General features: G+C 49.4%; 203 protein-coding genes across 203 annotated transcripts; 105 read left to right on the top strand and 98 right to left on the bottom strand.

Moving 5' to 3' along the window:
- Positions 1–851: 851 nt before the first annotated feature.
- M438DRAFT_382350 (uncharacterized protein) lies at positions 852–1802 on the top strand. The gene has a single exon (XM_029908919.1). It carries the CDS (start codon positions 923–925, stop codon positions 1583–1585), a length of 663 nt encoding a protein of 220 aa, XP_029758754.1. The 5' UTR covers positions 852–922; the 3' UTR covers positions 1586–1802.
- A 1700-nt stretch (positions 1803–3502) lies between these two features.
- Positions 3503–5118, bottom strand: M438DRAFT_376092 (IF-2B-domain-containing protein; the record flags this gene model as incomplete). The annotated part of the gene is made up of 2 exons (XM_029908636.1): positions 3503–4432; positions 4483–5118. 2 exons carry the CDS (start codon positions 5116–5118, stop codon positions 3503–3505), a joined length of 1566 nt encoding a protein of 521 aa, XP_029758753.1.
- A 438-nt stretch (positions 5119–5556) lies between these two features.
- On the bottom strand, positions 5557–6471 carry M438DRAFT_347315 (uncharacterized protein). Its single transcript, XM_029905872.1, has one exon. It carries the CDS (start codon positions 6451–6453, stop codon positions 5707–5709), a length of 747 nt encoding a protein of 248 aa, XP_029758752.1. The 5' UTR covers positions 6454–6471; the 3' UTR covers positions 5557–5706.
- A 1110-nt stretch (positions 6472–7581) lies between these two features.
- On the top strand, positions 7582–9366 carry M438DRAFT_322654 (peptidyl-prolyl cis-trans isomeras-like protein-like 2; the record flags this gene model as incomplete). Its single annotated transcript, XM_029902973.1, has 3 exons — positions 7582–7606; positions 7659–7675; positions 7738–9366. Exons 1-3 carry the CDS (start codon positions 7597–7599, stop codon positions 9364–9366), a joined length of 1656 nt encoding a protein of 551 aa, XP_029758751.1. The 5' UTR covers positions 7582–7596.
- A 219-nt stretch (positions 9367–9585) lies between these two features.
- On the bottom strand, positions 9586–9898 carry M438DRAFT_337081 (uncharacterized protein; the record flags this gene model as incomplete). The annotated part of the gene is made up of 2 exons (XM_029903953.1): positions 9586–9685; positions 9750–9898. 2 exons carry the CDS (start codon positions 9896–9898, stop codon positions 9586–9588), a joined length of 249 nt encoding a protein of 82 aa, XP_029758750.1.
- Positions 9899–11299: 1401 nt separating this feature from the next.
- M438DRAFT_337080 (uncharacterized protein) lies at positions 11300–11571 on the bottom strand (the record flags this gene model as incomplete). Its single annotated transcript, XM_029903952.1, has 2 exons — positions 11300–11393; positions 11447–11571. The coding sequence occupies 2 exons, from the start codon at positions 11569–11571 to the stop codon at positions 11300–11302; spliced, it is 219 nt and encodes a 72-aa protein (XP_029758749.1).
- A 1748-nt stretch (positions 11572–13319) lies between these two features.
- Positions 13320–14949, bottom strand: M438DRAFT_407246 (general substrate transporter; the record flags this gene model as incomplete). The annotated part of the gene is made up of 2 exons (XM_029909890.1): positions 13647–14949; positions 13320–13594 (listed from the first exon to the last, which is right to left on the bottom strand). The coding sequence occupies exons 1-2, from the start codon at positions 14935–14937 to the stop codon at positions 13320–13322; spliced, it is 1566 nt and encodes a 521-aa protein (XP_029758748.1). The 5' UTR covers positions 14938–14949.
- A 38-nt stretch (positions 14950–14987) lies between these two features.
- On the top strand, positions 14988–15500 carry M438DRAFT_53686 (uncharacterized protein; the record flags this gene model as incomplete). Its single annotated transcript, XM_029910169.1, has 1 exon — positions 14988–15500. A coding segment is annotated over exon 1 (257 nt), but the record flags the coding sequence as incomplete, so codon positions are not given.
- Positions 15501–17528: 2028 nt separating this feature from the next.
- M438DRAFT_367051 (Thioesterase/thiol ester dehydrase-isomerase) lies at positions 17529–18804 on the top strand. Its single transcript, XM_029907930.1, has 3 exons — positions 17529–17778; positions 17843–18123; positions 18174–18804. The coding sequence occupies exons 1-3, from the start codon at positions 17581–17583 to the stop codon at positions 18685–18687; spliced, it is 993 nt and encodes a 330-aa protein (XP_029758746.1). The 5' UTR covers positions 17529–17580; the 3' UTR covers positions 18688–18804.
- A 1045-nt stretch (positions 18805–19849) lies between these two features.
- Positions 19850–21946, bottom strand: M438DRAFT_322646 (Arabinanase/levansucrase/invertase). Its single transcript, XM_029902972.1, has 2 exons — positions 20366–21946; positions 19850–20312 (listed from the first exon to the last, which is right to left on the bottom strand). Exons 1-2 carry the CDS (start codon positions 21792–21794, stop codon positions 19918–19920), a joined length of 1824 nt encoding a protein of 607 aa, XP_029758745.1. The 5' UTR covers positions 21795–21946; the 3' UTR covers positions 19850–19917.
- A 1016-nt stretch (positions 21947–22962) lies between these two features.
- On the top strand, positions 22963–24048 carry M438DRAFT_347309 (uncharacterized protein). Its single transcript, XM_029905871.1, has 4 exons — positions 22963–23261; positions 23321–23449; positions 23502–23777; positions 23838–24048. The coding sequence occupies exons 1-4, from the start codon at positions 23026–23028 to the stop codon at positions 23854–23856; spliced, it is 660 nt and encodes a 219-aa protein (XP_029758744.1). The 5' UTR covers positions 22963–23025; the 3' UTR covers positions 23857–24048.
- A 203-nt stretch (positions 24049–24251) lies between these two features.
- On the top strand, positions 24252–25223 carry M438DRAFT_357100 (uncharacterized protein; the record flags this gene model as incomplete). The annotated part of the gene is made up of 2 exons (XM_029907148.1): positions 24252–24272; positions 24333–25223. 2 exons carry the CDS (start codon positions 24252–24254, stop codon positions 25221–25223), a joined length of 912 nt encoding a protein of 303 aa, XP_029758743.1.
- A 691-nt stretch (positions 25224–25914) lies between these two features.
- M438DRAFT_357099 (uncharacterized protein) lies at positions 25915–26709 on the top strand (the record flags this gene model as incomplete). The annotated part of the gene is made up of 1 exon (XM_029907147.1): positions 25915–26709. The coding sequence occupies one exon, from the start codon at positions 25915–25917 to the stop codon at positions 26707–26709; it is 795 nt and encodes a 264-aa protein (XP_029758742.1).
- Positions 26710–27454: 745 nt separating this feature from the next.
- On the top strand, positions 27455–31221 carry M438DRAFT_53566 (AAA-domain-containing protein). Its single transcript, XM_029910168.1, has 2 exons — positions 27455–27474; positions 27528–31221. Exon 2 carries the CDS (start codon positions 27632–27634, stop codon positions 31067–31069), a length of 3438 nt encoding a protein of 1145 aa, XP_029758741.1. The 5' UTR covers positions 27455–27474; positions 27528–27631; the 3' UTR covers positions 31070–31221.
- A 533-nt stretch (positions 31222–31754) lies between these two features.
- Positions 31755–35791, bottom strand: M438DRAFT_300667 (STAG-domain-containing protein). The gene is made up of 3 exons (XM_029902077.1): positions 35167–35791; positions 34903–35111; positions 31755–34853 (listed from the first exon to the last, which is right to left on the bottom strand). The coding sequence occupies exons 1-3, from the start codon at positions 35573–35575 to the stop codon at positions 31926–31928; spliced, it is 3546 nt and encodes a 1181-aa protein (XP_029758740.1). The 5' UTR covers positions 35576–35791; the 3' UTR covers positions 31755–31925.
- Positions 35792–36125: 334 nt separating this feature from the next.
- On the bottom strand, positions 36126–38124 carry M438DRAFT_300664 (uncharacterized protein). The gene is made up of 2 exons (XM_029902076.1): positions 37485–38124; positions 36126–37433 (listed from the first exon to the last, which is right to left on the bottom strand). Exons 1-2 carry the CDS (start codon positions 37936–37938, stop codon positions 36316–36318), a joined length of 1572 nt encoding a protein of 523 aa, XP_029758739.1. The 5' UTR covers positions 37939–38124; the 3' UTR covers positions 36126–36315.
- A 213-nt stretch (positions 38125–38337) lies between these two features.
- M438DRAFT_337070 (uncharacterized protein) lies at positions 38338–39021 on the top strand (the record flags this gene model as incomplete). The annotated part of the gene is made up of 1 exon (XM_029903951.1): positions 38338–39021. One exon carries the CDS (start codon positions 38338–38340, stop codon positions 39019–39021), a length of 684 nt encoding a protein of 227 aa, XP_029758738.1.
- Positions 39022–39665: 644 nt separating this feature from the next.
- On the bottom strand, positions 39666–40541 carry M438DRAFT_407236 (concanavalin A-like lectin/glucanase; the record flags this gene model as incomplete). Its single annotated transcript, XM_029909889.1, has 1 exon — positions 39666–40541. Exon 1 carries the CDS (start codon positions 40494–40496, stop codon positions 39666–39668), a length of 831 nt encoding a protein of 276 aa, XP_029758737.1. The 5' UTR covers positions 40497–40541.
- Positions 40542–41274: 733 nt separating this feature from the next.
- M438DRAFT_322624 (putative 1,3-beta-transglucosylase, GH72 family) lies at positions 41275–43283 on the top strand. The gene is made up of 3 exons (XM_029902971.1): positions 41275–41434; positions 41507–41643; positions 41700–43283. The coding sequence occupies exons 1-3, from the start codon at positions 41426–41428 to the stop codon at positions 43066–43068; spliced, it is 1515 nt and encodes a 504-aa protein (XP_029758736.1). The 5' UTR covers positions 41275–41425; the 3' UTR covers positions 43069–43283.
- M438DRAFT_53528 (uncharacterized protein) lies at positions 43131–43516 on the bottom strand. The gene has a single exon (XM_029910167.1). It carries the CDS (start codon positions 43384–43386, stop codon positions 43192–43194), a length of 195 nt encoding a protein of 64 aa, XP_029758735.1. The 5' UTR covers positions 43387–43516; the 3' UTR covers positions 43131–43191.
- Positions 43517–43805: 289 nt separating this feature from the next.
- Positions 43806–45007, top strand: M438DRAFT_407234 (uncharacterized protein; the record flags this gene model as incomplete). Its single annotated transcript, XM_029909888.1, has 1 exon — positions 43806–45007. The coding sequence occupies one exon, from the start codon at positions 43806–43808 to the stop codon at positions 44844–44846; it is 1041 nt and encodes a 346-aa protein (XP_029758816.1). The 3' UTR covers positions 44847–45007.
- A 324-nt stretch (positions 45008–45331) lies between these two features.
- M438DRAFT_367039 (uncharacterized protein) lies at positions 45332–46772 on the top strand (the record flags this gene model as incomplete). The annotated part of the gene is made up of 2 exons (XM_029907929.1): positions 45332–46329; positions 46392–46772. The coding sequence occupies 2 exons, from the start codon at positions 45332–45334 to the stop codon at positions 46693–46695; spliced, it is 1302 nt and encodes a 433-aa protein (XP_029758734.1). The 3' UTR covers positions 46696–46772.
- A 501-nt stretch (positions 46773–47273) lies between these two features.
- On the bottom strand, positions 47274–49021 carry M438DRAFT_347300 (uncharacterized protein). Its single transcript, XM_029905870.1, has one exon. The coding sequence runs from the start codon at positions 48844–48846 to the stop codon at positions 47767–47769; it is 1080 nt and encodes a 359-aa protein (XP_029758733.1). The 5' UTR covers positions 48847–49021; the 3' UTR covers positions 47274–47766.
- A 199-nt stretch (positions 49022–49220) lies between these two features.
- M438DRAFT_367037 (uncharacterized protein) lies at positions 49221–50208 on the top strand (the record flags this gene model as incomplete). The annotated part of the gene is made up of 2 exons (XM_029907928.1): positions 49221–49436; positions 49542–50208. Exons 1-2 carry the CDS (start codon positions 49342–49344, stop codon positions 50206–50208), a joined length of 762 nt encoding a protein of 253 aa, XP_029758732.1. The 5' UTR covers positions 49221–49341.
- A 757-nt stretch (positions 50209–50965) lies between these two features.
- Positions 50966–52228, top strand: M438DRAFT_347299 (uncharacterized protein). The gene has a single exon (XM_029905869.1). The coding sequence runs from the start codon at positions 50998–51000 to the stop codon at positions 51985–51987; it is 990 nt and encodes a 329-aa protein (XP_029758731.1). The 5' UTR covers positions 50966–50997; the 3' UTR covers positions 51988–52228.
- Positions 52229–53453: 1225 nt separating this feature from the next.
- M438DRAFT_53488 (uncharacterized protein) lies at positions 53454–54062 on the bottom strand. The gene has a single exon (XM_029910166.1). The coding sequence runs from the start codon at positions 54000–54002 to the stop codon at positions 53571–53573; it is 432 nt and encodes a 143-aa protein (XP_029758730.1). The 5' UTR covers positions 54003–54062; the 3' UTR covers positions 53454–53570.
- Position 54063: 1 nt separating this feature from the next.
- Positions 54064–54760, top strand: M438DRAFT_53487 (uncharacterized protein). Its single transcript, XM_029910165.1, has one exon. The coding sequence runs from the start codon at positions 54298–54300 to the stop codon at positions 54676–54678; it is 381 nt and encodes a 126-aa protein (XP_029758729.1). The 5' UTR covers positions 54064–54297; the 3' UTR covers positions 54679–54760.
- A 2099-nt stretch (positions 54761–56859) lies between these two features.
- M438DRAFT_300653 (uncharacterized protein) lies at positions 56860–58144 on the top strand (the record flags this gene model as incomplete). The annotated part of the gene is made up of 2 exons (XM_029902075.1): positions 56860–57364; positions 57423–58144. The coding sequence occupies 2 exons, from the start codon at positions 56860–56862 to the stop codon at positions 58001–58003; spliced, it is 1086 nt and encodes a 361-aa protein (XP_029758728.1). The 3' UTR covers positions 58004–58144.
- A 356-nt stretch (positions 58145–58500) lies between these two features.
- M438DRAFT_347297 (uncharacterized protein) lies at positions 58501–60494 on the bottom strand. The gene is made up of 3 exons (XM_029905868.1): positions 59843–60494; positions 59692–59789; positions 58501–59064 (listed from the first exon to the last, which is right to left on the bottom strand). The coding sequence occupies exons 1-3, from the start codon at positions 60455–60457 to the stop codon at positions 58659–58661; spliced, it is 1119 nt and encodes a 372-aa protein (XP_029758727.1). The 5' UTR covers positions 60458–60494; the 3' UTR covers positions 58501–58658.
- Positions 60495–61816: 1322 nt separating this feature from the next.
- Positions 61817–63300, bottom strand: M438DRAFT_277638 (uncharacterized protein; the record flags this gene model as incomplete). Its single annotated transcript, XM_029900941.1, has 6 exons — positions 61817–61864; positions 61916–62039; positions 62088–62161; positions 62214–62253; positions 62309–62807; positions 62871–63300. The coding sequence occupies 6 exons, from the start codon at positions 63298–63300 to the stop codon at positions 61817–61819; spliced, it is 1215 nt and encodes a 404-aa protein (XP_029758726.1).
- A 4055-nt stretch (positions 63301–67355) lies between these two features.
- On the bottom strand, positions 67356–71927 carry M438DRAFT_357083 (uncharacterized protein; the record flags this gene model as incomplete). Its single annotated transcript, XM_029907146.1, has 4 exons — positions 67356–69617; positions 69671–70541; positions 70835–71417; positions 71849–71927. 4 exons carry the CDS (start codon positions 71925–71927, stop codon positions 67356–67358), a joined length of 3795 nt encoding a protein of 1264 aa, XP_029758725.1.
- Positions 71928–73618: 1691 nt separating this feature from the next.
- On the bottom strand, positions 73619–74503 carry M438DRAFT_376073 (uncharacterized protein; the record flags this gene model as incomplete). The annotated part of the gene is made up of 1 exon (XM_029908635.1): positions 73619–74503. The coding sequence occupies one exon, from the start codon at positions 74501–74503 to the stop codon at positions 73619–73621; it is 885 nt and encodes a 294-aa protein (XP_029758724.1).
- Positions 74504–74783: 280 nt separating this feature from the next.
- On the bottom strand, positions 74784–75971 carry M438DRAFT_53426 (uncharacterized protein). Its single transcript, XM_029910164.1, has 2 exons — positions 74866–75971; positions 74784–74812 (listed from the first exon to the last, which is right to left on the bottom strand). The coding sequence occupies exon 1, from the start codon at positions 75598–75600 to the stop codon at positions 74950–74952; it is 651 nt and encodes a 216-aa protein (XP_029758723.1). The 5' UTR covers positions 75601–75971; the 3' UTR covers positions 74784–74812; positions 74866–74949.
- Positions 75972–76189: 218 nt separating this feature from the next.
- Positions 76190–76507, bottom strand: M438DRAFT_367030 (uncharacterized protein; the record flags this gene model as incomplete). The annotated part of the gene is made up of 1 exon (XM_029907927.1): positions 76190–76507. The coding sequence occupies one exon, from the start codon at positions 76505–76507 to the stop codon at positions 76190–76192; it is 318 nt and encodes a 105-aa protein (XP_029758722.1).
- Positions 76508–77468: 961 nt separating this feature from the next.
- On the bottom strand, positions 77469–79431 carry M438DRAFT_347292 (Pre-rRNA-processing protein PNO1). Its single transcript, XM_029905867.1, has 7 exons — positions 79018–79431; positions 78409–78475; positions 78177–78248; positions 78082–78119; positions 78013–78025; positions 77791–77910; positions 77469–77735 (listed from the first exon to the last, which is right to left on the bottom strand). Exons 1-7 carry the CDS (start codon positions 79351–79353, stop codon positions 77617–77619), a joined length of 765 nt encoding a protein of 254 aa, XP_029758721.1. The 5' UTR covers positions 79354–79431; the 3' UTR covers positions 77469–77616.
- Positions 79432–79758: 327 nt separating this feature from the next.
- On the bottom strand, positions 79759–80349 carry M438DRAFT_347291 (transcription initiation factor IIA, gamma subunit). The gene is made up of 3 exons (XM_029905866.1): positions 80329–80349; positions 80119–80266; positions 79759–80069 (listed from the first exon to the last, which is right to left on the bottom strand). Exons 1-3 carry the CDS (start codon positions 80343–80345, stop codon positions 79911–79913), a joined length of 324 nt encoding a protein of 107 aa, XP_029758720.1. The 5' UTR covers positions 80346–80349; the 3' UTR covers positions 79759–79910.
- A 531-nt stretch (positions 80350–80880) lies between these two features.
- Positions 80881–82545, top strand: M438DRAFT_357077 (L-galactose dehydrogenase (L-GalDH); the record flags this gene model as incomplete). The annotated part of the gene is made up of 2 exons (XM_029907145.1): positions 80881–80974; positions 81071–82545. 2 exons carry the CDS (start codon positions 80881–80883, stop codon positions 82543–82545), a joined length of 1569 nt encoding a protein of 522 aa, XP_029758719.1.
- Positions 82546–82950: 405 nt separating this feature from the next.
- Positions 82951–83515, top strand: M438DRAFT_337052 (NTF2-like protein; the record flags this gene model as incomplete). Its single annotated transcript, XM_029903950.1, has 2 exons — positions 82951–83420; positions 83479–83515. The coding sequence occupies 2 exons, from the start codon at positions 82951–82953 to the stop codon at positions 83513–83515; spliced, it is 507 nt and encodes a 168-aa protein (XP_029758718.1).
- Positions 83516–105222: 21707 nt separating this feature from the next.
- M438DRAFT_357075 (uncharacterized protein) lies at positions 105223–105663 on the top strand (the record flags this gene model as incomplete). Its single annotated transcript, XM_029907144.1, has 2 exons — positions 105223–105386; positions 105447–105663. The coding sequence occupies 2 exons, from the start codon at positions 105223–105225 to the stop codon at positions 105661–105663; spliced, it is 381 nt and encodes a 126-aa protein (XP_029758717.1).
- Positions 105664–123631: 17968 nt separating this feature from the next.
- On the top strand, positions 123632–126194 carry M438DRAFT_357074 (uncharacterized protein; the record flags this gene model as incomplete). The annotated part of the gene is made up of 2 exons (XM_029907143.1): positions 123632–124015; positions 124065–126194. The coding sequence occupies 2 exons, from the start codon at positions 123632–123634 to the stop codon at positions 126192–126194; spliced, it is 2514 nt and encodes an 837-aa protein (XP_029758716.1).
- A 798-nt stretch (positions 126195–126992) lies between these two features.
- On the top strand, positions 126993–128246 carry M438DRAFT_277839 (uncharacterized protein; the record flags this gene model as incomplete). The annotated part of the gene is made up of 1 exon (XM_029900954.1): positions 126993–128246. One exon carries the CDS (start codon positions 126993–126995, stop codon positions 128244–128246), a length of 1254 nt encoding a protein of 417 aa, XP_029758715.1.
- Positions 128247–129179: 933 nt separating this feature from the next.
- M438DRAFT_382320 (uncharacterized protein) lies at positions 129180–130900 on the top strand (the record flags this gene model as incomplete). Its single annotated transcript, XM_029908918.1, has 3 exons — positions 129180–129198; positions 129257–129341; positions 129558–130900. 3 exons carry the CDS (start codon positions 129180–129182, stop codon positions 130687–130689), a joined length of 1236 nt encoding a protein of 411 aa, XP_029758714.1. The 3' UTR covers positions 130690–130900.
- Positions 130901–131083: 183 nt separating this feature from the next.
- M438DRAFT_322597 (MFS general substrate transporter) lies at positions 131084–133267 on the bottom strand. Its single transcript, XM_029902970.1, has 3 exons — positions 132434–133267; positions 132038–132381; positions 131084–131981 (listed from the first exon to the last, which is right to left on the bottom strand). Exons 1-3 carry the CDS (start codon positions 133117–133119, stop codon positions 131113–131115), a joined length of 1899 nt encoding a protein of 632 aa, XP_029758713.1. The 5' UTR covers positions 133120–133267; the 3' UTR covers positions 131084–131112.
- A 451-nt stretch (positions 133268–133718) lies between these two features.
- Positions 133719–134963, bottom strand: M438DRAFT_407214 (uncharacterized protein). The gene is made up of 2 exons (XM_029909887.1): positions 134444–134963; positions 133719–134386 (listed from the first exon to the last, which is right to left on the bottom strand). The coding sequence occupies exons 1-2, from the start codon at positions 134628–134630 to the stop codon at positions 133812–133814; spliced, it is 762 nt and encodes a 253-aa protein (XP_029758712.1). The 5' UTR covers positions 134631–134963; the 3' UTR covers positions 133719–133811.
- Positions 134964–137558: 2595 nt separating this feature from the next.
- On the top strand, positions 137559–139067 carry M438DRAFT_277415 (serine/threonine protein kinase-like protein; the record flags this gene model as incomplete). The annotated part of the gene is made up of 1 exon (XM_029900928.1): positions 137559–139067. One exon carries the CDS (start codon positions 137559–137561, stop codon positions 139065–139067), a length of 1509 nt encoding a protein of 502 aa, XP_029758711.1.
- Positions 139068–140143: 1076 nt separating this feature from the next.
- M438DRAFT_337041 (glycoside hydrolase family 47 protein) lies at positions 140144–141709 on the top strand (the record flags this gene model as incomplete). The annotated part of the gene is made up of 1 exon (XM_029903949.1): positions 140144–141709. The coding sequence occupies one exon, from the start codon at positions 140144–140146 to the stop codon at positions 141707–141709; it is 1566 nt and encodes a 521-aa protein (XP_029758710.1).
- A 587-nt stretch (positions 141710–142296) lies between these two features.
- On the bottom strand, positions 142297–143052 carry M438DRAFT_53168 (uncharacterized protein). Its single transcript, XM_029910163.1, has one exon. The coding sequence runs from the start codon at positions 142794–142796 to the stop codon at positions 142413–142415; it is 384 nt and encodes a 127-aa protein (XP_029758709.1). The 5' UTR covers positions 142797–143052; the 3' UTR covers positions 142297–142412.
- Positions 143053–144681: 1629 nt separating this feature from the next.
- On the bottom strand, positions 144682–146496 carry M438DRAFT_337040 (uncharacterized protein; the record flags this gene model as incomplete). The annotated part of the gene is made up of 3 exons (XM_029903948.1): positions 144682–145945; positions 145999–146291; positions 146356–146496. The coding sequence occupies 3 exons, from the start codon at positions 146494–146496 to the stop codon at positions 144682–144684; spliced, it is 1698 nt and encodes a 565-aa protein (XP_029758708.1).
- A 1437-nt stretch (positions 146497–147933) lies between these two features.
- On the top strand, positions 147934–148779 carry M438DRAFT_248979 (DNA glycosylase; the record flags this gene model as incomplete). Its single annotated transcript, XM_029899627.1, has 1 exon — positions 147934–148779. A coding segment is annotated over one exon (846 nt), but the record flags the coding sequence as incomplete, so codon positions are not given.
- Positions 148780–150098: 1319 nt separating this feature from the next.
- On the bottom strand, positions 150099–150927 carry M438DRAFT_53153 (uncharacterized protein). The gene has a single exon (XM_029910162.1). It carries the CDS (start codon positions 150797–150799, stop codon positions 150329–150331), a length of 471 nt encoding a protein of 156 aa, XP_029758706.1. The 5' UTR covers positions 150800–150927; the 3' UTR covers positions 150099–150328.
- M438DRAFT_382312 (uncharacterized protein) lies at positions 150817–152980 on the bottom strand. Its single transcript, XM_029908917.1, has 5 exons — positions 152388–152980; positions 152083–152337; positions 151836–152030; positions 151610–151783; positions 150817–151553 (listed from the first exon to the last, which is right to left on the bottom strand). Exons 1-5 carry the CDS (start codon positions 152552–152554, stop codon positions 151157–151159), a joined length of 1188 nt encoding a protein of 395 aa, XP_029758705.1. The 5' UTR covers positions 152555–152980; the 3' UTR covers positions 150817–151156.
- A 649-nt stretch (positions 152981–153629) lies between these two features.
- On the top strand, positions 153630–154850 carry M438DRAFT_347285 (uncharacterized protein). The gene has a single exon (XM_029905865.1). The coding sequence runs from the start codon at positions 153671–153673 to the stop codon at positions 154412–154414; it is 744 nt and encodes a 247-aa protein (XP_029758704.1). The 5' UTR covers positions 153630–153670; the 3' UTR covers positions 154415–154850.
- Positions 154851–155398: 548 nt separating this feature from the next.
- M438DRAFT_407208 (uncharacterized protein) lies at positions 155399–156603 on the top strand. Its single transcript, XM_029909886.1, has 2 exons — positions 155399–155925; positions 155991–156603. Exons 1-2 carry the CDS (start codon positions 155766–155768, stop codon positions 156497–156499), a joined length of 669 nt encoding a protein of 222 aa, XP_029758703.1. The 5' UTR covers positions 155399–155765; the 3' UTR covers positions 156500–156603.
- A 241-nt stretch (positions 156604–156844) lies between these two features.
- On the bottom strand, positions 156845–159052 carry M438DRAFT_337035 (uncharacterized protein; the record flags this gene model as incomplete). The annotated part of the gene is made up of 2 exons (XM_029903947.1): positions 156845–157603; positions 157724–159052. 2 exons carry the CDS (start codon positions 159050–159052, stop codon positions 156845–156847), a joined length of 2088 nt encoding a protein of 695 aa, XP_029758702.1.
- A 1807-nt stretch (positions 159053–160859) lies between these two features.
- Positions 160860–161962, top strand: M438DRAFT_300615 (uncharacterized protein; the record flags this gene model as incomplete). Its single annotated transcript, XM_029902074.1, has 3 exons — positions 160860–161186; positions 161240–161368; positions 161420–161962. Coding segments are annotated over exons 1-3 (861 nt in total), but the record flags the coding sequence as incomplete, so codon positions are not given.
- A 2134-nt stretch (positions 161963–164096) lies between these two features.
- Positions 164097–165882, top strand: M438DRAFT_277802 (uncharacterized protein; the record flags this gene model as incomplete). Its single annotated transcript, XM_029900951.1, has 2 exons — positions 164097–164549; positions 164602–165882. 2 exons carry the CDS (start codon positions 164097–164099, stop codon positions 165880–165882), a joined length of 1734 nt encoding a protein of 577 aa, XP_029758700.1.
- Positions 165883–166572: 690 nt separating this feature from the next.
- Positions 166573–168072, top strand: M438DRAFT_367011 (uncharacterized protein; the record flags this gene model as incomplete). Its single annotated transcript, XM_029907926.1, has 3 exons — positions 166573–166953; positions 167549–167778; positions 167834–168072. The coding sequence occupies 3 exons, from the start codon at positions 166573–166575 to the stop codon at positions 168048–168050; spliced, it is 828 nt and encodes a 275-aa protein (XP_029758699.1). The 3' UTR covers positions 168051–168072.
- A 1275-nt stretch (positions 168073–169347) lies between these two features.
- On the bottom strand, positions 169348–169602 carry M438DRAFT_260216 (ankyrin; the record flags this gene model as incomplete). The annotated part of the gene is made up of 1 exon (XM_029899763.1): positions 169348–169602. A coding segment is annotated over one exon (255 nt), but the record flags the coding sequence as incomplete, so codon positions are not given.
- An 828-nt stretch (positions 169603–170430) lies between these two features.
- M438DRAFT_277787 (purine and uridine phosphorylase) lies at positions 170431–173184 on the bottom strand (the record flags this gene model as incomplete). Its single annotated transcript, XM_029900948.1, has 3 exons — positions 170431–172019; positions 172164–172512; positions 172717–173184. Coding segments are annotated over 3 exons (2406 nt in total), but the record flags the coding sequence as incomplete, so codon positions are not given.
- Positions 173185–173650: 466 nt separating this feature from the next.
- On the top strand, positions 173651–175313 carry M438DRAFT_347279 (alpha/beta-hydrolase). The gene has a single exon (XM_029905864.1). It carries the CDS (start codon positions 174073–174075, stop codon positions 175180–175182), a length of 1110 nt encoding a protein of 369 aa, XP_029758696.1. The 5' UTR covers positions 173651–174072; the 3' UTR covers positions 175183–175313.
- Positions 175314–177369: 2056 nt separating this feature from the next.
- Positions 177370–178643, top strand: M438DRAFT_367008 (heme-dependent catalase). Its single transcript, XM_029907925.1, has 2 exons — positions 177370–177556; positions 177612–178643. The coding sequence occupies exons 1-2, from the start codon at positions 177460–177462 to the stop codon at positions 178487–178489; spliced, it is 975 nt and encodes a 324-aa protein (XP_029758695.1). The 5' UTR covers positions 177370–177459; the 3' UTR covers positions 178490–178643.
- Positions 178644–180738: 2095 nt separating this feature from the next.
- M438DRAFT_53054 (uncharacterized protein) lies at positions 180739–181139 on the bottom strand. Its single transcript, XM_029910161.1, has one exon. The coding sequence runs from the start codon at positions 181010–181012 to the stop codon at positions 180782–180784; it is 231 nt and encodes a 76-aa protein (XP_029758694.1). The 5' UTR covers positions 181013–181139; the 3' UTR covers positions 180739–180781.
- Positions 181140–181266: 127 nt separating this feature from the next.
- On the top strand, positions 181267–182568 carry M438DRAFT_277475 (uncharacterized protein; the record flags this gene model as incomplete). The annotated part of the gene is made up of 4 exons (XM_029900934.1): positions 181267–181325; positions 181375–181533; positions 181585–181756; positions 181813–182568. 4 exons carry the CDS (start codon positions 181267–181269, stop codon positions 182566–182568), a joined length of 1146 nt encoding a protein of 381 aa, XP_029758693.1.
- Positions 182569–183128: 560 nt separating this feature from the next.
- M438DRAFT_322564 (DUF336-domain-containing protein) lies at positions 183129–184193 on the top strand. Its single transcript, XM_029902969.1, has 3 exons — positions 183129–183447; positions 183512–183761; positions 183814–184193. Exons 1-3 carry the CDS (start codon positions 183388–183390, stop codon positions 183975–183977), a joined length of 474 nt encoding a protein of 157 aa, XP_029758692.1. The 5' UTR covers positions 183129–183387; the 3' UTR covers positions 183978–184193.
- Positions 184173–184991, bottom strand: M438DRAFT_337025 (arad-like aldolase/epimerase; the record flags this gene model as incomplete). The annotated part of the gene is made up of 1 exon (XM_029903946.1): positions 184173–184991. One exon carries the CDS (start codon positions 184989–184991, stop codon positions 184173–184175), a length of 819 nt encoding a protein of 272 aa, XP_029758691.1.
- Positions 184992–185507: 516 nt separating this feature from the next.
- Positions 185508–187284, top strand: M438DRAFT_53024 (uncharacterized protein). The gene is made up of 2 exons (XM_029910159.1): positions 185508–186762; positions 186827–187284. The coding sequence occupies exons 1-2, from the start codon at positions 185569–185571 to the stop codon at positions 187223–187225; spliced, it is 1593 nt and encodes a 530-aa protein (XP_029758690.1). The 5' UTR covers positions 185508–185568; the 3' UTR covers positions 187226–187284.
- On the top strand, positions 187174–188997 carry M438DRAFT_53039 (uncharacterized protein). The gene has a single exon (XM_029910160.1). The coding sequence runs from the start codon at positions 187384–187386 to the stop codon at positions 188701–188703; it is 1320 nt and encodes a 439-aa protein (XP_029758689.1). The 5' UTR covers positions 187174–187383; the 3' UTR covers positions 188704–188997.
- A 322-nt stretch (positions 188998–189319) lies between these two features.
- Positions 189320–190100, top strand: M438DRAFT_357050 (barwin-like endoglucanase; the record flags this gene model as incomplete). The annotated part of the gene is made up of 2 exons (XM_029907142.1): positions 189320–189631; positions 189687–190100. The coding sequence occupies 2 exons, from the start codon at positions 189320–189322 to the stop codon at positions 190098–190100; spliced, it is 726 nt and encodes a 241-aa protein (XP_029758688.1).
- A 600-nt stretch (positions 190101–190700) lies between these two features.
- M438DRAFT_322554 (alpha/beta-hydrolase) lies at positions 190701–192171 on the top strand (the record flags this gene model as incomplete). Its single annotated transcript, XM_029902968.1, has 4 exons — positions 190701–191245; positions 191427–191588; positions 191643–192082; positions 192141–192171. The coding sequence occupies exons 1-4, from the start codon at positions 190958–190960 to the stop codon at positions 192169–192171; spliced, it is 921 nt and encodes a 306-aa protein (XP_029758687.1). The 5' UTR covers positions 190701–190957.
- A 391-nt stretch (positions 192172–192562) lies between these two features.
- M438DRAFT_300588 (sphingomyelin phosphodiesterase) lies at positions 192563–194925 on the bottom strand. Its single transcript, XM_029902073.1, has 2 exons — positions 194398–194925; positions 192563–194342 (listed from the first exon to the last, which is right to left on the bottom strand). The coding sequence occupies exons 1-2, from the start codon at positions 194617–194619 to the stop codon at positions 192672–192674; spliced, it is 1893 nt and encodes a 630-aa protein (XP_029758686.1). The 5' UTR covers positions 194620–194925; the 3' UTR covers positions 192563–192671.
- Positions 194926–195112: 187 nt separating this feature from the next.
- M438DRAFT_367000 (putative histidine acid phosphatase) lies at positions 195113–197258 on the top strand. Its single transcript, XM_029907924.1, has 6 exons — positions 195113–195684; positions 195734–195969; positions 196024–196394; positions 196447–196679; positions 196741–196849; positions 196902–197258. The coding sequence occupies exons 1-6, from the start codon at positions 195433–195435 to the stop codon at positions 197099–197101; spliced, it is 1401 nt and encodes a 466-aa protein (XP_029758685.1). The 5' UTR covers positions 195113–195432; the 3' UTR covers positions 197102–197258.
- A 547-nt stretch (positions 197259–197805) lies between these two features.
- M438DRAFT_277456 (NAD(P)-binding protein) lies at positions 197806–198989 on the top strand (the record flags this gene model as incomplete). Its single annotated transcript, XM_029900933.1, has 6 exons — positions 197806–197896; positions 197947–197995; positions 198050–198115; positions 198169–198320; positions 198376–198661; positions 198716–198989. The coding sequence occupies 6 exons, from the start codon at positions 197806–197808 to the stop codon at positions 198987–198989; spliced, it is 918 nt and encodes a 305-aa protein (XP_029758684.1).
- Positions 198990–199079: 90 nt separating this feature from the next.
- On the bottom strand, positions 199080–199655 carry M438DRAFT_376044 (uncharacterized protein; the record flags this gene model as incomplete). Its single annotated transcript, XM_029908634.1, has 1 exon — positions 199080–199655. The coding sequence occupies one exon, from the start codon at positions 199653–199655 to the stop codon at positions 199080–199082; it is 576 nt and encodes a 191-aa protein (XP_029758683.1).
- Positions 199656–200618: 963 nt separating this feature from the next.
- Positions 200619–202492, top strand: M438DRAFT_347270 (uncharacterized protein). The gene is made up of 2 exons (XM_029905863.1): positions 200619–200649; positions 200757–202492. The coding sequence occupies exon 2, from the start codon at positions 200884–200886 to the stop codon at positions 202405–202407; it is 1524 nt and encodes a 507-aa protein (XP_029758682.1). The 5' UTR covers positions 200619–200649; positions 200757–200883; the 3' UTR covers positions 202408–202492.
- Positions 202493–203152: 660 nt separating this feature from the next.
- M438DRAFT_357044 (uncharacterized protein) lies at positions 203153–204790 on the top strand (the record flags this gene model as incomplete). The annotated part of the gene is made up of 2 exons (XM_029907141.1): positions 203153–203299; positions 203351–204790. 2 exons carry the CDS (start codon positions 203153–203155, stop codon positions 204788–204790), a joined length of 1587 nt encoding a protein of 528 aa, XP_029758681.1.
- Positions 204791–205800: 1010 nt separating this feature from the next.
- M438DRAFT_277455 (MFS transporter) lies at positions 205801–207487 on the top strand (the record flags this gene model as incomplete). Its single annotated transcript, XM_029900932.1, has 5 exons — positions 205801–206092; positions 206143–206306; positions 206362–206533; positions 206584–206862; positions 206913–207487. 5 exons carry the CDS (start codon positions 205801–205803, stop codon positions 207485–207487), a joined length of 1482 nt encoding a protein of 493 aa, XP_029758680.1.
- Positions 207488–208208: 721 nt separating this feature from the next.
- Positions 208209–208934, top strand: M438DRAFT_277398 (uncharacterized protein; the record flags this gene model as incomplete). The annotated part of the gene is made up of 1 exon (XM_029900925.1): positions 208209–208934. One exon carries the CDS (start codon positions 208209–208211, stop codon positions 208932–208934), a length of 726 nt encoding a protein of 241 aa, XP_029758679.1.
- Positions 208935–209300: 366 nt separating this feature from the next.
- On the top strand, positions 209301–211238 carry M438DRAFT_322537 (nucleotide-diphospho-sugar transferase). Its single transcript, XM_029902967.1, has 2 exons — positions 209301–209712; positions 209771–211238. The coding sequence occupies exons 1-2, from the start codon at positions 209621–209623 to the stop codon at positions 211077–211079; spliced, it is 1401 nt and encodes a 466-aa protein (XP_029758678.1). The 5' UTR covers positions 209301–209620; the 3' UTR covers positions 211080–211238.
- Positions 211239–211289: 51 nt separating this feature from the next.
- M438DRAFT_407188 (uncharacterized protein) lies at positions 211290–212686 on the bottom strand (the record flags this gene model as incomplete). Its single annotated transcript, XM_029909885.1, has 4 exons — positions 212450–212686; positions 211535–212095; positions 211384–211449; positions 211290–211331 (listed from the first exon to the last, which is right to left on the bottom strand). The coding sequence occupies exons 1-4, from the start codon at positions 212483–212485 to the stop codon at positions 211290–211292; spliced, it is 705 nt and encodes a 234-aa protein (XP_029758677.1). The 5' UTR covers positions 212486–212686.
- A 482-nt stretch (positions 212687–213168) lies between these two features.
- Positions 213169–214906, bottom strand: M438DRAFT_347267 (uncharacterized protein). Its single transcript, XM_029905862.1, has one exon. It carries the CDS (start codon positions 214878–214880, stop codon positions 213339–213341), a length of 1542 nt encoding a protein of 513 aa, XP_029758676.1. The 5' UTR covers positions 214881–214906; the 3' UTR covers positions 213169–213338.
- A 402-nt stretch (positions 214907–215308) lies between these two features.
- M438DRAFT_337009 (large subunit of L-aminoadipate-semialdehyde dehydrogenase) lies at positions 215309–218930 on the top strand (the record flags this gene model as incomplete). Its single annotated transcript, XM_029903945.1, has 3 exons — positions 215309–215455; positions 215506–218272; positions 218323–218930. The coding sequence occupies 3 exons, from the start codon at positions 215309–215311 to the stop codon at positions 218928–218930; spliced, it is 3522 nt and encodes a 1173-aa protein (XP_029758675.1).
- A 425-nt stretch (positions 218931–219355) lies between these two features.
- On the bottom strand, positions 219356–220022 carry M438DRAFT_347265 (uncharacterized protein). Its single transcript, XM_029905861.1, has 2 exons — positions 219704–220022; positions 219356–219619 (listed from the first exon to the last, which is right to left on the bottom strand). Exons 1-2 carry the CDS (start codon positions 219963–219965, stop codon positions 219537–219539), a joined length of 345 nt encoding a protein of 114 aa, XP_029758674.1. The 5' UTR covers positions 219966–220022; the 3' UTR covers positions 219356–219536.
- Positions 220023–221087: 1065 nt separating this feature from the next.
- Positions 221088–222070, top strand: M438DRAFT_347264 (rRNA-processing protein FCF2). The gene is made up of 2 exons (XM_029905860.1): positions 221088–221439; positions 221664–222070. Exons 1-2 carry the CDS (start codon positions 221113–221115, stop codon positions 222045–222047), a joined length of 711 nt encoding a protein of 236 aa, XP_029758673.1. The 5' UTR covers positions 221088–221112; the 3' UTR covers positions 222048–222070.
- M438DRAFT_347261 (purine nucleoside phosphorylase-like protein) lies at positions 221964–223310 on the bottom strand. The gene is made up of 4 exons (XM_029905859.1): positions 223031–223310; positions 222900–222981; positions 222755–222834; positions 221964–222704 (listed from the first exon to the last, which is right to left on the bottom strand). The coding sequence occupies exons 1-4, from the start codon at positions 223257–223259 to the stop codon at positions 222118–222120; spliced, it is 978 nt and encodes a 325-aa protein (XP_029758672.1). The 5' UTR covers positions 223260–223310; the 3' UTR covers positions 221964–222117.
- Positions 223311–223395: 85 nt separating this feature from the next.
- On the top strand, positions 223396–224631 carry M438DRAFT_52726 (ribosomal protein S10). The gene is made up of 4 exons (XM_029910157.1): positions 223396–223509; positions 223569–223708; positions 223776–224538; positions 224625–224631. The coding sequence occupies exons 1-3, from the start codon at positions 223462–223464 to the stop codon at positions 224413–224415; spliced, it is 828 nt and encodes a 275-aa protein (XP_029758671.1). The 5' UTR covers positions 223396–223461; the 3' UTR covers positions 224416–224538; positions 224625–224631.
- Positions 224632–225274: 643 nt separating this feature from the next.
- M438DRAFT_52842 (histone-fold-containing protein) lies at positions 225275–227136 on the top strand. The gene is made up of 5 exons (XM_029910158.1): positions 225275–225657; positions 225712–225725; positions 225780–225836; positions 225894–226544; positions 226606–227136. Exons 1-5 carry the CDS (start codon positions 225540–225542, stop codon positions 226726–226728), a joined length of 963 nt encoding a protein of 320 aa, XP_029758670.1. The 5' UTR covers positions 225275–225539; the 3' UTR covers positions 226729–227136.
- A 318-nt stretch (positions 227137–227454) lies between these two features.
- On the top strand, positions 227455–228912 carry M438DRAFT_347257 (malate dehydrogenase). The gene is made up of 5 exons (XM_029905858.1): positions 227455–227556; positions 227631–227861; positions 227921–228298; positions 228354–228720; positions 228784–228912. The coding sequence occupies exons 1-5, from the start codon at positions 227544–227546 to the stop codon at positions 228785–228787; spliced, it is 993 nt and encodes a 330-aa protein (XP_029758669.1). The 5' UTR covers positions 227455–227543; the 3' UTR covers positions 228788–228912.
- Positions 228913–229196: 284 nt separating this feature from the next.
- M438DRAFT_347256 (transport protein particle component) lies at positions 229197–230876 on the bottom strand. The gene is made up of 3 exons (XM_029905857.1): positions 230216–230876; positions 229880–230105; positions 229197–229730 (listed from the first exon to the last, which is right to left on the bottom strand). The coding sequence occupies exons 1-3, from the start codon at positions 230620–230622 to the stop codon at positions 229599–229601; spliced, it is 765 nt and encodes a 254-aa protein (XP_029758668.1). The 5' UTR covers positions 230623–230876; the 3' UTR covers positions 229197–229598.
- Positions 230877–231365: 489 nt separating this feature from the next.
- M438DRAFT_376031 (uncharacterized protein) lies at positions 231366–234071 on the bottom strand (the record flags this gene model as incomplete). Its single annotated transcript, XM_029908633.1, has 2 exons — positions 231366–232250; positions 232302–234071. The coding sequence occupies 2 exons, from the start codon at positions 234069–234071 to the stop codon at positions 231366–231368; spliced, it is 2655 nt and encodes an 884-aa protein (XP_029758667.1).
- A 1351-nt stretch (positions 234072–235422) lies between these two features.
- Positions 235423–236916, bottom strand: M438DRAFT_322505 (proteasome regulatory particle subunit RPT6). The gene is made up of 2 exons (XM_029902966.1): positions 236579–236916; positions 235423–236522 (listed from the first exon to the last, which is right to left on the bottom strand). The coding sequence occupies exons 1-2, from the start codon at positions 236811–236813 to the stop codon at positions 235588–235590; spliced, it is 1170 nt and encodes a 389-aa protein (XP_029758666.1). The 5' UTR covers positions 236814–236916; the 3' UTR covers positions 235423–235587.
- Positions 236917–237236: 320 nt separating this feature from the next.
- Positions 237237–239073, bottom strand: M438DRAFT_322501 (cytosine-purine permease). The gene is made up of 3 exons (XM_029902965.1): positions 238667–239073; positions 238442–238609; positions 237237–238388 (listed from the first exon to the last, which is right to left on the bottom strand). The coding sequence occupies exons 1-3, from the start codon at positions 238900–238902 to the stop codon at positions 237293–237295; spliced, it is 1500 nt and encodes a 499-aa protein (XP_029758665.1). The 5' UTR covers positions 238903–239073; the 3' UTR covers positions 237237–237292.
- A 265-nt stretch (positions 239074–239338) lies between these two features.
- M438DRAFT_322498 (uncharacterized protein) lies at positions 239339–240597 on the bottom strand. The gene is made up of 3 exons (XM_029902964.1): positions 240470–240597; positions 239781–240415; positions 239339–239729 (listed from the first exon to the last, which is right to left on the bottom strand). The coding sequence occupies exons 1-3, from the start codon at positions 240541–240543 to the stop codon at positions 239500–239502; spliced, it is 939 nt and encodes a 312-aa protein (XP_029758664.1). The 5' UTR covers positions 240544–240597; the 3' UTR covers positions 239339–239499.
- Positions 240598–242167: 1570 nt separating this feature from the next.
- On the top strand, positions 242168–244172 carry M438DRAFT_322495 (MFS general substrate transporter; the record flags this gene model as incomplete). The annotated part of the gene is made up of 5 exons (XM_029902963.1): positions 242168–242395; positions 242448–242604; positions 242655–242823; positions 242919–243282; positions 243322–244172. The coding sequence occupies exons 1-5, from the start codon at positions 242329–242331 to the stop codon at positions 244170–244172; spliced, it is 1608 nt and encodes a 535-aa protein (XP_029758663.1). The 5' UTR covers positions 242168–242328.
- An 806-nt stretch (positions 244173–244978) lies between these two features.
- M438DRAFT_376026 (uncharacterized protein) lies at positions 244979–246762 on the bottom strand (the record flags this gene model as incomplete). The annotated part of the gene is made up of 2 exons (XM_029908632.1): positions 244979–246668; positions 246731–246762. 2 exons carry the CDS (start codon positions 246760–246762, stop codon positions 244979–244981), a joined length of 1722 nt encoding a protein of 573 aa, XP_029758662.1.
- Positions 246763–250466: 3704 nt separating this feature from the next.
- Positions 250467–251459, bottom strand: M438DRAFT_376025 (uncharacterized protein; the record flags this gene model as incomplete). Its single annotated transcript, XM_029908631.1, has 3 exons — positions 250467–250638; positions 250705–251287; positions 251345–251459. The coding sequence occupies 3 exons, from the start codon at positions 251457–251459 to the stop codon at positions 250467–250469; spliced, it is 870 nt and encodes a 289-aa protein (XP_029758661.1).
- Positions 251460–251866: 407 nt separating this feature from the next.
- Positions 251867–256055, bottom strand: M438DRAFT_347244 (uncharacterized protein). The gene has a single exon (XM_029905856.1). The coding sequence runs from the start codon at positions 255806–255808 to the stop codon at positions 252251–252253; it is 3558 nt and encodes a 1185-aa protein (XP_029758660.1). The 5' UTR covers positions 255809–256055; the 3' UTR covers positions 251867–252250.
- Positions 256056–256340: 285 nt separating this feature from the next.
- M438DRAFT_322487 (putative endo-1,3(4)-beta-glucanase) lies at positions 256341–258184 on the bottom strand. Its single transcript, XM_029902962.1, has 3 exons — positions 257438–258184; positions 256931–257384; positions 256341–256875 (listed from the first exon to the last, which is right to left on the bottom strand). Exons 1-3 carry the CDS (start codon positions 257773–257775, stop codon positions 256531–256533), a joined length of 1137 nt encoding a protein of 378 aa, XP_029758659.1. The 5' UTR covers positions 257776–258184; the 3' UTR covers positions 256341–256530.
- A 177-nt stretch (positions 258185–258361) lies between these two features.
- Positions 258362–259481, bottom strand: M438DRAFT_366975 (uncharacterized protein). The gene is made up of 4 exons (XM_029907923.1): positions 259434–259481; positions 259340–259375; positions 259165–259280; positions 258362–258844 (listed from the first exon to the last, which is right to left on the bottom strand). The coding sequence occupies exons 1-4, from the start codon at positions 259453–259455 to the stop codon at positions 258791–258793; spliced, it is 228 nt and encodes a 75-aa protein (XP_029758658.1). The 5' UTR covers positions 259456–259481; the 3' UTR covers positions 258362–258790.
- Positions 259482–259650: 169 nt separating this feature from the next.
- Positions 259651–261014, top strand: M438DRAFT_300520 (uncharacterized protein). Its single transcript, XM_029902072.1, has 4 exons — positions 259651–259781; positions 259838–260064; positions 260120–260493; positions 260552–261014. Exons 2-4 carry the CDS (start codon positions 260030–260032, stop codon positions 260914–260916), a joined length of 774 nt encoding a protein of 257 aa, XP_029758657.1. The 5' UTR covers positions 259651–259781; positions 259838–260029; the 3' UTR covers positions 260917–261014.
- Positions 261015–261627: 613 nt separating this feature from the next.
- M438DRAFT_366973 (uncharacterized protein) lies at positions 261628–262483 on the bottom strand. Its single transcript, XM_029907922.1, has 2 exons — positions 262168–262483; positions 261628–262110 (listed from the first exon to the last, which is right to left on the bottom strand). Exons 1-2 carry the CDS (start codon positions 262344–262346, stop codon positions 261780–261782), a joined length of 510 nt encoding a protein of 169 aa, XP_029758656.1. The 5' UTR covers positions 262347–262483; the 3' UTR covers positions 261628–261779.
- A 1643-nt stretch (positions 262484–264126) lies between these two features.
- M438DRAFT_277632 (uncharacterized protein) lies at positions 264127–264837 on the top strand (the record flags this gene model as incomplete). Its single annotated transcript, XM_029900940.1, has 1 exon — positions 264127–264837. A coding segment is annotated over one exon (711 nt), but the record flags the coding sequence as incomplete, so codon positions are not given.
- Positions 264838–265090: 253 nt separating this feature from the next.
- On the top strand, positions 265091–265636 carry M438DRAFT_52518 (uncharacterized protein). Its single transcript, XM_029910156.1, has 2 exons — positions 265091–265335; positions 265392–265636. The coding sequence occupies exons 1-2, from the start codon at positions 265148–265150 to the stop codon at positions 265519–265521; spliced, it is 318 nt and encodes a 105-aa protein (XP_029758654.1). The 5' UTR covers positions 265091–265147; the 3' UTR covers positions 265522–265636.
- On the bottom strand, positions 265607–267025 carry M438DRAFT_300514 (uncharacterized protein; the record flags this gene model as incomplete). The annotated part of the gene is made up of 1 exon (XM_029902071.1): positions 265607–267025. One exon carries the CDS (start codon positions 267023–267025, stop codon positions 265751–265753), a length of 1275 nt encoding a protein of 424 aa, XP_029758653.1. The 3' UTR covers positions 265607–265750.
- A 1396-nt stretch (positions 267026–268421) lies between these two features.
- Positions 268422–270112, bottom strand: M438DRAFT_52504 (DUF1479-domain-containing protein). The gene is made up of 3 exons (XM_029910155.1): positions 269564–270112; positions 269304–269506; positions 268422–269248 (listed from the first exon to the last, which is right to left on the bottom strand). Exons 1-3 carry the CDS (start codon positions 270012–270014, stop codon positions 268565–268567), a joined length of 1338 nt encoding a protein of 445 aa, XP_029758652.1. The 5' UTR covers positions 270015–270112; the 3' UTR covers positions 268422–268564.
- Positions 270113–271308: 1196 nt separating this feature from the next.
- Positions 271309–273566, top strand: M438DRAFT_322472 (extracelular serine carboxypeptidase). The gene is made up of 2 exons (XM_029902961.1): positions 271309–271601; positions 271678–273566. The coding sequence occupies exons 1-2, from the start codon at positions 271506–271508 to the stop codon at positions 273226–273228; spliced, it is 1647 nt and encodes a 548-aa protein (XP_029758651.1). The 5' UTR covers positions 271309–271505; the 3' UTR covers positions 273229–273566.
- Positions 273567–274375: 809 nt separating this feature from the next.
- Positions 274376–277743, top strand: M438DRAFT_347235 (aspartyl-tRNA synthetase-like protein). The gene has a single exon (XM_029905855.1). It carries the CDS (start codon positions 274434–274436, stop codon positions 277515–277517), a length of 3084 nt encoding a protein of 1027 aa, XP_029758650.1. The 5' UTR covers positions 274376–274433; the 3' UTR covers positions 277518–277743.
- A 620-nt stretch (positions 277744–278363) lies between these two features.
- Positions 278364–278846, top strand: M438DRAFT_336984 (uncharacterized protein; the record flags this gene model as incomplete). Its single annotated transcript, XM_029903944.1, has 1 exon — positions 278364–278846. The coding sequence occupies one exon, from the start codon at positions 278364–278366 to the stop codon at positions 278844–278846; it is 483 nt and encodes a 160-aa protein (XP_029758649.1).
- A 103-nt stretch (positions 278847–278949) lies between these two features.
- M438DRAFT_366966 (uncharacterized protein) lies at positions 278950–280355 on the top strand (the record flags this gene model as incomplete). Its single annotated transcript, XM_029907921.1, has 2 exons — positions 278950–279143; positions 279197–280355. The coding sequence occupies 2 exons, from the start codon at positions 278950–278952 to the stop codon at positions 280353–280355; spliced, it is 1353 nt and encodes a 450-aa protein (XP_029758648.1).
- A 1630-nt stretch (positions 280356–281985) lies between these two features.
- M438DRAFT_277386 (uncharacterized protein) lies at positions 281986–282930 on the bottom strand (the record flags this gene model as incomplete). The annotated part of the gene is made up of 1 exon (XM_029900924.1): positions 281986–282930. The coding sequence occupies one exon, from the start codon at positions 282928–282930 to the stop codon at positions 281986–281988; it is 945 nt and encodes a 314-aa protein (XP_029758647.1).
- Positions 282931–284672: 1742 nt separating this feature from the next.
- On the bottom strand, positions 284673–284939 carry M438DRAFT_347233 (uncharacterized protein). Its single transcript, XM_029905854.1, has one exon. It carries the CDS (start codon positions 284921–284923, stop codon positions 284768–284770), a length of 156 nt encoding a protein of 51 aa, XP_029758646.1. The 5' UTR covers positions 284924–284939; the 3' UTR covers positions 284673–284767.
- A 424-nt stretch (positions 284940–285363) lies between these two features.
- On the top strand, positions 285364–285778 carry M438DRAFT_347232 (uncharacterized protein). Its single transcript, XM_029905853.1, has one exon. It carries the CDS (start codon positions 285510–285512, stop codon positions 285732–285734), a length of 225 nt encoding a protein of 74 aa, XP_029758645.1. The 5' UTR covers positions 285364–285509; the 3' UTR covers positions 285735–285778.
- On the top strand, positions 285518–286947 carry M438DRAFT_52439 (uncharacterized protein). The gene is made up of 3 exons (XM_029910154.1): positions 285518–286030; positions 286081–286405; positions 286467–286947. Exons 1-3 carry the CDS (start codon positions 285774–285776, stop codon positions 286863–286865), a joined length of 981 nt encoding a protein of 326 aa, XP_029758644.1. The 5' UTR covers positions 285518–285773; the 3' UTR covers positions 286866–286947.
- A 1972-nt stretch (positions 286948–288919) lies between these two features.
- Positions 288920–289690, bottom strand: M438DRAFT_277406 (concanavalin A-like lectin/glucanase; the record flags this gene model as incomplete). Its single annotated transcript, XM_029900927.1, has 2 exons — positions 288920–289442; positions 289503–289690. 2 exons carry the CDS (start codon positions 289688–289690, stop codon positions 288920–288922), a joined length of 711 nt encoding a protein of 236 aa, XP_029758643.1.
- A 2629-nt stretch (positions 289691–292319) lies between these two features.
- On the bottom strand, positions 292320–293117 carry M438DRAFT_357011 (uncharacterized protein; the record flags this gene model as incomplete). Its single annotated transcript, XM_029907140.1, has 3 exons — positions 292320–292471; positions 292531–292691; positions 292978–293117. The coding sequence occupies 3 exons, from the start codon at positions 293115–293117 to the stop codon at positions 292320–292322; spliced, it is 453 nt and encodes a 150-aa protein (XP_029758642.1).
- Positions 293118–293396: 279 nt separating this feature from the next.
- Positions 293397–295811, top strand: M438DRAFT_347229 (Prephenate dehydrogenase). Its single transcript, XM_029905852.1, has 6 exons — positions 293397–293536; positions 293901–293961; positions 294036–294147; positions 294221–294984; positions 295053–295184; positions 295260–295811. Exons 1-6 carry the CDS (start codon positions 293454–293456, stop codon positions 295428–295430), a joined length of 1323 nt encoding a protein of 440 aa, XP_029758641.1. The 5' UTR covers positions 293397–293453; the 3' UTR covers positions 295431–295811.
- A 386-nt stretch (positions 295812–296197) lies between these two features.
- M438DRAFT_398500 (NAD(P)-binding protein) lies at positions 296198–297637 on the bottom strand. The gene is made up of 3 exons (XM_029909367.1): positions 297524–297637; positions 297059–297472; positions 296198–297009 (listed from the first exon to the last, which is right to left on the bottom strand). The coding sequence occupies exons 1-3, from the start codon at positions 297575–297577 to the stop codon at positions 296284–296286; spliced, it is 1194 nt and encodes a 397-aa protein (XP_029758640.1). The 5' UTR covers positions 297578–297637; the 3' UTR covers positions 296198–296283.
- A 1336-nt stretch (positions 297638–298973) lies between these two features.
- M438DRAFT_407156 (uncharacterized protein) lies at positions 298974–300978 on the top strand. Its single transcript, XM_029909884.1, has 2 exons — positions 298974–299301; positions 299360–300978. The coding sequence occupies exons 1-2, from the start codon at positions 299122–299124 to the stop codon at positions 300749–300751; spliced, it is 1572 nt and encodes a 523-aa protein (XP_029758639.1). The 5' UTR covers positions 298974–299121; the 3' UTR covers positions 300752–300978.
- Positions 300979–301188: 210 nt separating this feature from the next.
- Positions 301189–301500, top strand: M438DRAFT_336975 (uncharacterized protein; the record flags this gene model as incomplete). Its single annotated transcript, XM_029903943.1, has 2 exons — positions 301189–301293; positions 301447–301500. 2 exons carry the CDS (start codon positions 301189–301191, stop codon positions 301498–301500), a joined length of 159 nt encoding a protein of 52 aa, XP_029758638.1.
- Positions 301501–302446: 946 nt separating this feature from the next.
- M438DRAFT_407155 (uncharacterized protein) lies at positions 302447–303259 on the bottom strand (the record flags this gene model as incomplete). Its single annotated transcript, XM_029909883.1, has 1 exon — positions 302447–303259. One exon carries the CDS (start codon positions 303257–303259, stop codon positions 302447–302449), a length of 813 nt encoding a protein of 270 aa, XP_029758637.1.
- Positions 303260–303575: 316 nt separating this feature from the next.
- M438DRAFT_336973 (uncharacterized protein) lies at positions 303576–304283 on the top strand (the record flags this gene model as incomplete). Its single annotated transcript, XM_029903942.1, has 2 exons — positions 303576–304123; positions 304175–304283. 2 exons carry the CDS (start codon positions 303576–303578, stop codon positions 304281–304283), a joined length of 657 nt encoding a protein of 218 aa, XP_029758636.1.
- A 2674-nt stretch (positions 304284–306957) lies between these two features.
- Positions 306958–308156, bottom strand: M438DRAFT_52266 (uncharacterized protein). The gene has a single exon (XM_029910153.1). The coding sequence runs from the start codon at positions 307983–307985 to the stop codon at positions 307203–307205; it is 783 nt and encodes a 260-aa protein (XP_029758635.1). The 5' UTR covers positions 307986–308156; the 3' UTR covers positions 306958–307202.
- Positions 308157–309989, bottom strand: M438DRAFT_52265 (Low affinity iron permease). Its single transcript, XM_029910152.1, has 2 exons — positions 309857–309989; positions 308157–309803 (listed from the first exon to the last, which is right to left on the bottom strand). Exon 2 carries the CDS (start codon positions 309754–309756, stop codon positions 308329–308331), a length of 1428 nt encoding a protein of 475 aa, XP_029758634.1. The 5' UTR covers positions 309757–309803; positions 309857–309989; the 3' UTR covers positions 308157–308328.
- A 1028-nt stretch (positions 309990–311017) lies between these two features.
- On the top strand, positions 311018–311908 carry M438DRAFT_277572 (uncharacterized protein; the record flags this gene model as incomplete). Its single annotated transcript, XM_029900936.1, has 1 exon — positions 311018–311908. The coding sequence occupies one exon, from the start codon at positions 311018–311020 to the stop codon at positions 311906–311908; it is 891 nt and encodes a 296-aa protein (XP_029758633.1).
- Positions 311909–311935: 27 nt separating this feature from the next.
- M438DRAFT_357002 (cathecol 1,2-dioxygenase) lies at positions 311936–312976 on the bottom strand (the record flags this gene model as incomplete). The annotated part of the gene is made up of 2 exons (XM_029907139.1): positions 311936–312206; positions 312258–312976. The coding sequence occupies 2 exons, from the start codon at positions 312974–312976 to the stop codon at positions 311936–311938; spliced, it is 990 nt and encodes a 329-aa protein (XP_029758632.1).
- A 606-nt stretch (positions 312977–313582) lies between these two features.
- Positions 313583–315934, top strand: M438DRAFT_376007 (uncharacterized protein; the record flags this gene model as incomplete). Its single annotated transcript, XM_029908630.1, has 2 exons — positions 313583–314401; positions 314453–315934. 2 exons carry the CDS (start codon positions 313583–313585, stop codon positions 315932–315934), a joined length of 2301 nt encoding a protein of 766 aa, XP_029758631.1.
- Positions 315935–317495: 1561 nt separating this feature from the next.
- On the bottom strand, positions 317496–318924 carry M438DRAFT_300478 (glycoside hydrolase). Its single transcript, XM_029902070.1, has 2 exons — positions 318617–318924; positions 317496–318508 (listed from the first exon to the last, which is right to left on the bottom strand). Exons 1-2 carry the CDS (start codon positions 318763–318765, stop codon positions 317572–317574), a joined length of 1086 nt encoding a protein of 361 aa, XP_029758630.1. The 5' UTR covers positions 318766–318924; the 3' UTR covers positions 317496–317571.
- An 875-nt stretch (positions 318925–319799) lies between these two features.
- Positions 319800–321204, top strand: M438DRAFT_347220 (formyltetrahydrofolate deformylase-like protein). The gene has a single exon (XM_029905851.1). It carries the CDS (start codon positions 319888–319890, stop codon positions 320740–320742), a length of 855 nt encoding a protein of 284 aa, XP_029758629.1. The 5' UTR covers positions 319800–319887; the 3' UTR covers positions 320743–321204.
- On the top strand, positions 321104–321919 carry M438DRAFT_347219 (Bet v1-like protein). Its single transcript, XM_029905850.1, has 3 exons — positions 321104–321238; positions 321302–321631; positions 321685–321919. Exons 1-3 carry the CDS (start codon positions 321184–321186, stop codon positions 321756–321758), a joined length of 459 nt encoding a protein of 152 aa, XP_029758628.1. The 5' UTR covers positions 321104–321183; the 3' UTR covers positions 321759–321919.
- Positions 321920–322281: 362 nt separating this feature from the next.
- Positions 322282–323572, top strand: M438DRAFT_300470 (hydrolase; the record flags this gene model as incomplete). The annotated part of the gene is made up of 2 exons (XM_029902069.1): positions 322282–323052; positions 323188–323572. 2 exons carry the CDS (start codon positions 322282–322284, stop codon positions 323446–323448), a joined length of 1032 nt encoding a protein of 343 aa, XP_029758627.1. The 3' UTR covers positions 323449–323572.
- Positions 323573–324252: 680 nt separating this feature from the next.
- M438DRAFT_347218 (uncharacterized protein) lies at positions 324253–327704 on the bottom strand. The gene has a single exon (XM_029905849.1). It carries the CDS (start codon positions 327447–327449, stop codon positions 324567–324569), a length of 2883 nt encoding a protein of 960 aa, XP_029758626.1. The 5' UTR covers positions 327450–327704; the 3' UTR covers positions 324253–324566.
- Positions 327705–328068: 364 nt separating this feature from the next.
- M438DRAFT_356995 (S-adenosyl-L-methionine-dependent methyltransferase) lies at positions 328069–329843 on the top strand (the record flags this gene model as incomplete). Its single annotated transcript, XM_029907138.1, has 2 exons — positions 328069–328269; positions 328398–329843. 2 exons carry the CDS (start codon positions 328069–328071, stop codon positions 329841–329843), a joined length of 1647 nt encoding a protein of 548 aa, XP_029758625.1.
- Positions 329844–330677: 834 nt separating this feature from the next.
- On the bottom strand, positions 330678–331998 carry M438DRAFT_336962 (Zn-dependent hydrolase/oxidoreductase; the record flags this gene model as incomplete). Its single annotated transcript, XM_029903941.1, has 3 exons — positions 330678–330808; positions 330860–331752; positions 331814–331998. 3 exons carry the CDS (start codon positions 331996–331998, stop codon positions 330678–330680), a joined length of 1209 nt encoding a protein of 402 aa, XP_029758624.1.
- A 601-nt stretch (positions 331999–332599) lies between these two features.
- M438DRAFT_382251 (uncharacterized protein) lies at positions 332600–337269 on the top strand (the record flags this gene model as incomplete). The annotated part of the gene is made up of 4 exons (XM_029908916.1): positions 332600–332708; positions 332761–334290; positions 334346–335035; positions 335086–337269. 4 exons carry the CDS (start codon positions 332600–332602, stop codon positions 337044–337046), a joined length of 4290 nt encoding a protein of 1429 aa, XP_029758623.1. The 3' UTR covers positions 337047–337269.
- Positions 337270–337373: 104 nt separating this feature from the next.
- On the bottom strand, positions 337374–339695 carry M438DRAFT_356992 (DUF590-domain-containing protein; the record flags this gene model as incomplete). The annotated part of the gene is made up of 3 exons (XM_029907137.1): positions 337374–338594; positions 338642–339531; positions 339584–339695. 3 exons carry the CDS (start codon positions 339693–339695, stop codon positions 337374–337376), a joined length of 2223 nt encoding a protein of 740 aa, XP_029758622.1.
- A 275-nt stretch (positions 339696–339970) lies between these two features.
- Positions 339971–341338, top strand: M438DRAFT_347214 (Metallo-dependent phosphatase). The gene has a single exon (XM_029905848.1). It carries the CDS (start codon positions 340223–340225, stop codon positions 341189–341191), a length of 969 nt encoding a protein of 322 aa, XP_029758621.1. The 5' UTR covers positions 339971–340222; the 3' UTR covers positions 341192–341338.
- A 60-nt stretch (positions 341339–341398) lies between these two features.
- Positions 341399–343214, bottom strand: M438DRAFT_398487 (uncharacterized protein; the record flags this gene model as incomplete). The annotated part of the gene is made up of 3 exons (XM_029909366.1): positions 343047–343214; positions 341899–342993; positions 341399–341845 (listed from the first exon to the last, which is right to left on the bottom strand). The coding sequence occupies exons 1-3, from the start codon at positions 343173–343175 to the stop codon at positions 341399–341401; spliced, it is 1671 nt and encodes a 556-aa protein (XP_029758620.1). The 5' UTR covers positions 343176–343214.
- Positions 343215–343348: 134 nt separating this feature from the next.
- Positions 343349–346119, top strand: M438DRAFT_347213 (uncharacterized protein). The gene is made up of 3 exons (XM_029905847.1): positions 343349–344019; positions 344071–344464; positions 344514–346119. The coding sequence occupies exons 1-3, from the start codon at positions 343611–343613 to the stop codon at positions 345793–345795; spliced, it is 2085 nt and encodes a 694-aa protein (XP_029758619.1). The 5' UTR covers positions 343349–343610; the 3' UTR covers positions 345796–346119.
- A 441-nt stretch (positions 346120–346560) lies between these two features.
- M438DRAFT_407140 (DUF1793-domain-containing protein) lies at positions 346561–349813 on the top strand. The gene is made up of 5 exons (XM_029909882.1): positions 346561–346994; positions 347058–347654; positions 347704–347733; positions 347789–349208; positions 349260–349813. The coding sequence occupies exons 1-5, from the start codon at positions 346891–346893 to the stop codon at positions 349728–349730; spliced, it is 2622 nt and encodes an 873-aa protein (XP_029758618.1). The 5' UTR covers positions 346561–346890; the 3' UTR covers positions 349731–349813.
- A 341-nt stretch (positions 349814–350154) lies between these two features.
- M438DRAFT_375994 (DUF89-domain-containing protein) lies at positions 350155–352110 on the top strand (the record flags this gene model as incomplete). The annotated part of the gene is made up of 6 exons (XM_029908629.1): positions 350155–350176; positions 350230–350300; positions 350599–350729; positions 350789–350905; positions 350959–351820; positions 351877–352110. The coding sequence occupies 6 exons, from the start codon at positions 350155–350157 to the stop codon at positions 352108–352110; spliced, it is 1437 nt and encodes a 478-aa protein (XP_029758617.1).
- A 1180-nt stretch (positions 352111–353290) lies between these two features.
- Positions 353291–354049, top strand: M438DRAFT_336955 (uncharacterized protein; the record flags this gene model as incomplete). The annotated part of the gene is made up of 3 exons (XM_029903940.1): positions 353291–353308; positions 353366–353797; positions 353849–354049. The coding sequence occupies 3 exons, from the start codon at positions 353291–353293 to the stop codon at positions 354047–354049; spliced, it is 651 nt and encodes a 216-aa protein (XP_029758616.1).
- A 365-nt stretch (positions 354050–354414) lies between these two features.
- On the bottom strand, positions 354415–355218 carry M438DRAFT_375993 (uncharacterized protein; the record flags this gene model as incomplete). The annotated part of the gene is made up of 2 exons (XM_029908628.1): positions 354415–355086; positions 355147–355218. 2 exons carry the CDS (start codon positions 355216–355218, stop codon positions 354415–354417), a joined length of 744 nt encoding a protein of 247 aa, XP_029758615.1.
- Positions 355219–355529: 311 nt separating this feature from the next.
- Positions 355530–356744, top strand: M438DRAFT_322407 (3-deoxy-7-phosphoheptulonate synthase; the record flags this gene model as incomplete). The annotated part of the gene is made up of 2 exons (XM_029902960.1): positions 355530–356408; positions 356464–356744. The coding sequence occupies exons 1-2, from the start codon at positions 355568–355570 to the stop codon at positions 356742–356744; spliced, it is 1122 nt and encodes a 373-aa protein (XP_029758614.1). The 5' UTR covers positions 355530–355567.
- Positions 356745–357020: 276 nt separating this feature from the next.
- M438DRAFT_375991 (Got1-domain-containing protein) lies at positions 357021–357679 on the bottom strand (the record flags this gene model as incomplete). The annotated part of the gene is made up of 5 exons (XM_029908627.1): positions 357021–357329; positions 357391–357406; positions 357459–357507; positions 357569–357595; positions 357649–357679. 5 exons carry the CDS (start codon positions 357677–357679, stop codon positions 357021–357023), a joined length of 432 nt encoding a protein of 143 aa, XP_029758613.1.
- Positions 357680–357933: 254 nt separating this feature from the next.
- M438DRAFT_336951 (uncharacterized protein) lies at positions 357934–359792 on the top strand (the record flags this gene model as incomplete). The annotated part of the gene is made up of 2 exons (XM_029903939.1): positions 357934–358178; positions 358238–359792. 2 exons carry the CDS (start codon positions 357934–357936, stop codon positions 359790–359792), a joined length of 1800 nt encoding a protein of 599 aa, XP_029758612.1.
- Positions 359793–361598: 1806 nt separating this feature from the next.
- M438DRAFT_51957 (uncharacterized protein) lies at positions 361599–365611 on the top strand. The gene has a single exon (XM_029910151.1). The coding sequence runs from the start codon at positions 361815–361817 to the stop codon at positions 365481–365483; it is 3669 nt and encodes a 1222-aa protein (XP_029758611.1). The 5' UTR covers positions 361599–361814; the 3' UTR covers positions 365484–365611.
- Positions 365612–366095: 484 nt separating this feature from the next.
- M438DRAFT_375988 (uncharacterized protein) lies at positions 366096–367670 on the top strand (the record flags this gene model as incomplete). Its single annotated transcript, XM_029908626.1, has 3 exons — positions 366096–366204; positions 366277–367331; positions 367383–367670. 3 exons carry the CDS (start codon positions 366096–366098, stop codon positions 367668–367670), a joined length of 1452 nt encoding a protein of 483 aa, XP_029758610.1.
- A 163-nt stretch (positions 367671–367833) lies between these two features.
- M438DRAFT_51873 (uncharacterized protein) lies at positions 367834–368523 on the bottom strand. Its single transcript, XM_029910150.1, has one exon. It carries the CDS (start codon positions 368390–368392, stop codon positions 367997–367999), a length of 396 nt encoding a protein of 131 aa, XP_029758609.1. The 5' UTR covers positions 368393–368523; the 3' UTR covers positions 367834–367996.
- A 2425-nt stretch (positions 368524–370948) lies between these two features.
- On the top strand, positions 370949–372479 carry M438DRAFT_398478 (galactose oxidase). The gene is made up of 3 exons (XM_029909365.1): positions 370949–371188; positions 371239–371675; positions 371757–372479. The coding sequence occupies exons 1-3, from the start codon at positions 370982–370984 to the stop codon at positions 372400–372402; spliced, it is 1290 nt and encodes a 429-aa protein (XP_029758608.1). The 5' UTR covers positions 370949–370981; the 3' UTR covers positions 372403–372479.
- A 70-nt stretch (positions 372480–372549) lies between these two features.
- M438DRAFT_366935 (pantothenate kinase pank) lies at positions 372550–374541 on the bottom strand. The gene is made up of 2 exons (XM_029907920.1): positions 373257–374541; positions 372550–373195 (listed from the first exon to the last, which is right to left on the bottom strand). The coding sequence occupies exons 1-2, from the start codon at positions 374357–374359 to the stop codon at positions 372931–372933; spliced, it is 1368 nt and encodes a 455-aa protein (XP_029758607.1). The 5' UTR covers positions 374360–374541; the 3' UTR covers positions 372550–372930.
- Positions 374542–374832: 291 nt separating this feature from the next.
- On the bottom strand, positions 374833–377047 carry M438DRAFT_300429 (UPF0016-domain-containing protein). The gene is made up of 3 exons (XM_029902068.1): positions 376116–377047; positions 375069–376062; positions 374833–375013 (listed from the first exon to the last, which is right to left on the bottom strand). Exons 1-3 carry the CDS (start codon positions 376752–376754, stop codon positions 374943–374945), a joined length of 1704 nt encoding a protein of 567 aa, XP_029758606.1. The 5' UTR covers positions 376755–377047; the 3' UTR covers positions 374833–374942.
- Positions 377048–377584: 537 nt separating this feature from the next.
- Positions 377585–380411, top strand: M438DRAFT_322391 (uncharacterized protein). The gene is made up of 4 exons (XM_029902959.1): positions 377585–377845; positions 377945–379187; positions 379237–380091; positions 380153–380411. Exons 1-4 carry the CDS (start codon positions 377764–377766, stop codon positions 380286–380288), a joined length of 2316 nt encoding a protein of 771 aa, XP_029758605.1. The 5' UTR covers positions 377585–377763; the 3' UTR covers positions 380289–380411.
- Positions 380412–380604: 193 nt separating this feature from the next.
- Positions 380605–382678, bottom strand: M438DRAFT_347201 (alcohol oxidase). Its single transcript, XM_029905846.1, has 2 exons — positions 381318–382678; positions 380605–381268 (listed from the first exon to the last, which is right to left on the bottom strand). The coding sequence occupies exons 1-2, from the start codon at positions 382400–382402 to the stop codon at positions 380731–380733; spliced, it is 1623 nt and encodes a 540-aa protein (XP_029758604.1). The 5' UTR covers positions 382403–382678; the 3' UTR covers positions 380605–380730.
- Positions 382679–382879: 201 nt separating this feature from the next.
- M438DRAFT_347200 (betaine aldehyde dehydrogenase) lies at positions 382880–384847 on the top strand. Its single transcript, XM_029905845.1, has one exon. It carries the CDS (start codon positions 383314–383316, stop codon positions 384808–384810), a length of 1497 nt encoding a protein of 498 aa, XP_029758603.1. The 5' UTR covers positions 382880–383313; the 3' UTR covers positions 384811–384847.
- Positions 384848–385361: 514 nt separating this feature from the next.
- M438DRAFT_277732 (DUF602-domain-containing protein) lies at positions 385362–386234 on the bottom strand (the record flags this gene model as incomplete). Its single annotated transcript, XM_029900946.1, has 1 exon — positions 385362–386234. One exon carries the CDS (start codon positions 386232–386234, stop codon positions 385362–385364), a length of 873 nt encoding a protein of 290 aa, XP_029758602.1.
- A 65-nt stretch (positions 386235–386299) lies between these two features.
- Positions 386300–388874, top strand: M438DRAFT_347197 (ABC1-domain-containing protein). The gene is made up of 3 exons (XM_029905844.1): positions 386300–387080; positions 387145–388478; positions 388549–388874. The coding sequence occupies exons 1-3, from the start codon at positions 386505–386507 to the stop codon at positions 388724–388726; spliced, it is 2088 nt and encodes a 695-aa protein (XP_029758601.1). The 5' UTR covers positions 386300–386504; the 3' UTR covers positions 388727–388874.
- Positions 388875–389705: 831 nt separating this feature from the next.
- On the top strand, positions 389706–391083 carry M438DRAFT_322378 (phosphatidylinositol transfer protein SFH5; the record flags this gene model as incomplete). The annotated part of the gene is made up of 5 exons (XM_029902958.1): positions 389706–389820; positions 389883–390063; positions 390143–390433; positions 390523–390637; positions 390703–391083. The coding sequence occupies exons 1-5, from the start codon at positions 389787–389789 to the stop codon at positions 391081–391083; spliced, it is 1002 nt and encodes a 333-aa protein (XP_029758600.1). The 5' UTR covers positions 389706–389786.
- A 547-nt stretch (positions 391084–391630) lies between these two features.
- On the bottom strand, positions 391631–392107 carry M438DRAFT_336939 (uncharacterized protein; the record flags this gene model as incomplete). The annotated part of the gene is made up of 1 exon (XM_029903938.1): positions 391631–392107. One exon carries the CDS (start codon positions 392105–392107, stop codon positions 391631–391633), a length of 477 nt encoding a protein of 158 aa, XP_029758599.1.
- A 156-nt stretch (positions 392108–392263) lies between these two features.
- Positions 392264–393205, bottom strand: M438DRAFT_336938 (uncharacterized protein; the record flags this gene model as incomplete). The annotated part of the gene is made up of 2 exons (XM_029903937.1): positions 392264–392982; positions 393199–393205. The coding sequence occupies 2 exons, from the start codon at positions 393203–393205 to the stop codon at positions 392264–392266; spliced, it is 726 nt and encodes a 241-aa protein (XP_029758598.1).
- Positions 393206–394154: 949 nt separating this feature from the next.
- M438DRAFT_322375 (uncharacterized protein) lies at positions 394155–397706 on the top strand. The gene is made up of 3 exons (XM_029902957.1): positions 394155–394924; positions 394977–395152; positions 395207–397706. Exons 1-3 carry the CDS (start codon positions 394465–394467, stop codon positions 397370–397372), a joined length of 2802 nt encoding a protein of 933 aa, XP_029758597.1. The 5' UTR covers positions 394155–394464; the 3' UTR covers positions 397373–397706.
- Positions 397707–397820: 114 nt separating this feature from the next.
- M438DRAFT_277622 (uncharacterized protein) lies at positions 397821–399705 on the bottom strand (the record flags this gene model as incomplete). Its single annotated transcript, XM_029900939.1, has 2 exons — positions 397821–398500; positions 398556–399705. 2 exons carry the CDS (start codon positions 399703–399705, stop codon positions 397821–397823), a joined length of 1830 nt encoding a protein of 609 aa, XP_029758596.1.
- A 1303-nt stretch (positions 399706–401008) lies between these two features.
- On the top strand, positions 401009–401557 carry M438DRAFT_382227 (uncharacterized protein; the record flags this gene model as incomplete). Its single annotated transcript, XM_029908915.1, has 1 exon — positions 401009–401557. One exon carries the CDS (start codon positions 401009–401011, stop codon positions 401504–401506), a length of 498 nt encoding a protein of 165 aa, XP_029758595.1. The 3' UTR covers positions 401507–401557.
- A 384-nt stretch (positions 401558–401941) lies between these two features.
- On the bottom strand, positions 401942–404659 carry M438DRAFT_336934 (uncharacterized protein; the record flags this gene model as incomplete). The annotated part of the gene is made up of 1 exon (XM_029903936.1): positions 401942–404659. The coding sequence occupies one exon, from the start codon at positions 404657–404659 to the stop codon at positions 401942–401944; it is 2718 nt and encodes a 905-aa protein (XP_029758594.1).
- A 1017-nt stretch (positions 404660–405676) lies between these two features.
- M438DRAFT_249755 (uncharacterized protein) lies at positions 405677–407284 on the bottom strand (the record flags this gene model as incomplete). The annotated part of the gene is made up of 2 exons (XM_029899631.1): positions 405677–406396; positions 406625–407284. Coding segments are annotated over 2 exons (1380 nt in total), but the record flags the coding sequence as incomplete, so codon positions are not given.
- Positions 407285–409353: 2069 nt separating this feature from the next.
- Positions 409354–409999, bottom strand: M438DRAFT_356964 (uncharacterized protein; the record flags this gene model as incomplete). The annotated part of the gene is made up of 2 exons (XM_029907136.1): positions 409354–409712; positions 409771–409999. The coding sequence occupies 2 exons, from the start codon at positions 409997–409999 to the stop codon at positions 409354–409356; spliced, it is 588 nt and encodes a 195-aa protein (XP_029758592.1).
- Positions 410000–410715: 716 nt separating this feature from the next.
- Positions 410716–411297, top strand: M438DRAFT_356963 (uncharacterized protein; the record flags this gene model as incomplete). The annotated part of the gene is made up of 1 exon (XM_029907135.1): positions 410716–411297. The coding sequence occupies one exon, from the start codon at positions 410716–410718 to the stop codon at positions 411295–411297; it is 582 nt and encodes a 193-aa protein (XP_029758591.1).
- A 357-nt stretch (positions 411298–411654) lies between these two features.
- M438DRAFT_356962 (RCC1/BLIP-II protein) lies at positions 411655–413708 on the bottom strand (the record flags this gene model as incomplete). Its single annotated transcript, XM_029907134.1, has 2 exons — positions 411655–413366; positions 413702–413708. The coding sequence occupies 2 exons, from the start codon at positions 413706–413708 to the stop codon at positions 411655–411657; spliced, it is 1719 nt and encodes a 572-aa protein (XP_029758590.1).
- Positions 413709–414183: 475 nt separating this feature from the next.
- Positions 414184–415520, top strand: M438DRAFT_322364 (uncharacterized protein). The gene is made up of 6 exons (XM_029902956.1): positions 414184–414343; positions 414393–414482; positions 414550–414692; positions 414740–415195; positions 415246–415391; positions 415442–415520. The coding sequence occupies exons 1-6, from the start codon at positions 414267–414269 to the stop codon at positions 415487–415489; spliced, it is 960 nt and encodes a 319-aa protein (XP_029758589.1). The 5' UTR covers positions 414184–414266; the 3' UTR covers positions 415490–415520.
- An 876-nt stretch (positions 415521–416396) lies between these two features.
- On the top strand, positions 416397–416906 carry M438DRAFT_259913 (uncharacterized protein; the record flags this gene model as incomplete). The annotated part of the gene is made up of 1 exon (XM_029899760.1): positions 416397–416906. A coding segment is annotated over one exon (510 nt), but the record flags the coding sequence as incomplete, so codon positions are not given.
- A 410-nt stretch (positions 416907–417316) lies between these two features.
- Positions 417317–418637, top strand: M438DRAFT_51597 (uncharacterized protein). Its single transcript, XM_029910149.1, has one exon. It carries the CDS (start codon positions 417695–417697, stop codon positions 418493–418495), a length of 801 nt encoding a protein of 266 aa, XP_029758587.1. The 5' UTR covers positions 417317–417694; the 3' UTR covers positions 418496–418637.
- A 1835-nt stretch (positions 418638–420472) lies between these two features.
- On the top strand, positions 420473–423800 carry M438DRAFT_277444 (uncharacterized protein; the record flags this gene model as incomplete). The annotated part of the gene is made up of 2 exons (XM_029900931.1): positions 420473–423646; positions 423699–423800. 2 exons carry the CDS (start codon positions 420473–420475, stop codon positions 423798–423800), a joined length of 3276 nt encoding a protein of 1091 aa, XP_029758586.1.
- An 839-nt stretch (positions 423801–424639) lies between these two features.
- M438DRAFT_356957 (uncharacterized protein) lies at positions 424640–426728 on the bottom strand (the record flags this gene model as incomplete). The annotated part of the gene is made up of 4 exons (XM_029907133.1): positions 424640–425775; positions 425953–426439; positions 426473–426658; positions 426696–426728. The coding sequence occupies 4 exons, from the start codon at positions 426726–426728 to the stop codon at positions 424640–424642; spliced, it is 1842 nt and encodes a 613-aa protein (XP_029758585.1).
- A 3416-nt stretch (positions 426729–430144) lies between these two features.
- M438DRAFT_51526 (uncharacterized protein) lies at positions 430145–431495 on the bottom strand. The gene is made up of 2 exons (XM_029910148.1): positions 431399–431495; positions 430145–431346 (listed from the first exon to the last, which is right to left on the bottom strand). The coding sequence occupies exon 2, from the start codon at positions 431324–431326 to the stop codon at positions 430613–430615; it is 714 nt and encodes a 237-aa protein (XP_029758584.1). The 5' UTR covers positions 431327–431346; positions 431399–431495; the 3' UTR covers positions 430145–430612.
- A 4694-nt stretch (positions 431496–436189) lies between these two features.
- On the bottom strand, positions 436190–437008 carry M438DRAFT_347182 (uncharacterized protein). The gene has a single exon (XM_029905843.1). The coding sequence runs from the start codon at positions 436748–436750 to the stop codon at positions 436397–436399; it is 354 nt and encodes a 117-aa protein (XP_029758583.1). The 5' UTR covers positions 436751–437008; the 3' UTR covers positions 436190–436396.
- M438DRAFT_51516 (uncharacterized protein) lies at positions 436949–437682 on the bottom strand. The gene has a single exon (XM_029910147.1). It carries the CDS (start codon positions 437480–437482, stop codon positions 437147–437149), a length of 336 nt encoding a protein of 111 aa, XP_029758582.1. The 5' UTR covers positions 437483–437682; the 3' UTR covers positions 436949–437146.
- Positions 437683–437882: 200 nt separating this feature from the next.
- On the bottom strand, positions 437883–438812 carry M438DRAFT_277795 (uncharacterized protein; the record flags this gene model as incomplete). The annotated part of the gene is made up of 1 exon (XM_029900950.1): positions 437883–438812. The coding sequence occupies one exon, from the start codon at positions 438810–438812 to the stop codon at positions 437883–437885; it is 930 nt and encodes a 309-aa protein (XP_029758581.1).
- A 601-nt stretch (positions 438813–439413) lies between these two features.
- Positions 439414–441401, bottom strand: M438DRAFT_300391 (putative amino acid permease). Its single transcript, XM_029902067.1, has 3 exons — positions 440937–441401; positions 440790–440883; positions 439414–440733 (listed from the first exon to the last, which is right to left on the bottom strand). Exons 1-3 carry the CDS (start codon positions 441127–441129, stop codon positions 439455–439457), a joined length of 1566 nt encoding a protein of 521 aa, XP_029758580.1. The 5' UTR covers positions 441130–441401; the 3' UTR covers positions 439414–439454.
- Positions 441402–442197: 796 nt separating this feature from the next.
- Positions 442198–444797, bottom strand: M438DRAFT_398459 (kinase-like protein). The gene is made up of 2 exons (XM_029909364.1): positions 443015–444797; positions 442198–442962 (listed from the first exon to the last, which is right to left on the bottom strand). Exons 1-2 carry the CDS (start codon positions 444527–444529, stop codon positions 442519–442521), a joined length of 1959 nt encoding a protein of 652 aa, XP_029758579.1. The 5' UTR covers positions 444530–444797; the 3' UTR covers positions 442198–442518.
- A 3779-nt stretch (positions 444798–448576) lies between these two features.
- Positions 448577–448970, top strand: M438DRAFT_347173 (uncharacterized protein). Its single transcript, XM_029905842.1, has 2 exons — positions 448577–448866; positions 448929–448970. The coding sequence occupies exons 1-2, from the start codon at positions 448724–448726 to the stop codon at positions 448945–448947; spliced, it is 162 nt and encodes a 53-aa protein (XP_029758578.1). The 5' UTR covers positions 448577–448723; the 3' UTR covers positions 448948–448970.
- Positions 448971–449945: 975 nt separating this feature from the next.
- On the bottom strand, positions 449946–451311 carry M438DRAFT_382206 (uncharacterized protein). Its single transcript, XM_029908914.1, has 4 exons — positions 450704–451311; positions 450587–450646; positions 450430–450532; positions 449946–450370 (listed from the first exon to the last, which is right to left on the bottom strand). Exons 1-4 carry the CDS (start codon positions 451096–451098, stop codon positions 450020–450022), a joined length of 909 nt encoding a protein of 302 aa, XP_029758577.1. The 5' UTR covers positions 451099–451311; the 3' UTR covers positions 449946–450019.
- An 857-nt stretch (positions 451312–452168) lies between these two features.
- On the bottom strand, positions 452169–454497 carry M438DRAFT_322349 (acid protease). The gene is made up of 3 exons (XM_029902955.1): positions 454059–454497; positions 453509–454008; positions 452169–453461 (listed from the first exon to the last, which is right to left on the bottom strand). Exons 1-3 carry the CDS (start codon positions 454148–454150, stop codon positions 452266–452268), a joined length of 1788 nt encoding a protein of 595 aa, XP_029758576.1. The 5' UTR covers positions 454151–454497; the 3' UTR covers positions 452169–452265.
- A 421-nt stretch (positions 454498–454918) lies between these two features.
- M438DRAFT_277374 (uncharacterized protein) lies at positions 454919–455812 on the top strand (the record flags this gene model as incomplete). The annotated part of the gene is made up of 1 exon (XM_029900923.1): positions 454919–455812. The coding sequence occupies one exon, from the start codon at positions 454919–454921 to the stop codon at positions 455810–455812; it is 894 nt and encodes a 297-aa protein (XP_029758575.1).
- A 268-nt stretch (positions 455813–456080) lies between these two features.
- On the bottom strand, positions 456081–457687 carry M438DRAFT_51318 (Fibrillarin). The gene is made up of 4 exons (XM_029910145.1): positions 457590–457687; positions 457355–457536; positions 457186–457295; positions 456081–457129 (listed from the first exon to the last, which is right to left on the bottom strand). The coding sequence occupies exons 3-4, from the start codon at positions 457216–457218 to the stop codon at positions 456407–456409; spliced, it is 756 nt and encodes a 251-aa protein (XP_029758574.1). The 5' UTR covers positions 457219–457295; positions 457355–457536; positions 457590–457687; the 3' UTR covers positions 456081–456406.
- A 219-nt stretch (positions 457688–457906) lies between these two features.
- M438DRAFT_382202 (ribosomal protein L22) lies at positions 457907–459013 on the top strand (the record flags this gene model as incomplete). The annotated part of the gene is made up of 4 exons (XM_029908913.1): positions 457907–457909; positions 458246–458459; positions 458544–458731; positions 458788–459013. 4 exons carry the CDS (start codon positions 457907–457909, stop codon positions 458944–458946), a joined length of 564 nt encoding a protein of 187 aa, XP_029758573.1. The 3' UTR covers positions 458947–459013.
- A 2043-nt stretch (positions 459014–461056) lies between these two features.
- M438DRAFT_277582 (uncharacterized protein) lies at positions 461057–463088 on the bottom strand (the record flags this gene model as incomplete). The annotated part of the gene is made up of 2 exons (XM_029900938.1): positions 461057–462060; positions 462110–463088. 2 exons carry the CDS (start codon positions 463086–463088, stop codon positions 461057–461059), a joined length of 1983 nt encoding a protein of 660 aa, XP_029758572.1.
- Positions 463089–465562: 2474 nt separating this feature from the next.
- Positions 465563–467368, top strand: M438DRAFT_356942 (Polyadenylate-binding protein/Hyperplastic disc protein; the record flags this gene model as incomplete). Its single annotated transcript, XM_029907132.1, has 1 exon — positions 465563–467368. One exon carries the CDS (start codon positions 465563–465565, stop codon positions 467366–467368), a length of 1806 nt encoding a protein of 601 aa, XP_029758571.1.
- A 778-nt stretch (positions 467369–468146) lies between these two features.
- M438DRAFT_51019 (uncharacterized protein) lies at positions 468147–469893 on the top strand. The gene has a single exon (XM_029910144.1). It carries the CDS (start codon positions 468645–468647, stop codon positions 469659–469661), a length of 1017 nt encoding a protein of 338 aa, XP_029758570.1. The 5' UTR covers positions 468147–468644; the 3' UTR covers positions 469662–469893.
- A 2679-nt stretch (positions 469894–472572) lies between these two features.
- Positions 472573–474936, bottom strand: M438DRAFT_277576 (long-chain fatty alcohol dehydrogenase; the record flags this gene model as incomplete). Its single annotated transcript, XM_029900937.1, has 2 exons — positions 472573–474535; positions 474584–474936. The coding sequence occupies 2 exons, from the start codon at positions 474934–474936 to the stop codon at positions 472573–472575; spliced, it is 2316 nt and encodes a 771-aa protein (XP_029758569.1).
- Positions 474937–477602: 2666 nt separating this feature from the next.
- On the top strand, positions 477603–479174 carry M438DRAFT_347167 (uncharacterized protein). The gene has a single exon (XM_029905841.1). The coding sequence runs from the start codon at positions 477944–477946 to the stop codon at positions 478772–478774; it is 831 nt and encodes a 276-aa protein (XP_029758568.1). The 5' UTR covers positions 477603–477943; the 3' UTR covers positions 478775–479174.
- On the top strand, positions 478889–479304 carry M438DRAFT_50963 (uncharacterized protein). The gene has a single exon (XM_029910142.1). The coding sequence runs from the start codon at positions 479002–479004 to the stop codon at positions 479215–479217; it is 216 nt and encodes a 71-aa protein (XP_029758567.1). The 5' UTR covers positions 478889–479001; the 3' UTR covers positions 479218–479304.
- Positions 479305–479593: 289 nt separating this feature from the next.
- Positions 479594–480299, bottom strand: M438DRAFT_50976 (uncharacterized protein). Its single transcript, XM_029910143.1, has one exon. The coding sequence runs from the start codon at positions 480074–480076 to the stop codon at positions 479633–479635; it is 444 nt and encodes a 147-aa protein (XP_029758566.1). The 5' UTR covers positions 480077–480299; the 3' UTR covers positions 479594–479632.
- A 1057-nt stretch (positions 480300–481356) lies between these two features.
- Positions 481357–482742, top strand: M438DRAFT_347166 (uncharacterized protein). The gene has a single exon (XM_029905840.1). The coding sequence runs from the start codon at positions 481491–481493 to the stop codon at positions 482655–482657; it is 1167 nt and encodes a 388-aa protein (XP_029758565.1). The 5' UTR covers positions 481357–481490; the 3' UTR covers positions 482658–482742.
- A 42-nt stretch (positions 482743–482784) lies between these two features.
- On the bottom strand, positions 482785–483376 carry M438DRAFT_347165 (uncharacterized protein). Its single transcript, XM_029905839.1, has one exon. It carries the CDS (start codon positions 483250–483252, stop codon positions 483052–483054), a length of 201 nt encoding a protein of 66 aa, XP_029758564.1. The 5' UTR covers positions 483253–483376; the 3' UTR covers positions 482785–483051.
- A 597-nt stretch (positions 483377–483973) lies between these two features.
- Positions 483974–485223, top strand: M438DRAFT_347164 (uncharacterized protein). Its single transcript, XM_029905838.1, has one exon. The coding sequence runs from the start codon at positions 484030–484032 to the stop codon at positions 484819–484821; it is 792 nt and encodes a 263-aa protein (XP_029758563.1). The 5' UTR covers positions 483974–484029; the 3' UTR covers positions 484822–485223.
- Positions 485204–487253, bottom strand: M438DRAFT_347162 (auxin efflux carrier). Its single transcript, XM_029905837.1, has one exon. It carries the CDS (start codon positions 487081–487083, stop codon positions 485353–485355), a length of 1731 nt encoding a protein of 576 aa, XP_029758562.1. The 5' UTR covers positions 487084–487253; the 3' UTR covers positions 485204–485352.
- A 1243-nt stretch (positions 487254–488496) lies between these two features.
- On the top strand, positions 488497–490161 carry M438DRAFT_398449 (putative cytochrome P450 monooxygenase; the record flags this gene model as incomplete). The annotated part of the gene is made up of 4 exons (XM_029909363.1): positions 488497–489029; positions 489088–489583; positions 489638–489763; positions 489811–490161. 4 exons carry the CDS (start codon positions 488497–488499, stop codon positions 490159–490161), a joined length of 1506 nt encoding a protein of 501 aa, XP_029758561.1.
- Positions 490162–490180: 19 nt separating this feature from the next.
- M438DRAFT_322324 (uncharacterized protein) lies at positions 490181–492615 on the bottom strand. Its single transcript, XM_029902954.1, has 3 exons — positions 492549–492615; positions 491764–492216; positions 490181–491705 (listed from the first exon to the last, which is right to left on the bottom strand). Exons 1-3 carry the CDS (start codon positions 492571–492573, stop codon positions 490462–490464), a joined length of 1722 nt encoding a protein of 573 aa, XP_029758560.1. The 5' UTR covers positions 492574–492615; the 3' UTR covers positions 490181–490461.
- A 201-nt stretch (positions 492616–492816) lies between these two features.
- Positions 492817–494752, bottom strand: M438DRAFT_322323 (uncharacterized protein). Its single transcript, XM_029902953.1, has 2 exons — positions 494075–494752; positions 492817–494023 (listed from the first exon to the last, which is right to left on the bottom strand). Exons 1-2 carry the CDS (start codon positions 494590–494592, stop codon positions 492934–492936), a joined length of 1608 nt encoding a protein of 535 aa, XP_029758559.1. The 5' UTR covers positions 494593–494752; the 3' UTR covers positions 492817–492933.
- A 648-nt stretch (positions 494753–495400) lies between these two features.
- Positions 495401–496723, top strand: M438DRAFT_347158 (40S ribosomal protein S5). Its single transcript, XM_029905836.1, has 3 exons — positions 495401–495613; positions 495850–496033; positions 496111–496723. Exons 1-3 carry the CDS (start codon positions 495471–495473, stop codon positions 496426–496428), a joined length of 645 nt encoding a protein of 214 aa, XP_029758558.1. The 5' UTR covers positions 495401–495470; the 3' UTR covers positions 496429–496723.
- A 648-nt stretch (positions 496724–497371) lies between these two features.
- On the bottom strand, positions 497372–499255 carry M438DRAFT_366898 (uncharacterized protein). Its single transcript, XM_029907919.1, has 2 exons — positions 498824–499255; positions 497372–498769 (listed from the first exon to the last, which is right to left on the bottom strand). Exons 1-2 carry the CDS (start codon positions 499154–499156, stop codon positions 497843–497845), a joined length of 1260 nt encoding a protein of 419 aa, XP_029758557.1. The 5' UTR covers positions 499157–499255; the 3' UTR covers positions 497372–497842.
- Positions 499256–499258: 3 nt separating this feature from the next.
- Positions 499259–500839, bottom strand: M438DRAFT_300354 (S-adenosyl-L-methionine-dependent methyltransferase). The gene is made up of 4 exons (XM_029902066.1): positions 500499–500839; positions 499677–500442; positions 499490–499628; positions 499259–499441 (listed from the first exon to the last, which is right to left on the bottom strand). Exons 1-4 carry the CDS (start codon positions 500628–500630, stop codon positions 499399–499401), a joined length of 1080 nt encoding a protein of 359 aa, XP_029758556.1. The 5' UTR covers positions 500631–500839; the 3' UTR covers positions 499259–499398.
- A 764-nt stretch (positions 500840–501603) lies between these two features.
- Positions 501604–503204, top strand: M438DRAFT_356930 (FAD/NAD(P)-binding domain-containing protein; the record flags this gene model as incomplete). The annotated part of the gene is made up of 6 exons (XM_029907131.1): positions 501604–501651; positions 501797–502102; positions 502166–502412; positions 502463–502507; positions 502561–502839; positions 502888–503204. The coding sequence occupies 6 exons, from the start codon at positions 501604–501606 to the stop codon at positions 503202–503204; spliced, it is 1242 nt and encodes a 413-aa protein (XP_029758555.1).
- Positions 503205–503229: 25 nt separating this feature from the next.
- M438DRAFT_277835 (MFS general substrate transporter) lies at positions 503230–504474 on the bottom strand (the record flags this gene model as incomplete). The annotated part of the gene is made up of 3 exons (XM_029900953.1): positions 503230–503756; positions 503895–504078; positions 504169–504474. Coding segments are annotated over 3 exons (1017 nt in total), but the record flags the coding sequence as incomplete, so codon positions are not given.
- Positions 504444–506468, top strand: M438DRAFT_277816 (uncharacterized protein; the record flags this gene model as incomplete). Its single annotated transcript, XM_029900952.1, has 1 exon — positions 504444–506468. One exon carries the CDS (start codon positions 504444–504446, stop codon positions 506466–506468), a length of 2025 nt encoding a protein of 674 aa, XP_029758553.1.
- Between the last annotated feature and the right edge of the window lie 729 nt (positions 506469–507197).

Raw genomic sequence — 507197 nt, 5'->3', positions numbered from 1 at the left:
ATTTCTGCCTTGGCTCTGGGGGCAAGAACGACCAGTCCGGAACCACACTTCACTACGGGCGGGGAAACACACATTGGCGACACTGCGTTGGTTGGACAGGAGAGTCCTGGGAAAGCCGGATGCTCAACTGCATTCACAATGGCCATTCGACGCCGGCCACGGATGCTATGACGAAAAGAGAGCACGGATCCACCGATACTTGTGGTCATACAAGCTGTAAGAGACTGAGACGGCTGACCCCGTGTCTATGGTTGGTGGTCCACAACAAACATGCACTATCCGTGCGACCATGAAAACGTCAACAATCCAGTCCAACTTCTCCAACATCGTGCGAACTCGAAGATTCCGATGAAACACGCGGCTTCTATGAGGAGCACCCTCGGCGGAGACACAGTCCGTCTCTATTCTTGACTGTCACCGAAGATATTGTCAGACTCTCCACACTGTACAGGTACGTACAGAGGAGTAGAGTCGTACATTGAGCTTATTACTTGTTGGCATCCTTCCAGAAAGCTTGAATGACAGCCATCGCAAATAGAGTCCACAAGTTCAGCTAGCGACGGAATCATCTCGCAAGTCGAGAGAGCGCACGGAAACCACTCGGAAAGGCCGCGACTACCTTCTATTACTGGACCCAGTTACGAATGGTCAGCCTCGTACTTGCCGAGCTGGCGATTACCAACAACAACAGAGCAGAGTCGTATGCGATATACGCAATGCAGATCCGGCGACTTGGACGACTCTGCTTACAGTTCACCACGAATACAACTCTCGTATGCCATGGTATATAGCCTCTCTAACTGCAGCATCATTTGTCACAGCATCAACTCATCACAATACTGCAAAGCATCAGCCTGACTCCCAAATACCTTGCTACTCTATCTTCCATCCAAAGCCAAAAGAACACTTTTCAATCACCAACATGCATTTCTCCACCACCACCGCGATCCTGACATTTGCTGCCTCGATCACCTCTGTCTCAGCAGGATCCAATGCCAAATACCGTCGTCAAGCCGCCGACCCCTGCATGCTCGACTCCGTCACCAGCAACCCCTCCTCAGCCGATGCCAAAGCCGCCATCGATCAATGGAACACCGACGTCAACACCGTCAACGCCTTCCTAAACCAAGCCAGCGGTCTCGCCCTCGGCATGGAGATCCAAAACGCCACCATGCAAACCCTCCTATTCGCCCAAGACGAACCTTGCCAGCTCAAAACCCTCATCAGCAACAGCGATTTCGTCGGCGGCGGCACCGATGCCTTCAACTGTGCCGCCATGGATTTGATGATGGTGTTTGACACCCATGTTCTCGATAACCTTAGGAGCATCATCATGATGCCTATGGATAGCGATGTGATCGATCACGCCATCAACGATATCAACAACTTCAGATGCTGCAATGTTTTGCCCGATGCCAATATCCTTTGGTTGGATTCTGCTACTGATAATGGTATTTCCGATCAAGTCAACTTTACACCTGGGTTGGAAGATGCGTGTGCGCATATCGATTGTTCTACTTTGTCTACTGCTGCTAACTGCACTTCGCTGAACAATGGCAACAACCCCCTGAAGTTGCGTGTCTAGATGGAGTTTCTAGAGGTTTGGCTTTGATGAAATAGGATGTTGGTATCGCATCACATGACATCTTGGCTATCTCTTCGTGGATGAATGTGTTGGCAGTCGATGGGCCTTTTGCTCAGTCTTTGTCATTCTTGGTCTGGTTTTCATGAACGAAGTCGGTCGTTTTCTTTTTTAGCTGAGTGGCAGTAGTAGTCCCACATAGTCATTCGTTTACCTCGAGAGAATCGTAGTCGTTGTTTACTACATCTTTTATATCGCAAGAACTTTGGTCTGATCCTGTGGTGATCGCTTGGTATGCATAGCAATAGCCATGTGGATATCTATAGAGAAAGAAAGAGAACTCCGAAGAGAGAAGTTGCATCGAGCAGTGAACAACAGAGACATCACAGAAGAACACAAAGTATGAAAGACCGTCACAGAAAGCATGAGAGAGAGAGAAAAGTGATTTGCAACAAAACGAGCAAAGTAATATTTGATAGAAAGAAAACCCAAGATGGACTTTTTTTTCTCGAATAAACGAAGCCGTCGCCAACAAGCAATGATCAAATCAGCCGCGGCAATCAACATTTCCCACCCGAGAAAAAAAAAAGCCCATCAAGTTGATGGATTCGCATATTGTTAAAAACGAAGAAGAAGAAATATACAGAATGAATTTTGACCCTAGATAGGGTCAAAAACGCCTCAAAGGTACGCAAAAAGGCCCCTGTCAGCTAATCCATGCCTTCGCCCATTGCATCAAAACCAAAAATCTACTACTACTACTCATGCTTCAAAAAAAGAAGTGGAAGAGTAGCAGAAGTGATTTAGTTGTATTGAAGAGAGCATGATGACATGAAGGGACGTCCACCCTGCAGAGTGCATGAAGACATGAAGGGGCGTCCACCCTGGAGGATACAGCCAGCTTGCTTGTACGAAATTCTGCTGGTGCTGAAGGTGAGGACGGGAGCGTCGGTAGCGGTGAAAGTGACGTTGGCCATTGTTGATAGAGTTTTTGGAAAGGTTTGGTTACTTGAAAAGCTGGGAGAAGAAAGCTGTGTAAGTAAATTGGGTTGTAAAAAGTTTTGTGGGTGTGTGAGGGTGGTGGGGGGAGGCTCACTAATGAGTGTATAAGTTTGTTATGTACTTGGAAAAGTGGAAGATCTGAGGTTTGGTGGTTGCGAGGAGGGTGATTTATATCGAGTGGTAAGACAATGGGGATGGATGTCTTTGATGTGTTGGGCTTGTTGGAGTCGGTTCGTGTTGGCTGGGTTGGAGCGTGTTGACTTGGTCTGAAGTGTTCTGGTCCGTGTGATTTGTTCTTGGAGATAAAGAAGAGGAGCAGGAGATCAAAGAAGAGATGGACTGAAATAGTAGACGGAGATTGCTTTCTATCAATCTTTACCGAGTGGGCATTGTGTTGGTGGTCTTGATATTGTTGTGCATACACAAAGGCATGGCAGGCCAGAGCGGCGACAGGCAGCGTATGGTCATCGTGTTTGTGGGAGATCAATATGATTCAAGTAGACAGAACGCAGTAGGAACCATGAGGTTCTGGCTGCTGATTTTGTCAGCGAGTTGAGTGAGCGAAGTCAAGCGCGAAATCTGATATTGGCAGACCAGGTGATCAGAATGCACCGACACTAATAACACAAACGCAGCAAATGTCCTAATTGAGTTCAAATCTCGAACTTGAACTGAAAGCGGCGATTCGAGGAAGCCCAAATGGCGGTCGGTGGAGGCAGATTTGGAAGGGGCGAAGCTTAGTATTGTTCTCCTGGAGTCCCACTTTCCCACTTCCGCAAGGGTTAAACCAGAACAATGCCAGAATTCATAGGAACACAGGTTCGCCGCGATACAGCTGGTCGACCGTAACAGATGTTGGGAGTATTAATGCTTTTTCATTCATCTCGTATTGCTATCTCTTTTTGCACATGGTCGTTATTACAGCCTCACGTCTCTCTCTGTACTGATGCGATGCACGACAGGCACTGAACTAGGCGGCAATGATCCGTACTCGGTAATGACCATGTTGACGTACTCGGCAGGTGTGACGTCGTACAGGATATTCAGCAGCTGCAAATTCGGCATGTCGCGCCAATTCTCCAGCTTAGCTTCCTCATCTTTGTCATCCTTCTTCGCATCGGTGGCTGCGGGCGGAGTAGGAAGAGACTTCGAGGCAGGAATCAGTTGTTCGGCAGGTGCGACTTCGTTGAGCACAATACTGTCCAGGGCAACACGGTCGGTGAACTTGATGCTCTCACATAGCACAATGACAGGGATATCGCGGAAGTGGGCCAACATAGCTACAGAAGCTGTGCCGATACGCGAGTACAGACGTCCGTTTGCCATCATGGCGTGAGCGCCCAGCAAGACTAGGTCAGCATCCTTGAGGGCATGGGCAGCGGCGGCGGCCATGAGGTAGGTCACAGGAATGCCAGCATTTGCGAGTCTTCGAACCAGGTTTCTGCCCTCAAACAGAGGACGCGAGTCGACAACAATGACCTTGAAGCGAGTGCCAGATTCCCAGGCGCGAAGCAACGTCTTTTCGACGATTGATGACTTTGCATATGTGACGATGGTTGTGTTGTTACGAATCTTTGCACAGGCGGTTGCGGCAATGGCAGTGTCGGCAACTGTGATGCGTTCGCGGATGAAGGTGTCGATGGCAGTGCAGATGTCTTCTTTGGCGGCAGCTTCTGGTGTGTCCGGGTCGATCTTAATGATGAGGTCTTTCAGCCAACGAATGGCATTGCCCATGGAAACAGAGATGGGACGGTGTGATTTGAGGTAGTCGATTTGGGGAGAGAGGTAATGCGAGGTGAGATGGCGTGCAAGAGAGGTGTTGTGTGGTGTTTGGTAATCTTCGATGGCCTGTAACTCGAGTTAGACAACGAACAGAAACAGGACTTGACTTAGCGTACCTTTTTGAATGCAAGCAGCATAGCGACACATCGTGCATTGCTGCCACAGACGGTGAAAGAGCTCATCTGCAGACCCAATGCCAGCACGGCAGGGTGTACTTCCTTGCTCACACCCTCCATGGTGTTTCGCTTGGGAGCCGAAGTGTAGAGATGGCCGAACAGACCAACCTCTTTTGTCTTTCTCTGTGGTTGCTGCTGTTGAGTCATGGGGATGACTCCTCCCGGACCAGGTTTACCGCGCAGAGGCAGGTTTCCACCCTGAGATTGACCCTTCTTGTGCTGTGCCTGACCCTGAGCAGGGCCACCCTTCTGTGCAGCCTCAGCGCCCTTCTTTGCATCTCCACCTTTTGCTCCCTTTGCTGGCGTTTGTGGTGTAGCTGCTGATTGCCCGAGCTGAGCCATACGATCGGCCTTTTCCTTTTCACGTCGCGCCGCCTTCTCTGCCTGCTTCTGTTTCTTCAGCTCTGCGCCAGATATTTTCTTATTGTCTCCATCTGCTGTAGCTTCGTCCTTCTTGCCGGCCTCTGGCTTTTGTGTCTTGTCCTTCTTGGGTGCGGCTGCTGCCTTGTCTGCAGAACCGTTTTGTGCGGGTGTTGTGTTGACGGCCTTCTCAGCCTCTCCTGCTGTCGATGACATGGCGACTGTGTATTTCCGGCCTTCGTTCACTTTATCGCGCGCAGATGACTTTGTTTGCTTTCGTCCTGGAGACGTGGGATATTGTGTCGCGTCGAGTACAGATTGGTATTGATCTCGGCTTGAGGTATTCGACGTCTGTCTGCGGTGCTGTATAACCTGATCTGGAAACGCGACGGTGACTTTGTGATGGATTATCAAATTCGTAAAATTCCCATGAGTCAACCGCTCTCATGACGATCCGGCTTGCCAAGACCCCACCTCCACTGCGGTATTTTTTATCCTTTTTTCTTCCATTTGTTTGCGCCGTCTCCTACTTGAGGTACTGCGTACATGGTTCGCAACTCACCACTTGTCGGAGAGAGCTTCACAAGAGATGAGACTTGTGACTAACCCAAGACGATTGAGAAAGATGGTTGTCTTAGCAAGACATTTTCTTACTCTCCAGCTATGTCAATAAACTAACAACATATCCGTCTTCAACATCTCGTTGAAGACTTGAAGTAATCGCTCCCAAGAACGCCATGTGCCCCTGTCATAACACATTGCATCCCATTACACTGTTTCAGAACTATCCTCAACCCCTGACACTCAATCCAATCTCGCAATTCTCAATGGACCCCTCTCCCTCTCAGTTGCCTCATCCCTGATCAACCTGATCTTGGCCCATTCGCAACGCTCCACGCCGCTTTCCCAAGCAATTCTGTCTCCCTTGCGTTGCAACATGTCAATCAGTTCAGGGGTATCAGGTGCGAAGAACTCTGTCTCCGAGATCTCGTGCCAGCCGAGGAACTTGAAACCATGAACTCTGTCAAGTGGAAGGACTTGAGAGAACAGAGCGATGGGAGGAAAGACTTCTGGGTGGGATGAAGGTAGCCTGTATGTTCCTTCTTTGTCTGCATGTTCAGAAGTGGATGGTGTCGAGGGATTTGAGGAGTTTGATGACAGTTCCACTCTCAGCGAAGCTGCTGAGACTGCTCGACTGCGAAGATCGATTAGGTCGGAGACCGAATACATGTCGCTGTCGCTGCCATCATCTCCACAGTCTTCCATCAACTCATCATTGCCCTCAAGCGGATAGGGGAGCTCGTAACCTGGTAATAGATGGAGATCTGTCTTGGCGTAGACGATACCATGACGGTACCAGTTCTTGTAGGCACTCTTGAAGAGTACGACGAACATGAGGTTATCTGGCTGATCCGCTGAGGCGTTGAGAGTATGGTTGATCTGGTCATGAGCAAGTCCAAAGTGTGCGGCAATTTCCTCAAGCGACACGAGATTTGAGTCGGGTCCGATCAATGTGCGAGCGTCAGTCGGGGTACGTGGTGGTGTTGGCATCGCGGGAGCTCTATAAGAGACACCAGTACGTCTCGAGGCGGAGGGCAAAGACGTGAAGGAGTGGCGGGGGTGAGGAGCGTAGCAAGCCCTAGGTGCCGCTGGAGGCACACGACTTACAGGCAACATAGGTCCCATGTGCCCAAGGGAGAGCATGTCCTGGAGAGGAAGCATCGGGCCCATGATAGGCAACTGTGTTTGGCGGACGGAGGGCGAGATGGTCCTGATAGGCCTTTTGCCTCTGGTATGGCCATGACCTGCCTCGCGAGGCCGTCCTCTGGAAGAATTCAGGGGTCTGATAGGGATGTTCGACATGGCCCTAGGTGCTGTAGGGGTTGCTCTACTAGGCGTGGCTTCCATCTGGGCAAAACGACTCCTAGCTAGACCTCGAGGTGTTTGATTGTGGCCGATGTAGGTACGAGGCTCCTCGTTACTGTTCACCGAGACTATGGTGCTAAAGCTCAAAGGCATCTCGATTGTCGTCATGATAGAGCTCGTGTAATCTGAGCTGCGTCTGTTGCGGATATGGGGCGGGACGTATCTTACTGACATAGTTGACAGGATTGCTCGACTTGGATGTAGTCAGAGAGAAATGAAACCTACCTCGAAGGTCTGGCACGGTTTATGAAGGCGTAGTCATTCAAGGTCGAGGTGGTACCAAGCAGCAGCAGCAAGAATTAGTCTCGGACAGCGCAAAGAGAACATAGGCTACTAGGCGACAGCGTAGACATAGTCGCTGGGTCGTATCAGCTATAGCCGCTCCGACCTCGTGATCTATTCACATGCTGAAGATGGCCGTTAAGTCGTCCACCGGTGTAGAGCTCTTATACCACTGATTGATTAGTGGTAGCATAGGAGGTTGAAGACGGGGTGGCAGAGCACAAGCAGGTCAAAACCTGCTTCGACCTCATTGCTTGAGACTCGATGCTAACGTTGGATACGTTGAGGAGGTGACACGAGTTATGGCAGGATTTACAGCAGCTTAAGAGGTACGAGTGTGAGATAAATCAGGAAGGAAGCAATCGGGGCCGACGTGTAAAGCGCAAACATCCTAATCGGGTTAGCGTCAAATCAAGTTCCACCGTCATGGTCGGTCGCAACTTTTGGTTGGACTTGACTTTCTAGAGAAACGAGACGCAATTCATCATGGGAAAAAGTGAGTGCTCAATCAATACCAGAGACGATCCAATCACTGACTTGTGTTACAGATACCGATAAGCTGTACGTATGTCGCTTCCCACGTCAACTCAAGTCCATCGAGGCGCGAGCTAATCAGTCGCGACACAGATCACCCACAGCGAGTGGGCATCCGATACTGCCTTCTCAGCCAGTGCTGGCTCCGGCGTGACCAAGGGCAGTGTACCCGGCGCGTTCAAGCGCCTTCCATACAACTTTTGCGCTCTATCACTTCAGCCATTCGAGCACCCAGTCTGCACCAATGAAGGAACCATCTTCGACCTCACAAACATCCTCCCATGGCTCAAGAAGCACGGAACCAATCCCGTCGATGGCGCTCCTTTGAAGTCGGCCGACCTGATCAAGCTCAACTTTGCGAAGAATGATGACGGGGAATACGTTGATCCTGTCACCTACAAGGTCTTTACCGACAACACTCACATCGTCGCTCTGAAAGTGTCAGGAAACGTCTTTGCATGGGATACCGTCGAACGTCTGAACATCAAGGCCAAGAACTGGAAGGATCTGGTCAGCGATCAAGACTTCAGCCGAAAGGATATCATCACACTCCAGGACCCTCAGAACATCGAGTCGAGAGATCTGAGCTCGTTCAAATATATCCAAGAAGGTGCCAGCACTTTAACTCCGGAGCAAGAGGCTGAGAGGAGTGCTGGTGTCAACTCAAGCGCCCTCGGAAATGCAGCAAAGATTCTCAAAGCCAAGGAGGCTGTCGCAAAAGCAAGAGCGGACAGACAAAATGCTGCACAAGGAAACTCGTTACAACGAGCCATGGCTGAGGCAAAGAAGTCCAACACAGCTTCAGGATCTTCCAAGCCTGTACCATACAACGCCGCTCAGTACACGACTGGAAAAGCTGCTGCCTCATTCACCAGTACCGGCATCTCTGTTCATACTGGCAACGAGCGCGCCCTGTTATCAGATGAGGACTATATGCTGAAGCCAAAGCGTATCAAGCACAAGGGTTACGCTCGGCTACAGACCAACCATGGCGAGATCAACGTCGAACTACACACCGACCTCGCTCCCAAAGCCGTATGGAACTTTGTCCGCCTAGCACAAAAAGGCTACTACAAGAATATTCCCTTCCATCGCAACATCCGCAACTTCATGATTCAGGGCGGTGATCCGACAGGCACAGGCCGAGGTGGTCAGTCTATCTGGGGCAAGAACTTCGCAGACGAGACTGAGAACTCACTTGTGCACGACTCGCGCGGTATCCTGTCCATGGCCAACAAGGGTAAAGACACAAACTCATCACAGTTCTTCATCACATATCGCGCTGTGCCACATCTGAACAAAAAGCACACCATCTTCGGCAGAGTTGTGGGCGGCACGGATACATTATCACGTCTGGAAGCTGTCAAGACAGACGAAGGCAACCGTCCGATTGACGACTGCACTCTGGAAGACGTGGTAGTCTTCGTCGATCCTTTCGAGGAGTTCCAGAAGGAGCGCATGCAAAACGAGGATGCACAAAAGGCGAAAGAAGAAATCCAACGCCAAGGTGGCACAGAAGACGATAAGACTACATGGACTGGAAAGCGTATCAGAGGTAACGGCACGGTCGAAGATGCTGCACCAGCAGGTGTGGGCAAGTACTTGAAGACGGCCTCTGCACCACCAGCCGAAGATGACGAAATTGTGGGAGAATGGGAGGAGCCCGAACCACCAAAGAAGAAGGCAAAGTCAGGCGGCTTTGGCAATTTCGATAACTGGTAAATAGATTATCGCTATCTAAGCATATCCAAACGACCACAGTTATCTTCCCTTTTGGCCCTGCCGCAAAAGAAACATCAACGTCAAACGAAAACTGCATACAAATTGCATACCTGGTTCGTAGAGGATATAGCTCGGTCGCCTGTGTTGTGACTGCCTGCAGCCTCATCGCCGGTATTCGAGTTCACGATCATCAATTTTGCAAGTCGATTAGTTGAAGCGTTACTGGTAGACATGATAACGCACCATCCCACCGTCCCGAAGGTAGTAGTCGGCAGTGGCATGATTGATGAAGTCCGAACGACTATCATGCCAACCGTTACTATATCGAAAGTCAGCCATCATGCTTGCTGCCGTAAAATCACTTAAACGACTGAGTCACTTACTAGATCACGATCTTGACTGTGCCATGGGGAGCTTTCCATCGGACGAGCGTCTCGATCTGCTGGCGCTGGGCGCGTTTTCCGGATGTGCTGGTATAGGCATCTTCCTGGTTCCAAGTGACTGGGATCGGGTTAGTCTTTCTTCTCGTCATTGTTGCAAGGGAGAGTGTGCTGCTGGTTGCGTTTGACCAGAGCTTACATGCAGGCTTCGATGGCCTTTTTGTCAACTTCTGAAGGTGTGTCTACGTGGTTGGTCGTCGAGCTGGTGACTACTTTTCGAGAAGTTCATTGTTCGCTAGAAGTATCTGAACTGTTTGACGTTTCAGAAGGCCACAGTTCATGGTTAGGAGAAACAAAGAAATTCAACAATGCGATTGTGTCGGGTTTTGTCGAATCGAGACAAAGGAAGATCTGGACAAAGAGACTCGAAGCTTTCCCAGCATCGTCTACTGTCTCGAGGTCTTTGCGTGATACAAACCCGAGAAGACCTCTAGTTCAACACGTGTCATGCCGGTTGTCAACGGTAAGTGGAACAGTGTAGTATGGCAGCAGAAATAGGAGATTGTAATTTGTCGTCCTGGACGCATGTTGCTGTGCTAACTCTATCATGACAGAATGTCAGAAGATTTGACAGCGTCTCGACTAACATATCAGGTTTGGCTACTTCGATTTGAATGTGATTTTCTATTGCTCTGAAAATGTTAAAGTCAAGAGGCATATCACGTCAGAAACAATCGTCGCAGAATATCATTCTAACTCCAGCTGCAAACTGGTTATGTAGTCTATAAGAATGCAGTCACGTTCTCGCGAAACACGATCGTACTTTCCTACTCCAGTTCCGCCAATCTGGGACGTGAACTAATGTTCAGCCCTCGAATAAAGTCCATCGATTTCAATGTTCTCACATCCTTTCCAAGATCAACAGAGCTCACAAAGAAAGAATCAGAGAAACCTAAACATCCATACCGACCACTGTCAAGCTCGAACACCATCATCAATTAGCTACACACTCATCAACGATGAACGAGGGGGTGAGTTGGATTTGGTTTGATCTGGACCTGATGCCGTTCTCGACTGCTGTCATATCATCTCTTGCAGCATACCGAGATATCCGTTCGAAGGTCTGTATGCTCTTGACTCGATCATTTTCCAGGAATAGCAAGATGTTGTAACCGAAATCTCTTGGGCTTCTAGAACCTGTTGTGGCATACTGAACTCGAGCATGAACAATGGCATTGTGTTGAAGTTTGTTGACCAAAGACAAAGAGATTTCTGTTGGCCAAGTACTTCTTTGTTATCGTCCTCTTTATTCTAGAAATGTTGCATGTTTCAGGCACGGATAGAATACAACACGTGCTCGTTCTAACTAAGTTCTCCTAATAAACCCGCCAGCACAAAACACTTCCGCGGAACGGAGGAACGTTTTCGAGATGGAGAAGGAGATGGTACCTAACTCGAAGATCATTCACTGGTTTCCTCGAGGTCACACCTCCATGGAGATTAGGAGAAGGATATGAGACTTCGTCCATTAAGATATCCTACTCACCAACATCTCAGTAGTATATATGAACAGTTTCCTTCCAGCCTGCAGCGATGTAATCAACTGTCACATGCCTTATATGGTCACTACTTTGATGCCATCCAGCACTTAAAAGAGTCAGCACTCGACGACCTTATCCACCAAGACGATCTCAACTTACCGAACCTCGGCCTTGGATGCCCAGTAGGGAGCGTGATTGTGAATGAGTTGCTCGATCGGTGGCTTTTGCCAAATTTGACTAGAATAGAGGTTGCGGAGCCAGATGATTTTGAGGTTGCGAGGCATTGTTGATTCTGGTTATGGAAAGTTGAACTGATTTGAGCTTTGATAGAGATATGAATGTCTGTTATATCTAATCTCGGAGCACCTTTGCATGGTTGTTTGGCTATTGGTCTCACTGTCTCGCGGAATAGCTTATAGCTGAGATGTCTCGTTAGATGGGATGTCTCATACTCGGCGCAGAGGTAGAGTGAGACCCATACAGTCTCATAGACACTGCAATTGTACCTATAATATCGTGAGGAGGGTATAGGAGATCCGATTAGCAAGAGAATCAAAACTTCCGTCTCTCTTATCTCACCTTCACTTTCCAACCCCCATAACTCCACAAACTCACCTCACCATCATCCAAATCACAGATGGTCTAATGGCTTAACCACCATCACCGTCGCCTCCGCTCAAGCTAACCTAATTCGGCAGTCACTACCTCCAACAACAAACACCAATGTGCTCGAGTTCGAGCCTCTGCATCAGCTAATTCATTTCATCCAACACTTCCAGCAACAACTTGGTCTCTTGGTACAGCACCCCTGTGGAAAGGGGTCGGGTCACTATCGGGAGGCTGGAGGAAGAGGAAGGGGGTGAAGGAGGAAGGAAACGAGGGAGTGAGAAAGTAAGTGAAAATCCCCAAGCCATTGGACCTGTGATTTCTTTTTTTTTTTTGGCTTTATTGTGTGAACGTGGCCGTAGTCGAGACTTACGGCGTCAGTCCGACAGACAGATAACACTTCCCAGATGAAGCATTAATGCAAAGGCAGAGTTTTAATTCGGGATCCATTTTCACCACCGAAATTCCGTCAACAACTACCTCTGTAGAAAGCCACCCTCTCATCATCGAAACGCACTCGTAGAATGAGACTTTACAACATTCCCAGAGCATTCCGAACGAGCTTTACACGACACTCATGCTCAGCCTGTCCCTCTCACTCCTTGACACAAGTGTAAGATGAAGCCAACGAATTGTTACCCCCAGCATACTCTGAATGCTTTGCTAGAAGAAGTCAATCACTTGAGAAGTTTTGAGGGAAGTCGAGATTGCGGACCATGGAGTTTTTGAACCAGTCTGTGGAGAGGGAGATGGGTGTACCTGGGCAGTTCATGTGTCCGCAGGTGCGTTCGCGTAGTAGCCAAATTTCGAGTGCAAGACGTAAAGCCCTTGGGATCTCAAGTCAATTATTTTTCGGCGAGCTCAATGAAAAGGCTGACAGGCGAAAATTTTTTCTCATGTGTAAAACACTCAGCTTGCTGAGTGTTTCATACTCTGAGGACCGGCAAGTCCGAAATCTTCAACTGTTCAACAAGTTAGCAAGTGTTCTGGTAAAGAGGAGTAGTCAATATTTACTGATGCAGTTGCAGAACCAGTTAGAGGCAGTTAGCATTTACATTAAGATCAAGATCATGTGTACGATTTGATATGGTCAAGGTGTTGCAGAAAGAGAGCCTTAGGCTACAGAGATCTTGAATTGGGCTGTGTCGGAATGCCTAGTTGCGCATGCCATGCATGCCATCGATTGACTGGACGGGGACTGGGACTGGGAATGGTGTGGCTGAACTATAAGGAGTAAAGAACACAATATTTGATTGTGTTCAAGACTCTAATGAGCTTGCAAAATCATGTTCAGGCAACACTTGGAATGAAAGCATGAAGAGGAGTGATACTTCGATTAAAAGACACTTCGTGCGGAATGCTTAGAAAGCTTATAAGACAATATAGGAACAAGAAACACAAAAGCCAACCCGATCACTAGGGAGGCTTAAACCTTGGACTCGTGGACGATCTCCTCGATGGCGGAAGAGTCCTTGCCCATCTCCTGGGCGAAGGTGTCATGGGGAACCCAGCCAGCAGACTTGCGAGCAGAGACCTCCTCCATCATCTTGTCGACCTGCTCGAGAGACAGACCCTTGGTCTCGGGGACGAAGAAGTAGGCGAAAACGATGCAAACGGCGCAGGTGGAACCCCAGAGGAAGAAGACCTTAGGTCCGAGGTTGGCCTCCTCTTCACCAACAAGGTAAGGAGTGATAACGGCAACTGTTCAACAAGTTAGCAAGTGTTCTGGTAAAGAGGAGTAGTCAATATTTACTGATGCAGTTCCAGAACCAGTTAGAGGCAGTAGACATGGCGACACCCTTGGAACGGATGGGCAGAGGGAAGATCTCTCCGATCGAAACCCAAGCTGTAGGACCCCAGGTAGAAGCGAAGAAGAAGATGTAGATACAGGTGAAGAGAATCAGGACAATCTGGGATGCACGGGAACCGGCATCAGCGGTACCAGTGATACCGACGATCCACTCGCAGATGCACATGCCGATGGCACCGTAGATCAGGAGGGGGCGACGACCGAAGCGCTCAATGGTCCAGAAGGACAGGGGAGTTGAGCAGACGTTGACGATGGTGGTGATCATGGAGATCAGGAAGGCGTTCTGGATACCGATGGAGGTGAAGAAAGAGGTCGAGAAGTAGAAGATGAAGTTGACACCGGTCCACTGCTGCATCATCTGGAGAAGGACACCGATGAAGACCTTGCGGATGTTGGAGTTGCGGTTGGTGATGCCACCAGAGAACATACCGAGCCAGCTGACAGTACCAACAGACATTTCGTACTCGAAGTTGGCCTGGATCTCGGCGAGCTCATCAACAATGTAGGCGCTGTCGGAAGGCTGGCCACGAACACGGCCGAGAGCCTTGGCGGCTCTGTCGAGCTGCTGCTTCTTGACGTAGTAACGAGGAGACTCGGGGAGCAAGAAGAGACCGACGGAGAGGATGATGGCCCAGGCGAACTGAATGGCGATAGGAATGCGGTAGGCACCGGTGTTGGAGTAGTTGCGGCAAGCGTAGGTGACGATCGAGGCAAGCATGAGACCGATGGTGATGGCGAACTGGTAGCATGAGACGATGGCACCGCGGACCTTGCGGGGAGCGACCTCGGACATGTACAGAATGTTGATGGCAGAGACGAAACCGACACCAACACCAGCGATCAGACGACCGACGACGATGAGAGGGACTGAGGTAGAAGCGACCTGGAGGATGACACCGACGGAGAAGACACCGCATCCGAGGATGATGGTGGTTCTGCGACCAATCCAGTCGGCAAGGGCACCAGAGAAGAGGGCACCGAAGAAGGTACCGGCAGAGAGAATGGAGATGATGAGTGATTGAGTGCCGGGGGCGATGCTGTAGCCACGGGTGTTGGCATCAGTGACACCAGTGTACTTTCCAAACTCCTGCTTGAAGACCTCAGTGCCCATGACACCGTTGATGTAACCAGAATCGTAACCGAAGAGGATACCGGCAAAGGCAGCGAATGCACACATCAGGTAGGCCCTGACGGTGACAGGCGACTCAACGCGCTCCACCGTAGTAGGAGCCATTGTGATGGAGTGAGAGTGTTTCTTTGTAATGAAAGTGGAAGGGAGATGCAATGGAGGTCAAAGAAAGACAGAGGCTTGATGCTGATGGAGAAGTGAAAGTGAGCACTAGGTGAGGAAACAACGATCCTATATACAACAAACCCCGGGGCAGGAGCTTCACTGGGCAGTTGTCCGGAGAACTATTCATTCCAGCTCCCCACAGGATCGCATGCACTAGTGCGCCCTCCATTGTTTGCTGCTGGGCAAATCAGTAGTCACGCGGGCACGGTCTTTGACCCAAATCGGTTCTAGGTTGACCTTGCTTTGATGCCATCTGTCTCGTGCGTGTCGCTAACCCGCGCGTTGTGCCCAGAGGCCCCAGATGTCGCCAAACGCTCCTTGGTATTTCTTGGAACACTATTGTGGCATTTTTGGGTTGGAGACGAACAGTCTTGGGAGCGCGAATACTTGCACACTCATAGACTCACGGTCCGGGAAGAGCCAATCGCTGTATCCCATGCGCCGCATCCTCAAGGCTTTGCACATCATGCGCGACAGCCATTTGGTGACTTCTTCAACAGCAGCGACTGTCGTTGGAAGGAGAAGAAAAGTCTCAGCCAGGGCCACCGCCCACCTCGAGACCTCTCGGCCGCTGCCGACAAACCTGGAGTTCGCACGACCCCAGAGCTAATTTTACGCTTCCCCGTGCCTCCCTTGCACGTTGCAAAGTTACACTCGCTAAACATGTCTCAACAAAGTTACATAGCCGCCAACAACGACTTCAAGGATTCTGGAATTTCTCTGTAGGCGCGGTCAGGTCCTGCGGCTCGATCATGACCGAATTCTTCGGCCGACGCCCACACAGCACATCCGCTGGGCGTGACATGCTTTGCAACACTTGTTACTCTTCGCCGGCTTGGTTCAGCATGCAAGATCCACTCCAGATTGGCCGCAGCATGGATTTTTCTCCTTGGCTGCTGCCGCCATGGCGTTATTCTAAACGGCAAAGCAGTGTGGCAATTATCATCACACCTTTGCTACCGGCTGACACGACCGGCCACGACCTGAACCATACACTTACAAGACCTAGGTAGGCGATACGGGCCGTGCTCCTCCCTCTCCCCATCTCTCCAGATTGGAGGAATCGATACAAACTGGACTGGTCGATCATTTCTCCGGCGAGTACCCTTATATTGGTGGATTCAAGAACGACTTGAACGCTTCTCCAGGAACGGCTTGAAGATCTTCAAGTTCTCACGATCATCCCCGCACGCCCGTCAGCATCGCGGATGCAGTCTGATTCACAATCACTTTTTTTGCCGCCGCTTCACAATTATTGATATTTTGAATCGACTCTTCGGCCGACGGTTGCCCTAAATGACTTGCGGATTGGGTGACACCCTGCAGGTAGCGCAGCTCCGCCTACAATATGATTAGCCGGGCCAAGAAGTCGAAACAAGTCAGACCACGCGAGAAATTTGCAACACCAAGACGCTTGCAGCTTCCATCATGAGCAAAGATCCATGGTGGAGAGCTTGAGTGGGGATATTGGGGCCCCGGGTCTCCCACAACCGTTTGGTCGTTGGATATGTGGATGTTAGTGGCGGTGGCATGTCGGCCATACTGATGACAGAGCCGTGAAATCGAAACCGTGTCCGAGTCCGGGAGGCCATTCGGCATGCCGAGTCGGTAGGTATGTTACGGGAAGTCCATGCTCAAGGTCTCGAGCTCTTGGACAGTCGTTGACCGCCATGGCACGATTGTATCGAGATTCGCAGCTCCACCAATTTACTGTTCAAAAATCGATTCTGGAGACGAGATACAGTCCCGACACCCGTCAGAGTGCGTTCAGGGATGATCAACTACATCACTTGCTGGTATTATATGGTTTTTCTAACATCTATTGCAATAGAATATACAGACGTTGTCAGAAGGTCCTTAACGAAGCAATGTAAGTGGCAACGTCGTTCCTCATTCGTTCGCCGATACCCTTCCGATAACGTTCAGAATACGAAATCACTATTCATATCATCACCAATACCTCAAAGAGATTTCACCTCGTACAGCCTCGTGACTAACCAAGCTAGAAATCTTACGAGGAACTTCTTTGTTTAACCCAAAAATTCTTGACAGATCTGACCTGCCCCTTTGTCCAACGGTGTACCTTCTTTCAGAGCATCGCACGTGGCATGGCTGGCTCTGACGAAACCCAAATGCCACGAACCAGCGAAACGACGTTTTGGACTCACATTCATCTTCCGCTTCGGTCTTTATTCCAGCTCACAAGATCTGCTTCGACTTGCAAACTCGCAATCTTGTTCTGCTCCCGAAGTTTCATCGCTTCTTCTTACTGACATCAAAGTCCATAACATGTCTCCGTCTAACACCGGCGCCTTTTTCGGTAAGCCTCTTTTCCAGCCTCAGTGGGGTTCCAGATCCAGCTTCTGGGGAATCGACCGAGATGCCACCGAGACGGTGAACTTCCTCTCCACATGGTGATCCCCCACTTTCCACTCCACCTCGGCTCTGCCGCTTCACCTCCAGAATTTCTTCATCATCACATGCTTTCTCTCGCTTCTCCAAAATGCCAATTCCTCCGCCAAGCGAGTAATCTCTGATCTTGTGCCTTAGTCCTCCGGTCTGTCAATTGTACGATCATTACTGATGGGGCCCCCTCGCCATGGCAATGGATATCTCCCCTTCGTTGACTTGATTGCGCTCGAGAAAGTGGATGAGACCACCTACCGCAGCACCGCTTTACCCTTCTCACCCAATGGCTCTGGCAGAGCGTACGGTGGACATGTCTACGCCCAAGCCGTCTGGGCAGCGGCGAAGACCGTCGAGGCCGGCCTTGTAATTCACGTCAGTTGCCAAACACCAAGCATCGAGGCGCAGTGATCCGAACCCATCCTGACTTCATGCCCAGAATGTCACCGGGTTCTTCGTCCTGGCTGGTGATTCTTCGATTCCATTCATCTACCGAGTTCAAACCATCCGAAACGGCCGGTCGTATTGTACTCGCTTGGTCAACGTCACCCAGGCCGAAGGCAAAGGAATATGCTTTACTTGCACTTGCTCATTCAAACTGCCCGAGGAAGGCAACCTAGATGTTCAGGAGAAGATCGATCTAGACAAACAATATGAGGTTGTTCTGAGTGGTAAGAAGCCTGAAGATTGGCAAGAGGTTTCCGGGATGGACGTGCCGTGGTAGGACCTTGTGCGCTCGATTGATACTTCTTCTAGCTCATCTTGCCCAGGTACAACGCTCGTCGCAAATCAACAGGCCGTAATGACGCGTTTCCTGGTCTCGAATGTCGCAAAGTGGATATGACACAGTACAATGCTTCACTGACAGCATTCGATCGCCGCCAGCTCTTTCTCTACCGCTCACTTGGCGATTTGCCTCCTGACCCGAACATACACGCATGCGCCCATCTGTACGCGTCCGATCGAAACTCGCTCTTCATCGTGGCGAATCATCTCGAGATAAGCGACAAGTTCACGCACATGGCAAGTTTGAGCCATACCGTGGTTTTCCATTGTCCTGTCTCGCAACTCATGTTGCAAAATCAGGGAAGTGGTGAGAGGACATGGTTCTGTCAAGAAGTATGGACAACTCGTGCAGCTGAAGGACGAGCGACACACCACAGTCGGATCATTGGCCCTGATGGAGCACATGTGGCTAGTACCTTCCAGGAGGGTATGATCCGAGTCGGAGTTGGTGAGAACCAATACGAGAGGGCATACAAGAAATCTCTGGAACGCCTTTAGCAAGGCTGTCACGCTCTCAGTGGATGCTACCAACATGGTAAAAATTGTGCAAATCTGCAGTTACACGCATGACAGAGCTCAGTACACAGGGATGAGATCAAGCGGAGCTGACATCGGACTCGATCTGCAGAATTTCTGGATTGAACAAACATATCTATGCGCGGTGGCCTAGACAACAGTCGCAAGACGTAAACCATAGATTTAATGAGCTAGAATCTATATCAACGCAATCTGTAGTTATGTCCTAGATCAAGCTTGCTGTCCTGGAGACGCTCACATTCCAGGGGTTTCCTATATGGTCATTTCGTCCAGAATTCACCGTCAAAATAGAGTATTTGTTATGCTGCCACTCATTGTTAAATTAGTGATGGTTTTGCAAAATTAGATTTGTGAGCTGGTATTCACATAGGTGCTAACCATGTTTGCTAATGACAGCAAGAATTCAGCATTTTTGACAATTACCAATTGACCATTGAACCTATGACTTCAAGCTCGATAGGTTACCATGATATATTTGATGCAATCTGTTTGGACCGGGGACATACGGCTATTCGGTTGTTGTAGTGGCACAACATGCTGTCGACTCTCGAAAATGCTGGTCAAATGTGCCACCCTGGCTCCGGTGATCGGCGCGGAAGACGTCGTCCGGAACGCGTAAGTTCATGGTCCAACGCGACATCGTGTTTTCCAGTCCTTTTGTCCTTTAACATGACCTCGATGTGATGGATATGAGGTAGACATTGAGATGTCTCCTCTTCACGACTCTGCGGTGAAACTAAGAATGCTTTCCAGGACCCAGATCATAAGATGTTCAACCACGGCCACACAAAACCCACTTAGGACCTTGTACATTTCAGCATTGTTAGGGGTAGCTTCTACTAAGAACGTGATAGTTAGCACCTCTCTGCGGACGACTATACCGATCTAAAAGACATTATGCATTTTTACAGGCTAGACGACTCCAGGCGTGGCAGTGGGAGATTGCCGGAAGTGACAGATTTTAGCACAGGGGGAGGTCGAAGGGCGACCAGGCCCACAAACTCATTGTGTCGGTTTGACTGGTTGTTTTCCTATAGATGCTCAACGAATACTTCACGGAATGGAAGATGGCACTTAGATGCCATGGTTCTGACTGATCGCTGGAACACCAAGGCAGGCTGACCGACTGTCTGCTAAACGAAATTCATTCTACAAGGCTGGTGTATACATCTATGGATTCTATCCTGATAATTACTGCTTCTCCACTCTTTGACCTGAAGTGGTGGCATTAAGCTCCCAGACCTTGAATCTATCCATACATGCACAACTCTCAACATCCTTCTCATTAATCACAAAAGGTGATATTCCATAGCATTTTCCTGACTCGGGATATATTCTCGTCGTTATGACAGTGCGACTGTTGACAAAGACCTCCAGAACACTGACATCGAAGAAGATCTTGATATCCAGATTTTCAGGTCTGATGTTATTTGTGTCTTTGTCGCGAATGGACAAGAAAGCATGGTGGGCGACCTCAGGATGAATCCTTATCGATTTTGTTGAATCTGGGTCGCGTGATAGTGAGCGATCGATGGTGATGAGGGATTTTGCTGGTTCGAAGAGGATGCGTGTGAGTGACTTGTGATCTGTGGCATGTGTTAGCAATTGAGATCAAGACAGCTTAATCCAGAAAACTGACCTGGAGAGTGGAAAATGTCTATGCCAAAGGTTTGGACATCGACGTCGGATGACAGGGACATGTCGAGCTCCCAACTAGGCAGTCCAGGTATCTGGAGGTCTGCACGGGGGGCATCCATAGCGTCAAGACTGTGCAGGGCAACCATGGAATTGAGTGATAATGGCTCCCCGCGCCGCAAGGTCTGCAGTTGCGAGTGTGGTTGACAGCATATCGTCGAAACCTCAAAGATACCATTTTCATCGCTAGAGTATGTGAATCCAGGTACCTTCTCTAGAACATCCGTACAAGTGGCATCAACATGCTTGATCGTCTGCATACTCAGCGAGCGCGGCAACGAGATGAAGCCGCTCCATCCCTGCGCTTCGCGAAGCTCGTCGCCCAAGTCTTCTTCCAGTATCCATCCGTGCACGACGCGTTGGTTTGATACCGGGTCATAGAAGGAATTTGCGGCATAAAACACGCCCCAGTCCAAGATACCAGAGAAATTGTGTTCCATTCTGGCTGTCTTGTTTCCATATGATTCTTGCAGAACTCCACAAAGCCATCTTTGACTGCGACCTGAGCGTGCGGCTCGTGGTACTGGCGCTGGACCAGCCAGAGCAGTTTCGTCCTCGACCTTGCAGCCTTCGACACCAACGACGAGGATATCAAACTCTCTGCGATCTTGGTCTTCGAGTGTGATGATGTTCGCGACTTCCCAGTTGACACCGAAATCGCCGCCAAGTATGGTGGGAGAGAAGTTCAGGCCAGGCTCCAGAAGGGTGGACAGAAATGTCCATTTGGTGGGATCCGCTTCATTGATGGTGTACAAGAAGATAGTAGGAGAGGTGTTACGAATACCACCAGAAATGATGCCATACAAGTTAGATCCAGGTGCAGATCCCCTTGTACGATCGAGTCGAGGCCAGCGAAATATGTACGGGTCTCTCCAGCCTGTGACCGAAAGGTGAGACGGTGGGCCTGAAAGAATAGGATTGTGCAGGTAGCGCTGCCATGAGATCCCACCATCAACAGATGTTGCGACATGTAGTCGTTCAGAGCCTCTCTCGTAAGGTCGGCTATAGTGAATATTGAATCCTTGTGCCGATGTATAAAAACACGTTAGATGATCCCGAGAGCCTTTCCTTGGTAAATTGATTGGTGATACCGCACCCGTGAAGACACCAGCTTTATCCTCTGTCGCAGAAGGAGCGATGGATGGAGTTTCCGATACTTCCCAGTTGATCAAATCAGCTGATATCGCTGCACCCCATGCGATGTTTCCCCAATCCCATCCGTCAGGATTCCATTGGAAGCCGAGATGGTACTTTCCAGTCGACGCATTATACACGGGGGCACAAGGATCATTCAGCCATCCTCGTGGCGCAATCAAGTGCATTCGTGGACGCCATCTGCCGAAAGTTCCGTTGTGCGAGTCCGTCGAAGCCATGTATGTGAATTATTATAGGTGAGTGTAGTCAAACATCAACCAGAAGCTCCTGGATGATGTCGAGGAAAGAATTGTCAGGGCATTCCGCTGTATCGTAGAAACAATTCCCTTTCGTCCCTCCCGAATATCTCAATGCTAATCGGATCGGTTTGATGGCCCTTAGTGCCGGGGGAGGTTGAAAATCGAAGTTCATGCCACAGTAGACCCGAGCCTTCCCGGACCGAGATGCCTCATCGACATGATCTGCCTAAAATGGTGGGCTCCGCGTCTATACTCGAGTACATCCGTCAAAACGCACGATGATCATGAGCACGTCACTTTAAACGAGCATCCTCTTGACAATCTATCCTCCGACTCGGCTCTACTTTCGAAGATTGTTGTGCATCCTCCATCCTCGTAGCTACAAAAACGACCTAGCTCTAGCACACGGGAAGGCACCTTTCATCCATTCGCGATCGTCAGCTGTAACACGAAAACGATGGGTTTCACATCGTATCGCGGTCAAAGTCATATCTGCAAGTGCTAAGGAGCTACTGAATAGAGCTCTTTTAAGTACGGAGGTCCGATGCAAACGAAAGGCTTTGAGCATTCTAAACCTGATGCCATATCAAGGAACGCACGTCTACTGATTGTGTTCAGGTAACAACTAGGCAAACGAGTCCAATGGTCTAGAAGTATCTGCCTATTACTCGAGTAGGGATCGATCTTCCAAACAACCATAGAGAACTATACTCGTGAGCAATGATGACTAGGGCTGTGCTTTGAGAGGCCGGATGGAAGAGGTTTATCCTTTTTCTCATCGATACAGATGGACGAAAGATGGCCTGCGGATTGGCTCAAACTTGTAATAAGTGAAAGGAAAGTTGCCCCAGGTCGAGGCGTGCAACTCACAGTGTCCATGCCCCTTTGTTCGATTGAAATTCCAAAGTGGCTGGATTATAAATCCTCACTCCATGAAAGTGATCGATGTGTTGACGGCTCTCTGAGAGTTCATGCTCGAGAAATGAGCTTGTCGCATTGCGCGGTGTCAGCTCTGACGGCCAACGCTGAGTGGGATGACGCATCACGCCTTGCGCATTGTTGACCGGAAGTTTGGGGGAAGCCCCTCGATTTTATTGTCGCAACGGCATTTTATTCTCCCCCTTTGACATACGGATACTCTACTATACTCCTCCACCTACATGATGCTACAATAGAAACCAACCTAATATCCAACAGAAGTACCATCAACATGCCCGTCGCTCCAGGACCTAGCCGGAGATTTGTGGCCATCCTCATCACCGTCTCGGCCTTTCTCGCTTTCACATTCGTCTTTTCCTTTCGGTCTCAAGAAGTCGGAGTCAGGCATCCATTAGCAGGAGGATCGGGCGCGGTGCCAGCGGGAGTCGCTCCAGCAAGAATCGATCTACAAGACTCGACTCTCAAAGGACATGTGATTGCCCCCAAGCTCGGCAACGAGACAGCAAAGTAGGCCGTGATTGTCGCATGACAATGAAAACAACAGCTCGCTAACACGCATCTTGCAGAGCAGAACTCGGGCGCGCAGCATGGAAGCTCTTTCACACGACATTCGCCCGCTTCCCTGACAAACCTACCGCCGAAGAGAGCTCCGCTTTGAACGCATACATCCACTTGTTCCAGCGATTATACCCTTGGTATGAATACTCGAACCAGAGTCTACAGCTCTAGCTAACATATAGCTTTCAGCGGCGAATGTGCAGGTCACTTCCGAACAATCCTCGATAAATTCCCGCCACAAGTATCATCACGATCAACAGCCGCAGCCTGGGGGTGCCATGTCCACAACGAGGTCAACAAGTCGTTGAAGAAAGAGATATTTGATTGTTCCAACATCGGCGACTTTTACGACTGTGGATGTGCAGATGGAGAAGCACCGGAAGGAGGTGAAAAGAAAGAGACGACTCAGGCAAGGAAGAAGTTCGACCCACCGGAAGACGTTCCATTAAAGCTGGAACAAGAAGGGTGAGTCGTTCCAATTCTTTGACGGTATACAACCAAAGAAAGCTGACTGAAGCCTTGTAGATGGGGCCGGGGGGGATAAGCCAGAGTGGTATAATTCCCTATATTCAGCTAGACATTTACGAATAATCTTCAATCCAAAGCCATTGAGTAACTGATCGAACCCATTTCTTCTCCTTCCAGAGCAGATTGACCGGGTACCCCACACGTTACAAAACGCAAGGGCAAGCCGATCGGCGAAGAGCCGCGCTAGCTCCGCATACCAAAATACACTCAACTTTTTAATCGGAAATTTCCTGAATCATCAAATTCGTCTCGCAACCGCCAGGAACTTTTTGCCTGTCGCCTGCGCCGCTTATAGACGTTTCGATACTCTCGTCGCTCAAATCTGGAATTCTGCGCATCCCTGTAACGAACCTAGCAGCCGCCGTCTCTTTGCGATACAGCATAACTTTACCAACCGCGCGTTAGCCAAACATGGTCTCATTTTCATGCGAGGTATGCGCTTCGAGATTCGAAACATATGCACATTGGTTCTCATACTAATGTTCATCTCAGGGATGTGGTGACATCCTCACCAAGAAGAAGCTCGATCCTCACGCCAATCAGTGCTGGGGCGCATCTTTCACCTGCATCGACTGCATGGTACACTTCCAGGGCACCGAATATCGTGCGCATACCAGCTGTATGTCTGAGGCTCAGAAGTATCAAGGCCATCTCTACAGAGGCGAGAAGAAGGGCAAGGGTCAAAATCAGAACCAGAAGAAACAGGACCAAGCACTCGTCCCTCATAAAGCACCCGAAGCCCCCTCGACCGACGTCGCCAAAACCAATGCTCCGCCGAAAGCACCCTCTCCTCCTCCTTCCGGTGCTGAATTGCCGCCTGGTGTTAATGTTTTCGACTACATGGACACACCAGCGAAGATCGAGTCTGCGCCCTTCGTCACCCCGGCCTCGAAGCGTGAACGCGATGAAAAGAACAAGAGCGACAAGAAGCGCAAGAGAGATGATCAAGACATGTCAGAACCTACTCCTGCTCTGCACACTGGTCTCACAGGCGGCCTGAACAGAATGCTGTCAGGTCCCGATTTCGGCCAGGATGGTGCTGCAGCCAGCCCTCTTAGTCCCCAGAAGCGTAGCAAGAAGGACAAGTCAGAAAAAGAGGATTCCAAGAAAGCTTCATCCGTCAAAAGCTCGTCCAAGAAGTCCACATCCTCAGACGCGCGCGAAGACAAGCAGCTCGTCACTTACCGCTCTCCAGCAGAGCTGTTCTTGAGTTTTGTCAACAAGGGTCCCGAAAGCGACAGCGGCTTGAGCATTAACAAAGCTCTTAAGCGCTACCATCGTGAGCGTCAAGCTCGGGGAGAGAAGGACGACGGCGACAAAGACCTCTGGAAGGACCTTCGCATCAGAAAGAACGAGAGAGGAGAGTATGTCCTCTTCATTTGATTGGTTATGGGTTTCAAGCGATATGTATTATACCATTATTTGTTGTCATGGGTTAGAGGTTCGTGGCCAGCGACAAAAGTCAAAGCCAGCAAGCGGGGTGACTGCCCAATCTTCTTCACAATCAAGAATCCAGCACATTCACCATCTTCCACATTCACAAATCAGGGCGAGCGCCATTCACAAGTACCTGAAATACCATGGGCTGCTCCTGGCTGCGAGTGCAAGCTTCTCCCGGGCCACCATGCAATCTGAGACGGCTGTCACAGCGTCTGACTGAACAGGGCGCTTAGCTACTCCCTGACCCAATGAGCGCCCGCAGCGCATAACGATTCCCGAGCCCGCGCGTTACTGGAGCTTCCAATTGGCAACCTTGATCGCTACCTTAACTTGACCGGGACTAGACAAGGCGGTAGCATCCATGCCAGAAATAACCCTTCTCCAGGCGATTCGTGCGGTGACCCTTGCGGCTTACGCGCCGACTTTGTTCTTCGTGTTGAGTAGAGCACTCGTTTCGTCCAGTCTTCTTACTTTCCAGGTAAGCATACAAAGTCGGCTTATATACTCTCTTTCTTTCAACTCTCTTGTGCTTTCATAATCACATTCACCCGTCCGGTCGGAACTCAGGTCCGCACTGCCCCTCTCATCTACTCAAGTCACTCGCTTTGTCCATTTCTTTCCTCAACGTTTGAACATGGCGGCACGGAGTATCTCTGCTCCCTCGGTCGTTGAGACCAAGACCAATGATGGCAAACGGCCCAAGAGACCGACCCTACAGACCCCTCTCTCGGCCTCATATCCATCGGAAGTCAAAAGCCCTTTCCCTGGAACACCGAGCTTCATAAAGAGGGAAGAGAACATCAAGACTCCCGTTACACCTCCAGTGGCTTATTTGGACTTCCTCAAATCTATGTCGACTGGTCTTGCAAGTCCACTTACCACCGGAACAAGCTCGAAGTTCCACTTCAGCGACAAGGTTCCAAGCGAAGTCATTGAAGAGACGGACGAGACTTCACCAGATGTCACACCAGAGATAGTACAGCCGCCGCTTTCTCGCACAAACTCCACCTGCTCCGAGTCTTCTACCACATCTGCGATCTCGAGCTCTACCGAATCAGTACATTCAGTCTCTAGCACGATCTCGGAGAGCAAACGCAAGATCAGACCACAATCACCTCGTGTCATCATTCCTCCTTCTCCTTTTGCAAAGCCTCGGTCTGCCAAGCTTCCAAGAGGCATTCAGGTTCCCCTTTCTCCCATGTCACCCGCCAACCTCCGATCACCCATGAGTGCCCGCCCTCACCATGAGCCTCACAGCGCATCTGCATTGAGCGGTACCCCTTGGAGCGCTACGTATTCACCAACGGAGGCTGAGAGCAGTACCACCAGCAAGATGAGCGTCCGACAAGTGGTTACAAGGACAGTAACATACTCACGTACGCCCCTCGATCCTGCACCCAAGGGCAAAAGGAGAAAGATCGAAGAATGAGAATGAACCATTGACCTGCTAAAATGCAACATTGCCAATAGTTGGTGCCGGACACGACTTAGTTCCATGCCAGACATGGACCCAAAATTCCAATCACATGCACGTCGTCTCTTGAGATGGAAGTGATGCCGATAACGAACGCTGGATCGTTTTCTTTGACGAATGATGGTCGGATGAGGATACGAGCACAACATGAGGCTGCATCGGACTCCTGGAGAGCTTCGATCCAAATATAATGACGGCGCTTGGGTGTCTGTCGGAGTCAAGGGTGCGGAAAAGACAAGAGGGTTGATTCGGGAGGTATATTGAAGTTACAAGCACTATTCTTCTTCTTTTCAAGTACAGTTGCAAAATAATATTTTACTCAAGTCCAAGGTCATGGCCAAGAGAGTGTCTGCCTCAGGCATCAACCAGGTGTCACAAGATTCAAAGGCCGACACTGGACGCATGTGAAGGTCGGGGAGTGCGGGGTGTTGTCGACCAATCACGGAAGTGGGATGGAGCCTCGGCTGTCTGACAGGTTGGCCGCAAGCCGAACCCTTGATCAGCAACATTGGACGTCCTGACTTGCGAAGCTGTTGTCCAGGCCTTCAATTCTCTTTTATTCGGCGTAGCCTCTGAACGATCGCATATGTCATGTCACAGCTCTCGGCCAAAGGAAGCAAAGGCGCGACGCCTGCCGAAGTTGTACTACAGCCACAACTCAAGAGCTGTCTAGTCAATCTACCATCCTCTCTGGTTTCGGTACTGGTCAATGCTAACACAGTGAGTACACTCTGGCCTGCAAGAAAGAATCCGGGGCTAACGCGTGCAGGTAGCTCAAAATGTAGTCGTCGAGCTTAGCTTTCGCCAACCAGCACCGCCAGCCGACAAGACCAATGGAACCTCACAGATCCGCTCGATATACTTAGGATGGACAGGCATGCAGAGTCAGACCAGACTGGCTCCAATCGTCTCGAGGAATGGCATACAAGGCACAAGAGGGAATGCTGCTAGACAAGATCAGGATATCGCTACTGTCGAGGTCGACTCAACACTAGCAAGAGTCTTGGGCATAAGCGATGGCATGAAAGTTGGTGTGAATCTGCATATTGATCCTCCACAGGCGCATACCGTCAACATCGAGCCCCTGACGCCGACCGACTGGGATATCATCGAGCTGCACGCCCGCTTCCTAGAGACGAACTTCTTGTCGCAAGTTCGCGCCCTACCCAACCCTGCCTTCTCGGCTTCTCAGTCGCAACGACACCCTTTGACGCTACATCTTACCCCCACCTCTTCAGCGAACATTCTAGTCACAACGTTGAGTCCCGCTCCGCCATCGACCCAACCGTTCGTCAAAATCTCGCCTGACGCCGAAGTCATCGTTGCGCCCAAGACTCGCCAACCCCGAAGCTCAGACCGCTCCACTCGGAGTGTCGCTAGCACAAGCAGAAAGAGCGTCGGAGGAAGAAGTACTGCCAGTACTGTGAGACACCCTGCTACACGAGACGAAGCTCCTGCACGTCCTCCTCTCTTCCTCAGAGGCGTCGATCGTGCCATAGCTGCCGAGTACTTCGATGAGGAGGACGCGAATGACAATGATAAGGGTCTGCGGATATGGATAGACAGCGACCATCTACTTTCCAAGAGCTTAAAAGGTGTCACCTGGGTCGCGGTCTCGATCGTTAGGCCAGCAAGCTTGGAGGAGCCCATCGATCCTCAGAAGCAGGCTATGGACGCCGAGAAGCCCGCTTCTAAGATCGTTGCTAGACTATGCGCCTGGAATGATGCTCCCGACAGTCAACACGCCGCTTTGTCTTCTTTGCTACGTGTAGCGATGGCTTCTTCCGGACTAGTAGGCGGTATAGTCAGAATTGAGGCTGCTCCTACACAGCTACCAAGAACAACTTCAGCCCTAAAGAAAGAGTCTAAGGAGAAAGAGGTCATCGTTAAGAACCTGCGGGTCTTTCCTTTTGGCACCGCGCTTTCAAACGGTCTGAAATTTGGTGGTGAATCGGCTGCCGAGAAAGAGGCCGCTTCACGTAAGCTAAAATCTATCTTCGGCGATAGTCAAGATGGCTCTGGCCTTCTTGAAGGCCCTCTGACAGATGGTATGATTCTGCCAGCAGAAGCCGGTAAGGGTAAAGATCATGCTTGGCCAGGCGGTATTCTACGATTTGACCCTTCACCTAGTAGCACAGAGGAACATCCTTTGAAAAAGCCTGCAGATTGGCTGATGGGTTCTGAGCGAAAGTTGACAATCGAAGTGCAGCCAGAAATTGCAAAGCCTTCAGATCTAACGCGAGGAACTCCTGGTCATGAGATACCAAGGTCACCAACAGAAATGGTCGGGATTGAAACCTTGACAGCCGAGCTGCAGAGCCACCTTCTACATTCGTCGTCGATTTTGCTCACCGGTGGGCTGGGGTCTGGAAAAACGTCTCTCACACATCTCCTTGCCAACAGGCTTCGGAAAGAGCATCTGTTCAACGTCACATATTTCTCCTGCCGGACTCTCGTTACCGATGAGACACGCGTGTCTACTATTAAAGAAAAGCTACAGAAGATCTTTGGCGCTGGAGCATGGGGCGCTAGACTTGGCGGTCGCTCTTTAGTCGTGCTTGACGACATTGACAAGCTATGCCCTGTGGAGACGGAGCTTCAGGTCGGAAACGATAATGGTCGTAGCAGACAAGTCAGTGAGCTCCTTTGCTCTATCGCAAGGCAGTACTGTTCTAGAGATACTGGGGTGGTGTTATTGGCCACCGCACAAGCAAAGGAGTCCGTCAACAACGTCGTTATCGGAGGTCATGTTGTACGCGACATTCTGACGCTAAAAGCGCCTAACAAAGATGGCAGACGCAAAGTTCTCGAGCTTCTGGTAGGCCAGCGAGACGTCCAACAACAACCGAAGCACTCTAGGTCCCAAAGTGATGGTGCAGCTTGGATGGGCGGTTCGGAGTCAGGAGACCAGACGAATGGTGCACAAGGATTCGAGGTAGATCCTTCAATAGACTTTCTGGATGTCGCTGGACAGACAGATGGATACATGCCTGGAGATCTCACATCACTTGTCTCGAGGGCACAAAACGAAGCTCTTATCCGAAGTGTATCGGAAGATGCTGAAGATCCACGAGTCTCATTAACGAGAGAAGACTTTACAGCTGCACTGAAAGGCTTTACTCCGGCTTCTTTGCGTGGCGTCACCTTGCAAACATCCACAACAACGTGGTCGTCGATTGGTGGTTTGCAAGAAACCAGGCAAATTTTGCTGGAGACGCTGCAGTACCCAACAACATATGCTCCAATCTTCGCACAATGCCCTCTACGCCTACGATCTGGTCTGCTACTATATGGCTATCCCGGATGCGGTAAGACGTTACTCGCATCCGCGGTAGCAGGCGAGTGCGGTCTCAACTTCATCTCAGTCAAGGGACCGGAGATTCTGAACAAGTACATCGGTGCTTCTGAAAAGAGTGTCCGTGATTTGTTCGACAGAGCAGAAGCCGCACGTCCTTGTGTCCTCTTTTTCGACGAGTTCGACAGTATTGCGCCTAAAAGAGGTCACGATAGCACAGGTGTTACTGATCGTGTTGTCAACCAGCTGCTTACTCAGATGGATGGTGCAGAGGGTCTTTCAGGTGTGTATGTCCTCGCTGCCACCAGTCGACCTGATCTCATCGATCCTGCTCTTCTTCGTCCCGGTCGCCTGGATAAAAGTCTCCTGTGCGACATGCCCAATACAGAAGACCGCCTCGACATCCTTCGTGCCGTAACCGGCCAACTCAAGATCGAGTCAAGCATCCTCGACTCCTCAAACGAATCCCAAAGTCTACACGAAATAGCACGACAGACACAAGGCTACTCAGGCGCAGATCTACAAGCAGTAATGTACAACGCCCATCTCGAAGCCATCCACGACGTCCTCGGACCCACAGAAGACCTCGGCAACTCCAACGACAAATCCTCCTCGTCCTCACGATCGAAATCCAAATACCGTGATTTCACCTACTTCCGCTACGGCGACGAAACTTTGGGAAAATCTACCTCTTCAAAACCCACACCGGCTTCCCTCGCCGAACGCGCCTCTATATCTGCAAAACTCGCGTCTATGGAACAAGCACGTAAACGCTCAAAAGCCGGATCCTCTGCTACTGCTACAAATGGAGTGTCAGAGAAAGAAGAGGCAGGATCGCAAGAACCGGTCATCTCTTGGAGACATATTGTCAAGAGTCTGGAGCAGACCAGACCCAGTATTTCCAAAGCCGATCAGAGGAGATTGAGTGGCATCTACAGAGAGTTTGTCGTAGGAAGGAACGGCGAGATGGCTGATGGGGAGGCCGGCACCGAGATCGGGGGAAGATCGACATTGATGTAAAATGTGTAAAGTAGCATGGAAACACCGAGACCAATACGTATTCATTGACCATGAAGAGCCATGACTCGATCTTGTCTTCCCTCTATGCTGGGCTATCCGGGGCTGAAATTCGCATCGTCGTCTTGTCTATCTCATCTCTTCAAATAAGAAAAAGCCCTGATCAAGAAAAAAGACAGAAGCGACCAATATGCCTAAATGGCTTTTACTTTACTCACTTACTTCCTTTCGTCCTTTTAGTACACCGTGGAACATTGCGTGTCAAGTTAAACTCGTTTGTTTGGCAGATTGAATATATATATTTACATTACCTATTATACCATTTACCAACCCAACAAGGTGGGAACAACGAGCTCAGAAGAAGAAAGCAGGAGCGAAACAACAAAACAAAGTGAGGAAGGAACGACCAAGGATCGAAAAGAGGAAGGGACGACCAAGTCACCTTAGAAGGGGAAGGAACGACCCAGGACTCGAAAAGAGGAAGGGACGACCATGACTCGAAAAGAGGAAGGAGCATTCGAGAGAATAAGGGAGGAGCGGACCGGACAGACAAAAGGGAAAGGAAACACAGTATGGCATGAGAGGCGAGAAACTGGAGGCACTGCCAAAGTATGAGGAGTAGCGAACAGGAGAGGAAGGGGTCTACAATATTGCTATCGATGGGAAGGAGCGACCACGCTCGGGAAATCAGGGAAAACGGCACGTTGAAGGATATGGCGCATATGTAATGATTGATAAGAACAAGCTTCGAGTAATAGCTAAAGGGGTCAGGTGGGGGGTATGTACAGAAAAGAAAACCAAAAAACGAACACAACTAGAGAAAGTTCCATCATACCAGAGTACAGCCAGTGGTGGTCTTCTAGTCACCCGCCACACTCTCGGCATCAGCAGCGACTTCATCTTGCTCTTTCTCTTCTTCATTACCGCCCTCGTCGTTGGCATCTGGCATCTCGTCATCTTCGATAATTTCCTTTTCACATACAGCTTCTTCGTCCTCTTCTTCTGAATCGTCCTCGACGACGACTTCCTTGCTCTTTTGTTGTTGTGGTGCAGGCTTGGCTTTTGTCTGTTGTGCCCCAGTCTTCACAGCGGTGATTTTGCCCTTGCCCTTCTTGTTCTTCGTTTGGGTATCCAGGTGCTCGAGTACACCCTTGAAATTGGGACCAAGGCGTGTCTTGTTGCGTTCGAGTCTCTGCTTGATGGCTGTCGCATTGACCATGCGGCCCAGGATAGCCAAAACCAGTTTTCCAGACAACTCGCAAAGTCGTTGTTCTGCTAGAAGACTGTTCTGCAGTTTCTGAACGCGTTTGACTTGCGAGGCTTGAGTCTGTTGTTCGTCATCAACGTCGGCTTCGTCATCTGATGGGTCGGACTCGGGATCTTCGTCGATGGGGTCGGCAGGTTCCTCATCCTCGTCTTCTGACTCCTGAGCTTGCGAGTTCTCAGCTTCGACTTCCACGTGCTTTCCACTGGCCTTGGCGAATGTAGATTCGACGGCACCAAAGACACGGAGAATGCGTTTTTGCAAGACAGCGTCCATCTCCAGCGCGAGAACAAGGTACTCATCCCCATTCTTGTCTGTGTTCACGTGGCGCAGACGAGCCATCAAGGTGTGGATGTCCAACAACATGCCGGCAACCATAGGGCTCAGCTCGTCTGCCACAGGGCGTGACTTCAGCACTGCTCCAAGAGCATTGATATATGCGTCGCGTCTTGTGGCAAGATTTTCGAGTTCAATATCTGGGAGAGCCGTGGTCTGAAGTGCCTGAATGAATGCGGGTATACGCCACATGAAGTAGAAACAGACTGTTCGTGATGCGTGCATAGCAACTGCGTCATCGAGGGCTGCGGTCTCTGGGTCCGAGCCTTTGGGCGACGCTGCTCTGTTGATGAGGGCAATGAGAAAATCAATAGGCGGGGAAGGCTCCGAAGTTTCGGGACGTGCAGTGGACGATACAGTAGGTTCGGTCTCAAAGTACTCGACGGGATTAGAAATACTGGACAGTTTCTCAAGACGTAGCACCGTCCTAGAAATACCATCGAGAATTGTTGTGGACATGCCGCCTCGGGTTTCGAGATCTTTGTCTTGTGTGATGGTGGAGAACGTGGTAATGGTGTCTTCCCAGAGAGTGTCAATTCTTTCATCCGGAACATCACCGAGCTCATGATAGCTCTTTGCACGTAACAGAGCTCGACTGGCCTCCGCCAACACTTCCTCGTTACTATGAGATAGGAATTGCTTGTTGAAGTCATTGAGCAATGTTGCGTATGTGGAGGAGTCCTGTCTGAACTCTTGGAAGGCTTCCAGACTAAGGACCCTTCCGAGACGAAGGGTACTTGCAGCCGTCTGTGGTGATTCTCCGAACTTCTTAAGCAATCGGGGGATCAAGTTTGCGAGATGACGTGCTGCCTGTTCCTGCATTCCTTCGACGTCTTCCTTTTGTTTCTTGGTCTTTTTCGTCTTCTTGTCTGACAGCACCTCCACCAGGGAGGCGACGGCTTGTTTGACAGATGAGTTCAGGACTTCCAGAAGGATGACCTCCTCACTTTCGGTGAGCTTCAATTCTTGCTTCAATTGTGACTCTCCACTTGCAGCATCGCCATTCTGATCTTCCACTGAAGTGTCGTAAAGGAGATACCCGGCCAACTTCTCCCATTCGCGAACCTCTTCGATCTGTTCATTGAGTGTGTCTGCAGCAACCAAAAAGCGAGATTCAGCTGAGCCAGTGTGCAGCAGGTATCCACCTTGACCAGGGCCCTTTTCGACATTCTGCGGCAAGGGACCGTCGGCCGAATCGTATGAATCGAGTCCTTCGGCAAGACATTTGAACTTGATCCATTCCTGGGATGGGCTGTCGTAAGAGTCGTTATCTTCCCCAAGAATCTCTTCCAGGGCCTCTTGTCCACCAAGAGCGTCAACTTTTGCTTCATAAGCGTCGTTGATGCTCTCGGCGAAGAACCCAACCACGGACTTCCTCACTCGTGGCTCGGCGTCAAAAATCAGTCTTCCAATAGCATCAATGTCGTCGGGCTCGAGCAGACCACCTTCCCTCAAGTCGTCGAGCAACTCAACAGTCGCGGCTCGCACACTCGATTCGGCGTCTCTTGTGGCCATCTCAACCATGCGGCCCCTGAAGCGCTCTGTAAAAGTCTTGAGACCACCAAGCTTGTCCTTGTCGGCATACAGTCTGTGAAGCTGTTTGATGACTTCCAGACGGGTCGAGTGGTTAGTATCAGAGAGTACCCAGCCAAGGTATCTCAGATGCTGGCCGTCGAAGAACTGGTCTGGGTAGGCTACGATCCAGTCTCCGAGAGCTTTTGCGCAATCGACACGGATATGAGGATCTACATCTCTGTAGCGATGGATATAGATGGTGTCAAACCAGTCCTTGACGGTGTTGTCGAGTATTTCCTGGTTGGCCTTGGCTTGCTTGGAGAAGGTCTGCAGTTCACTGACTCGTGTCTTGTTTGCGTTCTTGCTCTTCTTCTGCGTCTCGGCATGGCGCAAAGCTTTGGAGGCCTCGTCGGCGAGCTCGCTGCCAATTTCGCAAAGGGCGGTGATAACGGCCAGGGAGACGACGGTGGCAGTGTGTCTGAAGGGTCTGTTCTGGGCTGCTGACATGGTGCTGAGCCATACTTGGATGTTTTCGATAAGTTCGATGTTGCTGAAAAGGACTTGGTTCGTGTGAATGGCTTTGATCAGGGTGTAGAAGAAGCCGGTCAACGAGTCTTTGAATGCGGCGGTACCTTTGCCCTTTGCAATGATGGGATACTCGGACAGATTTTGCTATAGAATAGTCAGCAAGAAGTCGCGTGGTCCGAGGAGGGCAACATACTGCCTGGAACTCTTCTTGCAAGTCGCCGAGCTTGCCGGCACAATTGTCGGGATCTTCAATGTCCTCGTGCGTAACTTCCAAGTCGCAGCCGGCAGATCTGAGAACGAAGTTGACCAGGTCGGCCACAGCGCGTGATTCGTGTTCCTCGAAAGATTTCAGCCAGTCTTCTGCCGCTTCGTCCAGTGTTTTGCCTCGGGCAAAGACCTCAGCTGCAAGGTAGTGTCAGGTTGTGTGCGCGTAACATGTACAGGTATTTGGACGAACCGTAGAGACCTCCAGCTTCCTCGGCAGCCGCCTCGTCCACACCCTTCGCCTTCTTCGAGCGACCCTTCTTTGCTACCGCTCTGACAGGCAATGCGACCGACGTGCCGTTAGTTTTTGGGCGCTTCGCAGCAGGTTTCTTGGGTGCAGCAGCCTTTGTCTTGCGTGCTTTGGCTTTCTGTTCGCGGAGCTCTTCCTCACCAGGTTCGCTCTCGTCTTCCTCGGACTCCTCCTCGTCGTCATTCTGGTCTTCCTGGTCTTCGTCTCCTGCGTCACGCTTGCGCTTCGAGGCTGCGGGTGTTTCTTCAATGTAGAGTTCGGGCTTGCGTAAGACGCGTCCGGAGCGGCGTGAGCGAGGTTCGTTGGCGGCAGGCGCAGCCTCTTCAGGAGCTTCTGACAGTGGCGATGACATGGCGCAATGGTCGCTAGGCGCTGAGATATCAAGTTTGCGACAAGTCTATGCTATGGCGAAAGTGCGCGTCGCTGAGATAGAAATGCGGAATTGGGACGCTGAGCGCGGATTAGATCATCAGACTCGTTCGACACTGTTGCCCTAAGCAATAAAAACACGCGCAAAACGGTCAACCAACGTATTGCGATTATTTGGCGTGGTTATAAGAAAGATGTCGATGATCAGCTCGCTCCGGCTTGTCCACGCGTGTCGCGTCTGGAAGGCAGCTAACTATGACCGAGGCAACGTCGAACCGGATCCATCATTCTTATGCAGAACATATTGTACAAAAGTTTTGCTCGACTATATCAAGTCGCAGTGGTTTAGTGGTAAAATTCGTGCTTGCCATGCACGAGCCCCGTGTTCGATTCACGGCTGCGACATCCTTTTGCTCCTGATAGTGTAATCCATACCTATCTTATGTTTTGCTCCCCTCGTGGTAAACCTATGATGAGATTGACCCTTCGATCGTACTCAACTAACGCGCGACTCGGGCACATTCACGATTAAGCAGTACTCAATGGTAGGTATATACGTTTTGTCATGATTATACGTTATGCATTAGCTAGAGTACCCTCAATGCCGTCTATGTATGCAGCTTGCGTGAGAAATATCCCCTTCCTCCAGCGTATTACGTTAGGATCCATCATCTCTCTCGCAGGTGCGTTCGACAAGGATCTCCAGACTATCTCGAGACCATCTCATTCCAGGAACTCGATCATCACGGAGCCGTTCTTGAGGCCAGCCTCCTCAATGGTCTGATCCAGAGCCTCGATCAGATTGCGGCCCATGAAGACAAGCTCGAAATCGAAGTCTTGCTTGCCTTCGATGGGTGATGCCTTGAGCCACTCGTACATGCGGCGCACCTCCTCGTGTAGCCCGAAACGTCTGACCTGTCTTCCACCAGAATATCTGAACTGGATGCGAGTTGTCGCTGCCAAATCCGTTGTGGGTTCGGTGTGAGGTCTGTCGGAAGCAATCTGGGCGAAAGGACCTGCCTGTGATGACGAGGGTTCTGTCTCTGCGTTCTGGATTGGTACGCCAGTGTCGGCGATGTCCATGGCGTCTGGATCGACGGCTGCGCTCTTTCCCTTGTTCGAGTCATCCTTGGTAAGAGCATCAGGATCGTCGTCCTTGAGTGCTGCGCCGCCTTGTTGCAGGCTGTTTTGCATGGCCATCTCCAACATCTCCTCCTCGCTCATTCTGTCAACGTCCTTGGACTTCTTCTCGGGCTTACGAGTAGCCACCGGATTCTTTGCGAAAGCACTCAGGCTGTAACGGTCCAGAAACTCGTGCAGATCCATGAGGAAGTCGGCGGCTTTTGGGACGGGGGCGCCTGACCAGACCTTCACTTGCTCACCAGTTCGGGGATCGACGATGGCGATGTGAGGGTATGCGTCATCGCTGTCTCTGTTTTGGAAGTAGTACTGAACGTATTGTGTACCGCGCTGGTCGTCCTTGGAGTATTGCAAGAAGATGAAGTTCTCTTGGACAGTCTCCTTGATTTGAGCATTCTTCCAGATGTCGCGATTCAAGACCTGGCAGTCGAAGATGGAGGGGTCTTGAACGTTGACGATGATCCATTTTTCTTCTTCCTTTCCTTCGTCGCGAGCGTCCTGGAACGACAGTGGCGAGATGAGATCGGTGGGAGGTCTGAAGAGTTCGGCGAGCAGAGTTGATTTGGAAGATTGTTCGGAGGCGCCTCCAGTAGCACGAGCAAGGTTGCGGCGGTGGGCTTCTGGGTCGGACGGAGTGGCGAAGCCGGGGTTCGCATCGTCCCAGACAGAGACTTGGTTGAAGATACCGGGTCGTGTGTTAGCTGTTGCAAGATTAGCAGGCTATCGAGGCCGTCGCAAGCATAATGACCAACCTCTTCTCTGACGTGCCAGCATCTGCTCGGCGACGGCAGCGTTGATGTCATCCTCATCATCGCCAGCAGGACCCCATCTAGAGCCAGGGCCGACGAGAGTCTCAGTAGTTCTTGCCATGGGTGCTCTGACATCGTCTTCACCGCCGGCGGATCCGTAAGCCTCCTGCTGCAAGCGTCTTGCCATTGCCTCATCGTCCTCGTAGGCGGCGTCATCGTCGTCTGAGTCTATCGTAACAACACCGTTGTCGTCCTCGTTGTATCGGCGTGATGCTGGTTGGGCAGCGGGCTGGGTGGATTGCTGTGGCATGGCGGCGCCCATGTCGGCACCATCGCTGTCGAAGAAGAGTTGGATGGCCTGTTCAAGGTTGCTATCGGTCAAGGTGAGGTACTGGCGGGCGCGTTCAGGAGTTGCTGAGGTGATGGCGGTAAAGTTGGCAATCAGTTCGTCGTCCATGGTTGCTGGTGTTGATGGCTGAAAGTTGCCACTGATTGTTGAGTTGTGGTTGTTGCGAAGACTCGAGTTGTGGAGTTGAGACTGTTGTGGAAGGGACGGAGTTGGAGCCTTGATCTAGTGAAAGGCGACGTCTGATCGAGGGCGTAGAAGTGATTCGAAGGACGGCAATATTCACTTGGTCGAGCTCGGAAAGTCGGACTTTGTAGCAATCATCGTCATATCATGCACTTTTGCACAACAATCCACTGATGACATAATTTGTGAAAGTCGGGTCCGAGCTTCCATTCTCAAACGCGGTGCAGGTGCATCCAAGACGCGAGATCGACTCCTTCGCATCCGACAGTGAAGGCTTCTTGATGCTAACCTCGTCTACTCTACATCAACACTTCACATCCAATCATGCCTCCGCAACAAGGTTACATCTCTCGTCAATTCGAAGCCCTCGAAGATGGCGCCAAAACCCCAATGGCCATCTGCAGACACTGTAATGATAAGAAAGTGGCAAGAAACATAGTCGCCCGCAAAGTTGCTCACCTCGCTGCTTGTGAGCCCTATTCGACCTATCTGCAGACTCTACTCGATGATGAGTCCTCTAATGCTGGGGACAAAGAGTTGAAACAACTCCCTGATGAGCTCAAGACGAAGATTGAGCAGCGCATCGAGCAGCCCTTGCTGTCAAAAACAAGCCATGCTGCTGCCGAGGTTGCCAACCAGGAGTCTCTCAAATCCGATCTGGACGATACTGTCATGCAAGCTATCTTCCACGGCAGCTTGCCTTTCGATGCTTTCGAGCCCAACAAGCACCCTCACATCCTTCGTCTGTGTCGTATGATCACGCCAGATTTTGTTCCTCCTTCGCGTTCTCGCGTTGCCCAGGCTATGGTCAAGCTGTCCACTCAGCCAGTCCAGTCTGTTGAGCCTATTGAACCGCTTCAGACACCTCAGCCTAGCGCCATCGAGATAGACTATGCTCAAGAGGAGTCTGCTCGCGCTGCACTCTCATCTCGCATCGTGAATGACTTGCTCTCCCGCGCAACTCCACAATCTACTCCCGGCTCCAAACGTCCTTTCGACCTTGTCTGAGCATTGCTCTCCGTTCGAACGTTCTGCAAGAGCTGTCCTTCGCCACAGTGTTCAAAACCCATTGATCTGGACCATGAGCAATGGAGAACTGTAAAGACCGTGACCTTATGGGGCCAAAAAAAAGCTCGACTGGTGACCTCTGAGGGGAGAGTTTCCAAAGCGCTTCAAGAGAGTCATTATCGAAGCAATTCACTTTTCGAAGCACTCAATCGTTACCTGGAGGAAGATACTCACATTGTTGTGGCGATAGAAGTGGGTCATTGTTCACTATTCATTGTCGGTTCAACCTCAGGTCAAAGAGCTCCGGAGTGTGCTACGGTACCCACTAGCTAAGATTATGGTTGAGAAGAGCCTGGCGGCTATTGTATACTCCTCCCCGTGTTGTGCTGAACTTTGTTACGCGTGTAGCTGTTAAACCAATCTTAGCATCATCACGGGTAGCCTCCAGATTCGGTAGTACGTTGTCGTATGCACCATTGCAAAAAGAGACAAACAAGCATCAAGTTTAAACTGATGAGAATTGCAAAATCTGACCGTATTATCATCTAGGTAGGGACACAGCATCCATCACAGCCCCTCCTTTTCTTTCTAGTGCACGCATCGCTTCCATCGCCGAGTTCCTAATCCCTTTCCCAGACTCTTGACTATATCTTTCCATTTCCCACATAAGTAACGACAATAGAGGAAGCATCCATGGTGGCATTAGTAAGACGAAGATCGCCTCCAGAGATATCCATGTCCATAAGCTGAAGTCTGGCATCTGAAGCATCGATTTGACGTCCATCAGTAGTGGTAGCTGAAGCACCTGTAAACGTAATAGTCCCGAAATCGACAAGCGGTGTTAGGTGAAAGTTGTCAAAACCTGGAAAATGAGCCCTTGGTCTCTCCACGATCCAATCAGCGGTATAGGGCTGGCATAGCTTTGTCTGATTGGCATATGGGAGAAAGAAAGCGGTGCCTTTGCTGTTGTTTTCGATCAGGGCGGAACCGCTGGTATCAGACGTGGCGGTCACTGTAACGGTCACACTGTCGCCGCCCGAGAGGTTGAGTTGGGCATGTTCATGGATCGGAAGATCCGAAATCCATTCGTAGAAGGGTTTGTAAGTGGCTAGGCCAGCGAAGGTGTCGAGGAAGACACCTGCTTGAAGGAGACCTCCACAGCCCTCCCCGGCACTTCCATCGATGCCTACCCAAATGCCAAACGTCTGGTTCCCGTTGAGGTCGAAATGTGTGGTGTCGGTAATTGTTGGGAGTATGAATGTTCCAGTCACAGTCTTCAGGTCAAGACCTTCGATCACACCGCCAGACCAGGCTGAGGAGGTTCTCTTTGACCCAAGAGCAGTGCCATTTGGATCTCTTGCAGTAAGAATGGAGGCGTCAGAGATCAAAGCTCGATCGTACGGAGCAGCAATGGGAGCACTGAAGGCGGTGCTGGCAAAAGACAAGCCAACAAGGCAGGCGGCAAGGATATTCATGATGACTTGATAGATTTGCTTTGTTAGAAGATAAATCAGAAATCTTTGTAAGGTCGACAGAGAAGAAAGCTTTTCCGTATCATGTCACTTATATATGTATGTGTTGACTCTGCAGACTCATCTGTATAGTACTCAAATTTGCTCTGTCGAGTCATCGATGAGAGTTATTCACGCTTTGCCATTTGACGGAACAGGACATCAACAAGAAAACAGGTACGCAAGTGATAAGTGTTTTGTAAAGTCTTTCCATTGTTACTAAATCAATACCTTCTGATCACCCTCCTGTTGTTGTAGTCCTTAAGCCAATTGCTTTTTTCCTTCCTACTTCACATTCCTTCTGGATACTGAGGATCTGACCGCTTGCTCCCTTTTGCTGCTCATGTCCGCCCCTTCCCGACATAGGAGACGCTGATAAAAGAGTCCTCAATGGTACTGGCGAGAAGTTTATGGCCATCCTGTACGAGATCGATGACATTGTTTCTCGCATTCCAGGCATCAACAAGCTTGCCGTCAACCGTGGTAGCCGAAGCATTGGTGAAGGTTACAGTGCCCATGTTGACGATAGGGATTTTCTGGAAGTAGATGTGACCAGCAATACGAGTATCTGCATATGCCTGCGAATATTCTTCGACGATCCGGTCGGCATTGGCTCGGCAGAGGTCCGTGCAATCTGTCTCAGAGTGAAATGTAATCTCCCGTCCAATCAGAGGAAGCCGCTTGGTTTCGATTGCTCCAAGAGGCGCCGCGGCCCGGATACTTCTTTAGCCTCGTACTCCCACTTTTTCAAGAATAGCAAGGTTTTGGATTCACGTTTGCTGTGTTGACTTGGTGAGAAGGCTGGGACTTTCCTCTTTAATAGTCGCTCTTTCCTCCGGTGTTTACCTCACGTTCGCTTTCGAAAAATCATCCCAAATTTCTCCAACATCATCATGAAGACGGTAATTTCATCAAGGCGCAATACAAGCGCAATGCCACTATCTCAAAGACGCGTATGCTGACTCTAAACGTAGACATCTGTTTCGGGCGCCACTCTGGCAGCGGCCTCGCTATTCTCATCCTTTGCCGCAGCAGTTCAGCCTCTTACTGTCCAGGGCTCCAACTTTATCACCGGGTCGAGCAAGAACCGCTTCTCCATTGTTGGTGTTGAGTGAGTATTGATCATGACGCCATATCTGTCAAGGCGCATATCTAACGGTCATGTAGCTACCAACCCGGCGGTTCATCTGGAGTCAGCGACACTAGCGATCCTCTGAGTGATGGTGATGCTTGCTTGAGAGATGCGATTCTTATGCAACGCCTTGGTGTCAACACTATCAGAGTTTACAACCTGATCGCCGATCTCAACCACGACGAGTGCGCTTCCGTCTTCAACGCTGCCGGTATCTACATGCTTCTCGACGTGAACAACGGAAACTACGGTTCATACATTGATCGCACTGCCCCTTGGACAACCTACACTAGCGATTATCTTACCCACGTCTTCAGCATCATTGAGGCCTTTGCACCTTACCCCAACCTTCTTGGATTCTTCTCTGGAAATGAAATCATCAACGAGGAGAGCGCCCGCATGGCTCCTGCCTACATCCGCGCTGTCACCCGCGACATGAAGGACTACATCGCAAAGAACGTCGACAGAGAGATTGGCGTTGGTTACTCGGCTGCCGATGTTGCTTCATCGCTCAGCGACACTTGGGAGTACCTTGGTTGTGAGCTGTCTAACTCGACATCTTCAAAGATTGACTTTTTCGGCCTGAATGATTATGAATGGTGTGGAGATTCGACATTCGAGCAGTCCGGTTACAACAAGCTTGTCGACCAGTTCGGTAACACCAGCATCCCCGTCTTCTTCTCCGAGTACGGCTGCAACCTCGTCAAGCCCCGCACTTTCACCAACGTGCCTGTTCTGTACGGCGAGGAGATGAGCGTCATGTCTGGTGGTCTGGTCTACGAGTACACCCAGGGTGAGAACGACTACGGCCTTGTCAACATCACCAGCGCCGACGAGGTCCACCTGCGTGAGGACTACAACTACCTGGCCACTCAGTACGCCAAGCTCGATGAGAACCTCCTCACTTCCGCAAACAGCACTGCTACTGGCCGTAAGGCTCCCGCTTGCGACCCTTCGCTCATCACCGAGAGCACCTTCTACAACAGCTGGAACCTTCCCGCTCGTCCCGATGGTGTTGATGACATGATCAACAACGGTCTGTCCAAGCCCAACCAGGGAAAGACTGTGTCCGTCACCAACACTGCCATGCCCGCCACTGTCTACGACTACAACGGCCAACAGATCAACGACCTCGAGCTCACTGTTCTTGATGAGCAGGACAGCAACCGCCCTGGTCTTGCTGGAAACTACACTCCTTCTACCCCCACTGGAACCGCCTCAGCTACTGGTAGCCAGAGCAGCAGCACTGGTGGTAGCTCCAGTGCCAGCCGTACCAGCTCTGGCTCCGCTACTGCCACTGGCTCTCAGGCCGCTGCCACCAGCTCTGGTGCTGCATCGTCCATGGTCGTCTCCTCGGGTGCCGCAACTTTTGGTGCTTTCCTTGCTTCGCTCCTCTTCCTGTAAGCCGAGATCATTAATGTATTTCTTCGCAACGGACGAGGGGTGACGCTGGATCTTCACCCTTTTTCCTTTTACCCCATTTCCTCATGTGTATCATAACATTCTCATGCCTTGTTTCATTCCCAACTAGAATAAAGAGGCTTGGACGGTGACCGGTCTTGAGCTACGGCAGTTTTGTTTTTCAACGTACAATACCACTTTTGTTTTGTTTCTTGCACAACACCTTCTCCCTGATTCGTGCGTAGCGTGATGGATGTTCTTGCGACTGGTACCCTTGTTTCTTGAAACACGAATGGTTTTTTCTTTCAGCTGATGTTGCATTAAAACGTAGACGTGGTTGCAGAGATGGCCCTGGAACCGGAATCATTTGTTCTTATCTACACGCAGGATCGAGAAGAAAGCTCTGGCGATGACAGGAGGAACTAGCCTTTCCTCTATAAGCAAACGAATCCGTCCTATTCTGACCTTTTCCGCGTTCCCTTTGTAGCACTCCACTCCTCGGCCTATTTCTTGGACACACTCAGTCAACAGTCGGACCACGCATTCAGCAACACCGCATTATCATGATGGAACCACACGATAGGCACCAATGCGTCATCTGCCCTCCTCATCCCGGCAAAGCATGTTCTGTCTGCAATTGTTCCCATTACTGTAGCAGGGAATGTCAGACAGTGGATTATCCTGTCCACCGCACCCTTTGCAAGACTTACCAGCACTTTCAACGCCGTCCCAACTCGAACATGCGCCGTGCCATCTTCTTTCCCGTCAAAAGCGAGGCACGCTTCGTATGGATAGAGACGGATCGGCTTTCCAACCAACCTGATTTTGAGCGAATCAAGAAGAAGTGTTTCAAAAACTCGAACTGCAGCATAGAAAGAATCACAATCGATGAGGACTTGGTCTACATGAAGAAGCTCAACCCACAGATTGTGCTGGTCTACCGCGCAAATTCCGCTTCTGATGGCTCTGCGGTCAATCAGAGTCTCTCCAGACTAAACGACGAAACTTGCACATCTTGGAAAGGCCCTGTCCTTGCTTATGGATCAGAAATGAAGATGAATGCAGCTGGTCAAGAGACAATTGTGTGCACAGACCTCGACACTACAGATCTCGGATCCATCAACAACTGGATCATGGGACCGCTCGAGCCTGGCAAACCGTTTCACGGCAGCGTCATCTTCAGCCATGGAGAGTCGAGCAAACGTGGCCGTCGCTTCGATTCAGCCACTTTGCAAAGTCTTCCTGGTGTAACCAAAGTGCCTCTTAGCCTTGAGTCTCAGATCGCCTATGTCTTCGGTATGCCTCTTATGATCATGTTCAAAATCCCTGCAGATGCGACCGCGTCGAAGGAATATGAAGAGATTATCAAAGCAGCTCGTTCAGATATGCCCTCCGACTCTTACAACTCGACTGCAGGCCTTCTACTGATGGACCTGGAGAACAAGAATTCAGATGCCTCCCACTTCGCTGAGATCCCTGAACGTTACATCAAGAAGAGTCTAGGTGACGCCATAGTGGTTCGCAAGGATGGTAGACCGCTGGAGACTGCTCAGTTGGAGGCATTTTGCAATTGGGTGGAGCATGATCTACTACCACTGTTCACCGATGCTCGCCTGTCAATTGCTGAAGAATTGAATGTTGACCCTGCCGCCGATAGTGAGGGATGGAAGAAGCGGGCAGACTTCTGCCTTGACTTGCGCCAGAAGATGCTGGCTCGCATCACGAGAAAGAGGTTCTATGGCTGGTGTGAGAAGGAGGGATTGAATTTGGAGCACTTCTAAATGATGGCAGGGGATACTCGAAGATGACACGCTCGCGTGTGGTGTCGCCGTTTCGGATGGGTGGCTCATGATGCAGATGGAGGTAACGGCATGATCAAGGGAGGAACAGATAAGTGAAGTGAAAGCGAGTGATTGAAACTTCGGTCAGTAAGCAATGCATGCATCAATAGTTCCATAGTGCCTTGTCGCTCTCAGTGATCATTGGTGCTATTTCCCTCTCGTTTGTCATAACTCGCGCGTTTGCTGCTGTGCGTTTGCTTCGATCTCACGTTGAGTTTCACTCTTTGAGAGGAACTTGGGTGCCTTCTTCGCCGCACTGCTAGATGGTCTTTTTCTGCTTCTCAACTTTCTTACTACATCCTCGCTCAACGACAGCCAATCGCCTCTTATCCCCATCACAACACAGCTAGGCACGCCTTCTCTTTTCTTCCAGATATTCCATCACCAGATCTCCTTCGTTACCGAACAACACCATCTCACAAACCATGCAACCACATGACAAAAAGCGGTGTGCAGTCTGCCCTCGTCCTGGCAAGGCCTGTTCTCGTTGTGGCCGTTCTTACTACTGCAGCAAAGAATGCCAGAAGTTCGACTGGCCCCTTCACCGCACTCTCTGCGCATCTTTCGAAAACTTCCAGCAGCGTCCCGACAGCCAAAAACGCCGCGCTATCTACTTTCCTGTCGACTCCGACAAGCCTAAATTTGTCTGGCTACCTATGTCTGGCCACCACCCCAGCCTTGGTGCTATCAGAGAGACATTCTTCTCCGGCGAGCAGTTCTGGCCAGTCAGCATTGATGAGAACCCGCTTCAACGAACAGAGTTGCGCCACGACATATTGCTTCAATGTCACATGCACTTCCGTGAGAGCCTCGGCATGAACCAATCCATCTATTCTCTGAGCGGCAAGACTTGTTCGTACTTCAAGGGACCCGCCATTGCTTACTGCTCAAGTAGTGGAATAAGGTCCAAGTCTACCGGACGTGTCGTCAGGGATTATGGTGACAGCGAGGCCGACCCCAGCGAGTTCGATGACAGCGATTCTGAGGAAGACAAAGCCGAAGGCAGTGATGAGGAAGACATTGAGTACGGCGACGACAGCGATACAGAAGAGTTCCTCGAATGGAATGATGCCGACCCGACCGACCTCCGAGCCATCATGGACTACATCTTGGTCATCCATGGAAATGAGCGCCTTCTGGGTGCGCTCATCCAAGGAGATGCCATCATCGACAACAGTACATCCACAAAGCGCTTCTCGGGTCTCGAAATTCCTCCTACCAACCATGGTGCCCTCTGCACTCTCGGACCCGATTCTACCGTAGCACGGTTGTTCGGCATGCCTCTCACCCTTATGCTGCGCTCTGAGAAAGACAAGCCACACGAATCTGCAGCATCAGCAGAAGGTGCGAATTCCATCATCGGTCTCCTTATGCTGAACCTCGAGACCAAGCACTCTGAATCTTTCGGCGAGATCCCCGAAAGGTAAGCACACCCTACTCGTCTATATCAACACTTTGTCCGAACACATACTGATTCCATTACAGATTCAGGGCCAAGACGATTGGAACCGTAGCTGTGATCCGTCAAGATGGACTTCCGATCTTCTCAAGCTACCTCGAAGCATTCTGCGCCTGGATCAAAGACGACCTGCGCCCCTCGTTCGCTGATACTCATCAACAGTGTCTCGCTGAACTTGAACTCAAGAAAGCCTGTACCAAAGACGACAAGAAGGTCATAGAGCACAAGGAAAACATCAAGGAGCTGCAAGGAAAGATGCTGGACACGATCACCAGAGCTAGATTCTACGCCTGGTGCAAAGACAAGGGCTTTGAGTTGAAGCATCTCTAGATGAAGGGGTAGAACAGGCTAAAAGCCAAAAGCAGTGCTTGAAAAAAGAAGGAAAGGGAAGCTTGGCTAGGTCAGAGAAATGAGGGGACAAAAGAACATACACAGGAAGAGCAAATAAGAAGCAGGATGCGATTCATACCAGGTAGTCAGGCCCAGGAAAGATAGAATAAGCGATTGAAACACATTCTATCCTCCTTTTTCTTCACTTGGAATCTCCCATCTCATGCTCTATGCCGCGTACAAGCACACTTGTGTTTCAGAGAATAGTTTCGGTACACAGTGGATATTTGCTCACTGGCTCCTTCTCGTTATCAACTCGATATCTGGAACAAAGACAAGACAGAGATAAGAAGCAGCTTCGACGATAGTGTCAGGAATGTGCCACTAGGAGAGGACAAGGTAGAATACAACACGCACACCTGAGAACAACATGTACCCATGATCACAAGAAGATCAAGAGTGACAAACGACCAAAGCCCCTGAGTTTTCTCGACCGCATGATTGCAGCCCTTACATGCCATAATCACTTTGGAGTTGATTGAACGTTTGACAGCTTTCTAGGAATAGGATTGGCTGTTTGGTATGATTTCAACAGAAATGTGTTTCACTTGTGAGTCTCTCTTGAAATCCAACATTACACACGACTTGACTCTCTCTCTCTCTCACTGTAAGGATTTGGTTCACTCACTTACCTCCCAAGTAACCATGCCTTCACTTTCAACCACAACCTACATATTAGCCCAAAACCAACTCAATCTCTGTAGCGGTCCAATGGTGTGGTGGCTTGTTCATCACTCCAGCGCAATGGTTCGAGCCCAGGCTGGGCCGTCTACGACTGAGCAATTTGGCTCTCATCAATTGATCCGTGCCCGCTCGGAGCGAAATAAAGACGGTTGGTGGGAGTTGGGTTGGGAGGTCCTTTTTTTTGCTTCTTGTAATACAGAAGTCCATAGTAGCAGAGGTTTGAAGCGCTATGGGGGCTTTATTTTGTGATTAATCGTTGTGAAAATCGAGAATGGCATGTTTGTATTCGTTAATCGTCAGATCTAGCTTTGTGGGTATCAATCGCAATCAAGCATGCTCAGCGCCGCACACGATGTCAAGGACATGTGCGTCTTCCTTGGTGACTTCGACCCAGCCACCCTTCTCGACTCGGATGATCTTGCCATCAACACAAATTCTTCTCCAGCGGCCGTCTTCTTCGGAGTCGTCGAAGGATATTCTCAAGCCATCAATTTCTTCATAGCGCACTCTTTCGTCCTCAACGTGTTTGCCTTGATCGTATGCCTTTGTCATAACTTTCATCACTTCATCGCCGGACATGGGACCAAAGTGAATGAGCCTCAGTTTGCCATCAAGAGGTTTCGAGGCGGGTGAAATGGTGAAGCCCTCTTCGAGGTTGGAGACGAAGGTTGCAAGGACATAGGCATGTTCTTTCTCATCGAGCTCGTGCCACTCTGATCGGCGTAGAACTGAGACACGACCGCGATACTTGTGAGGTGATGAGCCATCCTCTGGGTAGAGCGCGGCTTTCGCTGCCATTTGGAAGCGTTCGACGCCATGTTTGCGGTACTCGGTCGTATCACTATCTGCAACGAGAGAAGCATGCATACCCCAACTACACACCACAGCTCCCCAAATGGTCGGCTTGCCGTTGTAGCTGTGGAGTTCGGCTTCTTCGCTGCCCTCGTGGACGAGTAGTCTTGAGCCTGGAGAGAAAGTGGTTCGAAGGATTGGTAGTGGTCGCGATTTTCCTTGCATCAATGTCGTCAACCCCATGCTATCGTCTGCTGTGACACCCAGCGAGTTCGCGAGTGCGTTTCCAGTGCCTAGTGGTAGCAGTGTGATTTCCGGGCAAGCAAAGTCCGGGCCTCGGGAGGAAGTCAAGATGGCATTGATAATATCCACGACACCGCCATCTCCACTAAGCAAGATGATGGAAAGAACAGCTCCCTTATTTGCAGCGGGAAGAAAGACATCTCTCGTAAGTTCCGTGATGGTATCCTCAGACTTAGTGAGATGGACAAAGAAGTGTTCATCTTCCTTGAAACCAAGAGATTTGAAAGTGTCCGTCAACTGTGTTTCATAGAACTTTTGTGCCTGGCCGGTTCCTGAGGCCGTCGAGACGACGACATGGCGAGCAGATGCCATGATTTTGGTGATCAGATGCTGCGACCTGGAACGTTTCGCGCCAGTATTTTGTGACCTGAGCAGAGGGGACGTCGAAGGGAATTGTTGGGAAAGAGGATATAGGATAGTGGAGAGAGTTTGTGGGCTGTCTTGTCTGAATCTCGGTGAGATGTGAAGCTCGTCAGCAAAGGCTCAGGATCAAGACCAAGACCAAGACCAAGATTAGGCAGGCGCTTAGGTGAATGGTGTCAGATTGGGAGATTGATACTAATGCCGTTATCGCCGTGCACAAGAATGCACATGTCTGCACAAATGCGGCTAACGGAAGCTCGGCCCTCGTCGTCCGTCATAGCGTTCAATACAGCTGCGGGCTGCCTTGAGCCCTTCCAGAGAGCGGCCTCACCAAGTAAGCAGCCATTGACTTGCCAGTTTCATGCCTTCCACCACAAGTACAAGCTAGACGACAGCAGTCCTTTCAATCATCTCCCATCGCATGACATACGAAATCAAGAAAGTATGGCAAGCGATCCCGACCGCGGCCTATCCGGCTGGGGCATCTTCTTCCTCGTCGCTTTTGTCTTCATCGTCATAGGCGGTTGCGCATGGATAATGTAAGTCTCGTATTCCACCCTCATCCGACCATGGATACGGGTACAAGAGCTCGAGAGATGGACGTCCTTGCGAAGAAGATATCCTTACATGTGAAACGCGCATAGTTTCACACAATACCGTGCCCGACGATTGGGCCTTCCCGCTCCCTCTCTCAACCCCTTCACGCGCGGCCGACGACAACAAAACTCCTATGTCGCACCCTCAGCAGCAGCCGGAGGCATCGGTGGATGGATCAAGGATAAGGTTGGCGCATTGAAGAGCAGTGTCGGTGGTGGAAGATCGTCAGGAGGAGCATACGAGCCCAGCGGTGGTTATGGAAGAGGTGGACACCGTGGGTTTGGCCCTCTGGATCCTGACGAGGCTTGGGACTCGCGCGTCGGCAATGAGGCAGACTACGGCGTCAACCGCGATGGCTACTACGAAGAGCATGACTTGGGCTCACCAGACATGAACTCGGGACCCTACGGAGGACATGGATACGGCGGAGGTAGCGTTGGTGTCGGGGGCATCGAAGAGACAAGAGGGCGTGCTGCCAGTCGTCAACGCGAACTCGACTCCAGATACGATGAGGAGATGCACGGAACCAACCCATTCGGCGACAATACCGCTGAGCGCAGCAGCCTCAAGAACAACGGCTCACGCCCGACTGTCGACACCACTGTTGGAGCTTCTGTCCAGAAGCAGCCGCATCACAAGAACCAACAAAGTCTTGGTGCTCAATCTGCCGACTCACCCAGCGAGCGCCGCAGCATCTTCCGCGAGGACATGTAACTGTTTGTACCTGTCACGACTACCCATCATTGGGAACACGATAATCACGGCGTTACTTTGCTTTCTGTTATTCCCCCATTTCCACAGGATCTTGAAGTACTCAAAGAATTGGCCCTGCATCAAATTTACTTGTTCTATATGTGCCCCTTCATGAACTCCCGCTTGCTGTATCTGCTAATCATCTTATGATTGTCGAGATTTGGCTTGATTGTAAGCAACAGCAGTCAAAGCGAACCCTTCGAGAGTATAGTTGCGTCAATACATCGGTCTTTTTTGTTTGTCTTACAAACGGATTGGATTGGTTTGCCACCAACACAGACTAAAGGAAAGTTACAAACTCCTGGTGTCTGACAGGCGGGTGGTCTTTACATGGTTGACAGTGTCCCTTTCGAGCATTCCCTTCTGCTACCTGCACTGGGTTACATCAAGGCTGGGATTCCGGTAGTGTATGTGTTGGTCACAATAAGTGAGGTTAGTGGATTTTGAAGAAGATTCCATACGAATGCACACACGCCAACACGCACATAACCACATTCACTTCGAGTTGACCACATCCAACTCTACTCTTCGTCACTCTCCTTCTTCCACCTTCAAACTCGACTTCACCCCGACATTCCTCCCCTTCCATCGCAGACTATCGGTTTTGCTTTCAACTTAAAACCCAGTAAGTTCTTCCTTCTGTACTTCATCCCCATAGACAAGATCTGAACGTTATACTTTCTCCCAGTTCACCAACATCAAACCATCTTAGCAACTACAACACACCATTGTCATCACAATCACATCACAATGACTCACGCCACCATGGCGCCTATCAACAACCACTGCGCTGTCTGCTCTGAGCCTGGCAAACTCTGTGGCAGTTGCGAGAACATCTATTACTGCGGTCCCGTCTGTCAGAAGGACGATTGGAAAGTTCACAAGCTTTTGTGCCGCTCCTTCAAGGCCGCTCGCGAACCTCCTGGTCCGAACATGATGCGCGTTATTACTTTCCCCTTCGAAGCCTCCAAGCCTGAATTTCGCTGGATGCCCATCAGACCCGGAAAAGTACAGTGCCCAGTCGTCGGCAATTACTTCGACCCTAGCTTCGGCTCCACGAAGCACGCCCAGACTAACGCCATGGGCTTTCCTCAAGACCCAAAGACTGGCAAGAAGCTTGCTCTCAGAATCACCGTTCGAGTTCGCGACACTTCCATGTTCGACGGCGCATCGCTGAACAGAGCTGTTAACCATCTGTGTGATGGTACCACTCATCAGCTGTTCAAGGGACCAGCTCTCGCCTATGGTACTGGAGTCGGAAGCGAGGACGGTAAGCATGTCAACCTTGACACTACACACCTAAACGTCCTCAAGGACTGGCTCGTCATTGGTTTCTGCGTCAACAAGAACCAAGAGGCCTATCTGGCAAGATACAACGAGGAGAACACGATGTTCGGCTCCGGTATCCCTAAAGACTGCGCCAACGAGATGAGCACCGAATTGCGCAAGAAAGGCGAGAATCCCCCAACCTTCCATCCTCAAGACTTTGACACACCTGAGTTCCTCCAGTGGTACGAGGATCTGGAGCAATTCAAGCAGAAGTGGGTTGCGAAGAAGCAAGCCGAACAGGTTGCCAACGGCATTCGCGTGCCTGTCAAGTTTCCTCATCCCATTGGTGAGGAGGAGTTAGCTTGGAGAACTGAGATGAGGATGAGCGGACGCGTGTTGAACCATGATATCATGATGCACATTATGAAAGATTCGGCAGCCAGGATCTGTGGTGCTGTACGTGATCGTTAATCAATGGACCAACAAACGATGTCAGCCGGCAAACCCCAACTTCATCACGTCAATGTCGACATGGAAATTCGAATGGCTTCAGAATTGGGGGAACCTTGACAGGGAAAACGAGGTCCAGGCATCTCTAATCACAAGACAAGATCAAATTGACAAGCCGTTACAACAGGCTAGGGAGGCTCATATGGAAGACTCTCAAGCAGTACTTTGATTTTGAGCTTGACATACATAAACAGAAAGGACAAACAGTCTCTCCTTCCATTAGGAACGAATATTAAATGCTCTTTCATCTAAATTTCTGCTGCATAAATCTTAACTACCTGTTCGGAATTAAGATTAAAGTTAGCCGTCGTTTCCACTTTCGAGACAGCTTACCTTCTTAGTAGAAGCTAGCTTTAATCTAGAGGCCTTTAGCAAAAGAAATTTATAGAGTTTTTCACGTATCGAGAGTCAAATCTACCTAGGAGACCCTATCTTCCTTACTTAGATTAAGACTAAACTATAACCCTAGGACTTTATCCTAGATACTACTAATGAGGCTATTACTACTTTTAGGGGGTACTAGGGTAACTCCTTAAGGTCTTTACTAAATATTGCTAATAGCTAGATAAGTAGATAAGGTTACCCTACTAAATCTAGCTATACTAAGTAGGAATAGGTTAATAGCGCTATCTTATTATATAGTAGCAATGTCCTAGTTTATATGATTTAAAGCTCTATAGAAGCTAAGAGACTTACTATTAATTATGCTAACTAGGAATAGTGCCTTAGTAATAAAGCTAGGGTTATTGCCCCTAAGTATAGTATATTAGTAAACAATATCCTTACTAAGTTAAAATAATTTGTATAAATCTACATAAACTACTCTTCCCTAGTAATAGAAAATGCATAAGACCTAGAAGATATACTATAGAAATTAAATAGCTTATAGTAGAACCCCTAAACAAATAAGTAACTTATTATAGCTTAAATTAACTTAATCACTGTTACCGGAGAGGCCAGGGTGGCCTCTACGACGAAGCCCAAGCCTCTAAGCGAGGCTTGGCACACACAAGTATATCTTTACTTTCGAAGACACCGATACTCGGGGCATCGATTAGTCTTCACCATTAGTGACCATATCACTAGCGGGACTTCATACGTTGCTACATACCTTTATACTCTTACAATCACCTAGGGGTTAAGTATAGATTGTAAGGTTAAGCTTTTCCTTATACTAAGGGACATATAGACTATCTTAGCTATCCTTAATAAGAGTAAAGATAGCCGATAGCTTATCTACTATAACTACACTAATTTTACTAACTTACTAAATCTTTTAATAGGGACAATTAGGAACTAGCTATAAGAGAGCTTATTATAGTTAATTGTAAGCTGCTTACTAATCTAGGCTACCGTATAGTTATTGCCTTAATGTACTAGATTAGTAGACTAGATAAGTCCTAGCCTATTACCTAAATAGTAGTTTGCTTCTCTTCTAGATACCTCGCATAAGGCTCTCGCATACACACGACGGCCCCGCGGACGAGAGCTACTTAATTAACGAGCTAGACTGTAATACTCGCAACATCGCCAATGTTGTAAGACTACACTAGCAAGGTGTTCCGGGTATTACGGTGCATCACACTTGGCACCATGACGGCATTCTCATCCTGGCCCTTGAGGCCGACAACAAGATCAGGCCTGGCTCGTCCAACAAAAAGATCACAGAGAACCACTGCATCTTTCCTGGTGATTGGCCACACCAGAGGCGACATCGGCAAGGTCTTTATGCTCAGACTGTCTGACTTGATGAAGCCCATGGCCAGTGTTGGCCTAGACATCTTCACGACCGAAGGACTATGGGAAGCAGCAGATTTCGAGTGGTGCTCGGGCCTGCAAATCAAGTGGCAACCGCACACGGCCAAGAGTGGCCGTATCAGTGCCCGCTGGGGCAGAAACAAAGTGATCGAAGGACGAAAGACACTCAGCAAGAACATCTTGACGGAGATTGTAAAGGCTGGGCCCCAAAACCACATGATTTGGGCTGACAAAATCAAGGTAAAATAGGTTGCGGTCGTGTTTTTGGTTCGAGGCTAACTCTGATTGCAGCGACTCCTGGCTGACCGTTCCGTCTGGAATGTCGAGGCTGGCAGAGTCCTCAAAGAGCCTCCAAGTCGCGAAAACTGTGTCACAAAGACAACCAAGACCACAAGCAAGGTTTCGAAGAGAAAACACACTTCGACCAGCACGTTCACAAGTGCCCCCCGCACCAAATTCGCGCTCAAGGCAGACGTTGACCACCCTTGGTTAAAGACCAAGCATAACTTCTTCATGGTTGACAAGTATAGCAACCTCAACTCGACTCAGAGCCAGGAGGCGAACAACATGCTTGCCGCCTTGCGCTACACTCCCGCAAAGGTGACCTCCACCCAGATGGAAACTTTTGCTGCCACAATGGCTGTTGCGTATCCCCAGAACCCCCTGGACGTCAACATCCTCGCATCTTACCAGAGGGCAAAATCAGCCGGAGATCTCGTGCTGCTCGCATCCTTCCTGCCTTTTCAACAACGGTGGGAACAGGTGAGCAACGACCAGCCGGCCAAAGTTCAACACGATGGCCTGGGTCCCGTCAGGAGCAACGTCCCTACACTCTCGTTGATTAGTCTGCCGCCAACACAGACCAAAGGAAAATTGCAAACACCGGGTGTCTGACAGGCGGATGGTCTATACATGGTTGACAGTATACGTAATATAAACATGCTGCTAGTTAGCTTACCAGAACCAGACTTCTTACTCCCTGTCACGGTGCTTCAAGGCCTGTCCAAAGGCACAATGTTTAGCAATATTGAATCACGTCCAGTGAAATAAGAAGTATACTGCCCTCTGAACGGACAGATCAAGCAAACGCAAAAGTATTGTGCCTTGCAGTAGTGGGTTCTGCAAGATCTGCCACCGTAGAGATACCGTAGATTGCGCAATAGTCTAACAGATAGTCGCAATATCAAATGGACTCTCCGCAAGCACTGCTTAGTATCGTAAAAGAGCTTTCAGCGACGTCGTGTGTAGTTCAAACGTCTCTAAAGAGAGCCTTTCATCTTGGACTTCAGACAAAAAAAATCCCCGATCTTAGGAAAATTGCAAAAAGAAATCATTAGCTAAGCTTGGTTTCGATCCAAGGTCCTCCGGGTTATGAGCCCGGCGCGCTTCCGCTGCGCCACTCAGCTTATTGATGTGTTTACAAACGGCTGATAACTAAGTTCTCTAGATTCGAAATTGGTATAGAGAACTTTTCGGAAAGTTTGGGATGTTGGCGTTGGTCCCTCCCCGTGTGCTAAATTCAGTCACTTCTACTAGCCATCTCCCACGGTCATGCCTGGGGTTATTCGGTCTGTAGAAATGCACAATGTTTCAAGATCTCTCTAGTCGTCCGCAGAGAGGCGCTGAGTATCACACTCTCAGCGGAGGGCTGCACTGATCTTAAAAACATTGTGCATTTCTACAGGGTGCGCGTGACAAAGTTTAGCACACGGGGAGGTCATGTTCTGAGGCTTCAGAGTTGCTGGCTCCAGACACGCCAGGGTTCCTCTACGCTCCCGTACATATGACTAGCATCTGCAAGTCTGGAAAAAAGTCGGTGTACTGTCATGACTAGAAGGACTTGCAGGTGAAACAGCCCTCTTCGTCCAGTTCTGAAGATAAGGTCAAAGTTCAAGGCCAGACTAGACATCTGTCTCTCATGATTGGAACAGAACAAGGAAAGCCATTCTCGACTTTCATCCGCGTGCAGATCCACAAACAACGGTGTTCACTCGAAAATCGTCGCCTCAGACGGGCGTGAATGTTTGTCCAAGCACAGTGCGGGGTGGCTGGCTTTGCAGCCTCATCAAAGGACCTCCGGCTGTTTGGGCTGCCTTGTCTACCTCCAAGTTTGATTCCTGAACCGATCCCTCATCGGCATCTCATCGCAGCATATTCAAGATGGTGATTACCACGATTGGTGCACAAAGCCGAGCATCTACAGATCTTGATGACCTCCCGCTCTTTCGTCATGCGAACCGGCTTATAGGTAATATGGCTCGGTAAAGGGAGATTTGTTGACAAGCTGAACAGCAGCAAAGCAGCTGGTCTGTCCACATTTCTGAAACGCGCAACACACGTCGTCAATTTTCGCGAAGCCATCCGCCTTTCCTCTCTAGTGACTCTCCATGTCTTGTCTATCGCGATCAAGTCCTCCAAGTGGACAAACATGGCCAGTGGCTGTCGTGCCTGCAAGCCAGTTCTTACACCGGATCATCCTGCCCCGACACAGCAAGCCCCAGACACCTCATGGTGGTCAAAATATAGCTTCCATGCACACCATCACTAGCCCTAGAAGCCATGGTACGGGCCGTACGGTAAAGCCAGGCTCACATTGCGTCTTCGAGCAGTCTTCATCGTCTCGGGAACCAGGGCCTTGATGGTTGCACGTACCTCCAGCAATTAATTCGGAAAGTCTCAGGCATTTGGTTTTGCGCGTACTGGTGGGCGGCCGTAAAGTATATAGGTAGGTCGCAGTACGTCAATGCCTTCTGCACTTCTTCCTTTTCCAGTCACTCTTTTCGGAACCCATCTTACACCATTTCAATGGCGCTGATCTATGATCGCGATCTTTGGCCGCGCCAATCATTCGACCCTTCTTGTCCCAGTGGTGGATCCTGGTACGCTTGCACGACTGGCTCCAGGTTCGTTGGATGCTGTACTGGCAGCATCGATCCTTGCGACGAGACCACAAGCTGTCCAACCAAAAACCTCAGACCGGCGAGTTTCGACACTGCCGAATACGGCACATTTCCGGACCAAACATGCGATGCCGATAGTAATTGGTACACATGTGCTGGAACCGATCCAGCTTTCATGGGTTGCTGCAAGAGCAACCCTTGCTCGAGCGGATGTCCGACGCAAGACTTGACTGCTGCAAGTCTAAGCACCGATGAAGCCGTGGCTTCAGCTTTCATAACGACTTCTGCTACCGCCGCTGCTACCTCTACGGCAGCGGCGACAACTACGCCCTCAGCTGCTTCCTCATCTTCTGGAGACAATATTGGTGCGATAGCTGGTGGAGTAGTCGGAGGTATAGCTGGTATCGCTCTTGTCTTAATCGGCATTCTGTGGTGTTTGAAGCGCAAACGGCGGGCGCGTAAGATCGAACAACCACCCAAGGAGGGACCTTACATCAACGAAGATGGATATTTCTATTCGGATCCCAATGTATGGCGGGGAGTAGGGTCTCCGTCTATGCCCTCCCCGGTTGAAGAAGAAGACACTCAACAAAGGACCATCTACTCCCCAGAACATGCAGAAGGGATTGAGGTCGATGATCGCCCCCAACAGCCCGCTCCTGAGAGACCAGACACGGCCGGTACGCTCAGATACCAGTTCAAACATGGCATTTCAAACATACTGACAGACATCACCAGAACAACACCTGACATCTACCACTCAGGCATTCAACGTTAGCCCGAGCGGCAGTCGACCAGCCAGCGTCAGCAATCCACCAAGCGTAGGCAATGCGCCTAGCATCAACAATCCCCCCAGCATCGGTCACTCATGGTTCACCCGCGACTCCATTTTCGCAAACGGCTCTCCTCAGCTCGCAAGCATTCCATCACCAGACGAACAACGTCGCGTCTCTTGGTTCGAGCAGTCACGCCCATACAACAATAACAGCCCCATCGTCACACCCGTCCACTCACCCATCCACAATCAACCCGACTACTTCGGCCACTACGAGAACCACCAACGTCCTATCTCGCACATACCGCAAGATCCCATATCGCCGCAGAATCAGTATTTCGAGCTCGACGATACGCAATTGAGTCCGCCTGTTGAGCTTGAAGCTATCGAGGCGGCTCCGAAAAAGCAAGGGATTGAGGATACAATGCAAGCACCGGCTGAACAGCTGGGGCAGAGAAGAGGAAGACATGATATCGAGGAGGGCAAGACTGAGTCTGCGTACTTCTCACCTGACGATGTTGGAAAGCCCCAGAGCAGAGGCTGAGCCATCGGCTCAACTTGGCATTGTCCACAAGAGCTACTAGTCGAGACGGCTGGGTCGTTCTTACCAATCGCACAAAAACGATTGGAACGCAGGTTCGACCGACGTACCTGCTGCATGCTCTCTACCTTCTCTCGATCGCTCCTTCCCACGGCCACAACAATGGTCTTTTTTCTCTTCTGTTGCGCTCTGAGAGTGCACAACGAACTTTATGATTCTCCATGACGGCCTTTTATATCTACTTCTTATTCTCATGAAATCTTTTACTCATTACCATGTCGTTCGTGCTTCGTATCTCGTGTATGGTGCTTGTGGGAATGATGAGATGATGACTGTGATGCAAGCTAAGAGAATGAAGCCATGACTTGACAGATCACCCAGAAGAGAAGATGGCCGATATCTCGAAAGGAAGGAGGGTGTGTGTGCCTCACAAAATTTGACAAAAGGAGAGATGGCACGACAAGAAGTGGATCCTATAACGTACAAAAAAAGTAAACAAATAGTATCAAAATTAACACACAATGATATATATCTATCTTATCTCTCAACCTCAACACATCTTTACAAATTAACAGTCTCCAATTCAGAAAAAATCAAATGAGAACAAAACCCACAAAGCATTTTCGATCAACGAAAAGCCTTTTTCTTGGCTTAGCACTTAGTTCATCATGTCCATCATTTGCACAGCACCGGCCGGCAAATCTTCAATCTTCATCAGAGGAGCTGAGGGGGTTTCGACGGCGGCGGCGGCGTTTCTTCTGATCTTTCTTCTTCTGCGCTTGCATGCTGCTGCTGAGGAAGTTGCTGCGGCGGAAGAGGTGGAAGAAGAAGAGGAAGAAGTCTTGCTGCTGGTTGTTGCGGCGGCGGAGGAGGTGGAAGATGAGGATGAAGAGGATGAAGCGGTGGTGGGGGTGGAGGATGTGGAGCTGGTGGTGGGCTTGACACTGCTGCTTGTGGAGCTAGTGGTGGGCTTTACACTGCTACTGGTGGAAGAGGTTGTGGGCTTGACACTGCTGGAAGAGCTAGTGGTTGGCTTGATCGAGGTGGTAGAGGCGATTTTGCTGCTGGAGGAAGATGTGAGTGTGCTGGTTGAGGAAGGTTGGGTGGATGATGAAGATGATGTGATAGAAGCAGAGGAAGATGTCGAGGAAGACGGAAGAGCAGAGCTGCTCGATGATGAGGCAGCAGTGGCAGCTGCGTCAGCGACAGAGCTGCTCGAAGAAAAGGCGACGGAACTGCTCGAGGTAGAGACTGCCGAGCTGCTGCTAATCAACGAGGACGAGCTGACAGCTGCCGAAGAGCTAGTGCTGATCAATGAAGAAGAGCTGCTGCTGATCGACGAGCTGCTGACCACTGAGCTGCTACTGAGAGAAGCTGAGCTGGTTGCTGCTGCCGAGCTACTGTTCGACGAAAACGAAGAGCTGCTAGCTACTGACGAGCTGCTGCTAATCAGAGACGACGAGCTGCTGCTGCTGATCAACGAGGATGAGCTACTGCTAATCGACGAAGATGAGTCACTGCTCGATGAAGCAGCAGCGGCGGCAGCAATGGTAGAAGATGCTGCAGCGGAGCTAACCAGGGAGCTCGACGAAGACAGCTGAATAGACAAGGGAAGTGCAAGCTGGGTAGAGGTTGATACCGCAGCAGTGATGGATGTGCTAAGAGGGCTAGAAGACGAGATGGTTACTGACGAGGTCGTTGATGAGGGCTTGACTGATGTCGAAGTTGCCTTTGAAGAAGTGCTGCTGGTGCTGCTAGTCTTGATGACTGAAGAAGAGGAAGTAGGCTTCTGCATATCATGTTAGTATACTGCTGAAATCAGAATCTGCCGATGCATCTTACCAAGGAGCTGGAGCTCGAAGTAATCTTCTTGCTACTGCTGCTGCTTGTCGAGGATATCTTCTTCGAGCTCGAGCTGCTAGAGGTGGTCTTGATGCTGACAACTGCGGCCTTGGTCGTAGAGACAGGCTTGGCAACAGTGGTCGGCTTGATTGATGAGGAAGAGACCTTGGAGCTTGACTTCGAGCTCGAAGAAACAGGTTTGCTTGAGCTTGAGGTCTTTGCGGTGGTCTTTACAGTCGATGATGTTGTAGGCTTCTTCGAAGAGGAAGTGACTGTAGAAGACTTGGTCGTTACAATCTTGACTTGAGTCTTGAGGGTAGTCTTTGCAGTGGTCTTGGCCGTCGATGAAGACTTCTTGGTCGAGCTTGACTTCTTGGTAGAGCTGGACTTCTTGGTGGAGGATGATTTCTTGGTCGAAGTTGTCTTGTGTGTAGAACTTGATGATTTTGAGCTGGTTACAGCTCTGTCCACGAGCTCAACATTGCAAGATCCAGATCCAGGTTGGCACTCCACAGCGCGCTCAACTTCAGTGCTGTCGACAGAAGGTGATACACTACCAGCCACTGCCGAAACCAGCAGCAGGGCCAAGGTAGAAATGCTAGAGATGTTGCGCATCTTGGACGAAAGGTATGAACGAACGTATGAAAGATTGATGAAACACACGCAGAACAGAACGAAATGGCGAGGAAGTAGATTTTCTACTTAAGCATCCCTGTACGCCTCCATACATACCTCCATAATCTCGACGTTGATAAAACGTTGTGAATCGATAGACCGCCCCGACAACGAGCTGTTCTGGCCGGGTGTCACTCTAAGACCTATGATTTATCTGCATACTGAAGCAAGCATCTGCCGAGTGGACTAGAATTCTTGACTATGGAGTCGCAACATGCTCGACACACTTCCATACAACTTTATATCATGGAAGAAGTATCGCAAGGCTTTGGGGCGCAAAAAGGTGTTGCATGGCGTCGACGGGAAGCGAAAGCCGTTGAGCTGGGAGTTAGGGGTGATGCAGAAGGCGTCGCGGTACATATTGATCAAGCCTCATACACGTGGCCCGAAGTTTCCCCATCGCGTGGAATGTGTGAGGCAACCAAACGGCTTTGTAGTGGTCTCTTGAGATCTAGCGAATATTGACGACGAAGTGTCTCTCATCGTTGGAGAATTTGAATAGACATATCTAGATTACGACGACCGCTCTGTTTGCTCATTCTGGCCCTCTCGCCTGCGAAGGTGACACGGCAGCGCATGATCGATAACACGAACTCTATAGATCTTGCCGTCGCAATCAGCACGTAAATATATGGTCGAGATTGGAAAAGTCGTGACAGGCCTGCCCTGTTGCAAGGTTGAACAGCCGCTGAAGGTCAACGAAAAGTTCCGCCACGTCGTTGGTTGCGACGCTTCGAAGCTGAACTTGCAGTTCAGCCAGAGGCTTCGGGCTCAATTGACCGAACGAACTCAAATCAATATAGGTAACATATGAAAACTTGCACCAAATTCTCTCCGCACATGTCTTGTCGTGCTGTGTTCGTTGGAAAACTCGTATCGTGAAAGGTTTTTTCCGATAGTCAATCAAGAACCTTGTTCTCGATAAATGCAGTCCGTTGAAATCCGCAAGTCCTCGAGTCATAAGGATTGCAACCAGAAGTCGACCATCAGAGGTCAGAGATCAGATGAGGGTGTGGGTGTGGGTGTGGACCGAGTCTCCGGAATGATATTGTGCGTTCAAGCAAAAGAGATTGTCGGTATATAGGGAAATGTCTGGTCTTGAGCGAGGACTTCGTTCCTGTGAGGTAGTCCTGTCTTACTTCGTTTTCCACAGCGCCTGCTTTACAAGCTGCGGATCATTAGGGCTAAGCACACGTGCTAAGGAACGAAGGCTCGAGGCCTTCAGTACCAGAGAGACCGACGCTGGATTCGAGCTGATGACTACGCCGAGCCCACAAAGTCAACGAAGTATTTTATGCATCATTCAGTGGTGCCAGATTGCCAGCCCCAAACTTCTTTGAGATGCTCCTGTCTGTTACTTGTCAGCGAACCACATGCGAGCAAAGATACAATTGTCACATACACAGATTGATTTGGCCAAGCGTACTCTTTTTGTGCTTTAATCAAGATCTCGTAGAGACCTTCCTGCTCTCGACGTTCTGTAAAGCGGTCGCCGCCCATTGCAATCATCATAGATGCGTGCCTGCATAAGTCAGCTCCGTTCTTTGTAACATTTGACGTCTTCACTTACACATAGCTCGCCGAGATGGAGTGGTTTGATAGTGCTATACCGCAGATGATCTTGATTTGGTCTTTCAACACTTCCTGTACATCGATCAGCTCCAGTTTGATAGTTATGTGATCACAATCGACCTACTCCAACCTCCTTCAAGGCGTTTCTATGTGCAACACCGAGTCTGTTGAGTAGCAATCAGTACACAAACGACATGATCAATAGATGGATTCGATCACCTTGGTATCCTCGGGTTGTATACAGCGAGTAGTGCTCGACCCAGATGGTAGTGTTGCAATCCTGTAATAACCGCATCGTTCAGATACCAGAGTTCGGGAAATACTTTGGACGGATTGGCTTCCACCGCATAGATGGGCATATACGAATCTGGCTTCTGGATGAACCAGGCATCAAAGTGTTGGACGATGTGATCGTAGTTCGTGGTAGAATGTTCCCTTTCGTCAAAACAGAATTGTATGACCTCACCAGTTCGCGCGATAATGCTGTTGGCCCAGTCAAAATCGTCGATAGGGTTGAGCGGGACATCCATGGTGCATCTCTTGAAGGAGTCATGAATTGGTCGTTGTTTGACGAAGGAGACGTAGATTTCCTGCCTGAGGCCGAACCAGTATACGGCTTTTCGGAGTCCACCAGCGAGGGCACGATGATGTTCTTGCGCACTCATCAAAAGGTGTGTTCCTAGTAGATGATTCTCAACGTCGGAGCCTGACATAGATACTGCACGTGCTCGTTAGTAGGCCGTCTACTTTTGGGTCGTGTCTGCTAGGATAGTTCACCTACTTTCGAGCTCTTCGAGGTGGCGCAATATCACTGTCGCTGCAAGAAGGTTCTCATCTGTGATAGCTTCGGCATCGCTGAGTTTGGGGATCAAATGTTTGAGACATTCTTGGTTGTATTTGTTGGAGACGATAGGATCAAAGTCGGATATGGTGGACAGATGTCTTGCAGAAGCTGCAAATACCGCATTGAGCAGAATTGGGCATTGCGATGCGCGTTGCGGTACAACAAGAGCGAAATGCCGATCCCTGTCACATAGATCTATAGCAGGCGCGATCCTGTCGACGAAGAAGCGCATGAGGTGTGCTTCTTGAGAACTTTTCAGAGGCCAGATTGGTCTCTCTGTATATAGCACTCCTGGGCTTGCATATGCGATGGGTATACCGGAAGGGGTGAACGGAGTCGACTCGTCATAGAAGACACTTGGGGTCATGTCGGTCTTGTCCGGTGATGCGTATGATTGCCTCGTCTGGGTGGGCGAAAGGACCGCGAAGTCATGGAATAATCCAGGCGAGAGATTTTCTACGGCTTGCATGATTTCGTCTTCAGTGGCTTGCATGACACCGGCGATAGAAGGCGAAGTGTGGGTCTCGGCGTTGATATGGTGGTGTTGAAGGTGATGGTGCAGCTCTGGAAAGCTCTCATCATGCATCTCGACATCTTGTACTGGTGGAGATTGGAAGGTTGCTGGTGGCTGCAGTGTCTGAGGCGATGGCACGACGACTTGACTGGGAGCAGGGGAATTGTTCGTAGCAGGATTGGTACCTGAAGCGGAGGCGGTGCCAACAGTAGAACCATGATGCTGAGATGTATTTTCATCTGGCGTATCATCTTCGAGAACTTCTTCGTTCAGTTGATGTCCTTCGTGTTCTGTTCCCTGACCGTATGTTGCCATGACTTCACGTGTTTGGTTGATAAAGCTGAGCTTTCGCGGTACACGGACCCAGTTGTGTTCTCCATCGTCGCGATTTGGTTTGGTAGTGCCTCCAGGTGACGGGGCAGAGGAGAATTTCCTGAGAGAGGGTCAATTTTTCTCAGATGATGTGAAAGCGGGACGGGTCAAGAAGATTTTGGCAGAGCAAGAGCTATCAGAGTCGGCCATCGAAGTTGATTCAGAAAGAGCAGATTGCCGTTCGTGAAACATGATACAAGCAGAAAACAGAATTCAGGATGCAGCAACAGCGCATGCATACCGACAATGATGCAGGGCAAAGGCCTTGACAAGCCATTGGGAAAGCGCGTCTTACCTTGAAAGACCATCGTGTTTGAATCGGAGATTAACACTACGAATGCATTCAATCCCAGCTTGAGCACACCTCGAACATGTGGGCTCTGCTTTGTCGCTAACCAGAGGAAAGCAATTAATCAGCGAAGAAGGATTGTAGGAGATATCAGGTCATGTCTGTACCACTTGAGATGTTTATCTCGACAAGTCTTGCTCCAGCCTCCAGTCAGTGACGGCTCCGATGCATTTGTTGATTCAGCAAGGCCTCACCTGGCATCCCAGCTTCCTGCCTACCGACATTGCGTGACAACACCCCGATTTGGGGATTCACACCAAGAATGAGGGAAGAGCATGGCATGGTTCGGGGATTATACTACTAATATGGTCAATATGGCCATGGCCGACGAAGCCCCTCTTACCGAACTCTATCGGGATAGGGCACTAAACAGGGCAGAACGGGAAGGTCAGCTGCGGGGCTAATGGTGCGAATACTCCCACGTACGGAGCAGCATTGAGTCTACGAGGTTAACGTCATGGTTCGAGACTTCCTCATATTACCTGAAGGAAGCCATGCGAAGCGTGTTCCTAGTCAAGTCGTCCTGACCGTGACTGGGGGTTTGCTGACCGAGGTCACTTCGTGCGGGGCACCAAGAATGGCCCATGCTCCACTTCCACCCTGGATCTCAGCACCGCGTCTCGAGTCACAAGGACGATCCGTAGCAGCGAAGAGGTTGGAAAAAAAAAAACCTGTGGGAGTCCAGCTGATATATGTACGCAATGCTCGATGAGCTTTCGAATCAGATATCCCAGGTCTGGACTCGATCAAGTCAGCTGTTCGGATCAAGCGAAATTCTTGGCGTGAGTTTCGTCGCCTGTATCACCCTGCTCGCTTGGCTATTATCAATGCTATACTTGAATACAATCATCTGGCAGCGCAGCAACGTCTTAATGGACATCGGAAGACATAACAGCTATTGTTATGGTAGTTGTCGAGTCTCTATCTGTATCTCCGCGCTCGTGGAGTACAGTAACCCCAATGAGAATCATTTCGACAATATTTTCCACTTCTCGGTGTTTGATCGCAAGGAAGTTTCGGGAACAAGAACCGAACTTGACAGATCTCTTCAGCAACGTCCTGCGTGTTCTTGGATTGATCAATTATCTCGTACGCCATCAGATCTGGACATTGACCTCTTTTACTGAACACTGCACTTGGGGCACATTGTACCAGGGCAAAAGTCGATCCGAGAATTACCCTAATTGAAGGTGCTAAGAAACTGTCTCTTACTGCGAATTATTGTTTTTGCAAGATGCAAGATTGAAAACAGCTGCTAGATCTTCATGCCAATCAACAACACCCAGCATCATTGTGGTTGTGGTCAGGCAGCTCAGAAAGAGGTGGAGTTGAGTTGGTGGCAGGCGCCCGGGCGGGCTGCGGGAAAGCCTGACACTCTCGACGTCCAGCCCTGTTTGGTATAATCCTTTCCACCATGAGATTTTTGATGCCTACTCAACATTGTGCTCACAGTTCACGGCTCTAGTGTTTATTGACAAGCAACTCAGTAAGTCTTCGTACAAGTAGCGTTATCATGTCTTAGTACAAGAACCTCAAGAAGCCAATGCATTTCCAACTCCAACATCAATTCAGTTAAGTTTGTTCTCATGTCTTATTGCAGACAGCAATGCATTTTGGAAAAGAACGTCTTTTGATGTTTTTTGTGCTTGTGAACTCTCAAGATTCGAGACTGTTTTTTCAGACTTGGCCCAAAAATTTCATTCAGAACATTGTTCTCTATTTTCTTGATTATATCACTTATTAACTATCCTTTATTATACTTCAACCACTCCCTATGCTCCCCGAGCTCGAGGGAAGACTCCCTGTACTCGATATGCACGGCCAATCCTCGGGGTTCACTTGTTGAGGCATTTTTCAACGGATTTTCGCCCCCACGTCTCGACCTTTTATGCTACCTAATCCTGCTCAACAAGCCAACTTGCTCGACTTGAATGACTCTTGAATGATTGCGAGTAGAGGCTCTGGGATCATGATTAAAGTCAAACGCTCTTGTGTGAAGTATTATCTAATAGTAAAATTGCCAATTTCTTCAAGATCCGGTTGGCTGGCGTAGTGGTTGTGAGTAAATTATCAACATACATCAAACCTAACCAAAACTAACTAAAACTTTAGATCGCGTCTCCTTTACATTACATGCTCTTGCATAGTCGTAACACGGAGAAGGTCATGGGTTCGACCCCCATGCCGATCAGACTCACTTTTTGCCCACTACACAGCGGCCCATTGTCGAGAACGGCGAGCTTGTTATTGCCAGGAGACGCGATCTAAATTTTTAGTTAGTTTTGGTTAGGTTTGATGTATGCCGACCGACCAGCAAGCTGGTCGGCGCGTGGCCCTTTTGTTTCTTAAAGCTGTTGAAGTTTTCATACTATCAGTCACCTCAGAAATTGATCACTGCCATCTCTCTCTCGCCGCAACAAGATGCCCATTTACATAAATTGCAGAACTGCATGAGGCGATAAAAAAGCAGCACAGCTTCCACAGAGATGAGTCGTTTCTAGACACAACTCTGATTTAGCGCAGACTGTGCAATGTCGTGTTAGGCGCAACTCCATGTAGCTCCGCAAGAGAAGAACAAAAGTGACAAACTTACAGATACAAAGAACAGAAATCACTGTTTCGTGATGGACGACAGAATTTATGGCGCTCTGAGAAATCCTGCGATCATTGACTACGAATACATCTCCAAGAACTTGATCTCACCTTTAGAGCGTATATTCAACTTGGTCGGCGCCAACGTCCGCGNACCTGCGTAGTCTGCCGCGTCAAGCTCGCCCCCGTAGCTCCCATACCCGGTCAAATCATCCTACCTCTTTGCGCCAAGTGTGCGAAGACACCGGCATTAACGCTTTCCATCCTAAGAGCGAAATTGCAAGCGGCGCATCAGAAGAAAATGGATATGGACAGGGTGTGTAGGAGTTGTGCTGATTTACCGATGGGGGATGAAGTCAAGTGCGATAGTAGAGATTGTCCACTGGTCCAGTTTTCTATTCTAGAGTTGAACCACATGTGAATGGACCGGAAACACGCAAAAAAGGAGAGCAATCTGATTTAATTCAAGTTGTATCTAGTACTCCATTGTGAATCCATGGGGGCGGTTGATAGAGTCAAGTGTACCAAGGAAAAAGAGAAGGAAAAAGGTCAAACGACGAGGCGCTGCCACGCTGGTGGAGAAGACTGCAGCAGCTCAGTGGCGAGGTCGCTGAGACTGTGGCTCGTCATCCAAATCCTGTTCATCTCGTCCTCTCTTGCTGCCTCTAGCCTCAGCGGCAGAGCTGGATTCAGCAAAATTGCCATCTTCCGCGTCATCTTCATCAACATCCTCCGTTTCATCAGCCTCGTTGATGATCCCGAGATCGTCAGGCACAAGTTTAGGAGGCGGAAAGGCGACAATCACGTTATCAGGAGCGGTCGCATTGATAAAGAATCTGGTCACTCCAATGACCATTGACCCTTGACCGCTAGTAGCCGGGACACGCATGGTGCTGTTTGTAGCAGCCTTACTCAGGCCACGCAAAACGTCAGCTGCACTCTTCAAAGTCGTAGTAGCCTTCTTCTTATCATCTCCGCCGTTGTGTGAGAGGCTGACCATGGCACGCAAGTCTCTGGCGAACGGATGTTGGCGGTAGAGAGGTCTTTGGAGGAAGGCGATGAGCTTACTGTGTGCTGACTCTCCACTGGTGTCTTCGGAGGGGTTGGTCAACTTGACCTCACCGCCCTCAGGGTAGCACTCTGTCCAGAATTCGTGAAGAAGCCAGAGTGCATCGCCTGGGTAAACCGGAAGGATATCACGGATAGCCTTCTTGGCATTCGCATTGTACATGAGACAGACTGGCAGAGGACGAGAGAGTCCGCCTGTGAAGTAGCTGGCCGGAATAATGCTTCCACCATCGCCAACACTGGATTGTCCAACAAATGAGGAGTCCAAAGCATCGTCAACCGTAGTTCCGGTCTGAGACTCCCATAACTCCAGGAAGTACTTGCCGTTGGGATGATTGCCGAGGGAGGCGACAATAGTGGCGATGGGCACAGTGGGATAGACTGACATCTTTTGCTTTCCAACTTGCTTACCCGCCTGCTTCTGACCCTTCAGTTCGTAGGCATCGATAGAGTTACCATGCTGGTCTTTGATATCAACGCCTTCAGGGACGAAGAAGATGAAGCGCTTGTCGCTGTCAGTCTGTGGCATGACTGTACGTGGCATGGGAATGTTGTCCATGCTCACTGTTGTGCCGTCCGAAGTCATCCAAGAAAAGCTGTGCTTGACGACAGTGGCGTCAAAATTGGCCCAGTGAGCCTTGATGGTGATCTCGGCGCCATTGAGATCATCAGTCGTAGTGAAGATATTGCTTGAAGGTGCACTGCCTGAAGAAGCGGGTTTTCCGAGTAGAGCAAACACAGCGGGATCCTTCTGCATGTGACTGAACCACTTGGCGGCCACAGAAACTGCCGCCTGCTGGTCATTGGTGGCACCAGAGATGGCTTCCGTGACCCACTTTCTCAGGGCGGCGATCGCAAGAGTTTGCATGTTCAGATTGAATACACGAGACCACTTGGCGTCGTATGGGTCAGAGACATGGTCGGGCAAGAAGCAACGAATCAAGTTAGGCAGATCCTTTACAGTGTCCTCAACACTGGCGGCAGAGAGATAGAAACTACCGCCCTGAGGGACCTTGTATGACTTAGCGAAGTTGATGAACTTGCTCTTATCTCCACTGGCCGCGGCGGAGACTTGAAGACTGGCGACATGCTTGTTGAAAACTCTCTCAACTTCCTGTGTACGCTCATGTGACTGGGGTAGACTGAAGGAGAAACCAGATTGTAGAACAACATCCAATTCTTTTCTTGCCTGAGCCCAGATGGTAGTCGGGGTAGCCATGATGACGCCCTTTCTGCCGGAGTAGAGAACATACTTGACTGTAAGTGCAGTAGAATCCAGTCCAGATGCTCGAGGTGCTTGAGTACGCCTCTCAAGTGTCAGCAACTTGGCCGCAGTCTTGATCTCGGCCGTTCTGGCTGCCTTGGTGGCGGCGTCCACGTAGTTGCGACGCCTTATGACAAGCTCCTTGGCTAGCTCTGCCTTCAGGGCTGTAAGACGCTTTTCGAAGGGAGTGTCGGCACCAGTCTTTGCATTGACGGCAGAGATGATCTCCTCACAAATGACCTTCTTGGTATCGGTAGAATTGGAACGAATGAGAGCCTCGTGGTATGCGAGCCAGCCAACCATCGAGGCCATCAAGAAGATGGATTTGGTGACCCCAACAGAAGTTCCACGGTACCCAATTGATCCAGGATGGAGGGACGGAACGGCGACATAGAAGCCTGAGTCACGATCTTGCTTGGAGAGCGACATATGGTTGCGAAGATAGACTTGGCCTATCGCGCCAGTGAGGTCATCATGCTGTAGACCTTTGGAATGTCGTAGATTGCCAAGTGCAACATTGGAGACCTAGGATGTGGTCAGAAAGACAAGAGCACAATAGCGAGCCAGGATGTACTTACAAGTTCGCCGTGACAAAGGACCACGAGAGGGTTGGCGATACCGAAGTAACGACGGACATATTCCATGGCAGAAGTTGTGGTTGCGGGGTCTCGCTTTGGCCAAGGGTACAGGTCAATGAAGGGAACATGATGGCCTTTGACCAAACGCGAAATGTAGCTACCATCGAAGCGATCGAGGCCCTCCTCCCAAGCACCAAAATAGTTCCAGGTAGTGGCTGAGAGGTGTGCTGAACAGCTCGCCTCGAGGAAATACGTCTTGGGTTTCTTGAAGGTGGTCAAAGGAACATCGGAACCCATTGTCAAGAAAGGTGTCATGCCCCTATGAGTCAATGATGGGGTCATGCCATCGATAATAGCATCGCGATGGACATTAGCAAATGTGAAGACATGCGTGCCCGTCGACACTGGGTCATCGTTCGCATACTGCTGGATGTCACCGGCAAGATCCTGAACTTGCTGGAGTATGGCCGGAGTGCAAGCCTTTGTGGAGGATGTGATTTGGGCAGTGACACGAGTTCTCAATGTAGCGAACATGATCTCGTCTTCAGTAGACGGATCATGATTGAAGGCCCCTCCAGCTTCAGTATTTAAAGCGCCGGAATCGAGGAGACTGATGAGAGCTTGCTCTCTGACGTTGAGCAGGGTCTGGTCAACAGCAAAGTCGACTCGCGCATCATGAACTTCCTGGACGATAGTACCTTGAATCACGGCCGGAAAAGACAAAAGTGTCTTTTGAATGAATGCAATAGCGAAAGATCCAGCCTCGCTGGTAATGTCGTCCAGATGACGCATCCAGGGTACGTATGTGGTCATTCCAGCGTATCTGACGTAGATGAGAGTAAATGGGTCGACTCCCTTCAGCCGAGCGGTCCTGCCATTCGCAAGCAATTAGCACGTCACTTGGTTGCGAAGTTGATTGAGATACCTCCCCATGTGCTAAAATCTGTCACGTCTAGCCATCTCACGGCCACGCCTAGGGCCGCTTGGACTGTAGAAATGCACAATGTTTTCAACATCGGTCCGGCCGTCCGTAGAGAGTTCTCAACTGTCGCACTCTCAGTGGACGGCTGCACTGATCTTAAAAACATTGTGCATTTCTGCAGCATGCGCGTGACAAAGTTCTGCACACGGGGAGGTAGCACACAAGGAATGGAAGCCACCTACCAAAGAAACAGCTTGCGGTTGTAATCGTAGCCCTCTGCAGACAGCTCCTGTAGAACCTGGAGTAGCTCATGAACCTTGAAGGTAAACGTGCGCAGGTAAAAGCTCGTCGCACCAGTAGGCTGCGCTAGGTAAACCTGCTCAACGTCACGTAAGTCCAATACCTGCTCCAGTTCAGCTGGAGTGATGAAGAGACAATCCTCCATGATTCCTTCCCAGATTTGGCGGTCGAGGATCCTAGGCAAGCACCAGTTCAGATAACGTTGTTCCATACCGTGAGTGCCGATATTGCGGAGCTTCAACTGAGATTTGATGAAAGCGAACACGTCAGATTTGAGCGCGTCAAGAGCTTGTCTGACCGGCTGCGATGTTTGCTGCTTGTCTGATCGGACGCGTGTAAGGCGTTTGACGAAACGTTCATCAAGAGGTGAGCTGATGGTACGAGGTGGGAGCTCGAAGCTCAGGGTTGTCAGCTTGGATGCCGCCTGAGGTTGGTCGGTCGCGCCTCGAACTATGGGGACCGAAGGTTGCTGGAAAGCTGTAGCATCGAGTATGACAACAATGTCCTCGGCAAGTGTTGCAGTATCTGTACCCAAGGATCAGTCTTACTATTACGTACCCCAGCACGGTAAAAGGTATAGAAAAGAGAAAGACAACTTTAGGTGAAAAGACTAGGACCGGAATCAAGCAGTGTACTCTGCCGTAAAGCAAGACATGTATCAAAAGTGCTTGAAATGACCTCCCCGAGTGCTAAACTTTGTCACGCGTGGAGCTGTAGAAATGCACAACGATTTTTGAAACCAGAGCGAGGTCCAGAGAGAGACTTCTGGGGCACCGCTCTCTGTGGACGAAGCAGTCCTGCTCAAAAACATCGTGCATTCAGACAGGTGTTTCAACGTACATCGCCGCGGCAAGAGAGTTGATGTGACACAATTCAGCACACGGGGAGGGAGTAGGGGATGAGTTGCAAGCACGAAAAGCAGGAGTTAGGGCAGTATACAGGGATGATGGACGTACCCAACTGAGTTTGCAGAGACTGGCTGCCGTACGGGTCTGCTACTGAAGCGTCGCCTGTGCCAGAAACGCTCAGGTCCATGGTGAAAGCTTGGGAGCGTAGGAAAATTGTGACAATCCAAGATGGAGGAGGAGTAGATGGAAGGGAAAAAGACGGCAGGACACGCTTATATAGCCGCCGCTCACTCACCCACTCACTCCGGATTTTATGCTAGTTGCCGCCGGAGGCTTCTATCTGTCTCTATGCATGCCGAAAGAGCTTTGACTTGTCGTAGAGCTAGTTCTCCAGCAAAGGGAAAAGATTGAGCGTGAACCAACGAGTCGGCACCGGTGAGACGAGCAAACAGTCTCTGCCGTTGGGCCAGAATTAGGAGAAACGCAAAGGAGCCACACACAAAGACAACGAGTCAAACATGACTATGTATGCTTTCCATGTCTTGTTTAGGTTCCGGAAGTTGCAGTCTGGGATGTCTTTGTTTTGAACTTGCTTGTGCCAGTGGTCCACCCGAAGCATTGAAGAGATTACGAATTGTCATTTTGAGGTTTGGCCAGCGACAATAGATTCCCAGGTGTTTGATCTGCAGATCTAATGCATGAAAGAAAATCCAGAGTTGTCTGGTAAGACAGGAACCAAATCGAAACCTGTACCGGCTGACGGCTGATGAGGTGAGTTCCCGTGGTGAGCTTGTCTAGCAGAGCATTTGCGGCATGCTCGCTCGTTTGCATCAAATTTCCTTGTCGTGAAAGGAACCAGTGTTGATGGTTTCGCAGCTTGGAAGACGGAAAGTGGCGAGACCAGACTAGGCAAACTCATGGGATCATGCCTTCGGGAAGTATTCTGGCTGTGAGTCGGGACGGATTTGTTGAGGACGCAGTAAATGCAAGACAGAAGAGTGAGCAGTTACGTATTGGGAGAAATGTGCGCAGTAGCAGAGGCGGACCCGCATGCTCGCGTTAGAGATCATCCCCTACTTTTCTGCTAGCAAAGTAGCAAGTAGCCGTCAGAGGCACTGTTCTGTAGAGACCTACATGTCAATCACAGCAGAGTTGGCATCTTGCTGTGACGTCAGCGTTTCCCGATGCCATCACCAAGTCTGACGCATATGGCTTGGCACTCTTCCGAAAGGTCGTGGGTTCGACCCCCACAATGGTCAAATTCCTTTTTTTTTGTTCTTGTACAGCTTAATCACAGCTCTGACTCTCCACTCCTTTGGACAGACCTTTTTGTACGTTCTGGACAAACGAATCTACACCGGTGGCAGCTGAGTGCAACTGATGATGATGATATAAGCCTTTGGACCTCCCCCCCTTTTAGATCACCTCAACAAAGCAGAACTTACAGGGAACGTCATAACCACTAGACTAAACGGCCATGATGTTTGGGGCTCTTCATGGCATCGTGGCGGCGCGGCTACGCCACGCGGCCCACGCCCTGCCACCTCGTATAATTCTCTAGTCATATTTGCGACTAAGGGGCTTCATCGACCCCCGTGTGCTCCGAATGTTTCACCTACAGTCAACTTGCTACCTCTGCACCTGAGCTTACTGTATAACTTCGGTTCGAAAAGCATGCTGCTATAGCAAAAATAGTGTTTCTGAAAAATGACCTTTCACCAAGATTTTGGTGGTGGGGGCTCTTGCCACAAAAGGGGCTGTTATAAACGAAATTCTACGGTACATGACATGCATCCTTATCGAAACTAAACATGGATATCGAGATTCATACCAAGACCAAGTTGGAGGAACAGCTACAAGTACGCAAACTTTCAAGCTTCACCAAACTCCAAGTCTCGACCCGGGATCAGGATCATACTCTTCCACCTCCATACTCTCCTTCAACCACTCCATCATGGGCGCCATAAGCTGATCATACGCCTCGACATCCAACTCTGCATCTTTCGCCCTCGCCTTAATCAACGTAGCCGTCTGCTTACTCCCATCAAACTCCCAATTCCACCACGTCTTCTCAACCCTACACTCCCTCTTCGCAAACCTCTCATTCCTATCCAATCTCATCATCGCCCCCACAAACCTATTAAACCAAGTATGGAAATGCGGCTTCACTCTAGCATAATTGCGTATAAAGCAGATTTTCTTAACACCGTTGAAATCTCGCAGCATTTGTGTCATCATGACATTGAAATCGAAGAGGTAATGCCAGTATGAAGAGCGATGTAGGATAATAGTCATATCCTCGAGGTTCAGCGCGGGAATACCAAAAGCGTGAGTTCTCCAGTGATGCATTTGGCGGAAATGGCGGGCTTCGGATATGATGGCTATACTGCGAAGAGAAGAGATTTGAGTAGGGCGGAGGGTGGAATTTATACGGCCTGCAATGTCGAGAACGGTATATGGGTTTCGAATCACAAAAGTCGTTCTCGAGAAGGCAAGGAGATGTGCGTCTTGGTAAAATTGACGGCAGGTTAGAAGGGGTTGGAGGTAGGAGGAGGCCCAATAGTGTTCTTGAAGTGCTTGGGGCGCGTCGGTGCATCTTGGACATGAAAATGCATCTTGATAGCTTTGTTCAGGGTTGAAGACCAGCTTCCAGATTTGGGTACGTATCTCAGCTGGGAGGGTAAGGAAGGAGGTCTTCTCGAAACGGTCATCCAACTCAATGGCCGAGTCTTTGCGCTCGAACGATAGCGCTGGTTTTGTCATTGTTGTCACGGTCACAGATGATGAGGATGGAGGTAAGAACTTGAGTTGAGATGAGATGAGTTGGACTGAGTTGTAAGAGGAAGATGTGACCGAGGTGTGTCTGAGTACTGGGCGATCGAAGGTAGTCACCCTCCTGTACATCAATCTACCCCTCCTTCCCCGATCCATAGTTTGTCACATTGAGCCATCTGCCTCTTCTTCATGTCCTTCTTTCGCATAATGCCCGCCTGTAGCGACGCAGATGTCTGTCTTCTTCCTTGAGTCAACCACTGAGAGCTCTTGTTCACTGCAAGTCGCATGTCTGGTAACCTGCTTCTTAATTAGCTTTGTAGGAGAGTATCGATGACGGGGAAGTGACAAACTTCCAGATCCAGCGGAGTAGCTGTCCGATGTCGGCTGTATCGGAGATTGAGTAATCTGATAAAATATGCCGCTTTCGGAACAGCTCAAGCTTGCTCCTTCCCTCCGACACCTTCAGCCTGTGCCTGAAGGTATGCCTGCATCATCTTTGATACCGGCTTCCACTTGTAGTCTGCAGCCAGACCTTCTCTGTCGAACTTTTCTCTGTAAGTCTCGAAGTTCTCCTTGGTGATCAGGGCGAGGACCTTCTTTCTGTTGTCGACCGGCACGGTGTAACGCTCTTCCATGGCTTCCTCGAATTCGTTGTACAGCTCGTGGAAAATCCAAACGCAGAGCGCCTCAAGGTATCTGGGACATAGTGGTTGGCCGTCTTCTCTTATGACGTATGCATCGCTGATAGTGTTGAGCTTCCAGCAGTCTGGAGCCCATCCCCAGATGTCAGAGTCCTCCTCTGTGTCGAGTTCGCAGCACAGATGGAGATAGACAGCGTATGTCCAATCCATATGGACATCTGCATCCCTGGCATGCTGATGTTCGACGTACGCGCGAAGAGGTGTTCCGATGCGACGTGCAATCGGAGAGGACTGGCCGTTGAGCATCCAAGCAGACATCATCGTCTCAACCACTCTGTCCGTGACAGTGACGCTCTCAAAGATAGGTCTACCGTGTATCTTCTGACTTATACTACAGTTGATGCGCACGGCGTTGGTGAGACCGGTGTCGTTTGTGGAAGCCATGATGAGACTGGATCAAACGTTAGAGTGGAACGAGGATGTAGATTGAAGAACAACCCAGTGATGTGCGGACGAAGTGGAGTGCCGTGATTGGGATGAGGAAGGAATGGTAGGAGTGTAAGAGTGTTTAAGTTGCACAGCCTTGTGTTGGAGTTGATGGTGCGGAGCGAAGCGAAACAGAGAGATGGGCTGCGAGTGAGGACGGCTGAGTGAAAGCCGGAAACCTTTCTGTGTTCACTTGGTCCGGAATTGCAGATGCGCGCAAATAGGCTGCGAGCTTGTGAAAGAGAAAGCGATGCTTGCAAGGTACTTGAGTGAGTCAGGCTATCTCTCACCGAAAGCTGCGTGTCACTGTGAAAGGTACGATACTGTGAAGTATTTCCATTGAGTACGACTAACCCACACGCTCTTCTTGGATGCAGGCTTGATTTTGGAAGGAAGCTTCCAAAATAACGCTGCACTGGCGAGACTCAAGCTCGAGAGAACCCCTTTCCCCGACTTCATGCCAGAATCAGACTGTCATTCTCCCATTACCCATCACCCGTCAGATAGCTCATGATTCACCCCTCCTCGCTCCTCTTTTTGGATGCCTTCAATACTTTGCGATTCTGCCCTCCTTCTCGTACTTGTCCTTGAAAGCCTCAAATTTTTCCTGAGTGATCTGAGCGACGACCTCCTTCTTCAAACTGTCTGAGCCACCAAACTCCTTGACCTTCAGCATCAAAGGCTGGACGTCATCGCGACACCAAGCGCATAATGCTTCGACGTACTTTGGACACAATGGCTTTTGGTCAAATCTAAGCACAATGGTGTCTTTGCATGCGTCCCAACCTTGAGCCGACTGTCCCCAGATATCGTAGTCAGCCTTGTCGTCGAGCTCACAGCTTAAGTGAAGGGAGGCGGCAAACATGGTGTTTATGGCGACTCCTGGATCTATAGGCTTCCTGTCGAGCGCTCTCTCTGCTGACCAGGTTTGCAGTCCTTGCGATGCGCAACTGGAGATGGATGACCGTGGACCATGTGCTTGTTGAAATCCCTGTCATGCAGGAAGAAAGTCTCGAAGACAGGTCTCCCGAAGGTAATCAACGTGTTGACCCCTGGCATGCGTTACTTCTTTTCGTTATTCAGGAACTCCGTCCAGTGCTTTATGTTCTTGCAAATTTTCTTCCTGTTGAAAGGAGTAGCATGGTTGAGATAGCTAGGGATGACTACTCCATACCAGCTATCAGGTCCACCGAGTTCTCTATCTTGCATCTGAGCACAGAGTTTCATCCCAGGTAATGCCGCCGAGATCACTGTTTCCGAACTTGGCGTGATACTCGAAGTAAAGGGCAGATAGCATTGTTAAGATTCCTGCCACCGTACCACATATTCAAGTCCGAGTTCCTGGCATCGTCGAGAATGAACTGATAGATGATGCGGCGGATCTCTGGTGGAACATATGTGAAACGGAAGCTTAGATGGTGTGGTCATCTTCAAAGTGGCGTACGTGCTTTCAAGAGACGCATCAAGGTGAAGAGTAAAACTTCATAGTCCTGGGGCATCGCTATGTGGTCAACTGGTAACAATTGACCTAGAACGAGTCATGTTGGAAAGATCAGAACGAGACACCGAGACAAATGATACTGCCGCAAGATGCACAAAACAGAAGTGTGTGGCATCTGTAAACATCGAGGCTTCACACAAGGGGACGCTACAGAAGTCCGTGGTTACTTCATGGAGGATTTCAAGTGTATCGAAGAAAGTCGTAATCCAGAGTTTTCAAAAAGCGGTCGTGATTTGAGATGTTTCCGATTCTTCGCATGCGTATGATTAGCAAGCTCTTGATATAAAATTGAAACGCCATGCCCATATGCCTTTTTACCCATTTTTTGTCGAAAAAAGGTACACCCCCTATCCACCAACGCCGTTGCTCGTCTTGCGGAGTGGGAAACAATCATCATTCCCAAAAGCACCCACGTTTTCTCCTGACTGCATGCTTGTCGTCCTCGATCTTACTTGTGAAGATTGTTGCTGCGATTAGAAGCGCTCCTTCATTCTCGAGGCGACAGTTCTGAGGTTGCCGTAGACCTTGGCAGGCGGGCTACCCAGAATGAGGGAAACAATGGCGGTACGTGCCATGTGGATGTTCTTGAATCCTGTAGAGATAGTCAGCGTGATGCTGCGAGATACATTGTCTCGATATCAACATACCACCCAAGATGTGAATCTTCGAATCTGCGAGTACCACGCGGGTCTTGCTTGCGTTCTCGATAGCGTGCTTGGTCTTGCCGTCTTTTCCTGCAATGCGACCGATTGCACGTCCCAAATGTTCTAGGTATAGGTGTCAGTACGTTGTCAAAAAGACGAAGAAGAAAGAAGAAGAAGAAAGTAAAAACAGAAAAAGAAGAAGAAGAATCGGGGGCTTTGACTAACCTCCTTGCAGAGTCTGCGAGTCGATGTTAGCATGGTCTCAGGGTGGTTGCATTTCTTGACTTGACTGACCTTAACATCTTTGATTTCGAATGTCTCAATGTAGAGATCTGTGGTAGCGTGTCAGGAACTCATTCATGATCTGAGGGTATGGAGTGGCAGCTTACCATCCAGTCTCAGCAGAGCAATGGCATCATCAAGATCGAAACCAAGACAGAAAGCATGGATGAAATCTTGGCCTATGATAATTCTACAGTTAGCACAGTTCTTGTGTTGCAAAGCGGAGACCGTCTAGGATGAGAATCCAGTCGAAAGCTCGTTGTGTTTGACGAACTCTCAACGAAACATCCATCCCTCTTTGGTACCGATGACTCGTGGGACGTGGGATTATGAGCTTACCTTTCTGGATTGCGCCGGTGTCTGTGGTGATGCGGGATGTACGAAGCTCTACAGCCTTTGACTTCATCTATACATGAGGTATGGTCAGTGCAATTCATTGAAAACATGATGTGGCACGGTCTCTCGAGGACGTGACTAGCACATCGTTCTCAAGTCGACCTTCGGTATGCCACACTGTTGGACTTCGAATCTCCAGGTCCAATCAATCGTTGACTGTACCCGCTCTGAATCAGCGCAGCCGTCCCAAAGAAGGCATTCTGGCATCTAAGCCTTCTGTGACAAGCTGGTACGTAGAGCCGAGGTTGCCGGAGAAGAGATGCAAGTCTAAAAGCCCTCGACCGACGCTGGATTTTGAAAGAATTGCAATCACAATCCTTGACAGAATCTCATCTCAATCCGGTCTAGGTCTCGGGGACAGTCTGCTGATCTCCGGAAGCCTTCAGCTTCACGAATCATCTGCCTCAAAAGGTTTGTATGCCATAGACTCTTTCCATGAACAGGGTGTGCTGATGCAGAGTAGTGTCTGCTTCGATTTGAACAGACTCGAGACGGTCCTCTTGGATGTTTCATGGTGTTGGTATGGTGTTTGTTCCTCCAGATGTGACTTACGTTTACTCTGACTTGTAGCTTAAGGTGTTCGACCAGAGGAGGGTAAATCTTAGGCCAACTGCTCTTGAGAGGAGTCCAGCGGTGAGGAGGGACTGGGACCTTGCGGCTCTCGCTGCGGTGTTGCTGGTTGGTGGTCTTCTCAGCGGCGAAGAGGGGTTGCGAGTCGACGGTCATGGCTGTGTCTTGCTCGGTCTGGTCGGCGGCCTGGACGGCAGGTGCGTCGGTGGTGCTGATGAGCATCTCATCGTCCTCGTTGTTGGCGACGACGGGTGTATCGTGCAAGTTCTGAGCGATCTCCTCAGGGTCGGCTCTCTGCAGAGCGGTAGGGGCAGGCATATTTGTGGTGGTTGCGGTGATGGGTGGGTTTCAGTGGTGGTGATTGCGGATGGCGAATGGGTGTTGAGTCGGCGGGGGAGGATTCGCTCGGCAAATGGGTATTCGATTGGTAGAAGTTTCGCTTGGTGAGAGACGACTGCTTAGGCGGCAGTAGGGTTGAGGTGTTGTGAAGTGGACGGTCGAGAGGGACTCGGGCGCAAAAAGATGGTATGGCCGGCGAGTAACTTTTTCGGGTCGCTGCTAAAACTCTCCGCACTGCCAGAACCGGCCTGGTCCAAGCGTCCAAGGCGGTGAGCGAACCCTCGGCCGACCCTCTCTTACCGCATTATTAACACAGTATAAGACATGCTATTTGGAAAAGCGAGTTTGTTCAAGAGTTGATTCGCGTGTGCATTGGCATAGAACTGGTGAGTGATAATGTCTGTCTTCAATTTGATCGTCTCTGTCTGAAATTGGGTATGAATTATGATTCCTCAGCATCCCTCTGATGCGCCTTGTACGCCGTGATCCCAAATATCAAATGTCATCATGCCGGTTGGCAGCCTGCTTCCAGAGTGCTACTTCTTTCCAGTGTTGTGAGGAGAGTTGGCGTTCAGCAAGCTGACGATTCTGACCTTCTCAACCTCGATCGTCGAAGAGTTGTCGAGCTTGAACTTGACATCCTTGAGAATGAAGGTCCAAACGTCGTCACAGAAACGGTAGGTATCAAGATGACCCTTCGGCTTGAGTTAGTATTGCGCAGAAGCAGATGAAGAAATCCCTTACCTTGAAGCTCATTCTTGCCTTGACCTTCTCACCGAGCACTTGGGCGATGACCTGATCAAAGTTGGTCATAATCTTGATGGCAAGCTGAGGCTCGATACGACGACTGCTGATAAGATCGTCGAGCGTATCTGCGAGCGTTCCGCCGATGCTATGCGCATCATTCTCTCAGCACGGGTTTGTAATCATCACACGAATGTTGACTGCGCATACCTCGCATTGCGATACATCTCGTAGTACTTGCCCTGTTCAGCCATCTTGAAGAGTCGGCTACTGTGTTGCAAGGTGTATGTGGTGATACGCAAATGATGTTGCGCACGAAGGAGGAGGTGTGAATAGAGGTTGTTGTCGCCTCTGATATGGGTAGAATCGTCTCGCGGCTTCTTCCGCTCGGACGACTCAGGCACCAGCGAGCGCTTCTTCACAATGAATTCACCAACTCATGTCTAAACACTTCACTTTCATCATCAACATCATATCCGCTGATTATATAAACCTCGTCGAGCGACCACATCGGTCGACTGTCGAGGTTTCTCCTTCACTGCATCCTTCCTCGAACGTCATCCGTGTCAATTCACAATCCTCAACATTGACGGCCGAGAGAGGGTGGGTCTCTTTATCTTATCTGATGGATCAAGCCCTGAGAAGTCCCTGATCAACCGATCGCTTACGGATGGTTCGCGCTGCCGTTTCCGGTTTCGAGTGGCTGCCTTGCAAAATTCCAGATCTGACGTGATTCGAGCCTAGAACGAATCGAGCACCAACATGGCGGAGAAGACTACGATGATTGGGCCAAGCACACTCAAGGTTATCTGTCGCGATCGCGCTGTCGTGTCTTGTGCACGCGCCTTGGAAGATCGTAAGTTGCGCCGGCTCCGAGAGCCCAAAAATTGTAGTGTAGATATCATGGACCTGGAGCTAGGACGCTTTCTCTCCCTCAACTGTTTTCTCTTAGTGCCGTTGCTGTCCCTCTTCCCCTTCAGCTTTCTACTCACAGTCCTCTCTTTGTTCTCTAACTCACTCCCACTCCCTGCTTTGCAAAGAATTCATCGACGAAACATTACGGACCACAACTCCGAAGCTACACAGATTCAACTCCTCGCCCTCTCGCACACACGCTCGACATCTCGATCGCCGATGGCCTCAATCGTGACCAAGGGCAAGCCTGCCCAGCAACTCTCCTCACTTCTGCCACCGCTCGTCTTCGGTTGTGCTGTTTTCAACTCCCAATACAACGATGTGAACAAGCTGGATACCGTCGGATTGGTGCAGGAAGCACTCGAGTTCGGTATCAGAGCATTCGACACTAGTCCTTACTATGGACCCAGTGAGGAGCTACTCGGTGCAGCCCTCGACACAGAATTTGTCCGCTCCCACGTTCCCCGATCCGATCTCTTCTACATTACCAAGTGCGGTCGCATTGCTGGAGACGAGTTCGATTACTCACCTGAGTGGGTCCGCCAAAGCGTTGCCCGCAGTCTGCAAAGACTCCGCACCGACTACCTGGACATTGTTTACTGCCACGATGTCGAATTCGTAAGCGAAGACGAGGTCATCGGAGCCATTAAAGAGTTGCGTCGCATTCGCGATGAGGAGGGCACACTTCGCTACATCGGTATCTCTGGATACCCTGTTCCTCTGCTCTGTTCGCTCGCCGAGCGTGTTCTTCGCGAGACTGGCGAGCCTCTCGACGCTGTCATGTCATACGCAAACTTTACATTGCAAAACACTACACTTGCAACAAACGGTATTGCACGTCTGCGTGCTGCTGGTGTTGACGTCGTTCCCAACGCTTCACCCCTTGGCATGGGTCTCCTGCGTCGCGCAGGACCTCCTGTAGCCGGCCAAGGAGACTGGCACCCTGCTGGTCCTGGTGTCAGAGCAGCGGTCCGTCGTGCGAGCGACTTTTGCGACCGCCATGGAGAACGACTCGAAGTTATTGCCATCCGCTACGCGCTGGAATCTTGGTTGACGCAAGGTGCGAGTGTCGGCTCAAGAGGTGACCCAGCATCTGGCGTCCCATGGACTCGCGAGTCAAACCAGCAGGTCGGCGGCCAGAAACTCGGTGTGAGTGTCATGGGTGTCAGTAATGCTGGCGAACTGGAAAAGACAATGTCAGTCTGGCGCAGTATCCTTGACGGTCTCGAGGGTGGTGAGGAGACTGTCAAGCTCGCCGGTCGCTGGAAGAGAGACCATGAGTGGAGTCAGAACCGCAAGCACGGTGTTCAGATCATGGCCGATGGTATCCAAGAGCATTTGGCCGAATACCTTGATTTCGCGTGGGACAGTCCTGGCAAAGACTATGTCAACAAGAGAGCCGCCAAGAACCTGACGGCACCCGAGGCCGAAGACGCACCCTGGTTGACACCTGCTCAGAGTCCTCAAGCCGATCAAGACCTCCCCGAGGAGATCAGCATTGCTTTCCGATAATCTGTAGCCACACAAGCGTTCGTTAATGGTATGGCGTTTCACGAATGGGTCGGTTAATGGATTTTGTTTGATATCCCCTTTCGTTCGGTAAGGCTTTTATTGCATACAACTTGGATACGTCCTTGAAAATATACTTTTCTTCTCTTCTCATACTCAACTACAACCTCTCACAAAGTCCTAGATCAATTGTTAGACTTCAAGATGTCTGATAAACCGGTAACTGTTTGTCTGGCAGAAATGGAAGTTGGAGACGGGTGCGGAGAAGGACACCTTGATGTCATGACCAGCATCACCGTCATGCAGCAAGACATCATAATATCGCCCTCTGATAATCAATGTCCCTCTGAATGCCTTGACAAATTTCACAGAAATCACCAAACAATTAATTGACCAAAAGCCACCAAAATGCCGTCCAATGGATCCAATAACAAGATGCCACCTGCTCGCATGACCACAAAGCAGAGTCCAGAAGAAGAGAAAAACGTTTCTATCGCAAAAGAGTACATGAGAATCGCGTACTCGCCTTCGGAGAACAAAGGCAGCAAGTCAGTCGAACACCTCTGCGCAGATGATGCCTGGTTCTGGGCACCCACCACATTCCCAGGAGTCAAGTCTCCGCAAGAATATGCAGAGAGTCATTCACATGTTATGGCCAGTATCGCAGACTTGCACATTGTTTGTTACGATCAAGTGTTTGCGAAAGATGGACATGTGCTGTTGAGATACACAGCTGAGGGTAGCCACTGTGGTGAGCCTCACAAAGGCATTGAAAAGACTGGCAATAAAGCCAAATGGAGTGCGGCAGCCATCTTTGAGATTGAGAATGGCAAGGTCAAGAGTTTTACCAAGGACTGGGATAAGCTGCATATGTGGAAGTGAGTTTGAACATGGATAGTATCAAGTCGAAGAGGAGTAATGCTGACTTGATGACAGGCAACTTGGATGGATGAAAGGGGACGAATATGTCTAAATCATACATCAGGCCTCCCGGATACGATATCTTTCCGAGAAGGCATATCGAAGAGAGTTGAAATTGGATGCCTTCAGACAGGGCTGTGACAGGAGTTGAGATTGGAGCGCAAGATACGGAGATCGGCCGAAGCAGACAGATTGAGATCTGCCGTTTCAAGATGCACAGATACTTTGATGTATACAAACAGGTTCAGAAACAATAATTACGTGAGCTGAAGTGTATGACTGCCAACAGGTCAAGTGTTGAAAAGTGAAAATATTCAATGTCCAGTGTTGAGGTGAGGCCTTTTGGGGCAGCAGGCCGTGGAGAGCAGAGGGCCGAGGAGCGAATCGGCGAGTGATTGGCTCCTCCGCCCGGGTCTCAGACGCTCGAACGAGTTCTCGCGATTTCGTCCGTGCCCTCTCCGCGCGACTCATGTTCGAGCTGTCTGATTAATGAGATAAGAACGTCGCGTTCATCCTGATGGACAGCGACGTGATGATGATCATGATATCGTGTCGACATGATCCTCTAAGCATGCAGTCGCATGCGAATGTCATCTCTGCAGCGGTCGTATCTTAGTGATGTATTTGTGTTATAATATACAAGCCTTTTTAGATGTTCAAGTTTGCCCGTGAGAGCAGCTACTTAACACACTCCTAATGGACAGTCTCTCGATCACAAGAATGATTGTGCATCTTTATAGCAGCATTAGTAGCTTCGCTAGCGGTTAGGATAGAACATGATTAGGGTCTGTAGCTTGCGAGATCATAATATAGTCATAATAGCCATAACGCTCATCATGCTAAAGATAGAAGGAGACACCAAAATCATGTTCTAATAGGATTCTAACGCTGCTGCGGTATTTTTAAGGGACGTGTTAATACTCACTATAGTAATAGGTCTCTAGAGTGTCTCTTACTACGAACACGCGTCTTCGTGGCGAGCGCTTCATCTCCTAGCCGTCGCTGCCGACTTTGACCTACGAATGGTTCGTATTCCTACTAATTTCTTGGAAAAGAGCTTAGTTAAAGCTTAAATTCTAGCTAGAGCTAGCTGCTAGCGCGGCCGGAGATGAGGTTTATAATAGAGTAGATAGGGAATGTTAGAATTTTATAGGGCAAGGTGTCTATCAAGTAACACTAGTACTGTCCATCTCTATATCTCTACCCTTAAATGTTATAAACATTTTAGTTACTATCTTCTTATCCTCTTTCTTATCGAGAACATTCCTCTCTATGTTTCTCTAGTCCCCTATCATTCTATACAGCGTATAATCATTCTTCTAACCGATACGATAAAAGCGCTTAACGGTTTGTTCGTCTATAGCAACGTTAGAATAAGGTTCGAAGATAACCATCTAGTATGCACCTATTAAAGTGAGCCCTATACTGCTAACACGCGAGCTAAGAACTAAGACGCCGACGTTAGGTCCGTAGGTATAAGCCTCTCTATGTTTTGTAAGCAGCTTTTGTTAGAAGCGTTCTATAATATTAGTACGCTCCTAGTAATTCTAACCTACGCGAATTGCTTCTACCTCCTCTAGACGGTATCCGTACTTTCTAGTTTTAAGTAACTATAAATCGTTAGTGCTTATGTTTCTATTTCATAATTCTAAATTACCTTAAAGGCTACTAGGCATGTAACTAGATCGGCTAAACATAAGATAAGCTTTTCGCGATAAGTCCTAGTATTAGTCTTGTCTAGAGGGCGTCTCGGATTGAATATCGGTCTCTAGCTAAAAGTGCCGATAAGCTCTACGAGCCTCTAGAACTTCTTACTTAAGTCGTATATCTATTAGAGGTTAGTATCGTAGGGAGTTTTGTCCGAGGTCTAGTACCCTTTCTTAGTAATATATTTAGACGAATGCATCTTAAAATCTAGCCTATCTATTATAGACAGCTACGGGAATGATAGGAAGATGCGACATAGACGTATGCTTCCTACTATCTTCTATTCTATATTCTTATCTAGTTAACCGTCGCTAGTAGTGCTAGCGTCTAAGTATGTCGACTTTATCCTATTAAGCGCTTCGTTAAGGAGCCTTATGTTTGTTATCTTAACCTCGACTTCTATAGTACTTAAAGGGGGGAGTTTAACTAGTATAGTGCTATCTTTGTCTTTAGTATCGTTGTCCCTACGAATTATATAGGTCTCTAAGATTGTAGTAATAGACTTAAAGTCCTGCTCGAGTGTCGCTAATTCCTTAGCGGTTAGCGTACTACTATCGCGTCGCCTCTTAGTTAAGCGTTTAAAGCTGTCGGAATGCTTTAAATATGTCCTATATAACTTAGCGTCGCTAAACTTTATATAAGGCCTAAGATCATTCGGACTACTCGAATAAGGAGTACTAGATATAGGCTATAGATAAAGCGACGTGCCGTACTATTCCTTCTGTCGCTTAACCTGCTCGGTAAGCCTTATAATGAACGAGTGGTCTAGACTCTTTATTAGGTAAGATTCGTTAACTAATACCCTCGATAGCTAGATAGATAGCGCCTATTCGATTTTAGACGTTCTAGTAAGCTAGATTTTGTGCGTCGCTAATTAGCATATTCTACTTCTAGTTAGTTTAGGACAGATGGTTTTGTCCTTACATGTGTACTGCTATAGAGGAGACGGGAACGGACGTAAAATGATCTATAACTTATCTATAATTCTAGACTTTGCACACGACTATATGCTAATTATAATAAGAGCATGTTAAGTATGCTAGGCAAGTAGTTAAAGTATCCCTATTGCAGATTCGATATTAGTGTCGTGCTAGTAGGGAAGGTCGGATCTTAATAGTTCGAAGCTATTAAGCTTATCGAGCTCCTCGATATTATATGCAAATAAGGGTCGGAACTTTATACTATCGTCTTACGACTAAGCCTCGGCTCCTTTTCTACTCTCGTGTATAGTAACTACCCGTAGCGGTGCAACGTCCTAATTAACCTATCTAACAAATTCGTCCTACTATAAGCTAATGATAGCCGGAATAGAAACGATAAGAGTTACACCGTGCACAGTAAGCGTATATGTAGTAAGACTCCCCTGCTCGCACGAGCATTAAAAGCTATAATACTAGCTTCTGCTACATTTTCCTACTTAGCTAGGACGTAGGTGTTCTCCTTCTCTAGAATGTTCTAGTTCCCTAAATCGTCGGACTTCCTCCTAATTCTCGATAAGTAGGTAGTATAGCATAATCATATAGATTATAGTAAGGGTCTTGCCGAATCCCATTTCGTCGCCTAGTATGCTACTATATTCGAATTTCATCTCGTGTGTAAGCATCTACTAGGCGGCAAAGTGTTAATATCCCTTAATGCTAATGTTGTTCCTATCTCTTCGTGCTATAAGGATTCTAGGAACGGTCATCTCCTACCCTATACCCTATACTTTTCTTGTCGGCTCGTCATAATTAAAAAATTGATAATATTCTATAATGTTGTCTACTATAAATTGAGTATATGCGACCTAAGCTAGAAAGCTTCCTGCCCTGCTATATTGTTAGTTATGTTAATACGTAGATATAAGAAACACATACAAGTCTAAATCGGCATTCATCTCTTCTAGAATCTATGCAACCTTTTCCTCGGCTATTAGAACACGAATTTTGCTTATGATTTCGACTTCGTCGTCGCTTATTAAATCGTAGGTAGTGTTATCTTCGTCCTCCCTAAGGTTAACTATTTGCTCTTCCCTTATAAGGTCCGAACTTTCCGACTTAGGTTTATCTATACGAAGAGGAGTCTCCGCCATTATCATTACTATTCTTTCCCTATTAATAATTACCGTGTATTCGTCGATCTTCGTCTATCTCTAGCGGCTATCTTAATCATCCCCGTCTAGGAAGGCTTCGTCGTGTTTACGCTTTAGAAGGTTAGATTCGCTAACGAGATTACATAGCGCATCTGCTAGACTAGGTTTTTCTAGTACTCGTTTCCACTTCTCGGCGAAGCTATAGGACAAAGGTATTAATCCTATAGTAGCTTTTCTCGTTAGCATAAGTTTTAGTTATAAAGAAAAAAACACATACCGTTACGCTACATTACGTATATTACTAGGTCGCTAGTTAGCGGCAGAACGTTGCTAGTAAGAGTTTAAATCGCTATTACGAAGTCCTCGTCGTCTTAAATTTCTACAAAACCGGTAGAATCACTAATAGGTTAGTAAACGATAGACTCGCTATTAGACGGCCTTACGTATTGCTTAAGCCTTCTAAAACTTAACATACCAATATTAGTAAAGGATAACTATATAACTTTAGGGCCATTGCCTAGGTTACAACATAACTAGAGCGAGACCCTTTTTAACGTAGTCCGCTCTCTATCGGCTAACTTGTTAAGTCGAATAATGTAGTTTTAAAGGTTTCTAGGTAACAAGTTACTATCGACCGTAGGTGTTATATTACCTTACGTTTCGGATAGGTAGGAAGTTATAGAAGACGTCGCTAATAGCTCGACGGCTTCTATACCGTAATCGCCATTATCTAGGACTGCATTATCTTTTATATCTCCTTAGGTGTAGTTATCCTCTATTAAAAGCTCATGTTTTATGCCTCTTCTCTTTCCCTTTTGGTTACAGTTACGGTTATGTATTACCTAGTCTATTTGTTGCTTAACGCATCCCTTAGTCCATTCCTAGAGGCTTTCTAGAAGCTATTCCTTATTGTCTTCGACAAACTTGTCCGTAAGCTTTCTTCTCGCTTAAGCTCGAGTAGTCTAATCTTCGATGTCGTTAAGTCCTATAGAGTCTAGTTCGATAGTAGCCTTAGCTTTTTTAAAATCATCATTGTTTAGCTATAGCAATGTTTTAAATGCTTCCTAGCTATACTTTACGGTTATTGCCGCGGATTATGTTATAGTATATAAACGTCATGTAATAGGAACCCTACAATACGAGTTAGTAGATCGAAGGTAAAGTAATATAATAAGCTCGGGCCGATTCGACTAAAATATAGCAGTAGTAAATATAATGGTGTCGCTCGAGGCTAGCGTAGAATAGGTTACTACTTACGCACTAAGGGCGGACAATATCGTTAGGTTCGAGGTTAGCGTAAGAGGACGCGCTAATAGCGTAGTAGGAGTAGATAGCGAGGGCTTATTCGGGGTCGGCGTATAAAGACGCGCTAATAGCGTAGTAGGAGTAGATAGCGAGGGCTTATTTAGGGTCGGCGTATAAAGACGCGCTAATAGCGTAGTAGTAGTAGATAGCGAGGGCTTGTTCGAGGTCGGTATAGGAGATAATGCTAATAGCGCGGTAGCAGTAGATAGCAAGGGCTTATTCGAGGTTAGTATAGGAGATAATGCTAATAGCGCNTCGGTATAGGAGATAATGCTAACGGTATAGTAAGGGCAAGTAAATGATTTTGCCTAAGACTAGTGTTAAAATTGGCACTAGTAGCGTAGTAATAGTAAAAAAATCCGCTTAACACTAATTAGTATGTTTGCTCTATAGGCAGTCTATATTGCTAAAGCATTCCTTTCCGCTAGTTTGCCTACCATTCCGAAAGATATAATGCTAGTTATCTCCTATTTGACATTATACCGTCGCATTTCTAATCCATTTTCTCGACAAAGCTAAAGCAGTAGTAGGTTATAGTCATATTTCCCTCGTATGCTTTTGTTTATCTAACTTTTAAATGTATTCTAACATTAAAGGCTACATTCGACTATACTAGCGTATCTTAGTGTTTGCTTTTAGATACAAAGAAATACTGCTAGCCTACCCGATCTGTTTATTGTTTTCCTCTATACCTAAGCATAATTCGGCTTCCTCGGTTCTAGTTACTTCTATCGATACCTCCTTTAATAACTAATATAAGACGCTACCGACATGTACGTCTTAGCTCTCGTTAGTCGCTCCTTCTAGTCGTATATATCTTACCGTGCTTAACATCGCTCGAAAGCTACCTACTACTATCTCCCTAACTATAATACGACTAAGCATTTTGCAAAATAACATATAGCGATACTTTACCTTCTTCTAAGATATTACATATACATCGCTCGCTATTAGACCTTACTATAACTATATACCTAAGTAGAGCAAGCATAAGTGCTCGGCACTGTTAGAGTATGTCTATACATCTATCCGTTAACTCGAAACTAATTTCATTATAGAGGATGTGTACGGTGCCCTCGTATTATATATCGACCGACTTCCTACTATAATTAAAGATGTTCCTACCGCTAGATCGTTTGTCGACTTAGAGACCCGCTAGCTGTTATACGCTAGCAACCTTAACTAGTACTTTACTCGAGGAAGGAACGTAAACTAATAAGTACTATACTAACTTATCCGCCGAGTTACGGCGACGCTAGTTAATAAGTCCTAGATAATTAAGAAGGGCACGAACGACGGTAACACTCTACACCTTCTACCCGAACACCTAACGTCTACGAGATCGACCGGACCTAGTACTAGTGTATCTACCGATATCCTAACCTCCTACTAATAACCGATGCCCGTTATTAAGATAGACGAGTAGACCTCTAAGAGTATATACGTAAAGTCGTATGCTCCTAATTACGAGTCGCATATGTCTATTAATCTATATATGCAGGTTTTTGGTAATAGTACTACTCGCTCTACCGTAGACATAGACGATAGCCTAGACGACTCCGCCGACTACGAGGCGGCACTACTTAATTATAACGAATAAAGCTAGCATCGGTAGATATCCTATTATGATTTCTTATACGCTCTTAGTTTAACGTTCTTAGGGTGCTACCGAGTATATAATAGGATAAGAATTGTATTTTTAGTAGCACTGTCTTCCTAATGGCATCTCGTTACGAAACATGTTTGTTTATCTTCTCTACCTATTCTCATTTTTGCCTAGGCGGTGTAAAAGTATGTCTTTATCCTACATGCTAGTATGCAAGAATGCAAAAAAATAGTCTCTTCCTTTAACTTAAAGCCATTATAATGTAGAGCGAGTAATAGGAGTAAACAGATAGGGACCGTAAATAAACATAATATAAATTAGTTAAAGTGCGAAGGACAAAGGCATAGTTAATGTAACTAAATGAAATTTGTAGGCTAGTACGGGCAATAGTTGTAGGCCGGTATAGGCAAGAGGTGTAGGCTAGTGTAGGCGAGAGTTATAGGCTAGTATAGGCAAAAATCGTAGGTAAGTGTAGGCAAGAGGTGTAGGCGAGAGTTATAGGCTAGTATAGGCAAAAGTTGTAGGCTAGTGTAGGCGAGAGGTATAGGTAAGTGTAGGCAAGAGGTGTAGGCTAGTATAGGCAAAAGTTGTAGGCTAGTATAGGCGAGAGTTATAGGCTAGTGTAGGCAAAAGTTGTAGGCTAGTATAGGCGAGAGTTGTAGGCTAGTATAGGCAATAGTTATAGGCTAGTGTAGGCGAGAGTTGTAGGCTAGTGTAGGCAATAGTTATAGGCTAGTGTAGGCGAGAGTTGTAGGCCGGTATAGGCAAAAATCGTAGGTAAGTGTAGGTAAGAGGTGTAGGCGAGAGTTGTAGGCTAGTATAGGCAAAAATCGTAGGTAAGTGTAGGTAAGAGGTATAGGCGAGTGCAAGGTAAGCTGTCGCCGAGCAACAATTACGTATAACAATTACGTATAATCTCCTCGACTACTATTAACGCGACGTAGCGGCTCTATAGTAATGTAATCTTATAGATACATTATAAACACTACGCTAATAGAATATTCCGCNCACATTTAAGGACCAGCATCTCCGTTATAGCCTAATGCTAGCCGACCCTTGCTCTAATACCTATAGACTTGCACATTTAAGGACCGGCATCTCCGTTATAGCCTAATGCTAGCCGACCCTCGCTCTAATACCTATAGACTTGCACATTTTAGGACTAGCATCTCCGTTATAGCCTAATGCTAGCCGACCCTCGCTCTAATACCTATAGACTTGCACCTTTAAGGACTAGTATCTCCGTTATAGCCTAATGCTAGCCGACCCTCGCTCTAATACCTATAGACTTACACATCCGACATATTCTATCGCGGGCAGGGGATTCATTCGAATACATCTTACTAGGTTTAAAGCTACTAGTTAACACTCCGTCTCCTTATGCGCGCCTAGGCCTACACGTCGAACATACTAGGCCGTAGGCAATAGATTCTCTAAAATACCCTACACCTAGAGGATATGCAGATTTAATTATAGTAGGATACGCATCCGACTAAAGACAGCTAGCGGCTATTAGACTACTCTGCTACTAGACACTAGGGCCGCTATTTTTCGAGTACGCGTGCGTCGAAGATTTGCCTCGTAGCAACGAGAACACATTAGCGACTACACTAGATGCTAACGACTCTATAGGCGTAGCGCTATAGCGTATTCCTTCCTCGCCCTATAATAACTAAGTTCCGACTACCGTAGAACACACCTAGTACCGCTCGTATATAGAGTATAGAGTATATAATCGAGACATAAGGAATGTCTAGCTAGCTAACGATAATTGTAGAAAAGGAAGCGATAATGTATTAGAAGCCCGAATAGGTGTCTCTAGTGTACTAACTCCGGAATTAAGTGTATTAAGCCGTAAGCAAAATAGGCTAGACACCAAAAACAAACTAGACTCCCCTAGAATAACTTATATTCCGAGAAATATGCCCCGAAGCTGTTATCCTAGGCGACATGTTAGACTAGCTAGTTCGATAGAACTCTGTTCTATTAGGGGTAGCTAGACTATATACTACAACTAGTTAGACAACATACGGTACCGTAATTACTAATTCATTCTACCTACCTAAAGAGGTATTTACATTACTATTATGTAAACATTATCGGGGGCTAACCTTACCTAGGTGCGACACATGTATCCTTAGGTATATAGAGTCTATCGATAAAAGGACGAGGAAATGCAACTTATGTAGCGATTCGCTTATAAGTTCCGTCTACGTACATTTTTGCATCCTTAACGTTTTCTACATTTTATAGTTTTTTAGAGGACTAATCCGCTTAACATTAGTACTATAATCAGAAGTATAGCTAGATGTTATAAGACTAAATTCTAACTAGCATAAGGGCAAGGAGGTCGTAAGACTACTAATTACGGTGCGCTATTCTAGACGTCCTAAATCCGTTAATAGTGTTTCTATAATAAGAGCTTTATGTTCGTATCTCGACATCGATACTAGCTTAATAGAGGTAAGCATAGTCGATGTAGCAATTTTGCAATCTGCCTTTATGCCGCAACTACGATCCGTAGCAGAAGAGTAACTACGCAACGATAGATCATTTGCAAACCTAACATAGTGTCCTAGATTCTTATACTACAATGTAACTACGATAATAGGCTACATTTCGCAATTTCTAAAGTAGATAGATAGTAGCATGCTAGTGTCGTCTAACATTGATTATTTTGCTAGCCTACATGTTAAGTTCTGCATATGTTTATATAAACACCCGCTAGGTTACCTATTCATCGTAGCTTAGAATCCTAGCGAAAGAGCAGACTCGCTATAGGTATAGATTACATTTCTAGTTATATAATGTCATTCCGCGAGTCTATTACTTCTAATAATATACGGCTTTACTTATAGTTCGTATTGTCACTAAATTAAGGACGCTCCAATAATTACAGCTACTACTATTTTGCTCTAAACTTTCACTTAGTAGCAAAATCCCTCGAACTTTTACGTCTAGCGAAGCCTCTTACTCTTCCGTACACTATAACACTTACTTCGCAATTAGATAGTTAACTCTGCTATTATAGACTACTAATCTCGTCGCGCCCTTTACTATTATCGAGCTCGTAATGAATTAAGCACCTATCGAACATTATAACATTATAGATAAAAGCACGAGCAACACTAGAAGCATCTGCGCTATTAGTTACTATAGACTATGCACATACGCATGTACTAACTAGCTATTTATAGGGTTCTGTAGATAAGCTATTTAACTTCTAAGATCTCCTACCCGAGCTGCGCATTAAGATCGCTCGCGATATTATTACTAACGACGCCGTTACTAGCTAGATCGACTTCTTTACTATTCGCATCGTCGATAACTCGATTACTATCGTCGACGGCCCTAACATTGCTCTTACTAGTAAGACTATTATAGCCGAGATCTTTCTTAGGCTTAGACCGGATATTCGTTTAAAGCTCTAGTTAGATGTATCTAACTCCCGCCCCTTAAATTTAGTCGAGAACACTTTAGCCTTTATTAGCGAGTACCGCTTTCTAGAGTCCTTAATTAAGAACTTCGCCGGTCTAAACCTCGTCATCGTAGGCTAGCATCGCCCTGCATTTTCTACTCTAGTTAATCTATGTTAGATGGTCGGCTAGAATTATAGCTTTAAGGGCGATACGCCTAAATTTAGGTTCGATAAGGTTAGCATAGGATTTGCTTACAAATTTGCCATCTCTTAGGTGTTAGATTAGATGATTCGCATTAGCGCCCTAGGTATAGTTAGCCGAGAACGCCTTTAGCTCTACATCTAGAGACAAATTAAAGGCCCCTGCTTCTATTACGCTACTAGTTAGGACTAGATGCCATTCGAGTACATCGCCGAACCTGTTTGCACTAACATAGAGGAAATCGCTGCCCGTAATCTAACTACCCCCGAAGGTTATATCTACATGTTTCTTAGTCTAATGTCTCGCGGCTTCTAGATAGCTAGAAATAGCACTATAGCAATAGTAGAGGATGGACGTTAGAGTATAATAGGTATCTAGTTAGTACTAGCACATGTTTTACGTTACGTAGATAGTCAAAATCGAAAGACATTCTATAGTTCCTTTAATGTGCCGCATAGGATCCGAGACATCTACGACGATTTTACTAGTAGTCGCGTCGATATAGGAATGTACTTATATCCTTAAGATATAAATAGTAGAATGTAGTCGATAAATAAGAATGCGATTATATAAAGCATTTCGAGTCGAATGCAAAAGCATTGTCGACGTTTAAGACGCTATAAAAGAAAGAAAATAATTAGAATAGAAAGGCCTTTCCCTAGTGCGTATTTACCGATGCTTATACATGTCTCTCTCCTAGAGCTACCTTACTAACACTTAAGGCAGACTTAAACGACAATGCTATCTTACTTCTAAGTAATCTTATCGCACCGCCGGCGCTACCTACTAGAACTGCTATCTTTTGTTCGGAGGTCTTACATTTAGGTAGAGATATGACTAGGAAATCTATAAGTTTCCATTCTCTAACCGAGAGTAGGTTAAGGGGTTTATCCTTCATTAAGTTAAACACATTAGATGCTGTAGTTATGAAATCGTTATCGCTACACTCGAGAATTAACTCGATAGCGTATATAAGCGCGAACTTAAAGGTAAACCTTAGTGCCATTTCTATAAACGTAAAAGGGGAGTCTCTATCTCCGAACTAATCTAACTAGCGGAAGTCGTAGGCGAGATAAACAAGTGCGGAGAAAGACGGTCTCTCCTAACGGATTACGTTAATGTTTCCTAACTCCTAGAGTATCTTAAACGATTCGACGTAGTAGGGTATAGCGCGCTTAGTAATGTAGTGCTTAATAGTGCATAGTCTATTATTCTAGCGGCTCGAGGATATGTCGAGTTAGGCTATAGCTAGTAGCTAGTGTGCAAAGTAGGTATAGATCTCTATGCGATTTCTATTACTAGTAAATGTAAGAGGTAGGCTACCGACGGGCTTAACTATACCGCTATCGAAGAGCAAGATAAAGTGTTTCTATTTACATAACTTAAGATACTCCTCTACGATCTTTATTCTTAACTCCGTAGGGAGGCTCTCGTATCTAAAGAAGTCCTCTATCGAGTCGGTAACCGTCGGAGTCTATTATTATGTAAGTACATGGACATGTAGATATAATGACGGATAAAACTTATAACGATGCCTCTATTAACGGCAATGACGGTGTTAGTAGAGTTAATTAGTTAGCTATAGCCTACCTAAGCTAGTAGATAGATGCGCGAGGACATCTTTATCTTACGTAAACGCGTTTGTTAATAGTCGAGAAAGCGAGAAGTCTATATAGTTAAAATGCCGATGCTACTCGACATCTCTAGGTCTAAGGGAACTAAGGATGCGCGTAATATAGAGTAGAGCGTAGACGAGGTGTTAGAAAGGTTTGTAGTTAAATAACTAGTGCTATTAGAGAGCTCCGGTAGAGTAGAAGCTATGCGCGACCTAAAGTGAAGTGTAGAGAAATGATTCGGCGAGTTAGTAAAAGTCTATTCGGTGCAGTAGACAATTAAGGGTTCGCTAGGACGAGTAGGATATAAGCTATAAACAATTCGATAGGAAAGGATAGAGTAAGAAACAAGATAGGGGTGAAGTTATCTATAGAAGTATATAGAATGAAGGATAGTAAGAGCTTAGAAGTATAGATAAATTGTAAAAGCTCTCTTATTATTCCGTGCATAGAGGATCTAACGACTAGGTCTTTCTTATATACATGCGTGTCGATATATACTATCCCGTAGCGCAGGATCTTAACAAAGTAGATAGATTAGAGCTATAGATAATGAGCTAATATGTTAAGTCCTAGCTACGTGTTATTAGAGAATTTAAAACTGCCTCTAAATGCTTAATTAAGTCGCATATGAAACGTAGGGTGCTAGGTATAGTAATCCCTAAACTATGACCTCTAGGACAATTCCTCTATATAGTCGAGGCATACCGATATAAGTACACGGACAAGGTCCTCTATTAGCGTACTGTCTCTCCCCTTGCTATATAATATATTAATCATCTCGAACTAGTGGTTCTTACGTAATATATTAACGCTATCTAATGGTCGTCCCTTCTACTATAAAAGTTCCTTAATAGCTCGTTACTGGAGGTCGGAGTAGAATGTCTCGTATGCTATAGTATAGACGTCGATCTATACCTTTAGTCCATTCTTAAAATACGTCGAGCGTATGCTATTCTCTACTATGTTACGTCGCTTAGTCGGAGTATCGATATTCTATCGCGATCCTAGTGTTCTATTATACTATAAAAAAGAGTCGACGAATACCTCTACTACTTCTATACTTGTACCGCTAGGCATCCTAAAAACGTTTAGGTTTTTTCTAGCGGCCTTATTAAATCTTCGGAAAGTTTTCATCTAATTAGTGCCTATCGCATATTGTTCGCTAATAACCTATTCTCTTAGATAATGTTAGACCGTAACTGTAGCTCCCTTTATTATAAGTATATAGACCTTCCTCCCTACGGATAAAGCAAGCTATTAACGTTAGGGTATTTAAAACTGCAGGGTTTAATAACTTACATTGCTAGGACATGCACTATCTTTAAACCTCGTTCTCTCGGCTATTAGGAATGTTATAGTCTCTACGCTTCCCTATGCGATGCGGATGTCGTTAAATAGTCTAGTAAGCGGTAGCTTATTAAATCCGATAAAGCTATCCTTATGCCTATTATCCTACTCGACTATAATTTGATAACTGCTATTTGCGTAAAGCAGTGTAGCAATTAGGATACTATTAGTTGTGATCCTAGTCTAGTACAATCTGTTAGCAACGTCTCTCGTACATCGAATGCAATAAATTACCTGTGCTACTAATTTGTTCTTATAAACGATAACGGCATTATCTAGTGCGTCTCTGTCGAGGTTTTTAATACTTTAGCCGTTATAGGTTAGATTAAACCTGCTACCGTGCACGCCATTATTAGCAAGTATATTGTTTTTTTTGTAAATCGTATCTAGAACATAAGAAGGATCTCCTACATCCTAGTTAGGACGGAGGAGAATCTGCATCGGTTCTAGGCTAAGTCTAGGGGCATTAAAATGTATAGTAACCTCGAAGGTATCGGGTCTATAGTTATAGCTAAAGTAGATATCGATTTCGTCTCCATCTTCTACATATAACTAGAGGCTATTAGTCGTATGTCTATCTATTAAACACACATACATATAGTATCTAGCGTGTCGTCTAGCTAGATCTCTACCGTCCTATAGAATCCTACGAGTTCGTTCTTAGGTGTAGTAGCCTTTCGAGCGTTAGGAAGGTCGCCGTATACTGCCGATAGGAACATAGAGAAGGACCTATTACGTCTCTACGATATAGGCCTTAGCTATAAGAGCCCCGGTCTATAGTGCAAGAATACAAATATACTATAGTCGTTTGTCATGTTCGTTAAAACTTAAACAGGATAATATAGTATAGCTAAGTAGAGATTAAGAAAGCAACTTAAATATAGCGCTAGACAAAGGAAGCAACGTATGCCTATAATATAAAGAAATAATATAGTATATCCGCATGCGTCTCGATGATAATAGTAACTATATGTTAGTCGTCTCTTAAAGCCTAAGGAATGCACATTATATTCCCCGATGTTAAAAATCTACGCATTCGTACAAGATCTATAGCTGCATATCGGTTAGTCTATTTATAAGTATATTACTGTTAAATCGATGATTGTTTTAAAGCTTATAATTTGCAGTAATGTTTCGAGGTAGTAGTTATAGTAGCGGTAGTAAATTTAGACGACTTTGGATTTTCTGGACAGGGTCGCCCCAGAAAATGTATCCCTAGCAGCGACCATCCCCCTAAAAACCCCTAATGTAAGCTATAATATATTTCTTCCGCCCTTATCGACGGGCGGATTACAACTTTTAGAGAGAAAAAAAAGAGAAAGTTTTGGACAGGGTCGCCCCGGATGCAATGCCAATTTAGGGGTAATTTAGGGGTAATTCTTTTTTTTTTAGATATGTCCTAGGGGGGGGGGGGGGGGGTTTTGTTATGCGCTTTAACGAAAATTCCTTCTACTTACTCTAAACATTCTGTCGCAACGTTAATACCTTTACTATACGGTTCTTATGCATAGAGGGAGTAGGTTTATAGGTGTAGTAACCTTCCATTTAGTTATCTAAAGTAATTAGAATGCTATTTAGCAGCTGTTCGGTAACTAGTCGGTCCCGCTACCAAAAACTTGCCCTTAATTAAAGCCGCCCTTTAAACTCCTACCGATATAATTATAGTCGTAAGTCGTAAACATGCCGTTCGGTAGTTATTTAGTTATCGTTCGGTCGGTTAGCTTTATCTAGAGTTATAAGTGTCCTCCTCGGTAGTAGGCTTAGCGCTAGCTCTGTCCTTACCGCTAACTCTGTTATTAGCAGCCTCGCCCTTAGAGTCCTTACTAAGCTTAGAACCCTTAGAGGCAGTGTTAAATAGGGAATAAGTCTTATTAGCTATAGCGGCCTCGCGCTTAAGAGCATCGCGAGCGTTAGAGTCGATAGCCTAGCGTATAATGCTATCCTTAGCCGAGTTAAGTCTACGCTTAACATTAGTTATGTCGTTACGTAGGGCCTTATCCTACTTACGTAGGGCGTAGACGCTGTCGCTTAGCTCCTTCTAGTCGATAGTAATAGAGTCCTACTAGGCCTTAATAGCCTTATAGTTACTCTCCTTAACCTTATTAACGTGCTCGGTCTAGGCCGACTTAGTATTATAGAGCTGCTTCGAGTACGACTTCTCTACCTTTATAACAGCTTTAATAAACTTTGTCTCTATAGCCTCGATGCGTTCCTCTTACTTTAAGAAGGCTATGTTAAACTAATCGAACTACTTAGCTATACGTTGCTCGTTAGCATTATCCTTTACTTTAAGCTCGGCCTTAAGATAGTCGTTAGTCTATATAAGGTGCTTAAGTAGCTCGTAAAGATCCTTAGGCTGCTTATTTATAATGGCGGTAGTAACGCTAGGGTCGAGCGATAGAGGTACGTCGCGGGGGGTAGTAGTAATAGTGCCGACAGGGAGGGCGATAGGGATAGCGATAGGGCGGGCGATAGTAGTCGACTAGACATTAATAAGAGCAGCCGTAGCGCGTTTAGCACTAGTAGCTGCTAAATAGGTATAGTAAGCGGCTAGGCTAGTACTGTCCTCTACCTCGTTAGCGTATAGGATAACCCCGCGAGCGGACTTATCGACTATAGCTCTAATAGCATTAACGGCCTCTACCTGCTCCTTAACCTAGATCTTAACCTTATAGACAAGACTCTTAATGTTAGTAATAGCCTTATTAAGCTCCTCGGCAAGGTCGCCTATATTAGTACTAGTCTTAATAGTAGTAGTAGGGCGAGGAGCTAAAGTAGCGTTAGCGGCCTCGGTAGTAAGGCGAGTAGTTAGATCCCTAGCGGTCTTACTATTAGCGTCGCAACCGGAGTGCTTCTAACTACGGCACTAGGCGCACATCTTATCGGTCTTTAATCTCTAGACGCGGTAGGGGTAGTTATTATTAACGTAGTAGGAGTAGGGAAGGGGAGAGGTAGTACTCTCGCCTATCTTAACGATACGGCCTATTATGTCGAACTTATGTAATTCCGCGGCGGCCTTCTTACGGATCTTAGTGTTAGTGCTTAGAGTGTCGAGCATAAACTTGTTCTAGGTAGTCTAACTATAGAACTAGTAGTCCTCGGTACGGTCGGTCTTAGGGCGGCGTAGAACCTTAAACTTGTCGGCTACGGCATTAAGGTCGCTATATACTATAAGTATTTAGTAAGTAGCAGGTAGGCATATTACGTACTCTTCTTCGTCCTTATCTTCTTAGTTAGCGGTAATAGGAGTAGTAGGAACGCTACTCTTAACTTCCTCGTTACTAGTAGTACGACCGAGGAGGAGGGCGCTAGGACGTTCTTCGTTACTTATACTATAGGGCTCCTTATCGTCGCCTACGCCTACGGTGTTGTTATTTTAAGCGTCTAAGGTAAGACTCTTATAAGCGAGTAGCTAGAGGGCGGCGGCCTTATCGTCGGCGATAGCCTAAGCGCCGGCGTCGGCGCTAGCGTCTATGTTAATGTCGCTAGTCCGGTTAGCGGTGTTACGCGTAGTAAGTTGCTCGGTATATACGCTTATAAGAGGGTCGTCCGACATGCTAAATAGAAGAAAGATGATGTAGAAGAGAAAGCAATAAAGTAAGAGGTGATACGCGTGTTAATGCGTAGCTTAAAGTTAAAGTTAATGTTAATGTTACTAAGAGGGTTAGATTAGTAAGTTATAGAGAGATTTATAGGTTAAAAACTAAAAGTCCTACGGTCACTTCTACTTTCACACCTTAGATAGCTACCTAACGAGCACTAAATAAAGAGAATAGAACTATTGTTAATTATCTAGAGACGTAAGAAGCAATAAGAGTAATACCGAAAGGTGATGTAATAAAGGAAACAACAACTAAGATATTCTACCTCTTTCTTTTACGTAGAACATAGTCGGATTAGTAGTACTAAACGTCTCTACCTTCTATCTACTAATCCTGCTCGCTACTAAGTCTCTTACTACTACTAAACGTTATCCTTCTTTGTCTACTCCTCCTCTCCCTTATCTAGCTCCTCTTCCTAGAACGGACAATTAGCTCCTAGTTTAGCATAGGGGCTGCCTAGTTCGGTTAATAAGGGCGACTATAGTAGCGTAACTAATAATATGTTATTAGGCATCCTTAAGGGCGTTTCTATAGCAACTAAAGAAGGGCGGAGCCTCTATAGCGACGGAGTAGGGGACACTAGGTTAATTACTACGGACTACGAGCGAGCGGTGACCTATATAATAATTACATCTAGTTCCTCGACCTTCTCTACCTTAATAACGACGTCCTTCTCTTATTTAACCTATGTTCCCTTCTCTTATTTAATTCCTAGTTCCTTTAATATAGTTAGCACGGCTCCCTTAATTAGATTAGCGACATCTATAAAGGATAGATCGCCTTCGTAGGTTTGCTAGTTATCGAAGTTAACCTCGGTGCCGTATTTATTGTCGCTAGGGGAAGGAGGGGAGTTTTTAGTATCGACAAAGACAAGCAATTCTTTACTTATAATAATAGTCTTAGGGGTAGAGGTAGCGGTATGTTACTATAGAGAAGCGGGATCCTAAGGGGAGGCGAGATCCTAAGGGGAGGCGAGATCCTAAGGGGAGGATACGTTAGTAGCAGCTACGGCCTTAGCTACTTCTAGTTTCTTCTTTATGTCGATTCTTAGTAGGGTAAATTTCTTTAGTGTTAGTTCTAACTTCTAGGAGAATGTTAGTAACCGAATAGGCACCGAGCGATAACCGAATATAGGGTCTTAGATCTTCTAAGAAGTACTTACGGAACCCTTAACTCTAGAAGCCTATATAAACGAGTTAGTAGCCGAACGGCGACCAAATAAGCATTAAACATAACGTACCTTAGACTTTAGAACCTTTTTAGCGGTAACTAGTGTTTTAATACGCGCTGCCGTTCCCTCCTTCTTGTTCTTTATGTCTTGCTTTGTAGCTTTAACTAAAGCTATCTAATCTAAATACGTATCTACGCCTACGTAGTTATTATCCGACTTATTAGCCTTACCCTTTCCTTTAGCCTTACCTGCCTTAGGAGTCTCTCCTTCTAGCGAGATAGACAGAGTAGACACTTCTAACACCCTTTCGTAGTAGATGTTAACTAAGGCAGTGTTCTTATCTTTATAGAAGAGGGAAAGGGCCTAAGTAGTTAGTCCTTCGAGCACCCGTATGTTAACTCCCTTAGGTTAGTTACTAAATTTCTTAAAACTAGTAACTAAGATAGGGGGTATATCGAGGTCTACTAGGTCTTTAAATTAGGGAAGGCAACTAGTAAGGAAATCTAGCAATACATACGACCTCTCTACTAGGCCTAGGCCCTTAATCGTTAGGTCGTATTTGTCGGGTTAGATGTAGGTAGTTATAGCGTTCCTATAACGCTTTAGCTTGTCGTACTTGCGATCGCTAGCTAGGTCCTATAATGACGACCGAACAACCGCCGAATAAACATATATAGAGCCAAATCGGCAGCTTAGGCTCTTAGCGAACGCATAGTCTCGTAAACTCCTAAGAAGAGGGTTACGTATAATAATAGCTATCTATATATAAGTTAACCGCTTTTGCTCGCTTATAAGTAGCCGCGTATATCGTACATAAGATGTTATCGCCGAGGGTTCCTAATAACTAGAACGACTACCCTACTAGTAGTAAACGCCGTTAGTAAAGAGACATAACACTTAGCCTTCATTACACCCGTCATTCCTATCTATAGTGTTTATATAATAGCTAAAACCCTAAGCAGTAAGACGTAGTAGTGTCGCGTTTCACTTAGGTAGGGTAAATCCTATAGCTATAATCTGTAAGGGTATAAAAGAGACTAAGCTAACTACTCTACCTTCTCCTTTTCTAACTATAGGAGTAGAAGATAATGACTAAGGTGAAACCTAGTAAATATAGACATTGCCTATATAGTGTGTTACGGTAGAAGTAAAGGACTAGAGCATAATCCGGTCTAGTAAGGATAGGAGCACGCTTAGGTCCGTAAGGATAGGGTAGGTAAGATGTTCTTAATAAGGGCGCTAGCGTTATCCTATAGTAACTTACGATGTTAGTCTAGGATGCAATTAAGCAATTAAGGAGAGGAACCTAGCTTCCTACCTAGAGGGGGGGAGGGGGGGCACCTAGTCTCGTTATCCGAGGACATTACGTATAGGGAGGAGGTACTAGTCGTTATCTAAGGACATTATATATAATAAACTTAGAGAGAAGGTAGAAGGGGGAAGACTTTATAGACGGTAAGGTATACTTCTAACACTCTCTTCTCTAGGTCCCTAGGGTCTATAGGCCCCGGGGCGGGAGACATATAACGCTAAGCTATAGAAGTTAGATTATAAGGTCGTATAAGGGACAGGGAATTACATACTACGTAGACAGAGTCTTTAGGACCCTATATAATGACCTCCTAGAGGGAGACGTTGCCCTCTTCGGCAAGCTACATAAGTGTGCCTAGTATAGGGTTAGTCGACTCCTAACCCATTTATTAACTAAAGGCTCTACCTAGGTTCTTATAATGCGTTAAGTAGAGTAAGCTAGCGAGGTCTAAGTAGCGGAAAGGGGCGTAGCATCGACTAGTTTAAACGTCCCGTTAGCCTCCTTAGTTCGTAAAACAACGTTAGGATCGAGGTTTCTATAGATGTCGTCTATCGTGTCTTACGTAATCTTAGCGGTAGTCGTAACGATACTAAGGTCCGTAATTAAGTTCGGATAGTAATAAGCTTAACGAAGACGAAGCAACAAAACGAGTATCTATATGTATGCTACCTTTGTTCGAACCATTCTCTATCTTCTAGAGCTATTCGAGACCTTAGACCGCGTAGGAGACGGGCGTAGGGCAAGAGGACGTAAGCATACGTTAGCCTCTATAGTGCTTTACTACCCGCGTAATACGTAGTAGCTATAACTAAATTATAGATTATCTATTTAGTCGTCGTTCGGTTGTCGTTTAGTAAGAGCAATGTGTAGAAATCGACTTTAGTAGCTTAAAGTTTATATAATCCTTTATAAAACCTCTATTAGTTCTCTCCATTTTTTAGAGTAAGTCTTCTACGTCTAATTATTCTACGGTAGAAGCCGCTCTACATTAACGTAGCCTCTTTAGGGAAAGAGCTATAGCATCTAAACATTTTAAAGGAAGGTAGCTAGTAGAGCGGGGACTCCTAAGAATAAGAGATAGTAGTTCTTAGGGCGTAGACCCGATAGATGTTTTGTAAAGGATTATATAGAACAAATCATAGTGTAATGTATTAGTAGTCGGTCGTAGATGCAGGCATCGGCGTATTCCTTCGTAAGGATATCGTGTATAGTAGCGCTACCCTCCTCTACTTTCTAATAAGAAAGGCGCTTAGTTAGTCCTATGTCCTTACAAAAGTGCTTAAGCTTATGGCGGCCTATGTCGGAGCTACGCCGACAAAGGATATCGGCTAATTTCGCATCGTTTAGTATAGTCTCGAAGAATAGTAAAGCAATAGCGGCCCTAAGCTCCTTAGAGCCTTCGTAGAGGTGTAGCTTAACATTAATGCCCTATTCTCTAAGCCTTCTCTAGAGGGTAGAGCGACTACACTTAACGTAGTATATAAGGTCGAGCTCGGCGATGACTTCGTCGACAGACTAGTGCTTATCGTTAATAAGAGCTTCGATTACTTCGGCTAGCGGTTCGACGTCGATTATAGGGCGGCCTTAAGGCATATCGACGAGCGGCGTAGGCGTGCGATATATAATGTTAGATATAATAGCGCGAGGGTAAGGGTTAAGTATTTAAAGGCATAACGTAGGTAACATTCTAGTAAGCGCCCTTAGTAGGAGGTAGGTGCCTAGGGAAATAAGGCGAGGCGTAGAGGACGGCGGCGATAGTAACGAGCGCGACGAGTTAAGAGGAATGACCTAAGGTTTAGAGGCTTTAGAGGCTCTAAGAAGTTAAGTAACTGAAGATTTAAGACTTTTAACCTAGTGCGCCGTTCCGCCGTCCTACTACCCCTTTATGCTACTAACGTATGTTGCAATCTTTTCTTCTATCCCTAATTATTAGATGGGCGAGTCTAAACTAGACAAAAAAAGTAATCGTCTTTCTAGGCTTTTTAGACAGGGTAGCCCTAGACTTAGGGCTATAGGTACTTTAGGGGTAAATTTGTTTTTCTACTAAATATTGTCCTTTTAGACATGACCGAGACCTCGAATTCTAGGGTTTAGAGCGCGGAGTTCGCCGTTTTTTCGACGTTTAGTAGTCTTAACAAGATTACCGCCTATAACTAACCTACTCTAACTACACTATAGGTGTCTCTAACAAACTTACTAACGACAATAATGGTTTTTTTAATCTATGTCTTCTACTTAACGATCTTTGCTAACACTATATAGGCAATGTTATAGACATCGCCCTCGAATCTCTACGCGCACGTAAGATCCCTCTACTTAAAGTTAAGGGTCTATCTTAGATCCTCGATTAAAGCCTCCGCCTAGCAATTATCGTCGGCTATAGCACGAACGACCCCTAGAAGATGTCTAGCATTCATTACATCATTAAGTTCTACTTTAGAAAGCGCCCTATCTTTAACGTAGCCTCTATTATAGAGGACTACGCTATAAAGCATACTCGTATAGCTACGCCTAACGTCGTAATCTTCGATAAAAAGATTGCTACTACTAACATTACTTTAGCTAGGTACTATCTGCAGGCATAGTACATTAACTTTGTTCTAGATGTTACTATAGCATTCCGTAGTCGTAGTCTCGAGGTCCCTCTAATTAACAGCTTTAAGGAAGATATCGGCGATAAGGGTAAGGGTAAGGGCAAGACGAAGATTATAGCTAAGTCTAAGGTTAAGGTTACTAAGACTAAGGTCGGTAAGAAGGCAAAGGTTTATAAGCGCGTTAGCTTCTTAATCGAGGACGATAAAGATAACGGTCCTATTCGTCGTTTAACGCTAATTAGGAATTAACGCGTCTTCTAGGAGAAGTTATAGGCTAGAAGCCTATCTATAGATAAGAGCGGCTAGTCCTCGTCCGAACGCGCTAATAGTATTATAGGAGAGTTTAGCTCTAAGGACTCGTCTCCTATTACCTAAAAGTTCGCCTTAAAGAAGACCTTAGTAGGTCTTACCCTAGTAATCGATCCTAACACTCCCTTGCACTCTATCGAAGGCTATAGTCTCTAAACCCTATCTAGCTCGACTAACGGAAAATCTAGCGACATCGACATGCTAAGCGAAGATCTATAGTCCCTTAACGGTTATAGTAGCAGTATGGCTCCCCCTAAGCACCCTAGCATATATACCGCCTACGAGGTCCTATTCGAGCCTTACTAACCGAAGCGATAAGGGAGACGAGAGGATCGAGAGTATAAAACACGAAGGGAGAAGCTTAGAGGATAGCGATGCTTAGAATTAATTTATTCTGCTGCGTTCTAAATTTTCTAAATTAATAATGATTCGACAAAAGCACTAAAGCTCTATAGAATGGTGCATTAAGCTATAAAGAGAGGAGGTTAGAGGAACACTTATCTACTATAAAATAGCAAAAAACAAAAGGATGTTTCTTCTTCTTCTTCTTCTTCTTCTTCTTCTTCTTCTTCTTCTTCTTCTTCTTCTTCTCCTATGTCCTCTATAGCATTATAGCGAGCATAGTCGTTTAACCTATAATACATGTAGGTAGCGCTCTATTATTAGGCCTTCTTAACGAACGTATAACACTTTATGATTGTTTCCTTATTATTACTATTCTATTACTATTTATAGTGGTTAGTAGGGCGACATTGCCGAAGGTAGACATCATTTTCCTATACTCTTCAATTCTACTAATACATGATTAAATAAAAGACGAATAGTTTAGAGCGGTATAATCTCGTACTTCGAGGATACTAGAGAGGGATGTAGGGTAGTGCTATACCGGTTCGAGGATCTATCGCAACGTTTAACGGAGGTCTAAGTATAATAACCTAGTATGAATATGTTAACGTAAGACCTACACGCATAACATACGAGCTAAGAACTAAGAGGCTAGTATTAGGTCTATATGTTCTATAATCTCCATTTTCTAGAAGCGGCCTTTGTTAGAAACGTTCTATAATCTTAATGCGCGCCTAGTAATTCTAGCCTACGCGAATTGCTTCTACCTTATCTCTATCGTATCCGTACTTTCTAGTTTCGAGTAACTATAAACTATTAGTGCTTATGTTTCTATTTCATAATTCTAAATTACCTTAAAGGCTACCGGGCATGTTACTAGATTAGCTAACTAGAAGAGGAGCCTTTAGCGACGAGTCCTAGTATTAGTCTTATTAAGGGCGCACTTAGACTAATTGTTAGTATCTAGTCAAAAGTTTCGACGATCTCTACGAGCCTCTAGAACTTCTTACTTAAGTCGTATATCTCTTAGAGACTAGCCTCGTATAGGATTTTATCTAACATCTATTAGGAATATCTATAGATAGATTTAGACGAATGCGTCTTACATTCTATATACTCTTTTCTAGACAACCTAGGGACGGTCGAAAGGATGCGTAATAAACGCATACTTCTTCTAAGCCTCGTGTATATGTCTCGGTCTAGATAATCGCCGTCGGAGTTGTTAATGTAGGAGTATATAAATTATACTCGATAAGCTATTTATTAAGTAGTATTAGGTATGTCGTCTTAGTATAGACAACATCTAACACTAAACGGGGAAGTCTAACTACATTCCTGTAGGGTCTATCTTACATACCGTAGCAATTCTAAACGCGGTAATAGCAATATGCATCGCTAATGTCTAGTAAAAGTGTAGTGATTTTAGTACGATTAAGTCACCTATGTCGCTCTATTTAATGGTACTCTTTCTTAGTACTTTACTACTACTTCGATATATGTATTATGCTTTTATACGCTGCGCTTTTCTAATTGGTCTCTAGATCATTCTATTCGACTATAATGAAATATTAGCGAGAGATTATAGTGAAATATAGCGTCGATTAATTACTAAGCCCGTGATTAGAAACATAGCCTAAGTTTTTTCTTTTAGGCTGCCTTTATTGATGCATACCCGCATACCTGCAGATTAGGCATAGGCCAATTTCATGTATAGCGTAGTGTGTATAAGAATACATTACGTAGATTTAGTTCTCCGGAATGTCGAGACACGACCTTTGCTTTTTTTATGTAGGATTAAATATAGTAAAGCTAATTTCGAAATAAAAGGATCGCGATGATTCCAGTTTTATGGACTCGTCTACACCGCACCGCTGACTAGGTAAAGACTAGATTGCCTAATAGGGAAATAGTAATGCATGTAATCCTAAATATGTATCTAGTAGTAGCAAATAGCGCCTAGATCTAGCAGGTATTAGCGGCTAACGATTAACGCGAATGTTGTACTTATAAACAGGTTCCCTATACTATTTCTCTTTACATAAATGTGCACTCTTGCCGTATATACATCGAGTCGATCTAATCTCTGTTAGATTTAGAACTAAGCTTCCCGTTACCGAAAGCTTATATAGTAAGAGCGATAATGTTTACATTATGCAACAAAATAATCTATATAGTAAGACTCTCCGTCTAGATCTATCTTAGACTTCGAGAATAGCAGCTTCTAGATAGTTTTCTATTAGGCCGACTAGAGAGTAACTAAAGGGTTAGTTTCGGTGTCGCCTACCTAGTCCTAGGAAAGAAGATAGTATACCGTAGAAAGATATATATTCCGATAATCTACGATTAGATAGTAGAATTTGTAACCTATACCGTAAAGCAAGTTATCATTAGATTAATAAATGTACGGAGCCTAGATATTTATAACAGACCTACCGTCGCTAAGAAATACCATTCTTAACGTAATTGTTACCTATTACTTCTCCTAAGTAGGCCTCCTTCGTTACTAACCCCTCATTCTATCACTTTAAATTACAACAAAGAATCGTAAACGACCGAAGAGTATTGCCTATATCGCTGTTAGCAAGTTCAATATGTTAAGTATAATTAGCATAACTTGCACTGCTATCTGCACTTTTCAATTCCTCGCTTATACATTTTGTTGTCTAAGCTATAGAAACACGATATTCTATACTATACATGCTTAACGATCTAGAGTGCTAGAGGGCACAGAATTTCATCGGTAAAATTCTCTATCGTCTAATCCTCTAGTGTAGAGTGTCGTTCTTCCTTACTAGAAGCTACTCTAGCTAATTAGTGTCTCTTATAGTCTAGGCTATATCCTATTACTTTAACCTAGTCGGGGAAGACTACCTTCTTAGCCTAGTCTTTCTAGCCTACACGATCGTCATTATCTTAGCTAATCTCGAAGGCCTTTCGTTTAAGTCGTCGAGATCTCTTAATTAAACGATCCTAGAGCTCTAGTCTATCGGCAATTACTAATAGTAGTTCGAGTCGACCCTCGGTCTCGTATGCTATTAGGATAGGCTAACGTAAGTCTTTTGCTATTAGCATAAAGTAACGGGAACGGGATAAGTGCGCATACCTTCGTCCTACATTATATATAATAGTAGATGCTTAGCGGGTGACTTAGACTTATTAATAAGATGTTAGGTTGCCGTAATTAAGTCTACGTCGTCCTTAATAACTAGGAAACGCGCAAAACGTCTAGGGGCCTCGGTATATCGATATGCGAGGTAGTTTAGATAGGACACGCCTACGTAACATATAAGCGTTTCTAGATCTAGAAGACTAATGTCGAATTGTGTTATATTGTCTAGATTAGGCGAGGCGCCTAGCCTTACACAATTAGAGATAGGTAGCCTTACGTGCTCCTCTTATTTTTCCGACGACGAGTTGTTAATTTTAACGATGTACTAACGTAGTAGGCGAGGTTCGAGTTTGCCGTCGACATTAGACGTATTAATAGTATAGGTTTCGAGCGGAGGACTAGTTACTAGGACCGTAGATAGTAGCTTACGCTCTTCTTCGTTCTAGTCCTCTATTACTATATTACACTTCTTACTAGTCTCGTTACGCTTAACATTCTTTCCTTATCCGATGTCGATTTGTTTCCCTTTCTTAATACTTTCTTTTTCTGTCTTTCGGCGATTATGGATTATTATATCTATCTGTCGTATGATACATGATTTAGTCTACCTTAGGCGGTGTGTTAGAAGCTAGTATTTATTATCCTCGATAATCTTATCTACATATTTGTCTCTTGCCTCGCGATATAACATTTTTTCTATATCTTTTATTTCTATCGCGGTAGCTTATATAGTAGTCTTAGCTTTTGTAGAATTATCTTTATTAGGCTAGGGTAGTCCTAGAAAGCTTAGCTAGTTATATAATGTTGTTATCTTCTTTATACTAGCTATAGCTCGCGCCATCGCTATAATTCGACCCGAAGGTAAAGTAATATAATAAGCTCGGGCCGATTCGACTAAAACATAGCAGTAGTAAATATAATAGTGTCGCTCGAGGCTAGCGTAGAATAGGTTACTACTTACGCACTAAGGGCGGACAATATCGTTAGGTTTAAGGTTAGCGTAAGAGGACGCGCTAATAGCGTAGTAGGAGTAGATAGCGAGGGCTTATTTAGGGTCGGCGTATAAAGACGCGCTAATAGCGTAGTAGGAGTAGATAGCGAGGGCTTATTCGGGGTCGGCGTATAAAGACGCGCTAATAGCGTAGTAGTAGTAGATAGTAAGGGCTTATTCGAGGTCGGTATAGGAGATAATACTAATAGCGCGGTAGTAGTAGATAGCGAGGGCTTGTTCGAGGTCGGTATAGGAGATAATGCTAATAGCGCGGCAGTAGTAGATAGCGAGGGCTTATTCGAAATCTAGGTAGGAAGTGATGCTAATAGCGCGGTAGCAGTAGATAGCGAGGTATTGTTCGAGGTCGGTATATAAAGACGCGCTAATAGCGTAGTAAGGGCGAGTAATTAATTTTGCTCGAGGTCGGTATAGGAGATAATGCTAACGGTATAGTAAGGGCAAGTAAATGATTTTGCCTAAGACTAGTGTTAAAATTGGCACTAGTAGCGTAGTAATAGCAAAAAAATCCGCTTAACACTAATTAGTATGTTTGCTCTATAGGCAGTCTATATTGCTAAAGCATTCCTTTCTACTAGTTTACCTACCATTCTAAAAGATACGATACTAGTTATCTCCTATTTGACATTACACTATCGCATTTCTAATCCATTTTCTCGACAAAGCTAAAGCAGTAGTAGGTTATAGTCATATTTCCCTCGTGTGCTTTTATTTATCTAACTTTTAAATGTATTCCAACATTAAAGGCTACATTCGACTATACTAGCGTATCTTAGTATTTGCTTTTAGATACAAAGAAATACTGCTAGCCTACCCGATCTGTTCATTGTTTTCCTCTATACCTAAGCATAATTCGGCTTCCTCGGTTCTAGTTACTTCTATTAATACCTCCTTTAATAACTAATATAAGACGCTACCGACATGCACGTCTTAGCTCTCGTTAGTCGCTCCTTCTAGTCGTATATATCTTGCCGTGCTTAACATCGCTCGAAAGCTACCCGCTACTATCTCCCTAACTATAATACGACTAAGCATTTTGCAAAATAACATATAGCGATACTTCACCTTCTTCTAAGATATTACACACACATCGCTCGCTATTAGACCTTACTATAACTATATACCTAAGTAGAGCAAGCATAAGTGCTCGGCACCGTTAGAGTATGTCTATACATCTATCCGTTAACTCGAAACTAATTTCATTATAGAGGATGTGTACGGTGCCCTCGTATTATATATCGACCGACTTCTTACTATAATTAAAGATGTTCCTACCGCTAGATCGTTTATCGACTTAGAGACCCGCCGGCTATTATACGCTAGTAACCTTAACTAGTACTTTACTCGAGGAAGGAACGTAAACCGATAAGTACTATACTAACTTATCCGCCGAGTTACGGCGACGCTAGTTAACAAGTCCTAGATAATTAAGAAGGGCACGAACGACGGCAACACTCTATACCTTCTACCCGAACACCTAACGTCTACGAGATCGACTAGACCTAGTACTAGTATATCTACTAATATCCTAACCTCCTACTAACAACTAATGCCCGTCGTTAAGATAGACGAGTAGACCTCTAAGAGTACATACGTAAAGTCATATACTCCTAATTACGAGTCGCACATGTCTATTAATCTACATATGCAGGTTTTTAGTAATAGTACTACTCGCTCTGCCGTAGACATAGACGATAGCCTAGACGACTCCGCCGACTACGAGGCGGCACTACTTAATTATAACGAATAAAGCTAGCATTAGTAGATATCCTATTATAATTTCTTATACGCTCTTAGTTTAACGTTCTCGGGGTGCTACCGAGTATATAATAGGACAAGAATTATATTTTTAGTAGCACTGTCTTCCTAATAGCATCTCGTTACGAAACATGTTTGTTTATCTTCCCTGCCCGTTCTTATTTTTGCCTAGGCGGTATAAAAGTATGTCTTTATCCTACATGCTAGTATATAAGAATGCAAAAAAACAGTCTCTTCCTTTAACTTAAAGTCATTATAATGTAGAGCGAGTGATAGGAGTAAACAGATAGGGACCGTAAACAAACATAACATAAATTAGTCGAAGTGCGAAGGATAAAGGTATAGTTAATGTAACTAAATGAAATTTGTAGGCTAGTATAGGCAATAGTTGTAGGCCGGTATAGGCAAGAGGTGTAGGCTAGTATAGGCGAGAGTTATAGGCTAGTATAGGCAAAAATCGTAGGTAAGTGTAGGCAAGAGGTGTAGGCGAGTGCGGGGTAAGCTATCGCCGAGCAACAATTACGTATAACAATTACGTGTAATCTCCTCGACTACTATTAACGCGACGTAGCGGCTCTATAGTAATGTAATCTTATAGATACATTATAAACACTACGCTAATAGAATATTCCGCGATGTCTATTAGGAACAGCTATATATACTAGCAACATCGGGAAGAGTTACATTCACTCCTATCACCTATAAGCTTAATAACCGCAACTTACATTNATATTCTATCGCGGGCAGGGGATTCATTCGAATACATCTTACTAGGTTTAAAGCTACTAGTTAACACTCCGTCTCCTTATGCGCGCCTAGGCCTATACGTCGAACACACTAGGCCGTAGGCAATAGATTCTCCGAAACACCCTACACCTAGAGGATATGCAGATTTAATTATAGTAGGATACGCATCCGACTAAAGACAGCTAGCGGCTATTAGACTACTCCGCTACTAGACACTAGGACCGCTATTTTTCGAGCACGCGTGCGTCGAAGATTCGCCTTATAGTAACGGGAACATATTAGCGACTACACTAGATGCCGACGACTCTATAGGCGTAGCGCTATAGCGTATTCCTTCTTCGCCTCTAGTAAACTAAGTTCTAACTACTAAGAAAAACACCGTTTAACGCTCGTATAAAGCGTATAGAGTATGTAATCGAGATATAAGGAATGTCTAGCTAGCTAACGATAATTATAGAAAGGGAAGCGAAAATGTGTTAAAGGCCTAAATAGGTGTCTCCGGTGTGCCGGGCTTAGAATTAAGTGTATTAGGCCGCAAGCAAAACAACCTAACATTAATGCTACTAATGCCGTTTAATTAATCGCCGAGAATGGAGTCCTAGCGCGACGTAATGCGGTGTTGCCGGGTATATCTATACGATAGACTATAACCGTTTAGACGGCATAGGGAGCTATAGTTTCTAATCTATTGTACCTAATATATAAGGTATTTACATTAATGTTATAGAAACATTGTCGAAATGCTAATATAGCCTAAGTGTAACACCTGTATCGATAGGTATGTAGAGTCTATTAATGAACATATAAGGGAATGCAACTCGTGTCGTAAGCCTATTATAAGTTTAGTCTACGTACATTGTTGCATCCTTAACGTTTTTAACATTTTATATAGCGTAAAGTATATTTAGCGGGACTGGTCCGCTTATTAATAGTGCTACAATTAGAAGTGCAGATAGAGGTTAGAAGATTATACTCTAACTAGTATAAGGGCGAGGGGATCGTAAGAATACTAATTACGGTGCGCCATTCTTATTAAAGTAAACCCGTCGACAGTATTTCTATAATAAGAGAGTTGTGTTTACAACTTGACTTCGATACTAGCTTAACAGAGGTAAGCATAGTCGAGTTATAGAGAATGCCCTCTTATAGTATGCCTTAACTATTAAGAATATAAGAGCAACAACTACGTAACAATAAGTCGTTCGCAAACCTAAGGCAAAGTAAGTAGGTTATAATTAGCTATTTAATCGTAATGACACATTACGTTTCGCAGTTTCTAAAGTAGGGAGGCTTAAACATGTTAGTATCGTTTAGCGTTAATTCATTTATAGGCCTATAGGTTAGGTTCGGCATATAGGCATGCGAGCAGCCGCTAAATTAGCTGTTCCTTATAGTGTAGGATACCGATAGAAGAGCAAGCGAGCCCTAGGTACATATTATATTCCCTATCGTATAAGGTTACATTCGATACGGATGTTTTTCCTTTAGAGACATCGTAGGTGTGTTCCGAGGAAGTACATAGAACGAGCTAATATCTACCTTAGCGCATGTAATAGATAGTTATTAGTAGAAAAAAGACGAATAGGCTAAACATAGAGGAGGGCGCTACAAGTATTTATAATCGACTAACAAATATCATTATTTTGACAGCTATAGCCGTTACTGCCAAATTAAAATATTCCTATGTTAATGACGTCATACACCTAATAATGTCTACGGTCGTAGCTGCTAGAACAGAACATATATGCTAACGTAACACGACATTTACTTTAATTTAATCGCATAGTTAACTCTACTGTTACGACCTACCGACCTCGTCGCGCCCTTTACTATTATCGAGCTTATAATGAATTAAGTACCTATCGAACATTACAACATTATAGATGAAAGCATAAACAATACTAGAAGCATCTACGCTATTAGTTACTATAGACTATGCATATACGCATGTACTAATTAACTGTTTATAGGGTTCTGCAGATAAGCTATTTAACTTCTAAGCTCTCCTACCTAAGCTACGCATCGAGATTGTTCGTAACGTTATTATTAACGACGCCGTTGCTAGCTAGATCGACTTCTTTACTATTCGCATCGTCGATAACTCGATTACTATCGTCGACGGCCCTAATATTGCTCTTACTAGCAAGACTATTATAACTAAGATCTTTCTTAGACTCGGACTATACATTCCTTTAAAGCTCTAGTTAGATGTCTCTAACTCTCGCCTATTAAATTTAGTCGAGAACACTTTAGCCTTTATTAGTAAGCACCACTTTCTCGAGTCCTTAATTAAGAAAGTCGTTAGCCTAAACCTCGTTATCGTAGGCTAGCATCGCCCTACATTTTCTGCATTAGTTAAGCTAAGCTAGACGTTTAGCAAGCATCCTAGCTTTAAGAGCGATAAGCCTAAATTTAGGTTCGATAAGGTTAGTACGGGATTTGCTTACAAATTTGCCCTTTACTAGATGTTCGAAAGTATACTAGACATCGGCTACGCGTTCTCGTTTTCGTAGAGTCGAACCGAACTATATATCGCTAGATGTATCTAGAGACGGATTAATAGCTATTCGAACCTAATGTCTATAAGGTAGGACGAGATGTACTTTAAGCATATTCTAGAACCTACGTGCATCACACTCGAGGAGCAATTAGTCCGTACTATTACGACATTATATAGAGCTTCTACGATGTTCCTTACGTTTATGTCCGATAGCTATAGGGCAGCTAAATCATCGTACGATGCTATAACTAACGACGGTCGTTAAGGTAAACGAATCCGGTCGCATGTTGTCGTTATTGTGTTTCTTTCTAGATATGCAATTAAATGGTTCCTATATCGGTGCGCCAGTTAATAAGTTCTCGAGTCTAGTGTGTTATAACTTCTAGAAGTCTTAAATTGCGTGTGTTTTTATTAATATCATACATATTTAGAAATAGAAGCTTTCGTATTGCATGAAACTTTGAAATCATTATAAGGGTTATATAGAGAGAAAGATAGAGAGAGATATAGGGAAGTAAAGGTAAAGGTAATACTAAGTAAAGGTTTTTATCTTCCCGATATCTATAGACGCCTATATATATTCCTCGCCTAATAGTGCATCGAGTACACTTCCCGCGTCCTTAAACTAATCTAATATTCCCTCGACAAACATCGCTATAGCACCTAGGAAGTAACTAGAGAGTCTTACGATCTCTTAATCTACGGTAATGTAGTTAGGTTAACGTATGTACTAAAACTGCTTGTCTTCCTATACGCCGAGGTAGTAGGGTCTATAGGTTGATTTAAGAAGTAAGAAGACCTACTTAGCAACTTCTCCGATCTTCTTATAGTTAATGCTATGTTCTAGGATCTCCTTAATAATAAATGTAAGACCGAAATTTGACAAGAATTTCGGGGCGATTTCTGCTATCGAGAAGATACTACTCGGGCCGAGAAACAGATCTCCGTTAGCGCCGTAATAGAAGTCGTATGCTAGATAAACTAGAGCAGAGAACGACGGGGTTTCCTAGCTAACTAGGTTAACGTTTCCTAGTTCTCGAGCCATCTTTACGGATTAAAGAACGTACGGATAGATGTCGTATATAAGGCTCTACGCAATTCTGCCTATCTAGTCCTTAGTTAATGTCGACGAGATGTCTAGTTAGATCCTCGCTAGCAAATTGTGTACGAAGTAGTTATAGATCTCTATGCGATTTCTGTTGCTAGTAAATGTAAGAGGTAGTCTACTAATAGGCTTAACGACACTGTTACGGACGCGCAAGACAAAGTGTCTCTATTCGCATAACTTAAGATACTCCTCTACGATCTTTATTCTTAACTCCGTAGGAAGGCTCTCGTATCTAAAGAAGTCCTCTATCGAGTCGGTAACTATCGGAGTCTATTATTATTATGTAAGTATATAGACATGTAGATATGATGACGGATAAAACTTATAACGATGCCTCTATTAACGGCAATAACGGTGTTAGTAGAGTTAATTAGCTAGCTATGGCCTACCTAAGCTAGTAGATAGAGGCGCGAGGACATTATTGTCTTACGTAAACGCGTTTCTTAATAGTCGAGAAAGCGAGAAGTCTATACAGTTAAAATGCCGATGCTACCCGACATCTCTAGGTCGGATAGGACTAAATATGCGCGTAACATAGAGTAGAGCGTAGACGAGATGTTAGGCAAATATGTAGTAAAGAGGTTAGTACTGCTAGGGATCTCTAGTAAACTAGAAGATGCGCGTAACGTAAAGTGAATCGTATATAATATGTTAGGTATATTTGCGATAAGATAATTAGTATCCTCTAATTCATATGTCGTAGGGGTCCTAGCGCTCGCATCTCTTAGGTTCCTATATATAGAGCTATTTTGTTAAATTTACTAAACAACTATATAACCAAATAAGACGATTATAAAGCTTGCAATGTTCTTAACTACTGCCGTGCACATTCTGCTCTAAGTTCTAGCTACTCTAGAGGCCTCTAGTAGCTCTATTCTAACTGCTACGGCCGAATCTATATAGTACGAGGAAAGCCGACCATATTTGGTCCTACCTATTAAACATAACATAACTAACTCCGATAGCGATACTCTATATGTAACAAGGAAACATAACCCTATAGATAAACCTAGTAAAAACTTGCGCCGATTATCGCGCGTTCCGACGTCGAAGTAGCGTACGAAGCTAAAGCTCCTCCTCGGGTTTCGAAGCGCACTAAAACGGCTACCTAACTACAACTATGAACTCGGAATAGCTTAAGAAACAGCAGACAGTGCTTTAAGATACCTCTATCAATATAGGAAAAAAACAAGCACTAATAACGGCTAAGGGTAGCAGAGTATAGAGCTCTAAGAAGGAAAACCTACCTACTAAGCTACCCGCGAAGCCTATAACCGAAATCTCTACTATATCTAACCCTCGACCACCCTATGTCACTATAACCCCTACTACTACGAAGACGTCTATACCGCAGAATTAGACGAATAAAAGTAAGAGAAAATAGCCTATAGCAAGGGCTAAGCAAAAAAAAATTAATACTACTATTAGGTAGAGCTCTAAAGTTGATGCTCGCCTAGTTAGATTTAAGCTACTTTTCAATATATTCTAGCACCTTACTATTACTTGTTCGCATTTTAGCGATCGTCCTATGCATTACTATTCTAATCTTCATCATTTCTAATAGAGAAACGAGGACATAATAGAGTAGACTCCGAGGAATCGAGGGCAAAGAAAATAGCTAGAGAGAAAGGATCTTTATAGACGAGTATACCGTAAGGGGCACTAAGATTAGTAGGGATTAACATTATTAGGAGGGTGTTAGATGCGGTTCGCCGTACATAGATTTCATTATTGTAATTATAATGTTATAGCAGCGAGAAGGGGAGAATCTTGCGGCAACTACTAGAGAGGCTAAAGGTAGTAGATATAGCAGCGGCGGTAGTAGTAGCGACGATAGAGAAGGGGTCTAAAGGGGACTTAGTCGTACGACGACGACTAACAAAATCTTCGCTCCTCCCTACCGAGCTTATATTTAACTACCCCTAGTCCGACTACTACTATAAAGACACCTTCTTAACATAGTGCGCACACGCATAGATTTGTCCTAACTTTTCGCTCTAGAGCAGCGCTATAGTAAAGATGGTCGCGGCGCGCTAAATGTTTGTTATTAGAGGCGCATTGCTCGTCTTTACGACAATATCTAATTTATATCGCAGTATAAAGCCTACCGACTACGACTAAGACAAACTTTAAAAATGCCCCTACTACTTATCCTCGGCGTAAGTCTCCGTAGTTAATGCGCTAGCTACTAACATCCTAACTACCTCGTTTCTACGACGAGTATCTTAACTAAAACTTGTTCGTTTCTCTTAATTTATATACTAAAAGATGCGTAGAGAGAAGGAGTTCTTTATACGCGTAGCGGTTATTACCCTTCGGGGTGCCGCGTCTATATCTTTCGACGATATCGCTAATCTTACGAATCTTGGCGTCGCGTCCTCTACCGCTCGCGACTACTAGAACTACGTAATGGAATAGGCTCGGATTGCTCTTAGAACTAAATAGGAGCTACCTTAGGAGGTTATCCTTAAATATTGCGAGCCGAAAAGACGATCCGGTCGCCCTAAGACATATAACTTAACTAAGAAGACTAGCCTTCGAAACGCGTTTCTTGCCGAATCCTTATCTAGTTTTACCGACGCTGCTTTTAACATTTATAATAAGGTCATTTCTGCACGTACGGCCTCCCGGATTGCTCGCTCGCTATCGCTAGAACACCCTTATCGTATTATGAAAATGAGGAGACATAAGAAGTTCGTTCTTAGGGTAGTAGATACAATAAATCGAAAGTAATACTGTTCCTAGCTTCTCTCTATCCTTACCTGCAATTAGAAGGGATATGTACTACAGAAAGTCATATTTATTATGTCAGATAAGACTCCTATTCATTTTAGAGGCCCTATAAGACATATAGAGTATATTACTGTCCTAGAAGGAGCCGAAAACATCCCCCCTATAATGGAAGATTAGCATCCAAAATTCACGCTTTAAACCCTAGCTGCCTACTGCTCTAACCTCTAAATCAAGAGACCTATTAAGGTCTTTCTTAAAGTAGAGGACCTAGAGGAGTCCTCTATTAAGAAGGGACTTAAATTAGCCCATAAAAGAGCTATTAAAATAGGTGAAAAGTCGATCTAGGAAGCGAAAAGGGACCCTACCTCCCTAGTAGCTATATAAGTTAAAAAAGCCAATTTAGATAGGGTACGTAAGTCTCCGACGCTAGAGGTAGAGGAGTAAGAGACTAAGGCCGAAGATAAAGTAGGAGACGAGTTAGATCTACGACTACCGGAAGGGCTAATACCGCTAGTTCCCTTAGACTTAATATAGGAGGTAGCATCAAAACTAGCCATTATTTCTCTAAAGCGTAGAGTGTAGGCGTACGGAGACTAGGCGGCAGTAGACATAGTAGTATTATTATAGTTATCTTCCTCCTCGTTCTTAATCTAGACTTTATAGGTCGTTATAGTAGCGACGCGTTAGGTAAGAGTAGGGGGGGCTCGTTAGTTAAGTCGATAGTTATAGGAAGAGAGAGCTAGCGCTTCTAAGGGGGCTTCTAGTCGGTGCAGTAGACCTAGTAAAAGGCAAAATCGAGCGTAAAGGTAATAGGTAATAGTAGGGATCGTATTCGATAGACGCGCAATTAATAGCTAATATAGTTAAAGTGCGCGTATATAGTATAAAGGGTTTTAAGGTAGGCGAGCCGAGGGAAAACAAAAGCTAATAAACATAGTAGGCTAACGAACTTAATAGCAAAGGAGGACTTACTCGCGATTAATGTTAATGTCGAAGGAAGCGTTAAAGGGCGTAGAAGTTAAGAGAAATAACTACTCTATAGCGCACGTATCGCTAAGGCTTTTAATGTAAGCTATATAGGTAACAGTACGATCGGCTTTACTATCCGCGTACGTTCTACGTACTCTCGTCTAAGCCGTAGGAGGTACTACTACTCTAAGGGAAGAAGCAAACGTAATAACGCTTAGAAGCGATAATAACTAAGAATCTAGGTATAACGTTAATCTTAGTAAAGGCCTTCTTTATAGCGGCGACCTCCTAGTTAATAACCTAAGCGAACTAGCCTTCGGAGACACTATCGTAGAAGTAGATAATAGTAGTAGGAGCCTTACCCTAACTAACCTATCTTAACTAACCGTTCTTAATAAGAGGGATAATGTGCTTCTCGATGTTCTTATTAGTAATTATCTCGACGTAGTAGCTATTAGTATTAATAGCGGCGGCGGCGCGTCGTTATAAGCGGTAATGTAAGATAGGTGTAGGATATCCGAGTCCTATTAGGTCCTCTTAGCAAGCTAAGAGTCTACTAGGCTAATCTACATAATTACCCTAATCGACATGCTGTTTATCCCTTATTATACGAGCCTCGTATAGCGTCCTAATGTTATTACTACACTAATATCGCTACTCTACCCCGTCGCTCGTTACCCTTATCGTTTTAGAACTAGTATACTACCCTAATCGCCTAAACGACGACCTATCGCTATGTCGTCTTCTTAACTTTAGCTCCGCGGCTATAGTAATAGTCGCTTCTAAGGAGTAGTAAATAGAGGTGTTTAGCGTAATAATCTAAGAGCTAGGACTAAGAGATAAGCACCTGTCGTAAAGATACCGTACTAGCACGATAAGGACTTAATATAAGAGGCCGTCGACGTATATAACCCTAATATCTATGTTACCGTTAAGACCCTCTAGCACGCCTTTAAAATACCTAATAGGCTCTATCGTAGACTCGTAGATTAACTTAAGGGTCGCCCTACTAAGGCTAACTATCCTAAGAACTCTCGTCTTAATAAGGAATAGACCTAGGCTCTTAAGTACTATATCTATCGTATAGAAGACATTAATCTACATGTTCGCGCTCGCTAGCTTAAGTACCTTACTACGAGCATCCTCCTCGATAGCGTACCGCTTAAACAACGTAACGATATTAAGCCTCTTAGTCCTTATTAGGCATATCGGTTTATGTCTAAGAACCTAGACCTTTTTAAGAGACGTCTTATAACCCCTCGAGGTACTTAGAAAGAAGGCCTATAATCCCGTATAGCTTAGGGCATAGTTTAACAAACTAAAGAAGCGTCTAGATAAGCATAGTATATACCCTAATAATCTCTAGAATATAGACGAAGTTAGGGTCCGGATTAGTGTTACTACTAGTTAAATAATTATTACTCGACTACCGAAGAAGATTAACTAGTTACCCTATCCTAATAACCGTAAATCTATGACCTTAATAGAGACTATCTCTACTACTAGTAAGACCATTACACCTTAAGTAATTTATAAGGGTAAGATAGTGCTCTCTAATATTATAGAACAACTACTAGACGATTATTATGTTACCCTAGGAGGAGATAACTACTTTAATACAGATAAGCTAGCTTATCTATATATTAAACACTTTAAGCGTAACACTCGCCCTTCGATCCGAGGTGCTAAAAGGTTCCTTATATACGACGGTTACGGTAGTTATTAGACTCGCGAGGTAGAAGACTTCTATAAAGATAATAATATCTTATATTATTACCTACCTCCTTATATAAGCTACCTCCTCTAGCTACTCGATGTCGGCATTTTCTAGTTATTAAAATTATGGCATTAGTACGTACTAGATTGCTATGTCTAGTTAGGTGCTACTACCTATTTAAAGGTAGACTTTTGTTTAGATATCGCTAAAATTAGAGGTTATACTTTTACTCCTCGAAACATTAAGGGCGCCTTCTTAAACTCTAGTATCTAGCTATAGAACCCTAATAGACCTATCTTATAAGTAGCTAGGTTTAACCCTAACGAGGTCTTCGTAATGCCGCTAGAAATCGAGCTTATTAAGAGATTAGAACTAATAGCGAAGCTATCTATTAAACGACTATCTATACCTAAGAGGGAAGAGCTTTTAAACGACAAAGAACCTCCTAAAACACTATATATACCTCGGTCATTATCTTGCTCTATATAAGCGAGTAGACTACTCTATTTTAACTTACCTTCTACTCCTATAAAAGAGAAGCTTACGCGCTAGCTCGAACACTTTAAAAAACTAACTAAGGGCGTAGCAATTTAAGCTATAGTAGGTTAAGAGTTAAATAAGCGATTATAGTTAGTTATTAAGGAGCAATATAAGCGTAAGTAGAGGAAGCGCGTGCCGACCTTTTAAATTTAAAAGAGTAGTAGTATCTATACTAGTTAAGCGAAGAAGATCGCTCGCTCTAAAGTAGAGGACAAACTAACTACTAAGTTACATCGATTACTTAGGCTAGATGCTACTACTTATTAGATCTTTAAAGTTATCTATAATAAGAGGCTTAAGTAGAGGCGTAAGCGAGCATTAAAGAAGGAAGCTTCTTAAGGCTCTTAGAACTATGCGAATTCTTAGAGTTCTTAAGGCTCTTAGAACTATACGAATTCATAGAGATTAGTGTTACTAACGCTCTCTAAGGCCTTAACTATTGCTATATTACCTATAGCTTTAGCCTTAGAGGAAGACCCCTTCCGCTAGCGAGCTAGTTACTACTTATTTAACTACTTAATATTTAACTCCTTACTAGTCCCTTCGCTAATGCCCTTACTAATGCCCTTGCTAATGCCCTCGCTAATGCCCTCGCTAATTCTAATGGCTCTAATAGCTATTAGACCCTTCGATTACTTCCCTCTAACACCCTCTTAGTCGATAGGGGAGTTCGCGATGCTAGGGCTGCTAGCTAGTTAGAGTTAACCGAGCGTGAATAGGTCATTATTTTGAGTTCCTAGATCGAGAAGATAGTTGCCCAAAATTCATGAATTTTCAGACATTATTTAGGCCGATATAGGCGATTTTTGGTGCGGGGGAGCCTTCTTGGCCCGCGGCTAAGTCGGACCGATGGGCAAAGCGCTTGTCGATTGGGGTGATCATGTAGATTGGCCTGGCAGGCCCTTAGCTTGCTAAGGGTTCAGACAGGTGCAGGATACAACGAGAGGAAAGAAGGTCAGAGGTTGGGCACACACACGCACACGACACTTTCCTTGATTCTTGATTTCTCGATATCAACAGGCTGAATTCCGCCGTCGACCGGTGGTGGCAGTATCGAACGGCACACCTCGATAGTTCGCAGCTTCACGGCTATTATCCAAGCACCAGGACAAACCGAGGCCACTTGCGGCGGATCTGTCGGCGGCCGTTGCTGGAGTGCAGCTACACTATCTACCTCATTCTATTTCGCCTATAGCACGACATCTACACCTGATTCCACAACCACGTACCCTTCTCTTCCCTCTCTCGGCTTCCATCCTTTGTGCATCGCATGAGCCGACTGAAGCAGCGGTACTCGGATCTTTGAGCGTGGAATGCGCTGTCTCTCAAGTGCTTCCCCGCAACGTGCCTGAGAGACAAACCATCGCTTCGCCATGGGGAATACCAACAGCTCCACAAGGGAACCTCGCACCACTGGTTCGCGATCGCGTTCCGGCACCGCCAACAATGCTTCCTCTTCAACCGGTGCCGCCGAGAACTCCATGTACAATGTGCGTAGTGGACGCACCAGCAGACAAAACCTCTCTTTCCTCCATCTCGGCTCCAGCAGTAGAGGAGACCAAGCACGCACCGAGGAGCCACGTCGCGAGACGAAACAGGAGAGAGAGGCACGCAAGCGTGAAAAGGAGCGTGTGATACGAGAGAATGAGCGCGAGAAGAGTATGAAGGAGGAAGGTGTCGACGGTGGCTTCCTCGTTACGCTGGGAACATACGTCGGCCCCGAAGACTTTAACAAGCCCGTCGTGCGCCAGCTCATGGTATGCAATCCACTGTCGACACGTGTCTCATTGCACTGACACATACTAGATCGAACGTCGTCTGGCGCCATTCTGGAAAGGCCTCAACGATCATTCAGACTCGTGGACCGAGAACCAGCTCGTAGCTGTGGTACGAGGGCTGCCCCTCCCTGCTCCTGATGACCCTCCACTCCCAGACCCCGAGCCTGTCACCGGCGGCGATGTCGATTCTCTCACCATTCCTATCTCCTCTCGTTCGCAATCCTATCAATCCGATCACACGTCGACTCCCCAGAGCGCCACCTTCCCTCGCCCGGGCACCTCATCTCTACCATCCGTCTCAGGCTCTCGAGGCCTCTTTCGCGACCGTGCAAAGACGCTGGCATCATTGGGAACATCGAACAAGAACAACAATGCATCATCCACCTCGATCGCCCCTCAAGAGATTCAGCTCCCACGAGACCCCCGAGTTAACGGCTCTCCCCTCGAGGCTGTTTTGTACAAAGATGCTTCAGAGTGTCCCATCTGTTTCATGTACTATCCTCCACACCTCAACAAGACCCGCTGTTGCGATCAACCCATCTGCTCAGAATGCTTCGTACAAATAAAGCGCCCTGATCCACACCCTCCGGAGCATCACGATGACGACGGAAATCCTACAACGGATGAGGAAGGCTTGCTGGTCTCAGAGCCTGCTGCGTGCCCATTCTGTGTGACACCCGAGTTTGGTGTCAGCTACCAGCCTCCGTCGTTCCGCAGAGGCCTCGTGTACTCGGGCCCAGTGAGTAGTCCAGCTCCTACGACTGTTGCATCTCCGGAATCATCATCCACCAATCTAGCAGTGCCTCATGGTAGAAGACGTACTACCTCTCTATCAGCATCTGCCCCAACTGTCATTACTACCGACAGAGTACGCCCTGACTGGGCAAAGAAGCTGGCTGATGCTAGAGCACATGCATTGAGAAGATCCGCCGCTGCCACTGCCCTTCACAACGCTGCATATATGCTCGGTAGCCAACAGCCTTCAGATTCGCGCTCGTTCGGTGGTCTTGGTCGTCGTCGTCGCACGCTTATGGCAGACACTTCTGCCAGTGCAAGTGGTGCTGGAACTCCTCGACCTGACAATGGTCAAGTGAGTAGTCTACATGATTACATCGCTGCCATCGAAGGTCAAGGACAAGGCTCAGAGACCCGTGCCTCTGGCAGGAGAAGCCGTGCTCACGATCTGGAAGACTTGATGATGATGGAAGCCATCCGAATGTCCCTCGCTTCTGAGGAGGACCGCAAGAAGAAAGAGGAGAAGGAGGTGCGAAAGGAAGCAAAGAAGCGGGAAAAGGAAGCTGCCAAAGAGGCGAAGAAGGCAGATAAGGTCGCAAAGAAGAACGGAAGTCTCTACAGCGCCAGCATGAACGGTAGTACAGCCGCCTGGTCCGACATGACCCGCTCAACGAGTAACATTCCTCGCCCTCAGACGGCTGTTTCCACAGCTTCGTCACCACCTCCGCCTGCTCCTCCGGTCATTGGTAAAGGTAAAGCACCTGCCACAGCTGCCTACGGCTTCAACCCCATGAACGAACCAACTTCTACACTGAATACCGAGGTTGCTGAACAAACAGCCGAATTCTCGAATTCTCAAAGGCACCTCGAGGAGTCACGGGCCAATCTGCCTCAAGCTACGCAACCTATCTCGTTTCCGGAAGCACTACAAAATCGCTCTCATCTTCGTCACATTTCAAACGCATCATCAGCGGCATCCTCAATGCTGGATTCTGCACCAGGAAGCTATCAGCGAACGCCGAATCACCAGATGTCTCCGAACGCTAGCGCGACTGTCTTGGACGACGGCACTGGCACGCCCGACACGCAATCTGGCACACCAGGCAACGATACGAACACAGAGTCCATGTTCAACTTCAAAAGCCTGACTGAGATGATCCGCAACGATGATAAGGACAGAGATGCCGACCATGTCGAGTTTTTCGAGCGCAAACCGGAAGAACAGCGCAATCCGAGTGTTGCGTCCTCTTCCAAAGAAGCTACTGCTGGACTTCCTCCATTGAACGAGGACGAGCGCGAGACAGCGAAACATGGTAACGCTCCACAAGTGAACAACGACACGACACCAAAGATGAGGCAGACGGAGACGAAACATGCAGGCGATGTCAATGTCTTGCACGCTTCGAGGACGTCAACCAACTAGAGTGGTCATCGTTTCCTGACTAGAGCATGAAACTGATCAAGGCTGGATGGATGGACGAGCATGGGGTAAAGGCAAAGGCAGATTCGAGTCGGGAGTTACTATCCATCGTTCTTGGCGGTGAACAAAGATCGGGCAGATGGCAGCTGACGCGGCCTCGTCTGTGGGATTGGCAAAGATAGGTCTTGTATAGGACAGGCGTTGAGCAGATGGCGGGCATTCATTTCAACTTTTGTAGTTTGGGTCACAAACATGAGCAATCTTTTGTTCATTTTTCAGATGTACTCGGTACTATCGTCATGTTATCAGTGGCCATCGAGACAATCAGGGACGGGTACATGTCAGTTTCACGGCGGCTGAAACGGTGCACAGACTATGCGGAGAAGGTATGCACATGAAACGGTGGATCAGGCAAGAAGCAGGGGTGCAGGCCAGACTAGGGTTCGATGGTCTTTGCACATCAAAGGGACTTGTTGACTTTAGTCGAGAAGCCCTGAGGGGAAAGATTGTATGGTGAAAGCAGTTGTTGTTCTCCTTGTCGGAGGCGTGAAAGTTGGTAGAGTCTTTTGGCGCAGAAACAGAAGGATCTGGCGAAGCCAAAAACACGAAAGGGGCCACTTTTAACAATCCGTCGGCACAAGAATTAATATAGGGCGGACCCCCGCGCTCCATCAATCAGCACAGTAGCGAGTAGGACAGATAGCGCACGGCAGGACAGGACAGCAATCAATACAAGGAGTCAGGTCTGCAAGAGACTCTCATCGTGCACGCACACGCAGGTCCGGACAGGATCAGACGGCCATGTCGCAGCTTTCTCAGCACAGGCAAAGGGCGCCTTCGTTGGGCATTATCTCAACATACGGACAGCCTCCGGTGTCAAACGCCAGACCGAGCCCTCTCTCCTCTCACCCACCCACACCAGTCGACCTGATTGGAGGCAGTTGCGCAGACAAGGGTATCAAGGCGCAACAGTCAGGTACCAAGCACGATAGAGAGGTATCTGCATCGTCGCTGCCGTTTAGGTCGCCTAGCAACTCCTTCCCGAGGAAGCATCCGAGCAATTTCTCCACGCCCGACCTGTCAAAGTCTGCTTCTCCCTCAACTGAGTCTCTCTTCCGACAAGACACGAATTCTTTTGCCGGCAGCTCCCTCCAATTGCATCAAATACCTTTGGCATATCAGCTGAACAACCAATCCACCGCGTCCAAGCTCGACCTCAGCAACTCCTGCACCTCGACCATGTCTTCGCACGACAACCATCGCCACGATAGCTTCGGCTCTTCGCTGCCTGTGCCCAAAGGCCCCACCAACAACGGCCGTCGCAGATCCATCAGCATGCAAAAGCTCTTCTCCCTATCGAACCTCAAGAGCAGTTTCAGCAACTCCCGCACATCTCTCGTCTCGACTCCCTCTTCACAACACCCTCCTCCATCCTCCTCGTCCGACCGTCCCGCCTCAAACAGCACTACCAGTTCTAGAGGAATCAAGCGACCTGCTGAGGAAGACTATGTCGTCGTCAAGAACGGCCAAGACAACCTCCAGCCTCCGTTGAGAAAGAGAAAGAGCAGCTCGTGGTTCCGCAGAAAGAGCGCTCTCTTCACATTCAACTCCCAAAACTCCGCCTTGGTAGACGACTACGACATGCCTCAAGGCCCTGATGCCATGATGATGGATGAGCCTGAACATGTCCGCCCGACCACCGAACACACCCAGCAGACCCACCACACCACTCAGTCTGACTCTTCCAGCGAAAGACCCATCAGCCTCTACACTACCCAGACCACACAGCAGCCTCCTGTACTGCCACCCCTATCACCAATGTCTAAGACACAAACACAATCCTCGCAGTACTCGCAACCTCAGAGACCTGCCTCTCACAGAACCTTCAGCTCTCAGAGCAGAGTCAGCCGATCATCATCTCAAAACAGAACCCCATACTCTCCTGCCAACAGAGAGCCATTCTCGCCTCCGCCCACACTCCCGGAGCTCACTAGAATTGAGACCTCCTTCGGCGATTCGGACATGGGAGATTTGTTCGCTCACTTTGGACGCTAGAAGCGCTACGATGCACCAGACCGTAGTGCTGAACGTGCGTGGCTCACGACCTTTGTTCCAAGACGCAAGACCGTTCAAAATTCACCTTGGTTCGGACGACCTTGAGATGATGAAGCGCTCTTACTTTGTTTCCATTGATTGAAACTCGGAAAGGAAAATGTTCATATGTTTATGCTTTCCTTATGTGTACAACAACCTTCATTGTTTTCTGATTTCTCGTTTGTCTTCTTTTTCCCTTTGGAGCATTGTTGATTGGCATTGGCGAAGGCGCTTCGGTGTATTGATCGGTTTTAGGTACATATTCACTCTTTCCTCGCAAGAGGGGTATAAGGCAGGTTTCCACTGTTGAGCAGTATACAAAGTTTCTTTTATCGTTTCAAAATCTTCCGTTCCAAGACATATTCCTTTTGCTGATCTGTCGTCTTGCACCGTTTTTAGTCTTTGGCTCCCGGCCTTCTCAGGCCCAAGCATCCTACAAACTACTCATCAAAATGCACAGTAGGTTTGGCAAGCAGAGTCGTGCCCAAAGAGAGCAGACCTTCACCGTACTCTCTCTGGACAATTACACTGATAGCAAAAGCATGTTGCATTTTGACGGCTATGCTCAGGGACATGCGAGGAATAGGGAGCTCCACTTTACTACATTATATTGACAACTTCGTCTGTGTTCGATTACAACCACTGCTGACCAGGTCCACCGACTTTCGGCGATGAAAGTCTTCGTCTCCCCGAACTCTTTGTGAAACATCCGCCCTATCGATGGCATGCTTGTGAGAGCGAAAACTCCTATCTGAGGTTATGAGAGCCATGGCGAGTGTTGCTGCTCGAATAGGCCCCTTGACGCTTCATTCGCTCGGTAACGTGGATCTCGAGGGCTAGGTGTATCTTCGCAATTCTGCTTTCGCTCCTTCTTTTCTTCCATCTCCTTCTACCATGCGAGAGCTGGACGGAGGTCTGTGTACTAGACCTATTCGTGTTCTCCAGCGTCCTCTAATGCTTGTTGATAGTAGTGATCATGACTTCTCCCGATGATAACCACGAGGAGGATGTCGACATGGAGGTCGACGACGACGACGACGACGACGACGACGACGAGTAGGACGGCAGCAATGTGAAGGTCATCATTGTTAGTGAGCCCAAGGCTGCTACCTCAAGCCATGCTCTCACTCACGATGTTAACTTGAAGGATCACACCAAGGACCAAAGCTTTACTTCCACCACCACCACGCACAACTAAGTCCCTTTCAACAACATCAACACACACACTCAGGTCCCTTCCAACACTACCAACATGGACCACTCTCCCGACAGCAAGCCCTCTCACTCGCAGGAGATGACGCTCTCCATCACGCAGCCCGAACTCACAGCCCTACACGACAAGATCTCCGCCCTGAAAGAAACAATCGCCGACCTCACCCTCTCCTTGTCCACCTCCCGCGCAAAGATCTCCAGCCAAGAATCCACAATCACCGCCCTCCGCCTCCCCAACCCCTCAAACCCCAACGAACAAATCGCAAAACTCACGAGCGAAAACGCAAACCTGAAGGAAGAAAACTCACACCTAGAGCAAGACTTTACATCAAAGACCGCCGTGTTCGAGGAGAAGGTGCAGAAAGTCATCGCCGATGCTGATCTTCACGTGCGTAAGAAGTTGCAGGCGGTGGAAGTGGAGTTGTCGAGAAGACATCATCTCATCATGTCTTGCCACGCCACCATCCTCTCCAAAGACGCTCGTATTTTCGGTATGCAGAAGCAATTGGATTCTGTTTACGGTACTCTGCAGCGTCAGAGCGATCAAATGGCTTCTCAGCAGCGTCAACATGCTAGGAAGTTGGTTGCGATTGAAGAGTTCTGGAAACAGGGGGTTAAAAACTCGAGAAAGAGGGCGTTGATGTGGAGCAAGAGGGATGCTAAGGATCTTGAGGAGATTATGGAGTTTGGGTATGAGAGTGAGGAGGATGAGGAGATTGAGGATGAGGAGGATGTGAGGGCTATTGAGCAGGGCGCCACTAACCAGGACGCCGTGGCCGAAGAGGAAGCTACCGACGAAGAGGTCGAGCAGGAGCAGCCTATGGGCGAGGAAGTTGAGGAGGAGAAATCCATCAAGAAGGAGATCGAGATCGTCGACTTGCTCGACGACGAGGATGAAGAGGACGTCGTCGCTGGAGCCGACAACCCCGCTCAAGACCCAGTCGTCCACAAGCAGCAGGACCTCATCGAGCAGGCCAACGTCGGCGAGAAGTCTGCCATCGACAGACCTACCTTCGAACAGCCCGATTTCATCAAGCCCTCCTTCGACCATCTCACTACCCACAAGCCCGCATTCGAGAAGCCCACTATCGCCAGACCCACCTTCAACAAACCACTCATCCACGACAACCCCATCACGGCCGGATGTTCTCCTCCCAAGAAACGTGCCAGACTCTCCATGGAAAGAGCCTAAGTAAGAGACAAGCAAGGCAAGTGCGATAGCACGTATGCTCTTCTCCTGAGCAAGCAAGCGAGTGAGCAAGATAACGTATCAATCAACACACAACACAAAGAGCATTTCAAACGAGGAAAGGAAGAAGAGAGAATTAGAAGGAAACAGCGACCAGAAAAGAGCCGAAGGAAAATGAGACAAGGGGAAATCGCGAGCGGAAGCAAAGTCAAGGAAAAATTGAGAAACGGGAGATTGACGACCAAATTGAGTCAAGGAAATAATACAGGGGCTCACCGCGACAGGGAAGAGCATTAAAAGCGAAAAGAAAACAGCCAGACCATGAAAACGAATTTTCAGTAACCAAAAGAATTCTCATTAAACAGCTCTGAAAGCTTTTATTGTTACTCGTACTGATCCCCTTTGGTGAACAACCTTCTCCCGCATTTAATCAGAAGGAGCATACTTGCTCCTCGCCCTAATTTTATGCCCATACAGATAGAATATATAAGGCACGGGTACCATAACAGCACTAATACACCCCAAAATCGTACACGTATAATGCACTCCCAAATTCTGATAGAACGGCACTCCCACAACAGTCATACCACCAGCAGCCACATATCTGATAAGTGTAATAGACGCCAATGCAGAAGCGGCGTAAATCTCATAAGCATCAATGATGTACTGATAACTGCTGATGAAGATGCAGAGGATACCGTAGCCGAAAAGGACGGAGGCGGCGAGAGGGGACCAGATGGAAATGTTGGGGTATGACGTCCAGCCCATCCAGAAAAGGGAGATTGGTACGGCGGGCGCTCCGAACATTGCGAACCATAGGCGGAACTCTGGTTGTAGTTTATCCTTTCCATTGGCAGAGGCTTTTTCCATTGCTTTTGCTGCTTTGCGGCGGATGACAAAGACTAAAGGCGTGGCGAGGAAGAGACCGATTGCGATGCCTAAGAAACACAAGCCTTGGACGCCGATGCTGACTCCATGGATTTCGCCAAAGATGAAATCGTAGCCGTCGAGGAAGGTAAAGAGGATGATGTAGATGACTGTCATGTATAAAGCGATCAAGACGATGATGGGCTCTGAGAAGGTGAGAAGGAAGGGTCGGTAGCATGCGCGTCCAAGACGAGTCAGGAATGGATCCATGCGAACTTCAACTTCGGCTCTGTAGCGTTCATCGCCTGTAATGGCGCGTAGATGGGCAGCCTTCCATTTCAAGAGAATAGGAGGAAAGGTCTCAGGAAGGGTGAAGAAGACAAGGATCAAGACGAGGCCAGACATGATGATGGTAATCCATTCAGTCCCTGCATGATTTGTTAGTCTGGAGGGAACATAAAGGCAGTATGGATGCAGTACTCACATCTCCAGGAGATCAAAGAGCTCTGTACGATATATCCACCAATGACAGGTCCTAGGATAGGGCCCAAGAAAGCAGCGTTGGCGAATATAGGAAACATCAATGTTCTCTCGCTCGCATTCCAGATGTCAGACAAGGAGCCACCAGCACACGTAAGAGGTGTGCTTCCGAAGAAACCGGCGAAGAATCTGGTAGCGAATTGCTGCGAGTACGTCTGTGATGCACCAGCTCCAGCAAGGAATGCCATGTATATTGCCAGGGTAACGATGTAAATTGGGTTTCTGCCCAATGTCTCTGAGAAAGGACCAGCGAAGAGAGCGCCTGCACCGAAGCCTATGAGGTACAGACTGATTCATGTTAGCCGGATGTCTCCTCTTGATCAAGCACAGAAATCCTTACCCTGTAGCCAAACTCTCAGCGACCTCAGAGATACCAAACTCCTGACTGGCAGGTTGAATGGCAACCGAATCGATTGACGAAGCCACACCAACAACGAAGCCAATGCTGGCAACCATGAACGTGATCCATAGTCTGATACCCCAGCCCCAGTTGTGGGGATTCATCTGATCCGTCTCGCCGTGGTAATCAACAATGAAGACATTGCCTTCACCACCTTCATGTTCCTCTCTCTTGCGTACCTTGATGCCTGTGAGGATACGACCAAGTGCTGTGCCAGATCTACTCAAACCGGAACGTCCACTTTTAGTGGTAGATAAGCGTGAGAGATCAGCACCGGATGCTTGAGATTGTTGGGCTTGCGGGTCGTGTGGAGGCAAGCATTCTCTCTCCTGTCCAGGATCTCTAGGCTCATCATCTGCGCCTATATCGTACTTCTCTTCCTCCTCTTCTGTTCTCTTTTGTCTTTGGTCTCTTGTTGTTACCCCCTCATCAACTGCTGTGTGTTGTCCGCTCGATGCGTCCGAAGCCCCTCTTTCGACGTCTTTTTCGACATCGCTCGCTCGTGAGGTATCAATGGGTGGTAGATCTTGATTTGCTCGGTCGACTGCGCGTGTGCGGTTGCGATCTGTTTCGATCTGGGCTTCCAATCCGTGGCGAAATCTGCGATATTGAAGGTACGACTGCATGATGAATCACTCCAAGCCTTGGGCTATCTCTCCGCGGGCCTCGTGATAGCAGATAAAGAGCACTTATTGCGATGCGATAGGGAAAGAAAGAAGAGTACACAGACGAAGGCAAGAAGAAAGACCTACGTCAAAGTCTGTACAGGTACCTACATAGGATTGATTTGGAAGAAGGCCCTTTTTGCGTGCCTGCCGTCACAACCTACCTTTACGATGGATTGATGGTTAAGTTGACGATTTTGGTACGAGATGACGTAGAAACTGATATTGATGATGAGCGCTTCTTGCGGCCCGCTCGGACTTGCGGCACCGTTTCACCGTTGATCGGCGACCGAACTACCTGCTGTTCTTTCCGATCGGATGTGTCCTACATATCTTCTCTGACATCCTTTGATGATTCCTCCTGAAGATCGGAATTCTTCAAGTCTGGCAGAGGAAAATTAGCTAGATGAGTGTTTGGTTGAACGAGACAAGTTCGCAATGACATTGTTGGTGCTTTAGAGTTGACAACTCCTCGTCTTGACGAAGACCATCTTGGATTGGATATTTCTGAAAATTGTTTGTTATCTGACATTTATGGTAGTTTCGTTGCATACAGATTTCCCGCACTTGCTTGCTATCCCAAGATCGACCTCCAAAGCTAGCATTAATTTACCACCTGAAAAAGAAATATAGAAGAAGAAGAAAAAACCACATCAGACATATACCCAATACTCCGCAGCATACTCGACAAGAATACTTTCTTGCTGACCCTGGCAAGTAGCAGGTGGCTGACCCCCAGCAGTGTTGACTCTGAACACTTCTTTCAGCTTTTGACTTCCTTCAACTCCAAACTTCTCTGTCAACTTTAGCCACGGTACAGCACCCATACCAGAGCCATCCACACCAATCACAGCACCCTCAGGCGCAGAAGTAGCGTTGAGTTTCTTGAAAGCACCAATGCCGTAGCTGTGGACTTCAGTGTCGAGATTGAAGAAAGGTGTAGTCGCGTCCAGGAAGTAATGATGACCTGAGAGTTCCATGTTTATCGGCGACAGAGCGGAAGAAGACGTGGGAAGAGGGAGGTTGATGGCGATACCAGGTATCAGAGAAAGGAGAGTTGGGTGGTTGGCGGCGATGCAAGAGACGTTGTAAAGAGCTGCCGTTGCACCCGCCGCGACCGGAATGGATGTGCTGTTCGACAGATCGCAAGTGTAATTCTGAGTCCCGCGACCAATGGAGACATGGCTGAGAGATAAGTTGTATGAAGGCGGCGGGAGAGGTGTTGGTGCTGAAGTTCTTGTTAGCTACGTGTACTGGAAAGGGGTAGACAGGGAAGGTTTCCTACCTTGAGGTAGTCTTGCTTTTGAGAGGTCGCAGAGAGAATAGTTGCAGCCGCGGCGTGTGGATGCAGAGTGTCCTGAGTGCGAAGTCCAGAATGATGGAGATGACCAGCGTTGTTCAAGTGTCGGTGCTGCCTTGACAGAGGCCGAGAACATTATAGCCAATGTGGCTGTCAGAGTTGAGATCTTCATGCTCGTAATTTGTCGGAGGCTTGTAGATCTAGGGTGAGGAAGGAGTAGAGGGTAGCACTGCTTGAGATATCCGGAAGATGTTGTCCAGTAGATGTTTGATGCACCAATACAAATTCGTGACTCGCTGTGTTGCTGCAGACCTTCCGACAGTACAAAAGACCGCCTCAAGGACCAAAAGTACGGAGGTAGCGGAAAAGAGGCACAGCACAAGAAAGAAGGATGCAATGCAGAATTAACTTCCTTTTTCCCACAACACCAAGAAGTACCAAGATTGATACGAAACAAAGAAAGCGAGTGTGGAAGCGCCGTAGGAAACCCTTATATCCAAAAGGACCTATCTTTGAGGCGCTTGCACCACAACTTGATTGTCCGGGTTTCAAGCATGGCTGGTGTAGAAGGAAGACGTACATACTGACAAACAGGCCTTCCCGCAATTCATGCATGAGTCCGGCAGAGACGTGATTGGGTCAACCTGTTCTGAAAATGCTCCGGCGGATGGGTGAGGCGCTTCTGTGGATAGCAAACTGCACACGACTCAAGATTATGCGGGTATGCATGGCTGGACGGTGCGGGAAGAGATGCAGGTATGCAGATGGCTGGTCTTTTCTTAGTAGCAAGTGTTCTTGGTATGCTTTCTTTCTGTTCGATATCAGCGTTTCGAATTCCTCGCGACTTAGACTATCGTTTGATAGTCTGGTCATCTATTTGTTCTTCAAGATGAGAGTTTTGACCACAATTTGATTGCCCAAGACTCGTAACAAAGGTGACAGATCTGTTTGCAAACCGCTGCACTATCCCCTGGTGTTGTGCGACGGTCAGCCTCCGATGTCCACCTATCCGCAGAACCCGTTCCGGAAAACACTATCAAGAGATCTTTCTAACCCCTTGATCAACTATTTCCGCCAATAGTAAAGTCCTGAGGAATTGTCTGCTAGGGATCATCGGTGCATATAGCGAGGCGGGGCAAGTGTGGGCGCTTAATTGCAGCCACCCCGGATGGGCGCTTACAGCTTCGAAGCCAGTCTTGTCCACGTCTTGATCACTGCAGTCTGACTTTCTCTAGCATTTCAAACCGGACCCTCGTGATGTCTTGAACAAGCTTCGATGATAGCGATCTCGAGGTTGACAGATTCATCAGACGAGAATCACGCACCGGGCGAACACGAATGTTTCGTAACAAAACTTGATCCATTGATTGGAAACCTCTGCTCGCCAAGAGAAAACTTTCGTAGTGAACTCGAGCCCGGCGCTTTCCAGCGCGTCCCGTAACATGTTCAGTCGATTTCGGCGCTCTGCTTTAAGAAGATCGTCGTCATTGTCGACAAAGTCTATCTCCAATAAACCTCGTGGAGAAGAGGTAGATATTGGGAAATGTCCTTGGGCAACTCCTCTGTTATGAAAAGCATAGTGCAGTCCTTCAAGGTAAGTTCCTGGATGTGACAAGGCAGAAACCCCCGAAGATGAATCCTGGAATCATCGCGGGGCTCATCATCTGCTTCAAAGCCGAGCAGGACGTCCTCGCGGAGTGGCACTTTCCTGAGAACAGGAGATTATCTTAGGGGTAGAATAGGTTCGAAGAGTAACTCCGAGTCGCCCGTGTTATCGAACTGGGGGTTAGTGTCGTATAATGATGGCTCATAATCCTCATCGTAGGATGAATGGATTGCCTTGAGGCTGAGCTGACTTCGCAAAGTCTTGCTAAGGGCTTGCCAGTTGAAGCCAGACATGTTCATGGTTTCCTCAATAGTTGTACAGATGAACGTCTCGAGCACAGAGTTATCAGGTAGTCCATGACGGTTGGTGAGAGACCACATCGAATCAGTGATAAGTGCCTACAGCATCAACAGCCAAGATACCAAATCATTTGGCAGGTCTCAAGTGTAAATATGATGCAACGTTGTCAAACCTAGGACGTTGACATGTTTGACATGTGAAAAGAGAAAGCTGGGGATTGGTTGCTTTCGGTCAGAGGCAGAGTGGACAAAAGTCTTGACCCGAGCAGAAGTCAGACACGGCAGCCACCCACTTTGCCCAGCATCCGCTGCATGTCGATAAGAGATATAGAGCTGCATACCAGAACATCAGCTCTTTCTGGCAGTCCAGTCAGATGATCTGCATACAGAGTCAAGAGTGGTTTAGAGGAAGACTCAGGAGGGTTGAGGCTCAAAGGTTGCTGACCAGGCAAAAAGTCGGGGATGTCATGGCGAACCGGAAGCGGAAAGCTCAGCCGCCATCAGAAACCTGAAATGTGGAGTGGATCAAGAAACTGCGATCCTGGATGAACGCAACTTCTGCTTTTCACATCCAACCTCGACAAAACAGTATCAAGTAGGAGTCGCTGGGCCATTTTCCGGCGATAATACTTAGACAAGCAACCCTTTTTCCAAATTGATTTTCCATTCATCTATGGGCTTCGATCCGCAGACCGATTCCGTCCGTCCCTGCTGCCTCTTCAGCAAGTCGTCCGTCGCTGTGCCCGACTCAGTCGCTGGTCTGTCGCGTACCGAGTCAAGTTTCGCTTCTTTGCTGTGGCCAGTTGTGCCAGGTCCGCCTTGACTGGAGGCGGACGTTTTTCTAGACAAGGGCTGAGCACCGTCTATCACATGCGCTTTTTCGCTTTCACCCAACCCTGCAACTCCTGAGACCTGCCGAGCCCACAGTCTCACTCCCTAACCAAGCGTAACTTGAGTCGAAGTCTTCTCCAAGAACTTCACCATCACCTTCTAACCACGTACGCGCGAGCCGCGACTACTTCCATACACCAACATGCCAGCCATGGATCTTGATCGCACAGAAGTCGCCGACATGGCCGACGACATCTCTCCTAGACGTACTTTCACCCAGCCAGGCACAGAGGCAGAACCTTTGTCGGCCGTTCTCAAGAGCGACTTGATGAAGAACAAGAGAAAGAAGAAGAGGAAGGGTGGCATGGCTCCTGCTGCTCCTGCCCAGAATGTTATCCGAGGTTTCGAGACACCCATCACGTCCGGCGGAGAAGAGTCGGACGCCTCGACATGCCCCTCACCACTCATGACTCCTCGTATGCGCGGCTTGAACGGGGCAGCCAACAGCCCAAGGCTCAGCGCCTCGAACGGCTCAGGCATCAGCGCTCTCAAGACGCAGCTCGACGCTCTGACTCTTGGCCGTGCATCTCCTGCTCCCTCCATGACACGCGAGAACAGCAACGCCTCGAACTTCGATAGTACCCCTACCATGTCCTCGGCCGCTAGCGACGTCGATGCAAAAGAGTTGGAAACATACCAGATCGATCTCGAGCATGACTTCATTAGCGCAGATGCTTGTGCTAAGCCCCAGGCTACATTTCCTGTTGAAGGCGGCCTCCGTACTGAGTCTGTCTTGCGCAAGATGACAGCCGAGGACTTTGAGCCGCTCAAGTGTTTGGGCAAGGGAGCCTTTGGCACAGTCCACCTGGTGAAGCAACGTGCTTCTGGACGCCTATTTGCTCAGAAGCAGTTCCGCAAAGCCTCTTTGACTGTTCATAAGCGCCTCATCGAACAGACTCGCACCGAACGCAGCATTCTCGAGAGTGTCAACCGCCACCCTTTTGTTGTTAAACTCTTCTACGCTTTCCAAGACCACGAGAGACTTTACCTGATCCTGGAGTATGCCCAAGGTGGTGAGCTTTTCACTCATTTGGCCATGGAGCGAATGTTCACCGAGGAAGTTGCTTCTTTCTACATGGCTGAAATGGTTCTCGCTCTTGAGCACTTGCATCGCAATGTTCGTGTCGTCTATCGCGACCTGAAGCCTGAGAACTGTTTGCTCGACTCGGACGGCCATCTGCTTCTCACTGACTTCGGTCTGTCCAAGGTCGCGCTCGAAGACGACTCGTGCAGCTCTTTCCTTGGCACTGTCGAATACATGGCTCCTGAAGTCGTCCAGGCCACTGCCTATGGCTTTGCTGTCGACTGGTGGTCTCTCGGTGCAATCGGATTCGACTTGCTCACAGGCTCACCTCCTTTCGGCTGCAACAACAACGCTAAGATCCAGCAGAACATTCTCAAGCAGAAACTGCAACTGCCTTACTTCCTTGGCCCGGACTCGAAGGACCTGCTCACTCGTCTCTTACGCAAAGAGCCCAACAAGCGTCTTGGGGCCAACATGCCAAAGGATCTCGACATCATCAAGAAGCACCGCTTCTTCCGAAAGATCGATTGGAAGAAGCTTGCAAAACGCGAATTGGAGCCTCCGATTCGCCCTCTCATCACCGATCCAGAGTTGGCTGAGAACTTCGCCAAGGAGTTCACCGATCTACCGATGTCCCCAGCGGATGATAGGGAATCCACTATCATGCAGGACTCTACTATGATCGACATCGGGTCTGGTACAAAGGAGCTTGAGTTTGGGTCCAATCCTTTTGGCGGATTCAGCTTCGTCGCAAGCCAGAGTCTGCTTGACAAGGTTGACTTCATGTGACTCTCACAAAAGAGCACAGGATACTTTAGACACAAAAGTGTTATTTACATTTGGAGGTATGGCGCAGGTTTCTCGAGTGGATGGCCCATGCTGATTGGCAAATATATAATACGCCTGTTGGGATTGTGCAAACGTACACTACCTTTCTTCAATACATCGATACACACAATCATGCCTATCACTTGTGTCACTGTGTCCCTTGTCACGAGGTACATGAGTCGCAGAGTCCACTTTGTATACCTTACAGTCCTTCTTTTATCATGACCCACCCTGTGCTATCAAACATCACGTTGAAGATTGATCAAGTGGTCATGATTGTCTAGTAGACCCGTGGTGAATCTAGCGCTTCCAATCGCCGTGTTCTTCGCCGCCCCCTCACAGGATAATGCGCAGCATGTGCGATGCACTGTGTAAATGACTGCAAGTCACAGAATCACCACAGAGAAGAATTACTGTCCACCCGAGAGTGTTGACTGCCAGTTCAATCTCAGATTGCAGAAACAAGATCCCGAACCTATGTATGGGCATCTATGAAACTTAACCCTGACCGCAGGAAGCAGATATATACGTCAGAGTCTCTAAGTTTTTACGAAGACCTCTTGCCCCACCTGCGAGTTTGGACTTTAGAACACAAGGCCATCGAGCATCAGTCCGACAACAGCGGGCAGTCACGATAGGACGGGCAGTTCCTCGGCTTGTACGAACTCAATATTACTTTAAGACCGCTTTGTGTCCCTTCAACAGCTGGGATAGATCACATGCAGTGTACAAGAGTCGTGCTATCTCGCAGAAATACGACCACTGGATCATCGTTCAAGACTGAGGTAACAGATCCAGGCAACTTATTCTCTCAGCCACACAGACCGAGTCATTCAAGATTGTTCATGGCAGCTCCTTCCCTCTTGGACAAAGCTGCTGTATCATCCACTCCGGCTTGCCTGAAACATCTTAAATTGTTTGACCTCATCCACTGCCCACGTTCTTCATCATCAGCCATCATTTGCTTCCATCCTGTCCCGCTCTTATCTCGAGCACTCATTGCGATCAATACCACTGTCTCGTCCCACGACTTCGACATGCGTCCACGCAATATTCTTAACGCAATTCTCATCGCCTGCATCCCCTCAGTAGACTCGCATCATCGCTCTCAACCTAACTTGCACCAACACACCTTGCATCGCGATAACAACATCGCCATCTCTGACTATAGAGCACAAGCAATCAAAGAAGCTTTCGAATTTGCTTGGAACGGTTACGAAACTCACGCCTTCCCCAACGATGAATTACGCCCAACCAACAACAAGTCTGCAAACACCAGAAATGGCTGGGGGGCAACCGCCGTCGACGCTTTGAGTACAGCCATCCTGATGGAGTCGGAGCATGTTGTTGCAAGTATTCTCGACTTCATTCCGACGATAGATTTCACCATCAGCAAAAGCGGAGAAGAGGTCAGCTTGTTCGAGACTACAATCCGCTACCTCGGAGGCATGCTCTCGGCCTGTGATCTTTTGAACGGCCCCTATCAGCATCTAGCTACTTCTGAAAACATCACCATCGCTCTTGTACAACAAGCTTTCAGGCTGGCAAACAGAATGAAATTCGCCTTCGACACACCCACAGGCATCCCTGCCAACCTCCTCGATTTCGATACCAACGGCTTCAACATGTCTGATCCGGTCGGTCCTGCTACTGCCGGCACTCTGGTCCTTGAGTGGACTCGTCTGTCAGACATGCTCAGTGATCTCTCCTTCGCAAACTTGACCCAACACGCTGAAGAGCAAATCATGCACGCCCGATATTCAGTCGACGTGGAAGAGCCTTACCCTGGTCTTCTGGGCTCAAAGATAGACATCCGTACAGGCAACTTCATCAACGCGCAGGGCAATTGGGGTAGCGGTTCTGACTCCTACTACGAATACCTCATCAAGATGTACGTCTATGATTCCACATCTTTTTCTACCTACAAGGACAAATGGGTCCAGGCTGTCAAGTCTTCAGCAAACAACGGTGTTGGATTACACCCTTCGTCTCGTCGTGACCTCACCTTTCTTTCCTCTTGGGTTGGAGAGTACATATCGCCCGTGTCCAGCCACCTTGCCTGCTTTGCTGGTGGCAACTGGATCTTGGGCGGCCTGGTGCTCCAAGACCAGACTTTTATCGAACTTGGCCTTGATCTGGTAGATAGTTGCTTCGAAACCTACAACGCCACTGTTACAGGCATAGGTCCTGAGGGCTGGACGTGGACAGAAGACGACTTCCTTGACGAGACAAACTTTTACAAAAGATATGGCTTTGATATTACGAGACCTGCATACAACCTGCGACCTGAGGTTTTGGAATCGCTCTACTATGCCTATCGCGCAACCGGAGACAGCAAGTATCAAGAGTGGAGCTGGAGAGCCTTCCAAGCTATCAACGCCACCTGTCGGATCGGATCAGGCTATTCAGCCATCACAAACGTCAATGTCGCTGATGGGGGTGCTTTCACCAACTTCCAGGAGAGTTTCATGTTTGCGGAGACATTCAAGTACGCTTGGCTGGCTCAGGCTGAAGACTCCAAGGTACACGTTGGACAGGGAGAGAAGCAAGAGTGGGTGTTCAGCACAGAGGGACATCCTTTCAAGGTTCGCACTTCGCAATAGCGAGAGTACATTCGTCTTGAACCCATGATGGGCAATGAGAATGTTGGCGTGGTGGTATGGAGAGCTCTTCAATTTCGGCTCTCAGTGATCAATTACATTATTCGAACAGTTCTCATTCCTTGGTGACGATGTCTGTGAACTCTTTCGCTCAACTCGTGATTCGAGAAATGGACTTGACAGCCGAACCCAAAATTCCCAAATATCGTTTGGGAAGCAGCGATACGTGTTGCATCATTGAACTGGATTAAATCACGGAATGAATGCGAGATGCAGCGATGTATACCAGTACAAGGGAGGCAGAAATCCACGCCAGGTTCATCAAAAGCAGATTCTTATTGTCACTGTACATAATTCCATTCGTGTCTTACAACCCTTTTCACCGTGCGACGAAGCAGCGGTTTCTACAAAATGTAGTTGTGGCTCAGATGTCCTTCTTTGCCTGCTTTTAGACCTCCAGATGAAACAGGATTGACCTCGGTGCTTTTAGCGATCTTTGAGACCCAGATTCGGTGGGTTACGCAAGCAGTTATGGCGTTTTATGTGGAAGTGATATCAGATGGGAGCGGCATTTGCTTGGTTTTAATACATCCACAGCGTTGGTACAAGTCTGAAAAGAAGATTGAAGGAAGCTTTGTCCTGGGGGGCCCTGTGTCACCCTTCCGCTCAGTCGGTCTCCGAGGACTAATGATGTCAGCCTCGGGAACTACAGCTGTTTCATATCATGCTGATGAAGACTCATGTCTACCTTAAAAGTCATATCGATGATCTGGAGAAGGCTCATCTTGCTGATCCAACGAAAGATGTCAGGTCGTGAACCAACTGCGTCCAAGTCGAGTTCCGAGACATGGTGGAAAGCATCGGCAGCCAGCGAAACGCATGATTGATCCAGCTTCATGGACACCATGGGCAAGATTTCTAAAAGCAATGCGGTCTTTGATGATTGACAACTGGCGGAAATCGCCCTCTCGAATATAGAGTAGGCTATTCTTGTCGGTACACATAAGAAGACCAATCTCGACGATTCGAAGGCATAAGTGGCAGCCGAGAATATCAATAAATTCCTTTTGACCAAACTCCACTCCAGCATTGTTGAGCACGATTTTTCTCAGACCAGGACAGTTGGTATTCACTTCCCGAAGAAAGTGCCGGATGACAGAACAAATGACAGGCGTTGGGAAAGAATAGTGTCGGGCTCCGTATCTTTGATGTATACGGAGTAGACCAAAAACACTTCACCTCTAATTACCCAACTCAGCACCTACCTTTGTAGCACTCTCTCATATGCAAAATGAGAGTACGGAGACTCTACTCTATATCGTTAACAAGGTTCAAAAAAGCAAAAGAAGACGACGCCTGTGTGATTCGAACACACGCTCCCGAAGGAAATGCCTTAGCAGGGCATCGCGTTAACCACTCCGCCAAAGCGCCTTGATGTGTATCCTGAGATTGGTTGGATCTCATTGGTGGATGAGGGAAACAGAGATAGATTGCGTTTATGTTGACGCAACAAACAGACGTGGTGTTGGTTGGCGGCGCGAGACGAGCGGCGCGTGTGTGGCTCTCGTCATGCGCATCGCCTTAGAGTCGAGATAGATCTCATCTATAGCAATTCGTGAGCGTAGCGGCGGGTCGATACATCGAGTGTGTCGAGGAAAAATAAAGTGGATGCGCAAAAAAAGAAGAAGAGATTTTGCCCAAGTCGAATTTTCCTTTCCTTACCAGCCACAACGGCATGGTTCTTGCAGAGTCTCACGTATTGCTCGCTCTCCCGCGAAGACATTTTTTGACAGATCGATTGCACGCAGAGAGAACAGCATGAGATGTTCGACCCAAGAGATGGTCATGTAGAGTATGGGTCTCCACAATTGGCGACCTCTACTCAAAGTATGCTGTCGCAGCGAAATTCTGTTCTAGCCGACTGGTCTGTCGTGTGACGATTCACGTCTGATGAGCAATAACCAAAACCACATCTTTGGATACTCATATTCCACAGGCACGAACTGCCAGATAGGTCATTGTGACACGATGTTGTCTAGGTGGTGAGGTCAAAAGATGCATGCTTTTTATCTATCAGTATTGCTTGTGGCAAAGCGGCTACATGGAACGCTCGTGACGAAAGCGAGATGGACAACATCTGTCGAGTTCCCTTGATCAGTTGCCCCCAGTCGTCCTTGCTCTTCTCTTCTAAAACAGAACATAATCGATGGGTATTCCTTGCGCTCATTAAGGATGTAAAGGTCGTTGATATCGTTGAGTTGCGTCAGTGTCATGGACCCCCTTCTCTTTGAGCGGAGTGTGCGGGAGCTGCGTCGTTGCTTCTAAAGAATCATCAAAGCTATGGAACTCTTTGTCGAGAGATGATACCATAACAGATGACTGACAAGCACAGCTAGACTCGAAGGCGAGGAGGAAATACCAGTCAAGGGAAACGTGGTGTCTCTTTTGTAGTGCCTGTGGCTCTTGTGAGCAGCCGTGCGCTTTATGGCTTGTCGGTGCGTCTTCGTGGGTTGACACCTTGAAATCGATCAGTTGGCCCCCTCTCTCTCTCTCTCCCATTCTCAGTGAGCAATGTGCACTTTGCTGACGGATCTTCCAGGTGTTCATGGAGATACTGATAGGTATGTAGGACTGATCTTTCCTGTGCTGTCCACACTTGAATGGGCGTTGCGGAAACGGACTCACGGGCCGCCCTCTTGGATCTGGGGTGCTGCTGATGTCGTCGACTTTCGGAAAGGGCTCCGGGCATGAATCTTTTTCGACTCCGCGTCACTGTTTAGTATGTTGAGGGTATAAAGCCACGACGTGGCCGGCCAGATAGCAATATCTATGTCGATAGTGTTTGTCGTTTTGGGTCAAGGCTCTTTGGGCGGAGAACAACCGGCGTGGCTGCGCTTCGATGGCCAATCAGAACCGCGGTGGTATGTATGCTCAAGTGTATGCTGATAGCTCTTTGACTTCCGTTCCTCCTCTCATCACATAGGTCCATACTTGATCTGGAGAACAGTACATGCGTCTGGAATATGTTTCCGGATGACAGGTCCGATGGTCCAGTTGCCCAAGTCTAGTATGTGCTTAACAAACGCCGGCGCCAGCCTCAGTTTTCTATTGCCATCATAGCACATGGCATCTTGGACGTTGCCCGGCCAATTGCAGTCGATGGTCGTGGCAGCTTCAGAGTACCAGTATGTTGGTTGACATTGTAGGTCGATGCGTTGGATGACGGCGTCTCGAAGTCTGGGCCAGACATGAAAGTCGGCGTAGATGGGATGCGGAACAAACATCTGGTAGGGCGTCGGCCTGTACCAGTCTGGAATGGCAAGATAGGTCTCTGGAGTCTGGAGGATGATCCACCGCATCAGGTACCACTGGATATACATGACAGCCATGCGACATACCAGCGACTGGATGCCGAAGCTGTTGGCTAGTCTCGCAGTCCACTGGGACAAGACAGGAGCTCCAACGAATTCGGCTTCGTTGACGAGTACCTCGACATCTGGTACTGTGCCAAACAAGCGTTCTGGAGGAATGCCGCTGGCAATCAGTCTCTTGCTCTCGAGGATGAAGTCGACGTAGACGACAGACATCAAGTCAGGGTCGTCATTGCGGTACATTGACATGATTGACCACGCTGGCGCAGTCACCTCTGGCATGCCGAGCAACTGCGGGTTCATGGGTGAGGACAGTGGTGGAAACGCCCCACCAGTGCTGAACAGATGAGACGTTATCATGACGCAGTCGCCGCCTGGACGAGCTTCGTTGAGCATCCGACGCCTAGCTCTGTACCTGTCGAGGATTTTGGTGTGTCTCTCCAACGCGGCTGAGCCTGGGCCTGAAGGCATGCCTGGCGTCGAGGCAGAGAGAGTAGGGTCGATCCAGAGTCTCTTGTGGTCGCCCATGAGGTAGACTGAGTTTGGGGCGTCGCCATCGAGGATAGGGAAAGATTCGTGAGCAGCGCCTTGCATCCCCGAGTACGGGTCGTCCTCGAACAACAGGTGCTGTGCATGGACTTGGGTGAACAACGAGCGAGCCCATGGGGACTCGATCTGTTCCTGTCGCGGCTGACTTGTCTCGGGTCCGAGCCCATCGACCACACCGGGACTGTTGGTCACGACGCTGGTGCTCCTTTCCGACCGCGTCGAGTCGTATAGAGGAATGCTGGTGAGCAGAGATGGACCTGTTGGGTTACGAGCAAGTCCAATGCCAAACGCCGACACACTTTTGAGTGTCGGTATCGCTCTGTTCAACAAGTCAGCCAAAACTTGCAACGACATGACACGACACCAACATACTGGTCTTTCCACTGGTCGACTTCACTCATTTCCGAGAGGCCCTCGACCATGTCGACGCCAAGGATTCCGTCGACAGTGTCTCCAAGCCTGAGCTGGGCGAGAATTGCGCTCGCTTCATTGTCAGTGCTGTACCTGAGTTTGTTGATGAACAACTCGAGGTTGCGCACTCTCGACGACAATGTCACGACCTTTTGTTTGAGGTCCTCTGTTCGTGTTGCACCCTCGACGACATCATACATGCATGATAACCCTCTGGTCTGGCATGCAGAACATGATGGTCGCTCTCCGTTACACTGAATTGAACACGCGTCAGTCTTGCAAAATTGGAGAAAATGTCGGGCTCGAACGACTAGATACCTTGCGTTTCCGCTTGCGACAGTCAACACAGGCGACGGCAGTCAGTTTCCTTGGGGCCGACGATTGACTGCCCGAGTGACCAGGAGTTTCCCCGTCGACAACGATGGCCTTACCACGTTGTTTGTCTCTGTCCTGAGGCATTGGACGATGGTTGTATAACATGGACTATCCAGAAGAAACCGACCGCTTGCTTTGAGACCCGGCTTTTTCCCACGGAGTTGGCCCCGCAACACGGAGCTATTATACTCAGTGGATATGTCAGAGCTTGGCTTTCGGAGCGTCAGTGACGCGACCAGATTGGTCGAGAGATTGGTCGAGAGGATACGTCTCGAGCTCGATCGTTACCAATTTAATCCTACTAAAATGATAATGGCGGAGTCGATGCCGTCTCGGTGAACGGGCCAAGGTAGGTCGCTTGGATGTGCGTACAACAGTATGTACTCTGGCCGGGAACGAGTGGAGGATGATGAAGAACGAAGGAAACGGAAGTTCAATTAAGGGCAGACAATGCATAAGGTGTGGACGGAGAAGACCAATCGAGAAAAGGCCGACAATTTTGCAGATAACGCGACTTCTAGAATGTCCACGGGTCATGGCGCTCCTGCACAGGGGTGAGCAACACCAATACATGGACCAAATGCGCGAGGAAAACAGGAGGAGACGTCCGGAGCGCATCGTGTTGATCATGATGGAAACATAATAGGCAGGCAAGATGATGAGTCGTCGGGAGAGACTCCGTATCTCATCGGATGCATTACCTCCTCCCCGACCGTAAAGATGCAAATCTGATCGCCTCTCCAGCTGCTGCTTCAAGCACAAATTTCGGACCGGAAATAACAATTTGCCATCGTTGTATCGTTCATCATACGACGCACGAATACCTCGAATGACGGATTCGCGGGTTGCGGCTGAGCAACTGTTCGATGTACGCCTTCCCTTTTCGTCGCGAAATGTATGGAAGAACGTTGAAACCACACTCTATGCTTTGATGAATACTGGGGGTTAGACAGCCGAACAGTGGGCTGGCATCAAAATAGTAGATGTTAGGGTGTGCTGACACTTGGAATGCTCCTCAATCAAGTGGGAAGGTTGCACCTAGATTGAGACAAGCTTCGGTAAAGTACCGCAGACGTGTCTGGATCTATATCGTGACACATTGGGATTTTCAGAATATCAGTAATCTTCAAAGTCTCAAAGTCTTTCCCGTTGAAAAGTAGAAACAAGTCGCTGTGATCGGAGAATAGTATCGCAATCAGGCATTGCGGTTTCACCCATCTCGATCGTTTGCTTCCTTTTGCGTGTGTGTTAACTCTACAAACACGAATATGTTGTTCTAGAAGTCATCTGAACGCATTCATGCACTTGGAATCAGGCCAACATGGCAGGTTTGCAGTTGGCATGGCATGAACCGATCAAATCGTAAATTCGGAGCGTGGGCCTTTCGCTCCGATAGGTCGGCGGACTTTCCTCTTCGCAACCTTAGCGCATCGATGAGCTCATCATCACGTGGCATCCATCATCTCACAACTTCCATCTGGAATTGATCTCTTCCATAATACACTTCATCTCCTTGACGATATGTCGGAAGCTAATTTCAAGGCCATGTTGCAGCAGTATGCTCATGAAAGCCCAGATGTCTCTCCAACTAAAGCCGGCCCAGCGCGAGTTTTGCGGTCACGAGCACGCCCAGCATCGGTGGCGGCAGATTCGCAGCAAGTAAAGAACAAGGAGCAAAATGCTGAGCAATCGAAGGATTCATCAACCATCAAACCGTCGAAGAAACGTAAGGCGCCAAGCAAGTACGCGCCTCCATCGAAGTATCAACACCTCAGTCCTCTTACCGATATTCTGGCTCCAAATTTGATCGCTGTATTTGTGGGAACAAATCCCGGTATACGCACCGCAGCTCAAGGCCATGCATATGCACATCCCTCGAACCAGTTTTGGAAGCTACTTCATTCTAGCGGCTGTACTGATGAACGGTTACGCCCCGAGCAAGATGTCGAACTGCCGGCCCGTTACTTGCTTGGGAATACTAATATCGTAGAGCGGCCCACCAAAGATGCTGCCGAACTCAGCAAGGCAGAGATGAGTGATGGTGCTCCTGTCTTGGATGAGAAATGCCGCAAATGGCGTCCTGAATGTGTTTGTATCGTCGGCAAAGGCATCTGGGAGGCTATATTCCGATATCGCCATGGCAAGAATCCAACCAAGGCCGAGTTTCACTGGGGCTGGCAGGACGAGACGGAGAACATGGGCCGTGTCGCCGCTGCTGGAGAGGATGGATATCAGGGCGCAAAGGTGTTTGTCACCACAAGTACGAGTGGTCTTGCCGCCAGTCTGAAGCCTGCCGAGAAAGAAGCCATCTGGCTGCCGTTTGGCGAGTGGTGTAAGGAAAGAAGAGTCGCTCGGAGTTGGCCGCCACCACCTCAGCGCGAAGACCAAAGGGCAGACGAGTCGAACGCATGACATTCTTGAAACACGATTCAATTTGGAGATTCCTGTTTCTACAATCAACACGTCGACAGCACGCATGTATGGTCTTTGATAGCTTGATAATCTGGCATGCTTGGGGTCCACCATGTTACTCGATGCAAGCCGTTCGTGTTACAAGCTGGCTGCTCAGCTCAATTTCACCTGCTTGAGTTCACAAGCACCGGAAAATTAACAGATCGCATTATAGAGCTATCTTGGGACCCTGCGTTCTCAGTCGTGTTCATCAGGCTCTTGCAGCATATAACTCATGCAGTCGTATCACCTAAGCCAATCGAAACGCCCAGGCCGATATGGCCTCCGGAATATCTCCCGTGTAGCGGTCGTGTTGGGTCGCGGAGACGGACTCGGTACCGAATGTGTTTGTTGGTCAACCCCCCACGCACGACGGAGATGGCAATGTTCGCCCCTCGTGTATTCCATTTGGCGTCATGGGAATTGGGGCTATGCAGGTGGCCTCGTCGCTGATTTGGATGCGGATCACTGCCACCCGGGTTCTTGAGGCGTGTTACCCTGCAGATGGCGGCAGTGCAGCGTGTTGTCAAAGATCACCAGCCATACGAGTACAGTCAAATAGACTTTGAGAAAGAGGCTCATCTGGCCCTTGCCTTTCACATTCTTGCGAAACGATCGCTCAGCAGCGTCAACAATACTCAAACGATCCTGTCCCGGCTTGCGATCTTCGCCTCGATGCGGCTGGTGACCATTCATCCTAAACTCACCTGCCAAACATTGTCACATCGTTCAAGCCGCAGTCATGTGCATCGGAACCCCATCAAAATGCACGATGCTATTGAGCAAGGTCGCATCGTCCCCAAGAGAGCAAAGGTCCGAAACTCTCGCTTTGGACCTGGCCCTACTTTCGGAAATCATTGTGCGTTCCTACACGATTGTCGGCGACAAACTTTGGCACACGGTGAGGCAGGAGTGAGCATTCTCGCTACGTCGATTTTAGATCCGGGAGCCCATCATTGGGTACGGCAGATATGCATCCATCGCATCCGCGTCGAGCTTGCGTAACGTATCGGTTCATTAGGGCAGCTTTTGTTACCAGCTGAGCATCCTCGCAAGCTGAATTCCCTTGGCAAGCTAAATCTCCTTCGCCCTGGACCTCCTAGATGGAATGATTATCAAATGCCTTGGAACTTGAGGTTGCAGTACGCATCTGCAACATCTTCTCGATGGCAGCGGTAGAAGTATTCAGAACACCACTACCGTCCTTCGTTGCAGGGACAGAAACAGTCCCGCTTGGACTTTCTCGCAAGTCATCACAAAAGCCGAGCGACTAGCAAGGAGCGCAATGGAACGTCCTTCCAGTCGTCTGACAAACAACGAAAGCTCATCACCATCTGCATTGGCACCCACTTCCTTCTCAACACACAAATCTACCAAGTTAACCTTTACCAATGTGCCAGTGATCTGTTACGTCCGTACACACCTCCGAACTTCGCCTGCACACATCTGCAAACTCCGTCCACGTTCACCCAAAGTACGGCACAGTCCCCCTCTCGAACGTAAGAACCAAATGAAGACTATCGCCCACGTCAAAACAACTAGTCGTACTCGAGCAACGAACCCGGGCACGACAACAAACATCCCGTACACTCGCTACTGCGATACAACAAAACAGCACACCTTTGTGCGTTACCTCCAACCACCGCTCCCCTAGCGACGCTATCAACAAGACAACAAGCAGTTCCGTAGTCAACGCCCAACCTCGTTCGTATGTCCGACTATGAGCAGGGCCTTGAAAAAGAAAGCGCACAGCAGCGACAATCCACATTGGAGTTAGAAGCAGAAGGTGGTGCACAGTCATTAGTTCGAATCGAGTTGTTTGGAAGAGAAGAACTAAGAAGAGGTAGGGGGGCTCTATACCACCGTTGCTGGCTATTCTTGCGTAGCGTTTGAGAATCGAGCCCGGGCACGACAACGAAGACCACGTACGCTCCATCACTCCGGCACAGCACAAATATCAACCACACACCTTCAAGAGGCGATGGAAAGTGATGCAAGAGGTTGAGCAAGTCGGCAAGCAAAGCCTGACATCTAGGTAATCTTTTCACGAACTTGATTTGGTTCGAGACATGAATGAATGGTTTCTTTTTGAACTGCTTCGTCCTCTACTAACAGTCTTTTGAAATAGTCTAGATCTTGACAAAATAAAAATAAAAACATTAGTTTAAACGTCCTCGAAAAACTCCAACGTATGCTATGTATGACTTCTCCTCACTTTCTATCGTCAACTTTCTTCTGCTTTCAGGCCACCTTCATGTCTATCCCTAACACTACTACGGCCGCTGCGGACAATCTATGCGCGGCGAGTGGAAGTGGCGTGCTTGGTCGACGACGACTTCTTAGTAGAGGAAGACTTCTTGGTGGAGGAAGACTTCTTGGTGGAGACAGCCTTCTTGGAGCTAGTACTCTTCTTGGTCGACTTTGCAGTGGTCTTCTTAGAGCTAGACTTGGGCTTGGTGGTAGTCTTGAGAGTAGACGCAGGCTTCTTGGTGGAAACAGAGACCTTCTTGGAGGAGACCTTGTGCGCGGTGGAAGAAGGCTTGTGAGTGCTTGAAGCAGCCTTCTTGGAGGAAGTACTCTTCTTGGTGGAAGTGACCTTCTTTGAGCTGGTGACGGGCTTCTTGACACTGCTGCTGGTGTGCTTGGTAGAAGTGCTCATCTTCTTGGTAGAGGTAGATGAGGGCTTGGGGCTGGGAAGAGTGTTAGATATGATCACATTGATTTGATGGCAAGGTTCAACACGTACATAGTGGCCGAGATAGGGTGTCCAGCGGAGTGGGCTGATGCGATGGCAGAAGCCTCACCAGCACCGGCACCGGGCATGCCGGCAAAGCCGGTGGAAACAGACTTCTTAGTGCTGCTGCTGCTGCTCTTCTTTGTGCTCGAGCTGGCCTTCTTGGTGGAAGAAGAAGCAGCAGGACTACGATGGAGTCAGAAGTCTGGGTAGAGTCACGAAGTTTTGATCAACTTACATTGTGGCCGCAACGGGGTGACCGGCGGAATGAGCAGAGGCAATGGCAGAAGCTTCACCAGCGCCAGCACCGGGCATACCAGCAAAGCCAGTTGAGGCGGCGTTGGCTGAGCTAGAGCTGGAGCTCTTCTTGGTTGAAGATGCCTTGATTGTTGTAGACTTTGCGGAAGAGCTGATGGTAGAGGAAGGAGAGGGGCTTGAGGAATGTTAACATGACTCTCAAAAAATTCGGATAGACACCAACTTACAAAGCAGCAGTACCGGTAGAACCAGCAGAAGATTTAGCTGCAGACTGCCCAGCACCAACACCAGGCATGTTAGAGTAGTCTGTGGCGGGACCAGAAGAAGTGGCCGAAGAGCTAATCATCGAGCTGATCATGGAGCTGGTCAAAGAAGCAGCCATGGAGGAGCTGAATGTGGATGATGCAGTCATGGTTGCATTTTGCATTGAGGTAGGGTAGATAGCAGAGCTTGAGGCGCTCATGGTGCTGTTGGAGCCAGCCCTAGGATTTACTTAGCACAAAGTCTCAATCTGGAATACTAAAAAACATACATTCCGGCATCAACAGGTTGACCGGCAGCCTTCATCTGAGCTCTGGCTTGAGCCTGGCCCTCACCAGCACCAGGCATAGAAGCATAGTCGTTGGTCTTGGGAGCAGACTGAGGAGATGCCTGTGCCAGAGCGGCAAGGATGGGGATAAGGAGAGTAGCAGTGTGCATGGTGATTAGTTATTAATGAGTGGATAATAGATGGATGAAAGAATGGAAATGGTCAGTGGAATAGTAGCACACAACGAGAGAATGACTTGCGGAGAATATGGCGTAGATGTGAGAGGAGAGGATGGAGTCTTATATCAGAAGTGCATACAGGAGTCAAGCAGACCAGAAGTGTTTCACCTGGGGACTAAACATCTATCGAAAGTTGAACGGTCAAAACAGGAGAGCATCTCGAAAACGGATGGCAAAAGAGCAGATTGGGGACGAGGCGCATTGCAGTTGCGGGCCGTGACGAGCTAGATGTGGTGCAGACTTGGTGCTTGACTCGACACATGGTGCAATTGCAGATCAGGACGAGGCTATCGAGGATAAGCACTGAGAAAAGTGAGCCTTGGGTAGGTCGACGGTAGGCAATAGCTAAACGGGCTGAAGGTTAGTACAGAGAGACCAACGGTCAGACTGATTCCCAGGACGGTTGTGGGGAGAGATTCCGCGGTGGAATACCGACGAAGAATTCCAGAATGTTGAGGAGCACATTTTCTGTCACTTCATGCCATTCTAGACATTTGACATGCAAGAGAAACACATGAACTGGAAGCCTTCGAATGGACATGATGATAAGTCAGAGTGGAGACCAGTCACAGCCTCTATGAGCAGCAGGCAGAAGAGAGTGAAAGGCGCATCCGAGTTGAAAGCCACATGGCAATATTGGGTTAGGTAAATGTTGTGGTGAAGTCCCGAAACAGAGGCCGTTGGAATTCGGGAAAGCAGAACGGGTTGGCCAGACTCAGACGAGGCTGTCGAAGGGCCAACGTAGTTATGCGGGTTGTCAGCATTGAGAAGTTGTGTATATGTGGATGATCGAGCATGAGCTTGTGTAGTGAAAGAGTGGTAGACGATGTGTGAAGCTGGTGATGAGATATCAATGATATCAGAGAGGATGTGTAAGTGAGCGGAGATGGCAGGGCTGATGGAGGCAGCGGAGCGGAAAGCGTGGGTGCCGATGATGCTGCCAAGACAAATTCACAAGCACAAGCACAAGTTTGGAGGGTGCAGCAGTTGAACAGAAGAGCTACCTACTCGAGTAAACATCTTCGCAACACGAATCATCATTTCGCAATGGCGCTTCAACCTACCCCAGATCAGAAGATCGATCGTCAGACGACTACCCCATTCCTCCTGCGACTGTACTACCGATCCAATGGCTTCCACTCACCGAACGAGTTCTCGACAGTGCCGCCGCCATCGTGGTTACAACAATCGAGCCTTCAAATCTACACCTGGCCTTCTTGCACTCTCGCCGAATTGACCACACTCCTCACCACCGCCCTGCCCAGCTTACTCCCATCACCTTCGGTCGGCACGCGCATTGGCTACCGTCTGGTCTTTCCGGATACGCGTAGTGTCCCTGCATCAGGCGGATCAGATGCTCCAGGACGATGGTTATCAAAAGAGCTGGGTAGTGTGATTCTGGGTCACGGCGACGACTACGATCAAGAGAACGATCCTGCCGCTCTCGGACGTATGGATGGTGATGCGCAAAAGACGCTCGCAGATGCGCGCTTCGTCATTGGCGACTACATTTCGTGCGCCGTCTTCCCACCCTTGGCCGATGGTTCCGTCGCTCCTCTACCACCTGCCACCCCTGCCATCAGAGGCACATCTGGTCGAGGCGGTCCACCACGCGGCGAGAACGGCCGTCCACCTAGATCAGGAAGAGGCGGAGACAGAGCTTTTGGTCCTATGGGCGTCCCTCACGGAGAATGGAGACGAGGCGAAAGAGTCCCGGAATACGCTCGCTCGGGTAGAGGCGGTAGCGGTGGTGAACGTGAGCGTGGAGGAGGAAGAAACAGACCCTATTGAAGGATGCGACAAGACAGCACTTGCTTCTACACAACCCTCTCCGCGACACACCTGACGCCTTGAGCAGACACAACCCCACTCTGCATGTCAACTGAGTATTAGGGATAACATCTGCCGGCGTGTAGCGCACATCGCGTCCAATAGGCCAGCAGTTGAGTCGTTCCCAAGGTCATTGTGCGCTTCGCCATGGAGCGCATCTCTGTCTTACCGAGTCCTGCTGGCGAGATGCGCCCATGCTACATATGAGACACGGTGTAGACGGCCACAGAGCCCCTCGTCTCTGCTGGTGAGTTTGCCGAAAGTTCTCGTCCGAAAAAATCTTATCGAAAGGCCATATGAATTGGCCGTCGATAACATGATACTGCAGCGTACTCTAATAACGCGGTAAAGACTGTTCGATAGAAACAATCAAAATTTGCTCACCTTCAATTCCAACCATGACCACTTCGATCATTCGCAGCCTTAGAGCTTCGAGAAACCGCAGCCGAAGTGCATGCTTGAGGCACTGGTGTTCTCTTCTGTGTCTGAGATACATTCAACAGCATTACCTCACAGTTTTAGGATGTCATCTGTGATCATCATCAACGCTTCTGATCACATTAATGCTTTTTACCACAGGCATTTTTAGAGAAGTGTTTGACATCACAAGATGGTCGCAAACTTACCTAAACAAATACACCTATTACAAGATAACACGACGAGCCTAGTAAGCACTTCCTATGCAGCCAGATCACGAAAATTGCCAGATGCTACGCAACAAAAGACGTGCAATTCCTCCACCAGGGTAACCCGCACAGCGAGCAAGATCTAAACTCCGGGACGCTATCGCCGAACCGCGGCTCATCTGTTCCAGCCACTTCGTCCTCGTCATCTCTTTTGCTTTTAGCTTTAAGGGCGTCATCCAGGGTTTCGACTGCATGCTTGTTACATATCGACAGGGATGAAGATATCCGGGATGAGCAACTGCAACCCATCTGCCGGACGTGACTGCCTGCATACCAAGGACGGAGATTGTTTCTTCCTCGAATGTGGTTCGGTTATGGTCAGCCATGCCGTGAGCCGAGTAATAACAAGGCTGTGGAAGTCAGTCAACGAATATGCAGGACGTCTCGTGGTGATTCGTGGTGATACAACAGGCTGATATCGATTCTCCGAGGATGTGAGAAGGTTTGGAAGTCATATGGAACAAGACGGCGTGGATGATCATCCAGATCTAGATTTATAACATCCAATAACCTCTCCACGAACACCCGCAAGGAAGGGATCGTCCCCGAGACTATATAATCATCAGATATCCCCAACTCTACCCCGTTCCTTCCCTCCCATATACCGTAAACATAAATCATACACAATGAAGACCTCTCAATATCTCCTCGGTGTCGCTGCTGCCGCTGGCGTGCAGTTGACCTCTGCAGCCACTCCAGCAGGCTCCTCCCCTCAGGTCCCCAACACCCTTGGCCTCGTCTTCGCCAACAACGTCGTCCAACCCGGCGAACTGATCGCTCAATCAGGTAAATATCCCTTTTCTTCCCCTTCGACCCTTGACAAAACATCACCCAACTAACACACCATTCAGTCGTCGATGCAGCCCAACCTTCCGTCTACGCCCCCAACCCCCGAAACCGCAACCGCGGTCTCAAGAAACACAAACCAAAGAAGGACCAAACCTACCTCTTCACCCTCGTCGACCTAAACCTCCCCTACTTCGCCCTCCCAAACACCACCGATTTCGCCTCTTTGGTCCCAGGTATCGGGCCCAACCGCACCACACGCCTCCATTGGTTCGAATACAACGTGCACGCCATCCCTCCCCACCAACAACTCCAAAACTTCTCTGCCCCAATTGCAGACTATCAAGGTCCCATGCCGCCACAGGGTGACGAGGCGCATAATTACGTCTTGTATTTGTTTGAGCAGCCCGAGGGGTGGAAGCCTGAAGTGGGGGCTATGCAGAGGTATAATAACGCCAGTGATTCGTTCGCGAGGATGAATTTCAGTGTGGAGGCGTTGAGTGAGCAGGTTGGAAAGCCGATTGCTGCTAATTACTTTTTGACCGAGAATGAGAATAACACAAAGACTGCTTAGAGTTTGGGGGGGGAGGGATGTAATGGGGTGCGGTTTGGAAAGAGATGTTAGGAGTCAAATACAAAAGCAGTGGTTGAAGAATAGCACGATGAAACTAGAGCTGGCTTGATTGCTGGCCGATGTATGTATGTATGAACATTTGCGTGCTATGCTAGTGGTCTCGTGTATTACCGTGATTGTTGATTGAGCATCGTGTGCCCCCTCAGAAGATGGACGCACCTTTTGAACGTCCGTATCAATGCACAATGTCCTGCTGATGAATGAGAATGTTCGCCAAGAGCAAAATGCCACAGACTCGCACTGAAAAAACAAGTGGATGTCTGTACATTCTGCGACCCTATGGCCTCAACAATCATCCCTGTCTGATGCAGAGATGGCTCTATCCATCAGCCGAGGGATTGTAGTCAAGAACTGATCATGTCCATGAGGAGGTTCGATGCTCTCGAGAAAGCTGCAATAAGCTGTAACATGATTGCCGTTGGAACACACCCAACAACGCTGAAAGTCATCGGAGGAAGATAAACCGAAGAACTCCAATGTGTCTCTGAATCCAGCTGTCGTCACGTCCAAGTTGAAATTTTCTCGATCAAGGGGCTCTTCGAAGATTACTAGCCATTTGAGAAACTTGTACTTTCTCGAGCCATTCCATATCATTTGCCTGCGCATGGTGAATTTTCTAGGACGGAAGGTGCGAGCAAGTGTGTTGATGATGTCGATGTCGAAGCTTGACGTTATCACTCCGGGCTTCGTGAACATGGCGAACATTTGAAATGACTGGCCGGGTGCGTACGTAAGCACAGGTATGCTGATATCGCGTAGAATGATCAATCTGCCGAGTGAAGTGCGCAGGTCTCTTATGTCTTTGAAGTGCAGCACCCACGAACCATCCTTTGAGGGACAAGGCGTTGTCTCCTGAGCAGGCACACCCTTGTAATCGCAAGCTTTCATGATTTCCAACTTTTGCTGCGCCTGACTATTCAGGGGCTCTTTAGGCATGATCCTAGCCTGGAACAGGGGCAGACTACGCGGGCGTGTCGGAGGCTGGAGATTGTGAGCAGAGCATCTGCGACTTTCTGACGAAGCAGAAGACGGTGTAGCGAACACCTGGATGAACATTGTCAATATGAGTTTTCTGGGCGAAATGCACTACTGGTTCAGAGTATATGAGCCTATGGTTCCCGATCAAGACGGGACTACACAGACACTGTACACTTAAAGACTTACATTTTTGTCGATAGTTTTGCGCGCAACTTCGACATCTAGTCCAAGATGGGGTCGTGGGCGTAACGGCGCAGAATTGGAGCCAGTAGCGAGTCTGAACTGGATAGGAAGTGCTGCGGTGGTTGCTGATTTTGGCGATGCCGAAGGGCTTGGTGGTCTTTGGTCGCGTAGAGGTTCAATGCCCACGGGTTTCACAGCTTCAGTGGCCCAGCGAGTAGGACGTTTCGGCTTTATGACCTGAGACGGCTCAGGACTTGGAGATCGCAAGTGCTGAGAGGACCCCTTGTGTAAAGATGGCCGCTTATGTGATGGATGTTGCACCGTTTGAGACGGCTCGGCGGGACTTGCCAAAACGAGGGTTGCGGCCGAAGACTTTCTTGAGGACAATTCGGTAAGGCTATCAGTTCGTGGCTTGCTAAGACTTGCAGCTCGAGGCTTTGAGTCGGAGTCTGAGGACGGTGCCCAACCTGGTCGTCTCGACATGAGGCGCGGATCTGTCGGCGGAGCTAAGTGAGCTTGTTGATGGCCGATTGAACTAGGCGGTGGAAGTGAGGCAGGAGCCGGTTCGTTGTTTCTGGCCATCTGTGCGACTGGCGCTTGGTATTGCCCGGATGCGGGATCTTTTTCAGGAACAACGCCATGTCCACTGAAAGAAGGCGCAGGTGCAGGTGCAGAGGGACCTGCAGGTGTAAACGATGGAGATTGAGCATTGAGAAGCACAGGTGGCGCGCGAGGAAAGACGCGATCAACGGCCTTCATCAATTGATCCTTGAGCTCCCTGTCGAGATATCGGCCGTTGTTCCTCTCACTCTCTTCGACCATGGAGCGTATCGAGTCTGCTAGAGCTCTAGGTGTCGCTATGGTAGTCGATACATGGCGCACCCGTGTTTGTGTCCAGAAAGGCTCACGCGCCTCGATCAGGTCGTTGACATCTTCTGACGTGGCTCCGAGAGACTGGTATGTTGCGATGACCGTCTTCCACTTCTTCACGCCAGATGCTTCATCTTGACAGAGGTTGACGATGCGCTTCATATGAAGAATCGACTCTTCGACTGGTTCGTCGGATCGAGTCCAGTCGAACATGGTCTTCACAGCCTTTGTGAGGTCGTCATTCTTAGAGCTTCTCCATACTGCCGAGGAAGAGAGTGAACTCGGACTAAGAGGATCACTGTGCCTTGACCAGGGTGGAAGAGCCTCATCTTCTGTCTTGAGTCGTTTGATCTCCTCGTAGTCTCGTGGTACGAAGTCGTCGGGTGGTGGTGAAGGAGAGGAAGAGAGCTCGCGCTTGCGCTTCTTGCCCCATGGAGGCGTCGTCTCGTGCCTTTGCGGCATGGAGAAAGCCTGTGGTTTGACTAAACAAAGCTCGTGGTGAGCAAAGAACAAAGATGTGGATAGTTTGTTTTCCTGTTGTCAGTCTTCATTGAAGTGTGTTTGTTGATCGAGTGGAAGCCAAACATGTGACGGTCGACTTGTTTACGACGCGAAATTTCAGTTTCGTCGCCGAGTGTTGGGATTTTGCTCGTTTGGTCTTAATCAATGTCGACTGCACTTTGCGGCAACGCGCAGTCTTGCTTGTTCGCGTTGCAGTGTTAGCTGCATACCGACACATCCTACCTGTCATTTTCTTCCTCTCATCACATCCAAGAATATCTCGCATGGTGCATCTATTGAGTGATCGGAACATGGATGTGCTGCGACGGTCGAGGGTGCCTTCATTCGATCTCATTGCATCTGAACCAGTTGCTCACCGCTCTGAACGACACATCGTCGACCTTGACAAAGTATCCACGACCAGGACGGGACTCGACCAGAGGATTGTCCTTTTCGAAGACTCCTCACTCTGGAGTCGGGACATTGTAACGCGTTTATTCGTGTTCAGACACGTCTCCTCGGTTTCGCATTCGAGCGAGAGATGAGTGTGAGAGACGCATGAAGGTCGCGTGCGGACCATGCGGGAGTGACGGCAAAACCTCGATCTGAAACACCGGAACGCCAAGCCATGGGAACGCCCTTCATCCACAATCCCGCGCCAGAGTCTTGTCGAGGATTGTGGACCAGTCGAGGTCCAAATGTCGGCGCTTGATCTTTTCTGGTCAATGGACCCTTGTCGGATACATCCATCCTCATGGGAAAGTGTCTTTCACGAGCTCACTACTCCGTAACTTCCGAGTATTGCAAAGGACTCTCGACCCATTGGGAGCGACAGGAGACTACCTACTATGAAAAACAGGAGTCTTGCTCTGATACTGCCCAGATGACCTCGTCCTCGAAACAACAGAGGACTGACCACTTTATGCCCTGTCGTCTTACATGAGTAAGTTTCACCTGGTTATCCCCACGCGTTCATATGCCGGCACCTCGCTCTACCACAAATCATCCTCTAGAGTCTAAAGGATGGACTTCATCATCGGGATCCATTGACCCGTTCTCACTGGCTTGTGTGCACAATGCGCCAGTGGGGCACAGACAGAATGTGCCGTAACCTGTGATGCGGACTCTTAGACCGATAGGCCTCGCTCTCGCTTATCAACTCATCTTTCCGTCCGTTCATCTATTCTAGGGCCCTGCCGCCGACGAGCTGAAAAAGCATTTGGAATAGGCTCAATAGGCAGGTGGTTCTTCGCATACCAATCTCTCTGGAAAGCCTGCAAGTGTAGTCGTCTGCTTTACGATTCTAGCGTCGCTTCCACGACTTCTATCAAACTCTGATTTAGCGAGCCGTTGAACATGCGAACGGCTGTCAGACAACAAGACATCTCGGACCTCAGGAACTATCAAACATTAAATCATATCTGGCTGATGAGTTGTTTTACTTTCTGACCTAAATGGTTTGACCTTTCGAGGTCTTCGTTACCAATTTGAGCCGCCATCCTTGTTGATGGTTCAGATCCGCTTCGGCACACGATCGATAGATTGCATCTCGTTGCCTTACGCACTGGAGACGGCTCATACTGTGACCCGAGCACCGGTGCGACTCATGCGAGTTCAGTATTCTCCATACGAAGGAAGAGAACCCCGGCGGCTGAATAAGTCTATTGCATGGTAGCGATATTCGTGATGCCACTCTAGACGCCGCCCGATCTCCACTAAGACAAGAACCCATGGTTTTATTCGGTCATGTCCGCCATTTTCTGCTAATGGCGCTCATATAACATTGCAAGTGGCAGCGGAAAGGCGGGCCCATGGATCTGGCATCTGGTAAGTATATACTGGACCTTGCCGCTGCAGGTCTTCCCAATTCTCTCCTTTGCGTCTGTTGTTCAAAGTAGACGGCGTCATGGCAGACTCTTTCGACATATCACTCCTTCCAAATGTGCTAGAGTTGCAACCAAAGGCACACCTTATGACTGGATTTGGTGTTGCATTCCTCATACTTGTCTGGACGTCAATCAGTTTACGAGTCTATGTTCGCATGTTCATGATCCGGGCGTTTGGATGGGATGATGCTATACTTCTCATGTCGGCAGTGAGTTTAAGGGTATACTGTCTCCGTACTTGCATAAAACTGACCAAGTCTAGGTCACATTCACCTCGTTCTGCGCATGTTTATTAGTAGAGGCCAAGTACTGCCGCGCTCCAGAAGTAGAATCTGCATACATGACAGCAAATCTCGAAGCCATCTGGATCGTCTTGACGAAAGCTCTTGAGGTGTGTCTAGATCAGCCTCTGACATGTGCCATACTTACTGATCTGCCATAGTTCGTCGTCGTGTACAACGCCCTCTACATCCTCACCACAATCCTGTTCAAGATCAGCTTGGCGATATTCTTTTTAAGGATTGTCGTCGTAAAATGGCAGCGCCGCCTGATCTACACCTCGACCGGAATCTACACTCTTTACAGCGTCATCTTCATCTTCCTCGTCACCTTCCGGTGTGGAAGCCCGCCCGACTTGCTCATCAACGCCTACAAGGGAAAATGTATATCGAACGGAGCGATTATGCCTCTGGTCTACATTTCCGGCGCACTCAACGCCGCCGCCGATATTGTCTTTGCGACCCTTCCAGGTATCATTCTCTGGAACAGCCATATGCCTCGGCAAGCAAAGATCTCAGCTGGTGTGCTTTTGAGCATGGGCTGTCTCGGCAGCATCGCCTCCATCATCCGTATCGCATATCTCGGTGGGCTGTCGGTTGACGCCAGATTCTTCAAGCATGCCATTGATGCTGGACTACTCTCCGTTGTGGAGCCGGGTTTGGCAATCACGGCTGCATCCCTCTCAGCCTTACGACCACTTTTCAAGAGCATGGTAGAGAAGACGTTGCCATCTTTTTTTCACACAGGCTACGGCAGGACCAAACACAGCAATGCGAGCAATAGTAGGAGGAGGACAGGAACACACCGTGCGACCAAGTCACATGTGAGTTTTGCCGACCAAAAGGGCTTCCAAGTCTTTGACAATGCGGGCTCGCGGACGCACACGATCATTGCCACGATACCCAGAAGTGAACATCAGACAGAGATGGACGAACTCAGCGTTGAAAATCATACGTTGCAACGAGAAGGGAGCCAAGGTTCGCTGGTCGAACAGCATGCGTATGAAACTGCGAGAACCTGGGTGCCGCCGTACTCTGGCAAAGGCGTGATGATGACTCGAGCGATCAACGTGTCTGGTAGCTAGAAATAGCCAACATCTATAATGCCCAATGAATGTCCTCTTTCGTCAGCCAGACTGTCAGCATCGGCGCCCGCGGTTACCGCCACGGTTTCGTTTATGAAGTGCATGAATGTCGTGATCGGCCAAAGAGGGACTTTTTGCGAATATACATGCCAGCGAAAGCCTACAAGATTAGCAAAAGCCCCTCACTCACTACTGACTGTGTTCTAGAATTCGTACAGCAGTGCATTGCAACCCGGCGTACGGGTTTTTGGGAGTCAAACAATCAAAAGTGGCTGAAGAATGCGCAAGGCGTCGTCAGTCAATACGAGCAGGATTCAACCCCCGAGGCAGCACTTTAACGACCTCTCTCGTACATATATCCAGACCTGCCTTTGATGTCGAAATCGATCTCGTGGTCCTGCTCCACGCCCAGGAAATGAAAATGAGGACTTCTCCAGGATGTTTTGAACCTGGCATTCTTGGCTGCTTCTGGAATCGATCCGCCTGTTTAGAAGGACCGCACCCCTAACGCACTGGCTTCTGGACCGACCACAACAAATGCACAATTCCCCCGGACATTTCCCAGGCCGATGCAGACTGTTGCGAGTACGCTCTGCACGAACGATGGAAAATATTGCAACAATTTCAGTAAGAACGGAAACTCCCTCCTGATCTCTCCTGTCGCACTTGGCAAAAAATCCGGTGAAAACGGACATCGGCGTGAGGAGTGACCGCTGACGGAGGTGGGACTTTGGAGGTGCCTCCACGATCAACACAAACGGGTCGGTTTCAACTTTCAACCAACCTTCACCTGCTTGAGATTTTTACACAGCCTCAATCTGCCAGCCCGCGCGCGTCATAGCGGACTTGCCCGAAGCGAGAAGTTTGCGAGTGACTGAGAAATGTTCCTCCCAATCGCAAGTGCTATGGCAGCCACAATGTACCAATAGCAATCCTTCGATGGTGCAATCGCATGAGGAAACATGTTCGATTGGTCGCATGTCACGTCGATTGAACCCTGGTGTGTGACTATCACTCTTGACTGGAAAGCCAAGTCGTCAAACTCCAGCTCCCCAGTGAGCTCAACGCGTGGAGATGGCCTTGGCAGAGGCGTGGCTTGGGGTAGCTTTTGCCGAGATTTCGATATCCACCCTTTTCGAGGAGCAAATGGGGCTGGTGGACCGTGGACCTGAGACAAGCTGCAGAGTCCCATGAGTGTCGCAGAAAGATGCTTGAAGAGATGAAGCATGGAAACAGGTGTCAGCGACGTCTCGGACAGCATTGCGAGAGTCGTGGTTGTCAAAGTCAAGGTTGCCGGCTAAAAACAAGCAGAGTCATGAACGAGGAAGCCACATGCGGACCACGAGTTTTGAGGCGATGGATGCCAAAGTCAAAAGTAACTGCCGCCAGCCAGGGAAATCCACAATTTCTGTGTAAGATCAACCGCTGGTAAACAGCCAGCCATGTCATCCGCAAGACATGCAATTGGACAAGTCGCAGCTTATCTCGGAATACGCTTCTGTACGCGGACTCTCATACGGTGACACGGCGCTCTATGGCCCTTTCTCCGCCCAGCCCTGAAGGGCGCCGCAAACTTGGCAGTCGCTACGTTACGAATCTATAAGATCTACTTTCCCCAATGTATCAGGGCTGTGCACGGGGTTGTTTGTTCGGGACATTGAGAGAAGCAAATAACCTCCTCCTTTCCCACGCCCTTTCTTTCAAAACTCCTTCAGCGGAGTCTTGTGGACTCCAGCAACGTCGCTCTCTTGGAAACATGTTACAACAACTCTGCAAGCACCTGCGTTTGGCCGGTCTGCTGATTGCCGCTGTGGCTGGTTTCCTCGCGGCATTACTCGCGGTCCACCAGCTCGTGCTTCCTGTCGTCGGCTGGATCTTTCCTTCCTTGGAATCCACATTCTTTGACCTTGCCGTCTACGGCGGTTACCCACAGCGGAATTATGTCTCCCACAACTTGACATCTCCAGACCTTCAACAAGTACGATGGGACGACAAATGCGACAATGGCTTCATCTTTATTTCCCCACAGGGCAAATCGGTCGAACACCCTGGCCCAATGATCCTGGATGCTAGGGGAAACCTGGTATGGCAGACAGATCAGTATGGCCAGGCCATGAACTTGAAGGTCCAGGAATACAAAGGTGAAAAATACCTTACCTTCTGGGCCGGTCACCGAGGATCCAGCTTTGGCTATGGAAACTACTATATGGTGAGCATCATCAACAATACACCATCATCGCGCTAGACTAACCCACCTCCAGCTCGACTCTTCCTACCAAGAGAGATACCAAGTATCAGCCGTCGGCGAAGGCCTCCAGGGCGATCTCCACGAGTTCACCATTACAAAAGATGGCTCGGCGCTTATCACGATCTATAATGTAACACAAACCGACATGACGGCCATGAGAAGGCCAGCGGATGGCTGGGTCAACAACAATCTGTTCCAGGAGGTTGACATCGAGACGGGCAAGCTGCTGTTCCAATGGAATGCCCTCGATCACTTCTCCATCATGGACTCATTCTACACACATCCGCTGGCCGGATACTGGGAGTCAATCCCCTTCGACTGGTTCCACATCAACAGCGTCGAAAAAGACGACCATGGCGATTACCTTATTTCATCTCGTCACCTAAACTCCCTAATCAAAGTCAACGGCACCACTGGCGACGTCGTGTGGACTCTTGGAGGAACAAGAAACAACTTCACAGACATCTCGTCCGGCGAAGCAACAAGCTTCAGCTGGCAGCACGATGGTCGCTGGCTGGATCAGGACCAAGGCACCCTCACCGTCTTCGATAACAGCGACGCCGGTCCTCTCCACCTCGACGCATCCTACTCTACCGCCCGCATGATCCAGATCAACACGACCGACTACACAGCACAACTCCTGCATAAATACATCTCGGACCGACACACTCGCGCTGCCTCTCAGGGCTCCGTTCAGGTCCTTCCCTCAACAAACACCGTCTTTGTCGGCTGGGGCCATTCGCCCGTCTTTTCGGAATTCGACATTGACGGCACATTGATCTGCGAAGCTCATTACGGCGCACAGTACATCTCGCACTACGGTCGTGTAACTTCCTACCGCTCTCTCAAGGCCGATTGGGTCGGCGCGCCCGTTGAGGCCCCGAGAGCCAAAATTCAGGCTGGACGGCTTTACGCATCATGGAGCGGCGCCACCGAAGTCGCAACCTGGACACTGCAATCTGCCGACTCCTATACCAATGCACCCTTTGCGGATGTCGATGTAGTCGACAAGATTGCTTTCGAGACGTCATTCGTCCTCCCCGATACAAATTCGAGAACGCAATATCGCGTTGCTGCTTCCGACGACGAAGGGAACATCCTTGCATACTCCGAAGTCGCAACCGAAGACCCAACAACAGCGAAGAGCGTCTGGAGCGTATTACTCCCACTCGGCGGCGTCTTTGGCGTCATCACCGGTTTCTGGGCCGTACGGCGCTTTAGAAAGGGCGAGCGCGTGCTCCCCAAATGGAGAAGGAGATCGAACAGCTATTCGCACAAGTACAGCCGCTTGTAGATCCGAATTTCCTGGGATCGCCATCATTGTTTATAACCTACTTACCATTCTTGTACATACCCCCTTTTTTATCGGTCGTCATATCCTTTGGTCCTTTGGATACGGGGCTTTATGATTGTAAATACAGTTGCCCCGGTTTACATACAACTTCTTCTTCCTCGTCTGAATTCTCGTATTTGTTTCTAATGTGATGCGATGAGATGCGATGACACTTTATAGATCTTCTGTTAGGGAGTGCACAAAGGGAAGAAAGACGGGTTAGTAGTGGAAAAAGTGGTGTCTGATTCGACAAGACCTCGAGTACTGTTCATAACTATAGAAAACCTTACTTCCTCTACTTAAAAGACTACCGCGACTCTAATATACCTATTATAAACCTTATATATTTTCTAGAGAATCTTCTTAGTTATAGGCTAGTAAGAGACCCTTAGAGAGCACTAAGTCTAGAGTTAAGAGGCATGTCTATGAATTTCATAAGCATAGACATCCAAAAGTCTTCCAGAGCGACAGTTGTTTCGTCGTCCATGACTCATTGCAACATCTGACTCGATTTTCGCTCTCAAGCCACGTTTCGGCGTGTCTTGTGTCCGCCTGATTTCCTCAAAGTCGAGGGGGTCCTCCAAATACCCACTACCACGAAAGGTCTTCTTCATCTGGCCACTTCTGATCTCTCTCCCTATCTCTCTCGTTATGCAACCCTGGACGAACTTTCTCATCGTCGTTGTCACCATTTTCGCAGCCTTTGCGTCCGCATCATCGGCGACAGCCATCTCAAGCGACAATGCCACTTACGTCGCCCCATTGATCGAGACTTGCCCAGTCGGGAGCTCAACCTGCGGCAAGATCAAAGACAAATATCTGGTCATGCTACGTGAAGGATACGAACCCGCCTCCCACCTTTCCTACATTTCGAGAACCCTCCACGTTGACGATCCAGTCAAGGAATGGCGGATGATGTGGCATGGCGATGGCGCCTATTCCGTCCATAAAGTCTCAGCAGATTCAATCGACATCCTTCGTCGAGATCCGGGAGTCGAGGAGATCGAAGAGGGGTACTGGTTTCAAATGGATGTAGTTGATCTATGCCAAGACCCAGCGTATTCGGAAGAGGAAAGAAGGCAGTGTTACGATGCGAGCCCGGTTGATCCACGCGAAACTGTTATGCACTTAGAGGACGAGAGGCGAGCTTCTGCTGGGACATCAGAAGACGACAAGTCTGAATCCTCGACTTTTAGAGGAGAGAAGAAAGAGCTCTGAATTATCCAAGATAGCTTCAGGATCACTGCGAGGACCGACATCTCTGAGTCTCACAATCTCATTCAAGTCACTCGAGACACAACTGGATGATCCGAGACGACGCTTGATTGGATCAAGTGGTACTTGGTGATACCCATCAACCAAAGAAGCAAGGGTAGCCTAGCGCCTCTGTTCAGAGCAACATCCAGCGACTGCAGACCGGACACATACATCGTCACTATTTGCAAGGACGTTGGCTACCGCGACCATTTCAAGACCATTGGGAGAAATCTGGAAGCCGATAAGTCGACTTCGTTTAAGTGGTTCGAATATGCCGATTCATACTATGCTAGCAACATCACAAGCGAATGAATACGTGTATCTTCGATCCTTTCCAGAGTCTATTGCTGACCTGTGTTGGTGCCACTAGCTATACAAGATCCGCAGCAATCCCAAGGTCGAAGCCATCGACGAACACGAGCCATGGGAAATGATCAAGCAGCTCGTCCCCTCTGAACGTCAGAACTCGACGATACAACAGCGAGACTCGCAACCCTGGTTCCCGGCAGAATGGCCAAAGGCACCATGGCACTTACAAGCCTTGTCCGCGGGCCAAAAACTGGATAACATCCGGGACTCGGGACCCGCAACTCAGGTCAAGTACAACAATACCGTTGGAGGTGGGCAAGGGCGTCAACATCTACATCATCGACAGCGGTGTAGATGTCGAACATCGTCTCTTCCAAGGACGAGCCAGAAATTTTCACAAGTGCTATGTCGATACAGATGGTGAGTGCTTCAAAGACAAGGTCGGCCACGGGACCGCCGTCGCAGGATGTGCCGGTGCAAGGTTTTACGGTACCGCCCAGGGCGCAAACATCATCAATGTCAAGACCTTCTTCAGCTTCAACAAATATATGTTCTTGATGTGATGCAATGCGATAGTACTTCATAGATCTTCTGTCAAGGGGTGCACAAAATGGGGAAAGATGGGTAGAAGTGGAAAAATGGTCTCTAATCCGTTAAGACGTCGAGTACTATCATATCGATAGAAAACCTTACTTCCTAGGCTTCTACGACTCCAATCTACCCATTGCAAACTCCTGACTTATCCTGCCACCACTAAGACTGATACTTGTATATTCTTCTCACACGCCTTATCGCCTAAAATCATGACTACGACGATGCTTATCATTCAACTCGCCCTGCTTCACCATCATCACTCATGGATGTCATTGCTGTGAAGATTAGCTCAGTCGTATCTACTCTATCCGACGACGTTGTATGATCACAAACCTGACCGTCAACCCCCAGAAGCCGCATCTATCTTGAGCACATGACTACACGGAATCAACCTCTTTGAGTTCTTGCGTCTTGTCTTTTAGCTGTGATTGAGGTAGCTGTTGCTCAAGCCGATTTAACGACGTCTTTTCGACGTCGTAATTGAAGTCGAGAGAATCAAGTCTACATGGATGTGGCTACAATTTGCCTGAGCGAGCAACTACATCTCATCGAGTCCGAAACAACGACCAACCGTATGTGTTTGGAAAGATCTAATGCTCAGGGTCGCTACTATGAAGAACTTGACGTCTTGGAAAGCAAACCCGTCATATTTTCGACATGAGGGATTTCTGCGTGGTGGCTTTGGGGTCTTCACGTAAATGCTATGGTTTTGGTGATTGTTATTCGGAACTTCGCTCGGCTAGTTGGATATACATGGTCGGATGTGTTTTCGGTAAGGATAGATATGACTGCGAAATATAGCGGCGAGGTGGGTCTGAGGGCTTGGGAATGACTGTGTCTGTTCTGAAGGAAAGCATATGATAGACCAGAAAATTGAAATGTGTTATTAAGTATCTTGGGCTACCAGAGTATATCCCTTCCCATGAAGTTTGGTCCCCGTTGTCGTTTCCTCTTCTCGTCGAGCAACATTTGTTTGCACACAGCACGCTTCTGTTCGTCGATACAAGCCTCCGCTGCCATCAGAGCATTCGGGTAAGACTTTGAGGACGTATCCATATCTGCGCCGTATTCGAGGAGAAGGCTTACGGTCTCTGGATACCCCATAAGCAAAGCAGCATGTAAAGGCTTACGTGGTGAATACAGGGGATTATCCACATCTGCACCATGATCTAGCAACAAACGGACGATGGTCTTATGGTTATGTCCAGCAGCAGCATAGAGCGCTGTGTTGTCGTCATATCCGCTTGGTGCGTTAACATCTGCGCCATGATCAAGCAATAAACGGAGGATGGCCTCATGACCATTTTCAGAAGCAGCATAAAGCGCTGTGTCGTTGTAATATCCACTTCGTGCGTTAATTTTCGCGCCACGATCGAGTAACATACGAACGACGTTCTCGTGGCGACTGACAGAAGCAGCCTGAAGCGCTGTGCCGTGAGATTCGCTCAGTGCGTTAACATCCGCGCCACCATCGAGTAACATACGGACGATGGTCTCGCGGCCATTTGTTGAAGCAGCCCGAAGTGCAGCGCCGTGGTCAAAACCAGATCCATTGACATCCACACCATGATCAATTAGCATGCGAACAACGTGCTCTTGGCCATTGACAGAAGCAGTCTGAAGCGCTGTGTCATAAGCTTTGCGGAATGTATTGACATCTCCACCACGATCGAGTAGCATACGAACGATGGTTTCATAACCATGATTAGAGGCAGCGCGAATTGCGGTGACCACGTATTCACAAGAGGCATCAGCGTTCACGATTCTATCAAGCAGCAGACGTACGATCTCCTTGTGACCATGATCAGCAGCAGATGGAAGTACATGGCTACATGCATCGGCATTTGCACCAGATTCGAGCAGCGCAAGCACAATGGAGTGTTTGCCGAGTCCTGAGGCTATTCTTAGTGCATCTTCATGATAATGTACATCTTGGAAAAAGCCGAGAAATGTTTCGACCATTTCCGCGTTTTCACTCTTGAAAACGTCTCGAACTAGATCCGATTGGCGAAGTATGAAATCTAGCCACAAGGGGTGGTTACTCAAAAGCAATCTGACTATTTGGATTCTAGACTTTCGTACGGCTTGTAAAAGCAGATTATGCCAGCGCGATCGTGATTGAAATTGGGCGGAGAGTCCAAGGTTCACCAGAGTGTCGACGACAGAAGTTTGGCCCTTTTCTATAGCCGCGCAGAGAGCATTACCATACTCTCTGCATTTAGTATTGACATCGGCGTCATTCTGAATGAGAAGCTCCAGGATTTGCTGATTGCCAGTAGCTGCAGCTGCTATGATAGGAAAAGCGTAGCGTCCGTCGCCCTCGGTGTTGATTGACTTTTGGCTTCTACAGATCTCAGTTTGGCATAGATGCAGTGTACTTTGCTCTACCAGAACGTAGAGTAAGCTCGTCTGAGGACCGTAGCGACGTATCTTGTGTTTCTCGACAATGTCATGAAGGATGATCCATGAATCGATAGCGAAATTTGTCAGGAACGTTTCTTGCGATACCATGTGACTGGCTGCAAGCTCAGCATGTTTGAAAATGTGCCGAATGGAATACTCGAGAAATGGAAACCTTGCTATATCCTCACTCTGAGATTCTTCGCTCTGGCCAATGGCGGCAATGTTTATGTAGTTTTGACAACATTGCTTGAGATGATCATGAGCAGATCCCGCTGAAGTGTTGTGGATATGGTCCTGGATCAGCGCAAGTCCATTCTCTTTGAGAAGGAAGTCTCGCACGGATTCATGGATGAATTGAACTGTTGGAACTTTGGTTTTCGTAGGTTCTGCAAGGCCTTTGGATGAGCTTAGAATGGACCTGCTGATATCTCCTAACGTGAGATCCACGGAGTCCCAAGGCGTCAACAACTCGGGGTTGGTCCCAGACAAGATGGCGAAGTGAAGCTCCTCAGGTTGCAGTGGCCGACCTGCATATAAGATCCATTTCAAGCAGAGCACTAATCCTTCCATGTCTTCTGTATCCCTGCACAAAATATCCTTGAACAGTTTGTTGAGATCTTCTGGGATGTCGTGCAGACACTGTTTGAGGGTTTCCACTTTGCCACGATTCCATGCCTTTTGAAGCATAGGCACAACCAGTACAACCCAAAGGAAGATACCTTGTGATTTCTCTTGAACTTCGATCTTGAGTTTCTCTACACGTTCGCTCTTTCCAGCTTTGAGATTTGACTGAATGTATTTTGTAATATCTTCTACATGACCCGGCTGGACTTCCAGTATCAATTCGACACTTTTGTTGATTGTGATATGGGGGTAATGCCGGCTGGAGAAGCACACCAGGAACCGGATCCTGTTTTCGACAGTATGCTCTCCTAGTTCCTCGAAGAAGTTGACCATCTCTCGCACTTGGTCCTCGCTGTTCTCGCACTCATCGAGCGCATCGACAAAGCAAGTCAAGTGCGTGTCATCGAGTCTTTCGACGGCTTGGCGAAATAGCGATTGTAGGCTTTCGACATTCAAGATTATATCCTTCAGGTTTGACTTGTTCGCGTCAAGCACCGTTTGGAGTCGTGGCACCTCGTTGAGCAGCTGAAACAACAAAGATCGGTACATCCCACACGTGGACTTTTCTAAATGTTCACCTCTGGCGTTGAAGAAGTATGAAATGACCGCAGAGTCTGTTGCTTTCGCTTTCGCCTCCGCGTCAGCATATGCAAATTTCATGATTGCAGATTTTCCGGCACCGGGTTTTCCTTTGATCCATAGAAAGCCGTGGTGCTCATCGAGCTTTTGTTCATCTTGCCAATCTAAATATTCAGATTTGCTGAACAGCCACTTGCATGTTCCAGTGTGTGTCTTCTTGATAGTGGCATGACGCGCATCCAGCTGCTCAAAGTTGAGGGCATCCAACTTGAGTTGTCGCATGTCAGAGACTGTGGTTGCCGAGTCTGATTGCGCTCCAACATCAGCTTGAGCTCCGTTGGAGGTCGACGCTAGATTCTGTCTGTCCAGTAACGGATCATAGCGAGCTCTTTTCGAGTTCTCATTGGCACCACTAGGCGAATATGACCGCTTCCCATGCGAGGTCCTTCCTAGTTCTATGAAACACTGTTTCGGACTCCAGTAGTCGAGGAATGATTTTGCTGCTGATGCGGCCGTTGCAGCGGCATACCCTTGCCACCGCTTGTTCTTGTGGCTATCTGCATAATCGCAGACGCCCTTGATGATGACACATGGTAGATTGTCCCAGACACCAGCGCCCTCCATCTCGAAGGCGATGATGTTGTCTCTCTGAGCAATGTGGTCGCGATGTTCACCAGACTTCATGACAGTATCTGCTGAACCAACGATGCCGATATGTACCAGAGGAGGAGGATTTTCCGCGTCAAGACGCTTGAGCCGAGCTGGATTGTCCATAATTGCAAGGCTGTTGCATCCAAGCGCATCGCAGCTGGATTCCGATGCCTGCTTACAAACAGGATCACTATGACAGTGAGCCTTTAGACAGAGGCAATCTCGCGAGGGAGATTCTTCGCGATGCATGTGACGGTGTGTGGCCGCAAATAGCCTGTCTTGATTCACGCCCGGGTAGCAGGCTGTGTCGTTCTTCTCACGTAGCTTGAACAGGTTTTGGAGAATCTTGTCTCCCAACTTCTCACGGACACGACGAACCTCCAGCTTGTTGAGAAGCGCCCTGATGTCTGTGTTCGGTCGGCCAAGGGTGTCTTTGACGGTACTCTTTCTTTCGAAATGGCCCGGATATTGACTGCCAAAGTCGGACTGGATGACTGAATTGCTGATGATAACATCACCAAGGATGATGGGCTCATCTGGCGACGAGACGGGCACACCGCCACAAACACCGACGATGAGTGCGATTTTGACTCCTGTGAAACTCGATCGAAGACCGGAGGCCACGCTGGCTGCGCTGGACTTGCCCATACCCGGCATATGCGCTAGAACAATGTCATGTTGACCAATTCGTCCAGTCGAGTATGCATTTGAGTCCCCCTCTTGTCTGCCATAGATATCGCCATCGTCATCGTAATGCTCATCGAAAAGATCCAGGACAGCACTGGCTTCCAGCGGCAAGGCACAGATGATTGCGACCTCGAATTCGGCTCGTGTCGCAGGGCACATTGTGGATTAACGCATCGGCTCGAGAGGAACGTGGTTCGTTTCGTTTTTGGACAACTTTAGTCTCTCGCGAAAATCATCATATCGGAGTGAACAAATGCAACGACCATCTGCATGGGTATCAGTGTCAGCCTCGCCAGGCAGTCACGCGTCGACCGGCCTGGCACTGGAGGCTTGCATGTTGCATGATGCCTGACGAATCACGTTCGAACATACCCGTACATCGGCTCGCATACATGTTGAGATGACAGCGATTCAAAGGGCTGTATGGATGATATATGATGAAGTGGTCAAGGCAGTTCATCGGTATCTGTACAACCACTCAGCAAGGACGACCCTTGACATGATGAGCACTGTTTGGATTGTGTCATTTGCTCCGCGGGATTGCGACCCATCAGTTTGGCCGAAGTTTTACCATGCATGAGATCTCCCATCGTTCCTGCCTCACTCAGACATTGCACTCGTCCACCGCACTCATCCGGTCGGTGCAACTATCAGTACGATATGTTTATTGTGAGAGTCTTGGTCAAGGACTGAGAACGTCACTGGTCGTAGCACCAAGTGGAGTCCTAATGTTGTTAGATAAAGGTTGAACAATTCCCATCCTTGTTCTTGTCCAAGACCGCGCGTTCCTGCTCTCAGCCTTGTTCGTATTCCTACCTCAGGTGTCGCATCTCGAGAAACAACTCGCAGGAAACGGATCAACGGCACTTCTGCGTAACAGGAACAATCTATCAACAGGTAGCCATCACATACAAACACTAGCCTGCGGACTCCGCGGCATCCTCACTATCGTAATTTGACTTTCCACATTTCAGGCGCAAACTTCCGACATTGAGTTATAACAATCTCAACCCAAAACACTCTTGGAAAGAAATAACATCAAAAGTCATGAAAACTGCTTTCTTTCTCGGTGGGGCACTCGCCATCGGAGCTCATTCTGCTGCCACTTCAGGGTGCGGGAAATCCTTGCCTGCACGGATAGACCGCGGAGGTGCCAACCAGACCAATTCTCTGAAATTCACAACCTCCGGTGGAACAGTCCGTGAATATGGCCTACACATCCCGACATCCTACGACAGTGATGAATCAACACCTCTGGCCTTCTCATTCCATGGCCGAACACGGATCTGGCAGGAGGAAGAGGAGATTTCTGGAATGTCCAATGAAACACTGAACCCAAATTTCATCGTGGTATATCCACAGGGAATAGACATGCAATGGCAAGGCGACCCGGAGGCTGTGGGATACGACGATGTCAGCTTCACTTTGCAACTCCTGGCCGATCTCTCCAGTACCTATTGCCTGGACACGAACAAGATCTATGCTGCAGGAAAATCAAATGGCGGTGCCTTCTCTGCGAATATCCTGGCTTGCCATCCTGAGGCTTCGCGCACCTTCGCGGCGTTCGGAGGCATATCGGGCGCCTACTATCAGGGAAACAGCGATGCCGACTGCAATGCTGCGACTGTACCCATTCCTTGCAATGCCAGTCGACCGATCCCTATCTTCACGACACACGGCGATGCTGATGAAACGATCCCTTACGACGGCGGACCTCGTCGCGATCGCTGTCTACCCAACCTTCCGTACTTCATGACACAATGGTCAGACCGCAACGGCTTTGGCACTTCCAACACGTCGACTTCACTCTATCACAAGAACGTGGTACAGTACGAGTACGGCAACGAAACATACCCAGGCTTCAACACTCATCTACGCGTGCACGGCCTCGGTCACTACTGGCCTTCTCTAGCTAATGGAAGCTCATTCGACGCGACACCGCTCCTCCTTGACTTCTTCAACAAATGGACGTTGGATGCCGTCAACACAACATCGACTGCCACAAGTTCGTCGTCAGGAACGCCGCCGGCATCTAGTACATCGTCGACCAGCTCGGCTGCTGCCTCGACATCTAGTGCTGGAGAGATCAATGCTGTCGGTCAACAACAATGGTTCCTTGGTGGCCTTCTTGGTGTTGTCGGTTGGTTGTTCATCTAGTCTAGAGCCAGCATTCAATAATCATCCGGCTTCAACACGTTCGTGTCAGAGGTCTTGTCCGAAAAAAGGGTATAGTTTGCTTCTTCTTACCTTAGCGCTATAGAACAAACCCAAATACATTTCTCCAAGCTCTGAGAACGCGTGACTCCGGACTTCCACAATGCCACTGATTGATCTTCACTCCCTGCTCGCGTGCTAAAGTACTCTTGGAAGCAAAAAGAGTATAGGTGCAAAACACGAAGACATGTGCGTTCTCCTCGACCAACCATCCCACGATAAAAGCTCCTCGACGAATATTTTCGAGCGCATTGACAGAGCACGAACTTGAGGCAGCTCTGCGACTGTTGGGTTTAATAGCTGTCTTCGCACATCGCTCCGACTAGATTACATTCTACGTCGCTCCACCAGGCAGTAGCAGTAGATTCACGAATACTCTACGAGATGCGGAATCAATCAAAGCGACAGGTAAACATGGAGGTCGGGAGTTCGACGAGTGGTCAACCTAATCTTTGTCATCCTTCACTCATCCCGTCTTTTTCGAGAAAGACCACCAAGCGATTGAGTCTTGCTTGCCCTCATCATAGTCGGCTTTTACTCCGAGGCTGCATCTCAAGTCACCCATCGGTAATAATCACGCCACTGGCTTTTCTATCTCCTTGCCCCATAGAGTAGAGTGAGAGCATAGCACAATGCCAGACTTCTAGCCGTCCGCATCTCCGCGCATGGAGATAAGCTACATGATGATAAACAACGTCGCTCTGCAAATCTGAAATCCCTCGAGAATGACTCTCATAGTGTCTGAGGCTTCGTTATTGATTGCCAATTCCTCATAAAAATCATCACTTGTTGCTTTGCTGGCGATACAAATGGATGGAATGGAGGCAAATGTCTACGGTGTTGCCTCCGACACCTGATAAGGTCTAGACCGATCGAATTTACCAACCCCCGAAAACTCAAACTCTAAAATGTGAATCGAACATGGATAACCAAACAGCTTGCAGTCCACTCACACTTCACTAGTTTCTTTGTGATCGGCCATCAGCATTTCCAAAGGTCGTCTGCCATAAAGAACACTCGATTTCCTGATTCACGCAGACTTTACTTCGACGCAAACAAAGAAATAATTTCCCCCGAATAGCGAATAATAACCAGTTTCCGGCGAACATCTCTCTCGATCCAACATCCATCCATAATACAACAAACGAAGACCACGCAAACACGAACTCCACAGCCGGCATGAACAACGCAGGCATGCAAGGTCAGAGAACCGGCGCCGCAGGCAAAGGCCCCGACATGATTTGCAAAAGTGCGTCAAACACCTATAACCCAATCCCCCAAAAAAAAATCCCAGCAACCAAACAACAAAGACTGACGGAATGTTTTCTCCAACCTCACAGTCCTTGATAAACTCGAGCACAAGTTTGGCGGTCAAAGATTCAACGATCCTAACAACGATGCCAAAAACCGAGCCATGAATCAGAAACTCGTAAAGCGTATCATGACTATTGCGCCCAAGGTGCTGTAAGTGCTTCTTTTGTTCTGGTGTGCTCTTGTGTGGGAGAAATGCTGATGTTGTTTTTAGCAAGAAGTTGCCCATGCTGTTGAAGAGAATGTAGATGGATTGTTGCCAGTATTGCCGGTGGGCTACTCTTATGGCTTTTCAATTCACCCTCTCACTCTTTTCAGAGTCGGTGAAAGGTTGGAAAAGATGATTTTCGGTTTCGTCTATGCGATGCATGTTTTTACCTTTTTTTCTCTAGATACCCTCTTTAGCATTCAAATCACTGTTACTTTTCTACGACTGGCTCAATTCAAATATGAAAAAAAAAAAGGCTTCGATGTCCTCATGTCCGAGGCGCTATACAACTGATGTGATAGAGGAGCAAAAAGAGCAAAACGTACAGCAGCAGGGATTCCCACGTGGTCACCCACCGTAGTACTAATCTGCCGTTCAACTGCTTATGTATGGCAGAGCGGACGGGATGCCCAGTTTTCAGCTGACTGTGGCCGTACGTGCTTGATTCTTGAAATTCATGGTATAACACTCATGCGCCGGTCGTTGACGTTGCTGACCACAATTGACTTTCGACATCTCAAATCCATCATCATAACGTTCAGGAAATGACGCCTGGGCGGAGTTTAACTCCTTCTAAACTATGCGTTGATATCATAACGATGATGAGGGGTAAGATACCGGATGATCCGGGGAGAGCTATATGAGAAGCAACCTCTTCTGCGTCGAGGGTGTCGCGTACCAAAAATCTCGATCTGCTCAAGATGCCTCTTCCTGAAGATAAACAGCTTCTCAAGCTCTCTGACGAGCTCGTCGAGACCATCCGTGCGACTTTCGACACGCCAAAGAATTACAGACCAGGTGATTCTAGTCGCTCGATTGAATGCGTGACCTGCGTTGCTGACGAAGAACCCAGTCCACGCCAAAGGCCAACTCGTCAAAGGATACTTCACACCTCACAAGGATGCCTCCAAACTCTCCAAAGCGCCAATATTCACCCAACCCTCCACTCCCCTAATCATGCGCTACAGCACCGACACGGGATTCAAGAACTTGCCCGACAATGGCGAAAATGGCTCTCGCGGTTTTGCCATCAGATTCGTGCTTTCGGAAGACGGTCACACCCACTACGACATTATAACCAACAACGCATACGGCTTCGTCGTCAGTACAGGCGAAGGCTTCCTGGACCAATTCAAAGCCATGCGTGATGACAAGATGGAGGAATTCCTAGACAAATACCCCCATGCGAGATATTTTATGGAAAACCAGTCGCCGGCGCATTCATACTCTTTTGCTACCGAGCAATGGCATTCCATCCACGCGTACAAGTTCGTCAATGATGAGGGGAAAGAGAGATATTTCCGTTGGAGAATCGTGCCGTGGCAGGGTGTGATGAAGCACAGTAAAGCTGATGCTGCGAAGCAAGGAAAGAATTACCAATTTGATGATTTGGAGTATAGGCTTTCGCACAACAAGCCCATCAAGTACAGACTTATGGCACAACTGGCCGAGGAAGGAGATGAAGTCAATGACTCGACCAAGGTATGGCCGGAGACGAATGAGTTTGCCGAAATGGGAGAGATTGTTATTGATCGTCTTTGGGAGATGGATGAAGGTGAACCTGCAGGACGTGAACAGAAGAGGATCATCTACGACCCCATCCCGAGATACATGGAAGGTGTCGGGGTCAGTGAAGATCCTTTGTTGGAGGTGAGGACGGCGGTCTACCTCATCAGTGGCAGGATCAGGAGAGAACATATCCAGGAGGAAGTCCAGCAGGCGGTTAAATAATTATCGGGATGGGCAGCTGGATAGCTCTCATACGATCGATGTTCATCAGAAAAAGAGAATGCTCCAAGGGTGACTTGAGCGGACTATTGCGCAGGACTTGGATAGATCTCGAAATTATACACTCTGTGAGGGCCCTAAAGTGAATAGAGACGTGGTCTAGAGATCCGTTCATCTTCTCGAAACCTTTTGAGCCCTGATGGAACAGTGCCATATCAGTATACAAACACCGAAGGTATCTTCATGGACTTGCGGTAGCGATCGGATGGCCGACTTCGGGGTTTATGGTCAACCAAAGGATGGAGGGAGATTTAGTAAGTGTCTATATTCCTAGGTTCGTTCAGATGACAATGCAATGCATTGTGTCCACTCGTTGTATCTTCTCTGCCAGGCGGCTTGTTGACTGCTGTGTTTCCTAACGGCTGTGGCTTTTCTTGCAATAGTTGCTTGTGTTTGATTCGGCAGGGTCGAAAAAGTGCCGTGACAGACAAGCCTTGTCTCTAATTGCATGGTGGACAGACGAGCTGACTGGTAATGATAACCTCTTGTCTATCATGTCAGAGTGTCTATAGTTAGGGCATGATAACAGGCACCAAAACCGGAAGTTTTGCGATCGTCAAGTGCTTAAGGTAATATCAACTGCCGTGTTCATGAATCGTTTGGAAGATATTCAGGGCTGGGTGAGACTTGTGAGGGTCCGCAAATTACCAGAATTGGCTGTCAGAAGCTGAGTTGTTCCTCGGGAGATGTAGAAACAAGAATCTGGTGTTGTCAGTCTTTGGGCTGAAACTCGGACGAGGGAGATGGTTGAGCAGATATTCGAGGGTAAAGATCTGCGCGGTCCGTCTCCACGATGCTGAATGCTTGTTGACCCATCGTTATGGTTAGTAGGGCTTGTGATGGCCCAAAGTATTGACTCATGAAGTCGTAGACATGATAAAGTTCACTGACTCCATCGCGAACGGCTTGTTCGCTACCGGTCGAACGTTTTAGTGGATGTGATTGACAAATGCTTGTTTTCAGGCTCAGCCTCATTGCTCGTTCACGAAGACCCACTCGAAGGGATATATCATGTTTTAGCTTCGAGACCTACTGCCAGGAGTTGACAATGAATCCGTAAGATACAGTCGCACGTGTCGGCACTTCCAAGAGACCCAGTCTCAGGATTTGACTGACCGTCCATTAATGCCTTAGACCAAAATTCCTGGTGTTGCTGTTGGGAAACTGTGGCAGCGGGATGTCTTGACGTGAGGTTACGCTTAAGCGGCACACATCTCACTGCTCCTGACTCGCTGCGTTCAACCATTATCTGGCGGAATTGGTGATTCTTTCCACTGATCGAAGAAGGTGCCGTGAATGCCGAGAGGATCTATATGGATCGTTAGCAGAAACGGCAGTCCTGTCTTTCGTAGACTGGAGTTATTGTTTCGGGGTCACTTCCGAGTCAAGACGGTTGCCACGAGGCTTGATGAATAGCCAACGTCTCCACTTAGAGGCATTTCATCAACTCATAAGACTTCCAGTGATGTTACCTATTTACAACCGTATAACACGTACCTGTCGTATCGCTCGAGATCCTAAGTAAATTCGGGTTGATACAACAGATCTTGCGATACAAGACCCCAAAGAGGTGGCTGACGAATGACATCGCCGAGAGTTTACCTAGCTCTTTGCGAACATTTAGACCCTGCTTGACTGAATCTAGAGTTAGGTTACGGGCGAACGTGGGAAACGGCCGCTCTCGTTTCATGTGCAGACTCAAAATTCTGCCACTCACGCCTCACAGCCACTTGTTCTACGAGTAGAGGATGGCGGAGAACCTCGGGCATGCGACATGCCGGAGCCCATGGGTACGATAGAAACGAGAATCTCCATAATCAACGAAAGACGGTCAACGTGCTGTCAGATAGGCGCACCATATATCGTTGGAAGAAAGACTCAAAACGATGCTGATAAGAAGCAAGTATGTGTTCCGCCCAGCCCTTTTGCAAGGAGCACAGCTTTGCCAAGCCTCAACCCCACGAGCCGAAATCGACCTTTGCTCAGCTTTGCTGTCGTCGTACGCACCTTCCTCAAAGGTCAAAAGCCCTGGTGTCTCATCTTGAAAGAGTCGTCGGGAGGTCAAATCGGCAGCTATGTTATGGTTCATGCCCGTCGAGATCAACCCTTCCACATGAGTAGGACAAGCGCTTGTGTAACGGCTTGCTGAACTTCAGTAACTCAAACTGGCCTTGTGAACTCCTCCGAGGTAAGCACGGCATTCGTATTCAAGGTCTCATCAAACTGGAGATCCACCTAGTGCACCCCGGATCTCTCTAGGCGAACCTTCCAAGTTATCGGAAAGCAGAGCCACGTGCAACGCTCACACCAGCTCTGCGACCAGGCTACCGCGATTAGGATTAGTGACTGCGCTCGCACAACTCTCGCTTTCCTACCGTCCGCCATCTTTCCTCTTGACCGGCGGTCAAAGCTCCAGTCGACAGTTGCCATACAAGCGGCAGACACTGGTGCACTTACGCCCTGCATCGAGCGGGACCCTCTTTGATGATGATGCTCTGACCAGTCTTGGAGAAGACCTAACAAACGGCAGAACTCCCCGAGTAAATGAATTTTCTTTATTAAGCTACCTCTGGACTCACGTACATAGACCTACAGGTGTGCCCTTACCACCTACCAGCCTGTTCCGATCTGGACCCTATATACCCATGTTCTTTTGTCCTGCGTAACCTTTTTGCCTTTCTGTCTTTTCCGTTGCATCCACGCTCTTTCAGGTGCCCCCCATGTCTACCTCATCGGGTGACTTGCAACTCGCTGCTGCGGCAGCAGGGTTCACTTTAGGGTAAGACTTATCTACTAGCCATGGCCAACACAGACTGACGGAGCTTCAGATTCGGAACTCTCACAGTATGGAGGGCCGTCAAGCAGACAAAGCAGAACAAGTCACCTCACCGTAGTGCTTTTATCTACATGATCTGGGGAGAAATTCTTGCCAACCTCTTGATCGGTATTCTGGGATGGCTTTTCTTGAACGGAGTACTCGAGGCAGAGTACGTGATATCTCGCGCTCCATCTTCCATCTCATGCTGACAACCTGGCAGGCCTGTTGTGCTGTTCTTCATTCTGTTCTGCTATGTCTTTGAAGTGCAGTTGTTGCTTCAGATCATCATCAACCGCATTGCCATCATCGTTGAGCGAAGAACGATGGCATCCAAGCTCAAGTGGGCTACCGCCATCTTCATTTCATTGGTCAACATCTTCGTCATGTGCATTGTAAGCCTGGGTTCATCACATAAGTCTTGCGCACATGTGCTAATTCAGAACTTCAGTGGATTCCAGCGCACATGACCAAACCACCAAGTCAGGTCTACGTCGACATCAATAAGTACTGGGATCGTGTCTCGAAGGTCATCATCTGCCTTGTCGATGCAGGCCTCAACTGGTACTTCATCCACGTCGTCGATGCTCGTCTGGTCAAGCACCATGGACTGCGCAAATACAAGCCCTTGATCGGCTACTATACTCGTCTCGGCATACTATCTATCTGCATGGATGTCATGCTGCTCGGTCTGATGGCATTACCAAACCAGGTAGTCTACATTCAGTTCCACCCTGTCGCATACATGGTCAAGCTATATATCGAGATGTCCATGGCCGATCTCATCGTCAAGGTCGCGACCACATCTGAGATCGATGTCCGTCAACACTCATCCTCCGGAACACCCTTCCCAGACAGCAGATCACACCCTCAACGCACCTTCAACGATCGCGAGACAGTCAATGGAGCGAAGAACACGGCACATATCGGTCATACGCAAAATGACAACATCAATAGAGAAGACATGAAGGGAATCCAGCGTCAAACAGAAGTTCAGATCTTCGTCGGAGACTCAGACAGCGAGAACCACAACGACGACTTGGACAAGACTTCTTCAAGGACATCTGCCGAGAACAATTACAACAACCACGGCGCACCTCAATACAGCTCAAACAACCCTTTCAACAAGATGCACAACCAGCATCGTCTCTCGGACGAGTCACAAATTCCCCTGAAGGACCTAAACAGGGCTGGTGAAGCCGTTTAAGATCACTGGACATTCACTTCTTTTCACTTCTTCCATACAAATTTACCCAACACAGAGTCTGAGCCAGACAGATTTTCTTATTATGTATTCATGAATATTATACCCTCCATTTGTCACTACCATATTTGCCCTCGGCAATGCCGGATAAAACTTGCTTCCGATTGATCATGTATCCACGTCGTTGAATTTGGCTGGCTGGCTGGCTCGCTCGCTTAATTCCAACGCGAAGGATCAGTAAAGACCTTCCACGTTGCGTACGTAGAGTGTCAAACGTCAGATAGAGTGCAAGATTTCATGAATCGACAACAAGGTTATCCAGTGACAAGAGTCAAATCCTGTTCTTACAAAGAACCGAGGTCGCGGTCCAACAAAATGGCGTTCCAGATTTCAGGGGTCGACGCTTGACTCGGTCGTCGCCTACGCACGTTGAAGCACGGTCGCGTATGAAGTTTAGCTGTCGATCGGTGGGTCGTTCGCGTTTTCCCGAAGTCGGAAGGGGCCGGTTGAGATCTACCTGACGCTTTGAAGACGGTGAGCGAATTTGGTTCCAGCGCAGTGACCTTCACGACACAACAAGTTGATACCAACTTTGGTAAGAGCTGCAAGTGTGACTCGCGAGTGAAGCCATACCGACTCTAAAAGAAGTGAGCCGTGAAAGTCAATAGTGAGCGGAGCTGTGAGGCGCAAGTAAGCTTAAGTCCAAGGTTCCATGTCGGGGTCATTTGCGAACCCTACTTTTCGCGTATCTCCCACATATCAATCATTATAAGCCCGTACATCAGAGACACCAAGACGTTCTTCATACCATTCCATCACACCATGAGTTCTACACACGGCGACCAAGCATCTACCAACAGAATCGGCTCCACGCCAGCACAGGTTAGTGAGGAGCATTATCTCGGCGGTTCTTCCATCGATCCTAACGATGTCACTCCTTCTGTAGCGCCATGTCATCTCCGCTGCTCAAGCACAGGGTGTGCTGAACGCCGCTGCAAAGTACGCCGAGACTGTCACCCCTCAGAACATTGCAATTGTTGATCCCTCCGGCCTCCTTGTTGCATTCTTGCGCATGGACAATGCCTACCCTGGAAGCATCGACCTGAGTATCAAGAAGGCCCGCACTACCGTCCTCTTCAACGGTTTGCCCAGCGGAGTTGTCTATGATCTTGCACAGCCTGGAGCTCCTTTCTACGGTAGGTTGATTGTTGATCTTGTATTGTCAATCACATGCTCACAATCCACCAGGCATTCAGGAGACTAACGGCGGCTTGGTCGTCTTTGGTGGCAGCCTGCCTCTTTACAAGGACGATTTCCTGCTTGGCTCGATCGGCGTTAGCGGAGGCAGTCCCGACGAGGATCTTCAAGTCGCACAGGCTGGCGTCGACTGGTTGACCAAGTCGTCGGAGTAGACTTTTGATCATGACCGCAAAGAGAAACAGCATGCTCTAGCATAGGCGTTATGGGAAAGCACTCGGATTGATCAGCAAATAATTTCCTTCTGGCCGAACAGCAGCCCAGAAATCAGGATGAGCCACAGCCACAGCACCTACAGGCTATAGGGATAGAAGCACAGACAACTATCGAATCATGAATACGAATCACCATCAACATGCGTCGTTCCTGTAATTCCCTCTTCTTCTCACTTGGTCGACGAACCAAGGCCAATCCTTGATATATCCAATTCGTCCCAAAGCCATGCTACCTTCCAGCTCTTGCTCGGTGAATTTCGTCAATCTCGCAGCACTTCCTTGATAGGCACTCAGCACATTCAGGGTCTCCGTGGCGATGTTTGCTGCATCCTGTGCAGACCAGGCTGTGAACACTGCTTGTTCTATGCTCACTGCTGCAGCCGAAAGTCCATGCGCCCTCTGCAATACCACAGGGTAGTCAGGGACCGAGTTCTTCTTGGTGGCGTTGTTCTCAGGAGTAGAAAAAGTGTCTGCCAATGCTGCACCTAGATGTGGAAGGTTGACCAGAAAGTCGTGTGTCTCGTTGGGACGATAATATTCTGCTATGTCGAAGACAGGGACCTGGTCGCCGAGCACACCGTCTAGATGTAACTGAGGCACTAAAGGGACACCAGTGTTTGCAAACGGCAAGACTGCTCTTGAGTGGCTGTGTACCACAGCGTTGATGCTCGGATATCTTTTATAGATGGCTTGATGGATCCACATCTCAGAATAGGGCGATATCGATGTAGAGTTGCTGGCAACAGGCGCTCCATTGTAGACGTTGAATTCGATGAAGTTGGAACTGGACGTGATGGTGCCTGGCGTATCGACTATGTTGTGAAAGAAGGTCGTGTTCGTAAGAGGATTACGAGCAGAAAAATGGCCATAACCGGTGACCAGCGAGAAGTAGTCGAGAACATGGTTCGCTGTGACAACAGAGCACCAGAACTGGGCAATATCAGTTGACGACATGTTTGAGCAGTGAAATGTTCAAATCTTATAGATGAGAGTATTCTCCAAACGGAAGTTGAGGACTGTACTTATACCCTCTCGTCTGGATTTGCTTCTTAGTTCCGCAGTGTTGTTGATCGGTTTATGCAGACATCGCAGCGACTGTTGGGAACTGTACTACAGTGATAGCAGTGGCCAAAATTAGCCACCTGATGCAGCACGAGTATGCAGCTGTATTCTTCCTTCATGTGACTCAGTCGTCGGCATATTCGCTATCCTCCGAGACACATAGTAAGCAGCCTTGGAAATCGCTTTCTACTCTCGACACATGCTTCCCCGAATTGGACTGTCTTTAGAAACTCGCATAATAACGAGAACAGAATCAATGAATGCGAATCCGAGAGTGGTCGCTCATCAGAATGTACTGGTTGGGATCGCTTTTGCTGTTTGAGGAGGTTGGTGAATAGCTCCGAGAAAAAGTGGGGTCATCTAACTTCACTGGACGAATGTCTTGGCAGCATGAGGATGAAGACTCCTGTACATTCATCCACCCATCAACCTATCAGTACATCGTACCTCTACATGATCATTCAGCAATATGGTAGTGAGCATCTCGTCATGCCCGACCGAGATAATTCAAATGATTGCCGTGGCTGCTGATCCTACCGACCTGGCAAACCTACGCCTCGTCAGCAAACAATGGTGCGCCGTGTCGAGCAGGCTTTTCGGGCTTGCGAACCTTCGCCATCCTCGTTTTATTATATCGCCCTACAGCTTGCAAGGTCTAGTGGATCTCACAGCTCATCCGATATTCGGTCCATGTGTTGAGTCCGTTAACATTGGCTCATATCGATTGAAGAAGCACTTGGTGAACACGCAACCTCACCTCGATATCAATCATGCAAATGCTGCAGCCCTCATACAATTTCGGTTCGAACAAACTGGCTCGCATCTCAATCTTCTGGCCCAGGCTTTTGCGAACTTGCGCGACCATGGCGTAATGCCCATGCTTGGAGCATTCGAAGACATCGTTCATCTTGCGCCCGACAATGAGGTCGTTCGTCGCGGTTATGGCTATGACGAACTATACGGCCCTATCGATGTCCTCAAGTGCGGGAATACGCAAGTAGCTCAGACTCTCGTAAGTCTGATTGAAGCAAGCCTGAATTCGGACCATGCACCCAGTGGAGTCTCAGTCGATGTCAAATGGGATCCGAATGATCGTGAAGCCGTCTCTCTACACTCTGGACTCTACTCATTACTCTACAATCTTTCCATCCAGAAGTGTGGTTGTTTGAAGTCCCCTAAAGACCTGACGGTGACGCTCACCAGCGGGAAAGACAAAATCAGAAACAAGCATCATCTTGAAATTCGTAACGAAAACAGTCATTTGCGCCTGATTCGTGTTTCCATAGAGGAATACGAAGACTCGATTTTCCCGCAATTGGAACCTGGTATCTTCGGTCCGCTTTTCGATGCCTGTTATCATGGACAGTTTCACCAAATAACACTTTCAGATTGCGAGATTGACAGATCAGTGTTCGGATTGTTGAAGACGCATGCCAGAAGCTTGCGACATCTGACATTACACCAAATCGTTTTCCACGACTATGAGCCCGACGATGCAGTCGATCTATTCCTTGTTCTCCGGGACGACCTCGCTTTGTACACGATCGATTTTGAAAGATTCGCATTTTCTAACAAGCATAGCGCCCTTGAGATGTTCCGTGAGGATCATGGCTATCAACCATTTTTCGGCTGTGGACAGGTTGTCGCTCTGCTCAGTGGTTTGATCAGGTGGGTCCAAATTCAGAATACAAAGCTGCGACGATTCGAGGATGACGAAGTTCACGAACATAACGGTCACGATGATGGGAACGACGACGGCGAACATCACGACTACGAATACGAGGGGGAGGATGAGTGGGAGGACGAGGGCGCGAGTGGAGATGATGACGGTGATCACCGCGACTACGAGCAATCGAACGATTGATTGTGATAAGATCCTAATGGGTGTGGAAAGTCTACGCTTCTTATGTCAAAACCAAAGGGACTGGCAGAACAGCGCTTTACCTCTAAAATCTCAGCTATTACAAGTCTTGCGCTTCTTGGAAGCCTTGACGTACTCAATTATGAGCGCAAGGCCCCTCGGCCGTTGCCTGATGTTCGAGGACGCCACGTTCGAGAGCGGGGACTTGACTTTGTGGAGTGTTGCAAGGCAGCTCAATTTCCTCATAACCTGTTTTGTACGCTGATCCGGGATCCTCTCGGCGTTCATTCGATGGTTATATGATGCCGCTCCTGTACTACATTTGGCAGAGCTCATGCTCACACCGCGCTCTGATTTCCCAGCCGTCTTCTTATACTTACGACTTATTCGATATTCACGTCGCCAGCATTGGAACAGCCACAGATGCCTACTGCTATATTGCTTCCGCCTGAAATATTGGATCTTTTTGCAGCAACAGCAAATTCGAATGATTTGGCAAATTTGCGTTTGACCAACAAGACCATGAACAATGCAGCCACACGACCATTTGGGCTCGCTCGCCTTACCAATCGTCGGTTCATTATTTCGCCTTTCAGCTTGAAGGGATTGGTCGAGCTTACTGCACATCCTGTCCTTGGACGATGCCTCAAATCCGTCAGCGTAGGCACATACCGCATCAATGCGGAATTTAAGGGCTGTCCCGAAGGATCTGAGGATACGCAATACGACGCTGCTCATCATGCTGCTGTGACACAATCTCGCTTTGAGAAGGCTGACTTGCACATACAACTCTTGATCGAAGCTCTCACAAACCTGAAAGCCCATGGGGGCAGGGTAGTACTGAGACTTTTCGACGATGTGGTTGAAGACCGCTTCCTGAGGTCTGAGAACCCTCCAAGAAGAAATGGCCGTCTCGATGGGCATCTGGTACGACACGTTCACCGCAGAGCATACGGGTTTGGCGAGCTCTATGGGGATTTGAATCTGTCGATAGTTGGATCCCGTCAGCCGAAGCTCACACTGGAAGCTTTAGGAATAGCCATGCACTCCTCTGGGTGCAGCGGGGATGGTCTGCTCTTCGATTTTGGAAGGGGCCATGGCGAGGCCACCCCAATAGCTTGGGACAGTGGCTTTAACCAGGTGGTCAGATTACTGGTCCACTCGGACCATACACTCATGCCAGCGATCGACCTCGTCGTAAAGCTCTGCTCAGATCCAGCAGAGTTACAGGGTCCTTGGCACGATTCGTTAATGGTACTTCGAAGTGATCGAAGCATGTTGCTCGTCAATCATTCGATTATGACCATAGGGATGGCATCTGGCTCAACCCCCAATATCTATCTGTTCCCATACGGCGATTTTACCAATACACCGCACAGTGGTTCTGAAAATATCGTCTTGAGAAGGTGTGACGTGGACATGGTGATACAGCAGCATTGGTTCCCAGCTCATGTAAGAGCACTGAGACGTTTGGAGCTGCTAGATGTCCATATCTTTGGTCATGATGGTACAGCGGAAGGTGGCATTGTTGATTTCTGGACAGCGCTGAGAGACACGCTGAAACTCGAAATCCTGGTGCTCGGCGGTCTCACATTCGAATACGCAGCGCGAAGCCTTCGAGTTGTTGGCGTTGTGACTTTGCGAGGGCCAGAAATCGATGCTCGCTTGAAAGACCTGATTGCAGTGACTGGAGTTTGGATGCGAGACTCAACTGCACACGCCGGGACACTTATGCTGGAGTAGTCTCGGAGTCTGCTCAATGGTACAGACTGCTGCAACACATCAATCCAATCCGCATCCGCTCTAGCGACACCCAGTCTCCTTGCTTGTGTTTTGTTAAATCTGTGTATGAACACAGATACAATCATGACAGGATGGTCCTGAACATCTCAGGATGTAGCAAGTTGCGCATCTATCCACAAGCGGGTCTGGTTTGTCATCATCGAAGGCCGAATGAGCATCACTTGGATTTGCGGATGTCAAACCATTCTTATTATTGGTCGTGGCTTTGAATTTGGCCACACGAAAAGCTCTACATGGTACCCACACGAGAATGATGCTGACGCGATAAGTCAGGTTTCAGGTTTACCAGGAGTTCACACACCCGTCACCTAATAGGTCTGATGTCAATGCATTCGAAGATTGCAGGTTGTACCATGGTCAAACCAGCAATCTGCAAGCGCACTTGAACCTTGCAGATAATCTGGCCAAGATCATCCTTCTCGAGCGCGTAATTTTACATCTCCATCAGCTATAAGAACCAAGAGACTGCTTTCATTTGCAGATCTTCACGTTCAACCCACTTTCTTTTCTACATCTACATTCTCAACTTCAGTCACTCGTTCTTCTTCTATACAAGATGTTCTTCTCTACTTCTTCCACTGCGCTGGCCGCTCTGGTGCTTGCACCTTTGGCACTTGCTGCCCCTGCCACCTCTCCCAACCCTGCCATTTTCGAGAGATCTTTGAACTCTGGCAAGGGTACCTGGTATGGCATGAGCTGTGGCGAGGAAGCTTGCTGGCAACAAGGCGCTTGCGCTTTCACCGACTACGTCCTTCCCTCCTCCATTGCCGGCTCTACTTGCGTTTCTGAGACTATCTGGAACAACGGTCAGAACTGTGGTGGCTGTGTCTCCATTACCTACAAGGGCGGTGCTAAGAAAATTGCCATGGTAAGACTTTCGACTGGACATTTATCGTGAGCATTTAACTGATCTTCTTCGTCAGGTTACCAACAAGACCGGTGGTGACAAGAACCACTTGGACATGTCGCCCAACATGTTCTCCAAGATCGCCAACAAGAACCTCGGCGAGATCCCCATTGAGTGGGAGTTCGTTCCTTGCCCCATCACCGATGGTCTTCAGATCAAGATGCACGGCGGAAGCTCTCAATATTGGTTTGCTGCCACCGTCATGAACGCTCGTCTGCGTACCTTCAAGCTCGAGGTCAGTGGCGACAGCGGTAAGACCTGGAAGTCCACCACCAGAAACGTCAACAACTTCTTCGAGATCACCGGCGGTACTGGCACCAAGACTGCTTGGGTCAGAGCCACTTCCGAGAAGGGTGACACTGTCATCGTCAAGGATGTCGACATGTCCTCTGGTAAGACCACCAAGAGCACTGTCAACTACAAGGCTTAGAATTCTTACTCGTTGGGTGAATTTATGGTGATTGGGAGCGAGAGGCTGGTTGGGTGACGTGAGAGAATGCTTCGTGCAACGGCGAGGCTTTGTTTTGTTTATTGTTAGCAAGCAAGGAAAGGCGGGTCTTGGGTATATCTCAAACTCTAGGCGCATTTGATATGAAGCCAATTCAAGATCGATGCCCAGGCCGGCAGCATTTGAACATCTCAACCTTTCTACCATATTTCGTCCGTTTCCACTGGTGGAAATTCTCGGCATGCCGTTGTTCGTTTTGATCTTAGCCTGAGGTGATGATTGATGTCGTTGCTCCTCTCTAACAGTCAGCTATCGAAAGCATGGCAAAAGTCGAAGCTCGATTTGCAGCGTGTCGTTATAAATGGAAAGAGCTCATTGGCGACTTCCACTCTAAACTCGGCCGAACTCATCCGGACTTTTGTTTCAACTTCAACCCAAGCGAACGACACCCCGCATCCCAAGGAGTCCTACTCGTACGTATTGCATATGTGCCATACTCTAATATGCACGGAGTGCGTTTTGAGGTGACAGTGGCGGCTTTTCTGCCTATAGTAATCTTAACCGACGCCTTGATCGATTGTTCGTTTCAGCAAGCTATCAGACGACCACCCCTCACCATTGTATTGATCCTGGAGGCGAGCTTGCATCTGGAACGGTCCGTTCATAAGCATCAGTGTATCAACTTCTTCCGCTTTGCCAATGGCTTAGGATATAAGCAATATAGCTGCAGCATGACATGAAGCCTAAATGCATCCGCCAAGTATATATGACCTTGAGAACTCCCATGGGCAGGTCTGTCCTTGTTTGTTCGTCCATCATCACTTTTTCTTCTTCTCGAGATGCATTTCTCTTCGCTCATTGCTCCCGTCTTTGCCCTTTTGGGTGCGGTGTCTGGTAACTCGCTCGCTGGTCGTGCGGCCCAGCTCACCCAGGTTCAAAACTTTGGCGACAACCCTTCCGGCACTGGAATGTACATCTATGTGCCTCAGAAGCTGGCCGCTAAGCCTGCTGTTATCGTAGCCATTCACTTTTGCACCGGTACCGCTCAGGCATACTATCAGCAATCTCCCTATTCCAAGTTGGCCGATCAAAAAGGATTCATTGTCATCTACCCTTCTTCTCCCCATGTAAGTTTACAACCACATGTACTATTGCAAGGTTGTATTCAGGTTCGGAGATTGTCCCTTGGGTTGTACGTCGGGCCAGACACATTCAAAAATGACTTTCCGTCGAAGAGGTCGCCCAAACTCGAATCTTGCTTGTGAGCACGACCTTACATGAATCATGCTGACCATTCTTCCATTCAAGGCAGGCACATGCTGGGACGTCTCGTCGCAGAAGTCTCTCAAGCATAATGGTGGCGGAGATAGCAATGCAATTGCCAACATGGTCACCTACACTTTGAGGAAGTACAACGCCGATCCTAAGCGTGTTTTCGTCACTGGCTCCAGCTCGGGTGCCATGATGACCGTAAGTTCTTCCCAGTATGATTCTGTGCACTTGAAGGAAGCTAACAGGTCGTAGAATGTCATGGCAAGTACTTACCCGGAGTTGTTCGCCGCGGCTACTGCCTACTCTGGCGTTCCCGCCGGTTGCTTCGTCTCCTCCTCCGGCCAAGTCGATGCCTGGAACTCCACTTGTGCCCAAGGAAACGTCGATCAGTCTGCCGCCTACTGGACTAACGTCGTCAAGAACATGTACCCTGGCTACTCCGGGGCTCGTCCTCGTTTCCAAATCTACCACGGTAGCATCGACACCACCCTTCGCCCCAACAACTACAGAGAATCTGTCAAGGAATGGACCGGCGTCTTCGGCTTTGATGCAAACAAGCCTCAGACTGTCAAGAAAAACTTCCCGGCCAACGGATACACCACTGATATCTGGGGTGTTGACTCGGCCAACCCGCTCGGCAAGGTTCAGGGCATCTACGCTCTTAACGTCGGACACACCGTTCCCATCAACGGGTAAGTACATCCAAGGTATTGGTAGTTCCATGATCGAATTGCTGACATTGTTTCACAGTGCTCAAGACATGGCTTGGTTCGGTCTCTAAACAGCTACCAAGGATCTCAAAGTTCTAGGTTCTAAGAGACAACAGCAGATGAGCAGAGAGTCGAAGTTTGGCACGGAGAGATGAGCTTGGAGAGTAGTAGTGATGATGATCGCTCTGGTAGCAATTTATCACTCAATCGAAAATCCACTTCTTGCAAAGCAGACGTGCTTTGAAGCAGGAGCTCTCGTGATGGCCCACTATTCTTCTAGATCAACAGTTTACTTCCTCGAGGCGAGTTGGGGTGGTGAGAACACTACTTTTGCAGGCGAATGGCGGCAGTAGACCCGTCAGTCCAAGTCATGCATTATCGGAGTCTCCAAGCTGAAGGCACATTTAGTTTGGAGAAATGTGGATGCAAGAATTGAGCAACGAACTCGATATTTCAGTTATTGTCCAGAATCCAACTGTGCATATTCCAAGTGCGTCTAATCGAATCAATGGATATCTCAGACCAAAGAGATTGTAGCCCACGTTAGGCTTGCGTAATAATTCTCCAATGTTCAAGAAGCAGTACCGTTAACAGTCTCACTCATAAACCCAGCACCAAGTTGCTTCTCCAGCGCCTCTTGGAAAGCGCCAATATTCTCAGTCAAAGCACCCAAAATCTTCGCACCGGCAGAACCATCGCACTCATCCGAATGAGTGATATCAGCAGCTAAGTCACGCTTCTTGAAGTTGACTCCAGGCTTGATGGTGACGCAATTGTATTGAGCTTCGGCAGCACGCAATTGACAGATACTGCTGGTTTTGCAGTCACCTGTACAGGATGAGACGTCATGACCACGAGACTTGCGAGCGTTGAATTGTTGGAAGACGGCGTCGTTTGTTTGGAAGAGAGCGGTGAGGTTGTGCCAGAAGGCAGGGGTGAGTTCGGCGGATGCGGCGGTCACAGGAGGGGTGAGTTGAGCGCCGTATGTTTCTTTGACTGAATAGTACTTTTGCCAAGTCGGGCCATTCTGGTATGTGGGTGAAGAGATGTTGGCAAAGTAAACGGTGTAGTCCAGAACACCGAAGGTGACAGGATCGATCGAGTAGACGCGGAAGGTCGGGTTGCCAGAGGTGGGAGTCAGAGCGGGAGCGATGTATGAGACATCGACGGCGTTGGCTGCTGTCTGTTTTGTGTAATCCGAATAGGTGATCTGGAACTCGTCCTTGTGGGTGTGGCCGTAGAATTGAGCAGCGATGGTAGCACTGTATCGCTTGACAATCTGGTTGAAGTAATTTGATCCGTCGTGGAAAGCATCGCCTGCGCCCATTGGCATGTGACCGAGAAGCCAGACTCTTTCACCAGCCTTCTCAGCAGCATCAAGTTCACCGACTAACCAAGCCAACTGGCCACTTGGGTCGGTCTCCATGGTCGTCTCGTACAGCCAGAAGTTCTGCTTGTAGTACAAGTTGGTGTTGAAGGAGACGACGCGGAGGTTGGTATTGGGGTTCTTCACCGAGTATGCACCGTACTTGTCGGCATTTGAGGCAGCTGCAGAGCCAATCCATTTGGTCCAGTCTGCTGACAAGGTATCGTAGACCCATTGGCTCGAGATGGTCGTGTCGACGGCAGCTGGAGGGAAGCTGTTGACGGGAGCGGCATCGTGGTTACCGACGACACCATAAACGGGCATGCCGAGGGTAGACATGAGCGAATAAGCATTATTCAAGTCGTTGGTGACCTCGGTCTGGTTGACGAGCCACACTGCACCCTCGACGATATCGCCAGTGAAGATGGAAAAGGCAGCGTCCGGGACGAGCGTCTTGATGGCGTTGTACATGCTTTGCTCGAGGCTGCGGGGACTGTCGCACTGCGTGTTGCCATATTGGCCGGCTGGGAATTGAGTCTTTCCGGGAGCATCGGCAGCGCTGTAGGGCCGACAGCAGATGTTCTTGGTGCAGTTGTAGTTGGCGCCAACTTGGTACGAGAGATCGACGTGGATATCGCTGTAATGGACAACCTTGAGCGGAGTCTTGCCACTGGAGGCTGGTCGAGAAGCACCGGCTGGCTTGGCTGAGGGGAATGTCACGGTATACGGCGTGACGGCTGGGTAGTCGCAAAGGCCAAAGATGGTACCACAGAAGAGCTGAGCTGTATGAGATCCGATTGTCATTTCACGAAGGTCGTGGGCTAGAATTGGCCCCTCGAGTCCAATGGCACCGGCGCAGACATCCGCGTCCTCTACCTGTTTCCGTGTCAGACATCTCAAAACCCGTCAGCTCCTCTTCCAAGCGACTCACACCAAGCGACTGGCAGACTGCAGTGATGACTCCGACAAAGGCATCGTTGCCAAGGTGGGCAACAGCCTGGAGGACTCCAAGCAAAGACTGGCAGGCTGTACAAGTAGCGGCATTCTTGATATCGTTCAAAACATCGCTGACGGTATCTCTCTTCTGAATCGAGCTTGCACTTGTCGATTGGGCAAAGAACAGGCCGACCGAGACAAGAGGCAGGAGCTTCATGTTTGCTTGCTGCCTTGGAAAAGCTTCATCTCGTCCATGCTTACCTTGGCTTTTATATCTTGCAAATACCCAGTCGCTGCCCCTACCTAGATCAGCGATAAACTCCAGGTATACGATGAATTTCTGTCCATGCGTGTTCGCGTAGATCGTCAGTCGATAGTCTCACGCGCGCGAGCGATGGCCGCGACATGTTATAGCACCACCGGCAAGACAATATTCGCATTGCTACACGTGTGTAGCATACAGTCGTTGACTTGACAGCCACACACGACTGAAGGCAGAAAACTTGCATGCGCGCAATGCACTCGAGTAGCGAAAAAGAAGAGATGTGCTCAAGCTTGCAGCGTCGCGAGGCGGGTGATTACTCCCAGCACTTTTGCAACCGAGCATCGCTTGCGATTGCCCCTCCTTCTTGACTTCTCTCGGATCGATTTGCACCTTCCACCTTTTCCTGAGGCCTCAATCAAACCAGCCAACCAGAGCCTCCGATACAGCACATGTATCGAATCTGTCAGGCCTCATATGCGCAAAGAATGGTAATCACGGCCGGCTAGATCATCTGAAATGAGAGCGTGTCGCGTATCGTCTTGTCGACGCCAGAAACTGCTTTGTCCAAGCACGTTTTCAATCAATTCTAGAAGCACATGTCGTGAAAGATGATCCTGTCATGCAACTTCTCGCTTGCTCGATCTTCTAGCTCCCGCTAATACGCCAGGAACCATAATCAGCATGCAAGTGATCACTTATAAAGGTGCAGCAGCGCAAGTGTTTCACCATGTCTGTCAGCAAGCCAAGTCACAAAGCTAATTGATCATGGTTGGTGTCGCAACAACTATCTTGGCCAATTGGCTATTGTTCAGCGCGACCTTCGCTCAAGCAACTACCTCCGACCCCACTCAACAGCTTGGTGGTAATAGTCCTTGGTTCCCTGGCCCGGATGTGAACGACATCACTTACGAGGTCCCTGATGGCTGCTCTGTGGACATGGCGGCTTTTGTGTCTCGACATGGTTCTAGATACCCGGACACAGGTGCATACAACCAATGGGTAGCTCTTGCTGCAAAGGTTCGAGTTCTTGTCTTACTTTAGGCTTCAATCTAGCTGATGCAACCAGATCCAAGCTGCTCAGTTCACTGCCACAGGAGACTACAGTTTCCTCCAAACATGGAAGCCAGTACTCAGCAATCCAGCTGTTCAAATCGCGGACATCTCTATTGGAGGCTACAAGGAGTTGTATGACATGGGTGTCTCTTATCGCTGGAGATATCCTGACTTCTATACTGAGAATACTGCTTTCTCGGTCTTCGCCAATCAGTATCCCAATGCACCCAGAGTGGTCAACTCCGCAAGGTAAGTTGTCCTTCCAATGTCTGTGACTAATCACAGAAGCTAAACAATCTGCAGACTTTTTGCTAGAGGATACTTGGGCCCCAACTCTACCTACGGAGATGTCTATGTGATAAAGTCTACTGATCCCAAGTCCATCGCCAACTCCCTGGCACCCTCTGACTCTTGCCCAACGTACAGCGACAATGGCGGTGGTGCTAACCTTACTGCATGGAACAATCTTTACCTGCCTGCTGTCACGAAGCGTGTCAACAGCCACATTCACGGCAACCTCAACTTCACTGACTCCGATGTCTCTATCTTCCCCTATCTCTGCGGCTTCGAGACTCAGATCACTGGTCGTGAATCACCATGGTGCAATATTTTCAACGAGGATGAACTCCGAAAGTACGAATATGCACAGGATCTTCGCTACTACTACGGTTCTGGTGAGCTATATTGCTAAACGATACTCGGCTTCTCTTCTAACATATTCTGCATGCCCTGGCTCCGGCAAGAACTATACATTGATGCAACCCGTGCTCAATGCCATTGTCCAGCGCCTTGTCGATGGGCCCAACAAGACATATGTCAACAGCAATGGTCAATCGTGGACACCTGGTCCTCTCATCCCTATGTTCACCAACGATGGTCAGATCAACCAGCTGGCTGCTGAAATCGGCGTGTTCGATCAGCAAAAGCCACTACCAAACAACAAGATCCCCAATGACCAGGTAAGGGAAGCTCCCATGTTCTCTGTGTTCCAGCTCACTGACGTGTCTATTTTATCTGTAGATCTTTGTCGCCAGCAACTATGTCACCATGCGTGGTACCATCGGGTTCGAGCGGCTGAGTTGTTCGAACAAGAAATACGTTCGTATCGTACTGAACGATGCTGTATACCGTATGTCAATCCAGCTACCCTTTCCGCCAGTTACTTCGACTGACATTAATAGCGGTACCATCTTGTCAGAATGGCCCTGGAAATTCTTGCCCACTTGGAAGCTATGCCGCGCTCGTCGCTCAGAAGAGCAAGTCTCAAGGCAGTCTTGTCCAGACTTGCGGTCTTACCAATTCGACTGGTGCAGCAAGTACCAACACTGCTACCTTTTTGGTAGACAATGCGCTGTCATGGGAGTATGTTGTCAAGCCTTAAGTGGCGCGCAACTACGAAACCCAAATCGAAATCTTGTGAGTTTTGATTGCCCGATATTGTTGGGGATGGTGACAAAGACTCGCTCTTTCTTCTTGTCCCTTGGAACCGAGTAGCAATCTTGCTCGCTGCAGTCAGTACCTTCCAGAAGTATCGCCATCCGGCAACGTATTGAATCAATCTACCAATTTCTGGCAGGAGCAAACCACGACTCTCTCATTGTCTGCGTCGCTCGTTCTCATAAAAGTTTCATCGCTATCTTCCTTCCACTCATACAAATCCCAATGCAATCTTGACATCTTCTGTCAAGGCCTCTCCATATCTTTGCATGGAGACGTCTTTCCATGGTTCACCTTCGAGGGTACCCTCAAACTCGGACAAATACTGGCGTCATTGCTACCATATGTTATCAGGCCTTAGTTGCGGTGCTCCGCACACCTTAGTTCGACTTGCCGTACTTAAACCGATCGTATATACAGTATATCGTATTGATTTCGTCTTCTACAATGTTCCTTTCAGCCGATAGATTTCGGTGCGGTTGTCCTCCCTAGCACAGAGCCTCATGACGTCTTGCAGTTTTCGGCCGAAGCCATGCTCGCTCATCGGCCGAAGTGTAGACCATGGACCATGTATACATATAACAACCACCTCAAGCATGAAAAGTTCTCCTGAAATATTGCTTTCAACTCTTACAACGATTTGACAAGATGTCTGGATACAAACATACCGGGCCCGTACCCTGTGATACCGACTTCGATGTTTCAACGGTAAACGGCAAGACGGCTATTGTGACTGGCGGTATGTAAGATATCAATATTGTATCTGGAAGCCTGGCTGACCCCCCGTAGGCGCCAACGGTCTTGGTGAAGCATACGTTCGTGCTCTCGTTCAAGCTGGGTATGTCATATTAATCTTCGACCACGACGACCATCCACTGATGAATTCATAAAGCATATCCGTCTGCTTTGGAGACCTCGATGTCGAAAGGGGAAACAAGCTCGAGAACGAGCTGAATGGGTAAGAGCATTCCGCTTATCTTCAGAAACCTAATTACTCACTTCCGAGTCAAGCAAAGCCAAATTCGTCAAATGCGATACCACAAACTGGGAAGACCAACTCAATCTCTTCGAAACAGCAAAAGCCTTATCCCCATCCAGCAAGATCCACTATGCCGTCGCCAACGCAGGCATCGCGGCCAAAGATGAAGTGTTCGAATATAACGGTGAGCCACTCTTCACCATGCCTTTTCCACCTAACCCTCTGACACAAGCAAACAGAATTCGGACCCACAAAGCCGAGTCTGAAAACCGTAGAGGTGAATCTGCACGGTGCATTGTACACCACAAAACTCTCCACGCATTACTTCATCAAGCAGAATGGCAAACAGCCTTCGCAGGAGCAAGAAGATACTTGTCTGATTCTCATTGGCTCGGGTGCCGCGTTCTTGGATGTGGCCAGGGGACCTACCTATCCGGCTACGAAGTGGGCTATCAGAGGCATCATGCATTCGTTGCGAAGGACTGCTCATTACTACGGCAGCCGCGTGAATGTCATCTCACCATGGTGAGTGCCTAGCCCCGGGCCTTTTTTCTTCAAGACTTGCTAACAGCAGCGTAGGTATGTCAAGACCAAGATCTTGGCTGAAGAAGCTTTTGAGCAGGTAAAGTCGAAAGGTGTGGAATTTGCAACCACAGAGGATGCTGGAAGTTGTCTGCTTAGAATCTTGAGTGACAAGAGTGTGAACGGACACTCCTTCTTCTTGTCTGCTAGGAAGTGGGCGAGTAGAGGCTATCTCGATTTGGACCTCGAGGATTACGAGGATGGGTTGTTGAAGGAGATCCAGAATGATCAACTCGCCAATGCTCCCCCAGAGGCTGGGTTGATGATTTGATGATTTGAAAGAAGTGTCGATATGTCCAGTAGGTCGAGTGTTGAACCAAGATACCATGTTCCTCTACTCATGTTCCTCTACTCGAAGCTCTCAATTTTCCTCGCCTGTTTCGAAGTGATACTTGGAGTATCGTGGATTCGTATAAGGCTCATCATCATCCCAACCATCTCTATGCCACGAGTCTTTGAACTCAATCCAAGACAATTTGGAAATGTCGAGATTGACTCCAGCACAATCTGCGTCGTCGACACTGCAACGACCGACCCCGACAACATATTCGTCTTCGTACTCGTCTTCATCCTTGTTGAGAGTTCTATCGGCTAGAAGATATACCACCAGCACACCACTCTCATTCCAATCCTCTTGATCAGCGACAATGAAGAAATGAGGATGTATAGTATTTTCGTCGTCTTTGGCGGCTTCTATGTGATAATCATAGACGTCCCTGAGTGTTTCGCCAGCAAAGTCTGGCGAGGGAGCGAGACAACATTGTCCATTTGCCATGTCGCCGTTATTCAGGTCGTCGAGGAGGGTTTCGCGACCGGCATCGTCCTGAGGGAGAAGGGAATACACTGCGAACTCGAAGTGATCGGGGTCGCGTGCTCCGTTTGTGCCTTCTGGAGGATAAAAAGGAAGGGTAGATTCGAGTTCTCTGGTTGATGACATTGTTGTGACTAAAGTTCGTAAATCTTGGACGTGTTGTTGTCTTGAAGCCAACCGTTGTCAACAACTAGGTCTTGGAAGTAGGGCGGCTTTGGTTCCAGCAACTCGAGCTACGCGGTGTTTTGTGCTTAGCCTCGAATCGAAGTTTCGCTAGATGTGTATTTTTGACTCTAAAAATCAGTTTTTGATATATATGTTAGTTGCTCCAAGGCAACAACTCGGTTTGCTGCCTGGTTGATGATATCATGGTTTTGGACTCTAAGAGCGTATTTTGAGAATCCTTCGGAAGCAGGAACGACCAACGACTTCGCGTTGTGCGTATATGCGTCAGAGTTACATTTCATTGACTGGCTTACAATTCACGAGCAATGCTATTGTTCGGACCTTTTGCATAGCGTGTGTCAGTCGCTGAGAGGACGTTGACCTTTCGATGTCGCACACAGATAAACGTTGGAAAGTCGCGAAGCTCCTGAGCTGAGAGGCAGGCACGACCAAGACCTTTGACACTGAGGCTGAGGCTGAAACAAGATTTCGCCCTGCAGAACTTCACAAACACTGCACATCCGACCATTTCCGTCTCTAGCAGTTGCAGAAGTCGCGTTTTCAGCTCTCTCGTCATCAATAGTCTCGATACATGTAGCGACAACAAATCTAGGACAATCTCCTTATACATGAAAAGGGAGGAAATGTCCCATGACTCGCCACAGGTGCTTCTTTCTGCCCTATCAGCCTGGCCACGCAATCACTTGTCTTGGACGAATGCCGTCTTCCCGATTCCGAAAGTGCAAAAAACCCACATCAAGATTCCAGAATGGCGCTTGCGACTTGGCCCGATGCTTTCTAACCAGCTTGGCTCCGTGGAAGATAGGATCTGAATCGATTGCCTTACAACGGCCGTACATTTTGGCGGCTTACGGCCCTGTCGATACATGGTAACATGATCATAGTATCGTTTGGTGTTGGGAGAGGATAGCCAACTGACTCGGCGGTACTTGGAGTAAGTCGTTTTTCATCTCAGACTGTACCTGACTATACCATTTCGGGGGTTATCCCCTCCTTGACATTGCCGGCGCCGCAGAGCCAAGAGCTGAGGCTTGCACCTAGATAGGGATGATAGTGATGGTTTTCTGATGCGGGCGAGAAGGATGACGGTAGGGTTCGGATTTGTTCAAGTACTCGGCTGGCCTTCTTGCCGCTTGATTCAAGTTTGTCTCTTGCAATCATCAACAACATGTGGCAGTACCAACGGAGCCGTGTGATGCTTGCGGCATTCTTGCTGCTTTCGTTCGTCACGGTATATCATCTCCTCCCTCGGACACCGGAGTCTTCGGATCTTTTCTCGAGCAAGGACAGTTCGAGTATCTCTACAGTCAAACGACCAAAGAACCCAAAGCTTCATCTGCTCCTTCCTACCACAAGTGGAGATGTCAATCTTTGCAAGACAATCCTTAGTGCAAAGGCTTTAGGATACCCTGAGCCAGTAATACTCGGATGGGGCGGCAAATTCGACACATGGTACCTTATCGCAGGTGGTTCTCACGTCGCGAAAATCTCGAGGGTGCTGGAGTATCTGGAGAGCCTCGGTCCTGAACAGGATGATGAGTTGGTATTAATGATGGATGCATTCGATATCTGGTTCCAACTTCCTCCGGAGACGTTGATTGAGAGATACTATTCCATCAACGAGAGAGCAAACGTGAGAATTCAAAAGCACATGGGCAAGGCTGCCGAGATTGAGGGGATCAAGCAGACCATCATCTTTGGTGCTGGTAAGCGTTGCGCTCCCAACCAGCCGCAAACAGTCGCATGTTATGCTGTACCAAATTCACCAGTGTCCGACGATATCTATGGAGGAAACACAGATACGATCATGGGTCGCAACAGATGGACAAGCCATCGTCAACGCTACATCAATTCTGGATACATCATTGGCCCGGCCAAGGACATGAGAGTGATGTTCAAGAAAGCTTGGGAAAAGGTACAGAGCTGGCCTCATGTTGATGAGTATGACAATGGAAGCGGTGAATCAGGTTTCATGCACCATGGATCAGATCAAGCTGCCTTTGCAAAAATGTTTGGAGAACAACAAATTCAGAGAGAAGTGTTGCGTCGCCGCCATGCATCGACCTGGACAACAAAGTTGACGCAAGAGCCGTCAGTCCTCAAGATCGAAGGCACAGAAGTAGGAGATATTCTAAACCCACCGTTCACCCACGAGCCAATGGAATACGTCGAAGGCGAAATTTACGAATTTGGCATCGGCATGGATTACTCCTCCGACCTCGGCCACCAGACAATGAACTCAGGCTGGGATGCAGCATGGCTACGCTACGACGACCCAGAAGATGTCTTCCTGAACAAGACACGCAAAGGACGCAACGACTTCGACTGTAAATATCGCGGCGACTTCAAAATCCCAGCCGACATGAGGCTCTACGATGAAAGAGACTTCTTACCCGAAGGGCGCAGATGGGAGCAGGTGAACCTTTACACGCATATCTGTATGGGCACTATTCCCGTCATGGCACATTACAACGGCGACAAGAAAGAGCGAGAGCGCCAGTGGCCGCAGTTCTGGGTTCAGCAGTATGGCAAGTGGATTGTGGAGAACACTGAACAATATGGAGGCGGAAGGATTGGGGCTTCGATATGGAAGAAGGACGAGCAAGCACAATTTATGGGTTGGGATACACTGTGTCCTGCTGAGTACTCGAAAGAGCTATACAGAGGCGATAATCTGGCTCTTGTTTCATAAGTGTTATTTGGTTGTTGGTTGATACCTTTTCTTACTGCATATATTCTCACGTCGTTTGCAGAGAGTGATGATTCAAGGTCCCCTCTTTGAGCTAGCTCTAATTCCAAAATCGTTGTGCATTCTTACAGCGACGTTAGTGACAACTTTTGACACGCTAAGAGGCATCAAATCGGTAGGTCAAGACCTGTATTTCAGTCATACTTTGCTGAATATTGGATATCTGCTTGGCCATGAAGGAAATCGCATTCAAGGTCCGGAAAAATGTCACCTTACGCCATCGTTCGGCAGGTGTTCCGCGGACGCGGCTCTCTCGGGAATAAGAAACGGTCATCACAACGTGGCCAAGCATCGATGCAGCACTGCATTACCGCCTTTCCTACTCCCAACGAGACTTCAATCGATTCGAGAAATTTGCGGTGCCTCTGTAAAACACTTCGGAGTTATGCAATCAAGAATAAGAATTTTTGGATTGAAGTACCCATTGCCAACTGCCAAGCACTATTGAGAGTGAGAAGGTTGACTAGCATAGTAAGACTTCTTGCCACTTACTCGAATGACATCCTCCGCGGTATTGTAACAGAAGAATCGGAAGTCTCGGTACCCACCTAGCAGTTGGCGATGGGGCAGAGCAAGACGACTCGATCGTTGGCGGGCGAAGAGGGGGCGCGGAGGCTAACTACTTATATGATATGCTCAGGATGCCCTGATTGAAGGGCTGTTTTATTTGGCCCTTCCATTCCTAGATATGTCGAAGATACTGAGTCCACTTCGAAGGTCGTTTGACCAGCTCCCGGAGTTTCCTTCGACTACGGCATCGGTCATCAGAAGCCGTATCCTTCGGATAAGTGTGCTGACAGCAATTCTTGTGCTACTACTGCATCTTTGTTCAAGCGTAAGTGTTGCCGTGTCGATAAATCGTGTCAGTAGAGCTGATCAGATGCAGCTATCATACTACGAAGATGGCCTTGAGGACGCAGAAACCGATGGCAAACCTGGCTACCTACACCTTTTAATTCCAGCATCAAAGCCGGACCAGAACTTATGCAAGACTGTACTCAGTGCTGGCATTCTAAACTACCCGGCTCCACGACTCGTAAATTGGAACCAAAAATTCGAAGATCCAAATTTGGTTGCAGGAGGATCGCATATCGGAAAGATCTCTGGCATTAAAACATATCTTGATGGCATGGACGTGGCCCGTGATTCGGATCTGGTGTTGATGGTCGATGGCTACGATGTTTGGTTCCAATTGCGACCTCAAACAATTCTCGACCGCTACTTCGACATCAATCGTCGCGCAAACAAGCGTGTCCAGAAAGAGCTTGGAGATGAGGTAGTGAGGCAACACAACATACACCAGCAGATCGTCTTCTCTTGTCAGAAACGATGCTGGCTTTTTTCCGAGGATGATCCTGAATGCTATGCTGTTCCTCAGTCGTCTCTCCCTCAGGACATATACGGACCGGAAACAGACACAGACATCGGGGATGAGAAGAATCCATACATCAAGTTCCGACAAAGGTTTCTCAATTCCGGTGTGGCCATTGGCACCGTAGGCGCGATGCGTAAGCTTTTCACTGAAGCTATGGTTCGTGCTGAACACGACCCAAATTTTGGCAGTGACCAGAAGATTTTCAGCCAGTTGTTTGCCGAGCAAGAAGTCGCACGCGAAGCCTTAAGACAACAATCGCTGTCTAACTCCTGGTGGAGTAGACTGACATCGAGCGCCTACTCAGACGAGCGCATTGGAAGGTTCAAAAAAGAACATCTTGATGCTGTCCAAGGAAAGGATCTCGAGTTTGGCTTGGGTGTGGACTACGAAAGCTCGATCGGACTAGCAACCGTGTTCGCTGAGGACGACACCGAATGGTTGACACCGAGCAACAAAGAAGAGCTCGACCAAGCCAATGCTGTCCGAGCAATTGATACCCAAAAAAGCAGACTTGGGAACGTCCTCAAGGATGTTGCTGGAACCGTCCCACCTTTCTGGACCTTTGAACGCAAGCCCTTACCGCGCGAACAAACATGGTCCGATGTGTCGCTCTTCACTGATGTGTGGACTGGGATCGTGCCGGCAGTAATCCATCATAATGCGCACCGAGATGGTATGAAGTCGCTAAGAGAAGAATGGTGGGACCGTGTTTGGTTCCAAGAGCACGCCCGGAGCCTGTATGACAGCCATATCGTTGCGCCTTTAGGTCCTGTTGCCATCTCGGGTGGGCGACAATGGTGGAGTCCAGAGGACTGGAAAGGCGGAGCTCGAGTCGACCTGCAACCTCTGACGAATGACACCTGGATCCGGTATGAAGAAATGTGTGATGGCACAGAAGACGAAGTGTTTCGAGATGGTGAAGGTCCATGGCGTCTTCCTGATGACCATTGAACTCACTTTTGCTCTACATGACTGGTTCTTTTGAGGCTTTGAGTTCCTCTTACTTCAGGCTGCAGGTGTTTTGGTTGTTCGACCTGCTAATATCCTTCCTGCGATGACTGCTACACTGGTTGAAGGTCCCCGTTTACACCGCATTTAGATGAACGAGTTCCATGGCTTTCCGCGCACGTATACATACTAGTACTTCCTCGCCATTCCAAGAGGCTCCGAACTTGAGCTTACAGCACTCTTTGATCAAGACCTGAACGCATGCGATAAAAGATAGGTAATCGATCAATGCTGTCGTTGTGGGAAATGAAGATGCTGATAGTTGTGACATCACCGGCTCGACAAACCTTCCCTCTTCGCACTTTCCCCGCGCGTGCTCTACCCCGAAATGTCCCCAGATCGACAGGCGGAGAGTAATCCTCGTCTTCGGCCTCGCCTTCTCTCTCGCTGCCATTCGTTGACAGACGCCGTTGACGCGTGCTTGTGCGCGCTTGAGGCTTCAACAAGCATGCCAATTTAGCCTGTGCAAGACTATTGTGGAGCTTGATACGCCTCAAAACAGCGGATCTGACGGCACATCTCATAAGAGTGGCCAATCTCATGGGGACCCCAGGAAAATGGTGTGGAGAAGGAGAGAGACGGTTTCATCGGATTGCCAGTTCGGTCAAGGTGGCATGGATCATCTGGTGTAGGTGAGAAGTCCGAGACGAATGTCACGTCGCGGCCGATGTCACGACCATGTGCTTTCCCGACGATCAATCATGCAAAGTACTACTGGCCGTGAATACTTTTCTCTTATACATAACCTTCTTCTTTGCTTTCGTCTTGCTCTCTCGTACACATCAGTCTGGTCGTTTATCAGTTCCTCCTTCCCGACCCAACATCGAAGTGTACCTCCGAATCGCCCTTGCTCCTTGCTCTCGCTCTTCGCCATGAGCCACAACGTCTTCCCTTCTCCGAATTACGGGGACCGTCGTTCGAACGAATCATACGACGAAAAGGCTACCGTCGACATGATTGACCGAGTCGAGACTGCGAACACTCAAGGACTACAACGAACGGAAGCGCCAGAACTCGTCCGAAACATGTCACCAGAGGAGCGTGCACATGCCGAGAAGGTGCTTGTTCGCAAAATCGACTTCAGACTCATGCCAATGCTTGTTCTTATGTACATTCTCAACTACCTCGACCGAAACAACATCGCATCGGCGAGACTGGCTGGACTGGAAACAGACTTGGCTTTAACATCTTCGCAGTACGAGACTAGTGTCTCGATTTTGTTCGTTGGTTACCTTTTGATGCAAAGTATGAGCGACTCCGAAGGTTTACAACAATACATTTTCTAACTTCACCAGTTCCTTCCAACCTTTTCTTGAATAAGATTGGCAAACCAGCCCTCTACCTCCCTGCAGTGATGTGCGTCTGGGGCGTCATTTCGACATGCACTGCCGCTGTGCAGAGTTTTGGAGGACTAGTCGCTGTCAGATTCGTACTAGGTTTTGTTGAAGCGGCTTACTTCGTGAGTCAAGGATTCCTCCTTCATAACATAGACCTCGAGACTGATGATTTCGTAGCCTGGCTGCTTGTTCTTCCTTTCGTCCTGGTACACTCGCAAAGAGCTTGCTTTCCGTTCTGCAGTTCTATACTCTGGCTCATTGATCTCTGGAGCCTTCTCCGGCCTGATCGCTGCAGGAATTTTGGACGGGCTAGAAGGTCACTTGGGCTTGTCAGCATGGCGCTGGCTTTGTAAGTCATTTGGCGTATTGTCTCTTTTCCAGAATACTGACCGTCATCAGTCATCATCGAAGGTGCCATCACCATCGGCGTCGCATTCGCCGCATTCTTCCTCCTCCCTAACTTCCCACGTACCACAAAATGGCTTAGCGAAGAGCAACGTCAACTGGCTGTTTGGAGGCTACAAGAGGATATTGGTATGGACGATTGGGTCAGCAGCGAAGGACAATCGTTCTGGCACGGCTTCAGACTCGCGTTCACCGATATCAAAACATACATTCTGATGGTTCTACTATTTGGCATTGTGGCTTCGGGCTCGGTTACCAACTTCTTCCCTACAGGTACGCCACATATATTTCTTAACCACGAACATATACTGACCACAGTGTAGTTGTGCAAACACTGGGATACAGCAAGATTGTCAGTTTGTGTCTGACAGCGCCACCTTACTGCCTTGCTGTTATCACTGCTTTCGCGAACGCCATTCACGCTGACCGTACTGGTGAACGCTTTTTCCACATCACGGTTCCGCTCTTATTTGCGGTAGCTGCATACATCATCGCTGCTACCACTACATCCACCGCACCTCGTTATGTAGCCATGATGCTCATGGTTCCTGGAGTCTACACTGGCTACGTCGTCGCCCTTGCATGGATCAGTAACACCATTCCTCGCCCACCAGCCAAGCGTGCCGCTGCTCTTGCCGGTATCAACGCCATCTCCAACGCCAGCAGTATCTACGCCTCATACATGTACCCCAGCTCTGCAGGACCGAGATATATCGTGGCGATGAGTGTGAATTGCGCGACTGCTGTCATGGCAATCTTGGCAGCTTTCACTTTGAGACAGATGCTGGTCAAGCTGAACAAGAAACTTGATAGAGGCGAGCATGTCGAGGGTGCTGTCTCGTCCGGACAAGGTGTTCCCGGCGAGGCAGCGAAGAAGGGCTTCCGTTTCTTGCTGTAGTGATGTCTTCTAAAGCCTTCTTTTCTCTTTTATGAAGTATCGACAAAAATGCAGTTTACAACTTCCAATCCCCAAATTACACTTCCCATACCCGACCTTTCGTTTGTATCTAAAAGACAGGCGACGTGATCAGAATTGTCTTATAAGCGCACAAGCTTATGAGACTGTCGATCTTTCAGCAAACATAACAATGTTGCTATCCGACTTCTATCTAGAAAAAGGGCTTCTTACTCTGCCACGAACATCTAGCCATGAGTATGCATGAAGTTGAACTCTCAACAGTATCCAATGAGAGATCGGATCTATTGAAGCCCCTAATGGACAGTCCCTGTGTTCTTCCTGTTATTGCACATTCTTACAGCTAGTCCTTTTGTAAAGGGACCTGTATCGCGAATGCGGATGCTTGAGCAAGTCAGCCTCCAAACTTGGCGTAGACTAGTTACTTGAGAAACCCGATCCTACAGCCTTCAGGATATCCTCCAAGCCAAGCCCGCAGATCCGGTCGAAGGATCTGCCAAGATGGAGATCATTCTTAGATCACCATGAACATATGCATGTTAGGTATGAGGTTGACCGTGGGCTGTCTTGAGCTAGTCACACAAGAAGAGCGAAGGAATACCTGCGATCGTGGGCTGAGCTCAACAGGCCCAAATATAAGAGTTGGCAGGCCGTCAAGACGTAGACTAATCTCACACAGTCACTCATCAGAGATTACAACACTATGTCAAACTCATACATCAACCCATATAACTCATCAGCCGCATGCCCTATCACCGACAATTTATATCCTCGAGTTCCAGAAAGCTGGAATCAGCGGAACTCTACAAACTTTACGCAAGCCGCCTGTGCTGTACCAGCTTGTAGCAATTATACATCTACTTTGGCTACCTGCTGTGGGCGTACGGACAGTGAGCTCCAATACTTCAACACCACGATCGGCCCGTATGCCTCTTGTGCCTTGTCCGATGGCAACGATCCCGAGGCTTACCAAGCCTTCCAGAGATGTATGTTGTTGGAGTACGTCACGCCATTCCAATGCAACAACCAGGACTCCTGGACTACAGATGGTACTTGCTTGGGCATTCAGGAAGTCCCGACAACCCTGGCGAACGTCACAAGCAAGCAGCAATCTTGCTCGATGATCACCTCGCCCAATGCGACCAGAGCCATGGCACAATGTTGCAACAACTACAATGGAGGTGAAGGGCTTTTCGCATTCTCTCAGGGGAGTTGCAACACAGGTTGTGTTTCCAACTCGACCGACAACGAATTTTATGATTGTTTGTTCGACTTTATACAGAAATCGCAATTTCCAGCGATCGAGTCTGGTGTTGTCTGTACTGAGAATAATAAGGACGATCGGGAAGGCGCTGGTGTTCAAACTTCGCCGTCGATTTCAGGTATCCTCACCATGTTGTTGGTAGGTTCGTCGATTTTGCTGCTATGATCGCGGATGGCTACGTTGAAGGGGGGAAAACGGTAGACAAGACATGACAGAAATCAAATTTTACCGATATCTCTTTGGACGTCTCTCTACTTCCACGAATCATTGTGCAGCCTGTGTATCAGCTACGGCTGTCAGACTTTCGCATTCAAGGTTGAGAATGTACGGAGTAAGTATGTGAAAGAAGGAAGCTGCCATCAAGGTCACACGAACACCGGGCCTCGGTGAATCTTTGCCCCGAAGCTATTTTTATGTTTTGGGCAAAGAGCAAAGAGGGGTCCAAGAGTTTTTTGCCCTGCACCCTGCACGGTTCCTGGATCAACAGATTTCGAAACAACAACTCCATCTTTCTCTCAATTGCCGTCCATACCTTGCTTCATCTTTTGTTTCTTGTCGAATTCAAGTTCTCTCAAATCATGGCAAGGTTTCGCAGATGAGGAAAACATCGCATCGGCCGGTTATGTCGGAAGGACGAGTCGATAGGGGCGCGGGCTGCCAGACCATTTTGGGTCTAGAGGCAGCTGTCCAAGAAACCCTAGGCTTGCTTGGCCACTGGCGTCGTGGCATGCGTACGACAACATTGGGGTGATTGTTGACATTTCCCTTTTTGTATGCGTCATTGCACAAAGTCCTCTCGACTTCCATATACCACGGCATTGTTTGATGATGAGGATGAATGAACGAGTGTGATGCCACGATCTCAGAACCTCCGTCTTGTGGGAGCTGGTCTCCTGATATTGTTGATCTATGTTTGTTGGGATAGCATTGCATCCGCTCTTGGGTATGTGTTGAGAGGATGATTTTTGCCTCCTGATGGTTTACTGACTCTTGGATCGTAGTCACCAGAAATTCATCACGGCTCAGGAGTTTACGAGTTTTGGCGATGTTATCATCAAGGCATTGAAGGAAAGTTCTCCTGGTGAAGTTGAGATACAACGAGCAGGCCAGGCAGCCGCTGTTGTCTTCTGGACGACCAATGCAGAAACCCCTAGGCCGGATCATCTCAACATCACATCCACTGACATTGCGACTATGCGATTCGCACATACAGCATACTTGAAATATGCGCGACAAATGTCTTTGCCTTTCCAGAAAGGGGCTTCTGGTATTGTCTCTGCGGCTGCTGGAAAATACCTTCCAGTCTTTGTTATATCATTGAGGATGCTACGACGAACCGGATCTCATCTACCAGTCGAGCTGTTTGTGGATACTGAGACAGAGATGACATCGCATACATGTCAAACGTTACTTCCTAGCATGAATGCTCGCTGCCTACGACTGGAAGACCGCCTTGGACGATGGGCAAAGTACCTTGCCAGCTTTCAAGTAAAGGTGTTTGCGATCCTGGCATCTTCTTTCGAAAACGTCCTTTTCCTGGATGCCGACGCCTTCATGGCCAAAGATCCTGCCCACGTTTTCACACAAGGCCCTTTCACATCGACAGGTCTTGTCACCTGGCCAGACTTTTGGGCATCGTCTGCTTCTCAACATCTCTACGAAATCACCGACCAACCTGTACCCGCAATGAATGCGCTCGCCTCAACAGAGTCTGGACAATTACTGGTCTCCAAAGCCACCCACGCATTGACTCTCCTACTAGCAGCCTACTACAACTACTACGGTCCCGACAGATACTACCCCCTCATGGCCCAAGGAGGTCCCGGAGAAGGCGACAAAGACTCCTTCATCCTAGCCGCCCGAGCGGCAAAAGCACCTTTCCACCAGGTCAAAAAATGCGTCGACACCATAGGATACTACGAGCATGGCAGTTACCACGGAGGCGCAATGCTCCAATACGACCCCACACAAGATTCCACAGAAACAGCGGCGAGCGTCAGCACAATGGAGAAAATGCCAGATGCGTTTTCCGTACACCACAACATCCCCAAATACGATCCAGTCCAGTTATTTGATATGGGTGTACTCATCGACTCGAAGACGGGTGTACCGCACAGATTGATAGGCACGAAACAAGAGACTGAGAAGAGATTTGGAAGAGATATCGAGAGCGAGCTTTGGGAGGAGATTGAGCATGTGACCTGTAAACTTGAAGATCAGATTGTGGGTTGGAAGACGATACCCACATCAGAAGATGAGAAGGGTACTTGTGACAAAGTGCGTTGGTATCGTAAAGAGGTATTTGGATGAAGACGAACAGTATTCGATAATTTCAAGATTGGTTTTACCCGTATGAGCTTGGATCCTCGTTCTCTTACAGCTCTGAATTTTGCGTTCTTTCTGTTCTTCCGATTTCCGTTCAATAAAAAGTGGCTGAACAATTAAATGTATGATTATCTATCAGGAAATATTCAGACGGTCATGATTTATATTGAGAGCTGCTCGAACAAGTAAAATTGTCTAGAAGTCTGCTAATAAGGCCCTCTCACGACTTCCACATGTCTAAACACAGCTTCTTCCAACATAACCACACCACTACCAGTCGCATACATACCCATTCTAGCGCCTTGCCAGGAGATACGACATTCATAGTGAGGAGCCATCCACGAAGCCGTATAAGCTGTAAGCCATGTAGTGGTATTGTCAGAAGGCATAGAATAGCCAAGTTGATAGGTCTCCGGCGTGGCGCGAATATGCAGACGTACACTCGCAGCGCTCTTAGATTGGGTAGTGTTGCTAAGTGCAGTGGGAAGTGGATAGTAGATAGTAGTCGTATTGCCATCGAATTCGCCACCTCTTTCTCCTACGTTCGTCAAGATCCTCAAACAAGTAGCGTTGGTTTGATCTTGGCATTGCACGAGGGAGATGGTGTTGTGGTAGAGATCATTGACCCAGGCGACAATGCCAGCTTCGTGAGTGGGCAATGTAGGGTTGAACGACATATCTACACTGAAGTCGTAGAACAGCGCATCTTGTTTTCTGAGGACTAGCGCCATTACGTCCAGTGCAGACAGTGTAGCAACAGTGCCTCGCAGGATCAGAGAGTCGTTTTCTATCCTCCACCAAGGTCTTGAAGGTGTAGCTCTAAACTCCCAGCCAAGCTGTAGTGACGGGGACGAAAAGTCGTCGACTAGAACCTTGCTGACATTCGACTGAGAAGGCAAGTTCGGGTCCCACATATCAAGGGTGATGAGTTTACCCTCGTTTGCGAGTGGCCAACCATCTACGCTCCAGGTGAACGGGCTCAAGAACGTCTCGCGGCCGAGCTGTTATGTGCCATTGATGTTTTGAGACGAATAGGTGCTGGCAAATAGGAGCGATAAATGAGCTTTGGTTGAGTTAACGAGTGACCTGTAGTCAGATTCAGCTTAGACTGCCAGATTGTACTGTTTCCGCCTTCAGGTCCGGATTCCGGACATCCAGTGTTCAAGTACACGGTTCCATCTGTGTCCCAGAAAAGGTCAGGATCAATGCCTGCTTGGTCAAGATACATTGGCTGAGTCCAGTTGTTAGAGAGGATGTCATCGGTGGTAGTTATGAAGCTGTTCTGCTCGAATGGAAGGAAGGCTAGTCGTAAACAAATGTTAGTCGTGTCTGACAATCAAGCCAATTCTACTCACTGTCTGTATAAGTCGTGACGATGTAGAAAGTGCCATTGTTGTAGCGGATGGTCGGTGCAAATATTCCACCGGTCGTGATTAGTTGGCCATCCTAGATCTTGTTGTTCTGATTTAAACCATGTCCGATCAGGAGGTTGATTTGTTTGTGGAGACGGCGGGCGACTGCGAAGAAGGCATGTGCAATATAGAAGCCGACCATACCAGAGTTGTAAATGAGAACTTCAACGTATATATACCATCTTGCCCTCAACAACTGTATGTATGAATAAAAGGCTTCGTGTGATTCGGTCCGAGGGTCGGAGGACTTGTATGAGTTTTGCTCGCCAATCCTGTGACTAGCGTTCAACTCTCTCGCCCGACGGTTTCATTGTTTTTTTCGCACTTTTTGTGTCGGTAGAAACAGCATAGAAGCCGACCATACCAGAGTTTTAAGTGAGAACTTCAACGTATATATACCACCTTACCCTTAACAACTGTATGTATGAATAAAAGGCTTCGTGTGATTCGGTCCGAGGGTTGGAGGACTTGTATGAGTTTTGCTCGCCAATCCTGTGACTAGCGTTCAAACCTCTCGCCCGACGGTTTCGTCATTCTTTTCGCACTTTTTGTCTCCGTAGAAACAGCATGGAACATGTTTAGGGTTGAAAAGCCTTGATGGTCTGAATTATCTTTTGTAGTAGCATCTAGTGAAGTTGTCCAGATTAGGTACCCGGTGTTGGCTGGAACAGCCTCTTGGCATTGTTAGCATACAATTTCGATCGAAAAATAATGAGCGGGTCACGAAAGTCGAAACAAACAACAAAGTAAGGTGGTGTCATTAATTGGGTATCTAGAGGTCGTGAATGTGATATGCAGGGTCGTGGTCATTGTCGTTAGGTAATCAATCGTATCATCCGAGTTTGTTTAGCCAACCACCAATTCTCTCGCGACCATTCTGATTGCTGATACTGCCCAGTCGCTCTCTCAAGCTCGGTCGTCTTGCAGGAGGTTGGACAGAGGCTGGAGGTGGTGCCAAACCGAGCATGCTCTCAGTGCCGAAAGCATTGAGTGCAAGTCCTGGATCGTTGTCGGAGAGAGAAGTTGATTGACGTCTCGACTTGCGGCCGCTTTCACGTTCGCCGCGACGAGCGAATGCAGCGTCGCCGATAACGCTGGCATTGATGCGAGACTTGCTCGAGACAAAATTGTCGTTCATAAAATGGTCGCCTCGATTGCCGAAGACTTCTTCAGTGACAGTGTCACGACGGCGAGGACGAGGAGGGAGCGGTCGATCAGCAATATTAGCCGTTGATAGACGGCGGGCCAAAGCTTCGTCTTCACGTTCCTGACGTCTTCGAGCATCGAGCTCTTGTTGGTATGTCAATACTGGGTTTCTAGGATCATTTCTTCGTCTTTCAGGTCGTTCATGTCGTTCATTCGGATCGTTACGTTGGTTCCTGGCGTTTCTATCATGACGGGGCTGATCGACAAGAGTTTCTGGGACACGCATGTGGTTCAAGCGATCTTGGTCGGGGACGGCAGCGTAGTTGAACCAAGGGCATTCGCAAGTCTTCCAGGGATTGGCGCAGAGCATGCAGAAGTCGGAGCCACAGCGGCAGGTCATGTGGTTACAGCCCTCCTTAAGTTCGACCATTGCTCTGCAATTGTAACAGCGCTGCCATCCCTTCTCTTTGGCCATGTCGACAAGCCTGTTGGTCTCCGGATCGTTGGGACACTCGCCGCTCGAGTGGAACTTGTTGTTGCACAAAGTGCACACCTTTGTCTTGCATCTCGGGCAGCGACCGTACTTGCGACCGTGTAGCCTGTGCATGTTGGCCGGCTTGATCCATTGGCCGCAGCCATTTGCAGGGCAGTAAAGGCGGTTCTTTGTCGTGTACTCTTGATATTTGGAGTTCCACAGAATCTTGAACCTATCATCGAAGAGGTGGTCGACATGCTTGAGCGGGATGTGGTCGGCGTTACAGCATTTGGGTGGCATGTGTTGCGGGTCCTTGATGGACATGGTGAAGATGCGGCGGAGGCATGAGTTACACATGCGGTGACCACATTGCAGTTTGGCAGAACGAGTTATGGGCACATGGTCGGAGCCGCATGTCAGGCACTCGGCGGTGCGAGGTTGCGGTCTGGTGTGTGTCGTCACGGCTGCTGTGGCTGCTGCTGATGCAGGAGCTGATCGGAAGAAGGAGCCCAGGAAGGACGAGCTGCGACGGCGGTGTTGTTTGTCGCCATTCTTTTCCTTCTCTTTCTCTTTCTGGTTGTCGTGGACGGGCTTGCCTTGAGTCGTCGAAGCACTTCGCTGAAGTTTGGGCCGTTTCTCGGCTACTGCGTGGCCGTCTTTGCTCTTGGCCATACTTGATACCGAGATAGACGCCTTTGATTTGGACTTGGTGGCCTCATAATAATAGCGGACCGTCTCTGGAGGCTTGCTCATACTGCTCCGTCTCGAAGACACTGCCATGACGGCGCGTGTGTTGACCAAGTCTCGTCGCGACTTGTGTCTGATAGCCATTCAATCTCTCCAGCCTCCCGCACAGACCACCGACAGACACTAAAACTCCGTCTGCTATGACACATTTCGACATATCGGTCTTGACCTTCCCTTCTCGATCCCACCTCTACCTTGCTTTGATATACCTTTGAATACTCGTCAAACATCAATTGATCTGGTATACCATTCAATTGATCTAGTAGACTCTGTACCACCTACCTCCGATACCGGCCAAAAGAATTTCAGACCACCAACTCCATCAACTGCTCTATTCTATATACCCACATACACCTCCATGTACGTCTACAGACCTCTTCCTCTGCTTCTCTGCATACTGATAAACGTTCAAAGTTTGATCTATATCTTCCAACATGGCTGACCCGAGACCCAACCCCACCTCGGATCTCAACTGGAGTGACTACAGAGGTGCAATCCACCAGATCTTCGCTGCAAATGCCGCCAAACACCCTGAGAGGACCTGTGTCGTAGAGACTGCTTCTTCTAACTCACCCAAGAGGGTATGTCTAATCATTCAATCTGCTAATTTGATATGTACTAATATTTACAGGAATTTACATACCAACACATCAACGAATCTAGTAATGTCCTCGCACACCACCTCGTTTCGAGCGGCGTGCAACGAGGCGAAGTTGTCATGGTTTACGCTCACCGTGGTGTTGACTTGGTTGTTGCTGTCATGGGTGTACTCAAGGCTGGTGCAACTTTCTCTGTCATTGACCCGCTATACCCTGCAGACCGTCAAATCATCTATCTTGATGTTGCCAAGCCTCGTGCTCTCGTTGTCATCGAGAAGGCTTCCCAAGAAGCTGGCAAGCTCTCCGACACCGTTCGCGAGTATATTCAAGATAATTTGAGACTGAGAACAGAGGTTCCAGGCTTGCAGCTGCAAGATGATGGTTCTGTTATTGGTGGCAAGGTCGACGGTCGTGATTGCCTGGAGTCTCAGCAACAGTCTCGTGCCGAGCTTCCCAACGTCGTTGTCGGTCCTGACTCTACTCCCACATTGTCCTTCACATCTGGATCAGAAGGTAGACCCAAGGGTGTCAAGGGTCGTCACTTCTCTCTGGCATACTACTTCCCCTGGATGCAAGAACGCTTTGGACTCTCTGAGAAGGACCATTTCTCCATGCTCAGTGGTATTGCTCACGATCCTATCCAGCGCGATATTTTCACTCCTCTGTTCTTGGGTGCCCGTCTTATCGTACCTCCTGCCGAGGACATCACATTCGACAGACTGGCCAAGTGGGCCAGCGATAACGAGATCAGCGTTACCCATCTTACACCAGCCATGGGTCAGATTCTTCTCGGCAGCTTGGAGCCCAAGGTCAACTCGTTGCACTCTGCTTTCTTTGTCGGTGACATACTTTTGAAGAGAGACTGCCGCAGATTGCAAGATCTTGCTCCCAACGTTCGCATCAAGAACATGTATGGTACCACCGAGACGCAGAGAGCTGTCAGTTTCTACGAGATCCCCAGCAAATCTGAAGACGCTTCATATCTTGACAAGATGGGCGATGTTATTCCTGCTGGTAAGGGCATGCTCGACGTTCAGCTTCTTGTTGTCGACCGCGCCAACAGAGACCGTATCTGTGAGGTCGGTGAAATTGGTGAGATTTACGTTAGAGCTGGCGGTCTGGCAGAAGGCTACCTTGGTCCTGAACTCAAGGAGCTCACAAACTCCAAGTTCGTCCAGAACTGGTTCGTTGACAACGAAAAGTGGGTTAAGGAAGACCAGGAGAAGGCTTCCAAGGCCGGAAAGGATGAACCTTGGAGAGAGTTCTACAAGGGCCCTAGAGACAGACTTTACCGCTCTGGTGATCTCGGAAGATACACTGCCGATGGTAACGTCGAGTGTACTGGAAGAGCAGACGACCAAGTCAAGATTCGTGGCTTCCGTATCGAGCTTGGAGAGATCGACACACATCTCTCGCAACACCCTCTCATCAGAGAGAATGTCACTCTCGTCAAGCGTGATCACGAGGAGGAGCAGATCCTTGTCAGCTACTACGTCCCCGACTTTAGCAAGTGGTCGGCCTGGAAGCAAGAGAAGGGTGAGGCTGAGACCAACGTCGCAGATGACTTGAGCATCCCGGAGAGACTGAAGATGTTCAACACTTTAACCAACGACGTGAGAGAGCACTTGAAGAAGAAGTTGGCTTCATATGCTGTGCCCACTCTTTTCATTCCTATGGTCAGACTACCCTTGACCCCCAACGGCAAGGTAGACAAGAGAGCTCTTCCCTTCCCGGAGAAGTCAGAGCTGCTTGCCGCATCTTCGAGCCAGCCTATTCCAGACGCTGCTACTCGTTCAGAGACCGAGAAGGCGCTTGCAGAGATCTGGGCTCTCTACCTCCGCAGCTATGCAGCTGACAGCATTCCTTCAAATGTTCCCTTCTTCGATCTTGGTGGTAACAGTATCGCCGCTGTTCAAATCCCCTCTCAGATCCGTAAGAAGTGGCCCGATGTCAATGTTCCTGTCAGCGCTATTTCCAAGAACCCTACTTTGTCACAACTGGCCGGAGACATCGACCGCTCGTTGAACCCTGTTGGTCTTCGTCTTGATGCACAAGCACCTGAGACAGACGACCAGGAAGAGTTCTACTCGAACACACTGCCTGAGCTCGTCAAAGAGATTCCTGCAAAGATCCAGTCCGCAAGCAGAGAATCTGCTAAGCAGCAGACAGTCTTCCTCACAGGAGCAACTGGTTTCCTCGGCTCTTACATCCTTCGTGACTTGCTCTCTTCCGGCAACAAGGTCATCGCACACGTTCGCGCCAAGTCGACGGAAGACGCCTCAAAGCGTGTCAAGTCAACATGCCAAGCTTACGGCATCTGGTCAGAGTCTTGGGCATCCAACCTTGAGTGTGTGACCGGTGATTTGCAGGAGCAGCCTCTGCTCGGTATGCAACAAGACGTGTACGACCGCGTCGCCAATGAGGCTGATGTAGTCATCCACAATGGCGCTATTGTTCACTGGCTTAAGCCTTTCTCGTCTCTCAAGTCTGCCAACGTCTTGAGTACTATTTCGGCAATCAAGCTGTGTGCTACTGGTAAGACCAAGAAGATGGCCTTTGTCAGTTCCACCAGCGCACTTGACTCTGATCACTACGTCGAGCTTTCCAAGAACCTCATCGCTTCCGGCGCCGCTGGTGTCAGCGAGTCTGACGATATGGAGGGAAGTAGACAGGGTCTGACCACTGGCTATGGACAAGGCAAGTGGGTGTCTGAGCGTCTGATGGAAGAGGCTGGAAGAAGAGGTCTTGTTGGTTCGATCATTCGTGCCGGCTACGTTTTGGGTGACCCCAAGACTGGCAGTGAGTTTAGCATCTTGCTTTTTGATATAACATGATACTGACATCTGCAGCTACCAACACTGATGACTTCCTCATCCGTATGCTCAAGGGTTGCGTACAGGTCGGCGCAAGACCTGACATCACCAACACCATCAACATGGTTCCCGTCGACCACGTCGCCAGACTTGTCATTGCCACAGCGCTCAACCAGCCCGTTGCTCCTATGGTTGTCTGCCACGTCACCGGTCACCCCAGACTGACTTTCAACCAATACCTCGCCGCTCTTGAAGCCTTCGGCTACGAAGCCCCCAAGGTCGACTTCCCCAAGTGGAGAGACGCCGTCGAGAGTTTCGTCGAGCAAGGCAAGGAAGAGCACGCCCTTCTCGGTCTGTACCACATGGTCACCGGTGACCTTCCCGGCAGCACCAAGGCACCCGAGCTTGACGACAGAAACTCTGCCGCTGCACTCAAGGCCGATGCCGCTAGATCTGGCCAGGACTTCTCGGCTGGCAGCGCCGTGACCGAGGACATTGTTGGACAGTATCTGTCTTTCCTCATTGCTAGAGGATTTATGCCCAAGCCCACTAAGAAGGGCAACAAGACTCTTCCTGAATCTAAGATCACTCAGGAGCAGATTGAGGCTCTGGATCGTGTCGGTGGACGTGGAGGTGCTGCGTAGAGTCACGAACAGGATAGCATTGGAATGTACAACAAAAGCAAATAGATGACATCTCAGTGATGAATATGAACGACATGCTCAACAATTTTGTTCATCTTACTCACTGTGTTTATCGGGACAGACGACGAACGCAGCAGATTGTTTTCCTCTAGTGACGGCGCAAGTGGTCCAAAACTCTCCTTCTGCATTCGTAGTCGTAATGTGCTTGCTAGTTTTCAGGTCGGCCCTTCCGATCCTGTTACCTCATCCAGTGTAATCGCATGTGTAAAGATCAACTTGCAGACAGCGTGTATTCACCTAGAAGTAGCACAAAGTATTGTTTTCGAACTTGATAGAAAATTCGTTTCGATCAATCACTGATCCCAAAAGTATGATATGTGTGTGTGTCTCTCTCTCTCTCTCTCTCTCCCCAAAATATTTCAATTGTTTCTGTCCCCTCCCAATAGTGGTATCCGAATTCCCCATTCTTGTCCGATGCTCTCAAAAAGCTTCCAAGTCCCAGAACGCCAGTCGACCTTTGTTTCCGTCGGTCATGCAGATAAGAATTATATTGTTATTGTTGTTGTTTGTCGTCGTGATAGGTGAAGTGTAATCATCGCAGGACATTTAAGCCTTTGTGGTGAAATCAATCTCATCAGGGTAAGATTGGGCAGAAGCACCACTCTCAGTACCATTGCAAGAGCAAGAATCTAACAACCCAAAAACGTCAGTACATTGCCTCATATCATCTTCTTCCACCCCAACGGGGTCTTCTCAAACACAACATCACTTACCCTTCGATCTCTTGCCACAAGCGCAAGTGCTGCCAGAGGGCTTGGTGTTTTCCTGCGACGAGCGCGAGCAAGTGCAGGCGCCGGCGGCGCGCTGGTTGCAGCTGCAGCGGGCACCGTCGACTTTGTTCTCGGTGGCGGATTTTTCGCAGTTGCAGGCGAGGGCGGGTTGTTTGCCGCAGGAGCAGGTGGCTTCTTTTGCGCAGACGCAGCCGCCTGAGCGGCCGCAGCAGGTGACGGGGACGGTCGAGGTGGGGGCGGACATTTTTGTGTGTGTGGTGTGGTGTGTGTTTGGTTTTGGTTGAAGAGGAAGGAGTTGAAGAGGTTGAAGTAGCGGAGTGGCGGTAGAAGGTGGAAGCTGGGTTGATGTGGTGTAGTGAGCAGTATTTTGTGCTTGGGTGCCTTGAGCTTTATATCAATTGTATGAGAGTGAGAGTATGTTTACTATGACATAGCTCGCACCAATCATGAGAGCTCTATTGTTCAGCTTCACTTAGTCGACCAATAGTAACGGACTCATTGATCAGCATCCCAGATTTAGACATGAGCTGCAGATTCAGATATGAGCTGTCGCCGGAGAAGAATCCGGCTGGCCAATCATACTTTGTGCAATTACCTGCTCACGCGACAGCCACTTCCAGAACTGTCGAGTCTTGTCTTGGCACCCGCTGAAGCACTCCATGTTTGCTGCTCGGTCGGCCCTACTATGACATGCTGACCTTCGATGTCTGCTATTGGTCTGCAATGGTCATTATCTACTCGTACAGGGTATTTTCACAGCCGTTGGATAGCGCGCACATCGATGCGCCTGCATATTCAAGGATTGCAGCGAATCGCCAGTGTCACCAAGCTCGAAATAAGCAGCATGCAAGCCTCACATTATCCGACGGCTGCATTCGCACCCTGTATTCTTGGAGAATCCCCACGTCGGGTCGAGCTCTCAGCTTGCCGATACGGCTTTTTAACTAGCCACCGAAAGGCACGAGGATTTTGGCATCTGGAGATATGTCCAAGGAGAGCATCATTTCGTAGCAGTCTCTTTGAACAGGAGCGACAAAGTCAAAACATCGTGCCTTTTGACAAATCCTTTCGATGTTTTGACGGAGTAGAGGTGATTAGCAGGTTAGATCAAGGCTTACTATGAGTATCATCTTTCAGTATCACTTTCCTCTTTCCTTCTGGTTGTGATATCTTTTCGACAACATGGTGTGCAATTTCAATGTCACTTGCATAAGAAGTACTCGATTAGCATTAGATTAACGTAGGGATGCTGGTGAAAATGAAGGGCAGCCTTGGCAGAGGCTGGTAAGACATCACGCACAGACCACTCGCAAAGCTGCCAACTTTAAAAAAGTTTCGACCTGCGACGCTGTTCAACCTTTCTCTTCTTTCTTTCTTGGACGCCACGGAAAATGGCGGACGTAATCTCATTCGCACCTCAACATGAGGAGGAGTTGAGTGATGAGCAGATGCAGGAGATGCTCGCTCAAGCGGCAAGGCGCCGCAAGGAGAATGCCAGCAGCGTAGCGCCTGTCGACAAGGACGATGGAGTTGTCAAGGCTGGCCAGTTCAACTTCCCCAAGCTCAACACTGGAGAGATGGTGCAGCCTTATGTCTCGGATGCTGGAGATGTTGCGACGGTGGACAGGTCACGCTTGTTGGGCGAGCAGGACCGCAAGTTGTCGAACCAAATCCGCAAGGTGGAAGATCCTGTGGCTGTCAAGAAGAAGATGCTTGAGGTATGTTGTCCACTCCCTTCTATTCTCCCCCCCTTCACACACTTTGCCTATGAGGAAAATTATCCCAACTTTTTCCTGACGCGGAATCAGGTCATCGTCTTGGTGGCCCTCTGCACAAACTGAAGTTCTTTTTATTCATAGTTACTCTGAGGCACATTCACATATCACACGTTTTGGATATCCACATCAGAGAAGATTTTTGCTAACTCGCTTTGCTTCTCTAGTCTAAGAAGGCCACTTCCGGTGAACAGTGGTACAACATGCCCCGCACCGACCTCACCCCGGAGTTGAAGAGAGATCTCCAGCTGCTCAAGATGCGTAACGTGCTTGATCCGCATAGACATTACAAGAAGGATGGTGGCAAGATGAGACCTCCGGAGTACTCCCAGGTCGGTACCATCGTCGAGGGTCCTACCGAGTACTTCTCCGGCAGACTCAACAACAAGGATCGCAAGAAGACCTTTGTCGACGAAGTCTTGTCCAGTGAGAAGGACACCGGACGCTTCAAGAGAAAGTATGGCGACATCCAGACCTCCAAGACGAGCGGAAAGAAGTCGTACTACAAGGCTTTGCAAGCCAAGCGCTCTTTCGACCCCAAGAAGAGATGAGGCTAGGTGTTTACAGATCCGAGACGATGCTGTACACCAGTGTCTGTATCCGGTCAGTCGACATACCCCATCACACAACATCATCACCACCATCATCAGTCATACGCACCTGCATGTCCTTGGCAGCTTCCCTTCCAGCTTCGATCACTTCCTCATGGTTCGCTTTGCCCTGGCCCAAGTGGTCTATGAGCTCTTGGGGCGACATGGAGCTCAAGGCTGCATCATCACCACGAGGCACAGATTGCAGCACAGCTTTGTTAGTCACCAGACTGAAGGCAAGGATCCTGATGCCGCTGTGTCTGGCAACAATAATCTCAGGCACTGTCGACATACCCACCACGTCTGCACCTAGTTGATGCAGCATACGACATTCTGCTCTTGTCTCGTATGTTGGGCCAGCAACGAAGGCATATACACCTTCGTGCAGCTTGCGCTTACCATCTGCTGGGCGCACCTTTTGCCATGTTTGATGAGCCTTCTGGCGCAGACCAAGGTCATATGCATCAGATAGCGGAGGGAAGCGGACACCGAAGTCGTCAGCGTTGGGTCCACGGAGAGGGTGGAAACCAACTAAGCCAGCCATATTCAAATGATCGTTGAGGCAGACAATGTCGCCTACGTTGTAGTCTGGGTTCAGTCCACCAGCTGCGTTGGTCACTGCAATACCATCAGTACTCTCCACCAGCTCTGAACTTCAGCACACATACCGATCATGGTCTCGATGCCGAGCACCTTGCAGACTCTCGTGGCAAAAGTCACTAGTTCCATGGTGTGGCCTTCATAGAAACTTGATAGAAGATACGAATGAGTAATCTCATACCTATCACACATGACACCCATTTCTTGACTTACTGTGCTCTGCCTACCAACAAGACAACTGGGACCTTGGTCTCGCCCATGGTTCCAACGACCAGCTTACCCGCATGACCTTGGACTGATACGCTTATCAACATGAGTCTCTCAGGGGTGATTGTAGCATTTACCAGTAGTCTTTGGGAAGTTGGGGATGTCATGGTAGTCGATCTCGAGCTTGGTGTCAGATGTGACAGTGTCTGCGATACCTCCGAGACCAGAACCGCAGACGATGGCTACACGGGGGTTCTGCAGGTGGGATGGTAGTTTGGAGCGAATGAAGTCGGCGGACCCCGATGCTCGCTGGTATGCCTCAGAAGAAGGCTTTGAGATTGATAGATGATCAGTGACTGCTGCCATGGTTAATATTCTCCAGGATAGAAAACAAATACTTCTCAAAGAAGAGTGTCTTCTAAAGGTGTGACATGTTTGCTTGGTCGTGTGAGTGATTAGATGCCAAGACCAGCTTCACTGCCGAGCGGTCAGAGCGGCCAGGAATCCCGAGACTGATTTCTAGATTGACATTCTGCGAGCGCGGGCGGCGGTATATACACAGGACACAATGGCTTCATATTTACGGTCGCCCTTTGGGCTGGCTAAGCGTCTAAGGGTGGGTTGTGACATGGTTCATGTGAGAAGCCTCGACTGACGAGATACCGCGACAAACAGATTGCGCCTCCGAAACCCATTCAAGCCCGCACAGTATACCAGTCTCGCCAACCGTGGCATGGCAATCAATCGGTTGCGCTCGAGCACCAGCGTGATGAATCCGTCGACTTTGACGACTTTATGAGAGAAACTGCACAAGAGTAAGCTATACACCTTGGGGTCCAAGACGACACGACCATGATATACTAAGACGCCATTTTCCACCAGAGCCCGCGGCGTCACACTCCCAGCACGCGAACCCTTCTTCTCTCCCGAGATCCAGCGTGAACTCGAAGGTCTCCGCCTCCCTCGCTCCATCCATCTCAACTACCTCAAGCCCCTCAAGCGCACACCCGTACACGGTGTTCCCGCTGCCGACCTCCAGCTCCGCTCCTACAGTGTGCGCAACCTCGAATTCTTCGCAGACTTTGCCCTGCGCGCTGCCTACTACCTCAATCTCCCTGCAAAGGGTCCCGTACCACTCCCGAAGATCACCGAGCGCTGGACAGTCCCCAGATCAAACTTCGTGCACAAGAAGAGTCAGGAGAACTTTGAGCGTATCACATTGAGAAGGTTGATTCAGATTCAAGATGGACACCCGGAGGTCGTACAGATCTGGCTGGGCTTCCTGCAAAAGTACGCTTACTATGGTGTTGGTATGAAGGCCAATGTGTGGGAATACTCAAGCCTGGACGTCAGCAAGGAAATGGATGAGCAGGCCGAAAAGGCAAAGGCGGAGATTGATGATAGGTTGAAGTTGTTTGGAAGAAGGAGCGATCGGGTTAATGACGCTGATGTTGATGGTATCATCCATGATGATATTTTCAAGGGTGCTTCAGGTTCGTTGGCACCCATGGGCAAGCTCTAGATTGAAAGAGTTGCTGCTTTTTTCTTCGCATCTTCATGGGCGCTCTTCTCAGGACTTTGTACAGTATCTCTTTGTATAAAATGGTAAAAGGAGGATTTATGGTTATCTGATGTTCGATACAAGGTACTACCACATAACGCCTTTCATCCCTTCTCTCAGGTTACACACATTCGCCTTGCTGACACTGCAGTGACTTCTGATACTCGTAGTACCAGCACAGCTCCTCAAGTAAATCAGGCTCGTGAGGTTGCATCATGCCAACGTGCACATCGCGTGGGATTTATGCAAGCATCCTTCGAGCAGTAACAAGAAACGAGTGGCTCACGACAAGATATGGAATGGTGGCTATCTAAAGCGATTGCCAGGTTGGGAAAGCGGCTCAGAAGCAAAGACAAAACAAGGCATAAAGGAACAAAAAGGCACACTCGGGCATGCACCGATTTGACAGCGAAGCATGCGTTCAAGATATAGAAAGAGACCATCACGTGCAAAAGTAAGGTAGAAGGACATGCCGTCTCTTTCTTCGCTTGGACCCGTATCCCAGTCTCGTAGCGAACAAGAAGCCTCCGTTTCCAATACAGATTGCTCTCGCATCTTGCATAAACAGCCGCATCGCAGCAGCTTCTTTCCCCTCCCCAATCAACGAGCAACTCTGTTTCTTTCCTGCGATATCAGTGGCTCTTGACAGTTTATCAAGTCAACCATCTACCTATCAAAGCAGGGATTCGCTGCGGAAGCGTGTCAAAGCTCCCGTTCCCTCTCGTCCAGTCACAAGATTCGGGTACTGGACCAGCGTGTAGCCAGACCATCCGATTCGCCAGAGCTTCAACAGGTTCCCAAAAGCAAATCATAGGTCAGTAAACCTCGATGGCTTCATCCCTCCATGTTTCGAATACCATGATACGGTCGCAATGTTGAAGTTTCGTTGATATTGCGACATGTCATTGAGGAAAGAGAGATCGGGCGCGAGTCCGGGCCGCGAGAGCTTTGGGAATTGGGAATACGCGACGCGAACCCATCTATCTCCGTTACATCTTCTTCGATACCACGTACTGACGTCGGTGTTTCTGTTGAACAGACGACCCGGCGCATAGCTCGAGTACATCACAACAGCTCGAGTAGTCATGTCGAATCCGAATTACAGCGCTATGCAGAGCAACCAGCCCGGCGTACCTCCGCCCAAGCGCTACGATGGTCGCGACGGAGGTCCGGTTTACGACCCAAGCCATGGAGGCCACTACGGTATTTAATCGTCGCGCATTGCTATAGAGAGCCTAAGCTGACTTTGCGACACAGGCGCCAGCTCCTACGTACGTTCAAAGCAATGCGCGACAATCAGTCCGACCGAGCTGACACCAGAACAGATAGCTTCCCAGGGCAACGCACCCCCTCCGGAAACATTCACGGGACAATGGTCGAACGTGAGTTGCAAGTAGCGCCGTCTCAATGACCATCGCGCTGACACACGCACTCTACAGGTGTCGCAAGGCCTGTCAGGAAACTACCGGGATATCTTAAACACGTACTGGCAGAACCAAGTCAGCAAGCTCGAGACGGACGAACATGACTACAAGATCCACCAACTGCCACTGGCGCGTATCAAGAAAGTCATGAAGGCAGATCCCGAAGTCAAGATGATCTCCGCCGAAGCGCCAATATTATTCGCGAAAGGCTGCGACATCTTCATCACCGAGCTTACCATGCGCGCCTGGATCCATGCCGAGGAGAACAAGAGACGCACCTTGCAACGCAGTGACATAGCAAGTGCACTGGCTAAAAGCGACATGTTCGATTTCCTCATTGACATTGTGCCTCGCGAAGACGCTACACCTCAGCACAAACGCAGATCAGACTTCCCTCCTGGCAGCTACCCAGTCTCTGATGCAAACATTGCTACCGCTGGCCCTTCAATGCAGGCCCCGCCCGCGGCCGCACAGCTTCAGAGCCAGGAACAGGGACAGCACATGCAACCGACAGACTATAGTGCCATGGGCCAGCACGTGGCACAAGAGCCGTACCAGACGCAGCAGGGCATGTACCCGCCTCCTGCACCCGCGCCCGGCTACCAACAGCCACATGCCTTTGATCCTAACATGTACACTGGCGGTTACAACATGTTGCAGCAACCCGTGAGTGCCATGAACAAGGCGGAGGGGGTGATGAAACGATAAGCTAACACAAACTCCACAGCAAATGTTCGCGCAACAAGGACAGAGGATGGCGGATCCCTCGATGGGCGGTAACGATGGACAGCATCATTATCGTGCACCCGAAGATGATGCCGAGGGCGAGAGGGACCAGTACGAAGTATGAACGGATGGATGCAGCGACATGACAAACACTTGATACCCCCCACTTACAACAAGCACTATTAAAACAGCAAAAGCAAACAAAAACATCATCACAAGACAAGAGACACATCGAGGCAAGGAAGACGAGAATGATCGGGGATATCGCAAGGCAATGAATGGGCAAGGAAGATTACGGAATGGACTGTATTTGGGTTCCTGGGACTACAACATTCTCTTTATGGCAGACACACGAATTCATACCGGAAGCCTTGAGTGATGGGGCAGAGGCAAGCCGTGTTATTCTCTTCTATATCCCTAGCCTTGGCTATTGTAAACGATCTGGCTGGCAAGGACAAGCACCTTGATGAGATCGGGAAGTTGGAGAGATATGATCCGAATTCAGACCCTGATTAGCCGAAGCCGACCTCGGATGGCGGGGTCCAGTCCATCGGGCTTTGAGATTGAGTAGAGCTCGACAGTGAGAGCATGAGGTGAGTGACTGGGTTGAATGGTGAGTATGCACGCAAGAAGAGCAGAGGAAGATGTTGAGTAGGAGTGCATGCGGGTCTGCGGAGGAGGAGGCATATTCGGTGGTTTATTAGTGCATACGCAAGTGATGAGTGATGACCATCGATAAACCCCCGCTCGTTCTAGCGTCCAAGCTTCCAGGATTGGCAAAGAGCTGAGAGTTTCCCAAAGTCCGAAACAACAACCCTCCCTCTTTCTCCCCCACCTTCCTCGAACTTGACTTCTTCTTGTTTAATCTGTTCTACCTTCTCTGAACAGCTACTCCTTCCAAACTCACACTTTCCTCAACCCCCACACAACACCGCAGATATGGTCAAAGTTGGTATGTAGAGGACATGTGGACGCGGGGCTGCTATGGTCAAAGAGTCAGGAGCTGACATGTTACACCCTTCACAGTCGTCGCAGGAGCCTCTGGTGGCATTGGCCAACCTCTGTCTCTCCTCATGAAGTCGAGCCCTCTGGTCAGCGAGCTCAACCTCTACGATGTTGTCAACACCCCCGGTGTCGCCGCCGACCTGTCCCACATCTCAACCCCCGCAAAGGTCAAGGGCTTCCTCCCCAAGGATGATGGCATGAAGAACGCCTTCACTGGTGCCGAGATGGTTGTCATCCCCGCTGGCATTCCCCGTAAGTGATTCGACTGTCAAAACACACAGCCTTCAACAGATTCTGACAGCGACCAACAGGCAAGCCTGGTATGACCCGTGACGACCTCTTCAAGATCAACGCTGGCATCGTTCGCGACCTCGTCAAGGGTATTGCCGAGTTCTGCCCCGACGCCTTCGTTCTCGTCATCTCCAACCCCGTCAACAGCACCGTCCCCATTGCCGCCGAGGTCCTCAAGGCCGCCGGCAAGTTCAACCCCAAGAAGCTCTTCGGTGTCACCACTCTTGATGTTGTCCGTGCCGAGACTTTCGTCGCTGAGATCACTGGCGAGACCGACCCCAGCAAGACCACCATCCCCGTTATTGGCGGTCACTCTGGCGAGACCATTGTTCCCCTGTGGAGCCAGGCTAAGCCTGCCGTCAACGTTCCCGAGGACAAGCTTGATGCCCTGACCAACCGTGAGTATTCTTCCTACTCCTCTTTAATTTACCACCCACTGACTCTTTCCCACAGGCGTCCAATTCGGTGGTGACGAGGTCGTCAAGGCCAAGGACGGCGCCGGTTCCGCAACCCTCTCCATGGCCTACGCCGGATTCCGTTTCGCCGAAAAGCTCCTCAAGGCAGTCAAGGGCGAGTCCAGCATCACCGAACCCACATTCGTCTACCTCCCCGGCGTCGACGGCGGTGACGCCATCCAAAAGGAAACCGGCTGCGATTTCTTCTCCGTCCCCGTCGAGCTCGGCCCCGAGGGAGCCAAGAAGGCCATCAATGTCGTTTCCGGCGCCAACGACTACGAGAAGAAACTTTTGGTCAAGTGTTATGAGGGTCTGGGCGGTAACATCAGCAAGGGTGTCGAGTTTATCCAGAACCCTCCTGCCAAGTGAGTTTTGCCGGCTCCTTTTTAAATTTTACATTTGCACCGTACTGACCACCTGCGTGGCAGATAGATTGTAACGAATTGACATGACCCCCTTTTCGGCGTTGATGATTATCTCCTTGATTGCATGAAGGGAGGATAAGGATAGGATAGGATCGGATCGGATCGGATCTGATAGCCAGACACGGCAGCCAACCTTTTTTTCCACGATTTGAAAAAATGATGAGAAACATATTTCAAACAGCACTTTGAGCTTCCTCCTGACCGTGATGGTGTCCAAGACCTATTCCCTGGCCAGACCTAGAACGAGATCGTACCTTCATTTCTATGACCAGTAACTAAAGAAAGCACCATGGGCAGTTGAGAAAACGAGGTAATTCCTGACATGCATCACTAAAAGCGGCACGTTTGCCTCCCCTTCTTTGACAGCCTCATCGAAAAGACATGACATGCAGCTTATAGAATAGATGTTTTGGTAAGTGCGATGGTTGTCATGTTTCTTTGTTTGTGTTGTGTATTATTTTTTACTTCTGGCATTGGTATCTCGTACAAGGATATGCATGATGATGATGATGATGATGTGTATGAGACCACCAGTCCGATTCTTGACTTTGAAAGGAAGGATCATTGAGAGGTTGGTATGCCCCCTGGTCTTATCCCATCGCTCCAATGACTCAGCAAGTATACCCGGATCTCTCGTCGTGAAGAATTAGTAAGCTGCAAAAAGCTCGAATGAATGTTCCCTTGAGAAGATCTCCACTCTTCTCGTCTTCCCAAAAGCATGGATGGGTATATGAACGTCAGCACCTCCTTTCTCATCCTCTCATTCTTTCCTCATCCTCTTTAAGCCCCATATACCGCGGTATAATGCATGGACATTTTTACGGTTTCGATCCCACCGTCCTGATCTGAAACGTAGCTTGTGGTAGTTCTGTGGATTCCGCATGTACTGTGACGTTCAACCCGAATCCAGAAAGGGCGCCCCTGATGATACCGCAAGGGAAATAGAGAAACTGTTTGACTCCCTGTCAGTATTTCCTATTCACAACCTCAATATTTCTCTGCTCTCTCATCTTCCCACATCCTCGACAAAGAAAAGCTTCGACAAAGCATACGAGAGATCGATGGACTCGAAGAATGGAAAACAAAGGCAATCACTCACCGGTTGCGCCTTCCCCAAAGCCTCATCAGCACCTCTAGGACCCCTCCTCGTATCCGCCGACATCCTCCCCAACGCCATGAATTTGTTATCCGTCAGCACAAAAGTTCCCCTGTGGTTGGTTTTTAGATTGTCGATTTGTTTGCGGAAGACCAGTTGCCAGAGATCTTTGCAGATGAATTTGATCATGTCCAGAGGGGTTGTTGGGCGGGGTGTGTTGGCGGAGAATCTGTTGGTTGGTGTGGGGATTAGTGAGGGGGAAGGTGGGTGGATGGGAGGTTTTTAGGGAATGTGGTGGTGAGGGTGAGGGTAGAGGGGATGGAGGATGGGGAAGCATACCTTTCAACAAGTCCTTGTCCAACGCGATAGCCCAAGGCATCTAACCTCCACATCACATCTTCACTCCTCCTCTCTTCATCTTCATCCTCATCTTCCACATCTTTATTCGTTCCTGCTCCTCCAGCGGTATTTGTTCCCATGCTCTTGACACTTTGTCTCTTTTCCGCTGCGGATGAGCTTGTAAGTCCCGAGCTTGTAAGTCCCAAAGCTCCTCCAGAAGTCGAAGTATTCAAAGCAAGATTCCTATCCATCGATGCGGCGAGAAGTGCCGTATCCCGTGCGTGAAGTTCAACAGCCATCCTCTGAGCCAAAGGCACGAGTTCTATGAGCAAGAAATCCAGAGTCGCGGCCGCGACTTTTGGGTCCGAGGGTGTGGGATCGGTGGGTGGATTTGTTGTTGTTGCCATTGTTGTTTTGAGTCTCTACTCTCTTGCTGGTTTTTGCTGTGCTTGTGGTTTGAGTTGGTTTGGTTTGGGTCGTAGGGGAGGAGAGGTTGATTGCGGTTTGGATGAGGTCGAAGCTGGGTGGATGTGATTGGATGTGGTGTGCGTGATGAGTGCTGGATTTCGGTATATTTCGATTGCTGTTGGTTGTGTGGCAGTCGCGAAGGTATTAGAAAGGTGTCGTTTGGAGAGAAAGGTCTATAGTCGAGTTGTGTTGGTTGTACCTGCCTTTGTTTGCGAGTGACATCGTTGCGGTCAAGTTGCGCCGGTGGCTTGGCAAGACGTCTTGGTCCGCGGGGTGACCCTGCTGAATTCAACGACCGTCAGTATTCCAAGCTCGTAGAGTAATATCTGGTAGTCGAAACATGATACCAACAAGTCAAAACATCAAGATGAAATGTAGAAGACTTGCGCTCCAAAAAATAATACATCTACTCCTAGTGTATATGCTCGCCCTATGCAAAAAAAGCACTATGTGTATCGCATGAGTCTCTGGCCATCTTCCTCTCTCCAAAAGACAGCCACCCTAAAAAACAACAACAATCGTCGAAGAAAAAGAAGAAAAAGAATTTGTTGCCCCAAAAAGTGCAGTTGCGCATGCGTGGTCCGTTGTATAAAACCTTCATCAATACATCCATGTCTTCCCATTCCTGCCTTCTGCTTTACAATGCCAGTGCGTCCATAGTAGTACACAGGGTAGGAGGCGTCTAATCTTCCGACTCCTGCTCAACAAGCCATTCCATCACACTCTCGTAGCAGAGTACAAATTGGCGCAAGCTCTGCACCATACTGAGTCTCTGCTTGCGGAACTCTTCGACTGTCTTTTCGATCAAGTCTTGGTCCTGGTCTTGTACCCATCGGCCATCGACTTCGTCCTGTTCTGATGATTGGCCGGGAGGGGGTGCGAAGAACGGGCTGTTGTCGTCTTTCATCTGTACAGAGCTTCTGCGTTCGTCGAGGTGCATGGGTGAGCTGTCGCGTGCGTATCGTTGTCGTCGTTGAGATGATCGTTGTCTTTTGAGCATGTCGATGACCGAAGCCACGGTACAGAAGGTTCCTGTACGTCCACAACCAGCACTGCAGTGTACGACGATCGGTGGTGCCTCTGGTGGATCCGGCTCTGACAGGTCTGAATGCGTCGTACTGTGTACAACGGCGTCGCATTGCTCGACCAGTCCCAATAGATGTGCTGGATGCGCTGGAGCGCCAAAGTCTGGCCAACTCGAGTATTGGAGCTGGGTAATCTCACGCATACGCTCGAATGGGTAACCTTCGTGACGGAGAGCGAGCTTGCGGACGATGACAAATGGCTGGTCGTCTTTTGCTGCGTTTTCGACTGCGGATGTCTCGATACGTGCGAGAGGGGCGCCATCAGTTGACTTTCTTGCACCTACTGAGGGACGTTGTTGGCGATGTCTCTTAATCTTTGCCGGGTCCAAGGAAGCGCGCTTTTCGGAAAGGAACTCGAGACGCATAGGACCGTATTGTTTGTCTGACCAGTAGTTGTGAGCCTTGACTTGACCACCCTCCTTTTCTGCTGTGAGCATAACAATGACTCTAGCATCTTGCTGCCAGATGACATTCCAGAAGTCCTATCGCAATGTCAGAAACTACTCAAATGAAGGCAGACACGGCAAACTTACAGTGAAGGTAGCAGGAATAGGTCCCTGGGTGGCAATATAACGCTTGTGCGAACGGGCCGAGGCGATGTAGTTGGCGTTGAAGTAGTCGCAACCATGAGAAGGGACGTCCTGCAGCTTGACACGAGAGTGCTCGTATGGCCAAATGTTGTTGTATCTGTTCTTTGAACCCTTCTCGATACCTGCGATTTGAATCGAAGATTTGGGCATAGAATGTGTTGGTGAGCCGTAAGAGACCTTGCCTGAGAGAGCTTCTTGCATACGCTTCTGTTCTCTCTTTTCGATCTGCAAGAACTTATCAGACACGCGAGCGCCCTTGTCCTTCTCTTCGGAGGCCGCTTGTAGCCATGACGGCAGATGCTCGCAAATCTCTCTTGTCAGATTTGTAGGACGCTTGACCTCCATCTGGCCAACACCACCAATGAGATCCATGTTCTGTCTGATGTTGCCGAAGAAGGGGTTGGCTGCATTCTTCTCCATAGGCATGGGGCAACCTCCAATGACGGGAGCAATCTCAGGTCCATCCAGCTTCATCGACATAGGACCGCCACCACGACTTGCTTGGCCTCCTGCTCTTTCCACATAGGCAGGGAACTTCCTGGCAAAGTCGGCAAAGCCACCCTTGAGGATGTAGGCAGTACCTTCCAGACCTTCGCTGTCAAACTTCTTGATAGTGTTAACACATGAAGTGGCGTCCTTGAGTTGAGATGAGGCCGAGTCGTAAACTATGATATATTTGCTACTTTTCCAGTTTTCGAACTTCTGACGTTGGTCGGGGTTATCCTTGAAAGTTTCGGCGAGTTTGTTGACATTGAATGATGGTCGCTTAAGAAGAGTAGTGGGGATGCACAAGTTGAGCGCACCTCTTAGATGAGCACCGCCGTATTGGGTCGAGACGCGCAGATCCAATATCAGCATCTCCTCGTCAGCGGACTCGAGAAGATTGCATAGATGTTGAGGAGTGATGAAAGAGTCCGAGTCGTTCATGGGGCCAGCCACAGGAACAGTCTCAGCTCTAGGCTTGGACTTTGGTTGAGGGGGTTGATTGAGGTTGAAGGGCATAGCTAGCCTGGGCTGAGATGAGGGGCGCTCAGGAGCGTGGCGAAGACCGTCTGGGAACGACGAATCATTAGAAAGATGTCTTTTGGGGGAGCGGCCTTGGTACGCAGACTCCGGATCTAGATGGAAGTCATTACCTGAACCTGATATGGAGCCCGAATGAGCACGTCCGGGGCCTGAGATGGAGCCTGAAGGAGCACGCCCTGTAGGAGGCATTGGACGTGCCTCTGTTGTAGCTTTGGGGCTGGCGGTGATGTTGATGTTGTTGAAGAAGCTGTTGCTATTCGAGTGATTGCTGTTGTTGAAGAAGCTGCTGTTGTTTGTGTTGTTATTGCCGACTCCCCCGGTCGGCAATGCAGGCTTCTTGAAGTCGAACTCATGCAGGGAGCCCAGGTTGAAGCCCACAGTCTCGGACTGACGGCGGAAGGCATCGAAGTCGGGGTTCTGGTCGGCGGGAATGACGGTGGGCGAGAAGGCGGCGGTTGACCTTACAGTCGACGAGGGCGGGCTCCAGTTCTTTCTTGCATGGCGTGTGGATTCCGAGTCGTATGAGTCGTCCTGAGCAGGGAAGCCAAAGTAGTTCGGACTGGGAGTACGCGCATTGCCATGGTGTGGTTGGGGCGATTGAAGCAAGGGCGCCATGTTGTTGGCGCTTGTAGATGGAGGATGGCGAGCACCGGGGGTTTGGGCAGGTCGAAACTTTGCCGCAGACATTCTGACGTTGTGGAGGAGGGTGAAATTTCACCCGGACAGGTTGCGCGTGATGTTCAGGATATGTATAACGGCGTTCGAAGTGGTATGGGGGTGAGATGTGGTCAGTCTAGGCGGCGACGGCGAGCAGTAGAATCCATATGGACACGGAAGAAGGGGAGTCGTTGGCGCTACAACTGAAAGGTGCGGTGGGTGGATCTTCTGGTTCTTCTAGACTCGATGACGTACATGCCGTCCTCACACGCTCTCAACCCTGTAATACCTCGTGCACAACCTCCAGTGCTCCCTCATAAACTGCCTCTTGTCATGTCCGAGCAGAGTGAGCTCGTTCTATTGCTTTCTGACCCAAACGTCTTTTCCTCGCAGCTGCCTCCGAGTATCCTTATCCTTAGTCTCAAAACCAAGAACTGCAGGGAAACCACGAAATCACTTGTTGACCCTGAACTTAGAGTCTGACTCGAAACAAAGGGAAGGAGGCACAACTGACGATGTGCACACGTGCCTCTGCACATCTCTCTTCTCGCCCCGACTAATCGACAAGACAGTTGCCATAAACACTCGACTTTGCCCCTACATGGCTCGGCACTTTTACTCTGCCTTATCTGATCGTCGCTCGCCCTTCGTGTTCTTGCAGCTCACCAACTTCTCTTCCCCTCACCAGCTCACCATCAACTTCTTTGTTGTCCTTGTTGCCCCGTTTTCCCTGACTGAGATCCGCAAACGCCCTTCTGGGCTTTTTCTTTGACCTGCACCATTTTGGTTCTAGACCTCGAATTCCTCGTAGAAATCACTCACTCACCCTGCCAAGCCCTTCGCTTCATTCCTACTGGTTCCGGTGGTGGTTCCGAACATTTCTCCCATACCAAGGCACATGACCATGTCTCGGATACGGTCACACATCTTTGCCGACGGAAGAAAAGTCATGACATCTGCTTCCATCCACGTGTCGTGAGGCTGTGATGTTTCTAATTGTTGTTGCTCGCCTTGGGAGAGGCAAACAAAGTATCCGTATGGTGGAAGCTTACGTGTGTTGTTGCAATGCATGACCAGCTCTCAGGTGGCCCAGCTGAAACGAAATGAGGCGGACTTCATGTCCGCGGAAAGTGGATGACAGATCTGTATGTAGGTGTGAGGGTCCGAGTTGGTCACTCAGCCTCACCTGGTGTGCGTGTCAACGGTCCACCAAATCCGATGTGACCGTTCTGGTAGAGCATGGTGATGGCGTGGGCGGCGCTGTTGCTGCCTTGACTCGCTTCGTCAGCTTCCAAGTTGTCTGGCATAATTGCCTTGTCATCCATCGTATCGTGTCATGGGCATATAGTTGTTGACATGTCACGGGGAAGCTCATCATCTTAAGGTAAACTGGTTCATGAAGTATGCTTGCAGCAGTTGCCGCTTGCTTTCTATGGTACAAATTCCACGCCATGCTTCTCTTTGAATTACTAGAGTAGATCCCCAAACTCCGTACTCCCTGCCGCGTTTTGGCCGCAGTTCCTTCATTGCATGCGTGTAACCCCGTCTACTTCCATAGCTTGGTGAGCGAAACCTGTTGGTCGTTGTGTCTGTTGAGAACCTTTGCCGTGGCAAGATCAAAGTCCTCCTGGGTGACGTGAACTCTTCTTTCTCTGAGAGCGAACATGCCGGCCTCTGTGCAAACACCCTTGAGCTCGGCTCCTGAGCATCCGTTCATCTTCTCGGCGACCTTTGTCAGGTTAATACCTCTAGTCAGGTTCATGGAGCGACTGTGAATGCGGAGAATGTCGGCACGAGCCTCGACAGTTGGTGGGGGGAACTCGATCTTTCTGTCGATGCGACCAGGTCTGAGGAGGGCAGGATCCAGGATGTCGAGACGGTTGGTGGCCATGATGATCTTGATGTTCTTGGTGGGCTCGAAACCATCAAGCTGGTTGAGCAGTTCCAGCATAGTGCGCTGGACTTCACTGTCTCCTCCGCTCGAACCCTCGACACGCGAGGAACCAATACTGTCAATCTCGTCCATGAAGATGATACTAGGAGCGTGCTCTCTGGCCATGATGAACAGCTCACGCACCATTCGCGAGCCCTCTCCAATGTACTTTTGCACCAACTCGGAACCAGAAACTCTGATGAACTTGCAGTCGGTGTGATGGGCAACAGCTCTTGCCAGCAATGTCTTTCCTGTTCCGGGAGGACCGTAGAGAAGGACGCCCTTGGGTTGTGCGATACCGAGCGATTCGAAGAGTTCGGGGTGCTTGAGACCAAGCTCGATGACTTCCTTGATTTGCTTGATCTGTTCATCGAGACCACCGATCATGTCGTAGGTACTGTCGGGCACCTTCTCGACCATCATGAGCGAGACGAGAGGGTCGACGGATGAGGGAAGCATGGATGAGAGCTTGTATGAATCGGAGAGGAGGGTGACACGCTTGCCGGCGGTGAGCTTGGACATGTCGATGTCATCGGCGACATCAACAACTGGCGCGAGAAGTCAGTATGATATAGATGGTGATAACGAGCTCGTTTGAACATACCGTATTTGCCTTCGGGATGCACCTTGACCAAGACCTTCTTTGTGCTCATGACCTTGACGACCTCACCAACGTAGGAGCCGGGCTGTTGGAGCAGGCCCAATTCTTCACGCAGCAGGCGCACTCTTGAGTTGTAGTCATTCCTTTGCGCTTCCAGTCTGCGGAGGACGGCTTGACGCTGGATGATCTCGAGCTTCATGCTCTCGATTTTGTTGTGGAAGAAAGTGTCGAGCGCCATGGCGGGCGGTATGGTGATGTGAGGCGCTGAATGGACGAGATGGACAGATGCAAATGTGTCGACCAGCGAGCGACGGCGTATTGTGATGATGGGTGATGGTCTTGTTGTAGAGTTGGAGATGGCGACTGCTGCTCATGACGACGGAAGCACGGAGGTCGGAGCTTGGAAGCATAATTTATGCACCTTTATGCCTTCTATAACACAACGCTTCTGTCTTTAGTTTGCCATCAATTCTCCTTTCACTATCACATCACTCATGGTGCTTTGAAGTCTGTTTGCATTACTTTTCCCTAGTCAATGAGCGGCTTCAACAAGACTTGTGTCTGGCATGGATTTCGAGGCTAAACAGAACCGCTTGTCCACAGATAACCAGTACCATTGACTGTATGCTGCTCTCTGGAGCGAAAAGAGAGGAGGACGTTAATTCTCAATATATGTCAGTATTAATTTGGTGAATATCTATGACCACCAAGACTAATCTACACACGCTTTTGTATCCTGATCTCCAAGTATCGCAGCGGCACATAAAGCAAGCCAGTGACCACAAAGGCCGACTCAAATCCAATGTCACCAGTCGTCTTCGCAATAGGTCCGGTATACCACACCTGCGCCATCGAAGGAACCACCAAGGCAAAAGACAATACACTAGCGCCCAAAGCAGCGAGGCCGCTCGGCAGCATATTACCCTTGTCCCATTTCTCATGATCATAAGCCGAGCAATCTGACTTTCTGAACCAAGCATGCTCGATAACGACGACAGCCACGAAAGCAGAAGCCCAGTAGCCAATCACGCCGATGAAGTTTTCGAGGTTGTCGAAGAAACTGGTGGCGGCGCGAATGGCGACAGGGATGACGATTGCTGTAATGACGATGGCGAATAAGAAGCGAGGGACTCTGACCATCCAGGGAAGCAGCAGCTGGAAGTTGAGCGTGATGCTGTACATGGTCGCAGCAATGTTTCCTAGCAAGGAGAAGGCGAGCAAGACCACGACAAATTTGCCAAAGCCACCTGCGGGTTCGAGCATGGCGGCTAACACACCTCCCACTGACGTCGACTCGTAGCCGGCTTGCCAGGAAGGAACATTGGGGCAGGCGCCTCCGATGGCAGCTCCAAGAACCATCAGTGGTACGGTAGGCAAGAATAATCCACCGTAAGTGTAGGCAAAGACCTTGGTACTCGAAGCCTCAGGGACCATGTAAACAGCAAAATCTCCAGCCAACGCCGCCCAGGGGATGAGGAATCCAGCAATTAGAGCAGAGAAAGAGAGAATAGTAGATGCTTCAGGAGTCTCAAAGGCAGCCTGGTTGCTGAGATGCTTGCCACCAGTGCCAGTAGCGATGACAATGGCAATTAAAGCAGGAATCCAGGCAAAACGTTCGTAGCGATGTAGGATCTTGAAGCCACAGAAGCAGACCAGCATAGCCAGAATAGCAATGACCACGATACCCACATCAGGTGTGAGGTGACCATGGGTGATCGCAGACAAAGATTGACCTCCAATAACACTGTCGATGACGCAGAAGCCAGTGAGAGTTGCAAGATTGAGAATGACCGGTACCGAAACGAGATAGTAGCTGGAAAATGTTGTCAGTGGAAAGCATTGCAGAGGTATCTAGTCGTGACTTACCCAAAGGAGAATCTTGCCTGAATCATCTGTCGCATACCAGTCTTAGGCCCCAACGTCGCTAGATATCCCACAGGTATTGTACACAAGATACTGAAGAAAAGGATGATCAAAGAACAATCTCTAAGACCCAATCCATAGCCCAGCGGTCCAGTCATACCAGTGACAATCCTATCATTCGTTAGTGTCGTGCTCTTGTTTTCGTGTTCTTGTCCAACACAAACTTACGGTAGAAGATTGACACTCATGGTAAGCCATAACGTAAAGATACCATGCACTCTTGTGTTCGTCCTTTCAGAAACTGGAATAGGAACAATACCTCCAGTTTCCACCCCCAAAGATGCGAATTTCTTCAACGACCATGATTGAGCAATCTCGACGTCTGCGTCTTTCCCGGGTCCAGGAAGACCTTTCTCCTCATCAGTAACATTGGCATGTGCTTCCTTGCGTGCCTGGTTGACCATCGTACAAAAACCGGCTCTGGGAATAAAAGCCGAAGACTGGTAGAGGTGGAGAAAACCAGAACGATGTGAGAAAGTGCAATCACTATGAGTTGAGAAGTTGGAAGAGAATTGAGATAATCATGTGTAAGCGATCTAGACCATATATGGGTATGACTCCTTCTCCAGCTTTTGACATCTCTGTTTCGTAAAGTCTTGCCACTTTTTGGCCCGAACTAGAATTTTTTTGCCGTTGGGCGTTTTGCGGCGTCGGGCTGTTCTTCCTTTGTTTGATTTGTTCTTCTTTGTGCACGACATCAATTAAAGAGCTAGAGTACCTGCAGATTTCACGGGAATGTTAGAAAAGTATTTGCAGTTCTGTTGTTAGCAACACATCAGCAATATAGAGTAGAAGTGAGTGCCTTAAGGACAAAGATTGACTGCAAAAGAACAGGTCAAGTAATAGTTGAAGACTGATTTTCATTCATAGCATAAAGTCGTCGACAGTGCACGATAATACGTGCTGGTATCAATTACCACCAAAAAGAGCAAGCAAGTAAACACCTGTGCCATCCAAGCCAATTTTTTTCTTCTGTAGCGAATCCATCATGACCTTAGCCTTTACGAGGCCTTGGCACAGCCATTGCAAGTGCACTGGCCGGCAGGGCAGGGGCAAGAGCCCTCAGCACCACCACAGTTGCACTTGGTCTTTCTGGGCTCCTCGGAGACGACCTTCATGTTGGCGGATTCGGCAGTAGCGCCAGTGGACTTGTCGGAGTTCTTGGCACATCCGGAGCAGGCACAATGACCAGGAGCGCAAGGGCAAGCACCGGCATCGCTAGCGCAAGAGCCTGTTTCTTGTAAGTGGACGGAAAGATTGTATCAGAAGCAGTATGACTTACACTGAGTCTTGTCGTTTCCGACAGAGTGGACGTCGTTCTTGCCAGTCTTCAGGTTGGCGAGGTGACGGGCCTCGTTGTGGACATCAAGAACCTGCTTGCTGCCCTGGTTGTAGAAGCCTCTGAGACGCTGACCGGTAGGGGTACCGAGAGCCTTCTCGAAGTATGAGTTCAGGCCGGACCAGGCAGCAGCGCCCTTGTCGGTGACACCAAGCTTCTGGTCGATACCCTGAGCCTTTGCGGTAGCCTGGTACTTGGCATCGAACTGCTGAAGAGTGGAGGTGAAGCGAGCGCTGACACCGTGCTGCTGGTCGAGAGCAAGAGCGCGCTCGATGGCCTTGTCGCTGATGGTGTAGCCGTGAGCAAGGTACTCTGCAACGATGCGAGAGCGGGGCTTGTCCTCTTGAGAGAGGTTGTCCTTGTCTGAAGTGTCGTTGTCGGCAGCAGAGAGCTTGCCGCCGGAAAGCTCGTCGAGAGAGGCAGTAGCGGCAACGTGAACCTGGTTAGCACCAAGCTGAGTGTTGTCGAGGAGGAGGGCAGTCTTAGCAGCGGACTCCTTCTCGAAGGTGACCGAAGCAGACTTGACGCTGTCGGCCTCGTTCGACTCGGGGGTGACGGAGATGTTGGAGATCTTGCCGCTGTAGATGGTACGTCAGTGGATGCGTCTGGTGAGCTGAAAGGCCACGACTCACCAGAAGGAGAAGAAGTCGCGGACCTCCTTCTCAGAGGTCTGAGCAGAGATGTTTTGGACGTGAACAGTCGACATGATTGATGAAGTATTTGATGTGATTGTATAGAATTGAGGTGATGTTGTGGATGGTAGAGGAAGACGTTTGGTGCAGACGGAGTGATTTAGTAGGAAGCGACAACCCCTCAGAGCGGCGAGAAGCTTCATGAAGCGTACGTCATGCGGCGCAGACCAACTTCCTCAGCTGGCATGTGAAACTCGACGTCGATGACCAACTCATTTTCTCTCTCATCAACCGTCTCCCAGGACAAAAATATGTGGCTACTCGCCAAAGACAATACCTGGTCTAGTATTCACAGAGTCTGGTCTCTCCGCTATAGTTTCAGCACTTGCGATGGCGCTGGAGAAAAGCAGACCTGCAGCATCATGGTTTCTGACTTCCTTAAGAAAGAGGCCTGCTTGTAAGATTCAGCAAAAGACTTACTGCTCCAGTCTCGATCATGGTGAGTTACCACTAACAACGATCTGTACACCAAGCTTCATGAGTACTATTTCCTTGTTATTCACCCTAGAGCGAGTCTTCAGACTGGCTAAAAACAACGGAGAAGTCGAAGACGAAGACCGGAAAACAATGTATTCGGTTGCAAGTCTACCATGCCGCTATTCAATTTCGCTCGGACCTCTTCTATCTGAACCGCTCCCTTTGTGATGTTTATTCGAAACTCTCAGTCAAAACCTGTATTTCTGCATCTTTCTCGAGTCATATATCAAACCTCACTCTCGGCAGACGACTCGCTGGACCCCCACAGCCCGGCTATTCTCAACAGACTTTTAACGGGTGAGACTCGTGTTTGTTGATACTATCAACAAACCACCAAACGGTACGGTACTTGGGCCTGCGCCAGGCTGGCTACCGGTGAGCGTGGTGGTGCGTAGAAGGCAGTTCGCACAGCTGAGAGCGGATTGGGTTTGATTGCTACTTTCCACGACAATGACAAGGCTAGACTTTGATGTCTCCTCATCACTGGACATACAGCACAATGTCGCCATCCAAAGCAAACATCGCGATCACAGTGGTGGAATATTCGAAGCACCTCTGTTCCAATAGTATCTCACCTTCTGTCTCAGTTGTATTGTGATGAGAAGCAGCGAAACACTCTCGGTGACCGTCTCAACCACTCACGCGACACGACCAACATTCACGTTCCCCCGCATGTACTCCGGCATAGCCGCGCCTGAAGCTATGCCGCGTCTGGAAGCATTCAGTCAATCACAAGACGAGTTCAACGCCCTTTCCCGGCAGAATCTAACGATGTGCGATCATCAATAATTCTCTCACGCCGAAGAAGAAGCTTGAAACCAGGATGTAGACTCTCACATTTGTACTACACACAAGCCCTAATATAAAGACTCAAGCCGATTTCTCTCATAGCAATCGAGAACTCTTGAATTCTCCCGATCGATGAAGCCGAACGGGCATGGAAATGAAGCATCAAGTAACAAAAACTCGCCTCCGCAAAATTATACCTTTTTAGAGGCGAAATCGGGGTGTTTCTTTAGCGCAAGCGCGGCTTCCGTCCGTTGTGCCCGAAAGATAGCGTCGCCTTGGACCAATCACAGGGGTTTTCTTCTGGTCGTCTCGAGCCGATCAGCGCTACAGTACAAAATATCTTTCTCCTTTGCCAACATCTCTCCCACGTCGCCTCTCTCCAACCACTCGACAGCGACAGCATCTTTATACCGTTTGCCTTCAGTTGAGGACTGATTGCCGAACGCTCGCCTTAGACCAGAGAACCGTCATCTTGAAAACCCTAGCCATCTTTTCGGAGCCTCCAGAAGACTGTAAGACATTTTTCCGGCCTCATGTCTCCTCCTCAGAGACAACGTCGGGACTTCAACAAATTTCCCACTACTCAGCTTTTCTTCTTGGGTGAGTGAGCTGCCATCTCAAGCTCTATGGTAGAGTTCTGACAATCTGTTAGCCCTCGTACGAGTTGCCGAGCCGATCGCTCTTACCTCCATCTTTCCGTATGCCTGGAAACTTGTGCTCGACTTCAATGTAACTGATCGCGCAAATGCATCTTTCTATGCCGGCTTGCTGATCTCAGCTTTTGCTCTTGCTGAATCTTTGACAGGATTGTGAGTAGCCTTGAGAACCTTGAGTTCTTCGCAAACTAACAACCTCGCAGATACTGGGGAGGTCTCTCGGACCGCATCGGGCGTAAGCCTGTTTTGCTTCTGGGAAGTGCCGGCACAATGCTCTCTCTGCTCTTAGTTGGTGTTTCCACTAATTTCTGGATGGCATTGGCTGGGCGCGCAATTGGAGGCTTCCTGAACGGCAACATTGGAGTTATTCAGGTGAGTAAACACACCTCGAACAGCATCTTGAAATGAGCTGCAAAGGCAACATAATCATGATGTTTTTACAAGAGCCGCACTAACTCGGACTCTAGACAATGGTTGGAGAGCTCACTGTCAACCCCAAGCACGAACCTCGTGCATACTCTGTTATGCCTTTCGTGTGGTCGATCGGTACAATCATTGGTCCTTCGATTGGTGGCATCTTCTCAGCACCTGCAGACAACTTCCCCGATGTGTTCTCACCCCATGGAGTGTTTGCGAAGTTTCCCTACCTGCTTCCTAACCTCATCTGTGCAGCCTTGATGCTGTTCTCAATTGTCTGCGGATTCTTTTTCCTTGAGGAGACTCACCCTGACATGCAGCCTTGGAGTACTGAAGACGATCTCCAGCACACTGAAGCCGAAACTCCACTTTTCGCTGCTCAGGCTGGTACCACCACGGCCGCGGTCGATTTGCGTAATGAATCTTACGGCACCTTCAACAAGGTCGTCCAAGATCAGGAGTGGAACGTTTTGCCCGACGGCACAGATGCGCCCAAGGAAGCCGAGCCCCAAAACCAAGTCGTCTTCACGAAGCGTGTAGTCATGCTGATCATCGCTCTCGGCATCTTTACTTATCACTCAATGTCCTACGACCACTTGTTGCCAATCTTTTTCCAGGACTCGCGCGTGGAAAGCAGAGCTCACGGAAACAAGATGAATTCAATGGCAGGAGGCCTTGGTCTGAGCATTCAAGATGTAGGCGTTGTGATGAGCGTGAATGGCTTAATTGCTCTGGGTGTCCAAGCAATCATCTTCCCTCTAGCTGCTGCATGGCTGGGTGTGTGGAAGCTGTTCATCGTCACCACTGTTTTGCACCCCATTGCCTACGTTGTGGTCCCTTACCTGGTCCTTCTTCCCGAAGAGTGGCTCTACCCAGGGATCTACGCTTGCTTGACTATCCGCAACATTTTTGCCATTCTCGTCTATCCTGTCATTTTGATTCTGCTCAAGGAAGCGGCGCCCGCACCCTCGTGCCTGGGTAAGATCAACGGATTGGCTGCTAGTACTGGTGCTGCGTGCCGTACTCTCGCATCCCCTATTGCAGGTATTCTTTACGGCATTGGTATCGAGATCGATTTTACCGCTCTTGCGTGGTGGGTCAGCGGTGCAGTCGCAATCCTCGGCGCCGTCCAAGTCTTCTTCATCAACCGCAAGAAGAGCAGTGAATGGCATCAAGTCCGCGCTCGCGCACCCTGCCGCTTCATGCCTCCCGAGGAACACAGACAGGAAATCGTGCACATTGTCGTGCAAGATGAGGAAGAGCAGGAACTCGAAGCCGACGAACAGCGCAGACTGTTGGCTTGAATGCCAGAATCATGAAATGATCTGAAAAGTGTACATGAAGTTGGGCGATATAATGGTGCGTATGAGGGATGTTGTATACCTTTTTTTTCCAGCATCGAGCATTTAGCATTTAGCATTCGGGATCTTGGTTATATATCTCTCTCTTTTATAGCGAGCGTGGCGTTTTGGGCCATTTTCAATAGGGCAAATATATTCTTCGGTTCACAGTCAGATAATCTTTTACTCTCTCTCTCGAAACCCGTCCTGTATCTCGACAAGTTAACAATCATCCCTAACATCCCTCGAGATAGACGCAACATAACCCTACTTCGCCGAAGTCGACCACAACGTCCTACATATAGCACTTCGATCTTATATTCGATCTCTCGTACTCTTTACTAATCCACTACACTGCTATCATGCAATGTTTCTGCCAGATCTCACCTGCTCTACAAAGCGAAGAAGTGTAGACTTTTTGTCGTCGATCTGGGACGACTACTCTGTGCCGTTCGGACACAGTGCATGAACCTCGGTTACTCAGATAGGCTCTGGGAGGTCTCGGAGTGTATAGCTGGGAATCGGATCAGGGAGTGGGGTTTTATAGGTAGGCGATGAAGAGGACATCTCATCCCTTACGTGTATCTCCATCTCAAGTGGGTGCATAGATTCACACGTCCAAAAATACACAGTCATTTTCAGAATCAAAGCGCATGTCCATTGAAACGTCTAATCTCAGAAAGTGATAAAGTAACATATACAGAAAAAGTAAACATCTTCTTCCCTCGAGCAACCCAACACCATTCTTTCCATCTTCCCAGCTATACCCATCAAACCATCCCCAAAGCCCCCAAAACATCAGAACTGAATCCATCTTCCGCCTCCCATTCTCCACCCGTACCAGGCAAAAACAACGAAAGAGGTCTTTCCGCCGTCTTCACCGGTTTCAATGTCAAACAAGAAGAATTAGATTTCTCATAATCATTACCACTGCTCTTGCTTCTGCGAGCTTGCACATTTTGCATGTACAACGGTGCAGCCCGCTGTGGCAAGAATGACAAGAAGTCGATTTGCTTTGCTTCTGCTTCCTCGTATTCGGAATCGATGTCGCTGAAATCGTCGTAGGTGGATGATGAGGGGGAAGTGTATAGGGCGGAAAGACGGTGGCTTAGATCTTCGAGACCAGTGTTGAAATTTGAAGTTGTGATTTCTGGATTTGCTGTGGAGGATAAGGTGGTGGGGTCGAGACTTAGACGGAAGCGGTCGGGTGTTGTGAGACCGGATGATGATTCGAGGGTGTCGGCTGTGAAGGTGGGGGAAGCCATGTCAAAGCTACCAGGGATGCTCTTGCTAGGACCGAAACCGGGATGATAGTCATCTTCTGATGTGAGTGATGAGGAGAATGCTGGTGATGTCAGGGGTTGTGAAAAGTGACTTCTGGTTTGCGACTGGTTGTTGAGGCTCAAGATCGGGATTGCAGAGGTTGGAGTTGAAGGGCCGTGAAGAGGTGTGTGAGATGAGGTGGGTCTGAAGGTGTTTGATGGTGGTAAAGGCCAGCTTTCTTCATCGGCGAGTTCGGACATGGGAGGGCTGAGAGGCCATTGAGAGATTTGAGGTTCGTCGAAGGTGCCATCGTATTGAGGGATTTGTCCTGGTGAGTTTTCGAACTCCATGGTGACATCCTCGCTGAGACGGTGTGTGTTCTTCTTCGGTTGTCTGAGCGAGCCGAAGAAAGAGAAGCCCAAACCTTTTGTGAAGTCGTTGAGTAGTCCTCCTCGGGTCACTGGACGCTCGTTAGGAGACGAGATGGGACAAGGAGTAAAAGGACGAAGTTCGGGCAAGTCGTTGATGTTCTGGTCCAGATCGGGAATGTTGGCAAGCATCGAGATGTCCTCGGGAGAAACATCAATCTGACAGGCACCAGGTCTCTGATATTCAGGCTCATCACGACGAACACGCTTGATTGAACGCAAGCCACGAGAAACGGGTCTGTCTCTTGATCTCAGGTCTCTTGGAAGTCTGCTGTCTGCCGCAAATCTTTCCCGCAATGCGTCACTAGAGCAGTAGAAGCGGGGAAGTTTGGTCGGCGGCTTGCTGTAAATCTTCTTGTATCTGTCTTCGGGGTTGGTGGTCATAGGAATTTCAATTGTGGTTGGTTGGTCGGCCGAGGCGCTGCAGACTCTTTGAGGGGCCTCGATGACTTCGATTGGAACATCCAGAATGTTGACCATTTGACCAGGTAATAATGGGCAAGCATATGTTGTCGATGTGGTAGGATCGCAGACTTCTTCGTCGTCGTCAAGCTTGTAGTAGTACCAGTATGTTCCGCCTTGTTTCAAGGCACCATTTCTAGTCCTCAGGGAGTTGATGCGTTCGCCATCGCAGATGATGTTGGCGAATGAGTGACATCCAGTCCAGACACCACGACCTCTGTGTCCATCGCATTGCATACGATACGGCGTTGAGAAGTTGTCCCAGGAGCCGAAGAGTTCGACTGAGCGAACATCCGGTCTTGATTTACTGAAGAGCAAACGGTCAGCTTGATGTTTCCTCGACTTTTCGGAATCGAGTCCGGTACTTACTAGAGAAAAGTAACGAGAGTAGTAGAGTCCATCGTTGTGGTTCAGGGTTTCAACGGGCCTAGTTAAAGGACGTTGACTCTCGTATAGGAGATTGGTTTGAGTTCTTCGAGAAAAGGTGAGACAAGTTTCGAGGACAATGAACGATTGTCATGCAAGGGTCCTTCGAGAAACAAAAAAAGATAATGGAGAGAAAGAGCAGCGGGCGGAGTGGTTGTTGTATGAGGCTGGCTGCTGACAAGGAAACAAGGCTCTTATGCCTGCAGTGTTCCCGCACTTAGTATAGTGCCTTTCTGCACAGGCGATCTCTCAAACTCGACGGCTCTGGGGCTGGCAGTGGATGCTTTCTCTCTTTAGCTAGCAACTACCCTGCCCTTTTCTTGGTGGACCCGAAGCGCCGTATGCTAGATTCGGCAAGAGGATGACCAGGGTTGCTTGCGTGAATCCTTGATGTGTCGTGGGTTTATGCAAGCGGGACGTTTTTCGCGATGCGATGGGACACGCACGGCAAGAGCGCAGAGGCGTAGATGCTTTGCTTTGCTCCACAAGGCTAATGCTGTATTCCCCAACGCCGGGTCGAATGGCTGCGCGGTCGTCTGTGTTGCTTGGTCGTAGCTGAATATTCTTTGATCTGTCGCAAATCACTCCGGATTGAGGGGCATGAGAGGAAGAAGAAAAAAAGATTAGATTACAGGTTCGTGTGCGACATTTTAATATGAGCTCTCCCATTTTCACACCGTTCTTGGTTAAAATCATCTCCTCCCCTTCTCCTAAATGAGCAATGGTCGGACTGCCTTGAAATGACATATTCGCCATCTTACTTCACGAGGGGGCTGGAGCCGAGAAGACCGAAGCATAAGGTTTCCCGGATGGCAGCAAATCGATGAGATCCACCCTGTTTCGGGTTTGGACTAGCCGCTGACCCTACGCAAGTACCATGGCTCAGCATGCGTTCGTGGACGACCTGTCGAACCGGTCCTCTCCTGCGAGACCTCATGACAGCTGCCACTTCTCTGCTATCAATGTTCCTCTATTGGTCGTAACCCTTGTACACTATCAAGGAAGGTTGGTATGCTTAGCGATTATCCAATATCCAATGATCCTCCGCCATACTGTACGATCCCCCATGATCGACCAGCAGACAAACTGAACGCCAAAAAGCGGAGCACGTTGCCGCGAAGCCAGCACTAAGCAAGGTCCGCTCACCTTCTCAGCTCATGCCATGCCGCAGCACAGCAGCAAAACCAGGGAAGCAACACTCTTGGAAGGATGCGCAAGCAATCTATTGTTTGACAAATGCCCATCTCGAAGGATTTCGATCGTGAAGCTAGCTATCGATTTTCACAATGGCTATCGAAAACGCAAAGCCATGGTCAAAGTGATTTTGGGCCTCTTTCCAAGGCACAGAGCACGCTTCTGTCGCGTTTTTGGGTGGCCTTGGAAAATACGCGCCTTCCTTGATTTTCTGCTTGTATCTTGCCCTTGGCTCTTGTCCGTACGCGTAGTCGCCGTACAGGGAAGGTGAACGATGCGGGATGCTTACACCTTTACTTGCCGTGCCTCTTTTTCTCAACTCCGCACAGCTTTCAGCCATCTCGTTCGTGTCTCAGATCAACATGCATGTCACCATCCTCCCAAGCTTCCACATCCAATCATCCAAAATTCACAAAGCAGGGAATCCCTACATCTACGATCGCATGGACGCATTGTTCTCACCCTAGCTATAACAGGATTTCGCTCCATTGATATGCGAGTTTTATGTCGGCATTTCAGACCTGTTGCTGCCACGAGGGTATATGCAAGTTGACCGTTTGTTTGTGCTTTGCTCACTAGCAATCACCATATTGTCCATCTTTCTTCATCAATCCTTGACCATTGATCAACTATTTGCATGAACCGAAAAGGGCATTATTCCTTGCGGAGGCAGCTTTGTTAACCAGACAACGCAGAGTGTACTCATCCGCATCTCATCCGTACAAGCCCTAAGACGGCGGCGGCACTGAAGATCATGTTTTATGCATACATATACCTTGCATCACTCACTGATCTTCGAGCACTTCGTCTCAGAACACAACCTAATCCAGCACGTATCACGTATCGGAGACACTGCCTTCGTCTCTGCTTTCTCAACACAGCCATACACGACTCGTACGAGGATGTTCATCATGTCCAAAAATAAGGCAACCCGTAAAAGCCTCATGGCTCAAGCTGTCAACCATGTCATTGGCCTCTGCTTTTTTGACAAGCCCAATATATCTCTCGCGATGACGAATAAACAAACCACGTCTTGGCTTTACGACTTTTCCCAGCCACCTGGTATAGCCGCTGTCCCGATTTTCTGGGATCGGAAGACATGCGTATGCCCAGCCAGCCATCAAGTCCTTACCTGAGGCACGCAGTCAACGGTCGGGCATGATGGAACCGTGTGCAAAGAGGCACAGAGACTTTGAGGTACTGTACTGAACAGCAACGGTCGGATGTGATGGCAAGAGGCACAGCTCAACGGTCGAGCATGATGAACAATCAACCTCAAGCACTGCCTGCAGGACACTCGTACGGACATCGTATTTCACATTCGGAATGGTATGCTGCCAGATGCCGTCGCCGTCCTAAACCATGCGGCTCTGATCTTTGTCTCACCTTCTGGATATTGCTCTTCATGTTTCGAACCTGGATAGCAGCCGCCCGACCCGATTCTGTGTAACCATATCACTCTCGACGTCCGAGACACGGCGACGCAAGGTAGATCTCGACCATTGAATTCCCAAGCCATAAACCTCTCTTCGTCAACTATACAAGAAAGTCTCACCCTGGGGTTGCTAACAGAATCCGCGCAGTTCGGTCTACTCATCAAACTACCAAGCTCTATCGTTCTAGAGCCTCTTTTCAACTTTCTCCATTGTCTCGCTTATGTAAATGTGTTTCTCTAATCTCCATATGCCGTGTTGTAAACCTCTGCATCTGCAGAATATCTACTAGCTAGCCCACAACCCTAGCCCTAAAGTTTTTCCCTATCTTTGTGTACTGTAACCATCTCCGTATCGCTGGAGCATGCAGGAAGCCTTGCATACATATATGCATACACGCATGCAATCCCAAGCCATTTCACTCAATGTGTTTCAAGTTTCATGTTTAATTGTTTCAAATTCCATCATTCTGCAAGGGCATAATGTGATATATCAGCATACCCACGTGCAGAAATAGCGAGGGAAAAAAAGAGTCTAGCCTCCTTTGCTTGACCGAGTTATTGCTCATTGGTAATATAGCCATGGCAACGGAAAGAAGAAGATGCAGAAGAAGAAGAAGAAGCTAAAATAATAGATACAAGAAAGAAAGAAAAAATTGCCGTGCCCTCTCGTAGCTATGAGCAGCCAAAAAAGAGTAAAATATGGGAAAATATGTTGTTATCCTCCCCACTTGCTTTCCTCCAGCCTATTCCATGTTGCAAGTCGGTATCGCAGCAACTTCGAGTATTGCAGCAATGTCGATGGAAGCCATTGAATACTTGCGAGTAGCAATCGAATGAAGTCTTGAGCTTCACAACCTCAGAGCCTCGAGGTGTTCTCTGTGTCTTTGTGCGCCTTGAACGCCTCCGCACGCCTCCCCATGCAAGACCCCTTCCTCCACATCGTCTCTCCCTTGTCTCCCTCCATCGTGCTCTTTAACAAATCACACAACCAAATCCACGTCCTCTTTGTTGAACCCTCCATTCCATTTCCTTTTTGTGGTAACTGCAAATCTATTGCGTCTTCTTGGGGAGACCGGCTTTTGCACGATCGGCGAGATCGCCCTGAGCGAGCCATTGACTGGCCTTGACGATTTGGATGATGTTAACCCATTGTTTGAAGAGCATGACGGGGGCGGAGACGACTACGAGGATCCAAGGAAGGGTGCTATCCATCTTGTTTGCTCTGTTGGGTCAAAAGTCAGCAATTGTCCAAAAGTAAGAGTGAAGAATTCGAGAAAAGAAAGCTTACCTGGCCATCTCCATGGCACCAGCGGACCAAGGGCTGGAAAAGATAGTCGAGGGCTTGGGAGGTGTAGCAGGCGAACCAGGCTGCAAAGAGGCACCCTCTCCAGCCGGTTGCAGCAGACTCGGGCTCAAGTAGGGGCTCGAGAAGGCCAACAGATACAAGGCGATGAAGAACAACTCGTTCAATGCGCAACACACAAACAGCACATTGCGGTTGGTGTAGTACAAGTGCATGATCTTGCTTCTTTTGGCGTCGATGTTCTTGTGGCTGCTTCCGCTTCCGCCCATGGCGAGGGTGGCGTACATGTGCATGTAGTGGGATGTGAAGTCGAGAGAGATGAGGAGTTGGAAGACCATGCTCCAGCGAGGCATGGCTGTCGAGAGGAAGACGAGCAGGCAGGTGGTGGTGCAGCGATCCGTCACCATGTCCAAGACGGCTCCAAACTTGGTGGATTGGTTGAAGCTACGGGCGGCATAGCCATCGAGAGCGTCGAGGAGGCAGGATATGCTGTACAGCAGAGCGCATGTACGTGGGTGGAGGGGCATGTAATTCAGTGATACGATTGCGAGGACGACGCGAGCGTATCCTTTGGGAAGATTGTCAGCTTTTTATGACGACCATCTCTGGTGTCAGTGAAGCATACCGATCAAGTTTGGCACGAACATGAAGATGTTCTCCTTTGGCGCATCTCCTGCTGTGCTTGTGGTGGGCACTTGGGCATCCTGGATAGGAGCCTGAGCAGCTGTTCTGGCTGACATTGTGACTGTGATGGTGTTGGGTACTGAAGGATCGAGTTCACAAAGACGGATTGGTCTGCAGCGCTCGAGCGCAGTGTGTCGTGTCTTGTCGAATAAGTCGTGCTCGTTTCAGGTGTTGGCTGCGTTGGTGGGCTGAAGCCTTGGTCGCTCCTGCTGCCGATAAGACGAATCAACCAGATTAATTGAGATTTCGAGGAAAGCTGCTAGTGAAGGTGTTTGGACACAGCTCCTGCCAAGTCGCGATTTGTCGAAATCACAAAGGCTGATGTTCAGGGGATGCTTCTCAAACTTTGGACCATCATCTTGAGAAAGCTCCTAGAAATCACTTGGCTTGGCAGCAATCGGACCCTTGCTCCTTCCGCCGTCCTCCGCGACAATTTCCTATCCGGTTATCACTGCCATCTATCTCCGTCAACGCGCCGTCGCAACCATTTCTACCTTTTTCAATATCACCGCTATCTTGTGCACCCAGTGGTTTACAGTACTCGCTACATTTTCATTAGGTCTCTATTCTGTTTTCGCCATTTTCTTCGTCTTCATACTTCATCCTGCCTGCCTGTTCCTGAGGCTGTTCTCTCAATCGTACGCCGTAAAACTCCTCTTTGCACATTTTCAGTATCAGCCTTCACTGTCGGCTTCGTTCCCTTCGTTCTTTTCGCCTTTCGACTCGCAGTGATGAGAAAAGCGTCCAAGAAACAAGAAACAAAAAAAAACAATTCATGGTAATCGTCAACAAAATCTCAGAAACCAACACCTGCCCAATGGTAACCTCATGAAAATCGTGAAGTTGCTCAAGCATGTCCGGCGGCATAAGCCTCTTGAATCGGTGTATCCTTGGTTACACCACCTGAGAAGCGACCAGTACCTCCGGCGAGGTAGCCGTCGTACTCGGCCTCTTCGGCGAGCTTTGCGTCATCCCAGCCCATGCGCATGCCCCATGCGTGGTGGAGAGCATCCGACTCATGCTCAGACATGTACTGTACAATCGTTCCAACAAGCTTGTCCGTGGTAGAGAGCATGGCTGATGAGAGGAGTGTCTGGCGGCGTGTGAAGTGGCGGCTCATGCGGTGTGGAATAGGTGCCTCGACATTGTTCTGGTCGAAGGTCGTCGAGCGAAGCTGTACGTAGCCGCAAGAATTGAACTCAAGCGACGCCAGGCCCTTCTTGCGTCTCTCGGGCTCCGGCTCAAACTCATCGCGAGGCTGGTACATCTCGAGTGTAGGTCCTGGGCTTATCTTATCGATCACCTTGACCCATGAGCCTGAGCGGTGTCCTTCATACCAGAGTGTGTTGGCAGGTGGTGGTGGGGCTTGGAGTCCGGGCTGAGGAGGCATAGGCCAACCAACAGGTGGTGGTGGTGCAGCAGGCACTGCCGGGATGGCCAGAGATTGCGCGGCGCCGCCTTGCTGCTGAGGCTGTTGATAAAGCGTTCCGGGCTGGGCCATGGGGTGTGTGCCTTGGCCATTTCCAGTAGAGAGTACAGTCAACATACCCATGATCTGCTGCATTGTCATTCCCATGGGATGGTTGATCATGACTTGGGGAATCTGCTGTAGTACAATTCCATGTTGTGTCAGCAAATTCATGTTCTGCAACATAGTCTGAGCCCATTGCTGAACGGGAGTACCGGTCGGCGGACCTTGCCATACTTGAGCACCGAACAGGGCGGCAACATTGCCACCGACTGGAGCCGGAGGTGCGGGAGCTTGGTTGTTTCCAGCGTTCGCAATCATGAAAGGGTTTCCGGGCCCGCCGGCTGCGTTGGTGTTTGGGCGTGGCATGGCAGTGAGTGAGACTGAGTCAAATTTGATCTTCCTGAGGGATTCCCTGCGCAATTTCTTGACCATGGCGACAATGGAGATGGGCGTGAACCAACAGTTGGAAAAGGTGAGGTCCTTGATGTGCGGCAAATTGATCAGGTGATCATCATTCTGCATGATGGTTGTAGAGCGAGCAACGCTTGTGATGGGAGCAGGCAAGATATGATGATTGCGGGCGAAGATACCCTCGGCGTGCTCGCCGCCAGCAGCCCAGGAGAAGCTCAGCTTGGTGATGTTGGGTCGAACACCGATGAAGTCCTGGAGTAAAGCGTAGGTCTTCTCAGCGGCGAGAGATGGGTCAACATCCTTTGTCTCAACGACACCAGCATCATCTCTCTCAACTGTGCGCCAGTCAGGAATGACAGCTAGCGTGACTTCCTGCAACTTGGGAAGAGAGGTCCAAAAGTCGTGACGAGAAAGCAAAGGTGCGAGGTGGCTAGAGATGCGGAAGTTGAGCACAGAGACATTATCGAAAACAGGACTATTGTCAACGACGCCGAGCATGTATGTCGTGAGGAAAGCTCTCTGAGCCCACTCGGCCTCCAAGAGCCACTCCTTTTGGTGGTTACCCAAGCCATTCGGGTTGAACTTGTCAATCTTTCTGACCATTTCCGATCTCTGGGCGTCAACTGAGCTAGACGAGTGATCATGAGCATCAGAAGCAGTGACGTAGAGAACTCCAGTCTCAGGGACTTCGTGATCGTCACCGTCGAGAATACCGGCGGCTGAGATGGCGACCGCGTCGGCAGGAGCAGTAGCCCACAAGGCGGGACTGGCATAAGGGGTGGTTGAGAAAGGGAGTCGGTGGAAGAAGTTGTCCTCCATGTTCACACGCTCGAGGTGGCCTTCCTTCAAGTCCTCTAAAGCGTCTAGTCTGTCATGGGCAGTTTCGAGGGACTCCCACAATCTGATGCGCTCCTGTTGTTGCGCGTCTACTATGCCGTGCGAACAACCGAAGAGAGGTGAAGGTCGCTGCAGGATCAGACTGCGCAGAGACTTGTCAGGACCAGTCATCCAACCGAGACCGCTGTCCATGGACAACGCGAGCTGCTGGACTTTTGACAAGTGTGAGAATGCCAACTTCATTTGAGACGTCTCATCTGCTGTACGTTCGAGCCCGGCAAGCTGTTCGTAGCGTGTGTATTCTTGTGATGGCCACTCGTACCAACCGAAGTAGCTCTCATGGCGGTCAAGTTGGTTCTTCTGAGGTGGGTTCTGAAGTGCTTCTTCCTTGATCTCGAAGCTCATACCAAAACGCCGAATATGACCGCCGAAGCCTTCGAAGACCTTGAGTCCGTGACCGCGATAGACCTTGTCTTCCGTGTCAGCCAAAGCGTTCTTCCAGAGCAGTGAGCCGGGCTCTAGATCAATGAAGTTGTTGACGGGATCATCAGCTCTGCGCTTGCCCTTGAGGTCGCGCTTGACGACCTTCTGCTCGATCATCTCGTACAGCTCTGTGTTGAATGGTACCACGACGGTGTCGAACAAAGAGTGAGATACGCCGAGCTCAAACTCCTTGTTGACCAGACGCATTGACTTGATGTCATCGCGAGAAAGGTGCTGAGTAACGAGTTCGAAGAGTTCGACAGGCAGCTTTCCAGGCACCCATTGGGCTCTTCTTGCTGTGAGCTGAGTAGCATCGATACGTTGCTTGTGTGAGGGCTGGATCATGAAACGCTTGTTCTTGTTCTTGCTGTTCTTCTTCTCTGACACTGGAATGAATGGCAAGAAACGCAAGGCGGGGTGAGGGGTGTTGCGATCCATTTGGTAGGGGAGAAGGATGGTAGGACTCTCGGGACATGCTGAGCGCTTTGCTGGTCGGTCAGTCTCCCCCTCTCTCTCCTCGCCCCACCCGTTGAAGGTCAGCTGCATGTTTCTGGGAGTGCTGTAGAAGATCTGTGGCCCAGAGCGGGAAGCATTGCGTGCGCTCGACGAGTGACCCAATGAGACCAAGGTAGAAGGATAGCCCTGGTATGAGTCTTCGGTGCTGTCGGATTGAACATCATCACTGTCAGCTATGGCGTACGGACTCGGTAGCTCGGCGCCTGCAGATACAGGTTGATCCTTGGAGACGATCTGATCGAGAGCCAAGAGGGGTCCATCACGGCGAGAGTTCAGTGAACGGCCATGATGAAGGATAGAGAGTGGCTGGTCATCGGGATCAACAACGGCTGATGGATGGTAGGTCGAAGACGGGCCAGCAGTCTGACCCTCCATCAACGTGTCTTGATCTTGCATGCTGAAAAGACTGTGACTCGCTGTTTGACCAATGCCTGAGTTCGAATTATGGAACTGATTGATGTTGTGCAGTAATGTCTGAAAACGAGGGAGTTGTGAAACAGAATTTGTTGTTTGCGCAGGCAGAGTCGGCCGAGTAAATTCTTGTTGATCAAGCCAAGAGAAAACAGGTCCAGTCGGACGTGTCTGGTCAGGTGTAGAATTTAATCGACGACGACGACGGTCTCGAGGGTTTGGTGGAGACTCTGCTCGACGTGCTTCGCGACGTGCCTCTCGGCGTGACTGGGACATGGCCTTCCAAATCTTATTTTTCAAGCTGAGAGATGGATTCAGACTTGACTGTGATCATACAAACAGAAAACTGGTAACCCGGCCTGGTTATATCTCCTTTTGATGACTCCAGAGCTACGCATGTGCGACCAGGTGTTTCGGACAAAACAAGTTGTTTTCGTTTGTAACAGCCAGCCTCGTGGCGGCGCGGGTCATACAGGTATGTTCTCACAGGATTCACAGCTTGTAGTATATTCAAACGATGTTGTATGTGCAATAGGGTGTATACAAGTAAGCAACGAGGTGTGCTCGAGCTGCTGGCAGTTGCAGGCATCGATGCGACGAAAAATAGCCGCGATCGGCAGCGGGGTGATGTCACCAACAGTGTTTCCACATGAAGGTGACGGATGGCAACACCCATGCATGTTTATGCTACGAGTAGAGATGCACATTAAAACTACTCTGCAAAGGACAAACAAACCGAATCACAGCTGATCCGATCTACAAGCGACTTAACAAAGATAAACTCGCTGACAATCATTGTCAAAGAATTCGTCAACTCTATTCATATTCTATCTAACCATGTCATTATGCCGGACATGTCTCTGCATCGATCCAGAGAAATCCAGCCAGTATAATCTATTTCCCGTTACAACGCCAAATAATCATCAAAAGGAAAGGGTATCATATCAGCGTAACAATCAAAAGCGATTCCAGCGGGCTGGACGATGATCTCGTTATCTCTACTCGTCCGTCGAGTAGATCCTGAAGCTTGCAAACTCCCAGTAAGCCTTCTCGAATGCCGTTGCGTTCTTTGCGACAAAGTCTTCGCACTTTCCAGGACATTTAAACTGCGAGGTGTAGACACTGTTGGCCCAGGAGCCGCAGAAGTCGATGTTCGCAATGATGGACTGGTTCTTGAAGTGAGAGCCAATGTCGCAGTCGGTGCTAGGGAAGTCGGCGATAGGAAGACCCCAAGTTGAAGGGTCGGGAGTGGTGTCGTTGTTGGCTCTAAGATCTCCAGGAGGAGAATCGCGGTTAAAGATCCACATGCGAATGCCTGCATCACGGAGCTCCATTGCATAGACCTGGTACATGTAAGCAAAGGGGAATTGTGTCAAGGATGGTACGGAAAAAACTTACTGCACCACCATCGTCGTTGGCTTCGGCGCCATATGAGCTAGAGGCTCCCATGACTGCACAGCCAGCATTGTCATTTGTGCCATTGTAGCAGTTGGTGCCGTGGACGGTGCCAGTTTGGGCACGTCTGCTCTTCATCTGGCAGTTTTTCGAAGTGTGCAGAGCCATTTGGTTGCCGGTGTTTCCTTGGTTGACTGTTTCAACGACATCGATCTCTCCGTTGCCGGGCCAGTCACTAGGATCGGCCATCCAGACAGCGGGCCAGGTTCCGCAACCATAAGGGGTGTGCTTGATATCGAAGACGAAGAGACCAGAGTGGAATTGCTTCTTGGAGGTGATGCGCACAGAGTTGCGGCCGTTCTTTGCATCGGTGTCCTTGGAATCTGCTCTGAGGAATGCCGACGAGTCGCCAGCATAGGTCAGGTTGGTGGATATGGCAGTGGCTTGGTCCACGTAGCTGCATTCATGTTAGTCAACGTCCTCGTAATTGCTTGTAGATGGGGTGCGAACTTGACAAAGCCGTTGGCAGGGTCTGGCGAGGAGTGGTAGTCGAAGTTGTCGAAGAAGTTTGTTCCTTGCCATCTATCTTCGAGCGTGTAGTTGAGAGCATGGTAATCAGGGTAGTCAGGCTTGGATTTGCTGTTCTTGCTGCCCTCTACTGCAGCAACGATGATAACAATGATGAGGATGACGGCGGCGATGACTGCAGTAATCTTCCACTTCTTTTGCCAGCCCTTAGGGTTCCATTTTGATGTAGTAGGCGACATATCCATATTGTCCATTGGTGCGCCTTGATAAGCGGTTTCTGGTGAAGTGCCGTCTGGCAGGAAAGCTTTGTTCTCTTGCATCGTTGCGAGACGTCGGACGAGCGAGTTTCGTATAGAAAGAGCGATGGGTACGAAAGTCAGGAAAGGTGACACAAAGACGAAGCGGCCAGGAACGAAAGTCAACAGCGGTCGCAAAAGCAGAGCAGGAGCGAAAGATACAACCACCACCAGGGCAGAGCGAGTAGATAAGTCACGACATGCTAACAGATCATCACACCTACTCGTAAAAGTCACCTCAGTGACAAGAACCAGACGATCATGTACAAGGGTCCCATTGGATGCTTGATGTGTTCTAAAACGAGGATCCGAGTCTGAATCGTGCCCACAGTTGACGCGTCGGTGGGAAGCACTGCAGACAGACGAGCCCGCAGAGATATTTGTGGGCCTTTCGTCTGGAGTAACAGCTATCCTACCCTGGTACTGCGGGCTGCGACAAGCAGATACGGAGTTTGGTCGAAGTTGTTGAGGATTCTGCAAAGCACATACAGTGTTGTGACGTTCGCGGGTCCTTGCGCCGTCTCGTATCAAGGAATTTTGTCCCGGGCAACCCCATGCACAGCACAAACACAACGACGATCCCTGCCAGGCACAGAGAGGTGGAGTTCTCCTCTCGCGTGCAGAGGTGGTCATTACTATTCTTGTGTACTGCATTTCGTATCTACAGTCCAACAGCGAGATACTTTGCGGCTTTCACGAGGTTGAGCGAGTCCTATGCGGCTACAAAACTTTGACTCGAGAACGATTAGGCCGACCAGCCGTCAATCTTGACATGTTGAAAAAAAGAACATCAGGCACAAGGTTCACACAGCCATCACGGTTTCAGAGTACAACCCGAGTCTCTTCCGGCGTGCACACGAGTAGTTGCATAAGATGTTGAAGAGACTGCCTGCTCCTGCATGAACGATTCAAGTCATGATGGCCGGCACCAAGGGATGGAGTAGTTCTTGTGGGTTGGTATTGACATGGTGGTATAATTGTTGTATCTTCCCCAACTTTAACGTCGCATTTGTTCATGACCTCGCATTCGTCATTGAGCTTAGAACTCCTTCATGGTGTCTCCTCTTCTCTTGCCGCGGAACTCGTACTTGCCCTATGATTGATGTGATTAGCGTCCGTCATTCGAGGTATAGACTGCGCCTTTGGAGCTAAGGTCTCAAGGTGTGATGATGGGCGCCTTGTGCTTGCGGATGTCTGCCAAACTGCATCTCAGGCACCAACCCTACGAGTCCGTCTTTTGCAGAGCCCTGTTGTGTCCGCCGTGTGCATGCGCCGTTCCGCAGCCTTCCATGTTCGATTCCATATGCCTGTCCCTCACGTCCCTCCTCTTGCATATTCTCCTTCATTCCAGCACTTGACATGCAATTTTCGCAGCTCCAGAAGGTGTTGAAAGTATGAGATTCGTAGACTTACATCGGTCTTGTTTGCGACGTAGTAAAGCGAGCTAGGGATAGCGACAGCGAAGATGATCGAGAGCCAGGCAGTACGGGGAGTCCACTTGAAGTGCTTGTAACGATCCACGGACATCTCTGGAATCGCAGTCAGAATTTGAGCAAGGTCGGCGTATCCTCTCAGGTTGATGGCGTACGGTTGTACTTGACCAGCGCCGGATCAAAGGCGAGACCTGTAGAGAGGTCAGTTCACTGCGCGTCGGTCATTCTCAGTTTTGTAGATTTGCGCACTGTTGTGACCACCGCCAGCCATCTTGGATTGATGTGTAGCTGTGATTTAAAGGTGGGTATTGGGAGAGTTGTATCGTTCACACCTTCAATGCCTGTCGCTGACGCTGTCGGTTCGGTGATGCCAAGAGCTTGAGAGAGCAAACTGTGCAAACTGTGCAGACTGCTTCGGCGATCATGATCTCTTTTTGCTTGTGATCGTGACGCCTCGGCTTGCTGAGGAAACAGGATGGCTTATCGCCTCGGTCTCATTAAACGAGCAACCCAATTTTCCTGTGAACATTTCGTCTTCTACAAGATGCCAATTTTCCCTGTGTAACATCGACAATATTTCAATCAATCACATACCTGGTAAGTTGAGCTCACCTGCATGACTGGACACACCAATTGTCTTGATGGAGGATCAGATCAGATGATTCCTCCCTCCACGAACTTCATGAACATGTCACCCCTCTTCTCATCGCATTTCTCGATTTCTTCTTATCGTAGAGGTTGTGAGAAGCCTCAGATCATAACATAGTCGCGCCCATACACCGTGCTAAAGTTGTCTGCATCTGTTATCGAGAAACTAATTGTACGAGTCATTTAGCACATCCATCATGGCAACCGAAGCTCCCAAGGTCACTTTGTACTGGTAGGTAGACATGCATATCTATAATTGCCAAATTCAAGATCCAACAAACTCCCAGGCTCGACAAGTCCAGAGCCCAGCGCTTCATCTGGCTTCTCGAGGAATGCAATGTCGACTACAAGATCGAAATCTTCAAGCGTACACCTGAAATGCTCGCACCTCCCGAGCTGAAGAAGGTGCATCCTCTGGGCAAATCTCCTGTCGTTGGCATCACTGCTCCTGGTAGAACAGACCCTTTGATCCTCGCCGAATCTGGTTTCATCACTGAATACCTGACCGAGCACTTTGCTCCTCACCTCGCACCCAAGAGATACGAGGATGGCAAGGAAGGACCTGGTCTCGAGACTGAAGAGTGGATCCGTTACCACTTTTTCTTGCATTACGCTGAGGGCTCTCTTATGGCACTGATGGTCACCAACCTCATTTTCAGCTGTGCGTTTCCACCCACACTTCTATTCCTCACAGCCAAACTAACCGCACATCATTACAGTCCTTAAAGGCGACAAAATTCCCTTCTTCATCCGCCCAATCACAAACCAGATCGTTGGCAGAGTGGACAACATGTACTTCAAACCAAACTTCAAAACCCACTTCGACTTCCTGGAATCCCAGCTCGCCTCCGCTCCCAATGGTGGTGGTTTCCTCTGCGGCAACACCCTCACCGCCGCTGATATCTTGATGTCTTTCCCTCTCCAAGCTGGTCAGAAAAGACTGAAGATTATTAACGCCACCGATTACCCCAAGTTGAATGATTTCGTCAACAAGTTGGATAACATGGAGGGGTACAAGAAGTCTATTGAGAGGATTGAGAAGGAGTCTGGTGAGTCTTTTACAACCATGATGGGAGCCGAGTAATAAGGAAGGGGAGATCCTTTGAGTTCTGTCTCGTCTGTTTTCGAAAGATACCAAGTCTAGAGCTTTAGAGATTCATTGCGAGTTTTTTTCTTTTCTTCCTTTTTCGTTTTCTTTCCTTTCCCTGCTTCATCTTGGACATTGTTTGATTTGTGTGACTTTGTGTTTCCTGATCATATTTCCCTTGGTGAATTTGGACAGTTTGGCAATGGTTTTGTCTACTGTAGAAGCAAGACTAGAGGCGTGTGCTGACTTGACTTGCAGGTGATGGCTACGACTTGATCTGAGCTGATCTTCTGGTTCTCACCGCAAAGCAATATTCGTACTTGATCGATCCGCCAACAGCGAAACCCCATATTCCTGACTCTACCTTAGCTATACCTTAATTCTCTATCGTAATCGACTTATCAATCTCTCTCTTACACAAATTTTCAATCACTCCCTCATCTCCAGAGATGATCACAATGCCATCGCCAGGGTTGGCTGTTTAGCAGCAAGTCAAAGCACAGATCACTATGGTTTTTAAGCCGCGATCGAACTCCACGATGGAGCTGCAAATCAAGTCAGTGCTTGCTTCCGATGATACAGATCTGCCCCGCTTTGAGGCTGAAAAGCACGACATGTGTTTACTTTTTATGGGCAAATCGTTCGCGATGATGAATAGAGAAAAGGCATTGTTACGATGACAGTGGAAAGCAGTGTGAGGTTTGGAAGGTGTATTTCACATTCCTCATGGCCATCAAGACCGAGTAGCCACATTCTGTGTGGATGCTAAACTAATTGTACATAATCGGAGGCATTGGTATCATTGATCGTTGAAACAGGTCTGTTCAAGGAAAAAAGGGGCAGAGAAAGCAACTCCGCATTTAAGCAGAGTCGGGGATTCTCTCCTCGGCGGAAGGGACGTTGCTGCGGGTGCCGCCCTGAGCCTCGTCGCTCTCGAGGTTGCGCTGGCCGGCGTGCTCGGGAAGGCGAGAGTCGACGGTCTTGCCCTGAGCGCCGGACTTGAGGCCGTCAAGACCAGTGCCGGGGTTCTTATTGTGGGACTGGCCGTCGTGTCTCAACTCGGAAGAGGTTTGGCCTTGGATGGGCTGACCGAGACCCTGGTGGACCTGAGCAGAGGTGGCACCGCCAATGGTGTCGGAGGCCTTGCCGCCTTGAGCGATGTTCTCAGCGTGGTAGTCAGGCTGGAAGGTGCTGTGAGAGGTTAGTATGAGGAGGCTTGAATTGATGTATCAGTTAAGGTGAACTTACTGCTCGGGAGGAGCGGTACCAGCGGGGAGGATCTCGGCGTGGAACTCAGGAGCGGCGTCGTTGCCGACCATCTTTCCAGGCTGGTGGCCAGAAGACATTAAAGGCTCATCTCTAGGAGCTGAGGCGTGGAAGCCATCAGGGTTGGAGTTGGAAGCAGCTTCAGCGTTGCGGGAGGCCATTGTGGTTGTTGGTATAAAGGTGATTGGTTTTGAGGAAGATTGAAATTGTCTGTGGAGATTGATTTGTAGATGAAGAAGAGAAGAAGGTGTTCCTGCATCGAGCTCTCAAGCTCTTTTGAACGAAGCTCTAGAGCTTCATGCTCAGTGACGTTGGAAGGCGTCATGCTCCTTCCAAAAAGTAAGTGATGACATTTCCCCACACCAGACCATCAGACCCCTTCACTGCACTTCTGATGCCTTCTACGATCGTGTTCTCTGTTCGATGCAGTGATCGAATAACGGAAATTATGCGATATACCATCAGATTCCGATTTCCAACTGAAATCTGTGCTGCTCCCCAGCGGCCTTGTTACGGAGCCTGAAAATGCCTCATCTGGATAACAGCGACGACGATAAATGGAAGCCAGCCATGGAGTGCTTTTGCGACACCTGGAACCACCTTGGACTTTTCGATCTATTGAATACTTCAAAGCGTTCTTTCACTCTCGGAGTCGACTTGTGACGGTCTGGTTGTAGAAACAAACACCTTTTCGCTCGAGTATTTGAGAGCAATGCATGACAATAACGAGTCCGGCACATGGATCCGGGCGATTGCCTACGCAAACTGGCCACATTTATGGATGTTTGAAAGAGCCATTCGGACATCAAACCCAAATGAACCTGTCATTGCTACGCCCTTAAGCAGAACTTTTGATGCAAGGGGCGTAGGACTTTTGATGCAAGGGGCGCAGGACATCACCTAAGGTCACTTCATGTGACATTTAGCGTAGTGTGGTTAACATACAACTGCTATGAGTTCCTTGTCCAGAAATGGATGCTTTCTCGTCAGACTTATCCATCGCTAAGCCGCATATCAACCCAGACGAAGCAGAAGTAGAATCACTGTAAGAACATTGACACAACGCATATGGTAAAGAAGTGTCATTAGAAGTTATGAGAGCAAACAAGAAACGGAAGTATGGCAAGAATGGAAAGACAAAGAGAGAACAAACGGACAATCGGGTAGCTGCGTGCTGTCGACTGTTACGTCGACTGCTCTATCGACTGCTCGAACATGGTCGAGACCTACATTTTCAGCTTAACTTTCATTCATCTAACCCTTCGTCGTCAGCTTTCGACATAGCCTTCCGTCGTCGATTTCTAGCTTTGGTTCGCTTACCCCTCCATTGACGGGCTTGAAGCCTTATACGTTCGACCTTCCGTCGTCGACTTTCGACTTACATTTACTTACTATACCATCGTCGACATCTTTAATACGGTCGACCTTTTCGTCGATAACCTCTCGCCGTCGATTAAGTCTTTACACGTTTGATCATCCTTTGTCGAATTCGTCTTTGTGTATCTATACATTCGACCCAACCTGTCGTCTGCTTTCGTGTTTATACACTCGACCTAACCCCTGTCGTCCGCTTTGACTTCTATACGCTCGACCTTCTAACGTCGACTTTTGACTCTAACACGATTGACCTTGCGTTGTTGACCTTCGACGTTCACACTAAAAACCTTCCGTCGACGTCCTTCGACTTTACTGTCCTTCGTCGACTCTCGACCATCGACATTCATTAGTTGCTGTCGTCGACTTCGTCTTTCGTACGTTCCAACAATTCGCTCATACGTTTGGACTGTCTTCGTCGAATTCGTCTTTCACACTTTCGACCTTCGTCAAATCCGCACTCCTACCCTCTGCGATCCTCTAACCCTTTTCTACTCCACTCTTTCCTCCACAACTCCAACCACTACTCAACTCATGTCATCAAAGACACCGCGCAATACATCCAAGATGTCTCACCAGGCCCTATCTCACGCCTCTTCCAAGACACCTATTGGCCTTTACCTCCCGCGTCAGGAGAGACTCGATCTGACGCGCATGTCTAAGAGTGATCTTGTTGGGGGTGCCACCTACCATTGTGCTCATCTAACCTTTCTCGAGTGCAACGGTGAGTCCGTCTTTCCAGATGCAATCTGCGTGAACCTACTCCTCAACGCCCTCCGCATCCATTGGAAAGTCTCTGGCAGAGTCTTGCGCACCCTGGCCGATCAGGGCAACGATCTTATGGAGTTTCTTACCCTGGAAGTTGACAACAAGCGCGTTATCGCCGACTTGTTCACGGAGGAGGCTAGACACTACCTTCTCGAACGCGATGGCTCGGATGCTCTGATCATCTTCACTACCGTCATCCACGACATCTATGCTGCTACCTGGTACCGCTGGAGCAAAGAGTTCAACAACAAGCACCTGCAAGCAGGCCAATTTGCACTCATCATCGCTCATGCTCAAGCAATCTCGAACCAGCTGAGCAACAATGTCCTTGCCTTCAAGGACAAGGCTGCTCCAGAACTCAAAAGATGGGCCGAGCAAACCGCCTCCCGCCATCTCATGGCAATTGTGACCCTTGGTCACTTGCCTTCTCGTCACGTTGCTCCCGCCTTCGTTTCTAGCAACGACAGCTCGGCCCCTGATTTGATGGGCGCAAAGTATAACGCCAACAACATCAACACTAAAGGCTACTACCCTACCCAATCGGGTCCCGTCGACCATCACTATCGGGCGGCTATCCCCAACCGCCCTTCTTTCTCAACCAAGCGCAAGGCTCCGGCCGAAGCCGCCTACTCGTGCTCTACTCCACCTTCCAAGAAGTTCAGGGGCAAGACTGAGAGCCCCGAGAAACGCAGAGTCTACGACACCTACCGACCTTCAGGTCCCCGACGCCCTACCCTCTATAACAACAACCACCCTTCGGCTCCTCGCAACCCGTACACTTCTCAAAGACATCACGACCGCTACAAGCAAGCTCTCGACCATGACGAGCTCCGCAAGGAACGACTCCGTGCACTCGATCAGAAGATCGCACAGCACCCTCCTGCTAGCAGGTTCTCTGACGAACCTGTTCGCCCTGAATCTAGCGGTTCTTCCGAGGGCAATGCTCCGGTTGTTGACGGGCTTTCTTATGTCGAGTATCTACGTAGCCGGGAGGGTGATAATGAGCCTGTAATGCCTCACATCAGTGTCGAGAAGGGCGAGGTTTTGGAGTAACAGTGATATAGGGCGAGTCGAGGGAAGATTACTGGCGATATAAATCTTCTTTGGGGTGGTCTATTTCATCGACATGGTGGAGCTTTTCTTCATCCTATCAAAAGGCACAAAGTCATCGACTTTTATGCGATCGTCCACTGAGACGGCTACAAAGGCGTCAATATCAATAGCAAGATACCCCTTTTGCTTTACACAAATATCCAAAGGAGGAGGCTCAAGAAAAAAAGGGGTATCTATTTCGTCATAATCATAAAATGTCATCTATCCCATCCCCGTCATATCATATCATATCCACAAATCATAATACCGCATACGATCATTTACAAGCAACAAACACAAGAAAAATGGAAGAACAGAATTATAATCATAATCATGATCTTCCTCTTCCACTCTTAACTCTGACTGTTTCCTTGCCACCCCTGCTACGGTGGAGAAACAGTACTTTATATTTCAAGCACCATTGCTCTAACTCGATATCTCTCCTCCAGTCTTGTATTGTGGGTACTTCTTTGCCATCGCGACGGAGGATCTCCAAGTGGCGGGAGATGTGTTCGGTGCGTTGGACCCACGCTTGTGGACCGGAGAAGGAGCAACAGCAAAACACACAGCTTGTGGACGACGGTGGAGAAGGAGGAGGTATGTGGCAGCGACGTGCTTGCTCGGCGAGAGCGGCAGGCGTGTTTGGTATGGATGCACAATGATATCTTTGTGCCCTGAGAGCGGTATGTGTTGGATTCGATACTGAAGATGCAGAATCGATTGTGGCATCGCAATGCATACGGCGCAGATGTTGTATGAACAGGTCTTTGCGATTGAAGTCGTTGGATTGCGTCGGCGATGAGGAAGAGGGAGACGACGGTCTAGGGATGCAAAGGTCGCAGCGGTATGTGCTAAGAGATAGGTGTTGAGTGTTGAGATGACGCTTCCACTCGTTCTTGGAAGAAAAGGTTGCTGGACAGCCGTATGGGAGGAAAGGACATGGATAAGCTGTTGTTGCTTTGGCGGTATGTTTCTTACTGATTGATGACTCCAGACAGGTATGATGATGGTGTTCTTCTGGCTCTTCTTGTTTGATCTGAGGATGGATGTTGCGTTCTGGAGAGTGGTGGCGAGAAATGACAATGGCAGCTGTCGTTGAGGAAGGGGCCGGTGACGACTCCAGGATCTGCTCGGATGATGAACGAGGGTACTCTACCGTCGTCCAATCACCAAGACCGGCGAAGCTAAGTGCTTGGGCATCAAGAATGTGAGTGTGAGGATATTGGTCTTGGTAGTACGGTAGACCAGCAGCTTCTCCCTGGGTGTATGTAGAAGCATCGACCTGGAATTGAACCTGGTTGAGGGATGTGAAAGGCTGGAGACTGTAATGAGTACCTTCTTGAGAGGACCAAGTGGGATAGATATTGCGGTAGTGTGTTGGTTTCGGTGATGGCGAATATGCAATACTCGGTGTTGGCGAAGACCATGTGCCGCTGCAGCTATCGCTGATACTCTCTGAAGACGGCCATGGCGGCGAAGGCCGAGGAGACGAGTACGCAGAGTCTTGTATGGAAGGAGTGCTTGAGTATTTGTTGACAACGAATGTAGAGTAGTATGCATCCTCGACCGGGACATCGATGAACTCGGCGTCCATGATGTTGTTCATTGTGTCGGACAATGTGCAGTGACGAGGAGTGACAACGGAAGTAACGATTCTTGTTGACTCTTCAAAGTATGCTTGCGGTGCTTCTTAGAACGAAATCTCCTGCCAACTGGAGTAGTACAAGGATTTGAGGGTCTGAAGTGTTGAGTCGAAAGCTCAATAAAGCAGCTGTTATGGTGTAGTCAATTGTGAAGCAGATCACCAAATAGAGTGTAGATACAAGAGAAGAAGATCGAAAGGAGATATTGACATGACTGGGAGGAGCATATATAGAATGGAGGTGGGTAGGGAAAGAGAAACCGGGGCAGTGAGAACCAATCAAACGGAACCAACCCACCTGCCCTCATTCCTCTGGCCAACAACGAGCTTTTTCGCAACAGAGAACGCCATCCGTTTCGGGGCTCTGGTTGAGTACAGTACCTTTACTGCCAGAAAATATCCGTGGAAACTGCAAATAGTCCACCAAGCAGGGTACCGTCGATCCTGCTGACCGGTCTACACAAAAAAGCCCCGCAGATTAGGAAGAGGGCAGAGTGGCAGGACAGTTGGTCTATCCAATAACCATGCATACACATGGTTATCGCGTATCTCGCTGAGCAAAGTCGAAAGTGCTGTTCCAAGGTATCGGAACGTTGCTGATGGCTTCCTCAGGTTGCAGCATGTGCATGCGCATGCACATCAGGGGGCCGTGCTGTTCTTGCATCGAAGGCTGAGCGAAGGATCACGGCGGTGCAATCGGGAACACCGCCCAATTTGCTCGTCATGGGTTCCAAGATCCAGGACAGGGTTAACAGGCCCGGAGGACATGGCTCAGAGATGCTGGAAGAGGAACGGTGTTGTTGTGTCGCACTGTGCATGTAATGTACAACTCCGGGGGCGGTGCGCATTGGATGCTTACCACTCCCGCGTCTATAAATTGCATCTCCCTCGAGGTACGTACTCTGGTGACATATTGAGGAGAAAGCATGAGAACAGCACAACTCGCAGTCGAGAAAGACAAGACCGAGTCCTGAGGAAGAGAGACCGGAAGTTGTTGCCGAGGAGGGTCGGCAGAGAGCTCTTCTCTTGGCACATCGGCGACCCTCATTCAAAACCACCAGCGCAAGCCATTTCGGCCCCCATTTCTTCGGTCGCATGACAGTCTTGAACAAGGGTGTCGTCGCAACCACCAAGCAAGGATATTGGCTTCTTTGGCATGAGTAGCTGCTTCCAAATATTAACGTTGGGCAGCAAAGAAGAGTAGAGTAAAATTGCATTGTCTACGCAAAGGCATACGTCCCGCATGCAAGACGCGCAACACAACGCCGCTTCAGTTGAAACCAAGGATGCGGTTCGCGCTTGCCATGACCTGCTTCTCTCCCGGTGTGCGGCCCGCACCTTCGTCGAACCTCTCCAATCCCATGGCGCGAAGTCCATCGACTCCCGAGACCGCGGCAATGTCTTCTTGAAACGCGCGACCGACATGCTGGCCTTCGCCGACGCCGCCAGGGAAGTCTGGTGAAGGAGTGCCTGTTTGTCTTCTGTTAGCATAATTGGCTCTGGTCACGGCTTGAGCTGTATCTTACCTCTCAAGAAGCAATCTCTCTGACGGACCAGGTACTCGGCGTTGCGCTCGGTAAGCGGGCAGGCAGGGATGTAGAGCACGCTTGAGTCGCTCTTGCCGGCGTGTGTTTTATCGACTGCATGGATACCGTCGCAGTGCCATACAACATAGTCGCCGGGTTGTACTTTAGGGATGTGGACCATAGTCTCAGGCAGGTTGAGGTGGGGATGAAGTAGTGCGTTGAGCTCCTGACCACGTCCGAGATTGGCTCCCTGCAACCACGAGCTTGGCTTGTCCTCAAGCTTCCAGTTTTCCGGCGAAAGGTACTCTTCGGTATTTGCTTGCTCAAGTGCTCCGTTGACGGAGACCTGAGTAGATGGGCCGGTTCTTGGAGTGAAAAACGGGCGTAGCAGGAAGTACGCCGTGGCAAGCTGAAGAAGTGGGTTGACAAGCAGAGTGCCTTCGAAAGCACTGGTGTGCGACATGCTCAACCAACCTTGAGCTGCTCTGAAGGCACTGCACGCCCCAGCTCCTTGATACAGATCTGACTCGACTGGCAGACGGCTGCTGGACTCCCAGGGGTCGTACTTCTCCCAGTCACCTTGCCAGATGTCCTTGTACACTTGACCCTTACCGTAGCCGGTCTCTTCCCATCTCTCACAGCTACCTCCGTCGACGTGGGGCTATCATCAGGTCAGCATGATTCCAATATCTTGACTCTGGTGTCTGATAACGTACGCCGAGGGCAAACTTCGCATCTCCAGGCTCACGCATGCGAAGCCTATCGCAGTATGAGATTGGTAGGTCAGAGAACAATGCATTCGGGTCCTTCGAGTGCCAGTAGCTCAGCAAGAACTGTTGTGCTTTGAGAAGATTGGGATGACCTCTTGCCCGAATCTGCGATTTTGACCAGTACAGCTCGTAGACTTGTGATGAGAAGCCTTGAAGAGGTGTCAGCTTGCTTATGTCTGCTGGAATTGACCAATAAAATCACTCACTCTTGGTTTGAGGATTTGCTTTGATGTACTCTTTCAGGTCTTCCTTCATCTGCAGGGCTTCGGCCTCGGGAATGGCTCCTTTGATGACTGCAACACCTCGCTTTCTGTATTCGCTGTTGAAACGTTCGGACGGGTTGTCGATGTCTTCGAAGTCGATTTGAGGCACGATGGATGAGCCCATTCGCTTGATCTCTTTGACCTCATTTTTCAAAGTCGAGAGCAATCTCTCCCAAGATGCTTTGACTGCTTGCTCATTACCTTTGATGAGGTCTTCCTTGACAGTAGCAAATCGAGGCTCCAATGCTTCAAATTGTTGACCAGATAGAGAAGCGAACGAGTCCGCGATGGTTCCCTCGGCCTTGCCGCTTGTAGTCGTTGCAGCTGTACGCAGTTGGTTTGACAATTTCAATAACCGGTGTGGTGCACGGAGGGTTTGAATGGTTCGCAGCATTTTAACCAAGTAATGTGCTTCCTTTCGGTTTTAATGTTTTCCTCGTGCAATGTCGTAAGATGATCTTACGAATATCGAATAAGCAATGGAACGATAAAAGGGCAGTGTAACAGGGTAATGTAACGATGAGGTTGTCAGCCGTGACTAGCGTCAGGTACAGGAAACTGTGCGAATGAAGAGTGTTTGAAGAATGGGAAATGGATGGATGTTCGTTATTCTCAAGCAGCACACGAGCTTATAAAAGCTGTCTGACTTGCCGACGAGGTTGTAGTTATGGTAAGATGGTCATCGCGTCGGCATGTCCCAAAACGTACTCTGCCGACAGGATCGGGCGGCATTCGACCAGATAGGCTCCTCTCCGCCAGCATCGGACCCGCTGCTCCGACAAAGGATTTTGTGCAAAATCAAAGCCTCGGGTAAAGTCCTTATACCGTATTGACGTTCGACGAGTATTCGAGTGTTACTCTGCTTGGTCGACAGGGGGAAAAAAGACGTAGACACGCGAAGATCCAAAAATATACGGCGTATCTTCACGGGACAAAAGCAATGCCGCTTCTGTGGATCGAACACAGTGCCTCCAGAAAACTCTTGCTGGTGCAAGAAGGACAGAAGTTGACTTCAGTCTGGCGCTCTCCCAGATGAGCTAAAGCGGCGTATAGATGTGAGTTTGAAAGATAGCATAATCTATTGCCCTCCATCTCAACTAATGGTGAGCACGCATCGATGTATAACATTCCGTGTGTTTGGAATAACTCGATTGATAATCCAGTTTCAGCCTCGACCAAGGGTAGAGCTCTTGGGGTAGCTCTCACGTCGACCACTTGTTGTCTTCCTCGACCGGTCTAGGCGTGTCTGCTTCCTTTGTGCTTTGTTATGTTTTTCAACCTTGACGCCCGGATAAACTGAAAGCTTGAGAAAGAAGATGAAATGGTGATCAAGCGGTGTCGTAGGGCTAATCGACATTGGTAACCACCTATGAGCATCAAATGAGGGCTCTTTAACCCCAAGAAGACAAGTTGTGTTGGGAGTACGCATGAAAATGCAGTTTTCAGTTTCGAAAATCGCGTCAAGAGCATCACCCTGGCGAAAGCACAGACGTGAGCGAGATGAAGCGAACCTCCCACTGTTGAAAGAGCAGAGCGCCTGCCTGCCTAGCGGTGAAATCGCGAAAGACTTTATTAGCATCTTACCTCATGTTCTCATCTGGGTCTCCACGTCGTCTTCAACATCGCTGAACTGAACGTCGTTGCTGTCGTGATGACTGTGATGAACGGAGCTTGGCACATGGGATCGCCGGCCTATCACCGCTTGAGGAAGGTGACCTTATCGGCAAGTGCAACCCGCCTTCCTCTTTTACAAACAATATGCAAGCAGACGAGGGGAACGTCAAATGACGCGACCGACTGAGATTCAATTGACCATTCGCTCAATCTCTTGACCTCTTCTTCTCATACACATCTTTCGACCATCAGCAGACAGTGACGCGTTACCATGAAGGTTCTACCATTCTTATACGCAATTCCATTGGTATCTGCCATTGGCAGCAGACAGCACAAGCGCGACGTGGAGACCTTGAGTTTGGAGAAGGTATGCTCATCTGGAGGACTTACCTACCAGAATAATCTAGGGGCAGAGGTGGCCATGGTGCTAATGAACCTCTCAGCGTGACATCAACCCTGAGCTCCTGTATCCTGAATACAACATCTCAGTGCCTGTAGACCACTTCCACAACTCTACTCTGTACGAACCTCACAGCAATGCCACTTTCGATTTGAGGTATTGGTTTGATGCTTCGCACTACCAACCAGGAGGTCCCGTCATTGTGCTACAGTCCGGTGAAACCGATGCTTCTGGTCGTCTGCCCTATCTACAGAAGGGTATTCTGGCACAACTGGCCCAAGCAACTCACGGTATTGGTGTTGTGCTCGAACATCGCTACTATGGAACATCATTCCCGACTCCTGATCTGTCCACCAAGAACCTTCGATTCTTGACCACCGAACAAGCACTTGCGGATGAGGCATATTTTGCAAGAAACATTGTCTTCCCTGGACTCGAGCATCTGGATCTGACGAGTAAATCTGCTGCATACCTCGGATATGGCGGATCGTATGCAGGTGCTTTCAACGCCTTCCTCCGTGTCGTCTATCCAGATGTCTTTTGGGGAACAATCTCGAGCTCTGGTGTGACCAAGGCCATCTACAACTATTACGATTATTTCACCCCAATCGCCGAGAACGGACCTCCGAAGTGTATCTCTACTCAAAAGACTCTTATCCACATTGTTGACACCATTCTTTTGAAGAACCAGTCCGAGCTCACACATCAACTCAAGACCGCATTTGGTCTCGGAAACCTTACTTACGACGATGACTTTGCCAGCACTTTGTCTAGCGGCATTGAAGGCTGGCAGAGCCGTAACTGGGATCCCAAGGTCGGTAGTCTCGGCTTCGACAGATACTGCAATAACATTTCATCTGATGCAATGCTTTACCCCGCTGCATCCTCGCTCCGGCCTGTTGTGGAGTCTCTGATCAAGAACACCAACTACACTGTCGAGGAGACCTTGGTCAACCGCATGCTCAACTTCATTGGCTACGTGAACCGTACTTCTGTGGCCTCTTGCTCTGGTGGGAGCACACAGGACGAGTGTTTCAGTAACCACAACTCATCCACTTACCAGCAGGACGACTTGGCTTCATACACCTGGCGCTCATGGGCTTACCAATATTGCTCCGAATGGGGATACCTCCAGACTGGATATGCACCTCCAGGCCAATTGCCCATCGTCTCGTCTCTCCTTGACTTAGAATACGAAAGTATTGTGTGCGTTGATGCCTTCAACATCACGACTCCGGCGAACGTTGATGCGGTGAACAAGTACGGTGGCTACGACATCAGTTACCCACGTCTTGCTTTTGTCGATGGATCTGCCGACCCCTGGCGTCCAGCTACTCCTCACGCATACGCCCAGGGTGCCAAGGAGCGCAACTCTACTTCCAGTGAGCCCTTCATCTTGATTGACGGAGCTGTTCACCACTGGGACGAGAATGGCTTGTTCCCCAACGAGACTACGGCCTCCCTACCTCCCTTGCCAGTCGCCGACACCCAGAGACAGGAGATACAGTTCGTGCAAGAATGGATGCAAGAGTGGCAGTTGGAGCAGCAGATCAAGGCAGCTTATCGTAAGCCAGCCACCCAGGGGCCCATCTGAGTATGAGGTGAAAGTGCTACATGCCATTGACAGATAATTCTTGTTCTTCAGCGGTGACACCATAACGAGATTTTGTTTCTGCTTTTGATCATACTTGTCTATAAGCCGTGCATATAAAGCTGTCTTGCAATGATTGCTCTAAGACCTCAATGTTCAGTTCGAGCGAGGTAGTCTCTGATGTGAAATTTGAAGGCGCAAGTATCGATATTTCGAGAGAAGATCTATCGGGACATTGGCTTTTGTCGGATGGCGGGTAACAAGCCATCCGCCTATAAATATGCGGACGGAACCGGTCGGCAGCAAACGTATTTCGTAACCCGTATTGTGTATACTGTACCATACTTTATCGACCAAACGTCCTGCTCGGTGTGACTGATGATATTCCCATCTTTTTACTGCTTGCGATGATGATGGAGAGTCATAAGGAAAGACCGAGGAGCCTCGGGAGGAAGCAGGGAATGACGTCGATGCTTGGATGCACGGTGGTTTGGGGGAGATCAATTTAAAAACAATCGCGATCGTGGGGCGAACAACAAGCAGCAGCAGAGTCAGTGTTGTCGATTGATGTGGCCACGAGGCCGGCCATCACTTTGCAAAGCAGGATTGCAATCAACGTGGCAAGTTACTGCAGGTTGAGCGAATGAAAATATAGGAAACGGAAATTACAAAAGGGTCGCCCAGAGTGTTTAGCAGTCGTTTTGGACCATGGACAAGAAGGGAAATGGCATGCGGAGAGGAGGCTGGAAATTGGAATCGATGGTTTCGTGGGTAGCCGCGTTAGAGCCGCGAAACTCCGGCTTTTGGCGCAGGACGAGCAGACAAGACAGCTTGTAGCTGCCACGAGCCAGCAGGAATGGCGGTGTCAATAGATAAGAATGACGGAGGGACTACGAATTTACAGGTTCTCACAATAAGATCAGCATCAGCCGGTAATAAGTACGTGTTAAAAGGGAATTGTTATGCAGGTCGAAGCAAATGCTTGTAAAAAGCCTTGAGCAGCAGGCTTGGGAGACGAAAGCTTGGCATACGTATGTTGATTAATGGGTGAGCGTGGGGGAAAGACGGTAATCTCTTCGCTGAACCCTCGACAGAGGCTCTTCTATTCATTCTGCATCTCCTTCTTTGGCTCCTGCAAAACCCTCTTCCCTCTCCCTAGACCCTCTATACCACTACAATCCGGCTGATCCGGCCCCGTGCTTTCAGTCATGAAGAAGGCATTGCACAAGCTCGTGCCCGGCCACCACCGCCGGAGCACCAGCGCCAGCGGCAACCACAGCAACTCGGACAGCGGCACTCCCACATCTGTCAGCAGAGCCAGCACAGATATCCCCGACAGATCTCGCCAGTCGTTGGACTCGTCTGCTCGTCCCGGCTCAAAGGCTCGCTTTGCCTCACCACGCAACTCGACCTCTATCGACACACGAAAATCCCTCGATGTCAGCCGCGCCTCAACTGACATGAGCCACCGCCGCCAGTCCCGCTCTACCTCGCATCACAGAGCTACACACAGCCCATTGGGCGCTTTCAGACACAAGCTTCGCCGTGGCTCTTCTTCGTCTTCATCCGACGATGGACGTCCCCTTAATGCCCTTGGCGAGCCCATGTCCAAGGCACAGCTCCGCAAGCGTACAAAGCTGCAACAGAAGGAGGAGAGACACAGAAAGGCCGAAGAGCATGCTGCAGCAGACCGCCAGCTGCAACAACAGACACAGGCACGTGCTGAGGCAGAAGAGACTGGTGACATGAAGAGCAAGTACGGTATCCTGCCCCTCAACTACTACGCCCCCCAGCAACCGCCAAACGAGAAGAGAGTCAACCTGCTCGAGCTGTCTGAGAGGGACGTCGGCTCGTGGGTTACTTTCCGCGCTCGTGTCCACATGATCCGCCAGATGAGTTCTCGCCGCGTCTTCATCCAGCTTCGCCAACAGACTGCCTCGATCCAGGGTGTCTTGCACGAGCACGCTGGTGTCTCGCTAGGCATGGTGTACTGGACCAAGCATCTCAAGCTCGAGTCGGTCGTTCGCGTTCGTGCCGTGGTCCAGGAGCCCAAGGCCAAGCAAGGCAAAATCACTGGCTGTTCCATCGAGAACCTCGAAGTCTCCATCCACGAGTTGCACGTCGAGGGTTCTAGAACCATGCCTCTTCCCTTCAACGTCGCCGAAGCCGAGGTCACTCGTGAAGAAGCTGAGCTGACCAAGAACGCCCGTCACCACATTTCCGACCGAACTCGTCTCGCCAACCGTATCGTTGATCTTCGTTCCAACACCTCCCAGAGCATTTTCCGCGTTCAATCCGGTGTCTCGTCCTTCTTCCGCGAGTACCTGCGTGGCCAAGGCTTTATTGAGATCCACACCCCCAAGCTACAAGGCGGTGCTACCGAATCCGGTGCCAGTGTCTTCAAGGTCGATTACTTCGGCAGACCTGCTTTCCTGGCTCAGTCACCTCAACTGGCCAAGCAGATGTGTATCTCGGCAGACTTTGGCAAGGTCTTCGAAATCGGTGCTGTCTTCCGTGCCGAGAACAGTAACACACATAGACATATGACCGAGTACACCGGTCTGGATCTGGAGATGGCCATCGACGAGCACTATCACGAAGTCCTCCGCACCCTTGACGGTCTCTTCAAATTCATGTTCAAGAAGGTCTACGAAAACTACCGTCACGAGATTGACACGTTGAAGAAGCACTTCCCTCACGAGGATCTTGTCTGGCTCGACAAGACGCCCATCATCCCCTTCTCCGAGGGCATTCGTCTGCTGAACGACTCTGGCTGGAGAGACGAACACGGCAACCCTCTTCCCGAAGACGAGGATCTGGGTACTCGTGACGAGATCCAACTCGGCAAGGTCATCAAGCAAGTATACGGTACGGATTACTACGTCCTCGACAAGTTCCCTGCTACCGCCAGACCCTTCTACGCCATGCCCGACCCCGAAAACTCAAAGGTCACAAACTCGTTCGATATCTTCCTCCGTGGTCAAGAAATTCTCTCTGGTGGTCAGCGTATCCACGACGAGAGGATGCTGATCAAGCAGATGGAGCGCCTGAAGATGGACCCAAGCACTTTGGACGAGTACATGCAAGGCTTCGCCTGGGGAGCTCCTCCTCATGGTGGCGGTGGTATTGGCTTGGAGCGTATGCTGATGTTGTTGCTGTCTCTCGGCGACATTCGTCACGCTACTCTCTTCCCCCGCGACCCCAAGTCCTTCCCCACCAAGCCCGTCGTCAAGCAGCTCAGACATCCCGAGGCCAGCACATTGCACCCTCCATGGGAGGGTCAAGATCGCCACGCCGCAGGCATGGAGCTTCCGCCCGTCGAGCAGCTCATCGCCAACTACGGAGATGCCTCCAACACCTCGTGGCTCGAGCCCCGTACCGAGATCTGGAGAGACGACGTCACCGGTGCTGCCGTCGGGTTCGTGCCCCACCAAGGATACGCCATCACTGTCGGTGACCCGCTTTGTCACAAGAGCCAATACGCCCGTACTATCCAAGGATACCTTCACTACATCAAGAAAGAGCGTGGAATCAAGCCATTGTGGCTCCTTTGTGGCGGCGATGTCGAAGAAGTCCTTTCTTCCCACAAGTTCGACTGGCGCACATTCTCTGTCGCTGCTGAGCAACGTTTAGATCCTGGCAACAACCCCGCTGTTCACGATCACGACATCCAGCGCAAGATCCGCCACGCCAGTAAGGAGGGTGTCAAGGTACACGACTACCCTCTCGGCACACCGGTGCCTGCCGAGATCAAGAAGAAGATTGATGGTCGCATCAAGGATTGGCTGGCCAACCGTAAGGGCAAGCAGGTTCATCTCACAGATATTCACCCTTGGCAGGACGAGGCCCATCGTCAGTACCACTACACCACCGACAAGGATGGTCAAATTTCTGGCTTCGTCATCATGGCTCAGCTGTCGCCCGATCACGGATGGCAAGTCAAGTTCTCGCTTGATTTCCCTGGCGCACCCTCAGGTGCTATCGAGTTGCTCGTTATGCACGCGCTCTCGCAGGTCGCCGCTGGCGGTGCCCAATCAGTTACCTTCGGTGGTGGTGCCAGCTCAAAGCTGACGCCTGGTCACAATCTGAAGGGTACTCGTATCAAGGTCCTTAGCAAGGCCTACCACGCTATCGCAACCGAACTCAAGCTCACAGCCAAGTCTGAGTTCAGAGAGAAGCTTGGTGCCCAAGACGACCCCATCTACGTGTGCTACCCACCACACGGTCTTGGACCCGGAGGTGTCAAGGCAATCTTGACTTTCTTCGAGGACACCGATGACGGCAACAATTAGAGACAAGGGAGTTGAACATACCCACTGCTCTTTCTTTGAACATTTGTACGATGGATGGACAATATATGGACATGACACGGCAGCAACAGCAGCGATACCACCTTTTCTTCTTGTTTTTCCTTTTACGTCTCGAACGCTCTATGTGTTTTTGTTGTCACCGTTACGAATTGATAGATGCATCGTACACTAATTAATGCTTTTTATGTATCCTTTCAGGCTTCCTCACTCAATTGTTTCTTCTAGTATTGTGTCTTGACTATATATTGCGTTTTGATCATGCTTGAAGACCAGAGATGTGAAATGGTCTTAGGGGAGAGACGGAGGGCAGGCCAAAATATATGTAAGTTTGCTACCACAATGAAACGAAAAGCCTCCCATCCTGTTGTCTTCAGTGACAGCGCTGACCATGCAAGAGAAACAGGATGTTCGGAGTAGTACTGCACTACTCACATACCGCTAACCTGCAACCCGACTGTCGCTTTTAGAACATGAACAATTCTAGGATTGCTGATTCGCATTGAGGAGCATCCCATTGTCTCATGTTCCAGACATTATCGTCTGCGAAAGTTGTCCAAGTTTCTGAGACATCAGTAGACCCTGACTGCTTGATGCTGGGCATTCGTCGAAAGTCTGACGTAAGTATCCTGCTGTTCAGCAGGAACGATACTCGCTGCTTCCTACAGGGGATCGAGACGCGAAGCCTCGAACATCTTCTTGGGCTGTCGTCCTCTCTCCATCAACATTACCATTCTATCCACCCCCATTATATCAAGCAGCATTTCATCCATACTTCTATTCGTCTGATCCCCCCTTTATCTTTCAAACCTCCACCCCTTAGCCGCCAAGATGGTTTGTCCAGGACTGGGAGTCACTCGCGCGTCGTTGGCTGTCATCCTCGTCCCGAGTCTCGTTGTTCCCATCGTCGTAGCCAACTTGATCGGTCTTGGAATCTGGAGAGTTCACAAACGTCACAAGCGTCAGCGCGCAGCAGCAAGAGAGATTGCAGCAGAGCCAGCAGCCGGTGGACTGATAGCTGGTGCTGGTGGAGCAGCCACCGGAGAAGCAGTCATCACAGCAATATCGCCATCTGGAGACAGCACGTCGACAGTTGTCTCGGCCGGGCAATCGGCAGCTGTGCCTGCAAACCCATCTGTCACGATCGTTGGCTCAACCAGAGCCGGCACCAAGACAGCGTTGAAGAAAATCCGCAAGTCGGACGGCAGCGACATGATGACGTCTGAAATCACTGGCCAACACATTACCATCAATGGGGCTGATCCAGAGTTCACTTACGTGGTGATTGTTTATGAAGAGCCGGCGCGTCTTTAGACGTTCAAGGGTGCGTTTGTCACATGCTTTTCCTTTCACTGATTCACTCTTGCATCTCGTCCATCCCACCTTCCTTCCCTTCCATACTTTGGATCAAACAATCATGTCAAACTTCAGTTGGCGCCCGCCCTCTGTTCCGTTCGAGGCGCAGACACGCGATGGCTCGCCTTTCACCGTGTGGCATGTCTGCATCATCTGCCAACAACCAAGATCTGCTCGTTATCATTCCGAGCATCCCATTGACGCCAACTTCGCAGCCTCACCACCTCAATCCATTTGTCGTCGCTGCGCATCCAAGTCAGTGTCATTGCACATACACTCTGCGCCATATGTTCTGACGACAAACACAGATCTTCTTCGTTGCCATTGCAATTGACCCTGCCTTCGCCCATTCCTGCGCCTTCGGTTTCAGTCCTCTCAGTTCCTGTACAACCCGTCTCAGCACCATCCAGCCCAACACCTGAACCTACTCCGCGCATCATCCCTTTCCGTCACGTCAAGCCTTTTGCCCCGGAGCTGCAGCACGTTGATCTTCCGCCTCCACCTACTTCGACTACTTCGACTGTTGAACCTAAGATTGCATCTATTCCCACCATCGAAATCATGCCTCCTCGTGGTCCATCCTACGAAGAGTACCTCTTTATCAAGAGGGAGAACGACCGCAGATGGTCGCAATCTTCCACCAGAGACTATCCTGCGCCTCTGAGAGACTACCACTCTGCCTCTCCCAATGACCATCAATCGTCCGTCAGAGACTACACTGCGTCTGCCAGAGAATACCTTCCGCCCACGACAGACTACCCTGCACCTTTCAGAGATTATCCTCCGCCCGTCAGAGATCGTCCCGCCCCTACAAGAGAGTACCAAGCACCAGCCAGAGACTATCCACTTCCAGCCAGAGACCGTCCTGCACCTCTCACCAATGTCAAACCTGCTAAACGCCGCGTCTCTTTCTCTCGTGATGACGAAGTGGCCACTCTTCCACCATCCTTGTCTTCCGACCAAGACGACCAATCCATGCAAGGTCTCTCTCGTATGCGTCTCAAGCCTCCCAACCTTTCCGGAATGTACAGACCTCAAGACGACTACGAATACGAGAAGCAGCGTACACGCACCTACATCGACCCCACCGACAAACCTTACGTCCCCGAACCCAAGTGGGCTCCCCTCAGCGAATCACCTGCACGCGAACTTCCGCTTGTTGAAGAGTCCCACGCCCATGGTCCTTACAGAGCTGAGAACTCCCCTACCCCTAGCATGGAAGTTCACGTTGACAATTACGACTTTGTTGTTGACAAGGAGTACGCAATGCGCAAACCTGCACCTCCTGGTCGTCACGATGTACCCCCTCCTCGTCATGAAGCACCGCCCACTCGCCAGAAGGCACCCGATCCAGCCAAACAAAATGACCGCGAATGGACCAGATATGTGACAGTCAAGGAGTACAGAGATGAGAAGGGCCCTTACGTTGAAGTCGAGGAGAAGTATGTTTTTGATGACGAGCGTTGATTTTCTTGATTTTGCACCGCACCCCAATTCCACTCTTCCACTTTGCCCAACGTTTGCTTAAGTTTAGTTTATGAATCGAAAGTCTTGCTTCTCCCCATTCTTGAATGTTCCTCGTGCCATGTTTCAGTGATATATGTCTTGATGGAAGGAGTGACGTCCATGCAGACTGAACATGTCTCGCAGGTGAACTTATCAAACAGGAATCCATGAGAAAACCCACACAAGAAACTTTCCACCTGTACAAAAGACGCCGCTTCCTTCTTATGACGCAAGTTCTTCGCTTTTTGCCAATATCTTCCACCTCGGAACAAGATACGAAAACACACAAGAAACTTTCCCGACCATACATTGCTATGCAACAAGCCATGTCAAGATGAGGTGGGGAGAGCAAAGTAGATATGAGCCCGAAACTATCACAAGCAGATGCAGTAGAACGCAGCCAACAAAATGGCAAAGGTGATGCATCAAATTCTTCACGTCCCCATCATTTCGGTCTGTCATAGGAAGAACGGTGGAATATCTGCTTGCGAATTGGTTTCTGATCTTTTTGCCAAAGCGACGTGATCTTGATAGACAACAAAGTGGGGTTGTGCTGTCGAAATATATAGGTATGGTGCTGTGGTGTCCTAGGAGGAGAATAATATCTTCAGGAGCCTTTTGATACCATGCTCAAGATTTGAATTAGGGAAATTCGAAGACCGGTGTATTCGTGTTGGATGGGGATTGATACATGTCATACAACTTTGAGAGGAATTGACTTCGTATATGAGTAGTAGATGTAAGTCATGATTACCGAGTAGTCGTGACTTTGATTTAGGTGGAGAGTAGCATATAGATATCGCAGAAAACATCGCTGTTGGGAGGTAACAAGTGCGGTCGTCGTGGAAAGAGAATTAACGAAACCTGGTATTGGCCTCTTGTGGTTTTATCATCAACATGAAGCTTTCACAGCGGTCACATCCATCGAACCCCTGAGATCAAGCTATATCAGCGAGAAAAAATGGTCCGGCCGGAAGCGCGTACCCACTTGTCATGAGTTGGGAGATCCGGTTCGGTGTACCGCGGTACAAATATGGTATTCCGAACGCTTGGTCGATGCTTGCTAGGTGGCCAGTTCGGCGGAGTAAGGTCCTTGCTATGTATAGCTCATGTGGGCGGGATACAGTTTGCAGACAGGAGCTGAGGATCTGCAAGATGCGGAAGGCTTGCGGGACGGACCGCGGAGTCGCCCCGTGGACCTCGTCTGCACGGCGACAGCAAGGTGTTTGGCGATGTTAGGCGATCGATGTTTAGAAGTCGGAAGGTAGTATCGACGACGGTCCGGTGACTATTCTCAAAAACAGGGTTGGAAAAGGAACTGGAAATATGAGAGGATGAGATATATGAAAAATATGAAAAATTGAGATTATAACACCAAACTCTTCTATAAATCGCACCTGGGTATATGAATAGAAAGAACGAGATAAAGAGGACGGTAGAAAGAAGAACACCACGCCGAAACAAAAACAACCACCATCTAAGTTTAGGCTCCACGCTGAATTTTGAAGAAAAAGGGAAATCTAAGCAGGGAATAGGAAGCAAGGAAATAAGAAAAGGAAAAGTCTCCACGCAAGATGTCGAGATCGAGCGATCAACACTCGAGAGGCAGCTTCTCGATGATGGCGACGGAAGAAGACTTGAGGAAGTAAGGTGCGAGCATCTCGTTTGATGCCCAGCCATTCTTCAGTGTCGACAAGGCCTCTTCTCTGGCGGTGTCAACACCCTTAAGAGTGCTGCTACGGAAGCCGCCAGCTCTGTACAAGGCCTTGTAAAGTGCAGTACCGAAAAGACGTCCGGGCACACCGGATGCGAGTTCGGAAACGATGCCAAGGATGAAGAGCCATAGGGCTCCAAGAGGGTTCTTCGAGATCAACTTGTAGCCGTCGTCGCCCCAGGTCTCGCCGAAAGAATCGGTCTCGCTGTCGTAAACTGGAGGCAAGGGCTCGGCGGCATGGACGGCAGTGCGCACTACCACGACCCAGAAAAGAGTTATCTTGCAAATGTCGATCGCGGCTACCGGCGAGTAACCATCCAAGGCCCACATGCCGAGAAGCGAGTAAGCAGCGTTGAAGATCGTGGTACCAAAGGCGAGTCTAAGGTCTCCGAATGAAAAGGCCTGCATGCCTAGGGCAATGTTGGTCAATGCCAGACCAGAGACACCGAATGTTATTCTGATGATGTATAGCCAGAGAAGCTGTTCACAGAACAGACACACCATGTGACCATATCTGTTGAGCTTGTTGGTGTGCCAGAGCTCGAAGACCACCAGTTGGAAGTCAAACGAGGACTTGCCAAGGTTGTTCTTCAAGTGGAAGGTGTAAGGGAATGATTGGTTGACAGCGATCCACTTCGTCTCCAGATAGCAAAGGATGAAGAAGCAGATCAAAATAGCAAAGAGAGCGTCGATCGCTAAGGAGTGTAGTGCGACCCAGTCAAGTGTCGATCCGGCAAGAACAGCAGCAAGGGTAGGTGATGTGAAGTAGACTACCGCAGAGCCCACTGCAGTGCCCAGGAGAGATGTAAGGAGGATAGGCATCTTTGCAGGAAGAACGAGTGGTGCTCAAACTCAAAAGTGATGATCTCTGTGATTGCTCTCCTGAGCACCAACCTCCCGGACAAGCTCATTATATACTGACCATGGCGACGACACCCTCCGGGAGTTCTCCTAGGTTCATGGCGAAGACCACAACCGAGCCAGATAGTGTACCGTCATTGCAGCATCGAGGGCGCGATAGAGCCGGACGATGCGGCAACCTAGATCTTCTTTGCATAGGGCAGTCTCTGCGGTGGCGCAGGGGTGATGGTATACCGAGAAGTTTTGATGAGATGGTGTACGAATAGCACTTGGCCAGGGCGTGACATGCATGAGTAGCTCCTTTGCTTGCATGAAAGGCGTGAAGTTTCAAGGTGAGGTTGCAGCCGTTTGGTTCGGGTTGCGGCTTAGCGTTCCCCCTCGTACGTAGTTGCTATGTTCCGGACCAATGAACAATTTGCTTCATCACCACATTTTGTTATGCTCCGAGGAATTTCCAGCGATCATACCGCATGACCAAGCGTTTGAAGGTTTCCGAGTATCCATACGATGATAAGATAGATGGATCAGGGCCAGAGATTGCTTGAAAGCATGTTCGATTGCGAGGAAAGTGTTGCCTGAGGACTCGTATATCCTGTGATAACGTCATCGTGCCTCTATCTCAAGATCCACCGGACGTGAAATCTTGGTCGCGTCGCGCGTCTTTGATGGCACCTACCAAGGAATACTTACGACCGAGGCCCAATGACTCAAGAGTCAGGAGGGAAGATGTGGATACAAGCTTATCCAGCCATGGGTGGGATACAACACCGGCCTTCACTAAGAGTCCGGATAGTTCTGGGGCGGTCCTGCACTCCCGGAGCCTTGAATCCACGAGCCTGGGAGAGCGGCCGGTTGCGAGAGAGGCTTGCAATCAACCGTCTGCAGGGACAGAGCACCGTGCGCTAGGCGCCATCGGGTGCTGGGTATTCATCAGGCTTGTGTCTGTCGTTCGTCTCAAGAGACAAGCGAGGATGAAGGAAAGACGGAGGCTTTTCGCAGAGAGGAACAAGCGACATGTCAAGGCTTGCTTATGCCAGCAGCAACTGAGACTTCAACAGGAATTTCTCTCAGTCCATTGTCACAGAGTGATTCACAATATTTGCGACGGGTTCGTTAGGTGTAAACGTTTGCCTCAGGAGCTTGGGCCTAGAAGCCACAATCGTGTAGCGACGCCTTCTTGGGAGGTCGGCTTGCTCAGGGAAACTGCTGCTCCTAAACGAACATCACGTTCTGGGTCCTCCTCGTGGAAAATCAGCAGGAGCCGACCGCGTGTGGCCGTTGAGAATGAAATCACAATGCCGGCCGAGACGCATCACCGGTCTTCCAATCTGGCGGATATCATCATGCATGCCTCTCACAAGACAGTCTCATTTTCCACGAGGACGAGCGATGACTCCAGCGGCGCTCTACGTTGTCGATAAAGATGCCATCAGTGATCATCAAAGAATATGCCTTGATTGACATGAGAAGACGTTGTCGATACGGACGTACTCTGGGCGCGCACGGACTACCCGGATCGGCTCCTGCCGCTTCTGTTGACATGAAGTCGCATCTGGAAGAGCGTGACTTGGCATTGAACTTCTTCGACCTGCCTGCACTTCGAGATTCAAGACATCGCATTGCCGTTGCACTCGAATTTTCTAGTCGACGCCTGAAGGATTTCTCCATCACTGGGAGACTACTCATGGCACAACGCCGCCGTATGCTATGCTTAACCAATCTGCTGGCAGTCTTCAGACTGCAAGTATACACGAGAAATGTGTTCACACTCTCTCAAGCCTCTTTCAAGCCTGAGGCCTCACACGAAGGCACTATTGTTTGAGATGACGGCAGTACGTGTCCTGCGAGACATTGATAAAGCAAGACCCACTGGTAGACACATTTGCACGGGGATGCCGTGCCCGTTTCCGCAAGCGACGAACTTGACAGAGGCTTCCTCCCACCACGAGTCCATTTACCTTTGGTGAGGGCGATCTATTTCTGCGCCTCGAGTATCGCATCTGCTAGTTCTTGTGGCCGTTTGATCTTGCCCTGGGCGCTTCATCACCGGACACGCAAAAGACGGCATCCCGCTCAATACAACCGTTGGACAGTTCGAAATGCCGAGCAAATCAACGTGATGGCGGCCCTGACGGGCAGCCTACAGGTTGCAACAGGCGTTCTGACCGAGACAGAACTGGCCCGAAGAGTCGTTATATCGCTGCAGAGCTGAGTGATGTGTCTGCTAAAAGAGGCATCGCAGCGACAATCCACGTTATAGCTACGCACTTTATCCTGGAGCCACGCTTCTAATACTGAGACAGCTGGAGGGATTCGATACACCTTAAACGTCAAGATCATTCAAGTATAATAAACTCCCTGCCTGCATTCCTCGTGCAGTAGCTTCCTCCTAGGTTTACGACGCGCGACGCGACTTTCGACACTACCTTCCGGCTACACCACCACCACCCAGCCTCCTTTGCAGTGCACAGACGCATCACATCGCTGGATATTCGACTTTACGGCCGTGTACCTGGTGGATCGGGTGCCTTCATCCTGTCATGGAGTCTGGCGGCCTATCAGATCGAGCCAAGGGCTACATTTACGGCAATGATCTCTTGATGGGCTTTGCGTTTGTGGTTGTCGCGACTCGCTTCTATTGCCGGATGCGAATGGGATCCAAGCGAGGCCTCTGGTGGGATGACTTGTTCATAATGCTTTCATTCGTACGTGGGTCATGCTCAATGCGTGAGACATGTTCATCTTTGGCTTACCAAGCTGGATAGATTTTCGCCGTGGGATTTGGAGCTACAGTCAACGTAGCGATGGGACACTATGGATGGGATCGACACATCTGGACTATTCCCGCCGCAGTACTATCGACGTCCGTCAAAGCATACACGGCCACTAAAATCCTGTTTGTCCTCAGCGGCACATGTGTGCGGATGGCATTGTTGCTGTTCTATCTATGGCTGATCAAAGATCTTGCCGAGAGAAGGCTCAGACAAATCATCTATGTAGTGATGGCGCTGAACTTCGCGCTATGCTTGGCAGGTGTGCTCGTCTCTATATTCCAATGCTGGTAAGTCAAGTCAGAGCTCATGTTACTTTCACAACCCTGACAGCTCTCAGGCCCATTCGTGCAGCTTGGACATGGGAGATCAAAGATGATGCCCGTTGCTTGAACGAGGGTGTCTCGATCACTACCATTGGCGCCTTGCTATCGGTCCTTGACTTCATTGTCAACATTCTTCCACTTCCAATTGTGGCTCGTTTGAATGTTGCTTTCAAGCAAAGAATCGCTGCCACTGTACTCCTTTCTCTGGGTACCATCGCAACCGCTGCTGGTGTCGTTCGAGAGGTTTATGTTTACCGAGCATTCATCGGTACCAAAGACTCGACCTGGGGTGCATTGCCTTTGTGGATCTGTGCGGACGTCGAAATCTACGTTGGTCTGGTATGTTCAACAACCCCTGACTACCCTTCAAAACCTACCAATACTGACATCGAACCAATAGCTTTGTGCTTGTGTTCCCTCCCTTCGTCCCCTGTGGCCTAAAGTGAGATCTTGGTTCTCATCCTGCAAGGCCTGTGTCCACTCCAACGACTCTTCACGCCACTCCGCTGGCGACCTTCACGTTCCAGCAACAATGTCATGGCACGACTTTGACAAGGATGTCATCTTCGATGGCACCTCATCATTCCACTCGGCCTCCCACCTCTGGGGCAGCAGGAAGAAATCATACACCACAACCATCGCTACACGCCTGGAAAAGCCAGTCTCTCAATCCGACTCTTTCTGCTTGACGAGCAACAACCGCGAGTGGGAAGAAGTCGCATTGAGGGACTTGGAAGCGAATTACCCAAAAGAAGTGCACGTAAGGACATCTGTGAGGTTACAGAACCACACGATATAGTCTTACCTTTTTGCATTCATTTTTAATCAGCGAGCGATCTATTCTTTTCTACTTCTTTTCTTGTTTCTCTGATACCCCCCATACTACGATCATAGACCTTTTTTATTCGGCCCTTGTTAGGCTCAATTGTATATACTAGGGCTGTATAGCCACACTCTCAAATCATGCCTGTCTTCAAGGCTTGTTTGTACATATCATGGCTTTACAGCCACAATCCTCAAAATCCACGCCTCTTCCTGGGCTCTCAGTTGCACATACATAACCACAACTTACATTTCCATTCTACCCTTCCAGTTTTTTTTTTTCCTGCGAACCTCACCGCACGCAACACGCGGCCTCCAAGATCCAGCCATTCTCACTCGGGATGTCTGACTCAAACCCTCCTCTCTACTTCAAAAACCTTGTATAACACACCAAAACAACCAAATGACCACCAAGTGACCACCTCTGCACAAGACAAAGCCCAGAACACCCTCAGTACGCAGCACTCTCAAGCCAAAAACGACGTGGCGAAGGAACCTAGATTGTCCGCGAGGCGTAAAAGGAGGGCGTACAAAAAAACATATCCTCATCGTACGATGGATGATTGACGGATTAAGCCCAAAACAGCCCCAAACAGCCCCCAAAAAACGGTTTCTTTCCAACTCTCGCTTGTAGCGAAGATTGTAGATTTTGCGGAGGGATTTAAGGAGGAAGGGATCTCGACTCTTGAAATAGAATTATAGGGTAACTTGTTATGGTGTGATTTTCTTGTTCTAGCTACCTTCTTGATGGAGTGTGATAGGGAGGCGTAGGTGAAGAGGATGGTATTTGCATATCGGTGCTGATTTAGTCAGAGGTGGCCGGGTCTAGAACTTATCGTGGCTAGATGTGAGGGACCTCAGTATGGAAAGCATACTATACTGCCTCTGCTACGCCAGAGGAAGAGGTAAGATTCACTACTTTCTTAATCCAAGCATTTCAGGTCAAATGTAGTTTGATAGGTCATCAAAAACGGCACAGCCATCTAGACATCAGAATCTTTCCAATGAGAAGGCGCGGTAGGTCAAGTTCTAGGCTCTCTCTGTTGCCCAGCCTGGATTTCTTGATAATGGTCGTTGATCTTGTAAAGGCTAGAACATCTATATTCGAATGTAGGGGGATTTGTTTGAATAGTATAAACCTCGACTCTCACATTTCTTGCAAGTGAAATAGAATAGAATACACAAAACTATCCATGTTGAGTTTGTACGATATACTTTACTCGGTTATTCCTATCTCCTTGTACTTGTCGTGAACTATACAGCCATTACGCACAGCGGAAACAGCAATCCTCGATGTCGACAATGCGTTATAAGAGTTGGGCTGATATAGTCAGAAACAGCATTCTTGTTCTCGAGTTGCACCCTTCTCGAGCCACAAGATACAGCACAAGTACCCTGATTTTTCGGGCTGCCTTGTAGTTCTACAGATATGGAAGTTCGCCGATGTCGATGTTGATGTTGATTTGCATGACGAAAGCCGGGCTGCTATACGTTGATCATACCTTAGATCTTAACTCGCTATTGTGTATGTGTATGAAACACATCTCAATATCCAACTTCTACCCTACGGCTCCGTAGAAGTATGAAGATACATGTCACCAAATCCGGCACTCGCTCGGCTCCGGCTATATGCTGCGACACAACCATGGCAGTGAAACGAAAGACAAGCTACTTTCGTATGACGATTTTAGTAGATGCACTATCCTTTATTTACCAAAAAGAAGAAAGTTCTAGTCGAGTCGAGTCAGACTTAGACACTCAAAGGGTAGCGAATAGATGTATGTGTCAACGATGGACTTTCATTGCTTATGCCCATGACAGCTCTCCAATTGAAGTGATAACCGAAGGCGTGAAATTTGCAGCTACGGGATTGGTACAAGGTGTTTTGGAGATCAAAGTTATTACCAAAGAGAGAAATATGGACGGCTATTCTCATGGACATATCCACTAGATCTCGAAAATAACTTGCATTTCAACAGCCCTTATTCGCAGACCAGCCTGTCAGTCGAGGATCTAGCTTTAGCACACCACTTACTTGTAAGCAGGAACCAAGCTGTAAGCAGAGGTGAGCTTGGCGTTAGAACCAGTAAAAGGCTCAGTACCAGCACCAACAGAAATAAGGTACTGGCTATCCTTGAATCCCTGACTCTTGATCAAGTATGCAAAGAAATCCATCAAATCGCCATTGAAGCTGCTGACATTGCTGCCGTTGGGGGTGAAGGAGTAAACCTCATTGACACCGTTGTTGCCATACCACAGCTTCCAAGAGTGGCCGGCGACGGTGACGGTGGCGATAGGGGAGCCGGTGGCGGAGATGGGGCCGGCGCCGCCGAGTGCGGCCAGCCAGACCATGATTTCGTATTCGTTTTTGCCGCCTGCGGTCGAGGAGGTGAAGATGTCGTACGCGACGTCGGCGACGACGTTGCTGCCGGTTTGGACCCACTTCCAGCTGGTAGCGAGGGACTTGATCTTGCTGATCTGGACGGCATTTGTCTTGGTGACGACGTTGGCGTAGGACTTGACTTGGCTTGAACCGCCGGCCCATGACCAGGTGCTGGAAAGTATGTCAGTGGGATTGTTCTGCTTGCTGTTGGGAGCAGAATCGTCGACTTACGTCCACCAGTTGAGAGTAGTGCCGCTGAGGGAGTTGATGTCGGAGCACTGGGAGCCAGTGTAGCCGGAGATGCCCCAGAGGTCCTGGTACAGGGTGTAGGCGCCAGTGACCTTGCTGTCCCACTGACCGCACTGTTGGGCGCGCTTCTCAATGGTGGCAGTAGGGGCAGCCGAAGCAACGCCCAGCATGACGGCAGCAGCAGTAAGGAACTTCATATTGTCGGAGGATGTAAAGATTGGGTGTGAAGGAGAGTTGGCTTGAAGTTGAAAGAGAGTATGTTATGCAAAGACAGCACCAGTCTGACTTTGGTTCGGAATAGCGAAGAAGATGAAGTTTGAAGTTGCAGATGCGAAGAAAAAGAGCCCCTCTCAGTAATACTTGGGCCCTGCTTATATATGAGCAGACTTACCTTGTCACCATGAACGGAGTTGACGGAAGACATGAACCCTGCTAGAAGCGAAAACGTGCTTTCCAGCCGACAGCCTACAGGGCATCGCGTTTCAAGACCACTTCCAGAGCCATACAATAGCAAAGCCCTATCTAGCCCTGCCCGTAAGTGTAGGATAAATTAATAGAGGACGAGGCAAAGTGGTTTCGTCAAAAAAGCTTTCGACCCGTGGCTTGTTTCATCTGCAGGGAGCTAAGCATGGGTTCCCCGCGATTTCTTCCGACGAATGACATCGGCTGTGGCTTGGACAAGCAACGACTTCCAAGCGAAGTGACATGGACTGGAAGATGCGATTTGTGGAAGTTCTTGTGGAAGAAAGGATAGTCATCTGGAAGGAAGATTCGAAGAGGGGTTGTTGAAGATCTTGAACGTTGTAGGTTCGAAGTGTTCGGCGTTCGGGTAAAAGTGATTTGTTAAAGTTTCTGGAAATGATCAACGCTTCAGCTTTGATCTCCCGCGATCTGTTAAAGGTTGTTGTTAAGCGATTATCGTCGTGTTGATTATTTATGGATCATGAAATTGCACTCGGTCGGATCGCAAGGAGTTCATCTTCGTCTGTCACGTCAGCCATGAATTCGATCATGAGTTCCTCCACTGCTTGTGAACCTAGCGAAGATGCTTGTCGATAGGATGTGTTCAGGGGTCTGACAGGTGTTCTAATCCTTGCAGATCTCTCGCGTCTGGCTTTCAAATTCAATGCAACTAGACGAATCCATAGGAATGCTAAAAGCTACGTACTTTGATGATGGCGATGCAATTTTCCGTCCAGACACAGCTCAGTCGAAGGTCGCTTCGTCTAGCCAGTTGACGGTGTCGCTAGCACCTTGACGGGCATCTGACCTTTGGTCTTGCCTAAATCCTCATCGTTGCGGCCGGATCACAAGCTTTCAATACAGCAATCGCGAGGCGAATGTTAGTAGTGAGAGGCGGACTATTTGCCAAGTGATTCCACTGCCCAAGGAGTGCCTTCTCTTGGAAAGTGTGCCTATGATGCGTTGACAGTCTGTCCATGGACCGATGTAGCGTTTGAATTCGGTGGTGCTCAAGCAGTAAAAATCTTGTGTATTTCGCTTTCGATAGAACAAGTGTCTCTTCCTTCGCCCAAGCTCTTTCTGTATAGCGTCCGCGGACGAATGTAATGTGGCCGAATATGCAGTCTATATCGGCCGTTGACGAGAAGTCCGCAGGCGAAACAGTTCCGATGGTAATGGAGGAAGATGCCGCGGAGCCTTCGGAGTGATGTGCTCGTTGTTGAACATTCGAGAGATAGTTAGTTCCTGCATGCAACTCTGCCAGACAGGCTGAATGGTCGTCAGGTCAGCTGCCGCAGTCTTGTCCGGTGGGTGCTGGCGGAGAAGGTGACGGTCGGGCGCGAGTCGATGATTACGGCCGTTGTTCGCCTGCAGCGCAGCATACCGAGGTCATCACGAACTCGCGATATCTGTATTCTCCAAGTACATCATGTGCGCATAATGACACTGCAGTCACACAATGATGCGCAAGTCATTGCTGTCTAATGGGTGAGCTGAGTTCGTCGCAAACCGGCAGCGGAAATGATTCCGTTGAGGGAAGGAATGCTTGGCTTCACTGTGAACGTCAACCCCTGCCGCCTTCCTCTTTTTCTTTTATAATCATCTGCGGTGTCGTCCGCTGAGGGCGATGTTGTGGATCTACCCTCACCGCACATCCGAGAGTAAGCAAAAGGCATCTTGCATTTTCACGAGTATATTCCAGTAAAAGGGTTGCAGCTAGGAGTCATGGCGCCAACCAGCTCTGTTCTCTAAACTGTCATAATCACACTTCGAATCTTCATCACCATTCTTCCCGCCACCTATGCAATTTGACACCCTACGAATTCCCTCATTGTCCCCTTTGTTTCGAAACCTTTAAATCAACCTTCATGATATCCCTCTTATACTCCCTCGCGACCTTCGAGCCACTTCTAGCTTTCTGCTCTACGACTCTCCTTGCAGATCTAGCTAGCCGTCATGAGCCTTGTGAAGCGATATACGCCTGGACACGCTCGAGTGTTGGGGGTAGCCATTCCGAACCATTAGACATACAAATCATATTCCTGTGACTTCGCGTACGATGTTTGAGGGCATCTGTTGAGGCTAATGAGAAGCACGAACATGGAAGGAACGAATCACAAATGCACAGAATACACAAGAGGAACAGATAACTTGGGGTCGTGAAAACTTTTTGGATGTTTTGGTTTCTCCATAATTTCAGAAGACGAGAGCTAAGCGTAATATATTGCAGACCAGGCGATAAAGCCGTTCTGCGCGACAGTGCCACATTTCGCCATGAACCATTGTCTTGCCTGAAACATCGAGAGCAGATAGCTGACAACAAGATGCGCCAACAATCTACAGACGACGACCACGGCGACCACCCTTTCTGCGGGTAGAGTCCGAGGGGGTGGGGGTGACGTCCTCGATACGGCCGATCTTCATGCCGGCACGGGCCAGAGCACGGAGAGCAGACTGGGCACCGGGGCCGGGGGTCTTGGTGCCGTTACCTGTGGATATTGGTTAGAGATGTGCGATGTTGAGACGTGAAGGAGAAGGGGAAACATACCACCGGTGGCGCGGATCTTGACGTGGAGGGCAGTGATGCCGAGCTCCTTGCAGCGGGCAGCGACGTCCTGGGCAGCCAACATGGCGGCGTAGGGGGAGGACTCGTCACGGTCGGCCTTGACCTTCATACCACCAGTAACACGGGAGATGGTCTCACGGCCGCTGGAAATCACCCAGAATTAGCCTTGTGTCCTCTCTCATGTCTTGTGTTTATTGCATCTGTTCCCACTTGCGCTACTCGTCCGGGTCTCTTGTGTTCTCTTCCTTTGCTCTTTCAATTCTTTCTTTCTCTTTTCTTGTCCGTATGGTGTCTTGCTCGTCGCATATATCGAGCATCTTCCAACGCGCATCGAGAAAGCCGGAATTGTGTCGCAACAAGAGAGAAGCACCAAGCAGTCCATCGGAGCAAGCGCACCAAGAACAGATGCAATTCAGGGAAAGCACCTACGAAAGATCGGTAACGTGGACGAAGGTGTCGTTGAAGGAAGCGAAGATGCGAGCAACGCCGAAAACGAGCTCACCCTCACGGGTTTGAGGGCCCAACTGGACGTTCTCCTGGACGCGGGCGGGCTTAGCCTTGGGTGCCATTTTTGCTGATGTTAGTTGGTGGTGGTCGAAATGTGTGCACTGAACGAACGAAGAGAGGAAATCTCGAATCGCGCGGCTTGCTTGAGAATTTGGCCGTGGGTCTGCCAAGCAATTTTCCGTGCTGAGACTGCGGCAGTTGCCGGTCAAAGCTCGCAGCCGGCGCAGCTTCCTCTATTTATTTTCTTGCGACGCTGCAGCTTCTGCTTCCTCTCCCATCATTCACCTTCTCGACATTTGCGACAACATCGATTGCATCTCCTGTGCGCGCATCAGAACGGCTTCAAATTCAAGAGCTGGACGGCATCTCGCAGTTGACGCAATTCGACAATCGCAAATATGGGTGAAGCAGTGGTGGGCTTGATTGGCATGGGCGACATGGGCAAGATGTACGCCCGTCGGCTCAGTGAAGCCGGTTGGAGGTATGTTCTTGCGCGCAACAACACCCAGTCCTTGTGACTTTTGACTATGGTACGTTCTCTCTCCTCCTCACTCCCCTCTTCACATCCATCCACCCCGCGTTAAATGATGACTTGAGTGCATTTGGCTCGAGTATGGCTGTTGGACACCCTATCACCGTTCCGGTGGTAGGATCCGGCAGTCGTCGATGATGTAAAATCTCAGCTACCTTATATTTTTTGTCTGAAACGCTTCACACATCCACTGTTCTTCACAAAAGGAATTCTCTCTTTCAAGACCTTGCCGCTGACTTTGGATCAACAGTTATCTCTTTCCGTAATCCGTGACCTTTTCGTCAGAACCAGACTGACGCATACACTCCCGCAGAGTGCACGCCTGTGATCTTCCAGACAAGTATGATCTGTTGGTTGAAGAATTCAAGGACAGCGTACGAAATACCTTCTTGCCTATACTGTATATAGTCCGTGTAATGCACAAACATCTTGCTGAGGCTTTCAGCAGGAAAACGTAACGGTTTTCAAGAACGGCCACCACGTCTCTCGTAGCAGTGACTATATCATCTACTCTGTTGAAGCAAAGAACATTGACGCCGTCGTCGCCGCCTATGGTCCATGTCTGTCCTACCTTTCTCACACCTTCGGGCCCTCTCATCATGTTGCACTCCGACTAACATGTCTGCCTGACAGCAACCAAGATGGGCGCCATCGTCGGCGGCCAGACCTCCTGCAAAGCCCCCGAGATGGCAGCATTTGAAAAGCACCTCCCCACCGACGTCGAAATCGTCTCCTGCCACTCCCTCCACGGCCCTGGCGTAAACCCAAAAGGCCAACCCCTAGTCCTCATCCAACACCGCGCCACCGACGCCAGCTACAATCTCGTCTCCAAAATCCTGTCCTGCTTCGAAAGCAAGCACGTCAAACTCACAGCCGAAGCTCACGACCGCATCACCGCAGATACACAGGCAGTCACCCATGCAGCTTTCCTCTCCATGGGCACGGCTTGGGCGGCCAACAACCAGTTCCCCTGGGAAATGCCTAGATATGTGGGTGGCATTGAGAATGTGAAGATCAACATCACTCTCCGCATCTATGCGAACAAATGGCACGTTTACGCCGGCCTGGCCATCCTGAACCCGGCTGCCAAACGCCAGATCAAGCAATATGCTGAATCCGTCACCGATCTGTTCAAGTTGATGTTGGGAGGTCATAAAGAAGAGTTGCGCCAACGCATCGAATCTGCACGTAAAGCCGTATTTGGAAATATGGACAAGACAAGCAACAATGGGCATGAGTTGCTCTTGCAGGATGATCTGCTTGATCAATTTTCCTTGGGAGAGAAACCTGCTGCCAGCGAGAGGGTGAAGAACAATCATTTGAGTCTACTGGCCATGGTGGATTGTTGGTGGAAGTTGGGAATCGTGCCTTATGATCATATGATTTGCTCCACACCGGTAAGTCCACCAGACAATTAGGTTGAAGGTACTGTCGGAACAGCAGTGTTGATATATGGTGATAACAGCTCTTCCGTCTCTGGCTCGGTATCACCGAATACCTCTTCCGCAACACAGAACTATTGGAGGAAGTCATCGACACCGCCATCAACGACAACACTTTCCGCCGTGACGATCTCGAATTCACATTCGCCGCCAGAGTAAGTATACACCCCCTGTTTTCTTTCTCCATTATTATCTCTCCAGAATCATGCTCATCATCTTTCTTTCACCAGGACTGGTCCGAACGCGTCTCCTTTGGCAACATGGACGGCTACCGCGAAAAGTTCGAAAAGATCCAGAGCTACTTTGCTCCTCGCTTCCCCGAAGCCACTCGTGTGGGTAATGAGATGATCAAGACCATTGAGGAAAGCTTGAGACAGAGGAAGATTGATCCCACAAAGTAAGAGATCCACGAGGAGGAGATGCAGGGCTTTATAGTGGACAGCAGAATGAAGGTTGGAGGGATGGAATATGGATGGTTGGGTGGGTGGAAGTGGGAGTGGGAGATTGAAGATGGCATGGAATGAGATTAACGATTTTCATTCAAGGTCAAGGGGATGGATGAGGTGGGTTGGGGTCAATTTTCTGCACTCTTTGCTGGATGCAGATATGGGTCTCAGGAGAAGCATTGCTGTACCTATCGGATGAGCATATCATGAGACCTTGAATTCTTCTTTCATGCTCTATTTTCAAGCAAGTCTTTTAGCCAAGGGTATCACCCTGGTCTTCGCGCAACATGATTATATCCCCAGGTAGAACGAGGCTATGGCTTCAATGAAGTACATATCAGTATTCAATCAGCAAAGTCTGTGTCTCTCCAATGAGCTGAGGGAGTTTCAAGTAATTTAGACCTCGCAGTCGTTGTAGTCGGAGTGTTGTCGATGTCGGATTGAACTCGCCAAATTCACCCGTCAACTTTGCTTCCCCGAATGGGATACCCAACAAAGACAGCATAGGATGGCTTAGGACGAGAGTTCCCAAGTGCAGTGTAGACTTGTAAACGTCGCGGTGAACGACATTTGATAGAGATATTATCTCGTGATCGATCAAAGTAAAGGGCGAAGGCGAAGTCGAGCACGGCGAACCACCCGAGCGAACCGTGAAGGGAGATACAACAACACGGAGATACAATGACACAGAAAAGGAAGCGAAAGCACAAACAGACGAAGATGTAGCAGGTATGATAGAATGAACCTCCAGATTGAGGCGTACTTTTGAGCCTTCATATATCATCATATATTACGTGAGTCAACCAGTTTACAGCTGAGTAGGGAATTTGGTCGTCTCGATCTTCTCAGGGTAGGTCATACCGTTCTGCTTGCGCACCTCATCCATGGTCTCCATGATGACAATACTCTCCTGCAGACCCTCGTACTTGCCCTCTTTTCTACCCTCCTTGAGAGCAAAAGCGCACTCATCGGCTTCCCAGAACATACCGTGACCCTCGCCCTCGGGGTTCTTGTCGTCGCCGAAGCCGTTGTAGAAGCCAGAGCCCTTGCCAGGTCCGGGTTGAGTGAAGGTCTTTTCCTCTACAGTGCCGTCGAAGAGAACGAGCTTGGTCTTGGAGGGGCGGAAAGCGGGGTGGAAGACTTGAATTTCACCCTTGTCACCTTGTACACGGATGGCGGGACCAGCGCTGCCCTTGCCGTCTGGGTCAGGAGTGGTGCGGAAAGCGGTGGTGGCGATACCGTGAGCGTCTCCACCAAGCTCTTCAGAACGAGGGAAGGTGAGAAGCATGGTGGTCATCTCGTCGGCGCCGGTGGGGTATTTCTTGAGGGATGAAACGACGGTAGGTGCTTTACGTGCAGATTCGGGCTGGGTGTGGTAGAGAGTCTGGAAGACCCAGGTCAAGGCGTAGATGCCCAGGTCGAGGAGAGCACCTCCAGCCAAGTCGGGGTTGACCATGCGGTGGGAGTTATCGAAGGCGTCTTCAGGCAGAGTGCCAATGGACAGGTCGGCGAAGGTACGGTGGACCTTTCCAATCTGTGCAGGTTAGCGATTGCAGTTCGAGGATGGCAGCGGATGTACTTACCTTACCGGAAGTGATGATGTCGCGGACGTAGATGGACAAGGGGAAGTATCTTGTCCAAACAGCCTCCATCAAGAACAAGTTCTTCTCCTTGGCCTTCTCTGCCAGCTTCTTTGCCTGCGCAGCGTTGACGGTGAAAGCCTTCTCGCAGAGGACATTCTTTCCACCCTCAAGACAGAGCATGGCATTCTGGTAGTGGTGCGAGTGAGGTGTAGCGACGTAGATTATGTCAACGTCCTTGTCGGCAACCAGCTCTTCATAAGATCCGTAGCCCTTCGCTGAAGAGGGTGCGCCGACCTTCTTCAAGAATTGACTAGCACGGTCGGCACTGCTTGAACTGGCAGCAGCAACAATCTCGTGCTTGATGTCGTTGACATTGCGAGTCTCGGGGTTGACAGTCAAGTCTCTCGAGAAGCTCTGTGATACTTGTCAGTCGACTCAATCGCAAGCTAGGCCTCAATCGTCTACCTCAGCGATGCCTCCAGTGGCGAGAATGCCCCAGCGTAGTGTGAATTTGGACATGTTGTGCTAATTGGTCTTGCAATATTTCTTGGGAGTACAAAAGAAGAACCGGTGAGCGAGCTCCAAAGTTGTTAAAGTCGGCATCTTGTTGGATGATGTAAGAGATGGCGGGGCAGAATGCCGTGCCGTGCCGTGCCCCACCCTCCGCATTTATCCATCACTTTCTTCGGCGAGAACTCCATCATCTTGAGCATGCATGTTTGGGGAATGGTTCTGTGGTAGAGTCACCCAGCGCCTGGTCAATGAAACTCCTCGAGATGGGAGTACCGATGTATTAGCCACGGAGACGCCTCACCCTGTCCATGAGGCCAGCTACTAGTCGGCGTTGATGGTAAGAGGACAGAGCGAGGAAGCCACACAAAGTGACTTGTTGTTAGTAACACCAATATTAACAAAGGATCGCAGTTGGCAGAGATAGTTACCCATGAGATTAATTATGGACGAGGGATAAACAAAGAACCGCATGTCGATTCTAGAAACACTGCGTTTCCCTTGTTCCTTCCAAGTCGGATCTGCATCTGCCATTTGTCTAGATCTGGAGGAAACATCCCCACGTGTTGAGCTACTTTGGCATGTCTTCCAACTGTTTCTTAGCGAAGGCCTTGTTTCAGTACAAAGGGACTTGTCAGCTTGGCAGTGGTGGCAGGGCAAAAGAGAGACAGAGGAGTGCCAACCTCGCCGAGTCTTCACCTTGCGGAGACCCCGGAAGAACTTCTTGTTACAGTAATGGATGCGGGGACGCGTGTGCATAGCATGATTGTCGCATGTCAAATGATTTCGTGATGTGTGAGACATTTCGAGTGCGACTCCAGATCTGAAGCTTGATTGAAATCGGCTCGCTTTCAACTGACCTGGTGCTCACTCTGATGTACTGCCTTGATTTGCATAGCCTCGAACGCACGAGGGCTTGGCAAGTTGGGAGATGGCGAGATTTTAATGCGGCTGGAGTCGGCAAATAGCAAGATAGGGTGCGGTGGGTTTGCGCAAAGCAGTTGCAAGGAGCTGAGATGCCGTTCGTATCTCGTTCCTACCGTATCAGTCCCCCCGCACGCTCGGCGATAAAAGGCCGACGGAATGGAAGAAGTGTCAATCGCCGGCTTAAACCGCGGCGTCAAACACTTGCTTCGATTCGCTCAAACTTGAGATGATATCAGTTGTATCATGGTCGATGACCGCGGACGTGGCGAAGGTAGCACACTTGATCTGAGAAAGAACCCCTAGTAGCGTCATCGAGTCTTGCAAGACATCTCGGCGGGCCATCCGGGCATCTGGGCGCACGCGCTGGGCATGCAGGATCGTCAAGTCAAGCTTAAAGGGAGTGAGTGTGGCGCTAAACCGGCCGCGGATATCTTCTCTGCCGTTTCTTGGTATCCTCCACAAACTCTCCGCCGTCTTCCATAACTGTCCCATTGTCCCTGCCAGCCTCAGCGAGTTTGCATCCATACCTTTTTGCAAGAGCATGACCTCGTCATTGTCTTTCATTGTCCTATAATCTTCTCTCCTTGGCTCTTCGATATCAAGCTCATCGTACCACGTGAATCACCATGCTTAGCCAGTGGCTATTACCGGCAGGCTTGTTGGCCAGCAGAGCAGCTGGTCTAACAATCCAACCAACGAATAACACACAAAATGGCACCGGCGTGGATCTTGCGCTGCCTTCAGGAAACACTATTGCGATATTTGGCACATTGGAACCCCTGACCCCGACTGCAGACCAGCTAGGAGTAAGAATTCCTTCGAGATAAGCTTATCGGTAGAGCTACGCTGACACGCGACACACAGATGGGTATTTCTGACACGTTGTACCATGTTACAACATCGAACCAGAACAATCTCACTGACCAGGACGTTGCTTATATCTCCTGCGATCCTGGAGATTATTCTGGCTTCCTCTCTTTGAATAATGTGTTCCAGACAGCCCTTGGAGTCAACGCCACAGCGATCATTCTGTACAGTCTGACGGCCGAGCAATGCAACATTACTGGCATGGAGTCAGCATTCTCAAAGTTATACTCCATGTCGAATCGAACGAGATCCAATGAATTACTCGAGCACATTGGCAATAACGATGCTTTGAAGGCAACTATCCTGCATTCTGACTCGACAGCACTGCACAACAACGGCAGCAGCAGCAACCCACAGACCACATCGCCATCCTATGGATCTTCGCCTACAACTGCAGTTGCCATGATCATTCTATACAGCGTTACTGGTATCATCACGGCATTGTTCCTCATTATTATCATCACTGGCGCTATTCGAGCACATCGTCACCCGGAACGTTATGGTCCAAGAAACGTTCTCGGAAGGCCGCGACAGACTAGAGCCAGAGGTATTGCACGTGCTATGCTGGACACCATTCCTGTCGTCAAGTTCGGCGAACAGCCTAAGCCAGAGGCCAAACCTACGGATGTTGAGTTGGCAGACACGGATACACCTGTAATTCGACGCTCAGTGGAGAATGACGGAACTCAGGAGACAAGACTCGACGAAGCCGCCCCCAGACAGTCCATGGCATCCGCTCGTTCAGGGATTGGAGCAGCAACGGGTCATACCAACCCCGACGTAATTTCCGGATCGGCCGCACCCGAATCAGCGGAAGCACTAGGATGCTCAATCTGTACTGATGACTTCGAGACTGGTCAAGACCTTCGCGTGCTACCTTGCGATCACAAGTTCCATCCTGCATGCATTGACCCATGGCTTCTGAATGTATCATCAACTTGCCCACTCTGCCGTATCGATCTTCGACCTGAGGGATCTGCTGAAGCAGAGGCGGCTACCACGGCAACAGGCGACAACACGGATTTGCCTCCTCCCATCAACGGCTACAACGGACAGCCTTACCGCGTGAGCATGCGTCGTAGCTTGCTCATTGGTCTGGGACTCGACCGAGGACACATTGACCAGGGGCAAAGAATGGCCGCTGCGCGCGAATTGCGTGAGATGCGTCCCAACAATGCAGAGGGTCCCGACCCGCAACAGCAGGAGCAGGGTGAAGAAGGTCGTCAACGCCGTAGACTACGAGAGCGCTTTGGTGTCCGCACGAGACGCAGAGGACAGTCGGATGTTCAAGCACCTACAGCTGCTGTTCCTGAGGAAGCTGCCGCAGAGACTTCAGCAGTCGTTGAGACTAATGATGTACAGCGTGATCAGCGTCCTACCAACCCATAGTAGTATCGTGCGGCTGGACTGATCTCAGCATAAGTTATGAGGCGTTCTGTTGGGTATTTTCCGGCGTTTGGATTTGCATTCTGCGAAAGAGCGGATGACTTTTTGGATGGGTTTGAGATAGGTTCTTGAGTGTTGGTTTCTGCATGACCAGGCTTGAAAAGACATTGGCGAGAAAGGCATTATGTACTACTACGATTAAATGAGCGAAACCATGAGATTCCCTTCCTTGATCGAACTCCAATATCAGTCTGGAATGTCTTGGACAACAGAAATGCAAAGCACCTTCCCTTAGTACGCTCAGCAGCCTCGTAGGCCCGTGCACGTTGCATGGTCGTCCAGTGACGAAGGGCTTCCAACAATTCCGCCGCGCTGAGCAACGACACAAGAACATTTCATTCCACCACAACCTCTTTTCCATCCCACAAATCACATACACAATGGCACCCAAGCGCGCACAGTCTCAAGGCGCTATCAGCCAGATGTACACCTCCCTGGCCTCGCCCGACAACCGCTCCGTCGTCACCGCCGTCGCCTTTTTCGCCGTAAGTTCTTTTCGCCTATCCGCTGTATAATCCGAGGAAGGACAACGCAAGAGTCAAGAGGAGGAGATAAATGGCCAGAGAAGATAAGCATGTGCTATGCGCTGTGTTCGACGAAGGAATTTCTGGACAATGAAGACTGACACATTTGAACAGGCCGGTGTCGCTTTCTTGCACAGCAGCTGGAGCGAGATCCTGCTCCCTCCGTAAGTGCTCACCTCTCTTCCGCGTCTTGAATCGATCGACCAACCACCCACGGCTCGGACTTGACACCATGCGCTTTCGACGTCTCACAAAGCTTACACATCCCCACCAGTCTTTAAACGTATCGCCATCAGTCATGAAGACGAACGCGCGATTGTAGGAATATCTGGGAAACGATAAAAGAGCAGAAAAAGGAAACACACTTGTACATTACACACAAACTTTTGCTGCTTTTTATGAATGGGCAAAGAAAAGGCGTTTTTGGCTCTTACACCATCTTCTCCAGAACGTGAACAGGGACGAGACGAATATGTTGGACATGACTGGCTCCCGCTTGCTCGATTCGGCCATCGTCCAGATTCCCACACAACTATTGCATCTATCTACCACTCCTTGCGATGTAACGACTATCAGTGTGGAAGCCCTCACGCTCATCATGAAACACCGACCTCCTGGCCACTCCATCTGTGCCTCATCAGCATGATGACGACACGCAACTGCAAAGTAGAAACGCCCAGCCGCCTTGCCACTTCCTGTTGCGACTGCCATGTTTCAAACAACTTTAAAATGCCAATGACGAGAATTGCATGCCTCCGAAAAACAAATGCACCCTTGCTATTCCACACTTCTCACGAGCACACAGGCGTAAACGTATGGAGTAGGTTATAGTGCTTCAGTTTTAGGACGGAAAAACAGGAAGACGAGACAGTAAGGCAACTATGTAGGTAGAGATTGCGATCTTTCGAGTCATAGTGTACACGGACTGACACCGCGTTCTAGGGAGGAGCGAATGTTATGCCTCCTGAGCAAGCATCGATTTTAGGTTGCATGAACGGTAAACGAGATCAATTGGTTCCTTCCATGCCAATGGCTCATTGCGAATTCCACAATCCACAATCTTTGCTTTTCTGCGGTTGATCTGCTCGCCGAGTCATCGAAACATCACTGATAGTCAACGGTTCGAATCCAGCGCTTGACCCAATTCTTCGTTTTGCACTTTTTGCAGCCATTCAGGATATGGCTCCAGCCATTTCACCACATTCTCGCCCTTAGCTGGTGGAATCAAGTCCACCTCTTCTCCATTCGCCAACCTGCAAGTCAACTCAACTTGCACTCTGCCATCAGGCCAAAGTTGCTTTTCCACTTCTTCTTCCGTGCCTTTATGACTCCTGCGAAAATGCCCGTATTCAAGTGTTTCACCGCGTATGTAGTACATCAATTTGCCGAGAATATTTATGTTGCAGAAGGCAGAGCCATCGATCAAGGTGCGGAAGTCTGTACTGTGTGCTTTTTCGTCTTTTGTGAGTTTGTTACCGCAGTAGCTGGAACATGAAACTTCGTTTGGAGGGCCGGATGATTTGTGCCGGTTGAAATGTACAGTAGTCGATACGTCTGGAGCAGTCCAACAAGAATCTTCACCGAAGTGCAGGCTCCCGAGATACGGGAGAAGTGTCGCTATCTCAGGCTTATCGCGGATTCCTTCCCAATAATACCAATGTGATTTGTCTTCTCTCCATTGTCGTGGAGGCTCTGTTCCCTGGGCTCTGAATGTAATGAACCACCAAGCGTCGTTTTTGTCTTCGTGGCCATCGATATACATCTGTAGCTTTGGAAAGAGGACAGGAACACATTCGTTCTTGACTTGTGTGGTCACCTCCAGCAGTGGGTGTGGATAGTGTTGTTCATCTTTGTCGGTGAAGAGGAAGTCATAGATCTCCAGACGAAGCTCTGTTGGCAGTGACTGGAAGCATACGGTAGGTGTCATAATGGCTTGTTTCAGCTGATGGAAAAGCTGATGATGCAATGGCTGAGAAATGTACCTGGAGTCTTGCTGAGAATGTCCAATCGTGCCCAGATGAATTTGAAAGTGAGTCATGACTTTGGAAAGCCTGCGAGCAAGATATGGAAGTAGTTTCCATCTTCCACGTGCGTCTGCAGCGTGCCCAGCTATTCGAATTTTCTACGGGAAGGTGTGACTCAACCCATTTTCTTCCAGTGATATTTGGGTCTCGGACGAAGCGACTTCTCCTGATTCCCACCACAAAGCCAATCCAAAAGCGATGGCTCAACACACAGAAATCATGGCAATAAAGCCCACATTCGCGACGCTTCCACCGGAACTCCATTTGATCATCTACGAGTATCTCTTTCTCGACCCCGAAGAACAGAAGTACCCACATGCCGTTCTGGAAGTATCTCGCAAGACGCTCTCACTGTCCGCTCCCATCCTTCTCTGTCACCTCAAACTCTACATCGAAGGCGATGATGAAGAATGGTACCTCTCGTTCGCCCGTCAAGATTACAATTCGTGGCACAGAACTCCCAACTCAGTGGCTTGGGAGGTCTTCCGCCAGGATCCAGAGATGCAACGACTCATACCTCATGTCAGAACAATACACTTTGAACCAGGCTCATGCTTGGACGTCGAGGGTATTGAAACTCGCATCACCTTTCACGGACCGAAGGCAACCTCCAAATTAAACACCATCACATATGCCCTTAATCGTGAATACTTTAGCCCTGATGTCAGGTGTCTGGATTCTCACAAAAGCAAGATGGCCAAAGAAGTCGGAGATGCAAAAACCTGTGCAATGAATCTAGTAGAACGCCTCATGGAAGCTTGCAGTGGGTACGCGGAAAACGATTATAACGACGTCGTGAGATTCTGCTTCTGACGCAGTAGAGTGGGCAAAACGAGAAAGGAAGCAGACGAAGAGGTGTACAAAGAGTGGGCAGCTTGGGAGAAGGAACATGGCGTACAACCCGGAGATTATGAAGACTACCTCTAGAGATTTGGGCATTGGTTGCTTAGAGATGTCTATCAAAACACATGCGGATCTTCATGCGCATCCTCTAGAATCTCCAATAACCTCTCCACCAATTCCTTCGAACATACTTTCTCCTCTCCAACCAAGTCATCTAACTCCTTCTCATACTCATTAATAACACAATTCCCATTCCAATCAAACCCACCGAACCAAGAAAAAAAATCAACCTCATTAGGCCTTCCAGCAGCATCTCTGCCCCCATGAAACTTGATCGTCGTAGATGCCTCGTGATCTTCCGCAAAACAACAAGTCACATGTGTGACATCCAGTGTCCTGACCAAAGGCAGTAGATCCAGTACTAACGGTAATTCACAGATTGTATCCCAAGTATACCCTTTTGTGACCCCCAAGGACCGGGTTGCATACCGTGATGACTGAAATCCAAAAAGCCAAGGGCCGCTGACGTCGACTTGGTCTTGGATTTCCAACTGTATAAGAGTGAAGAGGATGGGTATGCATTCATTTCTGATCGTCGATGATACGCGGAGGAGAGGGTGAGGGAAGTGTTGTTGTTGGACGTCGGCGAAGAAAAACTCGTAGATGATTAGGCGGATCTCGGGAGGTAGTGTGAGCGGCAGCGTCTTGGAGGCAGTCTTTGTCGCCATTTGATGATGAAGGTGTGTTTGATTTTGGAAATGGAGTGGAACGGAGAAGTTTGGGCGCTGTGGCTGTGGAAGTGGAAGAAGAAGAAGTCGTATTGATGACTCAGGGTACTTTTTGAGTTTGTTGCGCAGTGACGAGTCATTTTAGGAAAAAGTCGTGGCCTGTTAAGCGGTGGACATGGCGAAGACGAGTGCAAGATGATGTCTATAGTAGTTATTTGGATATCAACGTTGTAGTGATTGATGAATTGAAACGGCACGGTGATTAAGTTAGAAAGCAAATCTATTAATACGTATGTCGAAAAGGCTTCCTCCTTTTCCTTATTGGTCTTGTCCCTTGCTTGACTCGCTCACGTCAAGATGCGACGAAGACTACTCCTGATGTGCCTCCTCCATGAGAAACATACACGTCGCAATCATCTCTTTGGAGCACACCTTCTCTGCTCCAAGGACATCCTGAAATTGCTGAGATAATGGGATTTAGAAGTTGAGTAATAACCAAGAGGACGTAAAGTTGCGATCCACATTGCGGGCGAAAACCATGTCCACGACTCAATGTCTAGTTGGAAATGTTTGAGTAGCACAGGTATAGACTCGTGGCGTACGAGTCTCGAGACTTTGAGCAACGGATGCGGACATCGTCGCTCTTCCATGTCGACGAAGACGAACTCGTAGACCATAATACGAAGCTCTGGAGGTAGTCTTGTAAGGAAAGTCTTGATACTGGTCGTGTGGCTTCGATATGTGTTAACGAGCTCAGATGGTCGTGACACACGGCGGAGGAGGTCCTGAACCCTGGGAATGGAAAAGCGTGAAACGGTCATGTCGAATCGTGATGTTAGTTCTTTGCCTTTCTTTGAGGAAAGCAGTATCTGGGCGATGGATGGAATTGGGCAGTTGTAGTTGACTTGGAAGAAAAGAAGGATCATCTCTGAGACCTTTGGATCTCGTTGTCCTAAAAGCTCTCATGTGTGACTTAATCTCATAATTCTGAAGCCATCAGAGTGAGGCTGTACATGCCGCGCGACCAAAATCCCTAGCCTCCAGATTGCACGTGAGGCTGTCCAGAAGTTCCATCGAGCATGCGCTAGAGGCTCCGAGTATGTTTTTGATGTCTTCCAAGTATTCTTCCATCAAGTTGATCGCACTCGCATGAGGGTCAGCAATGTTGAGGCCTTTCAAATAGTGTTCCTTTATCTCTTTTACTCTCCGACGAGAGTCGATAAACTCGATCTCGTTCGGTGATGCCACAGAATGCTTTTTGTTGAATCGGACGAGAGTGCGAGGTATCCACCACCTGGTGCTGTGGGAGACAACGTAACTTATCTCAAGGGTTTTTATATGTGGCAACAACGCCTTCAGAGATTCCATGTCGCGTAAGCTTTCCAGAGGTTGAGAATCCAACACCTTTGAACAGGAATTATTTTCTAGAGAGTAAAGGGCTATCAGCCAGACTCCACAGACCAATCGACGCACGAGAGCCAGTTCGAGAGTTGAGAACAAGAAAGGCGCAGCCTCTGAGCGCATTTCTCGGGACGTGTTAAGTACAGAATGCGGAAAACGTTGCTCATCCTTGTCAGCGAAGAGAGCTAAGTAAACCATGCAACGGAGCTCAGGCGGGAGTGCCAGGAAGTCGAGCTTCATGGTAAGTCTTAAGAACAATAGGTTATAGATGTTGTGCGACGAGGTCGGTGATGGCGACGGATTTTCAGGATGGATGGTGAGAGAAGGAGATAGTGGTGTGTATATGAGTCTTGATGAAATTACTGCGAGCGAACATTCTCGCATGAGTACATAAGCCACGTGGCTCTCCTAGCTGAACATACGTGCCGCGCCGGCAGCAGCGAGTATCGGTTCTTAGAGATCGTTCTGAACTTGCGCAATATCTATAAGTCCCTGCAGTAGCTCCTTTGAACACACGTCGGATGGACTAATAAGCTTCTCAACGTCCTTCTTGTAACTCCCTTGTATATCGTCATCTGGTATATGGCCACAGAAGTAGAACTTATCAGCTCTAGATGCCTTGTTGCTGTTGATATAGAAATGATATGTTGCTGTGTATGTGCTTTCGCATTGACATACGCACGCATTGAATATGTAGCATGATGGCCGAGTCATGCATGCCTGGTGGCCTGAAACACGTGGTGACTGCCTTGAATAGACTGCTGCCTGAAGTTATTCGAGCCGCTTAGGTATGTTGACAAACAGTCTCGGATGGTAGAGTGGTATCGGCCTGAGGATGGATGGGAGGCCGATAGTTTCGTTCTCCTCAGAAAGCTCATCGATTCAAGTACCCGTATTCGCACACGACATCTTCTATCTCCTTCAGCAACTCCATAGTGCAGACGCTAGCCTCAGATGCGCGAGCCACTGCCCTCTCTCGACGTATCATCTGCTCATCATGCTCGGGGATATCCTGATCTTTCAGGATAGACTTGCAATGCTCAACTATCGCTTGTCCTGACGATTTGTTGCTTCTCAATTGGACTGTCGACCAGTACTCAGTATGGTAGCACGCAGATGTCCAGTCAGCCCAGCCCCCAATCAGGATAGTCCTCACACCAGACAGGAGCGCAATCAGCTCTGGCTTTTCGTGTAGTTTGTGACGTTCGTACTCTCGGGACCAAAAATCGCCCTCTGTCCATGGGTTGTTGAAGATAAATCTCAGCGTCATCCCCCAATTTTGTTCATCTTCGAAACCAGAATGAAAGGTTATGAGCAGTTGCAGTCGAGATAGCAGGATGGGCCTGCACATAGCGTAGATGTCTTTCGAAACCCTCAGTACTGGGTGATCCATGCGTTGCTCTTTCTTATCAGAAAATAGCTCCTCGTAGATGAGACGATGAATCTCAGTCGGTAAGCCCGGAAAAGTGGGTTTCGTAGCGACGGTGTCTTTCTCCGTTGCGATTCTCATGTTGGTTTGTCGGATGCTGGACGCATCGAGAAGATCTTTTGGTTTTGAAGCACATTGAGAGAGCCGCTGAGTCATATCCGAAATCCTGAAACTGGAAGGCGGTGTCATCGACCGCCGCCTAAACTTTCTGGAAGCATCGCATTGCATCGCTTACCGCCGAATCTGGACTGGAACGAGTAGTTACAATTCATAGCTGGGGGCGAAGTATTGTTCCTCGAGCTGTAAGTATGATCACTTCAAGAGATGACAGAAGTTGAAAAGTGATCAGGAAGGAAGAGCAGTTCGCAAAAGGCGGCCCAGACACTTGCGCCTGCCTCCTGTATGCGTGCGCCAGAACACCGTGAATACAGGCCAACTTTTCCGGACACAGGCCGACTACCTATCTGGCTATCCAAACGCAAGGTGTTTTGCTAGTTTGGGAGCGTGTCCACTGAGAGCATTTATCGCTCAATGATTGCCTTGGACAGCCATAGCAACCACGAAACCAGCATCATGCTCGCCAACTCTCAACACGAGAGATCAACTCCAATCTAGACCGATAGATAATCTGCAAATTCGCTCTCCTCTGCTCGTCTCCAATGTTGTGACCGGTGATGAGGATGAGCGTGAAGAAAGACTCGATAATGCTCGGCGGGACATTGCAGATAATCTGGCCTAGCTCGCTCCAATGCATCAAGCTAGCCGTGAGTATGAGAGCGATGATCACTACCACACCTGCCACTACGGTGTACTCGTGCGAGCAGAAGTTGCCCATGGCGATCGAGAATCGGACATCCAGACAAGTCGTCTGAGCGGTTTCCTCGTCGCCGCTGTCGCCTCCGATGATAGCCGCTAAGCCCTTGTCCTCGAGGATGCGTCGGTCGTACTGAGTATCTTCCTGTCGGTTGCAGATATTGCACAGGTTACGGAGGACAAAGCCGTCGTTCATTCCGATCAAACCGGCATAAGTGCCGATGAGAAGCCACCAGTTGGCGTCGAACAACATGATTGGACCAATGACAATCCAAGCGACCAAGACAACCGTTAGAAGACATATTCCAAGCAGAGTACCAACAAGGTCAGCGTAGAAGTCGATCGCACGCTGTACTTTGCCGACCTCGGGCGCCGAAATGGTCGCTACCTCGTTTTCGAGCGTATCGCCGGTGACTTCTCGAAGTAGGCGCTCGAGCGATGTATCAGCAGCCATGACAAGATTTGTGCACTCTTGAAGATATTTCTCATGTCGCTCGCGGTTGTTAGCCAAGACTGCAAGCATAAAGATCATGAGAGCAGAAGTGGCAGAATTGATGAAAAAGAACCAGGAGTCTGACCAGCCAAGGTGATGGCCAAAGGCGAGCCAAACGCCGATGCAAATCCAGTAACCGATGACTGTCAAAACATGACCCATGGATGCAGACACAGCGTTACAGATACGACCGAGTAGGTCTTCTTGTGGAAACTCTACGGCGGGTACTGCAATTCTCGACTGACTCTGTGCCGGCTTTTCCATCCTTGCAAGATTCTGCAGCATTCTCTTGTGACTTGTTGCGCGAGAGTCAAGATGACAAGCAACGACCATAGCTTGAGTATGTGCGTTCAACTGTTGACGGACGAGGAAAGAGTCAAACACCATGTTGATGATGGCTTGAGCATCCGAGATACCGACCTGCCAACCGGTATTGCTGGCGAATTCTATTCCAAGGAATGCCCAGGCCAACAAAACAATGATTGTCAGGAACAAGACAAAGTTTGAGCCCGAAAAAGCGACGACCTTGTCTAGCCATCTGTCAAGTCTTTTTGGTTTGGTCGTGTCGATCTTCAGAAGTGTAACGGTTGACTCATGCGATCTGTCCTTGTCAACAGCGGAGTAAGATGGTGCACCTTCGCTGATTGAAGGCCTAGCCCCAATTGAGTTGACAAAGTGGATGAAGCGGCGCATCGTGGAGGTGTACTGTTGAGGGTTCAAATGAAATCAAAACGTGCAATCTTTACAAGCTGTCAGGATATCTTCAAGGTCACGTTCAGGAAGATCTGGCTACCTTTCGATGTAGTGCGCATATGCTTATGGAGGAAGGCGTGCAACTGCGGCTTCGAATGCGTCCTGGTAGGATACTGTAACGATAGTGATCATACTCGGTGATGATAGGGCCTTGGTGAGTGCGAGGCGACTTGCTTGTTGGAAAAAGGACTACGCGAAAAGCTTCGTCTGAGAAAGGATCGAAATAGTGATATCTTAGGTAGTGGGCATGTGAGGCAGAGAACAACAAACTGCAACAACCAAAACTGGTGTGTCGTTGAATAAGCTTTATAAGAGAGTACGCAAGCAAATACGAGCCGGAGAGGCATATTTTTTCATTCGTATCCAGTGTCGGAGAGGCATTTAATTACAGCCTTCGAGGATTTATGATGTATGCAAGTTTTATTTCCAGAACAATGTTTCGAGATGCCAGGGAGAGTTTCGTTGTAAGCCGAAGAGTGACATTTTCGTGAAGTGACATCCCCACATTCGCCCATTCGTCCACCCCAGGCCGCGTCAGCGGAAAGCCGTTGCTGCATACATATAAGCAACGAAGGTTGGGGTAGGAACATAGTTCGTGGGATAGGCGGGATTGAGTGGTGTGAAAGGGTCTGTTCAATTCACCTGCCCGAAAGAGACGAGAGACAGATCATGAGGAGGTGACGCGTTGTAGTACCTCAGCGAATACGGAAGGGGTCGAGGAGTATATACCACTGCTTGCTTCGCGACTCCGTAGCTGGAGAACCTGCGGAACCTGGTGCTTTGCCATCATGACAGCACTGCCTCAATACAGATTGGACCAAATGGCTGATCTTCCACTTGATATCGAAAAGTCGGAAGACAGCGAGACAAGACGGTTTCTGGACACCTGTGACCTGGATGGAGATGTCCAGAACTCTACCATTGGCTCTACATCGCGTCGACGACTCGGACTCCCTCGTGGTGTTTATCGAAGAGTCCAACGACTGATCGTTTTCTCCACCACAATCTTGTTCATGATCATGTTAGTCACTCGTTCCAACTTCGTGCTCAGACATAGGTGAGCTGATCCCCCGTCAGGATTCTCATACAGAGTATACCTTCGACCGGTCCGATGTCGAAACCAAAAGACGATTTCGACAAAATCTTCTCAGACCCGTTCAATTCAATATCGACATCTTTTGATCCGCAGAGATATGCTTTCATGCGTAACGTGTTGCCTGTTCCATGCCACTCGCATAACGACTATTGGCGACGTACGCCACTGTATGCTGCTATAGCGTCCGGTTGCATCAGCGTCGAAGCGGATGTGTGGCTCCTCGAAGACGATCTTTTTGTCGGTCACGACGCCGGGAGCCTGACCAAGAATGCGACGCTCAAGTCCATGTACCTCGAACCATTGGAGAAAATGTTGCGTACTGCCAACACCAACTCACAAATCGGCAACGTGAGCACGGATGGTAACCAGGGTATCTTCAGCATGGAACCAGAGCAGACCCTTGTTTTACTTGTCGATTTGAAAACGTCCGGCGCCGAAACCTTTGTGAAGCTACGTGAGCAGCTGGAGACCCTGCGCAATGCCGGATGGCTTACGCATTGGAATGGCACACACCGCTCGGAAAGGCCGATTACAGTCGTAGTGTCCGGTAACGCGCCATTCGATATGATCACCGCCAACGATACCATTTTCTTCGATGCCCCTCTGACCGCGTTGGCGTCCGAAGAAGATCGTGTTGAGTTTGATGATGTATCCCCGACTCTGGCATTCGAGGGAGATGCCAGGCTGCTGCGCTACAAGTACAACCCGAGCAACTCATGGTACGCATCCAGCAACATTAAAGCCGCTGGTAGCATCTCGTCGTTCTTCTCGATCACTGATCCTCAGATTGAGAATTTAGCGAGGCATGTGAGATTGGCCGAGATGCGAGGATTGAAATCTAGGTACTGGGGGACCCCGCGATGGCCGCGTACTTTGCGAGATCAGATCTGGCAGGTTTTGCTGCAGCAGGGGACGAGTATCTTGAATGTCGACGATCTGAGAGCGGCAAGGAAAGGATCTTGGGGCCGATGGAAGAAGCTTGACCGAGGGTCATGATGTGCTCAATGCATTGCGATTTCTCGTCTAATCCAGATCAGGCACGGGCAAGCCCTGGTATAACTTCATTCTCCTCCCAAGCTTTTGCATGGCCTCCATAGCCTTCTCTTCTCGTAACTTGCGTGACTCGTCATCGCTAACAAGGACGAAGTCATATGTGATGAGCTTGTCGCCCTCTTTCACGCCGTACTCTTTGGCCTGTTCGCCTGACACGGTGCCTAGGTCGATGAGCAGGGATTCTTTGACACCAAAGACGGCATCTGATGTTTCATATGGGTCGCCTCGAAGATATAGAGCACTGTGTCATGGTCAGCAGTTGTGTGTAGAGCGATGAAGGCGAAAGACATACGTGATCAGGTTGTCGTAGCCAGGCTTCTCGAACATGAAATGCATGTGGCTGGGACGATACGGGTGACGCTTGAGCTTCTTGAGGAGCTGACCGACCGGTCCATCGTGAGGGATGGGGTATGGCACTGGCACAATGGCCTTGAACCAGAAGACACCCTCATTGTCACTCTTCATGACAGCTCTGCCATCAGGACCATCCCTTTCTGCATACTGGACATCGTAGAAGCCCTTGCTGTCTGTCTCCCAGATATCAATCTTGACGTTGTCGATTGGCTTTCCGGCAGTGTCTTTGACGGTACACAGAACAAGGCAAGGCTCGCCATCAGGATCGTGTGAAATGCTACCGCCGTTGCCTTCGAGTTGAGCTTCGTGGGTATGGAAGGGGCCGAGGACAGTGCCCTCAGTACTAGCAGCAGGTTTCGGATGATCGATACTGTCAACGAGCAGGGACAGACCAATGACATCGGAGAGTAGGATGAACTCCTGTCGTACGTCGCTGCTGATCTGGCCAACCTTTGTCAAGAATTGGATGGCAGCCATCCACTCGTTGGTGCTGAGCCTGGTCTCACGGGCAAAGTCGTGGACATGTGAGACGAGTCTCTCCAGCAGGTACTTCATTCTCGGGTCTTCGCATTGTGAGTTGATCAAGTTCACGTTCTCGGTGATGTTGTCGATGGTAAGATCCTTGAGCGGAGGGACGTCAACTTGTGAAGGGTCCATGGCTGTTGTGTGATGAGTGCGTAATGGTTCAGAGAATAGTACAGAGAGGAAGAAGCAAGAGAGATGACTTGACCAATAACGAGGTGGATGATTTGCAACAAGGACATCCCCGCAGTCCCCACAATCACACGGAGCTCTCGTTCGGCAGAGACAGGCCGTCTCAACTCCGCGTCATTTGCAGATATTGATTGTATATTGCATCGCTCTAGCGCTCAGTGAGCCCTCGGATTGAAAAGCGGTCGCTTCAAGCACATGTTGAATGATGAAGGATTCTGATAAAGAACCATCGTGATGTTGTCTCGGGCAGCAAGTCCTTCGTGAAGCCTAACCGAATCTCAAACCGCTGAGCGTCGGGCGAAATGTTCGAGCCTCCATCTAGGTGATCAGGTAGCTGATAATCTTCTCGATCACAAAAAGACGAGAGCAGTTGGTGGCTGGCGATTTGGTATGCTCGTTGATGTTGCTGCTGCTGCTGCTGCTGCTGCTGCTGCTGCTGGAAGGATGATTTTCGTGACGCGGGGAAAGCGTGGCCTATGCTTTTTGTTTTGTTTACCTGCACAGCATCTTTCTCTCATCTGAACAATCCATCGCAACTGACTGTCTACCATGGCAAGCCCTTTGTCGCCTCTCAATTCACAACAACTCAATTCTCGTACGCCAGCGACCGTGGTGCGCGAAGCCAAGATGAGCAACAACAGCATTGCCGGCACTCCTTGCAGAACATCAACACCAAACAACAAATCGCACGAAGACGATGTCATCAACTGGGACGACGAGGACACTGGAAGCTCTCCTTTTGTCGCAGAGGCTGAGAGTCGCGTCGCGAGCAACAACTTCGACCAAGTTCAAATCGACCCCGAAGTTGACGCTATCTTCGAAGACCCATCAGACCCATCGGAAACACAGTTCTTCGAGACTGACGACAAGAAGGCTTCCGTCTTCTCTATATCCTCCATTGGCGACAAGGAGAACACTGGTGCTGTCGAGTCAGGCATCAAGAGCCCACAGCCAGACCAAGAGGAGACACACAAGACGCCAGAGAAGGCTGCCACACCAGAAGCCACGAGGAAGTCGATGTCGCCTCTAAAAGCAAGATCGACCGTCAAGAAGAGACGCAGCAGCACTTTCGAAGAGGACACAACCGCCATGCCTCCACCTTCGACCAGAAAGACTTTGCGCTTCAACTCTCCTCTCAAGACTAAATCGCCTACCAAGCAGCTCGACTTTGCTTCCAAGACACCTCTCCCTCACAGCCGCGAAGCCTCTTTCGAGAAGTATGATGACAATGTGGACGACTCTATCATGATAAACGATGTCGACGAGACTGGTGTTGATGACACTTGCTTCAGCACTTTCTCTGCTGTCCCAGACATGACCATGTTTGCCAAACTGGGCGATCGCAGAAGCCCCCTCAAGCAATCTATCGTAAGCCTCTCTTCTTTCAACTTCCGAGACTCGGACTGATCACTCTTCTAGCAACAAACACCTCAAAGCGAGCAAGCCACACCCAGACCTCGAAGACGTCCCTCGGACGAGCGATCTCCTTCTCCCACACCGCGCAGACCCAGAACCCCTGGCACCGCCCAGTCGAACACAACCAACCTCATAGACTTCACTCAACAAATCGAACGCTTTGCGCATGCCTCCAACCGCCCCGATGTCCAGCAGACTCCGTCGCGCAGATCTCCTCAGAAGTCTGCTACAGAACCCAACCTCCTATCATACCTAAACCAGCAGCGTTCACCAAACAAGGGCGCCCGTATGAGCACTCCTGCCAAGTCTACCAGCCTGCTCAACCTGCTCGACTTCGAACTGCCTCCAGCTCCCACACCTAGATCGATCCCTACAATCACCGTGCGCGAGCTCGAATCGATGAAGTCGCAATACCAATCACAAATCTCGTCACTCAAGGCAACTCTCTCTGGCAGAGAAGCCGAAGTCGACTCTTTGAAGAAGGCAGTGGGAGATGCCGAAAGACGTGTCGGCGAGGCTCTTGAGAATCTGCGTGAAGAAAAGGGCCAACGCGAGCAGATCGAATTTGAGAAGAACCAATGGGAGCAGCGGGGTGTTGAGTTTGAACAACTCCTCAAGAACGTCAGAGAAGAGGTTATGCGCAGTGACGAAGAGAAGGAATCCCTGATCCGCCGCGCCGAAGAGAGCGACCGCCAAACCGAAAGGCAACAAACCCGTGCAGATGAGGCAGAGTCAAAAGTCCTCGATCTGGAAGCCCAACTCGCAACCGCTCGCGCTGCCATCCCTAAGAACGACGGCTCTGGTAACATGATCGACGAGGCACAAATCCAACACCTCGTCCAACAACAGATTGATGCAAAGGTCGAAGCAGTCTCGCGCGAACTCCATTCCGTCTACAAGAAGAAACATGAGACAAAGGTCGCAACCCTCAAGAAGTCATACGAAGCACGCGGCGAGAAGAAATGCGCCGAACTCCAAGCCCGCCTCGACCATCTCGCCAAACAAAACGAAGAACTCGCAGCCAATGCAGCAAACAACAACATCGAGAATTCCATGATGTTCACAGCAGACGACCGCAGGGTGATGGAAGAAGCAAACTCCACAATCGAAGAACAGCGCGCCGCTCTCGCAAACCTAGACCGACAACTTCAAGTCATGCAACACGAGCAAACCTCCCTGATCCAGGAACTTGAAAAAGAAAGAGTTGAAAAGGGTGAACTTGTTGCTGCTGTGGATGAAATGCTCATGTTGCAGACTTCGGCTCCAGAGGGAAACAGTGCTGCTGTTATCGAGGACTTCAGACGCAGTATTAGTAGGCCTGCTCCTCCGCCGCATGCTAGTATTCCTGCGTTCAGAGAGAGGGAGGAGAAGCCTGCCCCAGTACAAAGCAGAATCGGCAGGGGTGTGCCTAGGGCTTCAGGAATCGCTTCCAAGAGCAAGATGATGAGCAACATCGAGCGTATGGGTGGAGCTCCTAAGCATTGATTGGGCTCTTTGATCTCTTCTCTTATCATGCCCTTTGATGCCCTTTACTTTTGGTTCCCATGATTTTACAGTTACAGTTTCTTTTGGTTCGTTCTCTTAGGAGTTTAGGGAAGAGGATATTCCCAGATCATTGTGGTTTTTTTTCTAGCATAACTATCATGTCCCATGGACGCAAGCGGCATCGACCGCATTTCGTTTCTCTTCTTTCTCCGAATCACAAACTTTTTTGTACCTTTTACAAACTCTCTTTTTGGAGGATGTTGCGATGTGAAAAACATCTTGCATTTTGATAGATGGTTTGGAGACCACGAATTGTGGTTGAGATATCCATCCAAAGCACCACGGTGATCAGATATTCAAGGATGCAAAACACACGCTCCCCTGACAAGATTTCACGTCTCAGCGGACACAGAGTGTGCAGACAAAAAACATCTTGCATTTCGACAGCCATATCCACTTTCCGCATATTTGATCAAGGGATAACGCTTTACTTCTCTCCACTCCTGGCTAGCTATAGGGGGGTTTTTTTTTCTCCCACGGGCTCATAGCTCCAGATTATATCGCACTATCTTCGACTCCTTACTTTGACTCCCTGGATCAAGTCACAAATATACACAATACCTTGGTCCGCTCCTTGGAATCTTCAACACTAGAACGCACATACATCGACGCCATTGTCGTCCTTACCGTACCTTCCTTATACAAAAAGCAAAAAAGGTCTGCGGAACAGACATCTAGTCCTCCCGGATTCTTCTGCCACATGAAGTGGGAGACTCTGCGTTATCCGAAGAGTATGTTCTGCAGTGTAGAAAAGGTTGTTTATATAGCTGCTAGCATGGTAGGTAAGGAAGGTACTCAGTATCATCTCGCGAATTGCGGAAGGGATGCTCTCTCTTTAGACAATCATGTTGATCTGAAAGCGCTTTTTGCGTTTTGACAGATAGCTTTTGAAACACCTTTCTCACATCTGGGAGGTCGATGTAGTGATGACATGGATGAAAATGATCTCTTCGTCACCATACGTCAACAAAGAGCGAACAACCTACGTCCGTATATTTTTGTCTACCTCAGGAAACAAGACATATATCCTTACGGCCGTGATGTGTTCGAAATTGAAATCCAAAACACAAAGATCTGCAAGGCCTAGATGCAAAAGTAGTCATATGGTCGAGAAAAGTGGATGGAGATGTTGATACATGGTGAAACTCTGATGTAAAAGCATCATGACAAGCATTTACAAATCTCGGTATGAAGGAGAACAGAAGGTTGCCGGATCGTCATTGGGATTTTTTTCGGACAGCGGTGGTGTATTGGTCGTTGACAATTGGCGTTGGAATATCCGAGACATGGCTTTCTGGATGCGTAGATGGCTGGCGGTTTGGGGTCCAAAAGACGATAGATTGGCTTTGAAGATTCAAACGAGAATTGATTGAAGCGGACTCAGATATTACTCGGATGTTTTTGTTTGAAGTACAAGTTTTTATGTTGATCGAGTGAGCTGGTGATGAGAAGTCCGATAGTGATTGTGGAAAAAATACATTATATTTGATTCTATTATCCTGTGCCGTATGCTGTATTCTATGGCCATGATATGCATATTACATTACTTCGTTATTAGATGTCGAGAAATTCTCCGTTCAGCTGCTCGTACATTGAGCAGGGAACTGTCTGTCTGTAATCTTATTAGGACCAACAACACCTGCTTTGAACAGGTTGCCGAGGCCCCAAGCTCCAGGTCCGGTATAACTCCATAGGAACCAACCCATTGAGTACTCCTCGAATATGTCCAATTGGGCCTCCATAAACTTTCTTGTCGCTGCGACCAAGTAGCTGTTCCATTGGGAGGGATCGAGTTGAGCTGAGCACTGGCATCCGGCTGTTGAGCAGGAAGTACCAGCAGTGACATTGCCAGAAGCATCAACGCAAATGTTGGTTTGATCGCTGAACTCGCCAACTAGGACTGGCGTCTGATCAGAGTCGGGGAGGAATTGCGTAGAGGGGTACTGGCACACGGTGTTGATGTGTTGATCCTGGTTCATAGATGAAGTGTCACCACCTTGGTTCTGGTAAAGATGAACATCCAGGACAAAGTTTTCTGCCTCAGCATTGTAATATTGAGCGACGGGTACCCAAGCTTTCGCTCCCAAGAAGGCGTCGTGCATAACCAACTTCAAGTCAGGGTTGGTGATATGACTGCGCATAGCTTTTACTGTGTCGACGGCCCATGTTTGAGCTGATCTGGCGCTGGTTTCATCCCACACGATAGGTTCATTGACCAGTTCGAGGCCCCAGACCACGTCGCTGTAGGAAGAAGTACCGTACTTGGCAGCCATCATCTCGAGAACGGATGTGGAAGCAGCAAGGTTCTCCTGGTTCTCCGCCCAGTCGGCATTACCCCTGTGTCCAGAGTTGTCGAAACCGTTTTGCGAACCTGGCAAGCCGTGCATGCAGATCAACGCTTGAATGTTGTACTTGCGTGCCCATCCCAATGCTTGTTCGAGATATGCATCTGCACCGGAAATGTATGGACTGCCAGTATTGTTGAAGGCCCAGAATCCAATAGGTATGCGGATACTGTGTTTCAGAAACGTTAGCTAAAGATGTCATACAGTTTTTGCCTGGACGGTTAAGGCTGATAAGGGTCGATTGAGTCGAGCCACAACGGTTTCGGAACAAACGTACGTATTGAGTCCCCATGCGGCGATTTGTGCCATGTCTGCTTCGCTGAACCAAGATGCCCAGTGAGATTGCAGTTTGGCTGCTGCACCATCGGTTTGGTCGAATGACCATTGATCAACAGCATCAGTGCCTGCGGTGAGCTCCCAGTTCATCCAGGGTTCAAGGACGAGCCAGCCGCCAATGTTGACACCTCGGAGAGGATCCTCATCACCCTCGCATACGTCGCGTGATTCCAATGTGTTGTCGAATGAGGAGGTGGATGTTGTGATATCGCTGACGGGAAGACCTTGAACCAGCAAGGTTGACGTTGCGATAACAGATAGAAGAGGGAGAAGAGAAAACATTATGATGAGATGAAAGTCACTCTTACAATACTCTCGACAAAAGATGCAAGGCCGGCAAGCTTTCTTTTGTACAGGTACTGTGGAATGTGTGCCCAGCAAGACGTTCAATTGCGATGGCTGGTTGATCTTATACCTTCGTATACAATAGCTGAAGGCGAGTAATTACAGAGCCTACCTTCCACATGGTTTGCTGTTTCGATAGCATCGAGAAAATAAACGGCATACCGTTGGAGGATTTCCCGAAACAGAGGATGTCGTTGGAAATCCAGCCGCACACGTGCAGAAAGCTTGTCGAAACATGTGAATCAGAGCCTGGGGTTCGTCTAAACAGACCGCGCAGGAGAGTTAGTCCGACTCAGCCCTGTGAACATGGAACATGAGGGTGTTGTTGAGCAACGCTCGCATAGGAAGAACTCCAGTCATCCGAGACCTTTCTGCCGGCTGGTAGTGTGATGACGATGGCAATCTCGTGACAGAGAGAGTCGTCGTATGCATTTTGGAATAGCGGACATGTCCGTCGACAATCGTGCCTATCGTGATGGTGTATGCAGCAGACAGCGGTTCATGTATTATTGAGGAGCTGAAAGATCGCCCCGAAATTTGATGTTCGTGTTGTTGTGGTCACTTGTTGCCCACGGTTGTTGAGAATCTCTCTATTAAGGGCCAACTCCAGAAGTACGGAAGGGCCCCCCCTCTGCGCAACTGCCGGGCCGTGAATTCGATTCGGCCCGTGCACCAAATTTTCGACAAGACACCGCCCACAGCCAATCCCAGTCACGAGGCGAGTCCATACAGTATCAATTCACTTCCTGAATGGCTTCATTGTTCAGAGCCGCAAGACCCTTTGGAATAATCTCAAGGATAATCACACCTGTCCGCTTCGGAGTTGTATCATCATCATCAAATCAGACCGCATCCTTCTCTTCAACCATGGCAGCCAAGGCAAACGACCACTACCTGACTCTTTCCTGCCCGGACAAGCCTGGTATCGTGCACGCTGTTACTGGACTTCTGGCCAAGCATGAATTGAACATTCTTGACTTGCAACAATTCTCAGACCCTACTTCGGAGAAGTTCTTCATGCGTGTCCACTTCGGCCATGCCGACAACACCGAACACTTGAAGCCTTCTCTCACCGAGTTGGCTGAGCAAATGAAGATGGACTACAACATCCGTCCTGTTTCTGCTAAGCCTCGTGTTTTGATCATGGTCTCCAAGATTGGTCACTGCCTCAACGACTTGTTGTTCCGTCAAAAGAACAAGCAATTGCAAGTCGAGATCCCTCTGATCGTCTCTAACCACCCTGACTTTGCACCTCTGGCTAAGAACTATGACATTCCTTTCCACCATCTTCCCGTCAACAAGGAAACCAAGTTGGAGCAGGAGAAGCAGATTCTGGATCTTGTCAGGGAGAACAACATCGACCTCATTGTCCTGGCCCGCTACATGCAAGTTTTGACCCCCGGGCTTTGCGAAGCCATGTCTGGAAAAATCATCAACATCCACCACAGTTTCTTGCCTTCCTTCAAGGGTGCCAAGCCTTACCATCAGGCCTACGAGCGTGGTGTCAAGATCACCGGTGCTACCGCTCACTTCGTCACTGCCGACCTTGACGAGGGCCCGATCATTGAGCAGAGAATTGCTCGTGTCAACCACGCCATGTCTCCCAAGGACTTGGTCGAGGAGGGTGCCAACGTCGAAGCTCAGGTTCTGGCTGCTGCCGTCAAGTGGTGGTCAGAGGAGAAGGTCTTCCTTAACGGTACCAAGACTGTTGTTTTCAACTAGACAAGAAATTTTGTCCATGTATGACTAGTTGAATTTTGGATGATCAAGGCGTCTTCATGGTTATAGAGAAAACTGGGATGGCAATATAGGGATATGCTGGATGGTGATTTTCGCAATATACATGGCGGTATGATTTTCGAAAAGTACAGTAAAGTCCAACATTTTCCATGGCATATCACCTTTCAGCAGTCAAGTCGCGAGACGGCCAATCGCGACTTCCGACACCATGCTCATCATTGATGGATGCGGATGCAAACAGAAGGAAGGGGCTCCTTGGGTGGTCATAGCTCCTTCCTTCGCTCTGGTGGTGATGTCAAGGCAAACAGGCAACCCCGCGTTGGCTTCGTTTTTCCTCTTTCTCAAAAAAATCCATCGATCAGAACAACTCCACTGTCAATTCACTCAAACACAAATTCAATCCCAAATCTAATCACCTTCAACATGTCTGGCGCTATCCCCACCTCCACCTCGGTTACCGAGTCGGCCGTCATCAACGGTGTGTTATCGCTAACATGATTGCATTGTCGCAAGATGCAATGGCTGACATGCGATTGACCAGCCCCTCTCTCCCACGTCTGGCACTTCATCAAGCTCCAGGACTTCAACAAGTTCTGGTCCGCTCTTGACAAGGCCGAGTACTCCAAGGGTACCTCTGAGGAGACCGACATTGTCAAGTGGCAGTTCAAGGACGGCACCGTGATTGAGGTCAAGCAGGAGGAGCACTCTTCCCTCAACCACTACATCACCTACTCTGTCATCACCGCCAACCCCGCCCTCAGCTACACCTCTGTTGTCAGCACCATCCGCTGCTTCGCCGTCACCTCTGGCGAGAACGAGAACAGCACTTTCGTCCAGTGGACCGGCAACTTCTCCTCTGACGCTGATGCCGGTATGTCTTGTTTCCTCTAATCTATCAGATCAGCCACTAACATGACTCCCCAGGTGTCATCGAGGACGCCAAGTTCAAGCGCCGTGAGGCTCTCGCCGACCTCGCCAAGGCCGCCAAGAAGATGTAAAGGAAGAGAATAGAGTCTACAAGCTATTCGTTTGAGGAGAAGAAGAGAAGAAGAGAAGAAGACAATATGCATGAATTCCATGATTATCACGAGCATTGAGAGTGGCGGCTGAGTTTGCAAGACGCATCGGTTTCATACCCCCATTGCACGTAGAACAAGAAAGACAAGACAACTTTCACCCACCAACAACCTTTGGCCATACTATTGAACATCAACGATTTCTTAAGCTTAGTATCGACAGTCAGCCATACTGACTGTTTATTCATGACTATCGGGATTTGACCCGGGCTTTGCTCATGGTTCCGGCGGGACTTCCACCACCTGCCTCGGGCAAGCTTGCCCCGCTTGCTCATCATATTTCGAACCTTGTCTAACGTCTGGTCATATATTGACTCACAGTCCTTTCTGTCCCCCGGGAAACACCTGTATAAAAACTGCGATTACCATCACACATTAACCAGATCGTTCAAGATCCTAGGCTACAGCTTCATCGCCTCGAACAACCTTCAGACCACCTTCCAACATGCCCAAGAAACTCAAGCTCGCTGTTTCCCAAAGCAGGACCTTGGACACTCTACAGCAAACCTTGGATGCTCTAGCAGCTACAACTCGCAAAGCAGCAAGTCAAAATGTCGACCTCGTTCTCTTCCCTGAAGCCTATCTAGGCGGCTACCCACGCACCTGCGATTTTGGCGCCTCAGTTGGAGCTCGTGCCCCTCATGGCCGCGATCAGTTTCTCGAATACTTCCACGCCGCTGTTGACCTTGGCGATACACCTCTCGGTGCCGGCGATGACTGGGTCGACCGTAAACTCCCCACTGCCAAAGGACGTGAATACCGTGGCGATGGCACCAGAGAGTTTCTCGAACGCGTGGCTCGCGAGACTGGCGTGTTCATCGTGACTGGACTGGTCGAACGCTGTGGAGGAAGTCTCTACTGCGGTGTCGTTTATGTCTGTCCTCGATACGGATGTATCGGCAAGCGCAGAAAGCTCATGCCTACTGGATCTGAACGCCTGGTGTGGGCCCAAGGACAGGCTTCCTCATTACGTGCCGTCACCACTGAAATCAAAGGTGTACAACTCTGCCTCGCGGCGGCCATTTGCTGGGAGAACTATATGCCGTTGTTGAGATACAGCTTGTACTCACAGAACGTGAATTTGTATCTTGCGCCTACGGCTGACGCGAGAGATACTTGGGAACCATTGATGAGGACCGTGGCATCGGAGAGTAGGGCCTTCGTGCTCAGCGCCAACCAATGCGTTAGAAAGAGTCATTTGCCCGCCTGGATCTCGGTCGGCAAAAAAGTCGAAGAACCCAAAGCTTTGACTAGGACTTCTACATCCTCGACATCCCCTTCCAGACGTAGAAAATCAGTCGTCATGGAAGGAACCCACGAACTTGTTCTTCCCGACCCTTCCGACGACAAGGGTAGTGACAGCAGCGCTATTGCCGAAGACAACTCTGCAGACGAATTCGTCTGTCGTGGTGGTTCTTGCATCATTGGTCCTATGGGTAATGTCCTGGCAGGCAGTCTCTGGGAGGTCGAAGACGGATTCATGGCCGTCGAGGTTGACTTTGAGGACTGCGAGAGGGGAAGACTGGACATTGATGTTGCGGGCTCTTACTCAAGAAACGATGCTTTCCATCTTACTGTTGATGGATTGGATCTCAACCCACCTCCATTCTGAGGAAGAGCTAATATAAAACACAGAGAGATCAAAAGAAAAGCTATTGAAGAGAGTCACAAGTTTATGGAAAATTCAACCACAAATCAGCTGAAGAAGTATCACTCAGCACAATCTGAAATATTATCTCCACACCTAACCAAGCCTCTTCTTTTTTCTTCTCGATGAATCCGGCACGGCACGGCACCCTTTACTCATCCTAAGACCTCCCGAATCGGTATATCCCAAATACATCTCGGAACGCAATCCAACTCTCAAAACATGCCTTCAATCAATATCACCCCCGATTCTCGCGTGACCCAACATTACCATAAATCAAGCTAGGATTACAAGACCGACCACGCGACGAAGAGCGGGTACAAATATCACTTCTCCTATAGCTCCCCTCCTAATCCCTTACGCCAATTTTTCTCTCGAATTATTGCGTTATAGCACGACCGACGTCCAACCCCATCACACGAGAAACGAAGGAGGAGGTGTCGCGGGCGCCGATATCGACCTCGTTCGCCCTCGTACCTCACGGCAGTCTTAAGACAAATATATAATGACAAACAAACACGCCCACTTCCCAGAATAGAAGAGGGCGCTGAGGAACGAAAGTAAGATTGTGCAAAAAGATTGCCACTCGAGTAAAAGAAAAAGGGACGTTGTTTCACCGCCTTGTAAGATACATTGCGAGATGGAATGTGTGAAAGAAGATGTAAAGGAAAGGAAAGGGGTTTGTAGTGAGAGATGCGACTGTTTTTATGATGATGTGATATTATCGAGATCCAAGCTGTAAGAACGTATGTTGGTGTTGGATGTACTAGTTTGCTGGCTGGGTGAGACTCCTAGATGTGCAGACTAGTGGACTGAATGGCTGTGTCAATGCAAGATCGTTTTTTTGGTGTTGATGCGATTGTCCGCTGAGAGCAATCAAGAGTGAGCACTTTCAGTGAATAAACCTCTGATTCAAGAAACCACCTTAGCTTCCTCTAACCGCATTTGCAAACCACACCGATGATGGGAAACCTTCGAACCCAGAATAAAAGAACCGACAACGCTAATGCTTGTTTGCTATGCTATGCTTTTCACCACTACCGTACAAAATCATACACTGTACATATCTTAAGCTCACCTCATCAACCCATACCCACACCTTTCCTCCTCGCCGCCCCAACCGCCCTCAAACACCTCCCCACAGCCTCCAAATCCCCCAACAACGTCACATGCCCCCTCTCACTAGAAACCAACCCACCCCTAGCAACCGAATACCCATCAGGCAGCATGGCAGCTTTAGCAAGCACGACACCATCTCCAGACGCGAACGCCAGATTGTCATATGCAGAGGCATGTTTGATTGCTTCTCTGCTGACCACTTTGGCGCCGTAAACGGTGGGTGTGGTTTTGCCGTAGATGACCGCTGCGGGTGGGTATAAATTCGCTTCCGCGTGGGGTGGGTGGAAGAACAATTCCGTTTTGAATTTTTTGACCGAGGCGAGGATGCGGGTGAGATAGGCGATGGCTGCTTCTCTGGGGATGGTTACGGTGGTGGCGATGGAGGTGTTTGGATCGTTGCTTGCATCCCCTGATGCCATAGTCTTCGACCCAGTGGAGCCATCCATTTGAGGGGAAAGGTTGTCGGTCCCGTTGTAGTCGATATTGCCTTTTGCTTCAGCTTTTTCGCTACTGCCGGCGGCGGCGGAGCCGTCCATCTCGGGCGGATTGGCTAGACCGTCGATGGCGTGGGCGGCGGGGTGTTGGATGGCTTGTTTTACGCGATTGCTTACACTGTTCTTGCGACCGGGCACCATGCTGTTCATAACACCTGCCATGCTGTTCATAACACCAGCCAGGCCAGTAGGTTGAGGGGGTTCGTTGAGTGAAGGCAGAGGGCGAGCGATGCAAGGGGACAGACGCCAATCGATCCAGGTTTGTGGGTCGAAGAAATCGACGGGGTATTCCTCCTTGGTTTCTTTGTTGAAGAAACACCGACCATCGAGTGGTAAGAGGGCGAAACTCGTTCGGATCGTAAAGTTGACTTGGGCTGTCAAAACGCGACTACTCAGGAGTACATCGTCGCCGTTACGGAAAGGGCCGAGGATATTGACGCAGGTTCTAGGCACACCAGCATATACCACTCCTGCAAAGAGGTCTGGTCGTTTGTTCACAGCATGTCTTGTGATCAGGCCACCCAACGAATGTGCGATGACTGTGGCACCACGCTTGTCTTTCGGTGTACCGGGTTTGTTGCACTCCAGCTTTTCCAAGAACTGGATGAGTTGCTTGCTGAGGAAGTTTGGATCTAAACGCCAATCATAGCCATAATCATGGACTCGCAACTTGCCACTTTTGGCATTTTCACAGGCACGCATGCGTTTGAACAAACGTCTAGAAATGTCAACGGGGCCAATGTGAGTAAGCATGCCGCCAGGAATGATCTTCTCATGAGCTCTCTCATCGGCATCGGCATCGAGGCCGACTTCCAAATCTACCTTTCTCACGTTCAAGCCAACCTTGATGGGTGCCCATAGTTGCCTGTGGGGCGGCTCCGCAGACCTCAATATAGAGCCACGGTAGCCTCCAAGAATCACCACGTCACCGGTCAGCTCATCTAGTGCTCTCGAGAAGTGTGGATGCTGTTGGGCAGTTTTGCTTGCTTGTGGGCCAGCTGTTGATGCTCTGGGCAATTGACCGTTCGGTCTAGAAGTTGCAGATGGAAGAGCAGAAGAAGATACAGATGGATTTGACGTTTGATTCTTCTTGGAAAAAGAATTGGCGCGATTGAGAGACAGGTCAGACAGGGAGGAGAATGAGGGAAGAAGTGGCAGTCTAATGTTAGTATCCTGCCAGCTATCTCTGATTGCCTTCATTCTGCTGTTGACCTGTGCTTGAACGTGTTCGAAGCGACTATCATCCCCAAGAGACGGAACACGCGACAGAGTGCGGAAGGTGTGTAGGGAAGATTCTGAAGCAGAGCGGCGCAAACTCCTGTGGCTTCTGCCGCTATTGACTCTAGCCATAGGGCTGAGAGTGTTTTCTGGTTGGCCGTTCGCTGTTTTGGAGGTGGCTGGGCGGATGGGCATAAACTGGGGGTTGCCATTGCTCGTAGTGGATTCGTTGGATGGTGGATCCCTCGAGAGGGGCATAGTTTTAGGATGTTGTAACAGACGCTGAGGAGCGGGCTCTTTTGCGGTCGAGGCTGGAGCAGTCGAGGGAGGTTGAGGATTCGAATCAGCAAGGGTGTTACCAATGCTATTGGTTCTGCGAGGGCGCGGAGGCAGGATGTTGGTGGTCGAAGATGAGGACAGAGAAGCGAGCGAGGCAAAGAGAGAGCCACTACGTCTCTCTCGGTTGGTCGGACGGGTCTTGCGCTCGGATTCAGGGGCATGGGCAGTCGTGTGAGTGCTCGAGAAGGGAGAGGTGAAGTTGTGTATGCTAGTCTTGAGCGCATCCCGCCATCCTTCGACCATGCCCGCACCTGCTCCTGGTGGACTCCCCGAGGAGGCTCGTCGACGGAAACCGTCCTTCAGCACAGAACGACTCTCATCCGTCCTCTTGAACTTCTTAGGTCCAGCGCGCCATGGTGAAGGTAGACGCACCGTCGTCTCCCCTGTTGTTGTCGCCGGTGCTCTGTGTTCTGTTGTTGGTCTCTCCTGTATCACTTGCCTTTCCCGCGTGACTGGTCTGGGTAAACGTTCTTGCTCGAGAGCTGGTGGGGTGGGCGCTTTGTCGTCATCTTCGTCGAGGTCTACGTCGTCTTGGATCTGAGGACCGCCAAAGAAGCCTCCCTGCTCGTCAATGGCTGCGTGCTTCTCTGCTGCTGGTGTCTGCGGCAATATCAGGCGTGTTTGCGCTCGTCCAAGACTGACTCCGACAAGGGATTGTGCTTCGGCGGGTGCAATGGCTCGAATCTCGGGACCTTCATCTTCTGACGACGTCGCATTGTCATTGATGAGGTTGTTGTAGTGTATGTCGGCTAGTGCTCGTGGCCGGCGTTCGGGACTCTGTTGAATGCTCGACATGGTGCTTCATATATACATTGGTCGCTTCGGGCTGGTATAGGACAATGGAAGGACTGACGAATAGGATGACGGCAGCAATGGTAGGCAATGAATGGTAGGAAGGAGTGGATATCTAAGGATGGATTGAGAAAGAGAACGTGAGGCTCAGGTCAGCCTCTGCTCGCTTGGATCGGCCTTCTATTAGCTACAACAGTCAGCCTGATCAGCTCCATGGTGCGCCTCGATGACCTGTGAGAGAAGAGCCCCATCTGACCCATCGCTGAACTTCCGACCGAACCGGCCGGATGCCATCACAGAAACGTCCGAGAGCGTTGTGAAAGTCTGTTCGTCGTGGCGGAGTAGAAGCCTTGGCAATGGAATCACCGACTGATGAATATCATATTTGTAAATGTGCATACCAAACATGCTGATCAGGTGTCGTGTTAGCTTCAATAGGAGATTGTTCAATAATCATAGTCTGCATACCGCCTATCATACGACTCGTCAATGGCCGTTGCGCCCCATCTAAAGTCGTAAGGAATACGCCGTCGAGTTTCAAGATACGCCGACGCCAATACGATCCAAATACGCTCTTTCTTCGATCAAATTTTGCCCTTAGGCCATTACAAACTCATCAACAATGTCACTATACTATGAAGCCTCCGACATACTAGCCAATGCAGAGGCGAAAGGCGGATCATTGAAGAATCGGATCTTCGGCAAGAAAGACCTGAAAAGCTCACCTGGCGCTATTTTCGCTTTGGTAGCAGAAACCACGAAATGGAGTTCTGTATTGAAAGAGGTCATCGAGAAGAGTGATATTCTGAAACTCGAGAAAAAGGTAGGGTTGGCTTGCAACTCTTTGTGCCTTGCTCTGTGTCTGGACCGCTCCGCTTCTGACAGCAGACAAGAACAGAGAACTTCTTTCTTGTGATATACCTTGACAATCAGATGTTGACATCTTTCTAGTTGACACCGACTCTTGCATTGCTTCTAGCTCATGATCTCATTCTAGCTAAGAAGGGAGTCGCTGCTCCCAAATCGCACCCTCTAAATCTTGCCATCTCCCGTCACAAGGCAAGACTCGGTGCTGAATTCACCAAGTGTCGAATCAAGGGGAGATTTGCTACACTAGATGCATTCAGAACCCATATCAATGCCGCCGCTGCAGACGAGAGTGCCGAGGCTGCTGCCAATGGTACCAAAGCATTCCATCCGAGATGGGTTCGTGTCAATGCTGTGCGTACGTCCCTAGCAAAGGCAAAAAGCACTTTCTTCGCCGATTTCACGACAGTCTCATCACTCAAGGAACTTAGCACTACTCCTCGAGGTATTTACTTCGACGAGCATATCCCCGGTCTTGTCGCAATCCCCCCTGCGATCGATCTCTCCAAACATGCTGCTTACCATGCTGGTGAGATCATATTCCAGGACAAAGCATCATGCTTCCCTGCCTATCTACTGGATCCTCAGCCCAAAGACGGTCAGGTCATAGATGCTTGTGCGGCTCCAGGCAACAAGACCACTCATCTGGCTGCAATCCTATCGTCGCAAAAGTCATACGGCCTGAAGGCTTCAGTTACTGCTTGTGAGCGCAATCCAATCCGAGCGCAGACGCTGGAGAAAATGGTCAAACTGGCTGGTGCTGGAAAGATCATCTCCGTCAAGGCTTCGCAAGACTTCACCAAGTTGGATCCTCGCTCTCAAGAATTTGCCGATGTTGGTGCTCTTCTCCTTGATCCCAGTTGTTCGGGAAGTGGTATCATTGGTCGCGATGATACTGCGGTGTTGCATCTACCATCGCTACCTTCAACTGCTCCAGCAGCTCCGAGCAAGAAACGTAAGAGAAAGGCTACTGCAGTTGTCGAAGTGCCAGTCGTTGCTGAGACCAACGATGAACTCAGCGAAGAAACCCCACAAGCAGTCGAGGACGATGCGGAAAAGCTGAAGACGAGATTGAACAACCTTGCTGGATTCCAGCTCAAGATCGTGCTTCATGCTTTCGCCTTCCCAGCTGCGACCAAAGTCACCTACTCCACGTGTTCGATACACGCAGAGGAGAACGAGAACGTAGTTGTCAGGGCTCTGTCCTCAAAGATTGCCAGAGAGCGCGGCTGGAAGATTATGAGGCGCGAAGATCAGGTTGAGGGTATGAAGAAGTGGAGCAGAAGAGGCGACCCGGAAGCTTCAAGAGAGGCTCTCAAAGGTCATGCAGGCCTCGAGGACGCGACTGTTCTCGCGGACGCGTGTATCAGATGCGAAAGAGGCACTGATGAGGGTACCATGGGCTTCTTCGTTGCCGGGTTCGTCAGAGATCCTGACGCGGTCATCACAGAAGCAGCTACAGAGGCTGTCGGAGTCGAAGACGAAGACGAAGAAGAAGAGGATGAGGAATGGGGTGGTTTCGACGACTGAATCGTGAGTCGTTAGGTGGCGCATGCGACGTTTGCATCGTCTACTCTGCATCGAATACTGCAGACTGCTTCACAGCTCCCAACAGGCTTGTCGGGTTAGTAACACACACGCCACGCGACCCTCGACCGGATGCCACAAACGATCAACACGGTATGGAAATATATTCAATACACTCCTCACTCTCCGTTCAAGACTCTGGTCGAATAGTAGCAGAAGCATATCATGAGAGTCAAGGATAGAAGAAAAGGATCACCGCTACCATCGAGGATACAAAAGAAAAGAACAAAACTTCATCCAAAAGAGAAAAGAAAGGCAACACAAAAAGAAAAGCACCATGGGAAGGAATCGAACCCCCGACCTCCTCGAATCTAGACTGACACGGCGTTGAGTAACAACGAATGACTGCGCACGTGTTAAGACCACGGGTGTGTTAAACCACTACACTACCACGGCTATTTTGCTTATTAAAAGGATCCTAAGATATGTCGTATATAAAGGTTGCGTAGGGATGTCCGGAAAGAGAGGGAGAGCTGGTGGTTTGAGTTAGTTCTGACGCTTCAGCTTCATGTGACCAAGTATGACCAATAGCCGATGAGAGCATCTAAGCCTCGGACTCAGGAGTCCAGTGAACAGGCTAGCTGCGGACGACGACCATGTCGTCTTTCGTGTAGTGGGGCGGTGTGTCAGTTCACTGGAAGTCTGAGTCAGAGTTGTATGCAAATGCATTTCGATGATTAGAGGTTGGTCAGTATGTATCCCAATATGTAAGTGTATGTGTAAGTGTATGTGTACATCGAACGCCGACATGTTATGCTCGGTGGACGGGCCTAGAACTCAATACTCGCGGCTCTCGCCAATATTGCAGACGTCAAACACGCCAGTCTCGGGAAGGCTTTTCCAGGCCATTGCCTTTTTGAGTAGCTTCGGAGGCTCAAGGACTTCCTCTTCTGTCAATACCCATGTGCCTGGTATTCGTTAGTGAACACATCTTCGAAGGTCGATGTATAAGTCCTTACCCCAGTGGATTCCAAGCGCCTTCTTACATTGCGTATCAATAAAGATGTTAACACTGTCGAAAGGATTGGCGTGCATAGGAGACATGATGAAACGAGGGTCGTATGCGCCGATAGGGATCAACCCGAGATCGAATGGACCCCTGAGCTCACCAATCTCCTTGAAAGCAGGACATGTTGGGTAGTTGTGCTTCTCGTCGTAGTCGTTCTCCTCTTCGGGAAGGTCAGGGACAGAGCGGTAGCCAGTATCTCCTCCAAACCAGATCTTCTTGCCGCCGCTCTCAATGCTCCATGAGCCCCATAGGGTGTGTGACTTGTCGAATGGAGTACGAGCACTTGTATGTTGGCAAGGGAGGCAGCCGATGACAGCCTTGATGTCCTCGGCACCTCCAGCGTTCACAGTCGACCCGGTCTCGGTGTGTGTGGTTTCCGCATCTTGCTTCTTCGCAGACAGAGTGAAGTCCCTCGACTCCCACCAGTCCAACTCGGTCATGTTCTCGATGCCGCATTTCGAGAACCATGGCTTATTTCCCAACGGAGCCCAGAAGTGGGCATCCGGGTGCTTTTCTTTGATCTTGAGGATGGTAGGGTATGAAAGATGATCGTAATGACTGTGTGAAATGACGACGGCGTCTATTATGGGAATGTCGGCCACGTCGACAGGAGCGGGAGTATATCTCTTCGGGCCCATGAAGCTCAAGGGACTGCATCTCGGCTCAAAGACAGGATCGAAGAGAACTCTTAAGCCACTAGGGAACTCGACGTAGTAGCAGGCGTGTCCTAGCCATGTTGCTCGTAACGTCTTGGTCTCGCGTGTGGGTAGGAAGTCGGGTTTCTGAACTGGGACGGTGGGTGGGGTCGTATCGGGCGTGTTCTGCTTGCCCGAGAGCTTTCGCCTGAGTCGCAATGGTCAGCAATGGGATTTGCGATGGTGAATTGGACAACGGATGTGTGTACCAGATCAAAGCCGAGATAATTTGTGGAGCAGTTCTGTCGACATAAGAGTCCCAAGGGTTGATGAAGCCCTTTCCATTCTTGTTATGATGGCGCAATTCCTTGGTGTTCTTTGGCACGGCACCGGTTGCTCGCGAAGAGGACGAGACGGTTGCGTACAGAGCGGACGAGGTTGAAGCCGACGACATTGTGGTCGAGGTCGAGAAGTTTTGCTGATGCTTGACGACGTTGGTGGCTGTTGCAATTGAACGATTGCACAAACGCGAAGTGGAAAGCATCACGCCGTCAGCGAGGCCTGCCCCTGCCTCAATATATAATGGTCATTCAATAATTCCACTCGACCAAATGCGAGGAATTGCACCGGCGGTCGCTTCATGCTTCCGCGCCGTTGCGAAAGCATGCGGATTTTGTCCATCTTTCACTACTTATCTCCGATGTAGCTCGGGCCCTTTAGGCACCTCAATTGACTCTGATATGGCTGGTCGATACTACCTGGTGGCCTCGAAATGTAGATGTGAATGTTCGTAGGATCTGATCTTCAGAACAAGACATTGATCGGCCATCGACGACCTGATCAAAGGTCAGCAACTTGGCGGTCTTCCTCGAGACATGTGAAAAGCGGAGTGATCGTCGGGCGCGTGTAACCGCCGCGATGCAGCTCCGCGTCTATCAATCCGTCCTTCTTCCCTTCCTCCCCAACATCTCATGTCTTTGCTATAAGATATAGAATAGCGCCGCGTATTCTTTTGTTCCGTCTTGCTGGACTAGGGGAATATATCGTCGGCCAGCATGGCGCCACAGTGCCAGGCATTATACGTGTCGGATGAACGGCGATGCAGCGAGGAAGCTACCAACGTTAATGGCTTGTTCTGTTCTTTCCATGCTAGGCAAGTCTACAGTAAGCATCGAACGGACTTTGTACGTGACAACACACCAGTTGACATGTCCAGGTTTGTATAAGGGTTACAAGCGTAGAGGTGCCCAGTTGGACGCTTTGCAGAAGGACCCTCCGGACTACCTTGTCGACCGCCCTATACATAAAATCTCCTTTGACGACATAGATGATGAGGAAACTCTCAAGACGCTCCACGCCTTCCTGTTCAAACAAAACGGTCTTCTCGATCGCTGTATCCGTGCCAGAAAGCTCCACCACTCGCGCTTCTACGCTCTCGAGCTCGACTATGGCCACCAACACTATCTGGACCATCTGATTAGCGAGAAGCACAACACCAGTCGCGCTCTGGAGAAGCTTGAGAGACGAACCGCCGAGGTCTTGTACAGGCAGCAACAGTGGTTCGGCTGGGTCCGCAATCTTGAGGACGACGAAGAGAAGGAACGGGATGCCGAGAAGAAGAAGATCAAGCAAGAGGCCGCATTGTTCAAGCGTCACTGGAAAGACGTCTCTGCTCGTCTGGACAAGTTGAGACAGAAAGAGAACGAAAAGAGACAAGCCGAATACCTTGAGAAGGTTTGGGAAGAGAGAAACAGATTCGAGGAGGAACTCACCGCCGAAGGAGAAGGTGGCGAGGAATGGGACCCTATCGAGGACCTTGTCGAGGACGAACGCGAAAATTACGTCGATCTCATTCGTCGCTTCTTGTGGCTCGCAGAACCCATCACCCTAGCATCGGACGAGCCAAGGTCCCCGAAAGCCGCCGCGGCAGACGCGTCGACTCCGAAGAAGGAGAACGCGAACCCTGCCGACGTGCAGTCTCCGTCGAAGGAGGCGTCAAATTCTCAGGCACTCGTGGAGACCAACAAGTCCAAGAACGCAAAGAAGAAAGCACGACAAAAGGCAAAGGCTCTAGAAGTTCAAGAAGCTAGCAAGGCCAAGCCTGGTGAGGTCCACATCGAAACACCTGATGAAGTTCGCATCCGGCTGCGTGAAGGCTCAACCATGTGTGGTGTCTTGCAGACTTTCGATCCTGAGGATCCATCAAAGACCGAGATCGTCACGGACAAGACTTTTCCTCTTGCTGACGATGAGATCGAGTCTTTGATGCAGCAGATTCCTGACATCAAGCAGTTGTTGTTCTGTCGATTGCTGCTTGGCTATGCGACTTTGCTACCAGCAGCACTGCGAGCTGAGAACGTGGAAGAGTTCCTGGCTGATTCATCCGTGACCAACGCAGAGCTGAGAGACTTGTGTTTGAAGATGGAACAACCTGGACTGCAACAACTACGTGATGCATGTGCTGATCTTGGTCGTGAAGACAACGAGCCTGATGAAGACGAAAGTGTCCCTTCTGCCAGCGCGGAAGCACCCGCTGGACGTACCAAGTTCACATCGAGACCCATGTTCCCAGTCAAGAATGTGAAGACCAAGCGTGAGAAGGAAATCAAGGAGAAGAGAGAGAAAACTATGCAAGACAACCAAGACAGAACCACTTTTGTTGACTTCGGCGACGTTGATGATCAGCAACAATACCGTATCAAGAAGATTCGTGTCAAGGTTTGTGGCAGATTCATCTACAACTATCGTAAGTCCTGCAATATGCATATACATCTGCCATGCAACTCTGACACGATTTACAGCTAGCGAAAAGGCAATGTCCAGAGGTGGATGGCTGCAGTTTTCAGTCATCGCGAAAGACTGTTCGCTCTTCCAGGCAGTGAGCCTAGCCCGAAGTTGGGACGAGTTCTTCGAGCTCAACATTCTGACTTGTAATCACTACTTCCCGGCTGCGCAGTGGGCATCATGGATCAGGAGCATCACTCATGAGCAGCTTCTTCAAGTCGGGTTTATACCATACTTCCAGATGGACAAAGCAGCACACATGACTTCTCACCATCAGACTGGATCTCGTGCCCATGGACAGCGCCGCACTCATCATGCTGTCGAGACTCGAAATTTTGTATGCGCACATATGAAGCGTAACGATCCAGTCACCAGACGCTGGATTCAGTACGCTGTTATGGAGTCCTACAAGATGGCAATCATGGTTCGTGACGGTCGAACTGGTAATGTCATTGTCGAACCACCTCAAGAGCATAAGTGGCTCATTCGAACCAAGTCTGGTGTTGGAAGAGCAAGTCGATCTGAATGGCAAATTGTCAAGGAAATTGACGACAAGTTCTGGGATGAGATCGACCGCTTCCGCGAGTGGCACCTTGGCTTCAAGGATTACTACGACATCGTTGTGTGGGACATTGAGAGTGGCGAGCACTACTCTTCGCTCTACAACTCGATTCAGGAGCTTTTGATCAGAGCCCTCCGTTTCAGAGGTATGTTTGTCAATTTCACCATGCGCACACTGATTCTAACTCTTCTATAGATCCCAAGGACTTCTACAAGCCCGCCGAGCATGTTCTGCGTACTCTCACCCGTGACGAGCATCTTTCTCGTGCAAGAGACCTGCGTCCAGACGAAATGGGCAAGGGCAAAAGTATTTGGGACTGGATTCATAGTGACGGCACCAGAATGAGATACTTCTCCAGAGGCAGTGATGGAAGCCACAGAGAAGAAGCCCCTCCTCAGCTATTGTACAAGCAAGAGGATATGCTGGAAGATCAGGTTCTATTCCCTTGGGACCGTAGTCTATGGACTGACGAAGAGATCCCTGAAACCGCCAGCAAGATAATTGCAGTTGCAAAGAAAGCCGCAGATCTTGCCCCTGCCAATTCAGGCCACGAGTTGATGTTGGCCGATGCTGACGCTGAATCTAACGCTGGTGATGAAGGTGTGCTTGCAAGTCAAACTGGTAAGATGCATAATTTCGAGCACCACGGCTTGGACCTCAACCGCTGGATCAACGATCTCGACACTGACGAAGAGCTGAGCGATACCGAGTATCAGGAAGTCTCAGAAGGTGAGGACGATGGCAGTGACTGGGTATCTGATGAGGAATATGCTGAAGGTGTTATTGAAGAACTCTCTGAAGCTGCCGGCGTGACCATTCGAGGCCGCTGGGTCGACGATCACAACGAGAAGGAGCCGAGATGGCAAGATATGGTTATGGCACTGGAACTCTGGGAAGATCCATCGCTCTCCAACCTCCGCGAGAATAAGGCTGTTGGCTACCGTGCACCCAGACAACTGCCCACTATCATGACCTCTAGAGGAGAGATTGAAGACATGAAGGAAGAGTGGGAGCTCTTCATCGATCGAACCAGAGCTAGCAGTTTCAAAGAAGCGTGGCACAAAGCCGATCTCGAACCTGGAGCTCAAGAGAAATACGCCGAAACTCAAAAGATCATGAAGGCGTACGTCGACTTCTTCGCCAAAGGAACTAAGGGTCCTTGGGCACCAGGAATGCTCGAGCGTCAATTCATGCTTATGATGCTCCTTGAGGTTGATCCGGATGTGCACCGAAGAGTCAAACGCGACATGACCTTCGCCAACGCCATGATCACCTGTTTCTTCCAGAGAGATAGTCCCTTCTTCAGCTCTGAGGAGGGCATGCTATGGAAAGACTCTGCCCTCTTCGACCAGGCAGAACGTGCGAAGCATATCCCTGACGTCCGCTCCTCGCACTCTAACCGCACCCGATCTGCCTCCCAGTGGGAAGATTGGGACAAGATTCGTAATGATGTGATGAAGTCTGGCCATGGCGCGCTTCTCTGGGCATCCGACAAGTACCCTCAAGATTGGAAATACATAACACGACCTACCATCGCGCACCTGTACCGTCACGGACTACTAGCACCCCGCTACAAGCCAGAATACTCCGGCTGCGCCGTCGTCCTCGAAGAACCCGCTCGACCAGCAAAACCCGAGCTGTACTTCGACTTCCGCGAAGACGCACAAGAAATGAAACCGCGTCAACCCATGCAAGATCCCCTCAAAGTAGCCCCCCTCCTCGACTCAGCACGCGACTACGCAGCCAAAAACCCCGACGCCTATTTCTCCATCCTCCGCATCTGGTCCGCCCCCCACTTCTGGCCCCTGATGCTAGGCTACGACAACCGCGACGGCACCTCCTTCGCCGACGACATCGGCCGCACCTGGGAATGGAAATTCGTGCCCAAAGACATGCCCTTCAGCGAATGGAGCATCCACCACGCTCTGCGCCTCCGTCTAAACGAATACGAAAAGAAAATCGAAGGCAAGGTTTTTTTGAAGGGGGATAAAGTGCTCGTGGTGGGTAAGAATCGGGAAATGTGTAGGAATTATTCGACGATTGCGTATTTTGCGGTTACGACCAGGCCTTGGAGGTTGGAGGTTGATGTGTGGAAGAGTTTTTTCGGTGTCAAGTTGGACTTTTTGGAGGGGTTGGATGGGAGGTGGTGGGAGTAGTGTTTCTCATCTCTATATCCTCCCGGTACAACAGTCTTCTTCCTGTCATGTTTCTTGCACGCAATGGTGCTGTGAATGTGGTTGTCGAAAGGCAAGCGGTGTTAGTATGAGGATTCATCGGATGGCCTGTCAGGGGGAGAGTTATCTTGAATTCTTCGTCAAATGTCACGCTCGTTTGTGACAGTCATAGGACAAATGCTTGTTTTTGGGGGGGTTGCATAAATACAGGTAAAACGTCAATCGTAACTTCCTCATTCCTCGTTGCTGCTTTCTCCAACTCTCCTCTCTCGAACGTTCACCTTTTTTCCATCGTCACCAGGAATCCATCTACTGCATCTTCTTGACCTCCTGAGGCGGGGCGGCTCTGTCAATCAACCCCGCACCAATCTGAGCGGTCTCATGCCAATTCCTCTGGCGAGCCCAGAATCTGTCCTCCAACCTCGAGCTCCTCAAACTACTTTGTCTAGCCTCTTCCTCGAGACTCTCTCTAGTAATCTTTTCGCCAAACTTGCCGACTTGAGGAAGCTGCTTGCTCTTCTCCAAAGATTCGGAGAAATATTGTTGGCGGGTGAAGTAGCGATCACGGCGTTCCTTTTGACGTCCCGGAGAGTCGATCTTGGAAATGCCGATTTGGACGGCCCAGCGGACGAGGAGGAAGGCGTGTTCGGCGAAGAAGATTGTGAGGAGGAGGGCCCAGCCACGGATGTCTTTGGGAGTGCCGTCAGGGCCGAGACCATCGTTGCTGAAGAGGTAGACGAGGGCAGCAGTGGTGATACTGCCGAGCCAGGAGAGGAAAGATAGGGAGTCCAACCAAGGACCAATAGTGTCGGCGCGTTCGGGGGTGGGACGTTGCATCTCGATGCAGATCTTGACGGCGTCGGCGCGGAGTTCGAGCCAGTTGTTTGCGAGGAAGGAGACGGCAGTCAGAGGCCAGACTGTGCTGAAGAGTGCGAGGTAGCCGAATTGGATGACCATCTCGCGCAGATCGGAGGTGACATCGTAGACATCGAGCTCAGCTTCACGACGAACGCGGGTCAGGAAAGCGGCCTCATCGGGCTGGTCGCTCTCGGTGGGAGAAGGAGTAGCACCACCCTTCTTCGATGCACGCTCACTCTGCATCTCCTTGTACTTGCTGAAGCCTTGGCGCTTGAGGTAAGGTACAATGACCTCCATGCCGAGGTTGACGATTTGAGCAGTGACGGTGAAGTAGATGATTTGCTTGCGTAGACGATCAGGGTTGATGACAAAAGAGCCAACCTTGGGTGCCTGCAGCTGCTTCTCGTTTTCGGCAAATGGTCTCGCGGTCAGACTGAAGACATCAAGGTAAGGGACAACAACAGCGCCGAAAGGAACGTAGACGAAGGCAGTCAGGAAAACGGGCAGGTATGAGGTGATGAAGTTCAGGACGAAGATCTTCTGGGTCATGGCGTATTTGAAGGCATCATCAGTCTCGTAGTTCTCAAACTTGGTCAGGCGTTCGGCAAAAGTGGTGAGAATGCCGTTCAAGACAGGCATGACAGTGGTCAAGATGATAGTAGGGAGGAAGACCTGTATAGTTAGCACGATACTTGAAACTCCTGGCACGAATCACTCACCAGAACAGACTTAAGGGGGCCATTGTAGATCTCTGAGATGAAGATCTCGATACCAAAGCAAGTAGCGATCAAGCTACCGAGAACAGTGGCTGCAGCAATAGCAAAAGGGACCTGGAGAAGCTGACGTTGGAGACGCTTGGTGGCAGGGAAGACCAGCATCTTCTCTCCAGTAACAGGATCCGTGCCCTCCTTCTCGTGCTCAAAGTGTCTACGCTTGGTCTGAATCTTGGAGACTCCACGGACACCCCATCTCACACCAAGGTCGACTTCTTGATGCTTCCAGTATTCAACGAAGATGACACACCACAAACTGCTGACAATGGCATAAATGGGCGAGAATCTGCCTAGGAGAAGCCAGGCAGTCGCGCCGAAAGCGGCGGGGAAGACGAGGAAGGTGAAATAAGACTGGGTAAAGGCAAAGTAGAATGCGATCTTCTCGCCCAGTCTGTTCCTGATCTCGTCAAGATCCTCGGGCTCCAAAAGGTATTTCTTGGTCCATCTCGTAATCCACTCCTTGTTGTAGGTATGGTCGTGCAGGGCGAAGATGGACTCGACATTTTTCCACTCTCCATCCTTGGGAGTAATGCCAGCTCCACCTTCTTCTTCGGGGTTGGTGATCATGCGGTAGATGATACGGTAGCGTTCGGCCTCGTGAAGGGGTTCGTCTTCGATGGCCTTTTGGGTCTCCTTGGATGGTGCGGCTGCTCTGACCCCATGGATCCAGTCCTTGACTCTTGAGCGGTACACTTCGGCATTGACATGCTCCTCGCTGGCAACCTTGACGAAGATCAACAGAGAGTGGTTGTCACCATTGCGAACTTCGGTAGCCAGTCCGACTTTAGCGAGTCTTTCGACGAGTTCAGCAAACTTCTTTCCAGCTTCACCCTTGCCTATAACGCGGTGATCAGTACCAGTACCGACATTGAGGCCGTATTCACATACTCGTGGTTGCGAAGCGGAAGACAATGACATAGTCAGTCTCCATGTTTGTCGCGAGACCCTTCTTGTTGTCCTTGAACTCAGGAGACAACGGAGCGGACGGAGAGGACACCATGTTGATCAAGTGCTGTCTGTTACAGCAAGTGAGAGCAGGTTGTTGATTCAAAAGGAGAGATAAGGCAGGGAAGCTCTCGAAAGCAGTCTGTCGAGGAGCTGTGCTTTCGAAACTTGATCCAGAGCTCCCAGAAGTCGCGTCCTCATACGTCATCAAATCAGGGTTTCACATGCAAGCCTTGTGTATTGAAGCCCCCGCTTTGTTAGACGCCCACAGCGGGTGTCCCAATCACCTCGATGCATGCATGTCTCGATGCATGAACATCGAGAAGTTAGCAATTGGCCAGATGAGAGCGCATCTTAAGCCTATTCACGCGCTCTTTTGGCTCTCAGTTCTGACGGTGACTCTGCCGGGCCAAATGTAGCCTCGGTGAAAACAAGTCGATCAATCTAGGCTTCAGTACCGAGACCTTCACATGCACTCTCTCCAACCATCTCCAACTTGTCTATACATTTTCACCACCATCGAGAGAAACCCCGGAATTAGGACAACCTCCTCTTTACATGAATCGATAGTATACAGTAGCCATGTTCTCTCCCTTCGCGCCTCCTTCGCCATTCGAACCACCATCTCTCTTATACCTCTTCCTTCTCTCACCACCCAAATTCCTCCTACGGACATTACACCGCTTGATCTCAGTACTCCGCTCCTCAGCCTCTTTACCACCAAATCTCCTTCCCATCAGAGTGGTTTGCCTTTCAGACACACATTGCCAAGTCCCAGAAATTGTCCCCGATGGCGATCTCCTCATCCACGCAGGCGACCTCACTCAAGCCGGCACACCAACAGAACTCCAAGCCCAAATAGACTGGCTAAACTCCCTTCCACACGCGCATAAAGTGGTGATAGCAGGAAACCACGATACCTACCTTGATCCACGATCACGAACAACTCTTCCCCCAACAGATGTGGAAGGAGCATCTCTAGATTGGGGCAACATCCATTACCTCCAACATTCAGGCACCACACTCACATTTCCCTCCCATCGAAACCGGAAGTTGAGAATTCATGGAGCGCCGCAGATTCCAGCTTGTGGAGGACCGGAGTTTGCGTTCCAGTATCCTAGAGGTCAGGATGCGTGGAGGGATACTATTCCCTCTGGCGTGGACATACTCATAACCCACACGCCCCCAAAACACCACATGGATCTCTACGGTCTGGGCTGCGAACATCTACTCTCGGAGCTCTGGCGTGTAAAACCACGTCTCCATATTTTCGGCCACGTGCACGCTGGCAGAGGAAAAGAAACCATGTATTACGACGACGCGCAAAAGGCTTTCGAAGATGGATGCGGGAGAAAGGATGGCTTTATCAGAGGGTTTTTTGATCTGTGGCTTTGGGTTGATTTGGTCAAGGTGGTTTGGCATGGTGTGGGCAGTGTGGTTTGGGATCGTGTTTGGGGTGGTGAGGGAAGGGCTAGTAGGTTGATCAATGCTAGTGTTATGTATATTAACACTGGACAGTTGAGAAATATGCCTCAGGTGGTGGAGATATAATATGAAACATGGGCTGTCCCAGCGCTTTGTCGCCCCGATGTCCACATTAACGTTTCTCAAATGCCTGAAATACATGCTCAGTGCTCTGCTGTCGATTAGTGTAATCAAGACGTACGAAACAGTGAACTAAGTTGAGATCTAGGGAGCAGGAAACATGAACAGTTCGAAAGGGTATATATTCAAGGGTTGATCGAAATGCAAAACAGTCTACTCTCTCTTCTTACCACCGCCAGCCTTCCAAGCAGCAGCTCTGTTGCTGCTCCTAGTTCTCGGCTTACCCTTCTTCTTTCCAGATCCACCAAGCTTAAGACCACTCTTACCCGAGCCAGCCTTGGCTCTGTGGCCCTCAAAGATGAAGCTCTCAGGGGTCTTGAAACCTTGAGGTGTTCCTCCTATCGGCTTGCCCTTCTGGACCTGAGCGGCGGCGGCACGGCCGAGCAGTTTGCCTGCACGACCCATGTTGGATTGCATAACGGGGTCGGCTTTGGGGTTGTAGATGCCCTTGCTGGTGGAACCGGGGGCCTTGACTGCGTTGCTGCCGGGCTTGACGTTGCGCTTGATGGTCTTTGCTCGTGTTACGCGGAGCTTGCGAGGGAGCATAGGAGGGAACTTCTTCTCGTTGAGAAGGAGAGCGGCTTCGACAGCATTTTCTTCCTGTTTGGTTGTTAGCTACTGGAAGATGCAGGATTAATGTAAAGTAAACTTACAGTGAATTGCACGTATGCGAAACCTTTGCCAACTCTCGTCTTTGCATCGCGGGGCACGCGGACACTCTCGACCTTTCCGCAGGTAGAGAAGGTACGCCACAGACCTTCCTCGACATCACTGGGAGTCTTGTTGCCCTTGCGCGTACCCTTGCCCTCCACAGCATTGGCCTTGTCAATGTTGGTCTCATCGTCAACGAAACCAAGGTTTCCAACGAAGACACAGCGTCTGGGCTCAGTCTTTGCAGGATGAGCAACCTCATCAACACGAAGATGGCGGTCCAGCACGACTGTTCCATTCAGACGACGAGCGGCTTCACGAGCCAGAGCGTTCGATGAGTAGACGGCGTATGCGTTTGTGGATTTCGTCGTCTCGGTCATGATCTCTTTCTTTGCAAAGGCGGCCTTCTTGGGGATAGCACTGGCGTAGGCAGTCGATCGGAAACGGAGTGACTCTACGCTATGTGCGGGTTGTCCCTTCTCAGGGTCGGCGATGTCGTCGAAGAAAGACTCAAGATGGCGCATCAGAGTCTTCTTGGCTGTCTTTGAGGTGATTGCTTCGGAGGATACATTGCCCAGGAAGACAGTACGTTGTGACTTGACAAGATCCGAGTCGTTGTCGGGTGCTAGAGTCTCGTGCATCGGAGGTGGTGACATCTCCATGGCATCAGCACCTTCAACTGCGTCTGAGTCTTCCTCCTCGCTGTCGCTGTCGTCCTTCTTTGCGGTCTTCACACGCTTAGAAGAGCGGTCTTCCTTTGCTTTGGCGATGGCCCTCTCCTCTTCGCGACCGAGTTTGTCCATGTATACATCCTCCAGTTCGGGCTGCTTGTCCTTTCTCTTTCTCTTGCGGTTGTTGCTCTCGAGAGCGGCTTGGGCAGCAGCCTTGGCTTCCTCGACATCGTCTTCACTGTCTTCCTCTACTTCGGGCTCTGGATCATCCTCGTCTGCGTCAACAGCGTCCAGCTCGTCATCGTCAAGTTCCGAGAGTTCTTCGTCGTTGTCATCTCCTTCCTCTTCGTCGTCCGACTGTGCTTTCTTGGAGGATCTGGTGGATTGAGATGGGAGTTCGGTGTAGATGGGCTTAGCGGCACCAAACTGGAGAGATCAGTACATGGCGACTTGAACGGCGCGTTTTCGTGGTGACATACGCTATTAGAGAAGAGACTGGAGATCTTGGGATCCAAGGGAGCGGAGGGTGCGAGAGTCGATTTCTTCTCGGACTTCTCGACCTTGTCCTTCTTGTGTGACTTTTCCTTCTTGTCCTTTGAATGCGCCATTGTGATTATTGTGAATTGATATGTAAAACTGAGCAGGCGCGAACCTCGAACAGAAACTTTGACTTTCCTTCTTTGGTTTGCGAATCCTTATCGATAGTCGGCTTAAAGCCGGGACGATTGCTCCGTGACATCGATCATCTCGTCCTCGGTCTTTGCGTTGCAAGCCTCTTTGAAGGACCGAGTCTGCACATCTCTTTATTGCTCGTCGCTGTCTATTGCTCCTTTGCCCGCCCATCAGACCGAATCCTTGTACGCCTCTCGCCGACACGCATCGACACGAGCAGCTCCTTCGAAGTGACCGTCTTTGGCCTACTTCGAGCTCTCGCACTTCCTGACGCGCACACTCACTTTCACGCCTTCTACAGCTAGCATTGCTGTGCGCAATCGACACTCGAACAATATCTCCGCTGCCCGCGACGGGGCTCATGCAGAAAAATGGACGAAATCCACCACCCTGCCGCAACGACGACCCCTCCACGCTCGCCAGCCTTTGACATTAATCACACACCCTCAATAAGCCCGCTTAGTACCACCTCAAGAACTGCCATTCCTCCGATCATCAATCCGATACCTCTACAGCTCGAAACTACCGATCAGGTCGACCATGTTGATCAAAGCGACGGCTCTAGCAGTCTGAGCGACTATGACGCCGAGTTCGACGATCAGTCACCGAGAGACAACAACGACAGAGACTCAGAAGCAGAGACTGAGCGTCTTGAGCGCTCTCCCATAAAGTCGTGGATTCCTTCTCCGACAAAACTCAATCAAGCCTCAGTTCGCTCTGAGCCGGCCTCTTCGCCTGACCCCCAGCCTCAGTCGCCTTCACCCACGCAAGCTCGTCTAGGTACGCATATCGATGTTGATGGCCAACTCAACGCTGACGCTCCATTCGCAGCTTCTCCCTTGGCCATTGCAGGCAGAAAGCGCAAGCGACCGAGTCCCATCAGCGACGCCGACAGTCCCCTCTCTGAACACTCCGACTCCGAAGAAGCACTCGCCCTCAATCATAACAGACACATCGACCAAGCTCCCGAGAGCCGTCAAGAGACACCAGAACCAGCAGACGAAGTCGACGAAAACCCTTACATTTCGCCCATGAAGGCCGCTCGTTTGAAAAGAGCAAAACAAAAGAAGCAGACTCGCGATCCTTCGCCTGCTGTTCAAATAGCTGGCAATGAGCTCGAAGAAGAGGAAGCTGATGAGCAGAACGATGGGGACGAAGAGACGAAGAAGCGCGCGACGGAAGCCTTCACAGCAATTGTCGAGCAATTCCAGACATTCCGCACAAAGTAAGTCGCGCAGCTTCTATCAGGCGTGTACGTGCTAACATCTCATCAGGATGCACGACGAACGCTTGGCTTCAGCAGAGGCCGAACTCGAGCAGCTCAATCTACCGAACGCAACCCACCCTGATTTCCTCGCCATGTTACAGTGCATAACTGCTCGCCGCGACACGAAAATCCAACAAGAGTTCACACTTCACCGATACAAGCTAGGCACACTTCGAAACCAAGTCCTTGCGGAGCGCGCTCAGCTACACACCCAATACTTCCAGGAGGCTCGAGAACTGCGTGATTCGTTGTTGGAACAGCTGGGCAAGCAATGGTACGACATACAGAAAGAGCGACGTCAATTCCAGGCCGATCAGCAAGACAACTACTCGTACAAGTTCCCTACAAAACGCTCCGACCAAGTGCGCAACCAGGAAAAGTACAATCGCGAGGTCTCAATTCTGTCAGGCATGGCAAAGTACCGAGGCTTCCCTGCTGCACCAGACATTCACGGCGCACGGACAAACGAGTTGGACGACGACTTCAAGGCGATGCAGATCCCACGCAGGCAAGCATTACCTCAGCAGCAAGCCCCCGCTCAGCAAAACTCCGTGCATATGCACTCGGCACCTGCGTCAGTACGTACTGCCGAGGAGAGATTTATAGAGCAAACCCCTTGGGCCAATCCTCAGCATCCTCTACACCATCAATCACGAACTCCTGGTCCGTTCGGTACATATGGCATGCATCTCCAACCAAACCTGATGCGACAAGGTTCCGCTCAAGGCCAGCGTACCACTTCTCCTTTCAGCACACCTCTTCCAAACCCCGCAAAGCGTGCCGAATATCCACAGAATGGTCTTGGCTCTAATGACACCATTGGTATTCCGAGCGATCCTCCTTCAAGCGCAGTACCACAGACTGGTGACAGATTTGCGCAAGGTCCTGTTGGAGGCGACATTTCGCCGACAGACCAGCTTAAAGTACGCTCTGCCCTAGCCAATCCGCTAGCCAATCGCGCAGATAGACGCGACTTCTCTGGTTTGTCCAGTGCCTCAACAATTGAGACACCGAGCGACCCAGCCGACATGGACCGTCATGGCGTGCCTTCACATACGAGCGCTGCGCACAACGGCTTGCCCATACAGCTACCGGTCGAGCATTCAGCTCCTCAACAAGCCTTCGTAACAAGCGCGTTGCATACTCAAAACGGCAAGCCAGAAGACCGTAAGCCTGAGCTATACGAGAACATCAACTACAGGAGGCCACAATTGGGTGCATTTGGGACACCGATGCCCTTGTTCGGGACGAACTCTCCTGCGCATCCAGATGGTCAGAAAGCTTCCTAGACTGGAGCGTTCCGATACACCATCACACACGAATAACGATCAATCGTCAAGTCACGGCCAAGAACATGGGCATCTGAGATTTACATAAGGCGTAATAGACAAAGGCAGCACACACTTTTGCGAATCATGGTCCACCAAGATCTTCAAGAGCGTCTCTGATTCAGGTTGGCATAGTTGTATAAGGACAAGAGAGCGTCCCATGAGCAGATGTTTTATACCCAGTACCTTTTTCCCATTCTCACTTGTAGGAGTGTTTTTTGGCTGCACAATTAGCGTAGATATATGTCAAGAAACTGAATCGGGATCTTGCTCCTGTTTCCCAATGAACACTTGCACGCCACAAACCAATCTCTACATGATGCATGTAGTAGAAAGCCCTCCGGCATAAAAAGGGTCTCTAAGACCTGAATCTGAACTCAAGTGTCTGCTGTGCAAGCCGCGCCTCGGATTGATGCTCAAGCCGGGCAAAAGACAAAAAGAAATCTCCTCTCTCTGAGTCGAACAAAGGACCTTCTGATGACAATTAACAATTACAGTCAGACGCTCTAAACCAACTGAGCTAAGAAGAGATTGATGGAAACACGGCCAAAATTTGCGTTTATGACCTATGAACAATTCTTTGCACCATGTGACGTGAACCCCACCGGAGTCCGTCGCGTCTCCCAAGCTCGCTCGTGATCGCGGTCGCTCCTCAACCATACTTCTTCGCGTCGATGCAACCATGCTCGAGTAACGTCTTCTTCAAGTGGTCTTATACAGACAAGTTGTGTATTCCTCGAGCAAATGTGCAACGCTGCTCCTGAATCACGACCTTCGTGTCACGTATGACTGGTCCTTTAAACAACTTGCATTGCATCGAGTCCATCTGCGGGATGCAAGCAGCACCTCATTTGCATAGAGCCGGACTGTCCGACTCCCTGTACCGACGATCTTCGTCTTGTTCTGCATCTTTCTCCGCACCAACCTTGCTAACGGCTCGACTATGATGTGTTACCAGAAAGCACCGAGGGCAAGAGCGACCACAATGTCCTTCTCCGCACCCTTCTCGACCATATATTCACGTAGTCCGCTATCAATGGTTCACGCATCTCAACAATGCCTGTCCCATCATTCGCCATGATCACCATATTGCTATCCGCTTTGTTTCTTGCGACTGTCTGGGCACAAAACCCCTACACTGATACTTCTGACTTTAATGGGTAAACTTGATTTCCTTCAAGGCCGTAACCAGATTGCGAACGGATCTTACTCACATATGATAGGCACAGAACACCTTCCTACTCGCCTGTCCGTCCTCCAGCTCTACCTCTCGCCGTCCGTAGCCCCTACACCAACATCTGGACTTCTACCGTCAACAATGGCACTCTCAATACTAATGGAGCCATGTTCTGGCCTGGGAACAGCGCTGGCTGGGAAGGCATAATCGTTGTGGATGGAGCTGTCTACGAATACCTGGGCACTGGTCTGCAATCTCTCCCACCTCTCGATAATGTCAAGACTGCTTCGCCACTGGCTGTCGATTTCGACTCCCAGTACTCCAACTTTACCTTCCGTGCTGGCCCGGTTGATCTTGTTGCAAGCTTCTTCAGCCCTGTCATACCTCAAGATCTTTGTCGGACCAGTATTCCACTGAGTTATCTTCAAGTCACCTATCAAAGTACGGACGGTCAGCCTCACGAGGTCCAGCTATACAGTGATGTCAACGCCGGATGGATTTCTCCAGAGTCTAACACGACTGTGAAATGGAATCTATTCGAAGACGGCTCCGCAGTCAATGGCAGTGGCAATGCTACAGGCAGCCCTTCTACTGTTTACAGCTGGGTTCTTTCTCAACAAAATCAGTATGAATTTGGAGAACAGTAGGTGATCGCCACCCTTCACTCGGATACACATGCTGATTCTTGACAGGAAAGACTTTCCTCAATGGGGCAACTTCACGTAAGCGAAACTTCTGTCTCTCGAGTGCATCACTCAAATCTGACACCATCTACAGTTATTCCTCAAGCCCTGGTCAGTCTCAGACATTTGGTTTCCAGAGTGGCTATTCTCTAAACCTCCGGTACGACTTTGTCACAAACCTTCAGTTGTCCGATATCGTGGATTCCGAGTACCGGGGTGCTCAGAACAAAGAGCCAGTGTTTGCTTTCGAACATTACTTCAGCTCGTCAACTTCAGGAAGCGCTCTCTACACGATTGGAACGGTGCAGCAAAATGTCATTCGCTTCCTGACATCAGACGGACTTGTGCCTCTGCAGCCGTGGTGGACAGAATGTTATGGGCCGAGCTTGTCAAATCTCATCGACTTCCATTACAACGATCTCCCAAACAGCCAGGCAAAGGGAGCCAGTTTTGAGGCTCAGCTTAAGGCAGACGTCCACGCATACTACTTGACTACTCCTGGGCTACTTTACAGCAATAGTACTCCTTCTCCTCCGCCACCATACACCAACGTCTCTGATGGGGGATACGAAGCCACAGATCAGTTCGGGCAAGAGTACATCTTTGACTCGAGCAACGGCTATGGTTTTCTTAATCCCAACAACTTCAGTGGTATATCCATTCCTGATGTTTCGGAAGCTGAAAGCTACTACGCTATTGTCGCTTTAAGCGCACGTCAGATTATGGGAGCATACGTCTTGACTGTTCCACCCAACCTTCGCTACAGCAACTCGTCTTCCATTACCCAAAGCGAGCCGCTCATGTTCCAGAAAGAGATATCGAGCAACGGCAACATGAACACGGTCGATGTCATCTTCCCTGCGTTACCCTTCTACCTCTACGCCAACCCTGATATGCTCAAGTTCGTTCTCAATCCACTCTTCTATCATCAAGAGAACGGCTTCTATCCCAACGGCTACTCAATGCATGACCTTGGAACTCACTTCCCCAACGCTACCGGCCATGTCGAAGGCAATGATGAATACATGCCGGTCGAAGAATCTGGAAACATGCTTTTGATGGCTTATGCTTACTTCAAGTTCACTGGTGATGCAAGCTTCCTCACTCAGCACTATCCCAAATACCGTCAATGGGCAACCTACGTCATCGAGTACTCTCTCGTTCCTGAAGCTCAGTTGAGCACGGACGATTTTGCAGGCACGCTTGCCAACCAGACCAATCTGGCAATCAAAGGCATTGTAGGACTCAAAGCCATGTCATTTATCGCTGAGGCGGTTGGCGACCTTCGCGCTGCGGCTAACTACTCGGACATTGCATCTTCCTACTTTGCTCAGTGGGAACAGTTTGCAATCGACCCAAGCGGTACGCATACAATGCTTGCTTACCAAAGTCGTGGATCCTTCGGTCTGTTGTACAACACATATCCCGACAAGTTGCTAAATCTAGGCATTATTCCTCAGAGTCTGTATGACATGCAGAGTGACTGGTATCCAACCATATCTCAAGTCTTTGGTGTAAGATCGAGTATCATATTTCCGTAAGACACGTTTACTAAGCCTTTGTAGGTCCAACTTGACAGTCGTCATACGTATACCAAGAGCGATTGGGAGATGTGGACCGCAGCTACTTGTTCGCCCGAGACTCGACGACTCTTTGTGAATGCGCTTGCCTACTGGCTCAACAATACCAGCACGAATCTAGCTTTCGGAGATCTCTTCGAAACCGTTGGCACCGGCGGATATCCTGTAGGCGGCCCGACATTCGTGGCACGATCTGTTGTTGGCGGGCACTACAGTCTGCTAGCACTCCTCAAGACTGGTCAAAATAGCCAGACAGGCACTGCACCAGGTGGTTTCTCTCAAAACAGCACACAGACATTGAATGATGCAGGAGCAGAGTATCTCAATGTATCCGCAGTCGGTACTTCATTCTCGGGGACAACAACTGATACGATATCAATACCGACAGGAGGCCTCTTCAATCTGTCTGCCACTTCGCATGGTCAGTCCATGCTGATGACGAAGCGGGGAGCGTAGCTAGTTTGTGCGAAGGACCGACGATGACTGTCAAAATAACATATTGTCAATCAAGCAGATTTTCACCATCAATTGGGGTTGTGGTCTAGTGGTATGACATCTTCTTAGCATTGCTCTTTGAGCATTACTGAGTGGAGAAGGTTCTGGGTTCGATTCCCAGCTACTCCAAATTGCTTTTGCCTGGCATATCGCCTGCAGACATCGTTTTGCTGCGACTCAAATTGTTCGTGAATTTGAGTGTTTCTTTTTTGGTTCAGATTCCCTGGTTCCAAGTGCGGGTGTTTGGTAACAAAAACGTGGGTGAAAAACGTGGCAGCCCCGGAGATTTGCAAACGCCGATGCTCGATGACAACACATGGTGCTTCGATCAATTCAACATTCTGCCGACCAGACAACTTTTTTTTGGAATTCATCGATCGCAATCATGGAATTCGATACTAAGACCCGTAAGTGATTTGCCTATGCTTCCATGTGATCTATCGTGCTCACTGTGATATAGCTCTTTACCAGACCTCGGACAAGACGTCTTTCGCCTACATCTCGGCGCGCGACCGCTGGCCTGTGATTCTTGTGAGTATTTTGTGCAAGACGCGTCTGTTTGTTTTTCTGAGACCTTGACCAATGTTTGAGTTGCGCAATTGGTATATACAGCACTATCAAGGCTATCAGGGCTCTATTGCTGCTTGAAGATTGTAGACACCCCGCCTGCAAATACAACATTGAGCTTTCAGTACACGGTCAACGTTGTTGAGCTGAGCTGTGGTATTGTCGGAAATTTGAGCCTTCGGTCTTGAATTCTGACATATCTAGACGAAATATCGGATTTGAGGCAGGCTCCCAGAAGAGACACAAACTAATCAGATTCTAGACAGGTGCCATTGATGACTTGCACAAGGCCATTGGTAAGACCGAGGATTCTGAGAAGCTAGCCGAAGGCAAGAGTATTGTTTCCGAGCTCGCCAAGCTCAAGTATGAGTTGCAACACGATCGCCAGCTTACGTGAGTAACACGTCGTTCTCCTGGATTGCATAAGATTTCGGTGTACTGACATCTCCAAGACCTCTGGCCGATGACGGACAGGGTGATATTGAGGGCTACAACAAGGAGCTAGAGCAACTCGGCAACCCCAAGTGGTTCGAAGTGCCTTGGTTGTTCTCGGAATGCTACCTCTACCGGTAAGGCAAACATTAGCACCACGAGTGCTAAATCTTTTCTGACACCTAAACAGCCGCATGGCCACTCTCTTCAAGCTCTCTAAGCACTGGAAGAACTACGACGTCTTCAACAAGCAAAAAATGTCCACCTTCCGCTCCTCCCGTCCCGCAGTCCTCGAACTTGCCTCTCGCTACAACGAACTCACCAAGCAACTCTCTTCCAAGTCTTCGACTTCTCAGTCAGAAGAGGAGCGCATAGCAGCCGAAAAAGTCCTCTTCACTGAAATGTGCGAGATCTGTCTCTGGGGCAATGCCACCGATTTGTCTCTTCTCACCAACTTGACCTACGAGGACATTCAGAAGTTGCAAGGTTCCAAGGCCAGAAAGGCCGCAGAGAAGAACATCATCGCCAACGACTTTGACGCCGCGTTTGAAATTCTCAAGTCCGCGCAGCAATCTGGTGTCAAAGAACGCAGAGTCGATATCGTTCTTGACAATGCCGGTTTCGAACTTTTCGTCGATGTCATTCTTGCTGGATATCTGTTGCAGGCCGGTCTTGCTACCACCGTTGTGCTGCATCCCAAGAACATTCCTTGGTTCGTTTCAGACGTGGTGCCCAAGGATTTCTCTGACCTCCTGACCGTTCTCGTCAACGCAAAGCACTTTTACGAGTCCCCCTCTGAAGACGATGAAGCCAAGGGTGTCACTCCCGCCAAGCTCTCAGACCAAGAAAGCTCAGATATGCAAGAACTCTTCCAAAACTGGAGTTCGCTGTATGCAGAGGGAAAGATTGTATTGCGTCCCAACAAATTCTGGACCGAGGGAGGAAGTTATTGGAGACTTCCCGGCACTGCGGAGAGTTTGTTTGGAGATCTCAAGGAGAGTGAATTGGTCATCTTCAAGGGTGATTTGAATTACCGCAAGTTGACTGGTGATGTAAGTTTTGGCTTTTCTCTTCCTGCTCTCAAAGCAATGCTGATTGTATCGAATAGGCTGCTTGGGACCCTACCACTCCCTTCACCCAGGCTATTGGACCTTTGGGCCCTGGATCTGGCATGCGCACGTTGGCTCTGCGTACCTGCAAGGCTGATGTCGTCGTCGGCCTCAAGCAAGGCGAAGACGAGCGTCTCCGTGAGATGGAAGGCGGAGGTGGTGACAGCGGTGCTCGCAAGTGGGCCTGGAGCGGCAAGTGGGCTGTCGTACAGCTCTGTGATGGCAAGAAGTAAATGGGTCAAAAAGTGGCGATGTTGTAGATTATGGATAGGCTTGTTCGTTGGGTTTGGATGGCCAGGGTCATACCCTTGACAAGCATTTTCCAGACACAAACTTGTTTTCTGTCATCACTGCCGCTGGAAATCACTATAACTAGTTATCATCGCAAACAAAATATCAAATTCGATCACACTGTGATGGCTGGTTGACCAAAATCTATGTTGCGTTGCTGCAATATGCATTTTTGAATCTCCAGAAGCCGTAAATCCAGAAATGGTCACAGATCTTATGACTGCTACTCGTTCTTCGTCAATTGACCAAGATACAACATCCAACAAGCTTTGTAAACATGAGACAGAGTCACGAGTACTGATCGGAATGAGCATTGAAGTACTTGCAGGGTGGTTTAAAAGACAGGGCGTGATCCGAAGTCTTCCCAGCTGGGAGTTTAGAGACTGACTATCATTCGTAGAGTTGCAGAAAACCATGACATTCACCCTGTACGCTGAGACATGGCTTTAATTGTGATGTCAAAAACGTGGGCAGGATGGAGTTTGCTACCACAAGACAAGAAGTTCTCTTGACGAAAGCAGAACAACGAAATCGCATCACAGGGGCAATGCCAGGTCAACAACACCGACACGAGATGCTCAGAAGGCTCTCTAAGAAGCCAAGAAGTATTTACCGCACTGGTAATAATCCGAGTCAGCCATCATGCATTGCCTCAACTTGACAACAGAAAACCGACCTTCGCGAACCCGAGACTTCGAAAGATTTGACCCGCGACAACAAGTTCGAACTCGCACCCAAGACACCGGGCTTCCATGGACGACCAAGCAAGCCGAAACATCTCGGCACTCCAAACAAGACATACAAAGCCCATCCAAAACAAAAACAAAGCGAGACGAGACTTCTAGCATCCAGCTTCGCGCCAGTCAGCCACAACTCAGGTCCTCGACCCGCGACATATATCCCCTTGCTCCGTTGATATCAACAAGTAAGCCCTCAACATCACATCCATACAATGATCACCAGAAGCAAAAGCAACAGCTAACCCAGGCGTGTGAACAGAAACCAAGGATGCCTCCATTAACGAGTTGCTACGAGTGCCACATGCGCTGGTACTCCTGCGATAAGGGTACTCCATGTGCCAAATGTGTCAAGCATGGTCGAGTATGCACGTATGAAAAGACCATGGTGGATGGCACGGAAGTAAGTCGTGGAGATGATTGGAGGTGGAAGAGATGTGGTGTGTTGATAAGGAAACAGAAATATCTTACTCCCGCCAATCGCACTAGAAATGGCAAGCTCTTGGTTCCAGATGCGCCTGCTGCGGTGCCTCAGGTAGTGGTGCATCCTGTGGTAGCAACTCGAGCAACAGATCAAGCAGCACCCCCTGCGCCAGCACCTCGAGCAGCAGCCCCTCGATCAATACCACGAGCAAGAGCTTATATGGCAGCAAGCCAAGCAGAAATCGACCCGGGCCTTATAGCGTCTAGCCCGAGCCTGCAGAACCAGGAGCAAAACCAGGAGCAGATCCAGGAGTCGGAACCGAGGGGAAAGAAAAAGCCCATCGTACTCACGGGCTGCAGGGCTTGCCACCTACGCAGTATCAAGTGTAATGGCGACAGACCTTGCCTCCCCTGCTCGCACTCAAACGTGTCCTGTACCTACGACAAGACCATGGTGAACGGCGAACCTGTAAGTTTTGGGCACAGTAAAAGGCGAACAAGCAGTACTGACGGAGTGCAGATGTATCTCAGAGATGATGGCCACACAAGAAACGGTGAGCTCGTCGTCCCGGACTACGACCCGAGCCTGCCCACCGCCACACTGTATTCCTGGCGCTCAGCTTCTGGTGCTCGTGCAGCTGATTTCGATGTGTCGGTTGACCCGTTCCCTGTTGGCGATACCTATCAAGATGAGGAGGAAGAGATTCAGCAGAACGAGTGAGAGGAAGAAGACGAGGAGTGTAACGTCATTTGACGACCACCGGTCAATGGATGCAGACAAATTTGAGGACTGCTGGGACAATAAACAGCAGTGACGACTCCGGAAGTTGACGACGGGCGCAAGTCAATAGCTTTGTTGAAACAGAAGGAAGAAGAGAAAGCACAAAGTTACACTCACGAAATTCGCGGTCGAGAATCATAAGGAAAAATACCAGGAAATGACATTCTCGTATGCATGTATGTGATGATTTCCCCGACTCCAGTAACGCCAGAATGAAAGAAAGGAAGCCAAACGCCAGTGTTCCCATGACTTAGTATGACGGCTCGATGCAAAAGAAAAAAAGGGAAGAAAAAAGAAAAGAGATGCTATCTTAAGAAGTGGTTCATGTGGCCTGGCACACGGTTTCGGCACTTCTCGCAGTCTTCGCGGTATCCCATGGAGAACTTTTTGGATGTATCGGAGTCGCGCGGGGATGTAAAGGCTCCACTACGAGCTCTCTGCTTGCGGACATGTACTTCAGGTGTTTGCGGGGCTGGGCGAGGAGTAGTTTCAGCATCCATATCCATGTCGTTAACAGTCAACAAGGAGAACTGACTTCCAGTAGCCGTAGTAGGGGTATGAGGTTCGTCTTCAGAGATGGGTGATGGGAAGCGTTCTCTTGAGCCAGCCAAACGAGCACGCATAGAAGTTGAAGCGACATAGGTACTGCTGGCAGATGTGTTACCTTGCAGAGGGGTTGGTTTCGGACGAGTTGTAAGCAGTGCAATCGGTGTCGGTACCCGTGAGCCGCGATCATCCAGAGCCATCCTAGGGTTTCGGAGAGGGGTGTTTTCAAGTTTCCAGGAAGCCGGCAGCTCCGGAGATTGGGAGAATGCCATCTCGAAGTCGTCTCTCATGTCCATATCCATATCATCGGATGATTCGGTCTCGAAGGTGGTTTGATCTAACGAGTCGTCCATGGCACCGGGAATTGACTGTGATTCGAAAGAGGTTGCACCAAATGCATTATGCTCGTATCCAGCAGTGTGACGCAGTCTCTTTACAAAGGGATATATGAGCCTGACAAGCTCGTAGAATACATGAAGAATCCATCATACCTTGTCGTGATGCATGGACATAACATCATCGTCATCGTCGTGTCGACGTTTGTGGGACAGTGAAGAAAACATAACGGCGGGTCAGACGAGGCTGAAGAGCAAATGGCGGGTGGGTGCTGGTATGTGATGGATGCAAAGGAGCGACGGAAACATGAGCCAGCATGTGAATGTAGAAGATCAGAGAGCGTGGTGCATGGCCTAGAATCAGGCAGGCACTTGGCGGGTGCAAGTGTGTTTGTCCACAGAAACAAGGACGAGAGGTGGTTCGTGGTGGGGTATCGATTAAGGTGTGGCTTGTGCACTCGATCGACAAAGAAAGAGCGCCACGATTTTGAAATGTGAATTCTTCTGGCCCTTTGACTCACTTGTCCCAACCTCAATAAGATTCCACCACCCACTTCCATATCACGATACAGCAAACATGGCCGGTCCCGACTTTGACGCTCAGCAGCTCCGCGAGTCCCAGAACGACGACACCCGCGTTCTCGGCTACGACCCTCTGATCCCTCCCGTCCTTCTCTCCTCCGAGATCCCCGCTACCGAAGTCGCTCTTGAGGCCGTCAAGAAGGGTCGTCGCGAGGCTCAGGCTATCATTCACCAGCAGGATGACCGTCTTCTTGTCATGTGCGGTCCTTGCTCCCTGCACGACCCCGATGCCGCCATTGAGTACTGTGGCCGTCTGAAGAAGCTCGCCGATGAGCTCCAGGACGACCTCTGCATCATCATGCGCGCCTACCTCGAGAAGCCCCGTACCACTGTTGGCTGGAAGGGTCTGATCAACGACCCTGACCTCGATGAGAGTTACAAGATCAACAAGGGTCTGCGCGTTTCTCGTCAGCTCTTCTGCGACCTGACCAGCCAGGGTATGCCTATTGCCAGCGAAATGCTCGACACCATCTCTCCTCAGTTCCTTGCCGACCTCATCTCGCTCGGTGCCATTGGCGCCCGTACCACTGAGTCTCAGCTCCACAGAGAGCTTGCCTCCGGTCTGTCTTTCCCCATGGGCTTCAAGAACGGCACCGACGGCAGCTTGGGTGTCGCTGTTGATGCTATTGGCTCTGCTGCCGCCAAGCACTACTTCATGGGTGTCACAAAGCAAGGTCTCGCTGCCATCACAAAGACTGCCGGAAACCAGGACTGCTTCGTCATCCTGAGAGGTGGAACCAAGGGCACCAACTACGACGCCGAGAATGTCAAGAAGTGCAGAGAGGCTCTAGGCAAAAAGGGCCAGAAGGAGGTCATGATGATTGACTGCTCGCACGGTAAGTTTGAAGAGGCGCGCTCATCGCAAGCCCAAAGGCTGACAACGACTTCTAGGAAACTCCCTCAAGGACCACCGCAACCAGCCCAAGGTCGCCAAGGTCATCTCAGAACAGCTTCGCGCTGGCGAGGATGGCATCGTTGGTGTCATGATCGAGTCTCACCTCAACGAGGGTGCCCAGAAGGTTCCCGCCGAGGGTCCCTCCGGTCTGAAGAGAGGTGTCAGTATTACCGACGCCTGCATCAGCTGGGAGACAACTGTCGATGTCCTCAAGGATCTCGCCGAGGCCGTCAGAGTGAGAAGAGAGGCCAAGAAGTCGGCCAACAAGGGCCAATAAACGAGCATATGATGGAGTCATTGGTTTTAAAAGCGTATCTTTTGGAGATTTGTACACGGGATGATATCAAGCCTTCTTTCTCAGTCATGACCAAGCACAATGCCCTCAACGGGGCTGTGTTCCGAACTTGCGCTGTTTGCGCCCTGTCGTTCGTCGTGAATCGTTGATTTCGTATGTCTGTTCCGTGGCCTTCTTTCTCCGGTCATGACGGCCCGGTGCTGTCTCTTATGCAGTTCTTGTCTCCCGGGGTATAACAAGCGCAAGAGCATTCTTCTCTTAAACAGGCAGGTCTTTGTTCCTGTTCCCTTCTCCTGCTTTCTCGCCTGCCTTTTGGAGGCCTCTAGCAAGGTATGGTCCTACCACAGGAATGTTGTATGCGAAGCCGGCTATCGTCTTGAAGAATTCGCCGAACAGTATGAAGATGCCGTAAATCTCGACAAGGAAACCGATCAATGGCCAGCGAAGGAGGATGAGGATGATGCCTGCGACGAAGGCTGCTGTGCCCTTGATCTTCTGGCGACGAGCGAAGAAGAGGAAGGTTCGTTGGACTCCGAGGAGTAGCGTGATACCGGCCAGGAAGAGGATCTGCAAGGTCGTTTAGTGCTCAGTCAGGGAGATGTGTCAATGGTCGGAGAGCGTAGCGTACGTTTCCCATAGCCAACCTGTTCTTGAATTAGCTGTCTGCCTAGGATTGAATGAAGCGACCAAACATACATTGAGCGATCAAAGAACATAATAACACCTCCAATCAGGAAGAAGCCTCCTATACTTTACATCAGACCTGCTTATGCCTTGAACGCGACTTTGCGCAAAGCCATACCTACCACCGGAGCAGAAAGCGACCCCAATCTCTATACTACCATCAGCATCGAGTACCACAAGTATATGCACATCGCATGCTTACTCTGCGAGTCGGTAAGCCACATTGTAGGCATCCTGGCGTTTGGTTCGTTGGTAATTTGCGTAGACTTTTATGAAATGGTCAAGAAAAGTAGATGTGGCTTGCAGGAAGGGAAACAAGGAGACGTGCGTGTTGATCGGAAGCTCTCCACGCGGCAGCTGCGTGAGCGACGCGCGCTTGTTGCGACTTCCACAAATTTGCCAGCAAGACCACCTTCCTCTTTTGACTCGACGCATCCAATTCGATACTTCTCGGATGCTCTGAATCTTGCATTTGTCCGTCGCCGGCATGGGTATCCCGCACCTAACACACTCGCTATCACCTTATGGCGATAAAGTGGTACTGCCGCAAAATCCTGCCAACCACGAAAATGCGATCATCGATGGCCCGAGTCTGGCATACCATGTCTTCTATGTGTGTATAGCACGGAGGACTGGTACCCGAAACGCCTTGGAAGCAGCCCCGGCATATCAAGAACTAGGTCAAGCTGCCGTAGACTGGCTCGAACAAATTGAACAATACGGACTGAAGATGTATGTCGCCAACACTGGTCCGTTCAGAGTAAGTGGCTGATTTCTTTCTTTCTGCGCAGCAAAGCTGTGTTTTTCGATGGGTTGTTGCCATTGTCCAAGCAGAACACCAGATTGTCTAGGTTACAAAGCTATGCAAACCAGCTTGTAACTTTCAAAGCCTTGAACAAGGATGACTTGCCTTCTCGCATGGAGAATACATCGGCATCGAAGACCGACGTCTTGAGTGCGGTCATTTCATCCAACCGACTCAAAGCTCTCCCCGCTCCCCCATTTTTGGTTCCTGCTGTCATCGAGATGCTCCTCGAGAGCCGGTACAGTTCTCTCGTTGCAGTGATACCTGGCGAGGCAGATGCATATTGCGCAGAGGCTGCCAGACAACATGGTGGTGTCATTTTCACCAGCGACTCCGACCTTCTGGTGCACGATCTGGGGAAGTCCGGAAAGGTAATACTGTTCCGCGACCTTGACACTATTCACCTTCCAAGCAGAGGCAAATGCCTCAAAACTCAGGAGTACCATCCTGCTGGCATTGCAAAGAGATTTGAGCTTCCGAACTTGGTTAAATTGGCGTTCTTCATGTCCCAAGATCACCACAAAAGTCTCACCGAGAATATCCGACTTGCAGGGAAGGACACCCCGATGTCTGCTGGTTTCGCTGAGTTTGCTGAAGAATATGGCTCTTTGCCGAAGTTGTCTAGATTGGCAATGGTAGAGACTATCGACAAACCCAACGTATCAAAGATACTTGCTCGATTGGATCCCAGGATATCCGAAATCGTCCATCTGGTTCGTGTGAAGGAGAATCAAGAAGCGCCTTCAGATCTCCAAGATTCTGACAATCTCAACATGTATCTCCCGTACCTTATCGACGATCCGACAAGGACATCAGCTTGGCGATCTGGAGTCTCCATCCGTGCTCAAGCATACTCACTATTGCGTCTGCTCAACTCAAGCATCACGCAAGTCACTGAGTTTGAGCGCAAGGGCACACGAGTAGCGGGAACAACTGTAGAACTCGATTCGACATCCAGTGCTGTTGCGATGCTAGAAGACTGCGTCAAGTCTTTGAAGGACGACCTTGGGCAGCATTCGTCGCTGTCCAAAGCAGCGAGATGGCGTGCTGTGGCTACCAGACACGTCTGCCAATCAAACCTTGACAATGAGAAACCTCCTCCACTCAGCAGTGATATCAACAGACTCGTCACAGGCTCGCGAGAAGGGGTGCTATCTTGGTCGTTCATTCATGCAAGCGCCCAGATGCAGGCATCTCTATACTCACTACGAATGCTCTCCCAAATCTCGACCGTTGTACAAAGCTTCCTTGAAGGAGCCGACAACGCGATTCTTACGCCATTGCAGACTCTCGTCAACCTGCTGAATGACTTGCCCAGTCTGCGCGAGCTGCTCGACGAGAAGACATCTAGAGACAACAGCGAAATAGAAGCCGCAAGAGCGGCAGTCTTGAGCACGCTGCAGAGTCTAGGGATAACTCAGGACGCTGAGCCCTTAAGCAAAAAGAAAAAGAAAAGAAAGAAGAAGGGCGAGCACACAGGTGAACGGACACCGCCTGGTGTGGCATGGAGAAACAACAATATGTTCAGCAATCTTTCATAGAAGCACTGATATAATTCATGAGGTCACCCATGCGCTACGATCCAACGGACAAGCGTCTGTGCAAGCTATCACAAGACTCGGATGCAAACGTCTGTTCAGCAACTGCCCACTAACTGCTCAGACCACAGCTCGAAGCACAGCTCAGATGTTGAGGCTCTCGATAGTCCGGACCTTTGGCAACTGTCTTGCAGCAAAGATAAGGCCTAAGCGGTTGATATTCAGGAGCTTTCCTCCTGTACATCAACATCATACCCAACCGTCGACCTCTAGAGCCCCCACATTCTCTATACTAAACGTTTGTCTTATACCCAATCTCGAAATACGATGCATGGAAGGATTTGAATGTACCGGTAGATCGACGCAGACAGCGACTGGGCCTTTTCGAACGATATGGTGAGCTGGCGTGCTGTCATCAGCGATCACCTCGTATCTAGCTGTCAGCCAAAAGCAAGCGGCGTGCGGTCGCGTAAATCATCCCCATGCACCGGGATTGGGGGAATTGACTAGACTCGTGCTATCAAAGGAGCCGTCGAACGATCCTCCGGCTAGTGAGTTTCTTGCGCAACATGTAAATCTCTGAACAGGCCACAGCATGTTATATGAGTTTTTGAGGTCTATCTTGCGTGGGTAATTTTGGGGGAGGCTCGATTGTCTCAGCTATCAACATGAGATGAACGGTGGGAAGTGGGCGGTTTGACGCAGCGGAGATAAAATTTTGAATTTAACGTCCCGCTGTTGATTTGAACCGTTGGAGAACCCTGCACGATGAAGCCATCGCGGTTGTTTTGTATGTTTACTCTTGAATCACGCCAACCCTTGGGCTTCAATCAAGGGTATGGTTGCGTGAATTGAGATGGGAGGTCTCAGGGCATGTTGTAACCGCAGGATGAAGCAACGGCAAGGTGCTACTTGACACATGGTCGACAAGGCTTGTCGGAGCTGTCAGAATACAGGTGAATATGGTTTAGCTAGGCATGCGGCCCGCTAAGGAAGGCTTCCCCTTGCCAAAGTGAATATCTGCTCGAGCCAATCATGTGGCACGACCTGCATATCCCGGGAACGTGGTTCACAGTTTCTACCCCTGAGCCAAGCACGAGTCTGATGAATGTGTGCCATGCGATGACCCGGGATGTGGGAGTGCCTCGTCGTTTGAACTTGTCCCACGACGGCAAAGAGAGATGTGTAGCGTAGACCGATGGTGGTTAGAGATAGATACAAAATGACGAGGTGGAGGAGATGACAACTAGGCGGGTAGTCGAGGATGTGAAGAAAGCTACCTAAGATTGCGTGGTTCTTTCGCACGTCACGGGCAAGCTGAAACACAGCTGGTCGGCTCTCTTGCAGGACAGTGGCAGGCTAATGTGCAAAGGGATTTTGCAAGTAGGAGGGGGCCAGCAAGACTGGGTGTATTAAGGAGTGCCTCTTCTCTTGCCCAACGACGGTTGAAAGACGTTTTCGAATTCCCAAATACACAATTCCGATCATCAATCGTTTGCCCGCAGCGGTCGAGGAAACGAACGAGAGCAATCTGCGCTTCTGCTGTGAAACGCCGCTCACTATTCGATTCTCCCGACTTGACTCGACGCACATTTTCTAGAAAGCCTTCGTTCACTTCGTCGCCGCCCGACAGCCACTCATTTTTCTCTCCCTCGACCACTCGACACTTTGACAGCTCGCCCGCCAGCAATTTCCAGACGCATTCCTTGAGCCGCCTGTCCACCACACGTCCCCACCACCACACGACACACGCACTCTGCACTCTGCCCCTCGACGGCCACCTGCATTGCAATCATTGCGCAATCTGCGCGTTTGGATCTGCAGCTCCGTCTGCATTCGGAAGCCCTTGGTCTATACTTTCAATCGCCCTCCGTTTGTCTTTGTATGCGCCGCACCACTCCCGCGCCTAGCTCCTGGTCCGGCTGCCTCATGGTGTGAGAGTAACATTTGATTCATTCGAAGAGCCAATCCCTGCCTTTTTTGCCAGTCGTCCTCACGTCGTCACCTTGACTGGAAACGCCCACGATGAACCGATTCCTCACCAAAAAGAAGAACGTAGACGCGGCTTCGAGCCCGCTGTCACCGCCAACAAGTAGCAGTAAGATATGGAAGAAGAACAAGAAAGAGGTCGTAGAGGAGAAGCCTCAACTCGACCTGGGAAGTGCTCTGCCGTCAATTGACGACTTCCGCACCAGTCTCATCATGCCGAACCTCTCGACCAGATTCAGCATGCTCAGAGAGCAAGACGACCCGCACTCGTTGCTCGGAAAGGCTTCGGATGATAGTGTTCTCCAGCCTCAACGCAACTCTCGCCTGCTCGACTTCGGCTTCTCAAACAACAACAACCTCAATGATATTGCCGAGGTTGCCTCGATCAACAGCTCTATCCGTCCACCATTTGCTCTGGACCGAACTGGCTCTTTTGCGTCCGAGGAGGGGTACGGCACCGATAACAACTCCAATCCAGATGGCGGTGTCATGAGCCGTGCCCGACCAGGAGAAGGAAACGTGCTGTTTGGAGGTCGACAGAAGGTTTACAAGATTGCCACAGGCTCCGCAAAGAGCATAGGAGGCCAAAGCGAGCGTGGCATGGGAGGAAAGATGGTTTACGACGATGATCTGAACATGTCAGCTTTCCAGAAATACAGACAGCAAGAAAGAGAGAGGCTGCTTGCCATGGGTGCCGATTGGGACAGCGACAGTGCTCTGATGTCCCCTGACACTGAACCTGAACATCGTGGCTCAGAAGATCTCCCAAAGGGTCTTGGTCTGTCCGGAACCGAAACTGGCTTCTCCTTTCTTAAGCGCAACAGCGATTCAACGACGAACTCGATTCCTTCTCAGGATCCTTCCTCGTCCACTGCAACCTCGGTCGCCTCGCAATCCATCGGAACTGCCATCTCCACTCCGGCAACCCTTCCAAAGACATCACCAAACCCTACAGGTCCTGGACTGGAGCGCTCTATGACCAAACGTCGTTTATACGAGCAAGGCCTTAACCAACACATTCAAGACCAACAGGCCTCGACCATGTCACGTCTTAATTCTATCAACCAGCGACAACGTGCTCCGACGCTACCATCTGCTCTCAACCACTCCAGAAGTATTGGAAACCTACAGGATCGTCGTGCATACAAGCCATATGCCCTGCATAACACTACGAGCCCGCCACTCAGAAATGGTGTGCCTCCCCTCAACACACTGGTGAGCAGAGTGGCCTCCAGCACATCCAGTCCGACTGTTTCTAGTTACCCGCAATCTCCTATCAGTCCTGTCATTCCCGAGACGGAGGAGTACCAAGTCTTACACTCGGCCCTCGAGCAAGCCGATCACGGAAAGGCAACTGCCTTGGGCATGTTCAACAAGCCAGCGCAGAAGTTTGATGAACATCAGTATCTCAAGCGACAGATGCAGATGGGTCAGCCCAAAGATGAGTCTCCCAAAGATACGCCCGTCAAACTGTCACCCGTCAGCCAGAACGAGACGCCTAGACAAGTCTCACCGGAACAGCCTCCTGTCAGCAAGTTCATGTCGAGGGAGGGTGCTACCTCGAGACAAGCATCTACGGAGCACACTCCTCAAAACGCAAGGTTGGCTCGCTTTGACTCCGCCAGACAGGAGAGTGCGTCGCGTGCGTCTCAGAGATCGCGCTCTCGCTCTGTGTCTCGAGCACAGCCTGCTGTTGAGCAACCGCCAATTAATCCTGCACTCGCGGTTTTCCAGAGAGCTGCTATGCAAAACCGTGTGGCCCATGGAGACTCACCAGAGCAGGCTGCAGTTGCCACATTCGACAACAGTAACCGAACCTTCTTCGGTGATAGCGACGATGAGGACGAGCTCGAGGAACCGACCAGTCCCCCAGCCTCGGCTCCGTTCGCTGGTCGCTTTGGATCTAACAACCAACCGCCCGCTTCTCAACATCCAGCTCTGCGTGACGATTATATCCCTGAAGTAGACGAGGAGGAAGAGGAAGAGGAAGAGCGTACTGGCTTCCCATTCCCCGAGCCATCTATTCACATCGCACATACCGAGGCTGGTGCCGAAGAGCGCGCAGAGATTGATTCACCAACTATTGGTCCTATACATGAAGGCATTGGCGGAATGATCAGCCAGCATTTACGAAACACGAGTGATGTTTCTTCCATTTACCCACCTAATCCATCTTACGCCGATGGTGCATCAACGATCAGTCGAAACACGTATCTCTCAGATCGTCGCCTCTCAGGCAATTCTAGCGCCTGGAATCTTGACGAGCTCGACAATTACTATGGAGATATCCCTTCCCGAATCTCGACAAACTCAGCAAGCGCTGCTCCTCAAGGACTCACACCTCTTCCTCTGAAGACCAACGGCACATCATCGCGACCTTCGACTTCGGATGAGAATGTTGACAATGCTCCATGGCAGAACGATTACAAGCCTCAGCATACCCGTGACGCTAGTACTGCTACTCAAGCAGAGCGGGAGGCTTTTGCTAATGAGCTTGCGGCCCGTCAAAAGGCCATTCAGGAAAAGATGAGGAGTATTGTTGAGAGCGACAGCCGTGGACCTAGCCCAGGCCCCAGCGCAAGTGGTGCACTCAAGGCATTCGGTATGCTCAAGGCTAGACCCAGTCAGGAGACTATGAACCTCAAGCAAGGTAACGGCTCAACAAGAATGCTCGGTCTTGGTCTTTCAGGCGCTCATCCCATTGAACGTAACCCAAGCTACGAAGACAAGTTGCCCCAGCCTCCAAACGTCGGTGCGCAATGGCCTCTCGGTCCTGGGCCTGTCGTTCCCAGCCCCAGACCTCAGGCAGACAGCGAAATCGGCCGCACACCTCCACAGCAGGCTAGGGAGAGGTCGCGCAACCGATCAGGCTCAGATGCTTCCCGTGCACGATCACGCAGTCGCGGTCGTGGTGAGATTGGCATGGCAGTCAGCGCTGCTAGCGACACGCCTCCTGCAATGCCTGTGCAGAGACCTTCTCCTGAAATCAACCAATATCGGTCAACGTCAACTGAAGGTAGGGGCCGCTTGAGAAGCAACAGCAGAGCCGCGGGGTTGCACCCTAGCGCACGACCACCTATGGGTCCATCGCCATCTCAGTCACCAGCAAGTTTCAACTCGGTCATGTCTCCACCTCTAGGCACAGCCTCAACAGCATCAAGGACACCGTTCCAAAAGTCAAGTCCTGCACCGATGCCGTCTGTACCACTCGGCAAACCTAGAGGAGAAATGCTACGCAAGAAGACCATCAACAAGTTTGACATTTCTGAGCCAACGCTTGTGTCATCGACATCCAATATCGATACTGTCGACTTGCCTGCCGGGGCATCTCTCAAGAATGGCATGGATGAAATCTACGCGATCGAGCAAGCAGCAGTGGTTTCACGCCGACGCAAGCTGTTTGGCTTCGGTAGAGATGGATCATCCGAGACCTTGAGAGAGAAGGCCAACGATGGTGTCACATCGCCACCATTGAACGGTTTCACTTCACCACCCATGCGCTCCATTGTGCCATCATTTGGGTCGCAGGAGCACATGGGTTCGCGCAAGCCTTCTGCCGAGGCTGCTAGCACTCACCACCAACCACTTCGCACAAAGCAAAGCTTCGAAACTAGCCACACAACTCATACTACACAAACAGCGGCAGGTAGCGCTCGCTTTGACGCTGTTGGCTCACCAGTCCTCAACGAGGCAGGCATGTTCTAAGCTCACACCACTCGACACTTCCAGGAGTGATTCCAACCCCGTCCACTCATTCTCGCAATTTCTCATTAATCTTTGTTTTCCGAGAAAGGAGGTTCAATTCTGTTCATAAGTTAGGGTTCAAAAAACAAAGATACCATTTTCCGGGAGTTTCGGGCGCAAAAGAGAAGGGCAAAATTGGTGGAGCAAGACATGTTTCCATGTCGATTTCAGTTTTCTTTTGTTGTTTTCACTCATGCACGATACCTTTTTACGCAGTTACAAGTAGTTCTCAACCCACCGTTCTTCAAATTCATGTTCGTGTTTCAGATGTGGTGAGTGTTTCGGTTTAGGTAGCTTTGACGTTTGTGTGAAATTGTCATCCTGTCACGATGTCCATAGGTAACATATGGAATCGTAAAGAAGAGCGATTCGAGTTGCAGAAACGTGGAGAGTGTCATGGTTTCAGGAGTTGGAGCAGGGTGACAGCGAATTGTAGAGGAGATCGGACCCTTTCGGAATTAAGCTTTACCTGCTCTCTTGCATCTGCCCGTCAATGTCAACAACGAGACTTTGTTTACTGACAACAAGTTTGCAGTCTCTTTTTCCAACATGGACAGACAAGGCTTCTCGAATATGGACTTCGAGTACACGAACGGTGTAGGGCCAGTAGATGAACGGTCACCGTTTGCGCAGATTGGCAGAAACTCGCAGCGCAATAACAGCAACAACAACGACAAGAAGCGTACGTCCCCATGAGTCGCGTGTGGTTCAGTCCAAGGATCGCCCTTCACAAGATAACTAATGGTATTAACAGGTAGCTTTGCAGTATTCGGATCGCCAAACAAGACGACGTTTCCCAGCCTTCGCGAACCCGCTTCTCAGCCACACTTTTTCTCGTCGCCCAAACCACTGCCTGCACTGCCGCCGAATAGGTGGAGCAACAACCCCTTGTTCAACACCCCGAGAAAGCTGGACGTTGACGACTTTGCTTCTTCTGGCGGCGAGACTCCAAAATCACCCGAGCGCAACGACGTCGACAGTGACGCTACGCCAGACATGAGCCTCCGCTCAAAGTTCTCGAATCTGGATACTATGACCAAGCCATCACTGGTATCTACAAAGTCCGCCCCTGTATTTACTGCTGGAGGGAAGAAAGAGAAGGATAGAGAGTCACCCTCACGCCGTCAGAGTTGGTGGAAGTCAACAAAGGAGCTCATGGGTGCATCACCACGCTCAAAAGACGACTATGCCCACGGTGCCGAACGCAAGATCATGAAGCGAAGGAGCAAGGAACAGAAGGCTTTGATACCCAGAAGAGACAGTGTCTCAGACTCTGAACCAGAGCAAAAGCCTCGTCAGGTATCAAGGTCACGCAAGGTGAGCGGAAATCAGGATAAGAGCCTGGCTCAACCCGCAGAACCGCTGCAAGTACCACCACCACCACCACCACCCATGTCGCAGGACACGAACAAGAAACACTGGACCTTGACCTTCTTCGAGTTCATCACCGCACACCCTACATTACCTCACGTCCTCTCCTTCTACGCCCAATTATTCCTCAACCTCTTCCTCATCGGCAGCATCATGTATATCTTGTACAGTTTTTGGGCCACCATCCGTGGCGACGTGGACAAAAAGACCAGCATCGCCGTGGCAGAGGTGCTTTCCCAAATGGCTGCCTGCGCGAGAGATTACAATGCAAACCGCTGCGATCCTGCTACCCGCGCACCTGTCCTCGAGAACGCTTGCAACAATTGGGAGTTGTGCATGAACCAGAACCCCCACGCTATCGGCCGTGCCAGAATCAGCGCTCACGCATTTGCCGAGATCTTCAACAGCTTCATCGAGCCCATTTCGTACAAAGCTATGGTAAGTCTTGTCCTCCTTTCTCCATATTGTCTAAATACTGACTTGTCATAGCTGTTCACCGTCTTGTTGATCTTCGGCACCATCGCCTTTTCCAACCTGGCCTTCAGCATCTTCCGCGACAAGGCTGCCGAGCGTGCCAGTGCCCAGCATCATCACTATTACGCTGGTGTACCTCCTACTCCTCAACCTCAACACTCGTATAACGCTGCGTTGGATTGGGGTAACAACAACAACAACCCTTACCAGCAAGGTCAACAGTTGGGGCTGGAGCCGGCACCCAGCCAGTATGCTGGTGGAGACAGAGAGACTTCTCCGGTCAGGAGATTACAGTTCCGTTGAAGCTTGTTGATTGAAAGACACACGCACGGGGTTTGCATTTAACGGAGTTTCATGATTTGAAATTTTCTTTTGTCACTTCTTCTTGACTTTCCTTGTTTACGAAAAATTGATGGAGGCGATGATGGCAGTACAGCACAGGCGCTTCTTCAGGTAGCGAAGGTCATCGGGGCATTTGCTTTTGAGAAGGACGGTTTCGGGAAATAGGGTTCATAATGGCATTACTGCAAACTTCTCTCGAGTACTTTCTTGACACTAGTAATTCTCATTTTGCAATCAATTTGACTCATCAGCGAAAGACCTCTGGTCCTTCCCACCCATTGCTTCATCTACAAGACCAGTTTCTGAACCACCGCAAACCCCATCCTAAGTATCCCCAATACAATCAAAGCTTCTACACATCCCTTAACCGCCAACCCTGCAAACTCCCAGAATCCCAGTGGTCGCATGGCTCCCCCCAGCAGCGACGTCTGCTCATATATTAAGCAAATGAAGCATATGAGCAGTAACAAAATACCAGCAAGTATTTTACCCAAGTGTTGAATATGCTCCTGTAGTGGTTGTGTGTTGTAGATTTTGAGAAACTTGGTTGAGAGGAGCAAACCGAATGGGAGGGCGATTTTGATGCCGATCAGGTAGACGGAAGATAGGAAGGCTGTTATGGCTATGATGGAAGTGGCGATCAGGATGCTGGTCTGGAGGGTTGAGGTAAGGATGTTGTTCATCTTTGTGTAATTGTGGTGAGTTGGAAGTGTTGAGGCGTTGTTGTTGGGTTTGAAGGGAGGTGTGGGACGTCCGATGGAACAGAATATATCTAGTTCCAGAGGGTTTGGTTACTGGATTCTAGAAGTGATTGATTAGTCGATTGATTGATGAGAGTTTTTGAGGTGTTGTGGTTATTGACGTTGTTGAACCTCCGCGGACGATCGTGGTACGGCCGTGAATCCTTCGCGTATAGCGGCATCTCTGATGTTGGTATCAAAGGTGAGGTTATGTACGGTGTTGTCCTACAAAATACTAGCATGTGCATACCGCTGATCCTCTTAAGTTCACAAGAGAAGGCATTAAGGTGTAGTGCATCTAAAAACAGTCCCATTTTCAGTGCACTGAAGGCTGACACATCATACTTGTCTGTCTCGACGTGATTCTTCGATAGGCCATTAACATCATTCTCATCACTCCAAGCATGAGTAATCCTCCCATACATCTCTTCCCTACCACCCAATAACCCTTCACATCTTCCAATTCACTTTCCTCTCCCTATCTAGCTACCCCTCTTTCATACTTGACACCATCCACCATCAACCCCACTGCCACCAGCCCTCCAATCAATTTCGGCAATCTGTGTTCTATATCAATATACCACTGTGGTGGGTGCTTCCTAATTGAAAGGAGAGGTGCGACGATATCGCCGTAGAGGAGAATCCCAAATGGTGCGCCGAGATACATGCCTGTCATCCAGCAGGCCCAGAAGGAGACCACAGCGTAGACGGATAGACTGGTGAGGACAGCTTGTAAGATTCCCAAGGTCGTGGACCACGTTTCGAGACGTTTGGTAGTTTGGTGATGGACGAGCGTGAGATTTGCCTATGGTGCAGGGATCTTGGTGGGAATGTTTTTGTGTTGATGATAAAGCTTGAATTTGGTTACGTGGCAAAGGGAAGTCCGATAGTCTTGTGATCACTGTTCATGTACGAGTAGTGGTGGCTCGCGGGCTGTCTGCATCGCTCTTGTTGGTTGGTCAGTGGATGATCCTTTCAAGCCCCAGAAGAATCTAGTCTTGGTATACATACCCATCCTTGGCCTTGTCATCTCGATATCGCTTTTCTATACACCACCATCACAAACCTCAACATCCCCAGCACAATCAAGCCCTCTATACACTCCTTCACAACAAACTCACAAAACCCGCTAAACCCCTCCCTTATCCCTGCAACTGCATGTTCGTAAAACATAATACGTATGATCATCAAGACCACTCCAACCAACCCAGAGATGATCTTCTCTACATTCCGTGTCATCTGGAGATATCGTGGTGTAGGGTTGGTGACAGGTTTCTCGAGAGGTTGGATGCATTATTGCATAACCCAGACGCCAAAAGGATCGCCTATCTTGACGCTAAGAAACCAGATGATGTTCATGAAGGCTAGAGTTGCTAGAATCGAGATGGCGACAACTGTGCTGGTCTGAAGCGCTGACAGGAGGGGCTGCAGAAGATCTGAACTCGAATGGACAGGCTGTGCTGGTTGTAGCATGCTTGCTTCTTGATCTTGGGACGGCCGAGTTGTTGATGTTCTGTTGTGATGGGGATGGAGATGGAGATAGAAAAAGAGAAGCTGCGTACAGACCTACCGTCAAGAATATGTAGAGCTTAGAGGATTGGTGTGATGATCCTCTGTTCGGGTGATGTCTACTCCACGGCTTTCTGTTGATTAAACAAGGCCGTGAATCCTTCACCTGGTCATCAAAACTTCACTTTGATAGTACGAGTGATTTTAATCGTCGAGAGAATGAGTAAATAATGTTTTCTTACTTAGGACATATGACTAGCGGAAGAGGGTGAGGGCACGGGGACATCCGTGTCGATGTTGTTTGCGCAGGTCTTACTTTTTCGCAAAAGACTTCTTCACCCGCCGTCGTGCTCCTCAACTTTCCGTCTCATTTACTCAGCACCGTGCGACTGTTTCAGATGCACAGATGTACAAGTACTTTGCTGTCGTGTTGGTCACATCAATAAATCTGACAACTCCGATTCGCGGGCAACGAAAATGTTGCGACGAGGGTGGCGCACTGACATCGAGCAACATATTCGCAGAAATTTAAAATCGAGCATAATTGCCCGTTTGGCCAAGTAAGTTTCACTGTACCGAAAGCTGTTCAGAACAGTCCACTAACCCCAATCCAGGTGGTACGGCGTGTCACTCGTAAGCCTTCTAAAGGTGATATGACAAGATCCATGGTTCGATTCCGTGAATGGGCATATCTTTTTGGCCTTTCGCCTTCACTTTACACGTGAAAGGCTTAAAACATCTTTGCTTCAGCTTCACTATGACGGTGATTTTTAGTTTTGTAATCAATCTTCACATGCAACTTAATTCTGAGCTTTTCATTGTGAGCTCGCTGAAGTGAAGCCTGCGCGAGCTTGGAGCACACGGGCACGAGCTTCCTAACCATTACATCATGCCCATGCAGGTGGTTGGTGCAACGACAAGTGACGAGTCTCGTGTTCCTAAGCTTCCAAGGAGTAGACATCACCTTCTGAATCTAGCCCTCACTTCTTTATTACCAATAATTCCGAATCAAAACACTACAACATGGCCGAAGCAGCAGGCGTCTTGTATGCGGCCGAGCATCTGGTCGAAGGTGGCATAGCGCTAGCAAAAGGCATCTACGACCCTACGCTACCTCTCAAAGCAACAATCACACCAATCACCGATATAAATTTGCCACGAGTACATCATAGCGTCTCCGAGGTCAAAGGCAGAGCATATGTGTTCGGTGGCAAGACCGATGGTGATGAAGTGAGTGCCTTTATCGAGTAGTGGAGGATGAGCAACTGATGACCCAATAGTTGGCTGATAATGCCATGCACATCATCATTCTTCCATCTTCTGGTATTGAAAGCACAGATTACCGACGTTTGGAACCGACTGCTTCTTCACCACCGGCAAGATACGGTCACTGCTCTGCAATCATCGATGACCAGATTTACGTCTTCGGCGGTTCTGATGTGAATGGACCTCTAGAGGAGAAAGGCAGAGTTTGGGTCTTCGATACGGACACCAATTCATGGTCGAGTATTGATGCTGCTGTTGGAGACGTGCCAAAGGCTAGGGTGTGGGCAGCTGCTACTGCAAGTGCACAGCCACAACCTGAGCATCGCAGAACAGACGAGAATGTGGCACCTCAACTACCTCCAGACCCAGCGAAGATGGTTCCGGAGCCTTTGAAGCCGAGCACTTATGGTACCTTCGTCGTATATGGAGGGGTCACTGAGAAAGGCCAAAGGTATGTTTTCAGCTGCTTATCCGCTTTCGCTTCTCTCGAAGCATGAAAGGTCTCGATATTTCTCGACTAACAAATCAGCAGTCCAAACTCGGAACTCTGGACTTTTGATGTCACTTCAAGGACCTGGTCTCAGCTGCCTTCGCCTCCAGCACCTAGCGACTCAACCTCCATGCCCTCCATAACCTTTCACTCTAACCGTCTTTACGCCGTCTCAGGAAGCGAGACTCACTACCTCGATCTGTCCTTCGATAGCACAACTTACACGGACAAACCAACCCAAGGTCCCACAACATTGAGCCCCTGGTCCTCCCTCCATCCCACCACCACCTCGAAAACAGCAAAATACCCAGCTTCATCCTCTTCATCCACAGCTCTCATTCCCATAACCACAGGCCAAGGGCGCAACTACCTACTCCATCTAACCTCCTCAACCCTCAGCACCCTCCAACTCACCTCTTCGAAAACCACAGCAGCGAGCCTCAAAGACCGCGCCAGAAAAGCGATTTCGAAAAAGACGGCAGAGGGTGAGTGGGCAGAGGTGCGATACTTCAATGCCGAAAACGTCATGATTCAAGAAGGTCAAGCGGGCAGAGGAGTAGGTGATAGAAAAGGATTTGCAACGACAAAGGTCAAAGAGATTGACGGGGGTATGGTGTTAGTGTGGGGAGGTGTGGATGGAAGGGGAAGAGTCAGGAGTGATGGATTGATGATCGAGGTGGAAAAGTAAAGGCAGTACTGTATCAACAATTTTGCGGTTCATGAATGGAAGAGTGGTTGAACCAGAAATATATTCGCTGCTGGAGATGGAAGCTTCATCATTCAATGATCACAGTCGCAGTGGTTTAGTGGTAAAATTCGTGCTTGCCATGCACGAGCCCCGTGTTCGATTCACGGCTGCGACATTCATTTTGTCTGTCGATGGGCCAACTGCTTGCCAATGGGCATTCTTCTTGCATATTTGCTCATGTCCGCTTCTCTGCTTTTGCTCGCATTTGGATTTCGCCGTGTTGTATTTGTAGTCAGTGCAGATACGCTGCCTCTGAGATGCCATTGATCAGCATGCCAGAATCCTGAAACATGGAGAAGATAATTATTTATTCGTGCAAGGAAAAAAATGACCAACATGATCGGGCTTCTTCCTCTATTCTATCGAAGAAAGCCATAGATCTATCACGCAATCAATGCGTTTCCGCTTCTATCAAAAAATGAATATCTATACGAAAGATGCCCAATTGGATCAGGCGGGGGTAATCTCTCACTCCTCATTAAGCACTTCATCATGCACACTAGCCCTCCTGCCAAAGTTCCTAGGCTGTCGCTTCAAGAATGCTCCCACAGCGCCTAGATAACCTTCATGACGCAAGAAATAAGCTTGTTTGTTTCCTTTACTCCAGAATTTGATCGCGAAGGAGAGGGTGTGGATGGTTTGACGGTGGCCGCGGATGAAGCTGCCGCCAAAGTAGATGTGTTTGAGATTGTGTTTTTCGGATTGGAGGTAGGCAATTTGACCGATGTTGTTACTGTGAGGTTGAGAGTTAGTGTGATGGATCTTCGAAGGGGTTTGGGAGGAGAAGTGCTTACCTGACTGCGTAGAGCAGACTTCGAGATATGTCTTGGGGTGCAAACATGCGGCCCTCGCCAATGTCGAATTTGCGGTCTGATTGTTGTTTTGCTGCACCTTCTGGTGTCGCTGTGTCGTATCTTTCTGGACGGTCCTCGTGTTGTGGTTGTCCGTCCTCTGCATTTTGCTCTGCCTCTCTTTTGCGCTTGAAGACTTTGCCGAAGGAACTGGCGATTGTACGTTCGCTGAGGCCGATTTTGTCGTAGCCCATTCCTTGGCCGTAGATATCGCCGACTAGCAAGTCTACGGTTGAGTTGTCGCCGGCGTCGGCCATTGCTAGCATATCGTCGAATGTGCGTGCTCCGGTGAGCAGGGAAAGTAGACCCCAGAGAGTACCACCGCCTAGTGATGTTCCGCCGATGCGCTGGAATTTCGAGGGTCCTTCGACTTTGATCATGCTCACACCGCTGCCAATGTTGACAAGCAGGTATGGGTACACATCAGCGCGAGCGTCGGTATAGTGTATAAGGTTCTCCTGATCCTCGTCATGGTAGGTAAAGACCTCATTCGGGATCTCAGTGATGAAGAAGTCCAATCCTTGAATTAAACACTCCATCTCATCTTCTCTCATGACATCGACACCCAATCTCTCCTTTATGCGATCGTAGTACTTGAAGGCACCACCACCTGTGGCCATGACGCATAGCTCTGATTGTTTCCCGCCATTGGCTCTCTTTTGCTTCTTTGTCAATTCGCGCATGAACTCGATACACGTGTCGATCTTCTCCGTCTCGAAGCGCAAAAAGTGTAGACGGCCTCCAGGCTCTTTCGCTCCGGGCTCGCGCGAGAAGTAAACGACCTTGGCAAGTGAGCCGCCAATGTCCGCAGCTACATGGCTGACAACGGAAGTGTGGTTTGGTAGGCGGATGTCGCGGCGATCATGCTCGTAGCCTTGGTCTTCGGTTCCGCTTTCGCTGGATGGTGATTGGGCCTCGCCATTGTCGATTATGTAGGCTCCGCTGACGTTGATTTTGATGGTGCCTGGGTCGACGATACTGTGTTGCATGTCTTCGGCCGAGCTCGAAACTCGCCGGCGCTTGAGCGGCGGTTGTCGGTCTGCCATCTTGTGAGGAAGGAGCGTTCGAGGAGGGGCACACGACAGCGCAACAAAATGTTGAGTCGATGAGGGAAGCTGCGATTAGAAGCTTTGTTTCGGATGTTTCGGTATTTTTGGGCAAGTGTGGAAGCTGAACAATGTGTAGAAGAACAAGAAGAGTCTCTAAAAGGGGCAGAAGGAAAGACTTGGGACAATAATGGTTCGATTGTCTTGCTCACATAATATTAGACAGCAGTCCGTGTCCCCACTACCAAACTGCCTGCGGGGCCGAACAAGTCGACCGGACCCTGTTGTCCGGGGCCGAGTTGGCCGAGGCTTCAGTTCAATTTCCACAAAAATCTCCCATCTTCAGTCGTCCAATTCGGCAACATCTCGTGTGCTGCCGAATGGGAGGAGGGTGCTGAGTACGATGCTTTGCTCCTGAGTATTATGTTCCGATAAGAGATGATGTTCATTAAGTACTATTGTGTATCACTTTTCCCCTTACACGAGACCTCTGTCTGTCCGTATCCTTTTTATGCTATGCAGACCAGAAAATGATTCCAACACTGCCCCCTTGCGAACTGCTGTCGACTGGTATACATGTCATCTAGTCGTACAAAGCCTCGAAGAAGTAAATGACACCGAAAACAAGGAAAGCGATTGCTCCGCCAAGAGTGACTGTCCTGTGTTAGCTTTGAATCAATATACCTCGTAGCAGAAGGGTTGTACTTACCAACTCTCAAGCTGACTTTGCCGGCCAGAGCACGTCCACCAATGACCGCGATACCAGTGCAAATACAGTGGCCTGCAATGGCACCACCTGTCACCCACCAGTAATCTTGTCCAGCAGCCATGGCAATGGTAGCAATCTGAGATCTGTCACCCCATTCACCGAGGAAAGTCATCACAAATGTTTGCACCCATGCAGGAGAAAGAAGGAGACCGAGAAGATTATTGAGTCCGCCAAGTGCGTTGCTGACAGATGCCTTTGCTCCACGGCCAGAAGGAGAGGGTGACCTGGAAGAGTCGGATGAAGGCGACTGTGCTCGTGCAGGCAGCTTGTGAGCACTGCGCGAGCCAGATCTTCTGCCACGACCAGCCTCGAGCACGTATGGCGAGACTGATGAGCGTCTACGGCCCTCCTTGCGTGCAAGGTGCTCCTTCTCTTCGAGTTCGGCTTCAACCTCTTGCATTTCTTCGCCAACACCAGCGTCCTTGTCCATCTCAAGACCTTCACGCAGCAGCTTACCGCCGAAGATGAGGAACAAACCTGCTGCGAGCCATGCGGTCAGGTGCTTGGGAAGAAGAGTTGGTACGGCGTGACCGAGGACTGCAGAGAGCACTGTCATGGCGATGAGAGCGGAGAATGCGCCAGAGAAGACGACAAGCTGAGGATGACGCATGGCCATGAGTGCAGCGACCAAGAAAGTCTTGTCGCCAATTTCTGAGAAAATGATCATGGTGAATGCGAGAACGAACGAGTGGAAAGGCTGAATAATGCCCTCAGATCCATCTGCAAGACCAGGTGTCACCTGCTTGCCTTCGGTGTAAGGGAGTGTTTCTTTGAGGGTGGAGCCCACGGTGTGACTTAATGATCCTGAGGATCCAGCGGCTTCCAAAGCTGCTGCGTGTGCCAAAGCGTCCTTCTCTTTTGTGTCCAAATCTGCGGCTTTTTTGGGCGCAGGGGCTGGGATCTCGTGAGGCTTATCGGGCAGGTCGGCGGGTTTCTGTCAAGTCTCGTCAGTCGTGCACGCAAAGCACGATTAGGACCATATCATACCTCAAGTCCTTGAGCTCCCTTGGGCTTTCCAACAGGGTTGATCGCATCCTTGACTTTCTCTGGTGAATCCTTGTCCATGCGCTCCTGCTCGCTGTGAGGAAGCGGAGGGGCTTCCTTGGGTGTTTCGGGCTTCTTCTCAGCCTTCTCCCCGGTTTGACCTTGCACTGCCTTATCTTTCTTGTTTCTCTCAGTAACGCCTCCCTCAGTGCCAGTAGTGCCTTCCTTCGGGGCCAGGCGGTTCACGTCATCCATGACTCCGTCGTTCTTCTCCGGAATAGCATCGAATTGTTTGGCGTCGGCTCCCTTCAACTTCGATAGAGATGTGGGTAGAGGCTTCACAAGATCCTCAGCGACCGCTACAGGCTTCTTCTTGTCCTCGGGGGTGATGTCGACAAAAGGTCCAGCATGGGGCTTTCCGTCCAGACCGTCAACGGGCGCATCCTTGGTACCAACAACAGGTTTTTGAGTGGGTGCACGTGAGCTCGAGGTGGTGATAGCGGTATAGTCCTTGACTGCGCCGGCGACAGGTGCTTTGGCTACGAGCACACCATCTTGCGCTTTGGGCTCAAGAGCTGCCGAAGAAACGAGGGCGGGTAGAAGCAGGAGCAAGACAGTCGAAGGGGGCGATCGTATTCTCATATTGGCGAATGTCCGTCAGAAAGTCCGGATCGTGTTTGTATGCGCCGTAGATATCGGTGGGCTGCTGACGAAAACAGCTTTAGCCTAAGTTTACTCCCGTTCTTGCAGTACTCGAGGCTGCAACGTTGATGAAGTCCAATGTGGAAAATGTAGAAGATAGATAATATAGAAGACGGTAAAGTAAAAGAACAGAAAGGACACAGAAGAAAAGGGAGACTCGAGGCGCACGACTGTTTTTTCAGGGATGAACAACTCAATGCTTCAGGACGGATATATCTGGAGCGGTCCACGCCTCCTTTCTACCAACTAGTATTGCCAAGCTTCGTAAGTCTCTCTTGGGAACTTGTGACAGCTCATCAGACATACGCGTCACAAACTTGTTTCGTTCAATTGCGGGCCTTGTATGATTGTCTATCTAAGAAACCCCGATTGCTTGATGCAAAGGTGACAGCTACTGAGCGCCTTCAATATTTATGCTTTCCAGTGCTTGGTCGACTTCGTATCCCAACAATATAACAACGAAACATCTTGGACCGACAAGCTCACAAAGACTAACATCGCTTGAGTCCTTGATAAACAAGTCTCGCGGCAAAGCTGGCGGTTTAGAGCTGCTAGCAAACACAGCCATCTCAAGCAAAGCCACATTGCGTTGGTGGTGGCATGCACTTTGTTTGAACAACGCGTTGGACGGAATCTTGACCTTGATCTTGGCCCTAACCCTAACCCTAACCCTAACGCCCACCTCCCTTGTTTTTGCGGAGGTGCATCACTACTATTTGTTGATATAATGATATTGAGTGTACTCTCAAACCTCAGTTTATACCTCAACTTAGCATGCGAATTTGACTCGAATTCATGGGTAGAGTTGGAGTGAAATACCGTAGGTCACGTGTTGCGCGAGCTGGAGAAAACCCAAAACGCGACGCGTCGTTGTTGCCTGTAGCCGTCTTTCTTGCACCAGAACACATCTACCACAACCCACTAAATCGCTATTTTCTGAGCTTTTGAGATGGCGCGAACGAGAAGTCAAAGTCGCGAACCTGACCCGCAAGCGTCACGTCGTGCTCCCAATGCCCGTAAACCTCAGCAACGTAAGTCAAGCTTGTGCACTCAGAACGCGGCATTCACTGGATATTGGAAACCCTGACATTCTTGACCCATGTGAGCTGTCGACTGATATGAGGTTTTAGAGCTCCGGCCTCTGCCTGAAGACGATAGTGAGGTTGAGGATAACGTTGACGGCGATGATGATGTCGATGTGGACCAACAATCAACTGGCGGACTATCTCAATCCACTGGACCGCGTTACGACACTTTTTCGCAGACTGAACTTCAGCTCCTCGACCCCGAAAATATGGAATCAAACCTCGAGGACCTCAACTCCCAAGCCAGAAAACTCCTTGCCCAATTCAGAAACCCTTCCGGACGAGCAGACGAACTGAAATCGCTCATTCGTCAGTTCCAAAATCCCGACTCAAGAGAAAGACAAAAGGTAAAGAATTGCTGGGCTGACCTTCAAGTTCTCCAATCAGTCTTCACAAGTAGTGGGGAGTATTTGAAGCCCGAAACTATTCTCCGAAGCTTGCTGAGAAAGAAACACACCCAGCCATTACCAAAAGCATCCAAGCCCTGGAGACCGGACGATGTGATCTACAAAGCGAATCTAGCCATCCTCGTACACACTGTCATGACTGGGTCTGCTGACCATGACACTATCGACGCTCTGATGGGTGCAGAGCAAATCTTTTCCTCGCCCTTCGCACTTAAGTTCGTTACTCCTGGAGGCAGAACCATGCCTGGTCACAGCAATCTCATCCCGGATACTTTCGAATTCGCTCTTGAGCTCAGAACTCAGGTGCTTGTCGGTAATCTTCAGGCCAACATGACCCAGTCTGATGCCGCATTCATGATCCGCAACGCTATGCTTGATTTTGACGACAACGACGATGACTATGGCGACGATGCGAGTGAGCATCAAATGCTCAATCATGCTCTATCCCATAATCGCTACGCCAAAGGGTGGGAGCTCCTCGACCCACATACTCTTGGGACTGAAGAGTACGCCGGAATGATTATCAGACGCGCTGGCGAGATCACAACAGCACTCTTCAGCGATATCAAAGATCCCTTCGTTGATTCATCCGCAAGCTTAGAATCCGGTTTGGCCAAGTTAAGAAAAATGTTTCCTTGGGAGCAATTCCAGAAACATCTCTTACGTTGGGCCAACTTGCGCCTCTCAGAGATTGACAACAGCATCAAACAACTGGGCGGCATTGACGAGATCGTTACTGCTTTGGAGCAAGAGATTAGAAATCGTCTTGACAACCCACATGCATACGACAATGAAGATGTGTCAGATGAGCAAGCACTTCCAAGCGTCGAGAGAAATACTCAACTTACAAGTAGTCGTGCCACACCAGCATCGGTAGCGAGGTGAATGTCATCCACGTTGAAGTAAATACAGAGACTGATGAACTGCTAGCACAAAGCGACGCGCTAAATTGTCTACACTGCTTGGAGGTCGCCCTAAACCATCCACCAGTGCACACATTTCGAGCGCCGCACATCCAGAGCGGACTCGAACGACTACACAACTTGATGCCAATGCCGAGGTCATTGACAATGTTGAGTCAACAGCTGCCCCAAGACTGGATCCAGCGGGAAAGCTGGCAAGGGCAAACGCACTTGACGAGCAAGCAAGACAGAAGAGAAGATTTATTGACCCTCAACCTGATGGGGTACGGATAGTCGACGACATCACGGACTCCCAACCTGCCACACAGACTAGGTTCCGACTGCCTGGCACCTCACGACAGCCATCAAGCAACCAGAACCTTCTTGATCCCGCTTTGCAGAACGAAGAGGAAACCGAGAGGCTGAGTGATGACGAGAACTTTTTCCAGACCCAGGACGATGCCCCTGTTGCCAGACCTCGACCAAGGCCTTCGGCTGCAGCCGTTGTAAATTCTACACAAGAAGAGCCCACACAATCAACACGCAGACGCAGGAGCTCCGAGGTGGAGACTCCAAACAAGCGAAGAAACCCAGGTCCGACCATCGAACCTTTCCGCTCAACTGGTGATGACGAAGCGGATGCCGTACAGATAGCATCTTTGAATACCAGATTGGCGGTTAGAAGAGCTCAACCAAGGGCACAAAGAGCACGCAAACCATGGGAGGACGCAGAGGTCGGAGCTTTACTCAGGTACATTCGAGACTACGGTATTTCCTACGCCATCCTCAAGAAGATCGATGAGGAGGGAAACAACGTACTCGGAGATCGTACTCCTGAGGACCTCCGCCTCAAAGCCAGAGAGATGAAGGTCAAATTCCTGATGTAAGTGTCACCAAAACCAAGAGAAATCCAACACATGTGAACATGACTGATGGGATCACAGCACGGAACAACCTCTTCCTGCAAATCTGCATCTCGTCCCATTGGGCAAGAAGGAAATTGAGAGGGTGAATAGATTTGTGCTCTATGAGCAGGAACCTCAGCGTGCGCGTAGTGATCTTCCTGCCATATCGCCATAGCAGAGTAGTAGTAATCTGTATGCAGAGGCGTGATGAGATGAGGAGCTTTGGTGTTTCTGATTTTGCACATTCTATTATCACTATTCAATTCGTTAATCTCAACAACGCTATATGTCAAGCCGATCCAATCAGTGACAGGTGATTCTGCCTTCATGACTGAAGATAACCTTATGACACAACACGTTTCTGGTAGCCATGCAGAGGAGAGTCTGTTCACTCTGCTTTCAAGTCAAGCTCGCAAGCCACAAAGTATACGCATGCAATGGTCAGGTAGTGAGTGTATGTAGGTCTTTTCATATCATTTCTACAATCTTCGAGTAACTAAGATCAAAACACCTTCCCTGCGCCTTGGATATTTCCCTGTGGTATATTTACAACAACATGCTTATAGTATTTTCTTTCTTCACATTTCTTCCTCCTGCCTGAAGAGGTAAAGCTGAGCTTACAGCTTCTGTCTCTCCATACCCTTCCAGCCGTGAGCCTCGGCGATCATCTCAGCTGCGCGCTCACCGATGGCGAGAACGGTCAACATGGGGTTGATAGTAGGCATCTCAGGGAAAACACCAGCGTCAGCAATTCTGACACCCTTGAGTCCCTTGACCTTGAGCTGATGATCCACAACGGCGAATTCATCCTTGCTCACATCACCCATCTTGGTGGTACCGGCAGGGTGGTAGACAGTGTGTGCGGCTCTTCTGCCGTATTCGGACAACTCTTCATCGGTGGTGCACTTGGGGCCGGGGGCGACTTCGCGCTTGATCCAGTCTTTGAAGGGGGCTTGTTGGGCGATCTTGCGGGCGGCCTTGAAGCCAGCGACGATGGTGTCGGCGTCGTAGCCTTCGGGGTCGGTGAAGTAGCGGAAGTCGAGGGCGGGCTTGACAGTGGGGTCGGCCGAGGTGAGGAAAAGGCGGCCGCGGGAGCGTGGGCGGGGGATGTTGGGGGTCATGCAGAATGCATCGATGGGGGTGTCGTAGCCGAGACTAGAAAACTGTTAGTTGCTTGAAAAGTCAAGGAGGCTTCAAAACTTACCGAGATGTGTTCAGGCAGAAGGGGATTTGGTAGCAGTGCATCATGATGTCTGCGGCATCGCCATCTCCGTTGTGCTTGTCGGTCTTCTCGCGACGGAGGAAGATACCGGCGTCAGAGTCCATGGTGGTCTGGTTGGCAGGAACGGGCTTGTTCAACTCCCACATGATGATGGTCTCGGGGTGGTCGAGCAAGTTCTCGCCGACACCGGGGATGTCCTTGACGACGGGAATCTTGAGCTCGTCGAGCTGCTGCTTGGGTCCAAGACCGGACAAGAGCATGAGACGGGGAGTGTCGACGGCACCAGCGCAGAGAATGGTCTCGCCCTTGGGGTTGAGGGTGTACTTGGAGCCATCTTGGAGAGTAACGTCGACACCGGTGACCTTGTCACCCTTGACGTTGATCTTGCTGACCCAGGCGTTGGTCAGAACGGTCAAGTTGGGTCTCTTCTCGTCACCACGGAGGATGGGGTGAATGTAAGCAACGGAAGCACTGCTTCTGTGACCGTTGTCGGGGTTGTATGAGACGGAGAAGAAACCGACACCTTGTGTGAGTTGACCCTTGGTCTTGATCTCCTTGTTGAAGTCGTGGATGACGGGGATGTCCATGGCAGTGGAGCAAGAGTCAATCCAGTCCAGGCAGAGCTGGTTGCGGTGTCTCTCGTGGACGGGCTGGACCGAGTTTCTGATGTTGTCCAAAAGACGGGTGAAGGTCTTGAAGCTCCATCCCTTGCAGCCCTGGGCCTCCCAACGCTCGCAGTCGTACTTGAAGGGGCGGAAAGAGATGAGGGTGTTGTGGGAAGAGCATCCACCCAGAACCTTTGCACGAGAGTGGCGGATGTGGGAGTTGCCCATGGGCTGCTCGGTGGTGCCGTAGTCGTAGTCGAGCTCACCACCAAGGAGGTTCAACCAGTCCTTGAGCAGAAGGACTCTGTTGTCCATGAAATCCGAAGGACCGGCCTCAATCAAGAGGACCTTCTTGTCAGGAAGGTAGTCGGAGAGACGGCTGGCAATAACACATCCTGCAGTTCCGCCGCCGACAATGACAAAGTCAAATTCTGGGTTTGAAGGAAGGTGTACAGTAGTCATGATGGGCTAACTATGTCCTCTAATGAATGTCGGACAAGACGAGGAAAAGAAGATGTGTAGAGAAAGAAAGAGCGAAAAGTCAGCGGCTGTCAGCGGGTGAACCGTATATAAAGCAAAGCTTCAGAAGGAGCTCGCTCTGCGACCCTCGACGATTCGACAAATGTAACTCCGATCTGTACTCGAAAGTCTAACGACCCACCACTCACGCGATTGCGGGATCTCTTAGCCGTCACTTGAACGCCTCAATCTTAACGGCATCCTAGAGTGATCCTCGACTCATGTCGTTGAGTGAAGTTTCACCTGGCGGTGCCAGGGCCTCTTTCGCTGGCCCATACAAAAATTCTCCAAAAGACGCGCGCCCAGACCAAGCACCTCACAGAAAGAGGGCTTTGGCAGGGCAGCCCTAACGACCGTAGTGGACAAAAGGTGGCTTTAGCGTCGATTGCTAGACCATATCAGTTGCTACACGTAAGGAACTCGATACCAGAAAAAGCTCGAGCTTCCTATCAAATCATCTGTCCTACGCGATGAATCTTCTTGGCCTATCGGCTACTTACTCATGTGTAAAGGTGGTTGCTGGCAAGAGTTACGTTTCGCAGTGTAGCATTTTTCGACGTGGCTTGTAAACGCTGCGACGCCCGCCTTTCCCGAAAACCGAAAACCTCAAACCCTCCACAAGTTCCTCCCTCTGCCGTCATCCTCGTTCTGGAAGCTCACACGTGAATCCTCCCACACATTTGCTCGACTATAAACTTTTCCAAGCTCGGTTTTACTTGTTCGCCTTATCAGCAGGGTCTCTCACAACCGTATTGCCAATAATCCTGTCGCCTCACCTCAAGACCAGGACTCTTCCTGTCCGCTGTTTACGACCATCATTGGAGATAAAGAGGACTTATTCTTCACAAATCAACATGACCACTTATCCCCTCCGCCAGCTTTACTACGATGGCAAGCGTCAGAACGCTACTTCGCATTCCACTTTTCAGACGGTAGACCCGGCTACGGCAAAGCCTGTGGGAGAAGTCCAGGCCGCTTCCCATGCCGACATTGATAGGGCTATTGCCTCTGCACAATCTGCTTTCCAGGCATGGTCTACCACTCCTGCAATTGAGAGATCTCGTATTCTCTTGAAGGCCGTTGCTCTCCTGAGAGAACGCAATGATGAAATTGCCAAAGTCGAAACTCACGATACTGGAAAGCCTTTCTCAGAGACCAGCACTGTTGATGTTGTCACCGGCGCCGATGTGCTGGAATACTATGCCAACATGGTCGCCTCTGGCGGTCTGAACGGCGAGACCACCCAGCTCCGCCCTGATGCCTGGGTCTATACTACCAAGAACGCTCTGGGTGTCTGCGCAGGCATTGGAGCCTGGAACTACCCTATCCAAATCGCCCTCTGGAAATCAGCACCTTGTCTCGCAGCAGGAAACTGCATGGTCTACAAGCCATCAGAATTCACTCCTCTGCACGCCCAAATTCTTGCTGAAATCTACACCGAGGCCGGTGTTCCAGCAGGCGTTTTCAATGTCGTTCAGGGAGCTGGAGACGTGGGTGCCTACCTTACTGCCCACCCCAAGATTGCCAAAGTCAGCTTTACAGGCCAAGTCAGCACCGGCATGAAGGTCGCCGGCTCAGCAGCCGGAAACATGAAATACGTGACCATGGAACTCGGCGGCAAGTCCCCTTTGATCATCCTCCCCGACTGCCCAGTCGAAAACGCAGTCGACGGAGCAATGATGGCAAACTTCTTCTCCACCGGTCAAGTCTGCACAAACGGCACCCGCGTCTTCGTCCCCAAAGCCATGGTCCCCGCCTTTGAAAAACGCCTTCTCGAGAAAATGGAATACGTTCGCGCAGGAGATGTCATGGACTTGAACACGAACTTCGGGCCTTTGGTGAGCAAGACCCACTACCAAAAAGTCCTCGATTACATCCGCTACGGCGTAAACACCGACAAGGCCAAACTCATCTACGGCGGCTTCGACAAGCCTTCTTCCACCACAGAGGCCCAGGCAGATGGTTTCTGGGTCAAGCCCACAATCTTCACAAACTGCACTGATGACATGCGCATCGTAAAGGAAGAAATCTTCGGTCCCGTAATGTCCATTTTGCCCTACGATACCGTTGACGAGGTGGTCAAGCGCGCAAACGACACCCCTATGGGTTTGGCTGCTGGTGTCTTTTCGCAGGATATCAACGCCGCTCATAAGATTGTCGCGCAATTGCAGGCGGGCATCACTTGGGTGAACACTTGGGGAGAGTCACCTGCTGAGATGCCCGTGGGAGGTTGGAAATTGAGTGGTGTAGGAGTGGAGAATGGACGCAAGGGATTGGAGGCGTGGGTCAAGAATAAGAGTACGCTTGTCGAGATGGGAGGCATCGTTGGTACTGTGTTTGCTAAGCTCTAGATGCATTCCCTGCACATGTTGTGTTTTATTCATGCGGTTCTAGTTGTAAATATCCAAATCTGAAAACGATTCATATATGCAACTGATACACGCTGAGTGGAAATTTGAATGGTGAAGATACGTGGGGCCGAAAGCGGCAGTGTAAGATATTGATGCCATGATTCGTGATATAGTGATATATGATCTGACACGCCACTTGAATATGCAGCAAGCTGACTGTCTAAAGTGCTATGTAAGGGTCCTTGTGATAAAGTCCCAGCCGGCTGAAGGTCGCACTTTTCGATAGAGTGATAAAGAGTCTCGAATAACCGAAGGCTCATCAGGATGCATTTTCCCCATTACGGCATATTCGAGCTCGTGGATGCTTATCTGTCTGATACCTGTGACATGGCATAACCCGCAACCCATGGGGTAAGCGCAGGAGATGGCGTAATTCGGCCGAAGCTGCCGACTTACAAAGTATTGTACAGCAGACGACGCAATGCAACCCAGATTGTGGCGTTTTTTGGTATAGATTAGGGCTTATCCTTGCCTTGACACAAGGGAAGCTTTCACCTCTTTGCGCCGGCCGGGATATCATAACCTCTTGTCATGAAGTCGGCACTCTTGCCTATCGGCTTGCTCTGATCTCTTGAGGAGAACAGGGTCTTCAGGTTATCGTTGTGCATCTTCCTTTTCTTTATTTCTTGCTCTTGAAGGACCTTTGCTGTCAAGGCGGCGGTGGAGGAGTTGTTGATGTTGTTGGCCTCTTTCTTGTCGACGGAGATCAGAGGAGGAGCTTCATCTGCTTCTTCACGCTTCTTGCGCTTCTTTGATTCCTTTGCAGCTTTCTTGAGAGAGTGTGCAAGGCCCTTCTCTTTCAACGTCTTGACGCGCAGAGCTAGGCGAGCGATATCTGTTGAGGCAGTAGGCAGGATCGGGATGATATCGTTGGCGGCATATTCTTGGTCGCAAGTGACGCAGCGCTCTCCAGAGACTTCCTTGATAGCAGTGGCGGAGAAGGCGTGGCCGCAGGGCACGAGGTAGACGGCCTTTTCTCCAGGACCGAGACGGTCGCCGGTGACGGGGCACTTCCAAGGGTTCTTGACGTCCTTTGCGGCGTTGGTGTCGACTTCGAACTTGATCTCGACAACGTCTTTCAAACTCTTGACAGCGCCTTGGAGGACGGCCTCAGCGTCGGCCTTGGTGGTGGTCGCATCGTCCGAAGGCAGCAAGTATTCGATAATAGACTCTTTGTTGTACAATTTTCCATTCGAGTCAGAGACGATGGGCGGAGAGAGAGGTTTGCGCGTGATGGGGTCGGTTGTCCAGCCATATTCCTGTTGTTCGTGCTGTGACTGCTTGATTTCGGTCGTGGTCGGGTTGCGCGCGGCTTCCTTGACCAATTCGCGTCGCGTGGGAATACTTCCACCGTCGTTACCCATCTCGTCTGCCGATAGCCTGAGTGTGAAATGTTGAAGAATTGTTAATGTCGCGTTGGAAGACGAGTGCCGAGATTGACTGGCTGGACGGGTATTCAGCACAGGCGCTCGGATGGATTGCATGTGATAGGCCATGACGTTGACATGGCGGGTGTGCGGTTCGACATTGTCGGCGGCAGCGACTCGATGCTCATCCACTTGACATAGACTCGACTATACACGATAAAGGACATGGCTACTACGACACTACGATAGCTGCGACATAGACTAATCATGAGCACGCCCCTGCTCTTTGGCCGCACTTGTGCGAAACACGCCTGGCAGCGACAGTCCACCGCTCTTCCCTTCTTCAAGTCGCAGGCTACTCGCTCCTTCACCTTTACCGCAAGAACATACAACCGTCCGCGATTCTTTCAAAATGCTCGCCAATTCTTCCGACACCCGCCTCCGCCCGTAAAGGGTGGTACCGCTTGTCTCGCCGCCCTCTCCCCCGCCGCCTTCGTAACCCTGAGCGAGAATGACGAGTCCGAGGATGGCTTGACAGGAGAGCAGCAGATGCTCGAGGCTTCTAGGAAAGAGCTGGCTGAGCAGGTCCCTGGCTGGGTTGGAGGCTCCAAATCTCTCCGCAAGGGCATCTGGAAGTTCCTCGACACTTGGATCATCGAGCCTATCGCGACCGGCTTCCGTTTACTACATTTGATCTTCATCTTCGTTCCTGTCATTGTCACCGTACCTGTCATCTGGTTTGGCCAGAGACAGCCTGAGAAAGACAACGAGCGATCTGGCACTCTCTGGTGGTATGCATTCTTGGTCAATGGCATGGAGAGGGCCGGTGCTGCTTTCATCAAGGTGCGTTGAGACACGGTCGACACACAGCTCAGCAACAACTTCACAGGTACTAACATACACCTAGCTCGGCCAATGGGCTGCCTCGCGAACTGATATTTTCCCTACTCAGATGTGCGCCGTCATGTCTGCCCTCCACTCCAATGCTCCCGCCCACACACTCCATCACACTAAGAAGACGATCGAACGAGCCTTTGGCATGCGTTTCGAAGACATCTTTGATGAATTCGACGAGAAGCCATTGGGTGTTGGCGCCATAGCACAGGTTTACAAGGCAAGGTTAAAGCCTGATATCGCTGTCAGCGAAGACCTCGATCCTCACGGCTCCGACACTTATCGCCAGAAATTCAAGAGAGGTGTTGACATCACTCTGAAGAGCACGCCACAGAGGACACCTTCTCAATACGTCGCCATCAAGGTCCTTCATCCCAAAATTGAGCGCATTGTTCGCAGAGATTTGAAGATCATGGGCTTCATGGCTTCTATGATCAACTTGATCCCCACCATGGAGTGGCTCTCGTTCCCTGACGAAGTCGAACAGTTTGGTGAAATGATGCGTCTACAGCTGGATCTTCGTATCGAGGCCGCCAATCTGACCATTTTCCGCAAGAACTTCCGCGACCGAACAACCGCCTGGTTCCCTTACCCATATACTCAATACACATCTCGTCAAGTCCTTGTAGAAGAATTTGCCCAAGGTATTCCGCTCGAGGACTTTTTGCAGAACGGTGGTGGTGTCTTCCAAAAGGAGATTGCGGACGAAGGTTTGGATGCCTTCCTCCACATGCTCTTGATCGACAACTTCATTCATGCCGATTTACATCCCGGAAATATCATGGTTCGCTTCTACAAGCCAGCCCAGATTGATGTCAAGGGCAGCTTCTTTAGCCGACCCAAGCCTGACCCCAAGCTCTCTACTGATGTAACAGAAGAAGTTTTGGAACGTCTACGACCGCACAGAAAGTCCAAGGAAGATTGGGGCAAGACGCTGGATCAGATCGACCATGAAGGCTACCGACCCCAACTCATCTTCATCGACACAGGTCTCGTCACCGAACTCAACGGCCTAAATCGTCGCAATTTCCTTGACCTCTTCAAATCCGTCGCTGAGTTCGACGGCTACAAAGCAGGACACTTGATGGTCGAACGCTGTCGTCAACCAAGCGCCGTCATCGACAAGGAAGTATTCGCCCTCCGTATGCAACATCTTGTGCTCGGCGTCAAGAGCCGCACCTTTGCCCTCGGCAATATCAAGATTGGCGACATCCTTAATGAGGTACTCAGCATGGTCCGCGGCCACCACGTCCGCCTCGAAGGCGACTTCGTCAACGTAGTCCTCAGTATTCTCTTGCTCGAGGGTATCGGCCGAAGCCTAAATCCCGAGCTAGACTTATTCTCCGGGTTCGTAGATATGGGCTCCACCATGTATTTTGAAGGCTTGTTGTGAGCTAATTTGTTTTCTTGTATCTAGGGCTCTTCCGATATTGAGACAATTGGGCACTTCTGGTGGTGCGGGTAACATGCTCAAGGGGGGTGATCTTTCGATGATTAAGGTATGGGCTGGACTTGAGGCGAGGAAGTTCATGCAGGCCAGTGTCGAGAGTGTGGAGAGTTTGGTTGCTCATGATCAGTTGTCTCCTAACATCTAGAGTGAGTTATCTTCGATCATGGAGATCTTTTTATGTTCAGTTGGACAACTGGGCTTTGTATTATACTTTTTTCACATCTCAACGCGGTCTGGACGTGGACAATGTGATCTGTTCTCTTCATCTTAAAAACACTACGGGTTTACACTTAGGTCGGTAGATTTGATCGCTGTGTTCTTTCGTCTCATCCTGCCATGTTGTGTCGAGTACCACTCATTCAAGATAAGAACAGGGTTGCACCATTTACCAACATTTTTTGAACAACAAATCAGTTTAATCTTTGGTTGAAAGGATTTGTCGCAATGTCTGAGTGTCTAAATGAAGTGGGAAGTATTTCTCTAGAGAGTTCTGGCAGTTATGCTAGGATTGGGTTGACATGTCGCCGTTGTTGGTGCAGATTGTAAATCACGAGCTCAGGTTTCCAAACACTTCATCAACGTGGGACATAAGCATCATGCAAACTAGGTTGACAGATCAAGAACAAAACATTAAGGAGAATCTGCTCATGGGTATACAAACTCCGGCCCCGAGGAGCACCTCTAAAGCACAATGTCCCCTAGACTAACAAAGCTGTATGTAGTAAGACCGTCCAAGATCCTCTTCAATCGAGTCAATAATCCAACCTATCACGGTGGTCTGATGTTAGTCTCACTAAGCATTTCGTATGATACTATATAGATGATAATACACATGAGGAGACCGAGCAAAAAAAAGAAGAAGACTGCCTGAGCAAAAGGGTAGAGTACGCACCACAAGGGCAAAAGAAGATTCCGACACGGGGAATTGAACCCCGGCCTCCTCGGACCTGGTTGTTCTTTCGAACGGTTTGAGAGCGAGAAATCCTAGCCACTAGACCATATCGGATGCTGTTGAAGTGATCTCCGGCAAGACAATTTATAATGCTCGTCACGTTTCGCACGTGCATGGTGCACGTCGCGTGGTCGACACGCATGTCATCCGAAAGCCGAACCACACCGCGCTACATCTAATCAGATGTCTACTTCTACAGCCACCGTCTAACTACATCGAGACACGGAACTCAAACCGATAAACCGTCTTCATCATGGACAGCTCTCTGCTAAGTTCAGACGCAAACAGTATGTCCACTTTTCACAACCTGAGATGTAGTATCATGATCATGAAGCTCACCAACCCACAGGAGTCAATGCAGCCGAACTCAACGCCAAAGTAAACGCAGCAGTACTCAAATCCGGCTCCGACTGGGATGACCTCCCCGAAGGCCATGTTCTCTTGAGATTCTCAGCCGAGCTCGGCGACATCATCAAGGAAGCTGGGTATAGCGAGATGTATGGCATTGAGCTATCAGCACCTACTGCAGAGTAAAAACTATCCCCCCTCTATACCAGAACCGTCGGTATACATAACCAAAACACGGCTAACATGTAACCGCCAAAACAGAGGACAACCAGCCCCCTTCCACACCCTCCTCATCCTCCAAAAATTCCTCCGCGCAAATGCAGGACAGGTCAATGCAGCAAGCTCCCAACTCCTCGGTGCTCTGAAATGGCGTAAAGAGTTCAAGCCCCTAGAAGTCAAGAAACAAGTCTTTGACAAGACCAAATTTCAAGGCTTGGGATATGTCACCAGATTGAAGGGTGTTCCCGAGAGCGTCAACGAGGAAGATGTCGCTACATTTAACATCTACGGCGCTGTAAAGGATACAAAAAAGACCTTTGGGTCGCTGGATGAGTGAGTGCGATCGGTGCTGGCCAGCAATACCAGACCCGGACATATGCAAAGGGGAGGGCAATCACTGACTTTTGGCTCTCGCAACACAGATTCATTCGCTGGCGCGTCGCCCTCATGGAACTAACCCTGGAATATCTGCAACTCTCTTCTGCCACACAACCCATCCCAGATTACGGAAAGGGATCCGACCCCTACCAAGCTCTGGTAAGCAGCAACACACGAAGCATTCAGAAACTTATGCATCCTTGCCTAACTTCCCCCATTCGCAGCAAATCCACGACTACCTACGCGTCTCCTTCCTCCGCCAACCCCCCGAAGTGAAAGCCGCTTCCCAAAAAGCCATCCAGTTGTTCTCCGCCCAATACCCGGAAACCCTGTCCAAAAAGTATTTTGTCAATGTGCCCTTGGTCATGCAGTGGATGTTTGGGGCCATGCAGGTTTTCATGGCAAAGGAGACGGTGAGGAAAATGCAGTGGATGAGTTATGGGGAGGAGTTGCATAAGTATCTTGGTGCTTCCGTGGGGAAGGAATATGGTGGGCAGGGACCGGAGCTTGAGGAAAATAGTGTTACGCCTAAATATGAGGGGGAGAGTGTGGATGTGGATATGGATGTGAACAAGGCTGCTAGGGAGAAGGAGATGGGTGTTTGAACAGCTGGACTTGTGACGGCCTTTATGATTGTTTTCCGTTGTTTTGATTTTATTGTTTAGTGCCAGATACCTATGACTGTTGTTTTGTCATCCGCAAGTAATGATAATATTTTCTTTTTTTCATCTATCAACCAATTTGAAGCGTTGGCAGCCATCAGGGGACAAGGACTCAAATTGGTTCCTCAGACATGAGTAGCACGGGAGAGCTATTGCTCTTCCCATCCCTCTTCCGTCGTGAACTCCGAACGCTCTACGAAAACCTCAAATCTTGTGACATTATTTCGTCAGGTATGCTTTCGGGGTAGAGGCACAGTTGGTCTCGAGAGGACCAACCATGTTGCAGAAACAGCATGCATACTCGACGGCCGCCCATGATGTCAGAGAAATCGGCATCAACAGAACAATTCCAACATGATGATTGGAATGTCACAGCAATGAAGCATGTAGAGAGTCATAGGATTCATTCGTACTTCGATGATACTCTAGGAAAGACGTGACAACTCATCAATGACGACTGGCACTCAAAAGACTAAGGATATTCAATCTCTCACCAGTACCAAGTTTTGTCTTCCTTGCAAAGTGGATACAATGCAAATGCATCGCTCTCGAATATTTCCTCACTCAGGCTCTTGTCTCCTTCCCAGAAGAAAGCAGGAATGCAAAAGTCAGACTCTGTTTCCCAAGCCGACTTGGAGACTCTGCGCATGTTGTTACCATCTCCGAAAATGCTCTGAACAGGCTCTCCGTATGCGGTTGGATCGTCCAAGAATGAATCTCTCAATGGAAGCGGAAGAAATTCCATACTCGAAGATGCCGAGCTGAGCATCGAGACACAGTTGCTTGGAACTTCGTCTTCAGGTGACAGGAAAGTCCAATCGTACGTCTCTGCATCGTGCTCAATCATGACAACCTCTTCCGACCAACCGACAGCGGAGTCCTCGATCCATTCGGCAGCTGGTTTGCCATCCCAGTCAAGAACAGGCTCGTTGTTCCAATTGCCAAGAGCGTCGTAAGGCCAGTCCATGACAGGCTGATTTGACCAATCCACCTCAGAACTGTTCGCCTTGCCACCAGTCGAGTCATTTTGTGACACTGCAGGCGCTCTTCCTTCCTCGCATTTACGTAGCGACCGAGAGAATTCCAGGATTTGTTCAATGAGATCATCTTCGATCTCCTCGTGCTACAAGGTACATCTTGTTGATTGCGGCTTGTGGTTTTGATGCTCAGACTCGGTCGGTTTAGGCTCGAAAGCCAAGTCGGCGGTCAGGTCGAAAGGGTCGACCTCACGAAATTGTGGTAGCTTTGCCGCTACAAATGGCGAAGAGGACAGGTCGTCATCATATTCCAGAGTATCCAAGCGGATAGTGTTCAAGTCGATACGCGAAGCAACTGGAGGCTTCGAGGTCCACGAAGCCACAACAGGGCCTTCGACGGAAGGAATAGCAAGGCGGCAATTGTTGGTGAGTTCTGGCAAGCGTACTTTCGGTGGGGATTGAATGGAGAGACCGAGCTCGGTTGCGGTCAACAGAGATATGGATGGCGTAGGCAGAGGTGCCAAGACAGTCTTCTTGGGAGGGCGTGAGAACAAGATCTCGAGGTTCGACCAGTCTGTATCGGATAAGGGCTGGAGACGAGAGGTAGGTGTGTGCACAGGGGAAAGTGCTGGAGGTTCCCACTTGACCATTTGCATAGGCTTGGTGTGAAGCTCGGGTAGCTGTACGTTCGAGGTATGCTTGTTTGCCCGGATCACGTCGTCAACACGACTAGACAGCTCGGCATCCAGAGTAGCAAGCTGGAACCCAAGGAGTTCCTTTCTCTTGTGATCTCTCGCTCTTCTGCGTCTTGCAAACCATCGAGATTTGCGGTCGTGGATATGCGTCAATGGCTCGAAATGGTTTCCTTGACCGTGTCAGTATACCTTTATAAGACGAGACATTTGATACACACTGTTCGGATGCTAGCCGGAGGCAACAGCAAGAGGAGGTTCCATTGACCAGTCAGGGGTGTAGGTCGAAGCAGCTCCAGCATTTGCACGAAGTCGATGCAACTTCTCTCTGCGAGTCAGACGTCTTGAATCCGGAGCCATGTTTCGCTTTTGAACAGAGCCGCGTGAACGAGCCATGATGATAGGTATTCTAGGCGAAAGATAGGAATAAGTTTGGAGATCAGGGTTGATGGTGATGCAAGAAGTCCAAAAGGTTGAAAGTTGCAGAGCCCGAGAGGTTGACTAACGATGTGTCGCGCCTTCCCTACCTTGCACACTGAGTTCAAGAGAACATGGCTGAATCGAGAGGCACGTGGTCTTCAGTACCTGCCTCTGCAACGTGTAGAATCATAGCCACTTATCCATGCATTACAAACCTGTCAGCAGGTAGCTACACTCTGCGAAGAAATGTCTGTTTGACAAACAATGTATTGTGATGTTGCTTCCATGGCTGCGAAACGACAAGGATGATTACAAACATTCATAGAAGGAATACAACGATGGATTGGATGCTTTGACGCGACTGCCGACAAGATACGACGATACGAAGGCTTGATGGCTTGGTCTGCACTCTCAGATGAGGTGGGCATGACTTGAAGTCGATTCTGTCTCCTTGGACAAGCAATACGGATGATTGACTGATCGCCATAGCGTAATGGTGCTTTTTTGCGAACCTCGGGACACGCGATGGTCCATGAGGTGGCAGTTTCTCGGATCAGGCGGAGGATGCTTGACACGATAAAGGAAATGCGATGCGGGGTGCCAAAACACAACGTCACAGGCGGAAGCTAAACAAATGTATTTTTGGCACAACGGCGAGCATAGCAGTGCATGTACTCGCGAGCATGGAGGACAGAAAGTCGCAAAAGAGCAACGAGTTTGGTACGAGATCAAACGGGCAGTTCTATGTATCAAGATCGGCATAACAGACTGAATGTGGCTTGTGGAATTTTCAAACTGGACCTGCTTTGAAACGCGTCAGTTCCTGCAGATGGACCGTGCCCTCAAGAAAACCAGGGTCCTGGTTGGACGTGTGCAGTCGTCACCTTTTTTCCTTCTGGTTGAATCATTCTCGCGTCTTCCCTCGGCTGTCTTGTTCATCTACTCAACATCATTTCTGAGACTGCCACGTATCACTATCTCGAAGATTGCGACTCTTGAGCCTCTGCGACGGCGAACAATCGACAAGCGTTCTGTGTCGAATCTCTTTGGTATCCATCTACCATCCCCAGGTCCCACATTCATTTCACCTCTGTAGATCCGACAGATCGCCAAGGCACACGACTCGCTGCTAGTCCGCAGAGTCACCGTTTCAGCAAGAGCTTGGTACGAGAGGCGAGGGTTGGTATAAAAGCAACACATCTCACACTAGGCCAGAGGCTCATTCCGAATTTGACATGTCCTTGAGGGGCAGTAATTCACACCGTCTGTCTCGTCAAGGCTTCTCACCAATTCCACACGAGAACATGAACAACGGTGACGCGACTATCGACATTCCTCTGCAAGAGGTCCATTCGACCCAGCACAGGAGTGACAGCTCAACACCCTTCGCCAACCAGGGCGACAACCTCTCAAAAACAACATCACGTCAGCCACCACGCACAATTGGCGGACGAAGAGCAAGAAGGGCAGGGAACAACGAATCTGTCGGCTATGATGGAGAAGAGGACACTCTGAACCGTATGGGCAGAATCTACAACAAGATCCTCAACTTCAGCATCATCACCCGCTACTTTGTCTACGTCTCGCCATTGGCTCTCTGCATTGCCATCCCTATCATTGTTGGAGCTACAGCTGCTCCCCATGCAAAGATTGGCGGCGTGCCCATTGTCTGGTTCTTTACCTGGATCGAGATTGGTAAGTGGTTGGATTTATGCCTTTGGACCGACCTTGACTAACACGCGACTAGTCTGGCTCAGCTTGTGGGGCTCCAAGATTGTCGCCCACTTCCTTCCCTTCGTCTTCCAATTCGTGGCCGGTGTAGTCAGCTCTGGCACTCGCAAGTATGCTCTTATCATCAAGGCGCTCGAAATTCCTCTGTCTCTGGCAGGATGGGCCATCACTTCTTTGGCAACATTCATTCCCGTGAGTTTGGACACGTTGGCAATTATGCTTTCCGCAAGACTGACATCTGCATAGCTCATGACACGCAATCCCTACGGCCGCGCCCACAATCAAGCCATGACCCACTGGATGAAGATCATGAACCAAATTCTCGCTGCATGTTTGATAGGAACTCTCGTGCTGCTCGTTGAGAAGTTCTTCATCCAGCTCATCAGTATCAACTACCACCGCAAGCAATTCAATGCTAGAATCAAGGACTCCAAGCGCAACGTCTTCCTCCTCGGTCTGCTCTACGACGCCTCCAGAGCTCTCTTCCCAGCATACGAGGTCTTTGCTGAGGAAGACTACATGATCGCCGATCAACTCAATCTTAGCATGTTGGGTGGAAAGAACGCAAACCACAAACGCTCCGGTTCAGTCACGCCTTTCCGCCTGTTGCAGAACGTTGGAAGATTCGGTGACCAGGTCACTTCCGCTTTCGGAAACGTCGCCCAGGAGATTACTGGAAAGCAGGTCTTCAACCCCAACAGCGCACACTCGATCGTTACTGGCGCCCTCGAGAAGAGACGTACCTCCGAAGCTCTGGCCAGACGTTTGTGGATGTCCTTTGTCATGGAGGGCAAGGAAGCCCTGTTCGAGGACGACATTATCGAGGTTCTTGGTGACAACCGTAGAGAAGAAGCCGAGGAGGCCTTCATCATGCTGGATAAGGACTGCAACGGTGACATCTCTCTCGACGAGGCTGTCCAGCAGGTCATTCAGATCAGCCGTGACCGCAAAGCTCTCGGAACCAGCATGCACGATGTCGACCAAGCTATCAACGTCCTCGACAGACTGCTCATGGTCATCGTCTTCATCATCATTATCTTTACCTTCATCGCATTCCTCAACGCCAGCTTCACCACCACTCTGGCCACTGCTGGTACCACCCTTCTTTCCCTGTCCTTCGTCTTCTCCGTCACCGCCCAGGAAGTCTTGGGATCTTGCATTTTCTTGTTTGTCAAGCACCCTTACGACATAGGAGATCGTGTTGACATTGGTTCCGATCACTTGGCCGTCGACCACATCTCTCTCCTGTTCACCGTCTTCCGCCGAATCAGCGGCACGGAAGTTGGCAAATGTGTCCAGATCCCGAACAACGTGCTTAACGGACTTTGGATTGAGAACGTCTCTCGTTCTAAGCTCATGAAGGAACAGCTCACTCTTGACGTCAGTTTCGATACCACGTTTGAGGATATTCAACTTCTCAAGAACGAACTCATCAACTTCGTCTCCGACAAGGACAACAGCCGCGACTTCCTTCCTGAAATTGACGTTGAGGTTTTGGGAACTTCTGACATGTCCAAGTTGCAACTCAGAGTCGAGGTCAGACACAAGGGTAACTTTGCCAACGAGACACAACGTGCAGCTAGACGCTCCAAGTTCATGTGTGCTCTTGTCCAATCTATTCGCAGAGTTCCCATCAACGGTCCTGGTGGCGGTGGTGACGCACTTGGAGGCCCTGCAAACCCGACTTACTCGGTCTCTGTTTCGGATGGATATGCCACCGAAGCTCGTGAAGCCTCTGCTGATACCAAGGATAAAGCTAGACTCGTGCCTAACAAGAAGGTCGAAGAAGCTTTGAGCCCCAGCCAGACACGTTCCAAGAGCACGGGTACAGGCCCTCTTGGCCTCTCAGCAAAGGAAGCCGCAATCGTCGATCATCTTCACTCTCAAGCACCTGGTCTGGACACCACTCGCGACGAACCGTGGATGGAGAACGGCAGTAGCACTTTAGACGAGCGTTCAAACTCGGATCGTGCCCAAGATATCGAAGAAGTCAGAGGTTTGTTGCAAAGAGAAAACACCAAGGGCAAACGTCGTCCTTCCCAGGCAACAAGATCTCAACAGCCTGGAGTGCCGACAATCATCGAGTCAATGCCCCCTCCCGTCGCATATACCGGTTACGCTCAAACGGCCGAAGCCAGTCTTGATGTCGACGACTACGAACAATACCGCACCCAAGCTCAGGGTGGCCAAGGTCAAGGATTGAACCTCACCATCCCCAACACTGGCCCTGCTCTTCCCACAAGCCCCTCAGCTTACGTGCAAGGTTCCAACTACGTGGACATCAATCGAACGACATCCGGACGTCAGCCATCTGGCCAGAATGTTGAGATGAGACAGATGGGACGCAGTCCCAGCAACCCTTATCGCCAGCAATCCACCAGAAGAACCTCTAACCCTTACGACAGTGATTGAATCTCTTCCACGACCTAGATGAGGAAATAAAAGTTCGAATTGCTGGTCGACTCGGATCTCAGCGTTGCTCTGAGCACATTTTTTCACTTTTCGGCATCAGCATCAGCATGTTTTCTTTTCTTTTTTTTGCATTGCTTGCTCGTTTGGCAATTGCTTTTGTTTATTTGTACATTCTTTGTGCATCGCACTTGCATGAAAAAGCACGGCACTGGAGTTTTCTGATTCGCATTTCTCGAAAGAAGGGCCATCGGTGTTGTACATAGCCCCATCACTTGTTTTATAGATCGACAGTAGAAACAGTTCATTTCCAACATCAAGACAATGATTCGAAAAGAAACAAGCGCTCTCATCAATTCATCTGAAATCTGTACAAAAGTCTGCGTGTTTGATCAGAAGCTAGTTCTGAAGGTCCGTACACCTCCCATCGCTGCTGACAAGTTTCTTCGTCTCAAAGATATCCAAAATCCGATGTCCTGAAAACCGGATCTTCGAACGGCAAGAAGGAATTCGACAGCCCGAAATCAGGTATCATGAAGCCATCATTACCACCTCCATAATCATTGTGCTGTCCTGCTCCTGTTCCACCAGCACCTCCACCAATCATATCCATCTGCGCCACCGCCGCCGGATCCCTATAATGCTGTTCATTCATATACTGAAACCCGCCATTGAACAACTGAGCAGCAGGTTGCGTAGGCGTCCTCATGGACGCCTCCACCATCTTCTCCAACCCCTCGGCCATAAACCTGACCAAATGGAACTTCCCCGTCGGCATTTGGCGCAACTGTGCCACGAGGCGGTTTATCAAATCATGAACGTGTTGGCGCTGGACCAGATCGCCGTCGTATTTTGTAGTCATTTGGAGGAGGAAGCCGCAGGCGAAGGCGATCATGGTGTGTAGGTAGTGGGGCATGCCTACGAGTCCGGAACGCATGTCTGGGTCGGATAGGAGGACTTCGACGATTGTGTTTGCGGCGGAGACGGCAGAGGAGGCAGAAGGGCGAAAGTAGGGCGGGATTGGGGCGGTGGAGAGGCCGCGGAATATGTGGCTGTGGAGGTGGAGGCGGGCTAGGTTGGAGTGGAGAAGGACGCCTTTGGATGGCCAGTCTCCGATATCATCACGTCGTTCTGTGGTGCACTGGATCAGTTTCGTAGAAGGTAAAGGTAGGGTTGTCTTGCTTACTGAGGTGTTGATACCAAGTTTCTACCCAGCGGTCGATTTGGCGGTCGAAGGAATTGATATGTTCGGTGAGATTTTGAGGTAAGGTTTGAGTGTCTCTGCTGTGGCGGTCGAAGAATTCACGGATGGTGCCCATGACTACCATCAGGGCTACCTGACTTGCTGTTCGTCGATCTTGCTCGACTGCAACTCGAACTTCCAAATATCGTTCCCAGCCTTGGAGACTTGGATCATCTATTCGTATTGTTGTTGGTCGACCATAGAGAATGCTCAAGTGTTGGTCGCAGATGTATAGCATATACCAGAGTCGAAGACAGTCTGCTGCATCTTCTGAGCCGTCATTTAGAACTCGATAATAGTTTGAGCTCAAGTTGATCCCCATGGCTCGTCGTATGGCGTGTCCGGAGAGTGTGTAAGACATATCGCTTAGCCAGTAAGATCCAATACACATGGCTCGTAGATCTTCACGATCAATACGACGAACGAACATTGATTCTGCAAGTACACGCTTGAACTCTCGACAACATGGCCCGAAGAGCTGGTTGCTATTCGGATCATGTAGTGCTGCGACAGTCAAGATTGCATTGGTGAGAGCAACCGAGCGTCTTCGTATGGATTGTAGATCCTTGAATTTGTTCGCGATGCTGTAGGCGTAGTGATCCAGTCGTTGAAGATAGAGTGTTGTTAGTCGTTGCGCATCTTCGAGAGAGACGATACCCTTGGAAACCACATCCGATCCTTCATCCGCTTTGCTTTCGTCTCCAGAGTTCTCTGCTCGTAACGAACGCAATCGTGTGATCTGATAGAGCGATTCAATAGGGACGTTCTGCAGGGACTCGGTCTGAGGTGGTAGTTTTGGTGAATTGTCGCAAGAAGGGCCAACATCTTCGACTTTCTCGACTACGGTGTCGTCGTATGGCGATGTTTCTTGAGGGTCTTCAGCTGCTGACGGTGCTTTGAGAGGCTGCAGCGCAGGCATTGAAAGTCTTTTTAGGATATCCTGTACAGCTCCGTGCATGTTCGATATATCACGGTGCATATCATCCTTCCATTGCGATCTCTCGCTGATCAAGGTTTGAAGACTCTTGTTCAAAACACACGAGAGTCCTCTCTCTATACAACGTCGACATGGCGGCTCTCCGTTGTTGTCCATAAGACATTTGATCTGTACCAACATAAGTGACCCGGTGCGGAAAGTCGTCAAAAAGATCGGCACACCTTTTGCTTGCGACAGGCAGCACATGCTTTCACTTTTCGTGATATTTGAGGCCCATTAGGAGAATCCTGCTGCAAGTGGATCTGTGGTGGAGACATGGACGTAGCGTTTGTAGCACTTCGGGAGCCCTATACGCATCTGATAAGCTTCTTTGTATGAAAATCAAGATCCGATACCAATTACCGAGTTCATGTCGAGTAAGCCTTGAGCGGCGTTCGCGACGGACCAGGAGCGTTTTGACATGAGGAAAAAGCAGTAAGAAGTAGGTGTTTCAAGCCGACAACAGAGTAGCTCTCGATGTCACGCGTCTCATGTCTTCCGTTATCCGAGAGACGATAATAATAAAATTGCGGTTTGACAAGTAGAAAGGTATGTAGCTCTTGTGTCCAGCAACTGAGAACCCCAGGCCTTCGAGATCTCCTCGTGTCTCCGCGAGCGGAGTTGCAGCGCGGGGAAGGAACGTGTCTTGGCGCGATCGGATGGCATTGCCGACACGGCTTGTTTTCACTTCTCGACCTTCCAAGGAACTCTTTCTTGCTTTGTCCCGGAATATTATCTTGCAATCATATTGTTGGCGGCTAAACATCTTGCATGAACAGTTCAAAGCTGAGCAAATGTTGATGCAGCCACTTCTCACACAGCGCGAGCAGGTAACTACATGCTGACATCAGAGCTTCCGTATCCGCATGTGACTGAACATATGGACGCGTCTGGAGTGCATGACCGGCTATGATGGGACAGCAGTAGTCATAGGCATGCGATACTTCTCAGCAAACAACGTCGATGGTTTCTCGAGACTAGCTGAGAGCAGTCCAACACCTTGGTGCAGTTCACAAATTCAACCACGAGGGCACTTAGACATTGAACTACTTTCTCATTCCATGCCAATGTCACTACACTACTTTACACCCCGGTTGCTTCGATCTCGTATTGCATACTCGGATCCACTCGACTAACTCTTCTCTCACTGAGAAGCGACTATACTCACGGACAATATGCCTGATCTGACATGAGAGTGCTACGTGACGGCGGGAGTACGACTGACGAGGTTGCCTCTAGTGTTGGTCTCGTCAGCACACCAACGACATCTAGTAGTATCACTTCGAGTTCTGCATACTGACTTCTCTATAAAAGGCAAGTGTCTTGCTTGCCAACTATGCTCACGCCAACAGCCTTCATCAAAACATACATACAAAGCTTCTACATTCTCCATCAAGTTCTCATCATCATCTACCTCAATATGTTCTGCAACTCAATTTTTGCCCTTGCTATGGCCGCATCAGCTCTCGCTACGCCCGTCATGACCAAACGCGCCCTCTTCGACTGCAATGTAGCATACACAGGCTGCATTGCCAACCCATACTTGGACGAAAGCTATTGCAACGACACCCGCAACAGCTGCGAAGCATGCTGGCAGACCGAGCAATCCTGCAGAGTCACTGCAGACTACACCAAGGGCACCCAATGCACTGTAGATGCTCAGCTTTGCTTCCACTCAACCGAGAACCCAAGCTCCGTCTATGGTGCTTACAGCTGTGATGCCGCTTACAGCACCTGCATCTATGCTCCCAATACCAACTCCGCTTTCTGCTCGGTTCAACTTGATGTCTGCAGGACTTGCGAGACTCAGGAAAATCAGTGCCGCAGTGCTCCTGGTGCAGACCAAGCATTCTGCTCCTCGCAGTCAGCTGGCTGCTTTAGAGACGTTGTCACTTCCAACGGCACTTATCCCAGTTAGATGGTCGTCTGTTACGTATGTCTGGAGGGTTGAGAGGAAAGACTGAAGGAGATGCCGTGAACAACTATGGATGCATGCAATTTGCTTTCCTGTCGTCTTTTATTTTCCGTTGATTGCTGGTGCTGTATTACGAATCATGTTTTAGCAGTCTATCCTGGTTTTACAATATCAAAACTGATTCGCCTCCAGAAGTCGACTTCGACATGATCTTCATGCCCATACAACTCCATCACGCACACAAAGACTTCACCAGCTCTGCAAAAAGGTACACAAGATGTCTTTGTTAACGTTGACCCGCAACAATTTTCTTTTTTTGTGTTTCTACTTCTACAAAAAAATAAAACTCAAACAGGCAAGCAATTTAACAATATCGCTCACAAGATCCAAACAATTTTTAAAAATGACAAAAAGAAAAAAGAAAAAGAGAAAAGACCTCTACTCCTTCTTGGCCGAGCGTCTGATAGCGGCCCCCTTCTCCATCAAACAAGTTCTCAACACATGCATCTGCTTCTCCGCCTCCACGTATTCAGCGAGAAGTCTTTCAGCATTATCCTTAGAGTCAGCAGCGGCGATAGTCTCGGGCGTGACCTTGTGGAAGAAGTTGTTGTGCAATCTTTCGCAAGTGTCATGTTGGAGCTCGTGGAAAGCTGCCATGCAGGGCGATGGGGGAAGAGGTAGGTCGGGCATGTTGAGAACGGTGGATTCGAGATGGGAGAGATGTTGACCAGGAATCTCATTGTAGGCGGTGGCGAGGGCTGGGTGGATGCCGTAGAAACCCTCGGAATCGTATTCGGACTCGGTCTCGACGGATTCGTCCTGAGCTTCTTGGGCTTCGGAAGACTCCTCCTTGATAGGAGAGGTGGCAGCGGACTCGAACTTGTCATTTTGATCGTCCTCGTACTCGACGAATTCGGGAGCTTCCTCGGCCTCGGAAGACTGTTCCTTGATGGGAGAGCCAGCAGCCTCAGAAGGTTCAGGCTTGGAAGCCTCAGACTCGGTAGAATCAGAATCAGCCTCAAACTCGGGAGCTACAGGAGACCTGGATTCGGGAACTTCAGGGGACTTGGACTCAGGGAAATCAAAAGAGTCAGGCTTGGAAGCCTCAGACTCGGCAGCTTCAGACTCGACATTTTCAGTTTCGGGAGCTTCAGGAGACTCGGCTTCGGGAGCGGTAGGAGCCTTGGGAGGGGAGTTCTCAGGCGTTTGAGGCTCATACTCAGGAGCTTCAGGAGCCTTGGGAGGAGGACCACTGGGCGTCTTGGACTCGGCTTCATCGTCCTTGTCGCCGTTGCTCGAGGCCCATTCAATTGGTGATCCGCGGGACTCTTCAGTGGCACCTCCATGCACGGAAGCGTCGTCTTCACTGACCTCGGCATCGTCTTTGGGCTTCTCTTCACCCTCTGGCTTGGCTTCAACCTCAGGCTTCTCATCATCTTCAGGCTCGGGTGCCCACTTGTCCCACTCGGGCTTCTCTGTCTCTTCGGGCTTAGAGTTGGACGGAGGGCTGTTCTCGCGAAGAGTCACTTTGAGCCCGCACTCTTTCTCATAGTAATCCTGCATGAACTTAACCCAGCCATTCTCAGTGTCCTCGTTGAGATGCAAGAACTTAGCTTCGGGTCTCATGAGATCCCTGTTGTTGGGCTGGGCCTCAAGGAAGCTGGTGGGCATTTGTCCGTATCTACCAGACTCAAGCTTCCAGCGAATCTTTTCGTCCACAGCGAGGCGACCAGAGACCGCAAGACGGTTCCGTTCGACGATGACGGTGACAGCGTTCAACTTGTCTGCAGGATTGTGGACGAGGCTTGTGTGCTTGTCGAAGCGGTCTTGAGCATAAAGGTTTCGTACCCAAGGATGCGTGCTCAACATGTAGGAAAAATGATCGATTGTCGACCCACTGGCGTTGACCTTGTGTGCTAGATCACAGATAGTATAGGCTGGATCTCTCCATGATTGTACAAGGTAGTCAAACAGCTCGTCCTTGTCAGTCTGTTCTGTCCAAAGAGTGAGGTTGCCCAAAAAGTCGACCCAGGCACTGATCTCTGTGTAATCAAGAGTTCCTGCTCCAAGACGGCACTCAGCTGTTGGTGTGTTGTCTGTGGCAAATCCGCCTAGGCCTCTACAATTCAAGGCAACATTCTTCGCGTGAGTTCCAGTCAGGTTCTTGACCTCATCGACTGTCGGCTTACTCTTGATGTACTCCAGCCAGGCGGGAACGTTGAAACTCGACAGATAGCCTTCAATCGACGTGACTTCGTCGGTGGTGACAGAGTAAGAAGCGTCAACTGGTGTTGCTGAGCTGGTTCTAAAGCCTTTGGCAGTGTTCTCAATTTCCCAGCGAATGTGATCGAACATTGCGCAAGAGAGTGCCCTGCAGTAGCCGATGTTAAAGTCGTGATGTGCTATGACCTCTCCAGGTTTGTAAAGAGCATGGAAGCCATCGATTTCGAGGCCAGGAAGAGGATCGGAGGACTGGTTGTCATCGCCGCTGATGCGGTTAGTGGGAAGAACGCTGTCAAAGCAACGTTCGAGAGCAAGCATGGTCCCCGTAAGACCACGGACAACAGGTAGTGGGAGACCTTTAGGACCTTGACCGATGTGGACGTGAAAGCCTGTCCGCCCATTCACGAGGGCACGGTATCCGTCCTTGTTGAATGCTCTTCCAAGAACGTCAGTGAAGGCCTTGATTTCTTCGCGCCAAGTCCACTCGAGAACTCTTGTGTTATCACAAGGATAGGTCTGGCCTTTGGGACACAGTGATGATCCTTCAAACTTCTGTACGCGAGAGATCAGCTCCATACTACCGCTGGTCGAGATACTATGGTCGTAGTCATCCTCCGCATTCTCCAGATGCACGGAACCGTCGACATCCACGTTCCAGAGGTCGTACGAACATATTCCTTGGATATTTCCCTGGACGGGTAAGAAGAATTTGTGCTCTTTCTTCTTGCATTTAGGATTATCGCAAGGACGAGCCACTCGTGCTTTGGAAAGAAGGTTTCGCACGTAGTTTGGCACATTTTCATGCTTTTCGGCAGTCTTCTTGGGGATCAGGGCGACGAACTCGAGTTCAATACCGAAAGTGAGTCCCTCGGAAGGAGTGTTGTCACGCTGACCAGCAGCGGAGGCGTTGTCAATATCAATGTTGGATGACATGGTGTGTTTGAAAAACGAATGTGTTGGAATGATAAAAATCGCCTGGATATGATGGATGAATTTCTTCGTATTCCAAACAGTGGGATCAACATGGTCGAAACAGCTTATATATGTCGGTATACATTGAGGGAGGGTTGGGTACAAAGCGCTTTGTAGGTGACGGACAAGGGAAGCACGATGCTAATCTTAACAGACAACGACACTCGCATGGTGGATAAAATCCGTGGCGTTGGAAGAAAGAAAAAGTGGATGGAAAGTGTCAAAGAATTTGAGATGAAGCGCGATAGCATGTGTAGATGGCAGAGATGCAGGAACAAAGGTTGTGCTTGCCGGTGAAGAATTGGTGGTGGTCGGCTGTGCCCTTTGTGCTTTCCTCGAGATGGCACTGTATTTCCAAAGCCAGCTCTGAGTCAAAATGCACAACAGTTTTGATATCATACTCCTGTCTAGCGAGCGTATGGTGTATAAGAGATAGTGATAGAAGCATTTGCTTGACTGGAGTGGATAAAACTGTGTCTCTATGCGCCGAGTTCATCACATTTGCAACTGTCACAATGCACGATGATTTTCAAGACAGAATCGTGTCGAGTGAGAGAACAAAAAACAATCGCTTTCGACGAAAACTTCTATGAGCCACAAAACCATCATGCCTTTTGACATGCCCTTCGCAATGATCTCGCTGTGATGAGATGCCGACCCCTGATCATGCATGCTCCAGTACCAAAATGCCAAAACCAAGTCCCTCTCCTTATTCTCGGTGCAGCTCCTTCTACATACCCTCATAGCTCAAGTGTATCGTCTCTGTGCGCCTAGATACCCATTTCACCCCTTAATCTCTACCTTTGCAAGTTTTGACGAGACCCACTCCCACCAAGTAGCCTTGGGTATAGAAGGATGATTGGGAAATCTCTCCCCATGAAACTTCCATGCCTTTGCCAGATGAGCCTCCTGACATGCCTCAATGTCCAGCCCTCCGGCGATGTGTTTGTGGAGAGACGCTTCTGGGATGTAGTGGCGTAAGAAGGCTAGGGGAAATTGACCGTAGAGTCCTGATGCGAGCTTTTGAGTCATACAATCGAGAACGGCGTGTGTGGAGGAGAGGACAAGACGGTTTGCTTCGATGCAGTGGGTCAGGGTGTTAAGACTGTCAGGAGGGTTATGAGCACCGGAAGTGTAGCGGGCACAGCGGCGCTCTGCATAGTCAGGGGTCAGGAGAACATCGGTGTAGTGGTGGACAGTATCTTCCGTAGCGTTGATGCGATGGCACAGATCGACCAGAGTATACTTTGGCTGTGCCCAGATTGTGTTGAGATATTGAAACCACTCATCCGAGGGAGTACTCTCAATATGATGGGCCAGTGACCCTAGCAAATCGATCCAGGAGGTTATTTCCACGGCATCAAGGCTGCCGGCGTGCACGCGTATCTCGACGGTGTTCTTGGTGACATTTGGATCAGGCTCATGCAGGTTCTCGAGGTTGACAGAGCTGCGATGGAGATCTCCTAGTGCTTTGATCTCTTGTAGTGTCTCCATGTCCTTGATCATCTGAAGCCAGGCAGGTATGTTATAGCTGAGTAGGAGGTTTTTGATGTTCTGACTTGCTTTTGCGGGATCAACAGGGCAAGTAGGTATTGTGCCGTCCCATTCATGTACGAATACTTTTTGAGGGGCGTCGAGCCAGGAACCTTTGGCAGCGGTACCTTGGGTTGCGTCTAGCCAGTCAGGAGTGATTACGTTCTCCCATCCGGAGTCAGTGCCCCAAATTGACTTGCTATCCATGTCTTGGGAGGCCAAGGTCTGCGCCTGGACAGCGCTATCAAGGCCCCACCCAGCAGGTGCACTCTCCTTAAATTGAGCATCGATCAAGGTGTTGACGTGTCTACACATAGCGTCTGACATTGCCTGTAGATTTTGATGTGAGAAGTCATGTGTTAGAGCCTCTGTGGACAGATCATCTGAATACACACCGTACAGCAGTTTTGAGTCCATGTGGCCCAAGATGCGGTTGACAGGCATAATGCTGTCAAGACAACGCTCAAAAGCCACGAAACCGCCAACAATCCCCTTGACGGTATCAAGCCTGAAGCCCTGAGGGCCATGGCCAAGGTGGACGTGCAGTCCAGTGGAACCGTTGACTATGATGCGATAGCCAGGCTTGCTAAACCCCTTCTGAAGTGCTTCGAGGATGGCTATGATCTCCTCTCTCCACTGCCACTCAAAAGGCTCCTTGGTACAGGGGTAAACCTGACCTCTAGGACAAGGGGTAGGTTGGTCGAAACTCAGCACTCGCGAGACCAGCTCGATGTCCTCGAATTCTGAGTCTGGTTCGCTGTAGGCAGCCCCGTTATTGTATGCTGTGCGATCGACAGCCTCCTGCTCCTGGTCGTTGAGCCTGATGCTCGTATCCCTCTGGATCTCCCAAGCCAAGAAGGATGATGTTGAGATCGACTTCTCGGCTACGACCTCCTCGCGGACTGGCAAATGCCACTCGTGTACGCCTCTCTCACACTTATACTTGCAAGGTAGCAAGACCTTCTGTTGTAGGATCTCACTGCAAAGTTGCGTCGCACTTTTGGGACTGCTAGAAGGGGTGAACCCGATGCACTCGAGCTCAACACCGAAGGTGAGGTCAACATGCTCGATATTAGTGCGCAGACTAGTAGCCTTGTCGTTGATGTTGATGGAAGTCATGTTGATGCTGATATTTGACGTTGAGATAGTCGTTAACTGGAAGAGGAGAAAAGTACAGAAGAAAGCGAACAACAAAACATATAGAGCGGAAGATCGGTCGACGCGAACGACATTAATAGGCTCGGCAACCCATACTCGGATGACTCTAGTAGGCTCGATGAGTAAGACTCGAATGTGAGTCTCGACAGCTTGATGAGCCAAACCCGAATGAGTCAAAGAGGCTCGATGAGCAGAATATGAAAACGCCGAGATGTTGAAACGAGACGTAGATATTGTGACGCTGCTTATTAGGGGTATGATTTTTTTGTGCAGAGAAAAAGAAAGAGAGAGAGAGAGAGAGAAGATTGAAAGATGGTTGGGTTCTGTGTATAGTACATGTCTTCATCAACCTACACTATTGAACAAAACGCTTCGATGCGGCGATTACCAACGACCTCGACTATGTACAACTACAGTCGGGTAAGAGTCACCAAGCTTGTTTGCTTGGTGAGAGTCGTATACCGAGCAGCAGTGTACGACGAGGATAGAGACGCTCAAGACGTGCAAGCTTACCGCTTACATAAACCCTCTCAGTCATGCTCTGTTCCCGCCACTGACCTTCCTGTCGCCTTGAGCAGCCTTCAAACTTTAAGTATTAGATATTTCTAGGCCCTTACAAGTATTCAGCCGTGGTAGTGTAGTGGTCCAACACACCCGTGGTCTTAACACGTGCGCAGTCATTCGTTGCTACTCAACGCCGTGTCAGTCTAGATCCGAGGAGGTCGGGGGTTCGATTCCTTCCTATGGTGCTTTCCTTTTTTTTTTTCATCCCTCGTCGTCGACTCTTTCCTTCAATAGCCTTTCTGGACTTTTCTTGTTTTCGTGCTTGGTGAGTGTTCTCGTCGCTTAGAAGCTGCAGAGCTCTTTTCACCATTTGGCTCACAGCAGTCGCTCTCTTCGGCGGTTCATTATGTCTTGCATTCTGGCAGTTATCAAACAAAACTGAAGCACACGAATTTAGATGTTTTGGGCAAAGACACTTCCCAGCATGCCAACAAGTAGTTCTACCATAACCCCTACACCAGGAAAACATTCCACAGCCACATCTCAGATGCTCTGCGAAGAGCTGCCGCCCACTCTTCTCAAGTTCTTTCATTGCTAGGTGTAAACCTGCTACTTACTACTCCGCTGCTTTTCACGGAGGCAAAAAACTACAGACGACAATAGGGTCTCTGAGCTTGTATAAGTCGTCACCAATCTCTACGGTCGAGTCCGTGATATAACTAATGGCTTGAACTATAGCATATTCACGACAAGCGTACTTAGGTAACCTCGAACGAGTAAAAAGCGTCACAGAACCGACTGGATAGGGACCGGCGCAGTCGACCAATAAGCTCGGTCACTACAGCAAACACCCCTGATACATTTGCCGCTGCCATGCAACAAAAAGCCTGCACTGTTATGCGTCGACGCAAATCTCACGCTACGAGTCTTCGAGGGTACGACGAGAGCAAACGATATCCATAACTGCGTTCGGAGCCTCGTTCGCGTATCGGGATCTCGTAAGCAATGGCAGAAACTCGCCACTCTCGAACACACACTTCTGAGTAGAGTTGCTCAAAGTTTGTCTAGTATAAAAGAAGAACGTTGGCAAACCAAGACGACGCTTTTATTAAGGAAAAGAGGTGAGCAGGTGTGAAGGAAATGAAGTTATAGCCCGTTCAGAAGTTCATTTCGGTTCTCTCGGGGAGGGTCCTTGTGCTCACGCACTGTAATCAGAATTTGGCCTTGTTGATGAGCACTCAATTATGGTAAGCTTTGAATTATAGAAGGGCATATGCTTATGAGTAAACCATAGCTAAAGCTCCCCCTTCCAATCTCTATATCAATTCCAACACCATCTCCTTCCGAAACAAATGAAATATCAAAAGAGAGACTATATCGAAGATCATGGAAACTCCTGACCTCGGATTACACATTACACATCAAATTTTGCTCCCACCAACACTACACTCTGAAACCATTCAAAGACCGACGAAAAACATACCCAAAGCACCAATTCCCATGACCATACTTCCCAGAGCGAAACTCTGAGCAGCACCGCCAGTACTGGGAGTCACAGTCGGCGTAGCAGGGGGAGTGTACTCGCCGGTAGTAGCAGTGTAGTTGATACTAGCAGTTCCAGTTCCAGTACCCATAGAAGCAGTGGTGATGGGGCTTCCAGAATCAGTGATGATGCCAGTGGTAGCGGCGGCAGCGACCGAAGAGATAGATGCTGCTTCTGAGGCGGCAGAGGTAGCTGCTGAGGAGGCGGAGGATGCGGCGTCTGCTGCTGCTCCACTTGCTGCGCTGGGGCAGATCTTGCCTGTGACTTCAAGGGCCTCTGTGGGTATGGTTGTTAGTATTGTGTCTTGATGGGGGGAGGGTAAGCGAGGACTTACTGGCTAGATCTGCTTCATTACAATCGGCCTTGACGGCTGTCTGAAGGTCGGCGATGAGCTTTTGGTTACCGCAGATGCAAGCTGCGTCTGTGACCTGACAGCCAGAGCCACTGATACCTGCGATCAAAGGGCCAGTTGCGCAAGCAGGGATCTGAGAGATAATACTGGCGTCAATCTGAGCGTGTGCTACGGCAGCAAGGCCGGCGAAGATGATGGCCGATGAACGCATGGTTGTTCTGTGATATCTCGATGGTAAGAAAAGACTGTATATGTGGTTTACAAGGTTGTAAGCAAACAATGTGTCTTGGGTACAGCTTAAGGAGTGGTATGAAGAAAGCTAAGTTCATTCTCTGCTCGCCCCTTCCCTTTTCTATTTACTCTACTTCTATTGTTGTTTCGACCCAGAAATTCGGTATTTCTCTGCATACCTCATCTCTTGTTTGTTTTCATCGACTGCTAATCTTAGCTTTTTTGCTGCTGTAGCTTCTCTATGCTCTTTCGTTGGCTAAGATGTTTTGCTGAAACGTGAGGAATGCAAAAGATCCCAGCCTCCTATGGGCATACGTAAGAAGTTGCTACTGCAACCGGCATGGAGGCGAGAGCACACAAAGGAATGTTGTCAAGGGCGCTACCCCCACAAGTAGACGACTACACGAACAACGTCAGTGGTGATGAGTGTAGAGCAGTTTCTTTGTTCACATCTCCGCTTTCGTAGAATTCACGGCATGAAGAGTGTCTCGGTACCATACACTCGGCCCGGATAACCAAAGGAGAGCAAAGAACTGATAAGCCGTGTGGTATCGCGCTCGGCAAGCACTTATGATGAAATCTCTCAAGGTGTGGACGTGAGCGTAAGTAAAGGCCAAGAAGCAGTTCGACTTTCAGTCGCTCCTTCCTCCTTCCCTCTTGCTTCCTCCATATACCACCAAAGTGAAAACCGCAATCATGGTTCCTTTCCTCTACCCACGCAAAAACCAAGTCAAACCTCGTCTCCCACACTCCCAAGCCTTCGAGCACTCTACAAAACACACCCGCCACTCCTCTTCAGACAGCGAAACCTCAACAACCACAACCACATCCACAGACGCCCACCCAGGCGCCGCAGATCTGGACACCTACACCCACTCCCTCCACCACTGGACACTATACCAACTCCGCGCCTCCGTGCCCCATACAACCCGGTCCTTGTCCCACGAAACCTCCCACACCACTGCCTCAGCCACACCCACTATCGTATCTCCTCTGTACCCTACAAACTCCTCACTGTACAATATGCCTAGACTGAGCTCGGCATCTGGATCTCGATCTAGCAGAGAAGGTGATACAGGATATGGAGAAGAGGCATTGGGGGATGTGGGAGAGACACCATGTAATACGCCTAGGAGTAGGGGGTTGAGAAGGAGGAGTACGGTTGTGGCTGCGAATAAGGGGAGGACGAGGGTGAAGGAAGAGGTCTGCGATGAAGGGGAGGGGCAGGCGAGATTGAGACCTGTGGAGTTGGTTAGGAGTTTGAGTTGTGGAGGATGATGTAATTTTAGGCTGTTTTGATGATGAGATGGTCGATCAGTTGGGTTGTTGATAATGTCAGTGAGCTGGTGCTTGATTTACAAGGGGCGATCGTCGTCGGTCAATGTATGTGCTGCGAGGCAAGTGAAAGTCAAAAGCTTGCTGTTTGTTCGAGAATTCTGCACATTTTTGGAAGGGAAATTGAAGTGTGATGAAGAACAATAAACACTTGTTTTCTTTGCGTGTCCTGCCTTCTCGTTTATGGTGAAAAACTAATTTCAATCTCATCGCTTCGCAATCGCATTCGAATCGTCAGAGTGAAAAGGGAAATATTGACATGGCTCCGTCATGATCCACACTACCATCTGCTCTCGTGATTTAAGCACTGCCGTTAGCAGTAGCTTGTGCGGGAGCCGTCAGAATGCTGAATTGACCACCACCGGCTGCGTAGTTGAGCATCTTGCCGCGGGTGGCAGTGTTGTCAATCTTGGTAGCAACCATGACATCGTCATCAGTACCTTGACCGGTCTGGTAGTTGGAGGAGAAACCCCATGAGTAAGCATGACCTTCCTCAGTGATGGCGAAAGATTGGTCTGATGCGGCTGTTGCGAAAGCGACCTTGCCTTGGATGCTCTTGACCACAGTGGGGTTCTTGAGAATACGAGGGTTGCCTTTCTCGTCCTTGATCAGAGAGTCTGCTGGTAGATCTTCAGTGGCGATACCACATTGTCCACCATCGAGACGACCCCAGACTAGACACTCGCCAGCGCCAGTCACAGCGATACTGTGATGACCACCTCCCTTGATGCAGCTTACTTGCTTTCCAGAAAGAGTCTCGATAATTTCAGGCTTGAGAACGACGGCATCATCCTCGCCAGCGTTGTCGGGTACACCAGTCTCTCCGAAGTTGTTGAGGCCCCAAGCCCAGACGCGATCCTTGTTGTCGATAGCGAAACTGTGGTAGTCACCGCATTGGATGTACTTGATGGACTTCTTAGGAAGACCGAACTCTCTGGGAACGAGACCTTGAGTCTTTGTGCGCTCGACGACACGACGACCGAGCTGGTTTTGTTGGCCTGAGCCCCAAGCAAAAACGGCACCGTTGGCATCAAGGGCGAGGACGTGGTTGGCGCCGCAGCTGACGTGCTTGATCTTCTTCAGGCCGGAAATGAGCATCGGTGTGCGTTGTACGAGGACGTCTGTGGTGAAGCCGAAGATGCCCTCGTTACTTCTGAAGGTACCCCAACCCCAGACCTGACCATCGTCGGTGAGAGCAAATGACGTCGAATCACCAGCAGCAACTTGAACGAAGACAGTGTCCTCAGGGAAGATGTCGGATGAAATGGCAGTGGGCGTGGCCTCCTTGGGGTTCATGCCTGAGTCGGCGTCCTCATCGTCCGAGTCGGAGTCCTCCTCATCTTCAACGTCGCGAAGGCCACCATCCCACGTAGTGTCTCTTCCGAGTGCGCCTTGATCATTGACACCCCAGGTGAGGATCTTGTTGTCGTGAGTCAGGGCCAAAGCGTGCATGCCTCCAGCAACGATTTGTACAACACCGACCGAGGCGGCAGCCAAGTTGGGGTTCAGACGCGGGCGCTTGACATCGATAGCCTTCTTTGATGTACCAAGACCCAATTCGCCGGATGAGCCTTCGCCGCAGACGAAGACATCAAGGCGCTGGGTAGGGGCCTCGTTGATGACCGGGCCCTTGGGGGCAACCTTGGCCTTCTTTGCGACGGCCGGCTCGGGGGTAGCTGTGGCCTTGCGCTTTCTGGTTGCCAGAGTTGTTTTTGCTGGGGCATCTTCTGTGGTGGTCTTCTTTGGGCGACCAGGCTTTCTCTTGGGTGCTTCTGACATTGTTTTAGCCTGTCGATCGACCGAGATTTGTCGTACGTGGTGCAACGCACCCTCTTCTGTTTTGGCAGCTGCCTTCGGTCTGCCGCGTCCTCTGCCTGTCGTTGTGGTGGTCTCGGTCTCGGGCTTGGTGGTGACCTTTGCCTTTGTGTTGGCAGCTGCGCGTGTTCCTGCCTTCTTGACAGGCGCGTCACCTTCGGCGTCCTTGGTCTTCTTGATGTATTTGACGCCAGCCACTAGATAAGGTCAGGATAACGCGTCTTGGTCGAAGCGCAACGGAATGGAAAGATGATAGGTGCAGGAATGGAGAATGGGGAATGGTTTGCTGCATTTCTGGGGCATGAGACTGACTTTCTTCACTGTCTTGTCGGGATATCTGGTTCTAGAGTATTCGCGACCGTGATTGATCGGGTTGGAAGATGGAGAGATGAGATTCGTTGGAGAGGAGAGAAAAGGTTGGTGATTCTGCTTGTCTTTCGCGTTCTCGAAAAAGCGTCAAGACACCAAAGCTTGGCTGACTTGCATCGCGCCAACTCCCGAATCCCGAGTCTCGTTCGTTTCCTTGACTCACTTGACATCACTACCTCACGTGTTTCATCTATGTTCTCCTTGTCTTGCCGGTCACTTCTGTTATCGCTCCAGCTCCACCACCATCTATTGAGTCCATATTTTTATTCATCACAGTCTCTAGACCTCACGTCACCAGAGAGCGCGCAGCTTAGGCTTCAGCTGCATTCTGAACGTGCTCGAGCTACATTGCGTCAGAACATGCCGTCACACCTGCAGGGCTGATCTCGAATTCAAGAAAGAGTCTGAAGGATGCTTACGTCCATTTGCCGCTCCATCGCATCCCTCGGACGCGTCTATTCATGTCCAATAGAGTCAACTCCATCAGGTTTTCAACAATGCCTACTTGGTGCTATTGTCATGTTTGTTGCACGAGCAAACATTTGCTTTCCCCGCAATTTGGTCGGCTCCTCGGGCTATTGCTCACCTTATTGCCGATCTGGTCGTCCTCGAAAGACCATCTACAAGTAGGTCTGCCAATTCGAGTATCCTTACAGCATCTCTTTTTTCACATCTATCTCATATCTCTCATACATCTAAGCCTCTTCCGATTTTCCATTCTGTTCAAAATGTCCTTCAAGCCTTTGCCTACCTTCGATGAGTTACCAGTGGACAAGAAAGGACCATTCTTGAATGCTTGGGGACTGTGAGCATCATTACTGTTCGACTATGCTCCATGAGACTAAGACAGTTAGGTATGGAGACAACGACCAGCTGGGCTTCTTGAACCGTTTGACAGATGATGTCGTCAAAGAAGCAGCCAGAGAGATTCAGTCTGGTACAAGGTGATTATACATAAGCATTTGCAAGCGTGGTATAGTCTTCTACTATCAGCATCTAACCTACTGGTAGAACTTCTCTCAACTGGCCCATGGATGCTCAAAAGGACATACCTTTCTTCGGCCGTCAAGTCTTTCACAAGCACGTCTACCAAAAGCCACCTCGAGTTGTCAACGACGATGTGTGGACCTTCAACACCCAAAGCAGCAGTCAATGTACGACTCTCTTTCCTTCGAAATAAATACTTACTAATTCAACTTAGGGGATGGTCTTCGTCATTTTGCCTACCAGAAGGAAGCAAAGTTCTACAATGGTGTCACTCTCGACGACATCCACAGCGACGACTCCACAGTCAACGGCATCGGAGCTTGGAGTGAGAAAGGCATCGTCGGTCGAGGCATTCTGCTTGACTATGAGGCCTGGCGTGAAACTCATAGCCACCCTCAAAAAGACGCCCTCAAATCTGGAACCATAACACTCTCCGAGCTCAAAGCTGTCGCCGAATGGGAAGGTGTAGAGATCAAATTCGGCGATATCCTGATCGTACGATCTGGGTACATGGTTCAGTACAACAAGCGCTCGAGAGACGAACTTGAAGCTCTTAGTAAGATTCTACCACCTACGTTCTTGGGTGTTGAGCAGAGTACGGAAGTGCTGAATTGGATTTGGGATAACTTCTCTGCGGTTGCTGGCGACCAACCGTCCTTTGAATGCTGGCGTATGTTGTTGACCTCACTTATCCACTTGTTACGACTGACATTTCCACAGCATCAACTCAATCATACATGCTTCATGAAGTCCTCCTAGCAGGTTGGGGATGTCCTATTGGCGAACTTTTCGATCTCGAGGCTTTGTCTCGTCAATGCGAAAAGACTGGACGCTACAGCTTCTTCGTCGCCAGTGAGCCTTGCAATGTAAAAACATCTGCTTTCGGAAGTACGAGCTCCACTGACGATCGACACAGGTACCCGGAGGTGTGGCCAGTCCACCGAATATCATTGCAATCCAGTAGTATGTCCCATAATGAAACATTATTTCTCTGCACCAAATATGAGACAAAGCTCGTGTAACTAAACCCAATATTGATGTCAACACCAAATGCGTGTCTCGCCGCACAGGTACTACTGTTACAATCTACTCAGCAACAGTATTAGAAGAAACACATGTGACAGGCTCGTGCTTCCAGAAATCACTCGAAGACTTCTTCCCTCTGTTCTTCTATAAAACATCTTCCCCTGCACCAATTCAACAAGACAAAGCTCGTGTGGCCACACCTAACATTGAGGTTGCGACTCGACACCAAACATGTCTGTATGACATATATCGTCCTACGGATCGTTGCGAACGGTAGCAAACGAACGGCTCTAACACGGAGCTGTGTGCGGAATTGCATGACTCCCTTCCAGCTGAGTCGAGTCCACTAAAATCGTTGTAAAGATACTTACCCTAGACGGAGAAGCTAAATCTACGGTCCTCTAAGACATCGTAGACGACGCGATGACAAGAAAGGTTACTCCTCGAAACTGCCAGGGTCATCCGAACAACATCCATCACGGAAAATCCTATGACGTAGCCTGCGGATCCTCGATCTTGAATAACCGGTCATCCTTTTTCCTGTCCCATTCTTGACTACGCTGGTGTTCCTTGTTCAGTCTCCCACAGGCACACAAAATATGGAACGCAACATAGTACGGCATGCGATCTGCCTCGTACAACCATCACGCCCAACCTCGCTTCCCCGATCACTCTACAATCGAAGTCTCAAACCATCCACCCAACACCTTCGCTTCCGCAGCAATGACAACAAAAGCAATGACAACAAAAGCAATGACCAAGCCTACCCATTAACAGGCTACTACGCCGACATCCTCGGCCCCCAATCCACCACCAAAGACCTGAAAGACGACCTCTCAGCCACACCCAAAGAAGAAGTCCAACCACAAACACGCACGGCACCCGAACCGCCCTCCCCCGAATCTCTCCCCAAAACCGACAAAGAAGAAACGATAGAAAAAGCTCGAATAGTGTTTGGATCCCGTCTGGCCGGGCCCGGCGAACGCAAAGAAGAAATCGACGCCGCGAGTCAGAATGTCGCTGGTGTGTTGGTACCGCCGAAGCCCACGGAGCCGGATAATTGCTGCATGAGTGGGTGTGTGAATTGCGTTTGGGATATCTACCGTGAAGAGTTTGAAGAGTGGGTTGGCAAGAGAGATGCGGCGAGGGAAAAGATACAGATGCAGAGGAAGAGTCAAGGTATGGAGGGAGAGGGTGTGAATATGCCTGCGCATGTGGCATCGAGTATGGATGATGATGGGGGTGGTAGTGAGGCTTTGTGGACTGAGGGAAGTGAGGAGAAGGAAAAGGATCCTTTTGCCGATGTGCCTGTGGGCATCAGGGAGTTTATGCGTACGGAGAAGATGTTGAAGCAGAAACATGCTGCACAAGGGTCGAAAGGTGGATAAGCCATTCTTCAAGACGGATCCAAATCTCATTGGTTCACTGGCAGAGGCAGAGTTGCAGGATACTCGGCCACTATATCTGCCACGCCAGCTGCATCTCCAACTATGTCATCAGTTTCTCGAAGGACGGTTCCAACCGGAGTCAACAGCAACCGTGACAAAAACAAGAACAGGCTTGTTCTTCACCCGACCCGATCTTCTGGAAGCGAAAAGCCACAGTCTTCGCAAGACAGATATCGAAACCAGCGACCTACCCAAAGGTCCACAAAGCCCCTGGCCACCTGGCTCTAGACGATCATGTCAAACCGCACGAGAACATGACCTTCTTCGGACCGAGACAAAGCAACGAGATACACACGAAAACAGTTCGGCGACCTGGAGCGGTACTTTCCATTGGAACTCTGGTCCATGGAACAGATACGTTGCGTTGTTTCACAGCTTAAATCGCTTGTACACGAAGATGCAAAGTCAACCTAGAAGCGGAAAAACGAAGGAACGACTATGCATATGCACAGCAGCTTGTCTTAGGAGGCATCTCGGCAGTCTGCTACGCTTTTGTACATGGCCATAGAAATGCAGGATGGTTTTCGATATGGAAGCAATGACCAGAGAAAGAGCATGGAGGACTACTTTTTCTCAGCAGACTCGTACGGAATTTTGATGATTAGATTGATGCACAGTATGTGTCTACGGGATAGAAAAGTGACGAGAAGATTGTAAAGAAGTAAAACATGAATTGTTAGACTGCACGAAGGCACATGCTCTTGCGTGCTAGGGGCAGCCAACGAGATGTTGTTGAAGGTGTGTTGGTGCCCTTTGAATCAGCTTGCCCATCCATGTTATCTTCACCACACCATGGGGATCTCCTGAACACCAAAACCATGACCAGCCTCTTCCTGCTCCTTGGCTTGCTTCTCACTGGCATCAGCCCAAGACTCACCACCGCCCATCTCGGACAGTTCATCAAAAGCAGAGTCCTTGGGACTGAGACCGTCTCCACCGTTGGTGAAAGTAGCAGTAGCGGGCGGTGTAGCAGTCCAATCACCACCGGCCTCAATGGTAACATCACCCACAGTCTCAGTAGGAGCATCACCCCAATCAACTCCAGCAGCACCAGCACCAGCATCAGCAGCATGCTCATCCCAGCCACCGCCAAATCCACCCACCACAGCACCTGGCTCCTTCCACGGCAAAGCCGAATCAGTAGTCTGCTTGATCCGACCCACATCCTCGACCAGCTTGGCCAGCTTGGGGTTGGGCACTTCAAACACGATACTGGTTCCGGAGGAAGATTCTTGGAGGTGGCCGTTGGGGGCGATGAAAGTGCGGTTGAGGGTGCATTGAGGACAGAAGGTTGGGATGTCGTAGGGAGGTTGGCCGAACTGGCCTTCGCCGAGGGGGCAGAGGGTGGAGGGCAAGGTTTGGAGGGCTGTGGAGCAGAGTTTGATGTGGGCGATGGAGTCCTGGTGGCCGCAGCGGGCGAAGGTAGAGAGGAGTCTGAAGCACATATCTCGTTGGAGTGTTGGTGGCAAGATTGGGTCTTGGGTGTTGTTGCGTGAAGCTTTGATTTTCTTTCTTGAATGATGATTTTAAAGATGACATGTATGGTGATGGAGGATGGGGTGGTCTATGTACCGTAGTGTTGCTTTGTTGAAGGAGCTGTTTGTCTACAGGTGTTGTCACTGATTCCGTTTGACTGTGTTACCTTTCCTCGTCTCATGTCATTTTCACGGCGTTGGACTCGTTTGTCTTGCAGCCTTCGTAGCACAGCTCATATTGATGGCTTCCTTGTGAATACCAGCACGCTTTTTAGCAGCAGTTACTAGAGCCGAAGACAGCGTGTTCATGCTGCAGACTTGGAGTGATGAGATGGAATTCGCTTGATCGGTTTCGGTAGAGAGAGAAACAGCCAATGCCAAGCATCTGGTTGATCCAGCACATGCAAGTCTCCGATGTGCAGGTTGGTAGCACCCACGTTGAGTTGGATCAGTCTGTACTCAAGTGTCGTTGCAGAGCAGGCTCGCCAAAAATCCCAATCTTGGTGATATAGAAGCCGTGTCCATGAAAGGCACTTTCGTACTCCGAAGAATCGTAAATGGCAGGTACGTGACGAACGTCCATAAAACTCTCTGGACATCATGCACTTCGTCCTTTGGAGATATGCAGCATCGGCACCAGTTGAAACACTGTCTGATGAATGTAGTGCTTGGATGGAGGTTGCTAGGATTTGTGGATTTCATCAGCGCATCTTCATGCATATGCGTCAAACAAAAGCATTGCAAAGTCGCGACAAGCACCCGTAGATATGTTCTTGGGTCGTAGAAAGCTGGTCTAGGATTTCTTGGATTCTTGGAAACGAGTGTTCTGTGCTTCCAGCGGTGAAACAAACAGACTTTCTAGCGACTGCTCGAAGCTCGGGAGACAGCCCTCACGGCTATGCGGCGGTGAATGACAAGATTTGGACCTGGCTGGTGGGCTTTGTTGGCGTTCCGATCGGAAGCGGGCCGACAGTTGAGTATGCAGAATGAGCCTAGATAAGACATGACCTAACGCACAACAGACGGCAGACGTTTGTGGCAACTCGCAAGTATTCGTACGTGTGTTGATGGTCAAAGGAAAAGGAGAAGAGGTCAGGGCAGAACAGGTCCGCAGGGCTGTGGAGGAGCATGTTGTGGGGAAGCGTCATTTCTCAAGATCTTCACGAGCCGTTCGGATGAGCTAGAAGAACATCAGAATATTCTGGGATGATTTGGCGAGGACGGCAGTAAGCAAAATGCAAGGTTTGGATGAGTAGACAGGCGGTCGGAGTGGTACGGTGACGATGCTCGATGGGAGGCCGAGTTTCAACTTGGATCGCATTGACGGCCGACATTACTCAAGGACCGAAGTAGCCGTTGGGTTTGTTGTGAGAAACGGTAAATCAGGGATGGCGTGTCATGGACCTTGGACCATGGTAAATAGTTAGTAGATGGTCGCCTCTGCATGTCTGGCAGATAAAAACGAGTGACCGACCTGCTTGGAGCTTTCTGTCGCGTGATTGTTATTCACAGCGAAGAAAGACCATTTTATCGGAGGTCATCTGCATCGATTCACCAATCTCCTATACAGCTAGCGTGCTTTGTCCCGTAATCAGCAATCCGGACAATCAAGGTCGTATTTGCATGCGCAACTGAGCGACTTTACGCAGCAGCGCTCGACGCGCCATATCGAAGAATATCCGACAGAAAACCATGGCACCCAGGGACGAGCAAAACTCGTCGCAGGAGTCAAATTGGGGAGAGACATCCCAAAGCTCCCTCACCGCCCTGCACGCATCAACACAGAGCCTACGAGATAACGACCGCGATGCTTCTCACCGCCCGCCCTCGCGCGCAGAGTCGGTCGTTGCACCAGACGACACTCGCTCTGCTAGCTACTCAAATCCCTCCAGAGCAGATGTACACAAGAAGAGGCCCGGCCCTCTGGGCTATGGTGAGGATATACAAGACCCTGAATCCAGCCGATGAGCATTACCAAGACTGACGCCAGCAGGATCCATGGCCTCATCCACAACAAGACCTTCGCTAGGCTCGCCCCAAGTCTCATCAACGCGCGTCACCCCCAAGAAACCCTCGCTCGGAAAACGTACCTTATCAGCCGGTCCCAAACGCGGCCAGGAGTTCTCGGTCGACGATGCTCAAGAGGAGGTTCAACAAGACAAGGCTTCATCATCTTCCAGCCACGTTCTAAATCGTAAGGCTTCAACACTTCGCAGACGGCCAACCGCCCAACCGCCGCAATTAGCAAGAGTTGAATCCGACGAAAGAGAGGATAGCCCATCTTCAAGGCCTCAGACGGCCGACTTTAACAAACAAGCCGATTCTGACGATACCGAGATTACGCTACGCCCCGACGACGAAGACGATGCGAATGCTGGAGAGGACCAAGACGAGGAGAGCGACAATGACGACGACGACGAAGATGACGCTGATCTGAGCGACGCTGAGAGTTTCACCCTTAAGGACAGACAAGAGGCCATCAACGAGACACATCCTTTCGGTATCCGTATCTGGAAGCCTGCTCTTTACAAGAAGAGTCGTTCAGTCCAAGTCACGGCTGAAGGAGATATCCATCAAGCCCCTGGCCACCACGTCAGCCTGGGCTTGTTGATATTCAACGTCCTTTGGACACTCATATTTGGTTGGTGGCTCGCATTACTCTGCGCTGTTGGAGCTCTGGTCTGCTTTGCTCTGCGTTTCACCCCCGGATGTCAAGAATATGGCTACGTATTATGGCAACTCGCTGGCTACATCTTCTACCCCTTCGGCAAATATGTCATGCTCGAACATGACGAAGCATACATGGAGGAAGACTCCGGCGAAGGTCGCAGCATCTCCGAGTACGAAAGATGGCAGACTGGTGATCTTGAGGAAGGTCGCCTGTTCTTTGGTCCCACCGACATCAACCGTTCCTTGATTGGCCGTAGAAGAGACAGCGTCGATACAACTCCCGATGAGACTGATAGCTTGCTCGGTCGTCCTGGTAGGCGCTCCAGTGGTGACAAGCAGGAAGCCAAGTCAAGACTATTCGGCCGTGGAAAGTGGACTGTCGGAAGAATCATCTTCTTTGCAGTCTTCTGGGGTTTCATCACTCCTTCGCTCTTCTTCATCTCGGGTCTCTGTTGGTTCCTCGTCTTCACCATCCCCATGGGCAAGGTCACGCTTCTCTTGCACCATCACTTGAGAAGACATCCTTTGGCCCTGTCCTTCCACTCAGACACCCATGACGCCAATCGCGGATCAAGCGAAACATCTTCGAGTGTTCTTCTCTGCACATACCGAGCTGTGGGTAGCAGATACTGGAAGTACACCATTGATGGTACCAACATCTTCCTCATCAACTTGCTCAGCATGGTCGCCTTTGCCATCTTTGACTTCTACGTTCTGAGGGAAGCTCTGGAGATCGAGAGTGTCATCACCTCATCTGGCTTCATCTTCATCCTTGGACTGTTCTCCATCATCCCCTTGGCTTACTTCATCGGTCAGGCCGTTGCCTCCATCTCTGCTCAATCGTCTATGGGTGTCGGTGCTACCATCAACGCCTTCTTCTCAACCATCGTTGAGGTCTTTTTGTATTGCGTTGCTCTCAACCAGGGCAAGGCCCAGCTGGTCGAAGGAAGTGTCATTGGTAGTATCTTTGCTGGTATCCTCTTCCTTCCGGGCATTTCGATGTGCTTTGGTGCCATCAAGCGCAAGACTCAACGCTTCAACGTTAGATCCGCAGGTGTCACATCAACCATGTTGCTATTCGCAGTCATTGGCTCTTTCAGTCCCACCTTGTTCTACCAAAACTATGGTAGCCACGAGCTCGTCTGTCACCAGTGCTTTGGCTCGGATCTGTCAAACGGAGATAGAGATTGCAGACGCTGCTACTTCAACCAAGTACCTGCTCTCAACGATCGCTTTTTCCTCGAAGCAGTCCGTCCCTATATCTGGTTCGCCGCTTTCTTCCTGTTCCTCTCATACCTGATTGGACTCCTCTTCACTCTCCGTACTCATGCAGCAGTGATCTGGAACAACGAATTGGACGAGAAGAAGTTGGAGAAAATGGAACAAGCCGCTCTGCACATTGAAGCCAGACACGGCAGTATCCCTGATGGTACCATTACCAGCCACCACCATCACCCCCATGCGCACATGAGTCGCAACAGCACCATGGGTACGATTGGTACTCTTTCGCGAGAGAACATTCGCGAGTCGCAACTGTACAAGCGTATCCTTGGTCAATCTTTGAAACAAGCCGGTTTCGGCAGCACTGCACCGAGCGAGCAACACTCCCCTGATAAGGCTCATGCACCTTCTCTTGGCGGCCCGACACACCTTGTGCCTCCCAAGTCTACCGAAGAGACCGGGGATAAGATCCAACAGCGCAAGCTACGCATTCCTGGTCTCTCGGCAGAAGACAACACCGCTTTGGTACGTCAAGTTGCCGAGATGGCAGCGACTGCAGCAACTGTCGCTGCTCGTGATGCTACTCGTGCTCCTCGCAAGGCTTCCTACATGGCAACTACTGGCACTGGTAGTGTCAAGCACCACGGTTCCGTCTCATCATCTGTTGCCCCCACAGGTCCAGCTACTAAGGCCGGAGGCACTCCTGAAGAGCCTGAGGAAGTACACGGAGAAGTTCATGAAGCTCCAGCCCATGAGTCTGGCGGCCATGATGCACCCAACTGGAGTCGAACCAAGAGTGCTGTGATTCTGATGACTGCCACGGTTGCCTATGCTGTTATTGCTGAGATTTTGGTCGACACTGTCGACAGTGTTCTCGAACACATTGACATCGACGAGAAGTTCCTTGGTATTACTCTTTTCGCGCTCGTGCCGAACACCACCGAGTTCTTGAACGCTATCTCTTTCGCCATGAACGGAAACATTGCGCTGTCCATGGAGATTGGTTCAGCATACGCGCTACAAGTCATGCTTTTGCAGGTGCCAGCTCTCGTTCTCTACTCTGGTGTATGGGCACAGTGGATGGAGCCTGCTCATGTTGCTGATCACACCTTTAACTTGATCTTTCCTCAATGGGATATGGTTACCATCATCCTCAGCGTCTTCCTGATGGGCTGGGTCGTCGGCGAAGGCAAGAGTAACTATTTCAAGGGTTCCATCCTGATCCTCGCCTACGTCACCATCCTTATCGGCTTCTGGTTCTCGAGCTGGTCTAGCGACGATGTAAGTATCTTAACCTATCTCTCTCCAAAACACTTTGCTAACATGATCACAGGGAGTCATGGGCGTCAACCGCTTCGACACTCTCGCCTTGCCAACCACACTCGAGACCTTCAAGACAATCGGAAAGTCAACCAGAGGACAAGCTTATGCTTAAACGCCATCTCCATCACCTCAGCATCTCTCGCCCCCAAACACTCCTGACCTCTCTCTCTGTAATAATGTTTGAAGACACACACACACACACGGCATGCATCGGTACATTGGCGTTTTCGTTTAACCTATATTTTTTGGATACCAAATCAGACTGTCTGTTTTTCAGTGGGAGTTGTGTTTTACACGTATCGGGGCATAGTTGATTAAAGTAAAACGTAGTAATGATACATACATTTTCGAATGCCAATGTCGTAGGGTTCTCGTCGCTTCACGGTGCCATCGGAGCTTGAATTTGAGCTTCATAATGTATGTCCGAGTTTTAGAGTCGATGGTATGCGATCCTAGTGCCATTCGTACCGAGATCATTAGAGTCGGCGAAGGGGGAGCGACCGATTATTTGTTCTTTCTTACTTACTTCGTAATTCGTTCCTTTTCTTTCTCGACTCGTCCTTTGCGTTTTTTGGGTTCTGAAGGTCGTTCTTTCTGTTCATGTTTATCATCCTGGCTCTAATTGCACTTGATTTTTTCGATTACAGCTTCTGTTTTTTTTTTTGTATCTACTACATTGCTTCTTTCGGTCTTCATGGCAGGTATATAGCTCCATCCACTTCCAGAGTTAGGTCGCTTCTTTTCCTTCTTTGACAACGAATTGCTTCATTTCGAGTATTAGGATTACTGCTTTATTAGTTGTATTTACGTGTAAGGATTAGTGTGTTGATCTTTACCTTTTAAGGAGATCGATTATTGGTTTCGAGCGAGAATGTAGATGAGATTGAGACGGTACAAGTGATAAGGATAGACAAGTCACAAATGAGGAAGGGGATAGTTGATATAAAGTCATCATAAACATAGACTCTTAATACACATCTTCTTTTTGACATCATCATCTGTACGTGTTCTTAGACCATTGCTTCTTACTGTCTCATCCGCCTCTAACCCTCTCCTTCCCTTCTTGTCTTTAGCTATTTGTGCCATCTTGTCTTTCTCTTGGTCCGTTCTTCTTTGCCACATTACATGCTTTGCCATGTCTAGATTTCGCAATTCCTCTGTCATCAGAGATCTCTCTTCCTCGTTCAATCCAGGCCCCGATGTAGAAATGTACCACCTGATTGTACCGTTATCTTGCTTGAGGGAACGGTATTTGACACCCTTCAAGTCTCCAATAACACTCTCCACGAATTCTCGTGTGCAGCATGTCGCAGTCAACGTCTTAACTTTATCCGCCATATTCGCTTGCAACTTGTTGACGGTGAGACCGTTTAACTGTCTTATTTCCATCTTTGATGAATGAATGCGCCAGGGCCTGGAGGGGATTAGGCCTCTATTGAAGGAGGGTAAAGGTCCGCAAAAGCGGTCGGGGTCTGCATCCAAGCGTACGTTGACCTTCGACTCGAGTCCACGAAACCGGATGGTGACTTCGAGGAGGATTCTACTGCCGAATACGACACTGAAGGTTATGCAATTGAAACATCGTATCAAGCGACTTTTATGCTGCTCGTTGATATTGCTAGGCCAAGTGATTATTGGCTCCTCGTACGTTTTGCAAGGGGAAGAACTTTCGTAGGGCGTGAAACCATCTCCGAGATCCTTGATTATGATCTCCTCGTAGGCCGTACATCGCGAGGTGATGCGGATGCAGAGTTTGAGGTCATGGATGATGGTTGGGAGTAGTTCGGCACGCACTTGACGACATGATTGGAGTAAGGAGATGACCGTGGAAATCCGCCGATGATCGCTTGTGAGGTCTTTCCAGATATCGAGTACATCGTCGTCTCTGAAAGTGTACTTATAGATCGCTATACGGAGTTCGGATGGGAGGGTTAAGAACGAGGTTGATGTTTTGGTGGTCATTGTTGATGCGATGTTATTGGATATATAGTGTTCAGGATACAGAGTACAGTGGACAGAGAGGTGCGATAAAGAGGAAGCACAGAAGTTCCAAGATTGCCTTGCCGGCTCACGTGTCCAAACCAAGTCTTCGAAGAGGAAGGCATGCAAACTAACTCATGATGACGAAGACGTCACCTTTTTGCGCTGTGTATCAATGTGCTTTTCACTCACATACACAAGACTTGGAAGATATTGAACTTGGCTTGCTCCTTCCTTTGATATCTAGTTCTACCTCTCTTATCGATGTTTTGTATGGTCCATACATTTTTCTTGTACATCATTATTCCATTGCTTCTCTTCTTCCCACGCTTCGATATGCTGTCTAGATTTCTGAGGCGAGTAGTAATTTTCTCCTTGCCTACATTTCCACCAAGCACTATTTTTTGCCTTGTGTTTGGCCGTCATTGTAGACACAGGCTGTTCAACCGTCATTGTAGACACGAGCTGTTCGACCTTTGTTATAAGCACGAGCTGTTTGGCCGCTACTGTAGTCAGAGACTGTAAAACCATTGTCCTAGTCACAGACATAATGTACGGAGGCGTAATGTACCAGGGAGCTACTGGATGAATGGGCTCCCGATGAACACCCAGTCCACGTAAGAGCTTCGTGATGCCTGAAATCAACTCTTCATTCCACTCTTCAGAGAGTCGTATCTTTTCTTCCACTTTTACTTTGAGCATGTCTACGCCAAGCTGTTGCTTCTCAGTGGGCTCCAAGATCGGAGTGGCGGCTCTAGGATTTTGAAGTGCCTATTTTTGACGTAGAGAATCTCTCAATTGTACCTTGACTTCTGCCGGTCGCGGCGGAGGTGGTAATGTCGTTTCTTCTGGTGTTGTTGTTTTCTTCTCGAAAGTGATGATTACCTCGACGATACAGAGATTTCTCAGATGTACAGAGAAGACCGTTGAGGTCAAGTTTTGGATCAAGGCCTTGTTATCGACTTCCAAGAAGCCAATCCATGGAGTCGCCTCGACGCAAGCAGAAGATTGAGTCGTCCGCACGTACCTGTCCAGAACTCTCAACTTCTTGTGATGACATGGTGTGATATCCAGATCCGTTTATTTGATGGCCAGGGCATTCCAATCGTCTCTTCCTCGAACGGTGTGCACGCAAAGCTTCATGCCCCCCAGGATCATTGGCAGCATTTCCAACCTGGTCTGATGCGATGCGGCAGAGAGTGGTGGAAGTTCTTCAAAGGGACGCCGAGTGCGCTTCCATTCGATACGCAAACCTTTTTTTTTGAAGCGCTGTGTTCGCGTATGACGTGTTTGTAGATGATGATACGGAGCTCCGATGGCAGAGCCAAAGTTGAGCTTGCCATTGTAGTCATGTATGTATGTATGTAAGTGTGTTGCTGCAGTAAGATTTGTGGATGAAGGAAAGATGGAAAGGACGATAACGCCTCGCTTTTTCTTTTGTAGTAACCGCGAAGTGTGACTCCGAGGACTCTAGAGTCCGGTTAGCAGTTCGCCGCGCCCTCAAACCAACTCACCATCCAGAAAAGGAGATTTTCATAAATGTGACGAAGTGACTTGGGTTGTGTTGACACTTCTTCGCGTTGATCTTACTCCCATAATGGTGCTGAATTTCCAGATGCTTACAATTACTTCAGCCCTCTGACTTGAAATTGGAGAAAGGGTAATGAAGTCCCCTTTGCCAGTGTGTACATGCGATTAGTCGTGACCTCGTGCCAACCTTGGAGACTGGACCAGGGGCCGGCTGCTTCCCAGTGAATGAACATTCCATGGAAACCTTAGGTCGGTTCAGGCGATTGCAGCTTGAAGGCGTCACCGTGTATGAACTGAAGACCGACTGTCAAGCGTGTCAGGGATATCACACTACGCCAAGAGTTGTGCTTTGCCAGGCTTTATATTTACTGCTGGAATGGCACTTTCAAGCCGCAAATGAATCAACTGACGTAAGGCGGGAATTGAACACAAGCATGACTTCTGAGAGCGGGAACAGGGGCAAACGCTCACAGACCTTGCTCTCCAGCCTCTAGGTCAAGAAAGATCTTTGCATGTCGGCCAAGAAGACTTGCTCTGATCTGCCGCGCAGTGTGTAAGGCCAGGATCCTCGAACAAGAAGATTGCGGTGAGGCCAACTGCCTAATTCCTGGTCGTACACGTGAGAAAGGACCTACAACCCGGTACGGTCAAAATTAAGGGGTTTCAACGCTCCCAGCCATGCAGTCAGGCTCTGGGAAACCTCCTGCTGCAACTCAATAGCCTTTCCTCCCTCCGCGAGAGTACCACAACCCTGGCGTGTACACACCGAATTGTGTGTTGACTTCAAGTGAGCGCTACGTTAATGGCGGTTTGTAGAGCTGTGCCTCGTCTTTGATCCATTCTTGTTTGTGCTGATTTTCTGTCATGGTCTCCCGAAAGTGATATCGGTGGAAGAATTGAGCATCGTGAGCTGCGGCTAGGGTGGCATGTTTGGTGCGTAAGCTCTCTCTTTAATGCTTGCTTGGAACAATCGAGTTGCCGCGGAGTGTTATCCTGCTTCCCTGTACAGGGAGAGTAAGACATGGTACCTGACCACACCATGCTACCCTCCTCGCTCGGGATAGGTACGTTAAGCTGCGCTACGCTAAGCTACGCACAGCTATACTTATCCGCGAGACAGCACAACACGCTCATCAACTCGAGCTTTTCTGCTCGCTGGGATCGGAAGAAGCAGAGCAGCGGTTGGTGCATGATGAGGGAGCAGAGACAATGCTATCATATGCACATGTCTTCACACACTTGGTTGAAGACGTGTAAGGAAGTCTCTCCGAGGTGTGTACTCTTCCCTTAGCATGCACTGTTAAGAGACAGGTTGTAGAACGCATGGTATCTTCTCAATGTCAAACCACGTCCCGGAAGAAGTCATCAGCAAGAGGCCTTCGCGATGGCCTATCATACACGCCTGACGTTGGACCACTCTCCATGTTTGAGTGAGAGTGCTTGTGATCTCGTCTTGGTGTATCGGAGCGATTCGGTTGTCATGAATTCCTCGAACAAAAATGTAGGTACGGTGTCGAAGAAACTCGGGTCTCGGAACTAAGGTGCGTGTGAGACCAGAGTCATCCGCAAGGTACAGATGTACACAAAGTTCTGCTTACTGATGGCGCCATCCACACAACGACAGATTAGAAATCCAATGACTGAGCTTGTGGTGATGACACAGACACGCGCACGCCATGTATTGTGAATCACCAACATGCTTTTTCTTGCTGTATCTTTTGCTCTTGCAAGTGGGTACAAGATAAGGCATGTTGCACTTCTTCTCCTTCTGACCGCAGTCTAAGGCCGTAAGTCATAGAGAGGCTGAGAGCTCCAGCTGATCTGCACAGCAATATGCAGGAACCTGAATCGTGGGGAAAGAAGGGTGTCGTTCACCGCTCACCCAACCTGGCGGGTACATTGGAGTACAGCATTCCAGACCGACGGGTACCTGTTCTGCATACACACAGGTAGCACAGTTCATGAAGCAAACGGGCAATAATCGGGTTGCTTGACTGAGGCCCAAAGACTTGTCAATAAAGTCGCCGAGAAACCGGTGACCATGTGGGATCGAACATGTGTCGGCCGATCGGTATACTTTTGCTCCGCCAAACGATACGACTCACGCGAAATCCTCCGACGCGGGGTCTGCAGGTCTGCTGTCCGGTTTCGCTGCAAGCTGCATGTGCATGCGCTCCGCCAGGCACCAGCGGACAGTGCGGACTCAGCGGAAGGAACAGGAGGTCATGGGACTTGTGCTATCAGTCGCGGGTTTCGGCGAACCGGTCAGAGTAACAACACATGCTGTGAAGGGGATCGCAGTCTGGTTCATCGTGAATTGCCAATGTTGGGTTGTCACGTAACAGAGAACCACATTATGTTCACACCGCGAAGTAAAAGTGCAAAGAGAGACGACAGGACGGTGAGAAAGCTGGTTGACTGACCCGGCAACCCGAATGCTCTTCGGCTTGCCGAAATTTGTTGCATGCCCAAGCACAAGCTCTTGGCGGTTTCATACCAGACCCTTGTCCAACAATCAAACGAGGTAAAAGCCAAGATCAAAGCCAGATACGCATAGATACGACGGGTCCGAACTAAGAGTTCGGCAAGGCTGGTCGGAAATACCGACAACCTCGCACCGAATGTCAACTTTTGAGAAGGAAAGGCCAAGGCGGTCAAGACCTTGGAGGGACTCGGAGCAAGCACCGTATTAAGCAAGAAGTCGCGAACATCGCACGAACACAACCCAAGCGCATGGAGAGAGAAACCGTCTATCTCGCTTCTAACGCGTCTCGGCGGCTTCTTTGCGGGGATATTGGATAATCGTGGCATGCCTGATATGTCAGCCAAGTGAAAATCTTCGACAGAAACAAAGATTCTTTGCAAAGTCTTCCTCGGCGGTGGGTCGGTCAGAAAAAAAAAGATTCGATAGAAGAAGAAGATCTGTGATGTGGAGGATGTTTGATGACGCCAGGCGATCTAGGAAAAAGTTTACCTTAAGCTCGGCAACCTGCATCGCCGGGTAGCCGGCAGCGGTTACAAGCGAGGTTGTTAAGGCGGACAGCTCGGAATCCACTTTGCAGAGCCTGATCAGATCATCAATGGATGTTTGTAGTCACTTAGGCGAGGTGTGGAGGGACAGGATTGACAGGCACATGGAACACATGGAAGAGGAAGTGGTTTGAAGATGTGAAGATGTTTTGATTAGAAAAAAGGCAACTGAGGCCTGTAGATGGATAGTAAGAAGAGGAGCTCATAGCTCGACCCTTTAGATGATGAGATAAAGAAGAGATGTTTCCGGTGCCCCCAAATGATCATGAAACGCCGTGGCCCAAGGCCGGGATATCCTAGTCGTGATGCCATACAGAAAAGAGAAATTGAGAATGAGAATCGCTGAAACGCTGGACAAGATGGACAGTGAAGAGAGAAGAGCGTCTAGTAGGCGCTGATCATTGGTGATTGCCGTTGTGAAATGACAATGTTGTCACCGAGGTAGTCATGTTGGTCCATCTTGTTCAAATAGGGTGTTGTCTTGATAGGTTGAGCGTGTTGTGATTCTTGGAGGTCCATTGCCTCTTGTGTGGGCGAAGGAGGCATTGACTCGTCCTCTGAATCCGAATCTCCATGGACAAGTTCTGGTGGGTGCGAATCAACTCGGGTGAGCGCGTGCTCGGCATCGAACTCGAAATCTTCGAACTCGTCGTCGTCAACCTCGACAGTCGAGACAGAGTATGTTGATGGTGTGGCGCGGACGAAGTCGTCATCCTCGTCGTAGAATGACTCGTCGTCACTCTCCTCGTCTGATGAGTCCTCCTCAAGCTCCTCAGCGATAGAGTCGATCCATTGGATGTGGCGGGTGGCAGGCTCAGGCTTGCTGGCCTTGATTGACTCGTTGAACCAAGCCTCTTGTTCTCTCTCTGCGTCTTGGAGTTCGATCATGAGTGTGTCGAGGAGGTTGGCGTGACCAACAAGGAGTCTGAGGTCATGGTCGGCGCGAGAAGCCTCACGACCAAGCTTGCTCCTTGCGGTGGAGGCGATGTAGTATGTTTGTGTGAGAGACATTCTTTGCTTCTTTGCTGGCGATGCAGTAGATCCAGGGAAGTATGATTGTGTCGACTGTTGGTCGAGGTTGTATCTGGGTGAAGACATTGTAGTATATAAACAGCGATCTGAAGAGTGAGTCAGTATTGTGATTACCAAATCTGGCGCAATAGTACTTACAGCCAATGAGAGTTGAGTGGCTGTCGGATGTCAAAAGGCAATCGAGATGGTGTTGTTATCCAGTGAAGATCAAAGCCGGGGAAGGTTGGTTGGTTGTTATATGGTTGTTGTCCTGATGTCCGCTGGTTGTGATTGTGATGAAACAGAAAGCACCTGTCAGCTGGATGGTCCAAGGGTGTTATAATACCAGTGCTCAGGCACCCATGATCGGGTCTCAGAGGGCTTTGTCATGCCGAGCGGGTGTTGGACGTTTTCCTTCCGTTCCTGATCTGAACTCTAACGTGCCCACCACCGGGCGCAAGAAAAAAGACACCGCCCGCTCCGCTCGGATTTTAGAAACCTCCTGCAGGATCAGCCGGTGAAGCCGTGTACAGTCGTGGCATGAGTAATCCGAACCAGCCAATCGCATCTTTTCCAGGCACATGCTGTGAGTAATGCTGAGCAAGCATCTCATACACTGGCATTCTTTGTTCTGCCTCTGATGAGGAATCAATTGTCAGCGATATTGTAAACATTATTGTTAATCCATCGCGACATCGACCGCAACGAGTGGATGCCTCACTGTTCTGGACCTCGTCAAAATTGATCAAAAGCGTTTATCAGGCATGAAGCAATTACTCCTCCCATCGCGCGAGTATCGCATCGGAGCCACGCTTTTCCATTCGGAAGGATAGCGAACATCCGGGCTAGACCAGATCAAAACCCTGTAAATTAACAATTTCGCTGAACGCATCCGGCGACGTCGCAACGGTCACTTGGACTTTGCGATCGTTGGCGCCTTTCTTCTGACCGTGGTGGACCTCTTCGCAGCAACGCGCCGCACTCGGACCTTTGTGTCGCCGTATCTGGGCGTACCGGTCTGCAGGGAAGTCGGTGAGATTTTCGACCGCATCCTTTTGACTTTCGTGGAGAAAGGAGCAAGGAGCTCTTGTTTCACGGAGCATTCTGCCTCCGTATGCAGGTGAAGATCACATCAGCGTCATTGCCGCAACACCCGGAAGCTGTCAAATCCGAGATATGCTCGAACATACGTCTACGACTCTCCTTGACGCGAGTATTGGTTTTGTCGTTCGCGTTCTCCGGAGACTTGATCAAAGCCCGTTGCTTTCTCCTCTCTTATCCGGGCCCAGTCTGAACCCTTAGCAAGCTAATACCTCGTGGACTGCTTTGCGAACTGACTTGACTCAACAGACTCAAACTTCTCAGAACCTAGGGGTCTACGCGGCTGCGGCTTGGCTTAAATCCAGTTACAGTAAATTGACTCCAAGATTGGCATGGTGGCTGACTGTTTACCTACTTGGGCTCTTCCCCACAGACAAAAGCGTACACCACCTTGCAGGATCAAGACAGGGCGGAGTCTGGCCGTCATACCCTGGGATAGATTGACAACGCAATAGACACCCATACGATGATACGAGCACTATGAGCAGGTTCTACAGTATGCACTTGATCCGCGCTAGGCCTCGCGCGAGCAGCTAGCCAAGCGCATGGTAGCTGCTCTGAATCTATACCTTCGCCAAGGCTCCAATCGACTCGATACGTGTACTCTCTCTACTGGCAGAATATAGGCAGCTTAGATCGCCGGTCTTCGCATCGCAACGAGGCCGAGCGAAGGATCCCGTCGCTGGTTTAGATGAACCCAGCCGTCCGTACGCCCTCTCCAGCCGTACGAGAATATCAAGACACTATTACTTGACCTCTCCATCGCAGATTCTAGTATCTTGGAACTCCTCTGTCGTAGAGACGAAGCTCAACAGTACTTTCAGAGATTTCCTCTACACGACCACATCACCATGACGGCGAAGCACGTTGACGCCGCCTGGCGCAATTGACGTTTACGGTTATCAACGGTCACGCAACCAGATTGCAGCGTGCTCCTTTGGGAACTTGCATACTTGAGACAGGCATAGATTGCTGTCAAGACAACTCACTGAGACAGGGATCCCGAAATACTCATCATCATCATATGGTCGAAAAGTCCATCTGACAGATGTGTTGACTCTTGGTCGGCTGGATTACCTACGCCATCTCTCGAAGGACTCGCAACTTTACTTCAGTTTGATATAGGACTCCTTCTCGACAAACAATAGATCAATCATCGTTGTTTTGTCAGATATCGACAATTACGATTGTTCAGATCTCTTACCCATGAGCTCAAGTTGGCATTCGACGTTGCCCGTCACCGGTTTACGATAAAGGGCCGTTGCACCAAGGCTGAACTTCATCGTTGACATCAGCATTCGGAACCGTAGTGAATTCGCTGCCTAACCACAGAAAGGCCTAAGCTGATGGCACAAAACGTGCAGCCTGTCTACTTTGAGAGTTCCTCCAGGGCATGAGACAGGAGGCGGCCGGCATATACTCCGATTAACACAGCAGATATGGCCGGAGGCCTTGGCTCTCTTCTACTTTGAGCAGAGTACTGTGAAGTGTTTCCCATCTTCCTCTGGCAGGCCGTTTTTGCAATCCCTGACAAGAAAATATCGCATCGATCACCAACAATGATCTTCATGCATCAATCTGCTCAGATCCTATGGATGTCCACAGCTTTGCACGGGTATAGATCCTCTTTTGGCCAACGTGAGGCACTTCGCTGTGTCAGACATTCAGACATCGGAGATGCTGCTTAGATGTCGTCTCATCCGATAATACCACATTCACTTCCACGTTACCCAGGCATCATACAACAGCTCACAACTATCGGTTACTCAATGGCAATTTCCTTTGATGTTTTTATCGCTGCTGGTCCAGAATGCTGTTGCCAAATTGAGATACCAACAATCTGGGGTTTTCTGAGACACAACGTGGGCTGGATCATCAGACAACGACCTTCGGAACGTCAGAAACATGTCTACCTCCTCTTTTTCTCAGGCAGTGTTGGATGTGCTCTATTGGACGCCACTGACAGTGACATGAACTACGAATCTAAGACTTCAGATCTCGAGGTGTCGACATCGGCCAGCGGTTCAGCATGTTGAACCGCGCCGATATCAGTCCCAACTACTTGGACATGGGATGGGCAAGACAGCAAAGCTTCTTTTACGAGATACCAGAGCGGCTTGTCCGTGTCCCAAGCAAAGCGCATACTGGACACTCTAGACATACACACACGCAACGTCACTGCATCGGGCAACGACATCTCACGATCTTCTTCGCTGTCGTCTGGAGCCATTCATCGCATTCTAAGCCACGACCAGCATACTCCGAGTGCGTCCTCTGTCACTTTGGAGGATTGGGTATGATCCATTCAGACTCATATGGTAAGCAAGGTATCAGCCGTTGGGTATAAACGGTCGGTGCAATATTGCCCGGACCCGTCCAGGCTTGTGCGTGGAAAACAATGCAGACACAACCACATGGAGCTATTCGGGGCTGCCTCCGAGTTTCGCCTTCGCCGAAGCTGTTGTATCTCTGCTATCGTCGGCTAATGTTAGCAAGATGCTGAGAGTATTTGAAAATCGATACATGCATTTCTATGAGCCGATCCCGACAACACACGGTTATCCTAGTTTTGGACTCAACACAGATTGAACAATTCCGAGCTTCTGGGCTGCTTGAAACTATGGATCGCATCTCAAATGTACAAGCTATTCTGATGAAAATAGAATAGCATGGGTTATCTACCCAGATAAACCAGCTCACAACTCAACTAGCCAGCGTCCATTGCCAGTTCGATTTGGGTCATTCTGAGTATTCTTGCGCCACTCACTGCACGAGATTAAGAGCACCGTCTATTCGAGAAGCAACCGAACTGCAAAATTAATTCAGGGCTGAATCTCTTTACATATGGTGACAGAATCCAATCTGCAGCCAAGTGATGAAGACCCTGAATACCGTCCATGAGATGTTCATGCTGCTGCAATATCGCCGTCATCTCGAAGCTGGAATGTGCAGCCAACTCAGATCAGGGATATCATCGTCACTGATACAGTATGTCATCTCGGGAGCAGCATGTCAAGCTAAAGTCAATGGAGTTTTTTCTGCATATCGAATCTGGATCTCCGGATGCTATGGGAATTTTCTTGCCACACGATATCGTCGTCACCTGTAGGGCGATCAACCACCCGGCTGCCCTTCGTAACATACTCGGACTTTTCTCCTGTCCCGTCTGATCTACTGGTTAAAGTCTAGTTGATATAGCTGTTCCGTCCATCCATAAGGTTAGGATACCTACGACGGCCGAGGTTCGGGCGTGACTCGGCCGGTCTTGCTACTCTAGTGACCCTGTTCATGAGGCACTGCTGCGGACGTCGGATCACAAACGATGCTTTGGAGCAGAGCAATACACTGGCGAACCCAAGCGTTGTAAAAGCCGCTTGACAGATATTCGGTGGTTCTCTGAATTCAAGACTATGCTTAATTGTTTGGTTTGTTATTCAATGTACTGGTAATTTCATCTGTTTTCCCTCCTTTACCTAACTTTATCGACAGCATGACCGGACACTCTACTAGCGGCACCTAAATCTCCCCTATCTATAGCACTCCTACTACCTTCGTTCGCGTGAGTTTATCTCTACCTACTTTCCGTAAATAATAATGCCCTCCTCGTCCCCCTTACGGATAGGCCGTCTCGGAGAGTTTATACGTTAACCTATATCGCGAAGTCCCCGTACCTCTCGCTATAGCCTATAGTCGATAGACCGCACTAGTATCTTCTTGTTTTAATATACTCGGCTCTAGTCCACTAACGGGACTAGATGTGTTGTAATGGGAGTTTCTTGACGCTACGAGAGCTTCATTTATATAGCTTAAGTACGTAAGAAGTTGGAAGGTAGGGGTTTAATAACTAGACTCTATATTACTACGCCATCTCATCTCTACCATTCATTTTAGACCTCACAGCTCACTCATCGCCCTATCTATATCTCTGATCCCCTTTTTTCAAACCTCCCACAAACGTTTCTCCATTAGCACCTTAGAATTTCCCTTGTAACTACCACCGTCATCACCATCATCTCCAAAAGTCCGATCCATCCTTTTCTGCAAATCCCCGTCGGCTTAATTTCCACGCCCACTGCTCGATAACACCTTACTAGCTCCCCTCAATCCCTCCTTGACATCTTCGACTTTTCTATCAACATTTATCCCAAAAGCATCTAATTCTGCATCTGTAGGGCTTATGAGTGCTGCTTTTAGTGCTTTTTTGGAGGGATACATTATTATGCAGTCGTGGGCGGTAGTGGCGAGGGAGTTTATGAGGGTGATTTGGGCGATGGTGGGGGTGGATGGGTTTGCAGTGCTGGTGTTATTGTTGGCAGCGGAGTTATTGTTCGAAGATGCGGTCGCCATGTTTGGAGATGGGTCCAATGTGATAGAATCCGAATTCGAGATATGTGAAGACGGGCTAGACATAATGTGTAGCTTTCAGTGTCGTCGCTGTTAGAAGATTGCTCGATTCGATTAATGCTTGGGATTTTCTGACAGTGAGATATATTTGAGTAGAAAGAGGATATCGCGCTCAGGAATTGTACTTTGATGAGTTCGTGGTTGTCTTTGTGTGAGTCAAGCTTCAAATGACTGCTTTAATGAGGGAGTTTTCGATTCATGACAGCAAAGCTTGTAGAGGCAGTGATGTCACCTGGTTCGTCGCTTTTGAGTGAGAACTCGACATATGCGCTTTGATCACGGGTTCGAAGATACGTGGTGCAAATCATCGCATGTAGTATATCTGATACTTGATAGCATATAGCCCAAGAGGTCCCCTCAAGGCGTCTCTTTACAAGGTTTCCATTCCATGCTGATCTCCTCTCAGATGCGCTTAACAATATCTTTCTTGAACTTCTCAAGCATGAGCATACAACTCTTCTCCATAGCCAACCCAGCCACCTTTGAAGTCAAGATAGTTTGAGTCGAATCAAGAACTTTGAATACATCCTCCGACATCTGCTCTGATTCATCCATATCTTGGGCCATTTTCCGTAGCTTTTCGCGCATAATTCGCAGCTCGGCGGCTTGGAGTTGAGATAAAGTTATGACATCTGTGAATTGACGTTCAAGTGCGGCGAAGGGCTTGCGAGAGGAGAGGCGCTTGGAAGTGTTGGCTCGGTTGGCTGAGGTGGTCTTTCTGATGGTGGAGGGTGACATGTTGGGTGCTTGTAGTTGTGTGTAGGGTATATCGTTGGACAGGCTTTTTGTTGAAAGTGAAATTTGCTTGGAGTGAAAAGCACGTATTCTGGTATTGGTACTTTTATGCGTGATGGACGTCTATTCGTGAGTCAAGGGTCGGGTGAGCAAATTCCAGCGATAGAACGACGAAGCTTGTAGGAGTGAAATGGCAAATCTGGCCCCCCTGCCTCCAGGCCACCTCCACTGTCGGACATGGCAGGAGAACACGTGTCACATCTGTACAGGTTGGTTGTCATAGACGTCAGGAGAGAGTCCTTGAGGATTTGTAGCGGTCGGATCTTCTTTCTTGCAGTGCTCGCAGTCTCGACTCTTTCCATCAAGCGTTGAGCTCTGCGACATCAAGCTCATCCGGCAAGATTTATTCGTCCGAGACGTCCGAGGTCCCCTCGAACATTTCTTCTTCTTCTTCTTCTTCCTCTTCCCCCTCTTCCCCATCGCCGTTTTCCTCTTCTTCCCCCTCGTCATCATTCACCATCTCAACCTCCCACCTTCCATCATTGACCCTATCCTCTTCCTCTCTCTCCCTTCTCTCGCCATCTCCTTCCTTCCTGACTTTTAACCTGCAGCGTCCCATGCTTCCCTTGCCCTCATGCCCAGCGAAGTCCAAAGTCCAGTCCAAAAGTAGTCTCGCTTTCGCATCATCACCTCTGAAAGGCACTTCCTCTGCATCCTCAGAAACCCACGACCACCCCTTCTTCAAATCCACGCTAACGGTGATGGTGAAGTAGCCCCAGCCTTTCCGTCTGACCTCGTAGGGTGCAGATTTGCAGTAGATGGTCGGAGGGCGGAAAGTCGGATGAAGTTGTATTTCCACGCCGGATATGATGTCGCGGCGGGAAGGTCGCACGAAAAATGTCCATTCGTGCATGTTATGCGAATCCGGGCCTGGTGAAACTAACTTGTGAGAATTGCCGATGCAGAGGGTAAGTGTCTCTATCGTGCCACTGTTTGGGTCATCCTCGGTAGTTTCCTCAGCTGCTCGTGCTGGATATGCGATTGGATATTTTTGTTGTAGTTGAGCGGCCAAGTCTGGATTCTGCGTCGCGTTGGTTGGTGTGCGACACATCGGACATCTGGCTTCCGTGTCGGCGCCTGAAAACATCGATGGCGAGGATGAAGGAGCCAAGATTGTCATTTGAGAAGTCATGGATACGTCGGCCCAGTGCGCCATACAGGTCGCGCAAAGTGTGTGGTTGCATCTCGTCGTTACTGGGTTGTATAGCAACAAGTGGCATACTGGACAGAGGTCATCGTCGCTCACGATTTCGTCCTTGGGCTTGGCATCCATGTCTCCATCCTTTGGTGATTCGGTTGACCGGTCTCGATTTTTGCGCATGTGTCGTGAGTCTGCTCTGGTCGTGTCCCGTGATCCCGATGTGTTCAAACTCTCGCGTCGTGGAGACATTGACCTTGAATGCCGCTGACGCATGTTGTTGATACGGGCTCCGAAGGGATATCCAGCGTCCGGAAGAAAAAGATTAAATGAGTGCTAATAATGCCTGGATAAATCGAGATCACACGGCCGAATAATTGATAGCAGTACAGTGAACGGTGGGTAAAAACGTGATGAAGTGAAGATATTCGTGGCTGATTGAACTTTGATGAACATTTGATGGAGTTGATTCCTGGAAAAGGTCTGTTGCCAACTGTTGCTAACAAATCCTGCAAGGACACTCAAGAAATCTCCTACCTTCCGCGACATATGTAAAACCCCACCACCCCCACCAAACAGGCAAGGTAAATTTGACATCGAGAGAATTGTCCAAAGAGAGTGCGTATGTCTACGCCCTTCTCTTCGACCGTACATCTAGATATGACTTCGATCTTGCATTTTGACAGCCATACTAAAAGGCCTGGTAGGCGCGTGAATTTCAAACCAAACTCGATTCCGTCACAACTAAACCTACACAATCTACACCACTCATCCTCTCTACTCAACAGCATCACTCTCCGGCGGACCCTGATAAACTTTCCTCCCATACACCGCATAAAACACACCGGCCAATCCCAAGAATCCAACCAACACCACACTAGCATAATTCATAGATACCTCCGTAACAGGCAGAGCCCCCGGCATACTGAACAAAATCAACTCAAATGCAATCCACACAACCGCGATGATGTTAACAGCATAACCCACCGCATTGCCCATTTTCCAATTCGCAGTGTTGACCTCAAGCCTTCCTTGGAGAAGCGATAGGATGATAGGGATGGCGTATGAGATGGCGAGAGCGATGACGCCCACGGACACGAAAGCGGTAAAAGCGGAGGAGGAACCCAGGTTGATGAGACCAAGAAGAAGTTGGATGAAAGTGACAAGGGCGATGGCATTGAGTGGAACACCAAGTTTATCGTTGACCTTGCTAAATGTTCCAGCAAAGGGAAGAGCGTGATCCCTAGCCACAGCCCACGTGCACCTACTCGCAGCAGTGGTGATGGAAATACTGCAGAAAAGCGTAATGAGCAAGACGAGGAAGGTCAAGCCCAGCCCTCCACCAGGACTTCCCATGACTTTGTGGAAAATAAAGGGAAGAGCTTGTGCGGCAGGCGCTTCCACGATCTCCGCAAGATCGGGGAGTAACACGCAGATAGGTATCACGAAGAACAACCCAGCGATACCGCCGACAGGAACGCACAACGCGATTGCCTTGGGCACTCTCACGGAAGGGTTTTCACATTCTTCGGCCATCGAGGCAATCATACCCAGAGCGGAGAAACAGTATGCTGCTGGAAGCAAGCCGATGAAAAAGGTAAAGTTTCCATAGCCGGAGAAGGATTTGTCGTAGTGGGAGAGGGCGTAGGAGGCAGAGTGGCGTCCTACATCTGCTTTACTGGCAAGTGCAACCAGCATGATGAAAATACTGATGGCAGTGAAGGCAGCACAGATTGTGTCGACCATGGGTAGAAACTTGTTTCCCAGTGCGCAGATGATCAAGGTTGCGATACACAAGCCGTAGAATATCAGGAGTAACTCCCAATTCGTCATTGCGTAGTCTGGGTGGAACATGCCAACTGCGCCGGCAATGAGAGAAGCAAAGCCAAAGTTGACGGAGAGTGTTATGGTCCAGTTTCCTATGAGCCAGGTCCAGGCGTTTATGAAGGAAAGAACCTTACGGGTGGCAGGGGAGGAAAGTTGGAAGGTCCAGTAGTAAGGTCCGGCGGAAGTTGGATAGCGGGAGGCTAGTTCACCGAGCGAGAGGGCGATGCATCTGCGGAGGGTTGTCAGTGTTGTTTACGGGAAAAGTTGGAGGGAAACAGAACTCACTCATCAAGCAGACAGACTACTATCCAACCAACAAAGATGGACAGTTGGCCGCCGCCGTAGATGGCACTCATGAGTGGACTACCTTCTCCATACGCTGAGAGTCTTCGTCAGCCAATGGCATCACTATTGCGGTGGTCGTTGACATACGGATGGCCGCGATAGCGAGCGATTGAAACAATAACGTGAGCATAGATCTATTCCTCGTCATCTCAGGCTTGTAGCCGAGTTGAGTAATGTCGTTGACCTCTCCCACGCCATTGTCTGGTCCAGTGTGTGTCCTTGCGAGGCCTTTTTCATCTGCCATACTGGGCGATGAAACCTTGATGGAGTCGTCGGACATGATGTGGCTGCCCAGTCAATGGGATGTGTGTAGAGTATTGGACAGCAAAGTCGGTCAATGCTTCGCAGCAGGTCTAGGGACGAGATAGTATGTACCGACGCGACAAAGGGTAAGAACAGTATAAACAGGAACAAGAGAAGATGCAATTCGAACAAAAAAGAGTACCAGCCAACCAACCTTTGTATATCACCTCTACCCCTCCTCCTCCTTCCACCAACTCACCTCTCAGCTGGTCAAGCTAATCAACACACACATGTGTAACAACGCCCATGTATGGTTCCAAGATGTGCTTATCAGTAGATGAGATTCAGGCAAAGGCCCTGTAGGCCGGGAAGATACACCGTTTCGGGTTTAGTCCTCGACATCGGAGGATTATCGGGGGTCGAGATATTGTCCTCTTCCGGTTGGTATCTTGACCATTGGACCACCACAAGAATCACGCCTCTGGGGGGAAAAGGTTACAGCCAGGTTTGGTGTATATGCTTATCTTTGCATTGTATACAAGTAGATAAGGTCGGTGGTCCATGTGAGCGCTGTGGAGGTGACATGGCGGGGTAAGTAAAAAGACATGCATGTCCTCATGGTTGACCGCATTGGCTATTTGGATAGACCTAACCGACACGTGTGGGCATATGGTTGTCTATTTTGAGTGAATTCCTTTCTTTCTTGTGATGTTGTGACTGTTCGAGTGACGAAAACTCTGATATGCGTGGTACGAGGATTGTGTCAAGGATGGAGGGTGTGGCTGTTGCTGATGCCCAAAAGCCTGATAAGAGCCACGTATCACCGATCTCCCTCGAAAGATAGGCACGTCAACAACTAGCGACAGACAGTAGACTGACCTTTACCAGTGTCGCCGTAGTTGTTGTCCAGAACTGAAAGGCGAACTCTCACATTGATAGATATCGGGCCAGAGGTCGGCAGACAAGGTCCGAAATCTCTACCGTAGCTTAGCAACTAAAGGCCTCGCACCTAAAAGTCAAGCTCACGCGTTAACATTCTTGCTTGCACGTTCAGCTCTGTCAACTGTCACTTCGGTCTGGAGTTAAAAGAACTGGGAACAGTGGTCAAGAAAAATTCCATCGTTTCATACTTCTTCCTCTCGTCTGGAGAAGAAAGGGATCGCTGCCCGACCTATGCAAATGTACATGTGTATCCCCTCGACCTTCTCTTCCTGCCACATACTTCTCAGTATGTGTACAACCAAGGAATAGAACAAATGAAAAAAATGAAAAAGGGTTATTGCTAAAACTCGTGTCTCTTTTCTCATACGTGATGTCGAGGGAACTCCCTCTCTTTTCGTTTCTTTTCAACAGAAATGTATGCATGTTGTGTGGTTGTGTTTCGACCTGGGTGTTGGTCCTTCTTCTTTCGTTGCATCTCCAGCTCTTATACTGCCACTGCACCCTTGTTTGATTTGGTACTCGAGGTAGCATCAAGTGGTGCGGCGTGTAGTGCAGGCTTGGCCTTCTTGCCCAATGTGCCGTTTCTCTTCTTCTCGATCTGTCCGCGGACCCATTCACCAACCTCACGGTCGACCCACTTCTCCGAGTCACCGTATTGCTGTGCTTTGGATGCGGCGTCGACGTCGCTCTCGGGTGCAGCAATACCTTCGCCTTGTGCGGGGTCGGCGTCGGCGGCTTCTGCAGCCTCTTCATCCTCTTCGGAAATGATGTCGGGTTTCATGAGCGGGGCGAGCCATGCGTGTTGAAGCAGCATGGCGTATGTGGGTCGGAGTTTGGGGATCTTGTTCAAACAGCCTGCAACAAAGTTGCGTGCTGCGTCGCTGAACTCGCCGGTGGGAAGATCTGGGGGCTCTCCATCGACAATGGCCTGAATGTACAGTCAGTGATTGCTGCAGAAAAGTCGTACATTGGATACTTACACTCAATTGACTGAAGATGTTGTCATATGTCTCGGGTGGGTAGGGGTATCTGCCCATGGCGCACTCGATGATGGTCAAACCCAGACTCCAGATATCACTCTGGACACTGTAGGTACCGCCACCAGGGTTGGCACCGGCTTGAGCGACACCTCCAGAGCTGATACGTTCAGGGGCCATGTAAGACTGGCAACCAATATTTGTCTTTGCGATCGAGGCGACCAGGTTTCCACTGACACCAAAATCGCAAATCTTGATGGCACCAGCGGTGTTGATCAGAATATTCGTCGGCTTGACGTCGCGGTGAATGATGTTGTGTTCGTCCTTGAGAGATTTGAGGCCGCGTGTTGTTGCGAGAGTGACCTTGCGGAGGACATTCTCAGGTACACCGTCACCATACAGCTTGTCCATTGAACCTCCGTCCATGAACTCCATACAGATGTAGACAGCTCCTTCTTGGAAGAAGGCACCGTAGAAGTCGACAATGAATGGAGAGGCGCAGCGGTGAAGAACATCAAGCTCCATGATGATGGTCGCAAACTTGGAGTCTTCAAGTTCAAGACGCATCTCCTTCATGGCCATGACGATGCCTGTCGTGTTTCCGCGAGGGGCGGCCGTCTCATCTCTTGTCTCGCCAGGTCCAATCTTGTTACCGGCTAGACCTTGACCGACCTTGCGCATTTGCGGTCTTGAATGACGGACCTTGTAGACTGTGCCGTAGTTTCCTTTGCCCAGTTCATCGATTGTGTCGACTTCGTCCAGCGAAATCTGGAATGATTGACCGGATGAGAATTGAACTCCTTTGCTGTTGAGAATGGCCTTGCCCTTGAACTTCAGACTGCCGGTTTCCTTGTCGATGTATTCGGCGTATCTGTCCATTGCGGACTCTTGCTTTGGTGGGGCAGAGTCACCGTTAGCACCACCACCCATGCCCGACAAAGTCATCCTAGGTTTTTGTCTGCCGCCGGCAGCTGGTGCACCTGCTGGAGGAGCAGCACCAGGGAGACCTCCAGGCATCTTCATACCACGCTTCTCGGCGAGCGAAGGACCTCTGCCACCCACGTTAGGAGAGGAAGCGAAACTTGGCGGGCCAGGACGACCGCCGGGAACACCGGGTGGTAGACGGAAGTTAGCGGGAAGACCACCGGGCATCTGAGGACCTGTAGGAGATGGGCCTCCAGCGCCAGGAGTTGTGGCGCCGGGGGTGACAGGACCACGGCCTGGAGCGGGAGCACCTTGTCTGTTCAAATGGAAAGCCTTCATTCTTGCTATAATGTCGGGGTTCACAGCACCTCCACGGCCCAATGTGCTGACGGTAGGAGCAGGTCTTCGTGCAGCATTGACATTGCCGAGGGGAGTCGACGACGAGGTCATGTTTGCTGCAGTGGGAGCGGCTGGTGTCGAGAAGGAGTGAGGCGACATCGGGGGACGGTCGACCTCTGGTGATTCTGGAGGAGAGGCTACCGACGATGGCGAGGGAAGCGGACTGCCCGAATCTTCTGAGGGAGTTGACGCCATGGTTGGACTTGTGTGCAGTGCGTATCGGTGTGCAGGTATCGATGTGCAGGTGCAGCAATGCAGTGTGCCAGGCTGTGTCTGACTTGGGTGGCTATCGCAGACTGGGGACGAGACGAGTTGGGGCTTGTGGAGCGAGCAAAGTCGTCAAGTGTGGATTGTCATCAGATGAAACACGAGGCTTCAAAGTGTGGATGGGAAAAGAAAGACAAGACACAACAAGACAGCGACACGCTTGCAGCGATGATGTATGATTGTCAGAGCGAAAAGCACAAGGCAGTTGCAGGACGCTTGCTCAGTGCTGGCTCCGTAATGCAGAAGATCAGTCCGCCGTCTGTGGCGCTTGGGAAAGCCACAAATCCTCCCAAAATGACATCCTGATCCATCAGCTTCGCAACCAGCTGCGCCTTGCCCTTTCCTGCTTCTGTCACCATCTTTTTACTTCTACGTCTGGAACAATCATCCATGCACATTATTCGTCTTTGAATATCGACTACGCAACCTCAATAAACACATCGATCCAGTCATGTTTGAATACATCTGCCTTGCTACCTTCTAGTCATCGACACCTTCCTAGGAAACATGATCCCTGCTTTCTTGCGTGTACGTCATGGGTCCAAAAAGATGGCAGTCGTCAAACACTTTCGCGGAAACCACTCACGTCGCACTTGCAGAGCCACAATTCTTCACATAGGGCATACAATTGGTGCATCATAGTCGCTTCGTATCAACACATGTCACCGACTTTCAACTTTCTCCTCCGTTCCGGTGCTGGAGCCCGTCACGTCAACAACATGATGCCTTCTCTCCTATCATCATGCTCCGCACTCTCTGACAGCCTCATCCCACTTCCTCCCGCTTTACATCATATTCGGAGGCAGGCCCGACTGCACAATCGCACAAGCCCCATACCACTGCACTGATACCTGTTTCTTTGCATGCTGTTGTCCGCTTCTCCATTCCATCCCCTGCACGGCTTGACTCTCCATGCCTTTTCACGTCAAAGTCGACCTTCTGGTCAAAAGTCGTTCAAAATGACCGGCTAGGCCCGGGTCTTCTCATCCTGTCAAGCCACACTTGCGGCTCCAGCGACTGTCCCCCCATAATTCTTGGCCTTGGCAACGATGGTTGTGGTTTTTGCGTGCTCAACTCGACATGGAGATCGAGCGATCCGCTTCGAGTCCATGATCTCGACCTTCTTTTCGACCACGGCTGGGAGAATTCAAAAGAGTCATGAGTCTCCTATTTCTTTTCCTCCCAAGACACCAATCTCCTTTTTCTTCCTATCAATTCCTTCTTGGTGAAACTCTGTCCTTGCCGTCAACCCGGTTGTTGCTAGATGGTCAGCGCTTCGGCCTGAGGCTCTCTCATCGGCCGAGGGCTTCTTTCACAATAGGATCTTAGAGCCGACGCCGGAACTTTGTGGATACAAACATGAGGGCCGCTACCGAAGTGCATGGTCCGACACGTCCGACACTGATCCGCGGCTTCCAAGGGCAGAATCATCGCTTCAGCATCGAGCACATTCGCGTGTCACTTGACAACCGTCTCTTGCGAAGCGAAAAACTCGGCAAGCAGCCCGTAGCGTTGTACACCGCTTTCCTTGACGAATGAGACGCAACTCTTCAGAGGAGACTGACGAGATTCCCCACGTCTGATCGATCTGAATGCATACGATTGCGATGGATCGCTTCATTGTCCTCGTAAGTACCTTGGAATGATACTCGACATCATTCGCGCCAAGCAAGCGTTGCAGTATAAATCATCAATCATCCGGCTTGGAGAATAAATCCAACCGAGACGTCGACGGCCACGAAAGATACGTGGAGCCATCCAAGTCAAGCAACATCGCGCTCTCCACTGCTCCGTCCCCTGAAATTAGACCCAGGTCAATAAGGGAACCAAGGAGGTCAGCGAAATCGTCTGGACATCCCTGACGCAAATGCTCTACTCGAGCTACAAAGGTAAGAACTTGCTGCAAAGTACCGTGCTAGAGATGAACAGGAAAGACACAGTATCACTGACCTGATAATCTGTTCTCGGTGCGTGTGTTAGCGCGACGACGATTTTCAAATTCAGTTGGGAGTCAGAAGGGAACACCCATGATCTTTGAGGGATGTCGAGCAATGCCGTGGACTGCGGTTTGTCGCTCGATGCTTGTTTCATGACGCAAAGGACCTTTTTTCATACGCATAGTCGATGACATCCTGTGTCGGAGATTGGGCCAAGCGTGGAAGATGTATAAGTTGCCTTGATTTAGGCAGATGGACTACGCTGGAACAACGTAGGTTAGTACAAGCAGGTACATTTCCTTTCTCATTTGAGCAGCTTTCCCGCAGATGGAAGCGCGTGCAAAGTCGCTAAGAAGTGCACCGTACACAAGTCAAGGACCAAGTTTGCCTTCTGTTTTAGACCAGAAGGTATGAAGTGTTCCAACCGGACGGCAACAGATTCACTGGCCAGTTGCCTTCTACCTTCCCCTTCTTTCATCGTTGACGGCGAGTTCCAACTCGTCCAGATCTAAAGCGCGGCATTTTCACTCCGATTTGGTTTCTTGCTGACGATCTTAGCAATCAGCGACCCCGATGTTGTGGCCAGATGCAGAAGTTGGTCTCTGCGAGAACATGTTCGAGAACAGAACGGTTGATCTTCTGCGTCAGTCGTGCCACCAGGTGAGCTCAAGCTGGTCAGCAGAGTCGTGACGGGTCACGAGTTCATCTATGTCCCCAGATGGAGCTCATCAACAGCTTACTGTCAGACATCAAGTGTTGTCGAAGAGGGGCTGCGAATATGGCGGAAAGCTAAGACAGTGCAAAGATCGCCTATCATTACGGAATTGATTCCATCCTGGAAAAAAAGGATACTGATATCATTCTTCTTCGAAGGTAAAGAGGTCATGCTGATGGCTGGCATCCGTTTAGTCAGACAAGATCGTCAGATGGAGACTGAAAGTCCAATTCCCGCGTCAATCGTGCCACCAGGTATTCCTGCGGAAACCCAAGACTCCTGATGAATAGAGACTTCCAGTGGGGTCATGATCCTGAATGCAACCCTGTGGCGGGGAAGGGTGCAATTATGGTCGTTGTTTCTGAGAGCAGGTCAGTAAACCGAGTGGGGACGAAGAAAGAGAAAGACAGTGCAAAAGGGAGGATCGACCCTTGTACCAGCGCATCAGAAGATATCTTTCTGTCTTGTGTGCCTGAAACAACTAACGAGCACACGATTTGGTGTAACTGGAAGCGATCTTCGGCATCAAGAGAACTATGACAACTTTTGAGTACATTCAAGTTGGACATGAGTATTGGATACGGAAGGTGCAAGGCGCGGCATGAATACTAGATCTCTGTCGATCTTTCGGACAGCCTCCCGCTTCTTCTTCATGAATGGATGTGTTTCATGTCTAAAGCGTTTCCAGACTTGACTTTGATCTTCAGAGGGGAAACAAGCATTTGAACTAACATTTCCTCATCCCCAGCATCTACTCTAACCACGCTTTGCGTTCTCCTTGAATGACCGCGAAGCTTTATCCACAAAGTCAATTCGAACGTCCCCTCTCATTTCATTAGGACCAAAGTAATGATTATGGTGTTTCACTGTTTCATCACTAGAACGTAAGTGTTCGATGCATATGTATATAGTTCTTGCACTTCCTTCTCCTCTTCTCCCTCCCATCCACTACTGTTTTCTAAGTCATTCAACGGACCAACTCGATCGCGACATATACAACCCAACTTTTCTACCACTTCTTTACTTAAACAACCAAACAACTTAATCATGGTCTGGTGGCTGTGGCAAGCTCTTATTGGCGCCCTCATCTCCTAGTGCGTCAAATCTACTGCTTGTCGAACCCATGCTAACCATGTCTTCTTTTTAGCACTGTGATGGAGGGGCTCCCACACAATATTTTGAATGATGATGATATGGCAGGCACCGGCATCAACCCCAACAACACTCAGTACATCCTTGCCGTCGTTGGAGATCCCAATCCTGCCTACAATGCCAAAGCTCCACAAGCCGGTGTAGAGCCTTACGTTGGCACCAAGACCGTCACGATCAGAGTCCAAGCTACCGGCGAAGGAAGACTTCCCACTGAGGCTGAGATCGGCGAGCTGCTGCAGAAGGGAAAGCTCAGCCCCAATGAGGAGCAGATCAAAGGATTCATGGCTAAAATGGGGGTCGACTTGTCTGGGAAACAGGATGATGGAGAGGGCTGGAAGGGGGCATATGCTTCTGCTGCTGCTGCTGCTGCTGCCAATACTCATGCCGAACCCACTGGTATGGTCACTGTCTTCGTTCCTTCCGGCGAGGCTCAGCAGACCGGAAGTGCTTGAGTGGCTCAGGTATGTTCATCGTTGAATTGCAATTGATCACTTCTGCTTTTACCAACACCATCTACACATAGATCCACGCTGCAACTCTAGCAGGTTCGTCCCTCGTCACGAACCATTGCACTTCTCTCTCGGCAAGCTCCCACACCATCAAAAAGAAACCCCTCGAGACAATCGCTGCCATATGTGGTCCACACCCACCGTCCTTTTTTCCATCATCGCTTTCAAAGACGTTTGAAACACGACCTATTACCGCCATACCGACCATATTCACACTCCTTCTTTGCTTCTCCTTCTCCTTCTCCTTCCCTTCCATACTATCAAAAAAACAATAATGTATCATGTATAATTTTCTGAAATAACGAATGAAAACTTGGCTACTAAATTCACCATCTCATCTAGTCATGTAAACGTTGGTTTTTGGCTGTCGAGATTAAGGCATGTCCTTTTATTACCCTTTTCCGGTGGGTTTGGGTACTTTTGAAGCACTTCGCGAGTTACGGTCGCTCTTTCTGCAAAGGTTTGAAGTAAAGAGGTTACGTTACCGTACACGCACACACTTCCCTCGGCATGCAAAAAAAAAAAAAGTTGAAGATTGCAGATTGCGTGATTCTTGTGATTATCAAAAACAGAAAATAGAAGCCAAAAACAGGTCACTTTGAGACACAACATGTGATTTAAGCCTTTCTCCAAGACCCTCCCTAGTATTCATCTATATGTTTTGAAGTAGACAGCGCTGTTGTCTTTGATTCAGAAGAGAATAAGATGGACGAGTAATTCACTGAACTGGCTGATCTGTGAGCGGGTAAGGAGGGAAAGCGGAGAGAGAGAGAAGGGAGGTTATCGGGCCCCCTGAAGTAATGTGTGTCATTGCCATCTTTCATGTCCTTGCTCTTTGGATGCGGGAATAGTGAGATCGGGATAAGATTTACTGGGGGTTCTGTGGAGGAGAATGGGTAGTATGATTCACTGATCTAGCGGTTCTCATATACTGTTTGTACATTTGACGTGACTAGGACACGCAGGTCTTTCGATATCGCGCTTTCTGTGGGCACACTGTGTTGAGTGTAGCAAAAACTGAACTTCAACATGGCTCTCATAGACTTCTATATCTCTCATTATCATTCATACATCTTCGATCTGCATTATACAATCCGAACCACATCTACGCCATCTTCTCGACCTCGTCGACACTGTTCTGTCTGTCCCTCTTTCTTTGCCTTCCCTTTTCACTCCAAGGGAAATGTGCCACGGGAACCAAGAAGAAGCTATTTCCTCTGTCCGCAATACCAGCCAACATGTTCCACCATGCGATAAACGCCGCTACGATTCCAAAGCCACCGCCTGCCTTGACGAGAGTTGCGTGGGGAGAGGTGACTCCAGCCGTGGTGGTAGTGTACATATAACCAGTCGCCAGCATGAGAAAGGTGAGCCAGACGGTGAAGAAGAGAGAGGAGAATGCGAGAGTGGAGCGGAGGGTGAGAAGCCAGAGGATGAAAGTGAAGATGAACCAGCCCTGTTTTGCTGTGTCAGTTGTGCTGTGCGAAAGGAAATGAGCAAGGAGGGATGACACACGTAAAGGTAGAATCCCACAGCGGCGTAAAACTCGGGCGTGGCGCCTCCGTAAGCGGCGGCGATGTTGAAACCACCGGGAGTGAATATGATGCCCAGTCCAATCCTAAAGACAATTAACATGAGTCCATCAAAACCTTGCACATTGATTCAAACATACCAGAAACCACCATAAGACGATAATGCAGTAGCACCGAATGTGTTGCCGACAGCCATTTCCCTGGATATTGTATCAGTAAGGCACATTTTGATATCGGATTCCGAGACAATCACTCACCACATGCCAGCCAACAACTGAATCAACCCGCCATAAGCCAAAGCAGGCCCGACAATGATATTTGGCTCCAAGCTCCCCCTCGTTCCCAAATTGAGCAGACTCAAAATAAAAGTCGTCAGTGCGAATCCAGACAACCCCAAGGGTGCAGGGTTGGCGAGTTTTCTGTCCGGAGGCTTGTAGAGACCAGGCTGGAAAGCACCACCAAAGGCAGGGAGGTAGGATTCATTGCTGGGGATTTGGGAGAGAGGGCCATAGCCAGGTGTCCAACGCGGGTTTATAGCAGCGTTTTCGAGATGGTTGGTCGTTGCTTTTTGGATAGCATCTGGATCCGCAATGGAACTAGAAGCCGTGCGAGAGGAAGGTGTTGGAGGTGAATCTCGTTGCGTAGACGCCATAATTACAACTCGACGACTCTTGCTGGAAAAACGAAAAGAAGAAAAGAGATCAAAGATACAAAGAAACACAGGAGACGAAAAGCAAACTTATGAGGAAACAGCGATTGTGATGTGCACCTACTAGTCCCAAACCTTTTACATGTGGTATGCCAAATATCCATGCTGCTCAAGCTGCTCAAGCCAGATCATTTCCCCAGAAGGTCTTGCATCCCCCCTCAATTGAACCACTGTTTATCAGCAACGGCCGCACGCGGGAATAAAGCAAAAAAGGGAGTTTTGATGTCACGATGGGCGGCTCTTGGAGTTTGATGTGTAGATCACTGCCTGATACTGCAAAGGGAGATCCCCCAGATGACGGCACTCCGGAATTGCGGAGTTGTGGAGAGCGCGCGCGGACTGGGGGATGTGACTCCTGTTCCGGAGGTTTCGGAAGTAAGGCATGCATAAGAGTCACGGCTGCTTGTTGTTCCGTACTGTGCAAATGAAAGAGAATCACAAATTTATGAGGAGGTGAGAGAGCAGTCGGTAGAGTGTGTCGATTTATGTTCGAATCCATCCAGCAATTCGCGACAAGCTGGCTGCTCTTGTACGGCTTTTCTTGCAGTTTAGCCGAAATCAGCCCGTTTGGCCAAGTCAGTGAACACCAAATCGACAGCTGTATAAAACATTCACGCTAACCCCAACATAGGTGGTACGGCGTGTCACTCGTAAGCCTTCTTGAAGGTGATATGACAAGATCCATGGTTCGATTCCGTGAATGGGCATATCCTTTTTGTATTCCTCGCAATGCTTTAGGTGTTCTTCAACATCAATTATTCGGCATGATGGTTTGACGACAGCTGTCCGAGCTAGGGGAAAGAACCATTGTCCAGAATCTTTTGCCAAGTCCACTTCTACACCAATATCAAAACCATTGACCCAACTTGATGTGATGTTGGCAAGGCGGTTGTCGCCCTGGGAACAAAGTACTGTAAATGGGACAAGGTGTAGAAGCTCCGGTTTTAAAGAATTCTCATCCATTGGAATTCTAGCAATTGCAACTCTGGCAGCTAGAACTCTCCTTTGGATGTGGGGGTATAAGATGTTTTTAGGACTTGAAGTTATATACGAAGTGGAAATTATACAATGCTTCTCACACACACACACACACACACACACACACCTTCATCACCGTTCCCAAGAAAACCTAGGTCTTTCTTCCTCTCTTTCCCTCTGGTGCCCTTGTCCTTCCCTTCCCCTCTGCTGCTGCTGCTGTGGTAACACAGGCTCACTCCCCTCCAATTCATACACCATCCTTCCCCCACCAGCACCCTTCACACCCCTCCCATCCAACTCCGGCGGCTCCCAACCCCCTCTCATCTCCACCCTCCTCTCAACCAAACTCCCCTGTACCTCCTGCGGTCCCACCCACCCATATTTCTCTCCTCCGGTGGGAAGTTCATTCAACGCGGCTTCTGAATCAGAAGGGAGTTCCAATTTCGGCCTCGCGTCTACTTCTGCAGGCGGTGAGAAGTTTGGCGGTTGAGGAGAGGAGGTCTCTGAGGATGGAAGCAAAGGTAAAGCGGCGGTGATGCGTTGACGTCGTCTGCGGCGGATGTAGAAGGCTGTGGCGAAGATGAAGAGGACTAGGGCGGCACCGGCGACTACACCCACCGCGATACCGATGATCACGTTTCTGCTGAGAACCGCATCCGGTCTCGTAACCACACCGCCCCCGCCCGTGCTATTCGTAGCTTTGACTCCAGGAGGTAAGATCGATACGAGTTTTTCGGCAGGCATGGGGTTTGCAAAAGCAGCTTGCGCGATTGTGAAATTGGCGCGTTCGTAATCGGCGATCAGATATGCTTCTTGGAGAAATGTACGGCCGAGGATATATTGCGAGTCGTTTGCAGCCCTACGGATGGGGAAATAGCGCGTGCTGTTTTGATAATAAGGATAGGAGGCTTGAAGGGCGAATGCTGCGTATGGGAGTACAATGTTTACACTTTCTCCTCCGTCGGTGGTTTGAGGGGAGAGTTTGAATATGATCTCGGGATTGAGGTTGGTTAGTTTGGAGTGCATGGTGTCGTTTATTAGGTAGAGGTCGGTTTGATTATCGTAGTTGAGACCAAAATTCGTTGCGAAATTGTCGCAGGCTGCAACAGGCATCCAGATATGTGGGATTGTACTGTCTATGAGGGAGAAATAGCCTGTGGAGTATAGGGTGGCGCTGCCGAGGAGAGTGTTGCGGGCGGTGATTTGGGTTACTCCAACCTGGAGTGGTTTAGAATCGTCAGAAGCAAAAGGGAAGATTGTGCCATTGGCGGAGAGGCGTGATGAATCGTAGCCGCCTAGGGTGAGGCTGCCTAGTACTTTGCTGTATCCTGGACTTGCGTTAGTGGAGTCTGAATACAAAGAGTGGGCTGCGTACGGTAAGAAGCGCCTGCAGTGTAGGCATATGATTTCGAAGGTATGGTGTTGTTATTCCGCAACGATGTCAAGAATGACGGTTGCGGATCTGACAGGACTGAGAAGTTTGACGGCCGTGGGCCCAGCCCCATGATGCCGTACATGAAGCTCTTATCGGCAATACCAGCAACCACCTGATGTGTCTGCTCAATACCGCCCGAGTTTTCCACTTGTAGACCAACTGTATCGAAGCCGTACATGCCATTCGCATTGATCCCAATTTGTGTTTCAAGATCTGTCGTGTAGATGCCAATATCGCTCCAGGTCGTCGAAGCATTGGTTTGGAAGCCAGTACTGACATCGCCTTGGAATGGCATTACACCTCGCAGGCTACCACAGTTCGCAGGGTCGTCCTCGGTACATCCTTCAGGAACGGGTATGAGTGTCTCTTGTCCAAAGGTAGAGGGAAAGACTCGGAAGTCTTGTGGTGGGGTTCCTACGCGGACCATGAATGAAGACCAGCTATGCGATGGTCAGTCCCAGATTGAGGGCAAAGTGTGTGGTGGCCATACCTGCCATCATTACCATCCCAGTATTGCGAAGGCGCGAAGTAAAATGGACTCGGTATCGCAGTGGCCGAAGAGGAAGCAGTCGAGGAAGACATGTTCTCGAAGACCAGTCGCACGGTCAGAAGCGTGTGTATCGCAAAGTCATACAAAGACGAAAACGAGTCACACAAGGGTCAAGGCAGCGGTTAAAGACAGCAGGAGGAAGCGACGGTGAGTATTTGCGTGTACGCGTATAATGGACAGTATGGGAATAGAAGAAGAAACTAGGAAGGGGAAAAGAGGAGAAATGTGAGCGGCTGCTCGAAGCGCAAGCGCTGGTGAGCGGGACATTTCCATGTTCAAGGCACTGGACGCTGCATGAGGCTGTATATGCTGCAGGACAGAGAGCGCAAAAGTATCAAAAATAGATGAAGTGGTGTAGGGTGGGACCAATCAGCGGATGAAGGATGCGCATGGATAGATTGAAGTTATGCAAGTCGAGTGCGGCGGTGAAATGTTTCTGAAACAGTAGAGCGTGAGATGGATTGGAAGCGATGGAATAGGTACTTGGCCGATGTATATGGATACTATGTACGGACAATCTTGGCTACTCTGTCTTGATTGAGAAGCATGGCATGTGTTGAAGGAAATCGAAGAAGTCGAACAAGGAGTTGGACTTCGGATCAAGGGGGCCGAAGATTCGGCTTCACACCAACGTCAGATGCGGCGTCAAGCAGGCCGAGATGGGCCCAAGTGGTAGAGTACCTAGAGCCCAACAACAAACATGACAAGAACATAACAGTCCTGCCCATTACCATCCAGACACTGAACCGCCGTCGAAGCATAATAGAAAGAGTCTAGAAAGAGCAGGAAGCAATACAAACATGGCCGATCCATACCAATGGCGCGAATCCGTCCTGTCCACGCGCAGTCTTTCATATGTCAGCAACATGGATGCCGCCGAAGCAATGCTCAGGCCCTCGACCCTACGCAAGAACACCCTCAGCTCAATAACCTCTTCCTACGCCGATGAAGACTTCCAGGATGCCCTGACTCAAGTCCCCTCAGCCGATGCCCTCCCACCTTCCGTATCCTCATCCCCTCTGTTCCGACTCCCACGCGACCTACGTCTACAAGTCTACTCCCATCTCCTCACCAGTCCTCAACCCATCCACTGGCCCATAGAACACCAATCCCACTCTCTCACACCACAACTCCTCCGCACATGCCGCCCCATCTACGAAGAAGCCGCCCGCGTGCTCTACCAAACAAACACTCCCACCTTCGCCCACCCTAGCGACGCGAACATGTTCGCTCACGCTTTGAGTAATCGCTCCTTCGCATGTCTGATCCCACACATCACCCTCCGCATCCGCAGCAACGATACACGTCTCTGGACTGGTTGGTTCAACACAAACGCTGCAGAAAGAAGTCTAGTCCGCGACTTGCCAGGATTGCGACGCTTGACCATTCGCTATAGAGGTCCTAGATGGCAGCCGAGTTTGAATGAAAAGGCGAATGCGGATTTGTGGTTGAAGGATCCGAAGTTGCAGGAGATTATTCTGTCCGTGAGGAAGTGTGTTGCCGAGGTTAGGTTGTTGCTGTGTGTGAGGTTGCCTGAGGAGGTAATCGAGGTCATTACGAGGGGTGTGGCTGCACAGAGTGACAGGGCAGAGGAAGGCGAAGAGAGGATGCCGCATGTCATGTTCAGGAGGTGGGTTTGGCTGAATGGTTGTCATATCCGTGTCGAACCTCTCGGCAAAGATGATGATATCTGAGGTGGCGCATGGCTCGGCTGTGGCATACTCATGGCTACACAAGATACGGATCATTCTTTGACCTCGCACGCCTGGGGATGTCTCGAGAAGATGATCGTAGACATTATTGCATCCTACGCTCTGCTTGCTTAGGTTCAGAAAGATGGTGGACCTTATTAGTATGGCCGTCGACGACATTCACGAAAGAAATCGGCCGTGCTTATGGCTGTTCAGGCAGATCGGGTTCAAAAGGACCTGATGATTGACATGGCATAATTCCAGCTTCGGAAACGGATGCTCACTGCTTGTGCTAATGAAGCTGAGCTTGCTTGGGGCTGAGAGCTGTCACGACACGAGATAATGGTTCACGTTCACGATGACGATGAGCACGAAAATGACGATGTGAAGAAGAATAAGAAAATGTTGCATTTCACGCTCTTTAAGCCCGTAAAACTCCCAGGATGATGTTTGCACCTCAGAACGCCACTTCCCATAAGCCATAAGAGAAGAAAGCCGTCTCCTCTGACACCCATTTTGTAATCAAAAGATCGTACACATATGACACAGTTTTGGACAACAAAAAACAGAAACAAGACCGATTTAGTCTTGAGTTGTTTATGCTGCGCGCTGGTAGATACCAGCAACCATGGCGTGATCTCTCTCGAAGGGCTCAAGGGTAAGCTGCTCCTTGGGCTTGATGCGCTCCTCTCTCATCTTTTGCACCTCACGGGCGAAGACGGCCTCGGGGGCAGCGGTCGAGTCGATACAGTTGGCCTTGATGGAAACAAGGACACCACCGCCGACCTTCAGGAACAAGTGGGCGTTAAGACCGACGATACGGGCCTGATCGGGCTGAGCAACATCGGCGAAGATGCAGTCGACCATGCCGACGAGCATGCGGTACTTGAGGGGGTGACGGGCGTCCTCGACAATGGGGATAACGTTGGTGCGGTGAGTAGCCATGTTGATCAAGTCACGGCCGGAACGGTGAGAGAACTCGACGGCGTAGACGGTACCGGTGGGACCGACGATATCAGCGACGTGAGAAACGGAGGTACCGGAGGCGGAACCGAGGTAGAGGACCTTGGAGCCGGGCTTCATGTAGATGTCCTGGAGACCACCGAGGATGCCGGCGGCAATCTTCGAACGGAAGGGGTTCCAGACACGGTACTCGACCTTTGTGGTAGCGGCAGTCTCGCCGTTTTCGACAACGGGTGCAGGAGAGTCGACAGTAATGCGCTTCTCACCATAGACGGCGACACCAGGGGCCATGCTCTTTGTGCACAACATGTCCTCCTTGCCGCGAGCGATAAAGACACCGGCGTGTCTGTGGGGCTCCTATGATGCTTGTCAGTATTGGGAACACATGAGAGCTTCCTGTCGATTGTACGAACCACGATGGCCTTCTGTCCGCCCTTGGCGCCCATGGCTCCTCCACGACCGCCGCCTCTAGGTGCGCCGCGTCCGCGACCACCGCCACGGCCTCCTCTGTCGCCAAAGCCGCCTGTTGTAGAGAGTCAGATGCTGCTTGATCTGATGAAGCTGTTGAAAGTGGGCGCATACCTCTACCACCGCCACGGCCACCACGGTCTCCGCCAAATCCACCTCTGCCGCCGCCACGGCCACCACGGTCGCCGAATCCACCTGTTGTATAGAGTCAGCAGCTGCTCGATGTGAGGGAGCTGTTGAAAGTGAGCGCATACCTCTGCCACCACCGCGACCACCACGATCTCCGCCAAAGCCGCCTATTATGTTGTCAGGGTTCTGTAGTTCGAAGCTGTGAAAGAAGTGGATTTACCTCTGCCGCGAGGAGCACCACCACGAGGAGTGAAAGCCATTGTTGATAAGAAGGGATTGATGTGAAAAGGTCGGTATAGATGGGACCTTTCAAGCTCTGTCGACGAGTGAGAGTGAGAACTTGGATTTTTTTCAGATTGGCGCTAATGGTCCGGGGTCCAAATTCTCGCCGACTCGCCGCTGATTGGTTGAGGCGACTAAGCGAGAATTCGAAAGCCCACGGCTTCTTGGCACTGCGAAATCGACCTGTGTCTGTTTTTCAGCTTTTGACGCCGACGATTCTTCTCTTCGCACGCCCAACGAGACAATACCGACAAGATGGTGAGTATCCATACAGCTCCATCGCCGCTTCATCGATCGCACCATATCACCGACACGCACACCCGCTCGCTCCTCTACTCCCGACCGGCCACCTGCTCGTTTCGACCGCCCTGCAAGATCGATTGCGCATTCTCGCTCCAGACTCTGTCGCTCCTGCCCAGTCTCGCCATCATGCGCAATTGCCATTCTCTGCGTCCGGGACAGCATCTGGCCGATCGTTATCCAATCCACGTCCATCTCCACACTCTGCGCATTCATCTGCCAATCTGCGCATCACAACACCCACTTCACAACAAACGCCATGCGACACCCGACTAACACATCTCCCTCCTTCAGGTCCGCTACGCCGCTACCGAAATCGAGAACGCCAAGAGCGCCCGCGCTCGCGGCTCTTACCTCCGTGTCTCTTTCAAGAACACCCGTGAGACCGCTCAGGCCATCAACGGCTGGAAGGTCACCCGTGCCCTCCAGTACCTCGAGAACGTCAAGAACCACGCCGAGGCCGTCCCCATGAGACGTTATGCCGGGAGCACTGGCCGCACCGCCCAGGGTAAGTCTGCCAGCTGCGAGGATGCATATGGGGATTGAGATATCCACCTGGGAATAAGAACACACATATTGATTCATTACAAAGGCAAGCAGTTCGGTGTCTCCAAGGCCCGCTGGCCCGTCAAGTCGGCCGAGTTCATCCTCTCGCTCCTCAAGAACGCCGAGGCCAACGCCGACACCAAGGGTCTTGACACCTCCAACTTGATCGTCAAGCACATCCAGGTCAACCAGGCCCCCAAGCAGCGCCGCCGCACATACCGTGCTCACGGTCGTGTATGTCCACTTCGCCCCGACACCTTCACCTCCTCCAGTCCACTGACACTCTCCAGATCAACCCTTACATGTCCAACCCCTGCCACATTGAGATGATCCTCACTGAGGGCGAGGAGGTCGTTCAGAAGGCCCCCGAAGCTGTTGCCCGTGAGGGTGCCCGCCTCAACACCCGCCAGCGCGCTCAGCGCAACCGCCGCGCCATCACCGCCGCATAAATGCACTAATCCTGTATTTTGACGGCGTTCAATGATGAGAGATCGGTCTGGGAAAGCGGTTATGAACGGACTATCTACCAGCGATAACAAAAAGACAAAAAGCGGTGTTGCCTACTCATTTCCCTTTGCATGGTATTTCCTCAATGGTGCTTTTACGGAAAAAGGAATTATGGTGTTTTTATGATCAAGGCACTTTTTCTAAGAATGATATCCCCCGTGGCTCATTGTGATGGTGGCACCCATGCAAATCTTCTTCTCTCCCTCTTCTCATCTCATGATCTGTGTTGGGTTGCCCTCATCTCCCTTCGTGTTTGAACATTGCCGTCCTTGCTAACATCTGTCCACACATGTGTTGCCACCTCGCTGGTCTCGACTCGTCTACACATGAACTTCCACCAGCCCTACTCACTGCCATAGCAACTGTCTCAACATGTCAAGCGTCAAGCGCTATACACTCCAATACTCAATCTTCTCGTCTTCTCGACAACCAATTCGTCGAGTACAGGACACGTACACGTGCACGTTCATACCAAAGAGCCATCATTCCAGATGCGCCAATGCAACACGTCGAACCGCAAGTGTTGAACATGTCCTCATCGATATCCATCAATAGACTGCTCTCAGGTCTCGTCGCAACACTTCAGAGTCTCAACGACTTGAGAATACAGTCAATGGACTCATGTGTCTCCTGTACTTTCAAACTATCTATCTGACCACATCACACGATTGACCCCTCGCTCTCTGAATTGACAATCAGCATCATAACAAGATAAAAGTGGTACGGGAGGCAAAGGTGTCAAGTCATTCGAACATACCATTTAAACCTTGAACAGTTTAGTGGAGAAAACGGAGCTGTAGGTTTTGAAGATGAAGTATTATTGTCTGTTTTTCTACTTTTCCACCTCGTATGTCAAATTGTATAGATGGATGGTCTGAGACGGCCAACCTCACATTTGAACCACATCAACCACATCAACCTCATCAACCCTATACCTCCATCTTCCCCCTCCCCCTAAAACCCATACACCTATCAAACCGCCCCCGTAGCCCGTGCACTCTCCTGCACAGTAATAATATCAATCTCCTGCCCGCCCAAAAAGCTCCTAATCTCCTCCTTGCCAGGAACAAACCCATCCTTCAAAAACTCCTTCAGCTCCTCTTCGCTGGGATACATGACTCCCTCTGTAGCTTGCAGACGCACGGTGACCGTACTCGCGGGCAAGAATTCCTGCGCCTTTGCCATTTCGTTTTCGCTGTTGGAAAGAGCGGGGTTGTAGTTGGGGTTCGGGTGGAGGATTTTGGCGATGAATTGGTGGGGGGTGGAGGATGGGTCGGAGGGGTCGATGGCGGCGTTTTGGGTTATCATGAAGAGGGGCCAGATCCAGTCGGAGATTATGGCTGATCCTACGATGCCCATGGTTTTGTCTTGTGGTATGTGGTGGTGGTGATGTTTTGGAAAGGTAAGGAAGGATGGAAGGAAAGATCGATGTCTGGGGTGAATGGTCTGCTATATAACTCTTGAGCAATGGGGTAGATCTGACCAGGACGAGAGAGGAAAGTGAGGGGTTGTTGTTTGTGTTGAATTAGCGATGGAACTTACGTGGATCTTGAGAGAGTTTTCTGAAAAGCTTCATCTTGTATAGTAGTGGTGGTGCTACTTGTGTTGCGCGATCATGTCGAGAAAACTAGATGTGAGGAGAACAAAACCTAGTGCTCCAAATTCTTGGATGGATATCATGAACAGCAGATCACATGTATCCCAACAGATCGAGCATTTTGATCAGGCAAGAACGACCTCTTCTTCTTTTCTCTCATTCATTTGAGACAATTTGTGTCGCGTGGAGGTCGGCCGTGTGGAGTGAAAAGAATAGGAATCTGTTGATGTTGTATCTAGGATGAAATAAAGTTTCAAGTCAAATCATATCGGTGTAACACGCTTGGGCGAACACATCTTCTTGCCATCTTGAAGGTCATTACAAGATACAAATGTTGTGAGGAATGGCGGACAGGCATGAGCTGCAACGGCCAGTCTCAGAAGACTGTCAAAGAAAAAGATGAAAATGTTGAAAAGAAAGGGAAACTCCAGCCGTGATTCATGCATCATCTCACCTCACATCTGCTCCATAATCATTGATCCCGGTGACACCATACCATCAATAGCAGCACCGTCATCCAAACCCAAATGCGACCACAACATTTTACAATCATCTCCAAACACATTCTCACTGAATGGGAATTTTCTCAACGTCCTCTCAAAGGTTGCAAGACCGTGAATTTGCAATCTCACTGCAACTTGTCTGGTCGTCGTCAAGAAAGAATCCAACATGTAACTAGGCATCCAAGTTTCTCCAGACGAGCACACGTTGATTGCCGCTGTGGAAGCTTGGAATAGGATCCAGAGGAGAGAGTCTAGTTTTGCGGTGGCTTCCCATTGGAGGATGAGGTCTGGTTTAAGACCGTTCCAGAGGCGGTAGACTAGTTTTGATTGGATGGTGTTGATGACGGTGTTGAAGAGTGCGCGCATGTTCACGAGACTGGGCATGCACATCCAGGTGCTGAGTTGTGCGCCTAGGATCAACATGTCTGTGTCGCTGCATTCGGTATGTGTCTGGCTATCGGCGATGGAGTTGCAAAGGTTGTACACGATGGAGTAGAAGGCGTTCTCGACGGCGAGGAAGTGTGCTTCTTCCGTCAGTGTGGTATCGAAGGAGAGGCAGAGTTGATGTTGGCGGTTGAAGAGGTCGTATGCCATTTCAGAGGTCAGGGTTTCTGATGTTGGGATCATGCGAACGGTTTCTAGCGACAGACGATGGGCTTCACTGTTTACCTCTGGTGGGAAGGTGGCGTGGGCTGATTCGAGACGCAGACCATATTCCAGCATTGGCCGCTCCAAGAGTGCAGATGCAAGCTTCAGGTCATTCCATATCGTGTGACGCCATTGTGTGTAGCCGAATGATTGGAGCCCACCAGCTTTGTTCACCAAGTCGGTAACGCATCGCATGTGTGTTTTCGCTGCATCGTATTCCTTGTCGCCCAAGGCCAAGTTGACCTGGATGGCTACCAACATGACAAAGGTGTCTGTTGATGTTTCCGCCAATCCTGAGGTGTCGTCCGCTACGAGAAATCAGTATAGTTTCTGCACTTTTCAACTTCCAAAACTTACTTGGCAGAGCCATGCCGTTCGTGCCTGTGAATTGAGGTAGACTAGACAGCCTGGATACACCTTGAGAAACTGCACGCATGGCAGCGATTTTGTGTTCGAAATAGCTGATCTGATTCCGGTCTCCAGTAAGCACGCTACGTTTCATCTCTGCAATGCAAAGAAGGACATGAAATAGCGGTGTACTCGTAAGTGCGATACTCCAAAGACCACGTCGGAAATGGCTGTCAACCTTATCGAGCCAAAGAACTTTGCTCTCCCAGATGTTGTTTCGGTTGATGGGCCGGTGAAAGTGCCAAGTTGCCAGTTGATCTACAGCAAGGCCGTTCAAGGGCAAGGTGTTAAATGGGTCCCAACGGTGAACCGCAGGGCTGCGTAAGAATGGGTTTGGCGCTTGGAGCAAAGCGGACTGATCGGACTGGAAGAAGGCGGGTGATGCTTGTGCGTTGATCTGCACAAGAGCAGTGGACTGTGGTGAGGGCTCGTCAAACACGCCTGGGGATGGATTAGATTGTGTAACGGAAAACAAAGGCGATGATGAGTCCGTATAGCCAAGCGTGTCGGTGAAGCCAAGGGGAGATGAATCAGTATCGTCAAGAGATGGAGTCCTGCCGGATGATATCGAACTTCCTTCGGGATACTCTTGAAGAAATACCAACTCGGTCGACGAGGACGATGACTGGCGGTGCAGTTGAGGATTATCCTTGCGTGCTCGTGATGCTCTTTTTACGGAAGAGCGCTTGGGGCGCGGCTGAGACGCAGCCTGACGAGTGTTGGTATTTCGCCGCCGGGACTCTTTGGTCTTTGCAGCTGAAACCTCTGGCGCAGGAACTTCTTCAGTAGAAGCGCCGTTATCTGCCTCCCTTTGCCGCCGGAAAAAGTCATGCATAACATGCTGTCTTACGGTTGGCAAAGATTGCTTGGCTTCGACGTCTGGTTCGCCAGTATAGTTGACAAACACGAATTTGCCCACAGCCGCCATGTTCTCGGTCTTTCTCTGTTTTCGTTCTCACACACACTGAACCACGATCAGAACGATGATCGGATGCTGCTTTGATGCTTTTGCCTCTTCGTTGCTCCACTTCGCAGAGCGACTCGAACTTGGACCAGCAGAGAAAAGGCCGTAAAGGGGAAAAGAGTAGACTTGTAGACTCGAAAGGGAAAAAGGCAGGTGAACCTGATCTCCGGCGAGTCCGTGGGTATAAGAACACGAACAAGGGCAAGCTTTCGGTTCAAACGTGTGCGCTATTGACCTTTTGCTCAAGACGGTTAGGGTCGGTAGGTGTGAGATACAGGCTTCCCCGCAGCTGTCCTGGAGTCGTACTGAATGCGATGATTGGGCGGCACACTTTCCTTCAAGAAATGAATGCGCCTGGTATTGTATGCGGTGTGAGATAGTCAATCCCAATAAATCAAGAGGCCGCAATCCTGGCTTTTGGCAATTGATTGGATCTCTTTGCAGCAAGGCCTTTTGCGATGTTGAGGTAGACCGGTCAAGCAAGACGGCAGACACAAGGTTTTTCGTCGTCAGCTGTCGCGACCGAGCTGACCTCCACGGGATGCTTATCTCGGTTATGATAGGCTTTTGTCCAGACCCAGGACCTCGGGGGTGCAGCAAAAATATTCCGACGACAACAGAGCTCAGAAAGATGAGTGGTGCCTGTCAAAAACTACTTCTACTCGACACACGAACATGTCAACACCAATCCATGCATTGCGATCGTCCGCTACTGACCTTGTTAGGCGGGCAGTGGCAGCTATCCAAGATAATGTCGCATCCGCTCCTGACTCCTGAGTGACCACGGCACGGTGTCACCGAAGTGTAATATGCAACACAGATTCTGCCACTTTGGAGGCCTGCCGCGAGACAAAGGCGATTGATTTCAGATGAGTAGTACAGAGATGGGACGTTAATGGCCTTTTCTTCACCTCAGTATTCAGGCAGTGCCTGCTAAATTGGAAGGCTGAGCGTCATATCTCATCTTTTGATATATCCAGAGAAGGTTCACAGCCCCTAACTGTCATGCTTGCGCGTGTCGCAGAGAGGAACTGGCATGTGGCTGTCGACCTCCGGCATGAGATAGCCGGCGGTGTCTCCGACCGCCTCGAGGTTCTCAGCAACACCTGCCGCAATTGATCCATGTTCATGGCATTTGACCCAGCAAACCATCTACAGATCACAGCTGAGCATAGTCTGGACTCGCTTTGGTGCATAGCAAAGGATTGTGTGTGCAGAACACGGCTCAACAAACGACGAGAAGGATGCTTTCATTGTTCAACCGAGGTATCATTTGATTTGAGTATCTAATTCTATATGGCGCGCGAACTGCCGTGCGACCCGGCGACGTGCGGTAGTCAAGATCTGTAAATCCCGGTCAGCGTTCAAGTCTTACTTGCAGCAGTTCATGACGAATTGGGATATTGGTGATAGATCAGAAGGTCTCCAAGCATGGTCTCGACACGAGTTATTCCGAACAGGTCTGTGAATTTTGCGCAGGAATTTCATCACTTCGATGGGCAGGGGGGAGATAAGAAGATGCATACCTGGTAGTTGGCAAGGGCTGTTTGACCGGTCCGTGGTCCTCGCTATCAGCTCTCGCATTGCAGATCCAATACTGCTACGGCACGCAACGCGACTGTGAGAGCTTGAGATATATCTCTCAGCGGCGCATGCGATGGCGCGGCAGTGATGGCGAAGCAAGCGCAGAGCTTGATGATGAGGAAAGAACTTTGGCAGCTGCGAAGCTGAGAAGAAATTTCTATCAAATGTTGACCTGGCCTGTGCACGATATCTCTTGGCAAATATCGACTATGTTCAACTTTACCTACTCGTGCCGTGAAGAATCTGGAGGTAATGATGTACGATGATGGTAAGAACTGTGTGGTATTGATGAGTGATAGTACGAGGGCCCAACATACCATATGTATGTGGTCGCATTGATTGCGTTGATAGACACTTGTCACCTTTGCTTGTCTGGCCGAAGTCATGCCAACTTCGAGCAAGTTGCGGTTTCCTTTTCGAGACATCAGTCGCATACGTTGCAAGATTTCACAAGCATAGCTAGCACGAGTAGGGCATAAGTTACTTCTATGTGCAAATGGAACTCGATAGATTTGGTAAAGGGAGAGCTCTGATGAAGTCCATGCCATGAACCAGTGCGATAGGGATGACCCGGGCTTCTTGGCACAAACGCGTCGTTGTCAAGCGCGTCTCACTTCCTCGGTTTATTCACTCTCCATCAACAACAACTCAATTGTCATCAAAGTGCGCTGAGGACTCTGGCAATTGAGACCAAAGATCGAACGCCCACTTCTTCTCTGATTCCTGGTCAGTTTTGGTAGGTTGAACATTCCAGCGAAACGACACCCACGTCAAACACCTCAGGATCATCACCCCAAACACTTTGGTCTTTCCAACAAAAACCATTGCTTTCTCTCTGCGATCTCTGTTTCATCATGGAAGGATCCGGACTGCCACCTGATCATGGTAAAAAGCGCACCAGAGACCATGATGATGATGCCGAGTTGGGTTTCTTCGCAAGTCGAAAGCGTACTGATCACGGCCAAGCTCAACCCCGTTCTGACCTAAATGCCTCCTTGGCAGAGTCGGGTCTTGTACAGACGACGTGGGGACCAGTCTTACCTATCGGCGCCACTAGTCTCCCTGAAGAGGCTGTGGCCAAATTTGGTGTCTATCGCAATCTTGAGCCTAGCGGTGCGCACAACTCCAGTGATGATGATTCCGACGACGGCCGCCCGTTTGGAGGAAGAACGAGCACACATTGGCAAGCAATCAAAGCACACTATCAATCTAACACGCACACGCAACCTCATACTCTTCATCCCTCTGACTCCGATTCTGTACGCAAGAACCATATTCAGATGTATGCTCCACCTCAAACCCGTATTCGAACCTTACCCGTCTTCAAATACATCGGAGATAGACGGGTGGCTAGATCTAGTGCATCGACTCTTGTTCATCAATCGTTCCAAGAGCTGCAATCTGCACGTCTGAATACAGGAATGGGCAGCGGAGAAACCACAACGGACAATGCCAATATGAGTGGCCGTGGTGGTCCTCATCAGATGGCTGACTTCCCTTACCGGCGCTCTCAGGCTCCTTCTCCCTCTCCAACTCTCGAAGTTGACGCCCTCAACTCCGCTCCCCCTGCCCAGCAGAAGCAAATGCTTGGCGAGGTCCTCTACCACAAAATCCGCAAGCAGCAGCCCGAGCTTGCTCCTAAGATCACTGGTATGCTCCTTGAAATGGACAATACTTACATTCTTGACCTGATCGCCGACGACGTTGCTCTCTACAACAAGATTGTCGAGGCCACACGTGTCTACAAGGACTACCTCAAGTCCGAGCAGAAGCAAAAGGAGATGCTTGGTGAACTACTCTACCCGAAGATTCGCGAGCAGCAGCCCGAGCTTGCCGGCACGATTACTGGTATGCTCCTTGAAATGGACACTGCTGAGCTCCTTGATCTGACCACCAATGACGCCGCTCTCCGCAGCAAGGTTGCTGAAGCTATTGCCATTTACAACAAATACCTCGAGATCCAGGGCAGCGAAGGCGCTACTCATGCTCACAACAACTATGTCAACGAGTTTATATCTCTTCCTGCTAGTTATGAGCCCGTGCCCAAGTACCGTAAACCTCGTCACAAAAGTCTTCGCAACAAAAAGGCGCCTATCATCGATGAGCCGCCTCTCAACGAGCCGTCTCCCCCAGGACCCCATGTCTCAACACTGCCTGTTGTTGATTACAGCAGAATCGTTACTGTGTTCCAACCCGGCTCGTCAACACCGATTGTTCGGCCCCACCAAGGACTGCAGCTGGGAGAGAGTCTGGAGCAGGTAGAAATGTGCCCCAGGATTGACAACATGGATGTCGAAGGCGGCAAGCTGTACCTCGCGCAGACACTGCACTTCCACTACCGTCTGTGGATCGGCTGCCCTCTTCATGAAACCGAAGAGGGAAAAGTCGGCCACGCTCGCCATGTATCAGGCAAAAAATCTGATGCAAAGCCGCAGTCTCGCATGTGGCGTTGCGCTTTGCAGTCTGACCATCACATCACCAACACAGAATACATCGAACTCGCCAAAGCACAACTACCTCACAAGATTTTTGCTAACGTTGCTGAAGAACTCATCCGCCAGCTCCGCTCCAAACAATGCCAACCTCGAAGACCTAAAGATCCGGCTCAATTTGACGATTTCGACTTCCACAGCATCGTTCCTTACGTTGTCGTTCAGTGAGAAAGAAGGTGGGGGCGGGAGAGTCGACAGTGATGCGCTTCTCACCGTACACCGAGACAGAGGGAGCCATGCTCTTCGTGCACAGCAGACACTTGGTACAGAGCATATCCTCCTTGCCGCGAGCGATAGAGACACCGGCGTGTCTGTGGGGCTCCTGTTGCTTGTCAGTTTTAGGAACATATGACAGCTTCCTGTCTATCGTACGAACCACGATAACCTTCTGTCCACCCTTCGGCTGTACTGTATACAAGGAAGAAGGTGGGGTCTCAAGGTCGAAAACACCATACACGTGTTTGCTGCTCCGATTATACTGCCTACGCTGACGAAGAAAGCATGTGTCTGATAAGTATATCTGACGATAGGCAGAGAGGGTAGAGAAAGTCTATTCAGAGGATACAAAGAGGATTGTCTGAATGAGTCTGAAGTGACACTACATCGGTTGTCCCATTCACAGACAACCAAAGGATTGCAAGAGTATGTTGTCTCTTGCCGGTCAAATGTTGTGGTGTTGCACAGTACTTCAAAAGGTTATGGAAAGGAACTCAAACCAATGAACAGAACATACATAGACATTAAAGAGTGTCCAAATCACACGGGCTATAGCTCGACTACGCTGAATAACAGCTGCAGATTCTTTCACAACGTGACGATGTCTTTGTTGAAACATGTGAAGCTCGGGAGCGACCCTGCTTCTTGCAGTCTGTGTTGTGCTTGGCGAGCCATGCACGCCTTCTGTATCCGCAGCTTTGCTTCTCGTGAGACACAATCCTCTTGATCACCACAACATCCGTCCGGATTATGCTTGTGATTCTACAGCTTTTAGCAAGATTTAGACTTCTTGTCGTATCAGTCTAGCCAACAATCTTCACATGCAAAAGCCGAACGGGCAAGACAAGTCGCGTTCCAAACACGACAACGCGTCACCCTCCACGGATGATTTCTTGTGCGGCTAGGAAGATGCATCGCTGCCTGCCGCTACGACGACAACATTGAGCACGCGAATCCAGGTCCAAGCAAAAATGAGCTGGCGGTCATGGCGACTCGGAAGCTCCGCGAGACAGATTGGCACACCAGACCAGGGTGGCCTGCTGCAAGCCAGCCAAGTGCCGATGTTGGAACTTGGCATAATACCAGACTAGGGTATTAGGGTAAAACTATAAAGGTTCGACGAACCGCATGCTTGCGATCTGGAGTATATGTGCGCATACTGCCTCAATGTGGTTTGCGGACTACGAGTACTGACTGACTGATCCTCATGTCAAGATGATCAAGTCGCATGAAAACCAGGCGAGGGTCGCTCGAGAAACATGCCATCCTTCTTCTCATCGACCGTAGTAGCTTCTGTATACGATCGAGGATGAACGACATTCACGACAAGACTTCGCCCAGCAGCCAAAGCTCTAGTCATCGCTATGACTCTGGAGTCGGCTTCGCGACTAATGATATCGAAAGCGAACAGTCAGACGTCCTCAAGGAACTGATTGAATCTCGCTTGTCCAAAGTTGGGTCCAATCAACATGCTCCGAGCATCAATAAGGTGTCCACCCTCGACAAACCTCGAGTCTTGCCATCACCTCGAGATGTCGCCAATCAGCTTGAGCTTCTACGAACTGGTGATTGGATAGAACGGGATCTACACAGATGCCTCGACCGTAGCGGACGAGAGACTTCGCCAGCTTTCTGGACAAGCAGTCCTCCTTGCCTTGCATCCAGCCACTCAAAACTTCTCGACTTTCACTGTATACTGTCAGAGCACGGTCTCGAGGGGCTCATTCGCCTGTCAGAGGATGTCGAACTTGCCAAATGCATTGGGAGTATCAGCTTTGGGTCATATCGATTGACAAAGCAGGCGTGGGTTGACTTCAAAAAGTGGCATGAGGAGCTCTGTCCCACGAAGTTTCCACCATCAGTACTCAAGAAGCAGTACTATTTTGCTCACAGTTTGGCTCTTCTTCACCTTCTATCTGAGGCTCTTGCCAACTTCAAAAGGCACAACGAGCATATCACAGTCCGTATCTTCGATGAGCGGCCGTTGCTTACTGATGCTGAGTCACGACGCAAATGCTATGGCCTTCACTTGTATGACGAAACCCTTCTTGAACTCTTGCCAGTGGATTCAGGATTCACTTTGGAAGTCATAGCCGTCGCTGTCTGGGATTCCGAATATCCCCTGCGAAGATTGAGCCTCCAATACGGCTTGACTACTCAACGAGGGGGAACAAGAATGACAGATATTCAAGAAGTGCTTAGGTTGAACTGCTTTGAGAACAAAGGCTCAATCTTCTTTGGATGAAAGTTGTGGATCGGAACAAAGGCAGGCCGGTAGGCAATCGATGCAGGCTCTATGAGATGATTCAAACACTGTCTCGACCGAAGCCTGCATGAAAAAATCAGGGCAATATCGGGTTTTCGATGGACACAGCTTGTACAACCATCAACTTGTTTCGCAACTACTGCAACACATCCAACATGCTTGTCGACTCCTATCAAGACCTTCTATCGCCGTGCTATCATATGCAACCACTTGATATGCGTGTAATGTCACGGTGCAGCGAACGCGTCTTCCTTAACGCATGTGAAGAAAAGCGATCGGTCTTGTCAACGTGTGCACTTTCATTAGGATACGTCAATCGACTCGATACGTTTGACTATTATAACGCGGTCGAAAGAGTGGACTCTTGGCTCGACGAACAATGTGTATATACGGTATCCGCGGTTGCAAAGCCAGCCGTAGAAATAGTATCATGTTAGACGAAGTCACCGCGAATTCAACAAATATCGAATCTCCACTCGTGGCCCAAGGAAGGATATGATCAAGTGTATGGAGACAGCAGAAGAAGAAGGAGCTGACATCACAATGGCATGAGGATGGGTGATTTGTAGGGCAGATGGACGAATCCACGCTGAAGACCGCGAAATATTAGCATTCATGTTGACCTGGCTTCCTCATTATATCTCAAGAGACTGACGTTGATATTGAGGCTGTTCAAAAATTCGCAGATCGGTATGCCTTGAGAAGACACAGAAAGACTGCGCATATATTCTCATCTGTCTGAGTGGAATTGACAGGGTCGTCCCCCCAGCGAGCATTTTATGACTTGATTCTCTTAATTTTGGCCAGCAGATTGGCTTGATGTTCTCTGGATGTCTTCTAGAGATTTTCACGACGCCTTTAACTCTGCGTACTGGGTCATGAGTTGGTATGTTTGCCGGAAAACCGGGTGTCGCTCATTTGGTGATGAGTGACTCCACCGATGATCGGAATAGAATACGCTGGCATGGGAGCCGAAGAAGCACAACAAAAAAGAAAAGATGAAACAGTCCATACGACCAGAGAGAAAGTACAATGCTAATCGTGTTATGATAGAGCAGAGCAAAAAGCAGTCCATCTCTCAGTCAGAGGTGAAGTCCTTGCAAAAGGATTAAAAATAAATCTCCTCTCTCTGAGTCGAACAAAGGACCTTCTGATGACAATTAACAATTACAGTCAGACGCTCTAAACCAACTGAGCTAAGAAGAGATTGATGGATAGCATGTCAAATTCTGCATATATGTTTCATCAATTGCTCTCCGGATTGAGCATTCCAACTGGTGGCATCTTATCGCTTGCCCACACCAAAGTCAATGGCTCTTGCACCTAAGTGCATATGGGAACGTCCAGATGCCTCTGTTCTGGAGTTGAGACAAACTTGTTGAACTTTGGCCTTTCCACACTGGCAGCCGAGAACAGCAATCGCAATTGCCGTCTACCCATGCTTTCCGCAGACCCTGAGAAATGTCGCTTGTCACTGCCACATCTCCATCTTCAAGACTTCAACAGTGCGTTTTCGCACACCCACCACCGGGTTTAACGCCAATATGGGACATGCTTGCGGGTTGAGTTTCTTCGGAAGATGCTCGGTGTGTCTTCGTCCATTGCTTCTTTTCCCCATCTACCGTCCTTGTATTGATCTACAAAACCCGACCCTTCTCACTTTATGGGACTCGCAAACGAGAAACAACCCGAAGAGAAGAAGAAACAAGGGCTCGGAAAAGCTTCCAACGGCAAACACTCGAAAATAAACTTTGGGTCGTCATTGCGTCTCAAATGTCCAGGGAATTGACACTCCAGCGTGACACGAGAAAACCGTACGCAGCAGCGGGCAGGGTGGTCTTAGGGCTTTTTACCTTGTGTCTAACCAGAAAATCATTCCTCGTGCATGCCAGCATTTGCAAACAAGAGTTTCGGGCTGTGGTCAGCAAAGAGTGTCTCTCGGTCCGTGTGTGCTGGCTTGTGTCGAATGGGAAGAGTCGGGGACAAATTCTGCTCGTGCGCGAGGATGGGAGAGAAGTTCGGACTGGCCACCGTTTTCCGGGCGGGAGAGGCTTGGGTGGGAAACCACGTTTTTGCAAGGTCAAGATTTGGTATGGTGTCGCGTGGCCAAGTTACTTCCAAGCCGCCCAAGCCTCTCTTCCGTCTGCGGCTCTGTAGAAATGGCAAGTCAGATCCGAGAGCTTTGTCATCTAGAAGCTTTGGTGTTTGGATTGATGAATTCATGTAGATGATAATCTATCTTGCAATTTGTTGAATCTCGTATGGGATCAGTAGAGACTAACAATCTATTGTGCTTGGGTCAGTGGAGAATATCTGGGACAGCTAGGGGAGGAGCAGCGGTGGACTCTGTGGACATCGATTGAACATCTCCATGACTATCATCTCATCACCTGCGCGGTGAAGCGTCGTGTACACTCTGCAGACCTTCTCTCCTAGTCAGGTAAAGATAGTTGCAAGTCTAGATGCACTGCGCAGCACCATCGTACGAGTCTTGCATTCAATGCATTGCGCACGCATGGTCAACCACTTCGCGTACATGATACTATTCTACTCGAGTAATTTCCGTGCATGGAGGTCGTCCCGCGGCGTGGTTTCAAACTTCGAAGCGGCGGAACGGAAGGCGCAATACCACATCCCAGTCTCCCACGTTGACCTTCTGGAACAACGGCGAGATAGAAGACCGAGGCGAAGAGCAAGATGATGGCGTTTGTTGGTTGCTCCAGCTATGCATACCACAAAGTTTAAATTATTCGGCAAGCACATTGGATCTTTGTTGTTATGTAATAGTTCCCGCCCCGTTCCCGTTTTAAGCTTAATGACTCGCATGGGATGCGAGGCAGCTCGAGCAGAGCAAATCCGCACACCCAACCACTTTGCCGGGCTGCTTTGTTCACAGCTTCGACTTGGGTGCTTCTTGTGTTGGAGGGAGGCCCAAATCTTCTACGATACTTCGAGCAATACCTCTTGCAACTGCCATGCCTGTGATCATAGGATTCACACCGCTTGCTGCAGGTAGAACAGAAGTGTCGGCGACGTAAAGTCCTCTTGTGTTCCACACCGCACCCCGCGAGTTCACTACACTGTTCGTGGGTGAGGAACCCATCCTTGCTGTACCCATTTGATGTGCTGAGCACTGGGAAGCGTCTGCGGGCAGCCCGTTGACAGTAAACAGCTCTAGACGGGAGAGCCACTGTAAAAATGAGGGATCGTTTATGCCTGCCGCGACTCCATTGTTTTCCCCAGTCTGGCTGGCATCGATCGCCGATGTGTACGTTTTGACAGATTGGCGGCGAATGAAGGGAGGTACGCCCGCAACACCGACGTGAATCTCGCGTGCACCTTCGACAAAGGCGATCTTTGCGAGTGCGACAAGGCCGACTGCAATGTTCTTCTGGTCCGACTTTGCTGTGTCGTATTTGACTCTGACTCGATATTTGTCGGTTGGGTCAGCGTAGACTTCGCCTTCACCTTTGTCTCTAGCGAGAGAAATCCAACCAGCCATGCGCTTGAATTTTGCAGCATGTACCTTCCACTCTAAACCAGATTTCCATTGCATCAAAGGAAGTGCCATGCCAGGGAGCATACTGACACCTTCCAGCTTGCAGCCATAGCCTGTTGAGTTGATGTTTTCGTATTCGTCGACAACCGATGTGAGGATACCACCTTCCCAAGGCATGATATCCTTATCGAAGACACCGAATAGTGTATTCACGGGGTGTAATTTCAAGTGTTTGCCGAGATGAGGATTCTGAATGCCGCTTCGCTGAAGAAGCAACGCAGTACCTCCCAGCGCTCCGGCGGCCGTGACCACGGCACGCCTGGCATAAACTGTTATAGGACGCCTGTAAACCTGTCCAGAAACACCGCTGTTTTCATCTCTGGAGGTCCAAATGCCTTGGGCGCCGATGGCAATCTTATTGCCCTTTGTTGTCTTATCGTCGGCGAAGATTATCTTCTCACATTGGAAGCCTTCAACAAATTTGGCACCGTGCCGAGCAGCATCAGGAAGCCAACTCTCCGTCGGTCCTTTCTTACCGCAGCTTCCACATCCAAGTGTACAATAACCGCACGCGTGGGCCTCGCCAGCTGTGTTCTGTGGCACGGGCTTCGCTTTCATGCTTAACTTCTTAGCACCGTCCAGAAGTATTTGATTTCCGGGGTTGTGCTTGATGCCTGATGTCCCGACACCCATTGTTTCGCAGACGGCATCCATGTCATGCTGGAATGCCGAGCTCTCGAAATAAGGTAAGTCATACTTTCTTGCGAATTCTTGTCGGACGAATGGTTGTAGCTGCAGTGATGCAGACCAGTTGACAGTGCCACCACCCCCAAAGCATGACCCAGCAAGGATAGCCATTTTACCAGTGTCCGACAACGTGACACCTCCATTTGCAAAGAGATGAGCCATCCCCTCCTTCTCTGTCATCGGCAGATGATTTGGCTTCCAATGATAACCTTTCTCAGCCACTAAGACCTCGAGTCCAGAACGTGCCAAAACGGAAGCAGCCACCGAGCCGGTGCATCCACTTCCGATGATAAGAACATCAGTCTCGAAGGTTGCTGGGACAAGAGTAGATCCATATGGAAGTGGAGGAAAAACAATGAAAGGAAAGTCAAAGCCCGGTCCGTAATTGTGGTTGATAGGGGTGTAGGGGTAGGACAAGACACGACCAAGCGTAGGAGATGTCCGTGTCCAGTATGCTTTCGCCATGTCGGTGAAACTCCTGAAGAGCACACGGAATACTTGCAAACGTGCTGTAGCCCATGATTGAATTACTCTTTCTCGCTGGCGTAGAGTGAGCTGTGCGAAAGGTGTCAGATGACCGGTCAAGAGCCATGAAGTACGAGAATTGCTGATAAGAGGTCAGCGATGGAGCTGCTGATCGAGGCGGGAATGTCACTACGTCAAAGCATCAAGGACACCCAAAAGCTCCTTCTTTCCACCACTATCAACCTGTTCTACAAGGAATCTGTGGATCGCTTCCCTGAACCCGGGACACGAAGTTGCCGATTCTGCGAGATATTCGGATAAGAGTGCTTCGTCTTCAACGGCCGTATGGTGCTTGATAGCATCAACGGCAGATTTAAATTGAGCCTCCTTGGTGATCTCCCCAATACAGTGTGTCTCTGGGGATATTATAGTATCAACGATAGAAGCCAACGTAATCCACTGGTCCTCGGTCAAGACATTGTTGTCCTGGAAAGGAGACAGGGGACTCGGACTTTGTTGGGTCGTACGACGTTGGTTTGACATGTCGAATGGCGGCAACGTGGAAACCGTTGGTGGTGCCGAGATTCGTTCTGAGACTGAGGGATATACAGAAAACCGTTCAATACTGCGAAACCAAAACAATCAATACTGTAGGTAGCAGAAGAACGATGTCTGTCGTCGCTGTATGAACGAGCACCTGGAGTCCTTTTGAGAGGCGGAAGTCGAGTTCGACCCCTCAAAAAACCGTTAGAGTTCTTCACCACGTCCTCAACAGCCTCGGCTTTGTGTATGTTACGTAGTTTTGAGGACAATTGACCATCACACGTGTTGAGGAAAGGCAGTACATGTCTATCTTCATTGTACATCTTACCTCTAGTCTGTGAGTCTCATATTAACGGCGAGAACATTGGTGCAGTCTACTAGCTATTCGCTAAACATGAAGAATTATATCAAGCTTACATGAGAATCCGGAGAATAGATTCTCGCCAGAATTGAGCATACAATCCTTTCGAGGTTCAGCTTCGGTAGCCCCCTCATTTTCCACTTGAAAAGCAGCCATTCGCCAACTTCCAACAGGCTACCGCTGGGCATGACACTTAGCTGTAAATGGGATAATTCCCGCTACACGTGATGTATCTAGCTATCTTAAGCTGAACCCAAACCTCTTCGAGGTTGGTGCTATGCCCAGCCGGCAGTGCCGCAGAAGGACGAATCGCTGTTTTCTAATTCAAAAATGAGGGGGCTACCGAAGCTGAACCTCGAAAGGATTGTAGTGCCACGAGCCGCTTGAGCAACATTTAATGAAGCAGCGCCGTGTGTAGAACAGCAGGTGTGTCACCCAGGGTGTAATCCCCAGGCTTCGAAGTTGAACAGCGAGCAACGTATGCTCATAGAAACCCCTGTGTTTGTTGTGAAGACACTTCAGTCGCCAGGGAGTCGGCCTATCTCGCTATCGACATCAGAACCATCTTGTTTAAGAATGGGACGGTTTAAGGATGACCAAAGTCTAACCGTGTTCTGCTAAAAGCATTGTACGATGGAGTCGGGAGGTGAGGTCGATTCTGACTTTACGCTTCCTTGCGCACATACAAGAGCCAATCAGAGGCTAAATGCCATCCAGTAAAAGTCATGCAGAAGGGGTCGAGATGCAGTCTGGAATTCACGATCATCAATAGACCGTTTCATCAACCAGAATAGTAGTACAAGATCAACATGACTTGTCGTGCTCAGGTGAAGATTGGCAGTCAGTCAGCCGACTCTAACACTGAGTCGTTGTAACAGGTGCTCAATAGCGAGAGCGAGATGGACAGATGGCCTCGGCTGAATTCATTTGGATCCAATGTCTCAAGCCCAGCCTCGTGGCATCCCTGGAGGCGATGTGCAACGATGCTTGGCGAAGCCGGCCAAATAAAGGTGAGCCGAGCACTGTCCTTTCGTTCCTGTGTTTGTTGAAGTCGCAAAAGGCGGAGGGCTCTCTCAAGAAGGTGGAATCGATGTGTCAGAATCCAAACCTTCCTCGTGGCTTTGAGCAGCCAGAATTATGGGCTGGTATGGGCGTTTGTCGGTGCTTTGATTTGACGAATTGCGGATGACTGCGGTCTGCGCGCATGCCTAGGTGTCCCGTAATCTTTGGGGATGCATGCCCAGACCCTGGAGGTCAGACAGGTCGCCGAATCCCCGTGTCCGGAAGAGGGAAGAGGATTGAGGCAGTTTCGAGGGGCAAACATGTGAATCAGACCTGTTACACGCATCAGCGCGACTGATAGAATCGCATGAAACCCGGTTGGAAGGAGTTGTTGATGGAGATGCAAAGACGATTCAGGTCCCGTGGCTGCAAGAGAGTGCATCCGCGCCAGAAGGAAGAACCCATGGCTGAAGAACACAGCGAAGACTGGGGGCACGTTGCAAGTTGCGAGTCGGAAGCTGGTGCAGCCAACCACGAAGAGCAGATATACGCGGTTGTCGGGTGGCTTGCAGCGCTTGCTTGGTTTGCGCGCGTCCTGCCGGACCGTAAGTTCACACGAGAGGCGGCGGCCGCCACTAGGAATGCTAAAGGTGTAGCGGCTACGAGGTCGTTGAGGAAATAAGGTCGAGCATGCGACAGTGGAAACGAGCCAATGAGAGCAGACTGGCTTATCTCTGCGACTGAGTCGAGAAAGCCCAAAACGGAATGGGGCGGCGGTCACTTATGCAGGATGATGCTGACCCGCCAGAAGCAAAGATATCTCGTGGAGCTTGTGGCTCTCTATCGCGAGATGTGTGTGAATTAAGATTTGATTGAATTGCTTTGCTGCAGCGATGTGAAAAAGTGTGTTGCCCATTGTTTGTTCTTGCCTCGAAGAATGAAGCAGGAGCAATGGCAACCAGGTCAAAGAGAAGGCGGGGAGCGTCATGTTGCCTGTCATTTTGGGTGGTCAGCAGGGCGGCGCTCTCTATCTCGCGGTCGCGGACTCGCGGTTGACAGCGTTGAATCTCGGTCGGCCGTTGGCTCTGCGCTCAGCGCTTTGAGTCGCTTTTGATCCCTTCGCCAAGGGTCCTCGATTATCCACCTTCCACCCATAGCGCCGGACGTAATGTAAACCTTGTTGCGCTCGCTACTATTCGCCAGGCTAGGCGTGCCGTGTCAGCCCTCTGCCCCAAGTTACTGTTGCGCTGCACGAGAGTGGCCTCATATACATAGCCCATCGCCCACCCGACTTGTGAGGAAGGTCATCGTGTGCTACATACATACCACAGCCACCCAACTCCTATTTACCTCTTATCTCCTCCATCCTTCTATTCTCACGCGACATACCTGAAACCGGGTAGCCTTGCACCTTGCAGTAGACTGTCCACGTACCTGGTTGGCCAGCATCTCTCTTATCTCGCAGCCCTCGTGCATCTCCGTACCATCTCCATCTTTGGATCAACCCCTAGGCAGACCGACATTTCGCATCTCGTCTCCTTGCATCTCCCCACAACCTACGACTTCCTACTACCGCATACTTAACGACCACCCTCCACACCTTTTTATGTTCTAGATCGACTCATCACACGACCAATATTCAACATGGCCACCACTTTTGCCCAGCACCCTCAACCTCTGCAGTCGCCCACCTACATCCACAGCCAGCCTCAGTATGGCAACTCGACCACTCCTCCCTCAAACAATGTCTCTCCTTCAAACCGCGCTGCCTACATGCACGCCAAGCAAGTCCGCCAGCCAAAGCAGCCTCTCTACATCCCTGCCGTCCTGCGCCCCACAGAGTTGCCCGGCTCAAGACAAGCTTCTTTGACACCTCCCCGCAGCGCACACAGCAGCATGGACATGTCTAGAGATGGCTTCAAGTTCACCACCGGCCCCGCCAGTCTCGCTTCTCCTCCTCTTAGCCCCGACGAGGATGACTCCAGATCATACGGCCCTTGGGGTCCTGGCAGCATCTCCAGAGTCGTCTCAGACGAGTGGAATGAGAACAACATGGGTGCCGTCACTGGTGCACCCACAAGAAACCACTGGAAGCCCGACAACAGCGCCTCGCTGTGCAAGTCTTCCACATGTGCCCGTCCCTTCTCCATCCTCAACCGTCGTCACCATTGCCGTCGTTGTGGAGACATCTTCTGCGCAAGCCACAGCCCTCACGCTATTCCTCTTGACCAGGAGGCTCGCTTCCACCCTGAGGGCACTCTTCAGCGTGCTTGCGACAACTGCTGGACCGACTACCGTGCATGGCGTGCTGCCCGTCCTTCGCGCAACAACAGCGTCACCAGCAGAGATAGCAATGACACTGTCTTCACTCAACCCGTCGGTGTCCCCAGCCAGAACAAAGGCTCCGAGGAACATCAGCCTGTTGGCAGTGTCGCTCAATCCGTTGGCGGCAACTGGAACTGGAGCACCTTTTAATTTACGACCTTTACCGACTCTACGACACGCCAGCTATAAGCACATCTCAGCTTGAGCGTCCACGTTTTCACAATCTTTGTCCTGCGTTTAAGCGCTTCCTTTCTCGCTCCTCTGTCTCCGCTTGGTCGCAGCAGAGACTGTTCTTCCTTTCATTGACGCTTTGAGCGAATGATACCACTTATTGGATTGGGTATTAGCCCATTAATTCTTTCGTTTTTGTTTATTGTATGGCGCTCTGGTTATTGGTTCATCACAACTACACGGCATTGGTGCCTGGTTTGATATGGAGTCTTGGTTTGCTTTTCCGGTTGATACCATGGATGAGGAGTTTTTCTAGACATGCAATTATACGATCATCTTTACCTCCCAATCATCCCGGTATCCTCTTCCTTGTCGAACAAGTGTTGTTTGCATCGTATATCTTGCTTGTCCTTCTTCATTAATTTACGTCTACCAGATTGTTTCTTTTTCCACCGCTTCTTTGACATGTGCTGATAATGATGATGCTAGGAATTGCTGAGGGCGGGTACCGACGCTGCAGACGGGACATCTGGAAAACCAATTCCCAACACGAAGAGGGTCGGCAAGTGACGGTCGCAAACCCGGAACCTGCAGGATGATCGACCGCTGGCATGACATGGCTGTCTCAAGAAAAGCAGCGCCAAGTCCAGATGATGAAGATCGCCTCGACCATTTTAAAACACTTTTTACCCTTTCTACCGGAATTCGGAACTGGCTCCATGGTCCGGGTGGGACAAGCAAAGTGGTAGAGAAACCTTAGACAGATCCATCCTTCGCTTAATGGTTGGATGGTCTGTCAGCAACAAATCATATGGCCTCTATTATTGTTCGAGTGTTTTATTTGATGCTCCACAGATGTATTGGAATGTTCAATTCTTGAATAACAAGAACGCATCTATGTGGAGTCGTTGTGGGAAAGGACCGAACAGCACGTTGGAGGTGGGAAGGGAAACGGCCGAGGTGAGGGAGGGCAACAGTTGAGGGCAGGTTTTGGAGGCAGGAAGCTGCTCGCACGAGCACTTGCTTTCGAGAGATGTTTAAAATGCATTTTAGCTGGGAGCCCCACAAACGCAATAGCCACGAGACAGTAAAAGCCACGAGGAGAAAACAGGACCGAGCCGGAAGGTCAGACACAAACGAGAGGAGAGAAGGATGGGATGTTGACTCGTAGGAGGTTGGTTTGGTCAGCGGCCTTTCTTCGACACGAGCTTTGGTCCTTTCTTGTTGGTTGTTGCACTTGAGTTCCTTTTCTTCGACTCGGTTCGTACGACAACATCTCATCTGGATAACAAGAGATAATCTCCCATCTCACCGACATGGATTCATTGCTTTGTATTGATTAAATCGTGGAGACCATCTCGCACTGTTGTCTTGCTTGCTCAAGCAGACTGTTGCGCGACAGATGATTGCTTGCCTGTAAGTCTGCTAATCTCAGCGTTGGTCTGTTGCTATGGGTCCGCGAATTCATCTCATCTGCCCATCTATTCATCATAACAATTTCTATCTCTTGGCTTTGTATTCATTGTTCTCATGATTGACCAGAAGGTTGGTGTTGTCTATCTCTGACTCGAGTCTACATCATCGAGACGCAGGTACCTGGAAAAAGTAACTTGACATGGCTCGCCTGCTTGAGCCTCATACCTCATAATAGGGCGATGCTTGTTGGCGCGCACATGGCTCGACAACTGAAGGACTATCACCGTCTATCATGACGATGCAAGAAGCCTATGCAGAATCGCGATTTAGTTGATGCCCCTAAATTCACCTTCTTTCGGGCGCATGGAGATCGATTTGGACGTTCTGATCCTCAGCAGCATCGTCTCGTCTTTGCCGATTCCATCGAAGCCTTTGACATCATTCTACCAAATCTGGAGCGCACTCCGACGGCCCTTCTGCTTTCTCTCGCGTCTTTCTCAACTTCCAAGGCCTCGCCCTTCTTGCCTGCTTGGTCGCACTATTCGCCGTCGCGGAGTTCCAACCTTGAGGTTAAAGTCATGAATCGAGGATTTTGAGAATCGCGATTCGCATCTTCACACCTTCACGTGAAGATTTTTTGACAGGTGCAGGTACAAAGTACATCTCCATGCAGCTACGGCCGGTTGTGCCTATGACGCTGGACAAGGGAAGAACGCCGACACCCCGAACTGGGGCGGATGCGATACGGTCCGACAGAGAAATGTACGCTTCCGAACGTCTTATTATTAACTTCTGATTCAAGTCGCCAAGAGGTTTTTGATCAAGACCTCGGCCGATAACATCTCCGTCTCCGACGACATCTCCTTCTTAGTTACACGCCTTCTGCATCTCTGACTCACCTCTACGGACAAGAATCGATTACAAGCAGCGAATGGTACAACAATCTCTCCGTTTATGTGGCCAAGTACGCGGACGCCACAGCGGTTGCTCGGCCGAGAGCCCTACTTGTGGCGAATACTTCGAACGCGTGGCTCAGAGATGCCTATTCCCCCGCCTTCTGGAGTACACTTGCCTCTTCCAGGCTCTTCCATGCTGGTGATTGGAAATGTCCATGGGCGAATAGGCTTCTGGATGCAGCTGTTGTGGCTGAAGAGGTGACGACCTTGTTGTACACGTCTACGATGCTGTTGCCTGAAGCTGTTCAAGGTATGTTTGCATATAAGGTAGGTCCATTACATCGATTCATCTCTTCTCTTTCTTCATCAATACAATTACAATCATGTCGAACACCAACAACATGAATCAAGCCAACAATTTCTGGGACTTTGTCGCCAGCCTGCAAAACAACTCAGGCGCTTTCCCCTTCGCCGAAGGCAGAGGTCCTTCAGCCGAGTTTGATCCCTTCGAGGGTCAGCAGTTCTGGGGCCCTTGGGCTCAGCGCGGAAGAGGACGTGGTCCTCATGGTCATGGTCCTCATGGACATGGTCGTAGGGGACCTCCTCCACCCGCTGGGGAAGGGCATGAGTCTCATGGACCTTCGGGCAACGAGAGCGATGGCCCCGCACCACCTCGCGGACCAGGACCTCATGCTCACCACCATCACGGTCCCCGTGGCCCCCACGCCCATCCCCATGGTCCACCTCACCACCATGGCAGAGGCGGACACAGAGGACCCCCTCCTCCCGAGCACGATGGAGCCATGCCTCCTCCACCTCCACCATTTGACGAGCCTCTATCTCGCTCGCCCACTCCTCCCACGCCTCCAGAGACACCCGCAGAGCCTCATCATCATCCCCGCTCGCAATCTCCTCGTCACCACAGAGGACCCTCTCCTCACCACCATGGACCTCGCCACCACAGAGGGCCTTCTCCTCATGGCAGACGCGGAAGAGGTTTCCACGGACGCGGTGGCCACCACAATCACCCCCGCGGCGGCAACAATGGCCCTGCCTTCCCCTTCGATCTCAGCGCTCTAGCCGAAGCCTTTGCCCCCGGTCTCTTCGGCGGTCACGCATTCGGCGAAGCTTCTGCAAACACGAGAGAACAGAACACAAACATCAGCACCAACAACAACAGTGACGGCACATTCACCCCTTCCGTCGATCTGTTCAGCACACCCACAGCATATATCCTCCACACTTCTCTGCCTGGTGCCAAGAAGCCAGAGATCGATGTCACCTACTCTGCTGCTCGCAATAGCATCACCATCTCCGGCGTCGTGACCCGCCCTGACGTCTCAGAAACCATGATGAACTGCCTCGTCACCGATGAGCGCAGAGAAGTCGGCATGTTCGAGCGCGAAGTCAGACTCGAAGAGGGCGTCAAGGTGGCCGACGAAAACATCAGCGCAAAGCTCGAGGACGGCATCTTGAGAGTCGTTATCCCCAAAGTCATCCAAGAAGAAGAGGAAGGATGGGAGAGTGTCAGAAAGGTTGAATTGGAGTAGAGCATATCCTCCCAACAACGAATTGACGATGGAAGCATGAGAAACTAGGAGATAAAATATTGCTTTTCGCAAGCAGAAAGAGGAGGAAGGGTAATCTAGAGGAGCATCTTTTTTAATGAATTCATGTCTTTGCTTTTGATCAAATCATCGTTCCAGTATCTCAGTGCGACATGTGACTTGTGAAATGTCCGTACATGTGAGACCGACTTTTCTACCATTAATCAAATATCAACCCAACCCCAATGGCCACCACACAAGTCCAATGTCCAAATGCATCCTCCAAAACCCACCGACCAACCATCCCAACCCATCCCTACCAATCCCCACGAATCCTTATAACCCACTTTCCACTCCCTGCTCCCCCCTCACTAACCCAAGCCTTCTAAAAACCCTACTACTTGACCACCCTCTTCATCTCCTCGTTCCCACTTCCCTTGGCAACCATATGTGCACGACAATAATGCCCCGATTTCTCCAACCCTTTGTCTTCCACGGGATGGCATTTGACATTTGTGCCGCTGCGTTTTCCGCACTGGCGGAATTCTTCTTTGATGGAGCAGCCGCAGGAGTATTTTCGTGAGTATTGGATGCACATTTTTTTCTTTCTTTTGGTATAGGGAGGAGGTTGAGAGAAGGGGAAAGGGTGGGTTGGTGGCGGATGGATAGGTTTGATTGGGATGAGGACTTTTTGGTTCTTTGGGGTGTGAGTTGATAAGAATATTATGTGTGCTTGTTTGTGGATTTGGTGGTTGAATTTGTTGGCTGGTGGGTACGGTAATGGTGTGCGATGGTGGGTAGTAGGGTGGGAAGACTTGAGAAGAAGAAGAATAATCTCGGAGAAAGGTTAGGGTGCAAACGGAACTATGTATTTCTGATTACGTGGTTGGGTTTGTTGATTAGCTGAGATGCAGTTGGTGGAAGAAGTGGCTGCAAGGCTGAGGCATGGTTTGCCTGAACCGCAAGCATAGCATGTGACCATGACAAGGCTACGAGGTATGCCAGCGCATACTACATAGTAGTAAGCAAGGCCGACTGAAGCTTGATTGATTCTCAAGAAAGGCAGAAGCAACTCTCCCAAGGATGTCATGCATATTTGCATGGATTGATGGGCTAGAATAGACTATGGCATTCAAGTCCATTTCCCAACTGGAAGGCACTATGAGGATGCATATCTTATGCACTGCGATCGCATACTAATGCTTGTGTTCAGTGAAGCCCCAAAGAATTGTCAGTACGATGCATTTCAGTATTGGTGGTCGAGATGAAAAGCGATGATGCCTTCAATACACCTTGATGGAAAAATTCCCCAACGCCAACGCGCGACGCGTCTCCTCTCTCTTTCAACCCAGAGTCTGCCTTGGCCAAAAAAAAGATGCCACCACCCTACCGTCAACCCTCCCAAGTCGGCGCCACAGCAGCGACGAAACGCCCGTTCAAACCTCCAGCCATCGCAAAAGGCGGTCCCTCGTCTTCTTCGAGTGGCAATCCTCCTGCCCATCGCCCCGCAGCCGCAGCACAAGCTTCAAAACCAGTCGCGACAAGTTCAAAAGCCGTGGGTTCAAGACCACAAGCATGGGGTGCGAATACGACATCTGGGTTTCAATCTGCAGGCGCACAGATAGATAAGGGAGATCTGGAAGCCTTGCTCATCTCGGATGAAGACGATTACGGCTCTTTGAGTGATGACGATGACGATTCTGTTGTCCCTACCACAAGAAAACAAATCGCACCCACCACCATCGAACCCGCAGCAAAAAGACAAAAAGCAGGACCTGCAATACCGCCACGATTACCATCTTTGTCCCCATTATCCTCAGCAATACAACCCGATCCCGCACCCGCACTTCTACCCCAAGCACCCACCCACACCGCGGCCACAATAGCCACAACAGACGACAACATCCCCCTCCTCCCATCCCCCCTCCTGACACGCCTCCTCCACGAATCCTTCGACGACAAAACCGTAAAAATAGGAAAAGACGCCAATGCCCTGACGGCGAGATATCTAGACTTGTTCGTGAGGGAAGCGGTGGCCAGAGCCGCCGAAGTCGCCAGAGAAAGAAAGGAAATCAAAGAGGCTGGGGGCCAGGGGGATGGTGATGATGTGTGGCTGGATGTGCAGGATTTGGAAGAGGTGGCGCCGGGCTTGGTGATGGATTTTTGATGTTCGAGAGTGAAAATGGGTGGTGATATATTTGGGATCATGCTCGGACTCGCCGTGGGTCGAGGATGGACGATGATTCGGGTGGAAAGGGAACATACTACTGTATCTTGGGAAGAAGTCGAAGCTTTCCTGCTGCTTTGGAAGAGCACACCTCGTCATGTCGAGAAAATGCCTTCGGTTCTACGGGACATACATACATACCTATTTCTCGATACATCTCAACGCTGCTTGCTTTCCCTTCCTTTGGGTAACAAATCTAAGCATAGGTTTCAGCACAGTAGATATAAAAAGCACATGCACAAGTAAACGTTTCACCCCTATGAATAGACAAAGCAAATTGCACCAATCAAAAACACAGCACGCAGAATAGGTAAGAAGAATCATCCATTCTTTGATGTCAAAGTATAAAAAAAAAGAGAGAAAGTTTCATAAAAACACACACGCTCAACGCAGCACAAGAAAGGACAAGTCCACGATTAAAGATATACAAAAAAAAGCTTCCATTGCTTTCCCATTCCCGTTAATCTCACTTTATGCAGCCCACTCGACAACCTCCAATGCAAGCATGACCAGAACAAGCGTACTGGGTAGAATCCAGACGACATAGCTCTGCACGAGCAATTTAGACATGACACCCATAAACACACCGTTAAGCTGACAGATCTGAGCGAGTTGGAGTGCCGAAGGTGCGCCGGTGAGCAAGAAACACACAATGACGAAGATAGGATCGTCGAGGATGGAGACGGGGACGTATTTGGCGAAGATGGCGAGGAAGGGTGCCATGACTAGAGTAGGCAGGAGCATGCGGCTGACGAGAGCGGCGATGAGGAGATTGCGCTCTTCCTTTTTGCCTTCGGCTGTGGTGACCAATTCTTCTTGGGGTAGGGTGTTGCGGGCGAGGTTGGCGCCTAGGACGACTAGGATAAGGGGAACGGCGACACCACCGCTTTGCTGAATGGCGCGGGTGACGGAGTTGGAGACGAAGGTGTGGGGGGCGAAGAAGGTGTGTTGGAGTGCAGGGACCGAGGCGACGATGAGAGCGGCAACCATGGCCCAAAGGGGAGGGTTCATGAATGCCCAGACGCCCTTGACGAAGCGGGTTGTGTAGTGGGTGACGGAGCTCAGGAACTTTTGCATGCCTGGAGGGAGTTTGGCAAATAGGTTGTTGAAGAACTGTGCGATTGAAGCATTGATGCGGGCGAAGAATTGGGAGATTTTGGCCTTGATGCCTGTAGGAGCTTCGGATTGGGCGGTCGAGGCGGACGAGTAGTTGGGGAACTGGGTCATATGGCCGGTAGAGCGTTGACGAGGACCAAGGTTACCAGCAAGGTTACCAGGGCCGGATCCGACAATGTTTCCATTTGCAGGAGTAGCCATGACCTCGCCGTCGACAGGTTGGACCGTGTGATCGTTGGAGGATGAAGATCCAATGGAAACAGTGCGAGGAGACTCGTCGCCAGAGGCAGAGCCGCTAATCTTCTTGGTCGAGGAGGAGCCCTGCTCCAAGTCGTCTTCGTCAACATCGTCGCGGTATCTACCCTCTTCGATCAAGTGTTCCCTCTCTTCTTCTACGATCTTGGTATCCTCAACAGCAGGAGCGAGCAAGACGTTGTAGCCCCAAGTCCAGCGAACCAATTGACCGAGTTGTTGGAAGATGAGCAGGTACAGAATACCTCTTGCAGCAACTTCGTTGTCGTTGTCGTGCGGGATGCGGTCCCAGTGCAGACCTTTGAGAGTCTTGGATAGCGAAATGACGAGCGAAATGGGCAGCGAGTTGGAGTTGCCAAAGACACCCATGGCAATGACGAAGTTTGTCTGTCTCTTGCCAAAGCCAAAGGCCTTGGACATGAGACGAGCGCAAATCCATGAGACGAGAGTCTGGGCGCAGAAGATGACGGGAATGACGGCGAGATCGGCGAGTTTGTCTGCGTTGAGTTGCGAGGCGAGCTTGGTAAAGACTAGACACGGCGTGAAGAGTTGCACGTTCAGGTTGGCCACCATCTTCTGTGCTTCGGCGTCGAACATGCCTCGCCTGGCGACGATGTAACCCGGTAGACTGACGCATACCACTTCCAAGACTGCTTCAAAGACCAGCAATACCAAGTGGGCAAAGTCGGGATGTGATGTGTGCTCGTTCAAGGCCATCATGGGTAGTTCCATGGCTGCCGACGCGTATCTCCTCTCCTTCAAGCCTCCTACTCCTGCTGACAAGGCATTTGCGACGTTGAGGCGGTATGATGTAGGAGCTGTAAACCAGCTCATGACGACTTTTTGGTTGAGATAGCTACGATAAGCCTCGAGTTGCGCTTTCGAGCTTCTGTGCCGTGTGTCGCGCGGATTATTTGATCGGTCGGAGAGTTTTCACAAGCAAAACAGGAGTGAAGCGGAGAAAAGAAAGGAATGGCCTAGCGATAACTATTTGGTGCTTTCTGCGTCAGGAAAAAGAAGGCTTGTATCCAAGGTTCAAGCGCCCGATTGCCAGAGCATGAACCGATTCCACGCCAGATGCGTCACTTCTTGGCTCAAGCATCTCCAAGGAACTCTTTCTCCACCACAGCATCATCATCAGATTCATCACTATTACCCAGAATGTCACTGCTTGAACCATCTGCTCCTTGATTCTGCGTCGAATAGCTCAGCCTCTTTGCCTACGTGCTTTGGTACAATTGAATTGCGCCATCTACAATAGCCAAGCGCCCGCCTCTACGCAGCCTGACAGCCTATCGCTACTCAGCCCGCAGCGACTCTTTGCTTTGTCCGAAAGCCGCCCGCCAATCATGCCGTTGAAGCCAATACACGTTTCGCTGCCACCACCCCCAGCCTCTTAAACCGCACCGCCCATAGATAACTAACCTGGATACGCTGTGAGACCTGCTAATCTTTCTGCAACACGACAAGCGCCTCGAGAAGAGACATGGACTTGTACATGCCGTGTTCTCCAACATCGGAAATGGATAAGAACATGCCTATCCTCGATGCAAGATAGGCCATCTCTTGTCACTTCAGACAATGACCGTCTAGCTCCAGGATACTCTTACAGCTAAGCTGCCATTACCTGATTAAAAGCATGCCAGAAAGCTTGGGTGGCCTCAGCTACTTGGTCAAGAAATTACAAGACTCGCTCCTTCCATCACCACCTGAACGTCTATTTCTACAATTTTCCTGCTCCGTCACTTTCAACAAGCGATGGACTGCCAACAAATTTATCTATTACCAACTTTCTATTTATTCTTCGTCGTCCTTTTCACCGGAGAGGTTTTCGTACTTGTCTCAGCCTCTAAGCTCTTCCAACATCTCCCCCACATACTAGCATCCTTCGCGGCTTCGCCTATTTCAACACATCAATTTATTCTACACACTACACTCTAATTTTGATGCAGGGCAATAGCTCTGCCGGAGTGCGGTCAGCAAACACTTATCATGATAGGTTGGACTGAGCAGAAGGATGCACGTCAATAAAGCATTTCAGAAAATCTGTTGAAAATTCATATGGCTATATAAACACCCAAGAAGAATTGCCCCACTAATCGTCGTGTTTGCCAGAGAGGGTTTGAAGCAATATGATGTGGATTATATAGAGGCCTGGCCAGCGCCAGCTGCTCGCGTGTTGGCTGTCTTGCTGGTTTCTTTCACGACAGCAGAGCAAGACGATCGTATCTTCTGGACATTGCAACAATGGCACTTCTCGACAGCGTCCCGAGCATCGCGATTCTCGCCATTTCGGCAGTAGTGCTATACTTCGCAACTCATGCCATCTACAATTTGTACTTCCACCCTCTGTGTCAACACCCGGGACCTATTCCCAATGCCATCTCTCCTTTCCCTCGACTTTACTGGAACATCGAAGGTCGTGAGCCTCAGACCGTACTCAAGCTTCATCTCAAATATGGCAACATTGTGCGCGTTGCTCCCAATGAACTTTCTTTCATCACACAGGCCTGGAAGGATATTTACGGGTTCAAGAGACCAGAGCTGAGCAAAGATTGGACCATGTATGCGTTGTCTGAGAACACAAAACGATCCATCATCTTGTCTGGTGCCGATCACGGTAGACAGAGGAAAATGCTGGCACCTGCTTTCAGTGAGAGAGCATTGAAGTTGCAGCAGGGTATGCTGACGACATATACTGGTATGATGGTTGAAAAACTGGAAGAGAGAATGAAAGAGAACAAGAGTGTGGATATGGCCAAAGTTTTCAACTGCGTTACGTGAGTACTCAGGGGAATTGGGGACAAGACAAGGAGAAGATACTGACGACATCCACAGCTTCGACACGATAGCTGATCTCATGTTCGGTGAACCTTTGGGTCTCTGCGAAAACATGGAATACTCGGACTGGCTATCTCAACTTTTCGTCTCCATCTGGTTGGCTGGTGCATCTCGTGCTCTGCAATACTTCCCTCTGCTCTTCCGCCTCGCTACCATGATGATTCCCAAGCATATTCAAGAAACCATCGACTCTTCTTACCAGAACACCGTCGACAAGGTTAACAAACGTCTTGCCATGAAGACTGAACGTCCTGATATGCTGGGTCTCATGCTCAAGCACAAGGAAGAGGGTGCAGAGATGACCATGGACGAGCTGTATGCCAATGCTGATCTATTGATGATCGCTGGTACCGAGACCACTGCAACCAGTTTATCTGGACTGACATGGTATCTGCTAAACAACAAGCCCGTACTTGAGCGTTTGACCAAAGAGGTCAGAGAAGCATTCAACAGTATCGACGACATCACCATGGATTCGCTACCAAGACTACCTGTAAGTCATCTCGACACTTTATTTAGAGTCAGCAGCTGACCCAAAATGCCGTAGTACCTCTCCGCCTGTCTAGAAGAAGGCATGCGAATGTTCCCTGCCGTAGCCGAAGGCATCCGCCGCGTCACCCCCTCCACCGGCGCAACAATCAGCGGTCATTTCATCCCACCAAATGCAAGTCTCGTCCTACCTGACCACTTCCCAACCGTCCTCCCTAACAACCCTCACAGGTCAAAGTCAGCATCCCCCACTACGCAGCCTACCACCACCCCACCAACTTCCACTCCCCCACCACCTTCGCCCCCGAACGCTGGCTCCTCTCTTCCCACCCCCTCTACAACCCCATCTTCGCCTCCGACAAGAAGGAAATCTTGCAACCCTTTTCCGTGGGTCCGAGAAATTGTATAGGCTTGACGTTGGCGTATCATGAGATGAGATTGATCATGGCGAATTTGCTGTGGCATTTCGATGTCGAGTTGAGTGGGGAGTGTGATGAGGGGTGGTTGGATCAGAGTAGTCATTTGGTTTGGGATAAGAAGCCGTTGATGGTTAAGATTTTGGCTAGAGGTAGTGTTGCGTAGAGGTGTGGGTTTGGGTGGTAGGTATAGAATTGGTGGTACAATGTGTATAGTCAGAGGTTGATATGACGAAGACGTCGACGATCAAGTCTTCAGTACTTGGTTTCTCTTCTCTTGGTGTTACACTACTCCTGCTCAAAAGACTTGGCATCCAGAGATTGATAAACAGAAACAACAATCACGGACAACAGCACCCAAAAGCTTTCAAACCGACAACCATCAAACGAACGAGAAAAAGAAAACCCACTCCCAGCATCAGCCCTCCACAACAACCAAACTCCAAGTGTCTCTCTTTCCCCCCTCCTAATACTCAAAACTCCCCACCGTGCCAGCCGTACTCTTGCCTCTAAACGTATCCCCCAACCCCTCTTCCCCCTCCGAATCCACCGGCAACTCTTCTCCGTCCACCTCCCCCTCCACATCATCAGAAATCCTCAATTTAGGCAACGGTGTTCTTCCAGAGAGAATATCATACAAAGAATCCTCACCAACATCTTCTGTTCCCACTTGCCCAACATCTTCAACCCCGATCATACCAGCAGAAAACTGCGGTTTTGCTGGCGAAGAAGAAGAAGCAGGGGCGGAGCCGAAAGGGTAGAGTAAGCACCAACCTCTTTTACGTGTTGTGTGTAGTAAAGTTGTAGGGGTGGTCCAGTGGATATTTGTGATTTCGTTGATGGAGGGTGATGAAGATGTGGAAGAGGACGCCGCAGAGGAAAACGGGTGGGTTATTTGGAGAGGGGCGTTTGTGTCCGGGTTATTGGAGAAAAGGTAGATTTGATTATCTTCTGTGTGTGTGAGGAGGAGACCGGGGGTTGTAGGATGCCAGTGGAGTTTTCTGATTGCGGTGTGGTGGTGGAGGATTGAGAGGGTGTTTTGTTGTTCGTTGGTTTCTGATTGGTCCTCATTGATTGCCTCGTCTTGTGTGGGAGAAGCAAATACGGGGTTAGAAGAAGGTATCTTCCAGATAATCACGGTTTCTGGGAAAGCCTCTAATCTGAAAGCGAGATGTTTTCCGGAGACGTCGAATTTGATGTCCAGAGCTGGAGAGTAGGAGGTTAGGAGTTGAAATGTGCTGTCGTCGCCATTGCCTAGATAGGCCCAGCTACGATCGCCTTTGCCGCTCACTTGTTCGCGGTAAACTGCTGTGATGTCGTCTTCTGCTATCGTCCACGGGTCCAACACGCAGACTGGAGAGAAAGTCGTGGTGGAGAGGAGAGTTATGCTACCATCTGCATTTGCGAGAGCGAGATTGCTTGGTCCCCATGCTTGACGGAGAGGGCCCAATGTATATGTCTCTTCAGCTGGTATAGAGGTCTGAGGTGGATAACTGCGGTAGAAATTGCCATCTGCAGTATAGATGTGTACTGCGGAGTTTGGGGCACTGAGTGATGTGTCCAGTATACTGATCCATTTACCAGAAGGACTCCAAGCCAAATATTGAGCATCTATGGTCGGCAAGGTTATTGTAGTCAGAGGTGTAGTCGAAGAAGGCAAAAGCAAAGACAGTATATCTGTTGCAGAAGTGCGGCACAGCAGGGCAAGTACTGTCTTTGTCAGCCACGCCTTTCCATCAAAACAGAACGAGGAAAGTGAGAAACGTACCTTCGGCCTTTCCTTTGACTCTTCTGATACCCCACGCAGACCTCAGGCTACCGATACCAGTCTTCAACTCGCCGATTTCAGTAACTCGTCCCCTGCCCACCTCGAAAATTCCAACTCTGCCGAACTCCCACACCACAACAACATCCTCACCAAACACATCCACACTAGCGATTCTACCTAGACTGGCGCTTCCGTTTGCGATCTTCACTCTACTAGATGTATTCGCTAGACTGTGCAGTGAAACATAACTGCTGGTCTGGAGGATGATGGATAGCGAACATGGTGTCCAATGGAGTGTAGGAGCTTCGACAGACCGCGTAGTAGGTGTGTTCAAGTGGTCGAGAGGGAATGAACACGCGATGGTCAGACTTGACGTGTAATAGACATAGAGATGATTGGGTGTCAAGCCAGCAATGTAATGGCCATCAGGTGACGGAGATGCATGTGTGGTTGCTACGGTAATATGTTAGTATATATGAGTCCAAAATCTCATTTGCAGCTGTATCCTAAATATCTCGAGAGCGCCAATGCTTTATTCCTCATTTACGCGGATGAGCATCAGGGGTTGAGAGAGTATTCGTCCGCATCTACGACGATGACACCAATCTCCAACCCCCGGCCCTCAACTCGCTTCGGCCTTGCTCATATGGTCATTGTCTCTTGAACAGTGAACACATAACGCCGTGCGGAAAACTTTCGTTCATCTCAATTGTCTTGTTGTTTTCTTTCTCTTGTGGAGGACGTGCGTAGCAGACCATTGTGATGAGAAGAAAATGAACACTCACATTCTATTACTTCGGAGGCATTCATGCTGATTTGTTTGTCTGAGGAGTACACAATTATTATGTTGTCTCTTCGATGAAAAGTTATCGTCACGCAAAGTGTTTGTTGATGGAGAGAGAGATCGAAAGCCCGACTGCGAGAAAGCCTTGCCGAGAAAAGCAGCTCTTGCCGATTTGACAGGGTTACTCTTCGACTTGTTTGAAATGGTTCGATTTGCTCAGAGAAAACATTTGCTCAATACTACATCACGTTCCAAAAATGTACATGTGTAGAAGAAAAATGCATGCTTAGGTAAAACTCAGTATCTAGGGTATAATAACGCCGGCTGCCACAAAACAAATATATAGGTATGCAATGCAATGAATTCCAATTCTCAGCTTTCAGCTCTCAATTCTTGCTGCGTCGCGCGAGCAATGTTGGACTTTGAGAATCTCGTCTTTCCATATCTTGTGAGGTTTTGCCCTCATCTGATTCGTGAATCATGCTAACGAAACCGATCATCGGCTTTCTGCCGCCAAGACCAAGAGTCCTTGGTTTTGAGAGAGTGGGTGATGCCAAAGGAGCAGGTCCCAGTCTAAAGGCTGCCGCTCTTTTCGCTGCGTGCTCTTGCAAAGCCCCTGCAAAGAATGGATCAATGGCTGCACCAGCAGCAGAAGCGGCATCAAGTACAGGGGCGTAGTTGATTACATCAGGTCGTATTGTGTTGATCTTGCCCAGCCCTGTTTGAGAGTCCAAGGCACCAGAAAAGAATGGATTGTCGTCAGGAGTTGCGCTAGAGAAGAAGGGATTATCATCGGGATTTGCTGGTGTGTCTTGTTTGGGTGGAGATTCCACAACTTCCGGGTGAATGTATAATGTGCTGGGTTTTCTTCGTGGAGTGGGTTTCTTGATGGTCGGTGTAGTCTCAGCACTGTTAGGTTTATCTAATATTGACACCTCATCGTGTGTGGAGCAGGAGCCAGGATTTGGTGTGCCGAAGCGTAGGCCGTGGCGCAGGTAGTTGCGGGTTTTGCGGATATCTTTTCGATTGCGTTTATATTCGCGGTAGTCATCAATCTCCTCAGCCGTCGGGTGTTCCAAAACGGGGCCAATCGGTGGCTCTGAAGGTAGACGGTCGAATCTGATGTGGTAGTGGACTGCCTTGGTCTTCGGGTCCTGAATGATTCGCCAGCCGGATACCTTGTACATTCCGTCGTATCTCACACCCGCCCGTGGAGCAAAGAAACTTCGCAGGGTGTGGCTTCTCAATACACGAACAGGTTGTCTCGAGGCAAGCGTTCCAGCGCATAGGCGATATCTTCTAGCATCTCCGGATGTTGATCGGTAAGTAAAGTGAGCCGGATCATCACATTCAAGCTCGTCGCCATCTGCCAGAAGTAGAGCATACGCTTGTTGAAAGCATGTAGTGACGCAACTGTCTGATGAGACGTTGGCGATGATGCCATCATGAAACGCAAACATGGTGTTGATCCACCAGCTGGAAGATGTCAGAACACGAGACGCGCCGTCAACGAGGCATTATACTTACTCTCCTGGCTTGAAACCAAGGGCTCCATTCCGTCGAGCAAAGGTTGGGTTGACCCATGCTGTCTCTTTGCGTGCCCACTTGATAAGAAGTACTTCTCTCTGTAAATCCTCGGGAGTGCTGATTCCATGTAGCCTTCCACCAACGTCGTATAGATTGACCTTGATACTTGATAATGAACCCCACTCCTTCTCCAATTTGAGAATGATTTCCTCGGCCTCATCGATGAGTTTGACCGGCCATCGAGTAGCGCGGCCCGCGATGTCGATAAGCGCTAGGTGGATCCGCGAGTCGCGAATATATTCGAGAGTCAAGTATGATGTGCGTAGCTGTTCGAAGAATTTGAAGAGAACAACAACAGTATCCGGCCGTAGGGTATCCGGACCTTCACGAGCGACAACGGGATCCAGCTCGTCTCTGATCCATGAGGCACGGCCTCTGAGATATTCGAGGTCGAGTAGCGGAGCTTGTTCGATGTGAGGTTGAAGCTTCCAGACAGAAAATTCCGAACGGTTGGTCATTGCATAAAGATGAGAGTGGCATCAGAGAGACAAAACTGGTTCATCGGGTTGTTATGGATGCATGAACAGATGATCGGACGTTGGGAAAGCGCAAGCCGGATGCACTTGACCTGGACGGAGAAACAGCAATGTTGGAACAACAGAAGGCGCCAGGGCATGTATATAGCGAGTGCCTAAAAACTACTGGATTAATCTCGCAAAAAGGACGGCATCGCTTGGATCGGCACAGGTATGATTAAATGATCGGATGATGCAAGCCTGTACTGGGATACACTTTACAACTGTCTCGTAGTTGAATCTGGACGTCAGTCGGCGCGAGATTGAGTTAAACGGCAGTAACAGTTTTGTAAGCAGAGACATAGCAAAAGCTGTTATAAGGAGCATATATAGCAAGCAACATGCATGATCAAGGAGACAGATCGGCTAAAGAAGAAACATCATAAACGAGGGCAGTGGGAGAGCACTGACATGTAAAGTGTCATGGTCGGCGATGTGAGGCTCCGACGGGTTCGCGCTCTCCCGTGTGACTGTGTAAATAGACAATTCCTGCGACATTGAAGGCTGTGTCCGATAAGAGCGTGATGACTGTCAGCGCCCCCTACGAGCCAATGTGTTCCACTCTCGAAAACACTGTGGATTGCTTGGTCCGGACGGCCGTACTCACTGAAGATGCTAAATGTGACAAATTTTGGCCAAGGGGGGCTCTCTTGCCAAGGCTCGCGACGCCCGGAAGAAGCCGTCTTCGCTAGCGCCCACCCAGCGAGTGAGAATTGAGAATTTGCACCGCGCGAAAACTGCTAACCGAGCGACGACTTCTCGACAACCACGCCAACCTCGCCCATTTCCGCCGTTCAACCCTCCCCCTTCACATCGCCAAAATGTCTGACGCCGGAGAGATCGAAGTCGAGCAGCCCCAGGGCTACCCCGTCCTGCCCAAGGAGGTTGCATCCGAGATTGGCAGCGTCAAGCTGTTCAACAAGTGGAGCTACGAGGATGTCGAGATCAGAGATATCTCTTTGACGTGAGTCTGCGCACTCCTCTGCGACAACGGGATGGTCATTGTCAGTCTGGAATGGGAATGGAAAAGGAAGAGCCGGACATTGAAAGAGATGGACATTGGCGCAATCTCGAAAGAGGGTTGGCGCGCAAGAAGCACTCAAGATACCATACCATACCATACAGACTGGCAACAGACGCACCTTCGAGGCAGAGGAAGTATCGGCACGCGCAAGCACTTAGCTGACCCTCATACCTCAGCGACTACATCCAGATCCGTCAGCCCGTCTACCTCCCCCACTCTGCTGGTCGTTACGCCCAGAAGAGATTCCGCAAGGCCCAGTGCCCCATCATTGAGCGTCTCACCAACGCCCTCATGATGAACGGCCGCAACAACGGAAAGAAGATCATGGCCGTCCGCATCGTCGCCCACGCCTTCGAGATCGTGCGTCACTTCTTCCTAGACTCTACACCTTGTCTGGGCCGACTTGTGTCCGCCAGGTCGCTAACAACTACACACAGGTTCACATCATGACCGACCAGAACCCCATCCAGATCGCCGTCGACGCCATCGTCAACTGCGGTCCCCGTGAGGACTCCACCCGTATTGGTTCCGCCGGTACCGTCCGTCGCCAGGCCGTCGATGTCTCTCCCCTCCGCCGTGTCAACCAGGCCATTGCCCTCTTGACCATCGGTGCCCGTGAGGCCGCTTTCCGCAACATCAAGTCTGTTGCCGAGTGCCTTGCTGAGGAGCTCATCAACGCCGCCAAGGGTTCTTCCAACTCCTACGCCATCAAGAAGAAGGACGAGCTCGAGCGTGTCGCCAAGTCCAACCGATAAACGTATCGCCTGGGCAGGCATGCAAGGGAGGGAGAGGACGTGTTGGGTTTTCGAAAAGAACATACAAAGAATGGCAAGCCTTGTCTCTTTTTGCTTCAATGCTGGCTTTGTCACGTTTCTGCTTTCTTCAAAAGGACCAACATTTTTCTCTCTTGAACGTGAGATGAAAAAAACCAACCACCATTCCCCCGGAAAGAGGTGTATCGTTCCCGTGTGATCTAACAGGGCTGGAAAACATGGGCGTTCTTCTTTTTCTTCCTTCTAATGATCTGGTGCTATGCGACAGGGCTAGCTTCATGTCGAGAATGCAAAAGCAAAATCATCAACTTTTTTCTTCATCTCCAAACCAAATCTTGAATCCACGTCGTACATGTCTCATCAATGTAGCCAGCTGACAACCATCCGAACAACTGGTTGCATCCTTTGCACCAAACAAGCATACCAAGCCACGTCGAAGGTCTACTTCCAAATACCACACTAGCTGCGGCGTCTTGTCTCAGCCTCAGGATATGTCGGCTTCCAACAACACTTGACCACAATAGCCTCAGCGTCGCCATTCTCATCGACACAATACAACGTACCATCAGACCTAGCTCTCTTCGCCGCCGACATCTGCTTGTTCCTTTCCAACATCCTTGTCCTTTCCACCGCCTTGACTATACAGTCGAGTTTTGCAACCTCACTCTCATCGGCAAGAACCTCAACATCACCACCATAAGTACAATGGTCCGGTCTTCAATCCCGTTTACGATGATCATCATACTCACTCCATCATTATTGTTGCTGTCATCTCAATCCACCGACAATCTCGCACAGGTTCAGCTGCTGCTACTGACCATTCATGGTAAGTTGACATTAGTACTACACAGTTCTGCAAGAATTCGGGCTGGTCTACCCTCTTACGTGAGATATTGCTGGGTCAGTCTTACTTGGAAAGGTTGGCAAAGGGCATGGTATAGTGATTCATAAGTGCTACCTAGTCTGTCTTTTATTTTCCTTGCTCGATCCATGCCTCGGAGGCCTGATTTGTTGCTTGTTGTAATCGTCGTCTGACCTTTTCTATAGTGTTTCTGATATCTGTGATACTCTTCTGACCCTCACCGCAGTCGTTGTTCGAGACGCATCGAAGAGGCAAAAGCCTACTGTAGCTCGTGAGAAGGTAATTTGAAAAAAAGTCATTACTAGCATTTCGAAGAAAGAAAGAGAGAGAAGCAAAAAAAAAAAGAGTAAAGTAGAAGGAGAACAAAAACACACCAACCCCCCAAAGCCGTTTTCCTATGCCCTCGCAAAAGACCAAAGAAGACCAAGGAAACACAAACGCCATGCTGTAAAAGGACACCAAGCCCAAAAACCATCCCAAACTCAAGAGTCAAGGAGAGAAAGTCATGTACAGGAAAAATGTTCCCTTTCTCAATCAAGGACCACGACTCTTAGATCTCGGGCCCACACTAGCACTCAACCCACCGGCAGGAGGGGCAGACGCATCTCTCCCCAATCTTCTCGGTGTGGCCATACCAGCAGCACCATTACTCCTTGCTCTGCCTCTTCTCTCTCTGATGGCCGCAAGAGCGGCTTCTCTATCAATAGGCGTATTCAAAAAAGCCGGGATATTAGGGTGTAGTGCAGGCGTCGAGCAGGAAATAGTCATTGGTGTTTTTAGAGAGTGGTGAGGGGGTGCGCTGACGGTGCGGGAAGAAGGTAGAGGTGTGCGTGGGGGTTGAAGGAGGGAAGGTTGGGAGTTTTCTTTGTCGCTGGTGGAGGAGGCGTCTTCGGTGTCGTCGTCGTTGAAGTTTATGGGGACGCGGAGGGTTTGTTTCGTGCTTGTTGTTTGAGGTGTTGCGGTGACGGTGTTTTGGGGCGAGTCGTGAGCGATGGGAGTGCTTGTGTGGCTGCGGACTGGTGTTTGGGTTCTGGAGGCTTGGATGTGCTCGGGCTCGGGAGTGTCTTCGACGGCGTAGTCGTTGTGAGTGGACTCGGGTTCTGCTTCGGCCATGGGCTCGTCTTGTTTCTTTTGCGGCGTGTCGATCTCGATCTCGAAGTCATCGAGTAGGTCCTGAGGAGGCTCTTGGGCCCTTGGTGCAGCTTGCTGCTTTGCGAGTAGCTCGACGTGCTTGTCCTTTTGGGCTTGAAGGGCGACAATATGGTCAATCTCCAAGAAAGCAACTAAGTCGTTCGCATCGGCGCGCAGCTTCTTCTCCCAGTCGACTTCTTCTTGTAGCTGCTGTTGCTGTCTCCAGTGTAGCTTCTCGCGCTCCATGTATTCCTTTTGCATCTTGCGCAGTTGATCTTCGTGCTTAACTTTTTGCTGCTTGAAGCGCTCCTTGGCCTTTTCGTACTTTTTCTGTCGAGCTTGGTCAGCCATACGTCGGGCAGAAGGGAAGTGCATTGTACATACCTCGTACTCATCCAGTCGTTGGCGCAAGTCAGTCTTTTCGCGCAGACGCTCTTCAGCCATGTCTCTTTGCTCCCTGAGCTCGTCGCGCAAGCTTGCTGCCTCAGTCTCTGCCTCCTCACGCGCCATCTCGGCTCTCCTCAAAGCAGCTTCCAGTCGTCGTACTGCGCGCTTTGCGCTATCTTCATCCTTGTCCTTGACTTCAAGAGTGGTGAAGCGGTCGACCAGGGCATTAACCGACATGTCGGGGGCACTGTGTGATGAGCCCATGAGGAATTTGAAGGGCGATGTGACTGCGACGTGCATTGTGCCGCCTGATCGTGAAGGCGACGCCATGAGTTTGTGTGGATATTGATGCTGATAGCTAGGTTGGTAGAAAGTGATGTGATGCAGCTAGGCAGTCGAGTATGTACGGTTGCTGTATAGCTCCCAGCGTCACGCTTGTGAGAAATATTGTCCCGCACCCAAGGCCGAATAAACAAAGCCTCCCGCCGTTGCACAGCAACAACAGTGCACAGACCACTCTCCAACATCGTCACCACTCAATTCGATAATCAATCCAATCCAGACTCCGATTATCATACCGTCTTCCCTCCTGGTTTCCTACCGTAGACAGTGTACCTGTTCTCGACATCAGTCATGGTCACGAAAGCTCACGCATCGACGTACGCCTGGTCTTGAATCTGCCATTTTGGATCCTTCATCTCTCGACGCAGTCCAGCAAGAAATACTTCGACCTCTGGTACTGACCATCCAGCCCGAGTCAGAGATGCCATTGTGATGCCCTGTAGTCCCATCTTGAGTTGTTCTGCCTTCCAGTCAGTAGCTTCACATCACCATTGACACATACACTCACCAACATGCCAAAATCCAATGGCTTTGTGTCGCTTCTCTGATGGCCATGTTCCCCATGGCACTGGCCTCACGACTTCTACCGCGTCTTCGAATCCCGCAGCTACAAGCATCTGCCTGAACTTTGATGCGACACGCATATCGAACCCCATCTTCGCTAGAATCTTACCTTGTATGTCAAACCATTCACTGACAAGGGGTGGACCTGGATTGCCCTCAATTGCTGGCATAGGATGTAGGTCAAGTTCTGCTAGTTCGATGTAACCACCGGGTTTGAGCGTTCGATAGGCTTGTTCGAGCATAGACGGCCAGTCTGACACTGACATGAACATGAATCGACAATGCACTAGATCGAATGAGCATGATTGCCATAGCCATTCCTGTTCGAGGTCGTCAACTTCGAATATCAAGTTCGGCGGTACCCAACTCGGCTGGACAGGCGAAATGTCGAACCCGATGACTTCGGCTGATGGATATCTGTCCGCTGCTTGCATGGCCCATATACCCGATCCCGTGCCGACGTCGAGTATCTTATGTGGATGGTCGTCTCCAAAAGGAGCGAGGTGCAGCTCGCCTTCAAGGACCAGCGTCCACATGTGGTGTTTCATGTCTTCACGATCAAGTTCTGTATCGTCATTCGGGAGGAGATACCGGCCGCCTCCCATTGCATGATAGCGTCGTCCATTTTCCCAGTAGTAGTCTTCGGCATTGCTGCGGATAGTACTGCAATAACTCTCAGATACCGAGCTGCCATAATCGCTGGTCGAATTCTATCATCAAGCTTCAGCAGGGCTATCTCGAAACGATGGACCGATGATGAACTCACATCATCCCCGTCTATATCTTGGCCATCTCCTTCTACATCATTAAAACCAGCATCGTGATTGTGCAGTCCATTCGTAGTGTGGTTGCTTGGATCTGTCGAAGGTCCGTTGTCATGTGCATTGCTATCGGCCATATCTTGATTCTTTTTCGCTACCCGACTCCTACTACTTCCTCTATAAAGCCACGGTTATTCTTGGTCTTTTGATGGATCCACTGCTTGAATAGTGTGTTTCGTTGGCTGACTTTGTTTCGAGAGAGGGCTGTGCTGTCATGCAATGATCGCCCGGCTTCTGAATGCCGCGGCAAATTCGGGATGCGTCGCGTTTGACTGAAGAGTGTCGCGTTTCGGTTTTGCCGCGCTGAGGTGTTGAAACACTTTCGTTCTTTCTATTTGAAAGTCAATTGCAAGCAGTTGGCCAAAACCTACGGGTCCGCCGGACTTACAGCCGTCTTTATACCCTCCATATTTTTGGGGCCATCACCCTGGGACACGGCACACAGACGGGTGAGTATGGACAAATGTCCCAAGGAACTGGCCGTACTACGAAGCGCGCTTAGTTGATCGATCAATATCAAGGAGGAGGGGTGATGCAGGGTGCCAACCAAGCATCCAGTGTGCATGAAGAAGCATAACATGATTGGCATTGGCTGTTATGACGGTCGGCTTCTCGCTTGTCTGACATGTGTCACTGCATCGTGCCTTCCGCTCAAGCATGGATTATGCCACCAATCTTCGACGAAACTAGGATTTGTAACCATTCTCCATCAAGGCAAGTGCGAATTATGGAGCTCTCCGCTTCTCTATTGGCTCTTTCTCTGTCAAAGTAACCCACTTGATCTCCAGACCGCCAGTTGTCTCTTAGCACCCATTTTCTTTGCCTTGTTCTTGTCATTCCTTCCTGACTTGCTTCCGCTCCTGTGGGATTGTAACTCTTCTGTCTATCTGCTTCATCACGCGGACACACGTCGTTTAAAGGGAATTGGATACCAACGTTATGGCACCTAATACAGAAATCAAGGATGTCGCACCTGTGCTAATCATTGGGGCTGGTATCGTGCCCCGATCTCGAGACATGGAGCATCCCTGAAAATTTGCTAACCGACGCATGACGGCAGGTGTAACTGGCCTTGCGATTGCACATGGACTTCAGAAAGTAAGTCTCACTCTTACCTTCGCACTACCTCAATACCAGCCATCTCGACTTTTCTATCTCCGACAGACGTGGTCCAAAAGAGGATCTTCTACTCCAAAATCCAGTCATGACATGTCTTCTCCATGAAACTTACACCAAGTCGTAGGCAGGCATCCCATTCAAGATCTTCGACCACGAGCCCAATGCCTCTGCTCGCCCTCGAGAATGGACCATGGGTCTACATTGGGCATTACCCCTCCTCAAATCGCTACTCCCTGACAAGTTGGCTTCGAGGCTATCGGAAGCATATGTCGACTCATCTTTAGATTGGACACAGTCTCCACTTGATCGCATGCGTATGTACAATGGACTGACCGGAGATATCATGAAGGACATCCCGATCAAAGGGCAAATAGTTCGTGTATCGAGGAGAAAGTTGCGAACCTTTTTGACAGAGGGTACTGATGTCAAGGTAATTTCTACTCCGTCTTCTCCTCGTTGAATGGAGACGAAATGATATGCTGACACGGTTTAGTACGGCCACTCACTGACAGACATTCACTACAACGCCGACAACACAATCACCGCCATCTTTGCCAACGGAGCCACAGAGACAGGATCGTTGGTTGTTGGAGCCGATGGCCCTCGCTCAGCGGTTCGTGGTCTTCTTCTCAGTGAGGAAGAAGCTTCCGTCAAGCCTTTGGAAAATGTGATTCACACCAACATCACTTTCTGTCCTCAGGAAAAAGAGAAGGCACTATTCTTGAGGTCTGCTCATCCCGGTAATTTATATGACGACAAGCTGTTGGGATTCAATGCTGATGTCACGTAGCTTGGAGTATATGTTTACATCCAGACTTGTTCTGTATGCTTTCTGGTACGTTTTGCTTCAGTTCTACTAGCGAGACATCATGTTAATTATTCAAACAGTACAAGATACGCCAGCTGAAGACCCCACCACTTGGTCTTTCCAACTCGTCTCCGGGTGGTTGGGCTCATGCTCCTCCTTCCCAACTTCCTCATCTCGCATCACAGAGCTCAAAAGAAGAGGCAACCTCCTCTGCGAACCCTTCAAGTCAGCTTTTGACTGCCTGGATGGAAATCTGGATTGCAGATATGAAGAATTGAGTTGTTGGGAAACCAAAGAATGGGATTGCCAGAACGGAAGAGTCGCTCTAGCCGGTGATGCAGCGCATGCCATGCCACCTCGTAAGTGGTTGATTGCTCCTCACATCGACAACACTAATCGATAACCAGATCGCGGACAAGGACTAAACCATGCAATTCAAGATGCTTATAATCTCGTGGACATCTTGACGAAACACTACGCGCCTGGCTCTACCAGCTCTGATCTATCATCGGAGCTTCAGTCATATGCCAACGAAGTCAGCATACGTGGAGCAGAAGAGGTCAGATTGACCAAGCAAAACGCATACATGGTTTTGGATTGGAAGTTGTTAGAGCAAAGTCCCGTCTTCAAACACGCGTTGGACAGAAGTCCCGTCGTCGACAAGAAAGAAGAGAAGGAGGTCGAGACTGCACAAAATGAAGTCACAGCTATGGCCGGAGCTTGATCGATGCGTAAACAAATGTAAACATCTACTGCTTCACCTTCCCACCGTCGCCATCCTTCCCAACCACCTCAACCACAACTTCCTCCCCCTCAACAACCTCCACCCCCTTCATCTCAACATCAACATCAACATCCAAATCAACATGTCCCACACCATCAAACACCACATCAACCTCCTCCAACGTCATCCCTTTCGTCTCCGGGAAATAAACCCACATAACCCCCACCTCCACAAAACACCACCCGGCCGTGATCAAATAAAACCCCCAACTCGACCACCCCATCGCATAAGGTATTATATACGTATTGAAGAATGCAGCCGTATAGCACAATCCATTATAACTAGCCATTCCGGACGCGCGGAGGGAAAACGACAGCACTTCTAGAGGGTAGAGGTAGGCTAGTGGTGTCCAGACGAGTGAATATGCGCCGTAGAAGAGGAAGATCAGGGCTACTTGGGCGGAAGAGGAGGCGGTGGTGGGGGTGGTGGAGAATTGTTTTGTCAATGCACTGACGATTATAAGCAGTAATGCCATTATTGAGGTTGAGATTACTGTTTTGTTTTGGATATTAGTGTTTGAGTGTTCAGCGTTGGCATACCGATCGGAAGAGGAGGAAGGAGGAGGAGGAGGAGGAGGAGGAGGAGGAGGGAGGGAGGGTAAGGCAGAAGAAAGGGAAAGGAAGGACTTACGGAAAGAAGGACGACGTCCTATCTTTTCACAGACGGAGCTGCCGGCTATGGCGCAGAGGAGATTGAACACACTCAAGCCCAGATTTATAGCTAATTGTGTTTGTACGCCTGTTATACCGATGGTGGTGAGAACGGTGCCTAGATAATAAGTAATGATATTGTTTCCTGAGATCTGACAAAAAGACTAGAAAACAATAAATCAGCATCGACACAAATCCATCTCTCTCTGTTTCGAAGATTTTCAAAAAAAGGAAGATTGTCACTTACTAGACACGGCAGCCACGATACCAAATCTCCATCGATTCGGCCTGGTGGCAATCAAAGCTTTGAACCCGGCTTTTTGCACACTCTTCTCGTACTCCAACGTCTGCACGATTTCATTCAACTCCACTCTTAGCACCTCCGCCCCGACATCTCCATTAGCATGATATTTCACCAACACCTGCTTCGCCTCCTCAAGTCTATCGTTGTAAACCAACCATCTGGGGCTTTCTGGGATAAATGGAAGCACAACCAGACACAGCATAGAGGGTAAAAATTGGAGAAGGGATGGCGCGCGCCAACTCCACGTTGTGGACAGACAACCTCGTCAATGGAACTCATATGGATATGCACAAATATCTCATCTCTGATGTGCTCCGCGACCAGTGGGGCTTCAAAGGTCTATGTATGAGCGATTGGGGAGGCACCAATTCGACAGTTGAGAGTGTATTGGCTGGCTGCGACCTGGAGATGCCTGGCCCAACGCTGCGAAGGGGAGAAAACCTCCTCGGTGCGCTTGAACACAAGGATACTGACGTACTGAAGACGGCGATTAATGCTTCTTGTGCTAGGTTACTGAGTCTAGCAGAAAGGCTAGGCAAACTGGGCCTTTCTGAAACCGACGTTAAGGCCAGCAGACATGCACCTGAATGTTCAACTACTAGTCCGGAGGATGTGGCAACATTAAGAAGGATTGCTGCGAATGGCATAGTTCTGCTTAAAAACGACAGCAATGTACTTCCACTAGATCCTCAAAAGCTCAGTGGCAAGAAAATTGCCTTCGTCGGTCCAAATGCTCTGGTTGGCGCTTCAAATGGTGGTGGAAGTGCAGCCATGAATCCGGGATATCTCACTCATCCGTTCAATTCACTCAAGGTAGCATTGAAGAAATTGGGTATAGAGGCTGAGGTGCACGCTGCACAAGGTTGTCGTACCCACAAATGGCTGCCTCTCCTTTCAACAACTCAGTGGCAGGCGGACGACTCTGAGACCTCGATGCTACGCATTGATTTCTTCGCCTCTCATAACTGCACAGGTGACGTCCTAGAGACGCAGTACCGCAACAACTCAAGTATCGATCTTTTCGACTCTGGACCAGAGAGCCTCAGAGATGGTGGAGAACCATACTCTTTCCGAATGACCTCGATCCTGACTCCAGCGACAGACGGGAATCACACCTTTAGCGTCTCTAGCGTGGGCGGAGCCCGTCTATTTGTGGGAGACGATTTGGTCTTGGACAACAGTGACTGGAACGGCATCGGAGAGACGTTCTATTCGTTCGGAAGTCCAGAGTTACTTTCGAGCATGTCTATGTCGGTAGGACGTAGCTACAAGGTCGTACTTGAAGCATGGTCCAAGACCAACAACGCGGTCAAGACTGATTCGAAAGATGTCGAGCCGATGCACGTTTATGGTGCACAGCCATCGACCAGGCTTGGTTTCCTAGAGGAAGATACATCGACCATCGCAGAAGCTATCACACTCGCAGACAATAGTGACGTTTGCATTGTGGTTCTCGGCCTCAACGATGAGTGGGAGAGCGAAGGCTATGACCGACCATCGATGGGACTTCCGGGCGATCAGGACAAGCTCGTTGAGGACATTCTAGCCTCCACTCGCCATCCAGAGCGTATCATCATTGTCAACCAGTCAGGCTCGCCATTGGAAATGCCATGGGCAGATCGCGCGCATACAATTCTGCAAGCTTGGTATGGAGGACAAGAAGCGGGCAATGCATTGGCAGACGTCTTACTCGGCATCGCAAGACCAAAAGGACGTCTACCCATGACTTGGCCCAAGGCGTACTCAGATCTCCCATTCGCTACCGACAGAGAGAGTTGGCCTGGAGTTGATGACAAAGTCGTTTACAAGGAGGGTAACAAGATAGGATATCGGTGGCACCTCGACGCTGGCGTCGCACCACAATGGTGGTTCGGATTCGGCCTGGACTATACCACGTTCGACTCAACCGTCGTAAGCGTTGTTACTGAGCATGATCGTTGGGACATCTGCGTCCGTATACTGAACATAGGTCTGATGATTGGGGAGGACGTCGTTCAGGTGTACGTGTGGCCGTCGCAGCAGCCAAGAGCAAAGCGTCTTATCGCTTTCGAGCGGACGGAGTCGATCGAGCCACGAGACAGTATCACAGTCAAGCTGCCTGTTCAACTACGCGACGTCGCCGAATGGTCGGAGCAAAAATGGCTGTTGCAGCGCGGTTCGTACGCGATTGGTGTTGGGAAACACGCTGGAGATTCTGAGATGGCCACCAAGTTCATCGATGTGCGGAAGGCTTTATCCTGGGATCCTTGATCGATCTCTCACAATCAGAAAATCGTAAACATCATTCAAGAAAATGCAGGCAATAACGCCTAAAGAACGCGTCCATGGAAAGAGCACCGGAGAAGCCTTGTCTCGCAGACGCGCCGGAATACCGTAAAATCTCGTTTATTACGGCATGCCCTTAAAGCGTCTTTGTCGATCTAAGACTAATTAGCCCCTACTCTTGTAGCCGAGGGCCCTTGTAATAAGAGGCCCTCGCTCAATAGGGCCGTGCTGTTATAGAGGGTAATATAGATAGCTATAGGGTCGACCCTAGTACGTAATATCGGTCTCTTAGTCGACTAAGCGAGGGCGACAAGGAGGTGTTTTAGAAGGTTATTTTAGTGCGCGAATTGGAGGAGGAGGTAGCTCTATATAAGAGGCTTAAATTGCGAGTGTTCCTATTCAAAAATCAGCTTAATTGCCTTCTTAATTTGTTATTATTATTATTTACTATAGTTCTCGCCAAATCCTCCTAAATTGCTGCGCGCGCACTAACTTAGTAGTTAATTCTTTAATACTAATTAAACACGCCTATCTTAGAGCAACCGGTTAGTTTCGTTAGCGGTCTAAGAGCTATAATTAAGCGCCCTCGCGCTAGTCCTAAGAATAAAGCTCTTAAAGAGCGTACTAGCGCATTCTAGAGCCCTATCGTTAATTCGTAGATATCGACCGTAGGTAGAAGCTCTTAAGGCTCTAATGTTAATAGATCTAAAGGCG

Source organism: Aureobasidium pullulans (assembly GCF_000721785.1).
Source record: "Aureobasidium pullulans EXF-150 unplaced genomic scaffold scaffold_14, whole genome shotgun sequence".
NCBI lineage: Eukaryota > Fungi > Ascomycota > Dothideomycetes > Dothideales > Saccotheciaceae > Aureobasidium > Aureobasidium pullulans.
This window is presented reverse-complemented; position numbering and strand designations above follow the sequence as displayed.

Excerpts from the sequence above, each read along its gene's own strand:
- M438DRAFT_382350 (XM_029908919.1), top strand. The coding sequence starts at position 923 with ATGCATTTCTCCACCACCACCGCGATCCTGACATTTGCTGCCTCGATC.
- M438DRAFT_347315 (XM_029905872.1), bottom strand. The coding sequence starts at position 6,453 with ATGCCAACACCACCACGTACCCCGACTGACGCTCGCACATTGATCGGA.
- M438DRAFT_367051 (XM_029907930.1), top strand. The coding sequence starts at position 17,581 with ATGGGGCCCCCTCGCCATGGCAATGGATATCTCCCCTTCGTTGACTTG. Across the intron at positions 17,779-17,842 it reads AGGCCGGCCTTGTAATTCAC|AATGTCACCGGGTTCTTCGT; the intron begins GTCAGTTGCCAA and ends CTTCATGCCCAG. Across the intron at positions 18,124-18,173 it reads TCCGGGATGGACGTGCCGTG|GTACAACGCTCGTCGCAAAT; the intron begins GTAGGACCTTGT and ends CATCTTGCCCAG.
- M438DRAFT_322646 (XM_029902972.1), bottom strand. The coding sequence starts at position 21,794 with ATGGCTTCGACGGACTCGCACAACGGAACTTTCGGCAGATGGCGTCCA. Across the intron at positions 20,313-20,365 it reads AGACATTTTCCACTCTCCAG|ATCACAAGTCACTCACACGC; the intron begins GTCAGTTTTCTG and ends CACATGCCACAG.
- M438DRAFT_347309 (XM_029905871.1), top strand. The coding sequence starts at position 23,026 with ATGCCCGTCGCTCCAGGACCTAGCCGGAGATTTGTGGCCATCCTCATC. Across the intron at positions 23,262-23,320 it reads CTCGGCAACGAGACAGCAAA|AGCAGAACTCGGGCGCGCAG; the intron begins GTAGGCCGTGAT and ends CGCATCTTGCAG. Across the intron at positions 23,450-23,501 it reads TTCCAGCGATTATACCCTTG|CGGCGAATGTGCAGGTCACT; the intron begins GTATGAATACTC and ends TATAGCTTTCAG.
- M438DRAFT_53566 (XM_029910168.1), top strand. The coding sequence starts at position 27,632 with ATGCAGAGTCAGACCAGACTGGCTCCAATCGTCTCGAGGAATGGCATA.
- M438DRAFT_300667 (XM_029902077.1), bottom strand. The coding sequence starts at position 35,575 with ATGTCATCGCCACTGTCAGAAGCTCCTGAAGAGGCTGCGCCTGCCGCC. Across the intron at positions 35,112-35,166 it reads GGAAGCTGGAGGTCTCTACG|CTGAGGTCTTTGCCCGAGGC; the intron begins GTTCGTCCAAAT and ends ACTACCTTGCAG. Across the intron at positions 34,854-34,902 it reads TGCAAGAAGAGTTCCAGGCA|CAAAATCTGTCCGAGTATCC; the intron begins GTATGTTGCCCT and ends ACTATTCTATAG.
- M438DRAFT_300664 (XM_029902076.1), bottom strand. The coding sequence starts at position 37,938 with ATGGACGACGAACTGATTGCCAACTTTACCGCCATCACCTCAGCAACT. Across the intron at positions 37,434-37,484 it reads GCTGGCACGTCAGAGAAGAG|CTAACACACGACCCGGTATC; the intron begins GTTGGTCATTAT and ends ATCTTGCAACAG.
- M438DRAFT_322624 (XM_029902971.1), top strand. Across the intron at positions 41,644-41,699 it reads TTCTCCATTGTTGGTGTTGA|CTACCAACCCGGCGGTTCAT; the intron begins GTGAGTATTGAT and ends ACGGTCATGTAG.
- M438DRAFT_53528 (XM_029910167.1), bottom strand. The coding sequence starts at position 43,386 with ATGCAACATCAGCTGAAAGAAAAAACCATTCGTGTTTCAAGAAACAAG.
- M438DRAFT_347300 (XM_029905870.1), bottom strand. The coding sequence starts at position 48,846 with ATGGCATCTGCTCGCCATGTCGTCGTCTCGACGGCCTCAGGAACCGGC.
- M438DRAFT_347299 (XM_029905869.1), top strand. The coding sequence starts at position 50,998 with ATGACTCACGCCACCATGGCGCCTATCAACAACCACTGCGCTGTCTGC.
- M438DRAFT_53488 (XM_029910166.1), bottom strand. The coding sequence starts at position 54,002 with ATGTGGTTTTGGGGCCCAGCCTTTACAATCTCCGTCAAGATGTTCTTG.
- M438DRAFT_53487 (XM_029910165.1), top strand. The coding sequence starts at position 54,298 with ATGGTTGACAAGTATAGCAACCTCAACTCGACTCAGAGCCAGGAGGCG.
- M438DRAFT_347297 (XM_029905868.1), bottom strand. The coding sequence starts at position 60,457 with ATGCGCAACATCTCTAGCATTTCTACCTTGGCCCTGCTGCTGGTTTCG. Across the intron at positions 59,790-59,842 it reads CTTCGAGCTCCAGCTCCTTG|AAGCCTACTTCCTCTTCTTC; the intron begins GTAAGATGCATC and ends CATGATATGCAG. Across the intron at positions 59,065-59,691 it reads AAGCCCTCATCAACGACCTC|CAGCAAAATCGCCTCTACCA; the intron begins GTCAGTAACCAT and ends ATCTTCCTCCAG.
- M438DRAFT_53426 (XM_029910164.1), bottom strand. The coding sequence starts at position 75,600 with ATGGCTTCCACAAACGACACCGGTCTCACCAACGCCGTGCGCATCAAC.
- M438DRAFT_347292 (XM_029905867.1), bottom strand. The coding sequence starts at position 79,353 with ATGCCTGCCCCTACCGCTCTGCAGAGAGCCGACCCTGAGGAGATCGCT. Across the intron at positions 78,476-79,017 it reads AGCTACAAGTCAGAGTAAAC|ATGAAGTCAAAGGCTGTAGA; the intron begins GTAAGTCACATC and ends CCTCATGTATAG. Across the intron at positions 78,249-78,408 it reads CACCGGCGCAATCCAGAAAG|GCCAAGATTTCATCCATGCT; the intron begins GTAAGCTCATAA and ends GAATTATCATAG.
- M438DRAFT_347291 (XM_029905866.1), bottom strand. Across the intron at positions 80,070-80,118 it reads AGGCAAGAATGAGCTTCAAG|GGTCATCTTGATACCTACCG; the intron begins GTAAGGGATTTC and ends CTCAAGCCGAAG.
- M438DRAFT_322597 (XM_029902970.1), bottom strand. The coding sequence starts at position 133,119 with ATGCAGTCGTACCTTCAATATCGCAGATTTCGCCACGGATTGGAAGCC. Across the intron at positions 132,382-132,433 it reads GCTGAGAGTTTGGCTACAGG|TCTGTACCTCATAGGCTTCG; the intron begins GTAAGGATTTCT and ends AACATGAATCAG. Across the intron at positions 131,982-132,037 it reads CTCTTTGATCTCCTGGAGAT|GGACTGAATGGATTACCATC; the intron begins GTGAGTACTGCA and ends CAAATCATGCAG.
- M438DRAFT_407214 (XM_029909887.1), bottom strand. The coding sequence starts at position 134,630 with ATGAAGATCTCAACTCTGACAGCCACATTGGCTATAATGTTCTCGGCC. Across the intron at positions 134,387-134,443 it reads AAAAGCAAGACTACCTCAAG|CACCAACACCTCTCCCGCCG; the intron begins GTAGGAAACCTT and ends CAAGAACTTCAG.
- M438DRAFT_53168 (XM_029910163.1), bottom strand. The coding sequence starts at position 142,796 with ATGCTGGAGTGGAGTTTGGTCAAAAGGAATTTATTGATATTCTCGGCT.
- M438DRAFT_53153 (XM_029910162.1), bottom strand. The coding sequence starts at position 150,799 with ATGGAGCGTACGTGGTCTTCGTTGTCGTGCCCGGGCTCGATTCTCAAA.
- M438DRAFT_382312 (XM_029908917.1), bottom strand. The coding sequence starts at position 152,554 with ATGCACACTGCTACTCTCCTTATCCCCATCCTTGCCGCTCTGGCACAG. Across the intron at positions 152,338-152,387 it reads CAACCTGTTGATGCCGGAAT|GGCTGGCTCCAACAGCACCA; the intron begins GTATGTTTTTTA and ends AGTAAATCCTAG. Across the intron at positions 152,031-152,082 it reads TCTACCGGTACTGCTGCTTT|CCCCTCTCCTTCCTCTACCA; the intron begins GTAAGTTGGTGT and ends ACATTCCTCAAG.
- M438DRAFT_347285 (XM_029905865.1), top strand. The coding sequence starts at position 153,671 with ATGGCGCTTCAACCTACCCCAGATCAGAAGATCGATCGTCAGACGACT.
- M438DRAFT_407208 (XM_029909886.1), top strand. The coding sequence starts at position 155,766 with ATGAAGACCTCTCAATATCTCCTCGGTGTCGCTGCTGCCGCTGGCGTG. Across the intron at positions 155,926-155,990 it reads CGAACTGATCGCTCAATCAG|TCGTCGATGCAGCCCAACCT; the intron begins GTAAATATCCCT and ends CACACCATTCAG.
- M438DRAFT_347279 (XM_029905864.1), top strand. The coding sequence starts at position 174,073 with ATGAAAACTGCTTTCTTTCTCGGTGGGGCACTCGCCATCGGAGCTCAT.
- M438DRAFT_367008 (XM_029907925.1), top strand. The coding sequence starts at position 177,460 with ATGCCTCTTCCTGAAGATAAACAGCTTCTCAAGCTCTCTGACGAGCTC. Across the intron at positions 177,557-177,611 it reads GCCAAAGAATTACAGACCAG|TCCACGCCAAAGGCCAACTC; the intron begins GTGATTCTAGTC and ends CGAAGAACCCAG.
- M438DRAFT_53054 (XM_029910161.1), bottom strand. The coding sequence starts at position 181,012 with ATGCAGGGCGTAAGTGCACCAGTGTCTGCCGCTTGTATGGCAACTGTC.
- M438DRAFT_322564 (XM_029902969.1), top strand. The coding sequence starts at position 183,388 with ATGAGTTCTACACACGGCGACCAAGCATCTACCAACAGAATCGGCTCC. Across the intron at positions 183,448-183,511 it reads TCGGCTCCACGCCAGCACAG|CGCCATGTCATCTCCGCTGC; the intron begins GTTAGTGAGGAG and ends CTCCTTCTGTAG. Across the intron at positions 183,762-183,813 it reads GCCTGGAGCTCCTTTCTACG|GCATTCAGGAGACTAACGGC; the intron begins GTAGGTTGATTG and ends ACAATCCACCAG.
- M438DRAFT_53024 (XM_029910159.1), top strand. The coding sequence starts at position 185,569 with ATGGTAGTGAGCATCTCGTCATGCCCGACCGAGATAATTCAAATGATT. Across the intron at positions 186,763-186,826 it reads TCGCTCTGCTCAGTGGTTTG|ATAACGGTCACGATGATGGG; the intron begins ATCAGGTGGGTC and ends AAGTTCACGAAC.
- M438DRAFT_53039 (XM_029910160.1), top strand. The coding sequence starts at position 187,384 with ATGCCTACTGCTATATTGCTTCCGCCTGAAATATTGGATCTTTTTGCA.
- M438DRAFT_300588 (XM_029902073.1), bottom strand. The coding sequence starts at position 194,619 with ATGAAGCTCCTGCCTCTTGTCTCGGTCGGCCTGTTCTTTGCCCAATCG. Across the intron at positions 194,343-194,397 it reads CAGTCTGCCAGTCGCTTGGT|GTAGAGGACGCGGATGTCTG; the intron begins GTGAGTCGCTTG and ends ACACGGAAACAG.
- M438DRAFT_367000 (XM_029907924.1), top strand. The coding sequence starts at position 195,433 with ATGGTTGGTGTCGCAACAACTATCTTGGCCAATTGGCTATTGTTCAGC. Across the intron at positions 196,395-196,446 it reads TCGCTACTACTACGGTTCTG|GCCCTGGCTCCGGCAAGAAC; the intron begins GTGAGCTATATT and ends CATATTCTGCAT. Across the intron at positions 196,680-196,740 it reads ACAAGATCCCCAATGACCAG|ATCTTTGTCGCCAGCAACTA; the intron begins GTAAGGGAAGCT and ends TTTTATCTGTAG.
- M438DRAFT_347270 (XM_029905863.1), top strand. The coding sequence starts at position 200,884 with ATGTGGCAGTACCAACGGAGCCGTGTGATGCTTGCGGCATTCTTGCTG.
- M438DRAFT_322537 (XM_029902967.1), top strand. The coding sequence starts at position 209,621 with ATGCCACGATCTCAGAACCTCCGTCTTGTGGGAGCTGGTCTCCTGATA. Across the intron at positions 209,713-209,770 it reads AGCATTGCATCCGCTCTTGG|TCACCAGAAATTCATCACGG; the intron begins GTATGTGTTGAG and ends CTTGGATCGTAG.
- M438DRAFT_347267 (XM_029905862.1), bottom strand. The coding sequence starts at position 214,880 with ATGAGCAAGCCTCCAGAGACGGTCCGCTATTATTATGAGGCCACCAAG.
- M438DRAFT_347265 (XM_029905861.1), bottom strand. The coding sequence starts at position 219,965 with ATGTCCGCCCCCACCTCGACCGTCCCCGTCACCTGCTGCGGCCGCTCA. Across the intron at positions 219,620-219,703 it reads TTGTGGCAAGAGATCGAAGG|ATTCTTGCTCTTGCAATGGT; the intron begins GTAAGTGATGTT and ends TTGGGTTGTTAG.
- M438DRAFT_347264 (XM_029905860.1), top strand. The coding sequence starts at position 221,113 with ATGGCGGACGTAATCTCATTCGCACCTCAACATGAGGAGGAGTTGAGT. Across the intron at positions 221,440-221,663 it reads TCAAGAAGAAGATGCTTGAG|TCTAAGAAGGCCACTTCCGG; the intron begins GTATGTTGTCCA and ends TTGCTTCTCTAG.
- M438DRAFT_347261 (XM_029905859.1), bottom strand. The coding sequence starts at position 223,259 with ATGGCAGCAGTCACTGATCATCTATCAATCTCAAAGCCTTCTTCTGAG. Across the intron at positions 222,982-223,030 it reads CAACTTCCCAAAGACTACTG|TCCAAGGTCATGCGGGTAAG; the intron begins GTAAATGCTACA and ends TAAGCGTATCAG. Across the intron at positions 222,705-222,754 it reads CGGCATCGAGACCATGATCG|TGACCAACGCAGCTGGTGGA; the intron begins GTATGTGTGCTG and ends ATGGTATTGCAG.
- M438DRAFT_52726 (XM_029910157.1), top strand. The coding sequence starts at position 223,462 with ATGGCTTCATATTTACGGTCGCCCTTTGGGCTGGCTAAGCGTCTAAGG. Across the intron at positions 223,510-223,568 it reads GGCTGGCTAAGCGTCTAAGG|ATTGCGCCTCCGAAACCCAT; the intron begins GTGGGTTGTGAC and ends CGCGACAAACAG. Across the intron at positions 223,709-223,775 it reads ATGAGAGAAACTGCACAAGA|AGCCCGCGGCGTCACACTCC; the intron begins GTAAGCTATACA and ends ATTTTCCACCAG.
- M438DRAFT_52842 (XM_029910158.1), top strand. The coding sequence starts at position 225,540 with ATGTCGAATCCGAATTACAGCGCTATGCAGAGCAACCAGCCCGGCGTA. Across the intron at positions 225,837-225,893 it reads TCACGGGACAATGGTCGAAC|GTGTCGCAAGGCCTGTCAGG; the intron begins GTGAGTTGCAAG and ends CGCACTCTACAG. Across the intron at positions 226,545-226,605 it reads ACAACATGTTGCAGCAACCC|CAAATGTTCGCGCAACAAGG; the intron begins GTGAGTGCCATG and ends CAAACTCCACAG.
- M438DRAFT_347257 (XM_029905858.1), top strand. Across the intron at positions 227,862-227,920 it reads CATCCCCGCTGGCATTCCCC|GCAAGCCTGGTATGACCCGT; the intron begins GTAAGTGATTCG and ends AGCGACCAACAG. Across the intron at positions 228,299-228,353 it reads GCTTGATGCCCTGACCAACC|GCGTCCAATTCGGTGGTGAC; the intron begins GTGAGTATTCTT and ends TCTTTCCCACAG.
- M438DRAFT_347256 (XM_029905857.1), bottom strand. The coding sequence starts at position 230,622 with ATGGCAACAACAACAAATCCACCCACCGATCCCACACCCTCGGACCCA. Across the intron at positions 230,106-230,215 it reads GGACAAGGACTTGTTGAAAG|ATTCTCCGCCAACACACCCC; the intron begins GTATGCTTCCCC and ends ACCAACCAACAG. Across the intron at positions 229,731-229,879 it reads CTTTGGGGAAGGCGCAACCG|TTTCTCTATTTCCCTTGCGG; the intron begins GTGAGTGATTGC and ends GGAGTCAAACAG.
- M438DRAFT_322505 (XM_029902966.1), bottom strand. The coding sequence starts at position 236,813 with ATGGCGCTCGACACTTTCTTCCACAACAAAATCGAGAGCATGAAGCTC. Across the intron at positions 236,523-236,578 it reads GCATCCCGAAGGCAAATACG|TTGTTGATGTCGCCGATGAC; the intron begins GTATGTTCAAAC and ends TTCTCGCGCCAG.
- M438DRAFT_322501 (XM_029902965.1), bottom strand. The coding sequence starts at position 238,902 with ATGGTCAACCAGGCACGCAAGGAAGCACATGCCAATGTTACTGATGAG. Across the intron at positions 238,610-238,666 it reads ATGAGTGTCAATCTTCTACC|GATTGTCACTGGTATGACTG; the intron begins GTAAGTTTGTGT and ends AACGAATGATAG. Across the intron at positions 238,389-238,441 it reads CAGGCAAGATTCTCCTTTGG|CTACTATCTCGTTTCGGTAC; the intron begins GTAAGTCACGAC and ends AACATTTTCCAG.
- M438DRAFT_322498 (XM_029902964.1), bottom strand. The coding sequence starts at position 240,543 with ATGTCGACTGTTCACGTCCAAAACATCTCTGCTCAGACCTCTGAGAAG. Across the intron at positions 240,416-240,469 it reads CGCGACTTCTTCTCCTTCTG|CGGCAAGATCTCCAACATCT; the intron begins GTGAGTCGTGGC and ends TACCATCTACAG. Across the intron at positions 239,730-239,780 it reads CGGAAACGACAAGACTCAGT|GCTCTTGCGCTAGCGATGCC; the intron begins GTAAGTCATACT and ends TACAAGAAACAG.
- M438DRAFT_347244 (XM_029905856.1), bottom strand. The coding sequence starts at position 255,808 with ATGTCCCAGTCACGCCGAGAGGCACGTCGCGAAGCACGTCGAGCAGAG.
- M438DRAFT_322487 (XM_029902962.1), bottom strand. The coding sequence starts at position 257,775 with ATGCAAGAGAACAAAGCTTTCCTGCCAGACGGCACTTCACCAGAAACC. Across the intron at positions 257,385-257,437 it reads CCTGCCAACGGCTTTGTCAA|CTACGTGGACCAAGCCACTG; the intron begins GTTCGCACCCCA and ends ACATGAATGCAG. Across the intron at positions 256,876-256,930 it reads CCAACGACGATGGTGGTGCA|GTCTATGCAATGGAGCTCCG; the intron begins GTAAGTTTTTTC and ends TACATGTACCAG.
- M438DRAFT_366975 (XM_029907923.1), bottom strand. The coding sequence starts at position 259,455 with ATGGCTGGCGGTGGTCACAACA. Across the intron at positions 259,376-259,433 it reads GGCTGGCGGTGGTCACAACA|GTCTCGCCTTTGATCCGGCG; the intron begins GTGCGCAAATCT and ends ACCTCTCTACAG. Across the intron at positions 258,845-259,164 it reads ACGTCGCAAACAAGACCGAT|GGCAAGTACGAGTTCCGCGG; the intron begins GTAAGTCTACGA and ends CATCAATCATAG.
- M438DRAFT_300520 (XM_029902072.1), top strand. The coding sequence starts at position 260,030 with ATGGCAACCGAAGCTCCCAAGGTCACTTTGTACTG. Across the intron at positions 260,065-260,119 it reads CCCAAGGTCACTTTGTACTG|GCTCGACAAGTCCAGAGCCC; the intron begins GTAGGTAGACAT and ends ACAAACTCCCAG. Across the intron at positions 260,494-260,551 it reads CACCAACCTCATTTTCAGCT|TCCTTAAAGGCGACAAAATT; the intron begins GTGCGTTTCCAC and ends ACATCATTACAG.
- M438DRAFT_366973 (XM_029907922.1), bottom strand. The coding sequence starts at position 262,346 with ATGGCCTCCCGCAACGCTGAAGCTGCTTCCAACTCCAACCCTGATGGC. Across the intron at positions 262,111-262,167 it reads GGTACCGCTCCTCCCGAGCA|CACCTTCCAGCCTGACTACC; the intron begins GTAAGTTCACCT and ends AACCTCTCACAG.
- M438DRAFT_52518 (XM_029910156.1), top strand. The coding sequence starts at position 265,148 with ATGACGAGCTCCGCAAGGAACGACTCCGTGCACTCGATCAGAAGATCG. Across the intron at positions 265,336-265,391 it reads GGGAGGGTGATAATGAGCCT|GGCGAGTCGAGGGAAGATTA; the intron begins GTAATGCCTCAC and ends ACAGTGATATAG.
- M438DRAFT_52504 (XM_029910155.1), bottom strand. The coding sequence starts at position 270,014 with ATGCTGCGAACCATTCAAACCCTCCGTGCACCACACCGGTTATTGAAA. Across the intron at positions 269,507-269,563 it reads AGCAAATCCTCAAACCAAGA|GCTTCTCATCACAAGTCTAC; the intron begins GTGAGTGATTTT and ends CACCTCTTCAAG. Across the intron at positions 269,249-269,303 it reads ATGCGAAGTTTGCCCTCGGC|CCCCACGTCGACGGAGGTAG; the intron begins GTACGTTATCAG and ends ACCTGATGATAG.
- M438DRAFT_322472 (XM_029902961.1), top strand. The coding sequence starts at position 271,506 with ATGAAGGTTCTACCATTCTTATACGCAATTCCATTGGTATCTGCCATT. Across the intron at positions 271,602-271,677 it reads AGACCTTGAGTTTGGAGAAG|CGTGACATCAACCCTGAGCT; the intron begins GTATGCTCATCT and ends TGAACCTCTCAG.
- M438DRAFT_347235 (XM_029905855.1), top strand. The coding sequence starts at position 274,434 with ATGAAGAAGGCATTGCACAAGCTCGTGCCCGGCCACCACCGCCGGAGC.
- M438DRAFT_347233 (XM_029905854.1), bottom strand. The coding sequence starts at position 284,923 with ATGGACTCGTGGTGGGAGGAAGCCTCTGTCAAGTTCGTCGCTTGCGGA.
- M438DRAFT_347232 (XM_029905853.1), top strand. The coding sequence starts at position 285,510 with ATGGAGTCTGGCGGCCTATCAGATCGAGCCAAGGGCTACATTTACGGC.
- M438DRAFT_52439 (XM_029910154.1), top strand. The coding sequence starts at position 285,774 with ATGGGACACTATGGATGGGATCGACACATCTGGACTATTCCCGCCGCA. Across the intron at positions 286,031-286,080 it reads GTCTCTATATTCCAATGCTG|GCCCATTCGTGCAGCTTGGA; the intron begins GTAAGTCAAGTC and ends GACAGCTCTCAG. Across the intron at positions 286,406-286,466 it reads TCGAAATCTACGTTGGTCTG|CTTTGTGCTTGTGTTCCCTC; the intron begins GTATGTTCAACA and ends TCGAACCAATAG.
- M438DRAFT_347229 (XM_029905852.1), top strand. The coding sequence starts at position 293,454 with ATGGGTGAAGCAGTGGTGGGCTTGATTGGCATGGGCGACATGGGCAAG. Across the intron at positions 293,537-293,900 it reads CTCAGTGAAGCCGGTTGGAG|AGTGCACGCCTGTGATCTTC; the intron begins GTATGTTCTTGC and ends ACACTCCCGCAG. Across the intron at positions 294,148-294,220 it reads CGTCGCCGCCTATGGTCCAT|CAACCAAGATGGGCGCCATC; the intron begins GTCTGTCCTACC and ends TCTGCCTGACAG.
- M438DRAFT_398500 (XM_029909367.1), bottom strand. The coding sequence starts at position 297,577 with ATGTCCAAATTCACACTACGCTGGGGCATTCTCGCCACTGGAGGCATC. Across the intron at positions 297,473-297,523 it reads CCACTGGAGGCATCGCTGAG|AGCTTCTCGAGAGACTTGAC; the intron begins GTAGACGATTGA and ends CAAGTATCACAG. Across the intron at positions 297,010-297,058 it reads ACATCATCACTTCCGGTAAG|ATTGGAAAGGTCCACCGTAC; the intron begins GTAAGTACATCC and ends TAACCTGCACAG.
- M438DRAFT_407156 (XM_029909884.1), top strand. The coding sequence starts at position 299,122 with ATGCTTAGCCAGTGGCTATTACCGGCAGGCTTGTTGGCCAGCAGAGCA. Across the intron at positions 299,302-299,359 it reads CGACTGCAGACCAGCTAGGA|ATGGGTATTTCTGACACGTT; the intron begins GTAAGAATTCCT and ends CGCGACACACAG.
- M438DRAFT_52266 (XM_029910153.1), bottom strand. The coding sequence starts at position 307,985 with ATGCAATGCGATGCTTCCAGAAAGTTTAGGCGGCGGTCGATGACACCG.
- M438DRAFT_52265 (XM_029910152.1), bottom strand. The coding sequence starts at position 309,756 with ATGCGCCGCTTCATCCACTTTGTCAACTCAATTGGGGCTAGGCCTTCA.
- M438DRAFT_300478 (XM_029902070.1), bottom strand. The coding sequence starts at position 318,765 with ATGAACTGGGAGCTCACCGCAGGCACTGATGCTGTTGATCAATGGTCA. Across the intron at positions 318,509-318,616 it reads GCCGCATGGGGACTCAATAC|TATCCGCATACCTATTGGAT; the intron begins GTACGTTTGTTC and ends TCTGAAACACAG.
- M438DRAFT_347220 (XM_029905851.1), top strand. The coding sequence starts at position 319,888 with ATGGCAGCCAAGGCAAACGACCACTACCTGACTCTTTCCTGCCCGGAC.
- M438DRAFT_347219 (XM_029905850.1), top strand. The coding sequence starts at position 321,184 with ATGTCTGGCGCTATCCCCACCTCCACCTCGGTTACCGAGTCGGCCGTC. Across the intron at positions 321,239-321,301 it reads CGAGTCGGCCGTCATCAACG|CCCCTCTCTCCCACGTCTGG; the intron begins GTGTGTTATCGC and ends GCGATTGACCAG. Across the intron at positions 321,632-321,684 it reads CTCCTCTGACGCTGATGCCG|GTGTCATCGAGGACGCCAAG; the intron begins GTATGTCTTGTT and ends ATGACTCCCCAG.
- M438DRAFT_347218 (XM_029905849.1), bottom strand. The coding sequence starts at position 327,449 with ATGTCGAGCATTCAACAGAGTCCCGAACGCCGGCCACGAGCACTAGCC.
- M438DRAFT_347214 (XM_029905848.1), top strand. The coding sequence starts at position 340,223 with ATGTTCTCTCCCTTCGCGCCTCCTTCGCCATTCGAACCACCATCTCTC.
- M438DRAFT_347213 (XM_029905847.1), top strand. The coding sequence starts at position 343,611 with ATGGACGAAATCCACCACCCTGCCGCAACGACGACCCCTCCACGCTCG. Across the intron at positions 344,020-344,070 it reads ACCCACGCAAGCTCGTCTAG|CTTCTCCCTTGGCCATTGCA; the intron begins GTACGCATATCG and ends CTCCATTCGCAG. Across the intron at positions 344,465-344,513 it reads TTCCAGACATTCCGCACAAA|GATGCACGACGAACGCTTGG; the intron begins GTAAGTCGCGCA and ends ACATCTCATCAG.
- M438DRAFT_407140 (XM_029909882.1), top strand. The coding sequence starts at position 346,891 with ATGCCTGTCCCATCATTCGCCATGATCACCATATTGCTATCCGCTTTG. Across the intron at positions 347,734-347,788 it reads CCTCAATGGGGCAACTTCAC|TTATTCCTCAAGCCCTGGTC; the intron begins GTAAGCGAAACT and ends CACCATCTACAG. Across the intron at positions 349,209-349,259 it reads CCATATCTCAAGTCTTTGGT|GTCCAACTTGACAGTCGTCA; the intron begins GTAAGATCGAGT and ends AAGCCTTTGTAG.
- M438DRAFT_51957 (XM_029910151.1), top strand. The coding sequence starts at position 361,815 with ATGAACCGATTCCTCACCAAAAAGAAGAACGTAGACGCGGCTTCGAGC.
- M438DRAFT_51873 (XM_029910150.1), bottom strand. The coding sequence starts at position 368,392 with ATGAACAACATCCTTACCTCAACCCTCCAGACCAGCATCCTGATCGCC.
- M438DRAFT_398478 (XM_029909365.1), top strand. The coding sequence starts at position 370,982 with ATGGCCGAAGCAGCAGGCGTCTTGTATGCGGCCGAGCATCTGGTCGAA. Across the intron at positions 371,189-371,238 it reads GCAAGACCGATGGTGATGAA|TTGGCTGATAATGCCATGCA; the intron begins GTGAGTGCCTTT and ends ATGACCCAATAG. Across the intron at positions 371,676-371,756 it reads GTCACTGAGAAAGGCCAAAG|TCCAAACTCGGAACTCTGGA; the intron begins GTATGTTTTCAG and ends ACAAATCAGCAG.
- M438DRAFT_366935 (XM_029907920.1), bottom strand. The coding sequence starts at position 374,359 with ATGGCAGACCGACAACCGCCGCTCAAGCGCCGGCGAGTTTCGAGCTCG. Across the intron at positions 373,196-373,256 it reads AGTCTGCTCTACGCAGTCAG|TAACAACATCGGTCAAATTG; the intron begins GTAAGCACTTCT and ends TCAACCTCACAG.
- M438DRAFT_300429 (XM_029902068.1), bottom strand. The coding sequence starts at position 376,754 with ATGAGAATACGATCGCCCCCTTCGACTGTCTTGCTCCTGCTTCTACCC. Across the intron at positions 376,063-376,115 it reads AGGGAGCTCAAGGACTTGAG|AAACCCGCCGACCTGCCCGA; the intron begins GTATGATATGGT and ends GAGACTTGACAG. Across the intron at positions 375,014-375,068 it reads CAAAGTCAGCTTGAGAGTTG|TCACTCTTGGCGGAGCAATC; the intron begins GTAAGTACAACC and ends AACACAGGACAG.
- M438DRAFT_322391 (XM_029902959.1), top strand. The coding sequence starts at position 377,764 with ATGGCGCGAACGAGAAGTCAAAGTCGCGAACCTGACCCGCAAGCGTCA. Across the intron at positions 379,188-379,236 it reads ACACCAGCATCGGTAGCGAG|CACAAAGCGACGCGCTAAAT; the intron begins GTGAATGTCATC and ends ATGAACTGCTAG. Across the intron at positions 380,092-380,152 it reads ATGAAGGTCAAATTCCTGAT|CACGGAACAACCTCTTCCTG; the intron begins GTAAGTGTCACC and ends ATGGGATCACAG.
- M438DRAFT_347201 (XM_029905846.1), bottom strand. The coding sequence starts at position 382,402 with ATGACTACTGTACACCTTCCTTCAAACCCAGAATTTGACTTTGTCATT. Across the intron at positions 381,269-381,317 it reads TTCTGCCTGAACACATCTCG|TCTCGGCTACGACACCCCCA; the intron begins GTAAGTTTTGAA and ends ACAGTTTTCTAG.
- M438DRAFT_347200 (XM_029905845.1), top strand. The coding sequence starts at position 383,314 with ATGACCACTTATCCCCTCCGCCAGCTTTACTACGATGGCAAGCGTCAG.
- M438DRAFT_347197 (XM_029905844.1), top strand. The coding sequence starts at position 386,505 with ATGAGCACGCCCCTGCTCTTTGGCCGCACTTGTGCGAAACACGCCTGG. Across the intron at positions 387,081-387,144 it reads CCGGTGCTGCTTTCATCAAG|CTCGGCCAATGGGCTGCCTC; the intron begins GTGCGTTGAGAC and ends ACATACACCTAG. Across the intron at positions 388,479-388,548 it reads GAGCTAGACTTATTCTCCGG|GGCTCTTCCGATATTGAGAC; the intron begins GTTCGTAGATAT and ends TCTTGTATCTAG.
- M438DRAFT_322375 (XM_029902957.1), top strand. The coding sequence starts at position 394,465 with ATGTCCTTGAGGGGCAGTAATTCACACCGTCTGTCTCGTCAAGGCTTC. Across the intron at positions 394,925-394,976 it reads CTTTACCTGGATCGAGATTG|TCTGGCTCAGCTTGTGGGGC; the intron begins GTAAGTGGTTGG and ends ACACGCGACTAG. Across the intron at positions 395,153-395,206 it reads CTTTGGCAACATTCATTCCC|CTCATGACACGCAATCCCTA; the intron begins GTGAGTTTGGAC and ends ACATCTGCATAG.
- M438DRAFT_322364 (XM_029902956.1), top strand. The coding sequence starts at position 414,267 with ATGTCCTTCAAGCCTTTGCCTACCTTCGATGAGTTACCAGTGGACAAG. Across the intron at positions 414,344-414,392 it reads TTCTTGAATGCTTGGGGACT|GTATGGAGACAACGACCAGC; the intron begins GTGAGCATCATT and ends TAAGACAGTTAG. Across the intron at positions 414,693-414,739 it reads CACCCAAAGCAGCAGTCAAT|GGGATGGTCTTCGTCATTTT; the intron begins GTACGACTCTCT and ends AATTCAACTTAG.
- M438DRAFT_51597 (XM_029910149.1), top strand. The coding sequence starts at position 417,695 with ATGCTCTTGCGTGCTAGGGGCAGCCAACGAGATGTTGTTGAAGGTGTG.
- M438DRAFT_51526 (XM_029910148.1), bottom strand. The coding sequence starts at position 431,326 with ATGTCTTCACCCAGATACAACCTCGACCAACAGTCGACACAATCATAC.
- M438DRAFT_347182 (XM_029905843.1), bottom strand. The coding sequence starts at position 436,750 with ATGTCTAGCCCGTCTTCACATATCTCGAATTCGGATTCTATCACATTG.
- M438DRAFT_51516 (XM_029910147.1), bottom strand. The coding sequence starts at position 437,482 with ATGTCACCCTCCACCATCAGAAAGACCACCTCAGCCAACCGAGCCAAC.
- M438DRAFT_300391 (XM_029902067.1), bottom strand. The coding sequence starts at position 441,129 with ATGTCCGACGACTCCATCAAGGTTTCATCGCCCAGTATGGCAGATGAA. Across the intron at positions 440,884-440,936 it reads GCTCGCTATCGCGGCCATCC|CGTATGGAGAAGGTAGTCCA; the intron begins GTATGTCAACGA and ends GAAGACTCTCAG. Across the intron at positions 440,734-440,789 it reads GTAGTCTGTCTGCTTGATGA|ATGCATCGCCCTCTCGCTCG; the intron begins GTGAGTTCTGTT and ends AACCCTCCGCAG.
- M438DRAFT_398459 (XM_029909364.1), bottom strand. The coding sequence starts at position 444,529 with ATGGCGTCAACTCCCTCAGAAGATTCGGGCAGTCCGCTTCCCTCGCCA. Across the intron at positions 442,963-443,014 it reads ACATCTTCAGTCAATTGAGT|GCCATTGTCGATGGAGAGCC; the intron begins GTAAGTATCCAA and ends CTGTACATTCAG.
- M438DRAFT_347173 (XM_029905842.1), top strand. The coding sequence starts at position 448,724 with ATGATGGAGAGGGCTGGAAGGGGGCATATGCTTCTGCTGCTGCTGCTG.
- M438DRAFT_382206 (XM_029908914.1), bottom strand. The coding sequence starts at position 451,098 with ATGGCGTCTACGCAACGAGATTCACCTCCAACACCTTCCTCTCGCACG. Across the intron at positions 450,647-450,703 it reads CAGTTGTTGGCTGGCATGTG|GGAAATGGCTGTCGGCAACA; the intron begins GTGAGTGATTGT and ends TACAATATCCAG. Across the intron at positions 450,371-450,429 it reads CTGTGGGATTCTACCTTTAC|GGCTGGTTCATCTTCACTTT; the intron begins GTGTGTCATCCC and ends ACAGCAAAACAG.
- M438DRAFT_322349 (XM_029902955.1), bottom strand. The coding sequence starts at position 454,150 with ATGTCTTCCTCGACTGCTTCCTCTTCGGCCACTGCGATACCGAGTCCA. Across the intron at positions 454,009-454,058 it reads TGGGATGGTAATGATGGCAG|CTGGTCTTCATTCATGGTCC; the intron begins GTATGGCCACCA and ends ACCATCGCATAG. Across the intron at positions 453,462-453,508 it reads CACTGCAGGCGCTTCTTACC|GATACAGCAAAGTACTAGGC; the intron begins GTACGCAGCCCA and ends ACGCAAGTCCAG.
- M438DRAFT_51318 (XM_029910145.1), bottom strand. The coding sequence starts at position 457,218 with ATGGGCGCCAAGGGCGGACAGAAGGCCATCGTG. Across the intron at positions 457,130-457,185 it reads GCGGACAGAAGGCCATCGTG|GAGCCCCACAGACACGCCGG; the intron begins GTTCGTACAATC and ends CAAGCATCATAG.
- M438DRAFT_51019 (XM_029910144.1), top strand. The coding sequence starts at position 468,645 with ATGAAAACCAGGCGAGGGTCGCTCGAGAAACATGCCATCCTTCTTCTC.
- M438DRAFT_347167 (XM_029905841.1), top strand. The coding sequence starts at position 477,944 with ATGGCCACCACTTTTGCCCAGCACCCTCAACCTCTGCAGTCGCCCACC.
- M438DRAFT_50963 (XM_029910142.1), top strand. The coding sequence starts at position 479,002 with ATGGCGCTCTGGTTATTGGTTCATCACAACTACACGGCATTGGTGCCT.
- M438DRAFT_50976 (XM_029910143.1), bottom strand. The coding sequence starts at position 480,076 with ATGAGATGTTGTCGTACGAACCGAGTCGAAGAAAAGGAACTCAAGTGC.
- M438DRAFT_347166 (XM_029905840.1), top strand. The coding sequence starts at position 481,491 with ATGTCGAACACCAACAACATGAATCAAGCCAACAATTTCTGGGACTTT.
- M438DRAFT_347165 (XM_029905839.1), bottom strand. The coding sequence starts at position 483,252 with ATGTGCATCCAATACTCACGAAAATACTCCTGCGGCTGCTCCATCAAA.
- M438DRAFT_347164 (XM_029905838.1), top strand. The coding sequence starts at position 484,030 with ATGCCACCACCCTACCGTCAACCCTCCCAAGTCGGCGCCACAGCAGCG.
- M438DRAFT_347162 (XM_029905837.1), bottom strand. The coding sequence starts at position 487,083 with ATGAGCTGGTTTACAGCTCCTACATCATACCGCCTCAACGTCGCAAAT.
- M438DRAFT_322324 (XM_029902954.1), bottom strand. The coding sequence starts at position 492,573 with ATGAATGCCTCCGAAGTAATAGAAT. Across the intron at positions 492,217-492,548 it reads TGCCTCCGAAGTAATAGAAT|CAACCACACATGCATCTCCG; the intron begins GTGAGTGTTCAT and ends ATATTACCGTAG. Across the intron at positions 491,706-491,763 it reads AGTCAAAGGAAAGGCCGAAG|TACTTGCCCTGCTGTGCCGC; the intron begins GTACGTTTCTCA and ends TGACAAAGACAG.
- M438DRAFT_322323 (XM_029902953.1), bottom strand. The coding sequence starts at position 494,592 with ATGACCAACCGTTCGGAATTTTCTGTCTGGAAGCTTCAACCTCACATC. Across the intron at positions 494,024-494,074 it reads CTTGGTTTCAAGCCAGGAGA|CTGGTGGATCAACACCATGT; the intron begins GTAAGTATAATG and ends GACATCTTCCAG.
- M438DRAFT_347158 (XM_029905836.1), top strand. The coding sequence starts at position 495,471 with ATGTCTGACGCCGGAGAGATCGAAGTCGAGCAGCCCCAGGGCTACCCC. Across the intron at positions 495,614-495,849 it reads ATCAGAGATATCTCTTTGAC|CGACTACATCCAGATCCGTC; the intron begins GTGAGTCTGCGC and ends CTCATACCTCAG. Across the intron at positions 496,034-496,110 it reads TCGCCCACGCCTTCGAGATC|GTTCACATCATGACCGACCA; the intron begins GTGCGTCACTTC and ends AACTACACACAG.
- M438DRAFT_366898 (XM_029907919.1), bottom strand. The coding sequence starts at position 499,156 with ATGGCGTCGCCTTCACGATCAGGCGGCACAATGCACGTCGCAGTCACA. Across the intron at positions 498,770-498,823 it reads AACGACTGGATGAGTACGAG|AAAAAGTACGAAAAGGCCAA; the intron begins GTATGTACAATG and ends CAAGCTCGACAG.
- M438DRAFT_300354 (XM_029902066.1), bottom strand. The coding sequence starts at position 500,630 with ATGGCCGATAGCAATGCACATGACAACGGACCTTCGACAGATCCAAGC. Across the intron at positions 499,629-499,676 it reads CATTGGATTTTGGCATGTTG|AACAACTCAAGATGGGACTA; the intron begins GTGAGTGTATGT and ends ACTGGAAGGCAG. Across the intron at positions 499,442-499,489 it reads TGGCAGATTCAAGACCAGGC|GTACACTGTCTACGGTAGGA; the intron begins GTACGTCGATGC and ends TGTCGAGAACAG.